The sequence below is a fragment of the Rana temporaria genome, chromosome 5, assembly GCF_905171775.1.
Source record: "Rana temporaria chromosome 5, aRanTem1.1, whole genome shotgun sequence".
Lineage (NCBI taxonomy): Eukaryota > Metazoa > Chordata > Amphibia > Anura > Ranidae > Rana > Rana temporaria.
In genome coordinates, this window is record NC_053493.1 from 251106276 (window position 1) to 251682991 (window position 576716).

Genomic DNA, 576716 nt, shown 5'->3' on the forward strand with positions numbered 1-576716 from the left:
AGCAGCACTCCACACCTTTTAGTTAAAAAACGCCTGAAAAAAAGCTTGACAAAAGCTGCAAAAACTTGCAATTCTGCTCCAAAAAATAAAAAAAAGCCTGAAAAAAACATCTAAGGTGTGAATGTAACCTACAGAAGCTTTTTTGAAAAAAATGAAAATTTTTGTTTGTTGTGCCTTTCTGGGAAGATTTCTCTTCACTCCTTGTCTTGCAGATACAGCAGGAAGGGGAAGGGATTTTTCTTAAAGTTAAGGGAATTCCCACTTTGAATAACTGTCACCAGAATATTTGTCCCTCATCTTATGAAAACTCTCAGTTTTTTGGGGATTTCCCCTAACAATATCATTGACAATGGTCACCAGGACTGTGACAAAACTCCCATACAAACAGCAATAAAAACTTAAAAGTGGGTCTAACCTTTCCCCACTCTATTCAAAAATCCAATCCAATGCTTTGCTTCCACATATACTTTAATTCTGCTTTTTCTTTAGACCAGAGTCCTGAAAGACTGCAGTGAACTCTTCTGAGATGGACCGTGTTTGCACCTTGAGCGTGTGATAAATGCAGATTTAACACCTGACTAACCAATGCAGCTAAGGTGTTTACATGGAGGAGATGAAAGCACATTTTTACAGGTACTGGATGACTTTTAAAATGGCATGTAGATGCCAATGAAACATAAACCACAAATTCTTCCAAAACACAGACTGTGACATGATCCCACTTGTTAGTCACGGCTGACAAATTTCCTGCACTATTCTAAAGTGCAAGTGCTGATAGTTTTACCTCTAATATTTCCTCTGATTATATGAATCCGGATGTTTGTCAATAGGTACTAAACAGTGGGAACCTTTAAGAACCCAGGCAGATGTTAGAATGCATTTATATATATATATATATATATATATATATATATATATATATATATATATATATATATATATATATATAAATAAACAATTCATTGTGACCCAAGCTTGTAATTCACTCTTCTATGATTGATATATATATCACACACTATATCACCAAAAGTATTGGGAAGCCTGCCTTTACACACACATGAACTTTAATGGCATCCCAGTCTTAGTCAGTAGGGTTCAATATTGAGTTGCCCCACCCTTTGCAGCTATAACAGCTTTAACTCTTCTGGGAAGGCTGTCAGGGCCGGCGCAACCACCAGGCGGACCAAGCGGCCGCTTGGGGCGGGCAGGTCCGCAGCCTGGGATGGGGCGAAAAAATTAACTTTTTTTTTTAAAACATTTTTTTTTTTTTTTATACTTTGTCCGGAGTTGCCGGCGCCCGGTGTCCCGCTCCGGTGTGCTAATGCGCCGCAGCGCCTGTCAGCTGCTGACTGAATGTGGCCCGGCCGGGCGCAGCCAATCCAGTTACTGCCTGGTGATGGATGACGCCGGGTCCGGGCCTGTAACTGCACGGCACTTCAGTGACGACGTCCTCCTCCGCGCAGGAGGACGTCTGACGTCACTGAAGGGGCGGACCTCCGCTGCTGGGTGACACAGTGCCCAGTCCCGCGCCGCCGGAAGATTCAAGATTGCAGAAAATCGCACAGCAGGTGAGGGTGGGGTTGTGGCGTGGGGAAGAAGAATGTATATATGAAGGAAGAAGGAGCAAGGGGGGTTAATGGAGACTGGGTCGGGTGGATAATTAATAAAGCAGGAGGGCTTAATGGAACTGGAAGAAGGAGTGGGGCCTCCAGGCTCCACTCCTTCTTCCAGTTCCATTATGCCCTCCTGCTTTATTAATTATCCACCCGACCCAGTCTCCATTAACCCCCCTTGCTCCTTCTTCCATGATCCATCATCCATCCCCCCTGGGCCCTGCTCTGCTTCCGCCATTCCTCCCCCCACAGTGGGGGGGGGGGGGGGGAGGAATGGTGGAAGCAGAGCAGGGCCCAGGGGGGATGGATGATGGAAGAAGGAGCAAGGGGGGTTAATGGAGACTGAGTCGGGTGGATAATTAATAAAGCAGGAGGGCATAATGGAACTGGAAGAAGGAGTGGGGGGGGGAATGGCGGAAGCAGAGCAGGGCCCAGGGGGGATGGATGATGGAAGAAGAAGCAAGGGGGGTTAATGGGGTCGGGTGGATAATTAATAAAGCAGGAGGGCATAATGGAACTGGAAGGAGTGGGGGGGGGGGGGAGGAATGGCGGTAGCAGAGCAGGGCCCAGGGGGGATGGATGATGGAAGAAGGAGCAAGGGGGGTTAATGGAGACTGGGTTGATAATGAAAGCAGGAGGGCATAATGGAAGGAGTGGGGGGGGGGGGTTAATGGAAGAAGGAGTGGGGGGGGGGGTTAATGGAAGAAGGAGCGGGGGGGGGATGGATAATGGAAGCAGGGGGGTAATGGAAACGGGGGTGGATAATGGAAGCAGGGGGGGTGGATAATGGATGCAGGGGGGATGGATAATGGAAGTAGGGGGGATGGATAATGAAAGCAGGGGGATGGATAATGGAAGCAGGGGGGATGGATAATGAAAGCAGGGGGGATGGATAATGAAAGCAGGGGGGATGGATAATGGAAGCAGGGGGATGGATAATGAAAGCAGGGGGATGGATAATGAAAGCAGGGGGGATGGATAATGAAAGCAGGGGGGATGGATAATGGAAGCAGGGGGATAGATAATGGAAGCAGGGGGGTGGATAATGGAAGCAGGGGGGTGGATAATGGAAGCAGGGGGGATAAATAATGGAAGCAGGGGGGTGGATAATGGAAGCAGGGGGGATGGATAATGGAAGCAGGGGGATGGATAATGGAAGCAGGGGGATGGATAATGGAAGCAGGGGGGTGGATAATGGAAGCAGGGGGGATAAATAATGGAAGCAGGTGGGATGGATAATGGAAGCAGGGGGATGGATAATGGAAGCAGGGGGATGGATAATAGAAGCGGGGGGGGGGGGATGGATAAGTCGACTTCCACACTCCACCACCGGCCACCAGAACTCTCACACGCAAATAAATATAATGTAGTAGATGTGGCCTGCAGTCCTATGTAACACCACAGATAACAGTGATAACCCTCAGAGTACAGATAATGTAGTAGATGCTACCTGTGTTATCTGTGGTGTTACATAGGACTGTCTGCAGGTCACATCTACTACATTATCTGTACTCAGAGAGTTATCACTGTGTTATTTTTTTTTATTCTAGCATAAAATTCGGCATCGTAGCGCGAGCTACAGTATGCCGGTCTTACATTTTTTATCCCCGTACTCACTGTTTAATCCAACCTAGACGATTCCGTCTGCCGCGGGGAATGGGCGTTCCAATCCAGACGGAAAGTGATTGACGGCCGGCTCTGGCGCGCCACGCTTCTCCGGAAATAGCTGTAATAGGCTTGGCTCTTAACGGCGCCTGCGCATAGCCTGTGCACAGGCGCCATGAAGAGCCGAGACCTACTCCGGCTGTCTTCGGGGAGCGTGACGTGCCAGAGTCGGCCGTCAATCACCCTCCCTCTTGCTAGGAACGCCCATTCCCCGCGGCAGACGGAATCGTCTAGGTAGGATTAAACAGTGAGTACGGGGATAAAAAATGTAAGACCGGCATACTGTAGCTCGCGCTACAATGCCGAATTGTATGCTGAAATGTTGTTCAGCAGGGTGAACCACCGCTTTAAATCGTTAATAAAAACGCACTTAACAAAAGCACAAATTAGTGTGTTTTTTTATATATTAATATAAATTATTGAAAGAAACATTTTTGCAAGGGAGGTGGGTGGCCGTTGGGGGGGGGGGGGGGGCGCCAAAATGGAGCTTCGCTTGTGTAGGCAGAAATCCTTGCACCGGCCCTGAAGGCTGTCCACAAGGTTTAGGAGGGTGTCTATGGGAATGTTTGACCATTCTTCCAGAGGCATATTTGTGAGGTTAGGCACTAATGTTGGACGAGAAGGCCTGGCTCACAGTCTTAGCTCTAATTCATCCCAAAGGTGTTTTGCTGGGTTAAGGTCAGGACTCTGTGCAGGCCAGTCCACTTCCTCCACCCCAAACTCGCTTATCCTTGTTTTTAAGGACCTTGCTTTGTGCACTGGTACAAATAATTTTGTGAAGGGGGGATTATGGTGTGGGGTGGTTTTTCAGAGGTTGGGCTTGGACATCTGCAGTTTTGGAAGCAGTCTGCTAATGTAATGGGTTCTGCCTCTTTTTCTGGCACCACATTAAGCAATTATTGTATTGCATTTTGGATAAGCAAATCAAGCTGGGTTTGATTCAGGCAGGGTTCAGCAAATCATGTTTGTAATGTGGTGAACCTGAACCTAGGGGCAAATTTTTTAGGGCATGGGCACGGTATTATCAAAAAAAGTAATGGAAGCTGGGAACTTCCATGGAGACATGTAACAACAGCAAATAAATACATACCTAAATAAATAAATACTGTACAGCGAGGAGAGAGCAGCTTTTAGGGAAACATCTTAAAACTTCTTTCAATCAGAGAACCACAAGCTGGTACATTTCAGCTTGGATAAAAAGCCTTTTTATTATGTAGTTTTAGCAGCTACACTTGCTTTTTCATCAAGCAGTAAAAGGCCCACTTTAACCAGCTATTAGAAACCAGCCAGTAATTCACAGAGGCTGTCCACGTTCTCATAATAATGCACTGCCAATGGCCAATTTCTATCAAACTCTCATTAAGAAATAAGAGACTACTAATGATACAGTAGTGTAAAATCAGACAGCAGCAGGAAAGTTTTAATCAGAGATAATAAGCCTAACCAGGGTATGCCTAACTTTCCATTTTACTATGGGGATAGTTAGCTATTAAGCTTGTTTGAAGTTTTCCTTCATCCAACTATTGATACTTCCTCCAGTTATCCAATTGAGAGCATGTACCTTTGTACAGACAGAGAGCTGGAGAAAGAGTCTGAAGGATCCTGGCATTGCACCTATGATCCACTGATTGTGGCTGCAATGCTTTAGACTAGAGGCTGATTTGCAAAAAATAATAAATGCCAATTTTTTTCTTGCAAATATATGTGTATTTTTCTTTTTTTAAGTTGGACAAAGCCTTTAAGGGCAAAGTGTTTCCGGCAAAGTAGCTCACAATCTAATCATTGTCCCTTCCACACTCATACACACTACTGTACTGCCAATTCCAGGAGGAAGACAACCTATAGTGATGTTTGTGGATTAGCAAATACTACATATCAACATGTTCAGTTGATCCCCAAACATAGGGCAGCTGTAGTTTTAAGCAAATCTTATCAGAATAAATTGTCAGGGATTGATACAGATTTACTATAAGAAGATCTTAAGGTTCTAGGTTTCTTAGACCTAACAACTTAGTAGCAAAACATTTGCCAGTAATGACTAACATCAATGATTTTGGCTGCATGTACACAGGACGTTGTTCAACCTCTCCTGAACGATATAACTTGACAGCTAGAAACCGGCGTCTAAAAACGTCCGGTTGGCCGCATTTACCCACGTTTGCGTCTAGAAATTTTTTTTTTAAGTTAAAATTAAAAATGTCTGTAAACGAAACACTGCTAAACGTGAAATACTGCATTTGGCGCTTGAAATGCTCCTAAATACAGCTTCTGAATGCATTTTTTTGGGGTTCCAGAAATAGCCTCTACTAAACTTAACTGCCTAGAAACGACTATAAACGACCCTGTGTACATGTACTAATAAGGTAACATAGAGGAGAGTTCAGGAGCAGTTGAAAAAAATGCCCAACTGCTCCTAAACGTCCGTTTACCTGGAGCAGTGTACATGAGGCCTAATGATCACAGCACGGCTTCCGACAGGCTTTCGACGGTCGCATACATCGCGTCACGAGTAGCCGAAAGAAGCCGAACGTGCGGCTCTATACGGCGCCTGCGCACCGACGTTCGGCTACTTTCGGAAAATCGTGACGCGATGTATGCGACCGTCGAAAGCCTGTCGGAAGCCTGTCAATCAAATAGGAACGCCCAGTCCCGCAGCCCATACCCTGAGTGGCGGAGAAGATCGCTCTCTAAAACAGTAAGTACTGCTTCGATGTTAAAAAACTACCCGATTCCCCTTGACAAAATGAGCATCAATCTAATGTTAAAAATTAACTTTTCGGGTGAACCTCCACTTTAAGAATAATAATCTAAGACTTACATTTTCTATAAAAAGTTGTGAAACATAACACAAGTGCATATAGTATAATATAGTATAATTCAAATATTAATATTTTTTTATTAGCAAAATTTATATACAAAACATACAAATAAATTCAGTATATAACAATAAAGTCATTTACATGGTTACTATGTACAAAAATTATATTTATGCTTAAAATGAATGGTTTATTGAGAGCGCCATATTTGGGTTTTGTGATCAACTTTATAACATATTCTATAATTGAAAATGTACTAGCATAGAACCACAGTGAAGAAAGTGCTTCCAGATTCCACATAACTGTTTGCCTTTTCCTGGGAGCATTCCTAGACCCAACTTCCTGAGTTTGTTACTCTTTACTGTTGTCTTCATGTCACCATTAATTTGCTGTAGCTGCATGATGCTACACATTATACTTATGTTTTTTTTTATACCCACAAGACAGTAGTGGATATGGAATTGTTTCACACAGGACATGACACTTATTTAAGCTTCCACTGAATATATGGTCACCCTTCATTTTCCAAATAATAAAATGGGATGGTAAAGCTATATTAAATACAGGTTTTAATAAAAAAAAGTAAGAATTACCATAGACAGGCATCTCCCTAGGATGACAAGTGGGAGATAACTACCATTGCTTAAAGTATGTAAACGCTGTCGCTAAAATCTCCTATAAGATTACCATACTGAAATTTAAAAGTAATTTATAATATTTTTATATCTTCAGCTTTTGTTAAAGTAATACCTGGTGATGTTTCCATCACGGTCCTTCAAAAAACGTCCTGATATATGATGTCAACATTCCGTCCCTATTTTCCTATTGTGCTCCTGCATTTGTCACATAGACTTCTAATGGTGACTACCAGTGGCCCGTTCCACAAACTGTAGGCAGTACACTATTTTCATTATCAGGATAATCCACCTCAAAGAAAAGACATGCAGTCTCATCACTGAAGGGATGGACACAGAAAATGGTTGCAAAAAGGTTGCCGGAGATCACCGAGATTTAACAAAAAATGTCAAGAGTGTGAAAACAATTATTTTATTAAAAAAGGAACTTGTTACTGTGCTTAGGCAAACTAAATGCTATTTGGTTAGGGTTTACATATACTTTAATCGAACCAGGACCCACCACTTGCCTGACGTGTCTGATGGATCGAGGTGATGCATGCATAGTTCAGTATTCTTTTCCCTATTCTTAATGGGAGTTGAAAGCTTTGGGCAGGTCTCTTATTTTTGGAAAAATCTTGTTAATGTCCACTTCCAACATTGGTAGTACTCACTGTTACACCCAAGGTGTGCCCATAAATGACCCATTCCTTTTTACGAACATCACATCAGGTGGTTTTACAGGGGCAGCTTTTGGCTAGTTCACTTCAAACACATATATAACCCTTTTCCATATTTAGTGGATATGACAAACACTTCCCCTAATAAACTATTTTTTTCTCCTAATCTGCACTAGAATAACATATGGAAAAAGTTACCACGGTCTTAAATGATGTGCTTGTAGGACCTTTTCTTGCACACAAAAGTCATCCTATAAAAATCCAGTTCTAGGACAGGTTGGGGAGCTTTTAGTAAACCTCAACAGTATAGAACTTGGTATGTCTTTTGATGATGCGCACCTTGTTTATTGTGGCAGTCACTTATAATTTTGGTGATACATTCTAGAGTTTATTTCCTAAAGGCAAAAAGGCTGTTCAGTTTGCAGGGGAGGTTGTAATTTGCAAAGGAATTTCCCCCAGAGCTTAGTGAAAGTGGTGAAATTTCAAAGAATACCCAATCAAAATAATTTTTTTTATATTTGCTTGCACATAAATGGATGATGGAAGTCAACAGAGCTTCACTTCATTCGCTCAGCTCTGGTGAAAGTTCTTTGCCGTTAGTAAATCAACCCTTTGTGTCAGCCTTAAATAAGGATATTCTGCACATGGTAAAATGTTTCTCACTGAATACCCCACATAAAAATATGTTGAAACAAGGGGCAGCCTACCTGCATAGAAAAGTGCAAAACATTAACATTTTTGTCAATGATATTATTGTAGCCCATGTTTTAAATTTTCCTGTGCTTCCACTGTACAGTTTATAAGAACACATTTGCTGAAATAATGAAAAGTGTTTGTTAAAACATTCTATAGTTTTATAAATTGTTTGTCCTTTGTAATGTAATGATTTAAAGCAGAACACCTGCCGAACAGCTAAATACATCATTGAAATACAAATTTGATAACTGTTTAATTTTCCAAAGTATTTCTAAAGGCCCATACTGTACACACAACGTAGTTTTGTATTTGTTGGCTGACAAAGTTTTGCCGTCTATATGCAGAACAAGTTCAGAGCCAACGCCCTTCGAACTAAAGTCCTATGTCTGACAGAAATCCGATCGTGTGTACGAGGCTTAATCCTCTTCAGTCAGTCTTGTGGTTAGCACACATCTGCCAAACTATATTGTCTACAGGTTAACAGCAATATTTACTTTAGAAGCTGTGTAACCCACTTGCTGATTGGCCAATGAATGGACATTATCACACTGATGAGTTTAGATTACCCTCTGGACTCTGATGCCTGATCATATCAAATCACCAGCACTATGCTATGCAATAGGCCGCTGTAAGTAGACCTCCCTATATGTAATTTTTTCTGTTTAAGGGATTGTGGGAAGATAACAAAGAGTTCAGGCAGTCATAATAACAATATTTTAATATACATAAAATGATTTTTAAATGAATGCATAATTGTAAATGTTTGATTTTTTTTTTGTTTGCCTAGACTACCTTGTTAACATTTGAATTGACCCTACGTGAATGTTTTGCGGGAGCACCTCGTAAAATGTAACATCACAACATTTTGTTCTGAGCTAGTTAATACAATTATGCGGTGTCTTAAATTACAGGAACTTTTGAACTTGAAACACAAGCTAAAACTGTATATTTTCCTTTTTCAGCACTCTCCATTTTCATATCTATAGGGTTGTCCTGAGAAGCCATTACTCATACATTGACCATATTTGTAAAAGTCCAAGTTGTCGAGTCTTTCAGACTTTGTAGGAATCTGCTCTTGGTAGCCCAATGGTGTTTTGATTACACTCAAGTCATCTTGGGCTTTCACATCAGGAAAGATCCCTTCTGGCAAGCTGTCTTGTAAATGTGTATAGTTTTGCAAAGCCTTGACATCACATACATTGTCAGTGTACTTCACCACTGGAGGTTTGTAGGCCTGATAAGAAACTTTGGTGGTAGTTGTTATAACAGTCTGTAAAGCTGGAGATGGCGATCTTGCATATCTACATGGGTATTCAGGATTGTAATAAGAATGACCAGCATTTGTCTGAATGTGACCATAGTCACTTCTGTCAGCATATCCAGGTTTGGAAAATATCTGCTTCCATCCGTGATGTTTACCGGTACCATCAAAATTCCTTTCGTGGGGGCTCAGCATGCCAAGATTGGTCTGAGGTCCATTTATCGGAGCTCGATCACTGTCTGGCAGACTTCCCATGGGTTCCTTGTATAATGGAGGGTATGCATTGGGAGTCATGTAACCAGGGACATGGAAATCATAACCGCATGGTGTTCTCGGCATGTATATTCTCTCAGAGCATTTTGAAAATGTGGAAACAGAATCACCTTGGTAACCTACTGTGCCGTAATTCGGTTTAAAGGGGTCTGTGTTCTGAAATGAGGGGTAGTGTTGAGGTGCAAGAGGAAAACTTCCTTCTGGTACAAGACCGAAACGCTCTGGTCCATCTAAGCAAGACATAGGATGGATGTTGGAAAAATGTCCACCACTATCATTGTATCTGCCCACCTGAAATTTATAACAAATAGGATCATGTTAATAATTATTGTAATACAATAAATAAAATATGAACATAAAATGCATTATTATTTTTAAACATCACAGTATATTTCCTAGCATATACAGTGCAATATATATATAAATATATATATATATATATATATATATATATATATATATATATATATATATATATATATATATATATATATACATATATATATATATAGAGAGAGAGAGAGAGAGAGAGAGAGAGAGAGAGAGAGAGAAAGAGAGATAGAGATTTATTGCTTTGTATGCTCAATGTCCATTCATCGTATATTTCTACAAGTATTTATTGGCAAATGTTCAACATTTTTTCCCCCATTCTAAGACACACTGGGGTTGATTTACTAAAGTCAAAGTGCAGTTGCACTCTGGATATGCAGTTGCGCCAGAGCTTAGTAAATTAAATAACGCTGTACTTTGCAAAGAATACCCAATCACATGCAATGAAAAAGAAAACAGCATTTCTGCTTGAACATGATTGGATTATGGAAATCAGCTTTTACTTATTTACTAAACTCTGGAGCAACTGCTCTTGTAGAGTGCAACTACACTTTGCAAAGTGCAAATTCTATTTGCCGTTAGTAAATCAGCCTCACTGATACTGTGAAACAGCGGCAATGAACCAGTGGAAGAGATTAAATATAAAAAAACACTAGTCCAGCAAAGGCCACATTAGGTCTACAAAGGGTGACAACTTCCTAATTCCAAAAATATCACATAAATTTTGGCACTTAGTTATTACTTTATGAACTTTAGAATGCCTTGTGGTCTTATCCAATTTCTTAAGATTTCTTAAAGCGGTGGTTCACCCTCAATAGCAACATTCGACCATTAATTCAAGCATAGTAGCACGAGCTACAGTATGCATTTATTAATTTTTTTGGCCCCGTACTCACTGTTTAATCCAGGAGATGAATTTCAGGCTCCCCACGGGGAATGGGCGTTCCTAGTCAGAGGGGACAATGATTGACGGCCAGCTATTGTGTGTAACGCCTCCCGAGTAGGACTCGGCTCTTCACGGCGCTTTACGGCGCCTGCGCACAGACATCGGAGCTGACTGCGCAGGCGCCGTGAAGAGCCACGTCCTATTTTGGCTATTTCCGTGAGGTGTGACGCGCCATAGCAGGCCGTCAACCATGTTCCCCTCTGACTAGGAACGCCTACTAGACGGAAACTTATCTCCAGGATTACACAGTGAGTACGGCGAAAAAAAAAAAAAAAAAAGGCATACTGTAGCTCACGCTACTATGCTAGATAGAATGTTAGAAATGTTTTTTTTTTTTTAGGGTGTACCCCCGCTTTAAGTAAAACCAAAAATTATCATAACTTGTTTCAGTTACGGGTCACAAATGGTCACAAAACTTCCCTTTTGATAAAAACTGTACGAACATTTAATTCAATCATCAAGTCATGTAAAAAGCATCTGCACAGGTTTGGATATTCAAATTAAATAGGATTTTGCTTCACATGATAGCTGTAAATATTCACCCAATCTTATGAGTGTCATACAGTTATGCTTTAAGAACATATACAAAGAAACTCCTTTAACCTCATATCTAGGAAGTTGGGACTAGTGCTGGATATGAGAAACACAGGAACTTTGACAAGATGGACCCTAGCAATAAAGAATGGAGGCAATATAAGCAATTCTTTATTTCAGCATCCACAGCCCATAGTATTAGGTTAACCTGAACCATAAATATATATATATAAGTGGTTATTCTGAACAGCATCAGATGGTGGCAATGGAGGGCTTCAGATATGTTTTACATTCATATTTCTTATTTACAGATACCTCCTTCTGAAACTGGTGATATTATTATATTTTAGGACAGAAGAGTTGGAAAGTGTGTACTAAGCTGTTTATTTTGTGTAATTCAATAGGATTTTATGTTTTTTTTTCTTCTAATTTTCTATTTATTGCTCAGCCACCAAGCACTTTTAAGCTTTAATTCTTTAACATTCTATAATAATAGAACATTTCCAGATCGTGTGTTTGTTAGTGGTATTAGTTATTAATTTTCTTCATGATTAATATTATCTCCACTATCATCATGATTATTGAAATGCAAAGCTAAGGTTCCACCAGTCTGGGGCAGTTCATGTATATATATATATATATATAATATATACAATAAAAGAGAGAAAAAAAATAATATATATATATATATATATATATATATATATATATATATATATATATATATATATATATATATATATAATTTTTTTTCTCTCTTTTATTGTATAGACAAATACAAACAACTATACATAATAAAAAGTCATATTCCTTTATCTATGCTTGACTCAATTATTCCCCCTACCCACAAAATAAATAGTAAACCCCCCTCCCCTCCTCCCCTCCTCTCCTCGGTTCCTTGCCCCTTCGTCAGTTCCTCCAACTTCCCGACTCCCTGAATTCCCGCCATTTCCCCCATATATTCCGTAATATCTCCAGTAATTCCTCTTACAGCATAGAGATGGTTGTCAGTTCTCACCTCAGATTCCAGAAGCTTCTTTTTCTGGGACAAGTGGGATGATGACATCTGTCTTTTCACAGCACTTCTCCGAGCTTCCGTCTCTGTTTTACTTTCTGGTCTAGGGTGATCGTGAACTCCCTTTGCCTAAGAATAAATAAAACAATAGTGATATCTTTAGAAGGAATCGTAAAAGATTATTGGTGTCACTAGTATACCCAATGCTTGGTATGCCTTGCTTGACTGATTGGCTTTTTCGCTTGTTTTTTTAAAGATATGTTCTTCTGCATTTTTGTGTGTTCTGTTATAACCAACATTATAAACAGGTAACTTCTTCTTGATGTTAAAGATGCCATGAAAACTCACTTTTCTAACTGTCGGAATAAAAATAAAAGTGTTTCTCTCACAACAATACTCTGTTGCTACAGGCTACATAGATAATGTATTGAACATCTTTTTTATGGGGGGGGGGGGGGGGGCTTAGATCACCATCACAGAAAGAAAACATTGGGGGAGATTTACTAAAACTGGTGCACTCAGAATCTGGCGCAGCCAATCAGCTTCTAACTTCAACATTTTTACAATTAAGCTTTGACAATAAAATCTGGAAGCTGATTTCTATGAAGAGTTGCACCAGATTTTACACACTCCATTTTAGCAAATAACCCCCCTTAGCAACAGATCAACATAACAGTGATTCAACTTTGGTCCCCCATTTAAAATATATATCCAAACTTTACTACTTTTCATTAATACATACCCTACATACAAGTATGTGTATTTACGCTATTTGCAATATAATGTGTAATAGACACACTATAATGATGCTTCTATTGGTGCAATAAGGGAAAAAAACAAGGGGTCAGGTACAGAGCTGTGACCCTTTGGGCTACTGGCCTTGATAGCAGATACTACCCCTGCTACACCTGACCTCCTACACATCATTACATAAGATAAGTACCTGAAAGAATATGGCTTTTCCATCAAGACGCCAGAAGTTAGTGACTGGATAACCACTGTGACCTCGGCAAGGGATCAACTCCAAAGCTGCATTGCAGTTATTACACAACTTTTCTGTAAAATTAAAAAGTATTGAAATTAAATTAAGAAAATGTTCTTGCATGAGCATGTAGAGACAGATAAATGTATATTAAAGCCACACATGTTTTTTTTTTTAGAAAGCCACACAAGCCTAGACCTGGTTTGGCACCATTATAACAAACATATTTGTTTATTACAATTTTCAGTTCTGTTGGCTGTTTTGAATCCAGTTATTCTTTTCTTGGTTTTGCTAGTTTTATTTTACTTGAAATGTACTGCCACATAAAGTCAGTTTATAATATCCAAGATAATTATCTAGAGGTTCTTCTGCCGTGTACACACAATCAGACTTTCCGACAACAAAATCGTGGATTTTTTTCCGACGGAATGTTGGCTCAAACTTGTGTTGCATACACCCTGTAACACAAATGTTGTCGGAAATTCCGAAGGTGAAGAACACTTTGACGGACAACACTTCGAAGAGCCAAGAAAAATGAAGTTCAATGATTCCGGAAAAATTAAGAACCAGCTCTCAAACATTTGTTGTCGGAAATTCCGACAGCAAATGTCTGATGAAGCCTACACACGGTTGGAATATCCGACCAAAAGCTCACATCGAACATTTGTTGTCGGAAATTCAGATCGTGTGTACGCGGCATTCCAGTCTCCAACAGGTATTCTCTGGCAATCTCACGCCTAATGGATTTTTTTTTTAAATTAGGTTGAATTACTTCTTCTGCTGAATTACTTCTTCTTAGTACTGAGGGTGCCAACCTTGAGAAATGTGTCCTCATAGGACACAAGTGTACATGTTTAGGTGCTTGTACGAACATTTGATGACTACATCTGTTGGTAACATCTGACTGTCTTCTACAGCCTTTCTCAACCTTTTTAACACAGAGGAATCCTTGAAATAACACTCCAGTCTCAGTGAACCCCAGCTAAAATATACAATATCTACAACTTATGATACATTAGTGTGGGGTCAATGAGAAGAATGCTCCTTATACTTGTGGTCATTGGGAAGAATGACCCCCTTACAGGTAGTTAAAAGGTTATTGGTGTCAGTGGGAACTTATCTCAGAGGCAGAAATTGCTTATTGCTCAAGGAACCCCTAGAAAACTCTGGAAGAACCCTAAGGTTCCATGAAACCCTGGTTGAGAAACCCTGGTCTACCATATACAGCTAACTAATCTAATGCCCCGTACACACGTGCAGGATTTCCGACGGGAAAAGTTCCCGTTGGAAATCCCGAGGGGAAAGCCGAGAACCTGCTCAGTCAGTCTTTCCCCCTACACACGGCCGGTTTTCCCCACAGGAAAACTGCGAGGAGCATACACACGGCCGGGATTCCTGGCCAAAAGCTCTCCTCCGGCTTATGGCCCGTACACACGATCTGAATATCAGACGAAAACGATCGTCTGAGAAAGAATTGTGCGATTTTCGGATCGTGTGTACACTACTTTCGAGAGCCGATCCTGACAGTTCATCCGATATTATTAGATCGGACAAGCATGAAAATTTTCCTTGTACGATGCCAGATCATACGATTTTCGTTTTCAGTATAGTTGTTGTCCGAAAACACAATACAAATAGATTACAAAACATGACATCACTTTTTTTTCTGTCGTACGAGAATTTTCGTGACTTTAATAACCTATTCAATTCCTACTTGCGACTATTAAGCGAAAAAAAGTCATATGATCTGTCATACGATATTCGGATCGTGTGTACAGACCATTAACCTCCCTGGCGGTATGATTCTTTCAGAAAAAACATGCTGAAAGCAGTACCATTATTTGCAAGGAAATTTGGCGTTTTATATTGTAGGTCTGTCATTTTTAGAAATAACTCACTTAAATCTGACCAAACAAGCTTCTAATAGGCATCCCGGGTATGACATTTTTTTAAAAACAAAATTATACATTATAATATAATAAATAATTATAAATAATTATAACAAATAATAATATAATTATAATAAAAATTATTCAATAATGTAATCAAATCAAAATCACTGAAATTTGCTAAGTTGCAGAATTGTTGCTGTCATTATTTTTTTTTTTTTATGACGAATTTCCCCACAAATCGCTATCGCACAATTCTGCAAGTGATTATAATTTATTATCGCTGTTTTTTAGCTGATCTAAAACTATTTTTGACATAAAGGGACACTTTTGGTTGCTATGGACAATCTACAGTTTGCAGGGAGAAAGAAACGTTTTTATTATATAAAATGACATGCATGACACAGGACAGACCACTAGGGACAAGGGGGGTGTGTTTTTTTTACATACAGTACTGTAATCTATAAGATTACAGTATACTGTATGTATAGTGTTTGTTTACTTTTTTGAATTTGGCGCCGTTCTCCGTCCCCGTGCGTCGTAACGTCGCAGGGAACGGAGATCGGCGTCACATGGAGGCACTGTGTGAATCGAGCGAGGTCCTGCTCGCTCACACAGCGCGGTGGCATCGCTGGATCCAGGCACAAGGTAAGTAACTTTGCCTGTGGATCTAGCGAGGCAAGCCCGAGTCTGACTCGGGGTTACCGCTCGCAGCAGGAAAATCTAACCCCGAGTCAGACTCGGGAACACCGCCAGGCAGGTTAAGAGATGTTATGTGTATTTTGATTATAATGAGTGACCAGGATTTACGAGATAGATCCTGAAACATATCCAAACACCTTTAATAGAAAATTTTGAGTGTGTGAAGTATTGAGTTGTTGTAAGGCCTCGTACACACGACCGAGTTTCTCGGCAAAAAACAGCAAGAAACTTGCTGGGAGATATTTTATTGCCGAGGAAACCGGTCGTGTGTACATTTTCGTCGAGGAAACTGTCGAGAAACTCGACGAGCCAAAAAGAGAACATGTTCTCTATTTCCTTGACGGGAATAGAGAAAATTGGCTTGTCGAGTTTCTCGACAGCCTGACAAGGAACACGACGAGGAAAACGATGTGTTTCGCCCGTCAAGTTTCTCAGTCGTGTGTACGAGGCCTAAGCGTATGTATCATATTTATATACTTTTAATGTAAAATCTGTCTTTGGTATTTGTTTGACACATGTTGGCCTTTGAAGCTTAAATAATGATTTTTTAATGTTAATGTTATATGAAAAATTTGTTTGAAGTTTGGATTTACATAAGATAGATAGATAGATAGATACATAGATATCTGTTGGCAGGCATCATTGGGCTCCCACTTACTTTGTTGTTTCTGTCGTGCCTTGTCGCAGATTGCTGGCCTGAGCTGTAGCTTTCCACCGTCAGCCAATGTACAATTTCGGCTACACACCACCACACCCAGGCAAGACTTCTTCAAGATCTGACAATTGTGGTTGTTAGTATTTCTCATGGCCCATCCACTGAGATGACGCTGAGCATTTTTATCCTCCCCGATGTATATATATCGAACATAGCCATCTGTCCACTCCTGGAAACTGTCAAACTGCTTCAGATCCTGTCATATAAAAAATAACTATTTTCATTAATTGTTCATTGTCAAAAAATTATTAAAGAGGTAGGTCATGTTCATAACCTACATGGAACATAACTGTACAAGATTCCATGGCTGGATGGAACACATGTGAAGGGCTGTAAATACAGGGTATATAGCAGGAGCATTTGGAGGCTTCCAAAGGAGCTATACTATATTGTCCCTAATCCCAATATGATAACATTGCTATAGTGGAGCACCCTTATTATTACAATACATCTATATATATTCAGATTTCATTTAAAACATTGCATAATAAGAATATATAGTTTGTATATAACATTATAAGACACAAAAAACGACTTCTGATTTATAAGCCTTTTTTTCCCACACTGCACCAATATGATTTTTTATCATATGAACAGATGATTAAATGTTGTTTAACAGATGATTTTTAAATAATATTTGCACTAAATAATGTAACTGTTTTCTATCACTTCCTATATGCTGTTTTAAACACAAAGCACTACAGTATCTTGAATTTTCTCAGTTCCCATAGAGTAGCTTAAAGCAAATATCTTTTTAATGACCACATTGGACAAAATATATGACTTATTTTAAACACATTTAATACGCCCAAATAAATACAATAGGATGTGGAATAATTCACTAAAGGTTCTCGGGACAAGGAAACCGATGTACCAGGTTTACCTGCTAGTCCATTTGTGTGTGTGGCTAGTGTGCATTTTTTGCCCAAACTTTTAAAACAATATTTTTTTTATTTTCTGCTATAAAAATAAAAAAAAATCGAATTTCTTCATCAATTTAGGCCAATGTGTATTATGTTACATATTTTTGGTTAAAAAAAATCTCCAAAAAGCATTTATTGATTGGTCTGCGCAAAAGTTATAGGGGCAGATCCACAGAGATCTGCACCCGCGCAGCGTATCAGAGATACGCTACGCCGCCGTGACATACTTGTCCTCGGTTCGAATCCTGAAAGAATTTGCGCCGTAAGTTACGGCAGCGTAGTCTATCTCTGGCGGCGTAATGGCACGTAATTCAAATCGGCGATTAGGGGGCGTGTTTCAAGGTCGCAAGGACGTCATTTTATTAACATAGACGTGAATTACGTCCATCCCGATTCACGGACGACTTACGCAAAAAATAAAAAAAAATTCAGAATAAACGTGGGAACGACGGCCATACTTATCATGGCAAGTCTAACTATACGCCGCAAAACACCAGCTTTAACTATACGCCGGAAAAAGCCGACTAAAGACGACGTAAGAGAATGCGACGGCCGCGCATATGTTCGTGGATCGTCGGAAATAGCTAATTTGCATACTCAACGTGGAAAACGACGAGAACTCCACCCAGCGGACGCCGAAGTATTGCATCTAAGATCCGAAGGCGTACGAAACCATATGCCTGTCGGGTCTAACCCAGATGCCGTCGTATCTTGGTTTGAGGATTCAAACCAAAGATACGACGCGGGAAATTTGAAAGTACGCCGGCGTATCAGTAGATACGCCGGCGTATTCGCTCTGTGGATCTGCCCCATAGTGTCTACAAAATAGGGGATAGATTTATGGGATTTTTTTTGTTTTACTAGTAATGGCGGTGAGCAGTGATTTTTAGTGGGACTGTGACATTGCAGCTGATAGATCGGACACTGACGTTTTTGTCACTTCTTTGGGGAACCAGCGACATTATTACAGTAATCAGTGCTAAAAATATGCACTGACATTGTGCTAATGGCACTGGCAGTGAAGGGGTTAACTGTTTTCCCTCAGTGTGTTTCTAACTGTGTGGGGGATGGGCTGCCCGGGACAACACACAGATTCGTCTTCTTGCATAGCAGAAAGACAAAGGATCTGTGTGATCCCCTGTCAGAATAGAGATCTGCTTTGTTTACTATGGCAGATCCACATTCTGTCACTGCGGGGAACAATCGCAGGCAGCCCATGGACAGCGAGACCGTCAGACTCGCTGATTGGCTCCCCCGCTGGCCAATCGGCATGCTCACCCACAGATTGCTGTGTACGAGCTGACGTACAGCTACTGCGATTCGCGCAGCCGAGTCAATCTGTCGCAGTATAACTGCGGCGGCTGTTCAGCAAGGGAGGCCCCAGGATTTTGAGTTTAAAGCCTCCTACACACGATCGAGGAACTCGACGGGCGAAACACATCGTTTTCCTCGTCGAGTTCCTCGTTAGGCTGTCGAGGAACTCGACAAGGCAAGTTTCTCCATTCCCGTCAAGGAAATAGAGAACTTGCTCTCTTTTTGGCTAGTCGAGTTTCTCGACAGTTTCCTCGACGAAAATGTACACACGACCGGTTTCCTAGGAAAAAATATCTCCCAGCAAGTTTCTTGCTGGTTTTTGCCGAGAAACTCGGTCGTGTGTACGAGGCCTGATCCAGCACTGGCTTTGATAAGCCAAGCATTCACTTTGTTAAATGAACAAGCACTACTCCCTGAGTAAATTTCACCTTTGTATGCATTTGTATGGATGCGTGCAACAGAATGATTTACTACATTAATTTTTTTACTCAAAAAACTGAATATTCATTAAAATTATCCAACCACATAAAAAGCTAATTCCTGTTTAATTACTTCATCTGAACCTAATTGGGTATTAAATTGTACAAGGAATTTACTTTTCAATTAATTGGATAATTGAAATTAATATTCACACAATTTGTAAGTGAAAATTCTAAACTCCTTTAGTAAATCAGACTTAGAATCAAATAGGGAAACAGACAAACCAGGGGCGGACTGACCATTCGGGCACTCTGGCGCTGCCCGAGGGCCCCATGCCACTAGGGGGCCCCATCAGGGTTGCCAGCCTCAGTAAAACCAGGGACAGTATGTAAAAATCTGTGGTTTTTTTTTTTAAATCCCAAGATTATAGCTGCCCTGCCTCTCCAGTACATTTTCAGTGTGTGTATGTGTATTCTGTGTGTATGTATACTGTGTGTGTATACTGTGTATGTATACTGTATGTGTGTGTGTATACTGTGTGGCCCCATAATCTATTGCCTGGGGGACCCATAATCCCCTATTGCCTGGGGGCCTCATGAGTTGTCAGTCCGCCCCTGAGACAAACTGATTCTTTAACAGTCCTTTAAATTGTTATAATAATGAAATAACTGTAGAATAGTTGATAAGTATCAATTACCTAATCCAGGAAAGATTGACTGAAATATATTTTCATACAATGGGAAAAATACCGTGTTTCCCCGAAAATAAGCCCAGGTCTTATATTAATTATGCCAACAAAAGACACAGTAGGGCTTATTTTCGGGGTAGGTCTTACCATGTAATCTGCTATCTTCTCTCCCCCTCTCCCTCCCTGCCTTTCAGGAATCCCAAGTGTGAACCGAGTTAAAATGCTTGTACAATCCTATAATCCACTCTATTACAGTAGTATGTACAATGTGTGCGTTTCTGTAATATAATTGTGCCAAATACATTTGTTATAGCGCCGCTCTGCACTTCTGTTACCCGCCGGAGCTCTTTTCCCCGCAATTATATTACAGAAACACACACATTGTACATTATATACTACTGTAATATAGTGGATTAGAGGATTTTACACGCATTTTTAACTAGGGCTTATTTTCGGGGTAGGGCTTATATTGCAGCCCTCCTGGAAAATAACGCTAGGTCTTATTTTCAGGGTAGGTCTTATTTTTGGGGAAACAGGGTACATACAGCTACAGACTGTAGCCTTGTTAAAGAAAAAAAAAACTGTTACAAAACTCTTCTATGACTTTAATATACTTTGTTCTATTTTTCACCAAATAAAAAGGATATATTTTTTTCAATTAATAGTAATAAATGTTTAACAGTCCGACGATTGTGTTAAAGCAGCGCCATGAATTAAAGTGATATTAACGCCAAAGTAAAAAAAAAAAATATATTGCAGCTTACCAATCATTAAATGTGGTGGTTGCATTAGATTTGTTTTTGTTTTTTTAGTCTTTTTTCCCCTCTGTTTTCACCTGGTGATATGGCCAGTAACACACTTCCTGCATTGGAGTGCTTCCACTCTGCATGAATGAGCACAGGGGGCACATTTGGACAGCAGCATTGTCAGTTGGGGGGATGGGAGTGTAATAAATTTAAGTCAAACTCCAGCTAACACTTTATAAGCAGTTACAGCATTTGTTTTTCCTTTCTTTTGGGATAAAGGTTTTATATAAATAAAAAATAAAAGCTGATCATTGCAAGCACCCCTGCCGGTGTTAAAAAGTTTGTCTCGTCCCCATAACTACAAGAGAGCTTCTTTTGAAAAACAACAGACTTACTGACTTCATCACCAAGATGAAAATAGAAGAAAGAAAGCCAAAAAATTGGTAAACTGTTTTTTTGGGGGGGTTAATACTGATTCTGTCGCAGTCTATTAGAGGCGTGTGCAGGTATTTGTTCTAGTCATTCAGCCTCATAGTCATTACAGATAAAACACTCCAGTAAAGTGATGACACGTTCCCTATTGTAATCTGCGATTAGGATGTTTGCTAATGCTTCTGTGTGCAGAATGGATTAACATGTAGCAACTACACTGCTACTCAGTGCCTATGGGCTGTGTAAATGATTGTTCTTGTAATCCAATTACTTTTGCTTTAACAATTACTAGTCCAACATAAATACTCTGTCAGATAATGTGTTTTTTCTTTTACATAATGGCAATAAAACTAGTTATGTACATACATAGCAAATCACTCAGATATCCCTTTGAATTTCAAAGCAGATAAAACAATCATTTATGATTCTATGATCACTTTATTACACAGCGCAGTTTTTATCATTTTTGAACCATAGTTCTTTTTATTTGATACTTTGTTTTTATGATTGGTTACTAATATGGACCTGCACTTTTTACAATTGTATCAGTTGTTTGTTTTTTTGTTGTTTTTTTGCTTTGAGTAGGCTGTGTTTATTAGGTTTACTTAGGGACAGTCCACTTAGGGTAAAGGTTAAGTGGTTAATAAGCAGGCTGTAGTACCCTGCTGAAGATTATAAACTGTGTTTCCTCATCTAGCACATGTTAATTACCATCCAATGTGTAAAGACACAATTATTATTAATTATTATAACAATAATAATAATATTAATTGTTCTTCTTATTGTTATTAATATTACCATTATTATTATTATTATCATAAGGTTAGAGTTGTGTGGTAAACACCATCGAATGTGTAAAGACACAATTATTATTAATTATAACAATAATAATAATAATAATAATAATAATAATAATAATAATAATAATAAAAATAATAATAATAATAATAATAATAATAATAATAATAATAATTGTTCTTGTTATTGCTATTAAAATTACCATTATTATTATTATCATAAGGTTAGAGTTGTGTGGTAAACACCATCGAATGTGTAAAGACACAATTATTATTAATTATAACAATAATAATAATAATAATAATAATAATAATAATAATAAAAATAATAATAATAATAATTGTTCTTGTTATTGCTATTAAAATTACCATTATTATTATTATTATCATAAGGTTAGAGTTGTGTGGTAAACACCATCGAATGTGTAAAGACACAATTATTATTAATTATAACAATAATAATAATAATAATAATAATAATAATAATAATAATAATAATAATAATAATAATTGTTCTTGTTATTGCTATTAAAAATACCATTATTATTATTATTATTATTATTATTATTATTATTATTATTATTATTATTATTATTATTATTATTATTATTATTATTATTATCATGAGGTTAGAGTTGTATGGTGAACACCATTGAATGTGTAAAGACACAATCATTATTAATTATTATAACAATAATAATATTAATTGTTCTTCTTATTGTTATTAATATTACCATTATTATTATTATCATCATCAGAAGGTTAGAGTTGTGTGGTAAACACCATTGAATGTGTAAAGACACAATTATTATTAATTATAACAATAATAATAATAATAATAATAATAATAATAATAATAATAATAATAATAAGTGTTCTTGTTATTGCTATTAATATTACGATTATTATTATTATTATTATTATTATTATTATTATTATTATTATTATTATTATTATTATTATCATGAAGTTAGAGTTGTATGGTGAATGCCATCAAATGTGTAAAGACACAATTATTAATAATAATTGTTCTTCTTATTGCTATTAATATTACCATTACCATTATTATTATTATTATTATTATTATTATTATTATTATTATTATTATTATCATGGCGTTAGAGTTGTATGGTGAACACCATCAAATGTGTAAAGACACAATTAATAATAATTCTAACAATAATAATAATTGTTCTTGTTATTGCTATTAATACCATTATTATTATCATGAGGTTGGAGTTGTATGGTGAACACCACCAAATGTAAAACTAAATTATTATTACTATTATTAACAATAATAATAATATTAATAATGTGTTCTTATTATTTTTCTTATATTTACTATTTATTTTATCATTATGTTATTGTTGCATCGTGGTCACCATCAAATGTGTGAATATACAATTATTATTATGATGATGATGCTGACTATTATTATGTTTAATATTATTATTATTTTTATTTTATTTTTATTATTATTAATCATCATCCTCATCATCATATTTGCTTGTCTTATTATTTTTATTATAATTACTATTCATATTATCATTATGTTATTATTGCATGTGATCACCATCAAATGTGTAAAGACACAATTAATTAATTATAATAATAAAATAATAATTGTGTTTTTATTACTGATTATTGGTAGCAGTAGTAATAGTAGTAGTTGTATTATAAATAATAATAATAATAATAATAATAATAATAATAATAATAATAAAAATAATAATAATAATTGTGTTTTTATTACTTATTATTGGTAGCAGTAGTAATAGTAGTAGTAGTATTAATAATAATAATAATAATTGTGTTTTTATTACTGATTATTGGTAGCAGTAGTAATAGTAGTAATAGTATTAATAATAATAATAATAATAATAATAATAATAATAATAATAATAATAATAATAATTGTGTTTTTATTACTGATTATTGGTAGCAGTAGTAATAGTAGTAGTATTAATAATAATAATAATAATAATAATAATAATAATATTAATAATTTACTACGTTTTTAGCATTGGTAGCAATATGTGACCCCACAGTTCATAGTACAATATTTTATAGGGTCTGTTTTCCTATTACTCCTGCATTTCTCGTGTATTATTTCTCTATCATTACACCTCTGTGCATAAGATCTCCAGCCTATATTATGAATGCCATCCTTTATTTCTACATGCAGCCTTTATTTTTACATGCAGCCTATTTCAGTAACGGCATTTTGGTGATATTATTCTGCTTCTACTGTAAATACTTCCCTTTAATTGAACCGAAAAGAAATGTGTTTATGAAATGTGAGTGTAGAACAGGTTTGGGAAGCTGAGAGATGTACATGATGAATGTTCTGTGACAGGTCAGTGTCATTGTCGGGGTCATCATCACTATAACAGATATTCGTGGCAAAGGATAAAACATTATTCATTTAGAGGAAATTATTAAAATAACTTATCATAGTGGTGAGAAATGGAGCAAGGTCACTAGAGATGAGTGTCAGGATCTCCACTATTATTCATTATCGGCCGATATATGTGCATCCTCCATAGAGTGAACCCTGCTGTTTGATACAATGATCGTCCGACAATCTACAATGTTTCTGATTTATGATGAATATCGCTTGAACAAGCCAACAGTACATAGGTAACCGCAAATATTTTACAGATTAATCACATTAGTAATTATTTATTTTAACGGAATCATCTCATTGTATTAAACAAACCTGTCATGGGAGAAACAAAGGGGTTGCAATTTCTGGTATTTCCTTCTGAAAATGCAGATTGCCTGGCTGTCACTCTGACTTATGCTTTAGTTGTAGTCAGTTAGGACTTTACTCCAACTTTTCAAGTCTGCTTAGGTGTTCCTATTAGTGACTTGGATATCATTGAAGACAGTGGGGTTGATTTACTAAAACTGGAGCTTGCAAAATCCGGTGCAGCTCTGCAACCAATCACATTCCAGGTTTAATTGTCAAAGCCTAATTGAACAAGCCAAGATTAGAAGCTGATTGGCTACCATGCCCAGCTTCACCAGATTTTGTGCTCTCCAGTTTTAGTAAATCAACACCTAAGCTCTGGTTAAAAATTCAGATTGATTTACTAAAGAAAGAGAGGCTTGGCAGATAACTGGATAGAGTGAATGCTAGCAAATGAGGAGAACTTGGCCCGGATTCACAAAGCACTTACACCGACATATCTCCATATACACTGCGTAAGTGTAACTATGCGCCGTCGTATCTGTGCGCCGTGCCCACAGAACTAGATATGCCTGAAAATAGGCTTCATCTGCCCGACGTAACTTTCCTACGCCGGCGTATCGTGGGCGCATATTTACGCTGGCCGCCTCATTGCAAATATGCAAATGAGGGAGATACGTCGATTCGCGAACATAGTTGCGCCCGGCGCATAATATATGCGGCTTGCGTAAGGCTTACGTCCGGCGTATAGTTATTCCCCATCTATGAGGCGCAACTCAAGCAAAGGTATGGACCAGGGAACAGCCGTCGTATTTTACGTCGTTTACGTAGTAGTACGTGAATAGGGCTGAGCGTAGGTTACGTTCACGTCGTAGGCAGTGATCCGTCGTATCTTAGGGAGTAGTTTTGACTTGATTCTGAGCATGCGCACCGGGATACGTCCACGGGACGGCGCATGCGCCGTACGTTATCCGTAACTTTATGACGCTCAGTCCTTCATTTACATGGGGTCACGCCTCATTAACATGGCTCACGCACTTCCACCTACGCCGGCTTACGCCGGGGGAACCCAGCGTAGATTTGGGAGCGAGTGCTTTGTGAATACTGTGCTTGCCTCTCTGCGCTGGTTCGGCGTAGCGTAAAAAAGATACGCTACGCCAGCATAAATATGCGCCAGTGTATGTGAATCCGGGCCCATGTGTTTACTTGTAATACCCAATTAGATCCTATGATCAAATTATTATAATTCTCTCTCTCTCTCTCTCTCTCTCTCTCTCTCTCTCTCTGTATATATATATGTATACAGAGGGAGAGAGATAGCAATAGATAGATAGATAGATAGATACTGTGTGTTATAGAACATAACTACACATATAAGTAATAAATTACACAAATATATAAATATACACACATATATATATATATATATATATATATACAGTATATATATATATATATATATATATATATATATATATATATATATATATATATATATATATATATATATATATATATATTTTGCTTGCATATGATTGGAGATTTAAAGGGGACACAGCTTCACCTTATTTACTAACGTTCACTTTGCAAACTGAACATCATTAAGCAAAAGAATCCCATAGAAAACAGCCTACATTTCTACTAGAGGCATCTAGATTTCACTCATTACGAAAAAGTAAAAATTTTAGTGAATAAGGCCCTTAGAAAACATTCATTTAGCTAGTTTTTTTTTTTTTTTAAAGCAGATGTTGTTGTCAGCTCCATCATCCTAAAGAGATAACTTCAACATGTGAATTGTATTAGCAGCAGTCTAGGCGATCCCACAGAGAATAGTAATGTCTGTGTGCCATTGCCAGGGGCTCTGCTGTGTTCTCCATCACTCCAGTCACTGGATCGCTGTCATCCCATTCCGTTTCCTTTACACACACTCTTTTAGTGAATATGATTTAATTGGTGAGCTTCAATAGCCCATTTTTTAAAGTCCTACACATGGCCAATAAATAATCGTTTGATTTGCATGGCCAGACATTTATATATATTGTTGTTTAGTTGACACAGTTATGTTATTACTGATTGTATTTGTGATAAATATAAACTGAATAACCCCACCCCTGCATTATATTATAGTCTATAATATTCTATGATATTATATTATATTAGGCTAGGTGCTTATATATGTTGTATACACGTTATTTTTAATAAACATCGCTTATTATCACTAAACCTATTGAGATGCTGAGATTTTTCAGCTTGAAATGTATCACATTTATGTATTTTTTCTAGACTTTTATGTACTTTATCTAGACTTGTATGTACTTTATGTAGACTTGTATGCACTTTATGTAGACTTGTATGTACTTTATGTAGACTTGTATGTACTTTATCTAGACTTGTATGTACTTTATCTAGACGGCATACTTCTGCACAGTTTTTATCAATTACAATTATATGGGCTATTATGTAACTTATTTTTACTGATGTTTTTAATACTGCTAGCTTATTCACCAAAGAACAATATTATTCCAGGTCGGACTCATCACAAGCGGAATGCATCTAAGCAGATCGTATCGGTTGTTGTAGGTTATATCATGCAAATCATTGTTGGTTTTCTCCACTGTGTTATGGCATTGGCCCCTAAGCTATATGTTATTTATATACCCTCTTATGTACTTTTACATCTCATAATACTAGATAGCAACCAATAGAGATCATTTGTTCTATTTCTTACCTAGTTTGATATAAAAAAACGTTTTTACACGTTCTTCTTATATAGTAAAATTAAATTGCAATCACCTATATACATTTTAATTATACATACAGTTACCCATCTAAAACATATGATGCTGATTTTTATGTAGCAAAAACAAACAAAAAAAAAAAAAACAATAACAAATAAAAAAATAATTTCCTTTTTGTTCAACCTAGTATAGGTGTAAGAGGATAAACATAACCTGAACTTGTTTGGCAAAACAACAACAACAAATAAACAAATAGTTTCCTTTTTGTTCAACCTAGTATAGGTGTAAGAGGAAAAACATAACCTGAACCTGTTTGGCTATCTAAAGTGAACATGGGGTTGAGTTACTAAGGAATATAAAATGCTAATTTTGCGAGGTGTATTTTTACTTTGCAAAGGCGAGTGGTTTCCTAACTAAAAGACGGTGAATCTGTAATCATCCAATCACATGCAAGAGTACAAAAAAATGTTTTTAATTTTTCTTGCACACAGTGAATACAATTTTACAAAGCCAAGTGAACTTCCAGTATGCAAAGTGAAGCTCTCTACTACTTAGTGTAATATCTATCTATCTATTCATCTATCTATCTATCTATCTATCTATCTATCTATCTATCTATCTATCTATCTATCTATCTATCTATCTATCTATCTATCTACCAACCTCTATCTATCTATAGCTATCTATCTCTATCTATCTATCTATCTATCTATCTATCTATCTATCTATCTATCTATCTATCTATCAATCTCTATCTATCTATCTAAAGATATAGTTAGCCAGATATAGATATCTATACCTATCTCTCTCTCTCTCTCTCTCTCTCTCTCTCTCTCTCTCTCTCTCTCTCTCTCTCTCTCTCTCTCTCTGTATATATATATATATATATATATATATATATATATATATATATATATATATATATATATATATATATATATATATATATATATATATACAGAAGGAGAGAGATAGCTATAGACAGATATAGATATATCAAGATAGATAGATAGATAGATAGATAGATACTGCGTTTTATAGAACATAACTACACATATAAGTAATAAACTACACAAATATATAAATATACACACACATACATATATATATATATATATATATATATATATATATATATATATATATATATATTACTAAAGTACAAAAACTACATATATAAGTAAAAAAAACACACACACATATATAAATGACTAAAGTACAAAAACTACAGATATAAGTAAAAACACACACACACACACACATGCACACACACATATATAAATTACTAAAGTACAAAAACTACATATATAAGTAAAACACACACACATACATAAAACTACAGATATAAGTAAAAAAACACCCACACACACATGCACACATACATATATAAATGACTAAAGTACAAAAACTACAGATATAAGTAAAAAAAAAAACACACACACATATATAAATTACTAAAGTGCAAAAACTACATATATAAGTAAAAAAAACACACACACACACACACACACACACATATATAAATGACTAAAGTACAAAAACTACAGATATAAGTAAAAAAAAAACACACACACACACATGCACACATACATATATAAATGACTAAAGTACAAAAACTACACATCTAAGTAAAAAAAACACACACACACACATATATAAATGACTAAAGTACAAAAACTACAGATATAAGTAAAAAAACACCCACACACACATGCACACATACATATATAAATTACTAAAGTGCAAAAACTACATATATAAGTAAAAAAAAAAAAAACACACACACACACACATATATAAATGACTAAAGTACAAAAACTACAGATATAAGTAAAAAAAACACACACACACATGCACACACACATATATAAATGACTAAAGTACAAAAACTCATATATAAGTTAAAAAAAAAAAACTACACTCACACCTACTTTATTAATATATATATATATATATATATATATATATATATATATATATATATATATATATATATATATATATATATAGATGGATATATATATATATATAGATATATAGATATAGATATAGATATATGTGTGTATAGAAGGGCGTATAGGTTATGTATAGCCTGTATAGTTCTTGAAGGATGGATTTTTTTCAGCAGTATGTTTAACCAACAGATCAGTGTATGAAATTCCATGACATACAAGTGATTTGATATATGGACGTGGAGAAGTTCTGTCTCTCTGTAGTAGAGGCGGTATATAGACGGTGCATGCAGTGTGAAAGTATTTGCTAGGCTCGGTTTAGCCTAAAAGAACTCTGTTTAGAGAGTCTGAAGCCTCGTACACACGGCCGAGGAACTCGACGTGCCAAACACATCGAGTTCCTCGGCCAGTTCAGCCCTGAAGCCGCCGAGGAGCTCGGCGGGGCGAGAGCTCCCATAGAACAACGAGGAAATAGAGAACATGTTCTCTATTTCCTCGTCGAGCTCCTCGTCGGCTTCCTCGGCCGAAAGTGTACACACGACCAGTTTCCTCGGCAGAATTCAGCCAGAAACTCGGTCGGAAGCTGAATTCTGCCGAGGAAACTGGTCGTGTGTACGGGGCCTGACTCTTTGAACTTTCTCAGGTAGAGTTCCCAGCTCGCTTGTGTTGTTTTAGTACATGGCAGAGGCGCAGGTGATCGCATATACTGCAGACCTGACACATGCTGTTGTACCCACCTGCGGGAGTTTGGGGTCATTGATGTCCCAGGTGAGTTTCATCCCATAGGAACAGATGCAGTCAGAGTCATCATACATGTCACCGGAGATCTTGGACATAGTCATCGGCTCCAGATTGCTGTATGCTGTTGAAAAAAAGTAAGATATCCTATTAACGGGCTTTAATGGGAACCACTAATAACCGTGCTGCACAAACTGATCTGTGTATTTCTATGAATGAGAAGACACAGATGATTCTTTATCATTCTGAGCACACAAGACACTGAATGATGCATGTAATATATATATATATATATATATATATATATATATATATATATATATATATATATATATATATATATATATATATATATATATATATATATATATATATATATATATATATATATATATATATATATATATGGATAGATAGATAGATAGATAGATAGATCTATATATATCTATATATATCTATATATATAGATAGATAGATAGATATAGATATATATATATATAGATATCTATCTATATATATGACATTAGTGATAAATGGTGACATACCTGGGAGCCAGCTGCCAGTGACTGATGAGCCCAGTGTCCCTTCCAAGTGTCAGGTACAGGTAGACTCCTGGACAGCCCCTTGCCTTTCTCCTCCTCTTGCTTTATTCAGATGAGAGAGGCAGGTCTCATCATTACCTGCTGTCAGTTGTGCAAGACTTTCTAGTACTGATCCGAGACTGACCCCTCCTTCTACACAGAACTAACAATACAAGGGGAAGAGAAGGAAGGAGACACATCAGAGATTCCTATTCATTCAGAGGCACAAGAAGGAACATCCAGGTGACAAGTGTAAGGAGATTTTATACACAGATGACAAAAAGAGAGAGATGGGTGCCACATCAAAGGTCAAGGTCTGCACCTGAAGTCAGGGCAGCAGCAGATGTACAAGTGAATGACACCTAGGTTCCCAAAGCACAATAAATCATAAAGAAGTGTCAATTTTTATTACTTTCTTTCATCCTTTTGTCACTTCTCAGTGCCGCTTTGGGGTTGATTTACAAAAACTGGAGATTGCAAAATCTGGTGCAGCTGTGCATGGTAGCCAATCAGCTTCTAACTTCTGCTTGTTCAATTAACCCCTTTGCGATCGCACTATAGCGGAATGACGGCTACAGCGCGGCCACACTTTGCCGGGAGGCCAACATACGGTGTCCTCCCGTGCTCGCGCTACCTGTGTGCCCCCTGCTGATCTGTGATTGCTGCGTGTTTCCGATTCAGCTGATTATAAATTGGGGTAAAGAGCCAATCACGATGGCTCTTTACCACGTGATCAGCTGTGTCCTGTCACAGCTGATCGTCAATCCTCCCCTCACACTTACACGGTGTGAGGAGAGGAGAGCCGAAAACCTGCAAGTCCACACATTGGACATCTGCACTAACAATCAGGGTACAGATCATCAGTGACCTGATTATCAGTGCAGCCCCAAGAGTGTCCACCAATGCTGCCAATCTATGCACACCAGTGCTACCAATCTGTCACCAGTGCTGCCAATCAGTGCCCACCAGTATAGAATGGGAAGAAGGATGACCGCTCCGATAGACCAAGAGAACTCTCTCACCAAATCCAAAACCCTGGGTGCCGGCAATGCAATGACATGCAAAAATGGATGAAGAAGACTAGAACAGCCGCACTCCAAAAAAGCGTTCCTTTTTAATAAAATAGGTCACCAAACTAACATGTCACAGCAGAAATCAGAAAAACACAGCTGACGCGTTTCACACTGTCATACAGTGCTTAGTCATAGCTATGACTAAGCTATCCTAGTCTTCTTCATCCATTTTTGCAGTGCCCACCAGTGCTGCCAATCAGTGCCCATCAGTGATGGTTGTTAGTGCCAATCAGTGCCGCCTATCAGTGGTGCCTATCAGTGCCACCTATCAGTGCCCATCAGTGCCGACCATCAGTACCCATTAGTTCTGCCTATCAGTGCCACCTATTAATGCCCATCAGTGCTGCATATCAGTGCAGCCTCATTAGTGCCCATCAGTGCCACCTTATCAGTGTCCATTAGTGCCACTTATCAGTGCCCATCAATGCAGCCTATCAGCGCCCATCAGTGCTGCCTATCAGTGCCTATTAGTGCAGCATATCAGTGCAGCCTCATCAGCACACATCAGTGAAGGAGAATTTTTTTTTTTACAAAACAGAAACTAGGAAAACCTTTTTTTTTTTTCAAAATATTTGATCTTTTTTCATTTGTTTAGCAAAAATAAAAAACCCAATAGTGAAAAAATAACACCAAAATAAAGCTCTATCTGTCTCCAAAAAAAAAGACTATTGTGCATTCAAATGGCCAGTTGTAGCCTTCATTGGAAGCCCCTGTGAGTGTGGGACAATACAGGGGCACCACGGGGAGAGAAGGACAGAATGTTGTCACCCAACAACAGAAATTGCCAGAGCAAGGGCCATAGTAAGATCACTATTTATTATACAGTAAAAGTGATTTTAAATGATCACCTTATAAAACATTTGTGCAGTGATATAAAAAAATATATATACATATTTGTTTTCCCTTTTTTATAGGTGATTACATTCCCTCTGTTCTCAGCTGCATGCAAATGGAGGGGGGGGGGGGGAGTAAAAGCAGCTTCACACTGGTCTTCCCAGTGAATGCCCATGCAGGGGGAGTGTGTCAGGACAAGTCTGATCATTGGAGGAGAGCAGGTTGAATTCCCAGCACAGCTAGAGAATTGACCACACTGTGCTCTCCTGCCTAGCATGGTCAGTTTATAATATGAAAGCAAAGTAACTGTCAGGATCACCAGGGATTTCGCACAAAGGAAGCAATACAAAGAGAACGGGATACTTTTTCATACAAGTACATGGTACAGCAGGCACATATGAGGACTATGAAATGTTGGAGTAACATATTCTTTAATGAACACTGAAAATTTACAAAATAGCGAAAACTACATTTAAAATGACATCGATTTAAGTGTATCTGAAGCATTTTTTTATTTTTTATTAATCAATACATTTTTATTGAAAAATTGACAGAGACAGTACACAACAGAGAAATTGTAGAAAATATACAATAGTAGCATCTACCGTAGATACATGGGTCAAGACATTATAAGTAGGGTTGTCCCGATACCGATACTAGTATGCCTTAGCCGATACCTGGAATGGGTCAGCGGGCGGAGTCAGTGGGCGAAGCGGAGAGCGAAGCGGAGGGCGGAGCGTTGAGCGAGTCCTGAAGGAAGTAAGCTGGCAGGGAGTGCAGTGTTCAGGGCGCAGCCGCATCATCATTTGGGATCTGCGACCGGAGCCGTCACATTCGGTCGCGGAAGTGACGCTCGGTGTTGCCGCGAGAGACGCAAATCTTGGTACACCCAGGACTCGGCCACAGTATGCCAGCAGCGGACATCTTGTTACACCCAGCCCACATAGTTTGGGCTGGGTGTAACAAGATGGCTGCTGCTGCTTTTATGCTGCCGAGTGCAAGGAGTACCAGGATAGGAATTGCAGGCAGCTTTCCCTAATGGCATTTTAGTGCCTGCCCATCAGTGCCCATAAATGTCACCTATCAGTGCCCGCCAGCCTTCAGCGCCACCTGCCAGTGCCCGCCAGCTGTCAGTGCCACCTGCCAGTGCCCGCCAGCCGTCAGTGCCACCTGCCAGTGCCCACCAGCCATCAGTGCCACCTGTCAATGCCTGCCAGCCATCAGTGCCACCTGCCAGTGCCAGCCAGCCGTCGTTGCCACCTGCCAGTGCCAGCCAGCCGTCAGTGCCACCTGCCAGTGCCAGCCAGCCATCAGTGCCATCTGCCAGTGCCAGCCAACCGTCAGTAACATCTGCCAGTGCCAGCCAGCCGTCAGTGCCATCTGCCAGTGCCAGCCAGCCATCAGTGCCAGCTTAATCCTATCAGTGCCACCTATAAGGTATTGTGCTTTGGGAAACCGTCATATGACATTTAAAAAAAGTATCGGTAGTCGGTATCGGCAAATACTTGAAAAAAAGTATTGGTACTTGTACTTGGTCTTAAAAAAGTGGTATCGGGACAACCCTAATTATAAGTATAACCAGATGCAGATTCATACTATAGTGAAGGCAATTAATTTTTCCTAGTTTTGGATAGAGTGGTGAGGGGTTGGACTTTCTGTCAAATTTTCTGGAAATTTCCCTCTTTATTAGTCCTGGGACCCGAGACTGTTTGTCTCATGGCGCTTCTGGTTCACCCGTACCCCCTCCTCATTTCTGAAGGGATTGCACATCTGGTGACCTAATCGCTGTATATGTACTGTATTTTAAATGTATTATCTGTTCTTTTAAAAAAAAATCTATATTTTGTGAATAAATCTTTCTAAACCATTTTTTTGCATCACTCTGGTTGAGTATAAACACTTCACCCCGTACCGGTATAGTCCTCCCCGCCCACTCATTGTCTGTCGGCTTTCAGGGTTTCTGGGGATTCCCTGAACCCGTCAACTTTATCCTAGTCCTGATAAATGTTGTCATTAATACAGAAATTAAGCTAAATTCAACATTTTAGAGTTGCCACCCGAACAAAAAGTATGGCTACATTTTCCAATCGGGACAACTGATCCAGCGACAACTAGGATTGGAATTGGCCTAACTTTTGGGAGATTTCCTTTGACTTCCTGTTGTGTCTCCAGGACAGGTACTAAGAAGAAACCTCCCCAGCAGAACAGAAGCAGCAAAACTGAGCTCACATGGGTTTTATACCTTCCCTATACTATCCAAAAGGTTTAAGCTTAAACTGGATGTAAACCCAATTTTTTTTATGTCCCAATGTAGAGAATACGATTTTCTATCATCTGTGCCCAGTCTTGCCACACAGAGTTTATCCAGCGCTGAGCAATCCTCTTTTTATTGTTTAGTGAAATAAAACAGACTTCCAGATAAAGACCAAAGTCCTTGCTTGAGTGAAAGGTTATTTACATATCGTGTGCACTAGCTTGCAGACATGCACAGCTTCTGTAAAGTGCACAATTCACATCCCCCTCCCCTCTCCTCCTCTCCTCTCCCATCCAGCTCTCCCAGGATTGGCTGTCTTTCCTGTGTTTTGATTAAATGTTTTCAAAATATGGAGTGATCCACAGTTCAGTGTAAACAGCCATCAGAATATACATAGACAAGAAGCTGTGCATGTCTGCAAGCTAGTGCACAAGATATGTAAATAACCTGTCACTCAAGCAAGGACTTTGGTCTTTATCTGGAAGTCTGTTTTATTTCACTGAACAATAAAAAGAGGATTGCTCAGCGCTGGATTAACTCTGTGTGGCAAGACTTTGCACAGATGATAGGAAATCGTATTCTCTACATTGTGACATAAAAATAAAAAAAAGCATACCCTTTATAATGTACCGGTATATACAATTTTAAAGAGTTGGTTAATATATGCTTTAACATTATTGAAAGATAAATAAATAAAAATATGCTTTAAGTTTATGTTAGTAACTAAGAGATGATAAAAAGCATATTAGTTTGGTCTACTATTGTAGTATTTTTTTTTTTTTTGAGACAGCATAAAGTTATGTCTGGATAACTCTGTATACTTAGCAAGGGAAGATATCTTTATCACTGGGATTCCCCTGGCCTTTCAGGGGAAATACCATGTTATACTCATGTGATGTTTTTTACCTACAAAAAAAATGAATTTATTTTTATGCTCACGTTGGGTATGATTACGTCTATGCGTAGTATAGAATAGGCAATAGCAAACATGAAGTGCAATTCATAAGGCTTTAAGGTGGTTGTAAACCCTTATAACACACTTTTTGCTACAGGTAAGCCTATAATAAGACTTACCTGTGGCTACCCTGGATATCTCCTAAACCTGCACAGTTTAGGAGATATCCCCTGTGCCTTACATGTGCCGATGTTATCCTTACATGCGCACTGGGGCAAACTGAAGCAATGGCATGTATGTGCTGTTGCTTCAGTATGTGTGCTGCAACTGACGGCGGCTCCCGCACGAATGCGCCTGAGGGCTTTCACACTGAAGCGGTGCGCTAGCAGGGCGGTAAAAAAAATCCTGCTAGCCACATCTTTGGAGCGGTGAGTGGTGAAGAAGCGGTGTGTTTACCGCTCCTCCACCGCTGCTGCCCATTGAAATCAATAAAACGGTAGCTATATTGCCCGGAATGCGCTGTTTTAACCCTTTCTCGGCTGCTAGCGGGGGGGTAAAACTGCCCTGCTAGCGTCTGAAATGCGCTGCAAATCCGCCCGTAGCGTCTGCGGTAAATTCAGACCAAAATTCAGGCTAAAATCAGACCTAAAACAAAGAATTGAGATGCATCGGACTTCTGCTGTGAGGAGCTGTGTTCTCAAGTGTGAACCCAGCCTCAATGTTCGCAGCCTCAATGTTCCCAGCCTCAATGTTCCCAGCCTCAATGTTCCCAGCCTCAATGTTCCCAGCCTCAATGTTCCCAGCCTCAATGTTCCCAGCCTCAATGTTCCCAGCCTCAATGTTCCCAGCCACAATGTTCCCAGCCTCAATGTTCACAGCCTCAATGTTCCCAGCCTCAATGTTCCCAGCCACAATGTTCCCAGCCTCAATGTTCCCAATCTCAATGTTCCCAACCTCAATGTTCCCAGCCTCAATGTTCCCAGCCTCAATGTTCCCAACCTCAATGTTCCCAGCCTCAATGTTCCCAGCCTCAATGTTCCCAACCTCAATGTTCCCAGCCTCAATGTTCCCAGCCTCAATGTTCCCAGCCTCAATGTTCCCAGCCACAATGTTCCCAGCCTCAATGTTCCCAACCTCAATGTTCCCAGCCTCAATGTTCCCAACCTCAATGTTCCCAGCCATAATGTTCCCAGCCTCAATGTTCCCAACCTCAATGTTCCCAGCCTCAATGTTCCCAGCCTCAATGTTCCCAACCTCAATGTTCCCAGCCTCAATGTTCCCAAACTCAATGTCCCCAGCCTCAATGTTCCCAACCTCAATGTTCCCAGCCTCAATGTTCCCAGCCTCAATGTTCCCGGCCTAAATGTTCCCAACCTCAATGTTCCCAGCCTCAATGTTCCCAACCTCAATGTTCCCAACCTCAATGTTCCCAGCCTCAATGTTCCCAGCCTCAATGTTCCCAACCTCAATGTTCCCAAGCCTCAATGTTCCCAACCTCAATGTTCCCAGCCTCAATGTTCCCAACCTCAATGTTCCCAACCTCAATGTTCCCAGCCTCAATGTTCCCAACCTCAATGTTCCCAACCTCAATGTTCCCAACCTCAATGTTCCCAGCCTCAATGTTCCCAACCTCAATGTTCCCAGCCTCAATGTTCCCAAACTCAATGTTCCCAACCTCAATGTTCCCAACCCCAATGTTCCCAGCCTCAATGTTCCCAGCCTCAATGTTCCCAACCTCAATTTTCCTGAGCCTCAATGTTCCAAACCTCAATGTTCCCAGCCTCAATATTCCCAACCTCAATGTTCCCAGCCTCAATGTTCCCAACCTCAATGTTCCCAACCTCAATGTTCCCAACCTCAATGTTCCCAGCCTCAATGTTCCCAGCCTTAATGTTCCCAGCCTCAATGTTCCCAACCTCAATGTTCCCAACCTCAATGTTCCCAACCTCAATGTTCCGAGCCTCAATGTTCCCAACCTCAATGTTCCCAACCTCAATGTTCCCAACCTCAATGTTCCGAGCCTCAATGTTGCCAACCTCAATGTTCCCAGCCTCAATGTTCCCAGCCTCAATGTTCCCAGCCTCAATGTCCCCCTTGCCTTTGCTTGACATTCTGGATCAAGCAAAAAACGGGACCATCAAATAGGAAAAGGAAGCGGAGCACACAGAATATTTTAGTCATACCGTATAATCTAGTAGTTGCCACTGCACACATATCTAAGAAAATCCAACTGGTACAACAGGACCAGTTGTACTGCCTTATCAGTGGCCCTGTCTATACTCAGCAGGAAGGCCCACACATCTGCAAAGCTTCCTGGGTGCTGCGCTGTCTGCCTGACAGCTGAGCTGCACTGAGGATGGAATGTTCATATGGCTTCCAACAACATGTAAATTTAGGGTCATCGCTGACATTTGTGGTGTGGAGGCACAAATCGTTTTTAAGACACTCTTCATGATTATGTCTAAGAAATTTCTTAGAAAAATGGTGGTAATTGCAAAAATTGTTCTAAGCAGACATCATAGCTAGTGAAATACTGTATGAAAATTTAAATATCAAAACGGTATCCTCACAGTAATTACGAGTAGACATGTGCAAAACAAAATTTCGATTCGATTCGTTTTTTACATAAATTTGTTCATTCAATCCGTCTAATTGGTTTTCGAAATTCCTTTTGTTTATTCGTATTCTAATCTATTAGAATTTTCCTAATTCGAATAGTTTTCGATTTGTTTTCCAATTTCCAAAGAGAATAAAATAAAATAAAAAGATAAAGGATTATAATAGAAAAAAATTATAGAATAGAAAGGAATATAACAGAACTCAAAATAATTGAATATAATAGAGTAAAACAGAACAAAATAGAAAATAAAATAACAGAATAGAATAGAATAGATTAGAATAGAATAAAAAATATAGAATAATATAGAAAGAATATAACCATCTTCTGAAATTTGAATAGAAAATAATAGAATACAAAAGAATAGAATAAACAAAAAACAATAGGATAGAATAGAATATAAAGAATATAACTATTTCCCAAAATTCAAACAGAATCAATCTGAATTTGAATAGAATAGAAACGAATAGATTCGAATAAAATAGAAAATAACAGAATAGTATAGAAAAAACAACAGAATAGAATAAAAAGAATATAACCATCTTCCTATTCTAATCTATTATTTTCTATTATATTCAAATTTGAATTGATTCTATTTGAATTTTGGAAAATGGTTTTATTCTTTCTATTCTTTTCTATTCTATTCCATTCTATTCTTATGTATTTGAATTTAAATGTATTCTATTTCGAATTCAAATTTCAGACGATGGTTATATTCTTTATATTTTATTTTATTCTTTTTTTTCTACTTTATTCTATTTTTTTCTATTTTTTTTTTATTCTCTTTGAAAATTGGAAAACAGACACTTTTTCTAATTCGAATTTTCAAACTATTAGAATTCTAAAACTTTTCGAAATGTTATTCTAATTGATTTTAATTTCGTCCAAATTTTTTCCCTTTTTCAGCTTTGTTTAAATTTGGTACTATTGTAATTCAAAAACTGAAAATGTGTCCGAATTTCAATTCGGAGCGAAACGAATGACATATGTCTAACGACGAGCCCCTCATGATGACAAGCTTAGTGAATACGGTGAATATGGTGAAATTTAACATTGAAGTGGATGTAAAGCCACTCTCATCCTTTCTAAACTACTGCCATAGTGCTGATCTATAAGGATATAGATGCCTCCTGCTTGTATCCTTACCTGTCAAATGTCTCCCCTCTGTCTGTTATAAGAACTGAAAAACTGCAGATTCTGTGGACGGATCTGTTGTCTGGAGCTCGGTGGGTGGAGTCGTGATGTCAGTAGACTCCCCGTCCACCTTTACACTCCCCTTGTCAACATGCATTTTCTCCTGTGTATTCCTCACACTAAATTCTGCTATGATCACTAACATCCAGTCAAAACCCAGAAAAGTAACCACATGACTTCAGAAAAGGAGTGGGGGTGGGAATTAAAAAAGAATGCCTGTCTCCAGGCTAGTGCATGAGATATGTAAATAACCTGTCACTCACAGCAAGGGGGCGGAACGGACAAAAGTTTTCTCCTGTTTGTCTGTTTTATCTCACTGAAAAAAGAAAAGAGGATTGCTCAGAGCTGGATTAACTCTTTGTGGCAAGACTGGGCACAGAGGATAGAAAATCTTATACTCTACATTGTGACAGCAATTTTTTTTTACAAAAATGTGTGTTTACATCCTCTTTGAACGCCATATGATGTATAATTTTAGCAACTTATTTTAGTAGCACAGAGAAAATAGAGACAATACTTCTCACTGGCTGATTGACTACATTTTAAACATATTTTGTTAGAAAATGAGAGCAATAGATCTCTTAGATTTTTTTTATTGCTGAATGAAAGCAAGTCAAAGAAAGTATTTACAGATGGCTTCCCTCAATGCTATTCAGTCGGCTGATTAGTCACTGTTACTGTTTTTTTTTAGATTATCCTTATGTACATGAGTAATTACAGATGACTATTTCTGAATGATGAATACCAGGAAAAAAATTCAGTATATCTTCTTTCCAAGAACTATTTTTTCAATGGAAGTAACATGTTAATGACAATTGGCTGAATCACAGAAATGTAACCATTTTTTTTTTTGCTGCTCAGGTGTCTAAGACAAGACCTGACATCTCTCTGCCCATAAAAACCACATGAAACATTCGGATTGTAAGAACTACTGATTTCTTATAAGACGGAGCTGTTTGATTGTGTTGCCTTATGCCTCGTACACGCGATCGGAATTTTCTGATGGAAAAAGTCAGACTGACTTTTTCCATCGGAAATTCCGACCGTGTGTATGCCCATCTGAGTTTTCCCATCGGATATTCCGATAAATTCCATGTTCTCTTTTACGATGGAAGTCCGTCGGAATTCCGATGTGAGGTTGGTCGAACAAAGGTCCGATCGTGTGTATGGGGCTTTACAGATCCTGTAGCACGATTTACTGGAATATTTTCATTTGTATAATAAATGATTTCTCCAGAAGGCTTCTAAGGAATTAATAAGCATTTGATTATGCAGCTTGTGGGGTATAATGGGAAAATACATAAAAATCATATTTTTGCAAAAGACACTTTTATCATTATTTTAACTAGGGTTGTCCCGATACCACTTTTTTAGGACCGAGTACAAGTACCGATACTTTTTTTCAAGTACTCGCCGATACCGAATACCGATACTTTTTTTTAAATGTGTCCCCAAATGCAGCCATGTCCCCCACATATGCAGCCATGTCCCCCCACATATGCAGCCATGTACCCCCACATATGCAGCCATGTCCCCCCACATATGCAGCCATGTTCCCCCACATATGCAGCCATGTCCCCCAAATATGCAGCCATGTCCCCCAAATATGCAGCCATGTCTCCCCATACCTACATGCCGCCGCCTAGTTAATCAGCGTGCGGGGAACATTACAGCTTTCATTTAAATAACTGTCTGTTCCCCGCCGCACCGCGTATAGACACTCCCCCTTGCTCGGGATTGGACGGGTGATCTGCACTTTGATAGACAGATCACCCGTCCAATCACAAGCAAGGGGGAGTGTCTATACGCGGCGCGGTGGGGAACAGACAGCTATTCAAATGAAAGCTGTAATGTTCCCCGCACGCTGATTAAATAGGCGGCGGGGACGTTGCGGTATGCGGCGGCATTACGGCGGCGATGGCGGCGGGGGGTAGTATCGGATCTGGCATCGGGGGCACTTGCGGGAGTACAAGTACTCCCGCAAATGCTCAGTATCGGTCCCGATACCGATACTGGTATCGGTATCGGGACAACCCTAATTTTAGCCTCTTCCAACCTAAGGGTAAAACACATGTTAATGCCTAAGCACAATTTTGCAACTTTGACATGTCTTAGTAAAAACGTGCATATCATCACAACTACTTTGTGCATCCGCATTGATTACACTTTTTTTTTTTCAGGATAAATTGGGCTTTCATTTGGTGGTAACTGCTAATGGATATCTCTCAATTTTTTATTTAGCGCCCTAGGGTTTAGTCCCTCACCAAATTTCTTGTCAGGAGTAGCTACTTGTAACAGGCGATCCGCGCGCTTGTTTCTTCTGTAATGCGTTCCACGCTGGAACGCATTACAGCGACCGCGCGATAACGTCATCGTGCGGCGCCCTGTGCGTTCCACCGTGGAATGCGGAAGTGCACCACACTATACGGCGCTCCTTTCAAATCACTGTGAATGTACATTACAGCTGTCTGGTACCTGTCTCCTGCCTATAAAGGCATTCACCTGGTACACAGACAACATTTTATTATTGTCAGCCGTAGCTCGGCCACGCTACTCATACCGCTGCCATCGCTCCCCATGCTGCAACACCGCTCCAGGCAACAACTACTACTTTGGTGCTCTTGCACCTACTGCAACGCAGAGCCATTGCTGGGGACAACCTTGAGGCCTTCTTGCTGAACACCCTACACCACGGAATCGCTATTCACTACATTGAAGCCTGCAAACGGATAAGTAGCTATTGTATCACTTGTAGTCCTATAGGAAGATCTGCTGCTTATGTTCCATCTAATACATTTGTTGTTGCTTGATATGCCTTGTGGATATCAACATACTAATTGGGATATACTTCTGTGCTAAGGACTGTTTGCTAAGGAATACTTTAAAGGGTCAGCTACCCTCAAATTACCTGAGCTATATTGCCTCTCATATGCAACTACTATTACGTGTGCAATATTTACCTCATATATGCAACTACTATTATCTGAGCTATACTACCTCTCATACTCAACTACTAGTTCTCACTACAACTCCTATTTACTACGAGCTTGACAAAAGTACAAATCCCTTATAGGCCTTGTCCTAAATTGTTTGAAAACATTCGCTCTAACTTTTCTATGCTAGGGGTTGATGTTATTTTATACCATCTCCCTTAGTGGCCTAATACATCCCTATTTGCTCAAAGTGATATGATGTAGAGAACCCCCAAACTCCTGTTTGTGTGGAGTGACGCCTGGGGTCCTGTACTGATAATCACTTGCATATAGAGGTGTATTGGAATCTTGATCTTTAAAGTATATTATATAATTTTGAGCGCTAGGCTCTAGTCGCATGTTGTGATGCGTCCACCCTTAGTGTCTCAGCGCCTTTCTTTATGTGACAGAGTGATGATGTAGAGATCCCCAAACTCCTGTTTGTGAGGAGTGACCCCTGGGGCCCAATACTGAGTTGTCACATAAAGAGGCGCATTAAGATCCTTGCTGACCGCAGTTGTGGTTCACTTCATTCACCAGTGCTGTTACACTACTATAGTCAATTACTAGGGATTCATTGACTTCTCCCTATGTTTGGCCTGGTTGTACTTTCCTCTTCTACCACCAGGTGGCTGGGCACTAGGAGGTATTAGATTGATAAGGACAACTTAAGGTCAAGTTATGGGTATATAGGGTATCTCAGCCAATGGGCAGGGACTTTGTTGAATTCCTTGGCCTGCTGGGAGAGCCTATATATTCGGTGTCGTTTGCCTCGGGCTGCTAGGCCAGAGATTGGGCCCATCCCGGGGGCATCAGGCTGCCAGGCTGTGTAAGGGGCCTATCCTGAAGTAAGAGGGTAATGCAGGATTGGGACTGCAGCTTGCAGCCGGAGAATCTGTCAGAGGCCAGAGGGAAGTTGTCACCACAAAGTCATCAGCTCCCCTAAAACATAGCAGAGCCCCGTCTCTATCCAGCGATGTGCATGAGTGCCTCTGCCTCTTGATTGGTTGAGACACAGCAGTGGCGCCATTGGCTCCCGCTGCTGTCAATTAAAGTCAGTTAGCCAATCAGGAGAGAGAGGGGGATTTTTTTTTTTTACCTTTACAACTCCTTTAACTACTTCCCACCCGGCCACTGCACATATACGGCCAGGTGGGTGCTCTCTCCTTCTTAGTGGACGTTCAGGAATGTCCCTCAGAAGGAGGGGGATCGCGCACGTTCCCACGCAGCGGCACGATCCCAATGCACTCATGTCACCCGGATACGGCGCATCATAGATCGGCAGGAGTGCTCTGTGATTGGCCCTCCTGATCACATGATGGCCGTGTCCAATCACAGCCGTTATGTGATGTAAACAAAGAGCCGCTTGCTAGGTGATCGGCTCTCCTCTCCTCACACAGAAGTCGTCGGTGAGGAAAGGAGGGTGGATCGCTGCAGCTGGCTGGTGATCAGTGACTATGAGCTGTTTTTTTCAGCTTTTTACTCACTGATCACCAGACACTAGTCCCACACAGTGTAAAACACAGAAAGTAAGCACACATGTCCCCAAAACACATGTTCCCAAAACACATGTTCCCAAAACACGTCACCATACATGTCCCCACATAGTAAAAACACCTGCCCCCCACATATGTAACAGTAAAATCACATGTCCCAATGATCATTTGCACACATATGTCTGTGATCACCTGCGCACATCTGTACATGATCATTTGTGTACATACGCCCGTGATCACACAAACCAATTATTATACACTTAACAGATTTTTTTTTACCAAAAACATGTAATAAAATACATTTTGGCTTAAATTTATGACAAAATTAGATTTTATTGGATTTTTTTAAGAATTGAAAGATGAAAATATTATTTTCTTTCCAAATTTCCGCTCTTTTTTCGCTTATATCGCAAAAAAATTAAAAACGGAGTCGTGAATAAATACCACCAAAAGAAAGCTCTATTTGTGTGAACAAAATGATAAAAATTTCATTTGGGTACAGTGTAGCATGACCATTGAAAATGCGAGAGCGCTGAAAGCTGAAAATTGGCCTGGGGAGGAAGGGGGTAAAAGTGCCCAGTATTGATGTGGTTAAGTATCACTTTAAGCTTTGACAATAAAGCCTGGAAACTGGTTTCTATGCAGATCTGCACCAGATTTTGGACTCTCCAGTTTTAGTAAATCAACCCCACTGACACTGATAATAATAAAAAAATAAAAAAAAATAAAAAGATCTGCCCAAAATATACCGACCTTTGACCCTGACTCTGACAATTTACCCTTACTTAACCCAGACTCTGACCTTGGCGCTTACCTAGATCAAACCTTTTTACACAGTTATGTTTATTTTTCTCTCTGCAAGGGGAGAGAGAGATACACTGCATCTCTCCCCTCCATTTAGAGAGAGAGAAAAAACACATGGGCGGGCTTCACAGTGACTGATCACTGTGATAGCCAATGAGAGGCTTTCAAAGTGATCAGGTGACAGGGAACCAGGAGTTCCAGGTCTTGATCGTCAGCTCCAGCTGATTCTGGCTGGGGAAAGTTCCCGACTGTACAGTTGGGATCCACCCAGATGGTAGCTGTGTGCAGGGCCAGATTAAGAACATCATGGGCCTGGTGCTGAGGATTTTGGTGGGGCCTTTTAGGCTGCATTCACACCTCCGCGACAAGTAATGCCACGTACGCGGCGTATTTTGCCGCGAATAGTGTAACTTTTTTTTTACAAATCCTTCCTATTGCTTTGTATGGCCGAACGCCAATGCCGCCTGAAAAAAAGGGTCCGGGACTTTTTTTCATGCCGCAGGTGTACGGCGTCTATGAGATGTGAACCATCTCATAGACAGCAATGGGAATTCTCCCCTCCAGCGGCACGAGCGGCCGGCGTCGGGCGTTTTGTCGCGGAGGTGTGAATGGGGTGTAATAAATAATAAATAAATGCGTGGGAATGACATGAACGCAGCCCAGCCAAGGCAAGTGACCAAGGCACAGAACCCAGAAGGAAGACCGGGTGAAGATGGAAGTGTCCAGGCCCCGCCTGATTCATCACAGCGCAGCACTGGAGAGCTCAATCTGAAAATTGAAGTGTACACTAATGTGCTAATATGCTGTGCATACTTGTACGTTGTGGCATAACCTACCCCAGGGCCTCTAAAAAGTAGTAATGTCAGGAAAGTTTACTACCGCTTTATTATCACAGGATCCCAGGAGCCTCTCATGGGGCCCCCTACTGACCCGGTGGACGGTGGCCCTTGGGCAGTGCCTAAGTGCACAGTTGCCAACATTTAAAAAATATTTTCAGGGCCACTTTTTTATATAAGTGCTATGTTTAGAGTAGCTGAGATCCCCGATGTTCCTCTATACATCATAGTAGTAATCACAAAATTAAATGAGTACTAATAATGGGGCAGAACAAATATGAGAACTGATATTTCCTTTAGTTGAACTAACAAAAGTGTGTCCATTCTAGAGCTGGTAACATTGAGGATATTCAGTATAATTTTAAAGAACTGTTTTTGTGGGTAAGCGACATAGGGGAGGAGTATGGACGGTATATAAGTGGGAAGTATGTGCAGGTGAGGGAGAGGAATGTGGAGGGTCTAACAGTGGGCACTATGTACAGGAGAGGAGTACAAAGGGTACGGAAAAAAGCACTATGTACAGGAGAGGAGTGTGAAGGGTATGACAATGGGCAGTATGTACAGGAAGAGTGAGGGGGTATGACAGAGGGTAGTACGTTCCAGAGAGAAGTGTGGAGGGTATGACAGTGAACACTATGTATAGGAGAGGAGTGTGGAGGGTATGACAGTGGGCACTATGTATAGGAGAGGAGTGTGGAGGGTATGACAGTGAGCAGTATGTACAGGAGAGGAGTGTGGAGGGTGCGACAGTGGGCACTAAGTACAGGAGAGAAGTGTATGACAGCAGGCACTATGTACAGGAGAGGAGTGTGAAGGGTATAACAGTGGGCGCTATGTATAGGAGAGGAGTGTGGAGGGTATGACAGTGGGCACTATGTACAGGAGAGGAGTGTGTAGGGTATGACAGTGGGTACTATGTATAGGAGAGAAGTGTGGAGAGTATGACAGTGGGCACTATGTACAGGAGAGGAGTGTGGAGAGTATGACAGTGAGCACTATGTACAGGAGTGGAAGGATATTTAGGGACTGAGTAGTGGTTAAGCGGGTCATACATGGATTGAAATTACGCCAATTATGCAGAGACCAGCCATAGTCAATCTATGTATGGGCTAGCTGGTTTTACACAAGTCAATCTATTAATCAACTTGAGTACAACCAGCCTGTTTTTTTTTTTCTTAAAACAATCAGTGCTGCCAGCTAAAGTTAGCAACACTGATCATTGTACGCACTGGCAGAACACAATAACACTGCAGGAGTGATTCCCCCATCCACAGGTCAGCAGGTGAGAGGGTGTGTGGGGACAGGCTGGGGAGAGATACTAGTCAGTGGCTGGGTAGGCACTGGTAGTATCAGAGCCAGATACACACAGGTTACATACGCCATGATCGTTAGAGCGAGAACAATAATTCTAGTACTAGACCTCCTCTGTAACTCTAAACATGTAACCTAAAAAAATGTAAAGCATCGCTTAGGATACCAAAAAAAATTGTGCTAACTTAACTAACTAACTGTTTTTTTAATGAATGAAACATTTTTTTACAAAAAAACATGTTTGAAAAATTGCTGCGCAAATACCGTGCTAGAGCTGCACAATTAATCGTTAAAAAAATCGTGATCTCGATTCAACCCCCCTGATGATCTCCAATGCAGAGTTTGCTGATTGTTTCATATAACAAGTGGAGAGACTTTCAGCTGTCAAAAGAAAATATCTGGGCAGTCTGCCAAGTTTTTAACAGGAAACATTGTAACTGACACTTCCTTCTTAGATCAAAGGGATACACTTCTGTGTGTAAAGAACAAATCTGGGCAGTCTGCGAAGTTTGTAAACAAAATGAAACATTGTAACTAACTAACATTGTAACTAAATTTAACCACTTAAAGTCCAACACTTGTTTCTTAAGTTAGAAAGCAATATTATTTGCTAGAAAATTACTTGGAACTGCCAAACATTATATATATTTTAGCAGAGACTCTAGGGAATACAATGACTATTGCTGCAATATGTTATGTCACACTGCATTTTCCCACTTCAATGAATAATAAAAACCATAAAAACAAAACAGTGAAGTTAGCCCATTTTTTTTGTTTTAATGTGAAAGATGATGTTACGCCGCAACAATCGTGAGAGAATCGTGATCTATCTTCTAAGCAAAAAAATTGCAATTCTCATTTTAGCCAGAATCGTGCAGCTCTATAACGTGCAACATAAAAAGTGCAAAGACCACCATAGAGTAATTTTCTAGCAAAAAACAAATGATGATTTTTACATGTAGTAGAGAAGTGTCAGAATTGGCCTGGGTGGCAAGGGGTTAATTACCATGCGTAATATACAAATAATTATTATAAGCACTGTGATCCTATCAGTCTGCTGTAGTGTGTCAGCTTGTATTTATATTGGCCGCTCTGAATGTAGCTTCTGACAGGCTGTGCAAGCAGGCCCGTATCTCCGGAACCATAAATGATAGCCGTCCCATATTTTAACCAGTTGTGGGGTAGGTCTTTAACTGCCTACCCCCCAAATGTGGGGTTTCTGTGACCTCTGGTCATCGAGCTACAACCCCCCAAATTCGATCTAGGCAAATGGGCCTATCTTGAGAAAGGGGCCTGGAGCTGCAGCTCCATCAGCCCCATTGTTAATCCGGCACCTGGCTGTGTGGCATGGGAATCTACTACAGTAACTTCCAGCTTCTAGAGCACAGGTGTCAAACACAAGGCCCGAACCTGGCCCTCCAGCTTATTGCAGAGAACCAGGGCCCTTCTCTCTCCTGCCGCGAGATGATAAGCGCGCGGGGGGGTTGTGGTAATGAAAGTGTCATCTCTTCTCTTCTCTCTCCTGCCGCGAGATGATAAGCGGGACAGGGGGTTGGTGCTGACGAACAAAACAAAGTCAAGTCAAGTCTTCTCTCTCCTGCTGCGAGTTGCTAATGTCAGACGAAAAATAAAGGGGTAGAAGGCCCCTGGGGACCATCGGGCCCCTTAAAGGTGTAATGCCTGTATCCCCCTGATGGCGGCCCTGCCTCCAGACCCCTACTTTCTGCTTTCAAGCAATGCATCCAGCTTCTTCCCAGCAGCAGCATGAGGTAAGTAGGGGGAGAACTGTGATGTAAGGGAGAGTGGGGGACTCAACTTCTGATGGTGGGGGGGGGGGCTCTTGACATCTAATGTAAGGGGAGGGGATGTGCTGGACATTTAATCTTACAGATATAACCGCCCTTTTGAGGGCAATCATAATGCTGATGCGTCCCACAATAAAATTGAGTTGGACGCCCTTGTTCTAGAAGAATCCCACAGGTATAATATATGTATAGTTACATTGGTCTAAGCTGAACCACTATAACTATGTAAAAATATCCATACCTGGAGTTCTTTCTTAAACTGATAGGTGAGTAGGTAGATAGAAAATGGCGAGAATTTTTTAACAAGGATCAATTGAACTCTTTTTAAGCAACACAGGCTCAAGAAAAGAAGACCAGATGTGGTTTGAACCAGGGGGTGCTCATAGCTGGTTCTCACAGCTGAAACAGTACAATATATACAGTAAATATACATAAACAAAATAATCTTTACTTAAACTACTACACTATCACTGGCTTTCTCTTGAGTCCTTGGTGATCTCTATCTGTTCCAGCGAGGGTTGCCTTTTGCTGCTGCCTCAAGCGCTGTACACATGGGCCCAACATCGGCCGAATTCAGCAGGTACAGTAGAAACAGGCCGACATTCGGCCCATATGTACAGCTCGTTGTACCGTAGAAGGCGATCATATGAAAACCAGCAGCAGGTCGGCATCTAATCAGTGCTTGCAGCCGTCAAAACACAATAGCACAATGAGATCGCTGTACTAGCATCTCATTACATATTACAGTGATCTCCTTACTTATTTTATATTCCGGAGGGAAAGTACCTGAGGAAGATCTGTGCCTGAGAAACAATGCTGTGTCTGCTGTAGGGTGACCACGTGTCCCGGATTGCCCGGGACAGTCCCGCATTTTGCAGGTCTGTCCCGGGCACCTTCATTTCAGGACAATACAGTGTCCCGGAATGAAACTGACACAGCCAACACCCCCAAGCCAATCTGATGCCCCCCAAAAAAGCCGCCACATCACCACTTTACTCACTGACAGTACTTGTCCTGGCCGGGAATGCCTGGAGGAGCACAATCCCCTCCCCCTGCTTGTGATTGGAGAAATTATAAATCCTGCCTCTTGTGGTCCAATCACTGTGCCATGATTCGTTACAGCACAAGCTGATTTTTGGGAAGGGGAGTGTCCCTGAATGGTAGTTTGGAAATGTGGTCACCCTAGTCTGCTGTATCTGTTACAGCTTATGGTTTGGTGAGTGTGAATTTGATTTAGGTGGTGGCACTTACAACACATGTGTCAAACACAAGGTCCGTGGGCTGAATTCAGCCCGCCAAGCCATTTCATGTGGCCTTTGCACCTCTCCTGCATCTGAGGCATCCCCTTGCCTCTGCAGTTGGTAGCAGTGAGGAGGACAGAACCCCTCCTATGGATCCTGTGTCTCTCTGTGCAGCTGCAGCAACCCCTTGTCTCCACCTCCCTTATGCCTCGTACACATTCCCGTCGGAAATCCTGAGGGGAAAGCCGAGAACCTGCTCGGGCAGTCTTTCCCCTACACACGGCCATTTTACCTGACAGGAAAACTGCGATGGAGCTTTGGTCGGGAATCCCGGCCATGTGTATGCTCCATCGCAGTTTTTACCATAGCAAAACTGGCAAAAAACGCCGGGCAAAAGTCCGCCGGTTTTCCCAGCAGGGAAAAAGAGAACTGGTTTTCTTTTTTTGTCCGGCAGTTTTTGGGCAGTTTTCCTGTCGGAAAAACGGCGAGGAGCATATACAAGGCGGGGACTACCGGCCAAAAGCTCTCCTCACAGTTTTCCCATCGGGAAAACTGATCGTGTGTACGAGTCTTTAGTCTCAGCATTCAGCAGACTCCGGGAGCTGACTTCAGCCCTTTTCTGGTTCTCCTCCAGACCCTGCGCTTTCTGCTTCCCAGCCCTGCACCCAGCTTCTTCCCAGTAGCAGCACAAGGTTAAGGTGCGGTGCACTGTGATATAAGAGAGGGTGGGGGACTCTTCTGATGTTGGGGTGGGCTCTTCACATCTGATGTAAGAGGGGGTGGGGTGCTTTGGACATCTAGTCTTAGGCCCCGTACACACGACCGAGTTTCTCGGCAGAATTCAGCCAGAAACTCAATGGGAGCCGTATTCTGCAGAGGAAACCGGTCGTGTGTACACTTTTGGCCGGGGAAACCGACGAAGAACTCGTCGAGCCAAATAGAGAACATGTTCTCTATTTCCTCGTTAGTCAATGGGGAAACTTGGCTCGCCGAGATCCTCAGCGGCTTCACAAGGAACTCGACGAGCAAAACGATGTGTTTTGCTCATCGAGTTTCTCGGACGTGTGTACGGGGACTTTACAGATACAACCGACCCTTTGAGGGCAACCATAATGCTGTTGTGCCCTGGCATAAAACTGAGTTTGACTCCCCTGCACTACAAGGATCTGCTGGAATGGAAGATCTTTTTTTATCTGACTATATGTGCACTTTGATTTAAGAGAGACTTCACATTTGGCACATTGAACACTGTTTACATGTGTTTTTGTATGTTTTTGTTATCCACTGACACTACATCATTTCACAATACTGCAACACTAATTGGCTCCTTGTGCTGCTTCTTACTTTCACAGTCTGGCCTCTGCTACACAAACGATTACAAAACACTGATGTCAATTCAAATTCAGGTACTTAAACTGCTTGTATAAAAAAGAAAAAAAATCTGAACCCTGTGGAAAATAAAAAAATTCCCGTGCAATATGGCTCCACCAAACTGCACGGGTTACATGCTAATTTGTGCCTAGGGTACCCATAACCAGCACTTCTCACTTATCTCATCCCTCACTCCTCCGGCAGCTGGCTCTCAAATCTTCTCCCTGACATTCTGGCTTGTGGGTGGTCCCTTATGCCGTGTACACATTCCCGTCGGAAATCCTGAGGGGAAAGCCGAGAACCTGCTCGGGCAGTCTTTCCCCTACACACGGCCATTTTACCTGACAGGAAAACTGCGATGGAGCTTTGGTCGGGAATCCCGGCCATGTGTATGCTCCATCGCAGTTTTTACCATAGCAAAACTGGCAAAAAACGCCGGGCAAAAGTCCGCCGGTTTTCCCAGCAGGGAAAAAGAGAACTGGTTTTCTTTTTTTGTCCGGCAGTTTTTGGGCAGTTTTCCTGTCGGAAAAACGGCGAGGAGCATATACAAGGCGGGGACTACCGGCCAAAAGCTCTCCTCACAGTTTTCCCATCGGGAAAACTGATCGTGTGTACGAGTCTTTAGTCTCAGCATTCAGCAGACTCCGGGAGCTGACTTCAGCCCTTTTCTGGTTCTCCTCCAGACCCTGCGCTTTCTGCTTCCCAGCCCTGCACCCAGCTTCTTCCCAGTAGCAGCACAAGGTTAAGGTGCGGTGCACTGTGATATAAGAGAGGGTGGGGGACTCTTCTGATGTTGGGGTGGGCTCTTCACATCTGATGTAAGAGGGGGTGGGGTGCTTTGGACATCTAGTCTTAGGCCCCGTACACACGACCGAGTTTCTCGGCAGAATTCAGCCAGAAACTCGATGGGAGCCGTATTCTGCAGAGGAAACCGGTCGTGTGTACACTTTTGGCCGGGGAAACCGACGAAGAACTCGTCGAGCCAAATAGAGAACATGTTCTCTATTTCCTCGTTAGTCAATGGGGAAACTTGGCTCGCCGAGATCCTCAGCGGCTTCACAAGGAACTCGACGAGCAAAACGATGTGTTTTGCTCATCGAGTTTCTCGGACGTGTGTACGGGGACTTTACAGATACAACCGACCCTTTGAGGGCAACCATAATGCTGTTGTGCCCTGGCATAAAACTGAGTTTGACTCCCCTGCACTACAAGGATCTGCTGGAATGGAAGATCTTTTTTTATCTGACTATATGTGCACTTTGATTTAAGAGAGACTTCACATTTGGCACATTGAACACTGTTTACATGTGTTTTTGTATGTTTTTGTTATCCACTGACACTACATCATTTCACAATACTGCAACACTAATTGGCTCCTTGTGCTGCTTCTTACTTTCACAGTCTGGCCTCTGCTACACAAACGATTACAAAACACTGATGTCAATTCAAATTCAGGTACTTAAACTGCTTGTATAAAAAAAAAAAAAAATCTGAACCCTGTGGAAAATAAAAAAATTCCCGTGCAATATGGCTCCACCAAACTGCACGGGTTACATGCTAATTTGTGCCTAGGGTACCCATAACCAGCACTTCTCACTTATCTCATCCCTCACTCCTCCGGCAGCTGGCTCTCAAATCTTCTCCCTGACATTCTGGCTTGTGGGTGGTCCCTTATGCCGTGTACACACGATCATTTTTCGGCATGAAAGAAAACGTCATTTTTCATCATGTCCAAAAAACAAAGTTTTTCTAACTTCATCATTAAAAACGACGTTGCCCACACACCATCGTTTTTACAAAATGATCTAGCAAAGCGCGGTGACGTAAAACACGTACAACGGCACTCTAAAGGGGAAGTTCTATTCGCCTTTGGGCTGCTTTAGCAGATTCCTTGTTAGTAAAAGACGATTCACACTTTTTTGTCTGTTACAGCGTAGTGAATGTGCTTACTCCATTATGAACGGTTGTTTTACCAGAACGAGCGCTCCCATCTCATAACTTGCTTCTGAGCATGCGCGGGTTTTAAAACGTCGTTTTAGCCCACACACGATCATTTTTTACAACCCGAAAAACAAAATTTTTTAAAACGACGTTAAAAAATGCAGCATATTCAAAAAATTTTTTTGTCGTTTTTCAGAAACTAAAAAATGATGTGCAGCCCACACACGATCATTTTAAATGACGTTTTTAAAAACAATGCCGAAAAATGATCGTGTGTACACGGCATTAGTGTCCTCACATACTATGTTGGGCTATTGGGGAATCAGATAAGTAAAAATCCTTCTTACAGGTACCTTAGGCATAAACAAGCATTTAACCCTTACATTGTGGGTAAAGCCCCATTGCGAGGGAATTTTTTTATTTTCCCCGAAGTAAATTTTTAAAGTGGAACTTCAGTAAATTTTTCATCCTTCCATCTATTAAACACGTGGTTGGTCTTTGGTATTAAATAATACATTTTGTAAAACGTTTGGTGACATGTAATATTTTTTTGAGCATATTGCTACAGTTTGGAAAATGGGTTCCATTCAAACTAATCAAATGTGTATGTGTAAGTGAAAATGTCCAAATTGGGCCCAAAGTGTCAATATTTTGTATGGCCACCATTATTTTACAGCATTGCCTTAACCGTCTTAAGCATGGAGGTCACAAGAGCTTCACAGGTTGAAACTGAAGTCCTCTTCCACTCCTCCATGATGACATCACAGAGCTTGTGGATGTTAGAGACCCTTGCGCTCCTCCACCTTTCGTTTGAGGATGCCCCACAAATGCTCAATAGGGTTTAGGTCTGGAGACATGCTTGGCCAGTCCATAACCTTTACCCTCAGCTTCTTTAGCAAGGCAGTGGTCATCTTGGAGGTGTGTTTGGGGTCGTTATCACGTTGGAATACTGCCCTGCCGCCCAGTCTACGAAGGGAGAGGATCATGCTCTGATTCAGTATGTCACAGTACATGTTGGCATTCATGGTTCCCTCAACTAACTGTAGCTCCCCAGTGACGGCAGCACTCATGCAGCCCCAGACCATGACACTCCCACCACCATGCTTGACTATAGGCAAGACACACTTGTCTTTGTACTCCTCACCTGGTTGCCGCCACACAGGCTTGACATCATCTGAACCAAATACATTTATCTTAGTCACATCAGACCACAGGACATGGTGCCAGTAATCCATGTCCTTAGTCTGCTTGTCTTCAGCAAACTATGGGTTTTCTTGTGCATCATCTTTAGAAGAGGCTTTCTTCTGGGACGACAGCCATGCAGACCAATTTGATGCAGTGTGCAGCATATGGTATGAGCACTGACAGGCTGACCCCCCACCCCTTTAACCTCTGCAGCAACGCTGGCAGCACTCATATGTCTATTTTCCAAAGACAACCTCTGGATATAATGCTGAGCATGTGCACTCAACTTCTTTGGTTGACCATGGCGAGGCCTGTTCTGAGTGGAACCTGTCCTGTTAAACCACTATATTGTCTTGGCCACCGTGCTGCAGCTCAATTTCAGGGTCTTGGCAATCTTCTTATAGCCTAGGCCATCTTCATGTAGAGCAACAATTATTTTTTAAATTTTTTTTGGAAGGAGTGATTGGTGTGTCCTCTGTTGGATATGGCACCTCATCCCTATGAAATAGTATAGGGTTGTGAAAAAATTAGGGGATTATAATGGTGTCTTAAACAAATCACAAAAAATATTTGAAGTAAAAAAAAAATACAACATTTTATTCAATATATAAATTGATTAAAAACATGGACAGTACATTAGAATTAACACTGATTGTCACAATATTCCGACATGTTTCAGCAAATCATTGCCTTCTTCAGGGGTCAATCAATATAATTAGTACAATCTATTTAGAAAAACATAAACAATTAGTAGAAGAATATACATAGATGTTTCATAGCAAGGCTTGAATATGAAGAAAATACGAACAAAACGGATAAAATGTGTGGAGAGACCATCAAGAAAGACTAAGCGCCACAATATACCTAATTTTAAAAAGGTTATGAAGTTCAATTGGTGGGCGCTGAATAAACTGCCAGGAGTGTGGAAATTAGCAGATTAGTCAATGGGTAGGTTGACTGCATTGGTCAGCACAGCCCATGGATTAGCAGGAAAATAATGGTCAGTCCTAAAAAAGGGTGCAACACAGAGAGAGAGACCATTAGGTACAAAGTCCTAGGGTAACAGTCAATGGCACATATATCATTCATAAAAGAGTCATATCCAAAGTCAAATTAGTGGATTACCTGTAACGAATATGAACAGTGTAACAGCGCACCAACCCGACTCGCCAGCAAACAAATGTTTAAATAGCCGAACAGCTGTGGACAAAGTGTAGCCACCGCGCATGCGCGCACGCCACCCTGCGCCTACAATCCCCAGAGTGCCATGCGGCGTGACGTCAGCTGATCGCCGTACTGAGACAGCGAGCAAGCCGAACGCACCGACAGCCTGATGTACAGGGAGAGGCGAAGATTGTTCAAGCAGGAGGGAACAACACAGGGCGTGGCTAAAAGTGGGCGATGTTTATGTTTTTCTAAATAGATTGTACTAATTATATTGATTGACCCGCACACCCCTGAAGAAGGCAACGATTTGCCAAAACATGTCGGGATATTGTGACAATCAGTGTTAATTCTAATGTACTGTCCATGTTTTTAATCAATTTATATATTGAATAAAATGTTGTATTTATTTTGACTTCAAATATTTTTGGTGATTTGTTTAAGGCACCGTTATAATCCCCTCATTTTTTCACAACCCTAAAAAAAAAAATTCAGATCCTCAGAGAGTTTTTTGCCATGAGGTGCCATGTTGAACTTCCAGTGACCAGTATGAGAGAGTAAGAACCATTACACCAAATTTTACACACCTGATCCCCATTCACACCTAAGACCTTGTAACACTAATGAGTCACATGACACCGGGGAGGGAAAACGGCTAATTTGGCCCAATTTGGACATTTTCACTTAGGGGGTGTACTCATATTTGTTGCCAGTGGTTTAGACATTAATGACTGTGTGTTGAGTTATTTTGTGGGGACAGCAAATTTACACTGTTATATAAGCTGTACACTCACTACTTTACATGGTAGCAAAGTGTGTTGTCACATGAAAAGGTATAATAAAATACTTACAAAAATGTGAGGGGTGTACTCACTTTTGTGAGATATTGTGTGTGTGTGTGTATATATATATATATATATATATATATATATATATATATATATATGTATATATATATATATATATATATATATATATATATATAAAACCTTAGTATTCAGTAAGTATACCATAATAGTCATATTAATTTGGGTAGACAGAGAGCTGTATAGAATATAAGGCACAATCTGTAGATAAAACATGCAGGTGTACAGAGGAAATAAATATGACAGAAGGAATGAGGGTGAAGTGCACAGATGTAAAACTGAAAGAATAAACTAGAGTGCTTATTTTGTCATGTATTACATACTTGGAGAAGTGATACCATTGTGCAGGAAATTCTGCAGCTTTAAGTGCATTTTACAGAAAGCGCTTAGGTCTGCGCGTTGCCTGATGCTGGTACTGAAGGGGCTACAGTTCTCATCTTCCAAACCCACCATTAATAACAGTGTACCCATGTGAGTAAATCAAAAGACTGCCCATATATGCCTCATCTTTTATCAGCTTCAATATGATATGCAGTCCTTGTTCCTACTAATATGCTCCATACATTATTAAGGACAAAAACAAGCCTCTCAACAAAGCAGACCTACGTAATATTCACTTTAAACCTTAGCAAAAAAATTCTCTCCTTTGCTTTTGTCTTAAAATAAATATCCTATTAAAATTGTTCTTTTGTATCCTGTTCAATAAGTGCAAAAAAATAACCCTTAGACCATGTCAGAAATGAAGGGCTGTCCTTTGTCTGGGCTTCCTGTGTTACCTGAAGAAAGGTAATGTGGTCTCTCAATTCTTATCTTGGGACTACAAAAAAGATTAGTCTCTATGTTGTGGACAATAGGACAAGGGGAGGGTTAAAGTAGTTTAGCAAATGAAAACTAGGCAGGGCTGACACCAATGAGCATTGTGCATTTTGGGCAGATTAAAAGTTGTTTTTCTATATTTGCAAGGATTTTAAAGGGATACAACATGGGGATATGGGCATGTATTGCAGAGATGTATCACATTTTGTTTTCTAAAGCTATGCTAACAGTCTTGATGGGTTTAATAAAGAAACGTTTAAAGAATGGCTGAAATAGAACAGAAGGGCTTAAAGGGGTCGTAGAGGTACAATTTTTCCCCCTAAATAGCTTCCTTTACCTTAGTGCATAAAAGTCCTGTAAACTTTTATCCTTTTCTTTAAAAGAAACTATGTGACTAGAAATTCTCAGGAGACACAGTGGGCCAGATTCAGATAGGTCAGCGGATCTTTAGATCCGCGTAACCTATCTGATTTACGTTACGCCGCCGCAATTTTTTGAGGCAAGTGCTTTATTCAGAAAGCACTTGCCTCTAAAGTTGCGGCGGCGTATCGTAAATTACCCGGCGGAATTCAAATTCCGCGGCTAGGGGGCGTCTACAATTTAAATCAGGCGCGTCCCCGCGCCGATCGAACAGCGCATGCGCCGTCCACAAATTTTCCCAGCGTGCATTGCTCCAAATGACGGTTACACCTAAGATCCGACGGTGTAAGTCACTTACACCTACCAGATCTTAGGCATATCTATGCGTAACCTGATTCTATGAATCAGGCGCATAGATACGACGGCCGGACTCAGAGATACGACGGCGTACAGGAGATACGCCGTCGTATCTTCTTTCTGAATCCGGCCCAGTAAATATAGCCTGTTTACAAAATTCTAAAGCCCTGTACACATGGTCGGATCTTTGTTCGACCAAAATCACATCGGAATTCCAACGGAATTCCATCGGTTTAAAAGAGAACATGTTCTCTATCTAAACTCCGACGGAATTCCTCGGAATTTCCGATGGAAATAATCCGATGGGGCATACACACGGTCGGAATTTCCGATGAAAAAAGTCTCTGTGACTTTTTCCATCGGAAATCCTGATCGGGTGTACGGGGCTTAACTTTTCTCCACTTTAATAAAAACTAAAAGGATATTGCACCTTCCTCTAGTTATGTTGTTTGGCAAAATCTAGTTTTGGCCCCACTGCAGTCATTTGAGCATTGATCTATTGTTTCGGTCTGGTCAGGGCTTCCTTTTTTTTTAATATATATTTCTTCATAAATGTTTCTGTATAAAACGGCATTACATTGGATGAATTTCTCCTCTCGTCTCGACCGCACATAAAAACAAAACAAAAAACAATACATAATATATACCAAAATCCCCCCCCCTACTTCCTAACCTCTCAGTCCTGAAACCTCCACATCTTCTTTTCTCACACCAAGTCTATCCTAAACTTTTCTCCTCTTTTCCCTCCCTGGTTCAAATTTATTGTTTACTATTCTAATTTTAATGTATTGTATTATGCTCCCATCACTTCTGCGAATCTTATTGAGTGCTTATAATCTACCCAGCCATTCTATTTCTCCTCAAACTTCTCTATTCCCTTCTCTTCACTAAACCCTAAAGGGGTTGTAAAGGTACAATTTTTTCTTCCTAAATAGCTTCCTTTACCTTAGTGCAGTCCTCCTTCACTTACCTCATCCTTCGATTTTGCTTTTAATCATCTTTATTTCTTCTGAGAAATCCTCACTTCCTGTTCTTCTGTCTGTAACTCCACACAGTAATGCGACACTTTCTCCCTGGTGTGGAGTGTCGTGCTCGCCCCCTCCCTTGGACTACAGGTGTCAGGACGCTCTCTACATTGCAGATAGAGAAAGGAGCTGTGTGTTACTGGGTGTCCTGACTCTCCTGTAGTCCAAGGGAGGGGGCGAGCATGAGGCCCCATACACACGAGAGGATTTATCCGCGGATACGGTCCAGCGGACCGTATCCGCGGATAAATCCTCTCGAGGATTTCAGAAGATTTCTATGCGATGGCGTGTACACACCATCGCATTGAAATCTGCGCGGAAATCCTCTGGCGATGGCGCGTCGCGCCGTCGCCGCGATTATGACGCGGCGACGGGCGCGACGCTGTCATATAAGGAATTCCACGCATGCGTCAAATCATTACGACGCGTGCGGGGAATCCCTTTGGACGGATGGATCCGGTGAGTCTGTACAGACGAGCGGATCCATCCGTTGGGATGGATTCCAGCAGATGGATTTGTTGAGCATGTCAGCAAATATCCATCTGCTGGAAATCCATCCCAGGGGAGATTTATCTGTACACACCATAGAATCTATCCGCAGAAACCCATTTGATGGGATTTATCTGCGGATAGATTCTATGGTGTGTATGGGGCCTGACACTCCACACCAGGGAGAAAGCCTTGCATTACTGTGTGGAACTACAGAAGAACAGGAAGTGAGGATTTCTCAGAAGAAATAAGGACATTTAAAAGCAAAATCGAAGGATGAGGTAAGTGAAGGAGGACTGCACTAAGGTAAAGGAAGCTATTTAGGGAAAAAAAATTGTACCTTTACAACCCCTTTAAGTATTCAAAATTTTGGATTTAATTTTTTGTTGTTGCACCAATTCTTCAAAGTGTGCCTTTCCGGTTCTTGCCAGTGTCTGGGTATTAGGCTCTTAGTGGCATTTTAAAGCTGTGGAAGCAGGGTTCTCAAATATTGCTTAGTTGGTATTCTGATCCCATGGAGTAGACACCTCCACGGGTCGTCTGCGACTTCGATGTTAGTTATTTCTCTAATTATTTGCCAAATTTCCCCCCAGTATTTTTTAATTTTGGGACATGTCAACCATATGGTCCCAATTTCTTTGCGCAGCATAACTGATGTTTCCTTTTGACATTTATGTGCCTTGTCGGGGGTTATATACCAACGAACCAGACACTTATAGTTTAGCACCATCGTGTTACTATTTACCAACGTGGAATGCACCCTCTTTATTAGTTGCCTAATCTCTAAGTCGTTCACCTGTGTTCCCAATTCCTCTTCCCATTTCCTGATGTATGGCGGTATCTCCAGCTTTTTTGTGTCGTTCAATATTTTATAAACCCTAGAGGTTGCCCCCTTTCTTCCCTTTTCCACACATAGTTTCTCTAAGGGCCATAGATTCTCTGCCGATCTAATAGGCTGGGGTAATGCCTCAAAGAAATGTTTTAGCTGGGTATACCGACATTTATCTATCACCATCAGTTCCCTTTTATTTTTTAGTTCCTGATATGTGAACAACATCATTTAGTTGTGCCGTTCTCTTGTGTGATCCATTTTCCAAACATTTTCTCTATCCCCGGCGTGAAATACTTTGTGTCTGTTAGTGGTGAGTTGTATCCCCATTTTTCCCTTTTGTGTATCTTATCCCATATTTTTAGTGCATTCCATGTGATACTATGCGTGTCCATGCTAAGTTCTCTATATTGTGCAGGGATCCATATTATCTTCTCCATTGTAGCTTTACTAATTGTGTATTCCATATTTACCCATCTCTTTTCCCTGTTATTTAGCCCATTCTATTATTTATGAAAGGATAATCGCATTGTAATAGTTTCTGAGATCCGGTGCCCCTTATCCCCCTTTCACCCTTTCCTTTGTCAACAGTGTCAAACTAATACATGTTTTTTTCCCTCGCCTCATACATTTTAGAAACATTGTTTGTAAAAATTTTAAATATGCCTGTGGTAGTGGGATTGGGAGCATTTGCATTTTGTACATTATTTGGAGTAAAATTTCCATTTTGAAAATATTTATTCTTCTGCCCCATGATAACTACCCCGGTGCTATTCTGTTCTGCCTTAATGTCATTCAACAATGGCAGAAAGTTTGCTTCATATATTGTCTCTGTGGTTGTTCTTTTTGATAGGTGTTCCTATCTGTTTTTGGTGTATTAATACTTAAAGTTTTGACTTGGCCGGATTCATTTTAAAGTTGGATATCTCTCCATACTCTTTTAGGGATGTCATTAAGTTTGGGAGGGTTATTCTGGGGCTAGTTATAAAAATAAAATGTCGTCCTCATAAGCCGCAAATTTATGATCTTCATCCCCTACTTTTATCCCCCTAATGTTCGCGTTCCGCCTTATCCCCCTTAACAGGGATTCCAGCGCCAGCACGAACAGCAGGGGGGACAGGGGACACCCCTGTCTTGTGCTGTTATGCATCTCAAATGTTCCCGAAACGGTCCAACTAACTTTTACTCTCGCCGTAGGTCGATTGTATAATGCTTTTATCCAGTTAGTCATTCATAGGTTCTAAGCAACGCTGAAAAAGCGTTTGACAGGGTAGACTGGGGTATTTTGCAGAGTACACTGGAGGCAATACTCCAGTGTACTCTCCATAAAGCCCCAGTCTACCCTGTCAAATGCTTTTTCAGCGTTGATTGACAGGAGTAGACCTGGGGCCCCACTTTCTTTAATTTTCTGTGTGGCTAAGAGCGTTCTGATTCCATTATGGTCAGGGTTTCCTAAGCTGGATGTTTGATTTCAACTACCTGATTCTGGGAGAAGCTTCTAGACAATAAGGTAGGAATGATCATATATTCAGCTATGAATATTTATCATGTCTTCGCCAATCCTTGGAAGGGGTGTCCAGAAGGGGACTGAGGAGGTAATTAAATTGGGGAGGCCTTTCCAGGGGGGTACTTCCTCTGCTAGAGTGTTCCAGTTCTTTTGGGGCTACAGCCCTGAGAGGCAGCTAGAGTGTGCTAAAAAAAATGCTGTTGTGCCTCAGAAGGTACTGGGCTGAGTGCCTGGAGAGGATTACAAAAGGGAGAAGGCTGGAGGAAAATCTTTACCTCCCTCACTGAGAAACTACATTTGGAAGCTGGATGACAGACAGCTCATTGGACATTGTGAGTAAGACCTTGGTTTCAGACTTTCATGTGTGCCTGCTACTATAAGGTTTTGTGCTATGAAGTTCATCCTCCTATTGTTTCTAATAACATTTTAGAGGATCCTGAACTCCCCTTATCCCTATCCTGTTTCAAGTTATTCAGCCATTAAATAAAATAAAAAAAACCCTAGACTGGTGATTGGCAGCCTCTGTATTAAGGGGGAACCTGGAATAATCTTCAGTGCCCCCTTTGGGGGTAGTGCCAAAAAAGACAAAGTATAAAGTAACACTTTAAGCTGAACTGCAGGATAAGCAAATATTGTTTAAATGCAAGAGGCGTGTGCATTCTTATTGAATTTTGGGGTGCTCTTTGTTATTCTTCTAGCTCTGTGCAGTAACCCAGTGTAAAAATTTGCCTATGTGCAGGACTTGCTGTAATAAAGACCGGTCAGTTCTGCTCTCTCTCCTTGTACAGAGTGACTGGTCTTGTATCCGACCTCCTGTAGTTTTTTGCAGGCAGCCTGTAGTGAGTGAACTGTTGAGTCCCTCTCACATCTCAACTCTCTGTACAAGCTATGAACAGCACAGTGATGATTATTTATTGTTAAATATGGTTTTGCAAAGGCATTTGGTGCACACAAAGTGGATTTACATATCGATGAATATATCCACTTGACCACTGGGCACTTAAACCCCCTTAATAACCAGACCAATTTTCAGCTTTCGGTGCTTTCACATTTTGAATGACAATTACTCCAAATTACATTTTTGTCCTTTTTTTCCCACAAGTGGAGCTTTCTTTTGGTGGTATTTAATCACCGTTGGGTTTTTTATTTGTTGCACTATAAAAGAAAAAAGACTGAAAATTCTGTAAAAAAAAAGATTTTTTCTTTGTTTCTGTTATAAAATTTAGCAAATTTGTAAATTTTCTTCATAAATTTTGGCCACAATTTATACTGCTACATATCTTTGGTAAAAATAAGTACAAATTGGTGAATATTTTTTGGTCTTTGTGAAAGTTATAGCATCCACAAGCTATGGTGCCAATATCTGAAAATTGTTCGGGGGTATTGCAGAGTATTGTGCGGGGGTATTGCAGAGTATTGTGCAGGGGTATTGCAGAGTATCGCGCAGGGGGTATTGCAGAGTATTGTGCAGGGGGTATTGCAGAGTACTGCGCAGGGGGTATTGCAGAGTATTGCACAGGGGGTATTGCAGAGTATTGCGCAGGGGGTATTGCAGAGTATTGCGCAGGGGGTATTGCAGAGTATTGCGCGGGGGTATTGCAGAGTATTGTGCAGGGGGTATTGCAGAGTATTGTGCAGGGGGTATTGCAGAGTACTGTGCAGGGGGTATTGCAGAGTACTGCGGAGGGGGTATTGCAGAGTATTGCGCGGGGGGTATTGCAGAGTATTGCGCGGGGGTATTGCAGAGTATCGTGCAGGGGTATTGCAGAGTGTTGTGCAGGGGGTATTGCAGAGTACTGCGCAGGGGGTATTGCAGAGTATTGCGCAGGGGGTATTGCAGAGTATTGCGCAGGGGGTATTGCAGAGTGTTGTGCAGGGGTATTTCAGAGTACTGCGCAGGCGGTATTGCAGAATATTGCGCAGGGGTATTGCACATGGTATTGCAGGGAAGGCTGAGCAGGGATGGCTGGATTTGTGACTGCAATAGTCACAGATCCAGCCCACAGCGCTGCTGACACCCGCTCTCTCCTCTCACACTGTAACGATCGGTACAGAGAGAGGAGGGAGTAACCGGCGTCATCAAATGACGCCGGTTTGTTTAGATGTGATCGCTCCGTCATTGGACGGAGCGATCACGTGGTAAACGGCCGCTATCAGCCGGGAGCGAGATTCTGGGAGGACGTCCATGGACATCCTCCTAGAGTTAAGGAACCGCCTTGTAGCCGTAATTCGGCTATAGGGCGGTGATTAAGTGGATATTTAAATTAAAATGTAAGTACCCTGATTTTTATCTTTAAAGTAGCCTAATCTTAAAAGAAGAATGTAGATCTTTTTAATTGGGTATGGAATGAGCATTCACATCCAATTATGTAATGCGTATGACCAGCCCAAGGAGCATCCTTAGTTAGCACACAATAAACAGGTCAGTGCACGCCCCCCTGCAACGGTTCCGCCCCGTGTGAAAAGGGCCTAAGTTATCAAATTCAAAGTGCACACATTTTGTATACAATACTTTTTAATCTTATTGCTAAATTTTATTGTAGATAACGTAGATCGGCGCATCTTTATAGCGTCGTAGCGCATCTCATATGCGCTATGCTGACGTAACATAGAGAGGTAAGAACAGTATTCACAAAGCACTTGCTCCCTTTGTTGCGCCGGCGTAATGTAAATTGGCAGGCGTAAGCCTGCCTAATTCAAAGTAGGAAGGTAGTGGGCATGATCTATTAAAATGAAGCGTGACCCCATGTAAATGAAGGGACGAATGAACGGCGCATGCTCAGAATCACGTTGCATATACTCCCTAAGATACGACGGCTCAATGCCTATGACGTGAACGTAAACTACGCCCAGCCCCATTCTTGTACGACTTACGTAAACGACGTAAAATACGACAACAGTTCCCTGGTCCATACCCTAACATGACTTACACCTGCTTTATGTGGCTTAACTTTACGCCGGACGTATGCCTTACGTAAATGGCGTAGATTACTGCGACGGGCGTAAGTACGTTTGTGAATCGGTGTATCTCGCTCATTTACATATTCCATGCGTAAAACAATGGAAGCGCCCCTTGCGGCCAAGATAAATATGATAAATATGCGCCCAAGATACAACGGCGTAGGAGACTACGTCGGTCGGATGGAGCCAAAATTCAGGCGTATCTTATTTCAAGAATCAGGCGCAGAGATACAACGGCGCATCCGTGCACTTACGCGGCGTATCAGAAGATACGTCGGCGTAAGTGCTTTCTGAATCTGGCCCTAATTGTTTAGTTGTCTGTTAGGTTAGAGTGAAAGAAAAAGCTATGGGTTCCAGGGGAAAAGGAAATTTACTGCGGCCCGTGAATCTGTGGTTTAGGAGTCCAAAGTGATGATGGGTTGATGGTCCAGCAGGTGGAGCTGGTTAATCTGTGAGCCAAGGTAGATTTGTACCTGGGAATGCAGCTCTTCAGACAGGTTCTACAACCATTGTTGCCAAACTGATTGATGTGTTTCCTGGTTAGTGCTAGGAGATCCAAGCACTTTTGTCGTCAGTGTAAGCAACGATGTCCATTCCTTCTCAGCACCTGGACACAGTCACTACAAGGCTCAAGAAACAAAGTGTAACTTTATCTCGTCTATGTTTATTTCCGGCGGCTGTACTGCCTGTGTGAATATAAGTAGAACAATATCAAACATTACACGAGTTAACAATTCGTCAACTTTATATTGATGGCTTATAAATGTGGAATGAAACAGATTTAAATATATTTCTACTTCTTATATTTATACATATAATAGATATAGGAAATACATGAGTTAATGATTTACCCGCAATATATTGATTTGTTTTGTGCAAATGTGGGATAGAACACACACAAATATATTTATATTTCTTATATTAATACTTTTATCAAAAATAGGAAATACATGGGTTAACTATTTTCCAACAATACATTGATTTTTTAATTATTTAGAAATGTTGGATGGAACAGACACAAACATTTATTTTACTTATATTAATACTATATTAATTAGTTATAGAAATGTGGGATAGAACACACACAAATATATTTCTAATATTAATATTTTATCAAAAATAGGAAATACATGGGTTAACTATTTTCCAACAATACATTGATTTGTTAATCATTTAGAAATGTAGGATGGAACAGATACAGCAATACATGGGATAGCAATTTACAATTTACGGTCAATTTACAAAATGTGTTAATTATTTAGAAATGTGGGATGGAACAGACATAAATATATTTTTATTGCTTATATTTAATTTTATTACGAATATAAGAAATACATAATTTAAGAATTAACCAACTCTATGTTGATTTGTTAATGTCTTACAAATGTCAAATGGAACAAACATAAATATATTTGTATTTCTTATACTGTAGTTATACTTATGCAAAATAGGAAATACATGCGTTAACAATTTACCAACAATATATTGATATGTTAATTGTTTAGAAATGTGGGATTGAACAGGCACATATATATTTGCACATCTCATATTTATATCAAATGTAGGAAATACACACATTAACAATTTACCAACAATAAGGTATATTGATTTGTTTTTAGTAATGTGCGAAGAAACAGACACAAACATATTTTCACTTCTTATACACTTTATAAAAAAAGCTTTTCCATATTGTCAGTTAAGTTGGAAAGTATACAATTTTTTCATCCCAATAAAAATACAAATTGTGCGGTCATGCTACAAATTCAGGCTGGACCCTCTACATACTGCTACACCCCTTACAGCAAACTATGCATTAAAAAACAGGAATATGTAGTTAACATATGCTGTAATACATGTTTAAGCTGATATGTATTCCTCTTCTGGCCAGTCCTACACTGCCTTGCCACTGCAAATGCTAAGGTGGACACAATGCCAACATGGGGAGTAAAGATATACCTGTGCTCAAATCCCAATAGCTTGTACATGTATTAAAACTACCAGGTGCTAAAGGGGTGTGACCACATATTAACACTATAGCTTGAATTTGTAGTGTTAATTTGTGGTCACACCCCTTTAGCACCTGATAGTTTAAATACATTTACAAGCTATTGGGATCTGAGCACAGGTACCGTATGTACTCGAGTATAAGCCGATCGAACACCTAATTGTACCACAAAAAAAATGGGAAAACGTATTGACTCAAGTATAAGCCTAGGGTGGGAAATGCAGCAGCTACTGGGAAACAATGCTCATCGGCAGCCTCACTGTGCCCACCTGCAGCCTCACTGTGCCCATTTTCAGCCTCACTGTGCCCATCTGCAGCCTCACTGTGCCCATCTGCAGCCTCACTGTGCCCATCTGCAGCCTCATGTACCTTTGATAACAGTCTCCCGCTGTGTCATGCAGTCTTAACTGTTCGGCAGCCATCCACTGTAACAAAGCACTGCCTCCTCCTCTTCCGTGACAGAACACTAATTCAGCTTCCCAGCATTGTATCAGTGTTCAGTGTTCCGTCTATCACGGATGAGGAGGCGTGCTTTTTTACAGTGTACGGCCGCCGAACAGTTAAGACTGCATGACACAGCAGGAGACCTTCATTCGAGTCAAGGGGGACTTTTTCAGCATAAAAAAGGTGCTGAAAGAGACGACTTTTACTCCAGTATATACGGTATATATTTTCTCCATGAAATGATTCCCTGTCTTCTAGAGGCTGGAAGATCACATCATCCCTAATCAATATGAGCGGATACAGAGGCTTGATTTCCCTTACCATCATAAATAAATTGGGTGGGTGCTGAAATCAGATGCACTCAGGGCCGTCTTTACCATAGGGCAAACAGGGGCAGCTGCCCAGGGCCCTGTCACTGTTGGGGGCCCAAAGCAACCCCAGGGTCCCCAGGGCCCCAGATGGCAACCCCCCTTTTTTTATTTATTTTTAAATAAAAAAATATATATTTTTTTTATATATTTTTATTTTTTATTAAAGGGCCATTTTTTTAGGGGCCCGGAGGCCCCCAGAGCCCCAGATGGCAACCCCCCTTTTTTTATTTATTTTTAAATAAAAAAAATATATTTTTTTAATATATTTTTTATTTTTTATTAAAGGGACAATTTTTTTTTTGAGGTCTGGAGGTCCCCAGGGGCCCGTAGTTCCCCAGGGCCCCGGATGACAACCCCCCTTTATTTTATAAAAAAAAAGTTTTTTTTATATATTTCTTTATTTATATATATATATATATATATATATATATATATATATATATATATATATATATATATATATATCAATGTTATTATTATTATTATTATTATTATTATTATTAAAGGACCCAGAGGTCCCCAGGGCCCGGATGGCAACCCCCCTTTTTTTTATAATTTTTTTTTTTATATATATATATATATATATATATATATATCTTTTTATTAAAGGGCTCAGAGGTCCCCAGGGCCCCATGTGCCAAACACCCTTTTTTATTTTTTTTATAAATGTTTATTTTTTTATTTTTGTTTATATATATATATGTTTGTTTATTATTAAAGGGCCCAGAGGTCCCCAGGGCCCTGGATGGCAACCCCCCCTTTTTTTTTTATAAATGTTTCTATTTTATATATATATTTTTTTTTTTTTATTTAAGGGCCCAGAGGTCCCGGATGGCAACCCCCCTTCTTTTGTAATTTATTTTTATTAAAAAAATGATTAAAGGGCCCAGAGGTCCCCAGATAGCAACCCCCTTTTTAAAAAAAAAAATATATATATTTTTTATTTATTTTTTTCTTTTTATTAAAGGGCCCAGAGGTCCCCAGGGCCCCGGATGGCTACACCCCTTGTTTTATATATATTTTTCTTTATTTCTTCTTTTTTTGTAAAGGGCCCCCCACTTCTAAATTCGTGGCAGCCCCCCTGCTTCTCAATTTCAGGTGGCAGCACCCCCCCCCCGGTTCTCAGCTCCAGGGGGCCCATGCCTGAAGCTGTGTAAGGGGCCCCATAATTCCTGATGGCGGCCCTGCTGCCCGTTAAGCCCCTGTGCTGCCCACAAATCAGGCTGAAAATCATCAGCGGCATGCAGCCAGTGACAGTACTGCTTCCCTTCCCAGTGTTTTAAAATGTACAGCACCCCTGGCTTCCCTTTAGACGTGCACTTCTCCCTTCCTGTCACTAGGTGCTGCTTGTAAATAAAAGTGAATTAGAATGTGATTTTATAACATCCCCAGTTTGCTCTTCCCGAGGCTGACTTCTTCATGTCCTGCTCCTCAAGGTATGTCACTGTTTGCTAATCTATATTGTAAATAGAAGTTTTCTGTAGAGTGTGCCCAAAGTCTTTATAATATTTGATGATTCATTGCAGGTCTGGTCAGTGTTTTAAAAAGTTCCTCTATTTTACATATGGCATGGCATGGGGTCACAGCACCGTCTGTCCATTCTGCTTTAGCACCATGGGACCCCATGCCATGCCATGTGTAAAATAGAGGAACTCTTTAAATCACAGACCAGACCTGCAGTCCAGGCTGAGTAAGGCCTCAGAGCACATGGAATTACTGTCTGTATTTAACTGCTTGATGGGCTTATTTTGGGCCTGGCTGGTTCACATGTATGTGTTTCCTGCAAAGAAAAGCGCATGCCTCATGTAATAGGCTGCGCACACGGCACACCTATGCCCATCAAGCACTGAAATACAGCACTGTCTGTCCATTCTGCTGTCTGCTGTGACTTATCTGCAGTTCCCGCACTGTCAAACTTGCTGCATTTTTAGACGTTTAGGTCACACTTTTAAAAACACAGTGCGTTTGTGTGTGCAAGAACTGCAGGTAAGTAGCATGGTGCAAAAGCAGAATGGATTTCAAGGCAAATGTATTTTTAAAATGCTGAATGCACCTTTTTTCTGCAGCAAACAAAGGCATGGCAGCCCATTCAAATCAATGGGCTGCTGTGCCTGCACAAATGAGGGCCGCCAAAACACATACATGTGAACCAGCTAGGCCCAAAATAAGCTGGAGGGGGGCCCAAAAAAAATGTTTGCCCAGGGCCCAAACCATATTAAAGACGGCCCTGGATGCACTGTAAGGTGAGAATATATTCTGAAAGCTTATGCTCAGTTTGTGTACAAAGCTGGCTATTCATGATGATAAAAATATTATAAAACCTGTTGTGTATGTAACGGTACCCCCGTAGGGGCTGTTGGTAGTTGTGATCCGCCTGTCACTCTGCCCAGCCAAGCACAGTATCTTCACTTTTTGTATTTTTATTGGGGGCAATTAAATTTGGATTGGGATAGGGTAATTATGAGATACCCAGATGACTGCAGAAATTGTAGGGTCTGAGAACTATATACATCTCCAGTACATGCAACTTCCTTCAGCACAAACTTGATTCTTGATCTCACCCTCCAGCACTCCTCTTGACTAATGATCTCACTCTCAGGACCAACTAGCACTGATATGCAGACCTAACACTGACTCAGGCAGGCCCAAAATAAATGCACTTTACAGGCAGGGACCGCGGGCCCCTATGATATAGCAAAAAATAGGTAGTCCTAGTGCTAGCTGTCCACGTACCACATCTTTAGGCCCTGCCAGCCCTCTTGGCTGCAGCTGACTCTCTTTCCACTGCCCATGCCACCACAGTCCACTCCACTGGCTTTGCACCCATTTCAGACTGCACTCTGCCAGTCCTCTCAGGTGTGCCTCCCAGTCCTCCCGACTGTGTGTCACTCACCAGGCATCCTAGCTGCGACTTTTTGTCCCTCCCTGGAGACTTGCCTGGCAGTGCTCTCCTGCTGTCTTCTCCTTGCTCCCGTGCCTCCTGTCCAGGACACTTCCTTGTGTTGTCAGAAAGTTCTGTCCGCACCCGAGCCAAGGCCTAAGCTCACCCCCCAGACTGGGGAGCTCCCTCCAATGCCACGACAGCCTAGCACCCCATCTCCAGCGTCCTCCCAAACAACTCCTCCCCAGCTGACTCTCAGTATTTAAGAAGGCCTGCCCTCTGCCATTCCAGTTTGGGAGTTGGTTAGGGCTCCTCAGAATACTCCAAGTGGCTCCACCTTGCCTCTCCTCCTTCCTTTCCAGAAGATTCCAGCATGTTCTGGAAAAAAGTGTGAGGTCTCAGTGATGCCACCTGTGAGTCACCCAGCTCTACCTGAGTCACTCCCAACCACTGGCGTAGGAAGGGGGGGGCAGGGGGTGCTGTTGCCCCGGGCGAACCATTTAGGGGGGCGACTTTCCGTGCCTCCTCCTAATTTTAATTTCCCGTGTCACCGCGACACGGATGTTCCGAGCGGCCAGCGGCCACCATGTGTAATGTCCAGCCGCCAGCGCCCTGTGATTGGGCATATGGGGGTCATGTGAGGAGTGGGGCTGGAAGTCCCGCCTCCGCACATGACCGCCATACGTCCAATCGCAGAGCGCCGGGAAAGTCTGAAAATGGGGGCGGCCGGCGGGAGACGGCGGGAGACGTCAGGTACGGAAAGTGTGAGCCGCCGGCGCCGTCTTCCCCTCCGCTCTGGTGCTCTGCGGTACGGCGCTGCCACTGTGTGAAGGGGAGTTGCAGCATGGAGCGGGCTGCGGGTGGATGGTGCTGGCGGCCGGCGGGGAAGAGTCAGAACAACATCCGATGTTCTGCACATCCAGTGCTGGGGTCCTGTCCGTCCTGGAGGAGTCTCTGGAGAAGAGCAGACACAGGTAAGGAGGACTCAGAGGATGGACTTCTACTGTAGGAGTTAGGTGGGTCAGTGCAGGGGTCAGTGTCAGTGCAGGGGTCAGTGTCAGTGCAGGGGTCAGTGCAGGGGTCAGTGTCAGTGCAGGGGTCAGTGTCAGTGCAGGGGTCAGTGTCAGTGCAGGTGTCGGTGTCAGTGCAGGTGTCGGGTCAGTGCAGGTGTCGGGTCAGTGCAGGGGTCAGTGTCAGTGCAGGGGTCAGTGCAGGTGTCAGGTCAGTGCAGGGGTCAGTGCAGGGGTCAGGGTCAGTGCAGGTGTCAGTGTAGGTGTTGGGTCAGTGTAAGTGTTAGTGCAGGTGTCAGTGTAGGTGTTGGGTCAGTGCAGGTGTCGGGTCAGTGCAGGGGTCAGGGTCAGTGCAGGTGTCAGGTCAGTGCAGGTGACAGTGCAGGTGTCAGTGTAGGTGTTGGGTCAGTGTAAGTGTTAGTGCAGGTGTCAGTGTAGGTGTTGGGTCAGTGCAGGGGTCAGTGTCAGTGCAGGGGTCAGTGTCAGTGCAGGGGTCAGTGTCAGTGTAGGGGGTCAGTGTCAGTGTAGGTGGTCAGTGTAGGGGTCAGTGTCAGTGCAGGGGTCGGTGTCAGTGTAGGGGTCAGGGTTAGTGTAGGTGTCAGTGTAGGGGTCAGTGTCAGTGCAGGGGTCAGTGTCAGTGCAGGGGTCAGTGTCAGTGCAGGTGACAGTGCAGGTGTCAGTGTAGGTGTTGGGTCAGTGTAAGTGTTGGTGTTGGGTCAGTGCAGGGGTCAGTGTCAGTGCAGGGGTCAGTGTCAGTGCAGGGGTCAGTGTCAGTGTAGGGGTCGGTGTCAGTGTAGGGGTCAGGGTTAGTGTAGGTGTCAGTGTAGGGGTCAGTGTCAGTGCAGGGGTCAGTGCAGGTGTCAGGTCAGTGCAGGTGACAGTGCAGGTGTCAGTGTAGGTGTTGGGTCAGTGTAAGTGTTAGTGCAGGTGTCAGTGTAGGTGTTGGGTCAGTGCAGGGGTCAGTGTCAGTGCAGGGGTCAGTGTCAGTGCAGGGGTCAGTGTCAGTGCAGGGGGTCAGTGTCAGTGTAGGTGGTCAGTGTAGGGGTCAGTGTCAGTGTCAGTGTAGGTGTCAGTGTAGGGGTCAGGGTTAGTGTAGGTGTCAGTGTAGGGGTCAGGGTTAGTATAGGTGTCAGTGTAGGGGTCAGTGTCAGTGCAGGGGTCAGTGTCAGTGTAGGTGTCAGTGTAGGGGTCAGGGTTAGTGTAGGTGTCAGTGTAGGGGTCAGTGTCAGTGTAGGTGGTCAGTGCAGGGGTCAGTGTCAGTGCAGGGGTCAGTGTCAGTGTAGGGGTCAGTGTCAGTGTAGGTGTCAGTGTAGGGGTCAGGGTTAGTGTAGGGGGTCAGTGTCAGTGTAGGTGGTCAGTGTAGGGGTCAGTGTCAGTGTAGGGGTCAGGGTTAGTGTAGGTGTCAGTGTAGGGGTCAGTGTCAGTGTAGGGGTCAGTGTCAGTGCAGGGGTCAGTGTCAGTGCAGGTGACAGTGCAGGTGTCAGTGTAGGTGTTGGGTCAGTGTAAGTGTTGGTGTTGGGTCAGTGCAGGGGTCAGTGTCAGTGCAGGGGTCAGTGTCAGTGCAGGGGTCAGTGTCAGTGTAGGGGTCAGTGTAGGGGTCGGTGTCAGTGTAGGGGTCAGGGTTAGTGTAGGTGTCAGTGTAGGGGTCAGTGTCAGTGCAGGGGTCAGTGCAGGTGTCAGGTCAGTGCAGGTGACAGTGCAGGTGTCAGTGTAGGTGTTGGGTCAGTGCAGGGGTCAGTGTCAGTGCAGGGGTCAGTGTCAGTGCAGGGGTCAGTGTCAGTGCAGGGGGTCAGTGTCAGTGTAGGTGGTCAGTGCAGGGGTCAGTGTCAGTGTAGGGGTCAGTGTCAGTGTAGGGGTCAGTGTCAGTGTAGGTGTCAGTGTAGGGGTCAGGGTTAGTGTAGGTGTCAGTGTAGGGGTCAGGGTTAGTGTAGGTGTCAGTGCAGGGGTCAGTGTCAGTGCAGGGGTCAGTGTCAGTGTAGGTGTCAGTGTAGGGGTCAGGGTTAGTGTAGGTGTCAGTGTAGGGGTCAGTGTCAGTGTAGGTGGTCAGTGCAGGGGTCAGTGTCAGTGCAGGGGTCAGTGTCAGTGTAGGGGTCAGGGTTAGTGTAGGTGTCAGTGTAGGGGTCAGTGTCAGTGTAGGGGTCAGTGTAGGTGGTCAGTGTAGGGGTCAGTGTCAGTGCAGGGGTCAGTGTCAGTGTAGGGGTCAGTGTAGGGGTCAGGGTTAGTGTAGGTGTCAGTGTAGGGGTCAGTGTCAGTGTAGGGGTCAGTGTAGGGGTCAGGGTTAGTGTAGGGGTCAGTGTAGGGGTCAGTGTCAGTGTAGGGGTCAGTGTCAGTGTAGGGGTCAGGGTTAGTGTAGGTGTCAGTGTAGGGGTCAGGGTTAGTGTAGGTGTCAGTGTAGGGGTCAGTGTCAGTGTAGGGGTTTTAAAAAAAGCTCCAAAATATTTAAATCCCCCACGTTTATGCACATATAAACGTGGATATTTATATAAGGGGGGGCAAATTTTTTTTTTTCGCCCCGGGCGCCCATAACTCTGGTTACGCCACTGCTCCCAACCCAGATCAAAACAAACAGACTTGGCTGCCAGCCAAACCTGAAATGTACCTACACTACAGAAAAACCTAACCACTGTAGCAACCTAGCAACACTAAAGGGTGCTATATGTATTTAAATAAAGTTGTATTGTTAGAGCCACAAGAATCACAAAGTGGCCATGTGGGATTTTAAGAACAGTGTACTATGATGATCTGTAATTTGAATGGTTTATTTGGGTAAGCCCTCACAGCATAACATTGTTGGTAAATTTACCAGTAATGAGTATTTAGGGACCTAGTGCAATAAAACTAACTTGTGTAGTATTCTATTCACATATAATGACCATTCACCATACTACCAAAATTGTTAGGTAACTAGTGCAGAATATAAGAAAAATACAATTAACAGAACTACTTGTTATCAGTACTTATTATAGTGCTCTCCAACTCTCTAAAGGCAGTCAGTAACAGGAAAAGGAACATCAAAATCAACCTGAACAGACTATGCAGCCCTACCAAATAAAGCCCTAAAGGGGGTGTAAACTCGATTCATGAAATCTGACCTGGACACATATATCTGTTTTGTTTACTTATCTCTCTCCAAAGCCTTATGTTCCCGTGTTTTTCTGTTGCTCCATTCCTCTGTTATCAGCATGATAACTTCTGACAAGTTCTCCGACACAGGATATAAAAGCAGTTGGAAATTTGTGTCTGGAGGGAACTGATAAGCAGAAAGCTAGTCTATTCACAGCACAGCTCTGCAAGTTTCTTCGTTCCTCTGCCTATGTGGAGGGGGTATGTGTGCCTTTCCTCCAATCAGCTCACACACAGTGTATGCCCAGACTCCCCTCCTACTGCTGAAACAGAAGGACACAATTCTAACAAGATGTATGCACTTTCTAAAGAGTATATCTAGCGCTACCCCCGAAGGAGCCGCTGTTTGATTTGGGATCGGACTATTAAGTTACCCTGGCGTTGTCTAGGGGTGCAATTGTAGAGACAAACAGTGAGCGAAGGTCCAGTCAGTGAATAAAGGGTTTTTCCAATGCTTTATTTTCCAGGCCAACACGGCCAACATCAACATCAATTGGGAAGGACAAAGTTGATGAATAGAGAGAGAGGAAGAACCTTGCAGTATCAGGCCTGGATATTAAATAGAGCAGTCGGTACTGCTCTGCGTAGTACCAATTTGTAACACGTCGCCACTCCAACTGAGTGGGTAAAGTGCCCCCGGACAGACCTCTCTTTACAGGCCTGGCAGCCGAGATGCCACTTAGGATTTCTGGGAGGAACAGGCCACTCTCACAGGCCCGGCTCGGGCCTCTGCCACTAGCCAATTACAATAACTGAGCTAGATAGATAGATGGAGCGAATCCTCCCAGTAGATTTCTGCATTGGTCACCAGATGACAGCAAACATACCTGTCAGTACTCTGGTCACCGGATCCCCAATTGGTTTGTTCAGGCTCTGTTGGACGACCTGCCTCCGGGTCCCCCTCAAACCGACTCCCCAATCGTACGAAACCCAGCCTGGGATCCTTTTTAGTAGAATCGGGAACCCAGCAAGTCGCTGGGGTCCCCTGGTACCTCCGGGTGAGGTCCCAAGCAGTCTGCAATCATGGCCAAGTGGGCCACGCCGGCGGGGTCCATGGATGCGCGCACCCTGAAGGTGGATGCCGCACCTGGAATGGGACCCCGTGAAGATTTTAGAACACATGACACCTGTCACAGATATACTCCTCTCCAGCACGCCCCGCGAGGTAAAAGATCTCCTCTGATTTGCTGCTGGAGAAACTTACTCTGCCAGAACCCCTCTGGCGCCAACTGCTGGCCAGGGATGATATTGCATCCCTGGACCACAGACTGACCCAGTGGACATTTCTGGAATGACAGAAGTCCCACAATTTGAACAAACAGTGAATGGGAGCAAGGTAACTCTCCCATTCCCCACTAACTTTAGCGTAGTGCCCATACTGAAAGTAAGGGGGCGCTACATATATAAAGCTGAAGACAGCAGCGATACAGTACATATACAGTACATGTAAAATTTATGTAGGGAGATTTGTGTCATCTCGGTGTATCATCTGAGGCAGTTTACTTCACTTGGTATAGGAGAGGATTTGTAACACTGAAGATATAGAACCCTCAAGGTAACGCAAAGTATGAATATAAATAATAATAAATGGTCCTTACAGAATGTCTCCAATTTACAAGCCGACCTCAATGCACTGTCTAATTGGGTGACTATGTGGCAGATGAGGTTTAAAGGGGTTGTAAAGGTACAATTTTTTTCCTAAATAGCTTCCTTTACCTTAGTGCAGTCCTCCTTCACTTACCTCATCCTTCGATTTTGCTTTTAAATGTCCTTATTTCTTCTGAGAAAGCCTCACTTCCTGTTCTTCTGTCTGTAACTCTACACAGTAATGTGAGGCTTTCTCCCTGGTGTGGAAAAAGCCTCGAGCAGAATAGTCAGGACGCCCACTAACACACAGCTCCTTTCTCTATCTGCAAAGTAGAGAGTGCCCTGACCCTCCTGCTCGCCCCCTCAAGAGGCTTTCTCCACCTCGCATTACTGTGTGGAGTTAAAGACAGAAGAACAGGAAGTGAGGATTTCTCAGAAGAAATAAGGACATTTAAAAGCAAAATGGAAGGATGAGGTAAGTGAAGGAAGACTGCACTAAGGTAAAGGAAGCTATTTAGGGAAAATAAATTGTACCTTTACAACCCCTTTAATGTTGATAAATGTAAAGTTATGGGGGCTAAGAATATGCATGCATCATACATACTAGGGGGAGTACAACTGGGGGGATCCGTAGTGGAGAAGGATCTGGGGGTTTTGGTAGATCATAAGCTTAATAATAACATGCAATGCCAAGCTGCGGTCTCCAAAGTGAGCAACGTCCTTTCTTGTATTAAGAAATATGCAGTTCAGTTTTGGGCACCAGTTCTCAAAAAGGATATCGTGGAACTGGAGAAAGTGCAGAGAAGGGCAACCAAACTGATAAGAGGCATGGAGGAGCTCAGCTATGAGGAAAGATTAGAGGAACTGAATTTATTCTCTCTTGAGAGAATAAGGGGGAATATGATCAACATGTACAAATATATAAGGGGTCCATATAGTGAACTTGGTGTTGAGTTATTCACTTTACGGTCAACACAAAAGACAAGGGGGCACTTTTTACGTCTAGAGGAAAAAAGATTTCATCTCCAAATATGGAAAGGTTTCTTCACAGTATGAGCTGTGAAAATGTGGAACAGACTTCCTGCAGAGGTGGTTCTTGCCAGTAGATTGCTTTAAGAAATGTCTGGATACTTTCCATAAATGTACATAATACAACTGAGTACTAACATTGTATAGGCAAAGTTGATCCAGGGAAAATCCGATTGCCTCTTGGGAGATCAGGAAGGAATTTTTTCCCCTGCTGTAGCAAATTGGATCATGCTCTGCTGGTTTTTTTTGCCTTCCTCTGGATCAACTGTGGGTATAGAAATGGGTATATGGGATTGTACGATCTTTTTTTTTAATTTTTTTTTATGGTTGAACTCGATGGACTTGTGTCTTTTTCAACCTGACTAACTATGTAACTATGTAAATATAAAAATAAAAATATGAACTCTCAGAAAAAATCATATAAAATTTGTAAACCAATCTTCACAACCCACCATACATCAAAATACCAAAATGTATTAATGTCAAAAAGAATGATAAAAACTTAATGTAGAACACATATACAAGACATATACAATGATACAAACCATGACCACCTCTATAGTTGTATAAATCAAACCATAAAATATTCTTAGTATACATGGATTCCTTCTAATTCCACAAGGCTCCTGTGAGAGAAATGGTATTTACAAAGTTAGCACCATAGTTAATAGCATGATTTCTTGCAAGAAGGATGAGATATAGAGGTTCCTGAATTTATGATAGACAAGAACTGAGTCCCAGGTTCCAAATGCACATGCAAGGTAGACAATAGGGAAGGACCAAATGATTGAAGGTATTAAGCTCAGTGTGTTAAAGGCTAGTAACAATGGTCCAGAGGAAGTAGAAGGTGTACATGGATCCACATATTCGGCTGTGAAAAACACTCTGTATCCTAGACTCCCTCCATTGCACTGTATCGTTAGTCCACAGTCAATGTAATAACACAACAATGCCAATAAAGATCTTGGGGTAGATTCAGGTAGGGGCGCGCAATGATACGGCGGCACAGCGTATCGTATTTACGCTACGCCGCCGTAACTTACAGGAGCAAGTGCTGTATTCACAAAGCACTTGCTCCCTAAGTTGCGGCGGCGTAGCGTAAATGGGGCCGGCATAAGCCCGCGTAATTCAAATGTGGAAGGGGGGGCGTGTTTTATGTAAATATATGATGACCTGACGTGCATGCGCCGTCCGTGTACATATCCCAGTGTGCATTGCTCCCAAGTACGGTGCAACGACGTATTGGTTTCGACGTGAACCTAAATTACGTCCAGCCCTATTCGCGAACGACTTACGCAAACGACGTAAAAAATTTAAATTGAAGCGGGAACGACGTCCATACTTAACATTGGCTGCGCCTCCTAATAGCAGGAACAACCTTACGCCGAAAAAGCCTAACGTAAACAACGTAAATAAATTGCGCTGGGCGTATGTACGTTTGTGAATCGGCGTATCTAGGTAATTAGCATATTCTACGCCGACAACAACGGAAGCGCCCCTAGCGGCCAATGTTATATTGCACACAATTCTACGCCGCCGCAATCAAGTTACGTCGGTGGAGGAAGCCTATTTTTTAAGTGTATCTGCCTTTGAGAATCGGCGTAACGATACACGGGCGCGGATTTCAAATTGCGGCGTATCTGGAGATACGCCGCCGTAAAAGGTACGTGAATCTACCCCCTTGTTGGGCCCCTTTGATTTCATAATCCAGAGTACACATGCTAGTGCAAAGTCACTGTTCCATTAAGGTAAAGTGCAAAAGTACTTATCAGATCCTATGATGCTTCATCGTTCTCAACGTGCTTTCTCATTGCAGGATTTGCCATGCCTTTGATCCTGGCTATTGAGGTCACAACATGAGAGATGATCAAAAGGATCGCCTATAGGAGAGGGTTTACATCCGCTTTAAAGAGGAACTGCAGTCTGCTCACATAATTTGTAATAAAAACATCTTTGCCATTCTGAAGCTTCTCTCCAAACACTTTGCATATTATTTAATATAAACTGTGATTCTGTACTTGCCAAATATGCTGCAGAAATCTCCCTCCACTAAGTCTGGCTGCAGCCATTTTAACTGTGGGCAGCTGAAGCTGCTGCCTGTTCACTTCCTGGTTTTTCACAGACACACAGAGGCTCACCTCTAGCTCTGCAACCCGGCAGCTCTCATTGGCTTTCTTATGGCTCACCCCCCCTCCCTTGCTAGCAAGCTCTCACAAGAGAGAGAGCTGTGCATGATGTCATAAGCCTAGGCTAATGACCAGACAAAAAACAGGAAGTATGCTGTAGAAGGTATTTACTGGCAGAATACATTTTTTTTACTATTTAAAGTTAAAACAACAAGGGCAAAAGATTTAATAGATGAATAGTTGAAAAAAACAAACACTTAAGATCTGCTTTAAAGTAGAACTGAATTAAAAAAGTGAAGATTTGCTATGTTATAAGGGACATCTAGAAATGTTAATTGCTCTTAAACAGTACCCTGACTAATTTGAGCTTGATTTTTATCTCACATTTTATCTTAAGGTCCTTTCAAAAATAGCAATGAACTTCCTGAGCCTAGGTACTAATGTGATTACAGTCCCATAGCTGTACATCTTCTGTGTGAGATTAATGACTCTGCTGACGTATAGTCTCACCTGATTTGAAGTGTGATTTGGTGATGTCACAACTGTGCTGCAAACTATACTCATTGCTGGGGAAGAATTTGTACCTCAGGGCCTGAAGTGCAAGAATCTCCCCACTAATGCTTCAATAATTCTGTAAATCTGTGTTTTGCTTCCTAATAAACCTATTTGTGTCAGAAATAAAGTCTCTGTAAAGTCCAACCCCCTGCCAAATACCCATTAGGGATCTAATCAGGGTTGTCTTTAAGGCAGGGCAAAAGGCCCTGGCATTGTTGTGGGGCCCAAAGCAGCTGCCTCATACTCGCCAACTATCCCAGTTTAAATTCCCTTGTCCATTGAAGTTTTAGTCCTGTGTCTTGATATCTCAGTGTGAAGTGCTGCTATTAATACCGCCCAGCTCTGCCCTACTGTTGAGTACAGATGACTCACCTGCAGACCCTGTGTTTACATGTAAATAACCGTCATTCATATGTAAATAACGGGAGCATTCATATGTAAATAGTGATAGCATTCATATGTAAATAGTGATAGCATTCATATGTAAATAGCTGAGGCCAGCAGCATTCATATGTAAATAAAGGCGGCATTCTTATGTATATCATGCCCCTCTGCAGTGAAGAGATGATGTGCTGTAACCTCTAGCAACCAATCAGTGAGCAGTATACTGTACAGTAACCTCTAGCAACCAATCAACAAGAAGAAATCATGTGCTGTAACCTCTAGCAACTAATCAGTGAGCCATAATGTATGCTGTAATATCTAGTAACCAGTCAGTAAGTGGTAAAGATATGCTGTGACCTCTGGCAACCAATCACAATCACTGCCTGATCTGATACAGTAAACTGATTTTAAGTCTAGTTGATATTTATTGTATGTCTCAGACAGTGGCGGCTGGTGCTCAAAATTTTTGGGGGGGCGCAAACAAACAAAATAAATAAATAGAACAATTGCAGCCTCACTGTGCCCATCAAACGCAGCCACTGTGCCCATCAAAGGCAGCCACTGTGCCCATCAAAGGCAGCCACTGTGCCCATCATACGCAGCCACTGTGCCATCAAATGCAGCCACTGTGCCACCAATTGTCACCACTGTGTCATCAATTGACGCCATTGTGCCATGCGATCAATTGTCGCCACTGTGCCATCAATTGTCACCACTGTGCTATGCCATCAAATGCAGCCACTGTGCCATGACATCAAACGCAGCCACTGTGCCCATCAATTGTCACCACTGTGCTATGCCATTAAACGCAGCCACTGTGCCATCAATTGTCTCCACTGTGCCCATTAATTGTCACCACTGTGCCATGCCATCAAAAGCAGCCACTGTGCCAATAATTGTCGCCACTGTGCCATCAATTGTCACCACTGTGCCATCAATTGTCGCCACTGTGCCCATCAATTATCACCACTGTGCCATGCCAAATGCAGCCACTGTGCCATCAAACGCAGCCACCGTGCCAATCCATGCCATCAAACGCAGCCCTCAGGCTGTAATAGGAAAGCCGCTGGCTCCGATTGGCACTTCAAAAGCCAACCAGCTGCCATTATTCAGATAGCCGGCGCTTACCAGGGGGCCGGCCATCTGAATAGTGGGCGGCAGCGACAATACATAGGTTCATGCAATGCATGAATCTGTGTATTGTATACAGTGGCAGGTCAGGAGCGAGAGGGGGCAGCGCTCCTGCGCCCTCTATGGACGCACCGCCACTGGTCTCAATGCAGGTGGAGCACAAAATTGCATGGGAGGGGGCCCCAAGCAAATTTGTGCCCATGGTCCAATCAACATTAAAGACGGCCCTGGATCTAATCCAATGTAGTCTTCTCTGCAACAGCTACTGCATTTGCTTCCTCATAATCCTTCTTCATTGAAATTCTTCATTGTATGAGTTATATCCAAGTAAAGCCTCAATTAGAGCTTAGCAGACATCTGTTCTATCAAATGTCCACTTCTAGTTTAGAAACTTGTATTATCAAACAGCAGAATATGTCTAGAAAACTATCAAAGTTATTGCAGATTGAGACAATGTAAATACTTTTGTCCTGACCTAAACAAACGCTACAGACTGGGTAACAAATGAACTAGTTTCACTAAATCAGTAGTTTGAGTGACAGCCTAGACAGACTTTTATATCTCTCATGTTTCAATAACACAGAACATAACTGCATAGTACAGTAAAACAATAAAATCAAAAGCACCATCTTGTGGCCAAAAAGGGGTAATGCACCTTTCAATGTTTGTATTAAAAGGCTATTAAATGTTATGCTAACATCTATAAAAAACACTCCTTAAAAAAGAAAATATAATCTAAAACGTAAAATATTAAAATAAACCCATTCATTTGGGTAAAATGTTTTCTTTAATAGTCTTCTAACTGTAAAAGGTATTTCTAGTATAGTTACATAGTTAGTCAGGTTGAAAAAAGACACAAGTCCATCCAGTTCAACCATAAAAATAAAATAAAAAATATCGTACAATCCCATATACCCCTGGAGGGAGTCTGTTCCACATTTTCACAGCTCTTACTGTCTACTTGAAAATGTGCTTATATGTATGTTGGTTAGGATATCAGCACTTTTGTCATGCAGCCCTGGGGCTTGGATTTGATATGCCCACTAAATGACACTGCGTGGAGTTTTTTTCATTCTCCTTATAGCCTTGGCTGAAATTCTGAATTCTAAACATTTAGGCACCCGAGTTCCCAATATCTGGGGCCCTCCTTATGATTAAAGGGAGCTTCCAGTTTCTGATAAGCCCCACCCGCAGACTCCGCACAATCACTAACCAGTCATGAGCAGTCACCAAGCTGAGCAGCATACATGCACACACGCTGAAGCCTAATTACTATCGAGGATTCGTGAGTGATGTTCTGAGTGTTGTGAGACGCTAGTGTTTCATATACGGTATCACACTATCGGTCTTTTTTTCTGTCTCCCTTTCTTTGCATATTTGAACACGCGAATACCTGGTGGAAAGCACTTTTTGACCTGACAAGTCTGATCATTACATCATCAAGCTGGTGATATCTCACACACTGTGTGTGTGTGGTCTGGCAAAGTGTTTTTGAGTTGCCTTTAGGATTACAGCAACAAGGGACGGTTTACAAATGGAATTTGGAACTTTATTCTTTGTATCAATTTGTCTTTCTCCTCCAGTAATTTTGATGTGTTGACACCTTATTTAATCAGTTGATTTAGCGCATTATTATTTACACACACTAACCAGTCATGCATTTTTTTTCTTTTGCACGAAGTACCCCCTTAAAATCCATACCAGACTTAAAGGGTCTAGTATGCAAGTTAGGAAGTCCCTCTGATGATCTGATGAAGGGAGATGATGACAGACCTAGTGGATTACGGAATACAGAATTTCTGAAGACATTTAGTGTTTTTAGATTTAGGTTGCAGTAGATGCTCCCTCTAGGTTTGGGAACCATGAAAATCTTAATGTAAAACCCCTGAAAATCTTTGCCCAGCAACTGGGACAATGACACTTCGATCCATAAGACCTGAGAAGGCTCCATTGGGATCTTCTAATATGTGCAGTGACACAGAAAGATTGGAGGTGAGAAGCTAGAGAGGGTACAGAGAGAAAAACTCGAGCTTGTAGCCCTCCAGACATTTGAGATGCAAGCTGTCCACAAAGATTAACAAACATTTCCCCATGTGACAACACCTCCATGCTCAGGACGTTTTGTCTGAGGGTTTAGCAGACTTTGAGCCCAGATTTTACAGGTGGACTGGGAGCCATGTTTGAGGGGTTTAAGAAACCTTTAACAGGCAGCCAGGGTTTGGCAAAGCTAGGTTACATTCAAGACGGGGGTGAAGAGTAAAAACTGTCAGTGTAGACAGAGCTCCAATGAAGGCTTCCAACTATTTATTTGATGAGCCATTAAAGACAAGTGCATCTTCCAGGTGTATGGCTGTTGCTATGTTAGGCCTCGTACACACGAGGGGACATGTCCGATGAAAACAGTCCGCGGACCTTTTCATTGGACATGTCCGCTCGGAGATTTTGGTCTGATGGTTGTACACACCATCAAACCGAAATCCGCGCGGACAGGATATGCGGTGATGTGGCCGCGGCGACGTGCGCGACCCTGGAAGGTCAATGCTTCCACGCATGCGTCGAATCACTTTGACGCATGCGAGGGCTTTCGGCCGAGCGGACATGTCCGGTGAGTCGTACAGACGACCGAACATGTCCGACGGACAGGCTTCCAGCGGACATGTTTCTTAGCATGCTAAGAAACATTCGTCCGCTGGAAACCTGTCCGATCCGCCGGAAAATTGTCCGGTCGGCCGTACAGACGACCGAACATGTCTGCTGAAACTGGTCCGCGGACCAGTTTCAGCAGACATGTTCGGTCGTGTGTACGAGGCCTTAAGGTGGGACACTTGGGGTTCACAGTGGGGCAGACTACTGTTTGACAGATGCCTCTTTACACAGGTAGAAGGCTAAGTGCTTCGGGGAGTGAATGTCTTGTCAGGGTGTATCCAATCTCTGTAGAGAAAGACTTGGAAAAGCAGGTGCACTGGGAAATAATTTATAGACCCAGGACGTGAAATAGCACTGGCAACATCAACAGACTAATCCTCTAGCATTAGAGTGGTGCACACATTGCAATAATAGGAGCCAAAATGGTCTATTTAAAACTGGAAGTTATCAAGTAGAGACTGGAGCGACTTTGCCAAAGCCATGAGTAGATCAGATGAAGAATCTGTGAGAGAAGGCAAGGTAGCACGCTTGTGGCCTCTGTGATCAGGGTCAGTAAATTACTAGGTGGTTTGGGCCATAAAGTTTTGCATGACTGTAGTAAAAATCTCAGGAGACAGGGCAGAAGAACCAGCCACACCTAGCAGAGCTAAAGAACATTTCAAATATAGGATAGACTCTAGGGCCCGGATTCAGAGAGCAATTGCGCCTGCGTAACCATAGTTATGCAGCGCAATTGCTTGCTTGCGCCGGCGTTAGGAATGCTCCTGATTCAGGAACATCGTAACGCCGACTGCAGCCTAAAATCTGCATGGCATAAGGCTCTTATGCCACGCAGATTTTAGGCTGCATTCTTGCGATGACCGCTAGGGGGCGCTCCCATTGTGCTCAGTGTATAGTATGCAAATTAAATACTAACACCGATTCACAATGTTGCGCGAGCCCTGCGTACGCAAGTTACGGAGTTTCCGTACGGCGTCTTTAGCGTAAGGCTGCCCCTTCTAATAGTAGGGGCAGCCAATGCTAAAGTATACCCGCCGTTCCCGTGTCGTGAAATTTGAATTTCACGTCGTTTGCGTAAGTGATTCGTGAATCGCGCTGGACGCCATTCACGTTCACTTTGAAGCAAATGACGTCCTTGCGAAAGTTTCCCGACGGCGCATGTGCTTTACAATCGGCGCGGGAACGCGCCTAATTTAAATGATTCCCGCCCCCTGCGGGATTATTTAAATTGCGCACGCTTACGCCGGGCAATTTTGCCGGCGCGCCCTCGCAATTTACAGAGCTACTGCTCCGTGAATCGAGGGCAGCGGCGCAAATTTGCGGGGGCGCAGGGCAAAATCGTTGCCCTGTGCCTCCGTAATTTATGCGCAATTCTTACTGAATCTGGGCCACGGAGTTAACAGCAGCAGGATTCCAGTCTGCAGACGTTGCAGGCATCAGTAGGAGTTCTGCAAGCACACCATTAGTAGAGCAGGACCTAGTGGCATCCAATATAGTGGGACTGTCCCCCCGTGTCTAGAATCAACAACATAAGACTCTATGTACGAAGCAAGAACTCAGGTGCTTACAAAACTCTGACAGCTGGTAGCAGGTAAAGGTCGAGTTGCTGGAGGTGATCAGTGTTCCAGTAGGCAGGCATCAGCAATAGATGGAAGCTCCTTGTGGCTTGTTTCAAGGTGGGGTAGCTGATGGGAGATGCTTCCTTGGACCTGGGCAGTAGGAAAGAGAGTGCAGTCCGTGCAACCCTAGAGAATGACATCAGCGCTTAGTCCCACAGCCTTTACCCCTTCCACTGTGGAAACTTTTGGTAAGTGGGGATATATAAAGGTTCACAGTGACAAAAGTATATTAGAGAGCTCCCAATGCTTGGCCCAACCAGCCTACTCACAATCTGTGCTAAGGCAATGCCAGCAGCTCTGGACCTGGAAAGTGCTCCATGGCTAATGCTTTAACAGACATGAGTTTGGAAAATGTCATAAGTGGAACCCAGTGCCAGCACTTCCTTGTTATTTGTCCAATGCCCAGTCCAACGGGGTCCATACCCAGCATTACAACTGCTAGGCTCTGAGGAAGAAGCTTTGTGCTTCGAAGCGCGTCAGTCGTCAGTGACCCTCTTCATTTCCTCCATAACCAGTTGGACTGTGGTTCGGGGTCTGCATGCTGCAGCTTTTGTATTAAGGTATTTATTAACCACTTGCCGCCCCCCAATGACACATTGACGTCGGCAAAGTGGTTGTAGAATCCTGACTGGACGTCATATGACGTCATATGACGTCCTCAGGATTCTGAGCCGCTGCGCGCCCCCAGTGGCGCGCATCGCGGCGTTTGTTGTTGCAGGGTGTCAGTCTGACCCCCCGCAACACCGATCTCGGTAAAGAGTCTCTCACGGAGACTCTTTACCACGTGATCAGCCGTGTCCAACCACGGCTGATCACGATGTAAACAGGAAGAGCCGTTGATGGCTCTTCCTCACTCGCGTCTGACAGACGCGAGTAGAGGAGAGCCGATCGGCGGCTCTCCTGACAGGGGGGGTTCGCGCTGATTGTTTATCAGCGCAGCCCCCCCTTGGATCGCCACATGGACCACCAGGGAAGCCCACCCTGGACCACCAGGAAAGGGCAAAAAAAAAAAAGGGGGGCAAAAAAAAGTCTGTAAAAAAAGAGTCTGAAAAAAAAAAAAAAAAGTCTGGAAAAAAAAGATGCCAATCAGTGCCCACAAATGGGCACTGACTGGCAACATACGTAAATCAGTGCCGCCCCACAGTGTCCATCAGTGCCGCCCCACAGTGTCCATCAGTGCCACCCCACAGTGTCCATCAGTGCCACCCCACAGTGCACATCTGTGCCACCCCACAGTGCACATCTGTGCCACCCCACAGTGCACATCTGTACCACCCATAAGTGCCGCCCATGAGTGCCCATCTGTGCTGCCTATGAGTGCCCAGTGCCGCCCATCAGTGCCCATCAGTGCCGCCCATGAGTGCCCATCAGTGCTGCCTATGTGTGCCCATCAGTGCCGCCTATGTGTGCCCATCAGTGCCGCCTATGAGTGCCCATCAGTGCTGCATACCAGCGCCACCTCATCTGTGCCCGTCAGTACTACCTCATCGATGTCCATCAGTGCCATCTCATCTGTGCCCATCAGTGCCGCCATATCAGTGCCCGTAATTGAAAGAGAAAACGTACTTATTTACAAAAAAAATTACAGAAAAAAATAAAAAACGTATTTTTTTTTCAAAATTTTCAGTCTTTTTTTAGTTGTTGCGCAAAAAAAAAAAATCGCAGAGGTGATCAAATACCACCAAAAGGAAGCTCTATTTGTGGGGAAAAAAGGACGCCAATTTTGTTTGGGTACAGTGTAGCATGACCGCGCAATTGCCATTCAAAGTGCGACAGTGCTGAAAGCTGAAAATTGGCTTGGGCGGGAAGGTGCGTAAGTGCCCTGTATGGAAGTGGTTAAAAAGGTGACAAACAAGTGAAAACAACCAGTGCACAACCCACAAGAAATAATATACAGTATATATACAAATGCAGGGGAGATACCGTAAACGTAACAAGCCAGGTCATACACCAGGGGATACCAGCAGGATGGGGGACAAGGAGCCAGACGGACAGGGAGAGCAAGGATGGATAGGCTGCGGGGCAGGGATCCAAAGAAAACCAGGATACAGACGGGACAGGTCCAGGAAGGGCTTGGGATAAGGATCAGATCGGATCAAGTTGGGTCAGAAGCAGGCTCAGGGCTAGGATTGCAGGGTCAGGAAGATAGATAGATACCAAGGCGAGGTGATCTTGTACTCGCCGGGTATAAATAGAGGTGTCAGTGATTAGGTTCAAGTCACACCTGAGCGCAGCGAGAGCCGTACACTCCACACTGCCAGGATCCATCCGCTGGTGGAGACCAGTACTGCGTCCCAAAGGTGATATAACACCAGCAGGGAGAAGTTCTCCTGACAGTTCCAAACTGCCAGGAGACACCTGCTGGTAAAACGCAGTACTGCGATCAAAACAATAATAATAAAAATCACCAGCGGATGGAACCTTTCCTGACAGATTCTTTCTACCACAGCTGTGAGTAGGTCTTTTACATTGCATTTGAATAAATTTGTTATAACGGTAATAAACTAGGCTGGTGCGCGTTTGTTGTTCTTTTCTTGTTTGCTACTAGGATATCCCCATCCATGTAGGACAGCAAGGCCAGTGGTATCGTTATCGTCATTTCTATGGACTATTGATTGTTCGACAATCCACTCATGCGCAGGAGTATTTGTTTTCTGTCTCCAAAAGTCAGATGTGCCTAAAAATTGCAATTGAAGCATTCAGCTCTAGTGGCTGTGTATAGAGTCTTGATTGAAGAAATAAAAATGTTGTAGAATATAAAAGCATTGCTCAAATGTTTTTTTTTTATAGGAGAGGGGTCTCCAAACTTTCTAAACAAAAGGCCAGTTTTCTGTCCTTTGAACTTTAGGAAGCTGGACTGTGGCCAGTGGGAGTAGAGAATGTCTTGGTGTCAGTAAACAGTGCCCCATCTTTGGTATTAGGGGGAGGAATAGTGCCCCCCCTAATATCAGTGAAAGGTATAGCACTCCATCCTTGGTGTCAGTGGGACGAATAGTGCCCCATCATTGGTATTAGTAGGAGGTGTCATTGATAGAAATAGCACCCCTTTTGTGGGAGAAACAGTACTCCATTATTGGTGTCAAAGGGAGGAATAGTGCCCCATCATTGGTGTCAGTGGGAGGAAAAGTGCTCCCTCATTGGTATCCAAGGGAGGAATAGTGTCCCATTGTTGGTGTCAGTGAGAAGACTGGTGCCCCATTGTTGGCGTTGGTGGCAGGAACTATGCCTTACTGTAGCTGACAACAGGCCCGTCGGAACAGGACAGGTAAAACAAGCAACTGCTTGGGGGCGCCACCCCTGCTTCCTATAAATGCTGCAGTCTGTAGCGTGGCCGAGCTCCTTTCCTAATTCCTCCTGCAGTCCGGCCGGGTACCGTAACCGCGTGGTACAGGAGATTCAGTTTCCTGTTCCCGGCCGGACTGACAGGAAGTGCACACACTCAGTGCTCACTTCCTTTCAGTCCGGCCGGGAACAGCAAACTGAATCTTCTGCAGCGTGGTATGCGGTAAGGGGGGGTAAAAAGAACATGGGGGGAGCCGGGGAGGCAGTCAGAAGAAGTACTAGCTGACGTTCGGCAGCAGCAGCTGTATGCGGCGGTATGCGGCAGGGAGGGGGCAGCAGCTGTATGCAGCGGCATGCTTTAGGGAGGGGGGTTAAAAAGAACATGGGGGGGGGAGGCAGTCAGAAGAAGTACTAGCCGACGTTCGGCAGCAGCATCCCCCCACCCCCCACCCCGCTTATCTGGTTTATAGCAGAATATTTTCTTTATTTTTTTTATTTTTTACACTTGTCAACTAATGCCCCAATAGCTGGATAAAAGTGTGTAGCACTATTCACGTAGGAGTTGCTGATGTCAGGGGTTCCCACTGCTGCATAGCCAGTCACACAGCATTTCCTTCTTGCATCCAGACACAGTGATCAGACCGTTGGCTGTTCTATTGGGGGATGATAACTTGGATGGGGAAAGGGATTATGGGATGGCCAACTTGAAAATGTCCAACAATCAAAACCAGGAACAACCTCCTCCCTATTTACAGATTTGTCTTCTTCCTTCCACTTGCACAAACTTCTACATTTCCTGCTGGCTTACTCCTGGGGGAACTAACAGTCTCTAGTCCAGTGTTTCTTAACTCATGTCCTCAGGACCCACTAACAGGCCAGGTTTGCAAGATAACTGAAATATATCACAGGTAATCTACTCACTGTCTCTCCTTGCTCTCTCTGCTGCCTCTCTGATTATGGTCCCTCCAACTGCCTCCTGGTGTGGGATCCTTCTATTCTCCTTTAATGTATTCTGTGCATTAGGATAAAAAGCCCTCTGTGTGCAGAAGCCCCCCACCCCCCCTCCTAATACTTACCTGAGGTCCCCCTAGATCCAGCAATGTTGCAGGAATGTCTGGAACGCCCCTTCTCATTGGCGGAGCAGTGCGATGCCATTCACTCCTGCTGATGTCAATCAAAGTCAGTCAGCCAATAAAGAGAGAGGGGGGCAGGGCCCGGCCACGACTCCATGTCTGAATGGACACACAGAGCTGTGGCTCGGCTCAGGTGCCCCCATAGCAAGCTGCTTGCTGTGGGGGCACTCAACAGAAGGGAGGGAGGGGCGAGGAGCACCAAAGAGGAACCAGAGAAGAGGAGGATTGGGGCTGCTCTGTGCAAAACCACTGCACAGAGCAGGTAAGTATAACGTTTGTTATTTTTAACTAAAAAACAAGACTTTGCAATCACTTTAAGTTTATCCTTGGGCAAGTTTACCTACTCTCTCTTCTAGTAACACACCCTAGAGGGTGCTACACATGCAAAGGACTGCATCCAGCCCCTGGGCAACAGTTTGGAGACCACTGACATAGGGGACAAAAAGTCACCTATGTGATGATTGTTTTGATGACAGGTTCTCTTTAATGAGACACCAGTGGTCCAAAACATCCCCTGATGTCTTATCTGTCCTCAATGAAGAACACAGACTGCAAATGCACCAATGGGATTCTGGATATCTAGGACACCCTTTAAGTATTCCCTTGAGTGTGCAACTAGGAAAGATGCCTAAATAAAGCAGGGTCACAATGGGGGTTATTTACGGTGCCGATACGTGGAGATAAATCCTGGGACGCTGCTCATTCTCTGCTGGTTATCTGCCCAGCTACTCACATTGCAATTACCCCGTCTGTTGCGTGCTTCCTGCTTTCCCTTGCTATAAACTGGTGTCATGTATATCGCTCACCCAGTGTAGACAAGTCCCGCATGGTCCCGCCCTCTGTGTGTGCAGTCAACCAATCAGGGGGTAGGAACGTTCAACACACTCCCCAGCAGCACTAGCGCGGAGCCGTGCTGGAAAGGTGAGGATGGAGGTCGGGCGTCGGGAGGAGGGTGTAGAGAAACGTGCGTAGTTTATATGGTGTATATCTGACTATAGGAAGGGGGATGTATAAACTGCAGGGGGAAGGGGGGAGTGTATAATCGGTTTTGGAAGATTATGGTGTGTTGGGGGATGGGGTGTATGTATATATTGGAGGGGAAGGGTGTGTGATATATATATATATATATATATATATATATATATATATATATATATATATATATATATATATATATATATATATAATTATATTACTGTGGAAAATAGGTGTGTATGCTGTATTATGGGGTTTGTAAACTTCATGGAACTTGGTGATTTGGAATGATAAAGGTGTATATACTCTGATGATGCGGTGTGTTTACCCCCAATGATGAAGGTAAAATAAATCTTAACCCTTTCCCACCAGCCCCAGCATCTCTTTAAAAAGTTCTGAAGGGCGAGAGGGATTGGCAATCATGTGATCATCGTGCTTGGCTGTTACAGTGGTCACATGATCGATAGCCGGACCCGTTATTTACCGATCGTTAGTCCAGTCTGAGAACTGTCTTGGACACACAATTTGGCACAGTGAGCGCGCTCTCAGGACAGAAACATCAGCTGCCCAGAATTGGATATGAACAGTCAGGGCCGTCTTACTGAGCGGGCACCCCTGGGCACAGCCCGGGGGCCCCACGTTCACCTGGGGCCCCATCAGAGCCAGACAAATAGCACTAGCTGGGTGAGTGTCGTGTCAGTTGGAGCGCTCAAGGGACGCAGAAATTAGTACTGGGAAATCCGGCTGGGGTACCGTCGACTTCAATGAGACACAGTGTAGCTGTCAAATTCTGCCCCTCTGGACGGCCAATCAGGTGTCCCGCCCCCTTCGTCAGGCAAATTGTGTCCCCACACACAGAGTGCCACCCTGCCCCTCCCTGACCTAGCCCACCACAGAGAGGAAACCTGCTCCTCCTCCCTTCTCCGTCCATTAGCGAGCAGCACTGCTGTCCTCTTGACTCCGCCCACCACAAAGCACCACCCTGACCCCACCCACCACAGAGAGGAATCCTGCTCCTCCTCCTCCCTTCACCGAATATCACAGAGAGGCACCCTGCCCGTCCTGACTCTGTCCACCACAGAGCAGTGGTCACCTGGTGACACGCGGGGTCCGGTGATCTCCCCCTGCAGTCTCTGAACCCCAGGTGCTGGCAGCGGTGGATTCGGAGTATGCTGTGAGGGAGAATATCATCACCAAAGTCGGGAGATCGAGAGAGAGCTGCAGAGGGTGAGTGGCTACAACTACCAGCATGACAGGGAGACTACAACTACCAGCATGACAGGGGGACTACAACTACCAGCATGACAAGGGGGACTACAACTACCAGCATGACAAGGGGGACTACAACTACCAGCCTGACATGGGGACTACAACTACCAGCATGACAGGTGGGACTACAACTACCAGCATGACAGGGGGACTACAACTACCAGCATGACAGGGGGACTACAACTTTCAGCATGACAGGGGGACTATCACTACCAGCATGACAGGGGGACTACCAACATGACAGGCGGACTAAAACTACCAGAATGACAGGGGGACTACAACTACCAACATGACAGGGGGACTACAACTACCAACATGACAGGGGGACTACAACTAAAAGCATGACAGGGGGGACTACAACTACCAGCATGACAGGGGGACTACCAACATGATAGGTGGACTACAACTACCAGCATGACAGGTGGACTACAAATACCAGAATATCAGGGGGACTACAACTGCCAGCATTACAGGGGGACTACAAACATGACAGGGGGACTACAACTACCAACATGACAGGGGGACTACCACTACCAGCATAACAGGGGGACTACAACTACCAGCATGACAGGAGGACTACCAACATGACAGGGGGACTACAACTACCAGCATAACAGGGGGACTACCAACATGACAGGGGAACTACCACTACCAGCATAACAGGGGGACTACCAACATTACAGACGGACTAAAACTACCAGAATGACAGGGGGGCGGACTACAACTATGACAGGGGACTATAACTACCAGAATGACAGGGAGACTAAAACTACCAGCATGACTGGGGTACTAGCAACATAACAGGGGGACTACAACTACCAGCATGACAGGGGACTACAACTACCAGCATAGCAGGGGGGCAACCAGCATGACAGGGGGACAATAACTACCAGCATGACAGGCAGGCTACAACTACCAGCATGATGGGGACTGCAACTACCAGCATGGCAGGGGGACTACAATTACCAGCATTACAGGGGGACTACAACTACCAACATGACAGGGGGACTACCAACATGACAGGGGAACTACAACTACCAGCATTACAGGGGGACTACCAACATGACAGGGGGACTACAACTACCAGCATGACAGGGGAACTACAACTACCAACATAACAGGGGGACTACAACTACCAACATAACAGGGGGACTACAACTACCAACATAACAGGGGGACTACAACTACCAACATAACATGTGGCAAGTGACACGCTGTAAATTAGAAATTTTGTACTTTCATTCTTGAGAGTAGGTGTGTAAATTGGGGCAACCTTGTAGGGGCCCCATAGCATCACTTTGCCCAGGGGCCCATGATGCTATCAAGATGGCCCTGTGAACAGTGCGTGGGCATTAAAGCACACCCTTTTGCCGCCACACATATGTGTTACATGGGCAGCAACAGGTTCATTCCTGAACCCACTTTTGTAACTTGCATACTGTATGTTGGTGGTAAATGTTAATGAATTTCTCACTTAGTCCTTCACTTACCTCATCCTTCGATTTCGCTTTTAAATGTCGTTATTTCTTCCGAGAAATCCTCACTTCTTGTTCTTCTGTCTGTAACTACACACCATAATGCAAGGCTTTCTCCCTGGTGTGGAGAAAGCCTATAGACAGGGGGAGGGGGCGAGCAGGAGGGTCAGGACACTCTCTACTTTGCAGATAGAGAAAGGAGCTGTGTGTTAGTTGGCACTCCTGCTCGCCCCCTCCCCCCTCAAGAGGCTTTCTCCACACCAGGGAGAAAGCCTTGCATTACTGTGTGGAGTTACAGACGGAAGAACAGGAAGTGAGGATTTCTCAGAAGAAATAAGGACCTTTAAAAGCAAAATCGAAGGATGAGGTAAGTGAAGGAGGACTGCACTAAGGTAAAGGAAGCTATTTATGGATTTTTTTTTTTTTTACCCTTACAACCCCTTTAAAGAGGAAGTAAAACCCCTTGCAAGAGAAAGGCATAAAGAGCTAGTATGCAAAGCATACTAGCTTGTTATGAATGACTTACCTGAGATCGATGACCCCGAATCGCCTCTCGTTCCCCTCCTCCACTGCCTCCACTCCGCGCTTCTTCGAAGCATCGCTGCTCCGGTGCTGTGATTGGCCGGAGTGCAATGCGCGCGGGACCGGCATGATCCCAATCATAATGCCGGGATGCTCAGTGTGCCTGTGCTGGTGTCTATGGAACGCATGCGCCGTAGACATCGGTGCAGTGTTTTCTGCAAATATCTCCTTAACCAGGGCTTGACAAAATCCGGGCGCCTGGTCGCAATTGGGAAAAAAATACACTTTTTTTATTAAAAAATAAGACAACAGTAAAGTCAGCCCAATTTTTTTATATTGTGAAAGATAATGTTATGCCAAGTAAATTGATACCCAACATGTTACGCTTCAAAATTGCTTCTGCTCGTGGAATGGCGACAAACTTTTATCCTTTAAAATCTCCATAGGCGACGTTTAAAAAATTCTACAGGTTGCATGTTTTGAGTTACAGAGGAGGTCTAGGGCCAGAAATATTGCTCTCGCTCTACCAATCGCAGCGATACCTCACATGTGTGGTTTAAATACTGTTTACATATGCGGGCGCTACTCACGAATGCGTTCGCTTCTGCGCCCGAGCTTAGCGGGACGGGGCGCGTTTTCTGGCTCCTAACTTTTTTAGCTGGCTCCTAGATTCCAAGAAAATTTGTCAAACCCTGTCCTTAACCGTGTAGGTTAAGGAGATATTTCTTGCACCTACAGGTAAGCCTTAAAGCGGAGGTTCACTCAAAATATCAACTGTATCCTAACCCAATCATTGCACTATATACTTCATCAAAAGCCACAACAATTTTTTTATTCATAGATAATTACCGTATTAGGCTTCTTTCACACTATGGATTGTATGTCCGTTTTATAATATCCGTATTACACCTATTAACGGACGTTTATTAACGGATTTAATAACGGATACATACGGATAAATATTTTACCATTCTTCCTTTATTGAAAACGGATAATGTTTATCCGTATATATCCGTATACATCCGTTATATCATTCCTTTCTAACGTCCGTTAATAAAAAACATTTCACCCTTTCTTGAAGTCCAGCTCCAGAAGTCGCATGGATATTCAGGGGAACCCCGCCGTCAATTTAAAACAAAAATGACGTGCGGTTCCCGGTAAATATCCATAACCAGACCCTTCAGGTCTGGTATGGATATTCAGGGGAACCCCGCCGTCAATTTAAAACAAAAGTGACGTGCGGTTCCCGGTAAATATCCATAACCAGACCCTTCAGGTCTGGTATGGATATTCAGGGGAACCCCGCCGTCAATTTAAAACAAAAATGACGTGCGGTTCCCCCTAAATATCCATAACCAGACCCATTATCCGAGCACGTTGACCTGGCCGGCCGCAGAAAAGAGGGGGGGACAGAGTGCGGCCCCCCCTCTCTCCTGAACCGCACCAGGCCACATGCCCTCAACATGGGGAGGATGTCCCCATGTTGATGGGGACAAGGGTCTCATCCCCACAACCCTTGCCCGGTGGTTGCGGGAGGTTTATCAGAATCTGGAAGACCCCTTTAACAAAGGGGACCCCCAGATCCTGACCCCCCCCCTGTGTGAAATGGTAATGGGGTACACTGTACCTCTACCATTTCACGAAGGAAGTAAAAAGTATTGTAAAAAAACACACTGACACAAAAGAATAAAGTCCTTTATTAAAAAAAAAAAAAAAAAAACTCCAGCGCTGAAAAATCCACTCGTTCCCGGCTTCCAGCGTTGTCCTGATCCTGCGACGGGTGCGGGTGATCTCCCGCGATGAGAAGATCCAGCGTCGGGTGATCTCCGCTCCGGCGATGTGAAGATCCATCCATCCGGCGCAGCAGCATCCCGGACCTCCTCTCACCGCTGGGCACAGCCCAGCGAATGAGCGGCTGAAGCGGTGACATTTCTTATATAGAGGAGGCAGAGCCACCCGTCACGTGACCCTGCCCCCTCTGACGTACCTCTGCTACGTCACTGGGGAAGACCATGAAGAGGAAAGACCTTTCCTCTGCTTGGTCTTCCCCAGTGATGTAGCAGAGGTACGTCAGAGGGGGCAGGGTCACGTGACGGGTGGCTCTGCCTCCTCTATATAAGAAATGTCACCGCTTCAGCCGCTCATTCGCTGGGCTGTGCCCAGCGGTGAGAGGAGGTCCGGGATGCTGCTGCGCCGGATGGATGGATCTTCACATCGCCGGAGCAGAGATCACCCGACGCTGGATCTTCTCATCGCGGGAGATCACCCGCACCCGTCGCAGGATCAGGACAACGCTGGAAGCCGGGAACGAGTGGATTTTTCAGCGCTGGAGTTTTTTTTTTTTTTTTTTAATAAAGGACTTTATTCTTTTGTGTCAGTGTGTTTTTTTACAATACTTTTTACTTCCTTCGTGAAATGGTAGAGGTACAGTGTACCCCATTACCATTTCACACAGGGGGGGGGTCAGGATCTGGGGGTCCCCTTTGTTAAAGGGGTCTTCCAGATTCTGATAAACCTCCCGCCCGCATACCCCCACAACCACCGGGCAAGGGTTGTGGGGATGAGACCCTTGTCCCCATCAACATGGGGACATCCTCCCCATGTTGAGGGCATGTGGCCTGGTGCGGTTCAGGAGAGAGGGGGGGCCGCACTCTGTCCCCCCCTCTTTTCTGCGGCCGGCCAGGTCAACGTGCTCGGATAATGGGTCTGGTTATGGATATTTAGGGGGAACCGCACGTCATTTTTGTTTTAAATTGACGGCGGGGTTCCCCTGAATATCCATACCAGACCTGAAGGGTCTGGTTATGGATATTTACCGGGAACCGCACGTCATTTTTGTTTTAAATTGACGGCGGGGTTCCCCTGAATATCCATACCAGACCTGAAGGGTCTGGTTATGGATATTTAGGGGGAACCGCACGTCATTTTTGTTTTAAATTGACAGCGGGGTTCCCCTGAATATCCATGCTCAGTAAAATTAACGTCCGTTAACATAACGGACATTTACGGAGACATTTACTAACGTCCATGTGCCATAGACTTCAATGTTAAAATATAACGGACGTTAATATATCCGTTACTTGCAACGGACAAATAATTTACAAAAAATAGTGCAAGACCCGTCACATATTCCGTTATAACTAACGTCCGTATGTTATAACGGACTATTACGGATCTTTACGGAACATAAAAAAATCCCATAGACTTTAATGATATTTTATAAAGGACGTATAACTTCCGTTTTTTAACATTATCTGACGGATTTTAAAACGGATTATTAAAACGGATTTATTTTGTAGTGTGAAAAGGGCCTTATTGCCTTTCACATAGAGACTTCCGGGATTCCCCTCCCGCGGGAGTAGGCGTTTCTAAGCCTTTGCCCGGCGCCGCAATGCAGTGTGGGACTTCTTTGCAATGTCTTCTGTCGTGCTTCCCAAGATACATTGTGGAACGGCCGTCAAGCAAAATCTCGAGAGATTTCACATAAGGAGTGATACTGCTGCAGCTCTATGCCCGTACTGAGCCGCGTCAGTTTTTTTGTTTGTTTGTGCATACCATCACAACGGGGCGTGAACTATGAATGACGCCGCCCGTTGTTATGGCAACCAGTTAGTTTACGACGCTACTCGCCGTAAACAGTGCGCATGCGCTAGAATGAGCGGTGAATGCTGGGAGATCAGCATTCACCGCTTCCAGGAAGTGATTGTTTGTGGGATTGTGAAGCCCACATGCAAAATGGAAACTCCCTCGGACGGATTTTATAACTTATTTTTTGCAGAGAAAACGGATAGCGGATATATGCAGTGACCAAAGAAGTGAGTGTACCTTACTATTGTTATATCCCAGTGAATGCTGAAAAAAAAAATTGCTTGGCCGCGGAACACCCGCTTTAATCTAGGCTTACCTGTAGGTGCAAGTTGTCAGAGTGGGTTTACAACCACTTTAAGAGGGTGGGGCAGGTGGTACAAAAGGTTGGGGAATGAGCTGATGAAAGTGGTAAAAGATTATTTGGAGGTGTGATAGGCTTCCCTGAAGAGATGAGTTTTCAGGTATAGCCTGAATACAGCAAGAGTAGGAGATAGATGGACAGGTTGAGGTAGAGGGCCAGATTCAGAACGGAGATACGACGGCGTATCTCCGGATACGCCGTCGTATCTCTGAGTGCGGGCCGTCGTATCTATGCGACTGATTCAGAGAATCAGTTACGCATAGATTTCCCTAAGATCCGACCGGCGTAAGTGTCTTACACCGTCGTATCTTAGGCTGCATATTTACGCTGGCCGCTAGGTGGCGCTTCCGTATATTTACGCGAGGAATATGCTAATTAGGTATTTACGCCGATTCAGAAACGTACGTCCGGCCGGCGCATTTTTTTACGTCGTTTACGTTAGGCTTTTTCCGGCGTAAAGTTACCCCTGCTATATGAGGCGTAGCTAATGTTAAGTATGGATGTCGTTCCCGCGTCGAGTTTTGAAAATTTTACGTCGTTTGCGTAAGTCGTTCGCGAATAGGGCTGTACATAAGTTACATTCACGTCTAAAGCATTGATGATTTGCGGCGTAATTTCGAGCATGCGCACTGGGATTTTTTCACGAACGGCCCATGCGCCGTTTGGAAAAAACGTCAAATACGCGGGGTCACAGTTAATATACATAAAACACGCCCACATCATCCCCATTTGAATTAGGCGGGCTTACGCTGGACCAAATACGTTACGCCGCCGTAACTAAGGGCGCAAGTTCTTTCTGAATATGGAACTTGCGCCCTAATTTACGGCGGCATAACGTATCCCTAACGTATTCGTATCTGAGATACCTTACGCCGGCACATAGATACACAATTGTATCTGAATCTAGCCCAGAGAGTTCCAGAGGATGGGAGAGGCTCTGGAGATAAGCATGGGAGGAGGAGACAAGGGAGAATGAGAGTAGGAGGTCTTGAGGTGAAATCTAGGAAGTATGAGATCTAAAGAATGAAGTTTTCCAAACTCCTCTGAGATGACACTTCCAATGCTGCAGGGTCTTCAAGTGAGATTTTCAAGTTTGATGGCACCACCTGTCATACTCGCCGATTGAATTCAATGGGAATTCTCTGCGACTTCACACAAAACGTGGCTGTAGTTCAATGTAAAATGCCCACTAGAAAAGAAAAAAAGAACCTGGCATTCAGGAGACAGTTGTATTACCTCCTGAATGTCTGTAAGGCTGGGCTCACACTAGTGCGCTGCCAGGCAATGCATGCGATTCGCACCACATTGCTGTGCACATCACATGCAATGTCTGTGTGATGCAAATTGCATTACAAATCACATTGCATTCGCACCAAAATGGTGCCGGACCCTTTTTTTTGGTCTGCACTGAAATCGCATTGCAATGGTGTTCACACCCATGTGATCCAATTCCTGTACCATTTCCGTTTACATTGGGTTCTGCAAACTGATTTGGGGGTGTCATTAACTTTACATTGACACCTGCAGGGGTTCGCAAATGTCAGTGTGATTCAGGTGCGATGTGTAAACCCACATTGGAACCGCAGGGTTTTCCGCATCGCACCAGTGTGAAGCGAGCCAAATGCCTAACACACACAATGAGACTATCGGACGAATGATCGTCCGTTTTTTTTTTTGCAGGCAAGTCGCTTATCGAACATGAAGAGTTTACTAAAGTCACGAAAATTCTCATACGACAGAATTTAAAATTCGGAAGTGATGTCATGTGTTTTCGAACGACAACTGTACTGATTAAACAAAAATCATTTGATCTGGCATCGTATGATTTTTTTTTTTTATGTCGGATGAACTGTCATGATCTCCTCTCAAAAGCTCTGTACTAATGATCCGTTTATCGCACAATCACTTCAAAAGCGGTATTTTTCATACAATTTTCATGTGTACAGTACACTGGTGAAGCGTGGATAATCTGCGCTTCCCCCCAAAAAATAACAATGATCAGTGCAATCTATGTTAAAACAAAAAAGAAATGGGTTCAGAATGGGTTAACAAAAAACAATAAATAACTCACCACACATTGAGTGCTATTTAGATATTTCCAACTTAGCAGGAGGAAACAGTGAAAGTTTGAAAGAGAAAAATCTCTAACTGGTGCTGCAAAAATACAAACAGCTATACAAATATGTCAACAGCGGGTAAAAAAATGCGCAACCAAAAGAAAAAAGAAAAAAACAAAACAAAAATAACAAAATATCCTGTGATAACAAGTGATTACAAACAAATGCAACATTCAAAAAATGATACATCTCACAGGTGATCAGTGTAAGTGGTAAATACAAAGATAAGTGTCCACTAATAATGGTGTTGATTGGGTGTAATCACAAAAATGGAAAATTCATCCGACCATGAAATCCAAATACTTCTCAGCAGTTGGTATACAATTAGGCAGATTAGCCGCTTACCAGATCCGGTGGACCTCTGTTACGGAGGTCATACGGGCTCATAGGAATCAGGGTTCACTCAAAGGGATCCTCGTTGCTTAAAGGGGAGTTCCACCCACAATTTCACTTTTTAAATATAAATACCCCTGTAATACACAAGCTCAATGTATTCTAGTAAAGTTAGTCTGTAAACTAAGGTCTGTTTTGTTAGGTTGTTACAGCATTTAGATTTTAATTAGTTTAATCATTAGTTTATAATCTAGAAATAGACCGTGGCCATCTTAAGTGTGGGCATCATGAAGCCAGACTGTATGACTTCCTGGATTTCAGCTTTGCATATCTCGCACATGCTCAGTGCTGCACAAGCAATGTAATAGGTTTCAGTCAGGTTTGCAAGGACTACTGGGAAACATGATGCCTATCCCAGAAACCCTTGCAAATAGCCTTGTGACTTAATAGCCTAGGCTAATAAGGAGGAGGAAGTAATGAAGGACTACAAAATAAAGGTATTTACAAGCAACAAATTAAATAAAAATTGTCCATTCTGAACACTATGAGATTAGGGCATGCAGCACAGACAAACATAAAAAAATGGGTGGAACTCCACTTTAAGCGGTGGTATGAGGCGTATTCGTCTTCCTTCTGGATTCCTTGGGCTGTAATGGATCCTGTTCCAAAACGGTCTTAGACCCCTTTCACACTGAGGAGTTTTTCAGGCGGTACAGCGCTAAAAATAGCGCTGCTATACCGCCTGAAAAACTCCTGCACTGCATACTCAATGTGAAAGCCCGAGGGCTTTCACACTGAGGCGATGCGCTGGCAGGAGAGAAAAAAATCTCCTGCCAGCAGCATCTTTGGAGCGGTGAGAGGAGCGGCGTGTATACCGCTCCTTCCCATTTAAAACAATGGGAAACCGCGGCAATACCGCCCGCAATGCGCCTCTGAAGAGGCGCACTGCGGGCGGTATTAACCTTTTATCGGCCGCTAGCGGGGGTTAATACTGCACTGCTAGCGGCCGAATCCCTCGGCAAATCCGACGGTATAGCGCCGCTATTTTTAGCGGCGCTATACCGCCACCGCGCCTCCCACCCCAGTGTGAAAGGGGCCTTAGGCAGTCTCAGCTCCCAAAAGGATGGAATGGTGTGCAGGTGTGTTTAGAGGGAGAGCAAAAAAAACTTCATAGTGCAGTATGATTTGGGTAATCACAAAAAAACCCTTTATTGAAAAGGAGGTTTACTGACATCAAAGTTTAAAAGCTAATTTTCAGCAGAACAGTCTTTTGTTAAAAACAGAATAAAAAAAGGGAATAAAAAATCCTCCCAGCAGCGGCTTTGCTGGTTAGCTGGGGCGTGGTGACGTCTAGTGGTAGTTGCTCCGCCCGACGCTGCGTTTCTCCTCAACAGGCATCTACAGGGATAGGAGGCAGTACAATGGTAGCAGCAGGAATCTACTTATTTTTTTGACAGGTGTGAATGGCTAGCTGTGGCCATGGAGCACTTAAAGCGGGGGTTCACCCAAAAAAATAATTTTTAACATTACATTTAGCCGAGTTGTCAGAATGACATTAGGCTGTTTTTTTTAATTTCATTGCCGTACATACCGTATTTTCACCGCTGCTTCCTGGTATGTAATGTGCGGGACTGGGCGTTCCTAATTGATTGACATCCTTCCGACTGGCGCATACAGCGTGTCACGAGTTGCCGAAAGAAGCCGAACGTCGGTGCGCAGACGCCGTATAGAGCCGACTCGCAGTCCGGCTTCTTTCGGCAACTCGTGACGCGCTGTATGCGCTGGTCGAAAGGATGTCAATCAATTAGGAACGCCCAGTCCCTCAGATTACATACCCAGAAGCGGCGGTGAAAATACGGTATGTACGGCAATGAAATAAAAAAAAACAGCCGATTGTCATTCTGATAACTCGGCTGAATGTAATGTTAAAAATATTTTTTTGGGTGAACCCCCGCTTTAACCACTTAAGGACCGCCTCCTGCACATATACGTCGGCAGAATGGCACGGCTGGGCACAGGCACGTACATTGGCCCAGATTCAAGAAGCAATTGCGCCCATGTAACCATAAGTTACACGGCGCAATTGCTTACTTGCTCCGGTGTAACGAGTGCTCCTGATTCAGGAACCTCGTTACACCGACTGCAGCCTAAAATCTGCGCGGCATAAGGCACTTATGCCTCGCAGATTTTAGGCTGCATTCTTGTGCTTGCCGCTAGGGGGCGCTCCCATTGTGATCAGCGTGTAGTATGCAAATTGCATACTACCACTGATTCACAAGCTTGCGCGGGCCCCGCGCAAGCCAGGTACGGAGTTTCCGTACGGCAACTTTAGCGCAAGGTTGCCCCTTCTAATAGTAGGGGCAGCCAATGCTAAAGTATAGCCGGCCTTCCTGCGCCGTGAAATTTGAATTTCACGGCGTTTGCGTAAATGATTCGTGAATGGCGCTGGACACCATTCACGTTCACTTTGAAGCAAATGACGTCCTTGCGACGTCATTTGCCGCAATGCACGTCGGGAAAGTTTCCCGACGGAGCATGCGCTGTACGCTTGGCGCGGGAGCGTGCCTAATTTAAATGATTCCCGCCCCCGGCGGGATCATTTAACTTGCGCGCGCTTACGCCGGGCAAATTTGCCGGCGCTCCCTCGCAGTTCACGGGGCTACTGCTCCGTGAATCGAGGGCAGCGCAAAATATTTGCGGGGGCGCAGGGCAAAATTGTTGCCCTGCTCCCCCGCAATATAGCGCAAGCTATGCTGAATTTGGGCCACTGCCTTTAAGAGCCCAGCCGTGGGTCGCACACGCGACCCGGTCCGAAGCTTCGTGACCGCGCCCGCGGACTCGATCGCTGCCGGTGTCCCGCGATCGGTCACAGGAGCTGAAGAACGGGGAGAGGTGTGTGTAAACACACCTTCCCAGTTCTTCACAGTGGCAGTGTCATTGATCGTCTGTTCCCTGATATAGGGAAAGACAATCAATGACGTCACACATCCAGCCCCGCCCCCCTACAGTTAGAAACACATATGAGGTCACACTTAACCCCTACAGCGCCCCCTAGTGGTTAACTCCTAAACTGCAATTGTCATTTTCCCAGAAATCAATGAATTTTTATAGCACTTTTTGCTGTGAAAATGACAATGGTCTCAAAAATGTGTCCGCCATAATGTCACAGTCACGAAAAAAATTGCTGATCGCCGCCATTAGTAGTAAAAAAAAAATATTAATAAAAATGCCATAAAACTATCTCCTATTTTGTAAACGCCATACATTTTGCGCAAACGCTTATTGCGATTTTTTTTTTACCAAAAATAGGTAGAAGAATACGTATCGGCCTAAACTGAGGAAAACAATTTTTTTATATCTTTTTTTGGGGGGATATTTATTATAGCAAAAAAATATAGAATTTTTTTTTCAAAATTGTCAATCTATTTTTATTTATAGCGCAAAAAATAAAAACCGCAGAGGTGCTCAAATACCACCAAAAGAAAGCTCTATTTGTGGGAAAAAAAAGGACGCCAAGTTTGTTTGGGAGCCACGTCGCACGACCGCGCAATTGTCAGTCAAAGCGGCGCAGTGCCAAATCGCAAAAGGGGCAAGGTCCTAAACCTGCATATTGGTGCCGGTCTTAAGTGGTTGAACTTCAATGACAGTTTGTCGACGGCCACACCTATTTGCACAGCCAGCGATTGATTAATAATGGACACACACAAAGTGCAGCTAGTTGCTCACACCTGTCAAAAAACAGCAGTAGTGATGGGCTCGGGTGTCTTCGAATTGAACCCACCAGGAAGCTAGCACTGCCACCCACCAATCATTGACAGGGTGTTCATGTGCAGCTGCTGGTCAGGAAATGTTTCACTGCCTATGATTGGTGGTGTGCAGTGATGGCTTCCTGGCGGGTTAGATCCGAACACGCCCAAACACATCACTTATGCTGGCCATACACTATATGAAAAATATGCCGAAATTCAGTCATTTAGACAGTTTGTTTGTTTTTCGGACAGTTAATGGTCACAAAATTAATAATTGTTGGAATGTTTTTGAGCTGAAAAAACGTCAAGTTTGAAATATTTCTGCCGAACTAACGATAAATTGAAAGGTTAATGTGTTTCCCGTCCAAACTGTCTGCACTAGGTATATGTAAAAAAACAAACCCAATTTTTTTATTTATGTCCTCTGAACGATTTATCAGTCATTACACGATGGCACTATCATTTTCGCTCACGGCCAAATGTTCGTTTTTCGAAAATGGGTTCGGCCGATTTTTCGTATAGTGTATGGCCAGCATAAGCCTAGGTTCACATTGGTATGATTTAGCATTAGGGTTGCTACCTCATCCCTTTAAACCTAAATACATATGAGCCTAGGTTCACATTGGAGCGATTTATCATGCGATTTGGGAGCTCAATGGCAATGGCACTATTCCAATCTTTGCGGCACCGCAGCGATTTGCAAAAGTAGTTCCTGCACTACTTTTGCCAATTTCAGGTGTGACTTCAATAGAAATTAATGCATGAAGCCACACAGATGTCTATCAAGTAGCACCTGAAATCGCACTGACCTTGTTACTTTAAAGTCATGCTACTTCAAGCGAAGTATTGCGATTCCAATGTAGCATCAATGTGAACCAGGGCTGAATTACACAGGTGTTGAGGCTAATTTAATGCAGATTAGGCACCAAGTGAGTTTAATTACCACCCTAATCAGCCACAAAACTAATACAGGCATACCCCACTTTTAAAGCGGTGGTTCACCCTCAGTAACAACATTTTAGCATTAAATTCAGCATAGTAGCGTGAGCTACAGTATGCCTTTATTTTATTTTTTTGCCCCGTACTCACTGTGTAATCCTATAGAGAAGATTCCGACTCCCCGCGGTGAATGGGCATTCCTATCCAGAGGCAAGATGATTGACAGCCGGCTATGGCACGTCACGCTCCCCGAAGATAGCCGGAGTAGGTCTCGGCTCTTCCCGGCGCTATACGGCGCCTGCGCACAGACATCGGAGCTGACTGCGCAGGCGCCGTGAAGAGCAAACACCTATTTCGGCTATTTCCGTGTAGCGTGACGCGCCATATCCGGCCGTCAATCACGAGCCCTCTGAATAGGAACGCCCATTCCCCAGAAACTTTAAAACGCGATTACAGAGTGAGTACGGCGCCAAAAAAAAAATATAAAGGCATACTGTAGCTCACGCTACTATGCTGAATAAGATGCTAGAAAAAAAAATGTTTTAGGGAGAACACCCACTTTAAGTTATGGGGTTTATTTACTAAAGCTGAAAAGCGCAAAATCAGGCTCACTTCTGCATAAAAAGCAATGAACTTCCAGGTTTTATTTATTACCAAAGCTTAATTGAACAAGCTGGGGTTAGAAGCTCATTGGTTTCTATGGAGAAGTGAGCCTGGTTTTGCGCTTTCTAGCTTTAGTAAATAAACCTCATTGTGTACTTAAAAGTGGGGTATGCCTGTATGTGTTGGGTTTTAAAGGTATGAGGGGGCAACTCTAATTGGCATGCGATTTGACAAATCGGTGGCTATTGGTGACAATGGCACCATCCAAATCAGGGCAGCGCTGCGCCGATTCCCAAAAGTAGTTCCTGTACTATTTTTGGCGACTTCTTTGGCGATTAGTTTAGACATTTATGCATAAACCTGCACAGATGTCTGTCAAATTGCCCCTGAAGTCGGACTGCATTGCCGGGTTGAAATCGTGCGAGTTCAGCTGAACCTCGGCTAAACAGCAGCAGAAATCAGTGGATTCCTTTCGCTGCTGTTTGCACTGTGACAAAATGTCCACGCAAATGTAGCTTTAGGCCAGGTTCACACCTATGCGAATTGAGTGCGGCTTAAACCGCATCCAATTCGCAGAACATTTCAAAATACATTGTTTATAATGAGGCTGGTTCACATATGTGCGATGCATGCGCACTGCGCATTGCCGCCAAACCGTGTGCGTTTTTTAGGACTTGCGGTGCGGCTCAGGTGCGAATTCAGTCCCATTATCTTCTATGGGTACGCAGCTGAATTCGCAGATGTGTTAATTTCTCTTTAGTATTTGTCTCATTCAGCTCAATACACTTCCCCCCTCCCCCTCCCCTCTCCCAGGTCTCCAAATTGCAGCTAAAACGCAATGGATCTGCTGAACACTTCTCTTATCTCTCTGCAGAGAAGAAAGCTGAAATTGCACCGCACCAGTGTGAGCCCAGCCTAAGGGTAAGGATGAGCTCCGGCGTGTTTGCACAGTCCACGTGCAGAGCACGCCAGGAAGTCGGCACCGCGCTGCGCTAATCACGGGCAGGGAGACAGTGTCCCCATGTGTGGCTGCAGAGATCGGGAAATGTCTCACTGCCTGTGATTAGCGCAGCGCGATGCCGACTTCCTGGCGGGCTCTGCACGTGGACTGTGCGAACACACTGGAGCTAATCCTTACTTAAAGGGGTTGTATACCCGCAATTTTTTTTATACGTGTAAGGCAAAAGCCATAATGAGCTAGTATGCACCGCATACTAGCTCATTATGAAATACTTACCTTAAAACGAGGTGTAGAGAACTTACCTGGTCCACGCCGAGCGAGATGTCATCTTGCCTCGGCGTGTCTTCCGGGTATTGCTGCTCCAGAGCTGTGATTGGCTGGAGCGGCGATGTCGTCACTCCCGCGCATGCGTGCGGGAGATTTCATTCCTGCCGGCCCTTTAGCCGAGGATCCCCACTGCGCATGCGCCGCTACAATCAGCGGCGCATTGCGAGGGGAATATCTCCTAAACCGTACAGGTTTAGGAGATATTGTTTATACCTACAGGTGAGCCTTATTATAGGCTTACCTGTAGGTAAAAGTGGTAGTAAAGACTTTACTACCACTTTAAGGGCCAGTTCACAGCACAAAAACGCGTTTCTGCATGCACGTTTTTGCTGCATCTTTAAGGCGCCCCCAACCCCGTTTTTTTTATTTTATTTTAGGGCAATCTGAATAATACAATAAAAGGGCTATCATTCCAGTAGGCTAGGAGGTTTTACTAGTGCAGAGTGTACATAACATCTGACGATGGGGCTTATTATGACTGCCACAGCCTCAAACCCTACCTTGTACTGTAGGTAAGTAGTGTAGGGAGACTTTCTGCAATTAAGCAGATGAAGAGTTAAAAAAAAAGCAGCAGCCAGGTCCTGCACTACCTACCTCCTCCTTGGTGATGTCACACCAGGAAGTTGCCTGCTGTATCTTCCAGGGGGTGTGGAGAGCAGGTGCTGGTGATCTACAGGCAATCAGATACTTTCCCTAAAGCTCCTGGCATGTGAGTACAACCCTCTACTAATGTTCTGTTTATAATTTGCAGCATTAATAGAAATATTGGCAAACATTGCTTGCCACTCTGGTACATTAACAACGACCTTTAGGCTATTTATTTAGAATAGTGAGATGATTAAGGTCAGTTTGAGCTCTGCTTTGTGTGTTCCATAGAAATAAGTGTGAGCGCATCTAAAGGGTACATGTACATTAGCTGAAAGTGTAACGCATGCTGCTCTTTATTAGGGGCCTGTTCACACGGGTGCATTGGCTTTAACACACTTTGATTGCATTAAGCAGATCATTCATGTAGAATAGGACATAACTCCTAAAACGGCTTGTTTTATTTGAACACATGGATCGTTCACATCTGGGTGCTGTAGTGCATTACATTCATTGTTGTGCAGTAAAATGTGTGTTTTGCAGTGTGCTACAGCAACACATGTGTGTTAACTGTCCCTAACGCCTGGTACACACAATGAGATTATCGGACAAACGATCGTCCCAAGTTTTTTTATTTATTTTTTGCATGCTACTCAGATTTCATAAATTCTCGTATGACAGAAGAAAAATTTGGAAGAGATGTATTGTATTTTCTGATGAAAACTGTACCTATTGAATGAAAATGGTACATTCTGGTATCATACAAGAAATATTTTAGTGCTTGTTCCATCAGATAATTTTGCATTTCTCGAAAGCTGAGATGTGTTACGAACGATCAGATTATCATACGATGGCTTTGAAATCGCGTTTTTTTTCATCCGATATTCTGATCGTGCGTACGGGCCATAAGGCAGTGGTCATCAACTCCAGTCCTCAGAGCCCACTTACAGGCCAGGTTTGCCAGATAACTGAAATGCATCTCAGGTGATATCATTTGCTGCTCAGTGATTGCAGTATTCTAGTCTGCATCTCCCCAAGGTAATACATAAAACCTGGCCTGTTGGGCCCTGAGGACAGGGTTGATGAGTTGACCACTGCCATAAGGGATATGCAGTCATTTGGCGTGTGTACTTTTTTTTTTTTTTTTTTTTTTTTTCTGGAGTAGACTTGCACACATGTATTATTTTGTTTAGGTGTTGGTGTAAGAACAGATCAACATTGTTTCTTTGTAATAGCAACATATAACCTGTGAGCAGCAAGGAATATAAGATGTTTAGTTTGCTTGGGTTTCTGCTCTAATGAACAACTCTGCAACACATGCCATGTTTATGCTGGTGAATTTAAAATATTTTCTTTATGATAAATTTGGCCAAACTTTTTTTTTTCCCATCCCCCCCACATCATCCCTCTGCCACTTATCCCATCCCATGCATTTCAGGTCTTTGTTAAAACAATCTACTGAGCACCCCAGAATACCGTTGCGGGCGGTATAACCGCGCTTTCTCATTAATTTCAATGGGAAGGCGCGGCTAGCAGGACTTTTGGAGCGCTCCTGCTAGCGCACCGCTTCAGTGTGAAAGCCTTCGGGCTTTCACATTGAACACTACAAGGCAGGTTTTTTCATGCGGTATAGCAGCGCTATTTTAGCGCTGTACCGCATGAAAAATGTGTGAAAGGGGCCTTACGGTAAAGAAGACTTTCTGTTTTCTCTTGATGTGATTGTAGCCGTATTCTGCCCAAAAATTGGTGAATTAGTACTGCTTGGACCTTTTGAAGAAGGGGAGACACCCCGAAAGCTTGTCCTGAAAAATTGTATGTTCGTGCAAATAAAAAAAAGTACTCAATTTTCTCTGTTTTTCCTCTAGATGTAAAGAATGCCCCTTTGTTCTCCATAATGAACTGAAAGTGAATAACTTGTAGCCCTCTTTTGGGATGGTTATGAGAAGTACACTCCCCAAATAGGATATCCTGGGTGGGCATCCTAGGGGGGGCTGCGCTGATAAACAATCAGAACAGACCCCCCTCCCCTGTAAGGAGAGCAGCCGATCGCCTCTCCTCTACTCGCGTAGATGAACGATTTTTCCTGTTTACATTGTGATTGGACACAGCTGATCACATTGTGATTGGACACAGCTGATCACGTCTTTATCGAGATCGGTATAGCGGTGTGTCATACTGACACGCCGCACCACCGATTGCTGCATTACGAGCCCCCTCGGGTGCGCGGCAGCTGCTGTTAAACTGCTGGACGTCATATGACGCCCAGTCAGGATAACTGAACCTCCGCCCGGCCTTCATTCAGCTATAGGCCAGGCAGGAAGTGGTTAAAAAAAAATAGGCGTGGGGTTTTTCATAAAATCCATACCAGACCTGAAAGACCTGGTTGGGATTGGGGGGACCCCCATGGCGTTTGTTTAACCTTTTCCTATTGCAATCGTATTGTTTTGCTGGCAATTTTAAATTGTCATTTTGATTTCCTTTATAAATGTCAGTTTTGCTACAATAGGTTGTATCCATGGTACAGATGCGCCACTTTACTGGCAGACTAAGAGCCGGCCACCAGTTTGAAGCATGTTATACAGCACAGTAGGGCCGAAACAACTAATCGATTAATCGACAACTAATCGATTATGAAAATTGTAATCGATTAATTTCATAATCGATTAATCGACCAGTAACATAATGGGGTTAAAACAACAAAAATTAGCCCTTTATATTACAAAAAAGCAAATCGCTACTGTAAATATTACTTTCACTGTCCCACAGTAAAAAAAAATGAACCCCTTACAGTAGCGATTATTTGCTCTTTTTGTACTTATTTTTGTTTTTTTAACCCCATTATGTTACTAAACATCTCAGGCCTGGGTCACGCCCCTGTTTTTTTGGTGCTTTTTGCAGCAACACACTACATCCATGATTTTTTTCAGCTGCTGCATATTTGGAAAGGCCAAGGACTTTTTAATGCAAAACGGTGCTATTTTGTTTTTTTTGGTTCAATATATTTCAATGGAGAAGCTGCAGAAAAGCATGTAATGTGTTTTTGCGGCAATTTTTGTTTTGTAACCTGCCCAACAAGAAATTGGCCCGAAAAAATAAAACATTAAATATTTTTTTTTTTAAGGCTATTATCCGATTAATCGATTAATCGAAACAATAATCGGCCAACTAATCGATTATGAAAATAATCGTTAGTTGCAGCCCTACAGCACAGTGCTTGTGCTGTTTAATTTGGCCCCCTGTAACACCTGAAATACCTGGCTGCTCCTGCCTGGCTATACCCTTCCCCCTGTACACTGACTCCGATATATCGGGGCTGCTGACCCCTGACACCATAGTCAGAGTACGTTCCTCCGTCTTACACTGCCCGGCTCTCTTGTTTGTGCCTCCTCTGTACTCATCCCCCCTTGTCTCCCTGTCTGCTCTTACCCATGCCCAACCATATCGCCCCCACCCCCCCTGCTGCTCTCATATCTGCAGCTAAATCTTCCCATCCTCTCTGTACTGTAATAAGTGTGCCTGTGTAATGTAAACAATCTGCCGATCTGTACCTAAAATGACCGCGGCTCCCAACGCTCAGCTGACTGTTGACTCTCGTTCCTCTCTTCCCCTCCTCCTTGTCAGTGGGAGGGCCGGGCCCCCGCCCACTGGAACTATGAGCCGAGAGAAAACCGATAAACGCTTATTGCGATTTTTTTTTTTTTTTTTTTTTTTTTTTTTTTACCAAAAATAGGTAGAAGAATACATATCGGCCTAAACTGAGGAAAACATTTTTTTTTATATATCTTTTTGGGGATATTTATTATAGCAAAAAGTAAAAAATATAGCATTTTTTTCAAAATTGTCGCTCTTTTTGTTTATAGCGCAAAAAAAAAAAAAACGCAGAGGTGATCAAATACCACCAAAAGAAAGCTCTATTTGTGGGAAAAAAAGGACGCCAATTTAGTTTGGGAGCCACGTCGCACGACCGTGCAATTGTCAGTTAAAGCGACGCAGTGCCGAATCGCAAAAAGGGCAAGGTCCTTTAGCTGCATTTTGGTCCGGGTCTTAAGTGGTTAAACTTCAATAAGGTTTGCCGTTCGGGTCAGAACTTTTTCTCTGTTTGGGACTTTTGGTACAACCCGGAACAGGGCGGTGTTCGGCACATCTCTAACCACAAGTGTGATTCCCCTTTACACATGTGCAAATTAACAACATTGTAATTGTATTTTGGGGGGGGGGGGGGGGGGGACTGTTCACACCTATTTAAAAAAAAAAAAATCCCCCAGTGCACCAATGTACATAAGCCCTGGTTCACATTGATGTGATTTGACATGTCAAATCGCATGCCAAATTGGCTATTGCCCGCAATGGCACCATCCGAATCGATGAAACGCTGACTTTGCGGCTCTGCACCGATTCCCAAAAGTTGGCGACTTCAAAAGACATCTGTGCGGGAAACCAACAATTTTATTCCCATAGCAGTGTGAACCCAGGCTGAAATTCAAAAGTAGCATGTGAAAAAAATGTGAAAATGCAGATCCAAAGATGTTGAACCTAGAGCTGCTTGGATTATTAACCTGCATATTTCTTTCTGGTGGGCAGGGGGGAAGGAAGGAAGTGGGCCATCACCACCATCCGAAAACAACTGCCCATACATGGTAAAATCCTATCATAAGATTTTTCCTCTTTGCAATTTTTTAAATTATTATTATTATTTAAAAATAGGGGGATTATAAAATTATAGATGACAGTTAAACTGAACTCAAGTCTGACATAAAAGACACACATTAATGTAGCCCTGTATTTATTATTACACACTTAAATGCCACTTTTGTGGAAAAAATATAGCGAATAAATGTTTTAAATAAACAACTGTTGCACAAGCCAGGTTGTAATTTTAATGTTAATAAAAATTAGCTTTTCTTTTCAAACTGCAGCTGTAATTTTATTAAAATGTACTACAATTTGGCTACTTGGATGCTTTCTGTACACAGATGAGACATTGTTGAACAAAAAAAAAATGACTTGTGTATGGCCAGCTTAACCACTTAAGACCCGGACCAAAATGCAGGTAAAGGACCAGGCCCCTTTTTGCGATTCGGCACTGCGTTGCTTTAACTGACAATTGCGCGGTCGTGCGACGTGGCTCCCAAACAAAATTGGCGTCCTTTTTTTCCCCACAAATAGAGCTTTCTTTTGGTGGCATTTGATCACCTCTGCAGTTTTTATTTTTTGCGCTATAAACAAAAATTGAGCGACAATTTTGAAAAAAATTCAATATTTTTTACTTGTTGCTATAATAAATATCCCCCAAAAATTTATAAAAAAAAATTTTTTTCCTCAGTTTAGGCCGATACGTATTCTTCTTCTACCTATTTTTGGTAAAAAAAAAATTGCAATAAGTGTTTATCGATTGGTTTGGGCAAAATGTATAGCGTTTACAAAATAGGGGATAGTTATATTGCATTTTTATAAAGATTTTTTTTTTACTACTAATGGCGGCGATTAGCGTTTATTTTTTATTTATTTTTTCATGACTGCGACATTATGGCGGACACTTCGGACAGTTTTGACACATTTTTGGGACCATTGTCATTTTCACAGCAAAAAATGCATTAAAAATGCATTGATTACTGTGAAAATGACAATTGCAGTTTGGGAGTTAACCACAAGGGGGCGCTGAAGGGGTTAAGTATGACCTCATCTGTGTTTCTAACTGTAGGGGGGTGTGGCTGTAGGTCTGACATCATTGATTGTGTGCCCATATATTAGGGAACACACGATCGATGACGGTGCCACAGTGAAGAACGGAGAAGCCGTGTTTACACACAGCTCTCCCCGTTCTTCAGCTTCGGGGACCGATCATGGGACTCCAGCGGCGATAGAGTCCCACGGAGCTTCGGACCGGGTCGCGGGCGCTCGTCCGCGACCCACGGCTAGGCATTTAACAATCACGTACAGGTACGTGATTGTGCCCAGCCGTGCCATTCTGCCATTCTGCCGACGTATATCGGCGTTAGGCGATCCTTAAAGTGGAGGTTCACCTGGAAATGAAAATTTTTAACATTAGATTGATGCTCATTTTGTCAAGGGGAATCGGATAGTATTTTTTAAAATCGAAGCCGTACTTACCGTTTTAGAGATACATCTTCGCTGCCGCTTCCGGGTATGGGCTGCGGGACTGGGCGTTCCTATTTGATTGACAGTCTTCCAACAGGCTTCCGATGGTCGCATCTATCGCGTCACGATTTTCCGAAAGTAGCCGAACGTCGGTGCGCAGGCGCCGTATAGAGCCGCGCCGACGTTCGGCTTCTTTCGGCTACTCGTGACGCCCACTAACACACAGCTCCTTTTTATATCTGCAAATTAGAGAGCGTCCTGACCCTCCTGCTCGCCCCCTCCTCCCTCAAGAGGCTTTCTCCACACCAGGGAAAAAGCCTTGCATTACTGTGTGGAGTAAACACACCTTCCCCGTTGTTCTGTGTGGCAATGTCACTGATCGTCTGTTCTGTTATAGGGAATGATGATCAGTGACATCACACCTACAGCCACGCCCCCCCTACAGTAAGAATCACTCCCTTAAGGCACACTTAACCCCTTAGCGGTTAACCCCTTCACTGCCATTGTCATTTTCACAGTAATCTGTGCATTTTTATAGGACTTTTCGCTGTGAAAATGGTCCCAAAAATGTGTCAGATGTGTCCGCCATAATGTCGCAGTCACAAAAAAAATCGCTGATTGCCGCCATTAGTAGTAAAAACAAAGAATTAATAAAAATGTAATGAAACTATCCCCTATTTTGTAAACACTATACATTTTGCGCAAACCAATCGATAAACGATTATTGCAATTTTTTTTTTTTGTACCAAAAATAGGTAGAAGAGTACGTATCGGCCTAAACTGAGGGAAAATACATTTTTTTTATATCTTTTTTTGGGGATATTTATTATAGCAAAATGTAAAAAATATTGAATTTTTTAAAAATAAAAACCGCAGAGGTGATCAAATACCACCAAAAGAAAGCTCTATTTGTGGGAAAAAGAGGACGCCAATTTTGTTAAGTGGTTAATGCGGGGTTTCACTCACATTTTTCAAAGTATGTACTTTCATCTCTCGTTCTATATGTCTCTATAGCGTCACTTACTATATTTCAACGTTCCGCCGAGTTATTCCAAACGCACACTTTATATTCTTGTGTGCAGATCGCTCCCATTTTGCTTGTGGGCATTGTGAAGCCCACAAGCAATTGGTTCTGGGAATACTGGGGATGACGCGTCTGTAAGAGCCACCGTCCCGGTCCCATTCTCGCGCATGCGCAAGACTGCTGCAGCGCCACTCCGGCAACTAGTTGGGTTGCCATCACAACGAGCGGCGGAAGTGCACGCCGTTGTGATGGCAACCCATCATCAACAACAAGCCGGGAGATTGAAAAAGCAGTTGTCTCTCTTATGAAAAAAGGAATACCATTTTTTTATTTAGGGCTATGCCAGTTTTGAAAATGGCGCCGAACTATTGAGGGAATCGCGTCACTTCCGGTATAGTAGTAATGCGATTCTTGCACAGGGGAGGCGCACGGCATCATGTGTCATCATTTCCCAGGAGCATTAGCGATGTGAGGAGCCGAGGGAGCTAACATCAGGATCCTTGGTGAATAGGAAGGCAGATTTCGTGGGACCGCATAGCAACAGGCATTTCAAGGTGAGTTAAAACATTATTTTTTTTCTTTTTTAGGTATAAGCTACACTATAAAGCCAAATTATTTTTTTGATGGAAACTCCACCTTAAGCTCTGGAGCAACTGCACTTAGAGTGCACAGTTTATGTGCCTTTAGTAAATAAACCCCTATGTATGCTTTGCAATAAAAATACAATTTTTGGTAATATGCTCCCTAGGGATTAATCATCACTCAGTACTCTGAAAGTGCAGCAGCTGATTAAAATGAATTGGTCACTATTAAGAATCAGTATCCAAAGACAGAGTGGAGCTTTTTTTTTCAGAACAAAAACGTATAGGAATCTGCAACAAAGTCTGTTAAAATCTCTGCCATGTGCATAGATCTCCCAGAGATCCCCCCCTTTTTTTTTTTTTATTCTCTCAACAAGAATGGAGTTACTCATTAAATTATTAAACGGAGGAAGAAATAAGGCCTGTATTTGTAGCTGTCCTCCTAATGAAAATGGTAGGTGCTTGGCTGTGTATGACTTCAGTAGTTGTAGATTCCAGGCCAAGAATAAGCATGCAGTAGAGCTCCACGATTCTGGCTCAAATGAGAATCGCCATTTTTTTTGCTCAGAATAAAGATCACGATTCTTGCGGTGTAACATCATCTTTCACATTATACAATAAAAATTGGGCTAAGTTTACTGTTTAGTTTTTTTATTCATTAAAGTGTATTTTTTTTTCCAAAAAATTGTGTTTGAAAGATTGCTGTGCAAATACAGTGCGACGTAAAATATTGCAACAACTGCCATTTTATTCTCTAGGGTCTCTGTTAAAATATCAAACATTAAAAAAAAAATAGTGTAAAAAAAAAGCTTTAGACTTTTGGGGCCAGATTCACGTAGAATCGCGGCGGCGTAACGTATCCTAGATACGTTACACCGCCGCAATTTTTCATCGCAAGTGCCTGATTCACCAAGCACTTGCGATGAAAACTACGCCGGCGGCCTCTGGCGCAAGGCGGGCCAATTTAAATGGGCGTGTACCATTTAAATTAGGCGCGCTCCCGCGCCGGACCTACTGCGCATGCTCCGTTTCTTAACTCCCGCCGTGACGTAATTTTTTTGAACGGCGACGCGCGTAGCGTACTTCCGTATTCCCGGACGGCTTACGCAAACGACGTTAAATTTTTAATTTCGACGCGGGAACGACGGCCATACTTTAGACAGCAATACACTTGCTGACTAAAGTTAGGGCACCAAAAAAAACGACTAACTTTGCGATATTAAACTAGACTAGCGGCGACGTATCGAACGCGAAAATCCGTCATGGATCCGCCGTAACTCCTAATTTGCATACCCGACTCTGGTTTACGACGCAAACTCCCCCCAGCGGCGGCCGCGGTACTGCATCCTAAGATCCGACAGTGTAAAACAATTACACCTGTCGGATCTTAGGGATATCTTCATTATTCTATGAATCAGTCGCATAGATAGAAACAGAGATATGACGGCATATCAGGAGAAACGCCGTCGTATCTCATTTGTGAATCTGGCCCTAAGTGGTTAAACGGACCTCATTTACAGACAGAAGTTCATCCCTTTGATCTAAAAGAACTAAATGTTACAATGTTTCTCTTTATCTCCGCCTAAGCGATGTTGTGATAAACTTGCCAGCTTTTTGGGACAGCAGTAAGCAGGAAATGGCTATGCATGAATCAAGGAAATGCTGTTTTAAGATCGTGAGTAGGGATGAGCTCCGCGTTCGATTCGAACGTATGTTCGACTCGAACATCGGTCGTTCGATCGTTCGTCGAAACTCGAACAAAACGGGTCGTTCGCGCCAAATTCGAGTGACGCAAAACGTCCCATAATTCACTGGGGCGTTGAGCGCTGATGATTGGCCAAGCATGCTGTATGTCCCGCATGCTTGGCCAATCACAGCGCTCAAAAAACGAAGAGCCATAATTGGCCAAAGCCAGGGTGGCTTTGGCCAATTATGGCTCAGGGGGATTAGTACACGCCCCCCACTATAAAAGGCAGCCTGCACGGCTGCCTAGTGTAGTGTGTTGGCGGTTCTAGAGAAGATCAGTCAGTCAGACAGAGAGAGATAGAGAGATAGAGACACAGTGTCTTAACCAGATAGATAGATAGATAGATAGATAGATAGATAGATAGAGTAGGAAGTGTAGTCAGTATAGTTAAAAGTACAGTTTGTAGAGAATATATTCACATCCTTAGGCGTTGTCAATATATTTATAAACTGTACAGCTCAGCTAGTTTATCTATCAGGCAGGAGATTGTTCTACATGCAGCGCTCTAACGTGTTGTATTGCCTGCATTAGGGATTTACTTTAAATATAATTATTCTGTGTTATTTAACGTGTGCTAGTTAATTGCACACACAGACGCATTACCTGTTACTGCACGTGTGCAATTTATTTGCACAGAAGCGCAGTCGCTGTTAATGCAACTGGGCTATTGAATTGCACAGAAACGCAGTCGCTATTACTGCGTGCGTGCTGTTTAATAGCAACTAAAGGCAGTTGGTGTCACTGCGTGCGTGCTGTTAAATCGCATTTGACCGCAGTCGCTATTACTGCGTGCGTGCTGTTTAATAGCAACTAAAGGCAGTTGGTGTCACTGCGTGCGTGCTGTTAAATCGCATTTGACCGCAGTCGCTATTACTGCGTGCGTGCTGTTTAATAGCAACTAAAGGCAGTTGGTGTCACTGCGTGCGTGCTGTTAAATCGCATTTGACCGCAGTCGCTATTACTGCGTGTGTGCTGTTTAATAGCAACTAAAGGCAGTTGGTGTCACTGCGTGCGTGCTGTTAAATCGCATTTGACCGCAGTCGCTATTACTGCGTGCGTGCTGTTTAATAGCAACTAAAGGCAGTTGGTGTCACTGCGTGCGTGGTGTTAAATCGCATTTGACCGCAGTCGCTATTACTGCGTGCGTGCTGTTTAATAGCAACTAAAGGCAGTTGGTGTCACTGCGTGCGTGCTGTTAAATCGCATTTGACCGCAGTCGCTATTACTGCGTGCGTGCTGTTTAATAGCAACTAAAGGCAGTTGGTGTCACTGCGTGCGTGCTGTTAAATCGCATTTGACCGCAGTCGCTATTACTGCGTGCGTGCTGTTTAATAGCAACTAAAGGCAGTTGGTGTCACTGCGTGCGTGGTGTTAAATCGCATTTGACCGCAGTCGCTATTACTGCGTGCGTGCTGTTTAATAGCAACTAAAGGCAGTTGGTGTCACTGCGTGCGTGGTGTTAAATCGCATTTGACCGCAGTCGCTATTACTGCGTGCGTGCTGTTTAATAGCAACTAAAGGCAGTTGGTGTCACTGCGGCTATTTTGTTACTTTACACTTGAGCCAAGTCGCTCTTACTGTGTGGTTGCTGTTTAATACCATCTGAAAGCAGTTGGTGTGACAGCGACTATTTTGTTACTTTACACTTGAACCAAGTCGCTCTTACTGTGTGATTGCTGTTTAATACCATCTGAACGCAGTCGGTGTGACAGCGACTATTTTGTTACTTTACACTTGAGCCAAGTCGCTCTTACTGTGTGGTTGCTGTTTAATACCATCTGAACGCAGTTGGTGTGACAGCGACTATTTTGTTACTTTACACTTGAGCCAAGTCGCTCTTACTGTGTGGTTGCTGTTTAATACCATCTGAACGCAGTTGGTGTGACAGCGACTATTTTGTTACTTTACACTTGAACCAAGTCGCTCTTACTGTGTGATTGCTGTTTAATACCATCTGAACGCAGTCGGTGTGACAGCGACTATTTTGTTACATAACACCTGAACGCATAACTATGGCTGGAAGGACAAAGAGAGGCAGAGAGTCACGAGGGCAAGCAGGCTCTGCATCTAGAGGTAACGCTGGTGATGGATGTGGTGCATCCTCTTCAGCACGTGGCCGTGGCCGCTCGTCCTTCTTTTCGGGAGCTGGCCGTGTTGAGCCTCAACATGCTGAGAAATTAGTTGAGTGGATGACCAAGCCGTCCTCATCCTCCTCATCCTCTCTCACACAGACTGATTATAGTTTGTCTGGCAAAGCAGCTGCCAAGGCGTCCTCTACCCTCTGCACAATGGGATCACACAATCCTTCCCTAGTCCCACCGTGTCCTCCTGAGGAGTCCCCCGAACTGTTTCAACACAGTGTTGGGTACATGCTAGCTGAAGATGCACAGCGTTTTGAAGACTCCGATGACGGAACACTGATAGAGGAAGGCATTGATGTGAGCCCAGGGAGAGGGGGTGGCCGAGAGGGACAACAATCTGGGAGTGATGTTCCCCCAGCTGGAGCATACTGCCAGGTTGTCGCCAGTGATGATGAGGAGGGAGGGGATGATGAGGTCATTGACTCTACCTGGGTGCCTGGTAGGAGAGAGGAGGAGGAGGAAGAGGACGAGGCACAGGCACATCTTCAAAGAGGCAGGAAGCCCTCCAGGGGTCAGCTTAAGGGCAGTACACCAACTGCATTACGTGGCGCTGCTGTGTCTCAACGGTACAGCAAAAGTTCTTTGGTGTGGGCCTTTTTTGAAACCTGTCCATCAGATGCTACCTTTGCTGTTTGCAACATATGTCTCAAGCGTATCTCGCGTGGCCAAAACATCACCCGCTTGGGCACCACATGCTTGTCCAGACATATGTCGACCTGCCATGCAGCTCGTTGGCAGGCATACCAGAAAGACCCACACCAAAGACCAAAGCGGTCCTCCCCTTGCCCTTCTGTGACCTCAAACCCCACTAGACCCCTAGTCCTCTCTGCAGCCTGCACCGAAAGTGTAGAAATAGGTGTGTCACAACGTAGTAGTGGTAGTACATCCGGCCAATCTACTGATATTACCAGACAAATTTCCCTGCCCCAGCTGCTGCAGCGCCGAAAGAAGTACGCTCCCAGCCATCCACATGCCCAGCGGTTGAATGCTAGCTTAGCAAAATTGCTAGCACTTCAACTGCTACCTTTTCAGTTGGTAGATTCTGCCCCCTTCCGTGAGTTTGTGGAATGTGCAGTACCTCAGTGGCAAGTACCCAAACGCCACTTTTTTTCACGGAAGGCGATTCCGGCTCTCTACCGGCATGTGGAAGGCAATGTCCATACCTCGCTGGACAGGGCGGTCAGTGGTAAGGTGCATCTTACCGCTGACTCATGGTCCAGCAGGCATGGACAGGGACGTTACCTGTCTTTTACGGCCCATTGGGTGACTCTGCTGGCAGCTGGGAAGGGCGCAGGTCAAGGCACAGTAGTTTTGGAGGTTGTTCCACCACCACGCCTCCAAAACACTACAACTGCTTGTGACACACCTCTCTCCTCCACCCCCTCCTCTTCTTCTTCCTCTGTGGCCTCTTCCTGTGGTGATGTTGGCTCAGAACCAGCCGTGCTCCGTAGGCGTACGACGGGCTACGCAGGAATGCAGGCCAAGAGATGCCATGCGGTCCTAGAGCTGGTGTGCTTGGGAGACAGGAGCCACACTGGGGAAGAGGTTCTTTCAGCTCTGCAGGGGCAGGCTCAGAGGTGGTTGACGCCACGCCAGCTGAAGCCTGGAATGGTGGTCAGCGATAATGGCACCAACCTCCTCTCTGCCCTGCGACGTGGAAAACTCACCCATGTGCCCTGTTTTGCGCATGTTCTCAATTTGGTGGTGCAGCGGTTCTTGGGCAGGTACCCTGGCTTACAGGATGTCCTGAGGCAGGCCAGGAAAGTCTGTGTGCATTTCCGGAGGTCATATAATGCCACTGCTCGGCTGACAGACCTCCAGAGGGAATACAACCTGCCCAAGAACCGCCTAATCTGTGACATGCCCACCAGATGGAACTCTACGTTGGCCATGCTGCAGCGGCTGCACACGCAGCAGAGGGCCATCAATGAGTACCTGTGCCAATATGGCAGCAGAACTGGCTCAGGGGAGCTTGGGTTTTTTTCACCACGCCAGTGGGCCTTGATCAGGGATGCATGCACTGTCCTGTCACCATTTGAGGAGGCCACGAGGATGGTGAGCAGTGACAGTGCATGCATCAGTGAGACTGTCCCGCTTATTCACATGTTGGAGCACACCCTACGTGGAATAATGGACAGGGCCCTTGAGGCAGAACAGAGGGAGGAAGAGGAGGACTTCCTTACCTCTCAAGGCCCCCTTTATCCAGACACTGTTCCTGCTTGCCCACCTGGAACACAGGAAGAGGAGGAGGAGGATGAGGAAGAGGAGGAGGAGGAGGATTGTATCAGCAGCATGGAGGTGGAGCCTAGCACTCAGCATCAACAGCAGCAGTCTTCAAGGGATCATTTACAGTCCCAAGGAACACGTGGACTTTTACGTGGCTGGGATGAGGTGGCTGAGGATCCTGTCGTCCTCAGTGACCCAGAGGACTGTGCCCCGAATGCCTCTGCAAACCTACGCTGCATGGCCTCCCTGATTCTGCAAAGCCTGCGTAAGGATCCTCGTGTACGTGCTATCAAGGAGAGGGATCATTACTGGCTGGCAACTCTCCTTGATCCACGTTACAAGAGTAAGGTAACGGATCTTATGTTGCCATCGCAGAGGGAGCAGAAGATGAAACTACTGCGGGAGGCCTTGCAGAAGGGTCTGTGCAATGCGTTCCCAGAACCGGGGGGATTACCAAAACCTGGCCCTGGACAACGTCTTGCTGAGGCTTCGGTGAGTCAGAGAAGGAGCGGTGGAGAAGGTGGCCGTCTGACCGATGCGTTCAGACAATTTTTTAATCCGCAGCCCCAAGGTCTGACCGGTTCCAGCAACCATCGCCAGCGTCTGGTTTACATGGTCCGGGAATACCTAGCGGCAAGATCCGACTTGGACACCTTCCCCACGGAAAATCCTCTGGCTTACTGGGTCTTGAGGATGGATCACTGGCCAGAGCTTGCACAGTACGCAATTGAGCTACTGGCTTGCCCTGCATCCAGTGTTCTTTCAGAACGTACATTCAGTGCTGCTGGAGGCTTTGTGACCGATCACAGGGTACGCCTCTCCACCGACTCTGTTGATCGACTGACCTTCATCAAAATGAATCAGGCTTGGATCAACACCGGCTACCAAGCACCTGATGCTGATGTTACTGAATAAGAATTTTGTGTTGAAATATCAGATCCCTTTGAGACTGCTGATGCTGAGTGACTGTCCTGTTGTGCTGCTGATGGAATATCCTTCTCCTCCTCACTTTTCATGCTGTTAGCTAGTAAGAAATTTTGTTTTTCTGTGCTCCGCCACCAGTGCCTAAGGCCTAATTTTTCTGCCCCTGTTTAACAGGGGCGCCTAATAACAATTTTTGATGCAATACTTTGCACGTGGCCTAAGGCCTAATTTTTGTGCCCCTGTGTAACAGGGGCGTCTAATAACAATTTTTGATGCAATACTTTGCACGTGGCCTAAGGCCTAATTTTTGTGCCCCTGTGTAACAGGGGCGTCTAATAACAATTTTTGATGCAATACTTTGCACGTGGCCTAAGGCCTAATTTTTGTGCCCCTGTGTAACAGGGGCGTCTAATAACAATTTTTGATGCAATACTTTGCACGTGGCCTAAGGCCTAATTTTTGTGCCCCTGTGTAACAGGGGCGTCTAATAACAATTTTTGATGCAATACTTTGCACGTGGCCTAAGGCCTAATTTTTGTGCCCCTGTGTAACAGGGGCGTCTAATAACAATTTTTGATGCAATACTTTGCACGTGGCCTAAGGCCTAATTTTTGTGCCCCTGTGTAACAGGGGCGTCTAATAACAATTTTTGATGCAATACTTTGCACGTGGCCTAAGGCCTAATTTTTGTGCCCCTGTGTAACAGGGGCGTCTAATAACAATTTTTGATGCAATACTTTGCACGTGGCCTAAGGCCTAATTTTTGTGCCCCTGTGTAACAGGGGCGTCTAATAACAATTTTTGATGCAATACTTTGCACGTGGCTCCTTGTTGCGCTCCAATTACAGATATTGGGAGGGGTTGCAGTGTTATGTTGCGCCTACGGACACATTTTTATGCCCCTGTGTAACAAGGGCGCCTAATAACAATTTTTGATGCAATACTTTGCACGTGGCTCCTTGTTGCGCTCCAATTACAGATATTGGGAGGGGTTGCAGTGTTATGTTGCGCCTACGGACACATTTTTATGCCCCTGTGTAACAAGGGCGCCTAATAACAATTTTTGATGCAATACTTTGCACGTGGCTCTTTGTTGCGCTACAATTACAGTATGTTTGAGGGGTGCCCTTTTTTCTACAATTTTGCTTTCCCAAAAAGATAATGCCACCCCCCCACCACCCCTAAAATAATCGAGATATTGTTCCCACACAGCACGTGCGCAACCAGTATTAAATTACTTTGTTCTTATAATAATTTAATGTTGTGCAGGGACATTTCTAAACATGTGCCACTACTAGAGACACACAGCAGGTGTGATATTTGAAGGAATTTTTCATTTTTTTTTTTTTCACTTTAAACATCATTAAAATCGCTGCTCCGCAAAAACGTCCGTTTTTAAAATATTTTTTTCGATTGATACATGTTCCCTGGGGCAAGACCCGGGTTCTGAAAGACGTTTACCAACATTAAATTGAATATTGGTCTTTAAAATGATCGTTTTTGAATTCGAACGTTCGAGTCCCATAGACTTCAATGGGGTTCTAAATGTTCGCGCGAACCCGCGGTCTGTTCGAACGTTCTGATGCGAACCGAACCCGGGTATGTTCGGCTCATCCCTAATCGTGAGGGGGTAGAATCACAATCTCGATTCTTTAATGATTAACCATGCAGCTCTAGCATGCGGTAGAAAGAAAAGTGTCAGAACTACTTATTTTAGCGTTTTTCGGGGTCACTAACTCAACCAGCATCCAAGCATCAGAATGACAGGCAGGAAACTAGCATGTTTAGGAGAGGTTAGCAATTGCAGCCTCTATCAGCCTTGCATGACAGATTTCCTTTAACCGCAGCAGAGAAAAATCAGATCTCCTGCTCTGCCAGACTGGGCTGTCTGTGTGAGAGAGCTCAACTCAGAATTTTAATGAACAGAAATACGCAAACTTTGCCAGGTAAAACCGCTCCCTTGTAGCTATTTGCCTGGAGTGCAGATTTAGGTTTCTTTCACATGGGCTTGTCTGTGTACGGACTCCGCTTTGCTCAGCAGGGATCGATCCGCTAAGCAGGCAGATGACAGGTCCGTCTCCGCTCACTGTACTGAGACGAACCTGTCAAAGCCCTGCTGTCCTCTATGGAGATCGGATTAAAACAGACCGCCTGTCCGGATGATATCCGCCAGTCCATAAGGGGTGAATGGAGTATCCGATCAGGTCCGCCTGTCAGTTTTTTAGACGGACCTGATCAGAAACATCCGTGTGAAAGGGGCCTTAAAGTGTTACTAAACCCAGGATTCTGCGTTCACTTTATCCGATTTCCCCACACAGAACACGGAAATGCAATTTATTTTAGTAAATATAAACTGCTAAATTCCTTTTCTCATCAGTAGTATAATGGCATATTGACTACAGCACATTTTTTTTTTTTTTTTTTAACAGATTTTCCAGAGGAGAAGTAAACCTGTATCAGTGTGAGGACATGAGTAACCAGGCTGACTACTATGTATGTATCAAAGTTACTTAAAGTGGATGTAAACCCACTCTCATCCTTTCTAAACTACTGCCATAGTGCTGATCTATAAGGATATACATGCCTCCTGCATGTATCCTTACCTGTCAAATGTCTCTCCTCTGTCTGTTTATAAGAACTGAAAAACTGCAGATTCTGTGGGTGGATCTGTTGTCTGGAGCTTGGTTAGTGGAGTCGTGATGCCAGTAGACTCCCCACCCTCCTCTAAACTCCCCTTGTCAACATGCATTTTCTCCTGTGTCTTTCTTACACTAAATTCTGCTATGATCACTAACATCCAGTCAAAATCCAGAAAGGTAACCACATGACTTCAGAAAAAATAAAGCCTGTCTCCAGGCTAGTGCATGAGATATGTAAATAACCTGTCACTCACATCAAGGGGGCAGAACGGACTAAGGTTTTTCTCTGTAAGTCTGTTTTATTTCACTGAACAATAAAAGAGGATTGCTCCGAGCTGGATTAACTCTGTGTGGCAAGACTGGGCACAGATGATAGTAAATCTTATACTGTACACTAGAGGTCGACCGATATATCGGTTGGCCGATATATCGGCCGATATTTGGCATTTTTAAATTAATCGGCATCGGCCGATTTGTGCTTTAAAAATGCCGATTTAAACTTCAGCACCGCGACTTGCAAAAAGCTTCTGTAATAGAAGTCAATGCAAGTTGCCTGAAGCTTCCCGTAGAAGACCTTCTCTCTCTCCTGGGCAGCCTGCCAAGCTTTAGAAAAGATATACAATGTTGCTACTTATCAATTAACTGAACTCCGTGTAGGAGAACGTGTAGGAGAATTCTCAGTTTAACCATTTAAAGGCTAAATCTTTTTTGACACTTGAAGCATACAAGTAAAAATCCTGTATTTTCTGCTAGAAAATTACTTGGAACCCCCAAACATTATATATTTTTTTTTAGCAGAGACCCTAGGAAATAAAATAGCGATTGCTGCAATATTTAATGTTACACGGTATTTGCGCAGCGGTCTTTCAAACACATTTTTTGGGGAAAAAAATATACTTTAACAAAAAAATAAAAATAAACAGTAAAGTTAGCCCATATTTTTTTTTTCATCCAAAAGTTTATTACCTGTTTTTGTGTATTACATTATATATATTATATATTTTATATATATATATATATATATATATATATATATATATATATATATATATATATATATATATATATATATATATATATATATATATATATATATATACACACAAAAACAGGTAATGAAAACTTTTGGACGAAAAAATAAAAATATGGGCTAACTTTACTGTTTAGCCCAAAAGCGCCTGAAAAATCGGCTTAACATATCGGCCCAAAAAAATCGGCATCATAAATCGCCTATCGGCCGCCGCGATTTCTAAATATCGGCATCGGCCAGAGAAAAACCCATATCGGTCGACCTCTACTGTACACTGTGACATAAAAAAAAAAAATAATTCAGGTTTACATCAACTTTAAGTATTTAAAAAACAACTCTGGTTGCACATAAAATTGCAGCACTATGTAGCTGTTGACATTTTGTACTAATTATGTTACTTAAAGTGGTTCTAAAGTCAAAGTTTTTTTTTTTTTTTTTTAACCTTGACGCATTCTATGTGCAGCAGCCCCCCTTAGCCCCTTCTCGATCCAGCGATGTTGCACGAGAGTTTCGGCTCTTCGGGACTCTCCCTCCTCAGCTGTGTGGCACCATAGGCTCTCGCTGCTGTCAATCAAAGTCAGAGAGCCAATGAGAGAGGGGGCGGGGCTGAGCCATGGTTCCCTGTCTAAATGGACAGCCGCTTGCTGTTGGGGCACTTGGCAGAAGGGAGGGGCCAGGAGCGCCGGCAAAGGACCCAAGAGAAGGAGGATCTGGGCTTCTCTGTGCAAAACCACTACACAGAGCAAGCAAGTATAACCTTCTTTCCCAAGGCGTCTTCCAGGACAGCCCTTCTTTTTTTTTTTTTTTTTTAGCCCTTGAGAGATGGAGCTCCTCCCTGGACAGGAAACACATCACCCCCAGCTCTTTAAAAGGCGGTCCCTCAGGCATCTGGTCAGTTTTATGTGTTTCCTCAGAACGGAGGAGACATGTCACCTGAGGAACCGTCTTTTCAGAGGGGGATGGATCCGGGAGAGTGTCCATCTCTAAGGGCGGGGAAAGACAGCTGGGCTGGTTGTTCCCTCACCTGATAATCCTCTCTGTTTTTTGGGCCACGGGTTCCCTCCGCATGTGTATGGAGTTCCCCGTTCCTCCTTCCCTCCGGTGCCCGGCGAGGGAGTGGGCAGTGATGGCGTGCATGGGCGGCGGCGTCTGGCGGCGGGAAAATCTCTCCTTGCGGTGGACGCCGTGACCCGGAAGTCGCTGGGCGTAACCTCCAGGCCGGAATGCGCGTCATTACTGTGCGCCGGAAGCTCAGGTTCCGGTTTCCTGGCGCGGGGTTTGGAAGAAGGCCGAGTCGGCGCATTCAAAAGGCAGCAAGCGTGGGCTGTACTCTTCCTATCCACCGAGCAGCATGGACGCTGCACACGCTCCAGGGGAGTCTGGCGCCGGCTCTTCACAGGTAGGCTGGCTGTGCCAGAACCTTATGCCTGTGTTTTTTCACCTGTGTAGGGGAGCTAGATAGGTCTGTAATCCTATGTATAGCTCAGTGGGCACCTTAGGACAGGGGAGGAGGGGGCACTTGTTATGTATTTACTAAGAGACCCTCTCTCTCTCTCTCTTTTTCCTGTCAGAAAGAATCAAAGGATGCTAAAACCCCTTCTAGAGACAAAAAAAAATGTGCCACATGTAATTCAAGGCTTGCTTCTGGCTATACCAAAAGCTTATGTGGTCCCTGTATTACTACTGTTGTGAATAGCGAAGAGGATTCCCCGCTTAATAAGTTTCTGGGTTCTTTTAAGGATGAAATGCAAGCCACTTTTCAGTCTTTCAGGAAACTAATTGCTGACACACAGATTCCAGGTTCAGCTGCTAGACAGCAGGAGGTGCCCACCTCTCCAAATCCGGTAGCATCAGGAACAGGTGATCCTGTAGAGAATGAGGAGATTTCCCTTGATAATTCTGATGCAGATTCTTCCCAGGCAGATTCTGGGCAAGAAAATGTTCAGAATGACTCCCACACCCCTACTAGATTCAAACTCTCCCAGGAGGAGGTAGATGAACTAATTGGGGCTATTCATGAGACATTGGAGTTGAAGGAGGAAAAAGCTTCGCTCTCACGTCATGATAGGATGTATCAGGGGTTAAGCAGGAAAAAACAGAAGGTTTTTCCAGTGCACAAAATAGTTTCAGACTTGGTTCTGAAAGAATGGGAGGAACCTGACAAAAGGCCCTTCTTTTCAGGTGGTCTAAAAAGGAGATTCCCCTTTGATGAGGACCCCGCTGCGGTCTGGAATCAATCTCCAAAACTTGATGCCCCACTAGCAAAGGTATCTAAACACTCAGATCTCGTGTTCGAGGATATGGGACATTTGGCGGATCCCATGGATAAAAGAGGGGATGTTATCCTCAAGAGATCCTGGGACACGGCCATGGCTAACCTTAAGCCAGCCTTAGCAACCACGTGTGTAGCACGTAATTTGGAGTTTTGGCTCAAACAATTGCAGGAACACCTGACAGCAGGTACGTCTAGAGAAGAGCTGTTAAAATCCTTTCCCATGCTGTTTAAAGCTGTGGGCTTTATCGCCGATGCCTCGGCAGAATCGGTAAAACTTTCAGCCAGGGCAGCTTCCCTATCAGTGGCTGCGAGGAGAACTCTTTGGCTCAAAACCTGGCCGGGAGACACTGCCTCTAAGTTACGCCTTTGCAGCCTTTCTTTTTTTAGGACATTTTTTGTTTGGCACTCCGCTAGATGAAGCATTAGAACGCACTGCGGATAAAAAGAAGACTTTTCCTGACAAGAAAAAATCAGGTTTCAAGAAGTTTTTTCGTCCCTTTAAAGGGCAAAAGAAAAATCAGGAAAAAGGGAAGTCAAATAGACCCTGGGCGACACAAGGGGGGAAAAAGAAAGCCAATGTGCTCTTTAACCCTCCTGACAAAAATCCCAAAACCCAGTGATGTCAGGATCCAAGTGGGAGGAAGATTGGGGGACTTCCTTCCACAATGGAAAAAACTGACCTCCGGGGAGTCAGGGGAGTCATAGAAAAGGGTTATGCTCTGGAGTTCGATCAAGTACCACCAAAAAGGTTCTTGATTACACAACTGGCATAAGATCAGACAAAAGCCCAGGCATTACAACATCTCATATGAGAGCTTGTAGATCAGAAAGTCATAATACCAGTTCCCAAACAAGAGGAAGGTCAGGGTTTTTACTCGCACGTCTTTTTAGTGCAGAAGCCGTCAGGCAAGTACCGCCTGATCTTCAATCTAAAACCTTTGAACATGGCCATTCGATACAAAAAGTTCCGGATGGAATTTATCTATTCTGTGAAGAATCTGCTTCAAAAAGATTGTTTCATGGCAAAAATAGATTTGAAGGATGCCTACCTTCATATTCCTATCAGGGAAAGCTCCCAAAAGTTCCTCCGCATAGCCATTCAAGTGAGAGAAAAAAATTATCATTTTCAGAGTCAAGCTCTTCCCTTTGGCCTCTCCTCGTCCCCGAGGATCTTTACCAAGATTCTTGCGGAGACACTGGCCCCCCTAAGACTCCAGGGCATAACAGTCGTCCCATACTTAGACGACTTACTGTTCTTGGCACCGACAAGGCAAAAACTGATGGCAGACCTAGTGGTCGCCCAGCAGTGGTTGACTCTGGTTGGATCATCAACCAGGAGAAATCAAACCTCATTTCCTCTCAGGAGATCCTGTTTTTGGGCTACATAATAAATTCAACAGAACAGAAGACCTTTCTTCCTCAAGAAAAAATCGATCACATAAGTCAACGAGTAGCGCAAATACAGACAAATCTCCCTGTAACAGTAAGGGAGATAATGTCGGTTTTAGGCCTCATGACAGCCTCCATCCCAGTAGTGAAATGGGCCAGGTTTCACCAAAGACCGCTCCAGTCATTCCTTTTACAGAATCTTTTAGGAAAGGACTTGGAGGACAAAGTGTTTCTTTCAGAAAAAACAAAACAAGCACTTTGGTGGTGGAGAAACCAAAACAATCTGAAAGGAGGTCTGTTGTGGAACCCCTCGGTTACGCTCATCCTGACGACGGACGCCAGCAACCAAGGCTGGGGAGCCCATCTAGGGGATCAATGGGCGCAAGGCCCTTGGAGTCGCCTAGAAAAGAAGCGCTCTTCAAATTACAGAGAGTTAAAAGCTGTAGCAAAAAGCATGGCAGCATTTCAAGACCAACTAAAACATCAACATCTGCAGATCAGGTCGGACAACGTCACGTCAGTGGCGTATCTGAACAAGCAGGGGGGAACCAGGAACCCCAGCCTGATGAATATAGCCAAAGAAATGTTTGTTTGGGCAGAAGAGAATCTGGAGTCTCTATCAGCCGTCCATCTCAAGGGTACGCAGAATGGTCTAGCAGATTTTTTGAGCAGACAGTTGATCTCTCAAGAGGAGTGGTCTCTAGATCCGGCAGTGTTTGCAGACATAGTTACCAAGTGGGGTCTTCCGGAAATCGACCTTTTCGCAAACAGGAAAAATGCCAAACTACCAAATTTTTTCTCTCTGAATCCAAGGGATCAACCACTAGCAGTCGATGCCTTACAGAACAGTTGGACATTCACCCTGACCTATGCTTTCCCTCCACTTCATCTTTTGCCGAGAGTCCTCTCCAAATTCAAGACGGAGAAGACTTCCCTCATTTTAATAGCCCCTTTTTGGCCGAAAAGGGCGTGGTTTTCACTTCTACTATCCTTAGTAGATCGGCCACCCTGGATGTTGCCGTGCAGTCCGGATCTGCTGTCTCAAGGTCCGGTCCAGCACCCCAACCCAGCCTTTTTGAATCTGGCGGCTTGGTATCTGAAATAGACATCCTGAAGTCCAAGGGTCTATCAGACAGGGTGATCAAAATTCTGTTGCAGAGTCGCAAGCCAAATACCAGAGCAATTTATCAGAAGCACTGGAAAAAATTTAATCTCTGGCTGAAAGAGAATAGGAAGAGAGAATACGATTCTCCAACAATTCTATAATTCTTACAAGAGGGCATCGACAAGAAATTGGCTTTAAGTACAATTAAAGTTCAAATTGCGGCCCTATCAGTTTACGTTCAACGCTCATTACAGCAAGATCCACTTATTAACAGATTTTGTAAGGCGGTTGCTAAACAACGGCCGGCCCCATGCCAAAAAGTACCGACATGGGATCTTTCCATTATGTTGAAAGCAGTTATTAGAGAGCCCTTTGAGCCGATATCAGAGGCTTCTCTAAGGTTAATTACTTTAAAGACAGTCTTCTTAATTGCGATGACTACAGCTCGCAGAGTCAGCGAACTCCAGGCTCTGTCAATCAGAGAACCTTACATGCAGATATTGGAGGATCGAGTCATTCTGAGGACGGACCAATCTTTTGTTCCAAAGGTCGCTTCCTCTTTTCACAAGAGTCAGGACATCATTTTACCCTCTTTTTGCAATAAACCTGCAAACAGCAAAGAAGAACAGCTGCATCGGCTGGACGTCTGAAGATGCCTCCTTGCCTATCTAGATGCAACTAAGGAGTTTAGAACATCAGAGGCCCTGTTTGTTCTTTTTTCCGGAAATCGAAAAGGAAAACAAGCTTCAAAAGGGACAATATCCAGGTGGATCAAAATGGCCATCTTGGAAGGGTACAAAACTCTGCACCTGGACCCTCCGCAAGGCTTGAAGGCACATTCTACAAGGGCGTTAGCCACGTCCTGGGCAGAAAGAGCCGGCGCTACCCCAGAGCAGATATGTAAGGCCGCCACGTGGTCAAGCATGTCAACATTCATTCGACACTATCGTTTGGATGTCTTGAGTAATCAAGATCAGGCCTTTGGGAGAAAAGTCGTCCAAGCAGTAGTCCCACCCTAATCTGGTGAGTGCTTGCTCATCCTCTCAAGGGCTGTCCTGGAAGACGCCTTGGGAAAAACAGAGTTAGTCTTACCGGAAACTCTGTTTCCAGGAGTCTTCCAGGACAGCACGTTCCCACCCTATGCTTTGAGGTAGGTGTGTGTGTGTGTGTGTGTGTGTGTGTGTGTGTGTGTGTATGTGTATGTATATATATATGTGTTATTAACTGTATTTCAGCTCCGTCCTTCGGTTCTTGGATTAAAACTGACCAGATGCCTGAGGGACCGCCTTTTAAAGAGCTGGGGGTGATGTGTTTCCTGTCCAGGGAGGAGCTCCATCTCTCAAGGGCTAAAAAAAAAAAAAAAAAAAAAAGGGCTGTCCTAGAAACAGAGTTTCCGGTAAGACTAAGTCCTGTTTTTTCTTCTTGTGTTTTTTTTTTTTTTTTTTTAAATGGGGAAAAAAAAAACGACTTTAGTATAATTTTAGGTGTTATTTCCTGTAGCCAGAATATAAAACCTCAGTGAGATTTTTCAGGCAACTGCTATTAACAATGTATGATATATAAAAATGAAAAAAAAAAAATATTCATAAAATATGCACATTTAAAAATACATATTGGCTGATTCATAAATATATTACTTGCATCTGTAATGTAAATGGGTACTATTAGTAGGCTGATTTTGATGCAGTGACATACTGTAAATATAATATGTTATAATTTGGTTGTATATCTGCATACTATTACCTCAGAGGAAGATGATATTCTAAATGATTTGGTATGCTCTGGTGGTGAAGACAACTATCGGAATATCATTACAACAATTGCAACTTGGTCCCTGAACAAGTTGATTTTGGATATTGATGTGATGCAAGAATGTATGTTATTAGGATAAAATAATGTACCAGATATGTGTTTTTAAATGTGTATTTTATGTTGTATGAATAAAGAAATTGGTATATTCTGTAGAGAAGTGTGCAAAAAATACTGCGCTAACCAATTACCAAACCAAACCACGAAAAAAGCACCACAGCAGCAGCTCTGTTTATGTGATAGACATAAATAAATAATTAAAGAAACAGTGAAGAGCTGCACTAAACAGTGAAGGACCAATATTGGAATCGGTCCATCATATATACAGTGCATACAGACCATAACAGATTATATGTCATAATGCGTCTGCTGAAATCAAATGCAATACACTTAAAGAGACTAAGAATATAAATATTGGAAAAAAACACAAAGATGTGATCTCATCTAAACTGAAAAATATATTGGGCCAGATCCACAAACGAATTACGCCGGCGTATCTATTGATACGCCGCGTAAATTCAAAGTTCCCGCGTCGTATCTTTGTTTCGTATCCACAAAACAAGATACGACGGAATGAGGAATCGATCCGACAGGCGTACGTCTTAGTACGCCGTCAGATCGTAGGTGTATATTTACGCTGGCCGCTAGGTGGCGTTTCTGTCGAATTCCGCGTCGAGTATGCAAATTAGCTAGATACGGCGATCCACGAACGTACGGCCGGCGCATTCTTTTATGTCGTTTGTGTTCGGCTTTTTCCGGCGTATAGTTACCCCTGCTATATGAGGCGTATCCTATGTTAAGTATGGCCGTCGTTCCCGCGTCGAATTTTAAAAATGTTACGTCGTTTGCGTAAGTCGTTCGAATAGGGCTTTGCGTGGAATGACGTCACCGTTGTAAACATTGGCTTGTTCCGGTTTAATTTCGAGCATGCGCACTGGGATACCCCCACGGACGGCGTATGCGCAGTTGGAAAAAAAGCGTCATTTACATCGGGTCAAGACGTATTTACATAAAACACGCCCCCATCACATCCATTTGAATGGCGCGCCCTTACGCCACCAAAGATACACTACGCCGCCGTAACTTATCAGAGATACGCTACGCCCGACGGATATATGCGCCGATGTACGTGGATCTGGCCCATAGTCTCAATTCCTCAAGTGCAAAGAGGATCTATGCAGAGTGGATCCGTGACAGAAAATAGATGTTGATGAAAACAATGAAGGGTATAACTCCAGGATATTCGTGCAAACACCCGTGCTCCACCATCAGCCAAAATCACTTCTTACCAGAGGCAAGAGGACAACAGGCCTGTATTAAAGCCTTGATTCCTCCAGTGGGTATGCAGAGACTGCTTCAGTGGAAGTCGATACACAAAGCCAGCCATCAGAGAACCCCAAAAAATAAAAACACTAGAAAGTGTTTTACCGTAAAAAAAGGTTTAACCGTTTTTACGGTAATACACTATCTAGTGCTTCTATTTTTATTTTATTTCCAAATCAACAAAGGAATGGTTTTACCAGAAGATTAAAGTTTTGGAATGGCCCAGCCAGAGTCCAGACTTGAATACAATTGAAAATCTGTGGGGTGATCTGAAGAGGACTGTGCACAAGAGATGCCCTCGCAATCTGACAGATTTGGAGTGTTTTTGCAAAGAAGAGTGGGCAAATATTGCCAAGGCAAGATGTGCCATGCGGAAGAATTTTTTTTCAGTCTCCTCCTCCTTCTCATTGTTTAGTATGCAACATTGTAACCTTGTAGCGAATTGCAGGATGAGAAGCTGCTGCAGTCATCTAATCCTTGTCAAACATTTGTGAACACAGACATCAAGGGTGATGATTGTGTCACCTCTGAGCCACTCACTCAGTCCAGAGGGTAGATGCAGAGCCAGGAGTATGCCCGAACAGAGAATATGTCAGGGGGAGTACGTCATCACTGTGAGAGGTAGTAACTACCTGTAAACCCTGCCTGTTACACTTTCAATTTTAAAAAGAGCACACATCAGGGCCACTATAAGCAATCATAAGGCCCCCCCAATATGGTCTGTCTGACAGGGTTGCCCCCTCTACCCCCCACGAAGAAGGGGTGTAGCGCTACCCCCTCAGGAGCCGCTGATTGATTTGGGATCGGCGTATTAAGTTACCTCTATGTGATGTCTAGGGGTGAAGGTAGTGAACAGAGCAGTAATCGAATGTCCAATCTGTAGACAAAGTTTTCTGAATGCTTTATTTCCTTGGTGCAACACGACCAACATCAACTTGAGGTAGACCAAAAAGGTTGATGAAATAAAGGAACTTTGCAGTATCAGGCTTTGGATAGAGAAAAGCAATCCTGCTATTCTGTAGTTGCATCAATGCGTCGCCACTCCAGCCAGAGTGGGTGAAGTGCCCCCGGACAGACCTCTGCCACAGGTCTGGCAGCCGGAGTGCCACTTAAGGTTGCTGGGAGGACCAAGTCTCTGCCACAGCCTTGGCTCTGATTGAATGTTGAGACCTCTGCCACAGGCCTAGTGCAAGATTTAAGTTGAACAGCAGAGCGAATCCTCCCAGTAAATTACGTTAGGGTCACCCGTTGACAGTGCAAGTGTACCTGTCAATGTCCCGGTCACCAGATCCCCGATAGTTCGTTCAAGCCCTTTTGGATAACCTGCCTCCGGGTTCTCCTCAAGCCGATCCCCCCCATCGAACAGCATACAGCTTGGGATCTTCTCAGTAGAAGTGGGGACCCAGTAAGTCACCGGGGCCCCTTGGTAGCATCAGTTGCTCCAGGCCGGAAGGGCCCAGAGTCAGAAACTCCGCGTAGCGCGCGACCCCAGGCTAGGTAGGCCATAGTGGTGGGGCCTGCGATGTGTGCGCACACCCTAAAGGTGGGTGCCGAACCAGGAACCCGCGAAGAACCCAGAACAACGGCTTCCGCCACAGAAATACTCCTCCCCAGCATGCCCCGCGAGGGAAAACTCCTCTAATTGGCTGCTAGGAAGAAGCGGCTCCGCCTGGACCTCTCTGGCACCACCTGCCGCCCAGAGATGGAACTGCATCCCTGGAACGCAGACTGACCCACAGAACAATCCAGATTTGGCGACAGCCAAATTTGACAAAATTAAGAATGAGAGCAACTTATCTCTCTCATTCTCCCACTAACTTTAGCGTAGTGCCCTTTCTAAAAGTTAAAAGGGGGCGCTACAGGGGATTTAAATTCTTTATTGTACATGCACCGTAAATTGCCAGCCACAGCTCCCAGCAATTAAATAAAAATTCTCAGAGCCCCATCAGTTCAGCAGCAGGGGACAAACTAATTTTCAGGATCAGGCATAGTATGGTTATTGACAAATGTAAAGTTCCAGCCTCTTCTGGCAGATCGATCTAGAGGAAGGATCAGGAACTTTAATTGTCAGGACCCATTGCATTGAGGATTACTATGCCTTTCCCTTGAAAATGAATGTCCCCTGATGCTGAACCAATGGGACCCGGGGAACTTTAATTGCTGGGGCTTTAGTCCATGGGATTACTGTGCTTGCACCCAAAGGTATTTAAAGAATCCCCTTTCTGCCCCCTGCTGAACTGATGGGGCCCAGTACAGGAAGGTTGGCTCTACTTCCATATCCACAGCCCTGACACACCTAAACAGGTGGAAAAAAAAAAAAAGATTTTTTGAACTTAAGCCCACTTTAAGGGTACGGCATTTCATTTTTGGTGGAAGATGAACATGTAAGAATGCACCATTCTGTGTTTGTTCTAATATGATTTTTCTTTCCGTAGCTTGAATCTCTTATTACAGAGGCATTTAAAGGGAAAGGATTTCAGAAAATCACTGAAATAGTTGAAGAGAAGATTTCTTGCTCTTTTCAGCGACACGGAAAAGCACTCTTAAATGTGTTGGACAGGCTAATTAATAAAGTGAGTGTCTCATAGCACAAAGGATATGTGACATGCCATTATTAGTATGCTGTTTTGAAAATTGGTCTTTTTACTTTAAGGAACTGGATCGTAATGAGTTTAAGCATGTGACCTTGCTGATGAAATGTGTTCAGCATTTCTGCAAACATGAAAGCCAGGAAGATTTCTCCTTAATTCAGCAGGGGCTGGTCTCCAAGATAAGTAAAATATATTAGTTCCTTTTTGATCATACCTATGTGTTTTTTTTAAATAACAAACATGTTATACATGCCTGTGTGCAGTGAATTTTCACAGGGCAGCCCGGATCCTCCTCTTCCCAGGTCCCTCTTCGGTGCTCCTGGCCCCTTCCTCCTGTTAAGTGCCCCCACAGCAAGTGGCTTGCTATGGGGGGCAACCGAGCCAAGCTAAAATAATAAATAGAGAAATCGCGCTACCCCTTAACCAAGTGAAAACTAAAAAATAATTCACCAAATTAAGAATGCCAAAGGAACAGCATCAGTGATGTATGAATACGTAACCAATGACTTATGATGTCAAGTGTGTCCCTATTAACCACTTCCAGACCTTAGGTGTTTTTCAGATTCGGTGTTTGCAAGACTAAAACAGTTTTTTTCTGCTAGAAAATTACTTAAAACCCCCAAACATTATATATTTTTTTTTCTAACACCCTAGAGAATAAAATAGTGGTCATTCCAATACTTTTTGTCACACCGTATTTGCGCAGCGGTCTTGCAAGCGCACTTTTTTTGGAAAAAATTCACTTTTTTTAATTAAACAATAAGACAACAATAAATTTGGCCCAATTTTTTTTATATATTGTGAAAGATAATGTTACGCCGAGTAAAATGATGCCCAACATGTCACGCTTAAAAATTGCGCCCGCTCGTGGCATGGCGTCAAACTTTTACCCTTAAAAATCTCGATAGGTGATGTTTAAAAAATTCTAGAGATTGCATTTTTTTAGCTACAGAGTAGCTCTAGGGCTATAATTATTGCTCTCGCTCTAACGATCGCGGCGATACCTCACTTGTGTGATTTGAACACCGTTTTCATATGCGGGCGCTACTCGCGTATGCTTCTGCGCGCGAGCTCGTCGGGACGGGGCGCTTTAAAAAAATGTTTTTTTTGTTTTCTTATTTATTTTTATTTATTTTATTATCTTTTACACTGAAAAAAAAAAATAATAATTTGATCACTTTTATTCCTATTACAAGGAATGTAAACATCCCTTGTAATAGAAAAAAGCATGACAGGTCCTCTTAAATATGAGATCTGAGGTCAAAAAGACCTCAGATCTCATATTTGGGCTTAAATGCAAAAAAAAAAAAAAAATGTCATTTTTTCAAATGACCAAAAAAAAAAATTTGTCTCTTTAAGAGGCTGGGCGGGACTGACGTTTTGACGTCACTTCCGCCCAGCCGAGCTATGGGGACGGGCAAAGGAGATTTTTCCTTCAGTCTCGTCCCCGCTCACCAGCCGACAGCACCCGATCGCCTCCGCCGCTACCGACGGCTCCGGTAAGCGGCGGAGGGCGCGGGAGAGCGGCGGGAGGGCCCCTCTCCCGCCACCGATAACGGCGATCTCGCGGTGAATCCGCCGCGGAGACCGCCATTATCGGATTCCAGACCGCGCACACGAAAGATTGATACCTCGATTGTGGCAGCAGCTGCTGCCGTTACCGAGATATCAGTCTTTAAAAATAGGACGTACATCGTCGTGCGCAGGTCTGGAAGTGGTTAATAAATAAATTAATAATTGAGAACATCAGTTGCTATAAAAACTCACATACAAAACAGTGAACATGTGTCAAAAGTAATATGTTGCAAAAAACTAATTTAACATCAAATCAATATATATAAAGGCTGTATTATTGAATATAGTCCATACATGCTATGTCAGTGGATGCTGTACACCTGTGCTCTGTGCCAAAATCCAACAATCTGATAGGAAACCGTGTCCAAACAAAAAATGATGAATCCTCCACCAGTGAATAATGATGGCTCCTTACCGACTTGCCTTGATCCCTTATGACAGGGGATCGTTAAGCGCGTGTAATTCTCACTCCCACAGTATAGCTCAGGCAGACTCAATCTTTAGATCAGTGGATCTCATCCAGCGTAAGATTGCAAATCGCCAGTATCAGTACCCAACATGAAAAAGATAATGACAGCTCCACATAGCGCTTTAAAAGTGTAAAACATTTATTAGAAAAGTTGTATTGCACTTGCAACATAGCAGACAAGTAATGCCTTTAATCTGGTTTGCCGTCCGGTACACAAATTCTAGACACCCGTCCTGCTGGGGGATCGTATTCAAGCTGGAGTTAACGACAGTGGACCGCTCCGCCCTACGTCCGTTTCGTAATAACTTACTTTGCGTTACCCCTTGATTAAGGGGTAGCGCAATTTTTGTATTTCTTATTATTTTTTCCCTTGAATCGTTTGTTTACATGCTAATCGCAGCTCCCAAATTTGTGTTACGGTTTCCTTTTTTCCTTACTTTTTAGAGCGGGTTTTCCATCTTTTCCAGCCGAGCCAAGCTGGAGCTTTTGTGTGTCCTTTTAGACACGGAGCTGCGGTTTGGCCCCGTCCCCCTCTCTCCTGATTGGCTAACTGACTTTGACAGCAACAGGAGCCAATGGTGTGGCGGCTGTGTCTCAGCCAATCAGGAGGGAGAGTCCTGGACTAAAGGCAAAACTTTTTTCCCCAGTCATCTTCCAGGACAGCCCTTAAGAGATGGAGCTCCTCCCGTCACCACTGGAAACACTTTGCCCATTCAGTTCAAAAGGCTGTCCCTCAATCCCATGGTCGGTAAATTGTTTCCTTTATTGGAGGAGCATGTTGCTGAAGACCAGGTGTATTACAGGGAGGACTACATCTCTCAGGGGCTTCCTGAAGGGAAAGGAGACATTGCATGGGCACTGTGTCCTATGCTGCAGACGGTTCTCGGTAGTCCTTAATGCCTTGTACCCCGGGTACCGTCCAGCTAAACCAGAGCAGACCTGTTCCTCACCTCCTTTCAGTGCCTGGTGAGGGTCAGCGGCATGGTGGCGCAGGCCCTGGTGTGTGTGTGTGTGGGGCCGGTCGAGTGAGGCGGCGGGGCCGTGGATGTTTGGTATTGTGGCCGGTGCATCTCTCCCTCTCCTCTATGACCGCGCCATAGGCCGGGGACATGGTACGCATCACTTCCGATGGAACGGGTGTCATCACGTGACGAGGCTTTCAGTTACGGGTCTCCAGGGCACAAGGAGAAAGGGAAGGCCAGGCTGGGCCTACAATCTTCCATCCAGCATAACCGAACTAGTATTGGGAACCAGAGCAGAAGTGGGGACCATGGAGGCGAATCCCTAGGATACTCCAGGTGAGGCAGGCACCAGCCAAGCACATAAGGACCCTTCCCACAAAAAAGAGGAATTTTTAAAATACCTTTTCTCTATTTGTCTGTTCAGGACCGCACTAGAGAGGCTCCATCTCCGGAGGCAGGAAACACAGCAAATGGATCCATAAAGGGCGGCTCCCATCCTTATTCCCCAGTCTTTTGTGTTTCCTCCACCGGTGGAGGAGGCTGGATGGAGCTCTGATTTTTTCCCTCTCAGAACCTAGGACTGCCTAGAGGAAGGAGGGGAGGTCTGCAGGTACCTTAGGGTGGAGAGCTAGGTTGGTGACCGGCGCCTTTTCTCCAGAGCAGCCCGGGGAGGGCTGGGCACTCCCTGCATGGTGTTCACGATGGGGGGGGAGTAGAGTTCCCTGCCTCCCGGATACCGGTCTGGTGGGGGTCATGGTGTAGGCCTTGATTTCCTGCTTCTGGAATGCATGGCGGAGGACAGGGACTTCAGGGATATCACTTGCGGGTCTTGCGAGGAGCGTGGACGAGGAATCCATGGCGCCTCATTTAAACACCAGCCACAGTCGCTGGCGGTCTGGGTTCCACCGACAGGCACAACTACGCTATGCTGCAGGAGGACATGGATCCAGCAGAGCAGAGTGGCAGTGGTGCCGGTCCAGCTCAGATAGACAGACACAGAGAGCTGAGGGAGGGGGGTTGTGGAGCAGAGGTCGCTCTCCTCCTTGTTTTTTTTCCCCACCCTTTCCCCCCTTTTTTTTTTTTGGGTGTTACAGGATCCGGGCTAAAGAGCATTACGAATCTGGTCGTGGCTGGCAGGGGTGCACATGGGTGTTGGTGGCTGCACATGTGGTATTCATGGTAACTGATAGCTACATTGCTCCTTTTGTTTGTCCCCTTCTCTTCTCTCCTTCTCTTGCTTCAGGCTCGGCTAAAAAAAAAGGAGAAATCGGGGGGTGGAGAAGAGGTGTCCGTCTTGTACGACTAAATTTAAAGAAGGGTGGAACAAACCGCTCTGTAAACCTTGTATAGATAAATTTGTGTACAAGGAGACAACAGGCGCATGTAAAGAATTGATTTCTTGCGGTAAAAAATAAATGAAGGCTGAATAAAATCAATGCTGTTGAACCTTGAAACCCCAAATCAGCCAGCTGAAGTCCCCTCCCATCTTCAGCCCCAGTGGAGGGAGACGAATCGGGAGGGGAGGACTCAGATTCTTTGGCGGAACTAAGTTAAACTGCGTCATCCAAATATACTCCAAACCAGGGGACAAGATCACCTATATACAGGCTCTCACTCCAGAAGGTGGACGCATTATTGGGGGTGATTTACTAGACACTAGATATCAAAGAAGAGCAGGCCTCTTTGTCTCTATATGCCCATGTACCAGACCCTGAAAGAGGACCAAGCCAGAGGATTTCCGGTGCACAGTGCAATGAGCGACTCTATCAAAAAGAAATGGGTGGACCAGGAGAAAAAAAATTTTTTCCTTTAAAAGTCTGAAGAGGAGATTCCACTTCAGTGAGGATTCCACTTGAATATGAAACAAAGTGCGCAATATCAACAGACCTTGCATTTGAGGACATGGGGGTCCTTAGGGAACCTATTGACAAACGGATGGAGGTGCTGGTGAAACGGTCATGGGAAGTAGTCATGACAAATTTAAAACCTGCAATGGCTACAACTGTAGTGGCTTGTAATTTTGGAGGTCTGCTTGGACCAGCTACAGACCCATTTGGAAGGTGGGACCTCCAGGAAGGAAATTTTAGATTCCCTTCCCATGCTTCATAAAGCAGCAAGTTATATGGCAGATGCTTCTGCAGAGTCGGTCAAACTGTCAGCAAAGGCTTCAGCCCTAGTAAATTCTTCTTGCAGGGCTCTATGCTTAAAATCCTGGTCTGGGGACCTGGCCTCAAAAGTAAAGCTTTGTGGTATCCCATTTGAGGGAGACCTATTGTTCAGACAACATTTAGAGAAAGTTCTAGACCAAACTGCCGACAAGAAAAAAGCTTTTCCTAAAAATAAGAAGGCCACAGGAAAACTTTTTTTGTTTTTGCCCTCAAAGACAAGGGGGTCACAGGGGCAGACTCCTAAGGGGTCAGCCACTAAAACGGTGGGGAAGGGGGAAGCAGGAACCGTTCTGGCATTTTAGCACTCGCAGTGCCTTCTGTATCATCGCTGCTTTAATTGCGGTTAGGACGGGAAAACGTCAGGGCACCCCGGCCCCATTTGGTCCACATCTTTGTGACTGTCCGCTATTTCTCCTGGACAGTCCCAGGCAACGGGAGCCATGCCGGGCTGCTGATCACCGTCAAACAGCCGCTTGTAGGCAATCTCAAGCTCCTATTCCTGCTCAACCAGGAACTCCAATTCCTCCAGGTCACACGCCTCTTCGGGGAGGTCCAGCACCTCATCTCGGAAGTCCAGGATGTCTTCCAGCCGCCACTCCTCATCGCTCCCAAAGTCTGGGTCTCCGTACATTTTTTGATGGAGCAGCCCCACGCCACCATAGCCAACGATTTCTGTCAGGCTGCCATCTGCTGTACCTGGCCACAGTTGAGCCGCGAACCACCGGAGGGCTCTGTCATCTCCTCCCGGACAAATCTTCCGAGCTCCGTCTTCCACTCATCTCGCAGTCGTTCACTTAGGAACACCTCTCACACACGGTACTGCGTCCAATACATCTCTGTGGAGGAGGGAAGTATCTTCCCTTGATGGTGCTGCTCGTTGCTTAGCATCTCCTGCCAGAGTTGTTGGCGGATCACACCCCCCAGCCGAACATGGTGAGCTCTGTCACTTCCGCATGCCCTGCAGCCTCCTCCCGAACTCTGCTCTCATGTTGCAGGTCCCCATATCGCTCCTTGGAGGCTGCCTGGATCTTGAATCCTGGCGGTGGTTTGGATGTCCCGGACTGCAGGAGACATCCCACGCTGCCACCACTGTGACGGATCTCGGATACCTTGTATGGCAGGGGTTCCCAACCTTTTGAAGAGCAAGGGCCACTTAAGTGACTTGGTAACTGGTCGCGGGCCACAATGAGCGGAGTGGGTGGATGTCATGTCTGTGTCCGTTCTGCAGAGCGGACACAGACACAGCCCGCTATACTTTTTAGCGGATCGTATTGGAGGTAGGACACAAGTCGGTTTATGTCTGTCACTACTTAGAGGCGAATGAAGGGTCCAATTGGTCGGGCTGTCGAACTGACCGTGTGAAAGGGGCCCAAGGTTGTTTTTACCTTGATGCGCTGCGGTTTACGTGCACCATGGGTGCAATGCAGTGTACCTTTTGGCTTTCCTGCACTTTGCAATATACTTCTATTATATTCTGCAAGTTTGGTTCACTTTCAGAAGTCTATGGCTCAGTGCAGATAACCTGCAGGTAAACCACTCTACACCTGCAGAAAAGATATGGGATGTAGCATTACATTACACAATTTTGTCCCCAAGTCCCATAGCACCACGTTTTGGGAATACTGCCCTCTTGTGTATGCCTTTTATCAGCTAAAAGTACACTGTATGTGGAAAAAAGTATATATTTAGCCCAGCCGGGCCAATAGGTTTAGGTAGCCGGAAACGACTCCACGAGCCCAGCCACAGATACCACGTTCACCCAGTTCCGATGAACCGGTGACCGCAGACACAAATGTCTGGAGGTGGCATCTTCTCCAGGTGGTGGGAGATGACAAATGGCCCTCCAAATCTCCTGTTCTCTGCTGGGCCATAGTCTGTGGGTAGGAGGCCAGCCCACGGCCACTTCCAAAACACACAGTAACAGTGGGTTCTGTCACAGTCCAGTAGTTTTGCAAGGTTGAATAAAGCATTCTCAAGAGGAAGAGTTGTCCTTAAAGAGCACCACGCTCAAAGCGGTCTTTTTAGTGGAAATCTCCACAGCCAGGCGCATTAGCGAGCTGCAGGCACTTTCTAAAGAGCCTTTCCTGCTAATTTTTGAGGACAGACTGGTATTGCGTACAGACCCTGGCCCGGATTCAGATAGAGATACGACGGCGTATCTCCTGAGTTCCATCAGTCTGATCTATGCGGCTGATTCATAGAATCAGGTTCCGCATAGATCTCCCTAAGATCCGACAGGTGTAAGTGACTTACACCGTCGGATCTTACTTTGAAATTCCAGGCCGGCCGCTAGGTGGCGTTTAGTTTTTTACACGCGACGAATATGTAAATGAGGATTTCAGAAACGAACGCCCGCCCATCGCTTTTTTTTTTTTACGTCTCTTGCGTTCGGCTTTTTCCGGGGTATAGTTACCTCTGCTATGTGAGGGGTATCCTATGTTAAGTATGGTCGTCGTTCCCGTGCCGAGTTTTGAATTTTTACGTCGTTTGCGTAAGTCGATTCAGAAAAGAGCTGGACGCAAGTTACGCCGAAACCAATGACGTCCTAGCGACGTCATTTGGAGCAATGCACACTGAAAAAATTTGCGGACAGCGCATGCGGTTCGATCGGCGCGGGGACGCGCCTGATTTAAATTGTAGACTCCCCCCTAGCCGCGGAATTTGTATTCCGCCGGGGGATTTACAATACGCCGCCGCAAGTTTTGAGGTAAGTGCTTTCTGAATTAGGCACTTGCCTCAAAAACTTGCGCCAGCGGATCGTAAATCAGATCTAAAGATCCGCTAACCTATCTGAATCCGGCCCCCTGAGTTCTTGCCTAAGGTGGTGTCTAAATTCCACAGGACTCAGATTGTTTTGCCTTCTTTCTGTGCATCTCCACCCAATCCAAAAAAAGCAGAATTCCACCAACAGGACGGGAAGGCATGTATCTTACATTATTTGGAATTGTCTTGAGGGCTTTAGAAAATCCATTGCGCTTTTTTTTTTTTACATTCTGGGAAAAAATTGGGGTTTCTAGCTTCCAAAGGCACAATCGCCTGGTGGATTAAACAAGCTATTGTCGACATTCATTAAGCATTATAGACTGGACCTTATCTCGGCGCAAGACCAAGCGTTTGGGAGAAAGGTCCTCCAGGCGGTAGTCCCGACCCTAATCTGGTAAGTTCACGTTGATCCCCTCTAGTGCTGTCCTGGACAGACGACTACTAGACTTAGACTTGCCGGTAACTCTGTTTGTGGGAGTCATCCAGGACAGCAGGGAATCCCTCCCTATATGCTGTTATAACCTTGTATGAGTGTTTTTTTTTTTTCAGAAGCAGTTACGGGAAATTTCTCGGATAAAAGGCTTAGGGAGGAAGGACAGGAGCCGCCCTTTATGGATTTATTTCTTGTTTCCTGCCTCCGGAGGTGGAGCCTTCTATATCTAGTGCTGTCCTGGACATCTCCCAGAAACAGAGTTACCAGTAAGTCTAACTGTTTTTTCCATCCTCAAAGAGAAGCCCCAAAAACCCCAAAAGGGGTTTAGACTAAAGAAGCATTGGTCTGGACAGAAGGGTAAAGGAAAGGGAAGTGTTCCCTTTTAACCATCCCAGTCAGAACCCAAAACCGCAGTGAAGTCAGGCTTCTGGTGGGAGAAAGACTGAAGGGATTTCTCCCACAATGGGAGGTGGTAACTTCGAACAAGTTTTGTACTGTCAGAACCATTGACGTATCTCGGCATAGAGCCTACATATACCGTCAGAATATTTATTCTGAACTATAAAATATTATTGTATTATGAAAATATGCTTTGGGAGAAATACAATTTTCCTACAATACAAGATATCTAAAATTCTTTTATCCGTGCTATTTTGAGGACAAGCAATACAAATGAATATTTAAAATATATATATTTATTAACTAAAGGTACAGTGCAAAATCTAAAATCAGGTACAATTCGTATTACAACAATTAATTGATATGCTTCTATAATCAGAAATAAGCGATGGTTGAATGTTTAGAGACTATTTACAATATTATGACAAGGCGTTCATAGCTCTCATATTTGAAAAGAAAAGAGGTAACAATATCCTCACATGTAGTGTGCATGTGGATATTATAAAGTAAAAAGAGGGTGCCACGTCCTAGTGTAAATGATAAAGGAGAGAACTAGGGGCTAGTTTTTGGACTTTTTAGGCACGATTTGGTTGGTCAGAATATATATACAAGAAAAGAATTTTTCTAAAAAGTAGATTTGTTTATTTAGATATAAAATATCATAATGTGTAGAAAAGTACAGAAGAAAGAGTATTGCTGTTTCCAGCACAACAAACCAACTAACAGGCTAATCTAGGCAAGCCTATCCATGAACATTGACAGGAATATAGACATAAATTATAGCAAAATATCAACAATAAAATTGAACACTTCCAAAAGTATTTGGAATATGGTGCATGAATGTAGTTAGTGGTCCTGTCACGTTGTGGAAATGCAGGCAGAGAAAGGTCTGCGGTGGTTTAGCTTGCTGCGTAGATGGACTCGACCGGTTTCGCGCTTCAGCAGCGCTTCCTCACGGAGTCAGCAAAGTAGTTTTAAAGATAGTGTTGGTTGGTAGGGGGATCAATATATAAATTTTCTGTCAATAAAATAAAATAAGAAATAGACTGTGTCCGGGCTGCTGGACGTTGTAAAAAGTGTAGGGAAATGACCCACATAAACTAGATAATAACAGTCTTCAATGAAGGAGGACAGGGCTTGAGGAGAAGGGAGAAGGCAGAGAGCGACCACTACCCTCTAACAATCCTCAATACATGTAACATTTCCTGGTAGTAGAAATGAGAAACCAGAGCTAGATGCCGGCTGGTAGCCAAGGATTAAGGCAATGATAAGTCTGGTTCAGTATGTGCGATGGCACTCTCCTCCATGAGTCTCACGAGAGACTGCAGCGAGACTCATGGAGGAGAGTGCCATCGCACATACTGAACCAGACTTATCATTGCCTTAATCCTTGGCTACCAGCCGGCATCTAGCTCTGGTTTCTCATTTCTACTACCAGGAAATGTTACATGTATTGAGGATTGTTAGAGGGTAGTGGTCGCTCTCTGCCTTCTCCCTTCTCCTCAAGCCCTGTCCTCCTTCATTGAAGACTGTTATTATCTAGTTTATGTGGGTCATTTCCCTACACTTTTTACAACGTCCAGCAGCCCGGACACAGTCTATTTCTTATTTTATTTTATTGACAGAAAATTTATATATTGATCCCCCTACCAACCAACACTATCTTTAAAACTACTTTGCTGACTCCGTGAGGAAGCGCTGCTGAAGCGCGAAACCGGTCGAGTCCATCTACGCAGCAAGCTAAACCACCGCAGACCTTTCTCTGCCTGCATTTCCACAACGTGACAGGACCACTAACTACATTCATGCACCATATTCCAAATACTTTTGGAAGTGTTCAATTTTATTGTTGATATTTTGCTATAATTTATGTCTATATTCCTGTCAATGTTCATGGATAGGCTTGCCTAGATTAGCCTGTTAGTTGGTTTGTTGTGCTGGAAACAGCAATACTCTTTCTTCTGTACTTTTCTACACATTATGATATTTTATATCTAAATAAACAAATCTACTTTTTAGAAAAATTCTTTTCTTGTATATATATTCTGACCAACCAAATCGTGCCTAAAAAGTCCAAAAACTAGCCCCTAGTTCTCTCCTTTATCATAGCTCTCATATTTAAATCATCTTGGTGTATTTAAAACCTTTTAGCTTTTAGTGACATAACCTTGACATTGTATTATCTCTTCTCCATAACATACAGATCTCTTGCTACTGCTTCTTAAATATGTGTACATAACAAATGTTATATTGTACACAAGCTTTTGTTAAATTTTGCGAGGATATATCTTCACATACGCCCTCACTCTAAAACCAATTTACCATCCTTGGCACTTAGCTTTTCAAAGACAAACGTAATGCGTATGTCTTTAATATTTGGGATACAATTATCTCATGCTGCAGTTAGACATAACTAATTCCCAAATTATGTTTGCCAAGTATATTTACATGGTTTTAGTTGTGTGTGTGTGTGTGTGTGTGTGTGTATGTGAAAATCTCCAAATTACCAAAAAGGTAAATAATCAAGATTATACATTACCAGTACTTAAGAGCTCTGTCTGTTTGAGAAGTGAAAGTCCTAGTGAAGGACCCTCTTCATTCCCCTACATATTTGCGGTCAATCTCTGCCTTCCAGCTTCCTTAAGAGATCAGAGATCAGAGCAGCTCCATCGCTCTCCCATCAAGTTTCTTCCCATCAGACCTCCCTCCTGTCTTGTGTAATCACTTTTTATCTCCCCCAAGAACTGGGTGTGTGTTTCACTATCACATGACTGACGATGTCACATGATGCTATGTTTTGGTGGGTGACTATATTGAACCAATGCCGATATTAACCTGTAGGGGGCAGTGGTGCCTAAGGAATAATTCCTAATTTTCGGGTTAATCAGAGTTGATCATGACTTGCGACCCCCTGTGACTTGAATCCTGGTATAGCATCATAAATTGTTTTATATGTCAAACCATTGTCAGACATCTTGGCAACTTCTAAATTTATGATTGAGATAAGGTTTTATGATCAACACACATGCCTTGGAAAGTTCCTTTAAACCGGGGATATGCAATTAGCGGACCTCCAGATGTTGCAGAACTACGATTCCCATGAGGCATAGCAAGACTCTGACAGCCACAAGCATGACACCCAGTCAGAGGCATGATGGGACTTGTAGTTTTGCAACAGCTGGAGGTCCGCTAATTGCATATCCCTGCTTTAAACTAATGCTGGAATGGATCAAAGCAGCCTGATACTATTCAGTTATTTTAGGATCTTGTATTTTTGGGACCCTAGTAGACAATGTATTACACAGGCTTATATATGAATTACTAATACACACATATTGTTAAGGCATTATAAAGAAACAATACTATTTAAGATATACAATTCCACTGGGATTGTGAATAAGCCCCATGGCCTCAATATATAAAGACAATGTCATGCTGTGCCAGGCTTTTCATCTTGTATGTGAAACCAGAATTCCTCACCATTCTCTTATCTTCTAGGTGTCAAACCCCCAGGAGATATGACTTGGGGAATAGCACAGGCAGGCTCTTTACAACCTAAAAACGCTAACAGGGACAAAATGGTATCGCTTCTGCTAAACATATATATGAAGGTGGAACACTATGAAACATATAAAATGTGCGATCTTATATGTATTCTTTTAACCCCAAATGTTCCGACAGTACTAAACATCGTAAGGAGGGGTTATGCCCTTGTTTCACAGAGATCCACCCTCCAAGTTTCTTGTTACAAAGCTAGTACGAAGTGACGCAGAGAAAGCCAGGGCCTTGCCTACTGATTGGGGGAAATGGTAGATCAAGAAGTATTGGTGCCAGTCCCAGGTCAGGAACAAGGGCACGGTTTTTGTTTGCATGTGTTGTGATAAAGAAATCATCCCGGAAAATTCAGACTGATTATGAATCTCTGGACCTGAACTTATCTGTCCAATACAAAGAGTTTGACGTGGAATCCATTTATTCAATAAGAAATCTTCTGCAGAAAAGTCTAGATTCTGATAAGAAAAGATTGTCAAAAATATCTTCGTCTAGATTCAGCCGCAATTGCACAGAAAGGCAAGTGATGTCACCCCGGGCCTTATGGCAGCATCAATACCTGCCGCACAATGGACCCGCTTCCACCAAAGAAGCCTACAGAATTTTCTGACAAGGACCTAGAAGAGGAAATAAGGATTCCGACAGAGTAAAGCGATCTCTAGGATGGTGGAAAAACAGTGAGAACCTTCACAAAGGGGTACACTAGATACTGGCCATCTCATCCATACTGACCATGGATGTCAGCAGTTGGGGCTGGGGAGCCCATCTCAACAGCCTCTGGGCCCAGGGAAAGTGGACCCCAGAAGGAGGGTTCTCCTCCAATTGGAAAAAGTGGACGGCTATCTCCGGGGGATTACTAGCTTTTCAAGAACAGGGGTCATCACCTCCAGGCCCGTTCCGACAGTACGATAGCAGTAGCGTATATCAATAAACAAGGGGGTACCAAGAGTGCCCAAATGATGTTAGTAGCCAAAATCATCTTTCAGTGGGCAGAGAACAATATCGCATCTATCTCTGTGGTGCACCTGAAAGGAGAGCAAGAATGATACTGCAGATTTTTTGAGTTGACAATACGTATCGAATCATGAATGGTCTCTAGACCAAGAGGCATTCGACAACAGAGTATCATACTGGGGGAAACCAGAAGTGTCTCTGTTTGCTAACAGGAAAAATGCGAAAGTCCCAAGTTTCTTTTCGATATACCTGGGAGATAAAGGTGGATGCTCTGCAGAACCCCTGGGTCTTCAACCTTTTTTTCACGTTTCCACCCCTCCACCTAATTCCGAGGGTTTTAGCCAAATGTCTTGTGGAAGAGATGCAATCGATCTTCTGGCCCAGAAGACCGTGGTTTACAACACTTCTCAAATTAGTAGACCAGCCCCTTCTAAGGTTACCCCTCAGGCAGGATCTGCTCTTGCAGGGACCTCTGGTGCATGCACAAACCGCCATGCTAAAGCAATCAGCGTGGCTGTTGAAGAGATCCTAAGGAGCAAACGACTATCCAGAAGAGTTATCCGAACTTTGCTTCAGAGTTGAAAATCGGTCACTAGAGCTATCTATAGCAAGATCTGGAAAAAGTTTAATGGATGGCTAGGTGGTAGGGGGATGAAAGCAGGATACGTCCTAGAGTTTCTTCAAGAAGGGATCGATCAAGGCTTTTCGCTAATTACAATCAAGGTACAGGTCGCTACCTGAGGCTGGATTCACACCTATGCATTTTTTGTGCATTTTGCAGATTTGCAGTCAATTTACCATGGTTTCCTATGGCTGTGAACCCAGCCTTAAGGTTGGACCTAGAAAAATGTTTACAGGAAGATCCCCTTATCTTGAGTTTCTGCAAACCAGTTGCAAAACACAGGCCAGTTCAGGATCACAAGATCCCAACCTGGGACCTATCGGTAGTCCTCAGTCTTTCCTGGGGCACCCTTTGAACCAATCTCAGAAGCCTCTTTAAGATTCCTCACTCTTAAAGGGGTTGTAAAGGTAAATGTTTTCCTATGCATTAAGGTGAAAAAACATCTGACGGTACCGCCCCCCCCGAACCCCCGTTTTACTTACCTCCCCCCTCGAAAGTCCCGCGTGTGCCCTCGTGATCCTCTTCGGTACCCAGCCTGGCCGTTGATTGGCTAGGCTGGACGGATTGATAGCAGCGCAGCCATTGACTGACGCTGCTGTCAATCACATCTGATGACGCGGGGGCGGGGCCGAGTGATACAGTCGACGGCTATGCCCGCCGCTGTATCACAGGAGAGCGCCCGCAAAAACTTTCCACCATGCGAGCTCGCTCGCATGAAGGTGGAAAGCTTTTGCGAGGAGGAGCCGAGACAGCCGCCGAGGGACCCCAGAAGACAGGGTTCGAGGACACTCTGCAGAACGAGCTGCACAGTGGAGGCAAGTATAACATGTTTGTTATTTAAAAAAAAAAAATATTTTTTGCCTTTTTAGTGTTCCTTTTTAAGACTGTGTTCCTAGTCGCAATCACTTCAGCTCGTAGAGTGAATGAAATACGAGCTCTTTAGATTAGAGATCCCTTCCTCCAGATCCTGGACCATAGAGTCATCTTAAAGGATCACTAAAGGAAAATATTTTTTTTAGCTAAATAGCTTCCTTTACCTTACTGCAGTCCTGGTTTCATGTCCTCATTATTCATTTTTGCTTTGAAGTAGCTGTAATTCTGCTCTGATCTCCACACTTCCTGCTTGTCTGGCTCCTTATGAAAAATCTCATGGCAGCTTTTCACTGTGGTCCAAGCTGTGTGTCTAAAACTCCTCAGAACCAATTAGATTAATTTTAAAAACAAAACACTGCCCTGGATTTGTTTGTTTTTGTTCTGTGTCTCTCTCTACTTCACAGAGACATGAAACCAGTTTAAAAGTGAAACTAGAGGCACATTATATGATTGATTTTTATCTATTTTTAATCATTTTTAAAAGGAATCGGTTAACTTGTATGTCTCTATACCCTGTAAACAGTCATTTCAGCAAAACATTTTTTTCCCTTTAGTGACCCTTTAAGGAAAAATCCAGAGTTCGTGCCCAAAGTGGCATCTAAGTTAACAAATCCCCAGACGTTATTCTACCTGCTTTTTGTCAAAATGCCTCAATTGACAAGGAAAGACAATTTCACATGCTAGATGTTAGTTAGGTGCATTATAAGTTATCTAGAAGCGACCAAGGCCTAGGCTAGCAGATTCACGTTTTGTCTTATTTTCCGGTTAACATAAGGGTCGAAAGGCCTCTAAAGTCATCGTTAAATAGATGGATCAGCTTGGCTATTACAGGGGGGTACGGAGTGCTAGGTAAGGAACCTCCTAACGGTATTAAGGTGCCCTCAACAAGAGCGCTTTTGGCCTTCTGGACGGCAAAGGCTTGTGCCACCCCGGAGCAGATCTGCAGAGTGGCTTCATGGTCAAGCTTCACCACCTTTACAAGGCACTACCGACAAGACCTGCTGTCTAGTCAGGACCAGGCTTTTGGGAGGAAAGTCCTCCAAGCTGTGGGCCCCCCCTCTAATCTGGTGAGTACTTGGGAATCCTCTCAAACGCTGTCCTGAAAGACGACTGGGGAAAACTAGAGTTAGACTTGCTGGTAACTATTTCCAGTAGTCTTCTAGGACTGCATGATCCCACCCTTTAAATTAGTTCTGTTCTGATTATATTTTCCAGTTCCATCCTTCGGTTCTTGGTGATGAATGACCATGGACTAGAGCAGGGCTCAACATTTCAAGTCCTGAGCTACTAGCCAGGCCTCAAGGTATACTCGCCACCAGTTGCCCCGCCCCAACCCCTAACATGTCCCGCCCCCAGACACGCCCTCATATCAGAGTGAACATCAGGTTCTTGATCTCCTCCCTGACAAAGACCCTTCTCCCCCGATCGCTTACTTCTAGGAAGAGTCCTGGTGGTTCCAAACTTCTTTTACTTATGGATGATGGAGGCCACTATGCTCTTTGGGGGACCTTCAATGCTGCAGAAATGTTTCTGTACCCTTCCCCAGATCTGTACCTCGATACATTCCTGTCTCGGAGGTCTATTGACAATTCCTTGGACTTCATGGCTTGGCTTGTGCTCTGACATACACGGTTCAACTGTGGGACCTTATATGGACTGGTGTGTGCCTTTCCTGATCATGTCCAATCAACTGAATTTACCACAGGTGGACTCCAATCAAGTTGTAGAAATGTCTCAGGGATGATCAGTGGAAACAGGATACACCATTTTGAGTGGTATGGCAAAGGCTGTGAATACTAATGTACATGTGATTTATTTATTTTTTTCTTTATTTTTTAATTGCAACAATTTCAAACAAACTTCTTTCACATTGTCATTATGTGGTATTGATGTTTGTAGAATTTTGAGGAAAATAATGAATTTAATCCATTTAGAATAATGCTGTGACATAACAAAAAGTGAAGTGCTGTGAATACTTTCCGGACACACTGTGTATCAAAGCATATTCATGTGTTAAAATGACCCAATCAAAGTCCAGACCTAAATCTAATTGAAAATATGTGGCATGTCTTGAAAATTGCTGTTCGAGGATACACTGCATTTATTTGACAGAGCTTGAGCTATTTTGCAAAGAAGAATGGGCAAAAATGTCACTCTAGGTGTGCAAAGCTGGTAGAGACAGCCCCAAAAAGACTTGCAGCTGTAATTGCAGTGAAAGGTGGTTCTACAAAGTATTGACTCGGGGGGGGGGGGGGGATACAAATGCACGCCACATTTTTCACATATTTATTTGGAAAAAAAATTGACAACCATTTATCATTTTCCTTCCACTTCACAATTATGTGCCACTTTGTGTTGGTCTATCACAAAAAATCTCAAAATACATTTGTTTTTGGTTGTAACATGACAAAAAATAAAGGACATTTAAAGGGGTATGAATACTTTTTCAAGACACTGCACATACTATCAAAGCTAATAGTATTAAGCAAGTGTTTAAAATTACTAAGGCTGAGTTCACACAGGCCTAAGTGAGGTGAAAACGTATCTAGTACAGGAACTACCTGTGAGAATCGGTGCCGCGCTGCATCAATTTGCACGGTGCCGTTGCAGGCAGTAGCTGCCAATTTGACATGTCAAATCGGCACATTGTGAACGTGGGCTGAAAGCAACATGTATTAATTGCCATGGGTGCAGTGCATTTTTTTTGTGGTATGGCAAATTTTACTCAGTGTGTCATGTTTGGAAGATGGTCCTGCTTTCCCAAAACTCTCATTGAAGCCATGAAGACTGCACCCTAACTAGGGGGGGGGGGGAGGGGGGACTCCTGAATACCCACAAAGCAAAATAAAAGCAAAGATTTCGGAAATGTGATCTGCTGCAGATCACTTTTCAGAGGGGCAGTTAACTCCACTGGGCTCAAGGCCTAGACATATTACTGAGTTTAAAACAAATCTGAGTATTATGCATGCTTTTTTTGTTCTATTACATGGTCCTTTGGTTTGAGAGAACTTTGGAGTTTTTGAAGATATGGGATGAGACTAGCTTGTTGGTTCCTGAACTTGTGGAAGAATTTTACGACACTGCTGTGGTATGTTTAGATTTGTTTTTTAAATGGTTTAAAATAGAATTACTGTACACGTTAAAAATATGGTTGTGAACTATATACAGTTTATTTGCTGTTTTAAAGTCCTCCGAGTCACTGCACTATATTTTCTTAAACTTCATCAATTTAGTTTTGCTAGCTCTACAACCACTTATATAATAAACCCACATCCTGTTGCCCTGGGACTGGTTATTGTGATCTCTAAATGCGAGTGAGTACTCTTTGAGAAAGTGTCTCTGAGCGGTACATGAATCGGGCTGCACACCAACAGAATTATAGAATGTGTACGGCACAGTACTGTTGAGCGACACTTCTGAAAGCTCCTGAGGAAGCTCTTCTAAACGAAACATGTAGAGTGAGAAGTGGTTGCACATGTTGTTCAGATTATATGTCTTTATGAACAGTTATTGTATTTTTAAAAGAAACCTATCCTAAATAAAATTATAAAACCTAGATGTTTTACTATTGTTGGTATCTGTTAAAAGTCCTGCTTGTTCGTTCCAAATTACTGTTGAGTGGGTGTTATTGCAGTGATGTGCTGGCTCCACTTAATTTCTCCCACAGGAGACGGTGCAGAGCAAGATAAAGCGACCAAGGATGCTCATGTGATCTCTATCTATCTATCTATCTATCAGTTATATATATATATATATATATATATATATATATATATATATATATATATATATATATATATATATATATATATATATATATATATATATATATACAGTGAGGAAAATAAGTATTTGAACACCCTGCTATTTTGCAAGTTCTCCCACTTGGAAATCATGGAGGGGTCTGAAATTGTTATCGTAGGTGCATGTCCACTGTGAGAGACATAATCAAAAAAAAAAATCCAGAAATCACAATGTATGATTTTTTTAACTATTTATTTGTATGATACAGCTGCAAATAAGTATTTGAACACCTGAGAAAATCAATGTTAATATTTGGTACAGTAGCCTTTGTTTGCAATTACAGAGGTCAAACGTTTCTTGTAGTTTTTCACCAGGTTTGCACACACTGGAGGAGGGATTTTGGCCCACTCCTCCACACAGATCTTCTCTAGATCAGTCAGGTTTCTGGGCTGTCGCTGAGAAACACGGAGTTTGAGCTCCCTCCAAAGATTCTCTATTGGGTTTAGGTCTGGAGACTGGCTAGGCCACGCCAGAACCTTGATATGCTTCTTACAGAGCCACTCCTTGGTTATCCTGGCTGTGTGCTTCGGGTCATTGTCATGTTGGAAGACCCAGCCTCGACCCATCTTCAAAGCTCTAACTGAGGGAAGGAGGTTGTTGCCCAAAATCTCGCAATACATGGCCCCAGTCATCCTCTCCTTAATACAGTGCAGTCGCCCTGTCCCATGTGCAGAAAAACACCCCCAAAGCATGATGCTACCACCCCCATGCTTCACAGTAGGGATGGTGTTCTTGGGATGGTACTCATCATTCTTCTTCCTCCAAACACGGTTAGTGGAATTATGACCAAAAAGTTCTATTTTGGTCTCATCTGACCACATGACTTTCTCCCATGACTCCTCTGGATCATCCAAATGGTCATTGGCAAACTTAAGACGGGCCTTGACGTGTGCTGGTTTAAGCAGGGGAACCTTCCGTGCCATGAATGATTTCAAACCATGACGTCTTAGTGTATTACCAACAGTAACCTTGGAAACGGTGGTCCCAGCTCTTTTCAGGTCATTGACCAGCTCCTCCCATGTAGTCCTGGGCTGATTTCTCACCTTTCTTAGGATCATTGAGACCCCACAAGGTGAGATTTTGCATGGAGCCCCAGTCCAAGGGAGATTGACAGTCATGTTTAGCTTCTTCCATTTTCTAATGATTGCTCCAACAGTGGACCTTTTTTCACCAAGCTGCTTGGCAATTTCCCCATAGCCCTTTCCAGCCTTGTGGAGGTGTACAATTTTGTCTCTAGTGTCTTTGGACAGCTCTTTGGTCTTGGCCATGTTAGTAGTTGGATTCTTACTGATTGTATGGGGTGGACAGGTGTCTTTATGCAGCTAATGACCTCAAACAGGTGCATTTAATTTAGGATAATAAATGGAGTGGAGGGGGACATTTTAAAGGCAGACTAACAGGTCTTTGAGGGTCAGAATTCTAGCTGATAGACAGGTGTTCAAATACTTATTTGCAGCTGTATCATACAAATAAATAGTTAAAAAATCATAAATTGTGATTTCTGGATTTTTTTTTTTGATTATGTCTCTCACAGTGGACATGCACCTACGATGACAATTTCAGACCCCTCCATGATTTCCAAGTGGGAGAACTTGCAAAATAGCAGGGTGTTCAATTACTTATTTTCCTCACTGTATATGTGTGTGTGTGTGTATATATATATATATGTATACATAATGTATATTAGGACAACAGATGGGACAGATGCTCCAATGCTGAAATCATTTATTCTAATCCAGGGTGTAACACCACAGGTGTCATGACCCAATTCATCAGTCAACAACCTCATGTGTATTAACCCCCTATAGGGAGGTAAGTCACATGACTAGCAATAGTATACAATAGTAATGCCCTATAGGGAGGTAAGTCACATGACTAGCAATAGTATACAATAGTAATGCACATTTTCAATACAAGAAAAGAGAACAAACTGTTGGAACAAATGACAAACATGCATCCAAATAATAAAGAATTACACTGTACTAACTAGATAAAGTAATTCATGTTAATATGTGACTTAATTTGCAACTAGACTGTATAAAGATCTGTATTCAAGCTGATCATCTTCAATTATGTTCTGTGTGTCCTGTACCGTATAGTTCCACCGAATCTGAGAAATAAAAGCATATGGTATAACTCCAACCAATTTTCATAGAAATAGATACAAGTCATAGTCTCTCTTCATTCCGTTAGGATGCAGAGACTGTAACTTGTTAATCCACCATACCTCCCTTTTTCTTTAGTTTAAGTATCCTTAATGTTCAGAATGTAAACTCTGGGGCAATAAGATAAGAAAGAGAGACGCGCGCCACCACCTAAGTGTAGACGATTTATTAAAATGAACTGGCATTGTGAATTGGTTAAGAATATGTAACATGTAACACTTCCTATCATGACTGCAAAGCTCGGTAGGGTCATGGCCGGGTATAGCAGCTCTGCAGTCAGGATTGGAGGATGTTGCATGTTCTTGGCTATTTCAGAATGTGAGTCCATTTTATTAAAATGTCTACACTTAGGAGGTGGCGCTCCTTTCTCTTTCTTTGGATCAGTTATAATATATCCCTGACATTACTACGTTTGATTGTAGTTTTCAAGAGAGAGGGTCTTTCTAGCACAAATTTTGCTTGAGGGGGCCAGAAGTGTTTTGGGCCCTGTCTAAAATTCAACTCGTCTCCATCTAAAGTTTCAAAGAAATCTGACTTGCACCATGAATAGTGCTGCCCTTCAAAAACCACAGTAGATTCTGGGGGCTTTGTCTGGATGCCTAAGTTATGGTTAGAATAGTTTGACTTTTTTATTTTAGAGGTGGTTTACCTTTAGAAAATGTTGCATCTTTTCTGCTGGCCCTCATTAAAGCAGCTACCTACAGCATAGAATTCCTTGATGGATACAGAAATTACAAAATATGTTTGACTGCCCATTCTGTGGTTTTAGTTAACTGTGCCAAGAGAACACTGTCAATAAAGGTGATAGTCTTCAAAATTTACATTTTTTTAAATTCCCTTTTTATTTGTATCTATAATGAGGCATTGGATAGATCTAATGACAACACAAATAGCTTTGCAAAGAACAAACCTCAATTTCCTTTGCAAAGAATATATGGGATTGTATGTTTAACTACATGGACTTGTGTCTTTTTTTAATCTATGTAACTAAGCCAACAAGAGCCACACAAGAGGTTGGCATATGCCAGTCTAAACCCAGTATGCCAGATCCATTTTTTTCATTCTAGTACAACCATTTAATTTTAGGACAAATTGAGGCCAGGCACAAGTGTAAGAAGGCAGCTAACGGGGATTGTTGTCCAATTAAGAAAATCGTTTCCCAGAACCCTAGTGAGCCAGCATCTTCCAAAAGGGATAATTCTTGGATTATTTTTTCTGTCCCCAGTCCAAATTTTTTTATGTCGACTTGTATACGCTTGCCAATATGCAGTCTGTTTCAGTTCATTAAAGGAGATTTTCAAGGATGTTCCAGTAGCAGAAAGGGGATTGAATTTTTATTTCTCAGCTTTTCCTAATAAAGAAGCCTTGGGGAAATATCAAATGATTGTGTGATTTATGATAATGAAAGGTAAAACAGTTTAATTATCTGTTCCTGGTCATACCAGTCCTATTTTTAAGATTTGCCGGTATGCTGGGTGAGAGAGTGCATTGGACATTACCCATCAGGAAAACCATGTTACTGCAGGCCGGAGCTTACTCTGTCCCTCTGACTTTTGTTATGGGCAGAGAGACCAACCTACACTGTATAGCTGCTATTCATTGGCAGGAGCCTTCAAATTTTCATCTAGATGCTCTAATCCGGAACTTGCTGGACCAACTGGAGTGGTCCCTGTAAGACCAAACACGTCTTTCTTTGGTAGACCTTTTCAGCTCCAGGAGCAGTTAGACTGTAGATTCCTGGCATTTCCCCTTATTTCATTTGTAATCAGGAAAATTGTAGGGAAAGCCATAGTGGTTCCTATAACCCCTGTGTGGTAAACAGAACCTAGTTTACCTCTCTTCTCTTGATATTGCTTTTAGACTTTGATTTCGGAAAGATCTCTTTTGTTCAGGTGCCAGTGCTCAAATCGTAGGTTTACTTCTACTTGAACCAAAAGAGGTTGACTAGCACCTCCACATTAGTGGAGTGCTTGAGTACTAACTACCTTAAAGTGACCTGTCAGTAACTTAACCGGGTTTCTTCATTTAAATCCTGAAAATTCCACACAAAAAAACTGTACCTTATTATCATTAAGAGGTTGGTAGACTTTTTTTTTCTTCCTGGCATACAGCTAATGACAGACTTTTTCTCCTTACATTCTTCATGGTAGTTTTTAAACATGCCTTGACAAGGTCCTTATGCCAAAACTTTTTAAGTTCCAGTCCTGTTCTGTTAGTGTCTTTTTTTCAAGTCGCCTAAAGACCAGCTGATTATTTGTGCAGCCATGTAGTCCAGCATCTATATATTTGTCAGGTAATATGAGCTGGATGTAATCCAACTAATCTGGGCTGTCATTTGGATATAAAGTTCTCCAAGTTGTTGTTTTAATTTTCCTTTTTTGTTTTATAATACTTGGGCTCGGTTCACACTAGTGCAGGGTTCGACAATTAGCGACCTGGTGCCTGGGGCGGCACAGCTGGGGTATACTGTGTCTCCGTGCGCCCCCCACCTCCCTCGCTGCGTGATCAAGTCAGCCACGCCTTTGCGGCCTTCTGCAGGCCTATTCTTCCTTCTGTGATCTGGCGCCTTTTTGTGGTGGCCGTTGGTATGACAAGACAACCAGCAATGCTAATGGAGCTTCCCCTGTCTGTTTTCACTGCCATCTCCTTCCCTCTATATAGAACCCCCAAACATTATATATATTTTTTATTCTAACACCCTAGAGAATAAAATGGCAGCCATTGCAATACTTTCTGTCACACCGTATTTGCGCAGCGGTCTTACAAACACACTTTTTTTGGGAAAAATACACTTTTTTTAATTAAAAAATAAGACACCAGTAAAGTTAGCCCAATTTTTTTTTTTTTTTATATTGTGAAAGATAATGTTACGCCGAGTAAATTGATACCCAACATATCACGCTCCAAAATTGCGTCCCCTCGTGGAATGGCGACAAACTTTTAGCCTTTAAAATCTTCATAGGCGACGTTTAAAAAATTCTACAGGTTGCATGTTTTGTGTTACAGAGAAGGTCTAGGGCTAAAATTATTGCTCTCTCTACCAATCACGGCGATACCTCACATGTGTGGTTTGAACACCGCTTTCATATGGGGGCGCTACTCACGTATACGTTTGCTTCTGCGCGCAAGCTCGGCGGGCCAGGCGCGTTCCTGGCCCCTAACTTTTTTTAGCTGGCTCCTAGATTCCAAGCAAATTTGTCAAGCCCTGCACTAGTGTGATGCGGGAACCATGCAAATCCATTGAGGGTTCCCCGCATCGCACCTGAAACTGCACTATGCAAACTGCTGGGAGTGTCAGTAGAAAGTTAATGACAGCCCTAAATCGGTTCCTATATCTCAGTGCGAACTGTCCGTTCGGACATGAATTCGATCGCATGGGTGTGAACACCCATGCAATACGATTCTGGTGCAGACCAAAAAAAGGGTCCTGTGCAAGTTTGGTCCGAATGCAATGCACATTCAGCCATACTATCTGTATGACTTAAATCGCATCACACAGACATCGCATTGCACTGTGGTACGAATCACATGTGATATCGCACAGCACACTTGTGTTAACCTGGGACTGCTGTCCTAGAGATGAGTCAGGAATTTTTTTTTTTTTTTGGTCACCTTTCTTTCAGGAATCGCCAGTAAAGTATACTCTTACCCAATCTAAAAAAAATATTTTTCTATATTTATCTTGGTGTCTGCCTCTCTTATGATTTGTGTTCATTTTTCCTGTCCAGACCAAGTGAAAGGGAATATTAGGTGTTGTGCAGTCAATTCCTGAAAAACACCAGTAACACAAACTTCATATTTTAGCAGTCTGCTACAAGCGACCTTGTGATTTTATGATACTAGCTAACAATTATTCAACTGGCCACTTTATCATTGCTCTAAAACAAGACTTTGGTGCAGAAAATATCGTACATATACGTTTGGCAACTTGAAGTCCTTGTTTCTCAATTCTATATATTTTTTTTTTGTGTTAGGTGATTTGCAGAAGTAACAACAGAGATGGTGAGTATTTTTGCCTACTGCAATATTTTGTGCTCTTAGCGTTAAAATTGCAATTTTTATTTAAGTATTTATTTTTTATTTCCTAATTGTTTACCCATGGGAATATATCACAGCAACAAAAAGCTGTCTGATCAGCCAAAAAATAATTATACCTGTACACAATCTAAAAGCAGATATATATAGAGGTTATCAGGTTTTTCTGCCCATTTTGACATGCTTAATTTTCCTGGATGTCTAAATTTAGGTTCCTTTTTATCTTTTTATCTACCGGTACATACTGTACTCTGAAAATTGCTGTTTATTACATGGAGGTTGGTCTGCTTGAAAACTTTCAAGATTTTTTTTACATGTGAGCTTGACCAACTTGCCAGTATCTGCCATGCTTGTTGCTGTCTTTTTTTTTTTTTTTTTTTTGAAGATGCCATTTTCAAGTACAAAGAACCCAGACTTTTTAGGAATCTAAGTTTTTTAGCATTTATTAGTAAATCGGGCACCAATCAGGACATTGTCAGGTTCTGAAGGCCATTTTAACCATTCAGAAAACCTTAGATCGGGGCTTCACATTTAGTGTTTTTTGAGTCCTATTTCCACTGCTAACAAATCATAAGGTGGTTCCCTAACTTGTTACAAATGTTAGCTAGAAAATCTGAACTTGTGTTTGCTTATGGTGTATGCAATTTTAAAATTACTAAAACCTAAATTTGTAGTTGCTACCTTTTTTTTGTTTTGTAATTTTTTTTATGATACAGGATTTATATAGCGCCAACAGTTTGCGCAGCGCTTTACAGATAGACAGTACAATTGCAATAAAATTAAATACATGAGGATCAGAGGGCCCTGCTCATTAGACCTAACAATCCAGGAATCACTCATTGCTGCTAAATGTAAATAGATGTACCGTATTTATCGCGTTATAACACGCTCCCGCGTATACCGCGCACCCCTAAAGTTGTCCTGTAAAAAAAAATGTTATATGATTTTATTACTTACAGTTTTGGTGTCTTCCCAGCGTCCATCGTCCGGTCCGGCGTCCGTCTGCGGCCTCGATGGTGTCCTCCCGGCTTCTCCAGCGCGCGCCTCAAGTTGAGTCCCCGCTTCCCGCGCTCAGTTCAAACGCCTCCGCCGACATATACCGAGTGCAGTACACTCGGGTACATTCGGCAAGGCTCGGCTTCGCTTGCGCTCACGCTCCGTGACGTTTATGCATGAGCACGAGCGAAGCCGAGACTAGCCGAATGTACCCGAGTGTACTGCACTCGGTATATGTCGGCGCAGGATTTCAAACTAAGTGCGGGAAGCGGCTATCGGCGTATATCACGCACCCACGATTTTCCCCTTATTTTAAGGGGGAAAATAGTGCGCGATATACGCCGATAAATACGGTATATGCAGTTTAAGTGGAATGATTCAATTCGAGAAATCTGACCTTACACCGGCGACGAGGTCCAAATGATTTTATTAAGCAAGCAAGTCCTGATGTTGGTGAAATATTTCGGGTGTGTGTCTAGAGGTGGAAGGCTTACAGTGTGTGCTGGTACCTATTTGCTTGCTTAATAATTCGATTCAGAATTTTAAGATTTTTTCGGTCTGCAGTCAGCTTTCTTGAATTGAAGCGTATTGTGGAGCGAGGATGGGCTTCTGGACTTTGGCACCCAGATGGTCCACAGTATCAAGCTCAGTCAAAGTTTTGACCGTGGTAGGATATGCTGTGATCACCTAGTTCCAGGCAGAATAATGCTGTAGTACTATAATTTAAAATATTAATTAAAATATTTTATTTTGCATTAGGTGTAAAGCAGTTACTGGATTCCTTTTTGTTTCATCTTGGATATATAATAGCAGAAAAGTGGCCTGCGTTTAATATTCAGTTGGAGGTGGGCCATGTTCAAATATTTCACATTGTGTATTAATCTCTGACCAATCAATAAGTTTTTTGTTAATTTTTTTTTTATGTTTCCAAAAACAACTGTGAAAAAGGCAATAAAGACTTTTAACCACATTCTGGATCATATTTCACGGGAAGATAAGAAGTCGCTTCAATCCTCTGAAGAGATGAGCACTCTGCTGTAAGTGATATATGTGGACTTTTAACAGGCAATTGGCAATTTTTTATTTTATTTTTGTAAACTAGTTACAAGAAACTTTTGGTTGCTAGACTTTACTGTTCTCTTTTGTACTAGTTTATCAAAAAAGTCAAAATCTTCTTAGTAATGTATATTTCTTCATCGCTAAATAAAGCTGTTGCCTTCAGCTGTTTGTGAAAGTGCTTTGCTATTTTCAATTGGAAATGATGATGTAAAGCAGGGGTGTCCAATATTTTGAGGCACGCGTGCCACTTAAGCAACTTGGTAACCGGTCGCGGGCCACAAAGAGCGGAGCGGGTGGATGGCAGGTCCGTGTCCGCTCTGCATATGCAGAGTGGATACCGACACAACCCACTATACTCCTTTTTTTTTTTCTGATGCACTGCGGTTTACCCGCACCGCGGGTGCAACACAGTGTACCTTTTGGCTTTCCTGCACTTTGTAATAGACTTCTATTGTATTCTGCAGGTTTGGTGCACTTTCAGGAAAGCTCACCAAACTCGCAGGTAATAACAGAAGTCTATGGCTCAGTGCAGGTAACCCGCAGGTGCACTCCTCCGCAACTGTAGGTCAGTTTGAAAGCAGCCCAGTAACCACTGCAGAACAGATATTCCCATATATAAACTGTGATTCTAGTAATAAACTGACCTTTAGGAACAGTATTCTATTCTATTCCATCCCAGAGCAGGAGGTCGCGGGCCACATCAGAGGTCTCCGCGGGCCACTGGTTGGGTACCCCTAATGTAAAGCTACTCTTCTCAGTAGACACCTCCATTGAAAAGCACAACTATATGCAGTATAAAGCTAGACATATTTCATAGAGTAGAATCCTGTGTGAAAATCTTTGTAAATTGACGTTTACCCTCAAAATGTTGCAAAATAGTAGGCATTTGGAAAACTCAGCTGATCCATACAACAGTCTTTAACAAATTAAGAAGCAGTGTATGTTAAAGTTAACAAGTAATGCACAATAGTAATATAACATACTGAATGTTCTACATTAGTAATTTGAACTTTATATTATTTATTAATAAAGTGAGATGACAAAGTGATGCCTTTATGAGGGCTCATTTACACTTGCTTCAGCTTCAACAAGGCTTTGTTAAAGCTCTCTGGACGCCAGTGAAAGCTCCTGTCACTAAATAAAACGGTTAGCTTACAGCAGGGCTCGACAAATCCCGGGCACCAGGTCGCCATGGCGACTAGAAATAGGGTCCTGGCGACTAGGCTTGGAAGGGGGGGCATCTGGTGGTGAGCCGTTGGTATTACAAGTTATTACCACCAGATGTGTAAGCTGGCGCCATCTGGTGGTGGCCATTGGTATTACAAGTTAAGCATTACAAGTTAAACAGCAATTCTAATGTAATTTTTCACTATTTTCACTGCCATCTTCTTCCCTCTAATTAGAACCCCCAAACATTATATATATTTTTTATCCTAACACCCTAGAGAATAAAATGGCGATCATTGCAATACTTTCTGTCGCGCCGTATTTGCGCAGCGGTCTTGCAAGCGCACTTTTTTTGGGGAAAAAATTGCACTTTTTTAAATTAAAAAATAAGACAACAGTAAAGTTATCCCCATTTTTTTTATATTATGAAAGATAATGTTACGCCGAGTAAATTGATACCCAACATGTCATGCTTCAAAATTACGTCCGCTCGTGGAATGGCGTCAAACTTTTACCCTTTAATATCTTCATAGGCGACGTTTAAAAAACTCTACAGGTTGCATGTTTTGAGTTACAGAGAAGGTCTAGGGCTAGAATTATTGCTCTCGCTCTACCAATCACGGCGATACCTTACATGTGTGGTTTGAACACCGTTTACATATGCGGTCGCTGCTTGCGAATGTGTTCGCTTCTGCGCGCAAGCTCGTCGGGACGGGGCGCGTTTTCTGGCTCCTTACTTTTTTAGCTGGCTCCTAGATTCCAAGCAAATTTGTCAACCCCTGGCTTACAGTCCTGTTTACACCTTATTTTGCTTTGCTTCAGCTGTGCTTCAAAAATTATACCCCATGTAGCTTCAGCAGTGCTTTTAAGTGTCTTCAAAGTCTTTATAGAAGTCTATGACAAATCTCACTTGAAGCCTTGTCGAAGCCCCACCGAAGCCTTGTCAAAGCCTCATGGAAGCACCAAACAAAAGCAGGCATAAATAGGTCTGTAAGCTAACCATTTTATTTAGTGACAGCTTTGACTGGTGTTCAGAGAGCTTTAACAAAGCGTGTCCGAAGCCATGTTTTGAAGCAACTGTAAACTAGCCCTGAAGCATCTTTATCTGGTCATTGTAATTCAGCTTTTCTCATGAGCTGTTTGTAACTCTGATTAACTGCAGTAATGAAAACACAAGCCAAGTTCAGGATTAGACATATTTTCCGTGATTGTGAATAGGTAGATAGCGGGAAAAGGGAGGAGATCACCAGAATATGAAAAAGGAAAGCATTTAGAAAACTGCTCATTGCCACTGTGCCTTCCAGAAAACAAATTATGGAAGTCAACCGTCACAAAGAACAGTTTTATTTATTTGAAAGAATTTAATGTGCTAATTTTTTTTTTTTTTTTTTTCAGGAAAATCATGGCAGGAAAATTGTTTGACGTTGGGGGTATGCCATTTGCATTTTTACTAAAAATGTTGGTGTATTCTATATGGATTGTTAGTCACAAGCATAGATGTTGTACAATATTACTGTTGTATAAATAGTGCACTATACAGTAAATGTACATACAATAGGCCAAAAATTATTTTTCATTAGTAGGTGGGTGCCAGTGTAAAAATAATGGACTCTGGATCTTTGCATTTAGTATCAGGATAATAACTCTCTAACCAGTGGCCATCACTATTGTAGCTCAATCCTATCAACCCCTATGCATGCAATAGCAGATATTTTTAATGGCAACCTATTTAAGAGAAATAAGTTGCTGCAGTGCTGATCCAATGCCTTTAGTGAGTCAGTCAGGACATCAACTGGTGTTTGCTTGTTTCAAGGCATTGACATAGAGTACTACATTTATATTCATAACGCAAGAGCAAGGCAACTTTCTAGGTTAAGCAAAGTAATAGCTAGCAACCACTCATATCATATTCTACCTAGCATAAGTAGGCTCACATGGGCAGGACAGTTCAAAGAACAATATGGTTCAAAGAGTTACCCAGTACATTTACCAGCTAGTCTGCAGGAAATCGAAATTTTAACTTTCAAATATTTGCATTCAAAAGAGAGGTTTTTGTTACATAAGTTTGCAAATCTATCTAATTCTGCACTGCAGCTCCATGGCATCTCTGAAGGGTGTAGTCCCCAACTTCAGGCTTTTACTGTAGGTTGGCAATTGCAGCTTACAGCAAAGGTTTCCTTTAGGCAGCCTTGTCTGGTTATTATTATTATTAATAATTACAAGATTTATATAGTGCCAACAGTTTGCACAGCGCTTTACAACATCGGGGAAGACAGTACAATTACAATACAATACAATTCAATACAGGAGGAATCCTGCTCGTGGGAGCTTACAATCTAGAATGTTGCACAATCTTCCCTAATTTTATCAACATCCCTTTTACATGTATACCAATGTTTAATATTTTTTTTCTATTAATGCTGTAGACTATGATGGTCAGGTTGCCATTTCTGAAGCCTTATGTAGAATGACGCCTAGAAAAATGAGGGAGAATCTTGTTCGTCACTGGTTTGATGACCTCTTTTTTGCAAATGCCTTTCTTGATATAAATGACAAAGACTTTGAAACGGTAGGTGTCATGAGGTTTTTATATACCAGAAACTGCATTAACCCAGCGCAGCTAGGTAGACCTCCCAATTACTGTGGGTCTGTGCAGGTCATTAATACCTTTTTCTAATGTCAAACATCTCAACTTTAATGAATAAAATAAGATAAATTATTAAATTCCAACATCTTTTAAAAGTAATGACAGAGTACCAAAACTTAGAAAAATAGTAGTAATCTTCCATGTGTGGAAATGTATTTGTTCTGTAAAAATGCTAGATGACCTGTATCACTTGAATATTTTTTTATTTATATTTCAAGCCAGATTTGTACTTGCGGTAATGGTATGCAAAACAAATCTGACTCTGAATAAATCAATTGACTGGATGGGCAGTAAATATAATTATAACGTTTGGTAAAAAAAAAAAAAAAAAAAACTATTCTTCATAAAGGGTATGACTGCAAAGTTGCCCACCATATTGACTTACTTGTCTGGCTGTGTTCACACTTTCAGCAACAACCAATTGAAACCATGCCTCATGCCCAAAACTCGCGGAGTAGCTGACAGCTGTCATATTAGAATAGAAGGGTCCGCTCTTCTGCTTTTTCCCCAAGCATGACCCTGCCATTGAACATTTTCACATTCCATCCATTATGCCATTGATGACAGCTGGCGTAGGCCAACGCCACTCACCTTGCTTAGGCCAATTCCAATAATTCTCTGAGGAGAAATGTACCTGGTCGTTTCACTTGTCTGGCTCTTTTGCTGACTAGCTGTGTTAATTTCGTCAATGAAACCGTTTTTGTGAGCTGTAATTTTACAGTGACGAAAACTAAACAAAAAGTACACCACATTTTCTTTCACTGATGAAAACGACCAAAAATGTAAGGCAGGGACGTTTACCCTCAGAACTTCTGGTTTCCACGGAGCTCCTGCTTTCTCTGGATGAAGCCTGGCAATTGTAGATGGGAGGCTGTCTGTGTAAGGTTAGACTATAAATGGTTGTTATCTGCAGCCTGAAGGGAGATGTTCTATTTGGATGGCGGGGTCTTTTATGTGTAGTTAATCCTCTCAAACATTGCCACACACTTGCACTTCATAATGACTAAATCTGTGTCTGTAGTGCATGTTCAAATCAAATTAGATTTTTCACTCCAGGAGTATATAAGGAAATTGTAGAGAAATGCTTAAATAATGCATTACAATGTAACTAAACCCATTAGATTGTGGGTCACTAAAATATTTTAGTTGACTAAATGCGCAAAAAACTAAAACACTTGCAGAAGACTAAAATGGGACTAAAACTAAAATGCTATTTTAGAACCAAGACTAAAAATAAATCGAAATGTGCTACTAAAATGAACACTGCTGACTAGTTGGCTACCTGACCAGCCGGTGAAATCATTTGAACTTTGCAAGTGCTTCAAGTGTATTGCTTCTTAATGCCAATAAACTGACTACTGTCCTTTCAAATGCAGATAGATATTACCGTATTTATTGCGGTATAACGCGCTCCCGCGTATACTGCGCACCCCTAAAGTTGCCCCCAATCCTGTGGAATTTTTTTTTCTTGTACTTAGTTTTGGTGTCTTGCGCGGCGTCCATCGGCGGCCTCGTCGGGTCCGGCGTCCGTCTGCGGCTTTGAGTGTCCTCTTTGTTGGGTCCGGCGTCCTTCTGCGGCTTCGGGTGTCCTCTTCGTCGGGTCCGGCGTCCTTCTGCGGCGTCCTCGCGTCCTCCCCGCTCGTTTACCGCGCCGAGTTTGAATACTGCGCCGACATATATAGAGTGCAGTACACTCGTGTATTGTCGGGCAGGCTCGGCAACTCTCGCGCTGACTTCCTGTACGTCCAGGACGTGAGCGCGGAAGGAGCCGAGACTGCCCGACTATACCCAAGTGTACTGCGCTCGGTATATGTCGGCGCAGTATTCAAACTCGGCGCGGGAAAGCGGGTATCGGCGTATACCGCGCACCCACGATTTTGCCCTGATTTTCAGGGCAAAAAAGTGCGCGGTATACGCCGATAAATACGGTACTATCGTTTGGTCTACATTTTAGCATTTCAGTTATATTCAGTTCAACACAATCGATGTAGCATGATGTATATGGCACCACATCCCAATATGTATTGTGAATACACAACAAAATGAGAAAAAGGGATTTTTTAAGGCGCTCATAACGGCATTAAAAGCTTAAATATCGTATGAACTAAATTTAAAATCCAAATTGATAACATTTCAAATTTTAATTTATTGTTCATAATAAAACATTTATGATTTTAATGCTGTTGTGAGTCTGATCCCTGGAATTTTGAGCACCTTAAAAATGTATTTCTTTCTATGCAGTTGTCATTTAACAAACTTAATTTTCATGTATAATTTTATATTGTTTTTTATTTAATTTAATTTAGAATTTTTAAAGATGGGCTGAGTTCTGTATGGATAAAAGGCAGGCAGAGGAGGACTTGTATTGAATGTGGTCTCCCTGCAGCTGACTTTTTTTTTTTTCCCCTGTTACTGGAGGGGGAAACTCTGGATAAATTTGTTAGGTTCGGCACAAATTACTAATCTTGATGTTAGCAAATCTACAGGTTTCTGAGTTCAGATCATCTTTAAAATTAGATTTTTCAAATTGTAAAGGCTATGACTAAGGTTACAAATGAAAAAAGAAAATATGGACAGCCGCACTCCAAAAAACCTTGATGGTTGTCTTTTATTTAAAAAAAGGAAAAATGCACTACAAGTCACAGCACACTACACGGTGCACTACACGCGTCAGCTGTTTTACTCCCGTGTAGTGTGCTGTGACTTGTAATGCATTTTTCCTTTTTTAATTACAGACAACCATTAAGGTTTTTTGGAGTGCGGCTGTCCATGTTTTCTTTTTCCATGTGTTGCCTTGTGCATTGCCAGCACCCTTGATCTTCTGAGACCATACTGATCATCCTAACACAATCCACCTGGAGCGGTAACTTTCTTTCTATGACTAAGGTTAGTTGCCTAAACATGTAAGCTGTTCTTATCTTTACTATTCTGTAGCTAAATAAAGACTCTGATACGGATGTGCAAGTTGCATGTTTTCCTTGTCGATCTACAATTGGTATGCATTGAGCATCACTTGGTAGAGCATGCATACCTATGTAATAGTTTATTAGAAAAATGTATCAAATAACATTTATATGTGTTATTTTCATAATTGCCACTGCATGTTCTTATAAAAAAATAGGCAGAGCTGCAAATAGTGTGGAGTATTGAGTTGTGAAACCTGGTTTTCTTTTCTAGGACTGCAGAATCTTTTTGAATTGCCTTAATTTAAGGTCACAGGATGCAATAAGGTACGTATGGAAACCAAATGTGTGTTGTACAAATAAAAAACCCTAAGCAGCTGTTCAATCTTACTCCACAATAAGTTTGTAAAATTGCAATGTTGGGGCCAGATTCACAAAAGAGATACGACGGCGTATCACCTGATACGCCGTCGTATCTCTGTTTCTAACTATGCGACTGATTCATAGAATCAGTTACGCATAGCTAGCCCGAAGATCCGACAGGTGTAATTGTTTTACACTGTCGGATCTTAGGATGCAATACCGCGGCCGCCGCTGGGTGGAGTTCGCGTCGTATTCCAGCGTCGGGTATGCAAATTAGCAGTTACGGCGGATCCACGACGGATTTTCGCGTTCGCTGCGTCGTCCGTAGTCAAGTTTCCCGTCGCAATTTTAGTCGTTATTTGACCTGCCCTAACTTTACACAGAAATCGTACTGCTGTCTAAAGTATTTAAAAATTAACGTAGTTTGCGTAACATGTCCGGGAATACGGAAGTACACTACGCGCGTCGCCGTTCGAAAAAATGACGTCACTTCGCGCAAAGCACGGCGGGAGTTACGAAATGGAGCATGCGCAGTAGGTCTGGCGTGGGAGCGCACCTAATTTAAATGGCACACGCCCATTTAATTTATTGCGGGCTTACGCCGGAGGCCGCCGGCGTAGTTTTCATCGCAAGTGCTTTGTGAATCAGGCACTTGCGATGAAAACTTGCGGCGGTGTAACGTATCTACGATACGTTACGCCACCGCACTTCTACCTGAATCTGGCCCTTGGTTTTTACACCAGACAGAAATATCGGCTTCATTCATTCATTGAGACATTAGGTTTCCTTTTTTAACCTGAATTCTTATGACAATGCTAGTTTTAAAGCAGGTAGAAAAATCGACTTTATTCAATGTAATCTGCCAAAAGGTTTTTAGCAAATCATGCTGAAAACACACTGGAGTGTTCAGCTACACATTTTCACAATAGCAATAAATACTGTGCCACAAAATTGAATTATGTGGGTCTGTCTATATTCCTAAATATCTTGATGGTACCAAGGATCACGATAGTAAACTGACAGTTTTCAGACGTGGTATGTTACATGTCAGGTATTTAATTTATGGTTGTTTTGTATAAATGTATCTGATATTTCTTGAGAATTGTTTTATTTATTTTTTGCAGGTTTTGGTTTTCTGTTTGCACAAAGAAAAAACGTTGTGCATGCTGCCATCTAATGGCTATAGATAAAAAGACATGTGAAACATTTTAGCAAATAATTGGCTGTTTTTTTTTTCTCCATTGCTGACTTTATCTGCATTTTTCTTTTTTTTTTAAACATGCTCATTTAAGTAGCTTGTGGACAGCAGTTATTGCTATTTAAACAACTTCATCTCGAAGAACGAATGAATATATATGTTTTAGCATGCTTTACTTTTATATCTTTATTGGGTGTCATATATCTTATTGTTTCAGAGTATACACCTATCCATGTGTTGATGCTTTTGCTGACACAGAAAAGGTAATATTTATGTTGTGTGGTTAAGAATCTGACCTAAGCAGTTTTGTATAGCAAGTCTTTGGGAGCATAGTTTATTTATAGAATAAGGTGGATGCTAATTAAAACTGGAATTTGCGGATCGGCTTCATGTGACGCGATGAGGACGTGACGTGCGTGAGGTGGGAGGTGCCGGAGCGCTCCATGGCCCGAGGCAGCGAGTGGCAGGGATCCGACGGAGCCAGCGCTGGTCCGGTGAAAGCCAGCTTGTGAGGCTGACACCCCGGAGACCGGAGTCGGAGCCCTGCTCAGTCCCGCTCAGCGTGACCCAAACTCTCCGACGGGACTCGGGACTCAACAGACACCCGACGGATGGAAGCGTCGGGTGATCAGATGTGAAGAGAGGGAGCAGCTACTGCGGGTCTGCGAATGGTCCCGAGGTTGGGTGAGACGCTCATTTGAGCCGAGCGGACCGGGCGCCGTCCCGACCCCCCCCCCCCTCCCCCCCTGACGGTTTTGATGATCTAAAGAAAAAAAAAAAAAAAAAAAAAAAAATCCTACATAAAATATACATATTACCTGCCTTGATGTTGGGAATACTGATGAGTTAGTCTGGTCTATGATATAATACAATACTTGCCTCGATAAGGGGAATACTGATGGACTGTGATTTAAATACAATACTTACCTTGAATTTGGGATTACTGATAAAAGTAAGCGGGACTGTGTTATAATGCAATACTTACATTGTGTCAGTACTGATAAAGAAGTCGGGGCTGTGATATAACGCATTATTTGCCTAGATCTTGGGAGCTTTGATAAGTAAGCCTGGACTGTGATGCAAAGCAATGATCAAAAAGGGGGAGAGATAAACCGGTATAAAGCCTCAACTGATTAACTGATTAAGGATCGCAAAACCCTTATATACTGTACAGTTACTGTATAAATCGGTAGAAAATCTCACAGGACATTTGTAGTGTTTGTCCCAGCGTAGATATTCTGGGCTGGGAGATGCGGGTGAACATGCGGTACTCTGTCCCCGAAGTAATAACGGTCTAATGGTTATAATTACATAACCAGGCAGGATACATTTGATGTAAGATTTAAAGGCGGTCGGTCTATATCAGTAAATCACCTGTTTGGTTTGACAACTCTGTGCAAGGAGGAAAATACCGGGGTCAAATCCCTAAACTACACCGCTGGTACCCCCCGCATAAGAGGACAAGCTGGAAGATACGGCTGGCCTGACCATAATAGCCATTGTTAGTCACAGATAGAACCGGATTGGTAAAAAGGGTCGGATTGGCAGTGGAGGCAGCCCTGCTCCGGGCTCTCTCTTTCATTGGCGCCTCTTCACTGACTTCTTCCTGGTTGTTACGTTTCTTTTATTCTCCTTCTTCTCCCCGCCTTTTCTTTTTTTTGGGGGCCCTTTCTTTTTTCCCCGTTGCTCTACAATCCCCTCCCCACAGACTGACCAGCCTAATCGGTCACTGAAGTGTCAAACTCCATAAGTATAGTAGAGCTGAGTAACAAAAATAGATTCTGCTAGATTGCAGGGAGTGAGGGGAGAGGAGGATAAAGCGAGAAAGGAAGAGATAGTGTCGTGGGGAGTGACCACCAAGGCCGAGTATAAGAAATAAACGGTAGATTGGGAAAGGGAAGGAAGGAGGGGGAAGGAGAGAGGGGAAGAGGAGAGAAGGAGGAAGGGGAGGGAAGGAAGAAAGGGAAGGAAAAAGAAAGAAAGGAAAGAAAAGAGAAAAATAACATCATTTCCAAACTGGGGAAGAGAATCAGACCCTCCAACAAAATGAATAGATCGACGAGAGGTGGTACTACTAAACCAACTAAGACTAATTCGGGGAATAGCTCCATACAGCAATATATGACTCAAGAAGGGAGCCTTAAAAGCCCGGGACTCGCAAAGAAGAATGAAAAGAAGAAGAGTGATAAAAAAAAAGGTGCAGGTAGTGCGGAGAGCTCTAGAGGTGAAACGACGCTAGAAAGCGAGCAAGAGCAAAATAACGTAGAGGAGCCAGCCCAAGATACACACCCCCCTACAAAGGCGGAGATGAACGCAATGTTGCAGAGGATGGAAAATGTCATGGAAAATATTATAAAGACGGAAATTAACAAGGTTAGAACAGACCTCGGAGGGCTCCTCGATAGAGTGGTAGAGACGGAAAGGAGAATAGAGGAACAGGACCAGGAAATAAACTCCCTGAAAAAGCAAGTAAAGGCCCTGACCGAAAATCAGAGATTGACGGTATATAGGATCGAGGACCAGGAGAATCGCAACAGGCGACAGAACCTTAGAATCAGAGCGCTAGTAGAAGAAAAAGATGAAGACCTCAGAGAGATCATGAACACAATTTTTAACCCCCTGCTGGAGAGACCAGTAGAATCTAAGCCCCTTAAGATCGAGAGAGTCCACCGAGTGGGGAATCCCCAACAGATAGAAAGATTCGGTCCTAGGGATGTAGTAGTTCGTTTCAGGAATTACGTCGATAAGGCAGAAATTTGGGGAAGGCTTAGGGGGAAACCTCCCCTGAAATATAGAGAGACTGAGCTACAAATATTCCCCGATCTGTCGAAAGAAACATTGGCAAGAAGAAGACACCTGAAACCCCTCTTAGAGCTGATGCGAGCACAAAATATAAAGTACCAATGGGGCTTCCCGGCGTGCCTGATAGGCATAAAGGGAGGTAAAACAGCAAGACTAAGGCACCCAGAGGAACTAAAAGATTTCTGCTCGAAAATGGACTTAACAGTTCCAGAACTACCGGAGTGGGTGGGCTAGCGGGGCACTGGTTGGCCTAGAATCTCAGGATGCTGGATTGGGGGGGGGGGAGGGGGGGATGAGGGGGAGTCAGTGGAGTGCTTTGAGCACCACCATAAAAGAGGAGCCGAGGATGAAGGTGATGAGTCTTCTACCAGCGGCTCCCAGGCCAAGAGCGGGCCAGGGTGGGGGTGGGTGGGATGGGGATTTGGGGGGGAGGGGGGGAGGGAGGGAAACGGGAGGGGGACCATCTGAACGACTCCACAAGAATTCTCTTCAAACTTATAAAAAAAAAAAAAAAAAAAAAAGATAAATGACAGATATTAAGTTCCTATCATACAATGTAAAAGGATTAAACTCCCATATCAAGAGACATAAAATTCTTGGCGAATTAACGCAGTATAAAGTAGATATTGTCTACCTACAAGAGACCCACATTACCTTAGAGTCCAATATAAAGCTGCACTCACTTGAATATCCTGTTTGGTATTATGGAGATACAGTCTCATCGAGATCTCGTGGGGTTGCCATTGGATTTTCAAGAGGAGTTAGATTCACATTGGTGGACAGACTGATAGACCCTGAGGGGAGATACCTGTTCTTGAAAATAAAACTAGGAGAGGAGGATTTCACCTTGGCAAATGTGTATGCCCCCAATGTGAATTCGGTTAAATATATTAGTAAAATCCTCAGAAAATTAAAAGATTTTGAAGAGGGACATGTGGTGTTGATGGGGGACTTTAACTTCTGCATGTGCCCGAGCCTTGATAGTACGTCCCAGGTACAGGGGAATAGTGGTGAGCATCTTAAGCTATTGAAAAAACAAATGTCACAAAACCAAATGGTGGATGTCTGGCGAATTCTAAACCCTAAGACACGTGACTATACGTTTTTTTCCCCTGTACATGGGACGTACTCGAGGATCGACTACATCCTCGTGGACCACAGACTTTTGGAGAGGGTGGTTGAAGCAAGTTGTGAGATCACGACACTATCAGACCATGCTCCTGTAACTATGAAAATAAGTACATCTATACAAAAAAACATCCCACCGGAATGGAGATTGGATGAAAGTCTGTTGGGGGACGAGGAGGTGGTCGAAAGAGTACAGAAAGAACTGGAATGGTATTTTCAGGAGAATGACAGGGATGGTATTTCAAGAGCAACCCTGTGGGACGCCCACAAAGCCTATATAAGAGGGATTTTTATTGCAGAAGGGGCAAAGAAAAAGAAAATAAGAATGAGTAAACTAAAAACATTAAAGGAGGAGATATATAGGCTGGAACAGGAACATAAAATACAGGGCCAAAAGAGGGAAACACTCCGTAAGTTAACTATAACAAGAGATGAATATAAAGCCCTTGCCGGGCAAGAAACCAAGAATTTCATAGACAGGATAGAGAGAGAAAGATACGTCTGGGGAAATAAACCTAGTAAAAACTTGGCCAGAATGGTAAGAAAAAAGAAAACCAGGAATTTTATTGAAAAAATCAGGAACGGGAATGGAGACTTAGTATACGCGACAAATCAAATAGCAGAATCTTTTAGAAGCTATTATGAAAAACTATACGACGTTCAACAGAAGTTTAGGGACCCAGCCGAAAAACAGGATAAGATCAGGGAAGTATTACAGCAAACTAACCTACCGAAGTTAGAAGAGTACGAGATAGAAAGAATGGAGGAATGTATAACTGAGCAGGAAATAAGTGAGGTCTTAAAAAATACCCCTAAGGGGAAAAGCCCCGGACCAGACGGTTTCACGTCAGCCTACATACAAAGGTTTAGTACCATCTTAGTCCCTAGACTTTGCCAATACTTCAATGGCCTGGGGCTAGACTACGAGATGAGTAGAGAGGCATTAACAGCTACGATCACTGTCATTAAAAAAGAGGGAAAGGACAACACGATTTGCTCAGGGTTCCGACCAATCTCACTCCTGAATGCTGATACTAAACTGTATGCAAAAATTTTGGCCGAACGAATGAAGGGGATGATGACAGTTATGGTCCACCCAGACCAGGTTGGCTTTATACCTGGGAGGGAGGGTAAGGACAACGGGGTCAGGGCACTTCTTCTCTTGGAGCAGATCAAAGAAAAAGGGACCCCCGGTCTATTCCTGTCAGTAGACGCTGAGAAAGCGTTCGACAGGGTAGACTGGGGGTTCCTGATACAAACATTAGAATTTATAGGAATAGGTCCAAGGATGATCAAATGGATCAAAACTCTCTATTTCCATCCATGTGCTAGGATCAAGATCAACGGATCTCTTTCCGCACCCTTCGAGATGAGAAATGGAACTAGGCAGGGTTGCCCCCTGTCCCCCCTCCTTTTTGTCCTCTCATTGGAACCCCTGCTGGCAATGGTCCGACAGAATCCAGAAATAAATGGAGTAGAAGTAGGAGAAGACGAGCACAAATTGTCTGCCTTTGCAGACGATATTCTATTTTTTATAAGCAGCCCAAGAGTCACTATCCCGAAATTAATAGCTACCTTAAAACAATATGGTGAGGTATCAAACTTTAAAATGAATACAGAAAAGACGGAGATCCTGAACATTAACATTCTTAAAGAGGAAGAACAATATCTGCGGAAGAAATATAACTTTACATGGCAAAAAGAGATAAAGTACCTGGGCATAAAACTGGCAAATAACTTCAAGAAAATATATAGAATAAATTTTATCCCCCTGCTTAACGAAATTAAAAGAGAAATTAAAAACATATATAATAAACCAATCTCATGGTTCGGGAGGATAAATGTGGTAAAAATGGTTCTTATCCCAAAAATTCTATATAAGTTTCAAATGGTCCCAATTTATCTGCCACCGTCATACATCAAAATAATTAACTCCCTCATAATGAACTACATTTGGAATAATAAAAAACACAGGGTGTCTGCTCAAACACTAAAACGGGCCAAGAAAAAGGGAGGCTTAGCGGTACCGGATATCAGATTGTATTATAATGCTTCGGTTCTCTCACGGGTTATAGAATGGGCTAAAGAGTCCCAGGATAAAAGATGGATCCACATTGAATGCACATTAGCGAGGGCACAGCTAGGGAGATTAATTTGGAACCCACCACAATATAGATTTTTACACAAGTCAACACACACAATTACACATAATGCGTGGAGGATCTGGGATAGATTACATAAACAATTAAAAACAGAATTTAACTCACCTTTAATAGATTTAAAAGAAAATGAATATTTTCCACCAGGGACAAAAGAAGTAGGCGGAAATTGGATTACAAATAGAATACAACTAAAAGATATAACACTAGAGGGTAAAATTAGGACACTTCACGATATCAAATTTAGGATTGGAATTAGGGCGCTTGACGAGTGGAGATACTTGCAGTTGGTGTCATTCGTCAAGAGCCTCCCACACCCTTTGCGGTCACAAGAGGAGTACACTAGTTTGGAACAAATGTGTAGCACCGAAAGCTCAAAAGGAAATATATCTAAAATCTATAATTACCTGCAGAAAACGGAAGAGTTGGACACGTTAAAATACATCCAAGATTGGGAAAGAGATTTAGGTGTCCCAAGGGGGAAAACGTCCATAGGAAGAATCCTGAACATGACTCACACCTCGGCGGTGGATGTAAGAACCGCTGAGATGAACTTTAAATGTCTGACGAGGTGGTACGCCACCCCAGATAAAATGGCCAAATTCAGAGTGGGTGAGTCAGAGAAATGCTGGAGATGTTCTGCTTCAAGAGGAACGATGGCGCACCTTTGGTGGGACTGCCTGAAAATCAAAGCCTATTGGAAAAAAATCTTGGCCCTGATAAAAGTAATAACAAAAAATGAAGTAGAAGATAACCCATGGGTAGTTCTCTTTCACGGGGGGGAGGTTCCAGAGAAGGAATATAAGGGTTCATTGATCCCTCATTTGCTTAATGCAGCGAAACGACTGATACCCCTAAAATGGAGAGATCTGGAAAGTCCGCAAATGTGGGAGTGGATCGACTCCATTGAGGATACTTATAGGAGAGAGAAATTAAAATATGGAACTTATAAAAACAAGGCAGGGGAAAAGGATATGTGGGCACCCTGGCTGGAATTTAAAAAGTCCTGGAGTTTCGCAGAAAACCTGAGAGAGGAATAGGAATGTATTTGTAACTAAGGGAAGGAATTCATCAAGTGGAGTCGTGGGATGGTCCAGGGCGGGGGTAGGGTGGGGGGAGGAGGGGTGGTTTTCTGGTCGGGGGGGGGGGGGGTGGGGGGTAGGGGGGGGGGAGGGGGGATTTAGTTGGGGAGGGGGAGATGGGGTGCTGGGTATTTCTTTGTCACGCAGATAAAACCTTTTAAAAATTCCGTACTTACTATAAAAGAGTGAGTTCTAAACGGTGAAAAAAAAAAAAAAAAAAAAAAAAAAGATGAAAATATAAAAATAAACAAATAAATAAAATAAAAATAACAAGTATAAAAATATGCAAAAGAAATGCACCACAAATGATGCTAAACCTGATGTAGAGACGGAATTATGAATAAAATCATGAGCAAGTCTCTCGCTGTGGTGAAGTCTGAAGTGGCAAAAAAAAAAAAAAAAAAAAAAAAAAAAAAAAAAAAAAAAAACTGGAATTTGCTGTTGCAGTCAAACCTTCATGGTTACTAGCTGCAAACCAGTTACAGGCCTACTCCTTTCTGATCCGACTTTAATAACTCCCATACAAGTGCTAAAAACGGAAAATTGATCCACAAGTGTGAATTAAAAAAAACAATATTTTTTACTTTCTGCTACAAAACATATCCAATACAGAAATCCAAATTTCTTCATACATTTTGGCCAAAGTGTATTATTATACAGGATTTATATAGCGCCAACAGTTTTATGGTACATTACTTTGATAAAACAAAATCCCATTAAGTGTATATTGATTGGTTTGCATGAAAGTTATTGCATCAAACTATAAGCACTGAACTTATTCTTTCTGGAGAAGACACTTGAGAGGGGATATGATTTCAATTTACAATTGCCCAACTGGTGATCCCACAATCGGGATAAAACCTTTTTTGCGCAAGGGAGTTTAACAAGACACGTGGCCACTCATTAAAATTGGAGGAAAAGAGGTTTAACCTTAAAGCGGAGTTCCGGCCACAATTTCACTTTTTAAATATAAATACCCCTGTAATACACAAGCTTAATGTATTCTAGTAAAGTTAGTCTGTAAACTAAGGTCCGTTTTGTTAGGTTGTTACAGCATTTAGACACTTTATAAAATAGAAATTGACTGGGGCCATCTTAAGTGTGGGCATCATGAAGCCAGACTGTATGACTTCCTGGATTTCAGCCTTGCAGATCTCACACATGCTCAGTGCTGCACAAGCAGTGTAATAGGTTTCAGATCAGGTTTCAGCACCTGTACTGTCCAAGTCACATGATTCTTCGAGACTGGGGAGTGCACAGACTCCTGGAAAGTTACACCCACTACATTCCCAGGAGTCTGTGCGGTGTAGGTTAGGAAGCTTAAGCACCTAGGTGCAGGAAATGGGAAGATTAACTATTCTGCCTAGCAACAACACTTTGAAGGAATCTAAAAAAAAAAACATTTTTTCTTAAAGGACTAATGACATTTTTTTTTAAACTACTGATGTAATGTTATATTTATGGGTGGAACTCCACTTTAAACTACGTAGAGGATTCCTTACTATAAGAGCAGTAAGGATGTGGAATTCCCTTCCACAGGCGGTGGTCTCAGCGGGGAGCATCGATGGTTTCAAAAAACGATTAGATAAGCCCCTGAACGACCACAACATACAGGGATATACAATGTAATACTGACCTATAATCGCACACATAGGTTGGACTTGTGTGTTTTTTCAACCTCACCTAATATGTAACTTTGTAACTATGTCTACAAACTATGGTTGTAATTGTTTTTTTACTAACGGCGGTGATCAGCGATTAATAATGGCACTGCGGTAGTGCAGAGGGCAGTCTAACAGTAACTGATGCTGGGGGGAACTGACTAACATTACCATTAACATTAACCACTTGGCGACCGCCCACCATAGATTTACTGCGGCAGGGCAGCCGCCCTGCGCCAGATTACATAGCTGGTACGTTATCTGACAGCTCCAGGTCCGCTGTCTTCCCGCTGTGATTGGACACAGTGGGAGCCAATCAGCAGGTCCCAACATGATGCCTGTTGGGACCCCCCGAACGTTTAGGAGAAAGGCAGACTACTGTTCTGTGAAAGGGGTATGTGATGATCTTGTGTTCCTGCTAAGCAGGAACATGGATCTTTACATTCCCCCAGTCAAAGCACACCCCCACAGAAATCACTCATAGGGAACACATTTAACCCTTTGATCGCCCTCTGATAACCCCTTCCCTGTCAGTGTCATTAGTACAGTGACTGTGCATATTTTTTAGCACTGATCACTGTATTAGTTTTACAGGTCCCCAAAAAGTGTCAGTTAGGTGTTCGATGTGAAGTCGTTGATCACCGCTATTACTAGTAGAAAAAAAAATAGATTTTTTTGTTTTACAATGTATTATAGCAGAAAGTAAAAAATTAAGCAGTGCCGTATCACAAAAAAATGGCCAGGTCATGAAGGGGGATAAACCTTCTGGAGCTAAAGTGGTTAATTCAGTGATTAGTGCTAATAGTATACACTGTCACTGTACTAATGACACTGGCTGGGAAGGGGTAAAAATGTGTGCCTAACTGTGTGTAATATGTGCTGCTTTTACTAATAGATCTCCGTTTTAGGGATGAGGAACTGAGAGATCGTTCCCTCTGTACTGAGCCCTTTGTTGATTGTCAACACAGAGCTAGAGCTCTGTGTTGACAATCAACAAAGGGCTCTGTACAGAGGGAACAATCTCTCAGTGATTGTACACAGCCGATCAGCAGGTCCTGGCCGTGAATCATTGGCTAGGACTTTCTGACAGGCTCCTGCTGTGTACAATCACAGCAGGTGCTGGCGGGACGGGGCGGGGCGCACATGCGTGCACTCAAGACCTGGAGGTAGGCAGCGGTGTACTGGTATGTCACTTTGCCTATGCGGGCCGCCCATCCGCGGTACATCGCTGGTGAGCAACCGCAGGTGGTTAATCACTTGTGTACCGACTTGTAATACCCTCTTCATTACCAGGGCATTTTTCAGTGCTGTGATTGTTTGGCTGACAATTGTTAAGTCATTCAACAATGTACCGAAATTCGAGAAAATTATCCCTTTTTGGAAATTGGACTTCAAAGGTGATCTAATTTTTGACACTATTTTTTTACTATTGAAGCATGTTGGCATTGAGGTGCCTAAAACATGGAGCTTGATAATGAGAAATCATTAATGAACAGGTCATTCAGAGGGAGGAGGTGAAGAGGTTAATGTACAGTGGGAGGGAGGAGACGAGGGAATTAATGTGCAGGATAAGGGAGATAAAAGGTTAATATACAGGTAACATAAAAAAGCAACATCCAAACGATTGCCCTTTGTGGGGAAGCAGTGATCCCATTGTAGAGATATGACATGCCCCCTATTGAGCAACTAACAAAGCTCATGCTTTCCACTGATTGGAGAGCTCTGGCTGTGACTCAGCAGGGGGTGTGACCTCTGAAAAAGAAATTGTTGCTTACCCACAAAGAGCAAGGGTCCCGTCCTGAAGCTGCTGGCAGGGAAAATGCTTTTCTACTCGGGCTTTGGCTGCTTTTTAAAGAAAACAAACTGTAAGACTTTAAGCTTTTGACACAATAAAGCTCTAATATAATGATACTGCTAAATTTGGTCTAGGCATCTAGGTTTCAAGGACCTCTGGTAATGAAGTGGTTAATTAGGCACACTATGAGAATTCTGGCTTTTTTGGACACATTATTGCCAAGAAAAGACAAAACAAGTCGAATACTTTTTAACCTTTACGATTCAGTAAATTTGCATACCAAGTATTATATGCAAATGTTTGGTATCTATTTACTCAGCGTAACATCATCTTTTATATTTTACCAAACAATTGGGCATTATATAGTGTTTTTGTGCATTCATATTTAGCATGCAAAAATTGCATTTGAAAAGCTGCTGCGCAAATGCATAAAAAAAGACATAAAAAAATTGCAACATCCACCATTTTATTTTCTAGGGTCTCTTAAAAAAAAAAAAAAAAATATATATATATATATATATAAATAAAAATAAATGGTGATTCTGCGCAACATATCACACTAATGGAATAGTGATATCACATAAACAAGATAAATGTAAGAGCTGACAAATAATCAGCATATAGTATTAAATGCAAAGAGAATAGTGAGTCCAAATATAAATATATATTTACTCAAATAGTGAATAGTGAGTCCAAAATATATAATACTCATAAGGCGAATGTGCAAAAATATATAAAGAATATTGTGCAAAAAAACCGGAATGGAAGTTCAATCCCAATATTAAACACAAATCAGCTGTCAGGGCAGATATTCTGAATGCACTGGATGAATATATATATATATATACCCTAGAAAATAAAATGGTGGATGTTGCAATTTTTTTATGTCTTTTTTTTTCTGTATTTGCGCAGCAGTGTTTCAAATGCAATTTTTGCGTGCTAAATTTTATTGGGGGTTCTAGGCAATTTTCTAGGAAACAAATACTGATTTTTACAAGGCCTGGTCTTCGAGTTGATACTTCTGGAAAATCAAACCGGTATTTTTTGGTACTTGCACAAATATGTTAAAGTTTCCGCTCAGCAGAACCCTCCCTCCCTCTGGTGTCACATTTGACACCTTTCAGGGGGGTGCAGATACCTGTCTAAGACAGGTATTTGCACCCACTTTCGGGAGTCCTCTCTGCAGGGATTCTGCGGGTAGTGCGTCACTTCCTGCCCCCGCCCGTTTGTCTTCTGGGAAACACACGGCTTCCAGAACACATCGGGGACCAGAGAGGGCGGTGCTGCGCGACTTGCGCATGTGCCGTAGGCAATCGGGCAGTGAAGCCTGAACGCTTCACTTCCTGGTTCCCTCACCGAGGATGGCGGTGGGGGCAGCAGATAGACGAGTGATTGCTCGTCTTCTGCTGCAGACGTCGCTGGACTCCAGGACGGGTAGTTGTCCATATATTAAAAGTCAGCAGCTGCTTAATATTTTTTTAACGGCTCCGCTTTAAATGTTTTTTTTTTTTGTTTTGTTTTTTTCTATTATGCCTTGACATACTCTTTTAAGTTACCATCAGGTTGAATGATTGCATTGTGGTGAATTTTGCCTATTTGTCTTTAAGTTGACTAGGCCTCAGGATAGTAAACTTGAACACTTTTGGATTGATTTCAACATTGGAAGTAATAGCATTTCATTTTACATACAAAACCCAAAGGTAAGAATTAAAAATGAATAGTCTTTAAAAATATTGGCAACATTTACCAATAGTGTCTGATGAACCAACTGTGTGAAAATATGTTGCTTAATAGCAAAGGCTGAGATTATCGTTTCCGGATGTCATACTTCAGAAAAAGTATGGCTGCAGCACGGAATGCCAGAAACCATTTCTTCCTCTGTCATCGTATATTAAACCATTTGTAACAATGTTCTATGAAGCATTGCTGCCTTTTCTGTCCTGCAGAAAATGTATGTTTGTTTTTTTGTTTTTTATATATTTTTTTTAAAACAATTGGAGGTGACTTCTGTTCCAAAAGACTTTGTAGAAGTAAGCACACTTGATGGTACAGCGTATATTTGTAAAAAAAATCAAGACTCACTTCACTCAGCTGTGTTAAAGTGGTTGTAAACCCTTACACACCACTTTAAACTACAGGTAAGCCTAGATTAAAGCGGGAGTTCACCCGAAAATTTTTTTTTTAACATTAGATTGATGCTCATTTTGTCAAGGGTAATCGGGTGTTTTTTTTTTAAATCGAAGCAGTACTTACCGTTTTAGAGATAGATCTTCTCCGCCGCTTCCGGGTATGGTCTTCGGGACTGGGAGTCTGAATTTGATTGACAGTCTTCCGACAGGCTTCCGACGGTCGCATCCATCGCGTCACGAGTAGCCGAAAGAAGCCGAACGTCGGTGCGGCTCTATACGGCGCCTGCGCACCGACGTTCGGCTACTTTCGGAAAATCGTGACGCAATGGATGCGACCGTCAGAAGCCTGTCAATCAAATGGGAACGCCCAGTCCCGCAGCCCATACCCGGAAGCGGCGGAGAAGATCTCTCTCTAAAACGGTAAGTACTGCTTCGATTTTAAAAAAACCAACCGATTCCCCTTCACAAAATGAGCATCAATCTAATGTTAAAAAATTACTTTTTGGGTGAACCTCCACTTTAAGAATTACCTGTAGGTGCAAGAAATGTCTTCTTAATAAGGATGAGCTCCGGCGTGTTTGCACAGTCCATGTGCAGAGCCCGCTAGGGAGTCGGCACCGCGCTGCGCTTTTCACGGGTAGGGAGACATTTCCCGATCTCTGCAGCCGAGCATCTTCCTGGCTGTGATTAGCGCAGCGAGGTGCCGACTTCCTGGACTGTGCAAACACGCTGGAGCTCATCCTTACTCCTTAACCTACACCATTAAGGAGATATTTCCAAGAAAGACGGCATGGATGTCTACGGCGCAGGCGCACTGTGCATGCCGCTACTAATGCCGATAATGCCGTTAGTGGCCGTTAGTGCCGGCTCCCGCATGCATGCGCTGGAGTGACGTCATCGCTGCTCCAGCCAGTCCCAGTGCCAGAGCAGCGATACCCGGAAGTCACTTTGGGTATCATGGCGGCAACGGAGGAGGTGTCCGAGGACCGCTGCGGGGGCTTTGTTCTCAGGTAAGTAATTCATAATGAGCTAGTATGCTGTGCATTATGCTTTTTGTCTTGCAGGGTTTTTTTTTCCTAGGAGAGGGTTTTCTTCCTTTTTAATGTTTGTGCTTTACACTGTCTGTGTAGCACTTTGTAAAGGATAGCAAAACGGTTTTATTTAAACTAACTGCTCTCCCTTACTATCCCATATTCAAGTTATTCTACAGATCTTAGATCAGCAGGCAACAAGTGTTTTATGATGGTTCCACTGGCGTAAGCTATGACTAAGCACTAGTTTCAGTGCGCAACGCGTCGGCAGTCAGGTTTTTATTTAATTTTGCTGTGACTTGTAGTGCTGTCCTTCTTTTAATAAGGGCTACAATTTGTTCAGAGTGCGGCTGTCCAGAGACACTTTTTGTTCCTGCTTTGCTAAGTGCATTGCCTGCACCTGAGTTATCTGCAGGGGAGGATTTTCATCTGGGTTCCCACCTGGAGCGGCTATTCCCTTTTCCATTGGCGTAGCGTTGGGGGGTCACAGTTGCAACCCTGCCTATGTGCCAGGGAGCCTCCCTGTAACATTAATGTGGAGCTTCACCCAAAAGGGAAAGCTCCGCTGTTGAAGGACTGAGTGCTGATATCCACTGGATGGGGTGTTGCATGCCTGCACTTTCTCATCAAGAGAAGCGACAAATGCAACACTCCTTTTTATTTATTTTTTGTTCCTGCTGTCTGCCTGCAGGTCACCTCCAGCCACCTGACCCTATTCCTGCTGCCTGGACAGCCAGGTTTATCTATCTGGGGACAGCCTATCCCCAGATACTCATAATTTTTCTGCGTTCAGTTGCGGGAAGTTGAAGCTCCTCCCCTTACTGCAGCAGCTCCTAAACTATGCTAAACGCCTATGTGTACATTGACACATAGGCTTTTATGGAGTTGAGTTTGGGAGCTTTGGCTAAAAAAATGCCAAAAGCTCAAGTTTAGGAGCTGTAGTGTACATGAAGCCTAAAGTAACAGAAATCTGAATGTTGGAATCAAGTATTTACTTTTTTGTATTGATTATATTTGGCGTAAGAGTAATGATTATTTTAATATCTGTTTTGTCTTGCTCTAGGGAGTCCTTTGGGATTCAGTCAGATTATCGAAAGGTTCTATAGCTGGTTACAACCTGCAAGGTACTTTTGGTTTCACAAATTATGCTGTAACTAGACACAAAGGCCTAGTCATAAACAGCCCGACTCTTTTTTATGGGCAACACTTCAGATTTGAGTATATGTTAACGATTATTAAGAGCTGGCATCTGGATAATGTGACATAACCTTATATTTATAGGAAAAGGGAGCACGTGAAACCACATATCCAAAACATTGTCTCTTTTTTAGTTATAAAATATATGACAAGCGTGTAGTCTTATGCAGTAGATGATGCAAGGAGCAAAGAATTAAAGTGGTGGTTCACCCTCAAAAAAATTTCTGACATGACATGGAGTCGAGCCATCCTACCGACAGAATGCCAGTGTTTTTTTTTTTTTTTTTCTCAGCACGTACCTCTTTATCACGATTTTCACCTCACGGCAATCCCGCGGGAGTGGGCGTTCCCAAGCACTGCCTGTGATTGACAAGCTTCCGAACGGCACATACTGCGCGTCACAGGTTGCCGACAGAACCTGAACGTCGGTGCGCAGGCGCCGTATAGAGCCGCACCGGCGTTCAGGTTTTTTCGGCAACCTGTGACGCGCAGTATTGCGCCGTTCGGAAGCCTGTTCCGATTTTTTTGAGGGTGAACCTCCACTTTTAAGTACAAAGTGCAGTACCTGATCACAGTAAATCAAAATTCCCATTATTAATGTTGTATTTGTTCGTACAAGATGGTTGAAGTGTAATGCCCTGTACACACGATCGGAGTTTCCATTTTTACGACGGAATTCCGTTCAAGCTGTCTAACATACACACAGACACACCAAATTCTGACCGTCAAAAAACGCGGTGACATACAACACTACGACAAGCCTAGAAAAAGTTTAATGCTTCCGAGCATGCGTTTTTTTTTCTCTGTCGGAGTTCCATACAGAAGAACGGAATTTCCGAAAACATGTTCTCTTTCTAACTCCGGCGGAATTTCAGACGGAAAAAGCCCAATGGGGCATACACACGGTCGGAATATCCGATGAAAAAATCCCGTCAGACTTTTTCCATCGGAAATTCCGATCGCGTGTACGAGGCATTACACTTGACACTTTTTTTCCTTGTACTATTGTCAAAAATGGGAATAATTAAGACTCCGAGAAGTCTTTTTTTTCAGACTGTTTTGGTATATAGTACAGTGCATTGTAGACAAGAGCGTGCAGCAGTAAACACGTTCATGTTAAACAATACAAAGCATATAGAAGGGTTTTTGGCTAATAAAGGTCTTTTCAAAGAATAAAACTGCAAGCTTGTCTAGCAGTGTTTGCAAGTTTACTACTTGCTGGGGTGGGTAAAACATGAATGATGGTGGCCACAAGAGTAAGTAAAAATGGTTGCAGCTAGTGTCAGTGTCTTGCAAGCCTCAAAGTTTATCTGAACCCCAAAGACGTAATATAATTCTTTGCAGATTACTAGTTATTAATTATATAAAAAAAAAAATCTTATTTTCAAGTTTCTTTTATTTTTTGCCTGGCAATTCTGTAATTAACATAGTTTGGCGTCTTTCAGATAGCCAGTTGCTTTTATTACCCACCCGGCTGCCTAAGCTTAACCACTTGCACCCCGGACCATTATGCAGCTTAAAGACCAGGCCACCTTTTGCGATTTGGCACTGCGTCGCTTTAACTGACAATTGCGCGTTCGTGCGACGTGGCTCCGAAACAAGATTGGTGTCCTTTTTCCCCCCACACATAGAGCTTTCTTTTGGTGGTATTTGATCACCTCTGCGGTTTTTATTTTTTGCGCTATAAACAAAAATAGAGCGACAATTTTGAAAACAAATCAATATTACTTTTTGCTATAATAAATATCCCCCAAAAATATATATTTTTTCTCAGTTTAGGCCGATACGTATTCTTCTACATATTTTTGGTAAAAAAAAAATTGCAATAATCGTTTATTGATTGGTTTGCGCAAAATTGATAGCGTCTACCAAATAGGGGATAGTTTTATGGCATTTTTATTAATATTTTTTTTTCTAGTAATGGTGGCGATCAGCGTTTTTTTTTATTTTTTTATCATGGCTGCGACATTATAGCGGACACATCGGACACTTTTGACACTATTTTGGGACCATTGTAATTTTTACAGCGAACAGTGCAATAAAAATGCACCGGTTACTGTAACAATTACACTGGCAGTAAAGCGGTTAACCAGGAGGGGGCGCTGTAGGGGTTAAGTGTGCCCTAAGGGAGTGATTCTTACTGTGGGGGGGGGGGGGGCGTAGCTGGGCGTGTGATGTCGCTGATCGTATGACAGGGAACAGATGTCGCTGATCGTATGACAGGGAACAGACAATCTGTGACAGGCTCACTAGGAACCACAGGGAGAGGTTTGTTTACACTTGCCTCTCCCCGTTCTGCCTCTCTGTGACCCAATAGTGGGACGTCGGCGGCGATCGCTGTTCCCGCGGGGACGGTCCCGGAGAAGAGGACCGGGTCGCCGGCGGCGCGCTCGTGACCCATGACTGGGATCTTAAAGGGGACGTACATGTACGCCCTTGTGCCCAGCCGTGCCATTTTGCAGACGTATATCGTTGTACGGTGGTTAAACACCAGGCGAAAATGAGGGAAAGAAATGCTAAAAAATAAAACGCATGTAGCCATCACATCTAAAAATTAATAAGCTGCAGTATCATAAATGTTTGCTTTTGGGTTTAATACCTCTTTAAAGTAGTATTGAACCCTCAGTGTTTTTTAAGCTTAACACATTGAGCACATAAAAAAAATCCCCCATTAAACTATTAGCTAAAACGCTTACTCCAACACTTGCATCTGGCTCTTACTCCCTCATTGCTGCTTCCCTAAATGTCCAATCTTCACAGGAAAGTGTTAACAGTGGACAGGGCAGGCTAGGGCCAGTTAGTTTGGAGATGGGTACATTGTCTTTCTAAGCTATAGGGCTGCGTGTTCCTATTGATGCACACAGTGTAGGGAGACACAGCTTACGAAGTAAGTGATTTTAAGTGGGTTAAGTTGTAAAATATCTTAATTGGATGCATCTTTTTAAATGTTTGATTTGATTGGACTGAATGACATACAGTATTTTAAAGAGGAACTGCAGTCATAATTTGTAATAATAACATCTTTGCCATTATGAAGCTTCCCTCCAACCACTTTGCATATTTTATTTATATATATACACTATGGCTGTGTACTTGCCAAATATGCTGCAGAAATCTCCCTTCACTGATTCTGGCTGCAACCATTTTAACTGTGGGCAGCTGAAGCTGCTGCCTTTTTCAATTCCTGGATTTACAGAGGCACACCTCCAGCTCAGCAGCTCCCATGGCCCTCTTCTGCCTTATCCCCCCTCCCTTCCTGGCAAACTCTCACAAGAGTGAGAGAGAGCTGTGCATGATGTCATAAGCTTAGGCTTTTTACAAGATAAGAAACATGAAGTGGGCTATATAAGGTATTTACTGGCAGAAAAAAAAAATGTATTATTCAAAGTTAAGACAACAAGGGCAGAGAATTTGATGGAAAGTTGAATAAATTACTGAAGTTCTGCTTTAAAATGCAAATGCTATTTCTAAATTTTTGCCTGGAAAAGCCTCTTCAGACCTGGGCCATGGTAAAAAGACGGCCACAAGGTGGCTCTAAAATGGCGGGAGGCCGTCTTTTTACGGCCTCGGGTCCTCCGGACACTGGGGGGGCGCGCGTGTGCCTGGCGCGTCACTGAGATGCCGATGCACGTGCCTGGCGGCCGCGATGTCCTCCAGGTACCCGTGATCGGCTGTGACAGAGCAGGGATGTGAATCTGAGTGTAAACACAGAGCTCCACTTCCTGTCAGGGAGAGAGGAGACCGATGCTGTGTCCCTTGTACATGGGGGCACAGATCGGTCACCTCCCCCAGTCAGTCCCATCTCCCAACAGTTAGAATCAATAGTAGGGAACACATTTAAACCCTTTCTCATCCCCTAGTGTTAACCCCTTGCCTGCCAGTCACATTTATACAGTAATCAGTGCATATTTATAGCATTGTTCGCTGTGTAAATTTGAATGGTTCCAAAAATTTGTCAAAAGTGTCCGATGTGTCCGCCATGTCGCAGTCCTGACAAAAATCGCAGATCGCCGCCATTACTAGTAAAAAAAATAATAATAATAAAAAAATGTCAGAATTCTATCCCCTATTTTGTAGCCGCTATAACTTTTGCGCAAACCAATCACTATACGCCAGGGTTTGACAAATTTGCTTGGAATCTAGGAGCCAGCTAAAAAAGTTAGGAGCCAGAAAACACGCCCCGTCCCGCCAAGCTCGCGCGCAGAAGCAAACACATACCTGAGTAGCGCCCGCATATGTAAACCGTATTCAAACCACACATGTGAGGTATCGTTGGAGCGAGAGCAATAATTCTAGCCCTAGACCTCCTCTGTAACTCAAAACATGCAACCTGTAGAATTTTTTAAACGTCGCCTATGGAGATTTTAAAGGGTAAAAGTTTGTCGGCATTCCACGAGCGGATGCAATTTTGAAGCGTGACATGTTGGGTATCAATTTACTCGGCGTAACATTATCTTTCACAATATAAAAAAAAAAATTGGGATAACTTTACTGTTGTCTTATTTTTTAATTTAAAAAAAATGTATTTTTCCCCAAAAAAGTGTGCTTGTAAGACCGCTGCGCAAATACGGTGTGACAAACTATTGCAACGATCGCCATTTTATTCTCTAGGGTGTTAGAATAAAAAAAATATATAATGTTTGGGGGCTTGTAATGCCAACGGCCACCACCAAATGGCGCCAGGTCACAGAAGGAAGCTTGGGCCTTCACAAACCTGCAAAGCCGCAGCCTCAATTACCGGCCGTCGTGCGGCCGCAGCGATCGCGTGGCGGGAGAGGTGGGGCGCACGGAGGGCCCGCGACGGCCGGTAAATTATAAAAATATCTTTTGGGTATTGGGTTTTGTCATTCAAAGTGCTTCAGCGCTGAAAGCTGAAAATTGGTCTGGGCAGGAAGGGGGTTTAAGTGCCCAGTAAGAAAGTGGTTAATGTTTTATATGTTTCTTAAGGCAGAAATATATATATTTTTTCAGATTATGCTTATTTAAAAAAAAAAAACTTTATAAAACAGATTTAAATATAATATAAAGGCTCTATAGCAGCAATGCCTACATAACCAGTTCTCGAGTGTTCCAATACTAATATACCTAATATAGTTGTATGAATGGTTAACATTTAAAAGTAAGGCTGTTGGTACTAAAGCTAAACTTTCTACTTGTTTTTTTCTGAACATTACAGAAGTTAAAATGATAAGCATGGTCGCTTTCAAGTGTGGTTTTGTTTTTGGATCCGGTAATAAAAATGCCAATTTCATTAATGCTTTGTAACCATAGATTTTTATTAATATTTTCCCCTTAGAAGTATGCAAGCAAAAACAATTGGAAATATACCCCAAAACACATATTGTAATTAATACCAAGGAGACAAAGCATGTGAGGATTTATTTTGAAAATGAGCATGACATTGAAAGTGCTGTTGTTAAAACCTATGGGGAGGAAATGAAAATGGTAAGCATGATTATTATTTTTTTTGGTATAGGTCATGTGGGAAGTGTGTTGCGTATAGGTATATAAAACCTATTCATAAATAATTTGGGCACACACTTCAGGGAAATTACCTGGAGGTCAGACAGTGGCAGAGTGTTATCACCAGTCAGGAAATAGACCATGTTAAAAAGATTTTACAATCTTAACCAGGGCACCAGAACAAAGTTTCAGTAGGGACCCGTTCACATATAGTGTGGTGATTGTCGATTTTCCCTTTCACTGGATGATCACCTGTTACATATAGGGCACATAGAAAGCAATCATTTTCTATGTGCCTTGTGAGTTGCAATTATTATTATTATACAGGATTTACATGCTAACAGTTTGTGCAGCGCACAACAACATGAGGGCAGACAGTAGAGTTTCAATACAGGAGGAATCAGAGGGCCCTTCTCGTTAGAGCTTACAATGTAAGGGGGGGGGGGGGGCGGTGTCAAGTGATACAAACAGCAATAGCTGTGGGGGATGAGCTGATGGAGAAAGTATAACTACAGTTGTTAGATAGGAGTAGGATAGGCTTATCTGAAGAGAAGGGTTTTCAGGGATTGTCTAAAAGCAAACAGAGTAGGAGACAGTGAGACAGATTGGGGTAGGGAGTTCCATAGGATAAGAGAGGCTCAAGAAAAGTCCTAGAAGCAAGTATGGGAGGAGGTGACAAGGGAGCTAGAGAGCAGGAGGTCTTGGGAGGAATGAAGAGAACGATTAGGTTGGTATTTTGAGGCTAGGTTAGTGATGTAGCTGGGGCAGAGTTTGGAGGACTTTGTAAGGTAATGCAGACATGCTGCATTTTATTGCAGCGCACAGGAAGGCAGCACGTCACGTGTCACTTTGTGCATTTCAAATAAAGTTGGCACAAAAAATAAAAACATCCATCATGCCGCCCCTACCGACACCTCACTGCAGCCAAAACTAACAGCTGCCCGCACACTAAACTGCTCCAGTTTAGTGTGTCGGCAATGTGAACAGGCCTCAAATCGACTCACTGTTAAGGAGTCAGTAAAATTTTATATTCTGGTACAAATATTTTTATTCCATTTTTCTAAGGATTCCAATTATTTCAAAGGATAACAATGAAGCATCCAATCTGCCCACACAGGGGCTTGGAATGACAACCGAAAACAGATCAGAGCTTCATGTGTTGTCAAGCAAAAAGGGAAAAGTAGCAATGATTATGTTCAAGGAGCATGAACAGCTGAAAAACAAGGTCCAGGAATATCCACAAGGATATCCATGTCAAGCCTGGACAGGCTAATTCCCTGAAACGGTGCAATACAGGTTACGCACTCAAAGAGCATAAGAAAATCAAGAAGAACGAGAGAGGGGGCAAAACCCCAGGAGGAGAAGAAAGAAAGGAAAGACAAAGCAAAGAAAAAGGGGTGGAAGAAAGGGGGGCCAAGAGAAGAGAAAATAGAGGGAGGAAGGACAATGGGGATATGGACTCAGGGTCGCCAGGCGGAGCGGTCATGGCCATCCAATACTAGCCGGAGGAAGCAGGGGGAAGGCATATTGAAGCCAAGGTTTCCAAATCTTTAGAAGGTTGACGTGAGCGTACTTAAAGCGGTAGTAAACGTCATTTGTGATTTTTACCTACAGGTAAAAAGGGGTTGTTGAGTGCTGTAGAACATTTAGTATAATTTTAAATATACCAGAGGCCAATATGGTCCTCTTGCCTTGAGACAATCTTTCTTGCAATTGTATTCATGTACTCTACATATTTTGTGTGTGTTCAAGGTAATCAGAAATCAAGATACTAATAATGAAAGTACAAGTCAAGCAACTTCTCCAACTTCTATTGGTAAGCTGAGCTTGTGCAAAATTGTTAGTTGGATGTAGTAGCAATTCTCAATGAATTCCAAGGTCCTTATCGGCTATTTTGGTTCTAATGTTGCCCTTTTTGTGCTTCATCCTTTTGAAAATGTTTGCTCACAAATAAAGGTGCCGCCAAACACTGATGACATGAATAGGGGGTGATTGTGAGGAGTTGTTGATTTCTCATTGGCAAGATAAAACATATAAAAATCTGGTGAATAGACGTCAATTTTTTCTTTGGCCACCTATGTTTGCAAAGTGTTAACGCATTTTTTCAATAAATTCATGTTGGATGTCCCTGCTTTATAAATGTAGGTGTTAAAAGATTTTTGTGATTTTTTTTTTACCATGAGCACCAATGATGCCGCGTACACACGGTCGTTTTTCGGCATGAAAAAAAACTATGTTTTTAAAAACGTTATTTAAAATGATCGTGTGTTTTTTGGCTTCTGAAAAATGTAGTTTTTCGCATTGTAAAAAAATGATCGTGTGTGGGCTAAAACGACGTTTTAAACCAGCGCATGCCCAGAAGCAAGTTATGAGACGGGAGCGCTCGTTCTGGTAAAACTACCATTCATAATGGAGTAAGCACATTCATCACGCTGTAACAGACAAAAAAGCGTGAATCGTCTCTTACTAACAAGGAATCAGCTAAAAGCAGCCCAAAGGCGAATAGAACTTCCCCCTTCAGAGTGCCGTCGTACGTGTTGTATGTCACCGCGCTTTGTTCATCATTTTTCAAAAACGATGGTGTGTGGGCAAAATCGTTTTTAATGATGAAGTTGGAAAAACTTCGTTTTTTGGACATGCTGAAATCTACGTTTTTTTTCATGCCGAAAAACGACCGTGTGTACGCGGCATTAGGCCTTCCTTTCAAGCTTCAGCATTGGAATTCAAGTCTGATAATTTAGCAGAAAGTGCTATTTAGATCATGTTCAGATATTTTGGAAACCTGCACATGGAGTAAGCTCCTGGTTACAGGACCAAGAACTTTAATATTCTACTGCACTAGACAAAACCTTTTTGTCTATAATTTTAATGTCTGAGAATAAAAGCGAAGACCTCTCGGGTACTAACATGGGGAAACCTTTGACAGAATTCTGTGCTAGCATCTTGTTACACAATTGTTTTTTTTTTTTACTTTTCCAAACGCTTAGAGCCGGTTCACACAGGGGCGACTCGTCAGGCGACTCAGCCATCTGACAAGTCACGCTCCGCTCTATTCAATAAAACCATTCTAATAGGAGCGACGCAAGTCGCTCTGACTTAGAAAAAGGTTCTTGTACGACTTTGGGGGTGACTTGCATTGACTTCAATACAGAAGTCGTTTTGCAAGTCGCCTCTCAAGTCGTCTTGAGATTGCCTTGCCGAGTCGCCCCCAAAGTCGTGCCGCCCCTGTGTGAATAGGCTCTTGCACAAATCTGTCCAGTGGTGTGGCGGAATATTTTCCTTCTAGTAAGTTTCTACGTGGAAAAAAACATAACTTATTGAGTAAGGTGAAGCTTTGCTGACTTCCATCATCCAATTATGTGCAAGAAAAAATACTGTGATTGGGTATTATTTGCAAAGCGCAGCTAAAGGAAATTCCTTTGCAAAAGAACAGGCTATTTGCCTTTAGTAAATCAACTTATATGTGTAAAGATCCTGCCACCCATTCAGGTTTAGTGACCGCTGCTATTTTACATCAGCTTATTGAGTCTAAACAGATTTGGTAATTTCCAAAGGAAGTGTTTACAGTCTTGCGCTAGGTTAAGGTCAGTGCCTAAAGAGTGAAGCGGGTGTGCATACTAGCTATATATATATATATATATATATATATATATATATATATATACACTGTATAGGCATGCATTTTAGATCGGCTTTGAGATCAGGAGCTAGTATGTTACAAAATGTCTCCTGTAACAGATATATGTAATCCAAAGTAGAATATAAGTTTTTCTCTTCTTTGCTTCTCAGCATCACTTTACTTTGTTTTCTTTCAGGGACCTTTGTAGAATCAAATCACCAGCTTTGGCAAAAGGGTCAGTCAAAGTCTTGCAAAACTGAGGAAGCATCTTCTGAGGAGCTGCCTTGTCAGTCTAATGAGTGTCCACCTTCTGTGAGTTTAAGTTTTCCCAGTCGCTCTCTGATCAAACCAGTGCGTTGTGCCTAAGTAGCCTTTTAAGATCATTGTAACTTATACAGAAGCATTTTGCTATTCTAGTAGAAAAATATCCTTGTAAACATTAGTTTCTGTGGCAGAGCTGGTAGAATGATGAAGCACTGTATAAGGCTGATAAACTATAGATTCTGAGGTCAAGTTGGAAATTGTTATGCCAGACCCATTGGAGGATAATTTCTTTGGAGAGGAGCAAATCTTAGTGTCCATCCTCCTAAGGGCAGGACCTTGTAAGGCCCCATGTACACTGCTGCTGCTAAACGGACGTTCAGAGGCAGTTGGACACTTTTTTTGAACTGCCCCTGAACTCATTCACCGTTTATCTTATGTGTACATGTACACAGGTTTGTTTACTGTCGTTTTTAGGCAGTTGCGTTTATAGGCCTTTTTTTAAGGCAAAAAAATGAGTTCAGGCGCCAAAGTTTCCGACGCCAAACGCTGCTTAACGCAGTCTTATTGTTTTTGCCCATTTGAAAAAAATCCTTTTTTTTTTAAACGCTTCTAAACGCAAACGCCACTAAACGCGGCCTGTAAACACAGCAATACAGACTTTCTTTCTTGTACATCACGGGACACAGAGAAGCATAGTAATTACTATGTGGGTTATAGAGTCTACCTTCAGGTGATGGACACTGGCACGCCCTTAAGGCATGAAGTTTTCTCCCCTATATAACCCCTCCCATACCAGGAGTACCTCAGTTTTTAAGGTGTTGGTCACGAGTGAACATGTGCTCTAAGGAGCTCCACTGGAGGGATCCATGCTGAATGTAAAAAGCCTCCATAAAATCTGGATCCGTCCAAAGTGCTTCTTAGCCAAAGTTGCCGTTACCCGGGCCCCGGTTGAGAAGAACGGGGTTTGGCCTGTAAGGGCTGAATCCTGGGTATTCAGTACTTTGGTCAATTTCCCAATACCAAAAGCTTACTGACAGGGTGCGAAATGGGTCCAGGGGTGTGGTGTTCCTGTCCATGGACCCCGGTTCCTGAAGATCTGCAGACTTTGCTCTCCGTGATGGGCAAAGATTGGGCTGTCTGTGTGTGCAGAGTCCTGCGGCGTTGGATCAGGTAAGTGAAGGCTCTTTAAAAGCTCCTCAAGCTAACTATTCCTTCCCAGTTCATCCCCTACTGGAAGGTCTTATCTACAAGGATTGGGAATATCCGGATAGATCTTTTCTTCCTCCTAAAAAGTTTTCGGTTTTATACCCCATGGAGGAGAAGTTCACTAAGAAGTGGGGCGTCCCCACGGTGGACGCAGCTATATCCTGCGTAAACAAGACTTTGACCTGTCCGGTGGACAACGTTCAAGTGTTCAAAGACAAGATTAGAGACGCTGTTAAAAACCTTGTTCGCTACAGCTAGAGGGGTAGCCCAACCTGCGGTAGTGGCTATTGGTATTTGCCAAGTCTTAAAAGACCAGTTAAAGGTGGTCTTGAAGGATAGCCCGGCTCAACAGGCTCGGGAATTGGCTGACTTTCCCAAGGCATTATGCTTTGCAATAGATGATGTCAAGGACTCCATACAACAGTCCTCCCGTCTCACACTCTCTTTAGTTCATATGCGCAGATTACTCGGGTTGAAGAACTGGTCGGCTGAAACCCCTTGTAAGAAACTACTGACAGGGTTTCCTTTCCACGGGGAGCGTTTTATTTGGGGAAGATCTGGATACATATATTCAGAAAATTTCCAGTGGCAAAAGCACACTGTTACCAGTGAAGAAAAGGTTTAGGGGTCCCCCCTCCTTTAAAAAGTCTTCCTCTGCTATTCCTAGCACTTCAACTGCCAGGCAGTTCCAACGGCCTCCCGGGTGGAAAACCGCAGGGCCAGCCTCAGGCCTCCAAAAAACCTTGGAACCGTAAACCGGCCAAGCCGGCATCTAAGTCGGCATTATGAAGGTTCACCCCCACTCAGCCGGGTGGGGGGAAGACTTCAGCTGTTTGCGGAAGCTTGGCAAAGGAGGATACAAGACAATTGGGTCCTCTCTACGGTCTCTGAGGGCTACAGGCTGGAGTTGAGCGAATTTCCTCCACCCCGCTTCTTGGCCTCAAACGTCCCGAAAGACCCGGGAAAAATAAAGTCTCTAACATTGGCCTTGGATCATCTATTATCCCAAGGGGTGATCAGGAAACTGCCGCTGGAAGAACAAGGCTTGGGGTTTTATTCAAATCTTTTCACCGTCCCCAAACCAAACGGAGATGTAAGACCCATTCTGGATCTCAAGGCCTTAAACCAGTTCCCAAAGGTCCGATCTTTCCGGATGGAATCAATCCGGTCGGTGGTTGCCTCCTTACAAGGAGGGGAACTTTTGGCGTCCATCGATATAAAGGGCGCATACTTACACATTCCTATCTTCCTCAACCATCAGAAGCTGTTACGCTTCACAGTAAATCAACGCCACATTCAGTTCGTAACCTTACCTTTCGGTCTGGCCACTGCACCTCGTGTATATTCACAAAGGTACTGGCCCCCCTGTTAGCGAAATAAAATCTCAAGGCATATCTATAGTAGCCTATCTGGACGATCTGTTGGTAGATTGTTCAGTTGCCGATCTAAACTCAGCGGTACACAGAACCGTGAAATACCTGGAATCCATGGGTTGGGTTCTCAACCTGGACAAGTCGGCCTTGGTGCCTGTAAAAAGACTTGAGTATTTAGGTCTACTCATAGACACAGATCAAAGAAAGATCTTTCTGCCCCAGATAAAGATCGATTCTTTAAGGGAGCTACTTCAGCTGGTCAAGTAAAAGCAACAGCCCTCCATTTGCCTTTGTATGTGGCTGTTGGGGAAAATGGTAGCCTCTTTCGAGGCCGTCCCATTTGCTCAGTTCCACTGAAGGGGACTTCAACACGCCATTCTATCCGCTTGCAACAAGAAAATCCAAGCCTTAGACCTCCCTATGTCCCTCTCCTGAACAGTCTGGCAGAGCCTTTGCTGGTGGCTAGTTCCCCAGAATTTACTAAGAGGGAAGTCTTTTGTTCCCATATCTTGGCGGGTTGTGACCACAGATGCCAGTCTTCTGGGCTGGGGTGCAGTTCTGGAGGGGCTGTCTCTCCAGGGAAAGTGGTCGATCACCGAGAAGTCTCTACCCATCAATCTGCTAAAGATTCGGGCAGCTCGTCTAGCCCTTTTGGCTTGGACGGACAGGTTGCGGGGTCACTCAGTCAATATTCAGTCCAACAATGCCACAGCTGTGGCATACATAAATCACCAGGGGGGCACAGGGAGTCGTGCAGCTCCAAGAGAAGTGGATCGAATCCTGATCTGGGCGGAAAAGTATGTCCCGTGCATATCTGCGGTTTTTATTCCCGGGGATAGACAATTGGCAGGCAGACTTTCTAAGTCGCCAACAGTTTCTCCCAGGAGAGTGGACTCTTTACTCCGACATCTTCCAGGGCATTTGTCAGAGGTGGGGAATACCAGATGTGGATCTCCTTGCATCGAGGTTTAATGCGAAGGTGGGCAGCTTTCTGTCCCGGACGAGGGATCCACTCGCTTGTGGAATGGATGCGCTGGTGTTTCCATGGGATCAATTTTCCCTAATTTATGCGTTTCCTCCGCTGCAATTATTACCCCGCCTCTTTCGCAGGATAAAGTCGGAAGAGAAACCAGTGATTCTGGTATCTCCAGCTTGGCCCAGAAGGGCCTGGTTCGCAGAAATTGTAAGGGTGTCGGTGGGACATCCATGGACCCTTCTGTTTCGTCCAGACCTGCTGTCTCAGGGGCCAATATTCCACCCTTCCTTACGGGCTCTAAATTTAACGGTCTGGCTGTTGAATCCCATATCCTAAAGAGGAGGGGTCTCTCTAATTCAGTAGTATCTACTTTAATGCCAGAAAGCCAGCGTCCAGGCTTATTTATTACAGAGTTTGGAAATCTTATGTGGCCTGGTGCGAAGCCAAAGTGTGGCATCCCCGGAGATTTTGTGCAGATGGGGGCAGACGTGAAGTTGGCCTTAAGCACCATTAAATGCCAGATCTCAGCCTTATCAATATTTTTTTAAAGGCCACTGGCTACACATTCTCTGGTTAAGACCTTTTTACAAGGAGTGATCCGTGTTAATCCTCCAATTAAGACCCCCTTGCGTCCGTGGGATCTGAATCTGGTCCTTTCTGCCTTGCAGAGACAACCCTTTGAGCCTCTGGCTCACATTCCCTTGGTCCTCCTGACTAGGAAGGTGTTTTTTTTTGGTGGCCATAACCTCTGCTAGGAGGGTATCGGAGTTGGTGGCCTTATCATGTAAGGAGCCATACCTAATTCTTCACAAGGACAGAGTAGTCCTACGGCCTCATCCGGCCTTCCTTCCTAAGGTTGTTTCAAACTTTCTTTTGAACCAGGATCTGGTTCTCCCTTCTTTTTTCCCAGAGCCTAGTTCTGCAAAAGATAAGTCATTGCATTCTCTGGATGTACTAAGAGCACTTAAGATCTATCTTAGGGCTACTGCTCAGGTTCGGAAAACAGACATTTTGTTTATTCTGCCAGAAGGTCCCAGATGTGGACAGGCAGCTTCTAAGTCCACTATCTCCAAATGGATTTGACAAGTCATTTCTCAAGCCTATGGCTTGAAGGGAAAGTTTCCTCTGTTTAAGGTTAAAGCACATTCCACTAGAGCGGTGGGTACTTCCTGGGCAGTGCATCATCAAGCCTCCATTGCTCAGGTCTGCAAGGCCGCGACTTGGTCGTCTGTCCATACTTTCACTAAATTCTACCAATTGGACATAAGGAAAAACGAGGAAGTCGCCTTTGGGCGCAGTGTGCTGCAGGCTGCAGTTTGATTCCTCATGTCTGATGGCGCCCGGCTTATTTTTTGGGGTCTCCCTCCCCTCATTAGCATTGCTTTGGGATATCCCACATAGTAATTACTATGCTTCTATAAAAATAGGATTTTTATAACGGCTTACCTGTAAATCCATGATGTACTCCAAGAAAAGGATTTTACAGGTAAGCTGTTATGAAAATCCTATTTTTTAAACGCGTGTTACTATCTGTCAAGTTTAATCATTCAGGAGAGGTTTTAAAAAATGTACATGAATCCTAAAGGTCATCTTCCTAGCCCCTCAAATATACTCATTGCTAAGGATATTACAGCATGCATTAACCACTTGCCTACTGGGCACTTTCACCCCCTTCATGCCCAGGCCATTTTTTAGCTTTCAGCGCTGTCACAATTTGAATGACAATTGAGTGGTCATGCTTTTCCCCACAAATAGAGCTTTCTTTTGGTTTTCTTAGTTTAGCCGATACGTATTCTTCTACATATTTCTGGCAAAAAAAATCGCAATAAGCGTAAATTGATAGGTTTTGCGCAAAAATTATTACAAAATAGGGGATAGATTTATAGCATATTTTTTTTCTTTTACTAGTAATGGCGACGATCAGCGATTTTTTTATCGTGACTGCGATATTGCGGCGGACACATCAGACACTTTTGACACATTTTTGTGACTATTCACATTTATACAGCAATCCCTGCTATAAAAATGCATTGATTACTGTATAAATGTGACTGGCAGGGAAGAGGTTAACACTAGGGGGCGACCAAGGGGTTAATGTATTCCCTAGGGAGTGATTCTTGCTGTGGGGGAGGGGAGTGACTGGGGGAGGTGACCGATGGTGGTCCCTATGTACAAGGGACACACCATCGGTCCCCTCTTCCTGACAGGACGTGAATCTGTGTGTTTACACACACAGATCCACGGTCCTGCTAAGTTACAGGGCAATCGCGGGTGCCCGGCGGCCATCGCAGTCACCAGGCACGCGCACCCGTTCCCCAGTGACGCGGCGCGCTTGCGCGCCCCCTAGTGGGTTGAAAGGGCGCAACGTCATATGACGTCCACCCAGAACAATAGGGTCTCGACCGTGGGCGGTGGAGAAGAGGTTTAAGAGGAAGTAAACCCTCCAGTAAACCAATAAAAATCCTGCAAGACAAAGGCATAATCGGCGAGTATGCATAGGACTGTGGAGTCCTAGCCAGGAGGGCTAGTAGAAGGGGCAGCTACAGCCAAGCGGGCTGGCAGTGTCTGAAGAGGTGGTGTTGGGATCAGTAGCCACAGGAGGACAGCTGGGCACTAGCACTTTGCTACACAAACAAGGAGCACAAAGTTCCTGCATGTAAAGGGCTTTTGCTTTAATCTGACTGAGCCTATTGTACCAGCTGGTCCAGGGAGTTGTAGTTCTGCAATCAAGCTGTGTGCAGGAGGCAGAGGAGAAGTGTATATACGGAGTGTATATAGTTGTGTCCCTGAAGAGTTCTACTGTTTTGATTAAATGGGCATCCCACAATACGCCAATCCCTCTCCACGTTTATGCCCCTCAATAAAACAAAAAAATAAAGCACTGGACTGTTCTTTGACTCAAGTGTGTTGTGAAGATGCGGTGTGCCTGACTGTGCAGGGTGGGGGATCCCATTCTACTTGCGGTTCCTTAGGGGGTGTGCTACACTTTTGTGGGCATGGTCACATTTGCATGCAGCAGATTATTTTAGATCCTAGATTATTTTAGATCCTAGTGTTCGCTTTTCTACATTCAATCTGCATACTACTGTACAGTCTGATATCAAGCCAAATTTAGGTATGTACAGAAGCTGTATTTAGGTTTCATGATTTGTAAATAATTTGTAACTGTATTAAGTGGTGACTTGCACTTGCTTTAAGTGAAGCAGGGCCATTTTGTTGCTAAAGGACCAGGCCCCTTTTTGCGATTCGGCACTGCGCCGCATTAAATGACAAATGCGCGGTCATGCGATGTGGCTCCCAAACAAAATTGACGTTCTGTTTTTTTCCCACAAATGGAGCTTTCTTTTGATGGTATTTGCTATAATATCCCCAAAAAATATATAAAACATTTTTTTTCCTCAGTTTAGGCCGGTACGTTTTCTTCTACATATTTTTGTTAAAACAAATCGCAATAGGTGTTTGGTTTGTGCAAAAGTTACAGCGTCTACAAAATGGGGGATAGTTTTATGGCATTTTTATTAATATTTTTTTTTTTACTAGTAATGGTGGCGATCAGAGATTTTTGTCGTGACTGCGACATTATGGCAGACACATCGGACACTTGACACCATTCTGGGACCATTGTCTATAAAAATGCAGTGAAGGGGTTAACCTATAGGGGCGCTGAAGGGGTTAAATGTGACCTAAGGGAGGGATTCTTACTGTGTGGGGGCGTGGCTTGGCGTGTGACGTCACTGATCGTCGTTCCCTATGACAAAGAACAGACGATCAGTGACACTCTCACTAGGAAGAACAGGGAAAGGTTATTTACACTTACCTCTCCCTGTTCTTCAGCTCTGTGACCCGATCGTGGGACACCGGCGGCTATCGAGTCTGCGGGTCCTGCAGTCATGGAGCTCAGGACCGGGTCACGCGCGTGACCCATGGCTGGGCTCTTAAAGGCGACGTACCTGTTCATGCTTATGCCCAGCCGTGCCTCCCTGCCGATGTATATCAGCGTTAGGCAGTCCTTAAGTGGTTAATCGAAAGCCTCCATGTGCATTCCTTTTGAGCAGTGACTGTTGAGCAAGATGTTTACTGAGATACGTTACCTTCATTTCACATTGTTTGTTGAATGGGCCATGTGTATTTTAGCACATACACTGGATACCTGCTAGCACCCAGCTCCTATGTACTAAGCTTTTAGATTTTTTCCTAGATATTCCCAAAACCTTGCTTTTGAAGCTTTATGCAGTTATTTATAGACTGTTGTTGTTGTTGTTGGAAACCTTTTTTTATTTTCAACTTTTTTAGGAAGTAAACACAAACTCTACTGGAAAAGATTCTGGTTCTATTAAACCACAAGAAGCATTGAAAGGTTTGTACTTTTTCTGTGATATATCTTAAACCATCTTGTTAAATTATCCTCGATATTAATGTACAGTTTGTCGTGTGGTCACCAGATTTCAATGAAGTTGATGAACCCAGCAATCCGAAAAAAACGCCGCTCATCGTATGCAGAGATGTTAGGTAAGTCATATTAATGTATCAGTGTGACCATTGCTACCTCTGCTGGTAACATGTGTCACAAACCTGGGCAATGCAACACATATGATGAAAAATGCATAGGTAGAGAATGCCTTCAGTGAAGCTTGTGGAAAAGCTATTTGTAGATACATTCGTTTAGACATTTGAGGTTAAATAGGCTGAAAAAAGACACTAGTCCATCTAGTTTTGCTAATAAAAAAAAAACACACACACCATATACACTATTCTATACTCACAGTGGATCCAGAGGAAGGCAAAAAAAGAAAAACAATGAAGCATGATCCAATTTGCTTCAGTCGGGAAAGAAAATTCCTTCCCAATTCCCCACGAGGCAATCAGATTTTCTCTAGATCAACTACCGCTGAGTGAGTGAATAACTTGTATAGCGCTACACATGCAAACTAAATCGCCTCAAGGCGCTTATTCCATCCGTTGTCTTCCTTATCCTTCAGTAGAGGTGGGTCTTAAGTTTTTTCCTGAAGGCCCGATGGTTTTCTTCCATGCGGATGTCCGTTGGTAGAGTGTTCTATAGCCGAGGTCCTTGGACTGCAATTCTTCGTTCTCCCATTGATTTGTAATTGGACTTGGGGATGTAGAGGAGGTTTTGGTTTGATGATCGGAGAGTGCGATGGGGGGTGTAGTGTTTTTTATTTTCTTGCATAAATTTTGGAGGAGCCTTTCCTTGTGTGCGTTTGTGGGTGAGGCAGATGGTCTTGAATGTGACCCAATCCTTTACTGTTAGCCAATGAAGGGCCCTCCGGGATGGGGTGATGGATTCCCAGGGTTTCTTTCCTGTTACCAACCTAGCTGCTGTGTTCTGAACGACTTGTAGGCGCGAGATCTGGTATTTTGGTAGTCCTGGTTATTTCTGTTGCAGTTGATCTAGTCCCTACCTATTCCTAGGTTTTTCTATTGGTTGGAGAGGCCTCTAGGAGAGCTAGGAAGGGGTGGAGCCAAGTAAAAGGAAGTCAAGATCTGCATTATGATCTTGGCTGCCAATATCGCTGGATGTGTCGATTTTGTTTTTACATGTGATATTTTGTTTACAATTCATATATTTTCAATTTAAAGCAGAGCTCCACCCTAAAGTGGAACTCCCGCTGATCGGAACCCTCCCCCCTCTGGTGTCACATTTGACAACTTTCAGGGTGGAGGGGGTGCAGATACCTGTTTAAAGACAGGTATTTTGCACCCACTTCCGGCCACACAGTCTCGGGCAGACTGCGGGCATGATGTCAACTCCCGCCCCCCCCCCCCCGTTGTGTTCTGGGAACACTCGGCTCCCAGTACACAGCGGGAGCTAATCGGCAGGCGTAGCGCGACTCGCGCATGCGCCGTAGGAAACCGGGCAGTGAAGCCGGAGCGCTTCACTTCCTGGTTCCCTCACCGAGGATGGCGGAGGAGGGCAGCAGCAGAGTGACGAGCGATCGCTCGTCCTTTGCTGCGGACGGCGCTGGACTCCAGGACAGGTAAGTGTCCTAGTATTAAAAGTCAGCAGCTGCAGTATTTGTAGCTGCTGGCTTTTAATATTTTTTTTTCAGCGGAGCTCCGCTTTAAGTCACCCGGTTTGTAACCAGTTTACTTTAAACAATAAATGTACTTCTAATACAAATTAGCATACCAATTTATATTAAAGCAGATTTTTTTATGTAACCTTTTATGCATTTTTCTTTTCTCCCCTAAGCTAGCTCATAATTGGTTAGCAGGTAGATTACATAAATACAGTTTTTCTTGTCCATTGCGATTATACAGCGAGGGTAAAAAAGTATTTGATCTCTGATTATTTTGTACATTAGCCCAATGACAAATAATCGGTCTATTTTAATGGTAGGTTTATTTTAACAGTGAGAGACAGAATAACAACAAAAGATTCTGAAAAACGCATTTCAAAAAGTTATAAATTGATTTGCATTTTAATGAGTGAAATAAGTATTTCATCCTCTATCAATCAGCAAGATTTCTGGCTCCCAGGTGTTTTCTATAGCTGAGATTAGGAGCACTCCCTTACAGGGAGTGCTCCTAATCTCAGCGTGTAACCTGTGTAATAGGCAGGCAGAAGCAATCAATCAGATTCCAATCTCTCCACCATGGCCAAGACCAAAGAGCTGTCCAAGGATGTCAGGAACAAAATTATAGACCTACATGAGACTGGAATGGGACACAAGACCATCGCCTAGCAGCTTGGTGAGAGGGTGACAACAGTTGGTGCGATTATTCACAAATGGAAGAAACACAAATTATCTGTCAATCTGCCTCAGTCTGGGGCTCCATGCATGATCCACCTCGTGGAGTTATGTTTGAGAACGGTGAGGAATCAGTCCAGAATGACACAGGAGAATCTTGTCAATGATCTCACAAAAACAATTGGTAACACACTATGCTGTGAAGGACTGAAATCCTGCAGCGCCCACAAGGTCCCCCTTCTCAAGAAAGCACATGTACCGGCCTGTCTGACGTTTGCTAATGAACATCTGAATGAATCGGAGCAGAACAAGAACTGGGTGAAAGTGTTATGGTCAGATGAGCCAAAAATCGAGCTCTTTGACATCAACTCAACTCCCCATGTTTGGAGGAGGAGGAATACTGCCTATGACTCCAAGAACACCATCCCCACTGTCGAACATGAGGTGGAAACATTTATGCTTTGGGGGTGTTTTTCTGCTAAGGGGCAGGACATCTTCACCACATCACGGACGATGGATGGGGCCATGTACCGTCAAAGCTTGGGTGAGTACCTCCTTCCCTCAGCTCGGGCATTGAAAATGGGTCGTGGATGGGTATTCCAGAATGACAATGACCCAAAACACACGGCCAAGGCAGCAAAGAAGTGGCTTGAGAAGTAGTGCATTAAAGGGGAGTTCCGCCGAAAAAAAAAAGTGTAGCTGCTGACTTTTAATAATCAGACACTCGCCTGTCCCATGGTCCAGCGAAACTGTAGGGTAGATGGCAGACAGTTTGGCTGGGGTAAAATTAATTCTATGCAAAAAATTTAAATGGATGAGCCTGTATCTGGCCGATCAGCTTCTCATCTTTTTAACCTTCTGTCTTACTCTAAAGATTAGCAGACCTACCTCAGCATCTTTAGGGTCTCCCACAGACTACCTGGACCTTGTTCAATCACTTGTGCCATTTAGATCTCATGTGTTGCATCCCAACCTGGTCAATATTCTCTTCTATTCTTTTCTCTGAGAAACTGTCTGAGAGAGTTTTGCATGTTATCCACCAGTCCGGCTATCTCTTTTCCCCTTCACAGAAGGACTTTCTGGTCTCTGTACCTACAGATCACCAGCCTTCCAGGACTATTACTCTGCAGTAGCACCCCTGCTTCCTAAGGGTGCTGGCCCCAGTGTTTGCCCTAGTGCAGGGGTCGGCAACCCGTGGGCTGCACCCAGTCCGCCACCGCTAAACCCCCTGGCCCGTCAGTGCCATGATTAATTCATGGGTGCCCGGCCCACAGACAAGTGGGTGTCTGGTGGTGTTATCTGCGAAAATTTCTGTGTTGTATGGTGGAAATTAGGGTTGTCCAGATACCGATACCAGTATCGGTATCGGGACCGATACCGAGTATTTGCAGGAGTACTCGTACTCGCGCAAATACCCCCGATACCTAAATAGAATACTTTCCCCCCCTTTCCGCCGCTGCATCGAGGGACATGGCTAGAGGGACATTGCTGCATATGTGAGGGACATGGCTAGAGGGACATTGCTGCATATGTGAGGGACATGGCTGCATATGTGAGGGACATGGCTAGAGGGACATGGCTGCATATGTGAGGGACATGGCTAGCGGGACATGGCTGCATATGTGAGGGACATGGCTAGAGGGACATGGCTGCATATGTGAGGGACATGGCTGCATATGTGAGGGACATGGCTAGAGGGACATGGCTGTATATGTGAGGGACATGGCTAGAGGGACATGGCTGCATATGTGAGGGACATGGCTAGAGGGACATGGCTGCATATGTGAGGGACATGGCTAGAGGGACATGGCTGCATATGTGAGGGACATGGCTAGAGGGACATGGCTGCATATGTGAGGGACATGGCTAGAGGGACATGGCTGCATATGTGGGGGACATGGCTGCATATGGGGGGGACATGGCTGCATTTGGGGACACATTTAAAAAAAGTATCGGTATTCGGTATCGGCGACTACTTGAAAAAAAGTATCGGTACTTGTACTCGGTCCTAAAAAAGTGGTATCGGGACAACCCTAGTGGAAATGCAGCCGTGTGCCTCGTTTTGGGGTCAGTGCCTCTCTCCTCCTCTCCTCCTGACTGACGTCATTCTCGGCCCGCCTGCTACAATTGTCAGGCAAGGGGAGGAGAGGGGCCCCGGCGGCACTCTTGGTAAGGTATGCGGCTGCATTTTTTTTTATTGTGTGGCACAGACACTTTTGCAGATGACATTGTTAAACAGAGTGAATAATAGGAATATTCAGGGCCGTCTTTAATATTGTTAGGATCCTGGGCAACCATTTTCTTGAATGTTCCGTCCATAGCCATTTCTGTACCCCCCCCCCTCCATAGCCACCTCTGTACCCCCCCCCCTCCATAGCCACCTCTGTACCCCCCACAGCCACCTCTGACCCCCCCGTCCACAGCCACCCCTGTGCCCCCCCATGTCCACAGCCACCCCTGTGCCCCCCATGTCCACAGCCACCTCTGTACCTCCCCATGTCCACAGCCACCTCTGTACCTCCCCATGTCCACAGCCACCTCTGTACCTCCCCATGTCCACAGCCACCTCTGTACCTCCCCATGTCCACAGCCACCTCTGTACCTCCCCATGTCCACAGCCACCTCTGTACCTCCCCATGTCCACAGCCACCTCTGTACCTCCCCATGTCCACAGCCACCTCTGTACCTCCCCATGTCCACAGCCACCTCTGTACCCCCCCATGTCCACAGCCACCTCTGTACCCCCCCATGTCCACAGCCACCTCTGTACCCCCCCATGTCCACAGCCACCTCTGTACCCCCCCATGTCCACAGCCACCTCTGTACCCCCCCATGTCCACAGCCACCTCTGTACCCCCCATGTCCACAGCCACCTCTGTATCCCCCATGTCCACATACATCTCTGTACCCCCCCACCATGTCCACATCCATCTCTGTACCCCCCCATGTCCACAGACACCTCTGTACCCCCCCATGTCCACGTCCACCTCTGTACCCCCTCCCCCCCTTTGTCGACTGCCACCTCTGCCTCCCCCCCTGTCGACTGCCACCTTTGTACCCTTTCTTTCTCCGATGTCACCTCTTTTCCCCATTCACCTCTTTTCCCCCCACGTCCACAGCCACCTCTGTACCCCCCCCATGTCCACAGCCACCTCTGTACCCCCCCATGTCCACAGCCACCCCTGTACCCCCCCCCCCCTTCTGTCCAGTGCCACCTCTGTACCCCCCCTGTCCACAGCTACCTCTGTTAACCCCCCATCCCATTCACAGCCACCACTATACCCACCCTGTCTACAGCCACCATTGTAACCCCCCCCCCCCCCCATCTACAACCACCTCTGTACTCCCCCCCCCCATTTCATTAGCAGGTAAATGTGGTCCTCCATGCATTTACATACATTGACTCCGGCCCTTAAGTGGGAAAAGGTTTCTGATCCCTGCCTTAGTGGTTTGTCATTGCATCCCTATTGTGGGACATTTGATGACCGCCTGTGAAGAAAATAGTCAGTGTGTATCTCATTAGACAACGTTTGCCTGTTTGTCCAGCTGTCACCAGTATGTGGCTTATTGTTGTATAATCTGAAATCTGTGCTGGAGATTTCTCATTTCTTGTAGGCAGTTTTAACCAGAATTATTCTTTAGCAGCAGAATCTCAAGGATATTTTGTTCTCATTCCTTTGTCCCTTAGTGTGAGAGATACGTGTCTCATACCTGTTGCATGTGGCTTGTGTTTTAGTGGCCAGCTCTTTCTGAGGCACCCCCACTAATTTCTTCCCAGACTGTCTCATTTCTTCACTGTTCTCCTGAAGTTGCTGAGCAGGACTTGATTGTCTGTCCCTGAGGATCTAGTTGTCCCTGCCCTGGTTAATCAGTATCCCAGTTTTGATGGAGAAGTCTTCTCTTCCCACCTTTTTTAAGCTCCTATCAGTGGAGAATTTTCATCACCCATTCTGCATACTGGGGTTCCTGAAGCTGTGGTTTCCCCTAAATCATTAGATTATCTCCTTGACAGATCTCCAGATATAGACTTAGTTGGACGATTTCACATTGTTGATGTGTCTCTACCATCAAGCAGCAACAGGATATCTAGCTGTGACAACCTGGGTAGGTTGGGTTCTGGCTTGCAAATAATTTTGTGTTTTAATCCTGATCATGGTATTTATCTCAGGTTTGATCAACTTGTGGTCCTATTTCCCCAAATGGCTGATTCTGGACATATGGTAGAGGTCCCTTCACCTAGAGACATTTCATGACCTGCTCTGCAAGCAAGGGATGTCATATGTGGACCCAATGATATCCTGGGTCTGCTAAATGAAGTGTTTTCTGCTCCAGGATTCCTAATGCAGTTGTAGGGGAAGCTCTGATGACTCCCATTAGATCTACCCACCCAGATTTAAATCTTTCTCCTTCTGTTGCAGATTAGGGAGGAAGGACTTTTCCTCTATTTTGACCCAGTGGTGTTCTTCTGTCCTGATAAGACTCCTGACCATTGTTCTATAGACTCTTGACTCTTGATCTTGACACATGGTTGGATCTGGGGAGTCGGGAGCATCTCTAAGCTTTGAGGATTGACCAGGATTTTATAGCAAGATTATTCTTGTATAGCAAAGTTGTAACTGGGACTACTGTAGTCCCAGTTGCACCCTCTAGGGTTCTTTGATGATGGGCATGGCCTTGTTGTATATCCAAGCTAACAGCCATTCTGTGCAAGCAAACCTATGTCTCTAAGGCCCCATACTCACGAGCAAACGTCTGCTGAAACTGGCCCGCAGGCCAGTTTCAGCAGACATGTTTGGTCGTGTGTGGGCGCGAGCGGGCCGAATTCCAGCAAACATTTGCCCGCCGGGCCTTTTCCCAGTGGGCAAATATTCCTGGACTTGTTTTAAAACAGCCCGCTGGAATTCAGCCCGCTCGGACATGTACGGTCGTCAGTACAGACCTACCGTACATGTCCAGGCGCCCGCCGTCCCTCGCATGCGTCGAATGACTTCGACGCATGCGTGGAAGCATTTTAAAGGCGGGCCGCCCACGTCGCCGCGTCATTGTCGCGGCGACACCGCGTCATCGACGCGGCGACACCGCGGACACGCCCCGCGTATTGTTTACGCGCGGACTTCTGTACGATGGTGTGTACAACCATCGTACAGAAGCCCTCTGGCAGACATGTATGGTGAAAACGGTCCGACGGACCGCTTTCACCATACATGTTTGTCCGTGTGTACCCGGCCTTAGACTCAAAAAGGATCAGGCAAGTTGAGGCTTAGGACAGCCCTAGGGTGGTTCTGATCATTCCTCGACCAGGACATTGTTCTTGGGTCCCTTGGGTCTTTTTCCCTTCAGGGCACATTGGACCTGTTGGCAGTTGTTTTCTGCTGTCCGTCCCTTAGTTGGACTGCTTCTGGATGTCCCAAAGGTAAGATCTTGATTCGTTCCTCTATAGACTAGGGAAACAATTAGGAATTTCATACTCTCTGTATGGTTTAGAATAGAAGTTCAACTGATATGTATACTTATTTAAAGCATGTGTTTACCTTGATAACAATCTTTTCAGCGATCAAACTTCCTATTGACACAGTTAAATGTAGTTAAATGTAACTGTAAATCTAATTTGACAAATGGTATCTTTGCTTAATTCCAGGGTGGTTTTGTCACCTGTCTTGAAGAGGATTATGGATCATACACCTAAGGTTTGTAGTTTTTAAAAGGATGTAATGAAATTTGTGAGAAGCTGCTTTTTCTTAATTACAGTTTTAAAATAACCTTAATACTTAATTTTATTGACCGCAATGGCTCCTGCTGTTGCCTCCGTGAGCGAGAGGAGAGAGGCGCCACTCTCGGGCACAGCGCTGAATTGAGATCAGGTTTAGATGGGAGATTGAGGAGAGCAACAGTTGAAAATGCATTAAGGTAAAAACCCCTTAGATTTTAGAGACATTTTAAATTACTACTTGAAGACTGAAGTTTTAAAAGGTGTCTGTGCCATCTCTCTTTAAGGCCCAAATCCAGCCAAAACTGTCAGTCAGTGAGCCAATGAGGAGAGAGAAGGGGCAGGACTGTGCCAGGGCTCGGTGTCTGAATGGGACACAAGCTGCTTGCTGTGGGGGTACTCAACAGGAGGGAGGGGCCAGCAGCGCCAAAGAGGGACCTAAGAAGAGGAGGATCTGGGCTGCTCTGTGCAAAACCATTACACAGAGCAAGCAAGTATGACATTTAAAAAAAAAAAACACTGGCAAACAGACAGGACGTCCTCTTTTTTTATATATATATATATATATATATACACACACTCCACCCTCCAAAGAAGAGCATCTGTTTTTTTTTCCAGTGTCAAAAGGTGATGGCCACTGTTGTGCAGCTTTCTGCATAGCATTGCCGGATTCTGAACGGTTCCTGTAGGGATCAAGAGATTGGCGTTCCAGATCCATTCCTGCAGCTATAGCACTGAGATGGATGGTACCTGGGCCCTGCTCTGATGAAGATAAAAAAACGTGGGAATTGCCTGTAACTTGACCTTTCAGCATTGGACCCTGCAGATACAGAACCTTGTACAGAAGTACTCTCCAAGGTGGGGTGCTAGACAGGTCCAGGTCAGTGAACCTCAGGGTACAGGAATCAGTCTGTGAAGGTCTGGCCAATCATTGCTGCCATTTTGGGTGAAATTTGGATCATGTTTTTTGTGATTCGATCCTGCAGCAGGAGTAGTAAGTGCTGGGTAGCCTCAGTCCCAGAGAGCTCACTCCTGTTTTTATGGTTGTTATTGCTGCCTGTTCTTCTTTTTTTCCCCTTCCTAGATGATGGTCCTGGCTGATTGGTTTTCTGGAAGTTTTTCTGCTAGGCTGTAAAACTTTTTGGTACCTGTAATGTATTTCCCCTGCCATCATATTGCATCCCTTTTCGCCTACTAGGCTGACACCCTGGAAAGTATACAGCCATACAGGAGTGCGCATAAGCATGCACACATGCTGGGGCACACACCGAAAGCAGAAACAGAGTCCTGAAGTAGATGATGGCAGGTATATGGTGAGTGAAGATGGGTGGGCAGCATCAACACAGCATTTTTTTGTGATGACAGCCTGGGCATCATCACAGAGGCACAGGGCAGTGTGGTTTTCAGATTTCTTTGGGTTACACGAGTACACCTAGGAGGAGGAAAGGACACTGCACTGGCAGCTAGAGTGGGTCTCCCAGGGTTACTATCTATCTATCTGTGTATGCAAGTATCATCCAAGCTGTTTTATTTCTTTAAAGACAGCTTGTTTAAGCACAGATCATAGTCATTTTGCAATGTCTAATAGAAAGCGGGAAGGTAGGAGCACAGATGGGAGGGGCACGTTGTCATCACAAGCAGGTCTGGAAGACACTGGACGAAGTCCCAAGGGCTAGCTATAGTGAGTGGTTTAGATCCCTTACATATGTCTGATCTGGTAGCTACTGAAGGGACATTGTATGTTACAAAGAAGGACTTGGCGTCTGCATTAACATGACTGTTTTAGTTAGAGCAACAGAAAACAGATGGCCTCTTTCTCCTGTTTCCCCTGTGTTGTTAGAGAGGGAATAGATGTACATGGAGGAAGAGGGTGTATGATGCGGTGCTTGAGGAAAGTCAGATAGTTTCATCCTCATCTAAAGGATTCGGAGCCTGTTAATTTCCAGGGTCAGAATGTCTCACAGGTTTAGAAAGCTTTTGTGAGGTCTTTTTAAGAGGTGGATCAGTCAGAGTTAGATGTGATTAATCTAGAGTTCCAAAGTGTCCATCGCTCGGTCTGTGGTGGCTGCCTCAAGGGGCCCCAGTCGCTCCCATTTCACACCCTTTTAGAGTAGTTCGTTTTTGCAGAGTGTGCTTATCCTGACGGGGTGTTTTTCCCCCCTAAAAGATTTCAGCAGCTTAATCTGGTGTAGGAAAAGTTTACTAGGAGATGGCATATGATACGATTTCTTGTCTTAACAAGAATCTAACATGCCCCGTAGAGGATGTTCACAGTCTTCCAAGGGAAAGGAACCCCGCCGTAAGCCGGGTCCTTCCTTTCCCACACAGAAGCGGTATTTTCGTCAGTCAGGGCCCGCGGGTAAACCCTCCTAGGCCGACAAAGGCTCAGCTGGGGGACAGAAACGTCCCTGGTGCGTAAGCCGAACAAGCCGACACCCAAGCCCGCCACTGCATGTAGGCCTGCCCCCGCCCGACTCATGGGTGGGGGGAGGGCTTCGCAGGTTCACGACTCGTTGAACCTCTCTGCTCTCGGATCAATGGGTCTGCAAGGTGGTCTCTTCCGGGTACAAGATAGTTTCTTTCCTATCCCCCGAACAGATTCTTTCCCTCAGGTCTCCCTCTCCTACCGGCTCGTCGGGCTGCCCTGTTAGGGGCAGTAAAGGACTTGCTAAGTTGTGGAGTAATTTCACCCGTTCCGCAGGACAAGAGGTTTCAGGGATTTTTTTCGAATCGGTTTGTGGTCCCGAAGAAGGACGGGGTCGGTCCGTTCCTGGACCTCAAGGCTCTGAATGCCTTTGTGAAAGTAAGGAAGTTCGCTCGGTGGTAGCTGCGCTCCACCCGGGGGACTTTCTGGCGTCCTTGGACATCAAGGACGCATACTTGCATGTCCCAATCTGCGCAAGTCACCAGAGGTTTCTGCGTTTTGCGATCGGAGAGGACCACTATCAGTTTGTGGCCCTCCCTTTTGGCCTGGCGTCAGCACCAAGAGTTTTTACCAAGGTGCTTGCACTGATCATGGCTTTGCTGAGACAGCGAGGCATTGCCATCATGGACTACTTAGACGATCTTCTTCTGAGAGCAGCTTCTGGCTCAGAATTAAAGGACGACGTGTCTATAACCAGCCAGACCCTCCAAGAATTTGGGTGGGTGTTGAACGTTCAGAAGTCGGTCCTGGTTCCGACTCAGCGTTTGGAATATCTGGGGTTGATTCAGGACTCCTCGGAAGCGAGGGTCTTTCTACCCCTGGAAAAATTGCACACACTCCAGTCTGCAGTGAGAGTGTTGGCGTCCCGCAAATAGTCGTCTCTCCGATTTTTGCATGCGAGTTCTGGGCCTCATGGTAGACTCGTTCGAGACTGTACCGTATGCCCAGTTCCACACTCGAGTACTACTGAGGGAGATCCTGTCCAAGTGGAACAGATCTCCATTGTCGCTGGATCGTCAGATTCAGGTCAGCCACCTGGTCAGGGCCTCTCTGAATTGGTGGCTGAGATCCCTCGGTCAGGGAAGTCTTTTCTCCCCTTTCAGTGGACGGTGGTTACGACGGACACCAGCCTCACGGGCTGGGGGGGGTTTGGGGGGTCCAGTTGGCCCAGGGTCATTGAACTCTAGAAGAATCCTGTCTACCGATCAATGCCTTGGAACTTTGAGCGATCAGGCTATGCCTCTCCTCGTGGACAAGGAGGTTGCAAGGCCGCCCGATCAGGATCCAGTCGGACAACTGTGGTGGCTTATATCAACCATCAGGGGGGAACTCAGAGCTCGGCTGCAGCGTCCGAGGTCGCTCACATCCTAAGGTGGGCGGAAAGAAGCGTGCCGGCTCTGTTGGCCATCTACATTTCAGGCATGGAGAACTGGCAGGCAGACTACCTCGCAAGATGCAGGACCAGGGAGAATGTTCATTGCATCCGGAGCTGTTTCAACTCTTTTGCAGGAGATGGGGATCTCCTGGCCTCTCGTCTCAACCGCAAGGTGTCAAGGTTCGTGGATAGGTCCAGAGATCCCTTGGCGGACACGTCAGACGCGTTGGTAGCCCCGTGGGGTCAGTATCGATTAATTTATGTCTTTCCCCCATTGAAGTTGCTTCCTCGGCTGTTCCGCAGAGTGGAGGCCGAGAGGATCCCGATGATTTTAATCGCCCCGGCATCCTTGGTACGCCGATCTTGTGCGCCTAGTGGCGGATACGCCTTGGCGGCTGCCAAGGCGGGAGGACCTTCTGTCTCAGGGTTCCATACTCCATCCTGCTTTAGAGTCGCTGGCTTTAACAGCATGGCTATTCAAAGCCAGGTTCTAAGGGACCAAGGTCTTTTCGACTCTGTCATTCCAATTATGTTGAGGGCACGGAAGTCTTCTTCTAGGAAGATTTACTATCGCACCTGGAAGGCCTACATCTCTATGTGCGAAGAGATGGGTTGGCGTCCACGGACGTATTCGGTGTCCAGGATCCTGCTGTTTTTACAACGCGGTGTGGATCAGAAGCTTGCCTTAAGCACCATTAAGGGTCAGATTTCAGCCTTGGCTGTGTTCTTTTAACGGCCTTTGGCAGCCCATTCTCTGGTTCGTCATATACTTCCCCCTCTTAGACCACCTTTTCCCCAATGGGATTTGAATCTGGTGCTCTCGGTTCTTCAGAAACCTCACTTCGAGGACATCGGAGAGATTCCTCTCTTGACGCTTTCTCAGAAGGTGGCCTTTTTGGTGGCCATTACATCTGTCAGAAGGGTTTCTGAGTTTGCGGCCTTGTCCTGCAAGTCGCCATACTTGGTCCTTTATAAGAATAAGGTGGTGTTACGCCCGCGACCTTCCTTTCTTCCGAAGGTGGTTTCGTCTTTTCACCTTAACGAGGACATTGTGTTTCCATCCTTGTGTCCTCGGCCGGCGCATGCTAAGGAGGTTGCACTTCATTCCTTGCGGGGTGTACCTGTCAGCTACGGCTCCGTTTCGGAGGTCTGATTCACTTTTTGTGTCGTATCCGGTCCACAAAAGGGCCTGGCGGTCTCGTCAGCCACCATTTCTCGATGGATCAGACAGACTGTCATACAGGCCTATGCTCTTAGGGGGCGGGCACCCCCCTTTCCGGTCACGGCGCATTCAACCAGGGCAATTGGTGCTTCCTGGGCTTTCCGACATCAAGCGTCTGTCTCAATGGTGTGTAAAGCTGCAACTTGGTCGTCCGTTCACACTTTTTCCAAATTTTACAAGGTTGATGTTGGTGCATCTTCAGGATGCTTTCTTTCGGCTGCAAGGTTTTGCAAGCGGCTGTTTAAAGTTGCATCTCCTCCGTTGAGGAGCTCTGCCTGTTTGGGGTGAAGTTGTGTGTTTTTTACCGATACTGTTCCCACCCCTCATTTTTTGACACTGCTTGGGGATGTCCCACTTGTCAAGAATTGAAGAGGCTGTGTCCGTCCATGGATGATAAGAGAAAATAGGATTTTTTATACTCACTGTAAAATCCCTTTCTCTGTCGTTCATGGACGGACACAGCCCCCACCCCTCTATTTTGGTTTGTACTGCTTGTTACGAACTGAGGCTGCATGCTGCAGGGAGGTGGGTTATGTCCGGAGGGACCGCCCTCTGGGCGGGGCTGTTCAACTCTTTTTAAATTACATGTATATGAATATCTAACATGTTTCTGCCTAGTCCTCTCCTGTAAACAGGGAACATAACCCACTTGTCAAGAATTGAAGAGGCTGTGTCCGTCCATGGCCGACAGAGTAAAGGATTTTATGGTGAGTACAAAAAATCCTATTTTCTCTTAAAAAGAAGGGTAAGCGCCGAGCTCTTAGGTTATACATCGAACATCTGAATCTTTATCCACCTAAGTCTGCAATGTCAGACTCGTAAGGCTATTTGACTATGAAGGGTCACCCTTGCTCACCTGGTTAGGGGGACAATTACTGGCATTCATGAAAGCACGGAGGGAGGAAGTAGCAGTTTATTTGGTTTGTGGCACGCTTCCATGCTTTATGCATTCAAATATTTCTATTAATCTGCTAAAAATATTGTTGCATTTTCAGTCGCTCTGTCACCTTCTTTCGCAGGGAGTGATCAGTCTGGTTCCAGTGGCCTGAAAGGTTTTGCAGGTCTTACTTAAATCTCTGTATGGTCCCAAAACCAGATGGCAATGTTCAACCAATCTTGGGCTTAGAAAAATCTGAACAGGTTTTTTCATTTAATTTGTTTTTAGAAGAATTGGTGTGTACATTGGTAGCCTCGCTGCAACTGGGAAATTTGGATAACCTGCTACTCAGAGAACAGTCGCCTCTTTAACTGCAGCGCAATGTGGACTTCACGGTTCAGACATTCTAAAGATTAGACTGGGTCCTCAATGATGATGCTACTGCCAGATCAGAGACTGGCAGTTTCAAAAGTTGGTGCTACTGCCAGCTCAGAGACTAGAGTATTTGGGCATGATCAGAGACACTGTCCAGAAAAAAAGTTTTGTGGCTCTCCCAGACCTCCTGACACAAGGTCTGAACTGCAGTCCTTTACAGTCAAGGGCTCGGTTATTGAAGCCAGGATTCTGAAGTATAGAGGAGTGTCTGATGAAGTCATTCCCACATTCTGGAGGACAAGGAAGGAGTCTTCTAGGAATTCCTGGTATCCACAATTACAACAGAATGACAACTTGTCTGCAGGGATGATTTTCTGTTCATCAAAGAAAATAAGGCAATCACTGCCGCTTACCAGATCTGTTGGATGTCAGGTTATAGAGATCAAAAAGGCCTGTCGGAACACCATCAGCCAGATAGGGATCAGCATCTGAGGATTCCAATGAAGGTGCAGATGTCCCATACCGGTATTGTTAATAGGGGCAGAAAGAGAAAGGCTTCATGGTGCAGTTAGTTTAAAAGATTTATTGCTCCAAATCAGAACATGACACCAAGCAAAAAACAAAGTTCCAAACAAAATTCAAAAAGCACAACCACAGCACAGAGCCTGACCGGCTCAAGTATAATGGCGTCTAGGATAGTGACTCCACCCAATGCATTTCCCCACATAAGGATTCTTCAGGGAATGGAGATCATATCCAGACGCCAAGCACCACACCATTTAAATGCCAAAAGAAGGTGTGGACCACAGGAGAGACACCGGAAACAACAAAAAGGAATAAATGCAGTTGTGTCACCGGTGTACCCCATACACAAATGCGTGCAGACGGCTCCCAATAAGCAAATTATTTAGGCTCAACATATAAGGGTCCGGGCTGCACATCACAAAATTGGAAAATCGGCACATATCAATATAAAAGTTCAATGTTAGTATCCTGACTTTTAAAACTCAAAAAAGCTCTATCAAAATAAGCACATATAAACGCCCATAAATTCTATATTTTTTTACTTTTTGCTATAATAAATATGCCCAAAAATATATATAAAAAAACTAATTTTTTTCCTCAGTTTAGGCCGATACGTATTCTTCTACCTTTTTTTGGTAAGAAAAATCGCAATAAGCGTTTGGTTTGCGCAAAAGTTATAGCATCTACAAAATAGAGGATAGTTTTATGGCATTTTTATTAATATTTATTTTTTACTAGTAATTGCGGAGATCAGCGATTTTTATCGTGACTGCGATATTATGGCGGACACATCTTACACTTTTGACACCATTTTGGGACCATTGTCATTTTTACAGCGATCGGTGCTAGAAAAATGCACTGATTACTGTAAAAATTACACTGGCAGTAAAGGGGTTAACCTGTAGGGGGCACTGAAGGGGTTAAGTGTGTCCTAGGGAGTTATTCTAACTGTTAGGAGGTGTGGCTATGAGTGACACATCACTGATCGCTGTTCGCGCTGACAGAGAACAGGCGATCAGTGACATGTCACTAGGAAGAACAGGGAGATGTTGTGTTTACACTGACATCTCCCGTTCTTCAGCTCTATGACCTGATCGCGGGCCCCCGGCGTTCATCGAGTCGGTGGTGCGCACGCGGGGGCAAATGAAAGGGGATGTACATGTACGCGCATTTGCCCAGCCGTGCCATTCTGTCGATGTAAAAAGTGTAAAAAGTCGTGCGGCGGTCCTTAAGCGGTTAAACAATTCGAGCAGTCTTTTTCTCTGCATGTGTTCTGCTGCTGACATACTGAGGAGGAGATCTTGAGAGAAGTTTAGGAGCCAGCTATGTTGGATATCTCACTGTCCTGGGGTGGAGTGTCTCACAGGCATTTTCTTTGACCCTGCTTAGTTGAGGGTTGCACCCCTAGGGGTGAGCCCTATACCCATTTCACAATTGCATTTAGTTAATTAATCAGTATCAATTTGTAGAATTTTCACTGTCTTAATATGGACTTTTTTGCACTTTATTGTATGGTCATTTAATTATGCACTTTATATGTTTAATTATTTGATATTTGTTTATATTTCTAGATTCTGCGCTGCACTATTTTATATATTGATTTTTGTGCACAGGCTATAAGGGCTCTTTCACACGGAGCGGATCCGTATTGATCCGCTCCGTTAGCCCGTTTGGCTCAGCAGGGATTCCTCCGTTAATCCCCGCTGAGCTGTCGGCGGACAGGGCGGTCCCCGCACACAGTGCAGAGACCGCCCTGTCTCTCCTCCGCTCTCCCCTATGGGGAATCGGATGAATACGGACCGTCTGTCCGTATTCATCCGATCCGATCCGTCAGACGGAAAAAAAATAGGGTTTTCTTCCGTTTGAAAAACCGGATCCTGACGGAGGCGGGTGATTACGGACGTTAGTGGATGCTTCATCCGCTAACGGCCGTGATTCCATAGGGAACCATTGTAAGTCCGTAAACGGACTTATGAAAAGCGGACCGTTCGTCCGCTGGTGTGAAAGGGCCCTAAAGATGTATTTTGAGATTGACTGCTGCAGTTAGGCAGTCAGATTCCCTATTTGTCCTTCCTGAAAGACTGAAGAAGGGTCAGTTGGCTATTTTCTGTTGGCATCAACAGCTAAATTCCCAAGCCTATGATTTTGTCAGGAACCATTAATCAGACTGAGACAGAAGTGCAGTAAAAATCACACTTTTTAGTAAAATGGTGCAAACATAGTCAAAAGTAGCTTAAGAGGCTGCTATGGTGCCCAGGGTGGGGAGGGGGCCCCACTAGGGAGGCTGTTGAGGTAGAAAACCAGTGTGTACTTGGAGAACACAGATCCATTCTTGTATTAGCCCTGATCCTCTAGTCTAATCTCTAATCTTGAAGTAACGACTGTCAGATGCACAGGACAAGCCTTTGGGATCCTGCTGTCTGCTAGTCACAAATCCTCTTGTTTTTCCCCATCTGTGAGCAGATTCCCCATTATGGATGAGGGGGCTGAGGACATTATTGTAAGTTGTCCTACACATAGTGCTGCTTTGAACCATTTGTGATGATATGCATCATCACGACTGAATCGGGGATGTGTAACTCTGTGAGGTTCATAATGCTGGACATATAGGCCCGGATTCACAAAACACTTACGCCGACGTATATCGAGATACGCCGCGTAAGTGTAAATATGCGCAGTTGTATCTATGCGCCGTGCCCACAGAACTAGATACGCCTGAAAATAGGCTTCTTCCGACCGACGTAACTTTCCTACGCCGTCGTATCGTGGGCGCATATTTACGCTGGCCGCAAGGGGCGCTCCCATTGATTTACGATTTGAATATGTAAATGAGGGAGATACGTCGATTCACGAACGTAGTTGCGCCCGGCGCATAATATACGCGGTTTGCGTAAGACTTACGTCCGGCGTAAAGTTATTCCACATATAGGAGGCGCAAGTCATGTTAGGGATTGACCAGGGAACACAGCCGTCGGATTTTACGTAATTCGTGAATAGGGCTGGGCGTAGGTTACGTTCACGTCGTAGGCAGTGATTCGATGTATCTTAGGCAGTTGTTTCGACGGGATTCTGAGCATGCTCACTGTTATGCTTCCACGGGATGGCGCATGCACCGTACGTTATTCGTATCTTTATTATGCTCAGTCCTTCATTTACATGGGGTCACGCCTCATTAGCATGGCTCACGCCCACTTCCACCTACGCTGGCTTACGCCGAGGATGCCCAGCGTATCTTTAACAGCAAGTGCTTTTTGAATCCAGTGCTTGCCTCTGTGCGCAGCGCCGGCGTAGCGTATATTAGATACACTACGCCGGCATAAATATGCGCCGATGTATGTGAATCCAGGCCATAATGTATACCACTGTAGAATTTGAATGCTTGTATTTTCTTTAGATATACAGTGTGTGTGTTGTGTGTGTGTGTATATATATATATATATATACAGTACCTGCCGCCGAGAATGTGTTTTTAGCACGACGGCATCGCGCTGATTCTCGGCGACAGGGTGCCGCCATCTCGCACTCGCTGGAATAGTAAAAGCACATTCCAGCAAGCGCGTCATAGAAGTGACGGGAGATCCGACTTGGATTCCCGCCAATTCTACACGTGTGCGGCGTTTGTTATGAATCCTGAGGGGGAACTCCCCGCCGGATTTTAAATAAAAATCCGGCATGGGTTTCCCCCCTCAGGAGCATACCGGGCCCTTAGGTCTGGTATAGGTTGTAAGGAGACCCCCCCTACGCCGAAAAACCGGCGTAGGGGTCCCCCTACAATCCATACCAGACCCGTATCCAAAGCACGCTACCCGGCCGGCCAGGAAAGGAGTGGGGCGCAGGGGGGCGCACTGCGGCCCCCTCACCCCAGAGCACCCTCCCTGTCCCCATGTTGATGAGGACAGGGCCCCTTCCCGACAACCCTGGCCGTTGGTTGTCGGGGTATGCGGGCAGGAGGCTTATCGGAATCTGGGAGCCCCCTTTAATAAGGGGGCCCCCAGATACTGGCCCCCCACCCTAAGTGAATGGATATGGGGTACATCGTACCCCTACCCATTCACCTGGAGGCAAAATGTTAAAGTTAATAAACACGACACAAGGGTTTTTAAAATAATTTATTAGTCTGCTCCGGAGGCACCCCCTGTCTTCTTTAGCTCTTTTCACCAGGGGGGGCTTGTTCTTTGACGTCTTCGGGTGGGGGCCGCTCTTCTTCGCCGCCATCTGGTTCTCTTCCACCGCCGGGGGGGGTCGCTTTTATAAAAGCGCCCACCCTCCGGCGGGTTTCCTCCGACATCTTCGGCGGGGGGTGGTGTGCTTCTCAGGGGGGGCTTCTTCTTCCGCTATCCGGGGGGGTCTTCTCCGCTATCCGGGGGGTCTTCTCCACCCTCCGGGGGTCTTCTATGTTCGCCGCTCTCCGCTGTTGACTCGGCGCACCCCGGTTCTTCCTCCCGCTGTCCGGTGCCTTCTCCTTCAGGGCTGAACGTCTTCTTCTTCTGTGCTGTAACGTCGTCTTCTTCTTCTGCCTTCTCCCGATGTTGACACGTCGCCTCTTCTCGCTGCAATGACAGGTGCGCGGTTTGCATCTGACTTATATAGGCCTCACAGTCCCATCATGCTCCGGTACCTACCCACGTGGGTAGGTACCAGAGCATGATGGGACTGTGAGGCCTATATAAGTCAGATGCAAACCGCGCACCTGTCATTGCAGCGAGAAGAGGCGACGTGTCAACATCGGGAGAAGGCAGAAGAAGACGACGTCACAGCACAGAAGAAGAAGAAGACGTTCAGCCCTGAAGGAGAAGGCACCGGACAGCGGGAGGAAGAACCGGGGTGCGCCGAGTCAACAGCGGAGAGCGGCGAACATAGAAGAAGACCCCCGGAGAGTGGAGAAGACCCCCCGGATAGCGGAGAAGACCCCCCGGATAGCGGAAGAAGAAGCCCCCCCCTGAGAAGCACACCACCCCCCCCGAAGACGTCGGAGGAAACCCGCCGGGGGGTGGGCGCTTTTATAAAAGCCACCCACCCCCAGCGGTGGAAGAGAACCAGACGGCGGCGAAGAAGAGCGGCCCCCACCCGAAGACGTCAAAGAAGCCCCCCCCTGGTGAAAAGAGCTAAAGAAGACAGGGGGTGCCTCCGGAGCAGACTAATAAATTATTTTAAAAACCCTTGTGTCGTGTTTATTAACTTTAACATTTTGCCTCCAGGTGAATGGGTAGGGGTACGATGTACCCCCATATCCATTCACTTAGGGTGGGGGGTCGGTATCTGGGGGCTCCAGATTATTAAAGGGGGCTCCCAGATTCCGATAAGCCTCCCGCCCGCATACCCCGACAACCAACGGCCAGGGTTGTCGGGAAGGGGCCCTGTCCTCCTCAACATGGGGACAGGGTGCTCTGGGGTGGGGGGGCCGCAGTGCGCCCCCCTGCGCCAGAGCACCCAACCCCCCCATGTTGAGGGCATGCAGCCTGGTACGGCTCAGGAGGGGGGGCGCTCGCTCGTCCCCACTCCTTTCCTGGCCGGCCGGGTAGCGTGCTTTGGATACGGGTCTGGTATGGATTGTAGGGGGACCCCCTACGCCATTTTTTCGGCGTAGGGGGGGGTCTCCTTACAACCCATACCAGACCTAAGGGCCCGGTATGCTCCTGAGGGGGGAACCCATGCCGGATTTTTATTTAAAATCCGGCGGGGAGTTTCCCCTCAGGATTCATAACAAACGCCGCACACGTGTAGAATTGGCGGGAATCCAAGTTGGATCTCCCGTCGCTTCTATGACGGCTTTGTCTCCATCGCGGCATGCCAGCTCGGCGCTGGCTCCCGTGATGGGGCTCGTAGGTGGTCAATCTCGCCGAGAAAGGGAGCGAGATTGACACAATATCGCGGTCACCTACTGTGTATGTGTATGTGTATATATATATATGTATATGTATATGTATATGTGTATATATATATATATATATATATATATATATATATATATATATATATATATATATATATATGTATATGTGTGTGTGTATATAATATATATATATATATATATATATATATATATATATATATATATATATATATAATCTATATATATATATATATATATATATCCATAATAACTTACAGTGCATTTTGACTTTTATTTTAGCACTGAACTGTTTTCCATTCATGATTTGCAAAAGTTGCTTTAAGACATACTGTAACAGGATTAGCAGTGTTCATTGTGCAGATGTTGTGTGCTCATACGTTTACATACTCTGGCAGAATTTATGAATTTTTGAGCATTTTTCAGAGAATATGAATGTCGACACAAAAACTTTTCTTTCACGCATGGTTAGTGTTCGGCTGAAGCCATTTATTATCAATCAACTGTGTTTACTCTTTTTTTTTTTTTTTTAATCATAATCACAACATATAAGATAAATAGAAGTGCAGTGCAATAAAAAACAGTCCAAGATGCTGATGAACAACAGTTCCCAGAAAAAGGATTCACCAGTGAAGATCAGTATTTTCAATAATGGTGACAATCCCTCCAGATGAGCAGTGTAGTGACACTGAACTATAGAGCACTGTAGTGGCACTGGTGGTACTGTAGTGGCACTTGTGGTACTGTAGTGGCACTGGTGGTACTGTAGTGGCACCGATTAGCACTGTAGTGGCACTGCTGGGCACAGTAAAAATCAATCAGACTCACTGTTCTCCAGTAGATCTCGCTCCTCACGCTGTATTGGTGTGAGGAGGGGTGGACCCCTGCATGACACTGGTTTCTTTTACATTTTGATCGCTCCATCATTGGACAGAGCAATCATAAAGTAAAGGGCTGTTGTCATTGGCCCTTTACTGTGATCCGTGACGTGCCAGATCCAGTGAACCTGGCGAGCATGGATACTACTTTACTGTATATATAATATTGGGTTTCTGAGTAATTTTCTAGCAAAAAAAGCTAATTCAAACATGTAAACAAAGTTCCAAAAAGGCCTGGTCAGAAATTGGTTTAAATGGTCTGTTGCAAAGTGGAAAACGTCTGTGGTCAGATGAATCAAAATTTTCTCCCATCCAGATGATGTATTTTTATGGAAAGGCCATGCATATTTCAGTAGGACAATAGTAAACCATATACAGGGGTTGATTTACAAATGCTAGGAAGTTACGAATCTGGTGCAGTCTATAGTAGCCAATCGGCTTCCAACTTCAGCTTGATCAATTAAGTTTTGCCGAAAAAACCTGGAAGCCGATTGGTTTTCTATGCAGAGCTGCAGCAGATTTTGCACTCTCCAGTTTTATAAAATCAACCCCACTGCATCTATGACAACAGCATGGCATCATAGAAGAGTCTGAAGGAGAGGGACCTTCTTACTTTATATCAGCGTTTAGTTCAAAACCCTACATCTCTAATGGTATAGGGGTGCATATGTGTTTGGAATTTGGAATGCAATGCCAAGCTGCAGTTTCCAAAGCGAGCAAAATCCTTTCTTGTATCAAGAGAGGCATGGACTGCAGAATGAGAGATATAATTTTGCCCCAGTACAAATCATTAGCAAGACCTCATCTGGAATATGCAGTTTTTGGCACCAGTTCACAAAAAGGATATCAGGGAACTGGAGAAAGTGCAGAGAAAGGCAACCAAACTGATGAGAGGCATGGTGGAGCTCGGCTATGAGGATCGGTTAGCTGATCTGAAATATTCTCTTGAGAAGAGGAGATTAACCGCTTCCGGACCGCCCACCACATATATACTGCATCGGGGCGGCCTGACTGCGCAAAATCACGTACCTATATGTGATTTTGTGCATGCGCTCAGGGGTGCACGCGGGAGCGTTGCTCCTGCTGTGATTGGACATAGCGGGAGCCAATCATATAGTCCGATGGCTGGGATTAGACTCTGGGTTTGGAGGAAGGGCAGAACGGTGGTCTGCCTGTGTAAATAAGGTAGACCGCTGTTCTGTCAGAAACGAAAAGAGAGATCTTGTATTTCTGCTCAGAAACATGGATCTCTTTTTGTCCAGAGCATTCCACTCCCCCCACAGTTAGAAAGTGCACCGATCACTGTTTTGTATTGGTGTCACTGGTCCCCAAAAAGTGTCACTTGGGGTCAGATTTGTCCTCCGCAATGTCACAGTCCCACTAAAAATTGCTGATCGCTGCCATTACTAGTAAAAACAATAATAAAAAAAAAATTAAGATTAAATGTCCATAAATCTATCCCATAGTTTTTAGACGCTAAAACTTTTGCGCAAACCAATTATACGCTTATTGGGATTTTTTTTTTACCAAAGATCTGTAGCAGAATACATATTGGCCTAAATTAATAATGGGTATGTTTTATAGCAGAAAGTAAGAAATATAAATGTTTTATTTTTCAAAACTGCAGTCTTTTTTTTGTTTATAGCTCAAAAAATAAAAACCGCAGAGGTGATCAAGTGCCACCAAAAGAAAGCTTTATTTGTGGGGGGAAAAAAAGAACATCAGTCTTATTTGGCTACAATGTCTCATGACTATAGGTCGACCGATATGGGTTTTTCTCTGGCCGATGCCGATATTTGGAAATTGGGGCAGCCGATTTATATATTGCCAATATTTGCGGCCGATTTTCTTTTTTTTCCCCCTTCATGTCAGTAATTCTAGGGTGGAGAGGAGGTTGTTGTTTAGGATGGAGAGGTGGGGTGCAGCCTATCGGTGTCCTTTAGTGCCAACCAGTGCAGCCTATCAAAGTCCATCAGTGCCACCTCATTATTGCCCACCAGTTCAGCCCGTCAGTGTCCGTCAGTGCCTACCAGTGCCTACCAGTGCAGTCCATCAGTGCCACCTCATTAGTGCCCACCAGTTCAGCCTATCAGTGACCATTAATGCCCACCAGTTCAGCCTGTCGGTGCCACCTCATGAGTGCCCACCAGTGCAGTCTATCCATGTCCATCAGTGCCACCTCATTAGTGCCCATCAGTGCCTACCAGTGCAGCCCATCAGTGTCTATTAGTGACACCTCATCAGTGAAGCCCACCAGTGCAGCCTGTCAGTGCCACTTCATTAGTACCCACCAGTGCAGCCCATTAATGCCACCTCAGGGCCCATCAGTGCTCACCAGTGCAGCCTGTCAGTGTCCAGTCTCACCCCATCAGTGCCCACCAGTGCAGCCTATCAGTGTCCATCAGTTCAGCCTAACAATGTCCTTCACTGTCACCTCATCAGTGCCCACCAGCAGAGCGCTCCTGACTCCGTTCCATCCCCTCCCCTGGCCACAGACAGAAGACATCTCCATTCGTCCCCTGCCTCCAGACCACAACACCCGGAATTGAGCGTGGCTGATGCACATAATATAACTGGATCCTAATATTTATTGATAAAGTTGATCCAGTGAAGGTCTGATTGCCTATTGGGGTATTGGGGTGTAATTTTTTCCCCCCACTGGAGCAAATTAGATCATGCTTTTTAATTTTTTTTTTATTTTTTTTTATTTTTTTTATGCCTTCCTCTGGATTAACCGTGGGTATAGGAATGTGTGTGTGTGTGTATATATAGGATTGTATAATTGTATTACTTTTTTTTCTTTGATTGGTTGAACTAGATATACACTTGTGTTTTTTTAACCAGACTAACTATGAAACTAACATCAATATTGAAAGATATATATCCAGGTTTTAAAGCAGCATATGCTCCCATCCATGATGTCTTTTTGCATATTTCAGCAGGACAATGCTAAAACATACTGCATCTATGGCAATTATGGCTTTGTAGTAGAAGAGCCTAGGTGGTTAACCGGCTTGCCTGCAGTCCAGACCTTTCACAAGCTGACAATATTTGACACGTCTTGAAATTTAAAATACAATAAAGAATACCCAGGACTACAAGTTAGAATCCTATATCTGGCAAGGATGGAACAACATTCCTCTCCCAAAACTCCCTCAACTGGTCTCAGTTCCCAGATGTTTACAGAGTAAAGAGGGAATGCTATATTGTAGTAAAAATGGTCCTTTTTTTTTTTTTTTTTTTGAGTAGTGCTGCCATTAAATTCAAAATCACTTATTTTTTTCTTTATAATGGTAAAGTTTAAACATTTGTTACATGTTCTATTGTGTATAAAATATGGGTTTATGAGTTTTGCAAATTGCATTCTGTTTGTGTATTTTACACAATGTCCCAACTTTTTTGAAAAGAGTGCATTCGATAAAAGCTGTTCTACAATACTAAATGTTTAGTTGTAAATTATTTGCTGATAACATGATTATTTTATATTCTATGCATTTCAGGATGTAAAAGCAACATGTTCAGAAACAAAAGGATCTACACCAAAGAAGCAGCATGCAGAAAAGTACAGATTTACTATACTTACTGATAGTCCTACCTCTGATTATTATTTTTTTTTTTTTATTGTTACTAACTGTAAAATAAATGATTCTGTATTGGGGCATACATGGAGTCAGTTGCAAAATATATGATGTATGGGATCATTTAAGCTAGTTCACAGATAAAGAGCAAATCAGTGAAAAAAACATATTCCTCTGTCCACTGGCTGATCTTTACATTTTCTGTAGAGAGTGAATGAAACTTCTGTAATGTTTATAACTTGACTGGAAAACATATGCGATTTTCTTGAGCTTTTCTTGTTCACTGTGTATTCCACGAGGGGGTGGATGATCTGTTGAGTGCGGGCCACATAAGAGCACAGCCAGAGGGGTCACTGTGTGGAATACGCTAACAGAGCTGCACTTGGCACGAAGCACTTTCTAATATTTAACATTCAGCTTTTAATATTCGGTTTTTTGGCACCCAGCACTTTTTCAAGAGATCACAGTCGCATATGGACTTCTATATATAGCACTCTTCACGTGCACATTGCAATTGTATTTAATATTTATTATATTATATATTAATCATTAATGATCATTTTATAGCACGTATTTGAACAGGTATTTATGAGTGAGTGAGTGAGAAACTTATATAGCGCAACAAATGCGAACTTAATCACCTCAAGGCGCTGGAGACCATAGTTGTACAGGACTTTCAGAAGAGGTGGGTCTTCAGTTTTTTCCTAAAAACCCGATGGTTTTCTTCCATGCGGATGGTCGTGGGTAGAGCATTCCAGAGCCGTGGTCCTTGGACCGAGAATCTACGTTCTCCCTTAGATTTGTAGTGAGATTTTGGTATTTGGAGAAGGTTTTGGTTGGTTGATCGGAGCACGCGCTTGGTGACGTAGGGTTTTATTTTCTCGCTTAAGTATTGAGGAGCTTTACCCTGTGTACATTTGTGGGTGAGGCAGAGAGTCTTGAATGTCACCCGGTCCTGTACGGGCAGCCAGTGGAGGGACCTCAAGGCCGGGGAGATTGGTTCCCACGGCTTTTTACCAGTTACCAGTCTGGCTACCGTGTTCTGGACGACTTGTAGACGTGAAATCTGGTATTTCGGTAGTCCTAAATAGAGTGAATTTGCGTAGTCGAGTCGTGAGTTGATGATTGTTCCAACCACTACTGCTGTGTCCGCTTCATCCCGGAAGAGGACACAGCAGATGAGTCTACGTAGCATGCGGAGCAGATGATGAGAACCGCTGACGACTGATCCTATTTGTGCATCCATCGACATGTCTGCGTCAAAGATGACTCCGAGACTTTTGACTTTATTGCTTGGCGCGATGGTTTGTCCAAGGATGGTGGGTGGTGTCCATGTGGTCCTGGAGATGGATTTCCTATTTGCGTGAAGGGTGAGTAGCTCTGTTTTGGATCCATTGAGTTTGAGGGAGCTTTCCGTCATCCAATTGTCGATCAGTGTAAGGCATTTTCCTAGTTCATGAAATTGGTCTTTTTTGTTGGTGATTCGAAGGTACAGCTGCGTGTCGTCCGCATAGGAGTGGTAGCACAGGTCCTGTTTGCTGATGATTTTGAGGAGCGGGCGGATGTAGATGTTGAAGAGTACGGGTGAGAGGGGTGATCCTTGAGGGACTCCGCATGTGATGGTCCGTGTTTCTGATGTGAAATCTCCAAGTTTCATGGTCTGAGTGCGATTTTCACTTATTAAGATTTTATTAGGGTAGCGCCAATTCTATCTTTTAAAACACTCATTCATTATTCCACCTATGTGGGATAAACATGTAGAGGCAGCCACCTTATACAAATTCTCTGGTGGGCGTCAAAATCATACACATTTTTGATTGAATCATACATATGTAGCTTTTTTTATTTTTTTACAATTTTCTGGTTCTATATATCATTTTTGCTGTACATATATTTATTTTTTGGCTCCATTGCCCGGATTCATCCATTGCCTCTCATATGAATTGTGCTCCATTTACTGCCACACTAGATGGAGTCGCCCACAGACACCACTGACTGTGGTTCCCCAGGGAAAATGGCAAAGAAATTAGAAATCCTTGCCCAATCGCATTTTATTTGCCCCTAAAGTGGAGGTCGGAAGTGTCTGTAATGTATCTTTCCCACCCCACCCTATACACTTGACACTGCAGCACCCATTCGTGTTTAGAGTCTTGGTGGCTGGCACTAATACCTGAGGATGGTTAAGTTATGCCTGCATGTTCTATAACCTTCTGTGGTTTACAGTCTCACTTTAAAGTAGATCTGAAGACTAAAACCATTTTTTCTACCCTACAGTACAAGACACAGTCTTGATGCATTTCACAGCTTAAAGTGGTTGTAAGCCCAGGTTCACACTGAGCTGCGGGAATGAAGCTGTGCGAGTTTAGCTGAACTTGCACAATTTCCCTCCCCGCATGTCAGACCCGATTTTGGTGGCGATTTCAGACACCTGTGCGGGTTTCTGCACAAATGCACAGATGTCAATGGCAATCGCATCCCGAAATCACACAAACTGCTTTTTTAAATCGGTGCAACGCCGAGAATGCAGCGTCGCACCGATTAGGACGGTGTAATTGCTGCCGATTTGACATGTCAAATTGCATGTCAAAACACACCAATGTGAACCAGGGCTTAACCGCAGAGATAAAAATTAAAAAAAAGCACACCATTCTATACTGTGTATTTGCCTCTCTCCAAAGCAATGAGTGTGTTTGTGTTTTTTTTTTCTCTCTGCCTGGCTTCCCTGTTATTGGCATGAGTCCTTTCGAACAGATTTTTCTGACTCCAAGAGTTAAAAAGGTGACGAGGAGAGAGCTTCAGCACACAGCCTGTGACTGATGTCCACAGCTGTGCTTGTTCTTCATACTCTCTGAAGGGGGAGATGTGTCCAATCAGGGCTCACAGCTTTCTTTACTGAGATTGTCTCTGTGAAGACTTCCGATTCCCCACCCCTGCTGCTAGAGTTGAAAATAAATCCTTTCATCTTTGTGTTTTCTGATCTACAGTAACAATGACTCCAGATAAACAGGTGGAACTTATGTAGGAGGATCTGTTTAATCTGTGTGTATCACCTAATGCTAGCTAATTTATTGGGTATATTGTGAGGGTTTTCAACCACTTTAATGACTTCAATACTGGGCAATTTTACACCCTTCCTGCCCTGGGCCAATTTTAGGCTTGCAGTGCTGTTGCACTTTGACAATTGTGTGGTCATAAAAATGGAAGTGGTTATATAGGATAATGGGAATTGTTAAAGCTTTGTTTATTTTTTGTGTGTGAAAGTGTTACTTTTTTTGTAGATCTCTGAGTAAATTTGAATTTCCAAGTTCATCGCAGTCCGGGACAGACATTGAGGTAAGAGTAGTCTTGCTTTTTCATCAGGCTTTCAGTAGTCCCGCTTGGAATCCACCAAATTTGCCATTGCGTCCCTTCACCAGGGAGATTATATGACTTCTTTAAATATCAGGGACACTTAACCTGCATGTCCCCATCTTTCCAACACTTTGCTGTGGGACCCCTACACTACTAGTCTGTGACCTTGCCTTTTGGCATCTAATCTGTATTTTGGATGCTCACCAAAGCATTAGCTGAGCTCAAATGGCATTCCCATTGTGGGATACTTCGACAAAGGAAACAGCTGGTGCAGGCTTGTCTGAGAATCTGGCTTTGACTCTCCAATAGTTGGAGGTTTAGGTATATCCTAAAAAAATACTGATGCATTGTTGGTATGTACAGGCGGTCCCTGGGTTACAAACAAGACAGGGACTGTAGGCTTGTTCTTAAGTTGAATCTGTTTGTAAGTTGGAAAAATGTAATTTTTTAAATGTAGCTCCAGCCAAATAATCCATGTTTAAGCTTTTGGATAGCATGGGGAAGGGTTATCACCCCTGTAACATTTGTTTTGCTGTCTGTGCCCCTGTTCAGAAGATTTCACCTCACTTTCTGTCCCAATGACAATTGGATTTTGAACATTTGGGTTATTAGGGAAACAGGGATTGGTGATAAAGCTTCAGTGGAGACACCTTTTTCCCATATTAACACTTACAGTAGAAAATTTCCCTTCCCAGGAGTAGATTTCATCTCACTTTTTGTTGTCTCCCTCTGTTAGTAGGAGTCGTTTGTAAGTCAGGTGTTTGTAAGTAGGGGACCGCCTGTACTCTTGGCCTGTCTCTTTTGACTTTCAATAAAATTTCTATATATATATATATATATATATATATATATACACACACACAGCTTGGGTCAGAGTTAACTTTAGACTTCCTGCGCTTTCCTGTCCCAACAGCTGCCCCACTCTCCACTTTTGTTTGATAGTTTTGGGCCTTAAAGCATTCTTAAAAAACAATCTTCTGTCCTCGTGGGACAAGTTAATTTTGTCCCTGAACTGAACTGTCTGGTTAGTGTGGCACAAGGGACCAGGTTGTTCCCGGCATGGTGGCTCAGAAATTGAGTTCTCAAATCCACAAATTATTTAATTCCTAATATATATATATATATATATATATAAGACCTGGGTGCCCCGTCAATGCAGAGGACTTGGTATTCAAAAGAATTTCATCTCCCAATCACCATCCTGAAACTTTGGTTATTTGACTGTCTTTGTAGCCTTTAACCACCCTGTTGGAAAGAATTATCTTATTATATATTATTCAGTCAGACAATGCCATGGTGATGTCGTCATACATCGGGGTAAAATCAGTAGTCTCAATGTGTCAAAACGGGTAGTTTGAAGGTGTAAATCCTGAAGACAATTTTCAAAGCAGGCAGCACCTTGACGCGGGAGTGGTCCCCACATCTGGAAGTATTCCAGGACCTGTGTTGCAGGTGAGCGATGCCGGATGTTGAACTCCAGTCTTAAAGTTTCAACAAAAACTTGCTAGCTTTGTTTCCAGGTACAGAGCTCCTCTAACGAAAGAAGTTGATGCTCTGGTCCCTCTCTGGGATCAGTACACCCTAATCTTTGCATTTCTTCCTCTGAAACATCTTCCTTGTCTGCTCTACAGTATTGAGTTGGAAAGCATTCTGGTGCTCCTCATTTCTCCAGACCGGACTGGGTGCATATGGTACACCTTTCTGGTAAGACTCCTGGCAGACATTATTTTCGATTGTTAGGATCTTCTGTTCGAAGGACTGTTGCCATCCTACTTAATGGTTGCTGGCTTTAAAGCAGAAGTTTAGCTAAAAAAAGCATTTTTATGTACAGCTTTAGTTACATTGCTTAGGTGTAATAAAGTATGTCTCATGATGTGCAGGCTGCTGGATTCTTAAAAAAAATAACTTTACTGTAGGGCTGCCTAGTTCTCTTCCTGCTGCTAAATCTCTGGCACTGTGGGGGGGGGGGGGGGGGTTAACAGTTTCAAGTATTCAGGTTCAGCGGCAGTAAAGATGATCTGATGGGAACCTGTCCTCTCCTCCATTGAATAAAGTTATTTCACTTAAACTGCCTGTAGCACGATCTGTGAATGGGAGAATTCTCCCATAGTGAGAGAATTCACAGATTGTAAGAGTGAAATCAATGAAATAAATATTTCTTGGTGAAGGAGAGGGCAGGAGAGAACACGTCCCTGTTGGTTTATCTTATCTTTAGTGCAGCGGAGCTTGGAGGCCCGATGCCATTAACCCATATACCATTGAAAGTTCTGCAGGAGAAAGAGGACAGGGCAGCTCCGCAGTGAAGATTTCTACAGAGTTCAGCTGCCTGTGTGGAATACTTTATTACAGGTAAGCAATGTAACTTGGCTGTTGAGGAAAAAATGTTTTTTAGCTAAACTTCAGCTGGGCTGTAGAAGCCTCCTTATTGGGTAGCAAGGCTGCTTCCTCAAGCTCTACTTCTGGACATGGAATGCAAATTTCACTTGCTGTGACTCCTGGGGGTTCCACTCTAGATGTTTCTCCATGGACCAAATCTTTTCCTTCCTGCAGCTGGACCAGCATTTGTCTTTCAGCACTTTCAAGTGCCAGGTTTTCTACCCAGTTTATCTTGTTTTAAAAGATCATTGATCTTTCACTCCTTGCTTTGGACCTTTGTACAAGAAGTCTTCTATGTAGTTCCCCCTTTTCATTCCCTTGTGACTCCATGGAATCTGAATATGCTTCTCTGTGTGATTCTAAAGCCAACGGCTAAACCCATTTGAGACATTTTACTCTCACTCACAAGTTGGTGTTTCTTGTAACCCTCACCTCCTAAAGGTGAGCGTTTGAACATGCAACTTTATTTGGCAAGGAATCCTTTTATGGTTTTATATAAAGACAAGGTAGTGTTTGGATCAAGCATTTTCTTTTTGCCTATGGTAGTTTCTACCGTTCACTTCGACCAGTACATTGTTCCATCCCTTTTAATTCAGGCTTAATTCCAAATGAATTTTTCTCTCCACTGACTGTATGTGGTTCGAGCTGTGAGTGTTTCTTCTTCAGCCTCTGCTTCTTCAGGAAGACCAACACCCTTTTTGTTATCCTGGCTCTTCCTCATAAGGGTACATCGGATTATCGTGTCACTACTTCTAAGTAGCTAAGGCTGGCCATCAATCGGACTTAGAAAACATAAGACCAGGTGGTAGCTTTTCAAAGATCTACCAAGCAGATATTCAGGCCCCATCTGATGCCAGCTTTGGACGTTGGGAATTTCAGGTGGCTCTCTGAACTGCAGGCAGTCCCCAATTTTGTGTTGCTTTTGCAACAGGCTAATCATTTCTGTGTTCCTTAAGGCAGTGTTCCCCAACCCCCGGTCCGCGGCCCACTACCGGGCCGCGGCACTTCTGCAGCTGGGCCGCGAGCAGGCGGCATGAGAGAGCCCCACATGCGGACCGCGCCACTCTGCCATTCGGACCGCAAGGAGACTTTTCTTTCTCCTGCGTCGCTCATAGAGCCGACAGCGGGAGGCAGAACAATTCTGGGTGGAGGGCGGAGCTGCCCGAGGTTATCAAACAGGCGATTGGCTGCTAGGACTGTCCTTCATCCTAGCAGCCAATCACCTATTTCTTACCTCGGCCCTCCATCCAGAACTGTCCCGCCTCCCTCCCTGCAACTTTTCTCCTCATGCTGTGCCTCCCTCCGATCTGTCCCTAAGTGTGGGGGGACGGAACCGAGGACTGTAACGTGTGGGGGGACGGAACCGAGGACTGTAATGTGTGGGGGGGGGGGGGGGGAGGCTGAGGACTGTAATGTGTGTGTGTGTGGGGGGGGGGGGAGGCTGAGGACTGTAGTGTGTGTGGGGGGGGAGGCTGAGGACTGTAATGTGTGGGGGGGACTGAGGACTGTAATGTAGGGTTATGATATAAATTGGGGCAGATGACCAGTACTGTTAATGGGGGAGCCCAGAGTATGACAACACTACCAGTGACAGGGTGAGTGTGAGCAGGGCCTAGTGGGGGGCACTAGCTTCATCAGTTGGGGCCTTACCACATCTGGTGGCAGGCAGCATGGCAAGTGACAATCCGCATCTGGTGGCAGGCAGCATGGTAAGTGACACACTCAAAGCTCCCACTGATTCTGCATTATGGTGGGTTTAACTGTATTTATTACTACATCGTAATAAATATAAATAATGCGCTGAAAAATTGCCCGCGGAAAATCTTGCCCCCCGCATGCCACCCCCAACCGGGCCTTGGCAAAATTTTCTTCCATGCAGCCGGTCCCCGGTGCCAAAAAGGTTGGGGACCACTGCCTTAAGGGATGAGAAAGCAAAAGCCTTTTCTTGGAGTCTATTGAGACAGAGGTTTTAAAGTCATGTGAATTTTCATAATACTTTGCTATAAAACTGAGGCATGATGGTTGTAGGCAGGAGTTATCCTTTGCTGGCCAACCTTTCTCCTGTTGGTGGCAGTAATCCTGTGTTCCTCAATAGATTCCAAAATGACAGTTTTGCAGCGAGTACAAAATATATTTTTTTAAATGTAAGCAGTAACAATTATATTTTCTTATTTCAGCTGGTAATGGGGACGGTTGAAAGCCCAGAGTCTTCTACTAAAAGGTATTAGAAATGGTTTAAGGTTTAGTTAGTATTTGGAAGCAGAATTAGCTTGTCTGACATTCAGAAATGACCAATGCTTACCAGTCTCTAATGCCGCGTACACACGATCATTTTTCGGCATGAAAAAAACGTTGTTTTAAAAAAAATGTCATTTAAAATGATCGTGTGTGGGCTTCATATAATTTTTCGGGTTCTGAAAAACGACTATTTTTTTTTTTTCGAACATGCTGCATTTTTTAACGACGTTTTAAACTGTCGTTTTTTGGGTTCTAAAAATGATCGTGTGTGGGCTAAAACGACGTTAAAAACCTGCGCATGCTCAGAAGCAAATTATGAGATGGGAGCGCTCGTTCAGGTAAAACTACCGTTCATAATGGAGTAAGCACATTCATCACGCTGTAACGGACAGAAAAGCGCGAATCGTCTTTTACTGACACAAAATCAGCTAAAGCAGCCCCAAGGGTGGCGTCATCCGAATGGAACTTCCCCTTTATAGTTCTGTCGTACGTGTTGTACGTCACCGCGCTTTGCTAGAGCATTTTTTTAAAACGATGGTGTGTGGGCAATATCGTTTTAATGATGAAGTTGGAAAAACTTTGTTTTTTCTACATGCTGAAAACGTCGGCTTTTTTTTCATGCCGAAAAATTATCGCGTGTACGCGGCATCAGATGTATAGGATGCATTTGTTTTCACTTCTCAGGGTTATTTCCTTTTATTCTCTTCGGTGATCCTGCCAGTAACACACCTCCCTAGGGTGACAACACTTGCTTACTGTATTGTATCAGGTAAAAGTACTTATGTCTTTTTGGGGGAAAAAATTAGCAATTTGGCACAGTAGATGGGTATACCAATATAGACCTTCTGAAAGCTGGGGTTTGCATATGGCTGTACCTGTGCCCCTTGTGACTTTGCTGATGCCTGCTCATACGTTACTCTGGCATTGAGCATAATAATGTGGGGTGACCTAGTTGTACAAATTCCTAGAATTTGGACAATAGTCTGCTGCTGGTTATGGAAACTTGCATGCTACAGTGTTAATTTTTCAGTTTTCATCAGCTGCATGTTATCAGTGATGAATTAGAATTAGTTCAATTGATAAAAAACTATGACAAATCGATTCCAGTTTTCATTTGGTCGACTAAAATCTCCTTTCATTTTAGTTGACTGAAATCAAATGGGTTTAGTTAAATAGTAATGTATTTAACCACTTAAGGACCTTGGCTGTTTTTCAGATTTGGCGTTTACAAGACTAAAACATTTTTTTTTGCTAGAAAATTACTTAAAACCCCCAATCATTATAATTATATATATATATATATATGTATGTATGTGTGTGTGTGTGTGTGTGTGTGTGTATATATATATATATATATATATATATATATATATATATATATATATATATATATATAATTTTCCAACACCCTAGAGAATAAAATGTAACACCATATTTGCGCAGCCAAGTAAAATGATACCCAACATGTCATGCTTCAAAATTGCGCCCGCTCGTGGAATGGCGTCAAACTTTTACCCTTAAAAATCTCCATAGGCGACATTTAAAAAATTCTATAGGTTGCATCTTTTGAGCTACAGAGGAGGTCTAGGGCTAGAATTATTGCTCTCGCTCGAACGATCGCGGTGATACCTCACCTTTGTGGTTTGAACACCGTTTTCATATGCGGGCGCTACTCACGTATGCGTTCGCTTCTGCGAGCTCGTCGGGACGGGGCGCTTTAAAAAATGTTTTTTTTTGTTATTTATTTTTATTTATTTTATAAATTTTTACACTGAAAAATATAAAAAAATATCACTTTTATTCCTATTACAAGGAATGTAAACATCCCTTGTAATAGAAAAAAGCATGACAGGTCCTCTTAAATATGAGATCTGGGGTCAAAAAGACCTCAGATCTCATATTTAGACTTGAATGCAAAAAAAATAAAAAAAAATTGTCATTTAAAAAAAATGACAGCAAGAAAATATTGCTTTAAGAAGCATGGGCGGAAGTGACATTTTGACGTCACTTCCGCCCTGCTATGCTATGGGGGCGGGTGGGGGCCATCTTGCCCTCACTCGTATCCCAGCCAAGCAGGAGACAGCACCCGATCGCCTCCGCCGCTCCGGTAAGCGGCGGAGGGCGCAGGAGAGCGACGGGAGGGGGGGCCCTCTCCCGCCGCCGATAACGGTGATCTTGCGGTGAGTCCACCGCAGAGACCACCGTTATCGTTTACAGGACCGCTCAAGGAAAAGATGGATATCTCGGTTGTGGCAGCAGCTGCTGCCGTTACCGAGATATCCATCTTTAAAAACCAGACGTATATGTACATGAGCGGGGCATTAAGTGGTTAAGCACAGATTTAGCTATTCTAGATAATGTCTTCATAAATAAAAGCTTGTTTTATAAGCAAAAATAGTGCTTTTTGACAAACAGAAGAGCAACTTTAAAATATATAAAAATAAAAAAACCTGTAAAATGTATTGGCTGTAATGCCATGCTAGAAGTGGGGATAGGGAAGTAAATGGGAGTGAGGCAGTGCACAGGGCAGGGTGTATTATATTTTGGGGATGGGGAGGTGACCTGCAAGTGGGAATGGGGAAGTAAATGGGAGTGAGGGAGTGCACAGGGCAGAGAACTGGATGGTAAGGGGAGGCTGTCACATCCAGACACAAATCGGATTTCTGTGGTTTGCAGGGCATTGTTCCAGAACTCCCAGACAGCAGGCAGCCAGAGAGAGCCTGCATCTCTCGGCCAATACAGCTTGCCGATAGAGTCAGGGGGCTGGGGCTAAACTAAAACAATTCAGATGACTAAAATATGACTAAAGCGAAATTTGATTTCAAAATTGCCAGTGGCGTGCCAGGCCCGCCTGTTGGGACATAGGCATACAAGGAGAGATTTGTAAAAGGGCTGGCATTCTGATTAACTTAGATGAACCTTGTAACGCGTGTGAACAAAACGGCAGCAAATACATTCATCACATTTTGGCTTTCTTTGCGATGGTGTGTGTGCTCTAACACTTGTTTTGGATTTGATCATTTCCATTCTTTCTTTTTGTTTAGGACACTGGAACTTACACCCTCAAGGCCAATAACAAGAGCATCTCTCACTGACCAAAAAAAGGTAGGTTTCATTTATTAGGTGTACTGTTTAGCTTGGAATATCTTCAGAATTAACCAGCTTGTATGATTTACAATTTTGGAAAATCTTAAAGACAAGGATAGAATAAATTGAAATAAAATCAAACCGGTCTTGGTTATACCTATTGAAAATGATTAATTTCATGTTCATTTGTTTAATACTATTGTATTGCATGTTTAACCACTTCCCGCCCGGCCTATAGCGGCCTGCGCCGATCGGTGATGCTGGGTGTCAGTCTGACACCCTGCATCTCCGATCTCAGTAAAGAGCCTCCGGCGGAGACTCTTTACCACGTGATCAGCCGTGTCCAATGACGGCTGATCACGATGTAAACAGGAAGAGCTGTTGATGGCTCTTCCTCACTCGCGTCTGACAGACGCGAGTATAGAAGAGCCGATCGGCGGCTCTCCTGACAGGGGGGGTTCATGCTGATTGTTTATCAGCGCAGCCCCCCCTCGGATCGCCACACTGGACCACCAGGGATGCCCACCCTGGACCACCAGGGTGGGCAAAAAAATAAAAAAGCCTGCAAAAAAATAAAAAAAGCACTCAAAAAATAAAAAAAGATGCCAATCAGTGCCCACAAATGGGCACTGACTGGCAACCTGGGAAAATCAGTGCTGCCCCACAGTGTCCATTAGTGCCACCCCACAGTGTCAATCAGTGCCACCCCACAGTGCCCATCCATGCCCAGTGCCCACCTATCAGTGCCCATCTGTGCCACCCATAAGTATCCATCAGTGCCACCCATAAGTGCCGCCCATGAGTGCCCATCAGTGCCACCTATGTGTGCCCATCAGTGCCGCCTATGTGTGCCCATCAGTGCCGCCTATGTGTGCCCATCAGTGCCGCCTATGTGTGCCCATCAGTGCCGCCTATGTGTGCCCATCAGTGCCGCCTATGTGTGCCCATCAGTGCCGCCTATGTGTGCCCATCAGTGCCGCCTATGTGTGCCCATCAGTGCCGCCTATGTGTGCCCATCAGTGCCGCCTATGTGTGCCCATCAGTGCCGCCTATGTGTGCCCATCAGTGCTGCATACCAGCGCCGCCAATCAGTGCCACCTCATCTGTGCCCGTTAGTACTACCTTATCGATGTCCATCAGTGCCGCAATATCAGTGCCCGTAATTGAAAGAGAAAAGCGTATTTACAAAAAAATTAGTAGAAAAAAATAAAAACGTAATTTTTTTTAAAATTTTCAGTCTTTTTTTAGTTGTTGCGCAAAAAAAAAATCGCAGAGGTGATCAAATACCACCAAAAGAAAGCTCTATTTGTGGGGAAAAAAGGACGCCAATTTTGTTTGAGTACAGTGTAGCATGACCGCGCAATTGCCATTCAAAGTGCGACAGTGCTGAAAGCTGAAAATTGGCTTGGGCGGGAAGGTGCGTAAGTGCCTGGTATGGAAGTGGTTAATAAACTGTGTAAATACTTGCATTTATTCATTCTCTGCTTATTATGGTGGTCTCTGTCAGCTACCTTGACACAGTGAATTTGAATGCTTATGAAGTTGCACAGCCTTGTCCTGTGTAAAGAAACCTATGTTTCACATTGAAGGATCATAGGATATTCCTCAGAGATCAGTAAGAGAAAAACACACTCGGGCTTCTCTTCTGTTTGCATAACATTTTTGTACTGAAGTAGCTGACAGGGGAGATCGGCCAGCTCCTCAGCCCTGCAGCTAGCAGTGATGGTTACTTTCTCCCTAGCCTCCAAAGCCATTAGGCTACCTATACACCCCTCCCACCCAGCTGACATTTCAACCCAGCCAACTCCACGCCAAGATGACAAAAAAACACACCTTGTCACTTCCCAACCCCCCCAGCTGACATCCCTTCATGACCCTTTCCCAACTTAAAATATTACTAAACCCACAACCATTAAATCAGTCTATATATGCTGTAAAGCATGCTTGTTATACTAACTGTGGAACCTAAGGGTTAATCCTCTGCATTGTGTAAAAAAAGTTGTTAGATCCTGTATGCACAGACCCTCCTCCTTCCACTGACTCCAGAACAGGTCCAGATAAGACAGGGTTCCTGGAGTCAGGCTGCACATGCTCAGTTTGGTGTCTATTACTGGAGATTTTTTCTTGGGAGGATGCATGTGGTCAGCACAGGGCCAATCTACACTGTCCAGACAGAGGGCCAGGGGTCTTGCATCCTGATAGGACAGCTCAGTGAAGTATGAAAACTCCTCCTACAAGCTTTTACCATCCCCTGATAGAAGTCGCAAGACTGCTATATATTGCTGATGAGAAAAAGTATTTAGCAGTTTTTATATTTACTAAAATGATTGCATTTCCATGTTATGTGGGAGACCAGATAGAATGAATGCAGGGTCTTGGATTAGTAACACTTTAAAGTGATAATAAAGGCACATCTATACATTTAAGGAGTAGGGAGTGTGGTGCTGCTCTCCTAAAATATGTTATGGGTGTGTGTTTCCCTTTAATTTAAAATAGATAAAGTAAAAATAAATGCAAAAAAGTGCTTAGTGCTCTGCTTTATACTGTGATATTGATACAAAAACTACACATTTACCAAAATTAAAAATGCATCCAATTATTAAATTGATGAAGTGACAGGTGCTCTAATGAGCCAAGAGAGTGATTAAATGTATTATAACCACTTAACGATGTGTGCAAAAAAATTACACAATTAAATAAAGTATACATTTAATTAGTAGATTTATAAAGGGACAGGTGGTTTTATGGACCAAAAATGGTAAACTTTAAATCTATAACAGTAATTATAAATAACCTATATCTATGATATGTGAAAGAAAGTCCTGGTATAAGTAGTCATTCCATATTGAAAAAAATGAAAAGGGATGTATTTAAAAAATGGAGAGAGCTATGCCCTCAAGGAGGTATGTCGCATTCACATCTATACTGTTGTATGACAGAACATGAGAAGATCTGCACTTGTATGCATCTTTTGTCCTGTAGGGCCGTATGGTCACCCATGAGAATGAAGCCTGAGGCCGGGTACTAACAAGCAAACATGTACGGTGAAACCGGTCCGTCGGACCGTTTTCACCGTACATGCCTGCCAGAGGGCTTCTGTACGATGGTTGTACTAACCATCGTACAGAAGTCCGCGCGTAAACATTACGCGGGGCGTGTCCACGTCGTCGCGATGATGTGGGCGGGCCTGCCATTTAAAGGCTTCCACGCATGCGTCGAAGTCATTTGACGCATTCGAGGGACGGCGGGCGCTCGGACATGTACGGTAGGTCTGTACTGACGACCGTACATGTCCGAGCGGGCAGGATTCCAGCGGACGGTTTTAAAACACGTCCAGGAATATTTGTCTGCTGGGAAAAGGCCCGGCGGGCAAATGTTTGCTGGAATTCGGCCCGCTCCCGCCTACACACGACCGAACATGTATGCTGAAACTGGCCCGCGGACCAGTTTCAGCATACATGTTTGGTCGTGTGTACAGGGGCCTTAAAGTGAACATAAGACCAAGTTTAACCATGATATCCTTTAAAACTGATTGGCAAAATCTTTTTCCATTCTTTTAGCCAAAGAGTGGTAAGAGAGGAAATGTTGTTTCTTCTGCAAGCGCGGCTGAAAGTGAAAAGAGCTGGATTTTGGAACATAAGAAATCTGCAGATTATAGCCGCAAAAAGAAAAAACCAAAGAGTAAACTGAAAGGTATTGTGTTTGTTAAAAAGTGGGCATGTATTGCATACCACAACTTGCTGATTTTCATGTATTGCACATAAATGTTGCCTGTCGTACCTGTAAAATGATTTAAAGCTCTGTTCAACCCCTGCCAGACAATATAGCCAGGTCAGTGATCTAACGTTTCTTGACTGCAGTAATGCAATATAGCTTGTGTGTGTGTGTATATGTATGTATGTATGTGTAATGTAATATATATGTGTCAGAACATTTGGGGGTTAAAAGAATATATATATATATATATATTATATATATATATATATATATACCTATACCTTTATATTATGTATATTTTTCATGATATGCTATGAACAATACCATAGCCTTTTTCTCTCTAACGTTGAAATTAAGTTTATAGCTTATGAATAGGCAGTGTACAAGAAGTTCACTAGGAGTATGGTTGTACCATCTCCCAGGTTGTAATTCAAAGGTTTTGAAAAATAATTAAAATAAACAAGATAAGAAAATTGTGAGGAGCTCTTGTTTGGACATGAGCTCACAGGAATTATCTTTGCATGAATGAAGCAAGAAGGCTTATTTATATATAAGCCATCGTGTTAACCACTTAAGCCCCGGACCAATATGCTGGCTAAAGACCCAAGGGGTTTTTACAGTTCGGGACTGCGTCGCTTTAACAGACAATTGCGCGGTCGTGCGACGTGGCTCCCAAACAAAATTGATGTCCTTTTTTCCCCACAAATAGAGCTTTCTTTTGGTGGTATTTGATCACCTCTGCGGTTTTTATTTTTTGCGCTATAAACAAAAATAGAGCGACAATTTTGAAAAAAATGCAATATTTTTTACTTTTTGCTGTAATAAATATCCCCCAAAAACATACATAAAAAAAATAAATTTTCCTCAGTTTAGGCCGATACGTATTCTTCTACCTATTTTTGGTAAAAAAATTCGCAATAATCGTTTATCGGTTGGTTTGCGCAAAATTAATAGCGTTTACAAAATAGGGGATAGTTTTTTTGCATTTTTATTTTTTTTAATTTTTTTACTAGTAATGGCGGCGATCAGCGATTTTTTTCGTGACTGCGACATTATGGCGGACACTTCGGACAATTTTGACACATTTTTGGGACCATTGTCATTTTCACAGCAAAAAATGCATTTAAATTGCATTGTTTATTGTGAAAATGACAGTTGCAGTTTGGGAGTTAAACACAGGGGGCGCTGTAACATTTAGGGATCACTGTGTATGTGTTTACTAGTGTAGGGGGGTGTGGCTGTAGGACTGACATCGATCGAGTCTCCCCTATAAAAGGGATCACTCGATCGATGCGCCGCCACAGTGAAGCACGGGGAAGCTGTGTTTACGCACGGCTCTCCCCGTTCTTCAGCTCCGGGGAGCGATCGCGACGGAGCGGCTATAAACAAATAGCCGCGCCGTCGTCCCGGATCGCTCCCCGAGCGGACCCGACCTCCGCGTGTACCGAGGGGGGGGGTCCCGATCGGACCCCCCACCCACGTCTAGGCAGGTACGTTGATGTGCCTGTCCGTGCCATTCTGCCGATGTAAATGTACATGAGGAGGTCGGGAAGTGGTTAAGTAATGTTTCTTTCATAATATGTTACAGTGTATCTGTGTTAATTATTCATATATAAACCAGTTTAATACATAAATATATATTATTGTAATAAGGGTTACAAATGTAGATTTTAGTTTAAAAGTTATTAGAAGCTGTATTTGTAAAATGAAAGTTAAGAGTTAAATTCCAGTGATCTCAGTGTCAAGGAATTCACAGGTCTCAGCTAATGGTGTGGGTACCTCGTTATCACATCCATATATTTTAGGAAGCACAAGGTTGACTGAGGATATTGACATCTGATTGTCAGCCATTACATACCGTATTTATCGGCGTATAACGTGCACCTAATTTTAAGAGGGAAGTTTCAGGAAAAAAAAAAAAATTTTAAATAAAGAACTTTGAAGCAAAACAAAAGTAGCTCAAAACTTGTTTTTATTAATAGTTAGGCACTTATCAAAGGAATGAACATAACCTGAAACTAAAATCAACTGTTTTAACGAATAAACTTGGATAATAAGGTACGGTACAGGTTTTTGCAGAAGTTTAACATTTAGAAATCGTTTTCTGCGAATCCAAGAAACTCTTCATCTTCACTATCTTCCAGATCACACTCAACACTGCTGCTTTCACTGTTACTGTCTTCATATAGCACCTCGTCTTCTTTCCCATCCAAAGCATTGCTTATGCCACATTTCTTAATAGATTTGATTACAATGTCTTCGTTGACCGAGTCCCACGAAGTCTTTATCCACTCGCACACTGTTGTAATGCCAGGTCTTTTCAATCGCCCAGAATTTGTAAGTTCGTGTTGGCTTTCATCACACATGTATTTATTCCATTCTTCACGCATAAAGCCTTTGAAGGGCTTGTTAATAGAAACATCTAATGGCTGTAATTGTGATGTTAGTCCTCCTGGAATGACTGCCATCTCTGTGTTGCACATTTTAAATTCCTTCTTTGTTTTCTCTGTAAGATGAGATGAGTCCAGTACTAACAAGGCCGGCTTCTTTAACAAAGCACCCAGACGCTTCTCCCACACATTTCTGATCCAAAATGTCATGCCTTCTTCGTCCATCCAACCTTTAGGGTGAACATGCACCTTTATGCCACTTGGAATTTTCTCCTTTGGAAGAGTTTTCCTTTTGAAAATGACCAATGGTGGCAACTTGTTTCCATCTGCAGTGCACGCAAGGACCACGGTATAATGATTTTTTTCATGCCCTGAAGTTTTGATTGTAACGGACTTGGCACCTTTTGCTTCCACGGTTTTATTTGAAGGAACATCAAAAGTGAGGGGTACATCGTCCATGTTGCCGATTTGACCAATTTTAAAATTGTGTCTTTTCCTTTGTTTGATAATAAAGTGATGGAAATTTATTATCTTCTCTTCATAATCTTCCGGCATACGCTGGGCAATCCTGGTTCTTGTTCGCATTCGAAGCTCATGTCTCTTCATAAACCTTTGACACCATGATGTTGTCCCTTTGAAATCTTGTATTTTCAACTCTTTGCTGATTTTCACTGCTTAGATGATTATCATTTTTGTTGATAAAGCAATGCCAGCTTTTCTATGATTAACAACAAATTCCTTCAAGTTCTCTTCTAATGTTGGCCATTTAACAATACCGCTGCGAAAATTGCATTTTGTTTTTAATAATGTCTTTAGTTTTTCTTCCATTTTCCGCCAATCTCGTATTGTGCTTTCTGTTGGGGGCTCTCCAAAATGCCTTGCTGCAGCCCTATTTCCATGTTGTTTGGCATATTCCACAACCTTTAACTTAAAACCAGCTGTATATGCTCCACACTTTTTTTTTTTTATTCCATTAGGGATACCAGTGGTATTCTTTTTACCTAAATTTAAATAAAAAGAGCAAGGTAGTATTGGGTGTGTAAATTTACCAGTACTCTGTTGTAATGTGTGTAGTATGGTAATACTGGTGTTATTATCATACTTGCATTGCATTTGGACCAAACTCGCACAGGACCCCTTTTTTGGGTCTGCACCAATTGGATCGCATTGGGTGTTCACACCCAGGCGATCTGATTCATGTCTGAACTGTCAGTTTGCAGTGCGATATGCGAGCTGAAATCGGGGTGTCATTAACAATGTATTGACACTCCCTGCAGATCGCATAGGACAGTGTGAACTGCTGTGCGAGTCGGGTGTGATGCGGGAACCCGCAGTGGATTTACAGGGTTCCCGAATCACACCCAACTCGCATAGCAGTTCACATTGCCATTTGCGATCTGCGGGGAGTGTCAATACATTTGTTAATGACACCCCCATTTCAGCTCGCATATCGCACTGCGAACTGACAGTTCGGACATAAATCGGAACACCCCTTTAAGTTACCAAGTCTAAAATGTACAAGTATCATTCAAGAATTGAACTGTAGTATCGTGTAATATAGAGCTTGCATAGAAACGTGAATATAATTATCTTTATCATCATTTATCTTTGCTATGTAGAAGTATATTCATTTATTTGTATTATCATGAAATATACCTGATATTATTTTGCACTGTATTTTTAGTTAATAAATATATATTTCTTTATTGTACATCACGGGACACAGAGCCTCATAGTAATTAATAAGTGGGTTATATTCCACCTTCAGGTGTTGGACATTGGTGTAATCAATTAGACAAGGAAGCTTCCTCCCTATAGAACCCCTCCCATACTGGGAGCACCTCAGTTTTTCCCCGATGTCTAAGGTGTTGGTCATGAGTGAAGATGTGCTCTGAGGAACTCCACTGGAGGGATCAATGTTGGATTTAATTAGCCTCCATAAAGACCATATCCATCCAAAGTGCCATTAAGGCCAATGTGGATGGTACCTGGGGCTTCGTATCCGAAGTACAAGGTTTTTGCCTGTAATGCCTCTCTTCGGAGGGCTGGATCCTGGGTTCCAGTACTTGGGTTATAACCACATACCAAAGATTTTCTGGCAAGATGCGGTACAGGTCCAGGGGAGTGGAAACCCTGTCTAGGATCCCACTCCCTGAAGGTCTGTTTACTTAACCCGCCGTGATGGATGAAGATTAGGTCTGTCTGTGCTCAGCAGTATCCCGTGGCGGGGATAAGGTAAGTGAAGACAATCTTGGGTCAATACTTTAAGTATTATCTTCCATGAGATGCTGAATGTCTTATCTGTTTTCCACCACTAGAGGCAGTAAAGAGACCTACTTGGTTTCACTTGCCATGCTCTCCAGGAACGAAAGCTCAGTGTCAGCTGGTCTGTTGAGCGGCTCACTTCCTCTGCTTCAGGCTCTGCCACAGTTGTGTGGGGGTCCCTCGTAGTCCAGATCCATGGCGCTCCTTGGGAGATCTCTCTCCCCCTCACATCTCCCTATGCGCACTTTTGAAACCGGTAGGCGGAGGAGGGGGGATGTGGTTGCCGCTGGCACGTGCAGGTGCGGGGCGGGCCCTTCAAAAAATCCTCAAACGCCAGAGCTCTGTAAAGACAGAGGGACACAGCAGCTTGGGGCACGTATGCACCTCCTGTGAGTTGCATAAAGACATACCTAAGACGCCTACTCAGCATCAAGCTGTGCAGATTCGCAGGCATTGTTTTTTGCTAGACCAAGTTCAGCTGTTGATGCACCTGTGTCAAGTTCCTCTGCTTTTAGCTTAGGATTATGTCTCCCTGTAGAAAAGGTTCAGGGGTAGGAATAAAAAAGGGCACGAAGGTATCGCCATCTGAATCTGGTGGCCCTTATCATACCTGCATGATACCATCCTCCCCTGTAGAGACTTGAGGCATTGCAGCCGCCCCCAACATTGCAGTCACTCTGCATATGTCAGTTTGGACATTTTTTTGCATTGCATTTGTTGGTCTATAAGAGGTTAACTGCTATGATCGCAGCATCCTCACAAGTAGCAGAAACCGGGGTGTGCCCCTTCCCCTGCTCTAAATCCTCAGACAAGAGGATTAAAGTCCTGAGGATGAAAGTTCATCGTCAAAGAACAGGGAACAGGTGCGGTCTAATGAAGCGGAGGTATCGGAAGCCTCACAAGGTCTGGAGTGGCAGCTGCAGTGTTTTTCAGAGATTCATATGGCATTTAACGTACCCTCAGCCTAGACGGCCAAAGCCTCTGGCTCCTCCTCAGGGTTTAAAAAAAAATTCCCATAGGTTGCTTGTACCTTCCCACTCCATTCATTACTGCAACAGTTCATTTCTGCTGGTCGGGCACCCGCATAAGCTGTTTTTTTCTCCTCCTAAAAACTCTAGCTGAGGAGTATAGGTTAGTAGAAAAACCTCCACAGGATACTCATCCTGGTGCTGGCTTCAGGCTAGCCAAACGCACAACTGCTGGGATGCACAGTTGCTGGTGCACATTTCTAATGCTCAACAGCTATATCGCATGATTTCGGAAACGCACGTCTGCAGAGGATAACTTCCTCTTTACCAGTCCACATGTTTGGATAAAATACATGAGTTTGGAATGTACAAAATGCATGTGGGGTAAAAACAAGTAACAGAACACATTTATTGTTGATCACATAAAGATACATGTTTCTGTGGAGTTACATGAGGATGCTTGGTCACATTAAAGTGCTTAAGTCACACAGAGAGGCTTGTTTGCACAGAAATGCCTAAAGTCGCATAAAAATGCTTGATTGCATAAATATGCTGGATCACACAAGGTTACCTGATCACACGAGTCCTTGATTACCCAAGGATACTTGGTCGCACAAAGAGGCTTGTTTTCACAAAAATGCCTAAAATCTCATAAAAATGCTTGATTGCATAAAGATGCTGGATCACACAGGGGTACTTGTCCGCACAGTAGTGCTTAAAATGCATACGATGTTTGATCGCATAAAAATGCTGAATCGCATAAGGATGCATGATCGCCTAAAGTTGCATGTTTGCGTAGATTTTGCATGGTTGCATAATGAGGCATGATAATTTTAAGTTTCCTTAATTTTACAGAATTCATTGTGTCTGCATGGGTACATGTTGCGCAATGTTGTATAACACGTTCATAAACGCATGCTTGCGTGCAAGATGCCCGTTCCATAGTACACGTGATATATGTATGCGTGTATACAGCGCACACTTTTTTATGTTTTGCCCAAAAAGTACTCCTCATGGTAATTTATTTATTTTTTATTATAGATACTTCTATTTTTAATTGCTCCACATGAATCTACCCCTCATTGCCTCATCTAAAAGTCCCACCCCTGTTTCCTCTGTTCTATGCATATTTAAGGATGGAAGCACACTACAGATTTAGCATGTCTTTTTATCAATTAAACGTTTTTATTTATTATTTTTTAGTAGGTATGTCCTTGGCTGGCACTTCGGGTGTCATTACTACATATCATGTATATGTTGGCTGCGATGCCCACTGGGGCCCTCCCTCCATAGCCTCTATGCAGGTGGGGGGGGGGGCACCCGACGCGCATCAACTCCATGCCTCACACTCCGTGCGTATGACGTCACCTTGACGCCATGCGCCGACGTGTTGTTTTCCACCTGTGATCACCACATGGAGGTTTTTTGGTGCCAGTTCTCGAGCATCATTTGCCGTTCGGGCGCTGGTGCACGCAGCATGACGTTGGCGGCGATCTGCAGTCAGCTGGCGCTATAAATGCCACACACTTAAGCAGCACTTGCTCTATTTACTTCCAGTTCCCATACACTTAATACGATGCTTGGCTTTTTTTCTCTTTTCAAGGTACATATCTTCTGGCTTGCTGTTCACTTGTTGGAGTTTCCATGGTATCTTCTTTTAACACCAGCTCTAGTGAGGAAGAGGTTCTTACTCTTTCAAGTGTTCTCACTCTGCGTTTGGCTCAAACATTCTTTTATCTCCTTTTGGCTATAATGCTTCCCTCTGCCCATGTTTGCAGGTTAATTTATTATACAGTTTTTTCCACAGAAATTGTCTGGGAACTTTACACAGTAATTACTAATATTATCACTGCTCATTGGGCTCACATCTATATAGAAGTTTTCTACACCATCGTTTTGACTGCCATGCAGCTGTGGATTATACTGCCTCAGCTCCGGGGATGGCTTTGCCATGAAGCCTTCAGCTGTCAACACTGTTGTAGATTTAATCTACCTCCAGGTAAGAGTGAATAGGCATCATTTGTTCCCCCTCTTCCGTTTATCCCTCTCTGTCCTAACCATGAGAGTACTTTACACTTCTATTTTTTTTTATTATAGATACTTCTATTTTTAATTGCTCCTGATTATTGGGGGTACCCATGAAATGCGTAGAGCTATCAAACTACTGTTACATGCTACATCATTGCAAATATATGTCTAAGATTCATCTGTCCATCATGTTAAATGGCAATCTACGGCTATTTTCATCATCAATTTACAATTCTAAAACCATGTTGGAATATATGTATATATTATGGGATATCAAGCGGTTATCCAATGTTATTGATTATTTTATTGATTATTGTATTCATTATCATTACATGAGTGTTTTTACCAGGAATCAATAAACATGATTGCATTGTATAGCTTTAGTAGTGTGCTTCATTCAAAGTACCACCAATTCCCCCCTTTTTGTTCAAATATATTAGTGATGGAGACACATGAATCTACCCCTCATTACCTCATCTAGAAGACCCACCCTGTTTCCTCTGTTCTATTTACATGGGACTGCAGAGGTTGTCTGTGTTTTCCAGGAGAAAAGCACCTCTTCCAGTTGGTGGTCTTTCCCCTTGGGTTAGTCACCGTGCCCGGGTTTACAGGGTGCTAGGGGCCCACCTCTAGCAGTTCTAAAGTCCCAGGGTATAGCAGTAATGGCATACCGAGGCAATATGTGGCTGATCAGTCAGTAGCATGGCTGGACCAGCAAGTATCTGGAACTCCTGGGTTAGGATCCCAGTCTAAAGGTTTATTCTTGCGTAAGAAGCTTGGAATGTTTGGGACACTGCCCAAAAAGGAGAGTTTTTTTTACCTCAAACAAAGTCAGCGCTATAAATAAGCTGGTCAATGTGGTCAAGACAAAGAAGAGTTCCTTACATTTGCCCTTTGCTAAAGGTGCTAGGGAAGATGGTGGCTTCATTCAAAGTGGTTCCCTATGCTCAGTTTCATTCAAGTTTGCTATAAACATTTTTCTGTCGGCCTGGAACAAGTAGATCCTAACCTAGCATTATCCAAAGAGGCTGGTCCCAGAGATACGCTGGAGTCTCAGTTGGTGGTTCTTAATGAAAGAGATTGGCAGAAAGGAAGATTACCAATTACCTAGGAGGTGGCGGCTACGACGGCTGGTCTCTAGGAATGGAGGCCAGACCTGGAAGAGACCACTGCCAAGGGGAAGTGGTCAAACTCCAAGTGAGCCTTATCAGTCAACATTCTAGAGCTACGGATGGCACGTCTGGCTTAAGGGCCTGTGCGTTTAGGTTGCAGGATTGTTCTGTCAGAGTACAACCCAGCAATGCCACACCGGTGATTTACTTCATTTACCAAGGAGGCCCTAGAAGTCACGTAGCCAGAGGGTAGTGAGCTATATTCTGGCTTGGGCAGAGGAGCTTGTGCCTTGCCTATTGACAGTCTTCATTACATGAAATGGAGAATTGACAGGCGGTTCTCTGGAGCCGTCAACAATTGTTCCCGGGAGAATGACCTCTACACCCCGACTTTTTTCTGACTAAATGCCAGAGAAAGGGTACCCCAGACATAAAATTTATTGGCGTCCAGGTTCAACAAGAATTTTGACAGCTTTGTGTCAAGGACGGAGGATCCACTTGCATGCGGGACAGATGCTCTAGTGACCTTGTGGGACCAGTTGTCACTGGTTTATGCCTCCCCCCCCCCCCAGTGCCGCGACTACCGTGGCTTCTATGCAACATCAGACGGAAGCTGGCCTAATAGCTCCGGCATGACCCAGGCGGCCTTACTGTGCAGGGATCGTAAGTGTGGTAGTAGGGGACATACTTGCATCCCTTACATCTTGTCCAGACCTACTTTGCAAGGGGGTATGCCATCCTGTCTTGCAAACATGGGAATTAATGGTCTGACTGTTTTAGCCCGCATTCTTGAGGATCGGAGCTTTCAGAATTAGCGTCAAATTACCTTGATTCGTACAGGAGAGCTGGCCTCCAAGACCATGTATCACAGGATCTGGAAGGCCCATGTTCCTGGTGTGAAACCAAGGGGTGGCATCCTTGGAAGTATGTCATAGGTAGAATTCTTACCTTCCTACATTATTATAACAAGGGAACTGGTGCTCTTGGTTGCGGTAGCCACCGCAAGAGTTTCAGTATTGGCAGCTTACTTTGTAGGAGCCATACTTAATTATTCTTAAGGATAGGGTGATGGTAAAGCGGGGGTTCACCCTAAATTCTAACATTACATTGAGCCGAGTTGTGACAATGACATTATGCTGACCTTTTTAATCTCCTTGCCGTACATACCGTTTTATCTATATTTTCACCGCGGCTTCCGGGTATGTAATCCTGCGGGACTGGGCGTTCTTATTCGCATTCTAATTGATTGACATGCTTCCCACCGGCGCATACAGCGTGTCACAAGTTGCCGAAAGAAGCCGAACGTCGGTGCGCAGGTGCCGTATAGAGCCGAGTCGCAGTCCGGCTTCCTTCGGCAACTCGTGACGCACTGTATGCGCCGGTGGGAAGCATGTCAATCAATTAGCATGTGAATAGGAACGCCCAGTCCCGCAGGATTACATACCCGGAAGCCGCGGTGAAAATATAGATAAAACGGTATGTACGGCAAGGAATTTAAAAAGGTCAGCATAATGTCATAGTCACAATTCGGCTCAATGTAATGTTAGAATTTTTTTTAGGGTGAACCCCCGCTTTAAATCCTCACCCAGCCTTATTTCCTAGAAGGATTTAGTTTTAATTTGAATCAAGATGTTTCTTGCCTTCCTTTTTTCCAGAACCTTGTTCTGCGGAAGGAAGAGTTATTACTTTTCTCTCAATATAGATGAGGGCACTTAAAAATCTATCTGAAAGTTTCAGATATAGGAAACTGACATTTTGTTGTGCTGCCAGAAGACCCTAGAAATGGGCATGCAGTGTTCAAATCGGCTATTAATATGGTTACGCACTCTTGTTAGAGTGAGAACAGTCAAGGCCTATCTGAAACGGCTACTTAGCGCAAAAACATAAATTTTCTGTATCTATCGGAAGGCCCCGGGAAAGGGCAGGCAGCGTCCTAAATCAACTGTTTCTATGTAGATTCATCAGGTTATGATTCAGGCTTGTGGTTTAAAGAGAGGGTTTTCACCTGTTTCCTTTTAGAGTGCACCTTACCAGGATAGTAAGCGATTCATGCGCGGTGCATTACCAAGCCTGTGACCCAAGATTTGCAAGGCCACAAGTTGGTCGTCGGTGCATACGCTCACTAATTTCTATCAGATGAATGTAAAACCGCAAGAGGATGCCGCTTTTTTGGCGCAGTATGCTGCAGGCAGCAGTATAGGTCCTCACGTCTGATGGTGGTCTGCGTTATTTGTGTCTGCCTCCCCTCATCAGGCATTGCTTTGGGACGTTCCACTTAGTAATTACTATGATGCCGCGTACAGAGGGTCGTTTTATGCGATGTAAAAAAACGACGTTTTCTGTGAAGTAAAAAACAACGTTTTTGAAACTTCAATTTTCAAAAACGATGTTGCCTACACACCATCGTTTTTTCACAGTGCTCTAGCAAAGCGAGGTTACGTTCACCACGTTTTTCCATTGAAGCTCGCTTCATAACTAGCTTCTGGGCATGCGCGGGTGTAAAAACGTTGTTTGAAACGTCGTTTTTTGCTACACACGGTCAATTTCTGTGAAGTAAAAAACGACGTTTTGAAAAACGACACATAAAATTGAAGCATGCTTCAATTTTTTTTGGTCGTTTTTTTAGAAGACATAAAACGACGTTTTCTCCCACACACGGTCAATTAAATTGACGTTTTTAAAAACGTAGTTTTTTTACATCGCATAAAACGACCGTCTGCATGAGGCTCTGTGTCCCGTGATGTACGATAAAGAAAATAGGATTTTTATAACCGCTTACCTGTAAAGTCCTTTTCTTAGAGTACATCACGGGACACAGAGCTCCCGCACCTCTTGTTTGGGGATTCTGTGACATTTATTGTTTTGCTACAAAAACTCCCAGTATGGGAGGATTATATAGGGAGGAAACTTCCTGTCTAATTGATTACACCAGTGTCCAGCACCTGAAGGTGGAATATAACCCACTTAGTAATTACTATGAGGCTGTGTCCCGTGATGTACTCCAAGAAATGGATTTTAGAGGTAAACTGTTAGAAAAATCCTATTTTCTTTATCGTACACCATGGGACACAGAGACTAAGGCCCGGATTCACGTAGCACTTACACCGACGTATCTCGAGATACGCCGCGTAAGTGCACATATGCGCCGTCGTATCTATGCGTCTGACTCTGAAAGCAAGATAAGCCTGAAAATAGGTTTCATCCGACCGACGTAAGTTTCCTACGCCGTCGTATCGTGGGCGCATATTTACGCTGGCCGCAAGGGGCGCTCCCATTGATTTACGATTCTAATATGCAAATGAGTGAGATGCGCCGATTCACGAACGTACTTGCGCCCGGCGCATTAATATACGCGGTTTACGTAAGTCGTATGTCCGGCGTAAAGTTGAGACTCATAAAGCAGGTGTAAGTCAGCAGCATCAATGCAAATGGCTGCACCAGGGAACACAGCTGTAGTTTTTTACGTCGTTTACGTAGTACGTGAATAGGGCTGGGCGTAGGTTACGTTCACGTCGTAGGCAGTGATTCGACGTATCTTAGGCGTTCGTTCCGACCCGACCATGTAAATGATGGGCCGAGTGCCATAAAGATATGAATAACGAACGGCGCATGCGCACTGGGATACGTCCACGGGCCGGCGCATGCGCCGTTCGTTTTTCGTATCTTTATGGCACTCGGCCCATCATTTACATGGGGTCACGCCTTATTAGCATGGCTCATGCCCACTGACGTACAGGTGTTCAAGGATCCTTCAGAGAAAAAGCTGGAATCCTTGTTTAAATCTTCCTTCCTGCTTGCAGGATCAGTTGTCCAACCTGCGGTTGCAGCAGTAGGCATGTGTCAGGTCATCAAAGACCAGATAAAAGAGGGACTGAAGGAATTGACTCCAGAGCAGTCCAATGCTTGGGAAGATTTGCCTAAAGCTTTATGCTTTACAATAGATGCTATGAGAGATTCTATCCTGCAAGCATCTTGTCTTACACTCCAGCTGGTGCATATGCGCAGAATCCTTTGGCTAAAGCATTGGTCTGCAGAGGCACCCTGTAAAAAGCTTCTGGCGAGTTTCCCCTTTCATGAAGAACGCCTTTTTGGGGAGAATTGGGAAAAGTATATCCAAAAGATATCTAGCGGAAAAACTACGCTATTACCAGAGAAGAAGAAAAACAAGCGTCCTTGTTTTAAACGTTCTCTCTCCCCGGCTCATGGTAAATCTACTTCCAGCCAGTGGCGACGGCATTTTCAGCCAGCCACAAAGACCAAGGCATAAGGCTTTTAGGCAAGATGCCCAGTTTCATTCAAGACTACTTCAAGGCAGCATCTTAGCCGCCTGGAACAGAAATATCAAGGCTCTGGATTTACCCATGCGCCTGGCCTCACAGGTACGCCAAAGCTTCAGTTGGTGGTTACAAACCAAGAACTTACGGAAAGGAAGATCCTTTCTTCCAGTCACCTGAAAGGTGATATCTACAGATGCCAGCCTAAGGGGCTGGGGAGCTGTGTTGGAAGAGGCTTCAGCCCAGGGATCCTGGGCCAAAACCGAGAGGAGTCTGCCCATCAACATACTAGAATTACGGGCAGTATACTTAGCCCTCAAAACCTGGACAAGCAGGTCACCCAGCTCGGATTCAATCCGACAATGTTACAGCAGTAGCTTATATCAATCACCAAGGAGGCACCTGAAGTCAAGGCGCCCAGAAGGAGGTGAATCGCATCTTAAGATGGGCAGAAGAACATGTTCCTTGTCTTCAGTCTTCGTTCCAGGGGTAGAAAACTGGCAAGCAGACTATTTGAGTATCCAGCAACTTTGTCCAGGAGAGTGGTCTCTCCACCCCAAGATCTTTAAGGCCAGATGCCAGAGATGGGGGACCCCAGATGTAGACCGGTTTGCCTCCAGGTTCAACAGGAAATAGGACAACTTCATGTCTAGGACAAGAGATCCTCTGGCCTACGGATCGGATGCGCTAGTGGTTCCATGGAATCAGTTCTCACTGATCTATGCTTTCCCTCCGATCGCCCTTCTACAGAGGCTACTCTGCAGGATCAAGAAGGAAAAGATTCCGGTAATCTTAGTGGCCCCAGATTGGCCCAGAAGACCTTGGTACGCCGAGATCATAAAGATGGCGATAAGAACACCTTGGAAGCTTCAGCTTCGCCGCGACCTGATGTCGCAAGGACCAGTGTTGCATCCTTCCTTACAAACGCTAAGTTTGACGGTGTGGCTGTTGAGACCCACATTCTGAAGAAGAGAGGGATCTCGGGTCCTGTGCTTTCTACACTTATTAATGCCAGGAAGCCAGCCTCTAGACTTATTTACTATAGAGTCTGGAAAGCATATGTTTCATGGTGTGAAACCAACAAATGGAATCCTCAGAGATATGACATTAGTAGGATTCTTGCCTTTTGCCAGCTAGGAGTGGATATGAAATTAGCCCTTAGTACCATTAAGGCCCCGTACAGACGACCGAACATGTCTGCTGAAACTGGTCCGCGGACATGTTCGGTCGTGTGTAGGCCCGAGCATGCAGGATTCCCGCAAACATTTGCCCGCCAGGCCTTTTCCCAGCGGGCAAATATTTCTGGACTTGTTTTAAAACAGCCCGCTGGAATCCTGCCCGCTCGGACATGTTCGGTCGTCTGTACAGACCTACCGTACATGTCCGAGCGCCCGCCATCCCTCGAATGCGTCGAATGACTTTGACGCATGCGTGGAAGCATTTAACTGGCAGGGCCGCCCACGTCGCCACGGCGACGGCGCGGACACGCCCCACGTATTGTTTACGCGCGGATTTCTGTACGATGGTTAGTACAGCCATCGTACAGAAATCCCCGGGCAGACATGTACGGTGAAATCGGTCCGGCGGACCGGTTTCATCGTACATGTTTGCCCGTGTGTACGCGGCATTAGGGTCAAATATTGTCTCTCTGTCTTTTTTTCAAAGGCCTCTGGCATTTCATTCCCTAGTGCGGGCTTCATTCAGGGGGTACTGCGGATCAATCCGCCAGTTAAATCCCCCTTATGCCCATGGGATCTGAATCTAGTATTGTCAGTGTTGCAGAGGCAACCTTTTGAACCTATTTGCCCCATTCCGCTGATTCTCTTAAGCAGGAAGTTGGCGTTTCTTCTTCAGCTAGAAGAGTATCTGAATTAGCAGCTCTTTTTCTTGCAAAGAGCCTTATTTAGTTTGTCATAAAGACAAAATTGTACTACGACCCCATCCTGTTTTTTTTACCTAAGGTGGTGTCCTTTCATTTAAATCAGGACATTGTTCTGCCTTCCTTTTTTCCGGATCCGCAGACAGCGGAGGAGAAGTTATTACACTCTCTACATCTCGTGAGAGCAGTAAAGGTGTATCTGCAGGCAACCACTCAGATATGCAAAGCAGATGTTTTGTATATTTTGCCGGATGGTCCCAAGAAGGGACAAGCAGCGTCTAGAGCCACTATCTCCAGGTGGATTCGACAGACAATCTTTCAAGCCTATGGTTTAAAGAATCGGATTCCTAATTTTTCTGTTAGGGCGCACTCAACCAGGGCGATAAGTGCTTCATGGGCAGTGCACCACCAGGCTTCGATGGCTCAGATCTGTAAAGCTGCAACTTGGTCCTCGGTCCACAGATTTTCCAAATTCTATCAAGTGGACGTGAGAGGACAGGAGGATGCCGCCTTCGGGCGAAGTGTACTGCAGGCAGCGGTATAGAGCTTCTGGTTCCTGGGCGGCCTGCTTGATCTTTGTCCCCCCCCCTCATATGGGAGCATTGCTCTGGGACGACCCATTATGTAAAGACTTGGTCTCTGTGTCCCGTGGTGTACGATAAAGAAAATAGGATTTTTGGAAAGCTTACCTGTAAAATCCTTTTCTTGGAGTACACCACGGGACACCCCCCCCCCTTCTTATGGGAAAACCTTATTGCTTTGCTACAAAACTAAGGTGCTTCCCGGATGGGAGGGGCTATATGGAGGGAAACTGACTCCGGTTGTGCCAGTGTCCAGTCACCTCTGGTGAGCATGTAACCCATTATGTAAAGACTTGGTCTGTGTCCCGTGGTGTACTCGAAGAAAAGGATTTTACAGGTAAACTGTCCAAAAATCCTATTTTTTAGCATATCATTTGTCACTTGTCTTCAAAATAGCACGGATAAACGAACTTGAATTTCTTGTTTGTATTGTTGGAAAACATCTCCCAAAACAAGATTTACATCATTTCATAAATACAATACTATTTTTATTTCAGTATAAACATTCTGACATAATTATAAAATCTGAATAACCTTTTGGGGGATATATATATATTTAAAAAACGTATTTGAATCACATACTGGCTTCTTAGACGATCTCCCTGACACCCTCCATCAATCACAAACATGCCATGAGGTTTTACTCTTTGTGCTCAAGCAGATTTTTTTTCTGTTCTCTTCATGTTTTAATAATGGAAAAAGTTATGTTAGAACCAGGTTGATGACGTTCCACTCACACCCCTAGCATCTACCCAAAACTAAAAACAATGGCATCTGTGTAAATCTTTGGTATTTCTGAGAAGTTTTTTTTTTTTTTTTTCATTTCTTTTAGACAAATAAGTGCTGGGAACTTTTTGTATCCATATGGATGTGTGTGTGTGTGTGTGTGTGTGTATGTATGTACTATGTGTGTGTGCAACAATGTTCATATCCAATCATTGGTCACTGGCAATATTTAATTCATTACAGTGCTGCCATTATCTTCTGAAAGTAGCAATGAAGACATATTGAAAAAAATGGTATGTATTTCTCTCATAATTTTCTGTTCCGTGTTATCTAGGCAGTAATGAACATGGTGGGGTCCGTGGTTGTCATCTGTAGCACATACATTTATTGCATGCATTGGTGGGTGGGGGTGGTGCTACACGTCAAACCTACACTAATGCCGAATACACACAATCGGAAATTCCGACAAGAAAACCGTGGATATTTTCCCGACGGAATTTTGGCTCAAGCTTGTGTTGCATACACACTGTCACACAAATGTTGTCTGAAATTCTGACCGTCAAGGACGCAGTAACGTACAACACTACAACACGCAGAGAAAAATTAAGTTCAATGATTCTGAGCATGCGTCAAATTGATTCAGAACATGCGTGTTGAACTTTTCTTGTTGGAAATTCCGATTGTGTGTACGCGGCATAAGAGTGAAGGGGTAAATTATTACCTTCCTTTTATCAATGTAATAGTAAGTTGGGTTCCAGTCCCATGAATTAAGCTCCCCAGCCGGTTGGCTGAGCTTGGTGTGGCCAACAGACTGTGATCTGCATATTGGAGTAAGTAGCTGCAACAGCATACAACTTGGTGGCTTTTGTAAACCCCATTATGGATTGGAAAGCATAGAAAACCCCATAGAAAAGTTTTGCCTGATTACACATATCGGACACTGTAAAAGAAGAATGAAAATGACTGATAATTTTGGAACTGTTTGGACTTTTAGTTGGCTTCTTTTTTAGTTATTGGCTAACCAGGTAGTGAAGCAAGGAAATTGATGAAGCTCTATCATTTTGTTTGAATCCTGACATCTTCTCTTCAGTGTTGGTTGCTTAATGTTTTTTCCAAGTGCACTGCATTACAGGGGGAAAATTCCCCAATAATTTTAGAAACATAGACTAGAGTAGCACTGATATTGGGCCAGATTCACAAAAGAGATACGACGGCGTATCTCCTGATACGCCGTCGTATCTCTGAGAGTATCTATGCAGGTGATTCATAGAATCAGTTACACATAGATAGCCCTAAGATCCGACAGGTGTAATTGACTTACACCGTCGGATCTTAGGATGCAATACTTCGGCCGCCGCTGGGTGGAGTTTGCGTCGTTTTCCAGCGTTGGATATGCAAATTAGCTTTTACGGCGATCCACGAAGGTACGCGCGTTCGTTACGTCGTCGCTAGTCGGTTTTTCCCGTTGCAAAGTTAGACATGCTTTTTCATGGCTTAACTTTAGAACAGCCATGTTAAAGTATGGCCGTCGTTCCCGCGTCGAATTTCAATTTTTTTTTTTGCGTAAGACGTCCGGGAATACGAAAGTACGTTACGCACGTCACAATTCAAAAAACACGTCGGGGCGCCGTAATTTCACGCAATGCACGTCGGGAAATTTCCTAACGGAGCATGCGCAGAACGTTCATTGCCGGAGCGCGCCTAATTTAAATGGTACACGCCCCATTTGAATTAGGCGGGCTTGCGCCGGAAGGATTTACGTTACACCTCCGTAAGTTTACACGCAAGTGCTTGGTGAATAAGGCACTTGCACTGAAAACTTGCGGCGGTGTAACGTAAAGACGATGCGTTACGCCGCCGCAGTTCTTTCTGAATCTGGCCCATTGTTTCTAAAGTAAAAGTAACGTTTTTATGTTCAGCCACAATATTTTTTGTAAAGAACGAGGAATGCTTAGAACCCCTCTCAAACTTTCACTGCTATCCATCATTGTCAGGGCGATTTATTATTACTTAGAATAAGGTTAAAAAACTTGTACATTTTTTGTTTCAGCCTATAGCAGGGGAAACCAGTCAAGAGTTCTAAACCTTCCTCACTCTAACCAAACCTTTTTTGCCTAACATACAAAAACAATACTGTGTTGTCCTAGTGACTTGGATTTGTCTGTCTCTTTCCAGCCCAGATCTTCTTCATTTACAGTTCTAAAACAGACCAGAACAGGAAAGGGTAGGGCAGAGAGCCTCTCATTCTCTGATGTAAACCTGTCAGGGGTTTCAGGCCTCCTAACTCCTGGAAATACCACACGGCAATCAAGTGAGTGTTTTTGGTCTTTAATTGCTCTTTATTTTCACCCTTCTATTGACTAAATTGCTGAATGAGTTTTTATCAGTTTGAGCGGGTTCATTTATTTTTTATCACAGACAAACTGGTTAATTGATCAAGCATTTTTCATGATGGATGCCAAATTTAATGAGATCATCCACATTTACTTTATTTGTAAGTAATCAATTGTTGGTCACATAGTTATATGAATAACCCATTAGGTTAATATAAAAACAGGTTATATTGCCACATACAGGAGGACTGCACACTGACAGGCACAAAAACTGTCAGCTCAGGATAACCCATCCGACTTAACAGCATGCCTCCAGTTTTGTGCTAATATCCTACATTTACATATTTTTTGCAGCTTTGTTGCTTTAAAGACTATTTTTTCCCCTCTCTTTCTACTGGAGATTTGTCTCTTTGATTGCAGCTATCCAGTGCAGCCATCCTCGGTCTGGCTTTGGAGTGCTGTTTCTGGTCCATGCTGCACTGGATGTTGCAGAAATAGCTTGGAGTGACCTTCAAGCACTGTTACTTTTGTAGAGCATGTTCCCGACTCTATTCTGGTAAAAGTTAGACGTGGCATGCTTTCTGGGTCCAGAGCCAATGGCGGTGCCTCAACGCTTGCCCCTTTTGACAGACTGACCTAGTAAGTAAACAGAAAAAGACAAGGGTGGGTTTTTTTCTGTTCAATTATGGCAAAAATGCCCTGCGCCTCATATAAAGTCCCAACCTTTTAGTTGACCTAGTAAGTAGGCAAGTTGGGCTGAGCACTAGGAGCTACCGCATTCACTTAAGTCACTGGGCTATTTTTAAATTCCTGATGATTTCATCTGCTGGGTGGAGTGTCGCTCATGCTCTCTGCGCACTCTTTCTTTCAATACAGTGTTGAGGAAGCATTTCCCTGTTGCTGTTCCTGCTTTTTGAATAGCTCCAGTCTTTGATGAGCTTGCCCATGAGCAGTTTTAGTCTACTACTCTTACTCCTTAATTAAGAGACTACTTCAGCTCTTATTAATGTTATGGCCACCACTCTGAAACTAAAGGATCGTTCTGTTGCTTTTATCGGTGCTGTTTTCAGTCTTGGTTCCTTACAATTTCCTGAGGCCACAAAGACTTTTCAATTGCACATGCTTTTCCAACTCTTTTTCTGTGGATATTAGAAACATTTTGACAAGCTGTTTGCTCCCCGCAAATGCCTATTGGATTTGTACCTGTTTGTGGAGGATATTGTACAAATGTGGTCTATTCCTCCCATGGATCCAGTAGTGTCCCGCCTTAACAAGGTACTTACTATTCGAGTCGAAGAACCCTCTCTCTCTCTCTCTAGAACACTTGTAAAGAGATCTGCCCTTTACTCCATACTGGCTGTGACGACATGGCTGACTGGTCAAAATCCCTTAAAGCGGAACCCTCCCCACCCACACTGCAAGGCTTAAAGCTGAACTCCAGCTTTTGTTACACTTTACATAGTTCCTTTGGGTCAATTTGGGCCCAAAGAACAATGTTTCTCACTAACATATGAGACTGCTAAATGTGCTGTATGTATTTTTTTTTTCCAATGGATCAAAAACATTTAAAAAACACTGGTGAGCTGCGTTTTTGATCGTTTTTCGGGAGCTGAAAAACTCCTCTCAGAACCCACTAGTTTTGGGGGTCATTTAAAGCCAGAAAATTCCCCAGCCAAAAACTGCTGATAACAGCCTATGTGTGCATGGACACATAGGATAACGTGATGGGGAATTTATTGACTGTAGAAAAAAACGTCTGAAGCCAAAAACAACTGCTGTAAAAACGTCCAGTGTGCATGAGGCCTTAGGCTTCATGCACACTGAATGTTTTTACAGCTGCTGTTTTTGGCTTCAGACGTTTTTTCTACAGTCCATAAAGTCCCCAGCATGTTATCCTACATGTCCATGCACACATAGGCTGTTGTCAGCAGTTTTTGTCAGGGGCGTTTTTTTTTGGCTGAGAAAAGTGGGTTTTGAAAGTGTTCCAGCTGTAAAAACGCTCTAACTGAAAACCGCTTACCAGGAAAAAAAACAAGGTTACAGTGGGCTAAAGAAAAGTAATTATGGACTGTGGATGACTGGATGAAAGTGATATTCAGCGATAAATCACCAATCTGCATTGGGCAGGGTGATGATGCTGCAACTTTTGTTTTGTGCCATTCCAATGAAATGTATGAAGACGACTGCCTGAAGAAAATATGAACATTTCCATGAAAAGGTAACCCAGATGTATCCTGGCTCTTTGTCTCCCAATTTATATTCTCCATCTTATTGCCCCCGATTTAACTACCAAAAATAGTCCGACACCAAGGTTGGAAGTAAACTGGCTGTTTTATGGCCCCTTTTATTAAAATTAACAATTATTTAACAATTTAAACAAACAAGGCATAATCTTTTTGGTTGCCGATCCTTGGAGGCACTACGTATCAAAATCTTTTCCTTGTATTGGCTTAAACCCTTTCCATGGTCCCTGCCGCATTGCACCAACTCGGGGGGGAAACAACATTCAGCAGGTACACCATTGTAATTCGAGATTTTCCTAGCTTGTGACGGAAAATATTAGTTATATGAAGACAGGAGGCGAGTATCTTATGCATTAATCTTTCTTTATTAATGCCCATAGCAGAAAATTACATTATTCAAATTTAACGTAAGTAAAAACAGAAAAAACTGTAAAGACTACATTTCCCAGCAGTCCTAAGGCCACAGTAGGCACTCCCATCCTGTAGTCTCTATATAAGGACTGCTCCCTCCTGGCTCTTCCTCTTTCTTTATGCAAATCTTAAGCTTATAGGAACCAGGATCATCACTTGAACATCTTTCCACTCGCCGGATTCTTCGGCCAGCCGGCCCGACATCTCAGTTTCTGAAGACAACTAGGGTAACGGCAACTGGTCCCAACGGGGACTAACCAACTGAACGTTTTCGACCAACTGGTCATCCATATCCAGGAAACATCACACGATCAACAGGTCGTCTGCACACCGGAGCCGTGATTGCTATCAATAACCTGAAATAGAATGCAGAACCGTGATAGGGTTGGGTAGGGAGGGAAGATACTCGCCTCCTGTCTTCATATAACTAATATTTTCCGTCACAAGCTAGGAAAATCTCAAATTATATATCAGACAGGAGGCTCATATCTTATGCAGGTTCAAAGCTTAACATAGTATCTATATCAACATGAGTAATAAGGCAAATACATTTACAGATCTAACCATCATAAGACTGACATGGAGACATGTTCCTCTGTTCTAAAATAGAAAAAGCGAAAGGTGGTCTCAGAAGACCAGTCAGCCGCCATTAAGAGGTCCGCGAGAGAGCCCCCCGCCGTAACCACCTTGGTAGCCATAGCTCCTCTGGAAGAATGTGCTCCAAACAGGGTAATGTCTATGCCCGCCATCGCCATGGTTGATCTGACCCAACGCGCCAGAGTGGCGGGGGTGACCGGATGATGGGGTTGAACATAAGATATTAGAAGTTGGGAGAACCCCGGAGAGCGCAGGTCAGTAGTGTGTGCTTCATAGGCCTGTAGGCATCTAACCACACAAGTCGTGGATGCGCAGGAAAATAAGGGTAAAACACAGACTGAAGGCCTGTTTTGGTTCTACGGACCACCGAGAATTTTACCCCTTGAGTTGAAAATTGGCGCCTGGAAATGTCCAAAGCCCTAACGTCAGAGACTCGTTTGATCGAGACCGTGAGTTTAAAAGACAGTAGTCTGAGAGGCAGTGCATCGTTGTCCTCCCAGCCCGAGAACATGTCGAGAACCCTGGAGACATCCCAGGTGGACTGATATTTAGGGCGGAGAGGCCGCTTGAATTTGATGCCCCGTAGCAGTCTACATATCAGGGGATGTCTGCCGACTGGCAAAGAATCCACTGGGTAATGGTAAGCCGAAATGGCTGATCTGTAAACATTTATGGAGCTGTATGATTTACCCGATCCGAAAGAATCCGCCAGGTAATTCACTATGACAGTTACAGGGGCTTGTACGGGATCAACCTGTCGTTGATCACACCAACGCACCCAAAGTCTCCAGGCTGATCGATATGCCGATCGAGTCCCGGGGGCCCAGGGCGAGGAGATCCCTAGCTGACTTAGAAAGGTCGCTGTCCGCGTCTGGCACCCCGAAACCAACAACGCTAGGAGAGTCAGCGTGCCTTCCGCTACCAGAGGGTGAGTGCCCTTGGTCGGATGGGAGAGAATGTGCGGAAACGGAGGCAGAAGTCTGGGGTAGTCTATGACCATCTCCAGCAGGAGGGGAAACCATGGTTGTCGGCCACCATGGGGTGATTAACGCAACCGTCGCCTTCTGGTTCGCAACCTGTAGTAACACTCTGGGTATCATCGAGAATGGGGGAAACGCATAATGTGTCTCCCCTGTCCAGGAGTGACGAAAAGCATCCACCGCTGAGGACCCCGGGTCCGGTCTCCAGCTGAAGAATCGGGGCAGCTGGTGATTGAGGCGAGAGGCGAATAGATCTATGCCCAAGGGACCCCAAAGTTGGTTCAGTTGGACGAAGACTGAGCGGTCCAGGTGCCAATCGCTGGAGTCTATAAGATAACGGGAATTCCAATCTGCTATAGTATTGGAAATACCCGGAATGTATTCCGCCATCGGAACGATATTGCGGGATAGACAGAAGTGCCAAATTTCTTTGGCAATATCCGCTAGAATTTTTGATCTGGTGCCTCCTAAGCGGTTGATGTATTGCACCGCTGCAATATTGTCCATGCGTAATAATACGCAGCAATTGTACCTCCCTGTTAAGAAACTCTGGATAGCGAACAAGGCCGCTGAAAGTTCCAATGCATTGATGTGTAGGAGGGACTCCTCTCTGGACCAGGTCCCTCCCGTCGAGGTCTCTCCTAAGCGAGCGCCCCAACCTCGACGACTCGCGTCCGACTCTGACGTCCGGACATGAGTTGAAGATCGTTCTGCCATTCCACTCGACGGCATGTCGAAGCCACCACTGCAGTTCGACTTTGGCTTCCATAGAGAGTGGAACCTCGTCTGCGTATCTGAGACCCCGTCGCAGATGAAGGATCTTGAGCCTCTGGAGGGCCCTGTAGTGAAGAGGGGCCGGAAATATGGCTTGAATGGAGGCCGCAAGCAGGCCTACCAGGCGGGCCAGTACGCGTAGAGATAGATAACCCTTGCGTAGCACCGCTCTGATCTCTTTGCGGATCAGGGCCAATTTAGCCTTGCGTAAACGGAGGACAGCTTGGTTGGTGTCTACCAGGAAGCCTAGGAATTCCATCTCCTGAGCAGGAGCGAGAACCGACTTTTCTTGATTGATCAAGAAACCTAGATTTTGTAGTAGATTGATCGTCCAAACCATGTGGCGATAAGCCTGTGTTTTGGAGCATGCTATGATGAGTATGTCGTCTAGGTAAATAATCAAACGTACACCCCTGCTCCTCAGAGATGCTACTACCGGTTTCAAGATTTTGGTGAAACGCCACGGGGCGGACGACAGACCGAACGGAAGGCATGTAAATTGCCAAGTGCGTCCCCACCATCTGAAGCGGAGTAGGTGTTGGGAGTCCGGGTGCATGGGGACGGTGAGGTAGGTGTCTTTTAGATCTACCTTCATTAACCAGTCCCCCGGTTGGAGGAGATCTCGGAGGCAGTGGATACCCTCCATCTTGAAATGTCGATATGCGACATGTTGGTTCAAGTCCCGAAGCCTTATTATGGGACGGTAGCCTCCCCCTTTCTTTTTGACCAGGAAAAGGTTACTGATAAACCCCGGGGAAGATGGGTCGACCTCGACCACCGCCCGTTTGGAAATCAGATCTTGGAGTTCGTTGTCTATCAGAACAACGTTTTGTTTCGCAAATCGAATAGGGGGTGGTATCACTCCTAGATTTGGTGAGGACAGAAGTTCTATGTGGAACCCTGTAATGGTGTTCAGTATCCATGTATCTGCCGTAATCGCAGACCAAGCGTGGGTAAAAAACATTAGCCGTCCCCCCACAGGTATGTGGGACATTGGATTGTAGGTAGTACTCACTGGTATATGGACGGGAGCGGGGGTATCCTCTGTGACCATGTCCTCTCCACGGTCTACCACGGGGCGGGAAAAAAGGTGCTGGTTGCGCCACTGTGGTGTATGGAGGGGGAGCCTGGGTATATTGAGATTGGGCAGCTGCCCTGTGAAATGGTCTGAAATTGTTATTGCGGCCGGCAGAACGGCCCCTACTTCTGCCGGCCCGGGGGAAAACCTTACTCGCTCCGGATTTATTGAGCGAAGTTTGAGCCTTGTCGAGGCTGTTAAAAAGCCCTACAAATTTATTAATATCCTTAACCAAGGATTCACCAAACAGCATCCCTTCTGCTGCAGGACCTGGTTCAGTTTCTGCCAGGTGTGCCAATTGCGGGTCAAGCCGCATCAAAATAGAGCGTCTGCGTTCGACAGAGCAGGCGGGGTTAGCGCTGCCCACTAGACATATGGCCCTTTGGGCCCACCCACGTAGCTGGGTTATGTCGACCGTCTGGTCTGATGTCGCAGCCTGTTCTGACAGGTTTAAGATCTTTGTCAGCGGGCCAAGGAGGTCAAGGATCCGGTCCTGTATGGCTTTAAAGGAGCGGTCTATCCCCTTTTTGGGAAATTTTCCTGTCTTAAACAGGTATTTGGATAGAATCAGGTCTATCTCGGGTGTTAGGACCACTTTTTTTGGGATATGTGGTCGAGGGCATTCTGCCCGTAGTTTGTTACGATTGGACCTCTCAAGGCACCTACGTGCCCAAAATTCGACATATTGCGACACATGGGGTAAGGGGGACCAATCCCCGGAACGGGGGTGGGAGATGGCATCTGGATGGAACAATGGTTCACCCAGAGCACCCACTATGATTGCGCCCTGAGTTCCAGGGGTGGCGTCTTGGTTGAGCGCCAATGTCCCAGCATCCTCCTCATCATCATATTCGGACTCTGAGGCCTCAGACCCGTCCGACTCAGCGGACGAATCCTCGTCTGAATAGACTACGTATGAGTCGGGTTTAGTCCGCCTAGCGGATTTATGCCTCTTTGGTGACTCCCTGAGGCCCAGGGGTTGAAAGGAGTCTGAGGGATGCGTGGGGTGGCAGTCCGTGTGGGGAGCTGCCTTATGCATACTATTTGCTTCCCCTGCCGGGGAGTCATAGGCCGTCACAATATGTTTCCTCTTCTGAGAGGATTTGCCTCTTTTTATGTGCGGCTCACTGCCGTGTGGCAGCGGTACAGGGGCGAGGGTCAGGGCCTGCTGCGCTCCAGAGGGTATGGTAGCTGCAGCCAGTGCGGCTTGCACTGATTTAGTGATTAATTCTTGTATTTGAGCCTAGCTCAAGAACTGCGCTGTGTCCAGCGCCAACTCCACGCCCTGGGCGGGAACTGAACCCTCTTCCGCCATTCTGTTGTATATTGTATGGGTATACAGACAGCCAGACAATTTAAGGAACAAAATAAGTCTTGCTGTAATATATTTGCCCCACAAAAAGCGTACTTAGGTGATGCCTATTGAGCACCAAGGGGGCTATACAATTATAGAGGAATAAATTCCTTCTATGAAAGGCTAGCTAGCTGGCTAACTGATCAATTACTCTATCTCACTAGCTGACTACCACAGGCTCCTACCTCCGACACCGTTGGCGCTGAATGGCTTGCGGTGGGAGGAGAGCCTGATGAAAATACCGCTCCAGAGGCGAAGTCTTGCGAGACTACGGCCTCTGGAGCTCCTATTGGACCGAAATTGATAGACAGGGCGGTCAAGAGGTCCGCCCCCTCCGCGTCCCGCTCTAACAGCGATTGGAGGACGCCGAAGCGTCTCCAGGTAATGAGGTAACGCCGCTCGAGAGAGGAGGAGAGAAGAGGGGGCGGCCGCGAGATGGAGACTCCGCCCCCCTGCCTGTGCGCGCGAAGGAGAGAAGAAGACAGCTTGCCAAGATGGCGCCCACTGAGGTAGTGAAGGGAAAAAAGGTGCAGACGTATTTGCGGGGAACTCCGCAGCGTTCCTGCGCCAGAAAATGATGGAAAGCAGAGTCAAATTAAAGCCATATAGGCTTCACAAAAGAATATGGAAAACAAAGTTGAAACACAGCTCAAACAAAAACCCTCAACATCGGGGCGCCCGGAATAGATACAAAAACGTAAAACTCAGGGAAATACAGGGAGAAAACCCCCATTTTCCCACAACATCACATAATCACAAAAGAATAAAGATATATGAAATACACTTATCTTATAGTGCTCTGCCATGAGCAGAAAGAAAGAGGAAGAGCCAGGAGGGAGCAGTCCTTATATAGAGACTACAGGATGGGAGTGGCTACTGTGGCCCTAGGACTGCTGGGAAATGTAGTCTTTACAGTTTTTTCTGTTTTTACTTACGTTAAATTTGAAAAATGTAATTTTCTGCTATGGGCATTAATAAAGAAAGATACATGCATAAGATATGAGCCTCCTGTCTGATATCAAACTCCTAGTTAATCCACCATAACTAGCATTCACTGGGGACCCATACCTTAGATGTGTTCCAATCATCAAATCCCGGCAGTTTATTTACAATGCCTCCAAAGACCCAACCACATACACCTCATAAGAGAAAAACCAGACAAACCAAACTCAAACCATGTAGGTCGGGCGGGCGGGAATGTTTGCTCTCCTCGTGTGCTGACCGGATGTCCGATAACCATGACCTCTCTCTCCTGCAATGCCTCCGCCCTTACCCCCTGGCTGGCCAATCCCCTGCATCCTACAGTTGCCTGCCAAAATGAACCCCCACCAGCCCAGCTTCCCTGTGCACCTTCTCATGCAGCCCTGCACTGATTTTTTTTTTGCTATGGGCTGTACTCGATCATTGATGATATGGGGTTGTATGTCAGGTAAAGGTATGGGGAGATGACGGTCATTAAATCTTCAATAAATGCACAAGTTTATATTGAGATTTTGGACACTTTTTTCTTATTCCATCAATTGAAAGGATGTTTGGTGATGATGACATAATATTTTTCTCAGAATTGAGTGATTCCATATTTTTTTCTGCTTGATCTGCAAAAACAGTTGCAACTGACTACAATTTTTTTTCTTTTTTTTAAGTGTTTCTTAAAGCCAGGAGGTTGGAATGTTAAATGAAAATAGTTTTGAGGCATGTCTATGATTAGTTAGTTTTCTACCCAATTAAACAATTCAATTGAATGAACATTTTCCAAGAGTGGGGATTCCATACCTTTTGCCAGGTGTTGTACATACATGGTTAAAGATGTGTTCAAGAAAATGTTCTATGCTCCTTTTAATTTTCTTGTCACTGCAGTAGAAAATAAATGTATGGCCAGCACCTTCTGCTTTTTCTTCATATTGGCAAGCAATTATGATCTTGAATAAGCTTCATCCACACAGGGTGGGTTCCGCTGGAGTCTGCCTGCTCAGCGGGAAATCTGTCAGCTAAACCCCACTAAGAAAAGTGGGTGGCTGGTCCTTGTCCGCAACGCTTATGCAGAGTAGACACAGACACAGCCCACTCTCCTCTATGGGTGGACAGATTTAAACAGACCACTTGTCTGTTTTACACCCGACTGCCATTCAATCAGCCAGATGGATGGGGAACGGATTTCCATCCATTGTTTTTTAGCGGCTAGAATTGTTTCGGATGTCAGGGGGTGTTAACAGACACATGTCCAATGACACCCGCCACTCCATAGAGAACCTGAAAAACCGACAAGCGGAACCGATCGGTCTGCTAGTCTAAAAGGGGCCTAATATCATAAAACAGCCAAATAAAAGAAAACGCACAAAACAATAAAGGATTGTATATAGGGACCTCAGCTTTGAAATAAATGCATCATTGATCATGCACACATGGCAAACGGTGCACGAAATGCTGTTTGAATTGTTGCAGCATTTTATTTCTGTTCTACAGAGTTTTTGCACCCTTTTCATAGTATTGTACAGTTCAAAATTAGACCTAATGTTTATATTTATCTACATGACTGATTTTAATGTCGTTCTACAGAGCAATTTAACAGTCGCCTCCTCCGCAGCATATACAACTGTGTGAAGTGGGTATTGCTAGAATGGGTTGAAATCGATTTACAGCCAAAACATTTTCTTATTAAATATAGTAGGGAGGAGTAAAAACCTCAGTTTTGGAATGCGGAAGTGAAAATCCGTCTAAAGAGGTTCCATTTCCTCTCTTAGACAGTTGTCATTGAAGGTGTCCCTATTGGAAGATTTCCACTCTTTCTGCAAACCATCACTTTATGTCCTGTTGACAATGATTTCCAGTATAAAGTGGATTATTTCCCCTGCAGGGGCACAGAGAGAAATAAATAAAAAAATGCCATTGCCCATGCCATCCAAACCCAAAAATTGGGGGTCACGATCCATTTTTCTGTTTTTAGTAGGATTGCACACACATCACGAGTCTATGGGCACCTTTTAGTTTGGAATAATTGGCAATATAGAAAAAAACACATGGAAATGTGGTAAAAAGCTTTGCATATCATATTCTATGTAAATGAGAATGTTCATATGTTTGTATATAAAATTGGCAATATTTACATGAAAGATAAATTGCATTATATTTAGTATTTCTTTAAAGTAGTTGTAAACTGCTGAAATAAAAAATTACCAAATTACGGTATATTTTTCTATATGGTATACTTGCCTCTATCCAAAGCAGCTAGTGTGATTTCTGTCTCCTCTCATTTCTCTGCTATCTGCACGAGTCACATCTGACAGTCCTCTGCAGCATATAGAACTTGGTGTGAAGTGGGTATTGCTAGTGTGGGTTAAAATCGATTTACAGCCAAAATATTTTCATACAGCAGGTGAATGAGGGCCTCAGTTGTGCATCCTTATGGGACTTGGCATATAGAGTTGGGGGGGGGGGGGTCCATTCCCTCAACTCAGGTCTCAGATTACTCTTGGCTCACTACTCTGCTATGAGTGTGTGACATCCGATTCATGCTCCTTGCCTTTTGAAACTCCGAAATGCTGTCTAAAATCTGGTACTTTGAAAGGCTGTAGAGGGATGAGGGCTACAGATAATCAGGGACAACTTTTATATAGGAGGATTGTATTTCATCTTTGTGTATCACCTGAGGCCAGTCACATCTTTGAGTGTATAGGCCCGTACACACGATCTGACTTTTTCCAACAATCTTCAAAATTAGCAAGTTTTCCAAAAAATCCGACCGTGTGTACGCTCCATCAGACAAACTTTTTCGGTTTTCATCGCACAAAAGTTTGCGCTGCAAACGGACAAACTTTTTGGCGACAAAAGTCCTACAGTGCAAAGTCCTATCGTGTGTACAGAAATCCATCGGACTTTTGTCCGAAGTGCAAATACGCATGCCCAGAACCAATGTTAAAATAGCAGAAATTGACCAAAGGGTGGCGGTAAAGAGCAGAAAAAACATGTGATTTTGGGAAAGTTTTAGAAAAGTTTGCAGAAAAGTCCTGCCGTGTGTATGCTATGGGTGTGCCTGGCCAACTCCCTTCGGACAAAAATCCACTGAAAAGTTTGTTTGAAGTCTGACTGTGTATATGAGGCTTTAGTATGGTTTTACAACCCCTGAAAGATTTAGAATGCTAGTTCTTTAATATTTAGCATACTACCCTGTACTTGTGAGGTGTATTTTTTATTTTTATTTTTTATCTCAGGTGCACTTACTATTTCGGATGTGGATGACAAAGACATAATGGATCCAGTACAGGAAATGTCGTCACCAGAATTGGTACCACTGGCAAAGAATTCAGTAAAAGTATTTAACCTTAATCTAAGTCACTAGCTAAATGGGGTTGTATCCGGTTGTTAAAAATGGGAATATTCAGTCCTATATGCATTAATATTGTAAACATCTACTTCTAAAATTCGGTAGAAACTCAAAGGTAAAATGCCATGGGGTTGGAAATTGTTTTTACACTAGTGTTTTAAGATTAAATCAAACCTGCCTTAAAAATGATTCCACCGAAGAAAACATAATATAATTGTGCCTAAAATTAGGGAGAGGGGAGCAATACTAGCAAAAGCATATGTAAAGTAGATCAGTATAAACTTAAATGCATTTTTATTAAACGTACGATTGCCATCTCTAGCCTTCATGATCTACACCAGTGTTTCTCAACTCCAGCCTCAAGGCGCCCCAACATTTCATGTTTTCAGGATTTCCCTCAGATGAAACGGCTACGGCAGTGAAACTGATCAATTCACCTGTGCAAAATAAAGGAAAGCCTTAAAAAAAAAACTTTTTGGGGCGCCTTGAGGACTGGATTTGAGAAATACTGATCTACACTACCCAACCTTTCCTCCTTTCCCCCCAAAGCTGCAGACTTAGCGATGCAAACACTGACTATTTTGGTGCTGAGGTACAAGCGAGTTCTACAGAAGGTCTAAAATATTTTTTATAAATTCCCCCTTCAATTTGGGAAATGCAATAAACTTGATATGACACTTCTGCCAGCAAAACCCCTTTAAAACTACCTCTGCCCAAATCAGACAAGCCTTTCCACCAGTTTCAGTATCAACATGTGCGTCAGATTCAGGTAGTTGTTACTACTGCCACTTTTAGAATCTCTTGCTTTGGCTGTGCTAGATTCTAAAAAAATGACCACCTATTTGCAGTTTAGGAAACTGAACATAACTTGGATACATTCTCAGCTAAGCGGATGGTCATCAGTGCTCAGTGTGGTGCATTTGGTGCTGAAAGCTGTTATGAATTTGACTACTTCCAGCACAGGACTTGTAATTGCTAGGATGCTGGTAGTCACTGGCTTCCTTGCCCAAGATTCCCCAAACAAAAGCTTAATGTAGACAAAGGGACCAGGGATACTGGCTCATGCCATTAGCCAAATATGGCAGTGCCCATATTTGGGCAGTTAAGAGTCACATTGGGCATCACACGGTCAATCAAAAACAAAGTGGGTATGATGAGGCTCCACTCACCCCTCTACAAAGATTTTCTGCCATGCATCTGTTTTATGGGCACAGTGGCAGGGGAGTGATCTCAGTGATATTGAGCTGCAGTGACTGGACCGGACACTCAGTCCTCAAATCTACTCTGCACTACAAGTGCACTCGCTGTAGATCTGAGGGGAAGCTTTGAAATTAGGGGAAGCTCTGCTGATTTTATCATCCAATCATGTGCAAGCAAAAATTCAGGTTTTTATTTTCCTTGGATGTCCCCCTCGGATCTACAGTGACTGCACTTGAAAGTGCACTTTTTGTGCAAAGTGGATTTGCCTTTGTAAATAGCCCCCATTGTTAAGCATTCTCCAGGCAGTTTTTGTTGGCTGATCCCACCATTTGCTGCTCTACTCATATGTTTGCTGTCTTGGTATGCTGTGTGAGGTAGTAGGCAAATGTGTACATTTAGTTGTTCACGATAATGTCATTTATGGTTATTTTTCTTGTTGCCTTTGAGGAGGATTTCCAGAGGGGCTTTTCCAGCACAAATGTAAGCAAAGCAGTAGCTGAAGGTACAGTAACTGTTTTATTTTCGAAAGTTCTGTGTTCTTAATCTGTTGTTCATTCTACCTGGGGTTTAATAGCAACATTGATCAAAACAGATATTAGACTGTCAAGTAAGAAAGATTCTTCATGTTTGTTTGGGGACCCTTAGGCCCCGTACACAGTCGGTTTGGTCCGATGAGAATGAACCGAAGTTATTTTCATCGGACCAAACCGACCGTGTGTATAGGCCATCGGTCTGGTTTCCTTCGGTCCAAAATTTCTAAACATGCTTCAAAACCGAACCGATGGACCGCTGCCCCATCGGACCAAACCGATGGTTAGTACAGAAAAGCATCGGTTCAAAACCGGCGCATGCTCAGAATTAAGTCGACTCATGCTTGGAAGCATTGAACTTCGTTTTATTCGGCACGTCGTGTGTTTTACGTCACCGCGTTCTGACCCGATCGGATTTTGAACTGATGGTGTGTACACACATCAGACCATCAGGCCACTTCAGCGGTGAACCGATGAAAACGGTCCGTCGGACCATTCTCATCGGTTTTGTCCGACCGTGTGTACGGGGCCTTAGAGACCTTTATGGGTTATGCTTGGAAAATCATAATCGTGGTTCTTACTTTAAAAAAAGCACCGCACATTGTAACACTCACCACGTCTAGCATTCTGTACCTTTTATTTAGATCAGAGACAAGGGGTAGTTCTGATTTCACATAACCTCCTGTTTCTGCTCGGCCAAAACAGGACTTTTTTTCATAGCTATACCACTCTTGCTGTGGCATTCACCATAAGGAACTCCTCTTCTGTTTTGACCAGCGCTACCTTCTACCTATGCCTGGAACTATCTTAGACTGACTTAGTGCTGGATGAGGCTACTGCACAGTATGGGTTTACACCTCACTATTCAAGTGCTCCTAGCATAGACTGGGTTCACACCATGGTATCTGCAATTAATGTGATTTTTATCCTCTTTCAGTATGGGCCACAAGCGTTTCTTGCTTACTGGGACATGTTAAAAGTGCAGACTATGCCTGCTCTTTCCGTCACCCCTCTATTTATCAAAGTTGTACTATAGCTTCCCACAGTGAAAAGCCCTCTATTAATGGAGGAGGCACACATTTTATTCTTCGAGCTGTTCTTCATTCGTAAAGTGCCTTTTACTGCTGGAAAGCTATTGTACAGCTTCTGAGAACGAAGTAGGGGGGTGGAAAAGGCGGGCATAGTTGTCACTTTTGACAAGTGCCTGTGACAGGTTTAGTTCATACTAATCACATCACTGCAAGATTACCGCTGCTGGGATATGGGGGGCAAAGGATTGAAGATTTAAATGAAGTCAGCAACCACCAACACAGGGAGCACTTCTTATTCAATATAAGTTCTGTCTCTTGTGCTGATTAAAAACAACAAAAACTTTAGCTTTAATAAAACGAGAAAACTGGAAGTTCCCTTCTTGCTTGGGGTTTTGGTGATGCAAATTCCATGCTATATTTAATCGCTTTATAGTTTTATGGCTTTCTCCTTTCTCTGCTTTGATTTTCATAGACTAGGAACTAGCAGGTGACTTTTGAGAGGATTACTTTTTTTATTTAATTTTTTGGTGTCCTTCCTCTTTGAGGCAGCTTCCAGAGTCCTAATTGATTCTCAATATTGCCTCATTTGAAAAGATTTTAATTCTGTGAATAAAAAAAAATGAATTTAGGTTACTTTTACACTGAAAGCACCCGGTGTTGACGGCAAAGCACCGCTGGTTTTAGCAGCATTTTACCATTGTTTTAACACCGCTTTTAACCCCCCGCTAGCAGCTGAAGAAAGGGTTAAAAGCGCCCATGTTGCAGCACTACCGAAACACTTTGCAGTCGCTTCGGCAGCGCTGCCCATTCATTTCAATGGGCAGGGGCAGTTTAGGAGCCCTGTGTACAGCGCCCCCAAACCACCCCAAAGATGCTGTTTGCAGAACTTTTTCTAAATCCTGCAAGCGCACCGCCCGAGTGTGAAAGCACTTGATCTTTCACACTTGGGAGGCATTTTTCAGATGCTATTTCTAGCGCTAAAACTCATTAAAAATGCCTCAGTGTGAAAGGGGTCTGACTAACATCTGGGCAGTGCAAGGAATTTAACAAACAACCATTTCAATTTAAATCCAACAACATTGGCCACATCGTATTCTGTTTGGTAACTAGCGGTGTTGAACAGTAATACGATATACAGTATCTCACAAAAGTGAGTACACATTTTTGTAAATATTTTATTATAACTTTTCATGTGACAACACTGAAGAAATTAGACTTTGCTACAATGTAAAGTAGTGAGTGTACAGCTTGTATAACAGAGTCAATTTGCTGTCCCCTCAAAATAACTCAACACACACCCATTAATGTCTAAACCGCTGGCAACAAAAGTGAATACATCCCTAAGTGAAAATGTCCAAATTGGGCCCAATTAGCCAATTTCTCTCCCCGGTGTCATGTGACTCGTTGGTGTTTACAAGTTCTCAGGTGTGAATGGGGAGCAGGTGTGTTAAAATGGTGATGCAAATCCCATGCTATATTTTATCGCTTTATAGTTTTATGGCTTTCTCCTTTCTCTGCTTTGATTTTGATAGACTAGGAAGCAGGTGATTTTTGAGAGGACTACTTTTTTTATTTTATTTTTTGGTGTCCTTCCTCTTTGAGGCAGCTTCCGGAGTTCTAATTGATTCTCATAATTGCCTCATTTGAAAAGATTTTAATTCTGTGAATAAAAAAATGTGAGTCGTTGGTGTTTACAGGTTCTCAGGTGTGAATGGGGAGCAGGTGTGTTAAATTTGGTGTTATCGCTCTCACTCTCTTACTGGTCACTGGAAGAACTCTCTGAGGATCTGAAAAAAGATCCTAAGATGGCCTAGGCTATAAGAAGATTGTCAAGTCCCTGAAGCTAAACTGTAGCATAGTGGCCAAGACCATACAGTGGTTTAACAGGACAGACCATACAGGACAACAGGACAGATTATACAGCGCAAACTGCATCAAACTGCATAGAAGGAAGCCTCTTCTAAAGATAATGCACAAAAAAAATAAAACACAAATGGTTTGCTAAAGACAAGCAGACTAAGGAAATGGATTACTGGAACCATGTCCTGTAGTCTGATAAAACCAAGATAAACTTATTTGGCTCAGATGGTGTCAAGCATGTGTGGCAGCAATCAGGTAAGGAGTACAAAGACAAGTGTGTCTTGCCTACAGTCAAACATGGTGGTTGGGAGTGTCTTGGTCAGGTGCTGAATAAGTGCCGGGACCCTTACTTTTTAATATCTTTATAAATGATATTGGGTCTGCGATTAAAAGTGAAATTTCTATCTTTGCAGATGACACTAAGCTTTTCAGTGGAATAACGTCATTACAGGATGTCCCCAATTTACAAGCCAACCTCAATGTATTATCTAATTTGCCAACTAAGTGGCGAATGAGGTTTAATGTTGATAAACGTAAATTTATGCACATTGGGGCTAAGAATTTGCATGCATCATACATGCTAGGGGGAATACAACTGGGGGAATCCATAGTGGAGAAGGATCTGGGGGTTTTGGTAAATCACAAGCTCAACAATAATAACATGCAATGCCAAGCTGCGGTTTCTAAAGCGAGCAAAGTCCTTTCTGGTATTGGGAGAGGTATGGACTCCAGAGAAAGATATAATTTTGCACGTTTACAAATTGGTAGTAATTTGCATCTGGTTAATGCGGTTTGGTTTTGGGAACCAGTTCTCAAAAAGGATATGGGGGAACTGGAGAAAGTGCAGAGAAGGGCAACTAAACTGATAAAAGGCATAGAGGAACTCCGTTATGGGGAAAGATTAGAGGAACTGAATTTATTCACTCTTGAGAAGAGGAGATTGAGTGGGGATATGAGCAACATGTACAAATACATAGTGGTCCATATAATGAACTTGGTGTTGAGTTTATCACGTTAAGGTCATAACAGAGGACAAGGGGGCACTCTTTATGTCTAGAGGAAAAAAGATTTTACCTCCAAATACGGAAAGGTTTCTTCACAGTAAGAGCTGTGAAAATGTGGAAGACTCCCTCCAGAGGTGTTTCTGGCTAGCTCAGTAGATTGCTTTAAAGAAGGCCTTCATTCTTTCCTAAATGTACATAATATAACTGGGTACTTACATTTATAGGTAAAGTTTATCCAGGGAAAATCTAATTGTCTCTCAGGGGATCAGGAAGGATTTTTTTTCCCTGCTGGATCAAATTGGACCATGATTTGCTGGTGTTTTTCACCTTCCTCTGGATCAACTGTGGGTGAAGGATTGTGTATATGGGATTGTATTTTTTATATTTTTTTTGGTTCAACTAGATGGATTTGTATCTTTTTTCAACCTGACTAACTATGTAATTGGGGACCTACAGTAGGTGACCTCGATATTGTCAATTTCGCTCCCTTTCTCAGCGAGATTGACCACCTACGAGTCCCGTCGCGGGAGCCAGCCAGCTCGCCGCGATGGGGAAAAAGCCATCATAGAAGCGACGGGGATCCGACTTGGATTTCAGCCAATTCTAGCCGCAGCGTTTGGTATGAATCATGAGGGGGAACTCGACGCCAAATTTTAAATAAAAAAACGGCATGGGTTTTCCCCCAGGGGCATACTAGGCCCTTAGGTCTGGTATGGGTTGTAAGGAGAACCCCCCCCTACGCCGAAAAACCGGTGTGGGGGTCCCCCTACAATCCATACCAGAACCGTGTCCAAAGCACACCGCCCGGCCAATCAGGAAAGGAGTGGGGACGAGCGAGCGCCCCCCCTGAGCCGTACCAGGCCGCATGCCCTTAACATGGGGGGGGTTGGGTGCTCTGGGGCAGGGGGGCGCCCTGCAGCCCCCCCCACCCCAAAGCACCCTGTCCCCATGTTGATAAGGACAGGGCCTCTTCCCGACAACCCTGGCCCTTGGTTGTCGGGGTCTGCGGGCGGGGGGCTTATTGGAATCTGGGAGCTCCCCCAGATACCGGCCCCCCACCCTAGGTGAATTAATATGGGGTACAACGTACCCCTAGCCATTCACCAGGCGGAGAAAAACAATGTAAAAAAAACACTACACAGGGTTTTTAAAGTAATTTATTAGTCAGCTCCGGGGGCCCCCCTCTCTTCTTTAGCTCTTTTACGTGGGGGGGCCTTCATCAACGTCTTCGGGGGGGGGTGTCGGTCTTCACTGCCGCCTGGTTCTCTTCCGCGGGCTTCTTCTTTTGACGTCTTCGGCGGGGGGGTGTCCGGGCTTCTGTCGCCTTTTGCCTTCTTCGATGTTGACACGTCGCTTCCTCCCGCTGTAATGCCGTGTGCGCAGCTCACACCGATTTATATAGGCCTCTTATGATGTCACAGTCCCATCATGCTCCAGGTGCACGGAGCATGATAGGACTGTGACGTCATAAGAGGCCTATATAAATCGGTGCGAGCCGCGCACACAGCATTACAGCGGGAGGAAGCGACGTGTCAACATCGAAGCAGAAGGCGACAGAAGCCCGGGCAACCCCCCGCCAAAGGGGCCACTGTAAAAGAGCTAAAAAAAGAAAGGCCCCCCCCTCGGCGGAAGAGAACCAGATGGCGGCGCCCCTCTGCCCCAGAGCACCCAACCCCCCCATGTTGAGGGCATGCGGCCTGGTACGGCTTAGGAAGGGGCGCTCGCTCGCCCCCACTCCGTTCCTGACCGGCCGGGTGGCGTGCCTTGGATACGGGTTTGGTATTGATTGGAGGGGGACCCCCATGCCGTTTTTTTGGCGTACGGGGGTTCTCCTTACAACCCATACCAGACCTAAGGGCCTGGTATGCCCCATTTTTTATTTAAAATTTGGCGTGGAGTTCCCCCTCATGATTCATACCAAACGCTGCGGCAAGAAATTGGCGGGAATCCAAGTCAGATCCCCGTCGCTTCTATGACGCGCTCGCTGGAATGTGCTTTTTCTATTCCAGCGAGTGCGAGATGTCGGCACCCTGTCGCCGAGAATCAGCGCAATGCCATCGTGCTGAAAACACATTCTCGGCAACAGGTACTGTACAGTTCATTTAGGGAACCATGAATGCCAACATGTACTGTGATATACTGAAGCAGAGCATGATCCCCTCCCTTTGGAGACTGGGCCGCAGGGCAGTATTCCAACATAACGACCCCAAACGTCTCCAAGATGACCACTGCCTTGCTAAAGAAGATGAGGATAAAAGTGATGGACTGGCGGAGGAGCGCAAGGTCTCTATCATCCACCAGCTCGTGATGTCGTCATGGAGGAGTGAAAGAGGACTCCAGTGGCAATCTGCGAAGCTCTGGGGAACTCCATGCCCAAGAGGGTTAAGGCAGTGCTGGAAAATTATGGTGGCCACACAAAATATTGACACTTTTGGCCCAATTTGGACATTTTCACTTTGGAGTGTACTCCCTTTTGTTGCCAGCGGTTTAGACATTATTGGCTGTGTGTCAAGTTATTTTGAGGGGACAGCAAATTTACACTGTTATAAAAGCTGTACACTCACTACTTTACGTTATAGCAAGGCGTAATTTCTTCATTTTTGTCGCATGAAAAGATATGATAAATTATTTTCAAAAATGTGAGGGGTGTACTCACTTTTGTGAGATACTGTATAATTCTGATTACCCACCACTCTTATAGCCAGAGGCTTATAGGGTAAGTTCACCTTTTGTAACATGGTACATGTTACACCCATATTTAGGATGTAACATGTTACAAATCCACCGGCCCCCTCACCCCTCCGACTCCCCGTTGTGACAGGTAGTGGGTAGATTATTGATGCTTCCTGGTAGTGTGTAACTGGCCGTGCGATGTAAGAGTCTGCAAGAGCCCTGCATTGCACCCAGAATCTGCTGGTCGTGGGTGCAATGCGTTCCAGGCTCCCAAAAAAAAAATGCACAATTTTTTTTTACCTGCAAGAAGTGCACCTATTTTTATTTTTTTAAAGGTGAACTTATCCTCTCATTCTTTGCATATGGCATTGCATGTACTCCTTTTTAAATTAGGAAATTAAATAATAATTTTTTCCAGGCATTTCGATAACCATTACATCCGTTGTGTTTTTTTAAATGTGTTACTTATCAATTTTTTTTTATATCAGATGATACAGAACCACAACAGAAGAGGAAAAGGTTGAACAGTGAGGAAATTGCATTAATGTTTCAACCTCGCAAACTCTTTGGGTCATGTGAAAATAACTCAGGTACATGTATTGGTCTACTCTCAGAAAGATTTGATGTGCAGAATAATGTTTCTTTATTTTTAGACTGTTCGTTTCTTTACTTGGCTGGGTGGAGGTTATGTAACTGAGCATATGCAAAAGCTCTGATCACTCTCCATTTGCAACACAACACTCTTACAGATATTTACAGCAAATATAATACATGAGGAGTTACTGTTAGGAGACAAGTGCTGATATCCAGCAAAATGAAGGGTGACCACATCTGTGAAGCTTTACAAAGGAGACTTGACCCAAACTAAGTGGCACTTCGCTCCTACAAAATTACTCAGAACCCCTAAACATTATATATATGTTTTTTTTTTAGCAGAGACCCTAGGAAATGAAATGGCGGACATTGCAACTTTTTATGTCACATGGTATTTGCGCAGCAATTTTTCAAATACGTTTTTTTTTTTTTTTGACAAAAAATTGATTCATTCATTGGGGGGGAAAAAAAACACTAAAGTTAGCCTAATTGTTTTATATAATGTGAAAGATGATGTTACACTGAGTAAATAGATACCCAACATATCATGCTTGAAAATTGTGCACGCCCGTGGAATGGCTCCAAACTTTGGTAGTCAAAAATCTCTATAGGCAACACGTTAGAAATGTACAAAATTTACACCACTCTAACGTTCGTGGCAAAACCTCACATGTATGGTTTGAATTCTGTTTACATATGTAAGTGCGACATACTTATGCGTTTTGTTTCTGCGGGGACGAGAGCGTAAATTGTAAATGTTTTATTGTTTGTTTTATTTGATTTTTTTTAAGTTTTGGTCACTTTTATTCCTATTACAAGGAATGTAAACATCCCTTGTAATAGGAATAGTGTGTGACAGGTCCTCTTTATGGAGAGATATGGGGTCAATAAGACCACACATCTCTCCTGCAGGCTGAAAAGCATGAGTTAAAAAAAAACAGGACGATCTTGGCTTTCCAGCCGAGTATATGGCAGTATAAAAAGGATGTAAGCTGTGCTGCTTGTGTATAAAATAAAATTATGTGAACAAGATTAAATTGTGAATGAAATCAGCAATTACATGACTTATATGCTAATTCACATAAAAATAACAACTAATGTGCTTAGTGTGCATAAAATACACAAAAGAATGAAAAAAGTGCAAGAAAGTAAATAAAAGTCCATATAGCTGTAATGATCACAGCTGAAACTCCTATGGAAATCCTTATGGATCACAGATGCACCCAAGACAATGTGAGAAAAAATCCAGGAAGCAGTGTCAGACAGCAGCACGCAGGCACCTCCACCTCTAGTAACAAAACTGCTTACCGACTTCCATAGATCTATACAGATCAATATCGCATGTGGCTCTATGCCAAGCTCCCTGCTGTAGGGATAACTCCCTTACTAGGGAACTGCCTCTCCAATGGGCATCAAATTTATCAATGCCCAGAAAAAGAGTTCCCTCTGGGTTCCGATTGTGATGTAGATCATAGTGGTGTGACACTGAATGTTGTGGGAAACCTGATCTTATATTGGCTACATGTTCTCCTAATCTCACCTGCATCGAACGTTTAGTCCGGCCTATATATTGTAGCCCACAAGGGCACTGTAGCAAATATACTATGCCGGTCGAACTGCAGGTGATAAAAGGTTCTATCGAGTGTTCCCTAGATGTACTAGTTGAGAGGAATTTCACATTTTTTATTTTTTATTTTATTCAATGTGCAGATTTGACACCTGCGACACTGATGGTAACCTAATAGGAATAGTGTGTGACAGTTCCTCTTTATGGAGAGATATGGGGTCAATAAGACCACACATCTCTCCTGCAGGCTGAAAAGCATGAGATAAAAAAAACAGGACGATCTTGGCTTTCCAGCCGAGTATATGGCAGTATAAAAAGGATGTAAGCTGTGCTGCTTGTGTATAAAATAAAATTATGTGAACAAGATTAAATTGTGAATGAAATCAGCAATTACATGACTTATATGCTAATTCACATAAAAATAACAACTAATGTGCTTAGTGTGCATAAAATACACAAAAGAATGGAAAAAGTGCAAGAAAGTAAATAAAAGTCCATATAGCTGTAATGATCACAGTTGAAACTCCTATGGAAATCCTTATGGATCACAGATGCACCCAAGACAATGTGAGAAAAAATCCAGGAAGCAGTGTCAGACAGCAGCACGCAGGCACCTCCACCTCTAGTAACAAAACTGCTTACCGACTTCCATAGATCTATACAGATCAATATCGCATGTGGCTCTATGCCAAGCTCCCTGCTGTAACTCCTCTGATGTTCTCCTCCATATATGATATGCACTTGTTATTAATCAGCCAGGTCTCCCCGCATAGATTCAAACTTGGGAGCAAAACAAAATAGCCAACATAGAGGAGTATTGTATGGATAAACGATTTAATAGCATAAAACCAAAAATTGCACTCACATGTCCAATGATAAAAAGTAGCGTTTAAGTAATTTAAAGCCGGCCAGCTCGAATATTTCCGCACGTCTTTCCAGATGGTCGCTGGTGTACAATGGTGACGTCAGCACGCCGCTCCTCCCTACGCCGTTTCGTCAAAGAGATGACTTCTTCCAGGGGCACGAGCGGCGTGCTGACTCGCCACTAGTTATGCAGGTTCAGCGTCCATAGGAACGCCCAGACCTGACATCCGGGGATCGTGGACGCTGATCCACCATCTTTGAAATGGGATCCTTGCCCTAATGGTATTAAGCCTTGAACAGGTTCTCTGCTGCAATTAGTGGGTCTAAAATTTAATTAAAAAAAAACACAACTAACCCTGCTGGCAAATAGGGCAAAAGAGAAGAAAAAGTAAAACGGGAAGGCTAAGAAATGTAGAACTGACATGCACCACGCAACAAATCGATCGTCAGTCTGTACTACAAAACCCCTCCCTACTGCTGCAATTGGGACACTTGATGAGGGGAAAAAAAACACCCACCGCAAACACTCAAACCAAAATTAATTAGTTAGATAGGTTGCAATAGCGATTATTGCCCCGCAACGATCCAAATGTGACCCAAAATTAACAGCTTTTAACTAATTCTTTATAATTAAAATAGTACTGGTACTAATTGTACCATATATTGTATTTAAAACTAGGGAAATTCGTTTGACACTCTCTCCACTCAATTGTGGTGTAGGAATGAAATGTTCAATCACTTGTGGCAGGAAGTGATCTACTAAGAGCATAACCCTACATAGGTCGGCTCCATTTGGGGCCAATAAATATGTCCACATATCAGGTGGTACGTAAGTATTTAAGTTCCCTTATACATAAAAATAAAATAAAAATGTATATAAAAAAAGATGAAGAAAAATCTATATATAAAAAAAAAAAAAGAACAAAACTTTTAAAGGATGTGATCCCAAGAAGGATAAAAAAACATTCATCCATTTCCTAATTATTGATAAAATCTGAAACTAATTTCAAAAATTGAAAATGTGTCCTGATGCCCCGGATCTCAGGCCTAGTTCACAGCAATTATATATTGAATTAAATTGGATGACCTTATATGCCTGTAGGTGTCCTAACTGTTGTCAATGAAAGCGTTGACATCCATGTCAACATTCAGTCCGTACGGGGTGTATGTGCGTACACGGTGTATCCAGGTCATTTCAAGCCTGGATAACTCCCTTACTAGGGAACTTCCTCTCCAATGGGCATCAAATTTATCAATGCCCAGAAAAAGAGTTCCCTCTGGGTTCCGATTGTGATGTAGATCATAGTGGTGTGACACTGAATGTTGTGGGAAACCTGATCTTATATTGGCTACATGTTCTCCTAATCTCACCTGCATCGAACGTTTAGTCCGGCCTATATATTGTAGCCCACAAGGGCACTGTAGCAAATATACTATGCCGGTCGAACTGCAGGTGATAAAAGGTTCTATCGAGTGTTCCCTAGATGTACTAGTTGAGAGGAATTTCACAGTTTTTTTTGTTTTAATTTTATTCAATGTGCAGATTTGACACCTGCGACACTGATGGTTACCCACAATACCTCTCTGAAAAAAAGAAACCTTCTTAGTGGGAGGGTCCACAACATTTGGCGCAATTTTGTCTCTTAACGAGGGGACACCTCTAAAAATAACCTGAGGGTTTGTGGGAAGAAAGGTTTTGATAATCCTATCGTTGCCCAACAGGTGCCAATGCTTTTTGATTATCTTTTTTTATAAGGTAATGTTGTGTGGAATAAGTGGTTATGAATGGTACAATAGGACCAACCTGGCGTGTTTTAGGTGTGGGGTCCAAAAGTTGTGAGCATTCAATCACTGCCACTTCACTCCTTATGGTCTCCAATTTGTTGGGCTCATAACCCTTCTCTATCAATCTTGTCTTAAGAGTTTCTGATTGAGATTGGTAGTCCTCAAGCGAGGTGCAGTTTCTCCTCATTCTTATAAATTGACTCTTGGGGACAGAGTTAAGCCAATTTTGATGGTGGCAGCTCCCTACTGGAATGAATGAGTTTCTGTCATTTTTCTTGAAGTATGTTTTTGTTTTGAAACTACCCTCCTCTTTTTTGATAGTGAGATCAAGGAAATTTATCATTTCCCTATCAGACTCATGTACGAGACGGATCCCGCTATCATTATTGTTTAGAAAAACGATATAGTCATCCAATTGGAGCTTGGTGCCATTCCATAGGAGGAGGATGTCGTCAATATACCTCGCCCACAACATGATATGTGGGTTACGGTCAGTATAGACGACATCCTCCTCCCACTTGGAAATTTTTCAAATACGTTTTTTTTTTTTGGACAAAAAATTGATTCATTCATTGGGGGAAAAAACCCCACTAAAGTTAGCCTAATTGTTTTATATAATGTGAAAGATGATGTTACACCGAGTAAATAGATACCCAACATATCATGCTTGAAAATTGTGCACGCCCGTGGAATGGCGCCAAACTTTGGTAGTCAAAAATCTCTATAGGCAACAATTTAGAAATGTACAAAATTTACACCACTCTAACGTTCGTGGCAAAACCTCACATGTATGGTTTGAATTCTGTTTACATATGTAAGTGCGACATACTTATTGCGTTTGTTTCTGCGGGGACGAGAGCGTAAATTGTAAATGTTTTATTGTTTGTTTTATTTGATTTTTTTTTTTTACACTTTCCCTTTAAAAAAAAGTTTTGATCACTTTTATTCCTATTACAAGGAATGTAAACATCCCTTGTAATAGGAATAGTGTGTGACAGGTCCTCTTTATGGAGAGATATGGGGTCAATAAGACCCCACATCTCTCCTCCAGGCTGAAAAGCATGAGATAAAAAAAACAAGACGATCTTGGCTTTCCAGACGAGTATATGGTAGTATTTACAACTTCCAGGCTTGGCGTGATGTCATAATGTCACGCCTGGGCTTCCGAGAGTCAAAGAGATGACCGGGACCTTCTGTTACCCAGAAATCTCTATGGTCAACTTCCGGCGCAGGTGGATTCTTTCTCTGGCTCGCAGATCACACGAGCGAACCGGTAGAAGCAACGGAGGGCGGCGGGATGGGGGACTTTTATGTGCATCTCCCTCCAGCCCCACATAGACATTTATCTGACCCCGATCCAAGCCATCTCAGGGTTTGCTGAGAGGCTGAGACGGGTGTCTGACCTGGCGGATCCAGACTTCAATTGTTGGAATGACGCGGTGCCTGGACTGATTTCTGTGACATCAGCAGAGAGCAGACTTCAGTCCGCTCTCTGCTGAAAACGTGTCGCAGGAGTGCAAAATTAATTGCACTCCTCTCTGTGACCCATAGGACAAAGCCCAGACAAACACGCTTTGGCTGGACTTCTCCTTTAATCATTAGCCTGTTACATTTTAGAGGTCCGTTACCCAAAATGGCTTGGACCTATAGAGTTGGAAGCTAGTTAAATGATCCCAGGATATGTGTATTCCCAATTGGGATCTGAGTTTGTGTGTCTCGCCAAACGCCACTTTCATACTTATTAATGGGATACATTAGTGCCTTTTTGTTTTTCGTTCATATTTAAAATTATTTTAAAAGGTGGAAAAGCATTGTGGTCTTAGAATATGCACATGATCATTTTATATGGCAGACAGATAGTTGTGTTAATTTTTTATCCATAACCCATGATGAAAGCACCATGTATTGTGGGCTGATAGTAATAATAATAATATGTGGGGTAGCACATATTTTGGCGCAGTTATATAAAAACTGAAGATATTTCAAGACACAGTTTATGGCCTATTAACACTTGTGTCCTTTGACACGTTCTTAGCTAAAACAGTGATAGCTGATTGGAACAGAAATTCATATCCCTTTGTGTATAAAAAAAAAGTTAATCAACCACCTCTTCAGACAAAACGTACAGCCTGAGCTAGATTATTTTCTTTTGTGACTAAGCCATCAGTGCTCTCATGTTTGAAGAGGCAAACAAATATTCTTCATTTTATGCCCCCACCCGCATTTCAGATGGCTTCTAGTTGTTGCTTCAATGTTTCAATGTTTTTAAATTGTATGCATTTGTCCTTGGAACATTTTACATATTGTACTACATGAACGACTACCTCATTACATTGTGCAGCACTTTGAGAGATATTGAAAAATTATAGTTACCGTATATACTTGAGTATAAGTCGACCCGAATATAAGCCGAGGCACTTTTACCACAAAAAACTGGGAAAACTTATTGACTTGAGTATAAGTCTAGGGTGTACATCTGCATGTCTCACTTTGCCCATGTGCATGCCTCACTGTGCCCATGCCCAGGGCTGGACTGGGACAAAAATTTGGCCCTGGACTTCATCCAGACCGGCCCACTTTAATTCAATAAAATGCTGCCCCCCACCCCCCCCGAAAAATCACGCCCACCAAAAGGCCCCTACATCCATTATTGTATATCATGAGAGGGTGAGAGAGAGGGGATTGATAGCGAGAGAGAGAGAGGGTTGAGGGAAGTGAGTGTAAGAAAAAGAGAGTGAGTGTAAAAGAGAGGGTGTGAGTGTAGGACCCCTTTCACACTGAAGTGTTTTTTAGGCACTTTTGGGCTAAAAATTGTGCCTGTAAAGCGACTGAAAAACACCTCCGCTGCAGCCTGAGTGCTTTCACACTGGGGCACTGCCAGGGCGTTAAAAAAAGTCCTCCAAGCAGCATCTTGGCGGTGGAGGAGCGGTGTACAAACTGCTCCTGCCCATTGAAATTAATGGCCACCGCAGCTGAAGCGCCTGCAAAGCACTTCGGCAGCAGCGCTACATGGGCACATTTAAAGAGAAGAGGGAGCTGAGAGACAGAGGGGGGGAGCTGAGAGACAGAGGGGGGGAGCTGAGAGACAGAGGGGGGGAGCTGAGAGACAGAGGGGGGGAGCTGAGAGACAGAGGGGGGGAGCTGAGAGACAGAGGGGGCTGAGAGACAGAGGAGGGGGCTAAAAGAGGGGGGACTGAGAGACAGGGGGGCTGAGAGACAGAGGGGAGGGGACTAAGAGACAGGGGGGTCTAAGAGAGTCTCCATTTAAAAAAATGGCCCACTGAGCCATCGGCCCACCGCGAAAAACTCCCTGTAGTCCCTATGGCCAGTCCATCTCTGCCCATGCCTCACTGTACCCATGACTAGACTGACGTTTAACATGGGAGTCTATGTAAGGGGTGCCCAGATTTGAAAAATTGGTGCTCCCCAGCCATAGGTCCCCCAGACAACAAACTGTGCACACCTGTAAAGGGAGAGTGGGGCTACCTGTGTGCCAAGTTTGGCCGGTACCGGGTCCCCAAAGTCCGGGAGATCAGGCGCAAAATGGTGACTCTAGTATAAGCCGAGGGGGGGCATTTTCAGCACCAAAAAATTTGCTGAAAAACTTAGCTTATACTCGAATATATATGGTAATATTAAAATGGCAGGACATATCATCAAAGATCATCACAAATGCCCCAGCGCTTCCTAAATTGAACAATAAATGTCTCACCTGCTACCTACTTCTTGGTCAGTGCGACTGCCCACCACCGTTTTATGCCAATAGTGAAGTATAGAAGAAGGCAGGTCAGCCGTATATTTGATTTAAAAGCGTCAGAACAGCACCTTGCTGTTCATGTCAGCCTTTTAATGCGTAACAACACAAAAACATCCAGTCAGAATAATTACAATACCTCTTGACGAGTATTTGAACAGCTTCATCTCTCATCGTCCATGGACGGACACAGCTCCTTAAATCATGACAAGTGGGTTATGTTCCTGTTCACAGAAGTGGACTAGGCAGAAACATGTTCGATAATTAAATACACGTTACTTTAACAGAACAGTCCCGCCCAAGGGGTAGTCCCTCCGGACATAACCCTCCTCCCTGCAGTATGCAGCCTCAGTTTCTTTCTGCCTAGCAAAGGAGAAGGATGTATGGCTCCCTTTGGGCCCAGCGTGCTGAGGAAATTGAGCAGTTTGCTATTGTGGTCGGCCATTTTACTGTGGCCGTTCCCTGCTCCATCTGAGGTGTCCGGCGGCCATTTTGGAGGGGGTTTTGGCCTCTAGTGCTGGGCTTATAAAGTGCGCAGCACGGATCTCCTCATGTTTTTTATTTACCTCACAGCATTTCTCCCCACATACATACACACACACACGCTGTGTTCTGAGGGTAGACAGCGGTGCTGAACGGTCTCCTCTGGTGATTGGTGAGTCCCCTGGGTAACCCCCGGTCATCGCAGCAAGGATGGTGGGATTTGTTCATGTCTGAAATGTATCTCTGAGAGCTGTTTTTAATGGAGTCAGTGTCTGGTCTTCCTCCCAAGGCATGCCAAAGGTGGCAGCTGGGGTTCCTGCAGTTAAAGGATTCTTTGTTAGAGCGGCGTGTGGGTGTTAGGGGGCGTTTAAATGTGCCCCTCCCCCCACCATCCCCTGGGGACTGCTCTGCCTCAGACCGGGACCTGGCTGTCACGTCCCTGCTTCTGTATGGTCTGTGTAAGTGGACCAGGACCTTTCTTGTGAGGGAAAACTCCTCACTGGGGTCAGTGACAGGGCACTTATCAGTGCGCTGCTGCAAGGAACTCGCTTATGCTGTATTGTGCAGCGGAGGTATCCTCTGAGGGCTCTGTCTTTTTTGTGCACACAATCCAGACCGCTCTGTAAAGGTTTTCCTTATATATCCTTTTCTTTTGACAAGTTCATTGATAAGGAATGGGAAAGGCTGCAGAAGTCCTTGTAGTTCCTCAGCGCCTGGCGATTTGGTACCCCTTTGAGGAGAGTTTAAAAAAAATATATATATATATGCTTCTCAGTTGGTGGCCTCCGGTGCCCGGTTAAAAAGGGGTGACCACTCTCCCTATAATAGGGACCCCTGTCTTCAAGGACTATTCTGATAGGAGGTCCAAGGCGCTGACCTGCTCCATGTTTACCATGCTGGGTTCTGCATTGCGTCCTGTTGTGGCTGCAACCTTGGTGTCTCAGACACTCGCTGAATGGGCAAGGTTTTGCACCAGACTGTGGAGGAGCACCAGCTCCCTCCCTGATTTGTTAGACTGGCCGACCAGTTGGTCCAGGGCCTTGTACATGTCTGTGATGCTGCACGGGATGCAGCATCCTTGATATCCAGAGCCTCTGTTTCGGTGGTGGTTTTGTGCCGCCTGATTTGGCGGAAATGCTGGTCTGCTGACCAAGCATCCAAAAAGCCCTGGCTGATTCACCCCTCAGGGGTATGAGGTTTTGGTACCTCGTTGGATGACATTATCACAAATGTCACTGGGGGTAAGAGCACTCTCCTCCCTCAGTCCGATAGGGGGACTGTGGACTTCTGAGAGCAGCTTCTGGCTCAGAATTAGAGGAGGATGTGTTTATAGGTAGTCAGACCCTCCAAGAATTCGGGTGGGTGTTAAACATTTAGGCCCCGTACACACGGTCGGACCGAACCGATGAGAATGAACCGAAGTTCAGTTTCATCGGACCAAACCGACCGCATGTATAGGCCATCGGTCTGTTTTCCTTCGGTCCAAAATTTTAAAACACGCTTCAAAACCGAACCGTTGGAACGCTGCCCGATCGGACCAAACCGATGGTTAGTACAGAAAAGCATCGGTTCAAAACCCGCGCATGCTTAGAATCAAGTCGACGCATGCTTGGAAGCATTGAACTTTGTTTTTTTCAGCACGTTGTGTGTTTTACGTCACCACGTTCTGACCTGATCGTTTTTTGAACTGATGGTGTGTACACAAATCAGACCATTTCAGCGGTGAACCGATGAAAATGGTCCCATTCTCAGCGGTTTTGTCCGACCGTGTGTACGGGGCCTTAGAAGTCGGTCCTGGTTCCGACTCAGCGTTTGGAGTACCTAGGGTTGATACTGGACTCCTCTGTGGCGAAGGTCTTTCTTCCCCTGGAGAAATTGCAGACTCTTCAGTCTGCAGTGAAGGTGTTGGCATAACGCAATCGGTCATCTCTCTGTTTTTGCATGCGAGTCCTGGGCCTGTTGGTAACCACCTTCGAGGTGGTACCGTATGCCCAGTTCCACACTCGTGTTTTGCAGAAGGAGATGCTGTCCAAGCGGTACAAATCTCCTTTGTCTCTGGATCGTCAGATTCAGGTAAGCCACCTAGTCAGAGTCTCTCTGAATTGGTGGCTGAGATCCCAGACTCTTCGGTCAGGGAAGTAGTTTCTTCCCTTCCAGTGGACAGTGATTACGACGGACGCCAGCCTCATGGGTTGAGGGGGGCGTCTGGGGGGTCCAGTCGGCCCAGGGTCACTGCAATCTTGCTGAATCCTGTCTACCGATCGATGTCCTAGAATTCCGTGCGATCTGGCTATGCCTCTCCTCGTGGTCGAGGAGGTTGCAAAGTCACCCGATCTGGATTCAGCCGGACAGCGCCACAGCCATGGCTTAGGTCTACCATCAGGTAAACTGGCAAGCGGAATACCTGAGTCGCCAGATGCTGGACCAGGGCAACTGGTCTTTGCACTCGGGGATGTTTCAACTCTTCCTTTGCAGGAGGTGAGGCTCACATGGCATGGATCTCCTGGCCGCTCGTCTCAATCGCATGGTGTCGAAGTTCGTGGCCAGGTCTGGTATTCCTGTTAAGGTGCATCAGACACGTTGGTGGCCCTGTGGGTTCAGTTTCGGCTACTTTTATGCCTTTCCTCCATTGTAGTTGCTTTCCTCTGCTGCTCCACAGAGTGGAGGCCGAGGGGATCCCGATGATCCTAATCGCTCCAGATTGGCCTCAGCGTCCTTGGTACGCCGATCTCGGGTGCCTGGTGGTGAAATGTACCCTGGTGGTTGCCAAGGTGGGAGTTCCTTCTGTCTCGAGGTCCCATACTTCATTCTGTTGTACAGTCACTAGCTTGCACGGCATGGCTTTTGGTAACCAGGTTTTCAGAGGACCGGGTTCTGTCCGACTCGGTCATCTCAACCATGCTGAGGGCACAGTAGTCTTCTTCCAGAAAGATCTATCATCGTACCTGGGAGGCCTACATCTTTTTGTGCGAAAAGATGGGGTGACATCCACGGACGAACTCGGTGTCCAGGGTCCTGCTGTTTTTCCAGCTTGGAGTGGATCTGTAAACTGTCTTAAGCACCGTTAGGGGGCAGTTTTCAGCCTTGGCTGTGCTTTTTTCAGCGGCCTTTTGCTACCCATTCTCGGGTGGGTACCTTTTGTGCAGGGGGTTCGTCATATACTTCCCCCTCTTGACCCACCTCTTCCCCCATGAGTTTTGACTCTGGTGCTCTTGGTTCTTCAGGAACCTTACTTTTGAAAACATTAGAGAGATTCCTCTCTTGGCACTATCTCAGTAGGTGGCCTTTGTTTGGTGGGCATTACTTCTGTCAGAAGGGTTTCTGAGTTGGCGGCCTTGTCTTAGAAAGGTCCATGCTCTTGGGGGACGGGCTCCCCCTTTTCTGGTCACGGCACTTTCGACCAGGGCAAATGGTGCTTCCTGGGTTTTCCGACATCTTGCGTCTATCTCACAGGTGTGCAAGGTGGCGACCTGGTCGTCCGTTCACATTTTTTCCAAGTTTTACAAGGTGGATGCGAGTGCATCTTCTGATGCTTCTTTCGGCCGCCAGATTTTGCAGGCGGCTGGTTAAAGTTGCAACTTCTCTGTTGAGGAGCTCTGCTTGTTTGGGGTGAAGTTAAATTGGATTTACTGATACTGTTCCCACCCCTCGTATTTGACACTGCTTGGGGACGGGGCTGTTCAACTCTGTTAAAGTAACATGTATTTAATTATCCAACATGTTTCTGCCTAGTCCTCTCCTGTGAACAGGAACATCATCCAATTGTCAAGATTTAAGGAGCTGTGTTCGTCCATGGACGACAGAGAAAAGGATTTTACGGTGAGTACAAAAAATCCTATTTTTATTAAAATGCACATGTGGCTTCTGCTTTGTGGGTTGAACATCAAAATAGGTTAGAACTTTACGAAAGTGTTTTTGAATTACCCATAAAAGCTAACAGCTAAACGCAACATTTTAATATTGTTTCCTCTTGATCTCTTAAAGGATCTGGGATTTTGTTTAGCCAATTTTGTGATTTATGCACATTTAATGCCACATTGCACAGTCCGGAGAATGACTCCTGCTGCTACCTGAGTTAACTTTGCTACTTCTAGATGCAGTGAACAGACTAAAGGGGGAAAGCAGGATACATTGAAGCTGAATTGCTGAACCTGGAGCAGCAGTGTGTTGCCTGTCAGGCTCTGCAGTGTGACAGATGTGTGAAAACCACAAAACTGGCTGTACAGAATTGGATATACTTTGGAAGGTAAAACAGTGTTTGTATATGTATTTTACCTGTGTATTTAGCTATCTGACTGGAGTTCTGCATTAATGTACTCCATATTTTTTATAACATTTCTTCTGTACTTCCTATAATTTTTATATAGTGCTTCTTATGTTATTGGTTGCACTAAAAGTGTTACATTTTTTTCCTATGTGGCTTTAGTAAAATCAGAAGCAGCTCTGTCAAGTTCCCATGCTGAAGACATCGCAGAATGCAGCTTTATTTCTTCTTTTGAGGGCTTCACTAAACAGCTTCAAAATAAAATGATGGTAATCTGCTAATATATATTTTTTTGATAACACACAGGTCCTCTTTTCAGTTTCCCTTGTAGCCTAACTATAGCCAAAACGTCTTGTATACCCCGCTTGGTGATTTTTTTTACAAGTAAGCTTATAATAAGACTTGCCTGTCGGTAAAAAGAATATCTCCTAAACCTACACAGTTTAGGAGAAATTTGACCCTGCATGCAGCATCTAACGTCAGCGACACATGCGCTCTGCAGGCTTGGCGTATTTTGATGAAACAGGGGGCTCCCGCGTGCATTCGCAGGAGTGACGTTATCGTGGCTATGGCCACACACAGCGCCAGAGCCAGCGATCCTGGAAGAAATGCTGTGGGAACATGTCAGATCCCTCTGTGGTCACCGCGCGCGCTGCAGGGCTTCGTTCCAAGGTAAGTATTTCATAATGTGCTAGTATACTCTGGACTAGGTCAGGCGGATGTGGTATGGCAACCTGTTAAATCTCTTGGCAGACATTTTGTTGGCTCTGCAGCGGGGTCGGGATCAGCATTTGGCTCTCAGCACTATCGAAGGCTAGGTTTCTGACCCTTCTAACCAATTGCCGTTCACTAATATATTACGACCTTTGTACAGGTGGTCTCCCATATAGCTCCTCTAGTATGTTCCCATTGGATTTAAATATTATTCTCTCTGCACCTAAAAAAAGGGTTTTCACTAGGTATCCTGCAAGGTGCACTTTTTGGTTTCACTTAGGGTCAAGAGAATGTTGAGGCCTACATCTTCCTTCCTGGCAAAGGTACTTTCTGCATTCCCCCCAAGCCTGGACATTCTTATTCTGTCCTGTGTGGTTTCAGTTCAGTCAAGAGAAATTTCCCCCTATTGTCTGCATGGAATTCAAGCTTTGAGAGTCTCTGATGCTGCTTATTTCAGATAGAATGGTTCTCTTATGTCATTCTTTATGAACCCTCTTTCACTGTTCACACGTTCGCTAAGGTGGACATCGCTAGGTGGACATTGCAGCCTCAACTAATGCCTGCTTTGGGTGTAAGGTCCTTTTGAGCTGCAGACAGTTATCTGTGGCTTCCTTGGGACTGTTGCTGTGTTTTTTTGTGTTTTTCTGTGTTGCCCACCCCTCAGTTTGAATGCTTTGGATTTCCCAAAGGTTAAAGTCTTTCTTTGTTACTGAGAAGGGACATGGGAGTTTTGCTTTATGGCAAAACTGAGGCATGCTGGAAGGGGGAGGGGGTTATCCTGGGCTGGCCTATCTTTTTTTTGCCAGTGTCTAGTCTTTCTGTAGGTGACCATATACCCTGCAGGTGAAAGATTTCCTGTGTCCCTTAAAGCGGAGTTGCACCCAAAAGTGGAACTTTCGCTTATCTGATTGCTCTCCCACCTCCGGTGCCACATTTGGCATCTTTCATGGGGGGGGATACCTGTTCTTCCAGTTCCGGGAAGCCTGGCCGTGGCAAATTACGTCGGCAAATTCTGCAGGGCCATTAAGAGAACGCATCGGGTTTCCTGCATGTGCAGTAGGGACCCGGCCGTGAAACCGAAAAGGGTACACTGCCAGATTCTCTTACTCACAATGGCAGCACCCGATCAGGTGATGTAAACATCGGCTGCAGTGCCAACATCGCTGGACTCCAGGAAAGGCAAGTATGTGTAGCTGCTGACTTCTTTCATTTTTAAAGGGGCAGGTGGAACGTCGATTTAAAGTGTTTCTAAATCTAAAGCATTTTTTACCTTAATGCATTCCCTGCCACTTGCTGCCCCCCCCCCCCCTTTTCCAAAACATTTACCAGAGTCCTGTATTCACCCAGCAATCTACCCGGCTGCAGTTCTTCTTGCCTGTAGTTCTCTTCTTACAGGATGTTCATGCAGCAGCAAGAGCCGTTGGCTCTTGTTGCTGTCAGGTGGAAACGGCACCATACGCCTCGCTTTTAAGCCATTTTTTCTGTTATATAGTGTCTCTCTCTCCTTGAGCACCACAGTGATTGGACCCATCTCCAACTATACTATATCTTTAGCATTCAGCTGTATTTAAACCGACATTCACAAGGTGAAACATCCTGCTCTGACAGCCAAGATTAACAAGGTGCCTTCTATAGTATAGTAGTCCCACTCCATAGCGCTACTACCTAGGTACAAAAGTTGTTAGTACTCACTCAGAGGGCTCTGACTTGCATGTTAGGCTCTATGCATCCAGCTCACAACTTTCCTTGAGTCCTTCAAGAGACAGGACTGCTGCCACAGCTCCTACTGAACTCTGTACATTTCCGGGACTACTTCCCTGAGCAGAGCCTTGACTGTGCTGACTACATCTGTATAGATGTGGGGTTATACCCCACAAGCACTAGACTCCTCCCAAACTGGCATATATATGGACACTAACCCCACCTATTACATCACTAGAGGAGGGCTCTAGCTAAAAGGGACCTAACACCTGATTACACTATTCCCCGTACCCACACACCATTTTGGGACAGAGCCGCCTAGTTCCAGACTAACTGCACCTGCTTAAAAATGCCTTAATATACTCCAAGAAATGGATGTTACAAAATTTCACAGCAATAGTCTAAGGCTAACTATCAATTTTAACAGTGTTTTTGTTCATGATGTTTTATATTGCTTTTCAACAATTAAACCGTCAGATAAAACATCAATGCATATACAGTATGTGATGAAATGTCATCCTTCAGCTGTCATTAAATGATCAAAATCACTGAGTGAGCAGTAGTGCAATTTAAGAATAAATTATAGTATTTGAGAATATACATGGTTTACATGCAAACAAAATATGATGTGTCATAAAAAAACTGGGGAAAAATCAAAACGTAACAATCAGGAAAGAAATTGAGTGAAAAACAGGACATTGTGCAATTCAAAGTGGTACAGAAAAGGAGAGAATTACATTAAAGGGGTTGTAAAGGTACAATTTGTTTTCCCTAAATAGCTTCCTTTACCTTAGTGCAGTCCTCCTTCACTTACCTCATCCTTAGATTTTGCTTTTAAATGTCCTTATTTCTTCTGAGAAATCCTCACTTCCTGTTCTTCTGTCTGTAACTACACGCAGTAATGCGAGGCTTTCTCCCTGGTGTGGAGTGTCATGCTCGCCCCCCTCCCTTGGACTACAGGAGTCAGGACACTCTCTATGTTGCAGATAGAGAAAGAAGCTGGGTGTTAGTGGGCGTCCTGACTCTCCTGTAGTCCAAAGGAGGGGGCGAGAGCGACACTCCACACCAGGGAGAAAGCCTTGCATTACTATGTAAAGTTATAGACAGAAGAACAGAAAGTGTGGATTTCTCAGAAAAAATAAGGACATTTAAAAGCAAAATCGAAGGATGAGGTAAGTGAAGGAGGACTGCACTAAGGTAAAGGAAGCTATTTTGGAAAAAAAATTGTACCTTTATAACCTCTTTAAAGCGGAGGTTCACCCGCACATGACACTTTTTCCCCTTAGATGGATGCTCGTTTTGTCTAGGGGAATCGGCTAGTTTTAAAATATGATCTGTACTTACCGTTTACGAGATGCATCTTCTCCGCCGCTTCCGGGTATGGGCTGCGGGACTGAGCGTTCCTATTTTGATTGACAGTCTTCCGAGAGGCTTCCGACGGTCGCATCCATCGCGTCACGATTTTCCGAAAGAAGCCGAACGTCGGTGCGCAGGCGCAGTATAGAGCCGCACCGACGTTCGGCTTCTTTCGGCTACTAGTGACGCGATGGATGCGACCGTCGGAAGCCTCTCGGAAGACTGTCAATCAAGAAGGAACGCCCGCTCCCGAAGACCCATACCCGGAAGTGACGGAGAAGATGCATCTCGAAAACGGTAAGTACAGCTCATATTTTAAAACAACTAGCCGATTCCCCTAGACAAAACGAGCATCCATCTAAGGGGAAAAGCGAAAAAAAAACATATATGGGTGAACTCCCACTTTAAGATGAAAATGATTCCAAGACCCTCCACTAAGAAACCAACTCACAGGCTTCTAATTATTAAAATACCAGTACAAAGTCAGTATATCTTATACTATTGGCAAAGAGTCTACCTACCCCTCTAAATCGAAATCTGAGATTATACCTATGAGCAGGTCCGGTTTTGCTCTCTCTGCCGCCCCAAGGCCAGGTTCCACAATGTACCTCTTGCCCACCAACCAAACCCCCCCCCCCCCCAAATCAACAGAGAATGACAACCGGATGGCAGGGGTGGCACGGTTAGTTCAATTATTGTTTTATTTATTTGTAGCTTGTCTTTTGCTTTTTTTGCTTTTTTGTATAATTTTTTTAATATTTTTCTTATTCTTTACTTTCTAATTCCTTTTTTTATTTTATTAATTTAATTATATTTTCTTATTTTTGTATATATTTTTTATTTTTTTAATAAATGTTTTTTTCACCTAACTTTATTGCTATCACACAGGAGAAAACAATTCCCTGTGTGATAGCAATTGGAGGTGACAGATTTTCTTTATTGACCCTGTCACCTCCAAAACAGGAGTCCTAGCACTGTGCTAGAACTCCTATCACAGCTGAGATGGGAAGAGCACAGCTTACCCCTCTCACTGTGTACATCGGCGGCAGGGACAGGAGACAGACTCGGCGGCCCGGGGGAGGACGGAAGACAGAGCCAACCAGAAAGAGGTATGTGGGGGGGGAGGGGGATGACGGACGGCAGCACACATGTTACAAGTGATTTTGACGACATCACCGCAATCACTTGTTTCTAGTCCTGCTAGAAAGCAACTTACCGCCCTTAACTGTATGTTCTAGTCGTCGGGGGACTCCATGCCGCTGCCGCCCCTCGGTGCCCTGCCGCCCCGAGGCCTGGCCTCGGTGGCCTTGTGGGAAATCCGGGCCTGCCTATAAGTCGTATATTATTGTATCTTAAATTTTTTCTATTCAACCTGTTATGAAACAAGTTATAACTAGTAACGATATGTTTTTTTTTTCTTCTATCCTGAATGTATAGTGTACATATAAAAATATGGAAATTCAGGCTCAAGACATGCTGACAGCGTCCCACCTGCATGTGTCAAACCTGATTAGCCAAATACAAGAGTGCAAGTAAGTAGGCTGTGGTGTGAGTGAATGAATGGGTTTTCTAGACCTCCTTATTAACATTTCAGGTCCCATTTACACAACACAAACGCAGTTTTCCTGGTGTCCTATAGTTTAGACTTTTTGCATTTTGCATTGGTGTGCGCTGAAATAATGCAGCGAGTTGCAATGGAAACCACCACTGTGGTTAATGGAGCATTGGTGCTCAATAAAATGTCTCTTGTAACATTTCAATAAAGTTCTAACACAAAAAAAAGTAAACAGTGCAATGCACCATTATTGGAGCCTGCACATTGTATCCTCCCAGCGCACACCAGCGTCTATGCAATCTGCATTGCTGCTGGTGTGAATTAGCCCTTAATGCGCAAGCCATACTTAAACACTGTTTCTCTTATCGTCCATGGACGGACACAGCTCCTTAAATCTTGACAAGTGGGTTATGTTCCCTGTTTACAGGAGAGGACTAGGCAGAAACATGTTAAATAGTTAAATACATGTTACATTAACAGAGTTGAACAGCCCCGCCCAGGGGGCGGTCCCTCCAGACATAGCCCTCCTCACTGCAGCTTGCAGCCTCAGTTTCGTTCTGCCTAGCAAAGGAGAAGGACGTATGGCTCCCTTTGGGCCCAGCGCCCTGAGGAGAAATTATATTTTATTTTACTTTTTCTTGAAGAATCTTCTTTCAACTGTCGGCTGAGAGACAGGCTGGATAATATAGATCCTTGTAGTCTACTCAGTCCGACCAGCAAGCGTGGGCACACCTTTGCAAAGAGGCTTGGTCTGCCACGCCATACCCCATGACTCCTGGGGTGGCCGATGAGCTTTGTTCCGAGGTCCACATATGACTGGGCTGTGGTTTTGTCTCACTCACAGTGGACCGGGCCGACAGCTACCTCCATTTTGGTTGTAGTTCTGTCAGTTGGATGGGTAAGTACAGTCCCTCCTGCTTCGGTGGGTTGGTACGGCTGGGCATTCCTGGGGTTCGGGGGTCCCTTCTCCCTTCCCTGCTCCTTTCCCTTGCTGCATTGCTAACATTGCCGCTGTCAGGGGGGAGGGGGCCTTCCTGAGGGGACTGTGTTATCTGGCCTGTGTTTTTTCTTTTTTGTATTGGGCTTTCCTGTGAGGTAAAAAGCCCTGTGATGAGCACAGATGTTTATGATTATACTTCAGCTGACACCTGTAACGGTTTTGCTTTTTATGCTGTATCTGTGTCTTATCCTTAAATAAAACAGCCCTAGGAGGCTTTTCCTGTTTAAACACAGGTCCCTGCAAAAGTTTCCTCACAGGCAGCGCTGGGCAGTCTCCTCCTGAGGGAGTCCCCTGGTTACCCCTGGTCAGCGCAGCAAGTGGGTGAGAGGCCCTGAATAGGGCTCTAGGAGCTTTTGTCTATTTGTTTGGACAGGTGTGCATATTATAATACACACTATGTAAATATTGGAGTCAGTATCTGGGTCCTTCCCCACATGCTGGTGGTGGCAGCAGGTGTTAGCACCTGGGATTCCCACAGAATTTTTATTGTTAGTCCTGGACACAGTTTGTGCCAGGGTGGGGGTGGACTGCGGGCGGGCGGTAAAAGAGTGCCCCCTTCCCCCGTTATCCCCTGGGGAATGCTCTGTTATGGAGCCATGGACCAGGTACCTAGTTTAAAAAAAAAAAAAAAAAGGCAGAATAAGGCATTTATGGGTGCGCTTTTTACTGCTGCAAGGGACTCTCCTAAGCTGCATAGTGCAGCTGGGTTTCCGCCGAGGGCTCTGTCTTTTTTGGATCACACAAATCAGACCGCTGTGTAGGTTTTTTCCTTCTGTGCCCTTCTTTGATAATTTCTGAGATGCGGAATGAGAAAAGCCGCTGAGGGCTTTTGTAGTCCCTCACCGCCGGGCGGGAACCCCCGCTTCTATGGATCTGACTGATAGAAGATCCGAAGTACTGACCCGTTCCATGTTTACCGTGCTGGGGTCTGGCTTGCGGGCCTATTGTGGCCACTACACTGGGGTCTCAGTCGACGCTGGCGCCATTTTTTGTCAGGTTTCTCAATTACATTGAAAACTCCCATTGGCGCCCATTTTGTCGTAGCCGCGCTATGGCGCAGCTTACATTGTGCCGGCCATTTTCCTGTGGCCGCGTTCTGAACGCTCGGCGGCCATCCTGGAGTAGTCCTGACCCCTAGTGCTGTATACAACTCAGAGTGAGCATTTTGCACCAGACAGTGGAGTTGCACCGACTCTCTCCTGAGGTTATTAGCCTAGCGGACCAGCTGGTCCAGGGCCTCATATAGGTCTGTGATGCTTCATTGAATGCTGCACCCTTGTTATCCAGGGCGTCTGTTTCAGAATGGTTTTATGCACACGGTGGTGTAGTGCTTAACTCCATTACTTGGCAGCAAAAGAGTCATTGGTTCGAATCTGCACACTGACGCCAATCTGCCTGGAGCTTGCATTGTCGCTCCCTGTGTCTGCGTGGGTTTCCTCCGGGTACTCCGGTTTCCTCCAAAGACATGTGTGCATACACCTACATAATATACATACACACTAAGTGTGTGTATTATTTAGGGGCAACCCTCCCAAGCCGTCAAAGGCCCAGCTGGGGGACTAATCTGTCCCTGGGTGCATAAGCCGATCACGCCGGCACCCAAATCCTGCCAAAGTATATAGCCTTCCCTCCCTGTCTCTCTAGGTGGGAGGGGCGGCTTGCAGGTTCACAATTCAGTGAAACCTCCCTGCTCTCCGACTAGTGGGTCTGCGAGGTGGTCTCTTCGGAGTACTAGATAGGGTTTCCTCCTATCCACAGAACAAAGTTCTGTCCTTTTGTCTTCCTCTCCCGGCCCGTCGGTCTGCCTTGGGCAGTGTGGGATTTGCTAAGCTGAGAGGTAATTTTACCTTTCCTGCAGGACGAGAGTTTTGGGGTTTTCTATGGGCCTCAGGCCCTAAATACCTTTGTGAACGTCGGGTAGTTCCGCATGGAATCCATTTGTTCGGTGGTAGCTGCGCTTCATCCGGCGGATATCCTGACGTCCTCGGACATCAGGGACGCATCAGGGAAACATGTCCCGTTTTGCACATGTCAGTGTTTTTTTCTGTGCTTCGTGATGAGAGAAGGGTCTCTGTCAGCCTGTGGCCCTCCCCTTTGATCTGGCGTCAGCACCATGGGTTTTCAGCTAGGAGCTCGCACTTATTTGAATTTTGTTGGGACAGCGAGGCTTTGCCTCATTGGCTACTTGGACGACTTTCTTCTGAGAGCAGCTTCTGTCCCCGACCTAGTGGATGGGTTATTCCCATTCAGACCCTCCGAAGATTCGGGTGGATGTTAAACGTTTAGGCCAGAAAGTGTAGCTCAGTGGCAGCAAGCCTGCCCTCCATGTGTGCGACCCTGGGTTCAAATCATGGGCATGCTAGGTTCCGACTCAGCGTTGGAGTATCTAGTGTTGATCCAGACTCCTCAGTGGCAAAGGTCCTTCTTCCCTTGGAGAAATTGCAGACTCTTCAGTCTGCGGTGAAGGTATTGGCATCACGCAATCAGTCTTCTCTCCGGGCGCCTGCTGGTTCGGGGTCTGTGGGTAGCCTCCTTCAAGGTGGTACTGTATGCCCAGTTCCACACCCTGGTTTTTCCAGGGGAACTACTGTCCAGGCGGTAAAAATCTCTTGTCTCTGAAATCATTAGATTCCTGTGCGCCACCTAGTCAGTCTCTCTGAGTTGGTGACAGAGATTCCCGACTCTTCGGTCCGGGAAGTTGTTTCTTCCTTCCAGTGGTCGGTGTTTACGGATGCCAGCTCACGGGTTGTGAACCTGGAGGTTCACAAAACTGGGGGGTCCAGTCGGCCCTGAGTCGCTGGACTTGCGTGGACCTATGACCACACCTCCTTGAATGTGTCTGGTCTCGGTAGCTATCCAGGGTCGGGCCTGGCTAGTGCCTGGTGGGAGACAGCCTGGGAATACCAGGTGCTGTCTACTGTTCATTGTCCTACTATTTTAGGCGATCAGGCTATGCTTCTCCTTGTGGTCGACCAATCTGGTTTCAGCCGGACAACGCCACGGCCGTGGCTTCAGTCTACCATCAGGTATGCCGGCAGGCGGACTACTGGAGTCGCCAGATGCTGGACCAGGGCGACTGGTCTTTGTGCTTGGGGTGTTTCGGCTCCCTTGCAGGAGGTGAGCCTCACCTGGCATGGATCTCCTGGCAGCTTGTCTCCGCCGCAAGGGTGTCAAAGTTAGTGGCCAGGTCTAGTGATCTTGTACAGACGTGTTAGTCGCGCTGGTGGCCCTGTGTTGTCTGTATCGGTGATTTTTTGCCATTCCTCCATGGTAGTTGCTTCCTCGGCCGCTCCACAGAGTGGATGCTGAGGAGATCCCGATGATTCTAATCGCTCCAGATTGACCTTGGCGTCCTTGGTACGCTGATATCGGGCGCCTGGTAGCGGAGGCACCCTGGCGGTTGCCAGGGCAGGAGATTCCTGTCTCAAGGTCCCATACTTCCTCCTGTTGTACAGTCACTGACTTGCTCAACATGGTTATTGGAAGCCAGACTTTAGGTGACCAGGGTCTGCCTGACTCGGTCATCTCAACAGGGCACCGTAGTCTTCTTCTGGAGGATCTACCGTCGCACCTCTCTTGGTGCAAAGGGATGGAGTGACGTCCACGGGCGTACTCTCGGTGTCCAGGGTCCTGCTGTTTTTAAAGCTTGGATTGGATCTAAAAATTGCTTAAAGCACCGTTTGGGGGCAGATTTCAGCCTTGGCTGTGTTCTTTTAGTGGCCTTTTTGCGGCCCGTTCCCTGGTGGGTCCACTTTTTTTGTGTGCAAGGGGTTTGTCATATACTTTCCCCTCTTGGCCCATCTCTTCCCCCATGAATTTTGACTCTGGTGCTCTCGGTTCTTCAGGAACCTTCCTTTTGGAAACATCAGAGAGATTTTCTCTTGACACTATCTCAGAAGGTGGCCCCTTTAGTGGCCTTTACCTCTGTTAGAGGGGTTTCTGAGTTGGCGGTCTTGTCTTGCAAGCCGCCATGCTTGATCCCCCATAAGGATTAGGTGATGGTGCGCCCGCGACCTTCCCTTCTTCCGAAGGAGGTTTCGGCCTTTCATACTTTAGGCGTGGTACGCGCTTTGCGGGTATACCAGCCTACTACGGCTCCATTCTGGTCAGAGCTTCTGACTCTCTTTTGTGTCGGTGTCTGGTCCACAAAAGGGCCTGGCGGTCTTGTCGACCACCATTTCTCGGTGGATCAGGCAGGCCGTCATACAGGCCTATGCTCCTAAGGGGCGGGCCCCCCTTTCCGGTCACGGCACTTTCGACCAGGGCAATTGGTGCTTCCTGGGGGTTTTTTTTTTCCCGACATCATGCGTCGGTCTCACAGGTGTGCGAGGCGGTGATTTGCTCGTCCGTTCACGCTTTTTCCAGAATTTACATGGTTGCTGTGAGTGCATCTTATGATGTTTTTTTCAGGCGCTAGTTTTTGCCGGCGGCTGTTTAAAGTTGCACCTCCTCCGTTGAGGAGCTCTTCTTGTTTTGGGGTGAAGTTAAAATAGTTTTTACTGATATATTTCCCACCCCTCGTTTTTTGACACTGCTTGGGGACGTCCCACTTGTCAAGATTTAAGGAGCTGTGTCCGTCCATGGACGATGAGAGAAAATAGGATTTTTTGTACTCACCGTAAAATCCTTTTCTCTGAAGTCCATGGACGGACACAGCTCCCACCCCTCCTTTTTAGGTTTGTACTGCTTGTTACGAACTGAGGCTGCAAGCTGCAGTGAGGAGGGTTATGTCTGGAGGGACCGCGGGGCTGTTCAACTCTGTTAATGTAACATGTATTTAACTATTTAACATGTTTCTGCCTAGTCCTCTCCTGTAAACAGGGAACATAACCCACTTGTCAAGATTTAAGGAGCTGTGTCCGTCCATGGACTTCAGAGAAAAGGATTTTACGGTGAGTACAAAAAATCCTATTTTTTCCCTTTTGGTCCATTAGATATAGCATTGAAAGTGTTTGATATTCTGAAAGTGCAAACAATACCTATTAATCCTGACAGAAATAAAGTGTGCAGTGGTATTGCACAGAGTGGTCTTATACCTCCTGTTCTGGAGTCTCCTGGTGGTGCTGTCCATTCCTTCTTCCAAGAGAGCCCCTCAGCAAGCTGTGTACTGAGGGGACATCCACGTGGGTCCGCTTCCCAAGTCGTGCTGTGTGTGCTTCCATAGACAACATGCCGTGTAACTCGGCCATGCCCCCCTGTTTCCTCCCCACAGGATTTTACTGACAGCAGTTGGATCCTGTGGCTTCTTCTGCTGTCAGTGTCTCCTGTGAGACCAGGAAGAGAAGGAGTGGTGATGCTCCTGGGACAATGCTGGGCCAGTGAGAGGAGGCAGGTATGTGTCTAGGGATGGGGGATAGGTAGTGCAGTGTTTTTTACCTTAATGCATAGAATGCATTGAGGTAAAAAAAACACTTAGTTTGCTGTAAGACTCCTGTCTTCTGTCTTACATGTGCCTCCCGTCGGTGCACATGCTTGGCTAAAATGCTGGACTGCGTAAGCTTTGTGAAATAAGCGCTTGATCCATATGGCCTTGAAGGCTCCTTGGATTGGCTCCTTATAGTATCATCAAGGTTGCCACTGGTGGCAGGAGCACTTACTGTATTTTCTCCAGTGGAAGAAACTTAATGAATAGTAGGTTAAGTAATTTCCCTTGCTAACCAAGTAGTGGCCTTTTAATTTTTCCACTTTTCGACTGAGTCCATTGAGGAACGCAGGTCTGACCCCTGATTTTTGATCATGCTCTCGGTACGGCTTTGCTACAAAATTTAAGCTGGCTGGTAGTTGTACTCTAAGCTGGGATAGAGTTTTTTATTTGCCAGTGTCCAGTTCTCCTGTAGTCAGCAGTATAACCTGAAGATTAAGACTTCCTGTGTCTCATTATGGACCGCAAGAAAATGATTTTTCCAGGTGAATGGACACTGGTAGACACAGTCTTAGACAGGAAGTCCGCCCCTGTATAACTCCTCCCATACAGGAAGTACTTTAGTTTTTAGTTTTTGTGTGCAAAGTGGATGGGCACGTTTGTTGAGCCTTTGGGCGCAGGACCCTGCTTAGTAGAATCCTGGACACCACAGTGCTAAGGCATTCCTGCAGGGTGCTGTACAGGTTCAAGGGAGTGAACCCTAAAATATGAAAGGGTATCCAGTCCTTGAAGGTCCCCAAGTGACGGAACCCGCCGTGATGGGTGAAGATTGGGCTCTAAGGGTCAGATCCACAGCCAGCCGCCGTAACTTAAAAATTCCCATTTAATTTACACTGCCGGAAAATTTCTACCTAAGTGCCCGATCCACAAAGCACTTACCTAGAAATTTTCGGCTGTGTAACTTAAATCCGGCCGGCTCAAGGCGTTCCTATTCAAATGGGGCGAGTCCCATTTTAATTAGGCGCGCTCCCGCGCCGGCCGTACTGTGCATGCTCACGACGTCATTTTCCCGACGTGCATTGCGCGGTTTTACGTTACGCCGAGTTTTGTGAATCGCGCCGGGTAAAAAAAGTTGAGTTGGGAAAAAAAAAAAGATACGGCGGGAAAAAAAAAAAATAACAGCGTCGCGGAAAAGAAGGGTCTACTTTTACAAGGTGTACTAACTTTACACTTTGTAAAAGGAGCCCTAATTTTGCGTTTGCAAACTAATACTTACGGAGAAAAAACTAAGCTGAAAAGCTTCGTGGATCTCCGTAAGTGCTAATTTGCATACCCGACGCGGCATTTCAACTTGAAATGCCCCCAGCGGCGGATGCGGTACTGCATCCTAAGATCCGGCAGTGTAAGTCCCTTACACATGTCGGATCTTCTGCCTATCTATTGGAAACTGGGATACGCAGGCGGAACAGCAGATCCGCCTGCGTATCTCTTTTGAGGATCTGGCCCTAAGTTTCTAAGGCTCCCCTGTTCCCTCCTATCTTGGAGCAGAAATGGGTTTAGGATGGGGAAGAGCTAAATGCCAAATAATTCTGTGGAGGGTCTGGCAGATTGCTTCTGAACAATCTGTGCCAGAAGATGTCCAGTTGGTATCGACCTCTCAGCCGCAGAGGCTTTTGATCCAGACTATTATCGCAATGGTTTGTTATGCTGAAAGCAGAGCAGATATACATTTGTGTTCATAAGTTTACATACCCTGGCAGAATTTGATTTAGTGGCCCTTTTTCAGAGAATATGAATGATAACACAAAAACGTTTATTTCACTAATGGTTAGTGTTTGTCTGAAGCCATTTATTATCAATCAACTGTGTTTACTGTTTTTAAATCACAATGACAGCAGAAACTACCCAAATGGCCCTGATCAAACAGGTAAAACACCCCAGTTCTTAATATTGTGTTTTGCCCCATTTAACATCAATGACAGCTTGAAGTCTTTTGTGGTATTTGTGGATGAGGCTCTTTATTGTCTCAGATGGTAAAGCTTCCCCTTGGCAAAAAACTGGCCTGTAAATTATTGGACTGTCTTGCATGAACTGCATATTTGAGATCTCCCCAGGGTGGCTCAATGATATTGAGGTCAGGCGACTGAGAGGGCCACTCCAGTACCTTCACTTTATTCTGCTGTAGTCAATGACAGGTTGACTTGTATAGATGGGTCTTGCTAAAAAAAAAGGTGCATAAAACACAGGGCGACTTACACTGTGAATGCCAGTGTAGCAGTGTACCAACGTCCCGATAATATGTAACTAGGAATAGAGCTGGGCTAATGAGATGGACATGTTTGGTGCGACACTGACACCATACACTCCTGTTGGCTCCCGTTCAGACCGGTTTTCTATGCCCTGCTGGATATTAAGCCTACAAACTATCCAGATTCGTTGGCTACCCATTCCGCATTCATTATTGGGACCCCTTTTGGAGTATTTGTTGTCGCCCGACATAAACCGTTTTTTACCTTTATATTTTTGCGCGCTAGCCCAAAGCTTTTTACACGCATATATCCTGAGGTTTTAAACAATCTGTCATTAGCCTACCAGGCAAGCCAGGTAACATCACTATATATGCCATTTGATTATTCTCGATGGTTTGTTTCACACATTCCTGCGGAGACTTATCGTATTTACCGTTATGCTCCTGATGAAGCGTTTTTTTAACGCGAAACATGTTGAGTAAAAGCGAGTAAAAGCAATCCTCATCACTCCGCATATTCAATACAGTCCCAAGGATCTAAAAGTTTTTATATCATTTCTGGTGCTGTATGATTTCTGTTTCTTTAACATGCATGCATTAGTATTAACTTGAAATTAAATCTCTCCTATGTATGTACTGTGAATAATATGCCGATATTATAGTATCATGTTCACAAAGTTTTGTATATAATTTCATGTTCTGTAAATTTTCTACTTTTTTAAATAAATATACCCATAGTATTTTTACTATATCCACTTGTACCGCCTAAAGTCCATCCCATTAGCCCAGCTCTATTCCTAGTGACAGGTTGACTTGGCCTTGTGTTTTGGATCATTGTCATGTTGAAATGTCCAAGTACGTCCCATGCGCAGCTTCCTGGCTGATGAATGCAAATGTTCCTCAAGTATATTTTGATAGCTTTGCCAGACTGGAGAAAATACTATTTGGCTGGACAGATGTTTTTTGTTCATCTGTGGTTAACGTCGGACGAGGGGGATTCGGCCACAGTGTTGGAAGCGGCGCACTTGGGTTCGTACGAAACTCTGCGGCTGGCCATTCATAGGGGAGTAAAGATGGACCTTCCACTTACTGTTTCTATGAGGCCCTCGATTAAGGCGTGGGAGGCGGCGGTTGCTCTAGCAAACCCCAGTTATAGGGGTTTGTCTCCATCCACTCCACTGTGGATGAATCCTAAATTACCACACTTCTATTCTTTTGAAGATCCTATGGGCTGGGCGACGAGGGGTATCAAGACACTCAAAGATGTCACGATGGATGGAGAGTTGCTTACTTTTGTCCAACTTAAAGCTAGACACGATCTGCCAAACAATCAGTTTTTTCGCTATATTCAATTGCGGCATGCGTTCAAATCTCAATTTAAATTATTGTCCATAGAGTCGGTTCCATCGAGTTTGGAGGAGTTGCTCTCCACAGAGGATCTTCCCAAGACTCTGTCGGTTTCATATAAAAAGCTGTTCGCCACCAGTCCAGGGGCAGTTGTTAGGTGCAGGGACAAGTGGGTGAGTGAGGTTCCCGATATTCAGGGGGAGGACTGGGATGAAATGTGGACACATCCATTCCAACATCTGGTGGCAGCCAGAGACTGGTTAATCCACTTTAAGTTTCTGCATAGGATCTACTATACGCCAGCCAGGCTGGCGACTATTTACCCATCGGTGCCGGCTGAGTGCTGGAGGTGCACTTTTGCTCCTGCAGCGGCGGAACATGTGTTTTGGAGCTGCCCTCGGATCAAGCAGTTTTGGTCGGAGGTCACCTCTTGTATTTCAGCAGTTTTGTTGACCCCTGTCCCGATGACGACTACAGTATGTTTACTGGGATTAGTGTTGGATGTGGTGCCATCCAGGCCTCATCGGACACTGCTCAACATCCTTTTGTTCTACGGACGGAAGGCCATCCTGTTAAAATGGCGTAAACCGGAGGCACCTGATTTGCGCTTTTGGAAGGGCCTGGTTAATTCAATGATGCCGTATTATAAGGCGACTTACCTTTCCAGGGGTTGTAAGAAAAAATTTGACAGGGTGTGGCAGGCTTGGTATAACTCTGACCTGACTGTTGGTTAAGGCCTGATGGCGGATATGGGTTTCCTCATAACTTTCAACACTTCAGATACTGGGTAGGATCGGGTGATGTGGGGTGAAGTGTTTGGATCCTGGGGAGGAGTGGGAGGCGGGACAACTGCCAATTTTCCGGTGGTTTCATGGGAGGGAGAGTGGGAGCTGAGCAAAAAGGGTGGGGGGGGGGAGGTTAGGTTTTTTTGTTAACTTAATTGCGGGTTGTGTACTTAGGCCATGTTGGCCTTCACCGGCCCAGGGTTATGCTGGGTCGGCTGCCTTTTTCGTCATTGTTTTTTGTGTTATCTATAATTGTCAAAATCAATAAAAAAATTTAAAAAAAAAAAAAAGAATTTTTTGATAACATGCTGCATTCATCTTGCCATCAATTTTGACCAAATTTCCTGTGCCTTTTGTAGCGCACACATCAGCGATCAACCTTCATGTTTTACAGTAGAAATGGTGTACCTTTCATCATAGGCCTTGTTGACTCCTCTCCAAATGAAGCGTTTATGGTTGTGGCCAAAAAGCTACATTTTGGTCTCATCACTCTAAATGACTTTGTGCCAGAAGGTTTGAGGCTTGTCTCTGTGCTGTTTGGCGTATTGTAAGTGGGATACTTTGTGGCATTTGTGTAGTAATGGCTTTCTTCTGCAGATTCAAAGTGTCTCCTGCGTATGCATCTTGAAACAGCCACACCACGTGTTTTCAGAGTCCTGTATTTCACCTGAAGTTATTGTGGGTTTTTCTTGCAATTGTGGTTGAAACCTTAGTTGGTCTACCTGACCGTAGTTTGGTTTCAACAGAACCCCTCATTTTCCACTTCTTGATTAGAGTTTGAACACTGCTGATTGGCATTCTCAATTCCTTGGATATCTTTTTATATCCCTTTCCTGTTTTTAGAGTTCAACTACCTTTTCCCGCAGATCCTTTGACATTTCTTTTGCTTTCCCCATGAGTCAGAATCAAGAAACGTCAGTGCAGCACTGGATAAGAGATACAAGGGTCTGTCAGGAGTCCAGAAACTCATTGACCTTTTATCCACACACACCAATTACAAGCAAACAGATCACAGATGAGGATGGTTACTGTTATACCTGAAGGGTTTCACATGTACTGGCACTTTAAGGCTGGCTCCACCCAGCAGTGATGACAAGGGTCAAGGGGCATAGTAGCCATCTTAGAGAGACCACATGTAGGAAGAGATAACCTGTAATGTCCTGAGATGCATGTTCCAGGGTACAGCATGTACTGAATAAACATCCATTGTACCAGCCCAGAGTCTTGTGTCCCTCACAACACAGAGGATATAACAGTGGCGACGAGGATGGGATTTATAAAGTGTCTATCAGTCTGAGAGAGAGACAAAGACATTGTGGATTGTCACCTGGATAAAAGCAATCACAGATCCCAGCAGGAAAATGTCATTAATCGGGACATTAAGTGAGTTTGGAGAACAGACATCCTGGAGTTCCTGGGTTGAGAGACTGGAACAGTATTTCAGTGCAAATGCCATCCCAGACAACAGGCAAGTAGCAGTGTTTCTGACAGTGGTTGGGGCCAAGACATATGACACTCTGAGAGATTTGCTTTCCCCTGTAAAACCAGCAGCTAAGACATTGGCAGAGCTGCTGACACTGCTAGAGGATCACTTCCAGCCTAAACCACTAGAGATTGCAGAAAGATTTCGCTTCTATCAGAGGCAGCAACAGACAGGTGAAGAGATTAAAGCTTATGTGCTCGCCCTTTGCAGACTAGCCTCGACCTGTTCTTTTGGGGACTACCTACCTACTGCACTGAGAGATAAGTTTGTCATGGGACTGAATTGTGAGTCAACACAAAAGAGACTGTTAACAGAGAAAGACCTTACTCTTACAAAGGCAATTGAGATAGCTTCAGTGATGGAAATGGCTGTGAAAGATACAGAGGAATTGAACCCCCAGAGCAGAAGGGAAGAGGTGAAGCAGGAAGTTTTCAGAACAGCAGTCAAGCCAACAGCTGCAAACTGGAAATACAGACCCCCACCAAGCCGGGGGTCAGCTTGCTACCATTGTGGGAATACAGACCATGATAACAAAGTCTGCCGGTTTAAGGATCAGACCTGTCACAATTGCGGTAGGACCGGCCATCTGAAACGAGTTTGCCGTAGCAAGAAGGTGCGAGATAAACAACCTCTGAACCCCAAGACTAAGACATATATGGTGGGAAGATATACATCATCATCTGAGTCAGAGGATGAGCAAGTGCTCCACAGGTTAGACATACATCATATGCATTCAGCACCCTCCGCAATGACTGTAGATGTAACCGTTGAGGGAAAGAAACTCAGGATGGATGTAGACACAGGAGCAGAAGTTTCAGTTATCACCCAGAAACAATGGAGACAACTTCAGACCCGAAAAACTGTCCGCCCAACACCAATCAAACTGCAGACATACTCAAAGCAGATACTCCACCCACTGGGTTACGCAAAAGTAAAAGTATTGTACAAGGGTCAGACAAAGAGACTGCCATTATATATCCTAGAAAATGGGGGACCCCCTCTATTCGGGAGAGACTGGATTGCTCACTTTGGTATGCCAGACATCGCCATAAGTCCCTGTAACACCGTTACCATTCCATTAGGAGATAATGAGGGATGGGTGGTGTCCCTGAAGCAGCGGTTCCCAAAGATTTTTGATGACCAGTTGGGAAAAATAAAGCATGACTGTGTGAGACTCAAGCTGAAACCCAACGCTCAGCCTAAGTTCTTCAAAGCTCGGACAGTACCTTTTGCACTCCGAGCAGGTGTGGAAGCAGAACTAAGTCGGCTGGAGGAACAAGGTGTCATCTCAAAGGTAGAGCACAGCGAGTGGGCATCACCAGTTGTACCGGTAAAGAAATCGAATGGGGACTTGCGCATTTGTGGCGATTTCCGCATGGCACTGAACTCTCAACTGGAAATAGACCAGTATCCCCTACCCAGAGTAGATGACATTTTTGCCTCTCTTGCAGGAGGTCAAAAGTTCACCAAGCTTGATCTCAAACAAGCATATTTACAGTTTGAGGTCCATCCTTCTTCCCGCAAGTTTCTGACCATCTACACCCACAAGGGACTGTATCAATATAATCGGATGGTGTTTGTGGTAGCCTCTGCCCCAGCCATTTGGCAACGAAAAATGGACGAGATTTTGGCGGACATTCCTTTCACTCAGTGCCTGCTAGATGACATGCTCATTACAGGTCGGACCGACCAGGAACACAAGCAGAATGTGGAGCTTGTGTTGGCGAGACTCCAAGAACAGGGTCTGAAAGTGAACTTAGCAAAATGCCAATTCATGGTGCCTAAATTGGAGTTTTGTGGCCACCTTGTGGATGCAGAAGGTATACACACCACGGAAGCCAAGGTTGATGCTTTAGTCAAAGCTCCAGCCCCAACCAACGTCCAGCAGCTGCGATCATACCTTGGCTTGCTGAACTATTACCACAAATTCCTGCCAGATCTGGCACACACCTTGTTTCCGTTGAACAAGCTTTTGGAGAAACACTCCAGATGGGACTGGTCGGCTGCATGCCAATGTGCTTTTGAAGTTTCTAAGCGGAAGCTGTTGGCGTCACGCATGCTCGTGCACTATGACCTCCAGAAGCCTCTCACCTTGGCTTGTGATGCCTCACCCTATGGTCTGGGGGCGGTACTATCTCACATCTTACCAGATGGGTCAGAAAAACCAGTGGCATTTGCCTCCAGGTCTTTGACAAAAGCAGAAAGCAATTACTCACACATTGACAAAGAGGCTCTTGCGCTGATATGGGCAATTAAGAAGTTTCATCTTTACCTGTATGGTAGTGAATTCACCATACTGACGGACCATAAACCACTCCTTCAGATCTTTAGCCCTGACAAAGGCATCTCCCAGACTACTGCGGCCCGCCTCCAACGCTATGCCCTATTCTTGGGGGCATACAGCTACAAAATTCAGTATCGTGGTCATGATGCCAATGCGGACGCTATGTCCCGACTGACAGGGAGGTCCATGGACTCTTCTCCACCGGTCAAGAGTTGTCGTTACACCAGCCTGTCCTTCTTGTCTTCTGGGGAGATAGCAGCCCATACAACCAAGGATACCTTTCTGAAAACCATACTCTCCTGGGTACGTTCCGGTTGGCCTGCAACTGTCACACAGGAGTATGAACCTTATTTCCGTAGGCGTATGGAATTAACTGTGGCTGGCAACTGTGTTTTATGGGGAGACCGAGTGATCATTCCACAGACCCTCCGGAGACACATTCTGGACTTGCTACATACTGGTCATCCCGGGAGCACACGTATGAAACAAAAGGCCAGAGGCTATGTGTGGTGGCCAAACCTAGACTCAGATATCACAACATATGTGAATGCTTGTGCTGGATGTGCACAAACGGCAAGAGACCCTCCTCGAGGGTGCGTCCAGCCCTGGACTTGGCCCACGGTTCCTTGGTTTCGCCTACACTTGGACTTTGCAGGCCCGATCAGAGGACACACCTTCTTGATCATAGTGGACGCCCATTCAAAGTGGCCTGAGGTCATTCCTGTTACTCAGCCAACGACTAAGGCAACGGTTTCCATACTGTTACATCTCGCTGCTACGTTTGGATACCCCAGAGAAATCGTCACAGACAACGGTGCACAATTCACCAGTCAGGAGTTTCAGCATTTCCTGACTGCCCACAACATCAAGCACAAGTTAACCGCACCTTACCACCCGGATACAAATGGTCAAGCAGAGCGGTTTGTGCAGACTTTTAAACGCTACTTCAAAGCTACAGTGGCTGCAAGTAAACAACAGTCCCCGTCACCCCAGCAGCTGGACTCCTTCCTTTCTGCTTACAGAAACACACCACATGCAACCACTGGGAAAACTCCAGCAGAACTCCTTCTGGGGCGGCAGCCATGGACTGTTTTGGATATGCTCCGCCCTCAAACAGTCCAGGAACATGTACTACAGTCCCAAGACAAGATGGTCAAACACAACGAGCTCCCCCGATTCACAGCCCAACGGTTTCAAATGTAGGATTCGGAAAGGGGGAGGAAGCCGAATCCTACATTTGAAACCGCAGATTGGCGGTGATAAGTCCGCAGCCTCAGTGCCGGGTGGGCACCCTTGGAAGTAAGAGGCCATTTGGCTGTTTTTATGTGTTTTTTAATACTTTTAATAAACGTTATTACGCTATTGGCTTTCCTGGCTTTCTTCTGAACTTTTGAACTCGTCTCCAACAGAGCCCTCCAGCTCTGGTCCGGAGGTCTGTTTACCCTCTGAGCTGGGGGATCCCTTCTTGGCCCCGCCTGTACCCATTCCGGCCAGCCCAGTATCCTCCGGTCCCGAATCGCTGGATGCCCGGCCTCAACGATACTGTCGCCCTCCTGACCGGTTTCAGTTGCAAGAGCGGTTACGAGACTTTCGACGGGGCCGACGGAAGTGATCCGATGACATATTAACCCCGCAACGGTTCCTGGAAGCTTGAAGTCCCATAATTCTCCTGTGTTTGGAGGACTGTTATTGGACAGCTATCAGTTAATGTTTTGTGCCTGTTATTGTTTTGTTGTGTTTTTGTTTTTTTTTGTTTTTGTTTTTTTTTAGGGATGGATGGAAGGTGTTATACCTGAAGGGTTTCACATGTACTGGCACTTTAAGGCTGGCTCCACCCAGCAGTGATGACAAGGGTCAAGGGGCATAGTAGCCATCTTAGAGAGACCACATGTAGGAAGAGATAACCTGTATTGTCCTGAGATGCATGTTCCAGGGTACAGCATGTACTGAATAAACATCCATTGTACCAGCCCAGAGTCTTGTGTCCCTCACAACACAGAGGATATAACAGTTACCTTTTAAATTGTCATTCAAACCCCATTGTGTCAACTTGTGTGCATGTCATCAGACCAAAATCACCACGGTATGTAAACTTTTCATCAGGGTCATTTGGGTAGTTTCATTGTGATTTTAAAAAGAGTCCACCCCTATATTGATTTGATTGATAATAAATGGCTTCAGCCAAACACTAAACATGAGTGAAAAAAAAGTTTTTGTGTTCTATATTTTCTCTGAAAAATGCAAGAAATCATAAATTCTGCCAGGGTATGTAATCTTATGAGCATAACTGTACCTCGAGTGCTGTATTTTTCTGTTGATGCCTTGAAGGACTGAATACAGCAGGTTTCTCATTTGGCTCTCCTATCTGTACACATGCGCAGACTTTTGTGGCTTAAGAACTGGTCAGCCGAGCTTCCTGTGAAGAGAAGAACCAGGTGTCCCTTGTTTAAAACCTCAGGGACTGCTTCCTCAGGTGTCTCAGTGCCAAGGCAGTTCCGCCGCCAACAGAGTGATAGAGCCAGGGGCAAGCTGCAAAGCCAGGGCAAGAAAAAACCCTGGGTCCACACCCTATCAGGTGGTGGGAATGCTGCTGCCTTTTGCGGACATTTGGAGAACAGTGGTTCAGGACGAGTGGGTCACCTTGACAGTATCCCGTGGTTTCAAGCTGGAATTAGCAGGGGGTTCCCCCGCAAAGGTTTCTAAGATCCATTATTTCCTTGTATCCTCTGAAGAGAAACAAATTGTTTCAGGCACTAGATCATTTAGCGCATCAGGGAGTGATTACACAGGTTCCTGCATCTGAAAGGGGCGCAGGGTTTTATTCGAACCTGTTCACGGTTCAAAAATCAAACAGGACACAAGACCCATTTGGGATCTAAGATATGTGAACCAGCATCTATTAATCCATTCCTTTCCAATGGAGTCTGTCCGCTCAGTAGTAGCCTCGCTCCAAATGGGAAACTTCTTAGCCCCTCATCGATATCAAGGACACGTATTTACACATACCTATCTTTCAACCTCATCAAAGGTTCCTGCGATTTTCAGACGAGGAACGTCAATTCCAGTTTGTGGCTCTGCCCTTCGGGCTTGCCACAGCACCCCGGGTGTTCACAAAGGTAGTAGCACCAGCACTGGGTCTTTTAAGGGCCCAGGGAATCTTGATGCTCGGACACCTGGACAATCTCCTGCTCAGAGATGACTCACTATAGGCTCTAGAACAGAGCATAGCCTGTGGTATTTAGAAAGCCTGGGCTGAGTCATAAATATGGAAAAGTCAGACTTGAGACCAGCTCAAAGTCTGAAGTATTTAGATCTAATCCTAGATGCGGTCCAGGCAAGGGTATTTTTGCCACCTGTAAAGGATCTGTGCCCTATAGGATCATTTGTTGCGCAGGATTCAGAGAGGGGGTTCCAGTCAGTCTGGTGGCACCACTTCCACACTGCTCTGATCTACTGTCTCAAGGTCCTATATTCCACCCCAATTTACAGTCTCTAAATTTGATGGCATGGCTATTGAAGCCAGGGTGCTGAAGGATCGTGACAGCCCAGGACTGGTGGTGTCTACCCTAGTGAATGCTAGGAAGATTTATCATAAGGTTTGGAAGACTTTATATTGCTTGGTGTCGAGCTAGAAAATGGAATGCTCACAAATACATGATTGGGGGAATTCTCTCTTTTCTACACGGCTGTGAAAATCAGATTGGCTTTGAGTGCAATCCGTGGTCAGATTTTGGCCCTGCCAGTATTCTTTCAAAGACCTTCAACCTTCCTTTCGCTGGTCCTAACCTTTATGCAGGCGGCAACTAATTTTCTTCCACCCATTAGGTCACCTATGTGTTCTTGGGACTTAAATGTGGTGCTGTCTTTGTTACAGAAACAATCATTTGAACCTATCAAGGAAATTCCATTAGTCTTACTGTCACGCAGTAGCCTTCCTTATGGCCATGACCTGGGCTAGAAGGGTGTCTGGATCGGTGGCCCCTTTCATGTAGGGAACCATACCTAATCCCTCACCACGACAAGGTAGTGTTGTGTCTTATTCCATCCTTATTACCAAAGGTGGTGTCAGCCTTTAATTTAAATCCGGACATTGTTTTGCCTTTTTTTTTTCTCTCAGCCTCATTCGTCAGAAAAGAGACAACTGCATTCCTTGGACCTTGTCCGGACAGTCAGAGTTTTTGTCTAGATCTGTCGATATCTAAGGATCAGACTCCTTTTTTGTTTTGCCAGAAGGACCCGACAGCTTCCAAAGCTTCCATTGCCAATTGGGTCCGCCAGTTGGTCATTCAGGCCTATGGTCTGAAAGGTAATGCTCCTTCCTTCAGGGTGAGCGCTAATTCTACCAAGGGTGTAGGAACCTCCTGGGTTTTTTACCATCAGGTATCTGTGACTCAGATTTGTAAGGCTGCTACCTGGTCTTTAGTGCATATGTTCACAAGATTTTATCAGGTAGATGTTGGAGCAGCTGAAGATTCAGCTTTCAGCCGTAGTGTACAACAGGCTGCCGTTTAAAGTCTGATGGCTATTTTTTGTTTGGCAGGGTGTCTCCCTCCCCTCAAGGCTATTGCTCTGGAACATCCCAGTAAGTAATGAGTAATAGCCTAACTCTGTGTCCCGTGATGTATGATAAAGAAAATAGGATTTTTTTTGTCATACTTACCTGTAAAATCATTTTCTTTGAATACATCACTGGACACAGAGGTCCCTCCCGTATTTTGAGGATTCAGTGCTTGTTACAAAACTGAAGTACTTTCTGTATAGGAGAGGTTATATAGGGGCGGACTTCCTGTCTAATGCCGCATACACACGATCATTTTTCGTCATGAAAAAAAACTCGTTTTTAAAAACGTCATTTAAAATGATCGTGTGTGGGCTGCACATCGTTTTTCAGTTTCTGAAAAACGACGACAAATTTTTTCGAACATGCTGCATTTTTTAATGTAGTTTTAAAAAATGTTGTTTTTCGAGTTGTAAAAAATGATCGTGTGGGCTAAAACGACGTTTTAAACCCACGCATGCTCAGAAGCAAGTTATGAGATGGGAGCGCTCATTCTGGTAAAACTACCGTTCATAATGGAGTAAGCACATTTATCACGCTGTAACAGACAAAAAAGCGTGAATTGTCTTTTACTAACAAGGAATCGGCTAAAGCAGCCCAAAGGCGAATAGAACTTCCCCTTTAGAGTGCCGTTGTACGTGTTGTTCGTCACGGCGCTTTGTTCATAATTTTTTTTAAATGATGCTGTGTGGGCAACGTCGTTATTAATGATGAAGTTGGAAAACATCGTTTTTTGGACATGCTGAAAAACATTTTTTTTTTTTCATGCCGAAAAATTATCATGTGTACGCGGCATAAAACTTTGTCACCAGTGTCTATTTACCTAGAGATGGTGTATAACTCAGTAGGTAATGAATAATAGCCTAACTCTGTGTCCCGTGATGTATTTAAAGAAAAGGATTTTACAGGCAAATATGATGAAAAATTCAGAGTGAAATCTTTGGTTGTGTTGCAGATCCATTTTTTACCAGTAGATGAAAATTAAACCTTGTTGCAAGAGGGGATAGGAAATCATAAGTGAAATTACAGAAACAGAGCTTTAGCTGTCATTTTTGTTACTCATGAAATGATGAATACTGTTCCCATGATTTCCGGTAAAAGGGCGTTGAGCTGTGCACATGTGTGCCTGCAGGTATGAGTATGGTAGTTCATATAAGATACTGCTTTTCTATACACCGATTGATCATAACCTTATGACCACCCACCTAATATTGTGTAGGTCCCCCTTTTATCACCAAAACACAACCCTTTTGCCTCCAAAACAGTCCTGCCTTATCAAGGTATGGACTCCACAAGACCGCTGAATAAATGCAGTAGTATTTGGCACAAAGTCGTCAGTAGCAGATGCTTCAAGTCCTGTAAGGTGCAAGGTGGGGTCTCCATGGATCGGACATGTTTTTCCAGTGCATCTTATAGATGCTCGATTTGTATTGAGACCTGGAGAATTTGGCCAACTCAGCACCTTAAAGTTGTTGTGTTCCTCAAACCATTCTAGAACCGTTTTTGCAGTGTGGCAAGGGGCACTATCCTACTGAAAGAGGCCACTGCCATCAGGGAATACCGTTTCCTAGAAGGGTTGTGCTTGGTTGGCAACAATGTTTACATCGGTGGTATGCGTCAAAGAACATCCACATTAATGGCAGGACCCAAGGTTTCCCAGCAGGACATTGCCCAAAGCATTACACTGTTTCCTTCTTCACATATTGCATCCTGGTGCCATCTCTTCCCGGGGTAAGCACACGCAACTGACCATCCACATGGTGTGAAAGAAAATGTGGCTCATCACACCAGACAACCTTCTTTCAATGCTCTGTGGTTCTGATGCTCACGTGTCCATTTTAGACACTTTTGGCTGTGGCCACAAGTCAGCATGAGCACCCTGAGCAGTTTATATAACAAACTGCTGTGCTTATTTTTTCTGCTTTTAACACATGAACTTCATGGACAACATGTTTTCTATAATCCATGTTCTACACCTAACCTGCCACTGGTCAAAATGTTATGGTTGATTTATGTAGTTCTACTTTATATTTTGCAGAAAAGTATAATATATGTGCATGTAGAAATTGGATATTGTATTTTCTACTTAGCATTTTTTATTCTAGAACTCGTAAGCTGAACCGCTTTCATGAGATTGTAGTGCAAGAACTTTCTACACTTGAGGCTGACACACAGGCTTTAAGAGAGCTGGAGAAAGAGACATTGGTAAGTCCATGATTGCTTGTCAATAAGCACCTGAAAATGTTTTTATCTTCAAAAGTAACTGTGTATAGCTAGCTTTGCTACATTGGAAATGTTCATGCTTCTAGTTGGCAGAACAAGATTGCATCGGTTTAAAGTTTAATTATACTAGCACTGGTTGGTTTTAAATCGGCAATAAATATCAGGCAGTTTCAGACACACATTCATGAAGTTTTTATCACAAAGGTGTTTTTTTTTTGAGAGTGAAGAAATTGCCACGTGTATGGCCAGCAATAACGTGGTTGTAAAGGCCAAAGGGGTTTTATTTTTTTTTATTTTTTTTTTACTTAGATATTAAGGGAATTATTTTTATTTTAAAGAACATGTCATACTTACCTGCTCTGTGGTGCACAGAGCAGCCCTGAACCTCCTCTTCTCCGGTCCCCCTGCCCCCCCCCCCTTCTGCAGAGTGACCCCAGAGAAAGCAGCTTGCAATGGGGGCACCTAGGCACGCTGGCTCTGAGCTGCTGATCTGCGTGTCTACTCACACAGCCATAGCTCGGCCCTGCCCCCTCTTTCTCCTCATTGGCTCACTGGCTGTGATTGACAGCAGCAGAAGCCATGAGGGGCAGTCCCTGGAGAGCTGAGGCTCTCAAGCACATTGCTGGTTTGTGATGGGGCTCGGGTAAGTATTGGGGGGGCTTCTGCACACAGAGGTTTTTTACCTTCATGCATGTATGTAAAAAGCTTGAGCCTTAATAACCACTTTAGGGTAAAAAAAAAAAAAATTACCTGTGCCTGATCTTATGGTGAGGTCAGGAGATTGTGAAGGCCATGGCAAAACCTTCAGTTTATGCCTCTTGATATAATCCCCTGTGGATTTTGAGGTGTGTTTAGGATCATTATCCATTTGTAGAAGCCATCCTCTCTTTAACTTCAGCTTTTTCCCAGATGGCATCAAGTTACCATCCAAAATTTGCTGAGATTTTATTGAATCCATGTTTCCTTCTACTCGTGAAATGTTCCCTGTGCCACTGGCTGCAATACAACCCCAAAGCATGATTGATCCACCCCCATGCTTAACAGTTGGACAGAGGTTCTTTTCATTAAATTCTGTGCCCTTTCTTCTCCAAGCGTACCTTTGCTCATTCCAGCCAAAAAGTTCTATTTTAACCTCATCGGTCCACAGAACTTGTTTCCAAAATGCATCAGGCTTGTCTATATGTTCATTTGCAAAGTTCAAACACTGATTTTAGTGGTGAGGACGTAGAAGAGGTTTTCTTCTGATGACTCTTCCATGAAGACCATATTTGTACAAGTATCTCTTTATAGTGGAATAGTGTACCACAACTCCAGTGTCTGCCAGATCTTTCTGGAGGGATCGTGCAGTCAAACGTGGGTTTTAAAATTGCTTTTCTCACAATCCTGCGAGCTGTTCTGTCTGATATTTTTCTTGGTCTTCCATATCTTGCTTTAACTTCCACTGTTCCTGATGACTGCTATTTCTTAATTACATTCCGAACAGAGGATATTGACATCTGAAAATGCTTTGCTATCTTCTTATAGCGTTCTCCAGCTTTGTGAGCGTCAACTATTTTCAGTTTCAGTTTTCTAGACAACTGCTTAGAAGAACCCATGGTGCTGATTGTTGGGGCAAGGTCAGATGAGTCTGGGCATTTAAAACCTTTGAGATTGACATCACCTGGTCTTCCCAGACGATGATTGAGAACAATCCATGACACTGGCAGGTCTCAGCTTTGCAAAGGGAGCAGTGCATGCTATAAATTCTGCAGGGTGCCCAAACTTTTGCAGACACCATTTTTTTGTTTTCTTTAATTTTGAAAGGGTAAATGATGGAAATAAAATCTAATTTTGTTTTACATATTATAAGAATGTCTAATCTGTAATTTGATGCCTTTTGGAGATTTTTCCATCTTTCCTTGGCTTCGTTATGCACATTAATACAAATTTTTACCTGGGGTGCCCAAACTTTCTATCCACACTGTACCAGACCCTTACCTGAGCATGTAGCCCAGCAGGACAGTAAGGGGCCTCTTCCGCACAACCCTGGCCGCTGGTTGTGGGCGGGGGGCTTATCAGTATCTGAAAGCCCCCTTATTTAACCACTTGCCTACAGGGCACTTTTACCCCCTTCCTGCCCAGACCAATTTTCAGCTTTCAGCGCTGTCACACTTTGAATGACAATTGCGCGGTCATGCAACGCTGTACCCAAATTAATTTGTTTTTATTTTTTTCCCACAAATAGGGCTTTCTCTGCGGTTTTTATTTCTTGCGCTATAAACAAAAGAGGGACAAGTTTAAAAAAAAAACAATACTTTTTACTTTTTTCTATAATAAATATCCATTTAAAAAAAAAAAAAATGTCCTCAGTTTAGGCCGATGCGTATTCTTCTACATAAGCGTATATTATATTGATTGGTTTGTGTAAAAGTTATAGCGTCTACAAAATACAGTAGGTGTTTGTGATATTGTGCTTTTAGCACGACAGCGTCGCGCTGATACTCGGCGACATGGTGCCGAGATCTCGCACTCACTGGAATAGTGACAGCACATCCCAGCAAGCGCGTCATAGAAGCGACGGGAGATCCGACTTGGATTCCCGCCAATTCTACACGTGTGCGTCGTTTGTTATGAATCCTGAGGGGGAAGTCCCCGCCGGATTTTAAATAAAAATCCGGCATGGGTCCCCCCCTCAGGAGCATACCGGGCCCTTAGGTCTGTTATGGGTTGTAAGGAGAGCCCCCCTATGCCGAAAAAAACGGCGTAGGGGGTCCCCCTACAATCCATACCAGACCCGTATCCAAAGCACGCCACCCGGCCAGCCAGGAAGGGAGTGGGGACGAGCATGCCCTCAACATGGGGGGGTTGGGTGCTCTGGGGCAGGGGGGCGCACTGCGGCCCCCCCACCTCAGAGCACCCTGTCCCCATGTTGATGAGGACAGGGCCCCTTCCCGACAACCCTGGCCGTTGGTTGTCGGGGTATGCGGGCGGGAGGCTTATCGGAATCTGGGAGCCCCCTTTAATAAGGGGGCCCCCAGATACCGGCCCCCCACCCTAAGTGAATGAGTATGGGGTACATTGTACCCCTACCCATTCACCTGCAAGAAAAGTGGTAAAAACACAAATAAACCACACAGTGTATTAAAATATTTTATTAGTCTGCTCCGGAGGCCGCCCCCTGTCTTCTTTATTAGCTCTTTTACCAGGGGGAGCTTCTTCTTTGACGTCTTCGGGTGGGTGGGGGCCGCCGTCTGGTTCTCTTCCACCGCCGGGGGGGGGGTGGCTTTTAAAAAAGCCCCCACCCCCCCGGCGGGTTTCCTCCGGCGTCTTCGGCGGGGCTCTTCTTCTTCCGCTATCCCGACGGGTCTTCTCCGCTATCCGGGGGGTCTCCTTCTATGTTCGCCGCTCTCCGCTGTTGACTCATCGCACCCCGGTTCTTCGTCTCGCAGTCCGGTCCCTTCTTCCGTGCTGTACGTCTTCTTCCGTGCTGTGAGTTCTTCTTCCGCGCTGTGACGTCATGTTCTTCACTTCTCTTCTTCTCCCGATGTTGACACGCCGGTCTTCCTCGCTGAAATGACGGATGCGCGCCTTGCATCGGACCTATATAGGCCTCACAGTCCCATCATGCTCTGTACCTACCCATGTGATACCTACCCACGTGGTAGGTATCACATGGGTAGGTACAGAGCATGACGGGACTGTGAGGCCTATATAGGTCCGATGCAAGGCGCGCATCCGTCATTTCAGCGAGGAGGACCGGCGTGTCAACATCGGGAGAAGAAGAGAAGTGAAGAACATGACGTCACAGCGCGGAAGAAGAACTCACAGCACGGAAGAAGACGTACAGCACGGAAGAAGGGACCGGACTGCGAGACGAAGAACCGGGGTGCGACGAGTCAACAGCGGAGAGCGGCGAACATAGAAGGAGACCCCCCGGATAGCGGAGAAGACCCGTCGGGATAGCGGAAGAAGAAGAGCCCCGCCGAAGACGCCGGAGGAAACCCGCCGGGGGGGTGGGGGCTTTTTTAAAAGCCACCCCCCCCCCCGGCGGTGGAAGAGAACCAGACGGCGGCCCCCACCCACCCGAAGACGTCAAAGAAGAAGCTCCCCCTGGTAAAAGAGCTAATAAAGAAGACAGGGGGCGGCCTCCGGAGCAGACTAATAAAATATTTTAATACACTGTGTGGTTTATTTGTGTTTTTACCACTTTTCTTGCAGGTGAATGGGTAGGGGTACGATGTACCCCATACTCATTCACTTAGGGTGGGGGGCCGGTATCTGGGGGCCCCCTTATTAAAGGGGGCTCCCAGATTCCGATAAGCCTCCCGCACGCATACCCCGACAACCAACGGCCAGGGTTGTCGGGAAGGGGCCCTGTCCTCATCAACATGGGGACAGGGTGCTCTGAGGTGGGGGGGCCGCAGTGCGCCCCCCTGCCCCAGAGCACCCAACCCCCCCATGTTGAGGGCATGCAGCCTGGTACGGCTCAGGAGGGGGGGGGGCGCTCGCTCGTCCCCACTCCCTTCCTGGCTGGCCGGGTGGCGTGCTTTGGATACGGGTCTGGTATGGATTGTAGGGGGACCCCCTACGCCGTTTTTTTCGGCGTAGGGGGGCTCTCCTTACAACCCATAACAGACCTAAGGGCCCGGTATGCTCCTGAGGGGGGGACCCATGCCGGATTTTTATTTAAAATCCGGCGGGGACTTCCCCCTCAGGATTCATAACAAACGACGCACACGTGTAGAATTGGCGGGAATCCAAGTCGGATCTCCCGTCGCTTCTATGACGGCTCTGTCTCCATCGCGGCAAGCCAGCTCGGCGCTGGCTCCCGCGATGGGGCTCGTAGGTGCTCAATCTCGCCGAGAAAGAGAGCGAGATTGACACAAAATCGGGTTCACCTACTGTAGGGGATAGATTTATAGCATTTTTGGCGATGGCGGCGATCAGCGATTTTTATCGTGACTGCGATATTGCGGCGGACACATCGGACACTTTTGACACATTTTTGGGACCATTCACATTTATACAGTGATCCCTGCTATAAAAATGCATTGATTACTGTATGAATGTGACTGGAAGGGAAGGGGTTAACACTAAGGGGCAATCGCGGGTCCCCAGGGACCATCGCTGCCACCGGGCACCGGGCACAGTGACGCGGCGGGCGTGGCTTTTAAAGGCGCAACGTCATACAACGTCCACCCAGAACAACAGGGTCTTCCTCCTGCCGTCTTTTGACGGCGAGCGGTTAACACCTACTCATTCACCAAAAAAGTGTCCTAAATAAAAACAAAGACAGTTTTTGAAAATTTCTTTATTTAAAAAAAAAAAACAATGTCCCCTGAAGTAAATCCAGCCATCTGTCACGATGAACGCCGCTGCTGCTGACAATAGGGTTTAATGAAAGAAAACTCTGCTCCAGTCGGAGCCGCTGTATTAACCATGCAAGGTTAGTCCAGTGATTTCCACCACTGAGTTGTTGTGTTCTAACAGGGGGACGTTGTATGACGTTGCGCCTTTAAAAGCCACGCCCGCCGCGTCACTGTGCCCGGTGCCCGTGCCCGGTGGCAGCGATGGTCCCTGGAGACCCGCGATTGCCCCTTAGTGTTAACCCCTTCCCTGCCAGTCACATTCATACAGTAATCAATGCCTTACGGCTTCACTGCCCGATTCTCTACTGCGCATGCGTGAATGAATGATGTCTCTTGGGACACCGCTCCCCCATTCCACGGGAGGCAGCCGTGGAACAGAAGAAAGAAGACGGACCGTGGATCAGGAAGTGGCAGATTAGGACGATCTGCCTAGCAACAGGCACTTCAGGTATGTATAAAAAAATATATATATATATATATTTTTTTTTTGCAGAATTTAAAAAAAAAAAAAAATCTTGGTGGAGCTCTGCTTTAAGGTTCACAGGTCCCCTCTGTGAATATATTTGGGATTTGGTTACTGCTTCTCTACAAACTGTACTATGCAGGGAGTTGGAGGGATTATTCTCCTGGGCTGGCCAATTTTTCCTTTACCACTTCCAGCTCTGATAGTTTGACCTGGTGATTTAGTTGTGCCAGTCAGGTATTTCAGAAAAAAGCCCACCTTTTTCACATACCACTTTAAGCTGGCCATACACTAGTAGATTTACAAAAGAATGTTTGTATAAGAATGCATACAAACATTTGTATTAACAGTCTCCATACATGCAATGACTTGGTGAATGGTGTTCAAAAGTACTTCAAAACTTAGTTTGCTTCTAACATTCAATTTTGCACTGTCAGAAATTGATTCCAGAAATAATTTCCATCCTGCTCTTTGGAAAATGCTTATCCCTGCAGTTGAAAATGAATGTTGATTTGATTTCAATAACAGCTAAAAAAAATTGGGGCAAAAAATCTAAAATGTGTAACTTTTGAACTAAATTCTACTAGTGTATAGACCATTTTAGTCTGTCTGAAACTAGCCTAGAATGTTTGGAAAGTGATGCTCCAGCTGGTTACCACCTACGTTTAAAAAAAGAGCAGGCTGGCCTATTTGGGACTCTAAAATGTTTTTGTTGTTCTACTCTTTAATACAACACTGATCATTTCCTTCTACTTTTTTCTTGAACAGGAAATTTGGGAGAACCAAACTTTGAAAGTTAAACAGTTTTGTGTAAATCAATCAAAAAGGTAAGCATAGTAATGTTATACAGGAAATATCCAGTTTTGTTTAAAGCGTTTGTTAGGTAAAAAAAAGTCTGCTATAGTTTCCGCTGATATAGAACCGTAAGCTTCCCAGTGCATGTCATTTATAAGAATATGCTGTATAATGTCTTACTTCAGAGAGCCATTCGTCACACAGTTTACTGTACCCTGGTCTCCTCTCCCGATGCGATGGCTGCAGGGGGAAGTGCTGGGAAAGCTGACGTGAGGAGAGGAGGCAAACCGCTTCATGAGCGCAGATCAGCGCTCTGAAGTAAGCCAGTATACAGTATTATTTATAAAGGACATGCACTGGAGAGCTTGGTGTGCTATATCAGTGGGAACTATGGAAGAAAAAGGCTGTTATATTTAGAGCATGTTAGGCGGATCGGGGAGCAGACAGGCAGGGAGGGGGGTGAAGGAGTACAGAGGGAGACACAAGAGAGTAGGGCTGCGGATGCACATACGCTTACCATGGTGTCAGGGCTCGGCAGCCCTGATTATCATGGTCAGTTTACAGGGGGGGGGGAGAGAAACTGGCAATATCAGTCAGGTACTGTGCTGTATAGCATGATTTAAAGAGAAAGGATCAATATTTATTTATTTTTGGTAACAAACGCTTTAAGTATTTATATATTGATATTTAATCATAACCAAAGCATCCCAATAATCAGGTTAGAGAATTGCAAGTCCGCTAGACCACAACGTCTTCATGTGTAATCGAAGTAAGAGCGCTACCTTGTGTTATGCTTAATACATCAATATCACAAAGCAAACTAACAATAATATCATTAACCATATAAATCAATAATAATATAATGAAAATAGTCTATTAAAAATTCAAGTTCATGAACTTCAAACTTTGCAGTGCTGCTTCAAAAATTTCCAATATGTGCAATATAAAGTGCCAAGTGCTGAAAAGATAATCTGTGTTCCCCTCTGTGTGCCCTCTTGCTCACCAGAAATCCAAGACTCCCATAACAGAAGTCACAAGCGCTCGGAGGGATGGCTGGGCTCTGTGGTCCCACGTGCTGTCGCCAACTGCACCGCGCGTTGTTCAGAAATCCAGGACTCCCAAGACAGAAGCGCTTTGTAGTCCCACGAGCTTTGTCTCCAACTGTAACATGCATTTTTCTCAATGGATCCTCATGGATATGGAAAAATGGCAAAGAGAGCAATATAGCATAATTCTGTTGGTTTATTGCATGAACTTGCACCTCACCGACGGGAAATTACGTCACCACCCACAGTTACCAAAGCACGTGGGACCACAAAACCCAGCCATCCTCCCAAGCGCTTGTGACTTCTGTTATGGGAGTCCTGGATTCCTGGTAAGTGAGAGGGCACATTGGTTATCTTTTTAGCACTTGGCACTTTATATTGCACATATTGGAAAATTTTGAAGCAGCACTCCAAAGTTTGAAGTTCATGAACTTGAATCTTTAATGGGCTATTATTATATCATCATTGATTTATATGGTTAAAGTTATTTTGCTTTTAAATATTGATGTTTTGGTACACGAGGTAGCACTCTTTATTTCATTACACATTTAAAGGCACTTGCACTTTGAGAGCAGCAACCCTTATAGTGTTCACATACTCACTAATACGGCTTTCACAAATCACCTATCTATTAGCGCAGGAATTTATAGGTGTGTTGAACCAATTTATATTCTCATTTATCATTGTTTGTGTACATATGTTTATAATTTTCTGTAGTTTTTTTTTTCCTATAAAAATGTTTAGCTGTATTCCAGCTATGGCAATTATTTCCAGATAGTACATATGTATGTGTGTCCCATAGTTGTGGGATCCCTATGAAATGTGGTAGTTACTGTAGTATGCATGTAGTAGTCCCATGCTGAGCGGCTGACCTGGTACGTTGTGAACACAGAAGGTTGCTCATGTGGCATGGACACTATTCAAGGAACATTTTGCATTTTCCAAATGAATGAAAAGCATTCACTTATTGGAAGTGGAGAAGGTGGGGTGGTTACATCACAATCTCCACCTCATCCAATCAGGGGACACCTTTTCAGTGCCTACTACATACAGTGATTTCCAGCTTTAGGGGTAGTCCCACAGATATGACACATACATATTTACTTTGGTCAAAGCATACTTGGAATTCAGCTTGAAGTCACAGATAAGTTTTGTTGTATAATTGTTACTTTGTCACACTGAATACCTATTTAAGCCTCTCTTTCTTACTAGTTTACTTTATTTAATGAAATCTTGTTTTATCTCCACCATTTTCTTTCCATCTGTAGTGGCTTCCTTTTCTGCCCTCCACAATAGACCTAACTCATAGAAACTAAGGCCTCGTACACACGATAGGATCGCCAGAGGACAATGATCTGAAGGACCGTTTTCATCAGTCCAAACCGATCGTGTGTAGGCCCCATAGGTTATTTAACCTTCGGTCAAAAAAATGAGAACTTGCTTTAAAATAGAAAATTTAAAATTGAACCGATGGACGCCTAACCGATCGGTCAAAACCGATCGTTAGTATGCAAAAGCATTGTTTAAAAACCCGCGCATGCTCAGAATCAAGTCGACGCATGCTTGGAAGCATTGAACTTCGTTTTTTTCAGCACGTCGTGTTTTACGTCACCGCGTTCTGACATGATCGGTTTTTGAACTGATGGTGTGTACGCACGACGGACCAGACAATGGTCCTTTAGACAGTTAAGGTGGACCTTTTTTTTTGCTATCAAATTTGTTTTTATTTAAGAAAAAAAGTTTTACAGTTTGCTATAAGAAAAATAAATAAAATAAAAAAGACCCAGAACACTACATGCAAGGAGCAAACTTTTCCCCATAGCCATATACATTGTGTGCATACCCAAAATTATTACAGGTATATACCTTGTATAACTGGAAATGTCTGATCTGCTGATATATGCTGCTGTGTGAGGGAGATTGATAGAACTGGTACATACTGTATATTCCACTCCTCGTGATAAATCATATTTTTGCATGTTGAAACTTCCTCCCCTCCTCTGGACCAAAGGAGCTGACATCTGCAATCCGTTTTCTGGAAAATCACTTTACATTCTGTATGTGAGGTTACACATTGTGAGGGAGTATGAGTGAGGCATTACCACATATGAACTTTTTATAAAAGTCTGTGGATTACCAACCTATATCCATGCTCCTCCCGTGGGCCAGTTGTGTACAGACCATCACACTCCAGGATTGGTGCCCCTTACTATTGGAACATTGTCCTTTCAAATACAGTGCTTTCAGGACTAATCCCCTTGTGCATTCATCACGGCCACTTTCTACAGTTTGTTAGATTTTGGATAGCCATTACCTATCAAGCTGGCTGTCCCAATATCCTTACTTATATATATATATATATATCAAATAGAAATATGAGTAATAGCTCATTTTTGACACAAGTTTCAACCAATAACGTGTGTGAAGATACAGAAACTAAAGTACTACCTGTGTTCTGCCTCCTTGAATTGACACTGTTACGTTTGTTATATTCTGATGCCACTACATATCAATCATATGAAGTATGTTTTTTTTTTTTCAGACTTGAAGCAGTGCTTGGGGAGACCAACAGCCTTCTTACAAAGGTATTGTATTTTTTTGTACACTTGCAAAAGAGGCAGCAATTCTGTCTGGATTTGAGAAGTTCTGGACCTCTGGGTCCAATTGTGATTTCAAAGGGACCATGATAGAGCTTCTATCCCTGACCCTCCTTATTTTTTACCCTCCAGTCTGCCAACTCATAAACTCATAAAGTGTTTTACGTATTGTACATTCACATCAGACCCTCCCCTTTGAGGAGCGTACAGTTTGAGGTGCCAATTTCACATGCATATATACAAATACTAGGGCCAATTTAGACAGGAGAAAATGAGAAAGTTAACCTACTGACGTGTATTTGGAGGGTGGGAGGAAACCAGAGTACCCAGAGGAAACCCATGCAAGCACAGGGAGAACATGAATACTCCATTCTCTGACTGGGATTCAAACCGGCCTAAATTCCTCCTGCAGGCCATCACAGCTAAAGTGAAGGCTCAAAACATCTAAATAGACCAGCTCACACAAAAGGACATGAAGTTGCCATCATCCCTCAATGATTACAAAATTATATAGGTAACCTCTAGGGTTGGGATTATATGGGCAACAATAATAATCAAAAAATATATATTAAAAAAAAGATAATTTATTATACAAATATAGAGAAAATCATGATTATACAATACAGATATAATATTATAAAAGCAAAAAGCAAAAAAGATTTTATATTCTTCACCATAATCAAAAAACAGGGCTGGGGATTTGTTTTTTGATTATGGTGAAGAATATAAAATATTTTGATTTATTATAGCTAAAAGATACAATGTGATATCCCTGAAGAAGAACAAATTTAATTATTGTTTGAAACGCGTTGGATGAGCCATCTTTCAACTGTCTTGTTCCTTTTTGGAGAACTAGAATTGTGGCATTGTGGCTTTTTTTTTGTCATATTTTCTTGCTTTGTGCTTTTATAATATTATATCTGTATTGTATAATCATGATTTTCTCTATATTTGTAAAAAATATTATCTTTTTTTTTTATATACATTTGTTTAATATTATTGTTGCCCATAAAATCCCAACCCTAGAGGTTACCTATATAATTTTCGAGGCTCAAAACATCTATTCCCATTACACCTGCACCTGAAGGATTTTGAAGTTTCAAGTAGGGTCTGACCCACTTGGTCTTTGAGGGATGACATCTCTTCAGACCTATCCTTTACATCACCTGCTATGTACTAAAAGTTCTCCGGCCACCTGGGAAGTCAGGTGTATTAAACCTGCCAAAGAATCAGGGAAACCTTCAGCATGAAGATTTGCCCTCGCATTCCCAAGTGGGGGAGATGCTTTTTAATCCTGGAACACTTTTGGAAAGTTTGCCCGTTTAGGGCTGGTTCACACGAGATACAGTCTAGTGCCTTTTTATTCTGCATCAAAAACGCATGGATGGTGTTAAACATGCATTCCAATCGCCCTAGGTCACACCAGTGCAGTGTATGCTAGTGTATTCAAAAAAAGTAGGACATGTACCGGTATTTTATTTTTTCCTGTAGAGAACGCATCTGGAACGTGGAAAAACACATAAACGCTCTGGAATACATAGGTCTTCAATTGAGAAAAGGGAAAAAATGCACCAGAACACATCAAGTATGTGCATGCAGAAACGCATCCGGAACGCGCGAACCGGACTTTAGGCTTTCAAGTTCAGAGATAATCCCTCACCACCAGTGCACTCTCCTGCACTGAACTGCATAATTACCAGTGTCACAACACAGACTCAATGTAACTAAAGGATTCTCAGGCAAGTGCTCTTTTTTGGCCTGCCCCAGGGTTGTATTTGTTTCTGCAAATATATAGGAGTTGAGCTTGCTCCTCAGCCTTATCATATCTGTATTATTCCCTGTCAGTTTGGAGAAGAGATCTACCTTCTATCCCCTGGATAATCCTGGTCTAGCAAGCTTTCGTGTAATTTATTTTATTAGCCACACTGACTCTGTGGGACCTTGGGTCTCATTGGGATTTAGAAACCATGGCTTCTCTGCTCTACTTTAAAGCAAAATCATCCTCTTGTTGCTTTTTAGGTAGTATTTTCCTTTGCAAGGTGAATGTTTTCCCTGGCAGTCCATTCAGATATGTTCCCTATTTCTCTGGGACCTCTAGGATCTGGTGAGTTGAGGCTGAGAGCCTTGTCCCTCTAGGGCGGCTCTGGTTGATTTTGTGTTCCCCCCAGTATGATGTCTCCTCACATGTGTGAGAACTCTTGATCTTTTAGCTTTGGGTTAATTTTTTCAAGCCATCTGGTCTTGCCTTCTTACTACCAAGTGCACCCCTCAGTGGACCAGAAAGAAAATGGGATTTTCGTAATCCATGTTAAATTGATTTCAAAGAAACTTGGGGAGACACAGGTCCCACCCGTCTGTTAGTCATGTTTTTGGTAAAACTGGCTACAAATAGGGATGAGCCGAACATCCCCCAGTTCGGTTCGCACCAGAACCTTCGAACGGACCGATTGTTTGCGTGAACATTTAGAACCCCATTGTAGTCTATGGGACTCGAACGTTCAAATTCAAAAGTCCTAATTTTAAAGCCTAATATGCAAGTTATTGCCGTAAAACGTCTTTGAGAACCCGGGTCTTGCCCCAGGGAACATGTATCAATGGAAAAAAAGTTTTAAAAAATGTCGTTTTTTCAGGACTCCTGAAAAAACGACAGTTTTTAAAACTTTTTTTCCATTGATACATGTTCCCTCGGTCAAGACCCGGGTTCTCAAAGACGTTTTCACAGGCATACTATAGACGCCAAGCAGATACAATATTTAAAGGAATTTTTCATTTATTTATATTTTTTTATTTAAGCATCATTAAAATCACTGCTCCTGAGCAGTGATTTTAATGATGCTTAACCACTTAAGCCCCGAGCCTGTTTTTCAGATTCGGGATTTACAAGACTAAAACAGTTTTTTTTGCTAGAAAATTACTTAAAACCCCCAAAAATTATATATATATATTTTTCTAACACCCTAGAGAATAAAATGGCGGTCATCGCAATACTTTTTGTCACACCGTATTTGCGCAGCGGTCTTACAAGCGCACTTTTTTTGGAAAAAATTAACTTTTTTGAATTAAAAAATAAGACAACAATAAATTTGGCCCAATTTTTTTATATATTGTGAAAGATAATGTTACGCCGAGTAAAATGATACCCAACATGTCACGCTTTAAAATTGCGCCCGCTCGTGGCATGGCGTCAAACTTTTACCCTTAAAAATCTTGATAGGCGACGTTTAAAAAATTCTATAGGTTGCATTTTTTGAGCTACAGAGTAGCTCTAGGGCTATAATTATTGCTCTCGCTCTAACGATCGCGGCGATACCTCACTTGTGTGGTTTGAATACCGTTTTCATATGCCGGCGCTACTCGCGTATGCGTTCGCTTCTGCGCGCGAGCTCGTCGGGACGGGGCGCTTTAAAAATTTTTTTTTGTTTTCTTATTTATTTTTATTAATTTTATTATTTTTTACACTGAAATTAAAAAAAAAAAAATGATCACTTTTATTCCTATTACAAGGAATGTAAACATCCCTTGTAATAGAAAAAAGCATGACAGGTCCTCTTAAATATGAGATCTGGGGTCAAAAAGACCTCAGATCTCATATTTAGGCTTCAATGCAAGAAAAAAAAAAAAAAAGGAAAATTTGTCATTTAAAAAAATGACAACAAAAAAATTGTCTCTTTAAGAGGCTGGGCGGGACTGACGTTTTGACGTCACTTCCGCCCAGCAGAGCTATGAGGACGGGTGGGGGCCATCTTGCCCTCACTCAAGTCCTCACTCTCCAGGCGGCAACATCCGATCTCCTCCGCCGCTACCGACGGCTCCGGTAAGCGGCGGAGGGCGCGGAAAAGCCGCGGGAGGGGGGGGCCCTCTCCCGCCACCGATAACGGCGATCTCGCGGCGAATCCGCCGCGGAGACCGCCGTTATCGTTTACACGGCCGCCCACTGTAAAGGTGGATATCCCGGTTCTGGCTGCAGCTGCTGCCGTTACCGAGATATTCAGCTTTAAAAAGAGGACGTATATATACAGTGGGCGGTCGTTAAGTGGTTAAATAAAAAAATAAATAAGAAAAATTCCTTTAAATATTGTACCTGCTGGGTGTCTATAGTATGCCTGTGAAGTGGCACGTGTTTAGAACTGTCCCTGCACAATATGAGATTACTATAAGAAAAAAGTAATTTAAAACTGCTTGCGGCTTTAATGTAATGTCTGGTCCCTGCAATATGGATGAAAATCATTGCGAAAAATAGCACAGACACAGACAGTACACACACCACGTAGCTTTAGGTGCAAACTAAAGAGCACACGGGCAGTACACACCAAGTAGCTTTAGGTGCAAACTACAGAGGACACAGGCAATAAACCACGTAAGAATGCTTGCTGCAGCTAGCACAATCACTTGCCTACCAGTAAATTAGGAAGAATTGATCTAGCTAAACTATACAGTGTATAAATATATGTACAACACCTGGGATGTATATATATCCTCTACACACTGTAACATTAACTGACTAGCCTGCCTGCCTGCTCTATCTACCTGCAAAAAATGACACTCTCTCTGTCCTCTCTTAACCACCACAACACACTACACAAGGCCGACCTGCAGGCGGCCTTTTATAGTGTGGGGCGTGTACTAAACCCCCTGAGCCATAATTGGCCAAAGCCACCCTGGCTTTGGCCAATTATGGCTCTCCGTTTTTTGCAAGCTGTGATTGGCCAAGCATGCGGGTCATAGTGCATGCTTGGCCAATCATCAGCCAGCGATGACGCAGTGAATTATGGTCTGTGAAACGTAACTCGAATTTTGCGCGAACGGCCCAAAACGTTCGTAATTTGACGAAACGATCGAACATGAAGCTCATCAATAGCTACAAACTGAGATGTCCTTGTAGTGAAGCAGGGGGTTATCCTGGGCTGGCCTACAGATTCTCTTTGTATACCAGTGTCCAATTCTACTATAGGTGGCAGTATAACACAACAGTATATGACTTCCTGTGTACACAAAAAAATTATTTTATGGTGCTTAGACACTAAAATGCATACTAATACTTTTTTATTTAGCCTAGGCATTAATGACCTGCTAACAAAAAGCTTGGCGTGTACCAGAGCTCTAGAGCTTTTACAGTAATGTGCAAGTATATGTACTACTAAGTTATTTTAACAGGGTTTATTTTCCTATTTAGAATGATGACCAATTGAAAGACGTCACAGAAAGTTCAGAGAAGCCTACGAATAATTGAACTACTTTCAGCTGTAAACTACTGCCTGTTTGTTTTTCATGTTGGTAATGTTTTTGTTTCATGTTTGTGATGTTTCAGTTTATAAGCGTAAAACAGAATTTTGACATCTTCGTCATCAAAACGTGTTGTCCTTAATGTATATAAAAGATTGTGGATGTAACTAACATTTGGAATAAATACATTTTGGCAACAAGTCAGGTTGAGTGAAGCTGTTGTTTTTTGTTTTACATGTTTATATTCTGTTCTGCCCACCACATAGGGATGATCAAGGCCTAAGGTAGGAGCTGGCAGGAAAGACTTTTTTTTCTTTGTTCCAAGTAGGGTACACTTACGCTTCCTAAATCCACCCTAATATTAGGCCTCCTTCAGACACCCGATTCCAGCGGCAAGAATGGGTGGATTCTTGTGGCTAGAATGATAGGTGTTTGTGAATAGTGACATCCACTCAGCAGTAGCCATCACTATTTGCTTCCAGCTGTACACCAAGCAGTAAACTAAGATTGGAGGCGGATGTCTGTGCATGGGCGCAATCTGTTAGGCCTCGTACACACGGACGACCGTTTTCATCGGACATGTCCGCTGCCGAATTTTGGTCTGATGGTTGTACACACCATCGAACCAAAATCCCCGCGTACAGGATACGCGGTGACGTGCGTGACCCTGGAAGGTCAATGCTTCCACGCATGCGTCGAATCACTTCGACGCATGCGAGGGCTTTCGGCCGAGCAGACATGTCCGGTGAGTCTGTACAGATGACCGAACATGTCCGACGGACAGGCTTCCAGTGGACATGTTTCTTAGCATGCCAAGAAACATTTGTCCGCTGGAAACCTGTCCGATCCGCAGGAAAATTGTCCGGTCGGACGTACAGACGACCGAACATGTCCGCTGAAACTGGTCTGCGGACCAGTTTCAGCAGACATGTTTGGTTGTGTGTACGGGGCCTTAGGGACCGATGTCTTAGCCTGAATGCATCTGACTGTGTCCAGGCTTGGATATACGCCCCTAACTGCAGGTAACCGATTGGTGTGTGGCTACACTTGAACAGCAATGACTGCTGTCAGGCTGTAATTTTTTTTTTTTTTGTACAAGCAGAGCAGCTGCAGCAATTCTTGTACACCTGTCATTACAACTGCAAGAATCCGATAATTCTTGCCAGTAGAATCTAGTTTCTGCAGGTAATCGCCTATGTGAGCGAGCCTTATAGCCCAACTCCAGCATTGCTAGCATTTTAAATAGTTTGTTTGGGTCAAGCTGGGGCCTTCACAAAGAAATGCTATATGTGACACCATTACAGTATATATGCGTGTGTTTCGGCAGCAGTACTGGGACTTTCCATTGCATTCCCGGAACAAAATAGTCAGGTTGAGTGGCATTTTAGTCATTCACAAGAAGCCTTGTATTTTATCAGTGAATATTAGGCTTGCCTCTGATTTGCTGAGGTGGAGAGGCAGGCGAATGGCATTCCAATCTCAGATCATTCTGTGACTTCTGCACCTTTTCTATTCTTGTATATTCCCCTACCACTTGTCAAAAACCGTTATCAGGGTAGCAGCTCTGTTATGAGAAAAGAAAAGTCCTGTGTCTCTGCCAAGATGGCCTCCTGGGCACAGAAGCACAGCTTAACCACTTGACCTCCAGAAGGTTTCACCCCCTTCACGACCAGCACATTATTTGCTATCCAGCGCTGTTCGACTTTTACTGGTAATTGCACGGTCATGCAACACTGTACGAAATGAAATTTATATAATTTTTTCACACAAATAGAGTTTTCTTTTGGTGTATTTAATCAGATTTTTTCTGTTTTATTATATAAATGAAGATACCATAAATGTTCTACTTTTGTTAAAAAAAAAATATTACATAAAATCAAACTTGTTTTAAAAATGTAGCCTAAAATTTATTCTGCTACATGTCTTTGGTAGAAACCAAACTGGGGACACTAGTGAAGTTCTGATCGTGATAAAGATCCTGATCTTTACAGACACTATAATGGTAATGGCAGTGATCTGTGACTTTTAGTATGACCTTGACAGTGTTGTTAACTCAGATATAGGTCATGGGAATAGGATATTCTTCCTTTGATTAAAATGAACGGTACATAATATTAAAGGTTGAACAGCAAGTTTTCACTGAACTCCTTTAGATTAGATTTATTAACAGCCGAAAGCAACAATGTACTGGCTTTTTGATTGGTCCAATCTAGAAAGTCTCACTCCAGTAACTGTCCTCGTCTATGATTATATTTAACAGTGTCATGTGTTGCTCTTTGCTTGTACAGCGAATAACTGAAATTAATGAGTGATGGCAGTTGCTGGTGTAACATGAAAACTTCTGCATTTTAAAAACAGCTGGAGGGTTTATAGCCAGCTTTTTTAAAGCCTATTCGTACTTCTGCATTGTGGAATATATGTGCTGCCACAAGTGATAGCAGTGCACCTACTTTGTGTATGGTGTGTTGTAATTCATTGTGAATGACACCCCAACACATTGTATAGTGGAGCCCAATGCACCACAATTATATAAAGTGTCTTGTGGTGCATTGGTATAAATAAAAAAAAGTTAATTTTTTTATTCATATTGATGCACTTACAGACCATTCACAATGATGGGCTGCTCTAAACCAACCCACATTAATGCACGTATTACCACAACGGACGACTTAACTGTAGTGGGCCCTAAACACTGCTTGAATTAAACCGCGGATTAACTGAATGTTGCAGCATGTCACATTAATTGATCGTATACATTTACAGTCATGGCCGAAATTGTTGGCACCGAAAATTTTTCCAGAAAATCAAGTATTTCTCACAGAAAAGTATTGCAGTAACACATGTTTTGCTATACACATGTTTATTCCCTTTGTGTGTATTGGAACAAGAAAAAAAAAAAAGGAGGGGAAAAAAAAGCAAATAGGAAATAATGTCACACACAACTCCAAAAATAGGCTGGTCAAAATTCTTGGCACCGTTTCAAAACTGTGGATAAAGAAGATTGTTTCAAGCATGTGATGCTCCTTTAAACTCACCTGGGGCGAATAACAGGTGTGGGCAATCTAAAAATCACACCTGAAAGCAGATAAAAAGGAGAGAAGTTCACTTACCGTAGTCTTTGCATTGTGTGTCTGTGTGTGCCACACTAAGCATGGACAACAGAAAGAGGAGAAGAGAACTAACTGAGGACATGAGATCCAAAATTGTGGAAAAATATCAACAATCTCAACGTTACAAGTCCATCTCCAGAGAATCTAGATTTGCCTTTGTCCACAGTGCGCAACATTATCAAGAAGTTTGCAACCAATGACACTGTAGCTAATCTCTCTGGGCGTGGACGGAAGAGAAAAACTGATGAAAGATTGCAAAGCAGGATAGTCCGGATGGTGGATAAGCAGCCCCAAACAAGTTCCAAAGAAATATAAGCTTTCCTGCAGGCTCAGAGAGCATCGGTGTCAGCGCGAACTATCCGTCAACATTTAAATGACATTAAACGCTATGGCAGGGGACCCCCACTGCTGACACAGAGACATAAAGCAAGACTACAGTTTGCCAAAATCCTTCTGGGAAAACGTCTTGTGGACAGATGAGACCAAGATAGAGCTTTTTGGTAAAGCACATCATTCTACTGTTTACCGAAAACAGAATGAGGCCTCCAAAGAAAAGAACACCGTACCTACAGTGAAATATGGTGGAGGTTCAATGATGTTTTGCTGCCTCTGGCACTGGGTGCCTTGAATGTGTGCAAGGCATCATGAAATCTGAAGATTACCAAAGGATTTTGGGTCGCACTGTAGAGCCCAGTGTTCGAAAGCTGGGTTTGCGTCCGAGATCTTGGGTCTTCCAGCAGGATAATGACCCCAAACATACATCAAAAAGCACCCAGAAATGGATGGCAACAAAGTGCTGCAGAGTTCTAAAGTGGCCAGCAATGAGTCCAGATCTAAATCCCATTGAACACCTGTGGAGAGATCTTAAAATTGCTGTTGGGAAAAGGCATCCTTCCAATAAGAGACCTGGAGCAGTTTGCAAAGGAAGAGTGGTCCAAAATTTTGGGTGAGAGGTGTAAGAAGCTTATTGATGGTTATAGGAAGCAACTGATTTCAGTTATTTTTCCAAAGGGCGTGCAACCAAATATTAGGTTAAGGGAGCCAAGAATTTTGACCAGACCATTTTTGGAGTTTTGTGTGACATTATGCCCAATTTGCTTTTTTTCCCTCCTTTTTTTTGTTTTGTTCCAATACACACAAAGGGAATAAACATGTGTATAGCAAAACGTGTTACTGCAATACTTTTCTGTGAGAAATACTTGATTTTCTGGAAACATTTCTGGGATGCCAACAATTTTGTCTGACTGTATAACCTGTATTTAGGAAGTGGTGGATACTGTGGCATATCTCCTTGGGAAAACATTGGTAGAGATCAAAGATTTTCTTCATTGCGACCATGCGAATTTGTGTAGTCATGTAGAAATGTCAACTGAGATCGGTTTACTCTGGAAAAAGCTTCAAGTTTCTTTTCTTCACTTTTCTATACTCCAGTCTCTGTATTCCAGCGGATGGTAATGAGAACATCAGTATGAGAACAGATACACACAGGCAGATCATCCTTTTGTGGTTGGACCTTTATAACCCAGCAGCAAAGCTAGCTACACTTGACTCACTTGTGTTCTCTATATCATTTACCATAAGGGAGGCATGCATTCTGACACATTACAGTAGCCATCCTCAACCAGGGTTCAGTTGAATACTAATCTTTCCTCCAGAGGTTGCCTAGAAGTTCCTTGAGCTCAGCTCCAGGTCTAGTGCAACTTGCCAGTGCCAGGACACAGATGACCTCTTTAGCAGTAAGGATATGGGGCATTCTGACTACTACTGTAAGCTTAGTGTTTTTTGCACTGGTTGCCAATGTAGGGGCATTTCCCCCCCCCCCCCCCCCAAAAAGGGAGAAAATACAGAATGTAGCTTGGTGGCATTCCTGGAAAGTAAGGATTTGATAAACTGGGACACCTATGACATTTGAAGGGGAACAATTTAGTCTCTCTTTTATTTGATTGCATTTCCTTTTTGTTATTTGTTTTGGACCCTGTTTTCTATTCCCTATGTGTTCTTTTTCCTATAGGTGTACATAAAAACGGCTATTTATGTATCTTTAGGATTCAGGACATACTCTATCTGCGCTGTATATGTGATGAGTGTTCATCTGAAGCGTGTGTGCCAAGGACATCTGGTAGTTATATGCAAGTATAACAGGACAATATTGGGTATTTAAGACACCAGCTCCTAACCCCTCCTTGCTCTGAAGAAGCTTGTGCTCATTCGCGGGCGAAACACGTCAGTGTGACGTCATCACCGCGGTCGGAGAGCTGCTTACACAGACACCCATGCTAATACCATAGCCGGTGGATAAGGATCCATACTAGCTGGGGAACAACTAACTGCTTATATGGCTGCAATACCTGCATTAATACAGGACTGACAGCCACAGTGGAGGTAAGGGTGTCATTTCTCAGACCGTAAGTAAAGATACTACCCTTCATGGTTTGGGAGTGACTGTCTCCATTAAATTTATCCTGTCCTCCCTAAGTGTATCTAGTGACACCTGATCTGCCTGTGCATTTTGCGATGCTTCCCTATCCCTCTGGGGAGGACGTTATTGTCAATGACTGGCCTTTGAACAGCAATCAACACACTGCTTTTCAGCGGTGACTACATCTTTGCAATTCCCACTGTGCAATCTGTCTTTCAAAGTGTCTACATCCATTGAAGTCTTAAACTGTTTACTCCCATGTCCTGGCGGTGTGAATGAATGACAAGCACGATTGTGGTGTGCTCCTATCAGCTCAATGTACCAATATTGACAAAGTTGTCTTTTTGTGGTAGTGTGGTATTTTATCATAGTGGGGTTTTTTCTTTTTTTTGCCACATTGTTTCAATACGATAATTTATTTTCTTTGCCCTGGTGTCTCTATAGACGGTTACTGTGGGGATTTGCTATCCTCCTATTTTTTTTCTATTCTGACTACCACTGTAAGCTAAGTGTTTTTTGCACTGGCTGCCAATGTAGGAGGCATTTCTCTCACTGCCCCCTGATTTTAGCAGGGTTTCCCTGAGACCTGAAAATAGGCCTCCTCTTAGGTAAAAATGTTGAGAGGCTGCATTAGAGCATAATTAGGCCACGCAAGAATGACATGTTTAGAATACGGTTATTGGATTAGAAGTTACCAATCAATATTAATCATCGTAAATGACAATGGAAATGCTTTTATCTATTTCAGGAAGATGAGTAGTAAGTGGTAAGCAATAAAGGGTAAGCAGATTTTAATAAGAACTTTATACTGTATGATATGCATTGCATAGCAGAAACCTTAATGACATGTCCATGTGCAACAACTATTTTTGTTTCTGGTGTACATAATTGGCTGCTGCCTTCATCCATTCTTGGCTAAAATCAGCTTGTAGGATCCCTCCACCACTCTTTCTGCATGGTGATTTCACCAGCAATTGCTATAGAGTTTTCAACCCCAAATCCAATCACTGCCCGATTCTTGTAGACTTCACCTCTGTAACGTCTCCAAAATACGCCCCTTTTTAAACTGTTGAAACCACTAAGCTTTTTATTCACTTTCTTGTTCTGTCGACTTGACTTTTGTACCTCCTCATAGGCCTACTTGTTCGCAGGCTATCAATCCCCTCTTCAATAAGGACTGCTACTGCCAGACTCATCCAACTTACCACTCCTCTCTGTCAATCCCTCCACTAGCTTCTGATTGCCCAATGAATACAATTCAAAACATTACCAATAACATACAAAGCCTTTTACAGTGCTGCCCTGAGCTACATCACCAATCTTGCCTCCAAATATCACTCAAAACATCTTCTCCATTCCTCCCCAAGACCTCCTGCTCTCTAGCTCCCTTGTCTTCTCCTCCCATAATCATTTACAGGACTTGTCCAGAGCCTCTCCCATCCCCTGGAACTCCATAGCCCAATCTGTCCGACTATTTCCTACTCTGCCCACTTTTAGGCAATCCCTGAAAACTCACCTCTTTAGGGAAGCCTATCTTATCAGTTCATCCCTCTGTTATTACATTTTGTTTTAGCAGCCCCTACCTATCAGTTTGTATGCTCCCAGGAACAGGGGCCTCCTAAGCCTCTTGTACTGAATTGTAACGTTGCTGTATTGTCTCTTTATAATGTAAAGCAATGTGCGCAAACTGTTGGTGCTATATAAATCCTGTATTATAAAAATGAATAGCGTTGGGTAGGATCACTTTGTTTTTTGTATATCTTCATCAATTAAATAATGACAGTCCAGCGGTATAGTAGTGATAACTGAATTGAGGGGCAAGGCTTGTCATCAGATTTCCTAAGAGTTAAGAAGTCCTTGGATGATTCAACATGGACATATCCACTGAAACAGAAAATACATTATTTTTTAGGTAGGTCATCTTTCCCAATTGTAATTGGCGGTGCTTTATAGGCTCAGAAACATTCAACTTGAGAGTATCGCAAACAATGCATTGAAACCACTTATCTATGTGTATATATACACAAATTGCACTCAAATTTCTGAACAGTTAATTAAAAGGAATAATCTAAATGGTTAGCTTAAAGTATCAAGCAAGAAGTCTTTCTTTTCACAGAATTTAAATTTTAGTGCATACAAAGGCCTACATTAAATTAAAAATTGTTAAAACATGTAAAAGAATGTCAGTGGGCTGTTATAAGGCATTTTCTGGACTACAATTCAAAATACTTTTCATCTTGATTATTGGTATGATGACATTTAGAGAAAATAAAGCACCTGGTGCTTTACCATTGTATCCTACATATCAAAATAATTTGGGGTATTGATTATGAAAAAAATCTTTGAACATAAATTGGATTTGGTCAGTAGTTAAGAGGAAGCCTATCAGCCTGTTTAAATAAAAATGTAAACTGGCTTTATCTTCTATTTCATAGTCTTCGTATACTAGTTGTGTTTCTTGTGCACAAAACCATTGCTTGCATTCATTAAGTCCTTGTGATATCCGTTCTTCATATCTAAGCTGGCTGCTGTTCTATTAGGATCGGATTTTGACAATTTCTTGTATGTCTAAAAAAAAAGGAGAAGGAAAAGGAAGCCTGTAATATTTTTACAATTTGTTTTATAATACACTCTGCATTTTTTTTTCTTTTTACCAGTGTACACCACTTGGAAATCTTACCTGCCACCTAGAGATATACAGTGGGGAGAAATAATTATTTGATAACCTGCAGATTTTGTAGGTTTGCCCACATACAAAGAAATGAAGGGTCTATAATTTTTTTATCATAGGTGTATTTTAAACGAGACAGAATATCAACCAAAAAAATCCATAAAAAAAAAACACATGATACAAATGTTATAAATTTAGTTGCGGTTCAGTGAGTAAAATAAGTATTTGATCCTCAAGCAAAACATGACTTAGTACTTGGTGGAGAAACCCTTGTTGGCAAGCAGAGGTAGGATGTTTCTTGTAGTTAGTGACCAGGTTTGCACACATCTCAGGAGGGATTTTTGTCCTCTTCTTTACAGATCTCTAAATTCTTAAGGTTTCTTGGCTGACGCTGAAAAACTTGAGGTTTCAGCTCCCTCTTTTTTTTCTATAGGATTAGGACCTGGAGACTGGCTAGGTCACTCCATGACCTTAATGTGGTTCTTCTTGTGTCACTCCTTTGTTGCCTTGGTGGCATGTTTTGGCTTACAAATAATAAACAAGCACGCAACCAAACCAAATATTTAAGTGAAATTAACTGACTCAATATGTTAGTGCATATACAATGCAAAAAATAGGACAGTGAAAAAATGTTACCAAAGTAACTATGTATGTTTGTACATATAAATGCACAAATAAACCAGTAAACAGTTGAAGCCATTTTTGGGGAAACGCGTCGGGTGGAGCATTATTTCCTAATGCCATCACGCTCATAATATTCAGCCTCTAGGTTTGATCCTTGGCTGATTTACAATATATTTTTTTTAACGTTGTTTTATTTTTACTATTCTGTCGTAGACACTTGCTGTGGAATTTATATATTTTTATTTGCTGTGACACTTGAGTGTGTATTTTTAAATAAACCTCTATTTTGGACATACTTCACTATGAAGACTCTATTGCTTTTTTCCTGCTGAGTTACCATTCTCAGATCCAGTGCCTGGTAAAGCCGAGTGGATTCTGCCTGTTATCTCCTGTGTGATCCGGTCTGAGGAACAGCTGAAGGTGTTTTCCCTCATCTAGCAAGACGGAAGCATCCCTTCCTGATCAGAGTGGTCCGTTACCGGAGCCGGCAGGCTGATGCACAAGCTCTACAGATCTCCTTAACCCGAGATCCTTCCAGTCTGGTAAGCGGCAGTAATATCGCACTCTTTTGGCTGAAAATAAGGTCCAGGCTTCTTCTAGATATTTCATCGAATATTACAGCGATCATTGGAGTAATCCCTAGAAGTGTCCTGTTGCTAACAATTTCCTCACTTCTTGTTTAGGACTTTACTTTATTACTTTTCTTACACAGTGGTTATTTAGCACTTACCGTATTTATCGGGGTAAAGCGTGCACCAGCGTATAGCGCGCACCCCAAACGTAGAAGGGAATTTTAAGGAAAAAAATAAATACTTTGTTTGAATGCCCCTCGTCGGTGTCTTGCCCGGCGTCCATCGGCGGCCTTGGTGGTGTCCTCCCCGCTTCTCCCGCGCTGTCTCTGAGCGCGGCCGCCGACATATACCGAGCGCAGTACACTCGGCTAGGCTCGGCTCCTCTCGCATTAAGGCTAGGAGGCGGGACAGGGTGCTCAGACAGCACAGATCGGCGTATAATGCGCACCCACGATTTTCCCTCGATTTTAAGGGGAAAAAAGTGCGCGTTATACTCCGATAAATACGGTAGTTACTTTGGTAACATTTTGTTCACTGTTTTTTTTTGTGCATTTATATGTACAAACATACATAGCAACTTTGGTAACATTTTTTCACTGTCCTATTTTTTGCATTGTATATGCACTAACATATTCAGTCAGTTAATTTCACTTAAATATTTGGTTTTGTTGCGCGCTTGTTTATTATTTGTATGTCTCTTTGGGCTTTAAGTATTTAGGCTTTCATGAGCAGCAGCACCACCCTCTGAATATAATATATTTTTTTCACTTACCATATAATATTTTTATATTACTTAAAGGGTTTGTAAAGGATTTTTTTTTTTTTTTAATCTTAATAGCTGTTTTCATGTCCTCATTGTTCGTTTTTGCTCTCAAGTTGCTGTAATTCTTCTCTGATCTCCACACTTCCTGTTTGTCTGTTTCCTGATAACCACAGTACTGGGAGCTTTCTCTCTGGTCACTAACTTCAAGGAGGTGTGATTACTGTGTGTCAACCCCTCAGCACCAATCGGTTTAGTTTTCCAAACCATCACTGCCCTGTATTGGCTCTGTACAGCACAGAGGCAGGAAACAACATGCAAAAACGAAACTAGAAACTACAGGTACATTATATGATTGATTTGTATCTATGTTTAATAGTTTTTAAAAGGAATCAGTTAACTATTATTTTTGGTTTTACCATGTCTTACCTTTAGATAAAAGTTTACAAATAATATGACCAATGTAGTCATATAGGATGACTGGAATATTAGACATCCAAAAGGAAACCCACAGGGTTTAACCACCGCACTGAGCGTGTGAGAGATGGTGAGCACAAACTGAATCTGAAAAACAGACAAAATGACATCATCATTATAGGAACATTGCTCTACATCACTCTGGTATTCATTTGTGGCAGTAATTCTTGCAACAGGGGGCGAATTTATAAATGTTACCAAAAATGTACTGGTGGTGAGTCACCGAGTATTAAAACTGATGCACCAGGAATATTTACCGGTACTTGCAGTGAATGTTTGGTTATAGTCAGATTAATTGCTTTATAAATATACTTCTAAGGGTGTTTTTGTGGACATACTACTGCTGGTCCACTGCAGAGATTGGTCCCCAGGCACTGAAGTCTTCACTTCTACCTCCAGCAGGAAATGGGTTTGCAGGAATAGTGAATAAGCGCTGAGTAACAGTCCTGGCCAGATCGGCAGATTTCAGAATACTATTGTGACAGAACCCACTGTCACTGTGTGTTTTGGAAGGGACTGTGGACTGGCCTCCAACCCACAGATTATGGCCCAGAAGAGACTGAAGACCTGAGGACAAGCTGGCATTGAGATAATGGAATGTAATGCTCTATCCCTTCTAGCCCCACCCCCCCTCTTTTTGCTGTGTCTAAATGTGTTGGTAAATGGCACATAGACAATGGTCTGGACTGGAGACATCTCTCCGCAGGGGATGTGTATTGAAAGGCTGCCTGTTTACCATAATCCCTTTATGTGTTTATCTGTAGTTTCTGTTTCAATGTACAAGTGTTCAGTTCCCATTGGTTGTTCCTTGTCCCCTACCCCCTCCCCTCTATGAAAAAGCTAGGGGGAGTGTTCCTAACTGTGTGTAAAAATTTATGTTTTGCATTTAATAAAGAGTTTATGCTCCTGCATGTTTAACCCATGTGTGGCTTGTCTCGTGATTGAGGGGTTAAGGGCTGGTTATGGCGAATCTGCAGGCTGCGGGTGCACAGACACAGGTCTGGCGGAGGTGCCCACCTGGGGTATCCGAGATCCGTCACAACTATAATTTATGATCCCCATGGAGGAAAAAGAAGCTCAGTTATATGGTCACTAGCAATTCTAATCGTGCCTTTTTTTTTGTTTTGTTTTTAATGATAAGGTATCTGATCAGATTCAGCTTTCTAGCCCCTGAAATTGAAATCCCTGGAATTTAACGGGGTTCTAAATTTCACACAAACTTTTGGTCTGTTTGCAGGTTCTGGTGCGAACCGAACGGGGGGTGTTTGGCTCATCCCTAGTTCTCTCTAACCCACATTACTTTGTGAAGGTTTATCCTTGAGTTACTGCAAAAACTGTACATCGGTGACCATTACTACACCCTACAGTACCCGCAAAAACAGGTGGGTTGTCCTAGCTTAATTTTGTTACCATTTTTGGGGTTAGATTGTGTGTGTGTGTGTGTTCTCATTTTTATTTTTTCCTCTTCTCCCCAGCTCTGCAGTCTGGTCTATTTGTGTGACCTAAGTCTCTGCAAGAGAGTTTAGCATCTGCCTTCTATCCTTTGCCCTCTTGCGTACAAGGACAGTGAACCCGTTTTTTTGTATATGGTAAAATCTGCACAATTATTGTACATTGTTATGATTTCAGCTAATATTTTTGTTCATAGTATTTTTAGGTTCTTTCCCATCACTGTGAAAAAGCGGGGTGAATATTCGTTGAGGTAAATATCCGTCTGGATGTCCCCAATGTAGAAATGCTTTTGTTTTTAAATCAGCATGTGGTTAAGCAGCTGCCTGTTTATCATATATTATATACATATCTGTATGTTGTAATTACTTTCCTGTAGCAGCTCGTTCATTGTTTGATCTGTACATATGATTTTATCCTATTGTGAAATTGTGTAATAAACTTGTATTTGTAATTGTTTCATGTCTGGGAACCTTTTAAGAATGAATTTCTAGTATAATTTTAAATAACGTGACTATGAAGAGTGCATAGAGATAGACATGTTTAAAGGGTTGCTGTCTAAAGAAATGCTACTGTGGTAGTGTTCTAATTTGTTATTAGTGGATGGAAATTACCTACCAGCTGGGCCTGAGTAAGATACTTCTTCCACCAGAGGTATTTGTGCATGGATGGAATAACTGACAGGCCATAGTAGGAATACATGAGAACATGGATGAAACTGTTCAGGGTAGGTCCAAAGAAACCTGTATTGGCATTTGAATGAAACAGAGACATATTATAGCAAACGATGTACAAGAAATACTAGTCTAAAATAGTATTTTACTGAAGTAAAAAAAAATAAAATGCCATAAATATATTCCTTTTTTTGTAGACGCTATACCTTTTGCGCAAACCAATCAATGTACGCTTACTGGGAGTTTTTTTTTTACCACAAATATGTAGAATAATACATATCAGCCTAAACTGAGGAAAACAATATTTAACCACTTAACGCCCGCCGCACGACTATTTACGTCCGCAAAATGGCACGGACAGGCAGAAGGGCGTGTTTATATACGTCCTTGCCTTTCCGCGGGTCGGGGGTCGATCGGGACCCGCTGCGTGCGGCGGGCAGATTCCCGCGGGGAGCGATCCGGGACGACGGCGCGGCTATTCGTTTATAGCCGCCCCGTCGCGATCGCTCCCCGGAGCTGAAGAACGGGGAGAGCCGCATGTAAACACGGCTTCCCCGTGCTTCACTGTGGCGGCTGCATCGATCGAGTGATCCCTTTTATAGGGAAACTCGATCAATGACGTCAGTCCTACAGCCACACCCCCCTACAGTTGTAAACACACACTAGGTGAACCCTAACTCCTACAGTGCCCCCTGTGGTTAACTCCCAAACTGCAACTGTCATTTTCACAATAAACAATGCAATTTAAATGCATTTTTTGCTGTGAAAATGACAATGGTCCCAAAAATGTGTCAAAATTGTCCGAAGTGTCCACCATAATGTCGCAGTCACGAAAAAAATCGCTGATCGCCGCCAATAGTAGTAAAAAAATTTTTTTTTATAAAAATGCAAAAAAACTATCCCCTATTTTGTAAACGCTATAAATTTTGCGCAAACCAATCGATAAACACTTATTGCAATTTTTTTTTACCAAAAATGGGTAGAAGAATACGTATCGGCCTAAACTGAGGAAAAAACATTTTTTTATATATGTTTTTGGGGGATATTTATTATAGCAAAAAGTAAAAAATATAGAATTTTTTTCAAAATTGTCGCTCTATTTTTGTTTATAGCGCAAAAAATAAAAACCGCAGAGGTGATCAAATACCACCAAAATAAAGCTCTATTTGTGGGGAAAAAAGGACGCCAACTTTGTTTGGGAGCCGACCGCGCAATTGTCTGTTAAAGCGACGCAGTGCCGAATCGCAAAACCTGGCCTGGGCATTTAGCAACAAAATGGTCCGGGGCTTAAGTGGTTAAAAAAAATGGGGTATTTATTACAGAAAAAAGTAAAAAATATTGTGTTTTCAAAATTGGCACTCTTTTGTTTATAGCGCAAAAAAAAAAAAACATGCGTAGCATGATTGCGCAATTGTCATTCAAAGTGCAACAGCGCTGAAAATTGGCCTGGGCAGGGAGGGGGGTGAAAATGCCCTGTATTGAAGTGGTTAAAATTGCAAACAAAATGCATGCCATTTCATTTAATTAAATTAACAAAACATCCAAGATTCTTTTCACAGTATTCATCCAATCCCCAAAATTTGTCTTTTATATCAGTCTCTGCTTCAGCCCTCCACTCCTTGAAGTTTGCTATATGGGAACAAGTACCAGAAGAACACGTGCAAATCCTCCAGGATGTTCACAGCATCACAGGAGACCATGGGAGATTTAGTTGAGCCCCCAAGAGACACAGTTTTCCAGGTGACTTATTTTTATTTTTTTTTGTTACTTTATTTTTCCTTGTCAAAAAAGGTTTATTGATTGCACAATAAAATGAAAGTACATTGTTACATATACAAGGATGTATATAAATAAGCTCTTTTGTTAAACAATAAAAATAATATATGTAGGTAACATAGTATGTTTTGTTTGTGTTAAACTTCATCACACACAATTAATTAATTGCTCTGTTACTTTATCATGTTAGTATGAATATTGTAACTATTAATACCTTACAAAGGTTATCCTAAAAGACTTTGTATATATGTAAATCTATCATGTATTGATATAGAACTGATATAGATAAACAAATGTTATACATTAACTTAAAAAGAAAAGAAAGTTAAGTGAAAAAGGGGGGGGGGGGAGAAAGAACAGTGAGAGACTAAGTTCACAAGGTCGGTCCAGGTACCAGGGCGTGGTTCAGTATAGTTATTCCATTTATAAATAGAAGTGTGGTTACATGGTTTTGTTAAATAATCAGTTACCATGGCTGAAGGACTGTATCGTTAAAATTTGGGGGTAAATTAGTCTTTATCCATGTGTTCCACGTTTTCTTGAATTTTGGAATATTGTTACCTTCAATAGCTGACATTTTAGCATGGGACATTGCAGAATTCATTCTGTTCTTAGTTTCAGCCATAGCCAGTATTGGTGATTTCCATGCTTTCGCCATTGTTTGCTTAGCAGCGGTTGAAAGTTAAACAAAAAGCTTAAATTGGGAGAATGTTAAATGATCTGGTTTCAGATTAAGTAATGCTATGGCAGGGTCTGGTGCTAGCGGCTTTTGGAACATTTTGGAGGCAAGTTCAAAGATTTTCCCCCAAAAGGATTGTGCTATTGGACATGTCCACCATATATGCATGTGTGTACCTGTACAGCCCCTGAAACAGAGGGCTGAATGATTGGGAGTGTATTTAGCCACTCTGGCAGGTATTCCGGACCATTCTGCATCATCCAGTTTTTGTCCCAGATCTTTCTCCCACGTCTGGACATAGGTTAATTTATCAGGTTTTGAATTAGTCAAAAGTTGTGTATACAGAGATGATATCATTCCTTTAGCAAGTGGGTCATTTTTGCACATTGATTCAAAAGTGGAAAAGGTGAGGTAAGGGCGATTCAGCATTTGTGAGATATCTGAACAGCTCTGACTGCAGTAAACCATAGCTTCCCTAAGTTTCGGGAAGGATCAGAATGATTTAGGAGTGATACATTCATGGTGCATTAAGAGGTTGGCATTTGACCAAGATTTTTGTTTGAAAGAGTGGTCATCTAACAGTACATTAAATGCGATGGCTAGAATAGGGGATAGTAGTTCTGCGAACGTGCGGTAATATAGGGCTGAATAACCAACCGGGCCCAGTCTTTTGTTTATCTTTAGTTCTTTAAGGCTGGATTCACACCTATGCATTTTTAGTGCATTTTGCAGATTTGTACTACAGAACTTGTTCCATAGGGAAACCATATTAAAGCGGGAGTTCACCCATTTGTTAAAAAAAAAATTTTCTCCCCTTAGCTTCCTGCTCGTTCGGTCTAGGGGAATCGGCTATTTGTATTAAAATATGATCCGTACTTACCCGTTTTCGAGATGCATCTTCTTCCGTCGCTTCCGGGTATGGGTCTTCGGGAGCGGGCGTTCCTTCTTGATTGACAGTCTTCCGAGAGGCTTCCGACGGTCGCATCCATCGCGTCACTGGTAGCCGAAAGAAGCCGAACGTCGGTGCGGCTCTATACTGCGCCTGCGCACCGACGTTCGGCTTCTTTCGGAAAATCGTGACGCGATGGATGCGACCGTCGGAAGCCTGTCAATCAAGAAGGAACGCCCATTCCCGCAGCCCATACCCGGAAGCGACGGAGAGGATGCATCTCGTAAACGGGTAAGTACTGCACATATTTTACAACAAATAGCCGATTCCCCTAGTAAAAACGAGCAGGAATCTAAGGGGGAAAAGTGCCCTCTAAGGGTGAACCCCCGCTTTAAATTGACTGTAGTGCAAACCTGCAAAATGCAAAAAAGCACTAAAACTGCATACATGTGAATCCAGCCTAAGAGAGGCAGCCACTTTGTCAGTTGATATAGGTTCTTCTAGGAGTGCTTTTTGATCATGGGATAAGTTTGGTAACGTGAAATTGGAAAAGGATTCAGCTTCGATATCATTAAAATTTTGAGTTGATTTATAGAATGATGCTAGATGTGTTTTTGAATTTATGCACAATTTTGACTGGGTTTAGACACCTTCAAGCGGATTGGTTTAAATGATTTATTTATTGAATTTAGTGCTCGTGCTAGATAGGTGCTTGGTTTGTTGGTTGTCATTCAATAATTATGTCTAGTGCGTTTATATGTTTTATCTGCTGATTCTGTAAGAAATAAATCGTATTCTATTGTATTTTCCAATTGAGATTTTGTGGTGGGTGATGTATTGTTTTGAAATTAAATTGATGCAGCATTAAAGTCGTTTTCTAGTTTTCGGGCAAGGGTTTTACGTTCCCTTTTGAACACTGCGATTTGTCTCTGTATATTGCCTTGCAATACTGGTTTGTGGGCTTCCCAGTGTCTAAGGGGGGATATATCTGGTGTGTTAAGCCTCTTTCACATTGAGGCGTGGAGCCGCGGTGACTGTATAGCCGCGCTATTTGTAGCACGGCTATACCGCCGTATTTACCGCAATATTCGGGCGCTAGCGCTGAGGTTTTAACCCCCGCTAGCGGCCGAAAAAGGGTTGCGGGCGGTATTACCGCGCTTTCCCATTGATTTCAATGGGAAGGCGCGGTATAGGAGCGGTGAACACACCGCTCCTATACCGCGGTAAAGATGCGGCTAGCAGGACTTTTGGAGCGTTCCTGCTAGCGCACCGATTCAATGTGAAAGCCTTCGGGCACTATTCCTCCCACTGACACCAAGGATAGGGCATTTATACTCCCCCGAATACCAATGATAGAGAAGTGTTTTCTCCCACTGACACAAGGACATTTTCTTCTCCCACTGGCCACAGTCCGGCCCCCTAAAGTTTGAAGGACAGTAAACTGGCCCTTTGTTTATAAAGTTTGGAGATCCCTGCTCTAGATCAATATTCCACTGACTGCTCACTTCCTACTCTACAGAAAGGAGCCACAGTTACTATTGGATAGCATTAAAGGTAGATGAAAGATGAATAGCCGCACTCCAAAATTGGATAGCAGTGAGGACATACCCTTCAGACAACTGTAGTGAGGTGTCAATGTTTGTTTCTGCCATCGTCTTTCATTTTGCTCTGCTCATCAGCATTGTGCAGCATCTAGGAAGACTCTGCTGTGCAGTGCTGATGAATAGCCTTGGCGTACCAGATGTGCCGAGTCCAAAGAACACCAGGAGCCCAAAGAAAGACAAGCTCAAGCTCCCACGGGACTACCAAAAAATTGAGTGACTCTCAAGTTTCCTGTGGACTTGACAGGTCTGTGGTTTAGAAAGGGAAAATAGTTTTGGATCGTTTTCTATATTTTGTTTCAGATCTCTATGCTGGAATGTGTATTAAAGAATAAACTTGGTGTGCTGGGGTTCAGATCTGTTATGCTATGCATGGTTAGAAGGCATTGTTGTTTTTTGGGGAACAAACCTAACTGATTTCTTCCCTTACCCTTCCACTTCCTCTGTGTACAGAAAATCAATGACTAGAACACTCTAACAACTAGGAAACTGTCAGACTAAATGCTGTATTCTGGCCTAGGCCAACAAGGCCCAAACCTAGGGCAGCACTTTGCAGGGGGCCAGCACGGAAAGAGTCCCCGCCGGCTTGAACTACACTGTTGGTGTAACGCAAGCTGCTTTTAATTTTGACTGTCCTATCATCCTGGAGCACAAACCTTCCTCACTGTGCTATATGTTTTCTGCTGCACCATTGGCATGGTTATATCTTCTTAGTCCTCTCCATCAATCTATCAGAAATTTGTGCTTAAAGTAGAACTATAATAACACTTTTTTTTTTTTCATTTTGGATAGAGTAAGGTAGGGTTATAGCCCCTGTCAGTTTATTTTTTACCATCCGTGTCCCATTGCAGAGATTTCCCTTCACTTCCTGCCCCATAGCCAAACAGGAAGTGCAAGGAAATCTATGCAAATTAAGGGAATCCAATGCGCCCCCATGCCCCAAGAACTAGTGTCACCAATTTCAGGGCGGGTCTTAAACAGAAAGGGGTGTGGCCTTGACAGGAAGGGGCGAGTCATATTTAATTTAGTTTAGTCAGGCCTAGGGCAGCACAAAACCTAAATACACTACTGGTCAGACTCGTGCTAGGACAGGTAGGCCAGTGGTTTTGTACATGGTTTTGGAGGCAACACTTGGCAAGGTTCTCTCTTTTATTATCGTTATTAAACCGTGTAATAATCTTCTAATATTTTATATTTATAGCAAACACATTTGTGGACAAACCTCATTTATTTACAAGTACTACAGTAATGGTGTCACGACACATTATTCGTTTTTCACTTAAGCTGGATTTTTTTTAGCCACAAAATCTGTGTAATTAACATGTCATAATTGGATTAACTAGAACATCTTGGGTCAAGCTTAAATGACGTAACCTTTTACAGTGCCTATGTTTACACTAATGCCTTCTTGTATACTTGCTCGTTTTAAATCTGAACTCCTCATAAACATTTAAATTGCATAACTGGCTCTTTGGCTGCTTCTCCCTCTCCAATCTAAGTTTTGCTGTACAGGGACTGAAAAGGCTGATACCAAGTAAAATTTAGTCACTTACACTTAAAAATACATTTTAGTGGTATACTAATGGATTAAAAAGCGCAGATGTCGTTTGTATATAATTTACTGTTTCATCAAAGAATAAAACAACAGCGTTTCTGGCAAACTGATGAGCATGTATAGGTTTCTCTATTTAATAAAAATTCGGACTTCAGAAAGTGGTTAAGACAAAGTTATAATTCCAGTCAAATTCTATGACAGCCAGAAGTAGTATCTGAACCTGTCAGAAGTACACTATATTGTCAAAAGTATTGGGACGCCTGCCTTTACACACAAATGAACTTTAATGGCATCCCAGTCTTAGTCCGTAGGGTTGAGTTGGCACAACTTTTGCAGCTATAACAGCTTCAGCTCTTCTGGGAAGGTTGTCCACAAGGTTTAGGAGTGTGTCTATGGGAATGTATGACTATTCTTCCAGAAAGAGGTTGGGCACTGATGTGGACAAGAAGGCCTGACTCAGTCTTCACTCTAATTCATTACAAAGATGTTCTAACGGGTTGAGGTCAGGACTCTGTGCAGGCCAGTCAAGTTCCTCCACCCCAAACTTGCTCATCCATGTCTTTATGGACCTTGCTTTGTGCACTGGTCCAAATCATTTGGTGGAGGGGGATTGTGGTGCAAGGTTGTTTTTCATGGTTGGGCTTGGCCCCTTATTTCCAGAGAATGGAACTCTTAAGACGTCAGCATACCAAAATATTTTGGACAATTTAATGCTCCCAAGTTTGTTGGAACAGTTTGGGGATGGCCCCTTCCTGTTCCAATATGACTCAGCACCAGTGCCCAAACAAGGTCCATAAAGACACGGATGGGCGAGTTTGGGGTGAAGGAACTTGACTGGCCTGTACAGAGTCCTGACCTCAACCCGAAAACCTTTGGGATGAATTTGAGTCTAAACTGCGAATCGGGCCTTCTCTCCAACATCCGTGTCTGACCTCACAAATGCGCTTCTGGAAGAATGGTCAAACATTCCCATAGAAACAATCCTAAACCTTGTGGACAGACTTCCCAGAAGAGTTGAAGCTTTTATAGCTGTAAAGGGTGGGCCAACTCAATATTGACTAAGACTGGGATGCTATTAAAGTTAATGTGCGTGTAAAGGCAGGTGTCACAATACTTTTGGTAAGTTTATGCTACTGCAAGTCTCATATAAATCGCTCATTTAGTTTTAGTTGAACACTTACTTTGTCCACATGGAATCCAGTTGAGAACACACCACCATATATTGAACATTGTGGCATGGTGATAAACATGGAGGAAAGTGATTTGGCTATTCTTTTTCCGTAAAACAAAGAAAATGGTGTCCATAAATTCAATTGCTTTGGAAAAATAATACCACCACAGCACTTTGGCCACCTGTAAAGTAAGATGAACACGTGATCTTTATATTCGAAACATTAAAAAAACCTTTGATGGTGGAAATAAACACTTCCATTACTCAAGTATGTAAAGTTAGAGTTACCTTTAAATTCCACTACTGTTTCAAACACACACTTCCCTTCCCAAAAATATTCAGGGCCCAATCCTGCCTATCTGGTCTGTTGTGCTGCATTAGGGCATGCACGTCACAGCATGTTGCGTTAAGGCAGCAAATGTATTTGAATGGCCTGCCAAAGCACCACAGCAGTCCTAAAACCTGATGCAGCACACAAACATGTATGGTAGTGCATTATCATGCATTGTAGTGTGCTGCAATGCAGGTGTTTTTGGAGGTGCAAGGTTTAGTTCATTGGTGAGCCCTTCGAAATAATGGCCTGATAGAGCATGCATGCTCAGAATGCATGCCACTTCCTCTGACATCGTCACTTGCATGTGCAGAGCAAGGTGAGACAGCGTATTACTGTATTTTATACAGTATACACAGTTAAAAAAGTAAAACATGGTTGTTATGGAGCGGGCAGCCACCGTGTCTTTAACGACCGATGAATCATCAGCTGTCATTGGGGTTCCCCGCAGCCAGCTGAATGTAAAGAAAATAATTTCTGGCATGAAAAAAAATCCTATAAAAAAAAAAAAGCATGGGGTCCCCCAGAACACCTTGTTCCCATGTTGATGGAGAAAAGGACCTCTTCCCCACAACCCTGGCCGGTAGTTGTTGGGGTCTGCGGGCGGAGGACTTATTAAAATCTGGATCCAAAGTCAATCATGATGAATGCCAGGCGCCGACCCCCCCCCCCCTCCAAAAAAATGCTGGGTCATTGATGTTTCGGGAGCGCAGGGCCTTTGTTCATTTAGTGGCGGGAGGCGGTAGATAGGTCATTCGTTGGGAGCGGAGCTTTTTTTTTTTTTTTCGAGTCCACGGCTGGCAATCATCATGACTAACGTTAGATCTACACTGGGAGACCATTTTAATTTATTTTTCTCAGTAAAGGACTTGTCCAAAACCCTTGTGTTTTATTCACTTTTTAAATTTTTTGGCTATATTCATTCACATGGGGGGGCTTCCAGATCCTGATGAGCTCCCACCCACAGACCCCCACAACCACCGGTCAGGTTTGTGGGGAAGAGGCCCTTGTGCTCATTAACATGGGGACAAGGGGCCAGATCCACAACGGGCGGCCGTAACTTAACTTTTCCTATTTAAGTTACACCGCCGCAAAATCTCTACCTAAGTGCCCGATCCACAAAGCACTTACCTAGAAATTTTCAGCGGTGTAACTTAAATTTGTCCGGCGCAAAGGCGAGCCCAATCTAATGGGTTGAGTCCCATTTAAATTAGGCGCGCTCCCGCGCCGGACGTACTGCGCATGCTCCCGACGCGATTTTCCCGACGTGCTTTCCGCAAAGTTACGTTTCGCCGAGTTTTGTGAATCGCGCCGGGTAAAAAAAGAGATGCGGCGGGGAAAAAAAAATGTAAAAAAAAATTCGACAGCGTCGCGGGAAAGAAGGGTGTACTTTTACATGGTGTATTAACTTTACACTTTGTAAAAGTAGCCCTAATTTTGCGTTTGCAAACTAACAACTTACGGAGACTTCACAAAGGGAAACCGCTTTGTGGATCTCCGTAAGTGCTAATTTGCATACCCGACGCGGAATTTCGACGAGAAATGCCCCCAGCGGCGGCCGAGGTACTGCATCCTAAGATCCGACAGTGTAAAAATATTACACCTGCCGGATCTTAGGAATATCTATGCGTAACGGATTCTGTGAATCAGTCGCATAGATAGAAACAGGGATACGACGGCGTATCCCTTTTGTTGATCTGGCCCAAGGTGCTTTGGGGGGGGCCCACTCTGCCCCAAAAAAAACCCCCATGCTAAGGGCATGTGGCCTGGTATGGTTCAGGAGGATGGGGTGGTTGCTTATTCTCCCCCCCCCCCCATTCCTGGGCTGCATGCTCAAATAAGGGTCTGGTAGGGATTTTAGAGGGGACCCCACACCATTAAAAAAAAATGACGTGGGGGTTCCCCTTAAAATCCATACCAGATGCCAGCATAAAAAAAATCCCCACCGACAGCTGATGACTCATCGGTTGTTAAAGATGCGGCGGCCGCCTGCTCCTTAACAACTATGACAGTTTCTGGTTGTTAAGGACTCAGGTGGCTGCCGGTATTAAATTAATGCAAGGTTTGTCTACTAAAATACTGTATCATAATGTTTTTATGAATGGAGCCCTGTGTAAAGAAGCCAGCGGAGTAGGGAAACAAGCGGCCGTGGCTGCACTCTAGGCGGTTTGTCTATCGGTACCGCCGGTCCTGGCTATACCTGCAAAAGGGGCCAGCATGAAGTCCTTTATCAGGACTTAATTTTCCGACTAAAGTTCAACCTTGTTTTGCTCAGATATGGGCACATTTTTGTGAATTCATTTATTTACATGCATGTTCGTAATTTACATAAAAATCGATTAAACTTTAAGTTATTTAAGTTACCTGGCAGTAAATAGTTAAAATACCTTTTCAGGTTAAATAGTTAAGCCGGGTACACATGGGCTGAACATGAGGAGACACCGGCTGGATGTCCCTCTGTCAGAAAACAACAGCTTAAGGGGGGAGATCGCTGAACTAACCTTGCACGGTTAGTACAGCTGCTCCGACTGGAGCTGACAGTTTTTTTTTTCCATTCAACCCACAGGGATGAACGATTTAAAACCAATAGTGTGTACCCGGCTTTATAGACCAGCTTTCTACATATAAATGGTCTGCTGCAGACCTGCTTTTTAACATTAAATTGTATTTACTATGTGATAACTTCCTTTGATCTTAGCAGCAGCTTTGCTTTCTTATATAGTTGGCCACTGACAGAAACCACTTTTTCCTGGATGACATGTAATACAAATTCTGTATGGCAGAGCCCCATCCAGACCGTTTTATGCAAAGGACCCTCAAAGAAGTTATGTAGTTTCTGCCATGATGGCAGCCTTGGGTTTTCTCTTAATACACATTAGACATTGTGTGATTATAGCAGATGGACTCTCTGGTCTTTTATGTATTTAAAGAATCTGCAATAACAATCGGCAATGATGTTTGCTAAAACCCTTGCAATGTATAGAACTAAATTAGAAACAGTTGGCACATTTTCAAGAAAAATAAAGCCAACCCAAAGCAGACATTTCTCTGGTGTGTTTTATGGAGCAGTAGCCCACTGAAGTGTTTTATGTGGTCTAAGGTCTTTAGCATGGTTTGTGATCACTTCAGACATTCGAGAATAAAACCTCTATTTAGCCATAATTAGGCCTTCAACTGTAAAATTCTCCAAGAGGGTTTCCCATCATAGTTAGATTTAGTTTCCAGAACTGTTCTGAAGGATGACTGAAGAAAATAAGCGTTTGCCCTTTCCCGATAGCTATCTTTCCAGGAATCTTCCAGGACAGCTCACACTTTATCCCAATTTTGATACCAAAAAAATAAGATTTGGTGAAATTTAGCATGTGTCTGTTTATCTCTCCTGTTTTAGCCAAGTGGAACCATCTTTTCATTGCTGTCCTAGAATATTTCCAACAAAGAACTTAACAGATAAGTATTTGTTTTATACAACATACACCGACCAGCTATAAAACTTTGATCACCAACCCAATATTAGGAAAGTCCAGATTTTGCTGCCAAAACAGCCCTGACCAATTAAGGCAATGGACTCTACTAGACCACTGAAGGTTTGCTGTGGTAGCTGGCACCAAGCCTACAGTAGCAAATCCTTTAAGGCCTGTAAAGCCTTGTATATACGACAGGTTTTCCAGGCAGGAAAACTGCCAGGAGAGCTTTTGGCCGGGAAAACGGGCGGTGTGTATGCTTCCTCGCAGTTTTCCCAACAGGAAAACTGCCGGGAATCCCAGCAGGAAAATGGAGAACTTGCTCTCTATTTTCCCTCTGGGATTCCCAGCGGTTTTAAACCCGGCAGTTTTCCTATTGGGAAACACTGCGAGGGAGCATACACACGGCCGGTATTTCCGGCCAAAGCTCTTCCCACAGATTTCCCAACGGGAATACCTCTCATGTGTACAGGGGAAAGTTACCAAGGAGGTTCTCGTTTTTCCGGTCAGTATTCCCGGTGGACTTTATACCGCCGGGAATCTCAGTCATGTGTACAGGGCTTAAGTTGCTAGGTGGGGCCTCTTTATATTGGACTTGTTTTTTCAGCACATCCCACAGATGGACATCTGGAGAATTTGGAGGCCAGGTCAACTGCCCAAACTTGCTGTGTTCATCAAACCATTCTTGAACCATATTTGCATTGTGGCAGGGTGCATTATCCTGCACAAAGAGGACACTGTCATCAGGGAATACCATTTCCATTAAGGGGTGTACTTGGCGCAACAATGTTTGGGTAGGTGGTATGTGTCAAGTAACATCCACATGGAGGGCAGGACTCACGATTTACAAGTAGAATATTGCCCAAAGCATCACACTGCCTCCACGAGCTTGTCTTCTTCCGATATTGCATCCTAGTGACAACTTTTCCTAAGGTAAGCAAAGCAGACACCCCCTGGCCATCCACATGATGTGAAAAATTTTGATTCATTGGACCAGGCCAACATCTTTCATTCCTTTGTGGTCCAGTGATGCTCATGTGGTCATTGTAGGCACTTCTGGCTTTGGACTCAGCATGCACACCCTGACTGGTCTGTGGCTACACAGCCCCTTCCACAACAAACTGTGATGCCCATTTTTTCTGCTTTCAACACATCAACTTCAGGGACAACCGTTTACTTGCTGCCTAATATGTTCCACCAACTTTCATATGTCATTGTAACAAGATATTCAATGTAATTCTCGAAGCCTGTCAGTGGTCATAATGTTATGGCTGATCGGTGTATGTTGTATGCTATTAGGTAAACTTGTGTTGAGTCTATTTATGACAGCCCGGAGGCTTCTCATCTTGCTATGTCCAGACCATGTCTTACCCGCACATCTGCTTCTCCCGCACTTTCTAAGTTCTGACATTGTAAGTTGTATCCTCCTTCCCATGTAGAAAGAATAAGCTGTAAAAGATAAAATAGTTTGTGTCAAAATATACATAGACAATACAATTTAAAAATATGTGACCATATGTAAAGAATAGAAAATAAAAAAATCTGCACTGATGAAGCGGACAGGAAAAAACATTTTACTTTCAAAGATTTTTATTGTTTTACAAAATAAAGATAAAATGGATTTACAAACAGAGGGCATATAAGACACATCAATGCCAAAAAATACAAATACAGCGGTATATATAATATCAATCCAATAGTAGCATAAATGTAGACTTAAGACGTTCAAACCTCTTCCTGCCTCGTAAGACATGTATCTGAACATAAAATATAGATAAATAAACCACGGCTTAAAACCTTATGAACTAGGCGTACCCAAAACTGAAATGAGCATAAACAGGAGAGGAACCTGGTATAGGAGTGCGTATCGAGTTAGGAAAACAATTCTCAAAAGATAGACAACGTCTGGCATAGCGGCAGCAAGATCCGGCACCCCAAATGGGCGCACACTCTGCCGGAACAGGCTGCACAAAACACCACACATTGCCATCCAAACAGAAAACATTCAAATATATAATCATGTCCTGTAAGCCACAGAGAAATTCTGAGTTTGCTATATCGGGACTATATCAATACTATTGGGTAATCTTCCCTAAACAGAGAAGTTTGTGAAATGTACAAGTACACATATAACACGATATGTCTCACGTTCCCAGCTGAAAAACGGAAACAGAAAACTTAAAGGAAAGCGTGTAGATGGACGCGATCCAACGAAAGAGAGGAAAAAGGGGTCAGAGAAAGGAAAAACAGAGAGATCAAGGAAGACAGAAGAGAGAAGATAAGTAATGAGACAGCCTGCGGAAACCATCCTCGTAGAGTAGCCACTGAAAGTAAGTGAGGAAAAACATTTTACAAACCTTACCAGCATAAAGTATCTCTTCTATAGTGAGAGGTTATCTCCGCTACCAAAGACAAATGTATTTATTTTGTATCTAGAATGTACTGTTTCTTATTTGATACATATAAAAATGCATAGAGCTTTACCCATTTTCAGAGGTCTAAAACTTGCCTTTGATTGTAAAATAAATAGATATGTTACAAGCAATTATAACTGACACTTAAACAAACAAAAAAAAAAGATATGATACATATTACAAAAATGGGAAGAGTGTACTCACTTTTATGAGATACTGTGTGTGTATGTATATATATATATATATATATAGTAATACCTTGGATTACGAGCATAATTTGTTCCAGAAGAATGCTTGTAATCCAAAGCACTCATATATCAAAGCGAATTTCCCCGTAGGAAATGATGGAAACCCAGATAATTTGTTCCACAGCCCCTGCTTGTCTATGCAGTACCGCATGTGGCAAGAGGTGCGGGGGCACCGGAGACACTCAAACAATTGGGAACGGAGTGTTTCCGAGCATCACTGGTGCCCCCGTACCTCTGGCCAAATGCGGTACTGGACACCCCAGCAGCTTGAATCCTGCTCATCTTGCAAAACAATGTTTGCAAAGCGAGTCAGGATTAAAAAAAAAAAAATAGCTTGTATTGCGAAATGCTGTTACTCACAATCCGAGGTTCCACTGTGTGTGTGTGTTTTTATTTATATATATATTAAAAAAATAAAATGTATACCCCATTTTTTTTTGTATAATGTGAAAGATGATGTTACGCCAAGTAAATAGATACCGAACATGTCATGCTTTAAAATTGCGCATGCTGGTAGGATTGGTGTCAAACTGCGATACTTCACGCATCTCCATAGGTGACGTTTTAGAAATTTCCACAGGTTACCAGTTTAGAGTTGGTCTACAATTATTGCTCTCGCTCAGACACCTCACATGTGGTGCGAACACTGTTTGCATATGTGGGCGTAACCTACATATGCAAGCACGCGGGGACGGGGCACTTTACAAAAACATTTTAATTACATTTTTACACGGTCCCTTTAAAAAATGTTTTGATCACATTTATTGCTATCGCAAGGAATGTAAACATCCCTTGTGATAACAATACAGCATGACAGGTCTTCTTTATGGAGAGATCTGGGGTCTAAAAGACCCCAAATCTCTCCTTTACCCTTAAAAGCAAAAGATCGATTTTTTTTTAATCTTTTGCTTTAAGAAAGAAAAAAAAAGCCATGTTGATATGGCCTAAGAACCGGAAGTGACGTCTCTCTGGACCTCCAAGGGCATAGAGATAAGCGACGGCCATCTTGCCATTGCTTATCTTTATGGCAAGCCGCTGCGGAATGGAGCCCTGGGGTCACCGATCTGTAAGAAAAGCCCAGGTTCCTGGGAAGCAGTGGGAGAGTGGCACCTTCTAAAAGTGATCCCGCTGCGAATCTGCTGCGGTGATCACTTTTATCTGAATGTCTAGCGCCTGAGGGGAAAAAAAAAAATACCGGGGTTATCGCATCTAGCTGCAGCCATAACCCCGGTATTTAACATCAAACAAATGATGTATTTTCCCAGTTAGGCAGTCGGGTTCTTCCATAAGTTGCTTGAGCAATTAACAACTTCTGCTTCTTGGATAAATAGCCACTGACCTCAATAATCTTTTTAGCTATTTGGAAACGTCATATTCTTACTACTATTTTAAAGAGTATTCTTTTCTCAGACCATCAATATAACGGGGTCCCTCTCCCACTGATCACCAATGTGAGGGAACACTAACATTTTCACTGTCTGCTATTCTTTTCTGGCCTTTAGAGCCGGTTCACACTGGGGCGGCACGACTTCGGGGGCGACTCGGCAAGGCGTCCTGAAGACGACTTCAGAGGCGACTTGCAAAATGACTTCTGTATAGAAGTCAATGCAAGTCGCCCCCAAAGTCGTGCAAGAACCTTTTTCTAAGTTGGAGCGACTTGCGTCCCTCCTATTAGAACGGTTCTATTGATTACAATGGGACGCGACTTGTCAGGCGGCTGAGTCGCCTGACGATTAGCCCCAGTGTGAACCGGCTCTTACTATTTATTTCATTTCATTATGATGATTATTATTGAAAACAGGCCTTGGTGCCAAATACACTAGAGCCGGTTCACACAGAGGCAACTCGTCAGGCGACTCAGCCGCCTGACAAGTTGCGCTCCGCTCTTTTCAATGGAACCGTTCTAATAGGAGCGACTCAAGTCGCTCCGACTTAGAAAAAGGTTCTTGTACGACTTTGGGGGCGACTTGCATTGACTTCAATGCAGAAGTCATTTTGCAAGTCGCCTCTGAAATCATCTTGAGATCGCCTTGACGAGTCGCCCCCAAAGTCGTGCTGCCCCTGTGTGAACCGGGTCTAAAGATGCAACATTCTTATTCTTTTTTGTTTTTTATATATTACCTTAGTGCCCATGCCAATGTACCGTGAGCTGTAGATGTAATTAATAGCAGGGTGTGCCCAAGTTATTTTATGTGTTCCTCTGTGTTAAAAGGTTGTGAAAGTCTGCTACAGCGTAATACAGCATACCGTGTGGATATATTCCACAGACCTGCACAGAGAATGCAGTACCATTCACAAGTCCTACACCAGCACACAAAGCATTGCCAGGGACGGCGGGAGTCCATTTAACTGTTAGCATATTTTTGGACTGTGGAAGGAATCCAGATCTACTTGTTGAGACCCAAGCAATCACCAGATAAAGAACGTAAATCAAACCCATGTACCTAGGGTTTTAAGCAAAGAAAGAATTCTGACATAATTGGAGTATATGAATAACCAATTTGCCTACTGAACAAAGATTGTCCGAATCAATTCCCAAGACCTTTAGAATTGGAAACATCCAAAAAGGCTAAAGTGGTCTTAACAGCCTGCTAAATTTCCATTACGTAGGCGTATGGCATATTTCCATGATGACCGTGTTTGTAGCATCTAACGAGCCTTGCTATGAAGTGATAAGTACTACTAAACATACCACCTCCACTAATGGCAGGTTAAGCTGTCATTAGAGAATTCAGTTCTGCTAAGAATAGTTACAGATTCATTACTGAATCCTGCTACTCACAGGCTATGATATATCTTACACATATTCCAATATTTAAAACAGTTCTCAATGAATAATTTTGTGTAGTCTGTTTGGGAGTTTTAGGCAGACAGTTGCAAATCTGTCATATAATAATACAGCACTCTAAGCTTTATGGTAATGTTACTAATTAAAATTTGTGGACTGTACACCCATTTTTGCAAATATTGCATGCAAAAATCATGTCTTTAACAAGGTACATCTAAATAGGTTCTGTCATAAGTAGAATTTTGGAAAGTGCTTGACTCATAATTGGCAAATACAGCGGAATTCCACCCAAAAGTGGAACTTCCGCTTTAAGCACTCCTCACCCCCTTACATGGCACATTTGGCATGTCATTTTTTTGTTGGGGGAGCGGGGGCTTCAGTAGGAGTGGGACTTCCTGTCCCACTTCCTCCTCCCACCTACGGGCCGCTTAGGCAACTCCTCCTTTCGCCTTAGGCGACCCCTCCCTTTAGGCGATCTCCTGGGACACGTGACAGGTCCCAGGAGATCGCTTGTCCACTGAGAGCGCATCGCGACTCGTGCATGCGCAGTGAGTGCCCAGCCGTGAAGCCGAAAGCTATCACGGCCTGGTGCCTATAATGTGAATGGAGGTGCTCACGGAGGGGGAGCAAAGGGGCGACGCTCCGGGCAGCCGCATCGCTGGACAGTGGAGCAGGTAAGTGTCTAAAGTCAGCAGCTACACTTTTTGTAGCTGCTGACTTTTAATAAACATAAAAAGGCTGGAACTCCGCTTTAAGGGCTTACATAGGTTAGTGACGTGTTCCTATATTTAAAGCACACGTTGAATGCAAGTCTCCAGACTCATATTTACTTTAGTGATATAATGTATATGAAGGTTCTCTGGCTAAATTCAACCTACATGGTTTTGCATTGCATTTTGTTGGACGAATCATGACCTATAGGTATACGTATATTTGCATTGCATCAAACAACAGCCTTTTCTGCATGTTTTGTTAACCACTTAAGACCCGGACCAAAATGCAGCTAAAGGACCCGGCCAGGTTTTGCGATTTGGCACTGCGTCACTTTAACAGACAATTGCGCGGTCGTGCGACGTGGCTCCCAAACAAAATTGGTGTCCTTTTTTTCCCACAAATAGAGCTTTCTTTTGGTGGTATTTGATCACCTCTGCGTTTTTTATTTTTTGCGCTATAAACAACAATAGAGCGACAATTTTGAAAAAAATGCAATATTTTTTACTTTTTGCTATAATAAATATCCCCTAAAAATATATAAAAAAACATAATTTTTCCTCGGTTTAGGCTGATACGTATTCTTTTACCTATTTTTGTTAAAAAAAAATCGCAATAAGCGGTTATCGGTTGGTTTGCGCAAAATTTATAGCGTTTACAAAATAGGGGATAGTTTTATTGCATTTTTATTAAAAATTTTTTTTTTTTTTTACTACTAATGGCGGCAATCAGCTATTTTTTTTTTCGTGACTGCGACATTATGGCGGACACTTCGGACAATTTTGACACATTTTTGGGACCATTGTCATTTTCACAGCAAAAAATGCATTTAAAATGCATTGTTTACTGTGAAAATGACAATTGCAGTTTGGGAGTTAACCACAAGGGGGCACTGATGGGGTTATGTGTGACCTCATGTGTGTTTACAACTGTAGGGGGGTGTGGCTGTAGGTGTGATGTCATCGATTGTGTATCCCTATAAAAGGGATCACACGATCGATGCCGCCATCACAGTGAAGAATGGGGAAGCTGTGTTTACACACAGCTCTCCCCGTTCTTCAGCTCCGGGGACCGCGGTCCCGGAGCTTTGAACCGGGTCGCGGGCGCACAGGACGTACCTGTACGTGCATGTGCCCAGCCATGCCATTCTGCCGACGTAAATGTGCAAGGAGGCGGTCCTTAAGTGGTTAAAGCTGCACTTCAAATGTAAAAGGAAGTTTTTGACAGCAATTCCATCTACATGAGTCCTATGGTAACCAACTATTACCAGTCTGAGAATCCTGGAACAAAGATTCCACAATGTACCCAATATGGGGAAAAGCTGCAAGCACTATTTGCAGGTGCATGTTTGGGATTATAGACCAGCTATTCAAATTTAATAATGCACTGTGGACACTAATACAACTTTGCATCAGCATGTGTACACACAATCGGTCCATCCGATGAAAATGGTCTGATGGACCGTTTTCATCGGTTAACCGATGAAGCTGACTGATGGTCCGTCATGCCTACACACCATCGGTTAAAAAAACGATCGTTTCAGAACGCGGTGACGTAAAACACAACGACGTGCTGAAAAAAATAAAGCTCAATGCTTCCAAGCATGCGTCGACTTGATTCTGAGCATGCGTGGATTTTTAACCAATGGACGTGCCTACAAATGATCGTTTTTTTTTCTATCGGTTAGGTATCCATCGGTTAAATTTAAAACAAGATTGCTTCTTTTTAACCTATGAATAAATAACCGATGGGGCCCACACACGATCGTTTTGGCCCGATGAAAACGGTCCATCAGACCATTCTCATCGGTTTGACCGATCGTGTGTACGCGGCATGAGAAGCACATAAAAGCAATGGGATTGTCAGCATTACCAATATGCAGACGGGTCCATACTACAAATATGCATGTAAAGCAGAGACCTGGGTGAATTTATTATTCAGAAGACCTTTTAAAAGAAGTACAGCCAAAGCTCATTTAGCAGTACTTTTCCTGTGGATCATAGAAGTGCAGTTCATTCTGCACTCCGATGACCCGTTTTCAGCAGACAGCGGGCTGAAGCCCACTGTCAGCTGACATCACAGAGTTGGTCCTGGCTGGGAAAAGATTGCAACAATAAAGTCAGCATCCACCCACATGCTTGGACCGGCACCTGGCTCAGCCTTTCAGCGAGGTGCTGAGAGCCTGAACCAGCCACACCCGTCCCCGTCAGAGCCCAGCGCTCCAGTGAACACGGGGGAACAGAGCAGAGAGCCGGTGACCGACAGTCGCCAACTTTCTGCTCGCGGAGCACTGATAACAGAGTGACTAGCGGTCTTTGATCTCTCGGTTCTCAGTCTTAAGCCTCATACACACGATCAGACTTCAAACAAACTTTTCCGTGGATTTTTGTTTGAAGGGCGTTGGCTGTGAACTTGGTATGCATACACACGGCAGGACTTTTTCAGCAAACTTTCCCAAAATCACATGTTTTTTCAGCTTTTTTCCGCCACCATTTGGTCAATTTCTGCTATTGTTGGTTGATTTTAACATTGGTTCTGAGCATGCATGTTTATACTTTGGACAAAAGTCCGATGGACTTCTGTACACACAATAGGACTTTGCACCGTAGGACTTTTGTTGCCGAAAAGTTTGTCCGTTTGCAGAGCAAACTTTTGTCCGATGAAAACCGAAAAAAGATTGTCCGATGGAGCGTACACACGGTGGGATTTTTTTTGAAAACCTGCTTATTTTGAAGTTTGTTGTCAAAAAGTCAGACTATGTGTATGGGGCTTTAGTGTCGGCAGGGGACAGATGCAGCATCGGACTGATGCTGCATCCACCTAGGCAAGTATGATTTTTGAAGCAAAGAAAATAAAAAATAGGAACTTCTCTTTTGATGATAAAACCTGTACCACTTGATAGAAGGCATTATTCAGTAATGACCTCCCTATACACAAACACAGCCTAAAACCTTATACTGATTCATACTGTTGCCATTTGATTTGAAAAATGTTAATCACTGGATAAAAATACAAAATAGCAAGGTTAAAAAAAGGGTATTTAGAAAATGGCGGACACTTTAGATGACAGGCTATATAAATTACACAAAATTTGGTTGCCTTGGATTACACGCTATTGGCATTGCCTCCTCTGTCCCTCCCACCTCCTACCCTACACACACTTTTTTTCACTTCATTTCTTCTCACCCCTCCACCCAAATCTACGTGTTCCTAAATTTTGTCTCCCCCTTTTCCTACTCCTTACTGTTCCCCATACTATACTATGTACTTACTATACCCCTTTTGAGTTATTCGACTCTCTAATACCTAGTCCCGGGATGAGATATTGCTTGGATTGTTACTTCAAGTGCACATTTCGAATACTGAAACCATTATGTTGTACACTAGCCTTGTGTGGCCTTCTATGCGCAATGTTATTTTCAGCATCTTGTAAGGAGTATGCACTATTTCTGTTCTAATGTTTTGCAACCTGTAAATTATTGAAAACTCAAACATTACTGATATTTATAGTAACTTGTGGAGATTATGGCCCTTTATTCTATATTTGCATTTGAGCTCACATTTATGCCAAGCTTCCCCATAGACTGGAATCTTAAGAACTAAGCATGTTCTGAATTTAAACTAAAACATGATTTTTGTCTCAGAGTTAGGAATTTATTCTGGAAAAATCTCATGAGCTGAATGTATCTGGCATTTGTTCTCCTATTCATGGGTTGATGACCTTTGGCACACATTGCATACTCTGAACAGCCAAACTATTAGTACCGCAGGACAGCAGCACTTGTTCATGCAATGCATGTAAGCACTGAGAGTCGCCGCTGTGTGCAAGAAAAATCAAGTAGACTGTATTGTAATGCTAATTAAGCTATATAAAGCAATCTTCACTAGGGTTCCTGTATTTAAAAAATGCTGTATATTGAGACAAATGGCCAACGTTATCCTAGCTTATAAACATTATAGCTTACTTAACCAATAAGTAGTTTTGTACATATTTTCTTTATTTTCTTTTTGTTTGGGACCAAAAAATTAAAACTTTTTTTTTCTGATTTTGGTAAATATAAAATACATTTTAAATGCTAGCTTCACAAAAAAAAATGAAAAAGTTAACTAACCCACAACACCTTCCCCACAACAACTTCCCCACAGAGAATTTCTGTTGATACTTCTTTCTTTTGCGAAAAGGTGAACTTAGCCTTTTTTGTTGTGTATTCTCCTTTTTAGACAACAGGTCGTGGTTTAGGCTCACTTGCACATTTTCCAGTTTCCTTTGCTTTCTGCTGTAAAAAGTCTATATACAGAGCGCAATAGCTCAAGATAATATTTACACACTCAAATAAAAAAGTCAGAGCAGATTCCTTCCCCTCACTACTCTTTTGTCCATTGAGCTCTCTCAGGTTTTTATTCGAAACGTGGCACCTGGGAAAGGGGTGACTGATCCTGTGCTTCCCTTTTTAAACAAAGGGCCAGTCTACTGTTCTTCAGATTTTAGGGGGCTAGACTAGGGCCAGTGGGAGTAGAAAATGTCATGGCATCCAGTGGAAGTAAACAATCCCCTATCTTTGATGTCAGTGGGAGGAATAGTGCCCCATTTTTGGCATCAGCTGAAGGAATAGTACCCCATCGCTGGTGTTGATGGAGGGAATTCCTCCCCATTTTTGGTGTCAGTGGGAGAAATATTGCCCATTCCTTGGTGTCAGTGGAAAGAATAGTGCCCCATTGCTGGTGCTAGTAGGAGAAATAGTGGCCCATTGTTTATCAATGGAAGTAATTATGTCCTATCAATGGTGTCAATGGAATGAATTGTTCCCCATCTTTCTTGTAAAACTTTTTTCCTTTTCATGGTTTCAGTGGGAAGAATAGTGCCCATTTCTGGTGTCAGCAACAGGAATTATGCCCCACTGTTGGTGTCATTGGATGGAATAGTGCCCCCTAGGGCCAGATAAAAGCAAGTAAAGGGCTGCATCTGGCCCCTGGGCTGCAGTTTGGCTTTAGATAACTCTTTCTGCTCTGAAAACTCATTGTCCTGTAATAACTGTTTATTTGCAAAGCAAGGATTGTATCTACAGCAGAAAAAAAAACACATACACAAGTCAATGAGTCAGAGCAATGAACAAAATTGAGCCATGTATGGCCAGTCTTAGAAGAGAGCATCTCCAGGCAAAGTCAAAAAGGATAAGAACGCTCTCTGTTTCTCTCATTTCCTTTTGTGTTTATAACACACTTAGCAGAGTAGGTGAATGATAGAACTGTTGGCAGTTTTTAATTAATGAATTTATTTCCACTTACTGCGTTGGTGACAAATTTTGTCTGCAGGACAGTAAATGAGGGGAAATCCTCCATAAAGGCCTGACGGAGGTGCTAAACTTTCCAGTCTCTACCCAAAACTTAAGGTGGATGTAAACCAAAATCATGAAATTTGAGCTGGGCATATATATCTGTATTGTTTACTTCTCTCTCTCCAAAGCACCGAGTCCAGTGACTTTCTCCTGCTCCCTTCTCCTGTTATCAGCATGCTAACTTCTGACAAGTTCTCCGACACGTGATAAAACCAGGGAGTGACGATCTGGTATCATACGAGAAGAATTTTTGTGTTTGTCCAATTGGATAATATCAGATGAACTGTTGTGATCGGCTCTTGAAAGCAGTGTACTGGCAATCAGATTATCCTACGATCCCTATGAAAGCCGTATTTTTTTTTACAATTTTCTGATCATGTGTACGGGCCTTTAAACTCTGCAAAGCTTACCAATGATTTTCTTTGTTAAAGTTCATCAATCCTTTCCACTAGCGTGAAATGTCCTTGCACATTGTGCTAATAAAACTGTCTCACTTCAGCGCGTCTCCTACCTGTTAGAAATCCCCATTGTCACAGCTCATATTCACACTGCTGACCGGAGTCATTATCACAAAAAACGTTCATACCAAGGAAATCATTGCAGTAAGAGAAAAATAATACTACCTATGGCATGGTGCCCAGCTCTTTTACCTCTGTGACTTTCTAGTGTAGCATTAGGATGACTGCCAGCATGGCATAAGACCTAAAGAGAGATGGGCCGTGTACTGAGCTAAGCAAATAATGACAGGTCGTATTTATCTCAGCACACAAGGTGAAACAGTGTCCTGCAGGTATTCTGATCTTTTATCTGATCTTTTACCTTTCAAGAATTTGATGATACAACAAAATTCTAAAAAGAGCACAACTACAGAAAAATAAAATAAAAACTAGTAGATTACTTATGCCAGTATGACACACGTTTGAGTTTTGGTCATTGATACCCAAGAACCACTCCAGCCAAAACCCCTTTCTAGTTTTGAACAGAGCAAGGAAAAAGCAGAGCCTTTGTCTGTCTGTCTGTCTTTTTTTACTGTTACAGTGCCTTGAAAAAGTATTCACACCCCTTGAAATTTTCCACATGTTGCAACCAAAGACTTAAATGTATTTTATTGGGACTTTGTGATAGGCCAACACTAAGTGGCACATAATTGTGAAGTGAAAGGAAAATGATAAATGTTTTTTAAACAAAAAGAAAGTCATTGTTGAAAGAAAGCCATAAGAAGTCCTGTTTGCGAGAAGCCATGTGGGGGACACAGCAAACGTGGAAGAATGTGCTCTGGTCAGATGAGACCAAAATTTAGCTTTTTAGCCTGAAATGAAATGCTATGTGTGGCAGAAAGTCAACACTGTACATTGCCCTGAACACACCATCCCCACTGTGAAACATGGTGGTGGCAGCATCATGTTGTGGGGATGCTTTTCTTCAGTAGGGACAGGGAAGCTGGTCGGAGCCGAAAACATGGCAATCTTAAAAGAAAAACTATTAAGCCTCGTACACACGATCAGTCCATCCGATGAGAACGGTCCGACGCGCCTACACACCATCGGTTAATTAACCGAGCGTGTCAGAATGCGGTGACGTAAAACACGACGACGTGCTGAAAAAAACGAAGTTCAATGCTTCCAAGCATGCGTCGACTTGATTCTGAGCGGGTTTTTAACTGATGCTTTTGCATACTAACGATCGGGTTTGACCTATCAAAACGGTCCATCAGACCATTCTCATCGAATAGACCGATCGTGTGTACGCGGCCTAAGTCTGCAAAAGATTTGAGACGGAGGTTCACCTTCCAGCAGAACAACAACCCTAAAAATACAGCCAGATCTACAATGGAATGGTTTAGATCAAAGCATTTTCATGTGTTATGCCGCGTACACACGATCATTTTTCGGCATGAAAAAAAAAACGTTTTAAAAAAATGTCAATTAAAATGATCGTGTGTGGGCTTCACTTCATTTTTCGGGTTCTGAAAAACTACAATTAATTTTTTTCGAACATGCTGTATTTTTTAACGACGTTTTTAACAATGTCTTTTTTCGGGTTGTAAAAAATGATCGTGTGTGGGCTAAAACTACGTTAAAAACCGGCTCATGCTCAGAAGCAAGTTATGAGACAGGAGCGCTCGTTCTGGTAAAACTACCGTTCATAACGGAGTAAGCACATTCATCACGCTGTAACAGACAGAAAAGCGCGAACCGTCTTTTACTAACACGGAATCAGCTAAAGCAGCCCCAAGGGTGGCGTCATCCGCATGGAACTTCCCCTTTATAGTGCTGTCGTACGTGTTGTATGTCACCGCGCTTTGCTAGAGCATTTTTTAAAAACGATGGTGTGTGGGCAACATCGTTTTAATGATGAAGTTGGAAAAACATTGTTTTTTATACATGCTGAAAAACTTCGTTTTTTATACATGCCGACAAACGTTGTCTTTTTTTTCATGCCGAAAAATGATCGTGTGTACGCGGCATTAGAATGGCCCAGTCAAAGTCCAGACCCAAATCCAATTGAGAAACTGTGGCAAGACTTGAAAATTGCTTTTCACAGATGCTCTTCATCCAATCTGACAGAGCTTGAACTATTTTGCAAAGACGACTGGGAAACAATTTCACTCTAGCTGTGCAAAGCTGGTAGAGATATACCAAAAAAGACTTGCAGCTGTAATGGCACATATTTATTTGTAAAACATGTTGAAAATCATTTATCATTTTCCTTCCACTTCACAATTATTTGCCACTTTGTGTTGATCTATCACATAAAATTCCAATAAAATACATTTACGTTTTTGGTTGTAACATGACAAAATGTGGAAAATTTCAAAGGGTATGAATTTTTCAAGACACTGTAGTTGTGGGTCCATTGAGATTTCTCCTCATTTTCCATTGGGACAGGAAATGATGGGGAATCTATCCAGTAAAGCACAGACTGGTAAAAAAAACGATTTTTTGGGGGGAAAACGGAGAGCCTTTGTTACTGTCACTGTCCGTTTCTTCCTTTCCCGATGACAACCACTCCCCTCATTTATTGTCCTGCTGCCAAAGGGACAGGAAGTCACAACATGGTTGTGGTCATAATTTGTAACCCATTCTCACTCTGTTAACCCTGTGCTGACTGTATAACATAGATATACGGTGACAAGACAGCCCTGCTGCACCAGATTTTTTATACATGCCGACAAACGTTGTCTTTTTTTTCATGCCGAAAAATGATCGTGTGTACGCGGCATTAGAATGGCCCAGTCAAAGTCCAGACCCAAATCCAATTGAGAAACTGTGGCAAGACTTGAATGTCCGTTTTCATCAGATCTTACCCGATCTGATCCGCATGGACGGATGGGGACGTGGCCCCCATACGTCTGTTTTTAGCGGGTCGGATGTCAGCGGACATGTCTCCGCTGACATCCGACGCTCCATAGCAATGCATGGAGCGGCCGTTCAGGTCCGCCGACAGACGGACCCGAACGGCCAAGTGTGAATGAAGCCTAAGTGTATATTGATTGGTTTGCGCAAAAGTTACAGCGTCTACAAAATAGGGAATAGATTTATGGCATTTTTATTGTGTATTTTTTTTTTTACTCGTTTTAACTGTGTGTTCTAACTGTATTGGGGGGTCGTGTACGAGCTAACATACGGCTATTTGCGCAGCCGAACCAACCTGCCACAGTATAACTCCGGCGGCTGGTCAGCAAGCAGTTAAAAAAAAATTATACAAATTTAAGTATGTATTTGTTACTCAAAAAGTAGCCTCTATTGCTCTCAGCCTCCTCCAAATAATTTTTACCCTTTCTGTTAGAGGGTAGTTGTATTTATTCTCCATGGTCACACCGTATGTAGGAACATAGCCATCCTCTCTTGCTCTCTCTTGAGAACAACTATGGACTATGTAGTGTGCATAGTGTACCGCACATGACCACAACTAATGTGTACTGCTTGTTTCAAACAAAGGGGAACGAGGAGAGGTTCAAGAGCTCACGGAGGACATTACACAGAGGCAGAAAAGCACAGAAAGAAACAATTTCATGAAAAATAGATTACAGGGTAATTTAAAGTAGAGGTCTACCATAAAAAAAAAAATAATATATACACCAAAATCCTGCAAAAAAATGAAAACAATTAATTGAAAATTTTTTTTTTTTTACTTACCAGAAATGGTGGTTGCTATGGAGACCTTCCTAATCTGCCTCTTCCCATACCGCAGCAGGTCTTCTTCCTCGTCGTCCTTGTTTTCCATGGAATGGGGCACGCTGCCTTCTGGGAACTGTGTGTAACTGTAGGGGGGTGTGGCTGTAGGTGTGACGTCATTGATTGTGTTTCCCTATATCAGGAAACACACGATCAATCACAGCGCCACAGTGAAGAACGGGGAAGCTGTGTTTACACACAGCTTTCCCCGTTGTTCAGCTCCGGGGACCGATCGCGGGACTCCATCGGCGATCGGGTCCCCGCGGCCTCGGACCCGGTCGCAGGCGCGTGCCCGCGACCCACGGCTGGGCACTTAAAGAGGACGTACAGGTATGTGCTTGTGCCCAGCAGTGCCATTCTGCCGACGTATATCTGCAGGAGGCGGTCCTTAAGTGGTTAAAAAGCTTAGTGCGTCTAAATGAGGTCTTACTAAAGCTCTATGTATTGGAAAATTACCTCCTTCCTTTTGCTAGTGATCTCTCCAGTGATGCACCCTGATGCACCCTGAGAAGTCTATGGGGGAGAAAATTGGAACGCTCAGAATCTGTTGCAGCTGTGCATGATAGCCAATCAGCTTTTAACTTCAGCTTTTTCAATTAAGCTTTGACAAAAAAACATGGAAGCTGATTGGCTTCTATGCAGAGCTGCACCAGATTCTGTATACTCCTCTTTTAGTAAATCAAGCCCTATATGCTTTCCCCACTGTCTGGCTACACTGCTTTTTTCTGATCATCTGATATAAGTAACTTCAGATAATTTTCTTTTGTAGTTTTGGTCAACATTGTTCCTCCAATATTGTACTATATGCAATAGTTCAGACTGTGCACATTCTACTCTGGTTCTCTGACAAAGTAGCTGTATCATTACCTATAATTGATTGCCCCTTTTCCAAAGATTGAAAAATCGTCAGTTTATAGTCACACTGCTAAATATTCAGTAGAGTTTTTCCTTTGCTACGAATACGGCTTCATTCAGTGCGTAATATTAAGAGATGCTTTGTCTGCTAGGCCAGTGGAACACTGCATTGTTGTGTACTTTTGCTTAATTTCTTGTCTTTTTTCCCATCGCAGATAAAAACACAAGCATGGAATGTTCCAAGTATTTTACGAACAAAAGCATATTGAATTAAAACGGACCCACATCTTTGTGTAACAAATGTTCAACCAACAGGCAGATTTTAAATGGAAAGTCTTTTATGTAACACATAAATGGAACATATTTAGCAATTTTGTTCTGTCTGTTGCTCCTTGTCAAAAAGGCACAGTTTGATCATTTTTTATTTACTTTACAAGTTACACAGAGATTCATTATGTTTGGTTAGTGCTGGACTATTCAAAATGTCAGCAGTGGTACAGTTCATCTGGATATTGCATTCTGTAATATTTTTAGATGAATTTCCAAGCAAGAGTTACTGCCTTGCAATCGTTCTACTACAACTTTAGTCTGTGCATTGCCTATCATCTGATCATATGCTTCCGTCACCATGATGCACAAGTTATACTGTACCCCAACACCAAACCCACAAAAGCGACCCTGAACAAAGCTGACAAACACTGTTCCTTCTGCTTAGAAAGTAAGGGGAGAGTAGCTAAAAAAACAAAAGCTATAAGACCAGGGGAGTCCAAACTTTTTTTCTTCCTGGGCCTCACTGTAAAAAGAGGAATTGTCTTGGGCCACACATAAAATACACTAACAATAAGAGTAGCTGATCAACATAAAAAGTTGGGCAGATCACAAGTTAAAGCGGAGGTTCACCGGTAAAATCCTGTTTTTACCCTTAGTCTGATGCTCATTTAGTCTAGGGGAATCGGCTAGTTGTTTTAAAATCCGAGCAGTACTTACCGTTGTAGAGGGCGATCTTCTCCGCCACTGCCGGGTATGGGTCTTCGGGACTGGGCGTTCCTTCTTGATTGACAGTCTTCCGACGGTCACATCCATCGCGTCACGGTTTTCCGAAAGTAGCCGAACAAGGGTGCGCAGGCGCAGTATAGAGCCGCACCGACGTTCGGCTTCTTTCGGCTACTCGTGACGCGATGGATGCGACTGTCGGAAGCCTTTCGGAAGACTGTCAATCAAGAAGGAACGCCCACTCCCAAAGACCCATACCCGGAAGCGGCGGAGAAGATCGCCCTCTACAACGGTAAGTAATGCTCGGATTTTAAAACAACTAGCCGATTCCCCTAGACTAAATGAGCATCAGACTAAGGGTAAAAGAGTAAAAAACAGCATTTATCAGTGAACTCCCGCTTTAAAGTGAATGTAAAGGTTCCCGTTTTTCTTTTTTTCAAATAATGAACATGTTATATTTGCCTCCACTGTGCAGTTAGTTTTGCACCGAGTGGCCCCCGAAAATCCTCTTCTGGGGTCCCACGGCGGCTCCTCCCTGCATTGGATAACCCCCTCTGGGAAGCTCTCTCCGAGGGGGTTACCTTGCGGGCACACTTCTGTGTCATACACTTGGCGTCCATAGACGCCGAGTGTATGACTCTTCTCCGCCCCCTGCATCATTGGATTTGATCGACAGCAGCAGGAGCCAATGGCTGAACTGCTACAATCTATCCAATCAACGGCGAGACTCCGTGGAGAAGAGGACGCCGGGGACGCAGGTGTACTGGCTCAGGTAAGTAAAACGGGGGGCTGGGGGGCTTTTGTTTGCCAGGTGTTTCACCTTAATGCATAGGATGCATTAAGGTGAAAAAACACAACACTTTACAACCCCGTTAATGATTACTGATGTAGATGTACCTATCTGAATACTAAAACAAAATATTTTTGTAATATTTTTTTATTGTAAAAGAGGGCAACCTAAAACTAGCGTGATATTTGACAAGCTAACACAGCAATATCTAGTTTGATGGATGTAGTAGCAATTCTGAAGGTGCTCATGAGATCTTTTGGTTCTAATTGTTTCCCTTTGTGTCCTTCATACTTGAAAATAGTTACTCACAAATATAAGTGCTGCCGAAAACTGATGATATGAATAAGGTGTGATTGTGAAGAGTGGGAGCTTTTTCTTTTGGAAGATAAAACTTCTAAAAAGCCATCAAAGAGCAATTAATAAAATCAACATTTTTAAGTAAGTTTACGGTTTTGTGCTGGGCGGCTTTCATAGCCATCTTGAGCATTAGGTTGGACTTCCCTTCATTAGATTCTCTGTTTTCACTATCAGATACATTTACACTATTGTCACCATAATGACTCTACCCTTTGGCATACTAAACTTGACCATGTACATCAAAGTCTGATCACCCTTAGGCATCTGTGTTTGTTTGCTATAGAAACAGAGAACTATCTGTGTATAGGACTATGGGGAGGAAGAAGCTACACTGCAGACACCTTTAAGACTACCTTGGCAAGAGAAAAAGAATAGCAAGTAGACAAGATTTTCTACCCCGAGTGTTACACTCCTAGGAGAGCCTCGGAGGGCAGCATCTTTGGGTAGCTCATAGACATCAGACTGTTGCCCAGTGCAGATTTGGAAGACTCCCAACTAACATCTATGGGCCTCTTCAAGCCCACCCTCACTTCTTCGCATGATCTTGTGTGTTCCTTCACTCTTCCCCAATTTTTTCTAAAATGTAGAATTTATTTTTGCATTCTGTGTAATATCTTATTGTACCAGATCTGTTCTGGCCAGGTAAAAAAAAAAAACGGCAAATGAAAAAAATATATTCGTAGCCCCCATCCCCTAAAAACAAAGGCCCAGATTCTCAAAGACTTACGACGGCGTATTTCCAGATACGCCGTTGTAAGTCCGAATGAGCACCGTCGTATCTATGCGCCCGATTCATAGAATCAGTTATGCATAAATTCGGCCAAGATACGAGCGGCGTAAGTCTCCTACGCCGTTGTATCTTGGGTGCATATTTACGCTGGGCGCTAGGTGGCGCTTCCGTTGATTTCCGCGACGAATATGTAAATGAGCAAGATACGCCGATTCACGAACGTACGTACGCTCGTCGCAATTAGTTACGCCGTTTACGTAAGACATACGCCGGCGTAAAGATAAAGCTGCTCTCTAGGTGGCGCAGCCCATGCAAGGTATGGACGTCAGAACAAGCGTATCTTTTTACGTCGTCTACGTAAGTCGTTCTACGTAAGTCGTACGTGAATGGGGCTGTGCGTAGGTTACGTTCACGTCACAGGCATTGAGCCGGCGTATCTTAGGGCGTAAATTCAACGTGATGCGCGCATGCGCCGTTCGTTCGGTCATGCATCTACATGGAGTCACGCTTCATTTAAATACAACACGCCCACGACCTGCCTACTTTGAATTACGCGCGCTTACGCTGGCCCATTTACGCTACGCCGCCGTAACTTAGGACGCAAGTGCTTTGTGAATACTGCACTTGCCTCTCTAAGTTGTGGCGGTGTAGCGTAAATAAGATACGCTACGCCCGCACAAAGTTACGCCGCCCTACGTGAATCTGGGCCAAAATTTTCAAAAGATTGCCACATATTATTTCTATGCTTGATGGCAAATTTGCAAATGATTGCAAAGTTACCATGGAGGTCCAGCATTATGCGGGTGTTAGAAATCTCTACCTTGTTATCAGCACACCAGTAAATTAGTCATTGATTAGAAAGTTTTAATTAATGGCAATATAAAATCGAACAGTTATTAAAAACTCACCTCTATTAACATATACAAGGAGAGCAAAGTAACTGCAAGATTGTAAAGAATTAGGTGGCCCCTGAGAGAAAATGCTGGTCTATTCTTCATGTATTTGGTCCCCAACCATACGGATAGGATATAAAGGATAGTCAGTGCAAGGGTGGGAAGACAGGAATCCAGCATAAACCATCCTCTAACTCTCAGATCTGGAAAGACAAGGAAGAATGAAAATGAGACAAAAAGCTCATTCCAATTATAAGCCTTGGTGCTACAAGCAATAAATCATGGAATGGATTCTTACCATGTTAAACACTCTTCTGAAGTGAATAAGCACAATGCAACCAGAGACAGACCGTTAAAGAAGATTCATAAAACATTACATGCTGTGAAATCGTTAAATACATTTTGTGTCCTGCAAGCAAAACTGCACTATGCCTGCTGCTACAGTGAGGGAAAAAAGAATTTGATCCCCTGCTCATTTGGTACATTTGCCCACTGACAAAGAAATGATCAGTCTATAATTTTAACAGTAGGTTGATTTTTACTGCGAGAGACAGAACAACAACAAAAAAACAAAACAGAAAAATGCATTAAAAAGTATAATTATTTGACCCCTTCGCAAAACATGACTTACCGTATTTATCGGCGTATACCACGCACTTTTTTTCCCCTTAAAATAAGGGGAAAATCGTGGGTGCGCGATATACGCCGATTCCCGCGCTGAGTTTGAACTGCGCCGCCGACATATAACGAGCGCAGTACACTCGGGTATATTCGGCCAGGCTCTGCTTTGCTCGCAGTCACTCTGTGACGCCTCCTAGCCTTTATGCGTGAGAAGCCGAGCGTGCCCGAGTGTACTGCGCTCAGTATATGTCGGCGGCGGCGTTCTAACGCCGGACCGGACAAGGCCGCCGATGGACGCCGGGCAAGACACCGACGAGGGGCATTCAAACTGTAAGTATTTTTTTTTTTTTCTGAAATTTCCCTTCCAGGTTGGGGGTGCGCGCTATACGCGGGTGCGCGCAATACCCCAATAAATGCGGTAATACTTGGTGGCAAAACACTTGTTGGCAATCTCAGAGGTCAGACGTTTTGTGTAGTTGGCCCCCATGTTTGCACACATCTCAGGAAGTATGTATGACAGTGGGGATGGTGTTCTTGGGGTCAAAGGCATTTCATTCTTCTCCAAACGCAGCGACTTGAGTTGATGCCAAAGAGCTTGATTTTGGTCTCATCTGACCACAACACTTTCACACAGTTCTTCTCTGAATCATTCAGATGTTCATAAGCAGACTTCAGATGGGCCTGTACATGTGCTTTCTTGAATAGGGGGACCTTGTGGGCACTGCAGGATTTCAGGCCTTCATGGCGTAGTGCGTTACCAATTGTTTTCTTTGTGACTATGGTCCCAGCTGCCTTGAGATCAGACAAGATTCTCCTGTGTAGTTCTGGGCTGATTCCTCACCGTTCTCACAATTATTGAAACTCCACGAGGTGAGATCTTGTATGGAGCCCCAGACCGAGTGAGATTGACAGTTATTTTGTGTTTCTTCCATTTGCGAATAATCGCACCAACTGTTTTGTGGCCCACTCCAGCCTTGTGTAGGTGTACAATTTTGTTCCTGACATCCTTGGACAGCTCTTTGGTCTTGGCCATGGTGGAGAGATTGGAATCTGATCAATTGCTTCTGTGGGCAGGTGTCTTTTATACAGGTAACAAGCTGAGATTAGGAGAACTCCCTTTACTTATTTCACTCAGTAAAATGCAAATCAATTTATAACTTTTTGGAAATGCGTTTTTCTGGATATTTTTGGATGTTATTCTGAAAACGTACAAAACCAGCAGGAGAGAAAATACTTTTTTTACCTCACTGTATATGAATCCAATTGCTGCCTCATTCACTTGCCGAAACAAAGTTAACCACTTCCCGACCCCCGCATGTACATATACGTCCACAATATGGCACGTACAGGCACATGGGCGTACACGTACGTCCTCGCCTATTAGCGGGTGGGGGGTCCGATCGGGACCCCCCCCGCTACATGCGGAGGTCGGGTCCGCTCGGGGAGCGATCCGGGACCACGGCGCGGCTATTTGTTTATAGCCGCTCCGTCGCGATCGCTCCCCGGAGCTGAAGAACGGGGATAGCCGTGTGTAAACACGGCTTCCCCGTCCTTCACTATGGCGGCGCATCGATCGCGTCATTCCCTTTATAGGGAAGACACGATCGATGACGTCATTCCTACAGCCACACCCCCAAACAGTTGTAAACACATACTAGGTGCACCCTAACTCCTACAGCGCCACCTGTGGTTAACTCCCAAACTGCAACTGTCATTTTCACAATAAAGAATGCAATTTAAATGCATTTTTTGCTGTGAAAATGACAATGGTCCCAAAAATGTGTCAAAATTGTCCGAAGTGTCCGCCATAATGTCGCAGTCACGAAAAAAATTGCTGATCGCCGCCATTAGTAGTAAAAAAAAAAAATTAATAAAAATGCAATAAAACTATCCCCTATTTTGTAAACACTATAAATTTTGCGCAAACCAATCGATAAACGCTTATTGCGATTTTTTTTACTAAAAATAGGTAGAAGAATACGTATCGGCCTAAACTGAGGAAAAAAAATGTTTTTATATATGTTTTTGGGGGATATTTATTACAGCAAAAAGTAAAAAATATTGCTTTTTTTTCAAAATTGTCGCTCTATTTTTGTTTATAGCGCAAAAACTAAAAACCGCAGATGTGATCAAATACCACCAAAAGAAAGCTCTATTTGTGGGGAAAAAAGGACGCCAATTTTGTTTGGGAGCCACGTCGCACGACCGCGCAATTGTCTGTTAAAGCGACGCAGTCCCGAACTGTAAAAACACCTTGGGTCTTTAGGCTGCATATTGGTCCGGGGCTTAAGTGGTTAAAGTGGATCCTCCAGTTACTTTAAAAGTCTACATGAATATATTCCTGACATGTCACAATATACATCGATGGTAAAATTTCCCAACAAAATGCTGCACTTTTTTTTACATTAAAGACACATTTTTGAACTCTATGGGCTAGATTCACATAGCCCGCCCTAACTTTGCGGCGGCGTAGTGTATCGTCTTTACACTACGCCGTCGTAAGTTAGCGAGGCAAGTACATGATTCACATAGTACTTGCCTGCTAAGTTACGGCGGCGTAGCCTAAAGCGGGCGGGCGTAAGGAAGCCTAATTCAAAATAGGCTGAGGGGGCGTGTTTAATGTTCATTTTGTTTGACCTGACGTGATTGAAGTTTTTTTGGAACGGCGCATGCGCCGTCCGCCTACATATCCCAGTGTGCATTGCGGCAACGTACGCCGCACGGGCCTATTGGTTTAGACGTGGACGTAAATGACGTAAATCCCTATTCACAGACGACTTACGCAAACGACGTAAAATTTTCGAATTTCGACGCGGGAACGGCGGCCATACTTAACATTACTATTCCAGCTATTTGATGGAATATCTTTAGGCCTGATAATGCGTTACGTAAACGGCGTATCTGTACTGCGTCGGCCGGGCGTACGTTCGTGAATAGGCGTATCTAGTGATTTACATATTCTACGCCGACCGCAATGGAAGCGCCACCTAGTGGTCAGCCTAAATATTGCACCCTAAGATAGGACGGCGCAAGCCGTCGTATCTTAGATAGGTTTAAGTGTATCTCTGTTTGAGAATACACTTAAACTTAGGTCGGCGCAGATTCCGAGTTAGGTCGGTGTATCTACGCCGGCCTAACTCTATGTGAATCTTGCCCAATATAAGCAACTTTGCTTGGGCTCAGATAATGTCATTAGTCTTCTGCAGGTGGGAGGAAGCATTTTCTCTGTCTTATCTTTCACAGTGATCTGATTGCAAACTGTAACACAATAGCAAGTCACAAGGTTATAGGCAGAAGCAGAGGCTGATTTGTATCATGCACTGTGCATTGTCCATTCAATTCTATGGAGATTTCACACTCTCCTTAGGAATGAATTAGAGTATACAGCGCATGCACAGACCCAGCATAGACCATTTCTGACATGCGGCACTGCAGCATAATCTGCAATTGCTCTCTTAAAGCAGAGCTCCACCCTAAAGTGGAACTTCCGCTCATCGGAACCCTCCCCCCCCCTCCGGTGTCACATTTGACACCTTTCAGGGGGAGGGGGGTGTAGATACCTGTCTAAAGACAGGTATTTGCACCCACTTCCGGCCACACAGTCTGCAGGTAGACCGTGGGCAGGACGTCAGATCCCCCCCCCCCCCCCGTTGTGTTCTGGGAAACACACGGCTCCCAAAACAAAGCGGGGACCAGTGAGTGCGGCACACACGACTCACGAATGCGCCATAGGGAACCGGGCAGTGAAGCCGCAATGCTTCACTTCCTGGTTCCCTCACCGAGGATAGCGTTGGGGGCAGCAGAGTGACGAGCGATCGCTCGTCCCCTGCTGCCGACGGCACTGGACTCCAGGACAGGTAAGTGTCCTGATATTAAAAGTCAGCAGCTGCAGTATTTGTAGCTGCTGGCTTTTAATTTTTTTTTTTCCGGCGGAGATCTGCTTTAATCAGGGACAGATATAAAAATGTCAGGAGGGCACAGTAAGCTAAAAGTGCAACTGCATCAATTACACTTTGAATATATGCAACCAGGCATACTGTATGGATTACAGGCCTTCCACTATTTCAGTCTTGTGTATTAAACTGTTTGAAGAACACACATGTTGTAAAACTCCCACCGACGTAAACACTATCCAATTACCATGCCCCCCATCCATAACTTTTTTATTTAATTTTTACATATAGTATGGAAGGAGCAAAATTTCTGTCGGCTTTCTATTGCTGTCTGGGGATCTCATTGGGAAGATTTCCCCTCTCTTCTTGTTCTGATGACAGGCAGCAATAAAAAGCGGACAGATTTTCTAGCCCTCCCTAATTCCTAGTACACACAATGAGATTATTAGATGAATGACGAATAATAAAGTTATGAAAATTCTCATATGACAGAATAAAAATTAAGAAGTGATGTAATGTATTGTATTTTCAGATGAAGACTGTACTGATTAAACAAAAATAGTACGATCTGTCATCGTAAATAGGTAGATAAATATACAATGATTGATGTGGCACTATTCTCATTGCTATATCACATTTTTCAGAAAAGTTATGGAGCATAATCGCACATCCCCCTCGTAATTTTAAATGACTTTGATGCAATTTTGACCTAAAGCTGTATCTTGGAAACTGGAGCCAATTAATACTGACAACTTCATTTTTCTTTCTTAGTGACCCAATTCAGGTAACATTTAGTGACTTCCATTTCTGAGGCTCTCTCCTTTTAGACCAGTGTTATCGTGCAAATGCTTCGAAAACAGTATTTTCGTCCAATTAGTTTGATTTTCTGATTGCGCGTACGGGCCTTTAAAGGAGTTGAAAAGGCAGAAGGTTTTTTCTTTTAATGCATTATATGCATTAAGATAAAAAGCCTTCTGTATGTAGAAGCCCCCAGAGTAATACGTACCTGAGCCCCCTCTCTGTCCAGCGATGTCCACAAATCCTTCAGCTGTCCGGGACTTTCCCTCCTGAAACACAACAGCAGCGCCATTGGTTCCCACGGCTGTCAATCAAAGTCAATTAGCCAATCAGGGGAGAGAGGGGGTGGGGCCAAACGGCAGCACCATGCCTGAATGGACACATGGAGCTGCAGCTCAGCTTGGGAGTGCCCCCGTAGCAAGCGGCTTGCTGTGGGGGCACTCAACAGGAGGGAGGAGCCAGGGCCAGCAAAGAGACACCCGAGAAGAGGAGGTTCCAGGCTGCCCTGTACAAAACCACTGCACAGAGCAGGCAAGTATAACATGTTTTTTTTTTTTTTTTAAACAAAACTTTACAATCTCTTCAAGGCCCGTACACACACTCAGAAAATCGTATCAAAAAAGGAAATGGACAAAAAACAAAAATTCCCATATGATACCAGATCATACAGTCTTCGTCCAAAAATACAAATACAATACATGACATCGCTTCTACATTTTTATTCTGCCGTATGAGAATTTTTATGACTTTAGTAATCTCTTCATTTTCGATATATAGTCTAGCATGCAACAAAAAAAAAACAGATAAAAAAGAGTATCTCCCCCTAGGTGGGATTTTAAAGGCCAAACAAAATATGAAGGTAAAAAATAGGTCTTTAATAGGAATTAGTACAGATACTGGCACTTAATAATATTGCACGTAGCAAGCACCCACGGTGCATATAATAACAACAGATGGACAAGTACAAAACACTAAAACAATACATATGCCACAGACAGATGGCATATGAACGAAGAAAACACTCTCCTAGTAGATGGTGTGTGTATGCCTGACACGTTTCTGGTTGTCGACTGTCATCAGGGGCCACGAAGGAAGAGTAATACAAATCGTAGTTCAATTTACAAAAATCAGGTGATTATCTGGGGCTAGACCCCCTTTGGTTAAAGGGTTATGTGGGGATAGGGTTGCGTCCAAAAGCTCTTTCAGCCCAGAGGGTGGAAAGTAGAGGGGCCCAGGATCTATTCGGTAGCGTCCTGCCCAAATCCAACTACCGTTGTTTGCCTAAATCCCCGTAAGGTTCTAAATAGACCCACTGTGTCTACTGGTTCCAGATGTGAAATAAGGAATGGCATTTCCCCAAGTGGTAGGTGCCTGCCACTTTGGGAAACGCCATTCCTTATTTCTTATGCAATATTATTAAGTGCCAGTATCTGTACTAATTCCTATTAAAGACCTATTTTTTACCATCATATTTTGTTTGGCCTTTAAAATCCCACCTAGGGGGAGATACTCTCTTTTTTCTCTATTATTGAGGGATGTGGATTTTTTATATGAACCAGCGAGTACCTCTTCCTTTTTCTCCAAAAAAACCCAGATGATCTTTTGTTCGATAATCTCATTGTGTGTACAAGTTCTTAGGATACTAAAAAAGTATTCTTATTGCTGTGTTCCTGTTAGAAATTTCACCACACTTCCAGTCCTGGTGGAATAATGTGCTGAATTGTATTGAACTGAACTGGAAGTTAAAGGATACCATACAGAGAGTCTTTTCATAAGGCAACATTAAAAAAAAAAGTTTAAATAACATGCTTGGGGGATGCCTTAAAACTGAACGTGGTGTTACAGAACAGTACGACTTTCACGCTGTCTTAGCGTCAGCACATACTAGCAGCGCATATTTGGCTGTAGAATTGATTTTTTTTTACTACAGCAGTGCTTCAATCTAATTTGTTTCACTGTAAACAAAGTTTTTTTTTCCCGGTAGTTTTAGCATCAACACGTGCATCAACTTTGACCGGCAGATAGAAATCCTCCAGTAGTTCACTGTGGCTGTCCCAGCATTCACTGACGCAAAACTGTCCCGTCGCTGGCCAAGTTTTTGTTATTAACCACTTAAGGACCGCCTAACGCCGATATACGTCGGCAGAATGGCACGGCTGGGCACAATCACGTACCTGTACGTGATTGTATAATGCCCAGCCGTGGGTCCGAAGCTCCGTGACCTCGGCCGCAGATCTCGCGGACCCGATCGCCGCTGAAGTCCCTCGATCAGTCCCCGGAGCTGAAGAACGGGCACAGCTGTGTTTGTAAACACGGCTCCCCGTTCTTCACTGTGGCGGCGCCATCGATCGTGTGATCCCTTTTATAGGGGAACACAATCAATGACGTCACACCTACAGCCACACCCCCCTACAGTAAACACACTTGAGGTCACACACAACCCCTTCAGCACCCCTGTGGTTAACTCCCAAACTGCAATTGTCATTTTCACAATAAACAATGCATTTTAAATGCATTTTTTGCTGTGAAAATTACAATGGTCCCAAAAATGTGTCAAAATTGTCCGAAGTGTCCGCCATAATGTCGCAGTCATGAAAAAAATCGCTGAACGCCGCCATTAGTAGTAAAAAAAATAATAATAAAAATGCAATAAAACTATCCCCTATTTTGTAAACGCTATAACTTTTGTGCAAACCAACTGATAAACGCTTATTGCGATTTTTTTTTTACCAAAAATAGGTAGAAGAATACGTATAGGCCTAAACTGAGGAAAAAAAATGTTTTTTTATATATTTTTGGGGGATATTTATTAGTAAAATATTGCATTTTTTTCAAAATTGTCGCTGTATTTTTGTTTATAGCGCAAAAAATAAAAACCGTAGAGGTGATCAAATACCACCAAAAGAAAGCTCTATTTGTGAGAAAAAAAGGACGCCAATTTTGTTTGGGAGCCACGTCGCACGACCGCGCCATTGTCAGTTAAAGCGACGCAGTGCCGAATCGCAAAAAGGGGCCTGGTCCTTTAGCTGCATTTTGGTTCCGGGTCTTAAGTGGTTAAGCTACCATTAAGAATTAGGCCCTTTTCACACTGGAGCGGTTTGCAGGTGCTATTGCGCTAAAAATAGCGCCTGCAAACCGACCCTAAACAGCCGCTGCTGTGTCTCCAGTACTGTAAAAAAAAGTCCTGCTAGCCGCAGTTTACGAGCGGTGTGTATACAGCTCCCCCACCGCTCCCGTCCATTGAAATCAATGAGACACCGCGGCTACACCGCCGGCATTGTGCCCCGCTAGCGGCCGAATAGCGCCGCTAAATTTGCGGTAAAGCGCCGCTAAAAATAGCGGCGCTTTACCGCCGGAGCTCCTCCCGCCCCAGTGTAAAGTGGTTGTAAAGTCAGAAGTTTTTTTTTATCTTCATGCATCCTATTATTGTGCATTATTCTGATGAGCAGGGGACCATCGGACAGATCCCCTGCTGATCTAACGGTAGTCCACCTCATGTAAAGAGGGGCCTAACAGACCAGTGTAAAGAGGAAACGTCATTGTTGCATAGCTGAACATAACAGTTACTGAATTGAAAATCAATACGTTTTATCTAGAGTTTCTACGTTCTGTTTGTAATTAAACTAAATTGAAATCTACTTACCCCTTGGCCCAAACAAATAGTCGACAAATTCATTTACTTCATGGTCTAGCCTCTGTATGTGTTCCTGGAAAAAAAAATATTAGATTTTCACTTTTACATTCAAATATACAAACAGAAGGCACAGATGATGATGATTTATATAGAAGATATTGGTGGGGATATGTTGTAACGTTGTTAAATTATGCAAATAATAATTGTTATTATTTCAGGTACTTATATAGCGCTGTCAATTTACACAGCGCTTTACATATACAGTATATATTATACATTTAAATCAGTCCCTGCCCTCAAGGAGCTTACAATCTAAGGCCCCTTTCACACTGAGACGTTTTTCAGGTGGTTTAGCGCTAAAAATAGCGCCTAATACCGCCTGAAAAACTCCTGCCCTACAGTCTGTGTGAAAGCCCGAATGCTTTCACACTGAGGCGGTGCGCTAGCAGGACCTCTCCAAAAGTCCTGCTAGCCGCATCTTTGGAGCGGTGAAGGAGCCGTGTGTTTACCGCTCCTTCCCATTAAAAACAATGGGACACCGCGGCTATACCGCCGGCAATGCGCCTCTGCAGAGGCGCATTGTAGGTGGTATTAACCCCTTTTCGGCCGCTAGTGGGGGTTAAAACCGCACCGCTAGCAGACGAATACCACCGCAATTCCAGCGGTATAGCGCCACTAAAAATGGCACCACTATATCGTCAGCGCACCTCCCGCCCCAGTGTGAAAGGGGCCTTACTCACATTCATATAATAGGGCCAATTTAGATAGGATCCAATTAACCTACCAACATGTCTTTGGAAATAAGAATATAAATGATTGGGGTAAAACATTCACATCTGTATTTATTATTGACACTCATGTTCGTTTGTGGAACATCATCCTGTCTAAACGAATGCAACTGTTGTAACAGGACAGCAACTTGCAGCTTAATTCCAGACAGATATAAATGACAAATCCATGCGGCTCCATATATATTAATACCGCAATAAATATATATTTTTTATTGCAAGAAGTGTAAATACCTGCATTTCACTGGTGTCAGCCTTTTAAAGTCCCTGTACAACAGAGATCACAATGGGGTAGGGGACGCAGTACAAGGAGCCAATCAGCAGCGTGCAATGCAATGCAATGAGCATGCTGATAGGGGAGAAAGCAGAGTGACAGATGAACTCATCAGTCTAATGCTTTTCCTGCTGATGCAGCTTAATTTCCTGGTTCCCTACTGCACATGTGCGAATTGCGATGCACGTTCCCACTGGTCCCTGCTGTCTTCTGGGACTTGTGTGTCTCCCAGAAGACAGAGGGTGGGGGGGTGGGGCGAAGAAGGCGCTGGATGTGGCGTAGATACCCGCCGGGTGTCTTGGGTATTTTCCCCCCGAAGTGGGAGCAAAATACCTGTGTTAGACAGGTATCTGCTCCCCCCTCCCCCTCAAAGGTGCCAAATGTGACCCTGGAGGGGGGTGGTACCGGAAAAAGTGGAAGGTCCATTTTTGGGTGGAACTCCGCTTTAATATAGTAAAACTGATGCAATGGGGCCCTCAAATTTGTTTATAGGAGACAAACTTTGTTAACAGTTGTTACTTTTTAACAATTTTTTTAGATGGTGGTGAATGTCAGACTCTGACGCTCATGACGTTCTCTAGGATCAACAATCTATTGAAAGGGTGGCTATGAACATCTGTACCAGTGGTGTACTAGGATGTGCTGGGGGTGCAGTTCACACCACATGTGGAATCTCTGGGGGTGCAGTTCACACCACATGTGGAATCTCTGGGGGTGCAGTTCACACCACATGTGGAATCTCTGGGGGTGCAGTTCACACCACATGTGGAATCTCTGGGGGTGCAGTTCACACCACATGTGGAATCTCTGGGGGGGTGCAGTTCACGCCAGATGTGGAATCTCTGGGGGGGTGCAGTTCACGCCAGATGTGGAATCTCTGGGGGGGTGCAGTTCACGCCAGATGTGGAATCTCTGGGGGGGTGCAGTTCACGCCAGATGTGGAATCTCTGGGGGGGTGCAGTTCACGCCAGATGTGGAATCTCTGGGGGGGTGCAGTTCACGCCAGATGTGGAATCTCTGGGGGGGTGCAGTTCACGCCAGATGTGGAATCTCTGGGGGGGTGCAGTTCACGCCAGATGTGGAATCTCTGGGGGGGTGCAGTTCACGCCAGATGTGGAATCTCTGGGGGGGTGCAGTTCACGCCAGATGTGGAATCTCTGGGGGGGTGCAGTTCACGCCAGATGTGGAATCTCTGGGGGGGTGCAGTTCACGCCAGATGTGGAATCTCTGGGGGGGGGGTGCAGTTCACGCCAGATGTGGAATCTCTGGGGGGGGGGTGCAGTTCACGCCAGATGTGGAATCTCTGGGGGGGGGGTGCAGTTCACGCCAGATGTGGAATCTCTGGGGGGGGGGTGCAGTTCCCGCCAGATGTGGAATCTCTGGGGGGGGTGCAGTTCCCGCCAGATGTGGAATCTCTGGGGGGGGTGCAGTTCCCGCCAGATGTGGAATCTCTGGGGGTGCTGCAGCCACCTGACATTTTTTTTTTATGTTGTACTGTGTTGCACCACAGCGCTGTGAAATACAAAAGAAAAAAGTGTCAGGCTACCGTACCAATCCTTTAGGAGTCCGTACCAGCTTCAGTTACAGTGGGAGCTCAGAGTGAGAGGAATTCTCCTTCCCATGATCCACCCATTACTTTCCACTCCGCGCTTCCCCTCACTCTGAGTACCCGCTGTGTATGATCATGGGTTGGGGGGTTGAGTGGGTTTAGGGAGGGGGAGAGTGGTTCTGAGGATTCTGTACTGGTGTAGGGGTTTCGGATGTCCGACCTCTGACATCCGACATGGTGATTACAGCAGCCGTAAAAGGAATTTATGTCACTCTGGGATTGTTTTGATTGGTCAAAAGACAAGTCGTACCATCTCAAAGTCAGAGCCAAATTTTATTCTTGTTCATTCAAGTTGGATGGAAGTAGGACCAATGTTGCAGGGCAAAGTAGGATGACAGTTGTGTCGTACAAGTGTGAACCCAGCCTCAGTCTCAGTGGGGTTGATTTACTAAAACTGGAGAGTGGAAAATCTGGTGCAGCTGTGCATGGTAGCCAATCACCTTCCCCACTGGTGCAGGAGGTGCATCGGAGGTAAAGCGCCGCTATTTTTAGCAGCGCTTTACCGGCAAATTCGCTGCGCTTTTCGGCTGCTGGCGGGATGGTTTTACCCCCTGCTAGTGGCCGAGAAAGTGTTAAACTGCCACAAAGTGCCTCTGCAGAGGTGCATTGCCAGCGGTATAGCCGCGGTGTCCCATTGACTTCAATGGGTGGGAGCGTTGGAGGAGCAGGACATACACCGCTCCAAAGATGTGGCTAGCAGGACTTTTTTTTACCATCTTGCTAGTGCAACGCTCCAATGTGAAAGCCCTCAGGGCTTTCATATTGGAGACACTATTTTTGGACCAGCTTTAATGTGATATTTATCAGGAGATAGCCATAAGCATTTACCACCAAAGGAAAGCCCAATTTGTCCTTTAAAAAAACAAGGTATAATCCACTTGTGTACACCAAGTAGGTGTGGTGATGTGTACGGTTTTACTAACACATAGCAAAGTTTCAAAACTATGTTCAAGTGTCAGGATTTGTTTCACCTTCGTCATGAAGGGGTTAAAGAAAGGCATATTGTCACTGTTTGTTTTTGTTTTTTGACGGACACACACATAATGGCTCAATGTGTCCTTTGACAAACAATAAAGACAAATCAAAATATGCAATTAACATAGTACAGTGGGGAAACCAAACGGCTGTATTCATTTAAAACTAATTAGTCTTTCTACGCAGGCTTAGAATCCCCTGAGCATCTGAAGAGAGAAATCTAATTAGCCGATTTTAGTCAGTGACCCAAACTATTTAGCTGAGAACACAACTTTTATACTTTTTATTTCTGTCTATATAACATTGATGCAGATAATATATAGATTTAAAGTCAGTGGGGTTCATTCACTTTATCTTGGGTCTAAAGCATTAAGGTTTGCATTCTCTGCGTTCAGGTAAAAAAAACGCTGTCTGTGTCAATAGATGCAGGCAGCAGTGCCAAGGATTGAGCCTGCTGCTTCCTATGATGGCCATGATGATCATGAGGCGGTGACGTCACACGTAACTCCTCCCCCTCGAGTTACGTGTGACGTCACCCGCGATTCTACCTGGAAATCTAGAAAATATGGCCTGTTGGTCAGGACCAGAGGTTGGAGTTTCGAAGCCTTGAAGTTTTTTTAAAGTTTTTGTTTGTAGCCCTAATATCAACTTTCAAGGTGCAGCAGCTGGAAGATTTATAGAAAAATGCAATACGATCTCTGGCATGTACTTGGACTTAATTGGTCATGCAATGGGCATCAGAAAAAATAAAAAATTTATGCTAACAAGTATTTTCACTTGATTTGCGCACTATATCCGGGATAAAGTATAAATGGATATCGTTTTTAGAACGATGTGAAGCAAACTACACACAAATCTTTAGCTTTGCATAATTTATTGGCTTTCAGTCGTTTCTATACCCACAGAAGAGTTCTGCTTATAATGCAGATCAATGCAATCCTTTTATAAGTAATCCTGCTCAACCCTTTCCTGCTTTATCCCAGTGTAGAGCAGCAGTCCATCCAAGATTAGAGAGGTTTAAACCAGTACAGAATACAGATCCATCACTGCTACTACAACAGCATTCTATACAATTACCTGTAGATATGAAATTACATCTGTTTCTCTTATAGGCTTATCTGGCCTGTGTGGGAATGGCTACATTTAAAGTGGAACCCCAGGCAAACTGATAAATACAGTACACAGCTGAAATATATTCTGCATATGGGAACTATTTTACCTATACATAATTCTGCCCAGCCAGTCTTGTGATACAGCCACAGCTCTTAGTAAAGTTAGCTTCTTGTTCTCTATTACAGCAGCACATAGCGTTGCCAAGAACACATTCGCAGTCTGGACAGTGAAGGAGCAGAAGCACTCTGCTTTGAAAAGGTTATCCTTCTGCTCTCTCCTACTGCCAATGTGATCATTGTCAACCTATGTACAAGCAGCAAAAGCTGACTACCGTAATAGAGTCCTACTGTACAGGGGATTACAGGAAGCCAATTTTAGGATAACTTCAGGTATTTATTTTTGTATGTAAAATCACATTTAAAATGATTCTAAAGGTTGTAATAAAAAAAAATGTTATACTTACCTGCTCTGTTCGATGGTTTTGCACAGAGCACCCCTGATCTTTCTTTTTTTTTTTTTTGTTCCCCACCGGTGGTTCTGGCTCCTCCCCCCTCTTGAGTGCCCCCAATAGCAAGTCTCTTGCTATGGGGGAACTCAAGCATACTAACTCCCGAGCCCTGCCCCCTGCTCTCTCCTCTTTGGCTCACTGGCATGTGAACCAATGAGTGTGTGAGCCAATGAGGAGGGAGAGACCCAGGAGTGTCACTGCTCTCATGGACATTGCTGGATAGAGATGGGGCTCGGGTAAGTATAAAGGGGTTCTGGGGAGGCTGTTTTTTACCTTAATGCATAGAGTGTATTAAGGTGAAAAACTTTCTGCCTTTTAGCTCCCCTCTCTACTATTCATTGGATAACCCTTCACCCAAAGTTACTCAATCCAGTCCCGTCACGTACCCTGGTGGTCTGGGACTCGGTTAAATATATTTCCACGCATCTCACATTGTTGTCTCTTTTTAATTGCCCCCTTTCTCCTCCGGGACGCTTACCTGAGCCCCATCCAGATCCAGCAATGTTGCCCAGGACTCCACTCCTCATTGGCTGAGACAGCTGTGTGGTGCTATTGGCTCCCCCTGCTGTCAAAGTAATTTAGTCAAGGAGCAGAAAAAGGGTACAGGGTGGGGCGGGCCGCGGCTCTGTGTGAATGGACACAGGGAGCTGTGGCTTGGCTCAGGTGCCCCCATAGCAAGCAGGAGGGAGGGGCCAGGAGCACTGAAATGGGATCCAGGAAGAGGAGGATCCGGGCTGCTCTGTGCAAGTATAACATATTTTTTACTTTTAACAAAAAAAAAAAAAAAGACTTTACTATCACTTTAAAGCGGAGGTTCACCCTAAAACTTTTTTTTTTTTATGTACCATCCCATCCCATGTTTGTTTTTTTTTCCCCGCTGTATTTACCGTTTAATCGATCAGTTTCGTTTCAGACTCCGGAGGGGAAATAGGCGTTCCTATGAAGAGGGGAACATGATTGACGTCCGGCTATGGCACGTCACGCGTTCCGAAAATAGCCGAAATAGGACTCGGATATATATGGCGCCTGCGCAGTCAGCTCCTAGTCTGTGTGCAGGCACCGTATAGCGCCGTGAAGAGCCGAGTCCTACTCCGGCTATTTTCGGAACACGTGACGCGCCATAGCCGGACGTCAATCATGTTCCCCTCTTCATAGGAACGCCTACTCCCCGCGGGAGTCTGAAACGAAACTGAAGGATTAAACCGTAAAAACAGCGCAAAAAAAAAAAACATACTATAGCTGACGCAAGTATGCTGGATGGGATGGTACATAGATGTTTTTTAGGGTGAACCTCCACTCTAAAGGAAATCCTATTCAATACCGGACTTAGAGGTTTCTACTGGAGTCCTTAACCAAAAATTATGACTGGTCTACTCTCCAGATGGCATTTGAACCCAGGTGCCGTACTAACCCGACAACTAAAGGTCTGGTTTCCCAATACTGTATACATATCCATATTGGGTAATACAACCTTTAAGATGCCTGTCTATTGTTCTAGGTGGGAGCAAGAACAATAGACAGGCTTTTGGTAATTAAGAATTCATACAAGGTTTTCACCCGATGGTATTACCCTCCCACTAGGATCACTCAATGTCTTCCAACCTACCCACCCACCTGTTTCAGGGGATGGTCGGACCAAGGAGATATGAAACATTTGGTGGACTTGCCCAAACATCAATAGGCGATGGAAAAAAACTTGGGAAAAACTCCTACATGAACCAATCCCAGACATCAAATATCGGGAGCGAACACTAATCATGAATATTTTTATGGCCACTAAAAAAACTATAGCGAGATCATGGGAAACACTGTGCTCAGTGGTCAAAAGCAGGGTACACTGATAAATGAAAAGCTGACTGTAATTCTTAAATGACTCTCATGATCACTTTTTACTGTACGTACCTGGCAGCCTTGGTTGGATCACTTTGCAGCTTCAACAACGACCTGCTTTTAGGACCATTGATCTCTGGCACCTAGCCTCAAGTTTACCCGTTGGGCCTCCGGAAGGTAAGGGGAGATGGAGATGATTTTCCTGTCTCTCTTGACTCCCTCTCTATCCTTCCCTTTGCTATTCCCTCTTTTCTCTCTTTGCTTGGTCTTTCTCTTTCTTGTTTACTTCTATCCTATTTCTCCTCTCCACTCCAGCTTTTCCATTAAATTTTTTGGCTAAAAATAGCGCATAAATAACGCCTGAAATACTCATGCCCCTGCATTCTGAATGTGAAAGCCCGCCGGCTTTCACACTGAGGCGATGCACTGGCGGCAGAAAAAGAAATCTCCTGCAAGCAGCATCTTTAAAGCGGTGAGAGGAGCGGTGTGTATACCGCTCCTTCCCATTGAAAACAATGGGACACCGCAGTAATATTGCCGGCGGTATTAACCCTTTTTTGGCCGCTAGCGGGGGTTAATACCGCACCGCTAGCGGCCGAATACCGCCAAAATTGAACTGCAATTCCGTTGGTATATCGTCGCTAAAAATAGCGGCGCTATTCCGCCACCGCATGTCCTGCCCCAGTGTGAAAAGGGCCTTAGAACCACTTTAGGTTCCATTCACTCCTGAGCTCAAAGCTCCAAAACACTCACCATATAAAATCTCAGGGTTTTCATTTGTGCCTGTTCACACCTGAGCGTAGTGTCACTTGAGGCTTGTAGCTTAAAAGCAAATGATCTTTATTGGAGCTACAAGCTTCAGGCAGTTTTGGCCCTTTAATGGGTGTGCGAAAAAAATGCTGAAATTTGCATGAAAAATAAAAATGCATAGAAACGCGTGTATTTATTTTCAAGTACCTAGATTTCTATTGGCTGAAAGTGATTTTAGAAAAAGCTCAAGCTCCAGACACGCAAAAATGCCTGTACAAAACGAAAGCTTGAAAAAAGACGATAAGCTCAGTTCAAATGTGAAAGCGGCCTTGGAGCTCATCCACTCCAGATTCAGTTTGCTATGGTTTGTAATGCAAGCAAAGTACAGGACACAGCCATATGTGTCAATAAGGCCCCTTCTCACAAGATAAAGGCATTGTAGAAATATCATGTATGCTGAGGTTTTGGATGTGTTGACTTACAGGTTCTCCTTCAAATCAGTGGGATAATGCCGCACACACACGATCGGATTTTACGATGGGAGCTTTTCGTCGGATATTCCGACCGTGTGTATGCCCCATCAGACTTTTTCTGTCGGAATTTCCGACGGACTTAGATATAGAGCAGGTTCTTAATTTTGTCAGATAGAAAAAATTCCTATCAGAAAATCCGTTGTATGGAATTTCGATGGGAAAAAAACACGCATGCTCGGAAACAATTCGACACATGCTCGGAAGCATTGAACTTCTTTTTCTTGCCTTGTCGTAGTGTTGTACGTCACCGCGTTCATAACACTCGGAAATTCTGAGAACTTTTGTGTGACCGTGTGTATGCAAGCCAAGCTTGAGCGGAATTCCGTCGGAAAAACCATCCAACTTCTTTCCGACGGAATTTCCGCTCGTGTATACAGGGCATAAGACTATTAAAAATCACATGGCACAATGCCTTAATTATTTTTAATAAATTAATAATTATATTAGTTTGTGCTTTCTTTATATTTGATAAAAAAAAGCTAAAGCTGCGCTAGAAAAATATATATATTACGTGATATAAAAGTAAAGAAGATGCCAGCACCTTAAAGTTCAGTGATTATAGAAATAGTTTCTGCGCCAAAATCACAAATAATTATTTAAATTAAATGGATTATAAAACACACTGTAGTGCTAAGCTGCTCCCCTGGTGACAAAGTGGATAACTTCTATCTAATGATTGGTGCAATTAATAGAGGGCGCTTAGGGGTGCAGTACCAAACTCAAAAGATCAAAATATACAAAATAAATGCAGCGCTAGTGCAATATGACAAATACTTAAATGAACAAGAAAAGTTTGTGAAAAATGTGAAACAATCAATCTATAATAAAAATAAAGAATCTCCACAGAGTTTCAGTCCATTATATGATCAATGAAAACATAAAAAGTGACTAAAAAACGTTGAGAAAAATAGTGACAAAAGAAAACTAAGTCCCGTTAGTATTTTGATCTGTGAAATAGCAGATAACGACCACCCATCCGTGTAGAGAGATGAGAAACTGCAGGGAAGATGTGCAATTCCGCAACCAGATAAAAAGAATGGCCTGCTTACCAGACGGCAATGACTACTAAACAGCAGTTTTGCCCACCATAGGGAAATCGGTCTCCCCAAAACCTGTGCAGTCTCTGGGACAGCCGCTAGACTCTCTTCAGATATCGGACGTCCTCTGGCTGCATCTCTGTACCAGCAGGAGGTCGGTGGAGCCGTCCAGGGATACGAGATGATAACCGAGAACCGACAATGGTGTGCATCTATTGTTGCCAAGGGAGAAGGCAGCTGCAAACCATTGTCGGTTCTTGGTCATCATCTCATATCCCTGGGCAGCTCTACCGACCTCCTGCTGGTACAGAGATGCAGCCAGAAGATGCCCATTCTTTCTTTATATTTGCCTGCCAGCTTTGAAAATGCAAAGTTCTCTTGACTGTTAGGCTCCTTTCACACGGGGCAGTGGAGGTGCGGTGACGGTATAGCGGCGCAGTTTTTAGGGCCGCTATACCGACGTATTTACTGCAATATTCGGCCACTAGCGGTGTGTCGATTTAACCCCCGCTAGCGGCTGAAAAGGGGTAATACCCCCCGCAATGCGGTATTACCGAGGTTTCATATTGATTTCAATGGGAAGGAGCGGTAAACACCCCGCTCCTATACCGCTCCAAAGATGCGGCTAGCAGGACTTTTGGAGTGGTCCACACTGAAGACTGCAAGGCACTATTTTTTCAGGCGGTATAGCAGAGCTATTTTTAGCGCTGAACCGCCTGAAAAACGTGTCGGTGTGAAAGGGGCCTAAGTGCCCCATCCCTTAACTAAAATCATTTTAAAATACTAGTAAAGATTAAAAAAATAAAACTTGTTTCTGGCTACTTTTGCTTCCAGGAGGCACGTGCAACGTCACAGCTGCCTCCTAGGAAAGCTGGTGTACTGAAATCTGGGAAGAATGCACACCCATCTTTCTAGGTGGGCAGCAGTGATGCCCCTTACACACTTTTTGTGATGAAAAAAATTTCATTTTTGAAAACGTCATTTAAAATGATCGTGTGTGGGCTAAACATCATTTTTTGTCTTCTGAAAAACGACCAAAAAAAAAATTTGAACATGCTTAAATTTTTTATGTCATTTTTTAAAATGTAATTTTTTGTGTCGTAAAAAATGATCGTGTGTGGGCAAAAACGACGTTTTAAACCCGCACATGCCCAGAAGCAAGTTTTGAGACGGGAGGTAAAACTACCATTCATAATGGAGTAAGCACATTCATCACGCTGTAACAGACAAATAAGAGCGAATCGTCTTTTACTAACAAGTAATCAGCTAAAAGCAGCCTCAAGGCGAATAGAACTTCCCCTTTAGAGTGCCGTCACTTTGTTCATCATTTTTCAAAAACGATGGTGTGTGGGCAACATCATTTTTAATGATGAAGTTGGAAAAATTTCATTTTTTTTCATGATAAAAAATTACATTTTTTTTCATCACGAAAAGTGATCGTGTGTATGAGGCATGGTAACATCTTCCACATGTCTAAGAATTCAAGGGGCAATATTAGTAAAGCAGACCTTCCACACGAGGTATGGGAGCCCTGGCATTCGCAAGATCATCCCTTGTGAGGCTCCACTATTCCTCGTTGATAGTCATACCAGCACTCTCTACCCCCCCAAGCGTAAAGAGCTCAGGACCTTAGCCTCTTCTGGCCTCTTTCTTTTCATCTTTTCTCTTTCTGTTGTTGTTTGGATGTTTTACAAGAGCACTAGGCTGAGAGTTGGACTTCATCCCTGGGCCCTGTTTTGCTTTAAGCGGCCCCTCTGGGATTGAGTTTTACCGATATTGTTCATAATATTAGGCTGCTCATCATATATCTGTAAAATACTGTAAACACTACTTGACAATGTCTTGCTAATACAACTAATGAGCCCCTGTAGACTTATGTTTTTATTGTATACTGGTCTGTTTGCTTTATATGATGTCCTTTATTTGTTATTTCATTTTTTTCCTTGGTTAAAAAAAAAAAAAAATAACAAATGGTAAATTATAAAAAAAAAAAAAAAAAAAATTGAAGACCATTTTGCCTAAAGGCATTGGAAAGAAAAGTTACGATATGGAAGAGAAGCCAATTTAGAAACCAATCAAATAGAGAAGGAAGTAATTTAAAACCCATGTCAGTTGTAGGGTCTTATGTGTCCTGTTGGGGAGATTTCACTTCACTTCTATCCCAAAAACTCAGAAAGTAAATGGAGATCTCTAAATGAAGAAGATATCCATTCTTAGACAGTCATCGCCAGAACAGGTGTCTCCATTGGAAGTTGTCCCCCCTTTCCTGCTCTAGTTATAACTAACATTTTGGATTATTGCGTCACTTTCTGCCCAGCAAAAATGGTCACCAGGGCAAGCACAGTAGGATGTCCCAGAAGAATCGCTTCTCATTGGTCAGCATGGTCACACTGACCCTTGTGAACTTTATGATGGATACTCACTCTAGGACTGTCTATTGACGTGCCACTAAACCAGCAGCACAGAGCATCATGGCTGCTGTGTGCATTGAGGTCTGGAGCTATGACCAGGATATTTTGAAGTTCATTCACCTTCTCTTCTTTCAGGTCCGAATTTTTCGCTTAATTTCGGACCTGAAATGGACCAGAAGACACACAGAACTCCTGTGCAATTCCCTCCAGAGATGTCTGAATCGGCTCCATTGAGAGACGGTCAAAATCTCCTGAGATGCCTCGTATCCAGATTGCAATAATGTGAATCCAGGCTTAAGCTAAGAGGCAGAATTTCTTTACATATGAAATGAAGGAGAAAAAGGAGTGATAGTTGATTACTTACAAAATAGTAATTGGCTCTACACCCAGAACTGGTGGTCAGTGGATGACCTTGAAGAACAGTTGCAAAGTTTGAGGCCCCATTCAAACGGATGCCTCCATAAAGCAGCATCTGCTTGCTCAGTGGGAGATCCATTTGCTGATCCCCACTGAGCAGGCGGATGACAGGTATGTGTCTGCTCCACTATGCAGAACGGACACAGACATAGCCCGCTCTTGTCTATGGGGCAATTGAATGGTAATGGACCACCTGTCCTTTCTATCTGATGCAACCCAATCCAAACCGCCAGACTAATGGGGAATAGGTTATGGCAGACAGGATCAGATCGAACAGCGGCAGGTGTCAGCGGAAATGTATCTGCTGACATCCACTGCTCCATAGGAGAGACTGGAGGGGCTGATCAGCTCAGCCTGAAAAACTTTTGCTTAGGGCCCCAGGGAGGTCAGGATCGGCACTGCCTTTCACACTCCATCCAAAACTATAAGACTAGGTTCACTACTGTGCGGGCGATTGCTGCTTCGGGACCGCACCTGCTCCCATAGCCACAACCACCCGCACAATAAAATACGTTTAGGAGATGCAGGACCTCTATGCACTGGCAACTGCACTGCACCTGCAAGTTCCATGCGAGCAGCGTTTCGAAAACTGGAGCAGGGACCCTTTTCCTGTATTTTCAGGAAGCACAGCAGCCCGTTCAAACGAATGGGCTGCTGTGCCCACCAAAACACTGCATGCAGAGCCGCACAAGTGTGAAACTAGCCTTAGGGCTCTTTCATGCTAGCAGTAAATTATGGTCCTAATTGCGATCACTTTTCAGAAGGCATTTGACTGGTTTTGAGGAGGGAATATATCCCCTCCTCACTCCCTGATTTAACCCTATAATGGCATGCTACAATTGCGTGCATTGCACACAATTAAACTTAATGCGCAAGTTTCTTGTCAAATTTTTCACCCTGATTTAAAAATGCTGGATTTAAAGCAAACCAGCACAGCCACAGCATGTAAACAGCCCTATCCAGCTGCTATTTTATCAATTTTTACTGACCCCTGACCGCCTGTCTAAAAAACTTAAAGGGGTTGTAAAGGTAAATGTTTTTTCACCTTAATGCATCCTTTGCATTAAGGTGAAAAAACATCCGACAGTACCGGCCCCGCCGAGCCCCCGTTTTACTTACCTGACCCCTCAAAAGTCCCGCGCTCGTCCCCGTCATCCTCTTCGGTTCCCAGCCTGGCCGTTGATTGGCAGCACTGGATGGATTGAAAGCAGCGCAGCAATTGGCTGGCGCTGCTGTCAATCACATACAACGGCGCGGCGGGGCCGAGTGATACAGTCGTCGGCTATGGCTGCCGCTGTATCACGGGATGCGCGCCGGCAAGAGCTTTCCACCATGCAAGCTCGCTCGCATGAAGGTGAAAAGCTGTTGCGGGGAGGAGCCGAGACAGCCGCCAAGGGACCCCAGAAGACGTGGATCGGGGGCCACTGTGCCAAACGAGCTGCACAGTGGAGGTAAGTATAACATGTTTGTTATTTAAAAAAATAAATAAATTTACTTCAGTGTTCCTTTAAAAGTTTGGGCTTTACATGCACTGTCATCCTGATTTCTAATATTTAATGCAATTGGCTCTTTGCCTTATTATAAGAGCCTTTGTTCTTCCATACCTCCTATTTTTTTGAGATTGGAATGAGGGATGCCTATTGGCAAACGTATGTAGGCATAGAACACCCCCCCCCCCGCCAAGCCCCCTTAACCACTTCCCGACGGCCGTACGAATATGTGCGGCCGCAGGGTGGCTCTAATTCTCTGAGAGGACGCATATATGCGTCCTCCGCTCCTCCAGGCCACTAGAGGGCGCGCGCCCGCCGCATTCCTGAGATACCGATGCGCGTGCCTGGCGGCCGCGATGTCCGCCAGGCACTCGCAATCGGCGGTTACAGGGACAAGGACATGGATCTCTGTGTGTAAACACAGAGATCCATGTCCTGTCAGGGGAGAGAGGAGACCGATCTGTGTCCCTTGTACATAGGGACACAATCGGTCACCCCCTCCCCCCACAGTTAGAACACAATTTAGGGTACACATTTAACCCCTTCCTCACCCCCTAGTGTTAACCCCTTCAATGCCAGTCACATTTATACATTAATTAGTGCATATTTATAGCACTGATCGCTGTATAAATGTGAATGGAGACAAAAATGTGTCCGATGTGTCCGCCATAACGTCGCAGTCCCAATAAAAATCGCAGATCGCCGCCATTACTAGTAAAAAAAATGTAATAATAAAAATTTATAATAATTCTGTCCCCTATTTTGTAAGCACTATAACTTTTGCGCAAACCAGTCGCCTATTGCGATTTTTTGGGGCTATTTATTAAAGCATCAAGTAAAAAATATTGATATTTTTTCAAAATTGTCGCTCTTTTTTTTGTTTATAGCGCAAAAAAAGAAAGCTCAAAAGAAAGCTCTATGTGGGGAAAAAAGGACGCCAATTTTGTTTGGGAGCCACGTCGCACGACCGTGCAATTGTCAGTTAAAGCGACGCAGTGCCAGAAGCTGAAATTTCACCTGGTCAGGAAGGGGGTATATGTGCCCAGTAAGGAAGTGGTTAAAGGAGAATTATAAAAAAAAAAGAAAAATATGATTGGTTAAACCCACAAGTGAAAGATAAAAAGTGCATTTTATATACAGCTATATAGATCAGACCAAAATGAAGGACAAATAAGGAGGAAAGGGGGACAGATGGACATTGTTCCAAATCAGGGACAGTCCCTCCAAATCAGGGACAGTTGGGAGCTATGGTTCTTCTGATGTACACAACAAGCTGAGCTCAGTGCACAATAGGTTGCTACCATCTAAAAGACTATTCTGTGTGAGGCTGTGGTGGCTAATCATTGTGTGCCGTTGTAATTAATAGTGGATGCCTATGCAAATTAAAATCCTCACTTCCATAATGTAAATCTACAGGAGATCGCACATTATTTTCCCGTAAGCTTCAAGAGGAAGCTAAAGAGTTTGTTGAGCTAAAACAGTAAAAGGTGTCGGAGAATGAGGGGATCCCAAATTCCAGAGCTAACTTTCTATGCAATTTGATGAAGCTCTGCTCATTCCCTAAGGCTCTGTCATCAATGCAGCTGTATCTGCTGATTACTTAACAATTCATGCAGCAGGAAATTAAATACACCCTGAGGAATCACCGGGACAGTACGGCACCTGGCTTGGCGTATAACACTAGCTGTGTAACTGTTATGTAATACCTATTAGAACTTGCAGAAACATTTAATATCAATTGTCATCCTTATAAATGTTAGTTGTCCTCTGTGTCCAAAAAAAAATACAGTTTAATGCATTCTACGTATACAGTAACATACAATAATATTGATGCTGGTTTGAAAGCAAAGGGTGGTCACACCAACTATTGATTTGATTTGGATTTCAGTTCTGTTCATTTACATTCCACTTCCAACTATTAACCACTTAAGCCCCGGACCATTTTGTTGCTAAATGCCCAGGCCAGGTTTTGCGATTCGGCACTGCGTCGCTTTAACAGACAATTGCGCGGTCGTGCGACGTGGCTCCCAAACAAAATTGACGTCCCTTCTTTCCCACAAATAGAGCTTTCTTTTGGTGGTATTTGATCACCTCTGCGGTTTTTATTTTTTGCGCTATAAACAAAAATAGAGCGACAATTTTGAAAAAAATTCAATATTTTTTACTTTTTGCTATAATAAATATCCCCCAAAAACATATATAACATTTTTTTTCCCTCAGTTTAGGCCGATACGTATTCTTCTACCTATTTTTGATTAAAAAAAAAATCGCAATAGGCGTTTATCGATTGGTTTGCGCAAAATTTATAGCGTTTACAAAATAGGGGATAGTTTTTTTGCATTTTTATAAAAAAAATATTTTTTTACTACTATTGGCGGCGATCAGCGATTTTTTTCGTGACTGCGACATTATGGCGGACACTTCGGACAATTTTGACACATTTTTGGGACCATTGTCATTTTCACAGCAAAAAATGCATTTAAATTGCATTGTTTATTGTGAAAATGACAGTTGCAGTTTGGGAGTTAACCACAGGGGGCGCTGTAGGAGTTAGGGTCCACCTAGTGTGTGTTTACAACTGTAGGGGGGTGTGGCTGTAGGGCTGACGTCATCGATCGAGTCTCCCTATAAAAGGGATCACTCGATCGATGCAGCCACCACAGTGAAGCACAGGGAAGCCGTGTTTCCATACGGCTCTCCCCGTTCTTCAGCTCCGGGGAGCGATCGCGACATGGCGGCTATAAACGAATAGCCACGCCGTCGTCCTGGATCGCTCCCCGCGGGAATCCGCCCGCCGCGCGCAGCGGAGGGGGTCTCGATCGGACCCCCGACCCGCTAGAAGGCGGGGACGTATATATACGCCCATCTGCCTATACGTGCCATTCTGTGGACGTAAATAGGCGTGCGGCGGGCGTTAAGTGGTTAAAGGGGTAGTAAACATTTAAAAAAAACTCTCCCTGCAAGGTAAAAGCATAATGTGCTAGTAGCACATTATGAAAGACTTACCTTGAAACGAAGCCCTCCAGCGGAGTGGCATCACCGCTGCAGAGGCTTCCATCTTCACCCGGTCTTCCTTCTGGTTTCGTAGGTTGTGGCCGCTTCAATGGCCGAGCTGTGATGGCGTCACTCCCCCCCACATGTGCGTGCGAGTCACAGCCGCGGCATAGAGCTCTGGCGGAACGGCACGGGTATGCCATTCCTTCAGAGTGCATATGCCAGTGACATCACCGGCTGCTGCTCACTAGAATATCTCCTAAAGGGTGCACATTTAGGAGACATTCATTTTACCTACAAGTAAGCTTTAATATAAGCTTACCTGTAGGTAAAAACAAAAATAGAGAGTTTACTACCACTTTAACACTTCTATTTCTGAAAATATTCTTAATTTACAGTATTTTTTCACACATGCCTAAAACTTTTTCACAGTACTGTATGTAGCACTCTCTATCTTAGGTAGGTGCTAGGTGTAGGTTTTGTGTAAGCTGCCAGTGCAGGTAAATTTAAGCAGGCCTATGCTGTGAGCTAGGACTGTTTGTTTTGATCTGGGGGCAGGGGAGTGGTTTAATGTAGCAGTGGGTGACTGAAATGTACTTCAGCTCTTGGGCGCCTCCTCTGTTTCCAGGGAGAATGTTCTGGAAAAGGGGCACGGCAGAGAGCTGGAGTAACATGAGGTGCATGTGAGGAGCTCTGACCAATCCCCAACTAGGATTGGCAGGGGGGCAGGCCTCCGACATATACCCATGGTCAGCCTGCTGGGGGAGGAGTTGTCGGCTGGGTGACTGTCGTGTCTAAGGGAACCCATTTCTGGGGGGGTGTACCTCAGTCGGGGAGCTCGGGAGCTGGCAGGGAGCCCCTACTTACACGGTCATGGAGAGGTGACCTGGGACAGGAGAGCTGGGGGAGACAGTTTTCTACCACAAGGGGGTACTGCAGGCCCCGGCCTACAAAGGGCCATCAAGTAAAGACACTGGGACTTATTCAGAGTTAGGCCTAGTCATGTTCTGATAGTGTGACAGGATTACTAAACTTGGACAGTGAAGTAGTGTGCTGGGGGAAGAAGTGTTCTGAGGTAAGAGTCTGTCAAGTTTAGGGTCAGCCATCTTGTGCTGATGAGAAGTGTGACTCAGTTACTTTATTCTACAAAGTACTAATTTATCCTATGGGCATCCCATGTCCTATTTCCCCAACCAAGTTCAATCCCCTAATAAAAACAACAAAACCAAGCAAGAGACTGTTCATTGACTAATGAACACACGATCAGATTTCCCGTCAGAATAAACTCAGGCGGGTTTTTCCGACGGAATTCGGCTCAAGCTGTTTTGCATACACACGGACACACCAAATTCCAACCGTTGAAAACATGGTGACGTACAACACTACGACAAGCCTAGAATAATGAAGTTCAATGCTTCCGAACATGCGTCAAATTGTTTCCGAGCATGCGTGTTTTTTTTTCTTCTTCGAGATTCAATACAGACAAACAGAATTTCCGATAGAATTTTTTTCCAGTCGAAAAAAAAGAGAACATGTTCTCTTTCTAAGTCCGTCGGAAAAAGTCAGATGGGGCATACACACAGTCGCAATATCCAATGAAAAAATTCTGTCCGACTTTTTCCATTGGAAATTCCGCATGTGTACACGGCATAAGTAGTGTGTCTAATGGAGGTCTGGCAGCAGGGTGAAATGTGTGGATGCTGTAACACGTAGCAACCACGCGGGGCCTTTGCTACATGTATGTCTCAAATGGTGTCTGTTTCCCCTACATATGGTACATACATGGCACTGCAATGCAGGTGTGTTGAGGTGCTACTTAGAATGAACTTGTACAACATTACCGAAGCACTATAGTGTGAATACGGGCCAAGTAAGGCTGGATTCATACCTTTGCATTTTTTGTGCATTTTGCAGATTTGCACTACACTCAATTTAACATGGTTTCCTATGGAACACGTTCTGTAGTGCAAATCTGCAAAATACAAAAAGCACTAAAAATGTATAGGTGCGGATCCAGCCTAAATCATCTCCTGTGTGTTGTGAATAGAAAGAAATAGTACAGGCTATTCAGACTTTGCACAGCATAGCAGTATGGTAGCTATATGACACAAATAGAAGGGCAGCCTCAAGTACACCACCTCCTAGCTATTATGGGAAAGGTAAAATATTGGTATGCAATATTTCATGTACAGTAAAACCTTGGTTTGAGAGTAACTTGGTTTGAGAGCGTTTTGCAAGACAAACGAAATGTTTTAATACATTTTGCCTTGATATACAAGTGATGTCTTGATATAAGAGTAGCGTCATGTCACAACGGAGTATAAAAAAGAAGAGAGGAGCCTCTAAATGTAGCCATTTGGTTATCTTTAATGAAGGTACAACATTTAGCAACTTATTGCTACACTTAGAGGTGCCTCTCTTCTCTTTTATACCCTGTAAAAATAAATGCTTTGATATACCAGTGCTTTGGGTTACAAGCATGTTTCTGGAACGAATTATGCTCGCAAACCAATGCTGCTTCTCCTTTCACTGTTCAGTCCTAGGCCGGGGAGGGACAAGGACCTGAGCTCAGGGGAAGTGGGTTCAATATTCAATACCACCAAAAGAAAGCTCTATTTGTGGGGAAAAAAGGACGTACATTTTGTTTGGGAACAGCGCCGTTAGTTAACCACTTAACGACCGCCGCATGTATATGTACGTCCACAGAATGGCACGTACAGGCATATGGGCGTACATGTTCGTCCTCGCCTTTCCACGGTTCGGGGGACCGATCGGGACCCCCCCCCCCCCCCCCCCGATACATGCAGCGGTCGGAAATCGTCAGGGAGTGATCCGGGATGAGGGCGCGGCTATTCGTTTCTAGCCGCCCCCTCGCGATCGCCCCCCGGAGCTGAAGAACGGGGAGAGCCGTATGTAAACACGGCTTCCCCGTGCTTCACTGTGGCGGCTGCATCGATCCAGTCATCCCTTTTATAGGGAGACACAATCGATAACGTCAGACCTACAGCCACACCCCCCTACAGTTGTAAACATACACTAGGTGAAACATAACTCCTTCAGCGCCCCCTGTGGTTAACTCCCAAACTGCAACTGTCATTTTCACAATAAGGCCCAGAGGCGATTCAGTTCGCATGTGCCGCGCTATATACGTTTTTCATTCATTCATTCATTCACAATGCAATTTAAATGTATTTTTTGCTGTGAAAATGACAATGGTCCCAAAAATGTGTCAAAATTGTCCGAAGAGTCCGCCATAATGTCGCAGTCATGAAAAAAGTCGCTGACCGCCGCCATTAGTAGTAAAAAAAAAAAAAAAACAATAAAAATGCAATAAAACTATCCCCTATTTTGTAAACGCTATAAATGTTGCGCAAACCAACCGATAAACGCTTATTGTGATATTTTTTTACCAAAAATATGTAGAAGAATACGTATCGGCCTAAACTGAGGAAAAAAAATGTTTTATATATATTTTTGGGGGATATTTCTTATAGAAAAAAGTAAAAAATATTGCATTTTTTTCAAAACTGTCGATCTATTTTTGTTTATAGCGCAAAAAAAAACCGCAGAGGTGATCAAATACCACCAAAAGAAAGCTCTAATTATGGGAAAAAAAGGACGTCAATTTTGTTTGGGAGCCACGTCGCACGACCGCGCAATTGTCTGTTAAAGCGATGCAGTGCCGAATTGCAAAACCTGGCCTGGGCCTTTAGCTGCATTTTGGTCCGGGGCTTAAGTGGTTAAAGTGACGCAGTGCCGTATCGCAAAAAATGCGTCATCAAGGGGGTAAAACCTTCCAGGGCTGAAGTGGTTAAATGGGCTAATTGTTTTTATCTTGTTATATTGACTGCAGTTCTGCTTACTATAACCGCTTTCATTAACTTCCACCATACCCCAATGACCGAACCTCAAACCAAAATGCTGTTCGGTGCAAAAATGTTTAGCGTTGAAAATGACAGCAATATTTTACCTAATATTCCTTCCATTTATTAGAGTTTTCATTTTTAGAAGAACACTGGAATATTGTACACTAAAAAACAATTGTTGGAATTCGTTTTTTTTTTTTTTCCCTGTTAATCCAGAAACAAAGTAAACTTTATAGACAAGAAACGTAAGAGCTGGTCAGGAAGTTAATACACCATCCCCAAAAGTGGGATTAACAGATAACCCCTCCTGTTACAGCTTGAGGAGATCATGCCGGATTTTCTCACACATGCTGCCCAGACTCCAGGGCGGTGTAGCACAGCACTGCCTGACCTTGTTTCACAGCACAATATTGGATTATGGGCACATTTCTCATGTTACTAGCGTGTAAGTGAAGACCCAGGCATTGACATTTGAAACATATTATTTCCTGGGTGTAAATGCTGATTTAATGGAGGATATATCAACTGACTTGTATACTACACTCTTCAGCTGATGACACTAAAGTAATGTCAATGTCCTTGTACATGGAAGACAGAAAAATACTTACACTATACAAAAACATTGAAGGATGAGTAGGGAAGGAATAGAGTCTGTGGCAGGTTTTTATTGTAGCAATGAAGAGATCAGCACACTTGTAAGCAGGGTGAGGGGTGCGGCGATTCACTGAGGGAGACACACGTAAAGTTCTTTGAACGGTAACGTTTATTACCGAGAGGCGGTAGTAGTAACAGTCTTTACAATGAAACGCCAAATGGTTCCTCTCCAGGCATGGAGGCACAGATATGCAGTACAGATACTGTTGTTCTAAGCGATGTGGATTTTTGAGTATCACAGGCACTTCCCACTTAATGGTACATTATATACCCCAGCACACAATGCGTATTGGAAGAGGCTGGAAACACGTTACCCGTAGCAGCTGGGAGTCTTTCATTCGACCAAGGTTACCACTGCAGGACTCCGTAGGACCCCTGAACTATCCCTCACAGGCCGGAACACTCTCCCTGGCTTCTCCTCTCTCTCCCTCACAAGCAGGGTCTCTGTCCCTATCTACATCCACACGTGTTCTGCCTAAAAACTTGCCTGACCTTTACTATATAAAGAAACCACCCAAAGATGGTCGCCCAAATCTCTCAAGATCTCGTGCGGCCTATCAGAACACAGGGCTCCTCTAAAATGGTGTTGGAGACACTCTAGAGGCAGAAGTGTTAAACATAAATACATACAAAAACATAACAATTTGACTGCATTAAGAACACATATGATTACTTTAACACTTGCTCTTGCAGCACTAGACTGCCCTATCACTGACAGCTGCTTACACACTGATGCCTAGTACACACAAACGGGTTTCTCGGCTGACTTTTTATCGCCGGGAAAACCGAGAACCTGCTTGGTTACTTTGTCCCCCTACACACGGCCAGGTTTCCTGACAGGAAAACTGCCATGAGAGCTTTGGTTGGGAAACCCGTCCGTGTGTATGCTCCACCGCAGTCTTTTCCCATGGGAAAACTGCCGGTTTAAAAACCGCCGGGAATCCCGACGGGAAAAAAGAGAGTCGGTTCTCTTTTTTCCCAGGAAGTTTTTCTGTCGGGAAAACTGCGGTGAAGCATACACACGGCCGGGATTCCCGGCCAACAGCTCTCATGGCAGTTTTTCCAACGGGAAACCCGTACGAGGCTTTAGAGGTAGATTCAGAAGCAGGACTTGCCGATGTCGCATGTCAGCAAAAAAGTTATGGAACTTCAGTAAATCCTGCGTTAGATTCTACTTCCAGGAGTGCTGGTTTTCTCTTTATCATCATTGGATTGTGCAAGGCTGGTCATACATGATACAATTTTCTTGTATAATTTTCCTTTAGATTTACCAAAACCATATAATATGAGGTCAAATCTAAACACTTTCAATTTGTATGCAATCAGGCAGGCCCTTGCACTACATATTCAAAAACAATAGTGCAGTGCTAATCAATAAAGAAAAAGAATAGCCTAAACCTAAAAAGTCCATATAAAACACAGTCCCATATAGGTACTTCAGCGCAATCAAGATGAGAAGTCCCACATGCCGCGAAAGTGGCGAAAAAATAGCAGAGGTGTCACCAGCCAGTAATTTCACATTGCCAGGGCCAGTGCTATCACTAGGCATACTAGGCAGCCTCCTAGGGTGCCCGGCCGCTGGTTTCCCTACTCTACATCTCCCGCTGGTCTCCGCACTATGTACGTTTTCGATGCTGGTGCGGCACTGTATAATGCAGGAGATGCAGAGGGGCAGAGCAAAGGGGGTAGCCCCAAAATGAGGTGTTGCCTAGGGTATCATAAATCTTTGCACCAGCCCTGCACACCGCGCTTACCATAGGACGTGTGACCCCCTAATAAGAGTGGTCAAATATGCTTTGTTTACAATACACAAAGTCAGAGATCTGGATCACTGGAATATCCTCACCTGTGTCCAGGTAAGTGGCACCAAGGAAATGGAAGGACGGTATTACACTCTGCTATTTTTTCCCTGCTTTCACAACATGTGGGACTTCTCATCTTGATTGCTCTGAAGTACCTATATGGGACTATGTTTATATGGATTTTTTAGGTTTAAGCATTGGTTTTGTATTTGTTCGGTGTCTGGACATTGTGCACAGCTGCTGTTATTGTTTATTATTTCTTTTATATGTTTTTATACCTTGCACTACATAGTTGAAGGTTAATCTTAGACCCCTTTTTCGCCAGCAGACCGATCAGGCCTACCTGTTTTTTTTTTTTTTTTTTAAGGTGGACCACCCATTGTTCTCTATGGGGCAGCGGATGTCAGTTCTCTATGGGGCAGCGGATGTCAGCAGACATGTGTCCTTTGGCATCTGATCTGCTCAAAACAAACGTATGGGGATATGTTTGCCATCCATCCATCGGATGACAATCGGATGGAAATGGACATGCAGTTAGTTTCCATCTGACTGCTCCATAGAGGAGAATGGGTTGTGTCCGTGTCCACTTTGCATAGTGGAGCGGATACGGACCTGTCATCCACCTACTTAGCGGGGATCAGCGGAGAGATCCCCGCTGAGCAGGTGGATCAGCTTTGTTTTAAAAGGGCCTAAAGAAAATTCAAAGGAGAAAATTGTATAACATATGGCCAGCTTAACCTAAAGCCATGAACCCACCCTTCACAAGGGTTACCTATGGATGTCTGTGAAGTATGGTTTGATTAATTATTAATCCTTACTTTTTTTTGTTTTGTTTTTTATTGCTGTGTCTTCATTGAGGTGATTCACTCTTACCTTCTGTCTTGGTGACTCTCGTCACTAGGTGAAAAAAAGAAAAAGGGAGCAGAAATCTGACATTATCCAGGTGTCACTGGAACAGTCCAATGTGGGATTTTATCTCACTTCCTGTTGTGTCTCTGGAACAGGAAGTGAAATCTCCAAAGTGGGCATGCAAACAGCAATGCAAATCTGCCGGAAGTTATAACCATATCCTACTCTCCCAAAAACGATACGATACAAATCTTTGGTATTTCTGTTAAAAGAAATCTTCCATGATAAACATTTTCACTCTGCTTCTAACCATCCTATGCAGGCAAGTATAGAAGGAGCTTTGAGAGCCTGCAGTGGATTAAATTCTGCTTTAATGTTGGGATCGTCATTCACAATTCTAGTCTTTACCTGCAGAATCCCTTGCCTTTTGATCCTAGCTATTCAGATATAATTGTTCACTACAAAGTTATCTTTGTTGTGTAAGAAGGGTAGGGATAGATGACTGGAATTAGTAATTGGAATCTGAAAGAGAAGTTATGTCTGTATAGGTTCCTATTTATCCAGGTCATGGAAAACTTAGTAGTAGTTAGTCACATGTAACTGGACCTGTTCTGAATGAGAGTTGCACGTGTGGCTTTAAATGTCTGGTAATGAGTTTCTTGTGTTGGTGTAAATGATGGGGTATGTTCCTGACACTCATTTCAGCTGAAGAAGTCACATGGATTCATAATGAAATGTGTTCGGCATTAAGGAACAAGTCCAGCTGAATGTGACAAACCTGCTAACCTTTAAGGAGCATCAGTTCTATATTTTAACAGTTTTTTAGTAAAAAAAATGTTTTTATCTAAAAGGTTATCAGTACTAGCTATGGATGGTTTCACTAAAAATTACAACTGTGTTAAAAAGTCAGCAGGTACCCACTGCAATATTTTCACTTTGGCCAATATCTGGGTAATGCCATAGCCATAGTGAAGACTTAAATTCCAATCTAACAGTCATAAAATGTTCCCTGCCCCAGGGCCGCAGAGGTGGGGGCGCCAAAGCTCCAAAGTGCTCCCCTCCCTCCTCCTTGTCTGTGTCCAGAGGCGGAGCACATGTAGCCAGTGCTGCGGTTCCCCATCCCGCTTGCTCTCTCCGCTGGCAACTGACAAGAGCACATACCTCCCGCTGTCCCTGGAATCCGGGCTGGGTACCACAGCGGAGCCTAGTACTGGAACACGTTCCGGTACTAGGCTCCACTAATTAATTCTGTCCGGTGTGCATGGAGCAGTCTCCTGTCTGCCCCGCCCCCTCTGCGTGTGTCGGCTCTTCTCCCATAGGCGGTGTGATGAGAGGCTTCTGGGTTGGCCGGAGCTGCTGCCAATCATCCCGTGCACTCCCAGAAATGCTCTCCAAATGCCACCCTCCAAGTAACCAAAGATGCCACGTATGCCCCGCCCCCTCTAATGTGTTTCTGCTCCCAGCGCGCCTGAGCTACAGGTATCTATTGGACAAGTACTGATCTACGGGGACACCTGATGTGGGGGGCTCTGATGGGGAACACCTGCTGTGGGGGGGGCTCTGATGGGGGACACCTGCTGTGTGGGGGGCTCTGATGGGGGACACCTGCTGTGGGGGGGCTCTGATGGGGGACACCTGCTGTTGGGCCCTGATGGGGACACCTGCTGGGGGGGGCTCTGATGGGGGACACCTGCTGGGGGGGATTCTGATGGGGGACACCTGCTGGGGGGGATTCTGATGGGGGACACCTGCTGGGGGGGATTCTGATGGGGGACACCTGCTGGGGGGGATTCTGATGGGGGACACCTGCTGGGGGGGGCTCTGATGGGAGACACCTGCTGTTGGGGGCTCTGATGGGGGACACCTGCTGTTGGGGGCTCTGATGGGGGACACCTGCTGGGGGGGATTCTGATGGGGGGACACCTGCTGTGCGGAACTCTGATGGGGGACACCTGCTGGGGGGGGCTCTGATGGGGGGACACCTGCTGGGGGGATTCTGATGGGGGGACACCTGCTGTGGGGGGCTCTGATGGAGGACACCTGCTGGGGGGGGCTCTGATGGGGGACACTAATGAAGACTTCTTAGGGGAGCATCTCTGTGTTTGAGTTGTAGCCATAGAAACATTTGTAAAGGGGAGGAGTTAGTAAAGATGACCGCGCCCATGTGGGGGCGCCAGAAATATTTCTGCACCCAGGCGTCTGTGACCCTAGGATCGGCCTTGCCCTGCCCCCCTCTTGCTACCTATCCTGTGTAAAAAAGGTGTATACTTGCCTATTTGAAGTCCGCTCCAGTCCAGTCACATGATAAAGCTCCCCTGTGTCGCTGCAGGGGAGAGGAAGGAGAGACAACAATGGCTGAGACATGGGAACCTATGGGTGATGTCATCACTCCCAGAATTGACAGCCAATGTCAAGCATGGCCATACTGACTAAAAATAGGTAAGTATACAGATGTTTTTTTACACAGGTTAGGCAGTATAGTTGGCAAAAAGGGTGAAGGAACATTTTTAATACTAGTTAGTGTCAGGCTGTTTACTTTAATTATGTAATCTCTTTAGAAGTTGCTAAAGTCCCTATTGCTCAAATGTTACACAGCCTAGTCAGTGCAGCTGATGTTCAAATCAGCCGCAATGCTTGCCTTTACAAAAAGTTCTTGTCCCTGCAGTACTTCTTTTGTGCCACAAGATGTCATCGTGTACATTTTTTGAAAAAAAGATACTGCCAGGGAAAGGGGGCTATTGGGGGGGGGGGGGGGGGGCTGCATAAATGGCTTACCCGGGTATTGGGCTTCAATCTGTCTCAATCCATGCTGATCTGAGTAACATGATGGGAACCAATTTACCTAATGTAATACCTTGTATTATTATACGATTTGACCATTGATGTCTGATACATTTTCAGATACCTAGGCCCAGATTCTCATAGAATGGCGTAAAACTGGGCGGGCGTAACGTATCTGATCTACGTTACGCCGCCGCAAGTTTTTCAGGCAAGTGCTTTATTCACAAAGCACTTGCGTGTAAAGTTGCGGCGGCGTAACGTAAATCATCCGGCGGAATTCAAATTCGGCGGGTAGGGTGCGTGTTTCATTTAAATGAAGCGCATCCCCGCGCCGAACGAACTGCGCATGCGCCGTCCCTAAAATATCCCGGCGTGCATTGCTCTAAATGACGTCGCAAGGATGTCATTGGTTTTGACGTGGACGTAAATTACGTCCAGCACCATTCACGGACGACTTACGCAAACGATGTCAATTTATAAATTTCGACGCGGGAACGACGGCCATACTTAACAACATTGGTTGCGCCTCATATACCCAGGGGCAACTTTACGCCGGGACAAGCCCAACGTAAACGTCATAACTTTACTTCGTCGGCCGCGCGTACGTTCGGGAATTCGCGTATCTAGATAATTTGCATACTCGACGGGGAAAACGACGGAAGCGACACCTAGCGGGAAAAAAAAATGCATTTAAGATCCGACGGCCTAAGAGAATCAGTCGCATAGATACGACGGCTCAGATTAGGACTTACGACGGTGTACATGGCGCTGCGCCGTCGTAAGCCCTATGAGAATCTGGGCCCTAGTTCCAATTACATAGGAACTAACAATTATCTTGGAAAATGAGGAGGCCCGTCCTGTGGCATTATATGGGTGACAATGACCATTTGTAGGATGACCATTCAATATGTTTCTATTGTGATGTTTTTGACTATTAACCACGAGTGTTCTTGCTGAAGAAGCGGGTTATCTCCTGCAAAATGCAAATGTAGTGATTTAATACTTCACTATAGCAAACTGCATAGAAATTACAGCAACTCAATGTGCTCCACCATAGGGGAGCCATCAAGAACCTGTGTGCAAGGAATACTAGATGCTTTTGGTTATGTTTTATGTGCAGTTTTTGTGTCTTTTGCATGTTATTTAAAATGTATACATGTGCAGTTTTTATCATCTATTAACCACTTCCATACCAGGCACTTACGCACCTTCCTGCCCAAGCCCATTTTCAGCTTTCAGCACTGTCGCAATTTGAATGACAATTGCGCGGTCATGCTACACTGTACCCAAATTAAATTTTTATCATTTTGTTCCCACAAATAGAGCTTTCTTTTGGTGGTAATCACCTCTGCGATTTTTATTTCTTGCGCAACAACTAAAAAAAGTTTTTATTTTTTTCTGTTAATTTTTTTGTAAATAAGTACGTTTTCTTCTTGAATTATGGGCACCGATGAGGTGGCACCGATAGGCGGCACTGATAGGTGGCGCTGGTATGCTGCACTGATAGGCATTCATAGGCGGCACTGATGGGCACTCATAGGCGGCACTGGGCATTCTTTGGCGGCACTGATGGGCATTCATGGGTGGCACTTATGGGTGGCACTGATGGGTACTTATGGGTGGCACAGATGGGCACTGATAGGTGGGCACTGGGAATAGATGGGCACTATGAGGTGGCACTGATGGACACTGGGTGGCACTGAGGGGTGGCACTGATGGCATTGCTGGGCATCATTTTAGCCAGTGCCCATGTTGCCAGTCAGTGCCCATTTGTGTGCACTGATTGGCATCGATTGTGTTTTTTTTTTTTGCACTGGGGGGCACTCTAGCACTGGGGGGGGCACTTCCTGGTGGTCCAGTGTTGGCATCCGAGGGGGGGGCTGCGCTGATAAACAATCAGCGTGAACCCCCCTGTCAGGAGAGCCGCCAATCGGCTCTCCTCTACTTGCTTCTGTCAGACGCGAGTGAGGAAGAGCCGATCAACGTCTCTTTTTGTTTACATCGTGATCAGCCGTGGTTGGACACGGCTGATCATGTAGTAAAGAGCCTCCGCCGGAGGCTCTTTACAGAGATTGGAGATGCAGGGTGTCAGACTGACACCCCGCATCACCGATCGCCGCACTGTGCGCCCCCATGGGCGTGCGCCGGCATGAAATCCTGCAGGACGTCAATAGACATCCAGTCAGGATTTCACAACCACTTCCCGGACGTCAATTGACTATTGACCGGGTGGGAAGTGGTTAAATATGTTTTGATACATTTTTAAAAAAAATTGGGTACCATTATAGTCCTTATATTTAGCTTGTTAGGGTCCATTATTTTGTATAGTATTGGGCTTCAAAGTTAATCTTTACTGTATTTTTATCCCACACAGCTTCCTACTGTTGTGTAAACCTGACAAATTTGCAGCTTTTATGTGGTGAGCAAATTACACGTGCATATGCATATGCATTCGTACATTTTGCAGTTCCAGTCTTTAAAGTTTATCTGATATGTGAAGATTTCCTTTACCTTAGAGAAAGTGTGGTCTGCGGGTCAAATGTGGCCCGTTGCAAGATTTTAATCTGGCCTACAGCTAGGGTCAGTGGCATCCCACACAACAGCCAGCAGTCTCTGTTTCTCTCCAACATCCACAACCAGCCTTCCAGTCTCCGACGTGGGTTCCGCTGGATGCGCTGTCACTGTAACAATATTGGTTGCTAGGACTGCCTGTGTCCTAACAACCAATCATGCAAGTCCTACTTATATCAAAGTCTCCCTGACAGACCCCTCAAGTCCCTTAACGCCCGCCGCACGACTATTTACGTCCGCAGAATGGCACGGACAGGCAGAAGGACGTATATATACGTCCTTGCCTTCTAGCGGGTGGGGGGTCCGATCGGGACCCCCCCCCCCCCGCTGCGTGCGGCGGTCGGGTTCCCTCGGGGAGCGATCCGGGACGACGGCACGGCTATTCGTTTCTAGCCGCTCCGTCGCGATCGCTCCCCGAGGCTGAAGCACGGGGAGAGCCGTATGTAAACACGGCTTCCCCGTGCTTCACTGTGGCGGCGTATCGATAGAGTGATCCCTTTTATAAGGGAGACTCGATCGATGACGTCAGTCCTACAGCCACACCCCCCTACAGTAGTAAACACACACTAAGTGAACACTAACCCCTACAGCGCCCCCTGTGGTTAACTCCCAAACTGCAACTGTCATTTTCACAATAAAGAATGCAATTTAAATGCATTTTTTGCTGTGAAAATGACAATGGTCCCAAAAATGTGTCAAAATTGTCCGAAGTGTCTGCCATAATGTCGCAGTCACGAAAAAAATCGCTGATCGCCGCCAATAGTAGTAAAAAAAAAAAACTATCCCCTATTTTGTAAACGCTATAAATTTTGCGCAAACCATTCGATAAACGCTTATTGCGATTTTTTTTACCAAAAATAGGTAGAAGAATACGTATCGGCCTAAACTGAGGAAAAAAAATATTTATATATGTTTTTAGGGGATATTTATTATAGCAAAAAGTAAAAAATATTGCATTTTTTTCAAAATTGTCGCTCTATTTTTGTTTATAGCGCAAAAAATAAAAACCGCAGAGGTGATCAAATACCACCAAAAGAAAGCTCTATTTGTGGGGAAAAAAGGACGCAATTTTGTTTGGGAGCCACGTCGCAGGACCGCGCAATTGTCTGTTAAAGCGATGCAGTGCCAAATCGCAAAACCTGGCCTGGGCATTTAGCTGCAAAATGGTCCGGGGCTAAATTGGTTAACAGGGACCTTGAAGTAAGGTGGGACTCTGATGGGCTCAAGTTTATTTGGAATTCCTTTACCGTACTTTGTTTTACTGAAGTGGTTTCTCTGTTTTGAATAATATCACATTGATTACAAAAAAAATTAAATTAAAACAAATTGTATTCAATTATATATAAACCAGATTTTTTGGGGCCTGAGAATATTTGTAAAATATGACATTGGCCCCTGTACTGAAAAGTTTGGAAACCCCTGCTTTATTAGGATCTCTTCTCACTTCCCATCATCTCTCTAAACAGTAAAAGGGAGGAAAATTTCCTCAATGAGACACAGACAGCAATAGGTTTTACCCATTTCTTACTCAAAATGTAATATTTTTTAGCTTTAAGTATACTTTATACTATATGTACTGGAACAGCAACATTATTTTAGTTATTAAACTGACCTCATACTATGCATTTGATGGCTGCCATTTGACCAGTTCATTAATTATTTTTACAGATAACCTTCTGTAGTACTCACACTGTATCATGATGATCAGTTTCTACTAGGGTCTCCTTAAATAATATATGGTTATCTGCACAGAGTATATTGGATTACTCTACAAAAGTTCCTACAAGGGTCAGGTAAGTTTAAGTGTGTGATTCTACTAGAGATTGTTAACCAATCTGTGATTATCTTTGTGCTTAATCCCCAACATTTGGGTTAGACATAGACTTCAATGGTGGTTGGAAATGCAGATGTGATTTAACCACAGAGAAATCTTTCCTGTAAAAACGTATTTTTATAGACATGAACACTTAGATTGCTGCAAGCTGCCTGCTTATTTCAATGCAAGAGGAATGGAAAGACACAACTTTAGTTCCAGGATATTTTAAGAAAAATAACAATGGATGAACAAAAACATTCAGCCTGGATGGGTTCCATGGCTACCATTCATTGAAATGTTTTATGATGTCACGGATTAGAACCTCTGTCCGGTTCATACTACTTAAAGTAGTAAATTGAGTGTGGTCTCACAATGGGGCATCTAGGTGATGATTAGACTGCGCTCGTGGAACTTCTGGAATGGTCATCTTGAATTGTACTGTAGATGTAGTATTTGCGTGTGAAAAGTTTGAGATTTTGTTCTAATAAAAGAGTTATAACAGATTAAATATAAAATAAATTTGATTTTATTACAAAGATTTATTTCAATAAGAGGTTTTATCCCAAAACATATAACAGGTGGTACATCCAACGTGTTTTGGGAACCACAGGTCACCCCCTTCATTAGGGCAAAAAACATGATATTATATACTGTAAATTAATTAAACTGAATAGTTTATTCAAACACTACTTGTATTAAAACACTATTGAGATAATTTTGCAAGATCTTAATACATTTGACGATCAATTTTGAATTTAATAATTTGCAAGGATTTCCTCCCACTTCCTGTTATGGGACAGGAAGTGACGGAAAAGCTCCACAATGAGACACAGATGGCGAAAACAAAATCTGCCAAGGGTTATGACCCTCCCTTGCTCGATTCAAATTGAAAAAAAAAAGTTCTACTTTAATGATTTTATATTATCACATCATGTTTTTAGCCCTGATGAAGGAGACAATGGGGTTGATTTACTAAAGGCAAATGCACTTTGCACTACAAGTGCACTATTTGTAGATCTGAGGGGAAGATCTGGATGGATGGATTATTCTATTTCCATTTCCCACAGCATACATGCAGGAAGAAAAAGCACACAGATCTAGGGCCCTCCGTTTAAAATGTCACATTTATTTAGAAAAAGGTATAGTATTGCACTCACGTCCAAGCCCATAACCCCAATCGCATTCTGCGATCCACCAATCAAAACCTCCTCCAGATACCCAAAGCCAGATACAAGTCCAAAGGAGATCGAAGATTTGCAGTCCAGGGACCCCGCCTGTGGAATGCACTACCAACCACCATCCGACTGGAGTCAGACCACTTGGCCTTCAGGAGAAAGATTAAAACCCATCTCTTCTGAGGTCAAGGGGTTCCTTACCCATGATATGGATACAGCGCCCAGAGGCGATTCAGTTCGCATGTGTTGCGCTTTACAAGTCTCTCTCTCTCTCTAGACTTCCTACTGAGGAAGTCCCGAGGTTTGGACGTAACGTACGTATAGGTTGGGGTTGTCACCTATATGGCGTCATCCCACGATCATCTCTGCATCTAAGGATCCTGTGATTGTATATGACAGACACATGATTCATGGTTAGCACTGCCTATAGTGCAATTTTTGCACAATTGTTTGCACTTTTATTATATTATGAATATTTTTTGTGAGTTGGGCCACATCATTCTGTTGTATATATTAGCTCACTAAGGTTTGAATCACTTATGGGTGTTGGCTAGCAACTTTTTAAATTAATTTCATTGATATAGTATTGGATTGTGCAGATTGATTATTTATACATATGTCACTGAAACCAGTATCCCTTTTTTTGGCATTTCCTGTCAAATTTTTTATTTTAGTACAGGTCATGGGGACTACACAGAGCCCAATAAAAAATATGAGACGGTACAGGATATTCATAGGTATTTACAACCGAAACACACACTCTCATACCGGCGCTGCTATCCCCCACCAGTACAACTCAGTAAGTGATCAACCATTTAACCACTTTGACTGTCGCAGGCCGATTTACATAGACAGAAAGCAGGGGCAGGAAAATGGGTGTACCTGTACGTCCCTTAAAAAAAAAAAAAAAATCACAGATCGCCACCATTACTAGTAAAAAAATATATATATATATATATATATATATATATATTATAATAAAAATGCCATAAATCTATCCCCTATTTTGTAGACGCTATAACTTTTGCGCAAACCATTATACACTTATTGCAATTTTTTCACCAAAAATATGTAGAAGAATACATATCTGCCTAAACTGAGGAAAAAAAATGTTTTATATTTATTTTATGCACATGCAATTGTCAGCTAAAGTGACACAGTACAGAATCGCAAAAAACGCTATGGTCAGGAAAAGGGTAAATCCTTCCGGTGGTGAAAGAGGTGCAGACCATTGGAGCAATGACCATCACAAAGAGTACATAAGTACAGTAATTAGGATTGTTGGGATGCAGGAGGTTCCCCCCCCCCCCCAAAAGGACTTATGCGGCATACACACGATCGGATTTTCTGTCGGAAAAACCTTGAATGTTTTTTCCGACGGAATTCCGCTCAAGCTTGGCTTGCATACACACGGTCACACAAAAGTTCTCTGAACTTTCGTCCGTCAAGAACGCAGTGATGTACAACACTGCGACGAGCCGAGGAAATTAAGTTCAATGCTTCAGAGCATGCGTCGAATTGTTTCCAAACATGCATAGGAATTTTTTCCGTCTGAAAATTTGAGAACCAGCTCTCAATCTTTTGTTGGCGGAAATTCCAACAGCAAAAGTCCGATGGAGAATACACATGGTTGGAATTTCCGTTCAAAAGCTCACATCAGACTTTTGCTGTCGGAATTTCCGATCGTGTGTACGGGGCATAAGATGTCAAGCTAAGGATACCAGACTTTGGTAAAATTCTTGGTATGAACAATTTACATGCTTCTTGAACTCTGGCCTACACTACAAATCGCTCTGTCTCTATGGAAACCTTTTATCCTGAAATACGCTTTGTATGAAAGCACAAAGCTCCTGATAATCTCTTGATACATATTTCTTGTGACACCCAAATTATTACATTATGATATGGTTCATGGCAACATTGCTAGTAATGTGGTACGGTTCCATTATGTAAGAGGAAATGCATATTCTGTGTAAACGTATATAGTCAGACTTTACCCATAAAAGCTGTGAAAGAAAAACAGGATGCAGGAAACTTTCTTGGTTTTTTTTATCTAGGCATTGCTGTAGTACACTCGGTCATTCAGCTCCTTCAAGTGGACCTTAATTCCCAAAATGTATTTTCTTTCCTGCAAGCCACCCCCATCCTCCAAAATAGGAAAAATCGTTTTTGTGTGCATGTTTTTACTCTGCATCTTCCTCCCCGCCTCCATTCTCACCTAGGCAAGATTAACATGTCCTGCTCCCGCAGTCTCCAGGGATATCCTTGTCGCATATCCCAGTGGCAGACCCGGTGGCGCAGCAATGGGGGCTGGCCATAAGAACGCAGAAGAGACAGAAAGATCCTAATAAATTAGAAAGGAAGGATAGGGGAAAGAGACCGCCGCTCCAGATGAGTGCACTTCGGTGGTGAGTCTGAACTCAGAGAGATCCAATGGGTGCAGGCAATGCACGAAGCATAAATAGAAGCAAAAAGGTATGGACAGCCGCACTCCGATAAATGTAAAAAACAATAAAAGCCTTTAATCCAGTAAAAAAACACTGCACAAACAGAGAAACGGCAAACGGTGGGATAATATAGCTGACGCGTTTCACATTGTTATACAATGCTTAGTCATAGCTAAAGGAAGGATGGTGGCACTAGACAGGGTGTATGACAGAGGAGCAGCAAATCTTAGTATATGGAGTCACTGAGAAGCCCATAGACGGCAGTGTGGTGGGGACAAAGGGAAGGAAAAGAATAAGGGAGAGGAAAAGGTCCTATAATTGTATTCATAATAATGAGTTACATCTCACTTAAAATTAATTCTCTTGGGATATGTGTGTGGAACGTGAATATCCACCTTTTTTCTACTTGGCAAGAAAAAGCAATCTGCACCTGAACTTTAAAAGAGAGACTGTACTAGACCCACGCTGGTCCACAAAATGGCTGGGTATAGTGGTCTTCTTGTGTGTTCTATTTAGAGATGAGCTCAAGTGTGTGCAGAGCCTAGTTCAAGCACATTTGATAGAGTCAATCAAGAAGCTCTCACTGTACTAGGCCAATCATCTGTGGCTGGGGCATTCCTCATCCCGCAGCCACATTTGTCTGCGGATCACTGGCCCAGCACAGGTGACAGCTTTCTGTCAGGTTCGCTGATGTGTGTTCAAACTAGGATCCAAATATACCCAAGCTCATCCCTAGTCTTAATACTAGAGATAATCCTTTACCCGTTCACAAATTGTCCTGTTGTCATACCAACATACTGTTCTTTTTGCAGGTTACACAGTAAATGACAAATATTACGGTACATATTTGGTTTGGCAAATTTGCCAGTTGCTTAGATACAAAAAAATTGGCATCGGTATACTGGTTATTTAACAAGAGCAAAGACCAAAAAGAATAACCACTTTTGAACATGTCCTTTGTGTTTAACCATGTGTCCTTTTGCTTTTTCACAAAGAGACTGGGGAATAAGATATTTCCCATCCTTAGAGCCCTTTTGGCCACAAGACGCACCCCTTGATAAAATATCCCTCATACCTGCATCCCCATATAGAATGAACAGGTATCGACCTACATACTCCAAGAATTGTTCCACCATTGCTTCCCAATCATATTCATCCAATAAGTGTGATAAGCCCATACTTTGATTCTCCCACGACTCTTAGGACCATGCAAGGTAATGTCTGGATAGTCAATGTTAGTAGTCTGTTCTTTACCCTTTACCCTTTTACAGTAAACCTGAGATTTTACTCTAGTACCTTTTAGATACCCCAAGAAATCCTTCACTGAAGAGTTCCAATGTAGAAAAAAAAGTGAGATTGTAATGTAATGTGAAAATGATATCATCTTCTCTCTGAACAGATAGATATCTTCAAAGATGTGGACCATATATACCATGGGTCTTCAAATTACGGCCCTCCAGTTGTTCAGGAACTACAATTCCCATCATGCCTAGTCATGTCTGTGAATGTCAGAGTTTTGCAATGCCTCATGGGATGTGTAGTTCCGCAACAGCTGGAGGGCCGTAGTTTGAGGATCCCTGATATATACAGTATCTCACAAAAGTGAGTACACCCCTGAGATGCCATGTTGAACGTCCAGTGACCAGAATGCGAAAGTGAGAGAGACAAAATCAAATGTAATGCTCCCTATTCACATCTGAGACCTTGTAACACTAATGAGTCACATGACACTGGGAGGGGAAAATACCTAAGTAAAAATGTCCAAATTGGGCCAAATTAGCCATGTACTCACTTTTGTTTCCAGCGGTTTCGACATTATTGGCTGTGTGTTGAGTTATTTTGAGGGGACAGCAAATTTACAATGTTATACAAGCTGTACACTCACTACTTTACATTGTAGCAAAGTGTAATTTCTTCAGTGTTGTCACATGAAAAGATATAATAAAATCTGTAAGAGGTGTACTCTTGTGAGATTCTGTAGGTTGGGGTATGTGGGCATATACTTTATGCCCATATAAGCCTTGTGTGTCAGTAGAACACCCATCACCTCCAGAAAGAAAAGCTCTAAATCAACAGAATATGCAGCGTAACAATCCAAATGGTGTCTTGGCACCTTTAAACCCAAAGCATGGGGAAATCTGTCAATTTGTGACTACCCCTCCCACACACCCTGCAATCTGTGATTCCCCCTCTATTTCCCCATACCAGACACCCTGAACGCTATGCCTCCTATATTGGACATCTTGCAATCTGTGACTCTCTCTCGTTCAGCCTCTGCTGCTACATTCCTAGGGAAACTTGACAGCCTCCTTGTCAGTTCAGTAGCTGCCCATTACAGGCAGTAACTCACAGTCCCTTAACAGTAGCACACGTGGAGGGACACAGCATGTAACTTTCCCTTCTGCTTCCTTTGTGGTCACAGATCCCAGTACCACTGCTTCACCAGCCCTCCTGGCTGGCTCTTAAAACCAGTCCACCCGACTGACACTTCACCAGCCCATCTGGCTGACTCTCAGGTAATCTCTCAGGGGAAGGACTGAAGACTTAAGCCCACCACTGTCTTCAAGGGACCCTGGCTACATGTGACAGTCCCCCCCCCCTCTTTGTTGGTCCCCACCAGTGTTGAACTACTTACTCTGTCCTCTCCTTGCTCATGCACCTCCAGGAAAGATTCCTCCCTTGTGTCTTTGGCATGATCTCTACAGCACCTAAGCCCCAGCCCAAGGCAGGTCACCCCCTCCAGACTAGAGGGTGCCTTTCAGGGCCACCGACAGCCTTCTCAACACTGCATCTCCATCTTTCAACTGGCTGCTCTGCTGGCATGGCCCATGTCTGTTTATGAGGTGAACTCCTCCTAGCTCCCACCCTCTAATTCTAGAAGGTTCTCCAACCTTCCAGACACCAGGGGAAGGCACCAGAGGGTTGCCAGGATGAGTCATCTAGCCCTGAACTCTAATAACCCAGACCCAATTACAGACTCACAAATGTACAATGTGAGTCAGAGTATTGTTTGCCTTTTCTACACACTACATCTAGCACACACTAGAGGGTGCTACATACACTTTATCCAATGAAAAAATTATTCAACCAAGAATGCGGCAGGCATAAAAAAGAATGAACAGGAAACAATGAAACTTTCTTTATTAAAAAAAAGGGTTAGTAATGACACAGACTTCTTTACCCAAATTGAGTATATAGTTTTTCCACAAATTATGGCTTCCTGCATGTAGAGTTCATGTAATTTTACTTACTTGGCCCTGAACTAAGCAATATGAGAAGAACAGCTGCATAATCCACAGAGAGTTACAAACTATTTCTGTGTCTAACCTGAATGTAAAAGTATTCATGGACAAGAGCGGAATTATCCACCACAAGCAAGACAGTGGATTCTGCTACAGTACTTTTTCAGCCCGAAGGCAAACATTTAATTAAAGCCTTCAAGAAGATTTTACTCTAGACTCTGGCACTACTAGTAATTATGAAATGAGATAAATGGTGGTGCTCTGCTGCCAAGGGCAATCTTGGCCAGTAACTTTGGATATGGAGTAAAAAACATAACAGCACATCTCACATGGACACTCCAATTTCAGCTTTTTACTTCACTAAACAGATGACGGTAAATTCTCCAGCAGAACTGTAATGGTTGTAGATGGCAGAGAGGAATTGTAAGCCACTCGGCAACTCAGTCTTCATCATGTTCTGTGAATTTAAATGGGAGCTCTGACTGGGGTGCATGTGACATGCTGCATACTGTAGTACATGTTTGCTTTTCATTACATGTTATTGCTTGTAAAATGTTTACCTGTACATGTGTGTTTTATTTCGAAATTGGGGGAATTTGGGACTTAAATAATAAATGTGCTTCAATCCCGGATTGGAATACAAAAAGAGGGGAATTTGGGACTTTAAATGAAGCAGAAGACTGAGAGGGATTCTATAAAGGGTAGAAAAGTATTTATTGTGTGAAAACCTAATGTCTGTATATCACATGTATGAGAGTAACATGTGCAATACGTAAATGAACATAACCAACATAGAAACATGTACAACATATATCATACTGGCAATACATCATAATTACTGTATTTATTGGCGTATAACACTCACTTTTTTACCCTAAAAATAGAGAGTAAACTGTGCCTGCGTGTTATACACCGGGGGCTGTGGAAAGATTTTTTTCCTGAAACTTCCCTATTAAAGTTAGGATGCGTGTTATACACCGATAAATACGGTATATAACAAGATCAGAACAATATAGATACATTTGAACTGGACAATACATAACCGCATTAGGACCAGCGTGGCGCTGGTGTAGGTCCGATGTACGTGCGGGACACATACAAAGAGACATCTCCTCCGAAAACAGAGCTCCCCGTTACACACGTGGAGACACTGCAGCCCTGAGAAGCAATTGCTTCCTAGTACGTCTCGAAGGTAAATACTTGTTTACTCAAATGTAAGGATCTATTTCCTTACCTTTATTTCAATACTCGTGGATACCCTGCTACTCTACTACAAGGCTTGCAGTCTCCCATTTACAATTTCGGGCATTCCGATCCTCTCTACTATGTGCACCATGCCTATTCCTTTCACTACTTCTTATTTGGTTTATAGATTGCTACTTTTTCATCACCATCACATTCATATTATTTTTATTTTTTATATTGTCACTGGGGTAATCCAACTTCTCTCTTATATACATCTTTATACACTTTATTTATCTTGATGGATTTATTTATCCATTATAGATGTTCGCAATTCTGATTCAACCACTCGGGCAGACTATAGAGATGATCAAAATGTAATATGCAAATACAGTGCTACCTGATGTGAAAAAAGGTATCAAATGTGATATTAAGCAGCGCTCAAGAGAATCAAATAAAAAAAACACACATATAATATTGCTAGACTATTAAGTGAAAAATAATGAGTGATCCACCCTCTATGTGAAACAATATATCAGTGTCAATAATACACCCAAAATAACAGGTTGGCAAAAAAAAAAAAAAAAATCCATAAACTGATTGTGTGAACGTAAATGAAGTTCATAAATGGAGAACAGAAGAAATCCCTTCACGATCTTCGGACAGTGCTTTCACCACACCACAGTGACTGCGTGATTCCACCACCCATCAGAATGCAAACTCACCACAATAAATGGCCTGACACTCTCGTGTTAAGGCACACAGGCTTTTTAACTGAACCACTCAGTTTAATTGATGGAACTCCCTCTTTGGAAACTGGAGCACTCAGTTAAATAAATGGAGATCCGTTGGAAAAAGGAAAAACTCCAAGATGACAGCCACATGTATAATGAAGAGAGAGAGCACAATAGTGTGATATTGCAACACAACTTTTAATAAAAACACTAAAAATCTCCCAATAGATGCACTCACAAAAATGACTCTTGTCATAAGCAGTGATTAAATCCAAACATCACACGGTGTAAACACAAACGAAAATTTTCCTCCAGGTGAACCAGTGGTCACGGCGGACCAACAAATAGCCCAGGTTTACTCACAGCCCTATGAAGGTGTACTGGAGTTGCTCTTCAGATGACTATGTTGGTGACAGATGGACCGTTCCACGCCCGACCAGTTCAGTTTAAGGTATGCGGTTGTAACTTAGTACCCACGCCCCGACATGTTTCATCATACTGATTTAATCATGGGGATCCTGTTATTTTGGGTGTATTATTGACACCTATTTTTTGACACTGATATATTGTTTCACATAGAGGGTGGATCACTCATTTTTCACTTAATAGTCTAGCAATATTATATGTGTGTTTTTTTTATTTGATTCTCTTGAGCGCTGCTTAATATCACATTTGATACCTTTTTTCACATCAGGTAGCACTGTATTTGCATATTACATTTTGATTGTTTAACTTTTAGAGCAGCAGCTCACATATATTTATTTATTAATTTATTTATTTATATTATCAATACCTATATTTTCACTTATATTCTCCAGTTACGCGCAGTGGGGGTGGCTCAATTAGACGGCCCTTATTTCCACCTTTTTCCCAGACTATAGAGATGGCTACAGTGTTCTGGGGCTCACACCTGTGCGTTTTCGCGCTGCACTGGATCTTTTAATTACCTCAGCTCCCGGGACGGTCAGCCTTTTGGCCCAGTCCCCATACACACCATGGTCTGTGATATATTGTAAGTAACCAGGAATTGACACAGAAGACCAGGACAAATTCTTCCAGCATCCTCCCTTTTCCAACTCTAAATACTGTAGTAAAATGCTCCAGGACAGACCACAAGAAGGGAGTACATAGTGTAGTATGTTTTCTTAAAATATAAAACTGAACAAAGTAAAATGTATGCACTCACATAATTGCCAGGAAAAATAAGCCTCCAATATGTGTAGCTTCCCAGCTTTGGACATAGCGAGAGCCAGAGATGGGCATAGCGAGCAGTGGTGCAAGATACATCCTGCACATGTTGGATGCTTATTTTTCCTTGCGATTATGCGAGTGCATACATTTTACTTTGTTCGGTTTTAGATTTTAAAATAACATACTACACTATAATACTCCCTTCTTGTGGTCCATCCTGTAGAGTTTTATTACACGGTTATAGAGTTGGATAACACTTGTCCTGGTCCTCTGATTTGGTTATCTGCCCAATGGTCACTTTGTTGGCCAAAAAAGGGGTAGAGAAAGGAAGCGCCACCTAAGCATCACTAATAAGTGTGTTGGGATAACCTTTCTCTAAAAACTTCTGGGAGAGCAATTGGCCATGGGCCTCAAAATCGGAATCTTTGGTGCAATTCCTACGTAGGCGACAGAACTGACTGCGGGGGATGTTATTAACCCATCTAGGATGGTGACAACTCTTGTAATGAATGAATGGGTTCCCTGCTGTAGGTTTGTTGAAGTTGTTTGCATAGATAGTACCTTTCTCGTGGCAAAGTTCAAGGTCTAAGAATGCTAGGGTATGTGGGTCGGCCACGTGGGTAAAAGATAGGCCCAAAGTGTTTAAATTGCAATATTGCACAAAGCCAGCGATATCATCAGCTGTGCCATCCCAGATGATCACTATGTCGTCAATATATCGACCATAGTACACCACCTGGGCGGCAAAGGGGTGGTCAGCTGCAAGGTACATGCTCTCCCAAAACCCCATTGTGAGGTTGGCATAGCTGGGGGCAAAGTTTGCCCCCATAGCTGTGCCATGGACTTGTAGATAATGTGTTCCATCTGACTCAAAGTAGTTATGTTTTAAACAGAACATTAGGGATTCTAGTATAAAATTTATTTGTCTGGAATTAATTAGGGGATCTTTGGCCAAAAAATGTTCGGCGGCCCTCAAGCCTATCTCATGGGGAATTGATGTGTATAGAGATGACACATCAAGAGAAAGCCACCAATAGTTGTCTTCCCAGGTGTAATGTTTAAGCATCTCAAGCAAATGAGAACCATCCTGTATGTAAGAGGGAAGATCTTGTGCCAAGGGCTGGAGAATAATAATCCATATAAACATGTTTTTATTCTTTTTTTTTTATTTTATTTATTTATTTTTTGCATTTTTAATATATACTTAATGTTTATATATATATTCATTTTACATATATTCTCTGTTGGCCCCATGTTTTATGTATTGTGTATATGTATATATATATGTGTATATTCTCTATAGTTTTATGACATACATATGTTTAATTATCCTGGTTCTTATACACCCCAGTTTTTTTTGTTTTTTTTTACGTCTTTTATAGTATTTTATCCAGCTTTTCTACTTATGCCATCATATTTATTTGTTAGTTTGCTGCTATCTTGGGCCATGCTGGGACCTGTAGTCCCACTGCACCGACATAAGCATAAAAGCACCAGCCTCTATAGTTCACCATCAGGCCAATAGAAGGAGCAGTGGCTCCGAGCGCGTAGCCCAATCAGCCTTTGTTCTCCCTGTTTGACCCTCCTCCCGGAAGTGTTCCTGGGAAGTAATCACGTGACCTGTCACGTGACCTGTGAGGCTGGAACAGACTACATCCTGAAGGCCACAGGACAGGCCTGAAGACTCCACACAATCTGCTTTCTTCACTTCTAAAGCAGCCCATGGATCCGGGATGAGGACTACAGGATGTTACAGATGAGCCTTCTTTCCTTACCTTCTTGTAAGTGTGTTTTTTACAATGTGTCATTAAAAGAACCTCTTTAATACTGCACTTAGGTGGCGCTTCCTTTCTCTACCCCTTTTTTGTTTACCACAGAGTCAGCTCTCTGAGGACAGCAGCCGCCATTGAACAGCCACATCACCTGCATTTTTAACCATTGAACTGCCTGTTACTACTATTTCCAATGGACTAATCACCATACTCCTACCCATATATGTACTTTGTATCTGCGCTGACAGTTACCTCTCCTATTGTATACTTTGTTGGCCAGATGGTTCTGGTGAGTGCATATTTCACCCACTCAGTGAAGCACTGTATATTGAAGTGTTGGGCACAATCATACTTTTTTTTTTGAAGAGCACAGTGATTGGTCATCTGTTACTATATATATGGGCTTTTGATTTCTCATTTACAAGTCACCACCACTATGGACTTTTATATCCGCCTATCTGCTCCCCCCCCCTCCGGTGCCACATTTGGTACTTTTCAGGGGGGAGGAGGGAATGGGTTGCTGTTTTTTTGGACAGGTACCCATCTCCACTTCTGGGAGACGGTGCCGCGGAGTCGTCCCTCTGAATTTCAGCCCCCTCCTCCTTACTCTGTCACTGGGCCAGTAAGAAAGCACAGCGCGCTTCGTGCATGCGCAGTAGGGGACCGGCTGTGAAGCCAAAAGATATTCAAATGGATAACAATGGACAATGCCTATAAGTGGGTTGATTTCTATCAAATTAAGTAAGAAACAAAACCTGTCTTGAGCAATAATTAGTCCACTGTTTGGTCTCAGAGAATCACCAATTTCCTATGGAAAACATGAAACAAGGTTCCCTACTTGCCTGATCTGACCCGTCTATATCTGTACCCAGTGGGGGGAACGATGAAAGACCTTTCTTATGCAACTTCTCTATTATATCACAGTTTTCTGAAAAAACAGGTACAGTTCTTAGGTGTATGGGTTATAGGGAGGAATTTTAATAACTGGTAAAGGCTAGCAGATGAAACTATTGCTTGGGGCAGCAAGATGTTAATTGCCTATGTCCTTTGTTCTGTCCCATTTATGCTTATGACTAAACTAGCTGTGGATATTAATGTGCACATTGTAGGAAAATTACACTGGACAGGTGCTAACCCAACTTTCCTTTACTGTACCAGAACATTCTGCATATTCTAGATAATAAAAATAACAGACATACAACCATAATAGTAACCCAGAAGCACTATTAGCTTAGTGGTGCGGATCTGCCATTATCCATTTTACGAGTAAACAAGTTTCATTCTGCTGAATGCACTGAAAGTTAGATCACAGCATGGAAATATTCTTTCATTGTTTACATCTAATGCCTACTGGGCCCCATGAGAGGGAGAGATGCTTGGCCGGTGAATAGAAGAAAGGAAACTGTCAACGGATTTTATACACTGCCATTTCGCTTTGTTCCTCTAGATCAGTGGTTCTTAAGTCCTGTCCTCAGGACCCACTAACAGGCCGGATTTTAAGTATTACCTTGGGGAGATGCAGACTAGAATACTGCAATCACTGAGCAGCAAATGATATCACTTGTGATGGATTTTAGTTATCTTACAGACATGGCCTGTAAAGCCCCGTTCACACGATTGAAAATTGGGACCGTGTGTATGCCCCATCGGAGTGATTACATTGGATATTCCGAGAAGAGTTTAGAGAACATGTTCTCTTTTACTCCGATGGAATTCCGATGCAAGTTTGGCCGGGCAAAATCCCGATCTTGTGTACGGGGCTTTAGTGGGTCCCGAGGGCAGGAGTTGAGCCACTGATCTAGATAATGCTGCTTTCTATATTGCGCTAGCAACAATTCACAGCTAATGCTTTGGATACATATAGCTACAAGCATTCTTTAATGATGAATTCTGATCTGATGGGAAAGTGGGATATACATTTTTTCAAAATGAATAAAACCACTTAAATGTAGTAAACTATGGGTTTCTTGCAGTGAGGACAACCACTATGTGATGCCTTCAACTATTTTGTAGTTCACAGCAGTGCAGGACAGGGTCGGACTGAAAACTCATGGGACCCCTGGGCAATAGGAGATTATGGGGCCCCCGGGCAATAGGAGATTATGGGGGCCCCAGGCAATAGGAGATTATGGGGCCACACAGTACACACACACACACAGAGTATACATACACAATATACACACAGAAAAGTTGCTGAAGAGGCGGGACAGCTATAATCTTGGGATTTTTTTTAAAAAAAATATGATTTTGACATACTGTTCCCTTTTTTTTTTTCAGAAAAAATATTTATTGTGCCAACAAAATAAATTACAGAGTTCAAATTACAGATCCCACTCAAAGGAGCAGCATTCAGTACAACTGTAAAGTAAGAACAGTGTGAGAATAGAAAATAATTCATTGGCACCAACAACATTATAATGACATATCTTGACACAAAAAAACCCCCGAAACATTACGCCGGACAGGCAAGTGCAACCCCGGAAATCCGACACAATCGAACATAAGGCCAACGGGTCACATAATAAACGATAACGCCCACAGTCTACAAGCCCAACTGATCCTGCCCCCTCTACAAACAGAGGGCCTGTACATAGATTACATTGCCTGCACAATAAATACCCATGGTAAAGTCCGTTCACCACACAAATACAAGTGCCCCTGATACTTGTAGCAACTGTTGCAAAATTAGTCGCAGGGGTGCCAGCCCAGGGGTTTCCAACCAGGCCTGTCATATAGAGTGAAATTTCTGGGCTGCATTTCTATGCTGATATGTTAGGTATTCCCGTATAAGGATATAATTAACCTGGTCGACCCATTTTTTTTTGGTTGGGACATGTGGGGATAGCCAAAACCTGGCCACCAGCTTTCAAGCTAGATATAATAGTCTAATCACCGCTATATTAATCGGGTGGGGGTATGTTTCTTCATCTACTGCTTCTAAGATGCATATTAGGGGGTCCAGAGGGACCCTAACTTGATAGACGAGGAAATAACCTCAGTGACATCGCCCCAATACCGGTGAAACCTGGGACAACGCTACATCAGGTGAATGAGCGACCCCTCCGCCCCACAATGTTTCCTTCCCCAGCCATGCAGTTGGATAGGTGTACGGTAGGCCCTACGCAATAAGAATAAGTGACACAGTCTATGCAATTGCGATACAGAGGTGAGTGGTCCTGCTTGCAAACATATATCCCAAGTTTCACCATTAATTTCCCCCAGGTCTGCTGTCCAGCCCCTCCTACTCGATAAAGTTGTTGAGTCTTGAATGGATGCTAAGAAACAATAATAAACATGAGATATTAGGCCCTTTTTATTATTTATTTATTAGAGAATGACTGGCAATTAGGAGTATAGAAATCCTGCCCCGAGCTTGTAAAGCATGTCTGACCTGAAGGTACCTGTAAAACTGCTGTCTGGGAGGTTAAATTCAGTCTGTAATTCTAGGAATAACTTTAGCACGTTTTGAGTATACAATTGGGCAATATTGTGAATACCCACCAGCTTCCAAGCCTGAAAACCGTTTAAATATTTACGCTAGGTTAGGGTTGTACTGTCCCTAATTGTACGGAGGCTGGCAACCCTGATGGGGCCCCCTAGTGGCTGGTGAAGACTCATTTCCCTATACATGTGGATGGTGCTAGTGGATACATGCACCATAAAACACGTTGTTCAGGGCAAAAGTGGCTCAAACCCCTCCCTTGACACACCTGGTAATATGGGAGTTGTGGACCCCAGTAGCTTGTGGGGAAACACAATATCCTGTTACCCTACAACAGATTATGCAAACAAAAGGAGTTAACTTAAATGGAAGGGACCTTGCAATATGAAAGACAGGCCGCACACAAACTTCAATTTAACCAAAGTGATGCTTTACTTAAAGAAGAAACAAAGGAACATGAGCAACAGTGACACTCTATTTGCAGATCCCTGCAATATCAAATAACAATATTAAAGCGTCAGTGTGAGCTAGGCTACTATGTCATATAAAATAGTAGAACTGATTACTCGGTCAACGAGCAATGCAATGAATATATTGAATAAACAACTCTAATTAGATAACCCTTGGGTACTATAGCTATAGCTAATTAGGATGGCCTGGCGTCCCAGGCCAAACTTCAATACAGTCTCCTGCTAACAGTTCGTGCACTTGTACGTTGGAATGCGGTGGCGCGCAAAGAACAATTTATAATCCAAAGAGGGTAATAATAAATTGTTAAAAGTTTCCAGAATAGTCAATCAAGATGGACATCCGCCCTTCCGCAAGATAATCAGTACTTTCAGGCAAGTGCCCGTCTCACCCAACCGGTTCAGGCCTTGTCCTTCCACGGCACACAGTTCGGTCGGTCAGCAGCCTCCGGTCCTCAGACAGCTCGCATGCTTACTGGAATTTCGTCTGATGACTCCGGCAGAAGCTCTGTCCTTCCTTCTCAAAGCCGCTCCGCCCGGGTGTATGTAGGCCTCAACTGCGGCCTACTTCCCGTGGAGACACTCCTGACAGTGTCCTCCTGGGTTGGAGAGGCGGTCCAGAGAGAGCGCGCCAAACACGTCCTCTCCCTTAAATTACCTCCCTTAGCAGGCGGTGCAGAAGGCAAAGCATCTTTGGGTGGCCCAGCTGCTCTCTGGGTAATGTAGGTCATTACAGGCCAGGGCAAATGGAGTCTCTCTCCTTCTGAACTAAATTCCCCAACATTCACTGCGGTACCAGGATGAATTGTAAACAACAGGTGGCTCTAACCCAACTCGGCCACAGGAGGGAACTGAGATCCTTCACGATCAGCAATTGTAGTCTTTTATATCACATCAGAAAGGGCGATACCCCACTACATAAGTGTAGCACCCTCCTAGGTAAGTTGCTAGGATGTACAGGGTTTAGTGCAGTGTGGTCTCCAGCTTAACAGGAGACAGTTAGGTAAAAGCCAACTTCCTGCCTAACAGAAAAGTTAGATAGTTTCGCAAGGGAGCCCTGTGTGTTCCACAGTACTGCTGCTTCTGTATCCAGGCAACCTTGGAAGGTTCTGGATGGACATGGGTGACCCATGCAAATCAGCAGCATGCATATGGATGCCATGTCAGCTAATTACAGGTATATATATATTCAGTGAGCATATAGAAAGTGTGTATTTTCCTGGAGCGGAGAGTCCAGCTGAGGAGAGGGTGCTGTGCACTCCTCAGCACCTGCTGCCATGCGGCCTCAGGTGGGAGGTCTGGAAGCTGAAATGCTGATCAGAGTGTTCTGAAGAGCTGACTGAGGGGGAACCGACCCTAGGAGATATGCAGCCTTTACAACCACTTTAAGGTGTATTTCTCTCATTGTATAATTCCCCATTATGTGCCTCCTAGGTGTGGATCCCCATTGTTAATTAAGTCATCTATTGTTTCTGTCTGTCTGCTAATATTGTACCCAATTAACTTCATTACCAAACTATTGTGGGATGTTTATGTGTTTATCCTAATTAGATTACCATTTGATTAGATCACTGTTAGCTGTTAATTAGCCTACTGTTTATGTTAGCTGTTCACTAGATGTACTGATATTACTGTTTACAGTTTACATTGTTTAGGACAATGTGACCAAGCTCTTACATGCTTTTGTGTGGTATGAATTCTGTGTGAATTTACAATAAAGTCAGTTCCAGTTTACACCTAAGCTAGTGTCATCTTTTTCTTGAGTGCAATGCTCAGCTATAAAACCCGGTTACTGGTTCCAGAGTAGAGGAAGCTGTATCTTGGTGGAAGCACCCAGGCAGGGTGCCAGGTGTTCCGTCACAGTAAGTAAACCTGATTTTTATGGATACCTGAGGAAAACATTTATATTTAAACCTTGCATCGGGGCAGGTAGGATCTCCAGAGACTAGGGGATATGACGAGCTGAATTGGCATGTTTAAAAGAAAACCTTCATTTTTTAATATAGCACATATAATTTTAAAAAAGCCTTTCATTTTATCTTATCTCATATAAATCAATTTATAACTTTATTGAAATGCATTTTTGTGGATTTTTTTGTTGCTGTTCTGTCTTTTATTGCTGTTCTATCTTTCACTATTAAAATAAACCTAAAATACCATTAAAATTATAGACTAGTCGTTCCTTTGCCAATGGGCAAACGTACAAAATCAGCAGGGGATCAAATGCAGTTTTCCCTCACTGTAGGTATTTTTATTCCTATACTTGCACAATACTAAGTTAATTACAGTATCTCACAAAAGTGAGTAGACCCCCTCACATTTTTGTACATATTTTATTATACCTTTTCATGTGAAATTACACTTTGCTACAATGTAAAGTAGTGAGTGTACAGCTTGTATAACAGTGTAAATTTGCTCACTTTTGTTGCCAGCGGTTTAGACATTAATGGCTGTGTGTTGAGTTATTTTGAAGAGATAGCAAATTTACACTGTTATACAAGCTGTACACTCACTACTTTACATTGTAGCAAAGTGTAATTTCTTCAGTGTTGTCACATAAGGTATAATAAAATATTTTCAAAAATGTGAGGGGTGTACTTGTTTATCGTTATATATCGTTTAATATAATGTATAACTGTAGTGTTCCTTTTATAATTTAATTATAATAACATTTTATCTGACAGCAATTGTGAGCATAATAGGAGATGTCGAAAAAGTTATATATTAGGCCCCTGGTAGAATATAAAGCTTAATACTACCGTTTGCTGAAGTAAGTGCTAATAGATACATATTTAGAGTGAACAGGGTACATATAATGTGCTTCTACTCCAGCTCACATGTTATTGGTAGCTTGTTAGGTAAAAACAAGCTCTGTTAAAGTGATTAAACCTTCATTTTTTTAAAAATAATAAAACATTATTGTTATACTCACATACTTAGTGACACTGGGCCAGAGCCCGCGTAATTCAAAGGGGCGTGTGCCATTTAAATTAGGCGCGCTCCCGCGCTGGACCTACTGCGCATGCTCACTTTTGAATTTCCCGCCGTGCTTTGCGCGAAGTGACGTCATTTTTTCGAATGGCGACGTGCGTAGCGTACTTTCGTATTCCCGGACGTCTTACGCAAGAAAAAAAAATTTGAATTTCGACGCAGGAACGACGGCCATACTTTAACATGGGCTGTGTAAAGTTAGGGCAGCTAAAACGACGACTAACTTTGCGACGGGAAACTAGACTAGCAGCGACGTAGCGAACGCGAAAAACCGCCGTAAGTACTAATTTGCATACCCGACGCTGGTTTACGACGCAAACTCCCCCCAGCGGCGGCCGAGGTATTGCATCCTAAGATCCGACAGTGTAATTCAATTACACCTGTCGGATCTTAGGGCAAACTATGCGTAACTGATTCTATGAATCAGTCGCATAGTTAGGAAGCCCCTAAAACAGAGATACGCCGTCGTATCTCTTTTGTGAATCTGGCCCTTAGTGTACTGGTTTTGTACACTAATTGCCCCAATCCTCCTCGTCTAGGGTTCCTGCTCCTGACTCCTCCTCTTCAGCACATGCCCTCTCAGGAAACCACTTTCTATGAGGCTACTCATGCGGCTAGATCTTGAGCCACGTTGCCTGCATCTATAGACAGACAATGCAGCTTGGCCCTACCCACAGATTCCTTGTTATAGGATTTTATTGACAGCATCAGGAGCCAATTGGTCCCACTTATTAGCGGCTGGTGCTCCATTTTGGGGGGGGGGGGCACGCCATCCATTGGGAGCGCAGTGTGCAAGCACTGGTGATATCTCCGGCGCTGCTAAAGTAAATATCTCCTAAATGGTGCACGTTTAGGAGACTTTTACTGTACCTAAATGTAAGCCTTTTTCTAGTTTTACCTGTAGGTATAATTAAAAAAAAATGCCCAGTGTACATGGAGCTTTAAGAAAAGACTTACCAATATGTGTCATTTATTTCAAACGTTGTTTCTACTCATTGTGTTACTATAAATGCACATAGTCATCCCCAGCTGCAGCCTCTTACCTCGTGATTTGATCCCAAATTACAATGTTGCAGTATCCAGTCACCTGGCAGGAGCTTTAGGCTAGCTTTGTTATGATAAAAGTTATATATATATATATATATATATATATATATATATATATATATATATATATATATATATATATATATATATATACACACACACACACATATATATATATACTGTGGCTATACTGTGATTTGTGATGTATCCAAATCTTTTAATGTAGACTTGAAAAGTTACTGAAGAATCTGTTTATTGTGAGCCCCTGTAAAGGGAGGGCCCGTGGAACCCAGAATCCCTTGGAAAGTATGGGATACCCTTGTTTCAGCTTCCCATGCACCTATTATGTCTTAGTTACCCTGTGTCTATTAGGGGCACAGGGTGAGCAAGAAAATAATGGACATTAAGAATGTGATTGGAAATAAAATAAAATGAATGTGATGCCCAGATTATTATACCTATTTCAGACTCTACCCATTAAGTTACCGGCCGGATTTTTGAGAGATATCAGTTCTAGGTTTGTGAGATTTATCTGGGCAGGGAAAACCCAGAGAGTACGCAGAACGGTGCTGACTCTACCTAAAGAAAGAGGAGGGGTGGGACTTCCGGACCCGGAAAGTTACTATGTAGCAGCACATTTAATGAGAGTGGTAGAATGGTGTAGAGCGGATAAGGAAAAACCATGGATACAGATGGAGCAAAATATAACTGATATACCCTTGGAGGGAATAGTGTGGATAGAGGAGGGGGTGATACCAAAGGAGGTGAAGGGACATCCCACGATAGGAGCTACAATCCAGGTCAGTAAAAAAGTATTTAAGAAAACAAAGATGTCGGTACACCCAAGTCCTATGACCCCAATTTTGGGGACACCAAGTTTTGAGCCAGGATTGGTAGACCAACGGTTCAAAGAGGTAAGGCAGAGGGGAATTAGTAGGATGGTTCATTTTTCAAGGAATAACTATGTAATGACTCGGGAGGAGATCGAAAATGAGTTCTCGGAAAACTTGGACAGCTTCAGGTTAATACAACTCAAAGCATATATACGGGTAGCCACGCAACATATGGCAGAATTACGAATGTTATCTGACTTTGAAAAGATATGTTTAAAGGGAGAGCCTCTGAGGCACTTACTTTCTGCTATGTACGCGATGGTGGTAGATCTAGGAGCTCCACAAGAACTGGCTTTTTTAAAAGCATGGGAGAGGGACCTAGGAATGACTTTTTCGGAGCTACAGAAAAAGAAAATACTGCTATTTACCCATAAAGCCTCGATGGCAACTAAATATCAGGAGGGAGGGTACAAGATCTTAACCAGGTGGTATAGAACTCTGGCAGTATTGAATAAGATGTTTCCTCAAGTGTCTAATCAATGCTGGCGGTGTCAAAATGCAGAAGGTACCATTTTACATATTTTTTGGGAGTGTTCTGGAGTGCGAGACTTTTGGAAGATGGTGGCTGAAACAGTAAAAAAAATTACAGATGTGGCTCTTGTAGAAAAACCGTCAGTGTTCCTTTTGCATGACATCCCGTTATCCAATGAAAAATACAAAAATTCTTTGGTGAGACATTTACTTACGGCAGCAAAAGCATGCATTCCGAGTCTTTGGAAAAGTACAGTAGCTCCAACAAAAATGCAATGGATAGGGAGAATAACGGAGATTCAACAAATGGAAAACCTGACTATGATATTAAAAGAACAGGAAGGGAAATATCAGGAAGTATGGTCACCATACGAGGAGTATAAGAAACAGAATCTATAAGGGGGTGTAAGGGGGGGGAGTGGGGACCGGACCTCAGGGGGAGGGGTAGGTTGTGTGTTCTTTTTTCTTTTTTTTTTTATTATTATTTATTATTTTTATTTTTGCTTTTTTTTGGTTCTTTTTTCTTTGCTTGTTGTTTTTTTTTTTTTTCTTTTCTTTTCTTTTCTCTCTGCTTTTGTTTTTATTTATATTTAAACAGCATAGGATAAGAAGGGTGTGGCTGAGAATGGGGGGGGGCTCAGTCGGACCTGAGGTAAAATGTTTTTGTGCTAATAATATAGAGTGATAGTTGAGCTGTTCAGAATTAAGGGATAACCAGTGGTAAAGAGGATAGGTGTAAAGAATGTTATAATCAGAGAAGTGGATGTAAACTGTAATTTGAAATATTGACATGTGACTGTGTATTAGTGCATAATGTTGTTAGGATTGCTGTTAACAAAATAAAGAATTAAAAAAAAAAAAAGAATGTGATTGGATTACTTAAAATGGGACAGTAATATTCATTAACAATATCTTTCAAGAAATATGAAGATTTTATCCCCTGTACACTGTGAGGGCTATGACTAGGAAGTATAACTCCTAATATGGGCATTCCAGGAAGTTCAATGTAAGAGTCATTAGATCCCCATTGCTGTTTGTGTTAATTAACTCTGCTATTGTGTGAAGGAGTTCTGTGTTGATTTGTGATAATGTTGATTGTGTCTTCTGAGCTACAAGACAGCAAGTCTGGCCTAAAGGTCATGCCTCTGAGTCATCTAGGCCAGGGGTCTCCAAACTGCGGCCCTGGGGCTGGATGTGGCCCTTTGCTTTCCTTACTGCGACCCTTGGGGCACTATTCTATTCAATTTAAATGGGGCATAATTCTTGTTGCTGACACCAATGGGGCACTATTCCTCCAACTGACACCATCAATTCTTTCCATTAACACCAACGATGGGGCACTAGTCCTCCCACTGTGACTAAAGATATGGTATTATTTACTCCCACTTGACATTTTTTACTCCCAATGGCCCTAGTCTGCCCCCCCCCCTAAAGTCTGAAGTACCGTAAACTGGCACTTTGTTTAGAAGGTTTGGAGACCCCTGATCTAGGCTGTCAAAAGGGATTAGTTAATGAGCCCATGTTAATTAGGTTTCTGGTCACAGGTGTATTTCCAGAGTAATATGAGCATTATTCATATAGGTTTCTTGTTTGGCTGTTTGGAGTGTTCGGTAGCTGCCTTTGTGTCAGGGAATGGAATGTCCTAAATTACTTTAACCCCTTTCATACTCGGGGTGTCGTTACAGCCCCAGAGTGATCAACAACAAGACTATTCGACAGGCCATGGCATGGATGAGCAAGGTGTAGGTGTACTGCTAGGATTGTCTGGCAATTATTTGCTCAATAAAAAATGTAATTCTTTTTTGTCTAAGAGAAACGGTGGTCAATATTTGTGAAGCGGATAGAAAGGTTGAGGTAATTGCGTGGAATGTAAAAGTCCATTTTGAAACGTAATAGTGTATTTAAGCACTAATATGATATGTCCTGTCCTGTTGTATGAACAAATTGTTTTTGTGTTTGGAAAATAATTACCAAATTTAAGGCTTAGTAAATAGTTTTAGTGGCTCCAAAGCACTCCTATTGCTTGTTTCACTTATAAATGGTTTTATTACCAGTCATAATGTTCTGTTTCTAAAAGTCATTCCATCAATGCATATGGGAACATTGCACAAACTTGCCTGTGGACTTCACAGCCAGCTTCTTTCTTAGCTGCATGTACTACCACAGCATGAAAAACACTAAAACGTGCAAGCAGAAATTCTCCAGCAGCTCTAACATGGATTAGCTATCATCAATATACACTATATTACCAAAAGTATTGTGACGCCTGCCTTTACACGCACATGAACTTTAATGGAATCCCAATCTTAGTCCGTAGGGTTCAATATTGAGTTGGCCCACTCTTTGCAGCTATAACAGCTTCAACTCTTCTGGGAAAGCTGCCCACAAGGTTTAGGAGGGTGTCTATGGGAATATTTAACCATTCTTCCAGAAGTGCATTTTTAAAGGTCAGGCATTGATGTTGGATGAGAAGGCCTGGCTCACAGTCTCCGCTCTAATTCATCCCAAAGGTGTTCTATCAGGTGGAGGTCTCTGTGAAAGCCAGGCAAGTTCCTCCACCCCAAGCTCGCTCATCTATGTCTTTATGGACCTTGCTTTGTGCACTGGTGCAAATAATTTGGTTGGGGGGGGGGGAATTATGGTGTGGGGTTGTTTTTCATGGGCTGGGCTTGGCCCCTTAGTTCCAGTGAACTCTTAAGGCATTAGCATGCCGAAATATTTTGGACAATGTCATGCTCCCAACTTTGTGGGAACAGTTTGGGGATGTCCCTTTTCTGTTCCAACATGACTGCGCACCAGTGCACAAAGCAAGGTCCATAAAGGCTTGGATGAGCAAGTTCAGGGTGAAGGAGCTTGACTGTGCTGCACAGAGTCCTGACCTCAACCTGATAGAACACCTTTGGGATAAATTGGAGTGGAGAATGCGAGCCAGGCCTTCTCGTTCAGATTAGTGCCTGACCTCACAAATGAGCTTTTGGAAGCATTGTCAAACATTCCTATAGACACACTCCTAAACTTTGTGGACAGCCTTCGCAGAAGGGTTAAAGCTGTTATAGCTGCAAAGGGTGGATCAACTCAATTTTGAACCCTATAGACTGGGATAGGCATGTGCATTTTGTTTCGTTCCGAATCGAAATTCGGACAAATTTTTCATTATTCGGACATTCGGATGCATATGAATTCCCGAATTGCAATATTAATGAATTTACCGAATCCGAACGAACGTTTTCGATTCCGAATCGAAAACCCCCGGACGAAATTCGATCGGTATTCGAAAAAAAACATTTTTTCGAAAACAAATTATATTCGAAAAGAGACTATTTGTTTTCGAATACGGTCGAAATATTTTCGAATTCGACTGGATTTTTCGAAATTCGGTCGAAAACGAACGAATTCCGAAAACGGTCGAAATATTTTCGAATTCGACCGGATTTTTCGAAATTCGGTCAAAAACGAACGAATTCCGAAAACGGTCGAAATATTTTCGAATTCGACCGGATTTTTCGAAATTCGGTCGAAAACGAACGAATTCCGAAAACAAATTTAACACATGTAACGAATCTAACTTAACGAAATTAATTAAATAACGAATTAAAACGAAACGAAACAAAATTTTCCCTTTTGCATATGCCTAGACTGGGATGCCATTAAAGTTCATGTGCGTGTAAAGGGAGGCGTAACAATATTTTTGGTAATTCAGTGAATGCCTATACCTCTTTTTTTCACAAACTGTAGTTCAATATACCTACTAAGATTAAATAATGCCCATCTACACACATAGTAGGACATGCTGAATGCTTGCCACCCTCTTTGCAAAAGGGAATGATAAACCCTGTTGCACATACACAAGTTGGAAAACCTATGTGTGTGATAACATCTACTTCTGTTGTACTCACTATTTTCCTAGGGTAGATCTAAACACCCAAGTTTTTGCTTGAACTTTGCCCTAAATTGAGGGCAGAATCAGGACTTTTGCTACAACCCAAAGAACATAAAGCGGAGCTCCACCCTGAAAACAAAATGCAAAAATGCTGCAAAAAAAAAAAAAAGTTATTTATTTTTTTATACATACCTGAAGTGCCTGTTGCTAGGCAGATCGTCCTAATCTGCCACTTCCTGATCTGCGGTCCATCTTCTTTCTTCTCCTGCTCACGCTGCCTCCTGGGGAATCAGGGGAGCGGTGTCTTCTGGGACCTTGTGCGTGTCCCAGGAGACATCGCCCATTCAAGTAGCGCCGCACGGCTCTTGCATGCGCAGTAGGGAATCGGGCGGTGAAGCCACAACGCTTCACTTCCTGATTCCCTCACTGAGGATGGCGGCGGGGCAGCTGTGACCCCAGCGATTGCTCGGCTTCGGCTGCCGTCATCGCGGGCACCCTGGACAGTGTCGTTATTAAAATTCAGCAGCTACAGTGTTAGTAGATGCTGACTTTACATTTTTTTTTTTTTAAACCTCATACAGAAAAGCATTCAGTTTTACTTTTAATGTATGAGCCTCATTGTGTCTCACCTTCCTATGCTCGCCTGAGGAAGGGGATAGAGTGGCACCATAAGCAGGCCTGATGCCTAGTACTCATGTACAGGATTCCCGTCTGTACAAAGTCCACCTGGAATCCCGAGGGGAAAACCGAGAACCTGCTCAGTAACTTTCCCTCTGTACACACGAGAGGTTTTGCCGTCGGGAAAACTGCAGTGAGAGCTTTGGCCGGGAATCCCGGCCGTGTGTATGCTCCATCGCAGTTTTTCCCATAGGAAAACTGCCGGGAATAAGGCCACCGGGAAAAAAAAGAGAACATGTTCTCTCCCCCCCCCCCGCAGTTTTCCTGCGATGGAGCATACACACGGCCAGGATTCCTGGCCAAAAGCTCTAATGGCAGTTTTCCAGGTCATGTGTACGAGGCATAAGCTGCACAAGTACTATTCTTCTTTCGAGGCCTATGTAAACAAGGGATAGATTGGTCATCTATGATCTGGCATTTGCCATCAATTTAATTTATGTCAGTACTGCTTAGTAATTAGTTTTAATGTAGGAATGTACGGAATTTTTACAGGGATCTCTGTGCACCAGCACCTCCTTAACTGATTCTAGCATTGCATTTGTATCTTCCAACACAAAGCAATACTGAAAATTGGTCACCTAGCCTTTTTCTGACCATTTTTAAATTGTTAGAAACTTGCAACATCAGTTATGAGCTTGGTACTCTTTCTTTGACTATCCAGCTATCCAGTCAGAGATCTGGTTATCTGTAGAGCCGCCCAATCACTTATACAGTACTGTGAAGGTGCTCCTCTCCGCTGTGGTTCCTGTGCTGTTACAGTCCTCCGGGGGGAGCCTGGGTCAACTGCAAATGGTGTCAGGATGGTGAGTGAAAGCAAATCAGGGAACATCTGTTCTGCAATCAATTACTTGGAAACGCTCCGCTCTGTACATTTCTGGGTTCAGAGGTGTCATAATCCCAGCTGAATTACAGTCCTATGCGTGACTGACTGGAGTGGAGGCACCAAGAGTCTAATAGATCCCTGATGTCTCCATAAAGATAACCTGGTACCTGCCAATCCTATTACATTTATTATAAAAGCAAATAAATGTACCATTAAAATGACATTTGTGTCAAAACTGTTCTTTATTTTACAAGCTTTCTGTACATGATAGCATTGCATAGTTTATTGGAGTAATGATGAAACCCATAGCATCTAATCAGATCTGGGCTATATGAACTTATAATGACCTGCAAAGGGTATGTCTTTTGTGGAACATTCTGGTGCTCTCTCACCTCCATTTCCTAAAGTACAGTAAAGCCTGATCAAGACAATATATATACACTGTATGTGTGTGTGTGTGTGTGTGTGTGTGTGTGTGTGTGTATATATATATATATATATATATATACACACACACACACACACACACAGTGCCTTGCGAAAGTATGAAAGTATTCGGCCTCCTTGAACTTTGCGACCTTTTGCCACATTTCAGGCTTCAAACATAAATATATAAAACTGTAATTTTTTTTGAAAAATCAACAAGTGGGGCACTATCATGAAGGAACAAAATTTATTGGATATTTCAAACTTTTTTAACAAATAAAAAACTGAAAAATTGGGCGTGCAAAATTATTCAGCCCCCTTAAGTTAATACTTTGTAGCGCCACCTTTTGCTGCGATTACAGCTGTAAGTAGCTTGGGGTATGTCTCTATCAGTTTTGCACATCGAGAGACTGAAATTTTTGCCCATTCCTTCTTGCAAAACCGCTCGAGCTCAGTGAGGTTGGATGGAGAGCGTTTGTGAACAGCAGTTTTCAGTTCTTTCCACAGATTCTCGATTGGAATCAGGTCTGGACTCTGACTTGGCCATTCTAACACCTGGGTATGTTTATTTGTGAACCATTCCATTGTAGATTTTGCTTTATGTTTTGGATCATTGTCTTGTTGGAAGACAAATCTCCGTCCCGGTCTCAGGTCTTTTGCAGACTCCATCAGGTTTTCTTCCAGAATGGTCCTGTATTTGGCTCCATCCATCTTCCTATCAATTTTAACCATCTTCCCTGTCCCTGCTGAAGAAAATCAGGCCCAAACCATGATGCTGCCACCACCATGTTTGACAGTGGGGATGGTGTGTTCAGGGTGATGAGCTGTGTTGCTTTTACGCCAAACATAACGTTTTACATTGTTGCCAAAAAGTTAGATTTTGGTTTCATCTGACCAGAGCACCTTCTTCCACATGTTTGGTGTGTCTCCCAGGTGGCTTGTGGCAAACTTTAAACAACACTTTTTATGGATATCTTTAAGAAATGGCTTTCTTCTTGCCACTCTTCCATAAAGGCCAGATTTGTGCAGTATACGACTGATTGTTGTCCTATGGACAGAGTCTCCCACCTCAGCTGTAGATCTCTGCAGTTCATCCAGAGTGATCATGGGCCTCTTGGCTGCATCTCTGATCAGTCTTCTCCTTGTATGAGCTGAAAGTTTAGAGGGCCGGCCAGGTCTTCGTAGATTTGCAGTGGTCTGATACTCCTTCCATTTCAATATTATTGCTTGCACAGTGCTCCTTGGGATGTTTAAAGCTTGGGAAATCTTTTTGTATCCAAATCCGGCTTTAAACTTCTCCACAATAGTATCTCGGACCTGCCTGGTGTGTTCCTTGTTCTTCATGATGCTCTCTGCGCTTTAAACTGACCTCTGAGACTATCACAGTGCAGGTGCATTTATACGGAGACTTGATTACACACAGGTGGATTCTATTTATCATCATTAGTCATTTAGGTCAACATTGGATCATTCAGAGATCCTCACTGAACTTCTGGAGAGAGTTTGCTGCACTGAAAGTAAAGGGGCTGAATAATTTTGCACGCCCAATTTTTCATTTTTTTATTTGTTAAAAAAGTTTGAAATATCCAATAAATTTCGTTCCACTTCATGATTGTGTCCCACTTCCACTTCATGATTGTGTCCCACTTGTTGTTGATTCATCAAAAAAATTACAGTTTTATATCTTTATGTTTGAAGCCTGAAATGTGGCAAAAGGTCGCAAAGTTCAAGGGGGCCGAATACTTTCGCAAGGCACTGTATATAAAGCTATTACCTCCAACATTGTAGAAAAGATCTATACTCCTCAACAGGCGCTATGCATTAAACTGTAAGCAGTTTGAAATCTTGTTATCTGCCTATGACTGCTCAGGCTGAACTGTGTACCTCACCTGACAGTTTCCTTTATCTTGTCCAGAGCCAGTTGTTCAATCAGGGCACAGAGAATGCCACAAGTCACCTCATGTCTTTCTACTGCAGCACTTTGACCATAACAAACACAAGTGACTTTTATACTTCTATAAAATGAACCAGTCAGCATTAAAAAGGGGAACCTTTCTGCTAAGTGTTTAAAGGGCTAACTAAAAAGGCTTACATTAACTCAGTATCCTATAATATAAACCACTAATAGACCAGCAATTAAATTCACAGCATTTTGATCTTTAATTAAAGCTAATAACCAAATACCAAAAAAGAAATATAAAAAAAAAAAAAAAAGTATACTACATTTTTGTATTCATTAAAAAAAAAAAAAAATCAATAAAGAGGAGTTCCAGGTATAGCAATTTTTACATAGGCGTACCTGTAGGTACTAGTGGTAAAACTGAATTTACTACCACTTTAACTTACAATGTGGGTAATAGTAAGGCCTAATGCGCACTAGACATTCTCAATTGCGCCTGGGGGTGTCTAATGTATTTTTTTTCTTGCCTCTAAATGCCCCTGCGTGTCCATGAACACATAGGTGTTTAGTGGAGTTTAAAGTCAGGGGCGTTTAGATGCAGGAAAAGGACATTCAGGAGCAGTGGCGTTTAGGCAGAAAAAGTACTTGAGACATGTAAACGTGTTTAAACATTCATCAACACTAGGCGTGTTTCACGTAATTAATTTTAGTGGCAATTTTTGATGGCTATGCTAGGTTTCTGGTGGCTGTGCGGGGTCTCTGGCGGACTGTAACATGCAGTCTCTGGTATTACCGGTGTGCATCAGTCAGGCAGCTCAGATCCTGCCACAGTGGAAGAAAATCCCAAATGTTGGGTTGTCATCAGAACAGGAACCTTTCAATGGGAACACTTGTTCTAGCGGCAACCAGGTATTCATTCACTTTGAATGGATTTCCTTTCACTTCCTGTTTTTTCTACGGGATGGGAAATCTCCCCAATAGGACACAGATGGCAAAAAAAAATAAAAAACCTGACAGGGGTTAAAGCCCTCTGTTATTTTATCCAAAATGAAATAGTTTAAAGAGACAACTGTTATTTCTCAACTGTAAAGCAAAATCCAGTTTCTGGGATCAGTGAAAATCACTGACCATGTTTGATGAAAGAATAATTGAAAACCAATGCTGAATGACGCACCTCCACCAAAATCAGATATAAAAAAAAACTAAAATGATTAACCAACCCAGATAGATAGGTATTTATTTAAACTCACATAATTCATGAAAATCAAAAAACTGATCTTCACACTGTTTTATACAAATTGAGTAAGGTCCATGTTCCAAAGACCAAAGATAATCATTTGAGCAAGCAGGGTCAACATTAAAGTAAAAAAAGTGTTATTGGTTTTAGGTCAACAACATTCATGAGAGGCAACCTGACAATATAATATCATGATTTGGTTCTTAGCTTTGGTTTTATATACAGCAGGTAAAAAATGTACTGAACACGTCACCATTTCTCTAGGTAAATATATTACCAGCACTACAGAGGAGGCATGGACTTAAGCGGCTCTTGCTCCTTACCTAGAAAAATGGTGACGCGTTAAATTCTTATTTTACTTGCTGTATATTAGACATGTGCACAGTGAAATATTTGTTTTCATCCGAAAAATTAATTAATTTAGTTACTCCCAAATTTTTTTTATTTTGTTACGTTAAAAAATGCATTCGTCCGAAAATCCAAATTAATTAAAGGAGTTCTCCAAGCTAAAACTTTTAACCCCCGCTGTGCCCGGGCTGTAAAACTATACAAAATAAACTTTCACTTACCTGCCTACGATCCCCTGTTGTTCCGATATCGCCGTCCCGTTCTCCGGTCCCGGTCTGTTCCACTTCCTGCGGGTCGGTGACTCACAGTGCGCTCAGCCTATCAGCGGCCGCAGCAATGTCCCGTCGCGGCCGCTGATAGGCTGAGCGCACTGTGAGTCACCGACCCGCAGGAAGTGGAACAGACCGGGACCGGAGAACGGGACGGCGATATCAGAACAACGGGGGATCGTAGGCAGGTAAGTGAAAGTCTATTTTGTATAGTTTTACAGCCCGGGCACAGCGGGGGTTAAAAGTTTTAGCTTAGAGAACTCCTTTAAAGTTGAATCTGTCATTGAAGGCTTATGGTGTCCGTCGAATGTTCTAAGAAGATTCGACAGAGCAGCTAAACTGTACGACGCCGCAATCATACATTTCCGGTTGAATGTTCCGCCTACAAGCTATAGAAGAATTCTAATGTTGTATGACGAGCAATAATTATATTTATAAAATTATTATTACTAGTCAACCAACATTCAAATTCTTCTATAGCCTATGGGCCGAGCATTTGACCGGAAATGTATTATTGCGGCATCGTACAGTTTAGCTGCTTGTCGAATCTTCTTAGAACTTTCGACAGACACCATAAGCCTTCAATGACATATTTGACGTTTGTATGTTTTTAGCTGCTTCGTTATTCATGTGGAATGGTCTACCCCAACACTGTCTATATAATGTCAAATCTTTCCTCTCTATGTCGAATCTTTCCTCTCTATGTAGAATAATCTTGGACTAATAGAGTTAAGGTTAGGCACATTCGACCTGCAGATTCGATAGAAACAGATTGCTATTGTCAGCCTCATGTCGAATCTCCTATCTATATCGAACTGTTGTAGCAACGAAAACTGAAATAAAGCATTTTTTTTATGTCGGATCTTTTGGATTTCAGATTCTGCGCGTTCGTTTTCGTTTGTTAAAACGATAATGAAAATACCCGAAATTCTGACGAAAATGCATTTGGACGAAAACGAATGCACATGTCTACTGTATATTCAACAATGATTGCCTGGATGCCTAAGGCTATAGTCACTCGCTTGTGTACCCCCAACTCTATATAGGCAATTTCCGTTAAACAAGAAAAAAAAGAGAAAAAATAACCTTTATTCACTGGATTCTGAGGAGTACTTAGTGCACATTAGGAAAATATAATGCCATTTTAATTTTGGTTCTTGTGTGCCAAAAGATTTCTAGAAGATATTGTAAAAGGCAGAAACTTTTACAATAGGTCAGCATATGGTCTTTTTATCCATAAGGCGGGCACAATATTTAGCACTTCTGTTTGGCCCACAGGCATAGTACCACATGATCATCCCATATCGCGGCAGCAAATCATACAACAAAATGACTTAATCACCTTAACCAGAAAATCCTCTTATGTTGAAAAATGTCACATGTGAATGGCATTGTTGTGAATGACTGAAAATGCATCATAGTTTCATCTAGCATCTAAAAAATATTATGATGTGGTTTATATTCAGATACACTGCACTCATTTAGGGATATAATGAAAAAAATTCAGTTGTAGAGTCAGTAGGGTAATTTTGATAAATTATAAAAAGCCTTGTTAAAATGCACAATTGTCAATAAGATTAAAGAAATAACATTTTCAGAAGGACTAGTCTTTTTTTTTTGTAGGTGCATGAGCTACATTGGTTCCTTGGATGGAACTTGACCGCTAGCACTACCATTATGATACTATAGTCATCAGAGGAGTTTCTATGCATAAATTCTGTGCTTTGGGATATTCCCATGATTGATTTGATCTTAAAGGGGTTGTTAGGCTTCATTTCCACTGGCGTTTTTACAGCCACTTTTCTGAGCGTTTTTTACAGCTTAAAAACGCCTGTCCATGTTATTCTATGGCATCATGCCCACATAGATGTTTTTGAGCTGCAAATGGCATAGGCGTTTTTGAGCTGTAAAAAAAACGCAGGACCAGGGCGTTCTGAAGCTCCAGAGTAGAGCTGTAAAAACGCCAGACGTTAAAAAACGCGCAAAAACGCGACATTTTTAAAGCTGCAGCTCACAAAAAAAATTTTTTTTTTTTTTTTTTTACAAAATAAACATGGACAGGCGTTTTTAAGCTGTCAAAAAGCCTAACAACAGTGGCTGTAAAAACGCCAGTGGAAATGAAGCCTAAAGGTACACTTTTTTTCCTAAATAGCTTCCTTTACCTTAGTGCATTCCTCCTTCACTTACCTCATCCTTCAATTTTGTTTTTAAATGTCCTTATTTTTTCTCAGAAATCCTCACTTCCTGTTCTTCTGTCTGTAACTCCACACAGTAATGTAAGGCTTTCTCCCTGGTGTGGAGTGTCGTGCTCGCCCCCTCCCTTGGACAACGGGAGAGTCAGGACGCTCTCTACGTGGCAGATAGAGAAAGGAGCTGTGTGTTAGTGGGTGTCCTGACTCTCCCATAGTCCAAGGGAGCAACCGTGCACGATACTCCACACCAGGGAGAAAGCCTTGCATTACTGTGTGGAGTTACAGACAGAAGAACAGAAAGTGAGGATTTCTCAGAAGAAATACGGACATTTAAAAGCAAAATCGAAGGATGAGGTAAATGAAGGAGAACTGCACTAAGGTAAAGGAAGATATTTAGGGGAAAAAAATTATACCTTTACAACCCCTTTAACTAAGGTTAGTTTTTATTTAAACCATCATATAGGATTATACTGATGGTCAACGAAGATTTGGTTTCATGAGTAATTTTGGCATGAAAGTGATTAATATTTTTACTGCAGCTGTGGATCGTAACCAGTGGTGGTGCGTCCATTGGGATGCACGGCGCCACCCCCTCTGTGTAGTCTGGATAGATTCATGCATTGGGTGAATCTATCCATGGCCACTGTAGCCACCCCCTATTCAAGCATCTGGACTCTTTTCAGATGCCGGCTGCCTGAATTACAGTGGTGCCCGGCGATCTTTTGCAGACCTAGCAACGCCCCTGGCAGGTACTACAGTAGGCTGCCTCAGACTAGTGTAGTAGCCAGTATGTGCTGTTTTAGCTCGTGTCTTTCTGAATAAAAGCCCTCTTCTCCGGATGCAATCATTCACAAAACAAGCTGACATTTCCCACTGTGTCCCACAGGAGAGATGAGGAGACAGGGAGCTGCAGAATAGAGAGGTATCGGGACTCAGTGCTGGCTTTAACCCCTTCCCCCCTTTTTTTTAACATACACTGCTCAGATTTGAATGAGGACAAGTGCATTCCTCTCAACAAGGGACACCTGTTATCAAACGTATGTTGGCATAGGACACACCCCCTGCCACGCCCCACTTAATGGAGAATTGAACCAAAAAAAAAAAAAAAGATTAGTGCTTTTTTTTACCAATATTATTCCTTGATACTGGCTTTTGAAATTTACAAATGCAGCAATTTAGAAATTGGATAAAAAGGTTTAGCACTGGGAAACAGTTTTTAACCACTGTACGGCCGCAGGGTGGTTCTACTTCTCTGGGGCGCCGTCTTTTTACGGCCACCCCTTTCCGCGCTCCCGAGCGCGCAGCGGGGAACTTCTGTGCTGGCCGTGTCCCTTGGACACAGCCAATCACAGATCGCCGTGAACGGAGTGGCCGTTTCGTAGGCGATCTGTGCGGCCAATGAGAGATGATCTCATATGTAAACATACAAGATCATTTCTCATTGCCGGCTCTCACACAGACAGCGTCCTGTCAGGGAGAGAGGAGATCGATCTGTGTCTCTTGTACATAGGGACACAGATCGGTCACCCCCCCCAGTCACCCCCCTTCCACCACAGTTAGAACACGATATAGGGTACACATTTAACCCCTTCCTCACCCCCTAGTGTTAACCCCTTCCCTGACAGTCACATTTATACAGTAATTAGTGCATATTTATAGCACTGATTGCAGTATAAATGTGAATGGTGCCAAAAATGTGTCAAAAGTGTCCGATGTGTCCGCCATAATGTCGCAGTCGCAATAAAAATCGCAGATCGCCATTACTAGTAAAAAAAAATAATAATTCTGTCCCTTATTTTGTAGGCGCTATAACTTTTGCGCAAATCAGTCGCTTATTGCAATTTTTTTTTTTTACTAAAAATATGTAGAATACGTATCGGCCTAGACTGAGGAAAACAAAATAAAAATTGAGCTATTATAGCAACAAGTAAAAAATATATATATTTTTTTAAATTGTCGCTATATTTTTGTTTATAGCGCAAAAAATAAAAACTGCAGAGGTGATCAAATACTACCAAAAGAAAGCTCCATTTGTGGGAAAAAAAGGACGTCAATTTTGTTTGGAAACCACGTCGCACGACCGCGCAATTGTCTGTTAAAGCGACGCAGTGCCGAATCGCAAAAAGTCCTCTGGGCAGGAAGGGGGTTTAAGTGCCCAGTAAGGAAGTGGTTAAATAGTGCATTTTATATACAAATTATATAGATCAGACCAAAATGAGGCTCAAACTAGGAGGAAAGAGTGACAGAGGGACTTCTAATTCAGGGCCAGTTGGGATCTATGCATGTGCTATGTGCACAGGATCCCCTGTGGGATTTAACAAGCTTTTTTTTCATTTGGTGATAGATCTTTTTAGGTTTTGCTAAATAGCACTTGAGAAATGCTAAAACAAAAAAAGTGCACTTAATAACAAATAACTCATGTTCTACCGAAGTCTGATGAGCTGGTGCCAAGGAAGCTAATTTGACCTAAGCACATGTATCTGTAGCGATTTCTTATCCATCTCCAACGCCCTAAATCCTGTATCTTTCTGCTGCACTTCTGTTATCAGCATGATAACTTCTGACAAGCTCTCCAACAACTCATGCCTTGTACACAAGACCAGTTTTCATGACGAGAAAACTGCCATTTTTTTATATTGGTTGTGAAAACCGGTTGTGTGTACGCTCCCTAGCAGTTTTCTCGACGAAAAAACTGCCTGCAAAAAAATTGAAACCAGCTCTCTTTTTTCTCGTCGTGTTTCCTGTCAGTCTCGTCGTGAAAAACAAACAATCGTGTGTATGCTTTTCCAAGGGGGAAAAAAACGTGCATGCTCACAATTAAGTATGCAGCCCAAAGGGTGGCGCCATTTCAAAGGAACTTCCCCTTTATAGTCCCGTCATACGTGTTATACGTCACCGCGCTTTGGTCGGACTGTTTTTTGCATGAACGTGTGTATGCAAGTCAGGCTGGAGAGGAATCGCGTCGGGAAAACGTCATTTTTTCCCTGCCGAGAAAAATGGTCGTGTGTATGAGGCATAAGAAAAAAACAGCCTGAAATTTGTGTTGGGGTGGGTGCTACAAATAGATGAGGAGAAAGTTTGTCTATTCACAGCACAGCTCTGCACATTCTTTCCTTCCTTTGTCTATGTGGAGGGGGTGTCTGTGCCTTTCCTCCAATCAGCTGTCACACAGTGTATGCCAAGAATCCACACCCAGTGGTGGAACAGGAAGAAAAATTGATAACATGATGGTCACTTTCTAAACAGTGTAGAAAGCTGAAGACAGCAGATGTGCATGCAGTGGCGGCCACTCCATTAGGGCCGCAGGGGAGCCGCCGCCCCCCCCAATGCATGAGCCCGGCCCCTAATCTACATTAGATGCATGCATTAATTTTTTTTTTTTTTTTAAATTGCATGATTAAAGGGTGGGCTCAGGGCACAGAGCACTTTCGAAACAGTATATAAATGTGAAGACAGCAGATATACATATAAAACCTATATAGGAGATTTTTTCATCTCTGTGTATGTTCTGAGGCTGTTCACCTCACTGGGTATAGGAGAGGGTTTACATCCACTTTAAGTCAAGACCAGATTTGGATCGTGGAATTTACAAGCCAAGTATGAGGCAGGCAAGCTAGATAAAGTTACAGTAGTAATGTGACGGCACGTCCTGGGAATCAGCACAGGCAGATGGACTGGATTAAGGAAGAGTAGCCCTGTATTCAAGAGACAATGATGACCCAAGGATGACCAGCAATATAAGTTTGTAGAAGCATTTTGAGGAAAGGAACCAAGCAGTCACTAATAGAGTGAAATACAGTAATAGCAGTTACAGAATGAGAGAGAGATGTCAAATATACTATACATGGTTCAGTTATAGTCCCTAACACACTAAGAAGGAGACAAACATACATGAAACATTTTACATACATGTAAAAAGCTGCAAAATTCCAGAATAAACCCAATGAATAGGAAGAGAGAACGTTTTTTTTTTTTTCTTACATTTTTTAATTTTGCACCAGGAATAGCCGACACCCGACACCGGCATGTTTACTAAGGGAAGCCGGCTGTGACTTCTTTCAGCTTCACACAGCGCATGCATGAGCCTCACTGTGTTTTGTGAATGGTCCCTTAGCTTTCTGGGACCTGTGATGTGTCCCAAAAGGTTGGGGGCAAAGAGGGGGGCTGAACTTCCACTCAGATTACCTAGATGATCCGAGCAGAAGTGGGAGTGGGTGTCTGAAAAAATCAGGTACCCCACCCCCCCCCCACACACACATACACACAAAAAAAAGCATTTCTAGAGTGATAGAGGAAGTGGGGGAGAAAAGGGGGATAAACAGAACTTTGCCTTTTGGGTGAAGTTCCACTTGAAGGATACAAGATAATGCTGAGGCAATTGTTGCTGCTGTTTTTGGGTATCCTGTGTACCCCTAACTTTCTATCCCCAAAGGGCCAGTTTATTGTCCTTTAGACATTAGAAGGACGGGCCGGACTGTGGTCCCCAAAGTTAAAAAATGCCCCAGCATTAGTGGAAGTAAACAGTGCTTTTAACTTGGTGTTCTGGTTGAGTAAAGGAAGAAAAAAAAAGGCATAGCACCTCTGGTCAGTAGGGCCAGGAATATTGTCCTGACCCTGGTATTGGATGAATAGTCCTTGGTGTCATTGGTTGGGAGGAACAGCGCTCCATCCTTGGTGTCATTGGGAGTAACAGCGCTCCATCCTTGGTGTCATTGGGAGTAACAGCGCTCCATCCTTGGTGTCATTGGGAGGAACAGCGCTCCATCCTTGGTTTCATTGGGAGGAACAGCGCTCCATCCTTGGTTTCATTGGGAGGAACAGCGCTCCATCCTTGGTGTCATTGGGGGGGACAGCGCTCCATCCTTGGTGTCATTGGGAGGGACAGCGCTTCATCCTTGGTGTCATTGGGAGGGACAGCGCTCCATCCTTGGTGTCATTGGGAGGGACAGCGCTCCATCCTTGGTGTCATTGGGAGGAACAGCGCTCCATCCTTGGTGTCATTGGGAGGGACAGCGCTCCATCCTTGGTGTCATTGGGAGGAACAGCGCTCCATCCTTGGTGTCATCGAGAGGGACAGCGATCCATCCTTGGTGTCATTGGGAGGGACAGTGCCCCATCCTTGGTGTCATTGGGAGGGACAGCGCCCCATCCTTGGTGTCATTGGGAGGGACAGCGCTCCATCCTTGGTGTCATTGGGAGGAATAGTATCACATGGCTGGTGTCAGGGGGCAGAATGGAGCCCCGAGGCCACGTAAAGGCAAGCAAAGGCTCTCATTCGGCCTGTGGGCTGCCATTTGAAGACCACTGCCCTAGTCTGTCAGTCAGTTGCTGCTGGTGAATGTCTGGTTACAACTGTAGGCCAAATCACCAGTAAAAAAGGCTTTAAACAAGGTCTGTATAAATGCAATTAATTGCTTACAACACATGCAAGTAATGCATTATTACATGGAGTATATTCATTGAAAATTTTCAGCAGACATATTCTTTCAAAGATGTGACTTTAAGATATCAATGAAACTAGATAGCTCTGAGATAGAATGACCAGGAAGAGATGACAACCAGTGATACTTAACCAGTATCTAAAATTAAACATGGAATGAATAATGAAACAGGATGCAAATACAGAAGGGCTAGGAAAATGCTAAAGGAGAATAATGCAACATGCTTGAAATGATACATCTGTGTATAAAAGTCATCTGTTGTTAGATTTATAACCTGCAGCACATTTTTTTTACAAGACTAAGAGTTCTACAGAAAAGTACAGGCATCTGTCAAAGTATGTGGGAACTTGACAGTATTCCCCTTTCTGCCCTCGCAGGGACAGCATGTTATTCCCTAATCCATCAATTCTGTCCTGATGTAGTAAGGGATGATGTCTTCTCAGCAGCACGGCTTCTCAAATAGTAAGCAATGGGCTGCCCCTGAGTAACACAGCTCAGATCACATCACAGGGAACACCAAGGGCAGCAATTTATATAAAAACCATGATGTATGGTGCTATGTTCTTTGAACAGCATACAAACTAATAACGTCTTATTTTTGTGCATAAAGCCAAGTTATTAGGATATGTTTAAAAAAATCTATTTCTGCCAGATACTGTATAAACACTATTCATAGGAATAATATATAGCAAGGGTCTCCAAACTTTATAAACAAAGGGCCAGTTTATTATTCTTTAGACTTTAAGGGGGCCGGACTGTAGCCAGTGGTAGTGGAAATTTTCCAGGCATCAGTGGGCATAAACATCACCATATTTGGTATTAGGGGAAGTAATAGTACCCCATCTTTGGTATCATTGGTGTCAGGGGGAGAAATGATGCCCCGCTGTTGGGTGTCAGTTGGACGAAAAGTGTCTCATTACAGTAAGAGGAATAGTGTCCCAAGGGCCGGATACTGGCAGGCAAAGGGCCACATCTGGCCCCAGGGCCACAGTTTGGAGACCACTGATATATAGAATAAATAATCACTAGAGGGTTAGTCTGACCAAAAGTGATACATTGGGCCAGATTCACAGAGAGATACGACGGTGTATCTCCTGATACGCCGTCGTATCTCTGACTTAGGCCCGTCGTATCTATGCACCTGATTCATAGAATCAGTTACGCATAGATATGGCTAAGATCCGACAGGTGTAACTGTGTTACACCGTCGGATCTTATTTGCAATTTAAAAATGGCGCGGGGGGCGTTCCCGCTGATTTACGTTGAGAAATATGTAAATCAGCGAGATACGCCAATTCACGAACGTACGCAGACCCGACGCAGTGTTACGACGTTTCCGTAGCGGTTTTCCCGGCGTATACTTACCCCTGCTTCTATGAGGCGCAGCCGCATTCCCGCGCCGATTTTGATTTTTTTTACGTTGTTTGCGTACGCCGATTCAGAAACTCGCGCATCGCAAGTTACGCTCACGTCGATACCACTGACGTCCTAGTGACGTCAGTGGGAGCAATGCACGCCAGGAAATTTTGCGGACGGCGCATGCTCATTTAAATTGGCACGGGAACACGCCTGATTTAAATAGTACACTCCCCCTAGCCGCGGAATATGAATTCCGCTGGGGGATTTGCGATACGCCGCCGCAAGTTTGGAGGTAAGTGGTTTGTGAATTACCCACTTGCCTCTCAAACTTGCGGCAGCGTATCTTAAATCAGATAGATCACGCGGATCTAAAGATCCGCTGATCTACCTGAATCTAGCCCATTAGTTCTAAGTGGAGCCTAGTCCCTGGTTCTGCTCAATCGCCTTGGAATTTTGGGTGATTTGGGTCTCACTTTTGGACTCATTCACAGTTGACAATAGTTCAATAGTTCATCCACCCCATCCCCCCCACAGTGCCCACTGCTTATAAATCTTCTTTTCACATTAAAATACTGTCACTATATACCTTTGTTGATGATCTGTATACCACGGTCACATGATAATTTTCACAGTTTCTCCAGTGCTGAGAGTTCAGGTAGGTGGAGATTTCCACTGCAGCCTGTATACACGCCCACATGTGTGATATCAATATCATGTGACCTGGCTAGCTCTGAGAACAAGAAAAAAAAAACGTTCTCTCCAGCCTAAAAGACACAACTGAGCACAACTGAGCATGTGCAGGTCAGCTACTCTGCCTGTGTTAGCTGGCCTTCCCCATATAGACAATGCAGTAGCTGAAGGATCTATGCATACAGGATAAAACAGCCTTTTCACACAATGCCAGAGGATTAACCCCTTAAGTTCCACAGTGAGTATACCAAGCATGCTACGCTGCATAGACAGACTGATTTTACTGTTGTGGGTTTAGTAACACTTTAAGCATACATTTGTGCGAAGGGCCATATTTGCCCACACATGAAGCACAGGTGTTCCATGCATCCGTTTACAGGCAGTCCCATTCATAGAAAAGAAAAAAATGCGCTAAAAAGTCCTAAATAAGTTTAAAATAACAGTGCAGTCCAAAGATTGAGCACCGGTGTAACACAACATATCTTGGAAATTGGATCAAAACCTGATAAATTCCATGCTTACCAGATAGTAAGCCACTAAAGCAGGTGGCTATAGGCCAGCCCAGGCCTTTGGTTGGTGAGATAACACTAGCTTATCCAAATAATGGTAAGGTTACAGATGGGTAGAAAGTGGACTCAACAGCATAGATAATTAAAGGGGTTTTCCACTTTTTTTTAAGTTTATTAAAAGTCAGCAGCTACAAACTTACTTGACACTTACTTGCTCCACGGCTCCAGCGACGCGCCGGCCGGGGCTCCGCTCCTCGCCCCCCCTCGCCGGCCGGCGTCTTCATTCTTAGTGTGGGCACCCAGCAGTGACAGCTTTCGGCTTCACGGCCGGGCACCCACTGCGCATGCGCGAGCGGCGTGGCGCCGTCCGATTGGACAGGCGCTCATCTACAGGGAGGGGCTGTGAAAAGGCGATTAAGCTAATCGCCTTTCCAGCCCCTCGGCAGAAGGAGGAAGTGGGACAGGAAGTCCCCTTCTCCTGAAGCCCCCACTCCCCCCCCCAAAAAAATGACATGCCAAATGTGGCATGTAAGGGGGCGAGGAGTGGGTTAAGCGGAAGTTCCATTTTTAGGTGGAACTCCACTTTAATTAACCCAAAAAAGAAAAAAATAACATAGCGTAATCCTGTCAATTCGAAAGACTATATGACAGTATTAATGCACTTACAATTTTGAAATTAATAACTGCACCCAGTGATAACAAATTACACAAGTGTACCACCACCACATAAAAGGCCTCCTTACCAGATGGCAGATATTGAACACAGAAATGCCCTGAACAGATGGTAAACAAAGGCACCCAGAAATCCACCGCAGTGTGCACCACCACCATATATCATGTCCCCTTACCAGACAACAAGCAGCTGAAAGCAAATCGTACACTGACAGCAATCTTCTAATCAAAACCAGGCTGCGGGCAGGACCTCTGCATGTAATCCGTATGCTCCGTGGGACTAGAGGGAGTACGTTTTTACCCCAAGGACAAATAATAATGGACCATAGTGTAAAACCATACAAATAATTGTAATTTAAATGAAAACGGTTACACTTACAATAAACACGATAAAAGTAACATGTATTCAAGGCCGGCCGGCTACAATGCAAAAAGCTCCTGTCCTCGACAGCGTGGTGACGTCAGCACGTACCTCCTCAGACGCGTTTCGTCATCACAGACATTCTCTATTGTAACTATTGTCTCAATTTGACATCCATGTGGGTGTGTCCCCCCCAAACTCACACTACCTGCATTTGAGGACGTGCACCTGCACCCAAACAATGTTAAATTGTGAGCAGTGGTTGTGTCCATGCAGCTGCTGCTCCCCAATAGGCATTATTAGAACTGCCTGTATGCAGTTGCATGCAATCGGCACATTCCATGTGGGCAAATGTGGCCCTTTGCAAGGATGTACGCTTAAGTAACGCCTGTGTGAATAAGGCTTTTTTGTTCCATTCTCAATAATACAATTCCTTTTAAAATTCACTAGTACCCCATGTAGATGTACAGTGCTGCAAGCTCAGGTGCAATGTCCTAAAGAAATAAAAGAAACTGTAAAGGGCGTAACTTTTCAACAACGGCCAAACATTTCATATTCTATTTTAAGTAGCTTGACATTTTAAATGTATGTTTAAATGCAATTTGAATTTATCTTGATATCAGCCTCTTAAAGAGGAAGTAAACCCTTGCTTAGAAAAAAAACAAAAAAAAAAAACCTGCAAGACAATGGCATAATGAGCTAGTATGCATTATGAATTACTTACCTGAGAACGAAGGCCCGCAGCGGTCCTCGGACACGTCCTCCGTCGCCACCATGATACCCGGAGTTACTTCCGGGTATTGCTGCTCCGGGGCTGTGACTGGCCGGAGCAGCGATGACGTCACTCCCGTGCATGTGCGCGGGAGCCGCCACTAACGGCGTGATGCCATTGGTAGCGGCACACTCAGTGCGTCTGCTCGCCGTTGTCTACGACGCAAGTGCCGTAGACGTCGGTGTCATCATTCTTGGAAATATCTCCTTAACTGTGTAGGTTAAGGAGATATTTCTTGGACCTACAGGTAAGCCTTAATCTAGGCTTACCTGTAGGTCAAAGTGGTCTGTACAGGTTTACAACCACTTTAAGCTGATCATACACTGTTCAAATTTTGTGCGGTTCCTAATGATCCTGACGAAATTTGCTTTGTGTGTGGCCTTGTCAGCCCCCTCCTTAAAAAATTGAAGAAGCTAGGTGGAAAATTGCCAGCTTAGCAGCAGTTGCATCCAATCAGATGCAGCACAGCTGTTAGTGCCGCTTCACACAGGGGCAACCCGACTTACAGCGTGACAAACTCTGATAAACTATTTTCTTTTCCTGTAAAGTTGCTTCAGTTAAGACAGTGATCCGACTTTGGAGGTGACTTCCATTGAAATCAATGGGTACAAGTTGCCTACAAGTTGCCTTGAAGTAGTACAGGAACCTTTTCTGAAGTCGGAGCGACTTCAGTAGTGTACATTAAGACGACTCTCATTCACCTCAATGGAATTTCTCATGTCGCGCGACTTTAGGCGACACAAGTCGGAACCCAAGTCGCTGTAGTGTGAACCGGCACTTAAGGTATTCTGACGGCCACTGTAGGCAGCTGTCAGACTGCAATAGCCCAAAAGGGGAATTTATCTATACCTCTTAAACGTGGATGGAGTGGAAAGAGGAATCTATAAAAAAAAAATTTTTGTTCAGCCCTTAGGCTGAAAGAAAAAAAAAAATCCACTGGTACATGGCCAGCTTTATAATCCTGTGTAAGTAGAACTCTGCTGCATGCACATGTGCCGACATGTTGGCAGAAGGAGAGAAGAGAGAGATGACTACCACAGTCTGCTGGTTCACCTTTATTGTCCAATCACAAGACAAGACAGGGTAGGGACAAAGTTGTAAGGTGAGGTCACCAACCTGACTATGCTGTCTGGCAGAGATGTACAGATTTTAGGACTAGCGGCATAAGAATCCTTCGGTATGTAAACAGCTCCTTCTGTATATAAGCATTTAAACTGCATATTTACCTGTTTGTATGGCGTTTGGCTTTAGCTACCTTTTATAATCACCTTCGACACAAGATAAAAAAAGGATTTAAGGGGAAAAAGTCATAAGATCACAGATAAGAGAATCCCTACATCTGCAGGCTTCAAAGTACCTGTTGCTCCTTTATACACTGGACCTGTATCATTGCATAAGAACAGTATAGCTCTGGCGATGGATTCAGAATAACGCCAGCAATGCAGTGGCTGCATTAGAAAACATTGCCTGTACTGGAATTACACAATAATAAATCATCAAATGAAATATATATATATATATATATATATATATATATATATATATATATATATATATATATATATATGTCAGGCACCTAAATCTTTCCTAAAAAATAATTCGAGAGGGAGGGGCAGCACTCTGAGCCTATCATTTTGCATAGTGCTTGTTAGCCTAAAGCCTAAAGCCTCGTACACACAATGAGAATATAGGACATATATTTTTTTTTTTGCATGCTCGAAAATTAAGATGTTACTAAAGTTCTGAAAATTCCTGGCTACCTAGCAGCAGAAGATAGAAGTGCAGCAATTTCAGACTCAGGCCCTGTACACACGACCGGGAATCCCGTCAGGAAAAGAAAACGTTTTCCTGACGGGATTCCTGGCAAGCTTTTCTTGTAAAGCCGTGCATTCAGACGGCCATTCAAAGGAACCGCCGTTCTTTTGAATGGCAAGAACGCGGTGACGTCATCGACTACGACAAGCCGGCGCTCGTCACATTCAATGCCGCCGCCGCCATCTTGCTACACACCACACTAAACTTGCATGCTACCACGCATGCGTTGAACTCTTATAGAGCATGCGCGGGTTTACCTGGGACAGGTAAGCATACAGACGACTGTTTTCTCAGCAGGAAACACTCTACCGGGAAACCAGGGTTCTCTATTTTCCCGTTGGGATTCTTGGCTGTTTTCCTGATGGGAAAACTGCTAGGGAGCATACACACGGCCTGGATTCCCGGCCAAAAGCTCTCCTGGTAGTTTTCCTGCCGGGAAAATCGGTCGTGTGTAGAAGGTTTTAGAGTGAAATCAATTGATCCCTAACAGTAGGCCAATATAGCTATACCTGGCAGGTAAATTTAGGAGCAATCCTGCCTAAACACCAGGGTACTACATCTGGTATTGTAATGTATTCTTTCCAGGGCTTTTTTTCTCAGAGAATAGGTGCAGGAACTCCCCCCCTTCTGAGTCCCCCCTTGTCTCCGCCCCTACCTACCTCCAAGTAATGTCCTTTGATTCCACCCCCTAGCCACCTCCCAGTACTGCCCCAAGTATCATTTACTAAATAATTTGTATGCAATTTGTTCTTGTCTAATAAACAAGAAAATAGGGTTGTCCCGATACCACTTTTTTAGGACCGAGTACAAGTACCGATACTTTTTTTCATGTAGTCGCCGATACCGAATACCGATACTTTTTTTAAATGTCATGTGACAGTTTTCAAACCACAATACAGACTAAGGATATTTTCTTTAGAATTATGAAGAACTCTAACTCAAGACATTATAAAAGAATAAAAATGAGTAAAAATGAATAAAAATGTTTTATTTGCTTGTCACGCAGTAGTAAAAAACTCAAAGAATTTTCATAGAACATGTTGATAAATACAAAAAAAGTATTCTATTTAGGTATCGGGAGCATTTGCGCGAGTACGAGTACTCCCGCAAATACTCGGTATCGGTCCCGATACCGATACTAGTATCGGTATCTGGACAACCCTACAAGAAAAGCAGTAAAAATAAGATGCACTGGAGCCAGCAACAATAGACCCCACCCCAGTAATAAGATCCTTCCAAGCAACAACAGATTCCACACCCACCAATAATAGAACCCACCCCAACAATAGGTCCTCCCAAGCAACAAAAATTCCCCTCCCAGCAATAATAGACCCCACCCCAGCAACAATAGATCCCTCACACGATAATAGAATCCCCCAGCAACAACGGTCCCCACCCCAGTAACAATAGTTTCCCCCAGAAATAGACCCCATCCCAGCAACAATAGTTCTCCACGCAATAGACATCCCACAGAGAAACAATAGACCAGACACAACAAAATACCACCCTCAGCAACAAAAGATCAACCCCAGCAACATTAGACCCCCACCAGTGACCATACATCCCCCAGCAGACAGCTGCAATAGACCCCCCAGCACACCCCTTGCTATTACATACATTTGGTGCTGGAGGTGCCGGAACTGCGTTCCCCCACGTTCCCGCTGAAAAAAAGCCCTGATTCTTTCCTTTCTGAGCATGCATGGTCTTGCTAATTTTCCCAATTGTTTTTTTGGACAAATATTGTACTGATTAAAAAACTGTACTGTACTTTCTGGTATCGTATGAGAATTTTTTTTGGCCCTTCGGATAATTTCGGACGAACTGTCATGATCAGCTCTCGAAAGCTGTGTACTAGCAATCAGATTATGGTGCGATCGCTTTGAAAACAGTATTTTTTTGATTTTCTGATCATGTGTACTACTACATGCTTACAGGGGAGACCACAAGGGTGAGTTTATCAGTTATCTGTTGATCCTTCGTTGACCAATCAAAGGCTTGGATAGGAGAGGTGACTATAACAAAGTGCACTGCATTTTCTGCATTGGTTTATGAGTCAATTTAAAATAAAATGAGAGTTATTATGATGATTTCAGGGTTGGGTGGGGGGCTTCCTGTCCCTTTAGACACAGTGTGATCCCTTTAGGGGTGTCTGGGGGGGTTGGGTGGTCTCCTCACCATTCAATGTCTAAACACGTAAAATAGTTGATATGCTTCAATATAGTTCCGGTATGAGCAGGGTGATAGGGCGAGATTTGCTTTTTCTCCCCTTTTTTTTGTTTTTTGTTTTCCTTCCTTCATATTTTACTTTTTTGCTATTGTTTATGTTTTGGTATCATATCTGTGTGGATATTTCTTTCCTTGGAAGATGTTCTTGCTTTTGATCTATTACAATTCGATTTCACTGTATATTCTATATACTGTAATTTTATCCTACAGTTTATATTGTAATGACTCTATTTTATTTGAAATAAACACAAATTTGAACGAAAAAAAATTAAATGAGAGGTCAAGGACCTCAAGGAATGTGAAAATAGGTGCAAATGATTTTATTTTCAGCAAGGCAACAGAAAAGCCTATGTATTTGTGCTATGTGGTGCGCTATACTGCAGGGCACTGTAGATGAGCAGTGCAGTAATGAGTGTTATAGCGCAGGTCTTGGCGTGCATTATAATGCCTGGTGTGAATTAGAGCCGGTTCACACTGGGGCGGCACGACTTCGGGGGCGACTCGGCCAGGCGACCTGAAGACGACTTCTAAGGCGACTTGCAAAATGACTTCTGTATAGAAGTCAATGCAAGTCGCCCCCGAAGTCGTACAAGAACCTTTTTGCAACTTGCGTCGCTCCTATTAGAACGGTTATATTCACTATAATGGGACGCGACTTGTCAGGCGGCTGCGTCGCCTGTCGCCCCAGTGTGAATCGGGTCTTAAGCTAGCAATACTGTACATGTATCGCAATTTGGCCGGTTCAGCAGGGACCAGACAATATTCGATTCATGTATAGACAGGCTGATTGTATCCATCGATCGACTTGGATACAACCAGCCTGTCAATTTTTTTTGCATCAGATTACTGCCAGTGGCTATAGCTACTAGCAGTAATCATTGTGTTCTGCCAGCCAGAAAGGCTCCCAGAGCCCCCTGCTGTAAGAACACAATAGTGCTGTGGGAGGGATTCCCCCATCAACACTAACTGCATTGATGGGGGAATTGAGTGATTTTCTTTACTTCCACCAAGAAAATCGAATCATCTATGGGTCGCCTTAATTGACTCAGGATACGTAGTACCTATAACAACTGATCTAAAATCTTTTCAGCTTGGTAAAAAGAACACTATCATTCCACAAATCAAATACCAAGGATTAGATGGTTAGTGTAATTAGCAGTGGCGTATCATCAATGTGTACAGTGCATGCCATGTACACGGGTCCCAAGGGGGTGGTGCCCACTGTGCACTTACAGGTGAACTGGGGGGTGAATATAATTTTACTAGCACAATGGGACTGATATATATCCTGGGGGGGTTGTCCACAATTAAAGATGTAGGGCTAGATTCACATAGATCAGCGGATCTTTAGATCCGCTGATCTATGTGATTTAAGATCCGCTGCCGCAAGTTTGAGAGGCAAGTGGGTAATTCACAAACCACTTACCTCCAAACTTGCGGCGGCGGATCGTAAAACCCCCGGCGGAATTAAAATTCCGCGGCTAGGGGGAGTGTACTATTTAAATCAGGCGCGTCCCCGCGCCGATTTAAATAAGCATGCGCCGTCCGCGAAATTTCCCGGCGTGCATTGCTCCCCACTGACGTTGCTAGGACGTCAGTGGTTTCGGCGTGAGCGTAACTTGCGGCGCGCAGGTTTCTGAATCGGCGTACGCAAACGACGTAAAAAAATTCAAAATCGACGCGGGAACGACGGCTATACTTAACATTGGCTGCGCCTCATAGAAGCAGGGGTAAGTATACGCTGGGAAAACCGTTACGGAAACGTTGTAACAACACTGCGTCGGGTCCGCGTACGTTCGTGAATTTGCGTATCTCGCTGATTTACATATTTCTTAGCGTAAATCAGCGAGAACGCCCCCGCGCCATTTTTAAATTGCAGGTAAGATCCGACGGTGTAACACAGTTACACCTGTCGGATCTTAGGCATATCTATGCGTAACTGATTCTATGAATCAGGCGCAAAGATACAACCAGCCTAACTCTGAGATACGATGGAGTATCAGGAGATACACCATCGTATCTCTCTCTCTGAATCTGGCCCATAAACTTTAAGAGCCCATTTGGGTGGAAGCTGGTTAAACTGTTGCTATGTTTTTGGATTATGAGAAGGTAACAGGTCAGAGCACCTGGAGGAAACCCTAGCAAACATAATAAGATAATACAGACAGAATACCTTTCAGAGATTGAGCTCAGAACCTCAGTGCTGCAAGACAAGACTGCTAAACACACTACGGGCCAGATTCACGTATCTGGGCGTATGTTTGTGCGGGTGTAGCGTATCCTATTTACGCTACTCCGCCGCAACTTAGACAGGCAAGTGCAGTATTTACAAAGCACTTGCTCCGTAAGTTGCGGCGGCGTAGCATAAATGGGCCGGCGTAATCCCGCGTAATTCAAAGTAGGCTGGTAGGGGGCGTGTTGTATGGAAATGAATCGTGACCCCACGTAAATGACGCGCCTAACGAACGGCGCATGCGCGCGCATGCTCAGTATCACGTCGAATTTTATCTGTAAATTACGCCGGCTCAATGCTTAGTCGACGTGAACGTAACCTACGCCCATCCCCATTCACGTACGACTTACGCAAACGACGTAAAATACGACGCTGTTCCGACGTCCATACTTTGCATTGCCTGCGCCTCATATAGCAGGGGTAACTTTGCGCCGGACGTAAGCCTAACGTAAATGGCGTAGCGGGCGCATGTACGTTCGTGAATCGGCGTATCTACCTCATTCGCATATTCTACGCGTAAATCTATGGAAGCGCCCCTTGCGGCCAGTGTAAATATGCACCCAAGATACGACGGCGTAAGAGACTTACGTCAGTCATATCTTGGCAACAGTGAGGCGTATCTGATTCTATGAATCAGGCGCATAGATGCGACGCCTCACATTCGGACTTCAGGAGATAGGCCGTCGTAAGTCCTTTGTGAATCTGGGCCAGCAACTTTTTCATTCTTGAGAAATGAGGCCCAACTTCTGATTTTCACACTTGCCCACTACATTCAGAAAATGCCCCTGGGTATTGGTATACTAAAACGTCACCAGTGTTGGATTGCTATGGGTTTTTACAAATCAAATAAAGTCATACAGAGGTAAAACGAGCCAGACTCTAGGCATGCTACATGTGAGGGATCGCTTTCAGAATCTCTTCAGTCCCCACATCTCACCCTATGCTGTTTAATGAACCAGGATCTTCAACAACAATACCAGAATGTCAACTAGTAATTAAAGCCGCTTAGGTGCAAGCACATTCAATCTGTTAGCAGCTATGAGCGCGCAACTCTAGACGCGGAAAGATCTCCGACTCTAAGCTCACTCCTGGGCTGTTATAAAAAAAAAAAAAACACATCATGGCATACAAAGTTGCATCATTGCCAAGAGGAATTTGTAAGATATACTGATTGAATATATCATACATGCTAAGGATACATTCCTGACACTTGTATGGAACCCCCCCCCCCCCACCCAACATTACAACTGAACTGAAGATATAAAAGACACAAATGAATGCAGCTCTTTATTCATTAATGAAACATTAAACATATTTTTAAATGCAGTGTAATTTAACTTGACTTTTACAGTCACTGTACAGCAGAGCTCAGACAGGGGGAGGGCAGCGCAAGGAACCAATCAGTGGTGCTGCAGCACAAGGAATATGCAGATAGGAGAAGAGAGTGATACAGAGATGATCTCATTGGTCTGGTGCTTCTTTTTTCACTGTTCATTTACAGAAGGTATAAGACCTGTAAGTGACACTACTGCAACGGCATTTATATTTCTTTCCATCCAATCCTGAGATTTACAATGCTCTGTCACACAACCCAGCCCTGCTTCTGAAAAATCTGAAGCATGATTGCCCTCAAAGGGCTGGTTGCATCTGTAAGACTATGTATCTTCTCTTTTTAGGGGTGTGCTACGTACAGACTGCAGGGTTCAGGGGTGCGCTATGTACAGAGTGCAGAGCTCAGAGGTGTGTTCATACAGCATGCAGAGTTCAGGGGTGCACAGTGTATAGAGTGCAGGGGTGTGCTACGTACAGAGTGCAGAGTTTAGAAGTGTGATATGTGCAGAGTTCAGGGGTGCACTATGTACAGAGTTCAAGGGTGCGCTATGTATAGAGTTCAGGGGTAAACTATGTACAGAGTGCAGAGTTCAGGGGTGTGCTATGTACAGAGTTCAGGGGTGCACAGTGTATAGAGTGCAGAGTTTAGTGGTACACCATGTACAGAGTTCAGGGGTGTGCTACATACAGAGTGCAGAGTTTAGAAGTGCACTATGTACAGAGTTCAAGGGTGCGCTATGTATAGAGTTCAGGGGTAAACTATGTACAGAGTGCAGAGTTCAGGGATGTGCTATGTACAGAGTTCAGGGGTGTGCTACGCACAGAGTGAAGAGTTCAGGGGTGCACCATGTACAGAGTGCAGAGTTCAGGGGTGCGCCATGTGCAGAGTTCAGGGGTGCACAGTGTATAGAGTGCAGAGTTTAGTGGTACACCATGTACAGAGTTCAGGGGTGTGCTACGTACAGAGTGCAGAGTTTAGAAGTGTAATATGTGCAGAGTTCAGGGGTGCACTATGTACAGAGTTCAAGGGTGTGCTATGTACAGAGTTCAGGGGTAAACTATGTACAGAGTGCAGAGTTCAGGGGTGTGGTATGTACAGAGTTCAGGGGTGTGCTACGTACAGATTTTAGAAGTGTGATATGTACAGAGTGAAGAGTTCAGGGGTGCTATGTGCAGAGTTCAGGGGTGCACCATGTACAGAGTGCAGAGTTTAGGGGTGCACAGTGTATAGAGTGCAGAGTTTAGTGGTACACCATGTACAGAGTTCAGGGGTGTGCTACGTACAGAGTGCAGAGTTTAGAAGTGTAATATGTGCAGAGTTCAGGGGTGCACTATGTACAGAGTTCAAGGGTGTGCTATGTACAGAGTTCAGGGGTAAACTATGTACAGAGTGCAGAGTTCAGGGGTGTGGTATGTACAGAGTTCAGGGGTGTGCTACGTACAGATTTTAGAAGTGTGATATGTACAGAGTGAAGAGTTCAGGGGTGCTATGTGCAGAGTTCAGGGGTGCACCATGTACAGAGTGCAGAGTTCAGGGGTGCACCATGTATAGAGTGCAGAGTTCAGGGGTGCACCATGTACAGGGTTCAGGGGTGTGCTACGTACAGAGTGCAGAGTTTAGAAGTGTGATATGTGCAGAGTTCAGGGGTGCACTATGTACAGAGTTCAAGGGTGTGCTATGTACAGAGTTCAGGGGTAAACTATGTACAGAGTGCAGAGTTCAGGGTGTGCTATGTACAGAGTTCAGGAGTGTGCTACGTACAGATTTTAGAAGTGTGATATGTACAGAGTGGAGAGTTCAGGGGTGCACCATGTACAGAGTGCAGAGTTCAGAGGTGCACCATATACAGAGTTCAGGGGTGCACCATGTGCAGAGTTCAGGGGTGCACCATGTGCAGAGTTGAGGAGTGCACTGTGTACATCTCTCTATTAGTCTGCTCTCTTCTGTCAGCATGTTCCTTTTTAACACACAAGTATGACAGGACATCTGACTGGTTCCTCGTGCTGCTTCTCCCTCTCACAGTCTGAGCTTTGCTGTACAAGTATAGGAAGAATACCTAGAGACTTACACTGTTTGCATCTAAATAACGACATCTAATAATGTATCAGTTAGTACAGAGCTGTATTATTTATGTCTTATAGGTGCCCCTGTAGCTGAGCCATAAGCCTACAGCCTTTTTACATATTATTTAAATGAACAGCTTGGATGCAAACTTCTCTATGGAAGGCGCATATAACGGCACAGAAAAGGTAAAACTGACCCAACCTGAAATACCTGGGAGTTCTGTATAGAGCGCGTGTGCTGGGCGGCATCATTGCCTAGTTACTCTACTCGCACAAAACAATGGAATCTCCTGGGGGATGAAGGCATTTAACTATTGCCTTTTTCTTTTCTGTAACAGTTTCCTTTGAATGATTGTTTACCTACACAGGATGGATGATAATGATCATTATCTCATTCCTTATTATAAACGGCTGACAGGAAGAGTCCTATAATAGTTCATTCATAGGTTTGCGCAGCCTATTGCATTAGGGTGTGCACCCCCAAAGCTCAAAACACGCACGCCTTTCTCTGCAGCCTCAGCTTCACTGGACAGGGAATGAAAGGGAAGTGCTCTGTGCCAAGCTGCTTCCTGTTCATTCACAAACTGAAGCATAGTAAACCATGCTTTATTTATGAATGGACACAGTGAGCGAGTGTGTTCAATTAGAAAAGGAAGGGGCCAGTAAACTATGTACCGTATTTATCGGCGTATACCGCGCACTTTTTTGCCCTTAAAATCAGGACAAAATCGTGGGTGCGCGATATACGCCGATACTCGCTTCCCACGCTGCGTTTGAATCCGCCGCCGACATATACTGAGCGCAGTACATACGGGTACACTCGGCCAGGCTCCCCTCGCGGTTATGTGAGAGGAGCCGAGCGTGCCCGAGTGTACTGCGCTCGGTATATGTCGGCGGCGACGTTCAAACACAGCACGGGAAGCTGGGATCGGCTCAGAGACAGCGCGGGAGAAGCGGGGAGGACACCACGAAGGCCGCAGACGGACGCCGGACTGGACAAGGCCGCCGATGGACGCCGAGCAAGACACCAAAACTAAGTAATAAAACATTTTTTTTCCAGGAATTTCACGTCTAGATTAGGGGTGCGCCCTATAGGCAGATAAATACGGTATTTACTAGCCCCTTGCCCAGCTCTCCATCCTAAAACATCCCCCGCAGCAGCTATAGGGAGAGGAGGCAAGCTAGTAGCACTGCGGGGCAAACAAGGGGGGGAGGTGGAAGCCCGGGCAGTAGGGGGAATAAGCACTGCACATAGTGATTAGGGTGTGCCCAGGCACACCTAGCACATGCACTGCGCAAGCCTATGAGTTCATTCATATCAACACATCTCTACAGCCATTCTGACAAAATGAAACTATGCTTCTATGAGACAGAAATGTTTTACCAATGAAATGTTAGATTTAAATTTGCATTAAAGTGTTACTAAACTTCGGACCCGGCATTCACGATATCTGGTCTCCCACAGTACACAGAACATGGAAATTATTTTAGTAAATATAAACTGCTAAATACCTGTTCTCATCAACAGTATATAGCAGTCTTGTGACCTCTATCAGTGCCTGGTTAAATCTTGTAGGAGGAGTTTTCATACTGCACTGGCTGTCCTATCAGGATGCAGGGCCCCTGATCCTCTGTCTGGACAGTGCTGAATGGCCCTGTGCTGATGCCAAGAAAACCTCTCTAGCAATACACACCAAACTGAGCATGTGCAGCCTGACTCCATTTACTCAGAGATGTTTTGGGGGCAATGCCTTTTTACACAATGCAGAGGATTAACCCCTTAGGTTCCACAGTGAGTATAACCGGCATGCTTTACTGCATATACAGACTGATTTTACTGTTGTGGGTTTAGTAACACTTTAACATTCATAAGCCACCACCATGCAAATCCCTGATCCCTTACCACCTCTCACTCAATAGACAGCATTTATTAAAGTGGTTGTAAACCCATTGTAACAAGTTTATGCTACAGCTAAGCCTATATTAAGGCTTACCTGTAGCTACCCTGGATATCTCCTAAACCTGCATGGTTTAGGAGATATCCCCCTGTGTCTGCATGTGCCAAAGTGATTGGCACATGCGCACTGAAGCAACGGCACGGTGTGCCGTTACTGGCAGCTCCTGCGCGCATTCACCGGAGTGACGTCATCGCGGCGCCAGAGCCGCGATACCCAGAAGTAAGCTCCAGGAGAGATGTCCGTGGCCGGAGGGGGGGGGTCGAGGACAGCTGCGGGGGCTTCGATCTAAGGTAAGTAATACATAATGAGCTAGTACGCTATCCAGGTTTTATTGTCAAAACTTAATTGAACAAGCTGAAGTTAGAAGCTGATTGGTTACTATACACCGGATTCTGAATGCTCCAGTTTTAGTAAATCCCCCCCAATGTGTCAGGGCTGGAGGATGTTCTGCATTCATTCCTTTTCCAGCAGGGATATGCAATTAGCGGACCTCCAGCTGTTTCAGAACTACAAGTCCCATGAGGCATAACAAGACTCTGACAGCCACAAGCATGACACCCAGAGGCAGAGGCATGATGGGACTTGTAGTTTTGCAACAGCTGGAGGTCCGCTAATTGCATATCCCTGATGTACAGTATACAGAAAGAAGTCCAATATTCACGTTCTGTAGGTTCTATTTCAGCCTCCCAGAAAAACTGCAAACGGATTTAGGGCCCCCAAGGAAAATGTTGGTGACTATTTATTTTTTAACAACCAGGATTGGTCATTATTGAGAAAAATCACGTGATACAATAACTTCAATTTACATGTCAATGCAAAACAATGTAGTGAGGCAGTAACAAATGAACAGAATCTGCATAGAGTACACAACAGGTAGACTACAAGTACACAGCTAACTATCAAGAAAGTTAAGTTATAAAGTTATAAAGTAAGAAATTCAGACAAAGAAAAAAAACATTTAGAAGGGAAATCGAAGGAAAAGGTAAGTGAACCAACAATGCAGTAGCTTAACCCTTTCATGACTAAGCCTTACAAGTTAAAATCCACATTTTTTGCTAGAAAATTACTTAGAATCCCCAAACATTATATATATATATATATATATTTTTTAGCAGAGAATCTAGAGCAGGGATCCTCAAACTACGGCCCTCCAGCTGTTACGGAACTACACATCCCATGAGGCATTGTAAAACTCTGACATTCACAGACTTGACTAGGCATGATGGGCATTGTAGTTCCTGAACAACTGGAGGGCCGTAGTTTGAAGACCCATGATCTAGAGAATAAAATGGCGATTGTTGCAATATTTTATGTCACACGGTATTTGTGCAGCTGTGTTTTAAACGCAACTTTTTGGGGAAAAATACACTTTCATGAATAAAAAAAAATGAAAAAGTAAAGTTAGCCCAATTTTTTTTGTATAATGTGAAAGATGATGTTACGCCGAGTAAATAGATACCAAACATGTCACGCTTTATAATTGCACGTAATCGTGGAATGGCGCCAAACTACGGTATCTAAAAAATCTCCATAGGCGATGCTTTAATTTTTTTTTTACAGTTACCAGGTTAGCGTTACAGAGGAGGTCTAAAGCTAGAATTATTGCTCTCGCTCTGACGACCGCGGCGATATCTCAGGCCTCGTACACACGACCAAGAAACTTGCTGGGAGATATTTTTTTGCCGAGGAAACCGGTCGTGTGTACATTTTCGTGGAGGAAACTGTCGAGAAACTCGACGAGCCAAAAAGAGAGCAAGTTCTCTATTTCCTTGACGGGAATGGAGAAAATTGGCTTGTCGAGTTCCTCGACAGCCTGACAAGGAACTCGACGAGGAAAACTATGTGTTTCGCCCGTCGAGTTCCTCGGTCGTGTGTACGAGGCTTCACATGTATAATTTGAACACCGTTTACATATGAATGAATGAATGAAAACTTATATAGCGCAACACATGCGAACTTAATTGCCTCTGGGCGCTTGTTGTTCCTGTCTCCTTTGGTATCAAAAGAGATGAGTCTTGATCTTTCTCCTGAACGCCAAGTGGTTCTCCTCCAACCAAATGCTGGTTGGTAAAGCGTTCCATAGTCTGCGTTCCATAGTCTGCGTTCCATATGCGGGCGCAACTTTCGTATGCATTTTCTTTGCTGCGCGAGCTGAATTTCTCACTTCCTGTTCCCCCTCAGTAAGCTGTTCTGGCTGACTAACCCCCAGCCAGAACATGGAGGCAAGCTTACTGAGGAGAAACAGGAAGTGAGAAATTCAGACAAAGAAAAAAAACATTTAGAAGGGAAATCGAAAGGAAAAAGTTAGTGAACCAACAATGCACTCGCTTAAAGGAACCTATTTAGAAAATAAAAAACCTTTACAACCCCTTTAACGGTCAGGGAAAACGAGTATCCTACTTTTATTTTAGCGGCTGATAATTGGCGGTCTATAAACCTCCTAGGTAGGCTCACTTGACATTTAAAACGTTTCAGGTATTTCCCCAGCACATCTCCTCATCCATTCAGAGCAGCATGTGATAAGACAATACTTGTCTGAGCCATCTACAATCCGGCTCCATTAATCAGCCCAGTGAAAGAGGTGTATTATCTGGCTAGCTGCGGGTTTCCTTGGCAGTGTTTTTTTAGGTCATCCCATTGGATTCTCCGATTGCCCCCACTCTACAGAATAGGGAACAGACCGCCCCTCTCCTCAGCCCACCATGCTCTCCTCCCCTCTTTCCCATCTAGTACGCTATGCTTACACTCAACCACTCTACAGCCTACAACACTCACTTGTCTGTCCTCACCGCCCCATTGATGGCCAATTAAACTCATGACAGTTCCCACAAGGCTAATGAGATCTACCGATCTGGACCTTACCAAACCCCTAGGCATCAGTAGGCTATTGAGTGCAACTGTCCATTAGGCATGGCATGGCTTGCCTACAGGGGTATTTGATTTTTTTTCCTTGATTACAAAGTATACCTCAGTCAACAATTCTCTTGCTAGCTTTCAATTAAAACAAACTGCTCGCACCAAGTGCACACTCAATCTAGGCACAAGATGCCAATCTGGTGGGGGGTACAAAGCTGGCATGCAATAAGAGTGCTAGGGATTAGTATTGGATGGGAAGCCAGGCAGACAGCTGCTTCACCTTCCAGTCTGGGTGAAGAGGATAAGCTATATTACCATGTGTCTAGTCAAGGAGGGGCGCTAGTGTTTGGAAAGATTGGATCTGGGGGGGGCAATTTATATCCAACATATTTCAAATGCTAAAACACAAAAAAAGAAGAATAAATGCTTGACAGTTGTTGTGATTCCTCCTAAGCACCTGTCACTGGCAGCGTTAGCCCTCACCCATCACACAAATCAGAAGCATAGTAAGTAGAAAAGAATGAATGAATCACATGTACAATGCACATACCATGCTGGAGAGACTTGGAGCTTGGCTGGCAGAATGTGGAGCTGATTGGGTGAGCGCTGTCCAGGGTATCACTGCTCAGCGCTCTGGCTTAGAGGATGGCTCAGCTAGTTGTGCAGGGTAAAAAGGCCGGGGTTATATTCTACATGGCACCCTCAGCATCCCTTTACATGTGCATGCTCCTCCCTGCATGCCTACAGTCTACAAATGCTATTGTGTGCCCTGCGATCACTGCGACCCAAGCGATCACTCAATCAGAAGAAAAATTCTTTCGTTTCGTATTGTGTGTACACGACTATACGATTCAGACTTTCCAAACGAAAATGTACGTTTTCCATTTAACCACTTCCGCTCCAAAAAAAAATGTACCCCCTTCATGACCAGGAATTTTTTTCCCGATACGCCACTGCGTTGCTTTAACTAATTGCGCGGGCGTGCGACACCCAAATAAAACGGATGTCCTTTTTTTTCTCCCACAAATAGAGGTTTCTTTTTGGTGGTATTTGATCACCTCTGCGTTTGTTTTTGTTTTTTTTTGCGCTATAAACAAAAAAATAATATTTTGGAAAAAAACACTATGGGGTAGCTTCAGGTAGAATGGCGTAAATTTCTGCGGGCGTAACGCTACGCCGCCGTAACTTAGTGAGGCAGGTTCTGTATGCACCAAGAACCTGCGCCTTAAGTTACGGCGGCGTAGCGTAAATCTGCCGGCGTAAGCGCGCCTAATTCAAATTGTGAAGAGGTGGGCGTGTTTTAAGTAAATACAACATGACCCCACGTAAATGACGTTTTTGACTAACGGTGCATGTGCCGTCCGTGAAAGTAACCCAGTGCGCATGCTCCAAATTAACCCGCAAAAAGTCAATGCTTTCGAAGTGAATGACGTTTTTGACTAACGGCGCATGCGCCGTCCGTGAAAGTAACCCAGTGCGCATGCTCCAAATTAACCCGCAAAAAGCCAATGCTTTCGACGTGAACGTGAATTACGCACAGCCCCATTCACGGACGACTTACGCAAACAACGTAAAATTTTCAAAATTCGATGCGGGAACGACGTCCATACTTAACATAGGATACGCCTCATATAGCAGGGGTAACTTTACGCCGGAAAAAGCCTAACGTAAACGACGTAAAAAAATGCGCCGGGCGGACGTTTCTGAATCGGCGTATCTACCTAATTTGCATATTCCTTGCGTAAGTCGATGGAACGCCACCTAGCGGCCAGCGTAAATATGCAACTAAGATACGACGGCGTAAGAGACTTACGCCACTCGTATCTTAGCCTAATTTAAGCGTATTCTGGAAACCAAATTTACGACAGCAAAGATTCAGAGTTATGAAGGCGTATCTACTGATACACCGGCGTAACTGTTCTCTGAATCTAGCCCAATAATTTTTTTTACTTTTTTCTTTAATAAACCCCCCCCCCCCAAAAGAAAAATTAAGAAAACAAATGTCTTCATCAGTTTATGCCAATAGGTATTCTACATATTTTTGGTAAAGAAAAAAAGGTTTGCGCAAAAGTAATAGCATCTGCAAAATAGGGGATAGATTTGTGGCATTTTTATTTTTACTAGTAATGGTGGCGATCTGCGATTTTTAGTGGGACTGCGACATTGCGGTAGACAGATCAGACACTTTTGACACATTTTTGGGACCAGTGACATTTATGCAGCGATCAGTGCTATAAAAATGCATTGATTACTGTGTCAGGCTATGCATTTTTAGTGCTTTTTTTTTTTGCATTTTGGAGATTTGCACTACAGCCCATTTATCATGGTTTCCTATGGAACACATTCTATAGGGCAAATATGCAAAATGCAAAAAGCACAGAAAATGCATAGGTGTGAATCCAGTCTAAGCCTGGGTTCACACTAATGCGATGCAGGAACCAGCGCGATTCCCGCATCGCATCTCTCCCGCAGGCAGTTTACATTGCTTTCTGCGAACCGCTGCGGGTGTCTTTTTTTGCGCTATAAACAATAGATTAAACTATAGGTGTAAAAAGTGTAGAAGATTGTTTGTTTATTTATTTTTTTAACCTGGAATACTGTAAAGTGACAGAAAATGTAGAAACAATATATCAAAATGATCAGGGCTTTTAAGGATGACCTAACCGTATTATACTAGAGACCATAATGAATACTTTAAATATAAAAAAATGTTTTTGTTAACCACTTCACCTCCGGAAGGTTTACCCCCGTTCCTGACCAGGCAATTTTTTTCCGAAACGGCACCGTGTTACTTTAACTGACAATTGCGCAATCGTACGACGCTGTACCCAAATAAAATTGATGTCCTTTTTCCCCACAAATAGAGCTTTCTTTTGATGGTATTTGATCACCTCTGCTTTTTTTATTTTATTGCGCTATAAACAAAATATTGATTTTTTTTAACTGTTTGCTATAAAACATATTCAATAAAAAAAATTAAAAATCAAATTTCTTCATCAATTTAGGCCAATATGTATTCTGCTACAAAATCCCAAAAAGCGTATATTGTTTGGTTTGCGCAAAAGTTATAGCGCCTACAAACTATGGGATAGATTTATGGAATTTTATTTATTTTTTTACTAGTAATGGCGGTGATAAGTGACTTATAGCGAGAGTTGGACATTGCGGTGTAAAATCAAAATCAGACACCTAACTGACACTTTTTTGGGAACCAGTGACACTAATACAATGATCAGTGCTAAATATATGCACTGTCACTGTACTAATGAAACTGGCTGGGAAGGGGTTAACATCAGGGATGATCAAAGGGTTAACTGTGTGCCTAGCCTGTGTTTTTGTCCAGTGTGGGAGGTGCTTTTACTAGGGGAAGAGATGGATCCATGTCCCTGCTTTGCAAAGACACAGGATCCATGCCTTCCCCCCTCTCAGAACGGGGATCTGCTATGTTTACATAGGCAGACTGCCGTTATGCTTCCTTGCAGAATGATCGATGAGTACCTGCTGACATTGAGTCTGCCGTACCCACCAATTGGCTCCCACTGTAAATAATCACCACTGACACAAGTGATGGGGTACTATTCCTCCCACTGACACAAGTGATGGGGCACTATTCCTCCCACTGACACAAGTGATGGGGTACTATTCCTCCCACTGACACAAGTGATGGAGCACTATTCCTCCCACTGACACAAGTGATGGGGTACTATTCCTCCCACTGACACAAGTGATGGGGCACTATTCCTCCCACTGACACAAGTGATGGGGTACTATTCCTCCCACTGACACAAGTGATGGAGCACTATTCCTCCCACTGACACAAGTGATGGGGTACTATTCCTCCCACTGACACAAGTGATGGGGTACTATTCCTCCCACTGACACAAGTGATGGAGCACTATTCATCCCACTGACACAAGTGATGGGGCACTATTCCTCCCACTGACACAAGTGATGGGGTACTATTCCTCCCACTGACACAAGTGATGGAGCACTATTCATCCCACTGACACAAGTGATGGGGCACTATTCCTCCCACTGACACAAGTGATGGGGCACTATTCCTCCCACTGACACAAGTGATGGGGCACTATTCCTCCCACTGACACAAGTGATGGGGCACTATTCCTCCCACTGACACAAGTGATGGGGCACTATTCCTCCCACTGACACAAGTGATGGGGCACTATTCCTCCCACTGACACAAGTGATGGGGTACTATTCCTCCCACTGACACAAGTGATGGGGCACTATTCCTCCCACTGACACAAGTGATGGGGCACTATTCCTCCCACTGACACAAGTGATGGGGCACTATTCCTCCCACTGACACAAGTGATGGGGCACTATTCCTCCCACTGACACAAGTGATGGGGCACTATTCCTCCCACTGACACAAGTGATGGGGCACTATTCCTCCCACTGACACAAGTGATGGGGTACTATTCCTCCCACTGACACAAGTGATGGGGCACTATTCCTCCCACTGACACAAGTGATGGGGTACTATTCCTCCCACTGACACAAGTGATGGGGTACTATTCCTCCCACTGACACAAGTGATGGGGCACTATTCCTCCCACTGACACAAGTGATGGGGCACTATTCCTCCCACTGACACAAGCGATGGGGCACTATTCCTCCCACTGACACAAGTGATGGGGCACTATTCCTCCCACTGACACAAGCGATGGGGCACTATTCCTCCCACTGACACAAGCAATGGGGCACTATTCCTCCCACTGACACAAGCGATGGGGCACTATTCCTCCCACTGACACAAGTGATGGGGTACTATTCCTCCCACTGACACAAGTGATGGGGTACTATTCCTCCCACTGACACAAGTGATGGGGCACTATTCCTCCCACTGACACAAGTGATGGGGTACTATTCCTCCCACTGACACAAGTGATGGGGTACTATTCCTCCCACTGACACAAGTGATGGAGCACTATTCATCCCACTGACACAAGTGATGGGGCACTATTCCTCCCACTGACACAAGTGATGGGGCACTATTCCTCCCACTGACACAAGTGATGGGGTACTATTCCTCCCACTGACACAAGTGATGGAGCACTATTCATCCCACTGACACAAGTGATGGGGCACTATTCCTCCCACTGACACAAGTGATGGGGTACTATTCCTCCCACTGACACAAGTGATGGGGCACTATTCATCCCACTGACACAAGTGATGGGGTTCTATTCCTCCCACTGACACAAGCGATGGGGCACTATTCCTCCCACTGACACAAGTGATGGGGCACTATTCCTCCCACTGACACAAGTGATGGGGCACTATTCCTCCCACTGACACAAGTGATGGGGCACTATTCCTCCCACTGACACAAGTGATGGGGCACTATTCCTCCCACTGACACAAGTGATGGGGCACTATTCCTCCCACTGACACAAGTGATGGGGTACTATTCCTCCCACTGACACAAGTGATGGGGTACTATTCCTCCCACTGACACAAGCAATGGGGCACTATTCCTCCCACTGACACAAGCGATGGGGCACTATTCCTCCCACTGACACAAGTGATGGAGCACTATTCATCCCACTGACACAAGTGATGGGGCACTATTCCTCCCACTGACACAAGTGATGGGGCACTATTCCTCCCACTGACACAAGTGATGGGGCACTATTCATCCCACTGACACAAGTGATGGGGCACTATTCCTCCCACTGACACAAGTGATGGAGCACTATTCATCCCACTGACACAAGTGATGGGGTTCTATTCCTCCCACTGACACAAGTGATGGGGCACTATTCATCCCACTGACACAAGTGATGGGGCACTATTCATCCCACTGACAATAGTGATGGGGCACTATTCCTCCCACTGACACAAGTGATGGGGTACTATTCCTCCCACTGACACAAGTGATGGGGCACTATTCATCCCACTGACACAAGTGATGGGGCACTATTCATCCCACTGACAAAAGTGATGGGGCACTATTCATCCCACTGACACAAGTGATGGGGCACTATTCATCCCACTGACAAAAGTGATGGGGCACTATTCATCCCACTGACACAAGTGATGGGGCACTATTCCTCCCACTGACACAAGTGATGGGGCACTATTCCTCCCACTGACACAAGTGATGGGGCACTATTCCTCCCACTGACACAAGCGATGGGGCACTATTCCTCCCACTGACGCCAGCGATGGGGCACTATTCCTCCCACTGACGCCAGCAATGGGGCACTATTCCTCCCACTGACACCAGCACCGGGGCACTATTCCTCCCACTGACACCAGCAATGGGGCACTATTCATCCCACTGACACCAGCAATGGGGCACTATTCATCCCACTGACACCAGCAATGGGGCACTATTCATCCCACTGACACCAGCAATGGGGCACTATTCATCCCACTGACACCAGCAATGGGGCACTATTCCTCCCACTGACACCAGCAATGGGGCACTATTCCTCCCACTGACACCAGCAATGGGGCACTATTCATCCCACTGACACCAGCAATGGGGCACTATTCATCCCACTGACACCAGCAATGGGGCACTATTCCTCCCACTGACGCCAGCAATGGGGCACTATTCCTCCCACTGACGCCAGCAATGGGGCACTATTCCTCCCACTGACACCAGCAATGGGGCACTATTCCTCCCACTGACACCAGCAATGGGGCACTATTCCTCCCACTGACACCAGCAATGGGGCACTATTCCTCCCACTGACACCAGCAATGGGGCACTATTCATCCCACTGACACCAGCAATGGGGCACTATTCATCCCACTGACACCAGCAATGGGGCACTATTCATCCCACTGACACCAGCAATGGGGCACTATTCCTCCCACTGACACCAGCAATGGGGCACTATTCCTCCCACTGACACCAGCAATGGGGCACTATTCCTCCCACTGACGCCAGCAATGGGGCACTATGCATCCCACTGACGCCAGCAATGGGGCACTATTCATCCCACTGACGCCAGCAATGGGGCACTATTCATCCCACTGACGCCAGCAATGGGGCACTATTCCTCCCACTGACGCCAGCAATGGGGCACTATTCCTCCCACTGACGCCAGCAATGGGGCACTATTCCTCCCACTGACGCCAGCAATGGGGCACTGTTCCTCCCACTGACGCCAGCAATGGGGCACTGTTCCTCCCACTGACACCAGCGATGGGGCACTATTCATCCCACTGACACAAGTGATGGGGCACTATTCCTCCCACTGACACCAGCAATGGGGCACTATTCATCCCACTGACACCAGCAATGGGGCATGGTTTACTCTCAGGGCATTTAATACTCACACAGCCACAGTCCACCCCCTCAAAGCCCGAAGGAGAAAAAAATAACCGTTTGTTTGGAAAGCTTAGAGACTTGGGTAAAGTCTGGCCGCTAGGTGGCGCTTCCGTGGATTTACGCGTTGAATATGATAATGAGCTAGATACGCCGATTCAGAAACGTACGTGCGCCCGGCGCATTTTTCTTTTACGTAGTTTACGTAAGGCTTTTTTCGGCGTATAGTTACCCCTGCTCTATGAGGCGTAGCCAATGTTAGGTATGGACGTCGGGCCAGCGTCGAATTTCGCGTCATTTGCGTAAGTCTTACGCGAATAGGGCTGTGCGTAAGTTACGTTCACGTCTAAAGCAATGACTATTTGCGGCGTAATTTGGAGCATGCGCACTGGGATACTTTCACGGACGGCGGATGCGCCGTTCGTTAGTAACGTCAATTACATGGGGTCACGACTGTTTAGCATACAACACGCCCCCTACCAGCCTATTTTGAATTAGGCGCGCTTACGCCGGCCCACATACGCTACGCCGCCGTAACTTTGGGCGCAAGTTCTTTCTGAATACAGGACTTGCCTCTCAAAGTTACGGCGGCGTAGCGTATATGAGATACGCTACGCCCGCCTAAACTTATGGCAATCTTTCTGAATCCGAGCCCCACAGTGTACATGTACTCCTCCTCCCATGCTCGTCTCCAGGACTTCTCCAGAGTCTCTCCCATCTTCTGGAACTCCCTGCCCCAGAATGTCCGGTCAGCTCCTACCCTCTCCGCTTTAGGCGATTTCCTAAAACTCATTTATTCAGGGAAGTCTACCCTATCTCCAACTAAGAACTGTACCCAAGTCACCTCTATCAGATCATCCTCCATGACTATTACCTTTTGTACCACCTCCCCTCTCTTTAGATTGTAAGCTCCATGAGCAGGGCACTTCTATTGCGTATGTATTGTCCCCCCCTCTACATTGTAAAGCACTGCGTAAACTGTTGGCGCTATATAAATCCCGTCAATGGCCGCCCTTACTCTCCCACTGCTCCCCCTTTAACTATTGTTATCCTGCTGAAGTTTTCTGTTTAGTTCTTTTTTAACCATAATTATTAAAACATTTTTCATTTTTATTTATTTACTTTTTGTAATTTTTTTTGTCGCATTAAAAAAATAAAAAAAAATAAAGAAACAAAACAAAACATTATTTCGTTTTACTGTAAATAACTTTGCAATGCTTTGTGTCAGAATCATCATTTGTGTAATTTTAATCAGGGAAAATTCTAGAATAAAATGTATACTGTATTTATCGGGGTATTGCGCGCTCTGGCGTATAGCGCGCACCCCTAATGTAGACCCGAGATCCTGTAAAAAAAACATTTTACTACTTACAGTTTTGGTGTCTTGCCTGGCGTCCATCAGCGGCCTCGTCCGGTCCGGCGTCCGTCTGCGGCCTCGGTGGTGTCCTCCCGGCTTCTCCCGCGCTGTCTCTGTGTCGAATCCCCGCCTCCTGCGCTTAGTTTGAACGCCTCCGCCGACATATACCGAGCGCAGTACACTCGGCACGCTCGGCTTCTCACGCATAAACGTCACAGAGCGTGACCACAAGCGAAGCCGAGCCTGGCCGAATGTACCCGAGTGTACTGCGCTCAATATATGTCGGCGCAGGCATTCAAACTGAGCGCGGGAAGCGGGTATCGGCGTATATCGCGCACCCACGATTTTCCCCTTATTTTAAAGGGGAAAAAGTGCACGGTATACACCGATAAATACGGTACTTTTATCATGTACAGTAACACGATTTTTGTCACACGAACACAGATTTTTAAAACAATTTGTTTCTTTTTATTTGTCCAACGAATACATGGCGTTCTCTGATTGGACGAGGTGTAGAGGCTGTGCCGTGATTACAGTGATTTGCTGCTTCCACAGCGATTGCATTGGGCATGAAATATGCATGCTCACTGGACCAACGTAATTATGCAAATAAAATCATAATTAGACAGATATTAATAAACACCAGTTCATGTAGTTATGTATTCATAAAAAATATCATTGAATGTCTTTTGTGTAATTAGTGTAAGTACCTGACTCTGACTTGATCAGCTTCTTGTAATCCCCTGTACAGCACCACTCAGACTGGGGACAGCACTATTGGTAATCAGGTACAGGAGAGTGAGCAGAGGGATGACTCATCAGTCTTCTGCTGCTCCTTCACAGGGAAGCGGGGGGCAGATAATCGGGGTACACTGCTAACTTCAGTATATTGAAGGTACGGTTTAGGAGATATTCCCCTCGCAATGCGCCGCTGATTGCTGCAGCGCATGCGCAGCGGGGATCCTCGGCTAAAGAGCCAGCAGCCGCTGGACCTTTCCGGAATGAAGTCTCCCGCGCGCATGACGACATCGCCGATCCAGCCAATCACAGTGCTGGAGCAGCGATACCCGGAAGACACGCCGAGGCAAGATGACATCTCACTTGGCATGGACCAGGTAAGTTCTCTACACTTCGTTCCAAGGCAAGTATTTCATAATGAGCTAGTATACGGTGCATACTAGCTCATTATGCCTTTTGCCTTTCAGGTGTAAAAACAAAATAAAATGATTGGGTATACAACCGCTTTAAGTGCTTGTAAACCTTGGACATGAAATATGGACAAATTATATTCCTCTATAGTGTGTACTCAATTCAGAGCACTAATCCCGTTTTTAAGGGTCTAGAAAAAACAACGTTTTTTTCAACCCGATCTTTAAAACAGCGTTGCCTACACACGATCGTGAAAAAAAAAATGCTCTAGCAAAGCGCGGTGGCATACAACACGTACGACGGCACTATAAAGGGGAAGTTCCATGCGAATGGCGCCACCCTTGGGGCTGCGTTTGCTGATTTTGTGTTAGTAAAAAGACGATTCGCGCTTTTCAGCGTGATGAATGTGCTTACTCCATTAAGAACGCTAGTTTTACCAGAACGAGCGCTCCCGTCTCAAAACTTGATTCTGAGCATGAGCGTTTTTTTCACATCGTTAAAGCCCACACACGACCATTTTTTACAACCTGAAAAACGACAACGTTAAAAACGTCATGAAAAAATAGAGCACGGTCGGAAAAAAAAATTGCCATTTTTTAGATCGTGAAACATGCTTTGAAGCCCGCACACGATTGTTTTTAATGACATAAAAAAAAAAATTCATTTTTTAGAACCCGAAAAATGGTCATGTGTACGCGGCAACAAGACACCGTGCCCACCAGTGCGACTTGTCATTTCACCCTATTGACGGCAATGGAACGGTTCAAATCGGTGCGATGCCGACTTTGCGGTGCCGAAACGATTTGAAAAAAAAAAGTTCCTGCACTAATTTTGGCGATTTCAGGTGCGACTTGTATAGACATCTGTGCATGAGGTCGCGCACATGTCAGCCAAGTCACAAATGAAGTTGCACTGACATGCAGTTTTCCTTGATTTCTGGCACACGACAGCTTTTTTTTGCTGTTTATTGTTTCTGATCATTTGTCTTTTGTACACATTAAACGAAAATTGTTCGTTCTGTTCGGATACGAGAACATTTTTGAAAAATTTGATGTTTGTCCCTTCACCATTTTCCGTTTGCAAAGTCTGAATCGGATGTTGAACATTGTGTACACACTGTTCGAAAATTGAACGATCGTGCCTCGTACAGAATTGTTCTTCCGATCTTTTCATAGTATGTACTCAGCTTTAGCCCCCAGTCACACCGGTGCGACTTATCATGCGATTTGATAGTTTTAAATCACATAACAAGCTGCACCCTATTGTCTACAATGGAAGTGGTCAAATCAGAGTTGAACTAATTTTGAAAGCAGTTCCTGCAGTACTTTCTGCAAGTCCAGGTGCGACTTGTATAGACATCTAATAAATGGACACTTACCTGTCTTGGAGTCCAGTGATGACGGCACTGTAGGTGATGTTTCCATCAGCTGTCGGGTGATGCCACCGCCATGGTAAGGGAACCCAGCAGTGTACCATTACGGCTTCACGCTGCGAACCCTACTGCACATCCGCTCCGCTCCTCTGTACCCCGGCGGACGGGGAAGGAGGAGGAATGAGGTGAGCTACTGGCGTAATTTGCGCGGCCCGGAGACTCCCGGAAGTGGGGACAGGGGGCCAGATTCACAAAAGAGATACGACGGCGTATCTCCTGATACGCCGTCGTATCTCTGTTTTAGGGGCTCCCTAACTATGCGACTGATTCATAGAATCAGTTACGCATAGTTTGCCCTAAGATCCGACAGGTGTAATTGTTTTACACTGTTGGATCTTAGGATGCAATACCGCGGCCGCCGCTGGGGGGAGTTTGCGTCTTAAACCAGCGTTGGGTATGCAAATTAGTACTTACGGCGATCCACGACGGTTTTTCGCGTTCGCTACGTCGCTGCTAGTCTAGTTTCCCGTCGCAAAGTTAGTCGTCGTTTATAGCTGCCCTAACTTTACACAGCCCATGTTAAAGTATGGCCGTCATTCCCGCGTCGAAATTCAAAAATGTTTTTTCTTGCGTAAGACGTCTGGGAATACGGAAGTACGCTACGCACGTCGCCGTTCGAAAAAATGACGTCACTTCGCGCAAAGCACGTCGGGAATTTCGAAACGGAGCATGCGCAGTAGGTCCGGCGTGGGAGTGCTCCTAATTTAAATGGCACACGCCCCTTTGAATTACGCGGGCTTACGCCGGAGGCTGCCGGCATAGGTTTTCATTGCAAGTGCTTTGTGAATCAGGCACTTGCGATGAAAACTTGCGGCGGTGTAACGTATCTAGGATACGTTACGCCGCCGCACTTCTACGTGAAAAGCTGGTTTCGCTGTGGCGGCCAGGTTTTTCCCGGATGCAATGGAAAAGTGCAGTCTCATGAGATGGCCAATGTAGGTGAAATGAGTGGGACAGACAAGAAGCGTACATCTCTAAAGGGATGCCGGGGATGCCGTGTTCCTAATCACAAGGCCTACGTCACAATGCAAGGCTCGCCAGTGTTGCTGGCTTTGTGACGTTTGTAAGGGGCATGGCCCCGCTCATTCTGATTGAAGTGGATTGCACGATGTTGTACAATCGGTTCGGTGGCCGGCCGGTGAGATCCCCGGATCATTATCCTTCCTATAGCGATCACGAGACATGAGCAGAACACGTGTCATTGTATGTGGACCATTACAAGGGAATGAGAGTCATTGCTGAGCTTGTCCCTTTATTTCTCCTATAGGTTTGCATGATTAATTCTAGCGACACTCAGGTTTTTACATTAGAACATTATGGGCCAGATCCACGTAGCGGATCGTAATTTTAGGCAGGCGTAGCGTATCGCAGTAACGCTACGCCACCGCAACTTTGAGAGGCAAGTGCTGTATTCACAAAGCACTTGCCTCTAAAGTTACGGCGGAGTAGCGTAAATCTGCCGGCGTAAGGGCGCGCAATTCAAATGATAAAGACGTGGGCGTGTTTTATGTCAATTTGACTTGACCCCACGTAATTGACGTTTTTTTTTTTAATGGCGCATGCGCCGTCCGTGGGGGTATCCCAGTGCGCATGCTCCAAATTAACCCGCAGCATGCCAATGCTTTCGACGTTAACATAATTCTACGCAAAGCCCTATTCGCGAACGTTTTACGCAAACGACGTACACGACCGAAAATTAGACGCCTGACGTCCATACTTAACATTGCGTACGCCTCATAAACCAGGGGTAACTATACACCGAAAAAAGCCTTAGGTCCCGTACACACGGTCGGACCAAACCGATGAGACTGGCCCGTCGGACCGTTTTCATCGGTTCACCTCTGAAGTGGCCGTACGGCCTGATATGTGTACACACCATCAGTCCAAAATCCGATCGGGTCAGAACGCGGTGACGTCAAACACACGACGTGCTGAATAAAACGAAGTTCAATGCTTCCAAGCATGCGTCGACTTGATTCTGAGCATGCGCGGGTTTTGAACCAATGCTTTTCTGTACTAACCATCGGTTTGGTCCGATCGGGCATCGGTCCATCGGTTCGGTTTTGAAGCATGTTTAGAAATTTTGGACCGAAGGAAAACAGACCGATGGGCTATACACACGGTCAGTTTGGTCCGATGAAAATGAACTTCGGTTCATTCTCATCGTACCAAACCGAACGTGTGTACGGGACCTTACGGAAACGACGTACGTTCGTGGATCGCCGTATCTAGCTCATTTGCATATTCTCTACGCGGAAATCGACGGAAGCGCCACCTAGCGTAAATATGCACCTTAGATCCGACGGCGTACTAAGACGTACGCCAGTCGGATCTAGCCCAGCTTCAGGCGTATCTTGTTTTGTGGATACAAAACAAAGATACGCCGGAGCAACCTATAAGTTACGCGGCGTATCAATAGATACGCCAGCGTAACTGCTTCGTGGATCTGGCCCTATAAATGTAATGCTGGCCTGTTAGTAGAGAAGAAATAAAGCGCAGTTTTTATAGGCGCTCTTTATCATAATAGGTCAAGAGCGTTCCGAAGAAATGATTAAAGCGCTTAGTAAAACCTTGGATTGCGAGCATAAATTCATATATCAAAGCTAATTTTCCCATAAGAAATAATGGAAAATCAAATAATTTGTTCCACAACCATTTTTTCATAGGTCCTACAGTTTTCGTAGTTCATATAAAAAGATAATAGCAATATGATTGGTTGCTTAACCATAAAATATCCATCCACAAAGGGGATTAGAAGTAAAATCCAGAAGGAGCTACAAAGTATATAAAAAAAGAGAGGCGCCTCTAAGTGTAGCAATATGTTGTACCTTCATTAAATGTAACCGTATTGCTACACTTAGAGGCGCCTCTCTTCTCTTTTATACTCAGTTGTGACATGACGCTACTCTTATATCAAGACATCGCTTGTATATCAAGGCAAAATGTATTTAAAGTGTTGCTTGTCTTACAAAACGTTCTCAAACCAAGGTTTTGCTGTATTTTTATTTCCATAAGCTCTGTGTATTCAGTTAATTCCATGAAATGGAAGCTCAGAGCCAAATTCCTAACAGACTTCAAATATACTGTACTTTTTTCTTTAACAGTACAGTACATATTGTTAACGCCTTCCCGCCACCTCTCGGCCCTTTAACCACTTCAGCCCCGGAAGGATTTACCCTCTTCCTGACCAGAGCATTTTTTTGCGGTATAGTACTGTGTCGCTTTAACTGACAATTGCGCGGTTGTGCGACGTGACTCCCAAACAAACTTTTTTTCCTACAAATAGAGCTTTCTTTTGGTGGTATTTGATCACCTCTGCGGTTTTTATTTTTTGCGCTGTAAAAAAAAAAAGAGAGACAATTTTGGGGAAAAAAATGTAATATTTTTTACTTTTTGTTATAATAAATATCCCCCAAAAATATATAAAACAACGAATTTCACAGTTTAGGCCGATATGTATTCTTCTACATATTTTTGGTAAAAAAAAAAATGCAATAAGCGCAGATTGATTGGTTTGCGCAAAAGGTATGGCGTCTACAAAATAGAAATAGAGGATAGATTTAGGGCATTTCTATTTTTACTAGTAATGGCGGCGATCTGTGATTTTTATCGGGACTGCGACATTATGGCGGACACTTTTGACACTATTTTGGGACCATTGTCATTTATACAGCGATCAGAGCTACAAATAGCCACGGATTACTGTATAAATGACACTGGCAGGGAAGGGGGTTAAACACTAGGGGGCGATCAAGGGGTTAAGTATGTCCTAGGGAGTGATTCTAACTGTACGGAGGATGGTCTCACTACAACATAACAGAGATCACTGCTCACGATGACAGGGAACAGTAGACCTCTATCATGTCACAAGGCAGAACAGGCAAATGTCTTGTTTACATAGGCATCTCCCCGTTCTGCCTGCAAACATTGAGTTTGCGGGACCTGCGGGCACGCTCCCGCGGCGCGCCCGCTGGGCTGCAAATTTAAGGGGACTACAGGTATGCCCATTTGCCTGCCCCTACCATTCTGCCGACTTAAATCGGCGTGCGGCAGTCGGCAAGTGGTTCTAAATGCCAGGAGGGCATTCTGATCATGTGACCGCTGTGATTGGCTGTCACAGCGGTCACATGATCAGAAAGCTCCCGATCGCAAGTAGGCATCAGGAGCTTTCCGCTATCCACCATTAACTATGCTGGGAGCACAGAAATTTTTATATTGGGACACCTACACAATATGCGGCCTCCACTGAGTCTGGGTGCATCCATTTTACCTGTGGGCTGCTGAAGCTGCTGCCTGTTCACTTCCTGGATTTACACAGACACACCTCCAGCTCTGCCGCTCTCATTGGCCCTCTTATGACTCGTCCCCCATCCCTTTCTGGCAAACTCATGAGAGTAAAGCTCATACGCACGATCAGATTATCCGATGGGAATTGTGTGATGACAGGTTGTTGTCGGAAAATCCCACCGTTTGTATGCTCCATCGGACAAATGTTGTTGGATGTTCTGCAAACAAATGTGGGATAGCATGATTTGAAATTTGTATGCCAACAAATGTGTGTTATCGGATTATTCGATTGTGTGTACACAAGTCCATCGGACACAACTCCAAAGTACAAACACGCATGCTCAGAAGCAATGCTCGCAATAACACAACATTAGCAGAAGTTGCCCAAAGGGTGGCGCTAAAGAGCTGAAAAAACACGTAGTTTTGTGTTAGTTGGCCGACAATTCTTTGCCGTTTGTATGCAATCCAAGTTCCTGGCCAACACCCTTCGGGCAAAAGTCCTAAGCTTTGTCTGCAGAAAATCTGATTGTGTATGTGAGGCTTTAGAGAGAGTGAGAGAGAGAAAGCTGTGCATTATGTCCAAGCCTAGCATTTTTACCAGACAAGAAACAGGAAGTGGGCTGTATAAGGAATTTACTGGCAGAAAAATGTTTTTCTATCCAAAGTTAAAACAACAAGGGCAGAAGATTTAATAGATGGAAAGATGAAAAAATTACTGATGGTCCGCTTTAAGCTCCAAGGGGTGGAGCGAAACACGCTGGAGGTGAGCCCTGGTTGGAGCCCAGGCGGAGGCTGGCATTCATACACAGGTCTGCCATTGATGAATTCCCTGATTAAATAAAAAAAACTGAGTTTGATTTTGTATCAGTTCATTGTGCAGCAGAGCTCATACTGGGAGAGGGAGAAGCAACTCTAGGAGACAATGAATGCAGCACAAAGAGCATGCTGACATGGTTTTCCTTATTCCGTATTGCTGCAGCTTGGAGCCTGGATGAGCTCCTTTCCAGCCAGCAACCACTATGGTGTAGCCTGGACCAGTGGCGGCTGGTGCTCAAAATTTTTGGGGGGGCGCAAACAAACGAAACCCCCCCCCCATCAATTGCAGCCTCACTGTGCCCATCAAACACAGCCACTGTGCCCATCAAACGCAGCCACTGTGCCATGCCATCAAACGCAGCCACTGTGCCCATCAATTGTCGCCACTGTGCCATGCCATCAAACGCAGCCACTGTGTCATGCCATTAAACACAGCCACTGTGCCCATCAATTGTTGCCACTGTGCCATGCCAAACGCAGCTACTGTGTCATGCCATCAAACGCAGCCACTGTGCCCATCAATTGTCGCCACTGTGCCATGCCATTAAACGCAGCCACTGTGTCATGCCATCAAACGCAGCCACTGTGCCCATCAATTGTCGCCACTGTGCCATGCCATCAAACGCAGCCACTGTGCCATCAATTGTCGCCACTGTGCCATGCCAGCAATTGTCGCCACTGTGCCATGCCATTGTTGCCACTGTGCCCAACAATTTTCGCCACTGTGCCATGCCAAACGCAGCCACTGTGCCATGCCATTGCCGCCACTGTGCCATGCCAAACGCAGCCACGGTGCCAACAATTGTCACCACTGTGCCATCAATTGTCGCCACTGTGCCATGCCAAATGCAGCCACTGTGCCAACAATTGTCGCCACTGTGCCATCAATTGTCGCCACTGTGCCATGCCAAACGCAGGCACTGTGCCCATCAATTGTCGCCACTGTGCATGCCAAACGCAGCCACTGTGCCATGCCAAATGCAGCCACTGTGCCATGCCATTGTCGCCACTGTGCCCATCAACTGCCCCCGGAAAATGCTGACAGATTGCCCTTTAAAATGCCGTCAGATTGCCCCAAAATACCGCCAGAGATTGGTCAGCCATCCTCCTCCACGATCCCTCGATGTCCCGCCCTCGATGTTGCTTCAGCCAATCAGGTTACCAGTAACCAGATCCGGTGTACCAGATTGGCTGAAATGCGTGTCAGTGTTATCCAGGGAACGCACACCCGCGCGTCTCCTGGTTAACTATTTGGAAGCCGATTAGAGCCCACAGCCAACCAGCTGCCGTTATTCAGATGGCCGGCGCTCGCCAGGGGGCTGGCCATCTCAATAGTGGGTGGCAGCGGCGCCAGCGACAATACATAGATTCATGCAATGCATGAATCTATGTATTGTTTTCAGTGGCGGTGCAGGAGCGAGAGGGGGCAGTGCTCCTGCGCCCACTATGGACGCACCGTCACCGGCCGGGCACATGGATAAGGGGGGCGGTGCCCCAGCGCCCATAATGGCGCAGCCGCCACTGGCCTGGACTATACCGCATGCCTGAGTGGCACCCATAATCCTCTTGTATTTTACTGTATCGTCTCCCTTTTATATTGTAAAGAGCTGCGTAAACTGTTGGCGCTATATAAATCCTGTATAATAATAATAATAATATTCTGCCATAGAGTCTCATGTTTTTTATTGCTTGTATTAGGAAATACATTTACAGATGCATTAATGAATACAGATGTGAATTAATTTGTGTCTTTTATATATACTGAGAATTTAGCTTTAATAGCTGCCCACTATTCATATTTGATTGATCACAGTACCCTGTGGGCAAACATGGCATTATTATGGCTGTGCTGTGATGCATCTGCAAAGAGCAACAGTATCCATGGAAAGTATAATAAAATGCGAGCGGTCGGCTATGCGCAATGAAATCTGCTTTCTTTGTTCTGTATTTGCATACTTCTGACTCTCGCTCCTCACATAGGATGACAGCAGGTTAGATGGTATGTACACAAAGGTACCGAGGGGTTAATTCCATACTGCGCAATTGCTCGCTACAGCATAGTCCGGACTATCTGGTATTATTACCGCCATCAAAAATTTCTGCGTATCCCTTCAGACTATAGTTGAAGAGAGACTTCTATGGGGGATAAATATAGGCAAATGCCTCTGTACGGTTCAGGATCGCTTTCTATAGAAGAGCGATATCCACCAGGTGCACGCGCGGCTCTCCTGGCATTATATCAATACCAATATCAGATTTCATGCACTGAGGTTGAGCGGAGTGGATTTCAAGCAGCCTCGTAGTTCATATTTAGCATATTTCAGCAGGCAGAGTGGAGACTCCCTAGAGGAATAATTGCAGCTTTGGGGAATAAGAGCGTCTGACTTCAGGGAAAAGCCATATTGCCTGGAGAACGCTGATAGAACTGGCTGCACAAGTAAAGAATACGATGTACAAATAGGAGACTTAAGCCTTGTACACGCCATCGGATTTTCCGACGGGAAAAGTGTGATGGCAGGATGTTGTCGGAAAATCCAACCATTTGTATGCTCCATCGGAACAATTGTTGTCGGATTTTCCGCGAACAAATGTGTGATAGTGTGCTTTAAAATTGTCTGCCAGGATTGTTGTAGGATTATCCGATCGTGTGTACACAAATCCGGAGGACAAAACTCCAAAGTACAAACACGCATGCTCAGAAGCAATGTTCACCATAACACAACATTAGCAGAAGTTGCACAAAGGGTGGCGCTAAAGAGCTGAAAAAACTTGTAGTTTCGTGTTTGTTAGCTGACAATTCTTTGCCGTTTGTATGCAATACAAGTTCACGGCCAACGCCCTTCAGACAAAAGTCCTAAGCTTTGTCCAATGAAAATCCGATCTTGTGTATAAGGCTTTAAAGCTGTTGAAGGGGTTTCTTTTGTTAATAGATTGCCTCTTTAAAATGACTCTAAAGTATATATATATATATATATATATATATATATATATATATATATATATACACACACACACACACACACACACACACACACTCACCAGCCACTTTATTAGGTACACCTGTCCAATTGCTTGTGTAGCGCCCCCTTATTTTCTATGCGGGTGTTACACTAAAGTTAGTGGGGAATGGAAGGGTTAGTTTTACTCCCATTCGTGATTTATGGAAACTCAGGCTGCTGCCCATTTCAGAATCGGTCCTGTGGGTCAGTCTGCGCTCCAGGGGTATGTTGTCACCCCTGGGCGGCAGTTGGCGCTAGAGGGGTTCTGACGGACCCACCTCTTCCCAGCAGCCAATCAGAGGAGTTCTTCCCTCGTTGGGCATGCTGAAAGGGGGGATATATCTGGGGCAGCCGCTTTTGGTGGGTTGTTCTATGCGGGGCCCGAGTTCCAGGTGCGGTACCCACCTTCAGGGTACGCGCATCCATGGGCCCTGCCACCGTGGCCTGCTTCGCTGAGGTTGTGCACCATGCAGAGCCTCATCCTGACATTGAGAGGGGCCCCAGCGACTTGCTGGGTCCCAACCTTCTGTTGAGAGGATCCTAAGCTTGAGGCTGTGCGATGGGGGATCGGCTCGGGGGAACCTAGAACTAGAAGTTGTCCAAGAAGGCCTAGACGAAGCATCGGGGATCCGGTCACCACACCGTATGACAGGTATGCTCAAGCTGTCAGTGGGTGACACTGATTGAACTAACTAGAAGGATTTGCTCAAATTGATCTCTCAAATCCCAAGTTGTCCGGCCTGTGGTAGAGGCCCTCAGTCAGGTCTGTGGCAGAGGTCCGTTTCCTCCCAGCGATCCGCAAATGACGCTCCGGCTGCCAGGCCTGAGATAACCGCCTGTCCGGGGGCACTTTACCCACCCTGATTGGGGTGGCGACGTATTGAGCTATATCATTGCTGAGAGCAGGCTTGCTCTCTCTTCATATCCAAGGCCTGATACCAGGGCTCAAGTCCTGCAGGAACGCGTGGGAACAGAGTTTCTGCACTTTTTTCACAGCAGAAACTCAGTTCCCTTTGCAGGACTAGAGCAGCCGAGCCAATCCTTCACTAAGCGGCGATGCCCAGCTCGAGTCACTGTCAGGGGTGAGAGATCTATCGCAGCGAGAAACTCAATGGATCTTTCTTTTAAAAAGCCAATTTCCGAGGGGCCTTAACATAGAATTGGACGTGAACTGCTTCATCAGTAATGTGTAGATTAGGAGCAGTTTTTGAAGTGTACATATATTTAGTATGATCATGAATTATGTTGACACAAGGGGGCCAGACAACTGGGCCACCCACCATGATCATGGGCTTTGTTTGACTACTATTTTTGTTAGGCCATGCATATGGAGATGATGAAGTACACCCACTTTAATTTGAACCATTGCATGTTTAACTTGCCCATATTTATGTACATCTCGTTTAAAGTCCATGCCCCAGTGTAAGACCTTTTTTCAGTTTTTAATTTTTTAACAAAATATTATATTTTTTATTCATTTAAATCATCATTTTATTGACTTTATGATGGATAATATCTGCAACTTTTCAATATTTTTTTAGAAATATCGCCCATATTATATGTATTAAATTAAGTTTTAGATATATATTTATGATCGAATATGTGTTTTTAGATTTTGGAATAATATATATTCTATTTTAGACTCATATATATAACCATTTAGAGAGCTATTGTACTTTGTGTTTCTGATTTTATACTGTTAGATCATGTATGTATAGACCTGGAGGTGACTCGTGGTCATGGGGACATCCGAAAGGCTGTTAGTCAGTTTTTTTTAGAAGGATATTCCCCTTTCTTTAATCTGCAGTACACTTTATGCCTGATGAGTGTCATATACCAGTTTGACCACTGGGGCTAGACACCTTATCGAATACAGGCATTGGGATTAGGTGTCATACACCAGTTTGACCACTGGGGACAGACACCGCATTAAACACAGGCAGTGGGATTAGGTGTAGTACACCGACGTCACCACTGGGGGGCCTCCACCGCGCACACACGTTGTAAGGACGCCAGCCGAGGCGTCATGTGAGTTTATGCTGCTCTGATTGGTCGGGGCGGCACACTCGTACGCCAGCACAGCTGAGTGGGATGTATGCCCACACAGCTGTTGCGTGTAATGAACGGAAGGCGCGTACCAATGCGCAAATGAGGGGGAGACCTTGGCAGCCTTATATAGCGGCATGTGACATCCGGTAAGCATCCCCATGATTAAATCAGTATGATGAAACATGTCGGGGCGTGGGTACTAGGTTACAACCGCATACCTTAAATTGAACTAGTCGGACGTGGAACGGTCTATTTGTCACCAACATAGTCACCTGAGCAGCGACTCCAGTACACCTTCATAGGGCTGTGAGTAAACCTGGGCTATTCGTTGGTCCGGCGTGACCACTGGTTCACCTGGAGGAAATTTTCGTTTGTGTTTACACCGTGTGATTTTTGGATTTATTCACTGCTTATGACAAGAGTTATTTTTGTGAGTGCATCTATTGGGAGATTTTTAGTGTTTTATTAAAAGTTGTGTTGCAATATCACACTATTGTGCTCTCTCTCTTCATTATACATGTGGCTGTCATCTTGGAGTTTTTCCTTTTCCAACGGATCTCCATCCATTTAATTAACTGAGTGCTCTAGTTTCTAAAGAGGGAGTTCCATCAATTAAACTGAGTGGTTCAGTTAAAAAGCCTGTGTGCCTAAACACGAGAGTGTCAGGCCAGTTGATGTGGTGAGTTTGCATTCCTGATGGGTGGTGGAATCACGCAGTCACTGTGGTGTGGTGAAAGCACTTTCTGAAGATCGTGAAGGGATTTCTTCTGTTCTCCATCTATGAACTTTATTTACGTTCACATAATCAGTTTATGGACTTTTTTTGCCAACCTGTTATTTTTGGTGTAATATTGGCACCTATTTTGGACACTTATATATTGTTTCACTTGGAGGGTGGATTATTCACTATTTTTCACTGTTGCACTTTACCAATATTATATGTGTTGTTTTATTTATTTTCTTGAGCGCTGCTTAAAGGGGTTGTAAAGACAAAAACATTTTCCTCTTAAATTAAAGTCTGACAGTAGCTGATAAAGTAAAAAGTAATGTTTTGCATTATAACTAGTTTGATACCAGTTGAAATTGAGCTGTTTTATTCACCTCCATCACTCCTGAATCATTATTCTCACTGACTTCCTGGTTTGCGGTGCGCATTCATTCTTGCTACATCACGGCCTAATGGGAACTACAGTTCCCATTAGGCTTAGCCTCCATGCCTGTAAGGGATAAGAGAGCATCTTCACGCAGGGCTGTAGTCATAGGGAGGGGGTGAGCACATTCTGCTTTCCACCATGCAGAACGGCTCAGATGCTGGTGGAAAGCAAGAAGAGGAGTGACAGGAAATGGCATTTTCAAACCTGGATTACTGTATTTTAGAGGTCAAAAGGAAAAACAAGGTAAGTGATATTTAAATGCTCTAGCTTACAGCAATCAATTGATCTAATAAAAAACGAACCTTTAGTGTTCCTTTAATATCACATTTGATACCTTTTTTCACATTAGGTAGCACTGTATTTGCATATTTCACTTTGACTGTTTAATTTTTAAAGTAGCAGCTCACATATATTCATTAATATATTCATTTATATTATTAATATCACTACAGTTTCACCTATATTCTCCAGTTACGCGCAGTGGGGGTGGCTCAACTAGACGGCCCTTATTTCCACCTTTTTTTCCAAACCTTAGTAATCCTTAATGTTACTGGCCGCTTCCTGTATATGGATTCATCGGGTAGTGTGCGGGTATTCCGTCAATTCCTCGATGCCGCAATGTCTCCTGGGAGCTTTTGTCATTGTTCCTGTAAGCAAGTTCTTTCTAAATCCCACGATAACTTGCGGCAAACTTCCGCAATGTCTCCTGAGAACAATGACAAAAGCTCCCAGGAGACATTGCGGCATCGAGGAAGTGACGGAATACCCGCACACTACCCGATGTATCCATATACAGGAAGCTGCCAGTAACATAAAGAATTACTAAGGTTCACCTGCCCCTGACAGTGACTCGAGCTGGGCATCGCCGCTTAGTGAAGGATTGGCTCGGGCAGCTCAGCTACTCTAGTCCTGCAAATGGAACTGCGTTCCTGCTGTGAAAAAAGTGCAGGAACTCCGTTCCCACGCGTTCCCGCAGGACTTGAGCCCTGATTGAAACGGATCGGATTTCCTGGTAGACGGCTGCGCTGACTTTGGACTTTATAAAACACAGAAGACCAACACCAGCAGATGACATGGCTGCCCAAATCATCACTGGCTGTGGAACATTTTGCATTTCATTTGGAAATCAAGGTTCACAGAGTCTGGAGGAAGAATGGAGAGGCACAGAATCCAAGTTGCATGAAGTCCAGTGTGAAGTTTCCACAGTCAGTGATGATTTGGGGAGCCATGTCATCTGCTTGTGTTGGTCCACTGTGTTTTATCAAATCAGTGCATCCCTCTACCAGGAGATTCTAGTTCAGTGGTTCTCAACTCCTGCCCTCAGGACCCACTAACAAGCCAGGTTTGCAAGATAACTGAAATACATCACAGGTGAAATCATTTTCTGCTGGGTGATTGCAGTATTTCAAGTCTGCATCTCCCCAAGGTAATACATAAAATCTGGCCTGTTAGTGGATCCTGAGGACAGGCGTTGAGAACCACTGTTCTAGAGCACTCCATGCTTTTCTTTGCTGACCAGCTTTATGGAGATGCTGATTTCATTTTCCAGCAGGACTTGGCACCTGCCCACACTGCCAAAAGTACCAAAACCTGGATTAATGATCATGGTATCACTGTGCTTGATTGGCCAGCAAACTCGCCTGACCTAAACCCCAGAGAGAATCTGTGGGGCATTGTCAAGATGAAGATGAGACACCAGACCCAACAATGCAGATGAGCTGAAGGCCGCTATCAAAGTAACCTGGGCTTCAATAACACCTCAGCAGTGCCACAGGCTGATTGACTTCATGCCACGCCGCATTGATGCAGTAATTCATGCAAAAGGAATAACCAAGTATTGAGTACATACTATACTGTGCATGTACATACTTTTCAGTAAGCCAACATTTCTGTATTAAAAATCCTTTTCTTTTTATTAGTTTTATGTAATATTCAAATTTTCTGAGATACAGAATTTTGGGTTTTCACTAGCTGTGGGGCGGGAGGAGAGTGGGGCTGCAGCCCAGACAGCGTTGGATCGGTGACAAGACTTGAATAAGTGTTTAGTAACATGGGGGGCTGGAACAGTTAGTGTTCTTTTTTTACCCTAATGCAGAGAATGCATTTAAAGTGAAGCTTCACCCAAAAGGGGAAGTTCTGTTATAAGTCCCCCCCCCCTCCCCCCAGCAGGTAATTTATTTGGGTCCCTAGCATCGGCATCTTATCTGTGGGCTGCCAGCTGTACTGCTTGCGGCGCTGTGCTTTGTGAATGGCCACTTTTCAGTGCCTCTCAGTGCCGCCCAGTGCTCACCAGTGCCGCCCATCAGTGCCCATCAATGAAGGAGAAAAATGATCTGTTTGCAACATTTTATAACAAAATATAAAAAAATATATATTTTTTTTAATCAGTCTTTTACATTTTTTACCAAAAGAAAGCTCTATTTGTGGTAAAAAAAAAAATTATAAAACTTTTATTTGGGTACAGTGTTGTATGACCGCGCAATTGCATTCAAAATGCGACAGCGCTGAAAGCTGAAAATTGATCTGGGCAGGAGGGGGGTTTGAGTGCCCAGTAAGCAAATAATTAATAAATTTGGCTTTTTGCAAGCCTAATGGTGGCAGTGAATTAATGATGCACGGTTACAATTCTGCAACTTATTTTTTAACCCGCCGGTACACAATCTCGTACATGTGCCAAAAATTAGGTCATCTTTGTTTTGTTATAATATAGGTACATTTTTATTTGTTTGTTTATGGTAGTGTCCCTAGAGAGTAGAGTGGGATTAGTAGAAATAAATGGTGGTTTCACCATTTTTTTGGTTGGGTTCACACTGCAGACGAATGCGGCTCTCAGCAGGGGTCCCGTGCATCCCTGTTCTCCATTTGAGGGATGAATCAGGGCCAAATTTTCGCCTAAATTCAGGCCTGAAACTGTGCCGAAGACCTTTGTGCAAGCCGCTCCGCAGCTGTCATGGAGATATGTGAACACCGGGCCAGATTCATGTAGATCAGCGGATCTTTAGATCCGCCAGATCTACCTGTTTTACGATCCGCCGGTGCAAATTAGCAAAGCTAGTGCATGATTCATAAAGCACTTACCTCGCAAATTGCACCGTCGGATCCTAACTCCCCCCGGCGGAATGCAAATTCCGCGGCTAGGGGGAGTGTACAACTTAAATCAGGCGCGTTCCCGCGCCGATTTAACTGCGCATGCGACGCCGGCGAAAAAGCCCAGTGCGCATGCTCCAAATGACGTCGCTAGGACATCATTGTTTTCGGCGGCTAGGTTACTTGCGGCCATCCGTATTCCCGACGTACTTACGCAAACGACGTAACAAATTTAAAACTCGGTGCGGGAACGTTGGCCATACTTAACATTAGCTACCCCTCATATTAGCAGGGGTAGCTATCCGCCGGAAAAAGCCGAACGCAAACAACGTTGAAAAAGAGCGACGGGCGGGCGTACGGACGTGAATCGGCGGTTCTCCTCATTTGCATATGCGACGTTTAAAAAAAAAGCGACGACACCTAGCGGCCGGCGGGAGATTACAGCCTAAGATTCGACTGGTGTAAGTCACTTACACCAGTCGGATCTAAGGGAGATCTATGCGGAACTGATTCTTATGAATCAGTCGCATAGCTCCGACCGTGGGATCTCACAGATCCGACCGTCGGCTCTCACAGATACGACGGCGGATCAGGAGATCCGCCGTCGTATCTATTGATGAATCTGCCCCACCGTCTCCATAGAGAACCAGTCACAATCTCCTGTCATGCAAATTGGATGCGAAGAAAATCCACATCCAATTCGCACTGGTGTGAACCCAGCCTTACCCAGCAAGGAAGACCAAGTGACCAGCGATTATTGGTCATCCTTACTCATGCCGCTAAGTCCTGTGCACCCCAGTAGAAGTCCCCCCTCACAATGTAACCTGATGGCAGTCCCATGGCCATGAAAACTGCTCCATGTTTAAAATGGAAATATTGTCTGTCATGTGCAATAATATGATCGTTTTAAATCTGCTTTCATCAGTTATACACCCACACAGAATTGCAATGATGGAAAGGAAAAACATATTTTGATTTATTGCTTTCCTACAAACACTCTAAATGCTAAAATAAGGTGCTTAATATTTCACATATTTATTATTTCTAGTTAAAATAAATAAATAAAAAATGCTGCATGAACTTTATTCAACAGCGATGTAAATGAACTCGGTAGAAAACACAACGGGATTATTTTTCTTTATGGTAATTCTCCCGCATATGAATGGCTTCAATGCCGAAAGCCAGGCCATTATGGATTATTGTATAGTAACTGTATGAGCTCAGTACTCACGAAATCTGGTCCCCCACAGTACACAGAACATGGAAATGCAATAGTTTTAGTAAATATAAAATACCTTTTCTCATCAGCGGTATATAGCAGTCTTGTGACTTCTATCAGTGTCCGGCCAAGCACTGGTTAACGCTTGTTGGAGGAGTTTTCTTTCGGTTCTGACTGTCTTATATGGCTGCATGAATCCTAACACTCTGTCTGGACAGTGCAGATTGGCCCTGTGACGGTCACATGCACCCTCCCAAAAAAAAAAAAAAAACTCTAGCAAAACACTCCAAACAGAGCATGTGCAGAGTTCCTCCAAGGCTCTGTACTATCAGGAGATGGATTGGGGACTGTGGAAGAATGGGAGGATCAGAAAAAAAACAGGATCAAACAGCCTTTTTACACAGTGAGCAGAATTAATCCCTGATGCCGCGTACACACGATCATTTTTCGGCATGAAAAAAAACGTTGTTTTTAAAAACGCAATTTAAAATGATCGTTTTCAGTTTCTGAAAAATGACACAAAAAAAAAAATTCGAACATGCTGCATTTTTTAACGTCGTTTTAAAAAATTTCGTTTTTCGGGTAGTAAAAAATGATCGTGTGTGGGCTAAAACGACGTTTTAAACCCGCGCATGCTCAGAAGCAAGTTATGAGATGGGAGCGCTCGTTCTGGTAAAACTACTGTTCATAATGGAGTAAGCACATTCATCACGCTGTAACAGACAAAAAAGCGCGAATCGTCTTTTACTAACAAGGAATCAGCTAAAGCAGCCCAAAGGCGAATAGAACTTCCCCTTTAGAGTGCCGTTGTACGTGTTGTTCGTCACCGCGCTTTGTTCATCATTTTTAAAAAGCGATGGTGTGTGGGCAACGTCGTTTTTAATGATGAAGTTGGGAAAACATTGTTTTTTGGACATGCTGAAAAACTACGTTTTCTTTCATGTCGAAAAATGATCGTGTGTAGGCGGCATTAGGATCCACAGTGAGTATAACAAGTGTGTTTTACTGCATATACAGACTGATTTATACAGACTGATTTACAGTGTGTATATGCAGTAAATCATGCTTGTTATACACACAGTGGGACCTAAGGGGTTAATCCTCTGCATTGTGTATAAAGGCAGTGTGATCCTGTCTTCTCTGATCCTCCTCTTCTTTAACTGACTCCAACCCATCTCTTGATAGAACAGAGCATTAGGAGTCAGGCTGCACATGCTCAGTTTGGTGTGTATTGCTAGAGAGTTTTTTTTTCTTGGGATGGTGTATGTGATCAGCACAGGGCCAATCAGCATTGTCCAGACAGAGGGTCAGGGGAGAATGAAAAGATCCTACAAGCTTTACTAGAAACTGATAGAAGTCACAAGACTGCGATATACTGCTGATGAGAAAAGGTAGTTAGCCATTTATATTTGCTAAGATAATTGCATTTCCATGTTCTGTGTACTGTGGGAGACCAGATATAATGAATGCAGGGTCCTGGGTTTAGTAACACTCTAAGTGAATCTATCCCCCCCCAACAAAAATAACAACAAATGGTAGCTTATCCTCAATTAGGTGCACCGAGTTTGTCTCCATGTCTGTATAGACTTCCATGATTTTTACCTTTTGGATACAGATTACAAATTCGATTTCTTAGTTTAGAGCGTACTTATTCTTTGAAGTCCATGTATTGTGGTATGTTCAAATACAACAAGTTCTGCTGCTAAAGTCCAGACAGTCTGCAGCCAGGGAGCATGTTGTTTGTGGAGATTGCATCATGCTAATTGCAATGTGTTGGCAGTAAAAAAAAAAAAAAAAATCTGAATTTATTGTAAGGACAGTAGGAAAATAAATGAAATGATACCGTCCTCTAATCCAGCTATAGAGACACAATTTTACCCTGAAGACTTCCGCCGAAATGGAATGTGTGAGATATGTACACTTTAGCACAGTGGTCCCCAACCTTTTTGGCACCGAGGACCGGTGTTGTGGCATAGAATCGGGCCAAGGCCCGGGGGGGGGGGGGGGTTGGGTTATTACGTAGCTTTTGGCGGGCAATTTGTCTGGGAAATGGCTGGTGTTAGCGCTTCAATCATCACAGAACAATGGCTGATATGGTGTTGGGATGATTGAAGTGCATTGTTTCTGTCATTGCATTGTAATATGAAATGAAATGGTTCAAACTCACCATAATGCAGAATCTGCCACCAGATGCGGTTTGTCACTTGCCACCTTGCCTCCCACCAGGTGTGGATTGCCACGTCGCTTGCCACCTTGCCTCCCACCCGATGTGGATTGCCACCTCGCCTGCCACCAGGTGCGGGATGCCGAGAGAGAGAGAGAGAGAGAGAGAGAGAGAGAGAGAGAGAGAGAGAGAGAGAGAGAGAGAGAGAGAGAGAGAGAGAGAGAGAGAGAGAGAGAGAGAGAGAGAGAGAGAGAGAGAGAGAGAGAGAGAGAGAGAGAGAGAGAGAGAGAGAGAGAGAGAGAGAGAGAGAGAGAGAGAGAGAGAGAGAGAGAGAGAGAGAGAGAGAGAGAGATTTTCTTTAACTTTTGCTGAAAATAAATAAATAAAAACTATTGACTTAAAAAAAGAGGGAGAGGAGATAGCGAGAGAGGTTAAGAAAGGGAGAGGAGGTAGTGAGAGGGGTCAGGGCCGCTGATAGGCCAGTACAACTGGCCCTGTTGTACCGGGCAAGGCCAACAGGGGGGCCCGGGCAACCTCCACAAAGAAGTTATTAATATAGGTTAGGCTTCATTCACACTATGGATTGTATGTCTGTTATATAATATCCGTATTACACCTATTAACGGACGTTTATTAACGGATTTAATAACGGATAAATATTTTACCATTTTTCCTTTATTGAAAACGGATAATGTTTATCCGTATATATCCGTATACATCCGTTATATCATTCCTTTCTAACGTCCGTTAATAAAAAACATTTCACCCTTTCTTGAAGTCCAGCTCCAGAAGTCGTATGGATATTCAGGGGAACCCCGCCGTCAATTTAAAACAAAAATGACGTGCGGTTCCCCCTAAATATCCATAACCAGACCCGTTATCCGAGCACGTTGACCTGGCCGGCCGCAGAAAAGAGGGGGGGACAGAGTGCGGCCCCCCCTCTCTCCTGAACCGCACCAGGCCACATGCCCTCAACATGGGGAGGATGCCCCCATGTTGATGGGGACAAGGGTCTCATCCCCACAACCCTTGCCCGGTGGTTGTGGGGGTCTGCGGGCGGGAGGTTTATCAGAATCTGGAAGACCCCTTTAACAAAGGGGACCCCCAGATCCTGACCCCCCCCCCCCCTGTGTGAAATGGTAATGGGGTACACTGTACCTCTACCATTTCACGAAGGAAGTAAAAAGTATTGTAAAAAAAACACACTGACACAAAAGAATAAAGTCCTTTATTAAAAAAAAAAAACCAAACTCCAGCGCTGAAAAATCCACTCGTTCCCAGCTTCCTGCGTTGTCCTGATCCAGCGACGGGTGCGGGTGATCTCCCGCGATGAGAAGATCCAGCTTTCCTCTTCTCGGGCTTAACCAGTGACGTAGCAGAGGTACGTCAGAGGGGGCGGGGTCACGTGACGGGTGGCTCTGCCTCCTCTATATAAGAAATGTCACAGCTTCAGCCGCTCATTCGCTGGGCTGTGCCCAGCGGTGAGAGGAGGTCCGGGATGCTGCTGCGCCGGATGGATGGATCTTCTCATCGCCGGAGCGGAGATCACCCGACGCTGGATCTTCTCATCGCGGGAGATCACCCGCACCCGTCGCTGGATCAGGACAACGCAGGAAGCCGGGCACTCTGTCCCCCCCTCTTTTCTGCGGCCGGCCAGGTCAACGTGCTCGGATAATGGGTCTGGTTATGGATATTTAGGGGGAATCGCACGTCATTTTTGTTTTAAATTGACGGCGGGGTTCCCCTGAATATCCATGCTCAGTAAAATTAACGTCCGTTAACATAACGGACATTTACGGAGACATTTACTAACGTCCGTGTGCCATAGACTTCAATGTTAAAATATAACGGACGTTAATATATCCGTTACTTGCAACGGACAAAAAATTTACAAAAAATAGTGCAAGACCCGTCACATATTCCGTTATAACTAACGTCCGTATGTTATAACGGACTATTACGGATCTTTACAGAACATAAAAAATCCCATAGACTTTAATGATATTTTATAAAGGACGTATAACTTCCGTTTTTTAACATTATCTGACGGATTTTAAAACGGATAATTAAAACGGATTTATTTTGTAGTGTGAAAAGGGCCTAAAAAAAAAAAAAAAAAACAAGATGCGGGAAATTTTTTTTATTTAGCACAAAGTTGGCACTAAATGATATATTGCTCACACATGCCATGGTTATATGTGGAATTACACCCCAAAATACATTTTGCTGCTTCTCCTGAGTACGGGGATACCACATGTGTGGGACTCTTTGGGAGCCTAGCCGCGTACAGGGGCCCCGAAAACCAATCACCGCCTTCAGGCTTTCTAAGGGTGTACATTTTTGATTTCACTCCTCACTGCCTATCACTGTTTCGAATGCCAAAATAGCACAAAACCCCCCAAATGAACCCATTTTGGAAAGTAGACACCCCAAGCTTTTTGCTGAGAGGCATGGTGAGTATTTTACAGCTCTCATTTGTTTTTGAAAATGAAGAAAGAAAAAAAACGATTTTTTTATTTTTTCAATTTTCAAAACTTTGTGACAAAAAGCGAGATCTGCAAAATACTCACCATACCTCTCAGAAAATAGCTTGGGGGTTTTGTGCCATCTGGGCATTCCATGGCCTCCGAAACTGTGATAGGTAATGAGGAGTGAAATCTAAAATTTACACCCTTAGAAAGCCTGAAGGCGGTGATTGGCTTTCGGTGTCCCGTACGCGGCTAGGCTCCCAAAAAGTCTCACACATGTGGTATCCCCGTACTCAGGAGAAGCAGAATGTATTTTGGGGTGTAATTCCACATATGCCCATGGCATGTTTAAGCAATATATCATTTAGTGACAACTTTGCGCAAAAAAAAAAAAAAACAATTGTATTTTTCCCGCAACTTGTGTCAAAATATAAAATATTCCATGGACTCGGCAAATGGGGTCATTTGGGGGGAGGGGTTTTGAACTGTCCTGGCATTTTATGCACAACATTTAGAAGATTATGTCATACATCAACCACTCTTCTAACCACTTGAAGACAAAGCCCTTTCTGACACTTTCTGTTTTTTGCAAGAAAATTAAGTTGAACCCCCAAACATTATATATTTTTTTAAAGCAAATGCCCTACAGATTAAAATGGTGGGTGTTGCATTTATTTTTTTCACACAGTATTTGCGCAGCGATTTTTCAAGCGCATTTTTTTTGGGGAAAAAATACACTTTTTTAATTTTAATTATATTGCCCAAATTTTTGATGAAATAAAAAAGATGATCTTAGGCCGAGTACATGGATACCAAACACGACATGCTTTAAAATTGCGCAAAAACACGCAGTGGGGACAAAGTTTATACATTTTTAAAAGCCTTTACAGGTTACCATATTAGATTTACAGAGGAGGTCTACTGCTAAAATTACTCCTCTCGATCTGACCTTCGCTGTGATACCTCACATGCATGGTGCAATTGCTGTTTAGATATGATGCCAGACTGACGCTTGCGTTCGCCTTTGCTCAAGAGCAGGGGGGGGACAGGGGTGGGTTTTTTTATTTTATTTTTTATTATTTTTTTTTATTTTATTTGTAAACTGTTCCTTCCATTTTTTTTTTTTTTTTACCACTTTTATTACTCAGGGAATGTAAATATCCCCTATGATAGCAAAAGTTAGTTACAGGTACTCTTTTTTTGAAAGAATTGGGTTCTATTAGACCCTAGATCTTTCCTCTGCCCTCAAAGCATCTGACCACACCAAGATCGGTGTGATAAAATGCTTTCCCAATTTCCCAATGGCGCTGTTTATATCCAGGGGGACATTCCCTCCCACTGCTTGTAAAAGCAGTCTAGAGGCTAATTAGCCACTAGGATTGCTTTTAAATGAAAGCTGACCGCTGGTTGAAAAGAATGATACCAAGATGATAGCTAAACCCGCAGGCATAATTCTGGTATAACCATTCAAAGTCCAGCAACATACAGTGCCTTGCGAAAGTATTCGGCCCCCTTGAACTTTGCAACCTTTTGCCACATTTCAGGCTTCAAACATAAAGATATAAAACTGTAATTTTTTTTGAAGAAACAACAACAAGTGGGACACAATCATGAAGTGGAACGAAATGTATTGGATATTTCAAACTTTAAAAAAAAAATAAAAAACTGAAAAATTGGGCGTGCAAAATTATTCAGCCCCTTTACTTTCAGTGCAGCAAACTCTCCAGAAGTTCAGTGAGGATCTCTGAATGATCCAATGTTGACCTAAATGACTAATGATGATAAATAGAATCCACCTGTGTGTAATCAAGTCTCCGTATAAATGCACCTGCACTGTGATAGTCTTAGGCCTCGTACACACGACCGAACATGTCTGCTGAAACTGGTCCGCGGACCAGTTTCCGCGGCCATGTTCGGTCGTGTGTACGGCCGACCGGACCGGATTCCCGGCCTAGTGGACAGGTTTCCAGTGGACAAATGTTTCTTAGCATGCTAAGAAACATGTCCGCTGGAAGCCTGCCTGTCGGACTTGTCTGATGGTCTGTACGACTCATCGGACATGTCCGCTAGGCCGAAATCCCCCGCATGCGTCAAAGTGATTCGACGCATGTGTGGAAGCATTGACCTTCCAGGGTCGCGCACGTTGCCGCGTCATCGTCGCGGCCACGTCACCGCGTATCCTGTCCGCGGGAAATTTGGTCTGATGGTGTGTATGATTGTGTTCCACTTGTTGTTGACTCTTCAAAAAAAATTACAGTTTTATATCTTTATGTTTGAAGCCTGAAATGTGGCAAAAGGTCGCAAAGTTCAAGGAGGCCGAATACTTTCGCAAGGCACTGTACCAGTATGTTGATGGTTCTTATTGAACATGTATTGTAATCTTTTTTTTCAGCCTGTTTCAGCCTGTTGGCTGAACGAAAAAATAGAGATTGATCGGTGGGTATGCCCAACATTAGAATACCTCCCTTCATTCACCTACTTCTAATAATGGGCATACATGCACCATTTATATATGCCGAAGCATGGGGGCATCCTCCCGCAAAAAAGTTATGCTGCGTACACACGGTCGGACTTTTCCACGGGCAAGCCTCTGTGGGAATGTCGACCGTATGTACGCGGCATTAGGAGCAAAAATCGCTCCTCCGCCCCTAATGCCCCCATGCTTCGGCATATATGCTCTTTTTTTTAACTGTGGTGGTGAAATCACCTCTTACAGCACTGGAGTCACGGCTTTATGTATCGTGGGAGCAAATGCTGTTGCTGTCAAGATAAATAAATCCGTGCAACAGCTGAATGTTGTACCTGAAAACAGTGAAGTAAATTACATACTTAAAAAGCAAGCACAATAAAACATAACAATAAAACATTGCAGAATAGAATACAGTAAAAAAGAGCAGAACAATAGAGAGAGAGAACAATAAAACAACAACTATTTTTATTATTTTTTTGTGTTTTTTATTTTTTACTTTTTTTAATAACTAACAGTTCAACTTTTGGGTTCCAGGTTTGGGCCTGTCAAAATGCGATGGCATCTTGGGAGACCCTGTGTAAGTGTTTCCTAGCCTGTGAAATGCTTTACCCTACGCTAAAACTCCACTTGTGTGTGGTAGCGTTCAAAACATTTCCCAATGCAAAGACCAGGATTGTCAGGACAGAGTGGACAATAATAATGGGTGTCATGCCTAAATACAAAAACAACATTTTCTTTGGGGGGGGATCGTTGGGTAGGGGTACTCTCGAGGACAAAAGGAAAATGCCTCGCATGCAGTCGGCTTACTGCATTTGGTTGGGAATGGTGAGGTGCAGAACTGCCTGGATACAGGAGTTCTATGATGATCTCATCCTGGAATTGAAGGAAGGATCCAGTCTGTCCTTAAGCTCTGTATATCACATGAGCGTTCAGCAAAGCCAATTGAAATAAATATAGAGACACTTTTTTGTACCAGCGTCTCGCCTTACGGGCAATATGATACGGCGCCAACAACTGGTCGTTGAGGTCCACCCCTCCCATATTTTGGTTATATTGGTGGACACAGAGGGGTTTCTCCACAACAACAGCCGGCGCACGAATTCGGACTGTCGTGTCTGCGTAAAGGGTGGTAAGAACGAAAAATTTTCATTGTCGAGCCACTTCACAGCGAGCAAATTATTACACCTTGAGCAGGCTCTCTCCCCCAGCCTAAGACGGGAATCTACAAGCCGCTGGGGAAAGCCCCGGCGATTAGGTCGCACGGTGCCACATGCTCCAATCTGATGATCAAACAAGTGAGTAAAAAGTGGCACACTTGTGTAATAATTGTCCACATACAAGTGGTACCCCTTTCCGAATAAGGGTGACACCAAGTCCCACACAATCTTGCCAGCGCTCCCTATGTATTCTGGGCAGTCCTCCGGCTCTACCTGACTATCTTTTCCCTCATAAACCATAAAGCTCCATGTGTAGCCTGTTGCCCTGTCACAGAGCTTATAGAGCTTGACCCCATATCTGGCACGCTTGCTGGGAAGGTACTGTTTGAAAGACAAGCGAGCAAAAAATTTAATTAGGGACTCATCAACGCAGACAACTTGATGGGGAGTATACTAGGCTGCAAAACGTTTGTTGAAGTGGTTTATGAGGGGCCGAATTTTGTAGAGCCAGTCGTATTCAGGGTCTCCACGTGGACGACAAAGTTCATTGTCGTTGAAGTGCATTAACCGCAAGATCGCCTAGTATATTTTCCTGTCCATGGAAGCAGAGAACACGGGCATATGGTCATGTGGACGTGTGGATCAATAGGTCCGCAACTTCGGAAATTGATGTATGCCCATGTTGAGGCAAAGGCCCAGAAAGGTCTTAAATTCGGAAACTGTAAGGCCCTGTACACACGATCAGTCCAAACTGATGAAAACGGACTGAAGTTCAGTTTCATCAGTCCAAACCTACCGTGTGTATGGCCCATCAGACTTTTGTCCTTCAGACCAAAGTTTTAAAACTTGCTTTAAAATCGGACTGATGACCGATCAGTCAAAACTGATGGTTAGTACGCAAAAGCATTGCTTCAAAACCCGCGCATGCTCAGAATCAAGTCGACGTATGCTTGGAAGCATTGAACTTAATATTTCTCTGCACGTCGTTGTTTTTTACGTCACCGAGTTGGACTCGAACGGTTTTTGAACTGATGGTGTGTAGGCACATCAGACCATCAGTCCATCAGACTTCAGTCTTCAGTCCGTTTTTATCAGTTTGGACTGATCGTGTGTACAAGGCCTAAGTGGTTTCCATTCTCTGGCAAGGACGGACTGGGGATTAGCGGCGATTAAATTACCAGCATATAAATTACTCTGGTCCACAATAGATCTATAGAGATCTTCCGTGAAAAACAGTGAATAAAAATCAAGTGGCTTAAAATCAGCTGTTTCCACCTGAATACCGGGTTGGCCATTGAATGGGGGAAGTACGGGTTCTGCAGAAGTTGTGGGGACCCAATCAGGATAGGCGAATTCTGCAGGAAGGGCACTACGGGCCTGTCTTTATCTTCTTCTTGGTGGCAGCGGGACACTACTTGTGCTTGCCACCTTGCACTGCACTTATGGGACTCGCCACGTCACCACGTGACACTGCAGTGCTGGATGAACGACCAGCGTGTTAACTAGGCGGCTGGTGCTTGCCAGTTCACCAGAAGGAATAGCGGCGCTAGTACTGGCTCTCTGCTCCATACGAGGGTCCTGCGGTTCTTGCACCTCAACAACAGCAGAATGGGGTTGGGTACGCCTGCCCTTAGCAGGGACCACAACTTCGTCGACAGAGCTATCTAACATGGAGCCGCTGTCTTCTACGGGGATGTATTCCGAGCCAGAATCTGACAGATGCGTGACCTCCTCTTCACTATCTGTCAGGCTCAGAAATTCATAGGCCTCTTTAATAGTGTACATTCGCTTTGCCATTTTGGGCTCTAAATTTAGTGGTACACTAGTAAGGATTCACAGGTAAAAAAGCACCTGACCTGTCAGCAAATGTAGAAAATGCTACCAAAAAAAACTGTTAGTGATCGCAGGGATCAGGCCTGTCTCTGCAAACGCTGCAGTTATGTGTGTTGTGTTTTGTAAGTGACAGTGATCCATCGATACTGCACTTGGGTGGGCTGGGCTGGGCGGAGGGGCAAAACGCAGGTGCTAGCGGGTATCTGGGCTGAGCCTGCTAACAATGTGTTTTTGGGAACCCTAAACTGCTGGGTACGCTAGTATAGATCGATCAGATATTGATCTGTTCAGATACTATACCATTAAGGGAGGTGTATGCTTTGCGCATAGGTGTAAGCGTTACTGGCACTAACCTGACGCTGCCTGGGGCGACGCAGACCCTGACTGATAAAAAAATGTAATTGATATCACCCGCTGGGCAATCAGGGGGTTAAACCTGTATTGGGTTATATACGGCGGGTGCCCTGATGCTATAAAAAGCAAACTAACCAACCAGCATCACCCGTAACACTTATTCAGTGATCACTGGTGAAAGGGTTAACTCTAGGGGCAATCAGGGGGTTAAAACTTTTATTAGAAAAAATATATGGGGGTACCTGATGCTATAAAAACCTAGCGGGGAACCTAAAAAAAATAACTGGCTACCTAGCGGCACCGGTGACACTACTACAGCGATCAGAAAAACGATCGCTTAGTGACACTGGCGATAGGATTAACTGGGGGGGGCGGCGATCAAGGGGTTAAACCTTTATATGGGGGGGTAGGGGGCTACCCTGGACCTAAAGGGGCCTAAGGCTAACTGTCCTGACACTTTTTACAGTCACAAATGACACTAAATGCAGTGATCAGTAAATAAATGATCACTGCAATCAGTGACACTGTGACTGGGGGCTGGGGGGGGGGTGATCTGGGGGTGACTTGTGTGCCTATGTGTACTGTGTCAGTGTGCTGTTGGTCCAACTTACTGTGGACATCTCCTCTCCTCGAGCTCCGGTCAAAAAGACCGCCTCGAGGAGCGTGACATCACTTCCTCCTGCCTGTGTTTACATTACACAGGCAGAGGAAGCATCCGACTGGCCAGGAGCGATCGCGAGGGGGTGGCCAGAAACCAATGGCCGCCCCCTCATCTCGGATCGCTCCCACAGCTAAACGGACCGCCACTGGCATGGGGGGGTCCGATCGGACCCCCGACCCGCGGGAGGCCAGGGACGAATATATACGCCCATGTGCCCACCTGTGCCATTCTGTCGACGTATATCATCATGCGGCGGTCCTTAAGTGGTTAAGAAAGGTATGGATACTTTCCTAAATGTACAAAATATAACTGAGTACTAACATTTATAGGTATAGTTGCTCCAGGGAAAATCCGATTGCCTCTCCGGGGATCAGGAAGGAATTTATTCCCCTGCTGTAGCAAATTGGATCATGCTCTGCTGGGGTGTTTTGCCTTCCTCTGGATCAACTGTGGGTATGAAATTGGGTATTTTGGATTATATGATATTTTTTTATTTTATTTTTTTATGGTTGAACTGGATGGACTTGTGTCTTTTTTCAACCTAACTACCGTATTTATCGGAGTATACCGCGCACTTTTTTGCCCTGTGGGTGCGCGATATATGCCAATACCCGCTTCCCGCGCCGAGTTTGAACTACTGCGCCGGCATATACCGAGCGCAGTACACTCGTGTATAGTCGGGCAGGCTCGGCTCCTCTCGCAGTCACGTCCTGGACGTACAGCACGCACAGGACATGACCGCGAGAGGAGCCGAGCCTGCCCGACTATACACGAGTGTACTGCGCTCGGTATATGCCGGCGCTGTAGTTCAAACTCAGCGCGGGAAGCGGGAATCGAGCGGGGAGGACACCGCAGAAGGACGCCGGAGCCGACGAGGAGGACACCACCGAAGCCGCAGACGGACGCCGCGCAAGACACCAAAACTGTAAGTACTAAAATCTTTTTTTTTACAGGAATGCGGGTCCACTTTAGGGGTGCGCGCTATATGCCGGAGCGCGCAATGCCCCGATAGTTCATAGATATTTATTTAGACCTGTAATAAATACCATACTATTTAGTTGAGTGTAACTGCAAGACAAAGTTTTATAATAGCCTACCTTTAGAGTTCCAGATGGATTGTAATGGTTGTATTTCGTCTTGTTCATTACCTTCCTGTTGATTGCAAAAGCTAGGAACTAACTAGTTACCTTAGCTTATATTGTACTTATGCAATTACTTGTGTTTTGTAAAAAAATCCAATTAAAAAAAATACTTTCATTTTATTTATTTTTTTAATAAATAAAAATAATGTCTCACCTTGCTCTGCACATGCTCATTTGCTCTCTTTTTTTAGGCACCGAGTTGAATACGCAGAGACCAATCTGCTGTCAGCCTAAAGATTTACTGCTGTTCAGGGTCTCTGGGGTTCATAAAAAAACAGGAACAATGCTGGAGGCAATTTTCAGCACACACTCATTTTGGTAGCATAATTATTAACGTAGGCCCGGATTCACAGACAGCGGCGCACATTTGTGCCGCCGTAGCACATCTCCTGTACGCTACGCCGACGCAGCGCAGAGAGGCAAGCACTGAATTCACAAAGCCAGTGCTCCCAAAACTGCGCTAGGTTTCCTAGGCGTAAGCTGGCGTAGGTGGAAGTGGGCGTGAGCCATACAAATGAGGCGTGACCTCATGCAAATGATGGGCCGAGCACCAGACAGATACGTATAACGAACGGCGCATGCGCCGTCCCGTGGACGCATACCAGTGCGCATGCTCAGAATCACGTCGGAACTACTCCCCAAGATATGTCGGATCACTGCCTACGGCGTGAACCTAACCTACGCTCAGCCATATTCACGTCCAACGTAAACTACGTAAAATACGTCAGCTTGTGTTCCATTGTGCAGCCCTTTGCATGGATGCTGCTGAGTTTCACCTCCTTTATGGGGCATAACTTTACGACGTACGTATAACTTGCGTCGGGCGCACGTACGTTTGTGAATCGCCGTATTTCCCTCATTTGCATATTTGAATGGAAAATCAATGGGAGCGCCAAATGCGTCCAGCGTAAATATGCGCCCACTCTACGCCGGCGTAGGCAAGTTGCGTTGGTGGGATGAAGCCTGTTTTTAGGCGTATCTTAGTATGTGGGTCCGGCGCACAGATACGACGGCGCATATTTGCACTTACAAGGCGTATGTGGAGATACGTCGGCGCAAGTGCTTTGTGAATCCGGGCCGTAGAATATATATTTCTTGCTAAAGAACATTCTTTTTTATCAAGTTGTCATGGGTAAAGTTTCACTTTAAGTTAAAAAAAATAAAATGAATAAAGTAATTCTCCATAAAAAGCAGGCAGAACATATTTATAATTGTGATTCGTTGAACCATGCAGGTATGGTAGCAATTCAGTTAAAATGATTTAGAAGGGTGCCCAATGGCAAAAACTAAAATAGTCTGTATAATTTTTCCACTGTTGCACTATTTCTGTTTCAGCAAAAAGCAATGCAGCAGCGGCAATGTGTAAAATGCATTCTTGCGTAGTTAGGAACGATAGGGTTGATCAGCAACATTCAAGCATAATAAATCACTGGCTGCTTCCATTCTGTAGAGGAATTCTGGGAGCTCGAGAATAGAATTGTTAAGCTCAACCAGATTTATTGCACTGTGTCGCCCCCTTGTGGAAGATTAATAATCTGCAATGTTTGAAGTTCATTATGGATGAACGAACACAAATATTTGCTCAGGCTCTAGTTTCCATATGCGTTGCACTACAGGTCAAATAGTTATTTGTCAATTCCCCTTGCTCTAGTGTTTATATAAAAATTGTTACCAGCCATCTTCAATTTCTAGAGACAATGCCAGATTTTAAAGGTTTTAATTGTTCCTAATTAGTCAGAATTTTAAAACCCCAAAAGATGTATGAATCCATTTACACAAAGCTCAAGTGAGTCACCCCATTATTTTGTTATTACATTTTTTGTCCCAAGCATGCTTAAATTCACTTACTGTTGACTGACTTCTTACCTCTACTGGAAGCCTGTTCCAAGCATCAACTACTAAATTATTTCTTTATAATAGGCAAAGTGAACTCCTGCGCTGTCTAGAATGAGGGGAGCAAGGAAAGGGGACAAAAAAAAAAAAACGGGGGTACTGCTGCAAATATAAAGAAGGTCTACCTCAATAGACAAGAAGTGATTTATATATATATATATATATATATATATATATATATATATATATATATATATATATATATATATATATATATATATATATATATATAAAACAAGTGAAAATATTGCGCTGTACAGTGGTATACAAAATGAATATAAATATATATAAATATACATACATACACACATATATGTATAGGTGAATGAAAGAAACAGAACGTGAAAGTGACACTTAAATGACGGTGAGTAACAGTGTTGAACAGTCCCTGTTCAGGGACACAACGCAAAAGGTCCAGAGAAACAAAGATCCAGCCGTATAAAGATACAGTTCATCAACACTTGATCCAATCGATGCAGTGATGTAAACTTAAAAAATATTAAAATAAAAATAGTTCAGAGGAGAGAGGCCTCGTATCCGGAAATGGGTGAGAAACAGAAGGTAAGCCGTAACCAAGATCTCATATATACACCTCTAGTGGTCCCAGCAGCTCACCTCAGATCTGGCAAACCGACCTGAGTCGGCCTTGTCCTAGTGAATGTGGTCCGGAACTAGATATCAGATGCGAGTCTCCGTATAGTTCGATGCATGAAAAACATAAAAGGCAAATACCGAATGGTGTAATAACGTCACAGAAGGGGGGGAAGCCTTGATCCTAACCAGTGGAGATGCACTCACATATAGGAAAAAACTAAGGGCTTATCTCCACGAGCGCCGAGCTCGTCAGTCCCTCCTTCCTCTCCTTCTCCAGTTCTCCAATATGTCAAGCTAGGAATCCTGTGTCTCAATTGGCTCACAGCTGGCTCTAGGAGACTAATAACTCAAGTCCTGATGCATATAAATGTGGGTCTCAATGGTACATGTAAGACAGAGCAGAAGGACATGAAGCCTAGTCGTGTGATACCATATGTAACATGGGACCCCAGGAGAACCCAAATAACGATGCACTCACATAAAAGTAGTGAAAAAGGGCTTATCTCCACGAGTGCGGACTCGCAATGGACCTCCTCCTTCCACCTCCTCTCCTCTGTCTATGACTCAGGCTGGGTGCTCAGATGACAATATCATGCATGGAGGGATAATAAATGGATATACATAGCGTGACCTGGTCAGCAATGGGAAATTTATTAAAACAAAAATGAAATAAAACTCACATTTAATAGTGTAAAACCGGCATCAATCCTACGAGTAGCGAACTCGTTCGTCGGATGCTAGAGTATGTTTAGCCCTCCAATCCCGACGCGTATCGTCACAACACGTGACTTCATCAGTTCCCCTGGGACCACTAGAGGTGTATATATGAGATCTTGGTTACGGCTTACCTTCTGTTTCTCACCCATTTCCGGATACGAGGCCTCTCTCCTCTGAACTATTTTTATTTTAATATTTTTTAAGTTTACATCACTGCATCGATTGGATCAAGTGTTGATGAACTGTATCTTTATACGGCTGGATCTTTGTTTCTCTGGACCTTTTGCGTTGTGTCCCTGAACAGGGACTGTTCAACACTGTTACTCACCGTCATTTAAGTGTCACTTTCACGTTCTGTTTCTTTCATTCACCTATACATATATGTGTGTATGTATGTATATTTATATTCATTTTGTATACCACTGTACAGCGCAATATTTTCACTTGTTTTATATTTCTTTATAATACTCTTTCAGAAAAAAAAAATGCTTTTCTAACTGGCAATTTTGGAAAAAGGTTGGCAATTGGTACTTTATATGTCTGTTATTAACATCTAAGTGTGATAAAAAAAAAAAAAACACAAATATCAGCACCAGAGGCATGAGTTATTATTAATGTGATGTGTCCCTTGTGTTGCTGGCTCCCAGTTTCCTTGATCTTGTCCTCCATCAATCCTTTTCTCCCTTTCTGGTCCATCAGGGGTTTAATAGAACTGAGGGAGCTTGATTTGCACTGATAAAGAGTGCCCAAATATTCCTGCCCAGCTCCTCCATTCATAAAACCTGGTACCACAGCCGTTATGAATGAAACAGGATCCTTAAATGTAGATGGCAGACTTTTCAATCATCTATCCACCCCGCATTAATTGATGGTGTTCCATTTATAGAAGCTGTAGTATGGCTTTTTCGAATGGAGAAGGTGGATGGAAAGGTCGGTCATAGTTGCGCACCAGGGGCGTCGTTAGGGGTGGGCTGGGGAGGCTGGAGCCCTGAATGGGTCGCTGAAAAGCCCAGAGTCTCGGGCATGCAGTATTTAATTACTAGCCCCGAGCGCCGCCGAGCAGGGACCATTCTGTTGCCGAGCGCCACCGAGTGTGCCCGAGAGACACAGCAGGTCCCGCCTTCTGGAGCCTGCAGCGCCTATGATGGACGTCCCACTGGTTCAATCCGGGACGTGTGACGTTCATCGTAGGCACTGCTGCGATGTCAGAAGGTGGGAATTACAATAACGCCCGGCGCGCCATTTCACATCCCCTCTCGGTGCTCGGTTCGGCGGCTCTCCTCTCCTCCTCGGCTCCTGAGCCTCCTCTGGCTGCATCTGTATGACGAGCACATTGGGCGCAACACAAGTTTGCACAGGGATGCACAAGAATTCTATACATCCCTGTGTGCGCAGTCTCATTCATGTCTATTGGGACAAAGCGACATGTCCCTGAACTCCACCCGCACCGGCATGGATATAACATTAGGGGCTGTGGTTGTGTCCATACAGCTGCTGCATCCCAATAGATAACAATGCGACTTCCGGCGTGACAACAACCCTGCACAAAGCACGGATGTAATCACCCAGTGTGAATGAGGCCCGATTTTCACAACACTTTGGCATTAAATATATAAATACTGTATACAGTATATATACAGTGGGGAAAATAATTATTTGATCCCCTGTAGATTTTGTACTTACAAAAAAAGAACGGTCTATAATTTTTATCATAGGTGTATTTTAAGAGATTGAGACAGAATATCAACCAAAAATCCAGAAAAAAAAACACACGATACAAATGTTATAAATTGAGTTGCAGTTCAGTGAGTAAAATAAGTATTTGATCCCCAAGCAAAACATGACTTGGTACTTTGTGGAGAAACCCTTGTTGGCAAGCACAGATGTACGTTTCTTGTAGTTGGTGACCAGGTTTGCACACATCTCAGGAGGGATTTTGGTCCACTCTTTTTTACAGATCTTCTCTAAATTCTTAAAGGGGAGTTCCAGACGTTTTTTATGTTTATTAAAAGTCGGCAGCTACAAAAAGTATAGCTGCTGGCTTTTAATAAACATACACTTACCTGTTCCACGGTCCAGCGCCGCGCCGCACGGAGCTTGGCTCCTCTCCCCCCTTCTCGGCGCCTCCATTGTAACTGTGGGCACCCGGCCGTGACAGCTTTCAGATTCACGGCTGGGCACTCACTGCGCATGCGCAAACCGCGCAGCACTCCCTGAGTGGACAGGCGATCTCCTGGGACCTGTGACGTGTCCTAGGCGATCGCCTACAGGGAGGGGCTGCCGTAGGCGTTATGACGTATCGCCTAAGCAGTCCCTGGGCGGAAGGAGGAAGTGGGACAGGAAGTCCCACTCCTACTGAAGCCCCCCCTCCCCCCAAAAAATTATATGCCAAATGTGGCATGTAAGGGCCCTTTCACACGGGGCGGATCAGTAATGATCCGCCCCGTGAACCTCCGCCTGCTTAGCAGGGATCGCTCCGTTGATCCCTGCTGAGCCGGCAGATGACAGGGCGGTTCTCTGCTCTCCCCTATGGGGGAATCGGATGAACACGGACCGTCTGTCCGTGTTCACCCGATCCGATCCGCAGACAGAAGGAAAAATAGTGTTTTCCTCCATCTGCAGAATCGGAGGAATGTGGAAGCGGGCGAGATCGGGTGTCAGCGAATGTTCATCCGCTGACACCCGCGATCTCATAGGGACCAATGTATGTCCCTTTTTCATTCGCACATGGGGCCTAAGGGGGCGAGGAGTGGATTAAGCGGAAGTTCCACTTTTGGGTGGAACTCTGCTTTAAGGTTTCTTGGCTGTCTCTTGGCAACTCGAAGTTTCATCTCCCTCCATAAATTTTCTATAGAATTAAGATCTGAAGACTGACTAGGCCATTCCTTGACCTTAATGTGCTTCTTGAGCCACTCCTTTGTTGTCTTGGTGGTATGTTTTGGTTTATTGTCATGCTGGAAGGCCCATCCACGGCGCATCTTCAGTGTTCTGGCTGAGGGAAGAAGATTCTCATCCAAGATTTTACAATACATGGCCCCATCCATTGGCCCCTCAATGCGGCAAAGTCAGTTTGTGCCTTTAGCAGAGAAACAGCCTCAAAGCATGTTTCCACCTCCGTGCTTGACTGTAGGGGTGGTTTTTTTAGGGTCATAGTCAGAATTTTTCTTCCTCCAAACATGGCAAGTCCTCCTCCTCAAGAAGGCACATGTACAGTCATGCCAATGAACTTCTAAATGATTCAGAGAAGGATTGGGAGATAGTGCTGTGGTTGGATGAGTCCGAAATTTAGCATTAACTCAACTTTGCATGTCATGGTCTGGGGCTGCATGAGTGCTGCCAGCACTGGGGAGCTGCAGTTTATTGAGGGAACCATGAATGCCAACATGTACTGTAACATAATGAAGCAGAGCATGATCCCCTCCCTGCAGAGTCTGGGCCGCAGGGCAGTATTCCAACATAACGACCCCCCAAAAAAAAACACCTCCAAGATGATCACTGCCTTCCTAAAGAAGCTGAGGGTAAAGGTGATGGACTGGCCAAGCATATCTCCAGATCTGAACCCTATTGAGCATCTGTGGGGCATCCTCAAACGGAAGGCAAGACCAGCTACTTGAACCCCCAAATAAAAATAAAACTCCACTCCAGAAAAGGGAGATCAGTGAACAGGTGTTTCGCTGATCTCTCTACCTTCTTCCAGGGGCATCCACCATGCCGGTTCCAGGTTCGCTGATGGGAGTGCGGAGCCTGGGAAGCATGGCAGGGAACATAGGGGGTGTGGAGGCAATCTGGAGGCTGCACAGCTATTGGATATTTTCCACCTGACAGTCAGCCTGTCAGATTTACACACACTCAATAAGATGCTTCCTGTTATGTCTTATTTACACTTGTGTTTGAGGGACATTAAAAATGGGCAGCTGAGCCACTTTTACTACGGTAGCAGTGTCTTTGCAGCATAATGAGGAGTGGTTGGGGGTCAGTAAAAGTGTGGCTCAAACACAAATGTACATAAAAACTTACAGGAAGCATTTCACTGTGCTTATGTGATAGTCATCATTATCATGATGATGATCACACAGTCCAGAAGGTGCTGTATGTCTGTCTGTATACAGCATATGGCTGTATCACTGTCTGTGCGTCAAAAAAAATAATTGTGAGCTTGCCTGTGCACTGGGTTCCCATTGCTCCTTGTGCCCTAAGCCACCTCTCTGTTGCATCATCTCCTGCCGTTGGTCTACAGCCCGCCTTCCGCCATCATCAGTGGAGGAAGGTATAATCACTCCGCCAGTGAAAGGCTGTGAGCAACTGCGGACACCACTGATCAGCATTGCAAAACGGAGTGCAAATTTAGCCGCCTGCAGCCAAAATTAAGAGAAGAGTCCCTCTCTGCTCCTCACCTCCTGAAGGAAAATATAATTATCATTTTACAGCAGGACCGCTGTACTGCCCTATCGGTGTCCTTGGCTGCATTTTTGGCGGCAGTGCACCTTAGTTTGCCTAGTGGTAGCACCGCCCCTGCACTTTTGTTGCCAGCGGTTTAGACATTAATGGCTGTGTGTTGAGTTATTTTGAGGGGACAGCAAATTTACACTGATATACAAGCTGTACACTCTCTACATTGTAGCAAAGTGTCATTTCTTCAGTGTTGTCACATAAAAGATGTAGCGCCCCCTTGCTTTCAGCATGGGCACTATGCTAAAGTTAGTGGGGAATGGGAGAGTTACTTTGCTCCCATTCGTGGTTTGTCTAAATTTGGGACTTCTGTCATTCCAGGAATGTCCACTGGGTCAGTCTGTGGTCAAGGGGTGCAATACCACCCCTTGCTGGCAGTTGGCGCCAGAGGGGTTCTGGCAGAGCAAGTTTTCCCCAGCAGCCAATTAGAGGAGTTTTCCCTCGCGGGGCATGCTGGGGGAGAGTATATCTGTGACAGGGGTCATGTGTTGAGAAGTCTTCGCGGGGTCCCCGTTCCAGGTGCGGTATCCACCTTCAGGGTACGCGCATCCATGGACCCCGCCAGCACGGCCCACCTGGCCAAAGCTGAAAACTGCATCGAACCTCATCCTGAGGAGAAAAGGGACCCCAGTGTTTCGCTGGGTTCCATGACCTGTTGAGAGAATCCCAGTCTGGGATCGGGCGTCCGGACCACTGACAGGTATGCTTGCTGTCATCCGGGGGCCTATATAGGAAAAGTCTACTGGGAGGATTCGCTCTCTTTATTCACCTAAGTCCTTTATTGAAATTGGCCTGTGGCAGAGGCCCTAGAGCTGGGTCTGTGAGAGAGACGTGTTCCTCCCAGCTAGTGCAGAGTGATGCTTCGGCTGCCAGGCCTGTTATAGGGGTCTGTCCGGGGGCACTTTACCCACTCCAAGTAGAGTGGCGACGAGTTACAAAAATTGGTACGATACAGAGCAGTATTGACTGCTCCATTTAATATCCAGGCCTGATATCTCTTCTCTTTCCTTCATCAACCTTGACCTTCCCAATTCATGTTGATGTTGGTCGTGTTTGGCCTGGACAATAAAGCATTGAAAACCCTTTTATTGGCTGTCTGGACCTTCGCTCTCTATTGCTATTCTCACACCCCTAGACACCGCCAGGGTAACTTAGTAAGCCAATCCCAAAATCAACCAGCGGCTCCTTCGGGGGTGAGCGCTACAAAGATATAGTAAAATATTTACAAAATGTGAAGGGTGTGCTCACTTTTGTGAGAATATATATATATATATATATATATATATATATATATATATATATATATATATATATATATATATACATATACATACACACACACACATACATACAGGTGTCCTTATTACAGTGCACTACCAGCTCAGCTCTGGATTTGCTTAAGGCCCCTTTCACATTGGACCTGTGGCGGTATATCACCGCTAAATATAGCGGCGCTATACCGCCGAGATTGCCGCGGGAATCGGCCGCTAGCGGTGCGGTATTAACCCCCGCTAGCGGCCGATAAAGGGTTAATACCGCCGGCAATGCACCTCTATAGAGGCACATTGCGGGCGGTATTGCCCCGGTTTCCCATTGTTTTCAATGGAAAGGAGCGGTGAAGGAGCGGTATACACGCCGCTCCTCTCACCGCTCCAAAGATGCTGCTGACAGGAGATTTTTTTGTCTCCCGCCAGCGCATCGCCTCAGTGTGAAAGCCCTCCGGCTTTCACATTGAGGTAGCTGGGCAGGAGTTTTTCAGGCGGTATAGCAGCGCTATTTTTAGCGCTGCTATACCGCCTGAAAAACTCCTCAATGTGAAAGGGGCCTTAAAGAGTTTTATGATAGCAGCATACATATATATTTTATTTTATAAAATTAGCATTATAATAGTAATACAAATAATAGTTATATTTGATAATTCAATATAAACTTACTCAAAAAAAAATCTCCTTTCATGTTGTCAGTTCTGCCTGTCTACTGAAAAACAAACAAGGCGCCTCTAAGTGCAGAAATAGAAAGCTTTTAATATCCCCTAAAGGGGTTAAAAACACTTACAAGATGGTGGATGAAGCAGGCATGTAGCAGGTAAGTGTGCCCAGAAGATGTTCCAGTGGCAGGGCAGTCCCAGTCTGATGATAAAGCTTCCAGGGAAGTCCACAAGATGACAGCCAATTTGTGCTGTGAGTGTTTAGGGAACACAATGGTGATGGAGCCTGGGGATGATGTCAGAGGAAGCGAGACAAAAACCAGCATGGAACACAAACAGGAAAAGGGCAGGAAGTGTGTCATAGAGGCGGGACGCGGGACGCGTTTCCGAACAGCTCATTGGTTCCTTCTTCAGCCAGTGACCTGCCTGTCTACTGGCTGTCTCTTTCTGGATTCCATGCATGCTTTGCAACTTCTCTTCTGTTGATTATCTACATATCCCATGGTACCTTGCTGCCTGCAAGCAGCGATTCCTGTACTGACCCCGCCTCCTAAAACTCCTCCTCTCATGCTCTGAGCACAGAACAAGACAGGTTCTGTGAAAAGTATGACACAGCAGTGTCAGGGTATACGGAATATGTGTTACAGAATTCCAGGAAGTAAATGTGTGTGGATCTTCACAAAGTAAGTACACAAGCTTTAAAGGGGATGTAAATTGTTGTTTTTTATTTTCTAAATAGGTTCCTTTAAGCTAGTGCATTGTTGGTTCACTTACCTTCGATTTCCCTTCTAAATGTTTTTTCTTCTTTGTCTGAATTTCTCACTTCCTGTTCCTCCTCAGTAAGCTGTTCTAGCTGACTAACCCCCAGTCAAATGACGGGGGAAAGCTTACTGAGGAGAAACAGGAAGTGAGAAATTCAGACAAAGAAAAAAAAACATTTAGAAGGCAAATCGAAGGAAATGCACTAGCTGGTCCTGTCCTCCGTGACCGCGCCCGCGGGACCCGATCGCCGGCAGTGTCCCGCGATCGGGTCACAGAGAGGAAGAAGTGAGTGTAAACAAACCTTCTCCCTAGTGCGGCTGTCAGTGATCGTCTGTTCCCTGTGTTAGGGAACGACGATCAGTGACGTCACACGCATAGCCACGTCTCCCCCACAGTAAGAACACTCCCTTAGAACACAGTTAACCCCTACAGCGCCCCCTCCTGGTTAACCCCTTCACTGCCAGTGTCATTTTCACAGTAATCAGTGCATTTTTATAGTGTCAAAAGTGTCCGATGTGTCCGCCATAATGTCACAGTCATGAAAAAAAATCGCTGATCGCCGCCATTAGTAGTAAAAAAAAATGTATTAATAAAAATGCCATAAAACTATCCCCTATTTTGTAAACGCTATAAATTTTGCGCAAACCAATCAATAAATGCTTATTGCGATTTTTTTAACCAAAAATATGTAGAAGAATACGTATCGGCCTAAACTGAGGAAAAAAATAAAGTTTTTTTATATATTTTTTGGGGATATTTATTACAGCAAAAAGTAAAAAATATTTTCCTTTTTTTTTTTTAAATTGTCGCTCTATTTTTGTTTATAGCGCAAAAAATAAAAACCGCAAAGGTGATCAAATACCACCAAAAGAAAGCTCTATTTGTGGGAAAAAAAGGACGCCAATTTTGTTTGGGAGACACGTCGCACGACCGCGCAATTGGGGCCAGGTATATTGGTCCGGGTCTTAAGTGGTTAACCACTTCCCTACCAAGTCATAGTAAAATGACGTCGGCAGGGACCTTTCATCCTTCAGACTGGACGTTATATGACGTCCTTGCATTGCCGGCCGCTAGGGGGCGCACGCGTGCAGCCGGCAGCGTGCGCGCGCCGTGCCGCATTGCTCAGGACCCGGTGCTCGTGCATGGAGGCCGCGATGTCCGCCGGGCACCCGTGATTGCCCGCAATCATGGCAGGACCATGGATCTGTGTGTGTAAACACACAGATCCATGTCCTGTCAACGGTGAGGAGACCGATGTGTGTTCCCAGTACAGAGGAACACACATTGATCTCCTCCCCTTGTGAGTCCCCCTCCCCCTACAGTTAGAACACACTTTAGTAAAAAAAGGTGGATACCCTGCGCTGCCAATAATAAGTGAATGGAAGCTGCTAACACGGCTCATTTGAATAAAAAGCAAAAAGTGAAAAGGAAAATAAATGTGTAGCGCTCAAACTGAGTGTCAATAATGAAAATCAATTGCCAAAAAATGTGAAACACATAACAATTATGAACAGAATGTGCATCAACAACATACAAGTCCCATATTGCAGGAAATAAATATGGTGCCGCTGGGCACGTGGTGCAGTGTGAACTGTTGCGCCTGTTGGTTGGTGCCAAAGCGCAAAAAGTGATATAATCAACAATAGTTCGATGAAAATATTCACATAAACCAAAACAAAGTCAATCTAGTGAAAAAGTGAATGGATGAGATGAGTGACTTCTCCAATACGTGATAAAACCACCACCGAAAGCAATGCAGGCTTACCGGAGCGTGTTGACTTAAGATGACATATGGAAAGAGACTGGATACTATGCTGACGATAAAGTCCCCAGACTGGTTATTCCTCACAGCGTGTTAATGTTATATGGAGATAGGAGATGGAGTTCCAGACGAAGTGCTATGACCACGAAACGCGTTGGGAGGACTCCACTGCTGCCCCATTTGTATACAAAGTGCTTTTAACTCCAGCTAAATGTAAGTTTTATAGCTGTAATTAAATAATTCCATTTTAAACGGGATAACCAGCCTGGGGACTCTATCGTCAGCATAGTATCCAGTCTCTTTCCATCCACCTATTTCATAGAGGATACGATGATCGGTTGATGTACTACTCTGCCTTGGATCGTATATGACATCAGTCATTATAAGCCTCCCTTGACTTTCGGTGGCATATGTCATCTTAAATCAACACGCTCCGGTAAGCCTGCATTGCTTTCGGTAGTGGTTTTATCATGTATTGGAGAAGTCACTCAAAAAAGACACTGAAATTATGATTCTTGTAGAGTAGACACTAAAAATAACAAACAAAACAGAGACAAATAATAAAAATAATAATAATAAAAAAAAAGAGTTTAAGTATTGATGGTTGGAAAAATACTAATAAACAGAACATAGAATGAATAAAAAAATAAGCAGGAAAAATAGCTAAGGGAAGAAGGAGTTAATTGGGGGCTTATTATAGATAACCAATAGCTAAAAAGGGGTTAAATAGGAAAACATTTTATTAAAAGAAAAACAATCTTTATTTTTATTTTGCTTGTATGGTTGCTTTAAAGCCCAACTCTGGATGGAGGTAAAAAAAATTTGCAGTGGTCTCCTCCTTATGCTGCAAGGTAAATGCTCATTAGGTCTAGTGTGAGCTGAAGAAGCTGTATTACTTTAACCACTTCAATACCAGACACTTTCACCCCTTCCTGCCCAGGACAATTTTCAGTTTTTAGCGTTGTCATACAACACTGTACCCAAACCAAATGTTTATAATTTTCTTCCCACAAATAGAGCTTTCTGGTTTCTGGTGGGATTTGATCACTGGGTTTTTTTTTTTTTTTGCTAAACAAACTGAAAAACAACAACATTTAAAAAAAAAATGTTCTTCTTTGTTTCTGTTATAAAATGTTGTTTTCTCTTTCACTGACGGGCACTGAAGAGTTGGCACTAATAAGGTGGCACCGATATGTATAATTGATGGGCACTGATAGGCAGCACTGATATGCAGCATTGGACACTGATAGGCGGCACTGATAGGTGGCACTGACAGGCGACATTGATAGGCAGCACTGATTGGCACTGACAGGTGGCACTTATGGACACTAATAGATGGCACTGATGGGCAGCACTGATGAGGTACTGACAGTTGTTACTGATGGGCACTAATTGGCACTGTGGTGGGCACTGATTGGCACTGTTATGGGCCCTGAAAGGCATTCCTGATGGGCACTGACTGTCAGCTGATGGGCACTGATTGGCATTGTTGTGGCACCTCTCATGGGGGTTGCACTGATAATGAACAGCCGATCGGCTCTCCCTGTCAGCGCAAACCGAGGAAATCCATTTACCGGCACTTCCTGGTTCACGCTGTGATTGGTCACAGTTGATCATGTGGTAAGGAACCCTCTTACCAAGATCGGAGATGTAGTGTGTCAGAGTGACACACAGCACCACTGATCGCCGCGCTGGCAATTTATCATGCTGGACGTCATATGACGCCTAGTCAGGATAACTGAACCACCGCCCGGCTGTCATTCTGCTATAGGCCAGGCAGGAAGTGGTTAAACCAGAGCCCCACCCATTCACAAGGTGCAGCTTGGCTCGTGCATGCACAGTAGGAAAACAGCTGTGAAGCTGCAAGGCTGATAAAGGAACGGTTAGGGTGAGGACATTGTTGGATCCCTGAACAGGTAATTTTCCTTATATTAAAATCAGCAGCTGCAGTATTTGTAGCAGCTGACTTTTAATTGCTTGGGGGGAACTCCACTTTAAATTTATACTACTAAAAAAACACTCTGTTTAATTTACATTGTCCCTTCTTTTTCTGTATGTGGATAATGGCACTGTCGTTATTTTAATGGAAAAAAACCTAATCTAATTACCTGTTTTCTAATGGATATACAGCTGTCACATGACCCAGATCTTTCCCAGCATGTCTGCAGGGAAACCAAAGCAGGAGGAGCTTCTAGTTTCCTGTTGCTGGTCACATATTAAACAAAAACAGCCTTTGGGATGCAGAGTACAAATTAATAAATAATATCAATAAACTGTTTTAAATTGTCATACAAATATACAGTATATTTTAAATCAAATCTTTATTATTTTGTTTAAATAACATGGTGTGGGCGAATTTCTGCCAGTCACAGGCTGTGTCATGCCCTTCCAGCCTGTGTCTTAGATATGAGGCAGGGGAGTCCTCCATCAATCTGCATGTCATCTCCCACCCCCATTGTGTTTAGCTGGTTAGTGGACATGGAGGAGGGACTTGGCTGTCATTTACCACTGTGTGTACACCCTCTATGGTCACATGAGCTGCTAGCTGGACGCTTTTAACCTCTCATTAGCGACCGAAGAAGGGGTTAAAAACGCTCATGTTGCAGTGTTTCGGAAGCGCTTTTCAGGCGCTTTGAAAGCGCTGCCCATTCATTGCAATGGGCAGGGGCCCCAAAGATGCTGCTTGCAGGACTTTTTCTAAAGTCCCGCAAGCACACCACTTCAGTGTGAAAGCACTCAGGCTTTTATATTCGGGCAGCATGGGAGGCAGTTTTCGGGCGCTAAAATGCCAGAATACTGTCTAAGGCCCTTTTCACACGGGGCAGTGGAGGTGCGGTGGCGGTATAGCGCCGCTAAAAATAGCGGCGCTATACCGTCGGAATTGCTGCAGGATTCGGCCGCTAACGGTGCAGTATTAACCCCTGATAGCGGTCGAAAAAGGGTTAATACCGCTCCGCAATGCGCCTCTGCAGAGGCGCATTTTCGGGCGGTATTACCGCGGTTTTCCATGTTTTTTTTCCATGTTTTAAAAAGGGAAGGAGCGGTGAAGGAGCGGTATACACACCGCTCCTCTCACCGCTCCAAAGATGCTGCTTGCAGGAGATTTTTTTCTCTCCTGCTAGCGCATCGCCTCAGTGTGAAAGCCCTCGGGCTTTCACATTGAGAAGGCTGGGCAGGAGTTTTTCAGGCAGTATTTAGGCGCTATTTTTAGGCGCTATATATTTGTAATCAGAGTCTTCAAGTCTTCGAGTTAGGGATGCGATAACCCTAATAACCAATGGCCTGGATTGTGCCCTTTGACCAGCCTTCTTACTTGTAATCAGAGTCTTCAAGTCTTCGAGTAAGGGATGCGATAACCCTAATAACCAATGGCCTGGATTGTGCCCTTTGGCCCGCCGTAGGTACGCCTGAAAGAGGGCAAAAAGACCCATATATAGGTGGAGAGGGGTAGATGAGCGACCAAGAAGTAAAGCAGCACGCACCCGGATGACAACCGTATGCATACCTGATAAGAAGCCGTTGTGACCGGAGAAGCTACTGACTCATGACCTGTGAAAGAAGGAAGCCCCTGCCGAACGCGTGAAGCAGCCCCTGAACTCGACCAATGCCCCGAGAAAGATTGATTAGAGCCTGCTGCCTGCGACAAGCCAGCCGAAAGCCTGAAGCATTAATGATACAAGGATACTTGGGGCAACTGAACCAGAACTGGCCCGAGACGCCCCTGCAACCATGCCTAACAATGAATACTACAACCGGACGCCAGACTTGGCTCCGTGAGGAAACCCCCCAACCCCTGGCCTACCCATGCTGATATGGAAAGTGACCGGGAGAGTTGCAAAAATTGACAACTGGCAGGAGCCTGAAGTGCTGGATACCTAATGGATAACTTGACGGAGCAGAAGGACGAGGCCCATGCGCTACGGCAGCAACCTAACCTGGAACCATGTCAACACACGAAACCCATTCCTACCTGATAGCCTTGGCTGAAAGTACCCATAGAAGGGACGTCAGAGAATCGGGGATGGGAGATTCCACCACCCCTCCGACAAGGAACACCCATGACACAGACGTAAACCAGAAGGTCTGCTAGACCGGACCCAAAGGGATGATGAAATGACCGGCAGAAATGGAAGAGCAGGAACTGGGGGTGCGCAGACACAACCTAGACAAGACAGAAAACAGACATGCAACAACAACACCCTATGAGCCTACCTACGTATGAGCAGAACATCAAGACCGCTCCGCATGAAAGACCCCGATGACACCCCCACCCAGTGTGACTGGTATGTGAGCCTGAGTAACCTGCCGCGCAGAGACAGACAATTTAACTGAACACTCCAGGCTAGTGTACCCACGGACGGTGGTGGGTAATCGTATAGGTGTAATGAATGTACGTGCACGTATGACGTATGTAAACAGGCGAGAAGATTGTGGTCAACAATCAATTAAAAACGAAAACCTCAGCCCGTAAGAATCTGAAGACGTGACAGATCCTGAGATGTGAGCACTAGCTAAACAACCCAGATGCAACGTGGACAAAGTACAATGAGACATGGTCACCACGGAGATGACAACACCAAGACAAACAAACACAGACAGGAATCGTGGGGGCAGAAATGCTATGACAGAAATTGAGGGGGACAGAAATTGTGGGGGCAACGGTAATGCTGAGACTGAAAACTTATGGCAAACCTGGGGCAGAAATGGTATGGGAGACCCGCTGAACCTAAATGCTGCGGCAAAAATAAATGGACAAAGACAAAAACCTGGGGCATAAATAGTATGAGAGCGACACTGAACCTGAAATGCTGAGACAGAAACGCAATGACAGACAGAAATAAGACAAAACGTGGGGGTTGTAGTGTCCAGACAGAAAACGTGGGGGCCGTAGTGCCCAGACAGAAAACGTGGGGGCCACCGTGCCCAGACAGAAAGCGTGGGGGCCACCGTGCCCAGACAGAAAGCGCGGGTGGCCGTAGTGCCAAGACAGAAAGCGTGGGGGCCGCAGTGCCAAGACAGAAAGCGTGGGCAGAAAAGCTATGGCAGAAACGCTAAGACAGTAAACCTGGGGCAGAAACCCTGTGACCGAAACCCTGGGGCAGAAAACCCTGTGACCGAAACCCTGGGGCAGAAAACCCTATGACCGAAACCCTGGGACAGAAAACCCTATGACCGAAACATGAGGCAGAAACCCTATGACCGAAACCCTGGGGCAGAAACCCTATGACTGAAACCCTGGGGCAGAAACCCTATGACCGAAACCCTGGGGCAGAAACCCTATAACCGAAACCCTGGGGCAGAAACCCTATGACCGAAACCCTGGAGCAGAAACCCTATGACCGAAACCCTGGGGCAGAAACCCTATGACCGAAAACCTGGGGCAGAAACCCTAAGACCGAAAACCTGGGGCAGAAACCCTAAGACCGAAAACCTGGGGCAGAAACGCTATGACAACAAAACCCTGGGGCAGACACGCTATGACAGCAAAAACCTGGGGCAGAAACGCTATGACAACAAAACCCTGGGGCAGACACGCTATGACAGCAAAAACCTGGGGCAGAAACGCTATGACAGCAAAACCCTGGGGCAAACGTAATGACGGAAACCTGAGGCAGAATAGTATGATAGAAACCCCAGCCTGGAACGCTGAGGCAAAATCTGGCAGAAACCTGGGCATGAATGGTATGAGAGAAAGCTGCGCCTGCAACACTGAGGCAGATATGTAATGACAAATGTTGAAACAGAAATCGTGCGGCCCGAACACTATGACAGTAAACCTGGGGGCAGAAACGCATGATACTAGCAATGTAATTGCATGTGCGACTACCATGAGAAACGCATGAGCGCCTACCATGAGAAACGTCACCAAATGACCGACTACCATGCGAACCGTAACGTATACGAAAATGCCATGAGCCACGTGAATGCATGAGAAACGTCATCGCATGAGCAACCACCATGAGAAACGTCATCGTATGTGAAACGTAATCGCATGAAAAACGCCATCGTATGTGAAACGTAATCGCATGAAAAACGTCATCGTATGTGAAACGTAATCGCATGAGAAACGTCATCGTATGTGAAACGTAATCGCATGAGAAACGTCATGAGAAACATCATCGCATGAGAAACGCCATGAAAAACGTCATCGCATGAGAAACGCCATGAAAACCAGGGACAGAAACGTAATGACAAAAACAAAACCAGGGACAGCAACGCAAAAACCGAAACCAGGGACAGAAATGTAATGGCATACATGAATGTAAACCCCCCCCCCTGTGAGAACCGTGATCGCATGGGAACCGTAATCGCATGAGAAACTACCATGTGAAATATGATCGCATGACCAATCGCATGAGACACAAAATTGCATGAGAAATACCATGTGAAACGTGATCGCATGAGAACCGTAACCGCATGACAAAATCGCATGAGACACTGAATCATATGAGACAACATCGCATGAGACACAAAATCGCATGAGAAAATACCATGTGAAACGTAATCGCATGAGAATACCATGTGAAACGTGATCGCATGAGAACCATAACCGCATGACAAAATCTCATGAGACGCAAAATCGCATGAAACACAAAATCGCATGAGACACGAAATCACATTGAGACAATACCATGTGAAACGTAATCGCATGAGAAACGTAACCGCATGAGAAAATACCATGACACAAAACCGCATGAGAAACGTAGTCGCATGAGAAACGTAGTCGCATGAGAAAATACCATAAGACACAAAATCGCATGAGAAACGTAGTCGCATGAGAAAATACCATGAGACACAGAATCGCATGAGACACAAATCGCATGAGACACAAAATCGCATGAGACACAAAATCGCATGAGAAACGTAGCCACATGAGAAAATACCATGAGACACCAAATCGCATGAGAAACGTAGCCGCATGAGAAAATACCATGAGACACAACTCGCATGAGACACAAAATCGCATGAGAAACGTAGTCGCATGAGAAAATACTATGAGACACAGAATCGCATGAGACACAAAATCGCATGAGACACAAATCGCATTAGAAACGTAGCCGCATGAGAAAATACCATGAGACACCAAATCGCATGAGAAACGTAGCCGCATGAGAATATACCATGAGACACAACTCGCATGAGACACAAAATCGCATGAGAAACGTAGCCACATGAGAAAATACCATGAGACACGTGGTCGCATGAGAAACGTGGTTGCATGAGAAACAATGTCGCATGAGAAACAGTCGCATGAGAAACAATGTCACATGAGAAACAATGTCGCATGAGAAACAATGTCGCATGAGAAACAATGTCGCATGAGAAACAATGTCGCAAGAGAAACAATGTCGCATGAGAAACATGAAGGCATGAAAACATAAAGCAACCAGAACCTGAGACAGGGGGAGAAGCATGACACATTGACAGTAGTGAATACAGAGCTGGATGTGAAGTGCATGCGTGACTACCATGTTCCCTGTGTGTTACCATTACAGGTTTCATACTGCATACGATATAACAGTTATAGCTAACCCTATGCTACTCAGTGAGCACGTGGACAAACAAGCGGGCGGGCCGTGCGAGAGGAGGACCCGGACGAGCACCGGAGAAACCACGTGACCGCCGGCGGCGGGAGAAGGGTGTCTGACCGGCTGGAGATACAGGCAGGCAGATAGGTGGAAAGATCTGGACCCCGGGGGAAGGAAACAATCCCCTAAACAGACCTGCGGCGCATGGATGGCTCCCCCCCCCCTCCCTCGCTCAGCGTGAGTTGAGAACTGACAGGGAGGAGGAGCGGACGGCCCCAGCAACACGCCGGTGTGTGCTCGGAGGAGTGGGAGGGAGGTTGGATAGCCCCCCTCGTGTACCCGGAGAATTGCAGCCGATAGCCCAGGGTGGAAGGCGGCTCCCGCTCCCCCCATACCGCCAGGTACTGGCCCAGAGAGACGCTGGTGGGTCAGATCCACATGTGGAGCAGCCATTTAGCGAGCGGGCGGGCGGACGACCCCTCCCTCCTCCAAATCCGACGGCTGAATGGCGTCTGCTGATGCTGATATGACACGCCCCCCTCCTACCCAGAAATCTACGGCGACCCAGCCCTGACAGGGAGGGAGTCTTAAATAGCCTCAGACTCCTCCCACAAATACAGGCTGGCCTGCGGCCAGCCTTCTTACATATATATATATATATATATATATATATATATATATGTGTGTAGCACTACCCCCGGAGGAGCTGCTGGTTTGTTTCGGGTGGCATGTTACCTCGTGTTCCTCTGCCGTCTAGGGGTGGTTGGTGAAAGTTGTAGAAAGTTGTAGTAACGGAATGTGCACACAACAGGTGTCTTTTCTGTGCTCTTTATTACCCAGCTGGGTAAAAACAATAAAACTTGGTGAAGAGTAGAGGTTGAGGCCGGTTTCACACTATACTACACGACGTTCATCCTTCTTTGCTCTGCGACAATGCTCCTACACTGATACTACATTGGTCCTACATTTATCCTACATTGGTCCTACATCCATCCGACTTTCATGAACAGGATACTACGTTGATCCGACTTTGCCCTGGACTTGAAGTCTGACTTTCAATGAGCAGGGATCCGACTTGGATCCCTGCCAATATCAGGCACTGTATTTGATATGAATCTTGAGGGGGAACTCCACGCCAAATTTTAACAAAAAAACGGCATGGGTTCCCCTCCAAGAGCATAACAGGCCCATGGGTCTGGTGCGGATTTAAAGGGGAACCCCCCTACACCGAAAAAATGTGTGGGGGTCCCCTCAAAGTCCATACCAGACCCGTATCCGAGCAGCAGTTTGGCCGGTCAGGAAAGGGGGTGGGGACGGGCGAAGCGCCTACCCATTACCTGGAAGTAAAGTGTTAAAAAAAATAAACATGCTACACAGGTTTTTAAAAATATATATTAGTCAGCTCCGGGCCCCCCCCCTTCTCTTCTTTAGCTCTTTTACGAGGGAGGGCTTGCTTCTTCCGACGTCTTCTGGGGGGGTCCCAGTCTTCACCGCCATCTGGTTCTCTTCCGCTTTCTTCTTTAGCTCTTTTACAGCGGCCCCCTCCTGGGCTTCCTCCGATGTCTTCGGTGGGGGGGGGGCAGAAGGAGAAGGCAGAAGGATGCAGAAGGCGACAGAAGACATCGGAGGAAGCCCGGGAGGGGGCCGCTGTAAAAGAGCTAAAGAAGAAAGCGGCCCCCACCCGGCGGAAGAGAACCAGACGGCGGTGAAGACTGGGACCCCCCCAGAAGACGTCGGAAGAAGCAAGCCCCCCTCGTAAAAGAGCTAAAGAAGAGAGGGGGGGCCCCGGAGCTGACTAATAAAATATTTTAAAAACCTGTGTAGCGTGTTTATTTTTTTTTAACACTTTACTTCCAGGTGAATGGGTAGGGGTACGATGTACCCCATACCCATTCACCTAGGGTGGGGGGCCGGTATCTGGGGGCCCCCTTGTTAAAGGGGGCTCCCAGATTCCGATAAGCCCCCCGCCCGCAGACCCCGACAACCAACGGCCAGGGTTGTCGGGAAGAGGCCATGTCCTCATCAACATGGGGGCAGGGTGCTTTGGGGTGGGGGAGCCACAGTGCGCCCCCCTGCTCCAGAGCACCTACCTCCCCATGTTGAGGGCATGCGGCCTGGCACGGTTAAGGAGGGGGGCGCTCGCTCGTCCACACCCCCTTTCCTGACCGGCCGGGCTGCTGCTCGGATACGGGTCTGGTATAGATCTTGGGGGGACCCCCACTCTGTTTTTTCGGCGTAGGGGGTTCCCCTTTAAATCCGCACCAGACCCATGGGCCTGGTATGCTCTTGGAGGGGAACCCATGCTGTTTTTTTTGCTTAAAATTTGGCGTGGAGTTCCCCCTCAAGATCAGTAGAATACATGTTGCATGCCAAAGTCGGAGAGTGCAAGACAGCGTTCCGACTTTGATCCTACTTCAATGATGTTCAATGGAGTGAAGTAGGATCAAAGTAGGACCAAAGTAGTACAGGGAGCGTTTGCAAAGTCGGACCGACATGTGTCGGACCAGTTAAGACGGCTCCCATAGGGAAACATTGCTTTTCACACGTCATGCGACATGAGCTCCCAATGTCGGAGCGTATGTCGGACTAGTGTGAACCCGGCCTTAGCGAAAGTGGAGATAACAGATTCAGGTGTGAGCAATATGGAAACAGTCCTGCTTCCAACAACACTTTCTTTTTATAATATAACATTTTAAATAATAATATAAATAATATAAAATTAAATAATATAAAATTTTAAAATAAATTACCCTCCGGACCCCTAAAAAAAATAAAAAATAAATGGCCCTTTAATAAAAAAATAAAACATATATTAAAAAAAATATATATTTTTTTAATAAAAAATAAATAAAAAAAAGGTGAGGTTGCCGTCTGGGGCCATGGGGGCCCTCTAAAAAAAAAAAAAAAAAAAAAAAATATATTGAAAAAAATATTATTTTTTTATATAAAAAAAAAAGAAAAAAAGAAAATAGGGGGGTTACCATCTGGGGCCCTGCAAATGGGGAACAGTTGTGATAATTATCTGCTCAGGAGACTGACTTTTTATGGCTTTTAGTTTATGTAAATAAAGGTGATGGTAGTAGTGCAGAGAGCATGTACAGGACTGAGTTATCAGTTATCTCAGTTATCAGATAATGCCAGCACTCCCCAGCTCTGGAATGGGTATCACCAACACAGTGATGGCTCATCTGTGTATTTGCTTCATCCCTATGCCATCTTTTGACAGTTCTGCCATTGTCAGGGCTAACTAATGTACATTTATTTATGTTTCTCCAATAGCAATAGTTGATCTTCCCCATGTATTCCAAATAATTTGTGTACAAAATGTGACAAAGCAATGAGGGTTACTACTGGCAAGTGTGTGCTGGTGATGACAGGGGATCTCTGTGCTCCTCTGTTACCACCTATACACCCTCCCACAGCACATTCTTCCACCCCAAAAGCCAGCTTGCAGACTACATGGTCTATTTATAAAAAATACACTGTGAGAATGTCTCAAGAATTCGCACAGCCACCACGAGTAATCCCTGTATGTTACCTAATAAGTTTATTGCCTATGTTTTGTCAGCTCCATCTAATGGTCATAATACAATATTTTCCAGAGTATTTTAGAAAAATACCACATACTGGCCACTAGATGGAGCTGATGGTCATAGAAAATAAACCTATTAGGTCAGTTATGGGTATTATTCTTGAGAGTTGAGCAAAATACCTCACTGCAGAAATAAGGCGCGTAAAAAATTTATACTGGGCTCATTTCAGAGGGGGAGGAATGCTTGGAGCTGTATTTGCCATCCCATGTTATTGGAGTTCAGCTTTAATACCTAAGCTGGCAATGATTGTTTGGGAGGGATAGAAAATTAACTCCTGCCCAAACAAGCACATATTCCATCCACGGCAGTAATAATGGGTTTGCTTGATCGAATCCTAATCTGACTGGTATGCAGGTGTGGTACACTGCTTAGATCCTGGGCACACTGCTTAACTATAATGTTAATCTGACAGTTTAATGTCTTAGTCTTCTTTCTGATAAGTATGTTGTAGGATTCTGTTAGTTTAGGGGGCATTGCATAGATTTTTAATGATTTGAAACCAGTGTTAATTTTGGCAGCAAATTTTGATTTACAGTAGTTTTAGTCGTAGGCATTTAGTTTTAGTCCTAGTTTAGTCTTCTGCAAGTGTTTTAGTTGTATTTAGTCAACTAAATCTCCAGTACATTTGAGTCGACTAATACTCATTTTAGTTGTCTAAAATCTAATAGGTGTAGTTAAATTGTAATGCATTATTTAAGCATTTCTTTACAATTTCCAAAATCATTATATACTACTGCTGGAGTGTAAAATCAAATATGTTGTTGTTATTAATGGTTAGGTTTGAAAATGCACTACAGACACAGATTTAGTCGTATAACGTCTTTATTTAAGTAAAACCGTTTCCTCAAGAATATTGTTGTTTTGACAAAAGGGTAATGTAAAAATACCCCCCCAAAAAAAACTCTTTGCGCGACTGTCATGCCAACAGTAAAGCATCCTGAGACCATTCATGTGTGCAGTTGGTTGCTTCTCAGCCAAGGGAGTGGTGGGCTCACAATTTTACCTAAGAACACAGCCATGAATAAATGGTACAAAAACATCCTCGGGCCCTGAGAACAACTTCTCCTAACCATCCAAGAACAGTTTGGTGATTAACAACAATGCCTTTTCCAGCATGATGGAGCTCCTTACCATAAGGCAAAAGTGATAACTAAGTGGCTAGGGGAAGTGGGAACACAACATGGAAATTTGGGGCTCATGGCCTGGAAACTACCCAGACCTTAATGCCATTGAGAACTTGTGGTGGTCATTGTCAATTTGACCTCAAGAGGCTGGTGAGTGAACCAAAAAAAAACTCACAAATTCTGACAAGCCACAAGCATTGATTATGCAAGAACAGGCAGTGCCACCTCCCGTGACAGATCAGCAGTGTTGTTCATCTTCCTTTAAAAAAGTAACTAGTTACAATTACAAGTTACTTGTCTGAAAAAGTAAGTGAGTTAGTGACTCAGTTACTTTATTGGCAAAGTAACTAGATACCTGGAAAAGTAACTGAGATTTTTTTTTTTTATATTCTACAATGCAATTACGTTCTATAACATCTTTAATATCAAAGATGTTTATATTAACTGATTGAAGAATAAAAACATTATATACAGTATTGTAGAACATTTCGTACTGTGTACAATTATTATCATCATCACACTCCACCTGCCCAGGCAGCAATACTGTACAATATAGATTCAGTGTGCAGTGTGAGTGACATTTTAAAATATGCATTATTTGTAAAGGAATTTTGTAGTGCAGTTATACAGTATAGTGTACAGTACAGTATATGGCAGGCCCAGCAAATGCAATACTGTGTACATTAATATCATCATCACACTCCACCTGCCCAGGCAGCAATACTGTACAATATAGATTCAGTGTGCACTGCAGAAGTGTCACTCACACTGCACACTGAATCTATTTTGTACAGTATTGCTGGGCAGGTAAAGTGTGATGATGCTGGGCCTGCCTGGGCATGTGGAGCGGTCCGGTGGAGTGTCCCGTCATCTGTCCCCCCCCCCGGCCCCCCCACTCCCAACCCGATGCCGCTTGCCTCGGCTCCTCACCTGCGCAGGGCCACGGCCCACGGTCGGTGCACTGCTGGCGCGGTGAGTGTCCCCTGAGTCCGGACCGTTGGTGGTGGAGTGGAGTGGAGCCTCCGCGTTGGCCGGGGGAGATGTCGGCGGCTGAGGTGACGGTGGGGAGGTGAGCCAGACTCACTCCCTCCCGACCCGTCACACTACACTGCTGCGGGCGAGACTTCAGGTGCGTGCATTGGCCAGCGTCACAACGTCGTCGACACATGACCCAGAGCTGGCCTGTGACCCAATCACAGGCCAGCTCCATCCCGCCCTGACAGAGTGAGAGTCTGCCCGGACTGCCCCCCCGCGCGCGCTCATAGTAACTTGGTAACGCCGCCAATGTAATGGCAACGGCGTTGCCGATGGGGTAATAGTAATCAGGTAGATTATTAGTTACCCCTTGAAGGCCAATCGTTACGTAACGGCGTTTATTTAAACGCCGTTACTTACAACACTGCAGATCAGTCAGGAATCAGGATGTGGCGCAAAAGTTGATTGACAATAACATGCCATGCCAGGGCGAATTGCTGCAGAGGTCTTGAAAAAGAAGGGTCAGCTCAACACTGTAAATTGTGACTCTTTGCCTAAACTTGATGTCATTGTCAATAAAAGCATTTGACACTCATGGAATGCTTTACAAGATACAATGATCTGACACAAATGTCAGATCATGTATACTGGATACATCTGACATAAAAAGATCTAAAAACACTGAAGCAGCACTGGCAGACTTTGTCAAAAATATTGGTGTCATTTTGGCCATAGCTGTATATGTACATGGCCAAGTACAGCATACACACAGACAGCAGCAGCAGCACACTGCACAGGCACTGCTACTGCCAGTCTGGCACAGGCACAGAATAATAAACCAAAACTTATGGGCAATGCTTATTTCTACAATAAGAATACGTTTACTGTCAGTTTATTATTTCAACAGTTCTAATCAGTAGCGTCTGGTGCTCCATTTTTTTAGGGGGCGCAAACAAAACCCCAACCCCCTGTTAACCTTTAAAATGTATATTTAAGATTTAATATGGGATATGATATGGGTTAAACAAGAGTTCTTTTAACCAGAAGTGAAAGCGTTTAACATTCTAACATTTATTATGCATTGTTAAAAAGTCTAGCTAATACACAGAAAATATCTATAGTCTGAGGCTGGGTTCACACTACTACACTACTTTCATCCTACTTTGCTCTGCTACATTGGTCCTACATTTATCCTACATTGGTCCTACATCCATCCTACTTTCATGAACAGGATACTACTTTGGTCCGACTTCAATGATATTCAATGGGCCTGAAGTAGGATCAATGTAGGACCAAAAGTAGCACAGGGAGCATTTTCAAAGTCGGACCGACTTGTGTAGGATGCTACAAGACGCTCTCATAGGGAAACATTGAACACAGAGCAAAGTAGGATGAAAGTAGTGTAGTAGTGTGAACCCAGCCTTAAACAAGTAGGAGAAAGTAGGTTCAACTACAATATTTACATGGAGGAACTCAAGCTACATGTTTGAGTACAAATATAATTACCTTAAAAACAATATATAATAATTATTTGTGTATTACTTACGGTAATTAACCCCTTGCCACCCAGGCTAATTCTGACACTTTTCTCATACATGTAATAATCATAATTTTTTTTGCTAGAAAATTACTCAGAGCCCCGAAACATTATATATATTTTAGCAGACACCCTTACACAGTATTTGTGCAACAATATTTCAAACACGTTTTTTGGGGGAAAACAAACAGTTTCATGAATATAAAACAAAATAAAAAAGACTAAAGTTAGCTCAATTTGTTTGTATGTAGCACCCTCTACCTAGGTAGGTGCTATAGTGTTTTTGTAAGTAAGGATAAATGTATGCAGGCCTAGCTAGAAGCTAGGTCTGTTTGTTTTGGATTGTGTGGGCTGGGAATAGTTCAGAGCAGCAGCTGGTGATTCACAGGCAGCATCACTAAGTCTTCCCTCTTCTTTCTAGAGCCTTCTGGAAGGTACTAGAAAGAGAGCAGAAGAGGAGAGGTGGAGCTGCCTGTGGTGTGTTAAGGAGCCCTGACCAATCCCCAACCTGGATTGGCAGAGGGCAGGCCTCCTTAAATACCTAGAGTCAGCACAGCTGGAGAGGAGTTGTTAGGTGGAAGAACTGAGTATGGAGTACTAGGCTGTCGGGGCTTTTGAGGGAGCTCCCCAGTCTGGGGGGGTGGGACCTTGGGCCTGGCACTCGGATTCAGGATGGAGCCCTTCAAGAAAGCATGCAGGATCTGAACAGGAAGCACAGGAGGAGTCAGAGAGGGCAGCAGGAGCTAGTACTGCTGGGCAAATATTCAGGAGGGAACCACCGGTTGCAGCCAGGAGGGCTGGTGAGTGACATGTGCAGCTAGGAGGACTGGAGAGCCATACCAGAGAGGACTGACAGGAAACAGACAGAGCTGGGTGTGGAGCCAGTAGAGAGAACTGCAATGTCATGGGCAGTGAAGTTGGGCAGCTGCAGCAAGGAGGGCTGGCAGGGCCTGAATAGGACTGACTGGGAGCTGCAGTCCACCAGAAGGACAGCTAGCACTAACAAGACTTTACATATTTTCTGCTATACTATAGGGGCCTGCCTGCAAAAGGTTATTAATAAGGCCTGGCTGGGCCAGTGTCAGGCCTAACCATCATGTTTTAGCTGTTCCTGGAACCACTAAATAGGAAGCAACATTCAAGAGGAATGAAGCAAACCACTAGATAGGAAGTGAAAAGTTGTGCTAGAGGAGTCTGGAGAAGTGTACAGAGAGTGTACCCTAGCAACTTTACTATTATTTCACTTGGCATACCAGGCAGGGTGACAAGTGGGCCACATTACTTAGCAGCCTCTAAGAGGGTACCGCTACATGTATAATGTGAAAGATGATGTTACACCAAGTAAATAGATACCTAACATGTCACACTTTAAAATTGCGCACACTTGTTGAATGGATGGCGGCAAACTTTGGTACTTAAAAAACGCCATAGACAACGCTTTACATTGTTTTACAGGTTACATGTTTAGAGTTACAGAGGAGGTCTAGTGCTAGAATTATTGCTCTCGCTCTAACGATCCTGGCGTATGTAACCTGTGTGTATCTGGCTCTGATGCTAGCCAGTGCCTCACTGCACGTCCCTGAGATATTGTACATATATACAATGGCCCAGATTCAGGTAGATCCGCGCAATATTTGCGTGGGCAAAGGGCAAAGATTTTGCTCTGCGCCCACGCAAATATTTGGATTTGCCCGCGATTCACGGAGCAGTAGCTCCGTAAATTGCGCCGGGCACGATGCTAATTAGCCCTGCGTAAGGGCGCCTAATGTAAATGATCCCGCCGGGGGCGGGAATCATTTAAATTAGGCGCGCTCCCGCGCCGAGCGAACAGCGCATGCTCCGTCGGGAAACTTTCCCGACGTGCATTGCGGCAAATGACGTCGCAAGGACGTCATTTGCTTCTAAGTGAACGTGAATGGCGTCCAGCGCCATTCACGAATCACGTAAACTACGTGAAATTTAAATTTCACGAGCGGGAAGGGCGGCTATACTTTAGCATTGGCTGCCCCTACTATGAGAAGGAGCAGCCTTACGCTAAAGTCGCCGTACGGAAACTCCGTACCTTGCGTGCGCAGGGCCCGCGCAACTTTTGTGAATCGGTGGTAGTATGCAATTTGCATACTATACGCCGATCACAATGGCTGCGCCCCCTAGCGGCCAACGCAAGAATGCAGCCTGAGATATGAAGGCATAAGGAGGCTTATGTCTGTCATATCCTAGGCTGCAGTCCGCGTAGCGATGTTCCTGAATCAGGGGCATTCGCTACGCGGGAGCAAAACAGCTATTGTGCCGCGCAACCTATGGTTGCGCGGGCGCAATAGATTCTTGAATCTGGGCCAATATATATATTTCTCCATCTGGATAAATACAGCAGATAAAAATGTAACCTTTCCTGCCATCTTGTGGTATTATTTGGGTACTAAAAGTCAAACCAAATCAAATAAATGTAGTCCTTTATCACAATATAATGACCCATTATTTTACAGACATACAGTGTGACAAGATAGGGAAATCATTATCAGGCTTACTGGGTATCCAACCTCCATGTTAATCACATGCCGACCGCCTCACGTATGAGTATGAGCACAGCGGCAGAGCGGCTCTCACATACGTAATGCATGCAGCCTTGCTGTTTACCCGACAAAGAATTTTTAATTATGTTTAGCTCACCCTTGTGATTTACACACCTTTGCCACACATTGCCATTTTCTGGTTTAGGCTACATTTAAATGGGTGACTAACACCAGTGCGAATGACAGTGACAGGACAAAGACTTGGGGGGCACACCCTAAAAATGCATTATATTAACCTCTTGACCACTGGGCACTTAAACCCCCTTCCTAACCAGACCAATTTTCAGCTTTCGGTGCTCTCATCGTTTGAATGACAATTACTCAGTCATACAACATTGTACCCATATGACATTTTTGTCCTTTTTCCCCACAAACAGAGCTTTTTTTTAGTGGTATTTAATCACCGTTGTTTTTTTTTTTTTTTTTGCGCTATAAAAGAAAAAAGACTAAAAATTCTGTAAAAAAAATGAATTTTTCTTGTTTCTGTTGTTATAACATTTAGAAAATTTGTAATTTTTCTTCATAAATTTAACTTAGAATATTACTTAGGTATTTAGAAAGAGGCATGCTGAGTTTTTTGAAGTTGTAATTTTTTCCCCACAATTCTTTGCAAAATCAAGATTTTTTTTTTTTTTCACAAAATGTTCATACCGTATTAGCAGGTTATTTCTCACACACAGCATATGCGTACCACAAATTACACCCCAAAACACATTCTGCTATTACTCCCGAGTATGGCGATACCACATGTGTGAGACTTTTACACAGCGTGGCCACATACAGAGACCCAACATGCAGGGAGCACCTTCAGGCGTTCTGGAGCACCCAGGCCAATTCTGACATTTCTCTCCTACATGTAAAAATCATCATTTATTTGCTAGAAAATTACATGGAACCCCAAAACATTATATATGCTTCTTTAGCTTTTTTAGCTAGAGAATACAATGGCAGCCATTACAACTTTTTATCTCGCACAGTATTTGCTCAGCAATTTTTCGAATGCGTTTTAAAATAAAAATGTTTTGTGCTTGAGAAAAACAAAAAAACAGTAAAGTTAGCCCAATGTTTTTGCATAATGTGAAAGATGAAGTTACGCCGAGTAAATAGATACCTAACATGTCACCCTTAAAAATTGCACACGCTCGTGGAATGGCGCCAAACTTCGCTACTTAAAAATGCCCATAGGCGACACTTTAATTTTTTTTATCGGTTACATGTTTTTAGTTAGAGGAGGTCTAGGGCCAAAATTATTGCTCTCGCTCTAACGTTCGCAGCGATACCTCACATGTGTAGCTTAAACACCGTTTTCATATGTCGGCGGGAATTATGTATGCGTTCGCTTCTGCATGCGAGCACACGGGGACAGGGGCGTTTTAAAAAAAAAAGAATAATAATGTATTGTTCATTTTACTGTATTTATTTTAGTTTTACACTTTTTTCCCCAAAAATACCTTTTTTGATCACTTTTATTCCTATTATAAGGAATGTAAACATCCCTTGTAATAGGAATATAGCATGACAGGTCCTCTTTACAGTGAGATGTGGACCCCACAGCTCACCTCTAGGCTGGGAAGCCTGAAATAAATAAAAAAAAAAAAACAATCCTGGCTTTGATCGTAGCAGTGAGTCGGTAAAAGCACCGGAGGGTGGCGGGAGGCGGCGGACGTATTGCGGAGTATTGCAGGGTATTGGAGTATTGCAGGGTATTGGAGTATTGCAGGGTATTGGAGTATTGCAGGGTATTGGAGTATTGCAGAGTATTGGAGTATTGCAGAGTATTGGAGTATTGCAGAGTATTGGAGTATTGCAGAGTATTGGAGTATTGCAGAGTATTGGAGTATTGCAGAGTATTGGAGTATTGCAGAGTATTGGAGTATTGCAGAGTATTGGAGTATTGCAGAGTATTGGAGTATTGCAGAGTATTGGAGTATTGCAGAGTATTGGAGTATTGCAGAGTATTGGAGTATTTTGGAGTATTGCAGAGTAATGCAGGGTATTGGAGTATTGCAGAGTATTGGAGTATTGCAGGGTATTGGAGTATTGCAGAGTATTGCAGAGTATTGCAGGGTATTGGAGTATTGCAGGGTATTGGAGTATTGCAGGGTATTGGAGTATTGCAGGGTATTGGAGTATTGCAGGGTATTGGAGTATTGCAGGGTATTGGAGTATTGCAGGGTATTGGAGTATTGCAGGGTATTGGAGTATTGCAGGGTATTACAGGGTATTACAGGGTATTGCACAGGGTATTGCAGGGTATTGCACAGGGTATTGCACAGGGTATTGCAGAGTATTGCACAGGGTATTGCAGAGTATTGCACAGGGTATTGCAGAGTATTGCACAGGGTATTACAGGGTATTGCAGAGTATTGCACACTGTATTACAGGGTATTGCAGAGTATTGGGCAGGGATGGATAGCTGGATCTGTGACTGCAATTGTCACAGATCCAGCCCACAGTGCTGCTGCTGCCTCTGCTCTCTCCCCCATCTCCTCTCACACTGTACCGATCGGTACAGAGAGGGGAGGGAGGAACCGGTGTCATCACATGACGCCGGTTTGTTTACAAGTGATCGCTTCGTCATTTGACGGAGCGATCATGTGGTAAACGGCCGCTATCAGTGTCAATTTACCGCAATCCGTGATGCGCCGGGTCTTCTAGCGCGCGGGAGCAAGATTCTGAGAGGATGTCCCAGGGACGTCCTCCTAGGATAGCTCGACCGCGCTGTAGACGTCTTTTGTCTATAGCGCGGTCAGCAAGTGGTTAAAGATGGTGCAGCTTTAAGAACATGCAAACAGAAAAAAAAGATTACAGCGCACACATACACAAATGTCATTTAAATCCTGCAAGGTTCTTAGAATGGTTCCTGACCAAGATCCCTTGGGCTGGAGCACCCCATCCACCTGCCATTACTCCACCTGTGTTATAGGAGGAGTCCTAATAGTTCTCTTATAAATAGGAGTGTATTTCTCCCATGGTTGAGAAGCAGGATCTTTTATTCTATGGCCCCGTACTCACGACCAAACATGTCTGCTGAAACTGGTCGGCAGACCAATTTCAGCAGACATGTTCCGTCGTGTGTACAGCCGCGCGGACAGGATTCCAGCAAACAATTGTCTGACAGACCGTTTCTGAGCAGACAACTGTTTCCCGGACTTGCTTTAAAACAGTCCGCTGGAAACCTGTCCGCCCGGACATGTACGGTCGTCTGTACAGACCTACCGTACATGTCCTGCCGCCCGCCATCCCTCGCATGCGTCGAATGACTTCGACGCATGCGTGGAAGCATTTTCAAGGCAGGCCGCCCACGCCGGCGCGTCATTGTCGCGGCGACACCGCGTCATCGACGCGTCGACACCGCGGACACGCCCCGCGTATTGTTTACGCGCGGTCTTCTGTTCGATGGTGTGTATAGCCATCGAACAGAAGTCCCCGGGCAGGCCCCGGCCAGACATGTCCGATGGAAACGGTCTGCAGACCGTTTTCATCGGACATGTCCTGCCGTGAGTACTCGGCCTATGACTAGCGTAGGACCCACTGATAGTTGGGTACTTTGACGCAGTAGTGGGCTTAACCACCCTATAGCCATATAGTGTGACCAAATTTCCATATTTTTGCTTATATGCTGAATATGTTCAGGTGTTTTAAATAGCTCAGGCCGCCAATCTGAATGGTGGGAGGGAGCTGTGACATCACTCCCGCCTCCGGGTGTAGCTGAGAAGGAGTCACGTGTGATTAGTAGTAAGTAGGGATGAGCTTCATATTCGAGTCAAACTCACGTTCGACTCGAACATCGTATGTTCGATCGTTCGTCGAATTATGAAAGTTTTGGGCCGTTCGCGCCAAATTCGAGTGGCGTTTCACGGCCCATAATTCGCAGTGCATTGCTGGCTGATGATTGGCCAAGCATGCACTATGACCCGCATGCTTGGCCAATCACAGCTTGCAAAAAACGGAGAGCCATAATTGGCCAAAGCCAGGGTGGCTTTGGCCAATTATGGCTCAGGGGGTTTAGTACACACCCCACACTATAAAAGGCCGCCTGCAGGTCGGCCTTGTGTAGTGTGTTGCGGTGGTTAAGAGAGAGAAGACAGAGAGAGAGAGAGAGAGTGTAATTTTTTGTAGGTAGATAGAGCAGGCAGGCTAGTCAGTTAAAGTTACAGGGCCAGATTCATAAAGACTTACGACGGGCGTATCAGTAGATACGCCGTCGTAAGTCCTAATCTGCGCAGTCGCAACTTTAAGCGTATGCTCAAACTGAGATACGCTTAAATGTTGCTAAGATACGACCGGCGTAAGTCTCCTACGCCGTCGTATCTTAACTGCACATTTACGCTGGCCGCTAGGGGCGTGTACGCTGATTTACGCCTAGAATATGTAAATCAGCTAGATACGCCTATTCACGAACGTACGCCCGGCCGTCGCAGTAAAGATACGCCGTTTACGTAAGGGGTTTTCAGGCGTAAAGATAAATCACCAAAAAGATGGCGCAGCCAATGTTAAGTATGGACGTCGGAACCGCATCAAATTTTTTCAAATTTGACGTCGTTTGCGTAACTCGTCCGTGAATGGGGCTGGCCGTAATTTACGTTCACGTCGAAAGCATGACGATTTACCGACGTCATTTGAAACATGCGCACTGGGATATGTCCACGTACGGCGCATGCGCCGTTCGTTGGAAACGTCAAATACGTGGGGTCACTAGTATTTTACATAGAACACGCCCCCAACCAGCCTATTTTGAATTAGGCGGGCTTACGCCGGCCCAGTTACACTGCGCTGCCGTAAGTTACATCGCAAGTTCTTTGTGAATACAGGACTTGCTGCTCTAACTTACGGCGGCGTAGTGTATCTGAGATACGCTACGCCGGCCGAAATCTACCTGAATCTAGCCCACAGTGTGTAGAGGATATATATGCATTCCAGGTGTTGTATATATATATATACACTGTATAGTTTAGCTAGATCCGCTCTTCCTAATTTACTTTTTTTTGATAGTGCTAGCTGCAGTATTCTCACGTGGTGTACTGCCTGTGTCCTCTGCAGTGTGCACCTAAAGCTACGTGGTGTGTGTACTGCCTGTGTCCTCTGCAGTGTGCACCTAAAGCTACGTGGTGTGTGTACTGCCTGTGTCCTCTGCAGTGTGCACCTAAAGCTACGTGGTGTGTGTACTGTCGTGTCCTCTGCACATTGTGCACCTAATGTAAAGCTGGTGTTTCTCATATTTATTCCTAGAGTCAGGGATCTGCTCATATTAATACTACAGGCAGAGGATATTGCTGCAAGTACTTTCACGTGGTCTACTATCTGTGTCCTCTGCAGTGTGCACCTAAAGCTACGTGGTCTGTGCTATTTTTCTCAATGATTTTCATCCATATTGCAGGGACCAGACATTACATTAAAGCCGCAAGCAGTTTTAAATTTATTTTTTCTTATAGTAATCTCATTTTGTGTGGGGACAGTTCTAAACATGTGCCACTTCACAGGCATACTATAGACACCCAGCAGGTACGATATTTAAAGGGATTTTTAATTTTTATTTTTTTCACTTTAAGCATCATTAAAATCACTGCTCCAGAAAAAACTACCGTTTTTAAAACTTTTTTTTCCATTAATACATGTTCCCTGGGTCAAGACCCGGGTTCTCAAAGACGTTTTACGACAATAACTTGCATATTGGGCTTTAAAATGAGCACTTTTGAATTCGAACGTTCGAGTCCCATGGACGTCAATGGGGTTCTAAATGTTCGCGCGAACGGTCGGTCCGTTCGAAGGTTCTGGTGCGAACCGAACGGGGGTGTTGCTCGGCTCATCTCTAGTAGTAAGATAGCAGATGCCAGAGTAAGCCGGAGGCCAGAGGCTACCACACGTGTTGGTGTTACCGGTCTCAAACGTGAGCGAATGAGAGACGATAACTGTAGAATGATGAGAGCCGGTTCTGGTTCTTTCTCTACTTCCTTTCCACTGTTACATGTGAATATAATACTTCAATAACATTTATAATATTAACAATATGTACAATACTGTGCCTAGTAGCGTGTATCTTGCATTTCATTTACACAATGAAATACACACTCAGGCCCTGTACACACGACCGGATCTGTCCGCTGGGATTTATCCGCGGATCAGTTCCAGCGGACAGATCCGGTCGTGTGTAGGCCCGAGCGGACATTTTCCAACGGACATTTGTCCAGCCGACGGTTTTCCAGCGGATAAAAATTTCTTAGCATGCTAAGAAATCTATCCGCTGGAAACCTGTCCTTCGGACTTATCCGGTCGTCTGTACAGACTCACCGGATAAGTCCGTCCGATCCCCATCCCTCGCATGCGTCAAAATGATTCAACGCATGCGTGGAAGTATTTACCTTCCAGGGTCGCGCACTGATGGTGTGTACAGCCATCAGATCAAAATCCCCCAGCGTACATATCCGATGGAAACGGTCCGGCGGTTTTCATCGGATATCCGCCCGTGTGTACAGGGCATCAGAGATAACAAAATAGATTTAAAACAATTGCGGTTTGTATAACTTTTAAATGTGATGTATTTCCTCTTTCTTGTGCCTCTTAAATGGTATATGGCTGATGACATTTTACATGTCTGTATTTATCAGCGTATAACACACACTTTTTTCCGCCGATATAGGGCTGCCTCAGAGAGGAAGGAGGCAACGAGCGCCGCCAAAATAGATAGACACGGATCTCCTGTGTACTCAGGTTGGCTAGCAGTCACGCCCAGTCTCGCCTACCGGACGGCTCCTAGCGTTGGACCAGTGTTATGTCCATCATAGGAGCCGAGCCAAGGGGCAGGACTGGACATGACTGCAAGCCAAGTACACAGGAGATCCGGCTCTGTCTATTCCGGAAATGGCAAGGCTGCAGATAGGCATGGATTAGCCTGCAATTATGGACCAGGCTGCAGCTGAGCACTGATTAGCCTGCAATTATGGACAAGGCTGCAGATGGGCACAGATTAGGCTGCAATGATCGACAAGGCTGCAGATGGGCACTAATTAGACTGCAATGATGGGAAAGGCTGCAGATGGGCACTGATCAGGCTGCAATGATGGGATGATGGGAAAGGCTGTAGATGAGCACTAATCAGGTTGCAATGATGGGCAAGGCTTCAGATGGGCAATGGCAAGGCACAATATTAACATAAAGCATATCAGTACCCATCAAATGCAGCTCACTGTGCCCATCAAATGCAGCTTTACAGTACCCATGAATGCAGCTTTACAGTACCCATGAATGCAGCCTCACTGTGCCCCTGAACGCAGCCTTACTGTGCCCCTGAACGCAGCCTCACTGTGCCGCTCTGTGTCCTCTGGCTGACCGTTTCACGGTTGATCGATTCAGCCAGGAAACGGTCAGCCTGGTCCACCCCTGCTCCTCACTCGCCCTGCATTAAATTCCACTCGCAAATTGCGAGCAGGCGAGTGGAATTTTTGAGGACTGCACACAGTATACGCATACATACAGTATATATACATACACACATACTTGTGTGTGTATATATATATTATAGTATAGTATACACATGCGCACACACACACTATATATATATATATATATATATATATATATATATATATATATATATATATATATATATATATATATATATATATATATACATATACACACACACACACATATACACAGTCACAGACATATACAAGCACTTTTTACCCAAAAATCACCTGGATTGAATACACTGCTGCTGCCCCATATCCTGGCATGCTGGTACTTGTAGTGCCCCAGCAGCTCACAGACATACAGGGTGGTAATACAGGTGAGGAGGGATGTGTCTGTGTACTGGTGGGCAGGTAATGAGTATTATTATTATACAGAATTTATATAGCGCCAACAGTTTGCGCAGCGCTTTACAACATCAGGGAAGATAGTACAGTTACAATACAATTCAATACAGGAGGGATCAGAGGGCCCTGCTCGTTAAAGCTTACAGTCTAGAAGGGAGGGTTAAGTGGAACCAGTAGGGAGATGTAGCAGAGATTTGGGGAGAAGTTCAGAACGTCCTCTCTTCAGAAGCAGGGCACTTCTCACACACAGAACATCGATCTAACAGCCTTAGAGACAAGAGAAGCCCTGCTAGAGCTAACACATCCTCCCCCTACCCTTCCCCCTGCTCACCAGGGTAAGCACTGACAAGAATCCATTTTGTAAATCTCAGACAGTTTACCTTGTGTCCCCGCCTCCGTCTCCTTTCCTCCAGCTGTCGGCATCTCCTGCCCCTATGTCAAATAACCCACGCTGTAGAAGGGGGCAGGTACACTGTGTTCCCATTGGCTGAGGATGCAGTGCAGAGACGGGGCAGCTATAATCTCAATTTTCACATCAAAAGCATGTCGGTATCGAACATCAGGGACAGATGTAAAAAAACTGATTTTTACAAACTTTCACTGGTTTTACTGAGCCTGGCAACCCTGATGGGGGGCCCCCTAGTGGCCCAGGGGCCCTCAGGCAGTGCCTAAGAGCCCGAATGGTCAGTCTGCCCCTGTATCAGACGTTTGGTTTCTCTGGTCATGCCCTTCTTTTGTTTGTTGTTTGGAGTCCAGTTGCTTTCCTTAAGCTTGACCACTTCCTTAATACTGATATCATCCTGTTGCAAAGCTCTGACATCCTCCTGATTCATTGGGGATACAATCTGCCCTCTCAGCATTTCTTTTTCCACATCACTTGCTGAGCAGAGGTATGACAAGACAACCAGCAATGCTAATGGAGCTTCCCCTGTCTGTTTTCACTTCCATCTCCTTCCCTCAAATTAGAACCCCCAAACATTATATATATTTTTTATTCTAACACCCTAGAGAATAAAATGGCGGTCGTTGCAATACTTTCTGTAACACCGTATTTGCGCAGCTGTCTTACAAGCGCACTTTTTTATTGGGGAAAAAAATACACCAGTAAACTTAGCCCAATTTTGTTTATATTGTTTAAGATAATGTTACGCTGAGTAAATTGATACCCAACATATCACACTTCAAAATTGCGTCTGCTTGTGGAATGGCGACAAACTTTTACCCTTTAAAATCTCCATAGGCGACGTTTAAAAAATTCTACAGGTTGCATGTTTTGAGTTACAGAGGAGGTCTAGGGCTAGAATTACTGCTCTCTACTCACGTATGCGTTTGCTTATGCATGCAAGCTCGACGGGACTGGGCGCGTTCCTGGCTCCTAACTTTTTTAGCTGGCTCCTAGATTCCAAGCAAATTTGTCAAGCCCTGGGTAAGCATATCCACAAACATCGATACAACAGCTTGGTGTCTAATGCCGCGTACACACATGTTCGATGTGAGCTTGTTGTCGGAAAATCTGACCGTGTTTATGCTCCATTGGACATTTGATGACAGAATTTCCGACAACAGCTGTTTTCCGACAACAAAAGTACATGTGTACATTATGTGTACATAATTCAGCACACAACAATTCTACGCATGCTCAGAATCAATTCTACGCATGCTCAAAATCAATTCGACGCATGCTCGGAATCATTGAACTTAATTTTTCTCGGCTCGTCATAAGGTGTTGTACGTCACCACGTTCTTGACATTCGGGATTTCCGACAACAATAGGGTTGACCGTGTGTATGCAATACAAGTTTGAGCCAACGTCCGTCGGAAATGTATCCACGGTTTTGTTGTCGGAATGTCCGATCGTCTGTACGCGGCATTAGTGTCCACTGGATCTGTGTTTTGGATGACAATTGTACTTTATTTCCACTTTTTGTCTTCTGTTTGCCTCGATTAGTTTTGGTAGCTTTTTTAACTGTCTTCCTCGGGGTTCAGCAAAAGTTCATAAAGTGGCTTAGCAAGTCGAGAGAAATCTTGAATCAAGGACCTGTAAATAGCTCAGGAAACGTAACAAAGATCTGACTTCTCCAACTGTTGTTTTTGGTTCTTTTTCAGTTGTAATACAGCTTCAAGATCGTTTGGATCAATTTTGATGCCTTCTCGTGAAACCATCAGACCAAGGTATTGAATCTGCTGTTTGAAAAGTTCACATTTCTCTTGTCTGAGTTTGATGCCATTCTTACGCATTCTGAAAATCTCTTGCATAAGGTCATCGACATGCTCTTGAAAGGTTTTGGAGTAGCAAAGTACATCGTCCAGGTATGGGGAACAACATTCGTCTCTGATGCCCTCTAGAACACTTTTCATACACCTCTGAAAGGCTGCTGGAGCATTAGTTAGCCCAAATGAAACACGCTTCCACTCAGAGTCCCCATGAACCATGTAAATCCGCCTAGACTACCCAGCAAATTTTTGGTAGCGTCTATCTGGAATAGTCTTTGGACTTTGGAATAGTCTTTGGATTTAACTCTTGAAAGTCAACACATAACAGTTAACTTAGACTTCTTTATCCAACCTCGGTCAAGACAACTCTTTAACTTCCTTGTATTGGGGTTTTGGAATTGATTTATAGCATTTCTGGATGGGTGTTTCATCTTTCAGATTTAACTTCAATTTCAGATTTGGTATATAACTCCGTCATCTTGCAAAAAGACATCTGATTCATCATATAGAATTTGTCTGGCTATCTCCTGTTCTTGTTTTGATGAAGGGTCGATAAGGATAAGTTCACCTTTGGGAGCAATACATGTTCCACCCGTTTTTACATGCAACATGTTCCCAATGCTGCAGCCCCCATAGTAGAAGTACCAGGAGGAGTTCCCTGTACTAGCTGCCACTAATTGAAAGCAGCACGGCCAATGCGGGGCTCCACATCCTTTGCGGCTGGCAGCTTGTAGTTCTCCACAAACTACCATGGTGCATTGGAGCACTGTCGTAGTTCATTGAGTCTTCCTGTCAGCGAGTATCAGCTTACCCGTACGGGATGTGTGGGCAAGCAGATAACACTGACAGTGTGCAGGAGACCTGCCTGGCATCAGCGATCTGCTGATCGGTGGTGCAATGCTTTCCAGGATCCTGCAACAAAAAAATAATACACATTTTTTTTCACCTGTAAAAAAATGTGCATTTATTTTTTTAAAGTGAACTTACCCTTTAACCACTTGAAGCCCCGGCCATTGTAAAATTACGGCCACAGGGTGGCTCTACAATGCCGGGAGGACGTCTATTGATGTCCTCTGCTCCTCCGGCCACTGGGGGTGCGCGTGCCCGTCGCGTCAGTGAGATGCCGATGCGCGTGCCTGTCAGCCGCAATGTCCGCCAGCTACCTGCGATTGCCCGTTACACAGACAAGGACGTGGATCTGTGTGTGTAAACACACAGGTCCACGTCCTGGCAGGGAGAGGAGACCGATGCTGTGTCCCTTGTACATAGGGACACAGATCGGTCACCTCTCCCAGTCAGTCCCCTCCCCCCACAGTTAGAATCACTCCTAGGGAACACATTTAACCCCTTCCTCACCCCCTAGTGTTAACCCCTTCCCTGTCAGTCACATTTATACAGTAATCAATGCATATTTATAGCACTGATCGCTGTATAAATGTGAATGATCCCAAAAATGTGTCAAAAGTGTCCGATGTGTCCGCCATAATGTCGTAGTCCCAATAAAAAGCACAGATCGCCGCCATTACTAGTGAAAAAAAAAAGTCATAATTTTGTCCCCTATTTTGTAGGCGCTATAACTTTTGCGCAAACTAATCACTATACCCTTATTGCGATTTTTTTTTTTACCAAAAATATGTAGAAGAATACGTATCGGCCTAAACTGAGAAAAAAAAATGGGATATTTATTATAGCAAAAAGTAAAAAATATTGTCCCGGATTCAGAAAGAACTTACGCATCTACTGATACGCCGCGTCAGTCCACGGATGCGCCGTCGTATCTATGCGCCTTATTCAGCAAATAAGATACGCCTGAATTTTGGCTTCATACGACCAACGTAAGTCTCCTATGCTGTCGTATCTTGGGCGCATATTTACGCCGGCCTGCAAGGGGCGCTTCCATTGATTTACGCGTCGAATATGTAAATGACCTAGATACGCCGATTCACGAACATACTTACGCCTGTCGCTGTAGTCTACGCCGTTTACGTAAGGCGTACGTCCGGCGTAGCGTTAAGCCTCATAAAGCAGGGGTAAGTCATGTTAAGGTATGGATGTCGAAAACGTCGGAACAGCCGTCGTATTTTACGTCGTTTACGTAAGTCATACGTGAATGCGGCTGGGCGTAGGTTACATTCACGTCGTAGGCATTGAGCCGTCGTATCTTAGGGTGTAAATTCGATGTGATTCTGAGCAATGCACGCGCATGCGCCGTTCATTCGGCCCTTCATTTTCATGGGGGTCACGCTTAATTTTAATAGATCACGCCCACTACCTCCCTACTTTGAATTAGGCGGGCTTACGCCGGCCAATTTACGTTACGCTAGTGCAACGTAGGGGGCGAGTGCTTTGTGAATACTGCTCTCGCCTCTCACAGTTACGTCGGCAAAGTGCATATGAGATGCGCTACGCCGGCACAAAGATGCGCCGCTATACGTGAATCTGGCCCATTGTGTTTTTTTCAAAATTGTCGCTCTTTTTTTATTTATAGCGCAAAAAATAAAAACCACAGAGATGATCAAATACCACCAAAAGAAAGCTCTATTTGTGGGAAAAAAGGGACATCAATTTTGTTTGGGAGCCACGTCGCACGACCGCGCAATTGTCAGTTAAAACCGTTTTAGTTAATCAATCGGATCTGTGCACCCGGTACCGACATGCAGTTGTGTCCGTGCAGCCGCTACATGTCTATTTCTATAGGCTGACTGCATGCAGCTCTGAGGTGGCTGCAAATGCAGCAAAAAGTGGCTCTGCACAGAGGACACGGCTTAATCACTTGACTGAATGAGCCCTTAAAACCATTCCATGCATTTATATGCGTTTTCGAAACACACGTATGTCAGTGTCGGTGTGAATGAGACGGTCACACAATGGTTGTCGCTTTGTGAATGCTTTCTTCCATGTGCCTGGCTTGAAGGAGGAGAATAAGAGAGCAGAGGGTGGGGGGGAGGACAGCTTGAGCACGTATCAGAGGGAGGAGGGGAAATTGTGATATCACTGCTCGCAAAGCAGGATGGGAAATGTGGCTGTAAGCTCTTCACATACAGTGTCCCTGTCTTCAAAATTTGCTTCAGCTCAGGACATGTAATGACACTGGCCATTTCTGGAATGTTTCCAGCAGCCACACAGCTCTTCATACACATAACAGACTCCTGAACAGGTAAGGTGTACTATTTATCAGATTTGTTGTTGTTTATGACAAGGTACAGTTGTCCTTTAAGTGTGTGTGTATGGCAGATCTCTAGCAGGGTTACATTACTCTCTGGTGAAATGAATATGTCTTATGGTAAGTGGAGCAGCGCTCTTATGAAGCAGAGCTCCTTCGCCGGAATCAGCATAAACAAGCTATGGTTTCCCCAGCTGCTCTATATGATTCAGTCAGCAGTAAACAATGAGGCTCAGTATTCCTAGGCTGGGAGTGACGCTCCTCTGTGCTCCAGCAGCTGTCAGTGTGTTTATAAAAAGGAAAAATTCACCGGCAAGCCCGCGTACTCTATAGATAGGCAAGTGTTTATTGTGCGCTGGGCTGTGCACTTTCAAAAAGATGGTCCTCATACCTCTTTCCAATACTGCTGACCTTATTCAATAGGAAGGACACGGAACGTACCCTGGAATTCATAAAGAGTGGCGGTGACACTCTTTAAAAGCGTTTCTGGCGATCGCGCGACAAATGCTTTGCATGCGACCGTTTCTTGAACCTGCCGGAAACATGAATTTGTGGCAAAGAAGTGTCAAAATTGCTAGGCAAATGAATTCAAGATTTTAAAGGATAAGTTCACGGAACTTTTCACAGAAAATGAAAAGGCGAGGTCACTCCAAAAGATCCTGGCCACCCCTGCTGTACATGGTAGCCATTAGGGATGAGCTCCGGCGTGTTCGCACACTCCACGTGCAGAGCCTGCCAGGAAGTCGGCACTGCGCTGCGCTAATCACAGGCAGTGAGACATTTCCTGATCACTGCAGCCACACATCGGGACAATGTCTCCCTGCCTTTGATTAGCACAGCGCTGTGTCGACTTCCTGGCTCATCCCTAGTAGCCATGATGCCTCGGTGCAGCAGTCCGTACACTGCAATATACAGGCTTGAAGTGAGTATCCATCATAATGCTTGCAATGACAAATGCTCATTGGTTGGGTCAGCCACATGACTGCGCTGACCAAACAGAAGCACACCTGAAGTGTTCCAAAAGAAATGAGCAGTCACGTGTCATGCATACAGGGAATCAGAGCCACTATGTGCAGTGAGGTCCAAAGGAGTAGCCAGGGTATTTTGAGTCCGTTCACCTTTTTATGAGTTGTGATGAGGTGAACTTATCCTTAAAGTGGAGGTCCACCTGAATTTTTTGTTTTTTAAAAGCCAGCAGCTACAGATACTGCAGCTGCTGACTTTTTTAATAAATGGACACTTAACTGTCCAGCGCGCCCGCGATGTCGGCAGCCGAGGCCGAGCAATCGCTTGTCTCTCAGCTGCCCCCGCTGCCATCCTCGGTGAGGGAATCAGGAAGTGAAGCGTTGCGGCTTCACTGCCGGTTCCCTACTGCGCATGCGCAAGCGGCGTGGCCCAGGAGACAGCAGGGGGGGATGCAAGTGGCGTGACAGGAGTCTATGCCCAGAAGTGGGTGCACCCCTTCCTCCCTGAAAGGTGCCAAATGTGAGGAGGGTTCCGAAAAGAAGAAGTTCAATTTTTGGGTGGAACTCCGCTTTAAGTCCACATGGGAGCGATTTGACAGATCAAGTCGCAGTCTGTTGTTCAAATTGGTGCGGTGCTGCATCAATTTAAATAAGTAGTTCCTGCACTACTTTTGGTAATTTCAAGTGCGACTTGCATTGATGTCTTCCAAGTCGCACTGACATGCGGCTTTAAATTATGCGATTTCAGATAAAGTTGCACGATTTCAAAGCTGCAGTCAATGTGAACGAGGGGTTAATTATCTCCAGATTGTCTTAAGGAGTATTTCTTGAAGAGGAACTTCAGTGGGGGATGGGAAAGAGAAAGTCAGAAGCTTCAAATACCTAAAGTAGAAGTCCACCCTAATGGCCTGTACCCACGTTCCGAATAGCGTACGAAAACTGTCGTCAGAGGAAGAATCGTACAATAATCAGATCGTTAGTACAGAGCTTTTTCGATAGCCGATCACGACAGTTTATCTGATATTATTCGATCGGACAAGCACGGAAATTTTTCTCGTACGATACCAGATCGTACGATTTTCGTTTAGTCAGTATAGTTGCCCTCCGAAAATACAATACAAAGACATTACATCACATGACATCACTTCCGATTAATTTTTTTTTATTATTTTTTTTTTTTTTTTTTTTTCTGTTGAACGAGAATTTTCGTGACTTTAGTAACCTATTCAATTTAAATTTCTACTTGCGACTATTAACCACTTAAGGACCGGACCAATATGCTGCCTAAAGACCCAAGGTGTTTTTACAGTTTGGGACTGCGTCGCTTTAACAGACAATTGCGCGGTCGTGCGACGTGGCTCCCAAACAAAATTGGCGTCCTTTTTTCCCCACAAATAGAGCTTTCTTTTGGTGGTATTTGATCACCTCGGCGGTTTTTATTTTTTGCGCTATAAACAAAAATAGAGCGACAATTTTGAAAAAAATTCAATATTTTTTACTTTTTGCTATAATAAATATCCCCCAAAAACATATATATAAAAAAAAAAAATTCCCTCAGTTTAGGCCGATACGTATTCTTGTACCTATTTTTGGTAAAAAAAATCGCAATAAGCGTTTATCGATTGGTTTGCGCAAAATTTATAGCGTTTACAAAATAGGGGATAGTTTTATTGCATTTTTATTAATTATTTTTTTTTTTACTACTAATGGCGGCGATCATCGATTTTTTTCATGACTGCGGCATTATGGCGGACACTTCGGACAATTTTGACACATTTTTGGGACCTTGTCATTTTCACAGCAAAAAAATGCATTTAAATTGCATTGTTTATTGTGAAAATGACAGTTGCAGTTTGGGAGTTAACCACAGGGGGCGCTGTAGGATTTAGTGTACACTTAGTGTGTGTTTACAACTGTAGGGGGGTGTGGCTGTAGGAATGACGTCATCGATCGAGTCTCCCCTATAAAGGGGATCACTCGATCGATGCAGCGTCATAGTGAAGCACGGGTTTACATACGGCTCTCCCCGTTCTTCAGCTCCGGGGAGCGATCGCGACTATAAACAAATAGCCGCGCCGTCGTCCCGGATCGCTCCCCGAGGGAACCCGACCGCCGCGTGTAGCGGGGGGAGTCCCGATCGGACCCCCGACCCACGTCTAGGCAGGGACGTACAGGTACGCCAATGTGCCTGTACGTGCCATTCTGCCGACGTATATGTACATGCGGCGGTCGGGAAGTGGTTAAGCAAAAAAAGTCGGACAAGCTGCCGTCCGATTTTCAGATTGTGTGTACGGGCCATAACACTAAAATCCCTGCATCTACAGACATCCACGATCTAACACTAACCTATCTAGCCCTGTAAAGAAGAATCCCCCCCCCCGGTCCCACACTGAGCTGTCAGCCACGGCCTTGCTGTGGAGGTGGGTGCAGAGGACACATTTGACAACAGATGCCAAATAGTAAGTCAATGGTGGCGCCACTCCCCATTACTTTCACAGCTGTTGACGACTGTGTCCTCTGCAGAGCTTCTGCCCCTGGAGATCGGATCAGATCGGCTTCAAAAAAGGTATGTTTACAATTTTTTTCTTTACAGGGACAAATAGATCGTGGATGTCTGTAGATGCAGAGATTTTAGTGTTAGGCTGGACTTACACTTTAAAGTGGCTCTGAAGCCTCAACTTTGCATTCCTTGCATTAAGGTAAAAAATGTTTAGGCATTGATTTTGGCCCCTTTAAAAAAAATCCTTTCACAACAGGGGTAGGCAACCTTAACTAGAATGTAAGGATTTGTCCCCCTAATGACCAGGCCATTTTGTGTGATACGTCACTGCGTCGCTTTAACTGACAATTGCGCGGTCAGGCGACATTGTACCCAAACAAAATTGATGTCCTTTTTTTTTTCTCACACAAATAGAGCTTTCTTTTGGTGATATTTGATTACCTCTGTGGTTTTTATTTTTTGCGCTATAAACAAAAACGTGCGACAATTTTGAAAAAAACACAGTAGTGTCTACTTTTTGTCATAGTATATTGATTGGTTTGCGCAAAAGCTATAGCGTCTACAAAATAGGGGACAGATTTATGGCATTTTTTTTACTAGTAATGGCGGCAATCTGCGGTTTTTAGCAGGACTGCGACATTGCAGCGGACAGATCGGACGCTTGACACATTTTTGTGACCATTGACATTTATACAGTGATCAGTGCTATAAAAACGCACTGATTACTGTGTAAATATCACTGGCAGGGAAGGAGTTGACACTAGGGGAGATCAAGGGGTTAAATGTGTTCCCTGGGAGGGGTTTCTAACTGTAGGGGGATGGGATTGACTGGAGGAGGAGACAGGTCGCTGTTCCTAATCACTAGGAACAGCAGATCTCTCTCTACTCCCCTGTTTACATTGACATATCCCCGTTCTGGCTCTCTGTGGAGTGATCGCGGGAGGCCAACGGACATTGTGGTGTGCACGCGCCCCCTATAGCTCTTAAAGCGGCCAGCGTACAATTATGGTGATACGCCCAGGAGAGCCAACCTGCCACAGTACAACTGTGGTGGCTGGTCTTTAAGCGGTTAAAGAGGTGGAGCTCGACCTGAACAAAATGGGAGAAGTCAAAGATCACCGGGCACAGTCTCGCCTCCTTGCACCTGAATTTTATTGCCGTACTACCATGTTGCAGTCGCAGGCATTGCACGTCAATAATAGAACCTGTACGAAAGTACACAGGCGCTACAAGTGCGTTAAAAACAGGGGTTTAGTTGCACGCATTTGCAAATACATGAGTAAGCTGCAGGCCCCATCAAGGCTCCCTGTGTACTGCAATCCTAACTCTAAAATGTAAAGTCTCCTCAATGGAAGCACATGTATGCTGATGGATAGATGAAGGGCAGATGACTGGAGGGAGCCCAACTATTTCTAGAGAGCCTGGGGGGCAATGGATTCCCTTAATATGCATAATTTCCTCTCGCTTCCTCTTGGGCTATGGGGCAGGAAGTGAAGGGAAATCTCTGCAATGGGACAGGGATGGTAAAAAATAAACTGACAGGGGCTATAACCCTTCCTTACTCTATCCAAAATAAACAAAAAGTGTTGCCTATAGTTCTACTTTAAGCACAAATTTCTGATAATTTTATCGAGAGGACTAAGATATAACCATGCCAATGGTTCAGCAGAAAACATATAGCACAGTGAGGAAGGTTTGTGATCCAGGATGATGTGACAGTGGAAATTAGAAGTGCCCCCCCACAGTTGTAGAATTCCGGCCACCCGCATACCGGAAGCAGTGTGGCCGCTTTATGGGGGCGCTAGACTAATTTGCCTTTCAGCCCAGTTTGCCCCATAAGACTGGCACTACACTAACAGTGTAGTGCAAGCCAGCGGGAACTCTTCCAGTGCTGCCCTCCTGCAAAGTGCTGCCCTAGGCCTGGGCCTTGTTGGCCTAGGCCAGGATACAGCGTTGCTAAGCGCAACAAATCTACAGGTACAATGCACTGTACCCGCTGTGTGGGTAGACCACAGTGCATCAGTGTGAAAGCAGCCTTTTACTATTATTGCTTCACACTGACCTGAAGATCTCTGCTTTCCTGCTGCTGGCACCACTTTAGAGACCACTAACCAGGTTAAGAGATGAAGGGCAGCTGGTATCTCTCTGCATTGGATAGGAGCCAGTACTACAGAGGAGCCATTGGCTTTTTGCTCCGTAATACAGCTCCAAGTTTACGAGTAGTCCTTCTGCATTGCATTGTTTGATGCTATGGAATGGTGGGTCAGCAAGCCCAGACTGGGATCTACTAGTCACCTGGTCACGATTTACCTGTAGATCACGATTGACAGATTGCTGACCCACCGCTTTACAACCACTTTAAAGAGAAAGAAACTTAACATCCCATGGAGTCAAGCAAGGGTAGTTTTCCGCACAGCTAATGCTTCGCAGATGTCGCTTCCTCTGTGCCACCATCTTGGCTTCAGGAGATAACTGTCACTTCCTGATAACTCACAGCCGGCTCCCTACTACGCATGCAGGAGTCACAGCCTGTGGTGAGACTGGTCTTATAGCCTACTGGGAAGTGTGACATTATATCAGGAAAGGTAGACCGAGGCACCTTCATTCTTGCATGGGTGAGGAGTGAAGAAGTAGTAGCGGGTACCACCCAAAAAGGTACTCCCTACCCAAAAGAATATTTAATTTCTTTACAGGTTGGGACACTAGAGATGAAATAAGGCAATTTTAAGGCGGAACTAAAGATAATTATTAATTTTTTGCTAGCCGTAAAACTCCAAAAGGCAATGTATTTTCTGCAATGAAATAGTATCTGCCTGTTTGCAATGCTCTGCGCATGCACAGCTCTGTTTGTATTTCTGGCACAATGCCAGTGTGACGGATAAATGGCTTCCGCACAAAAATACACACTCGTTTTAAAAAAAAAGGGAGCCTTGCAGTTAAAAAAAACAAACAAATAAATCCAGAGCTTTAAATATCACTCTGCAGAATGATGTGGTATCCCTGTGCAAACGTATATTTCCATTCATATGGGAAACGCATTCGCTAACCTATTTAGGCATACGCATACCTATTCTACTAAAGGACTTATATTCCTCTAACTTTCTACCTATGCTTAAATCTATTCAGGATGACCTCCTAAAATGGGACAAAAACCTTTTTTCATGGTTTGGAAGAATAGCCATAATCAGGATGAATATCCTCCCCAGATTACTCTATCTTTTGCAAACCATCCCGATTAAATTGCCAGCTTCCTTCTTTAAATTATATAAAAAATTGTGTTTGAAATTTATTTGGGATTCCAACCAACCCAGGATTAAGTGGGATACTCTACTCAACCCTAAACTGTTGGGTGGGGTAGGATTACCAAATGTACAGAAATATTATTGGTCTTGCCATTTGTCCCGTGTTATTGATTGGCACATTCATAAGAAGACCAAAGATTGGATTGATCTTGAGGGACTATCTTCTAAAATTCCTTTACATCACCTTCCTTGGACGAATCCCCGTAATATACCCCGTGGCAATGGCTCGCACCCCCTTACTGGTCCCACGTTACAAGTCTTTAGGTTAATATGTGCTAAATTTGACATATCGTCCTCCCCGGGCCCAATGACACCTTTCCCTGTAATCCCTAATCTTTTTCCTGAATCCGCTGTACCCATCTCCATAGATCCTACTTTATTTCCTTCATTAAGAGCGGAACTCTTTTTCAAAGATGGTAAATTTTTGACTTACGACGCCTTTTGTATTACTTTCCCGAACCTCACTATTTCTAAAATGGACTATGAGATTATGCTAAATTCTATCTCAAACTCTGGTTCTCTTTTGACTTGGAACAGGCCTAAAACCCCCTTTGAAATGTTATGTGTTAGTAATGGCCCGCAAAGACATCTCATATCGAAAACGTACTCACTATTATTTTCTGATGTTGATCTTGAAATGGATGAAAAAGTTCAATATTGGGAAAGGGTTCTTGATATACACCTATCTGCCAATGAATGGCGTCACATTTTCACATTCATTCATAAGGGTTCTCTGAATGTTCTCACTCAAGAAAACGGTTATAAAATATATTCCAAATGGTATAGAACACCTCATGTTATTCACAAATTTAGCCCTTCCACTTCGCCTACCTGTTGGCGATGCAAGTCTGCTTTGGGTACTCTCATACATATTTGGTGGGAGTGCCCAATCATACAACCCTTTTGGAAAGAGGTTTACCGTATTATTCCCCTAATCACTACTTACTCTCCGAACTTCAGCGCTGCCCAATTCTTGTTACATCATACCTCACTACCTTACCACGTTTATAAGAATTCCATAGTATTACATTTGATTAATGCAGCAAAGCTCTGTATCCCAACACATTGGAAGGACACCTCTCCTCCTAGCATTTCAGAATGGCTTTAAAGAATTAAACGAATAGCGGAAATGGAAGACCTGATTCTTCAATCATTGGACTCTCCCTCTAAATTTCAAGATAAATGGAAATGTTGGATACGCTTTACTGACTCTACAGAGTTTCGTAACTTATCCCATCACCCTGCTTCTGACTGAGACTACCCTGACCTTTTATATGACAAATTACCGAGACTCCCTATCCCCCTTTTTTTTTTTGCTTGGTGATTCTTATTTGGAAAAAAAAAAAAAAAAAGAGGTGTATTACTATTTTTTTTTTTTTTTTATCTATTCCTGATAGAATTTTCTACTTGTTATCATCAGTTATGAAAAACAAAGAGATATGTATTCTCTTGACTTTTGTTGTTCCGTGGATATTTTTAATTCACTTCATTCGTTCTGTTATTTATCTTGATGTATCAATAGATGTTTATTGCTTTATTGTACAACTTATTTTAAAATTCCAATAAAATCTTTAAACAAAAAAAAACAAACAAAAAAACAAACAATTTTAACTTAAAGTGGAAGTAAAGTCAACTTTTTAACTTGTACATACAGCTAAGCCTATAATAAAGCTTACCTGTAGGTACAGTGAATGCAGGGGCGGACTGACCATTGGGACTCTCGGGCAGTGCCCGAGGGCCCCATGCCACTAGGGGGGCCCATCAGGGTTGCCAGGCTCAATAAAACCAGGGACAGTATGTAAAAATCTGTTTTTATTTTTTTTTGTTCTTTAATCTGTCCCTGATATGTCCAAAACCGACATCCTTTTGATGAGAAAATCCTGAGATTTTAGCTGCCCTGCCTATGCAATGCCTCCTGGCGTGGTGGCCATCTGTAAGCCGGGGGCCCCATAATCTTCTATTGCCCAGGGGCCCCATGAGTTGCCAGTCCACCCCTGAGTGAATGTCTCCAAAACTTGCACTGTTTAGGAGATATTCACATGGGATGCAGCCGATGAAGTCAATGGCGCATGCACTCTGAAGGGACGGCATTTCCGTGCCGCCCCTTCAGAGCTCCATGCTATGGCCATTCATACAGCCGGTGTTCTGCTAAAAACGCAACTCATCAAAATCTCCAACCATGTAACTCTCCAGCTTCAGTAATTGGAGATTTTGATGAGTTTGCTGTTTTCACAGAACAGCAGCAGCGTATACACTACGGTATATAATAAGTGGACGCCTGCTAGTAACCAACAACATGGCCGCCTCCAAGGCAGCAACAACTTTTTTTTTTTTTCCTCCTTACCTGGCGTTCTGTGAAAACAGCCAACTCATTGTGTACCGTAGTGTATACGCTGCCGGTGTTCTCTTTTAGATCTCCAATTATTGCTGCTGGAGCGTGATCGGAAGTCACGTGGTTGGAGATTCTGGCGAGTTGGAGTTTTCTGCAGAACACTGGAGCCTGCAAACCCAGAAGGAAGACTGGGTGAAGGTGGATGCCCCAGGGAGCCGTGACAGCACTGCACTGGAGGGTTCCGTGTGCAAGTAAGTGTGTCATATTGTGCTAATATGCGGTGCATACTAGCGCGTTATGGAAAACAACGGCAGGGAGCCCACTTTTTTTTTTTTTTTCTTTGGGGCAGTTAACTACCGCTTTAAATTACCATATCCTATTCCTTAGCAACATAAAATAAAGAGCAAAATATTTTAAAATGCATGAAAATCCCCCCAAATACCAACCCCTGAAACAAAAGCCATGTTTTGAAAAGAAAGCCTTGCAGCAATGAAATGGACAAGACAGCAGCTAAAAGTGACCTCAATAATAAGAACAAAAAGGTAGCAAAGAAGCTGATTGTCCCAAGAGATAGCAATCAGACACAAAGAACAGTTTCCTAATTAACCGTACCCTAATCTCTTTCTATATTGTTTCTCGACTTTCCTTGCAACAGCAATGAAATAAAAATTCTAAGTTTGCAATGGACAAGACAGCAGCTAAAAGTGACCTCAATAATAACAAAAAAGCAGAAAAGGAATTGATTGTCCAAAGAGCTAGCAATCAGAATTTAAGTACAGTTTCCTAATTATCCGTACCCTAATCTCTTTCTATATATTGTTTCTCGACTTTCCTTGCAACAGCCTCCAATTCACTGATTGATGTGGCTGACCTATGCCCATCCCCCTTTTTATAGTGAGGGCGCTGGATTTACCAAAAGCTGCTTTGTTGGCTCTTCTAAGCCCGCTGACCAAAGTCCAGACACCCCCCATGTAGTGCAATATGGTTTAAAAGGAATTATCCTGTGTGAATCTGCACATAACTTTGCCTGGACTATGAGTCTTGAACCACAGGTAACAGCGAACCCGATCCTCTTCTCTACTGATTAGAACCTCTTCTCTACTGATTAGTTCCTACAAAAGACAAAGTACTGGTGACTTAGCAGTTAGGATTCTTTAACCACTTGCCTACTGCCCACTTTCACCCCCTTTCTGCCCAGGCCAATTTCCAGCTTTCAGCGCTGCTGCACTTTGACAATTGTGTGGTTATGCAACACTGTACCCAAATGACATTTTTATAATTTTATTCACACAAATTTTGTTTTGCTAATCAAATGGAAAAATAAATAAAATTATAGTTTGTTATAAAATTTTGCAAACGGGTAATTTTTCTCCTTCACTGATGGGCACTGATAGGTGACACTGATGAGGCAACACTGGTGGGCACTGATGAGAAGGCACTTGTGAAGCTGCACTAATAGGTGACACTGATGGGCACTGTTATACCCGGACAGGACTGTACACATGATGTAGCTGTGATGCTTTGACAGGCAATGGGAATGCACCACAAGCAAAATGCTTGGGTCGTGGTTGTGTTGCAGTATTTAAAAAAAAAAGACATTTAGGAGGCAGCAGGATCAAAAACATTCCGTTGTGGGTCGCTTTTTCAGAGGACGGTAAGCACTGCCTTACAGAGGAACTAGAAGTACAAGGGTTTCCTGATGGCTAGCGTTTGAGATCAGCCTGGGAACTTTCAGACCATGCATGACTTTTTGTAGGTCCACAGCAAATAGAAATGCTGGCTGTACTTTTTTTTATCTTTCCAATTGCATATTCTGCCACTACCCCAAAGTATTAGACATGTGAAAGGTATGAACGAATGTTCTCGGTCAATGTTTAATAAATGAATGGAGTGAGTCACACCAACAGTATGGAAGAGAACAATATGATGATCCAATGATTTCTGGGAAAGGCACTTGACTTCATATTTCAGTGCTTTGAGCTGTCATTGTTTCTTTCCTTCTCTTTGCCTATTTAACCACTTAAGCCCCGGACCATTTTGTTGCTAAATGCCCAGGCCAGGTTTTGCTATTCGGCACTGCGTCGCTTTAACAGACAATTGCGCGGTCGTGCGATGTGGCTCCCAAACATAATTGGCATCCTTTTTCCCCCACAAATAGAGCTTTCTTTTGGTGGTATTTGATCACCTCTGCGGTTTTTATATTTTTTGCGCTATAAACAAAAATAGAGCGACAATTTTGAAAAAAAATCAATATTTTTTACTTTTTGCTATAATAAATATCCCCCACAAACATATATAAAAAAAATTTCCTCAGTTTACGTATTCTTCTACCTATTTTTGGTAAAAAAATCGCAATAAGCGTTTATCGATTGGTTTGCGCAAAATTTATAGCGTTTACAAAATAGGGGATAGTTTTATTGCATTTTTATTAATAATTTTTTTTTTACTACTAATGGCGGCGATCAGCGATTATTTTTTTTTTTTTCATGACTGCGACATTATGGCGGACACTTCGGACAATTTTGACACATTTTTGGGACCATTGTCATTTTCACAGCAAAAAATGCATTTAAATTGCATTCTTTATTGTGAAAATGACAGTTGCAGTTTGGGAGTTAATCACAGGGGGCGCTGTAGGAGTTAGGGTTCACCTAGTGTGTGTTTACAACTGTAGGGGGGTGTGGCTGTAGGACTGACGTCATTGATCGAGTCTCCCTATAAAAGGGATCACTCGATCGATGCGCCGCCACAGTGAAGCACGGGGAAGCCGTGTTTACATACGGCTCTCCCCGTTCTTCAGCTCCGGGGAGCGATCGCGACAGAGCGGCTATAAACGAATAGCCGCGCCGTCGTCCCGGCAAGTGGTTAATTACCTGCTCAGCAACCATGTCCGATACCCATAACTTACTGTATTTATCGGCATATAACACGCACCTTAATTTTAAGAGGGAAGTTTCAGGAAAAAAACGTAAATTTTAAATAAAGAACTTTGAAGCAAAATAAGGGTCCGTGCCCATCTGCAGCCTCACAATCACCCATCAATTGAGCTTAATCAATGCCCATGTGTAGCCTCATAATTGCCCATCATGGCAGCTTGATCAATGCCCATCTGCAGCCTCACCATTGCCATGAATGCAGCCTGATCAATACCCATCTCACCTCAGATTACTGCTGACTCAGAAGGGACAGAGAGGGAGGCAGGATGAGCGTCATCAGATTACATACAGCGAGAATCTCCTGTTTACTCGGCGGCCTCTTTAATACAAAGTCCCGCCTCCTGGACCGGCTTCAATGATAGACAGAACACTGGTCGAATGCCGGCCCAGGAGATGGGACTTCCTATTACAGAGGCTACTGAGTAAACAGAAGATTCTCGCTGTATGTAATCTGACAGCGCTCGTCCCGCCCGTTCTCTCCGAGGCAGCCCAAATTGCAGTATCAGCGTATAACACGCACACGCTATTTGTAACTGATTTGCAGGGTGAAAAAGTGAGTGTTATACGCCAATAAATACAGTACTTTCATTCTCATTCATACATACCGTATACTGACCAATAAAAACATATCTATACCGATTTACATATTTGTACATACTAATGTTCCTGATTTCCATTAATGAATCACATCTAATAAAGCAGGGTTTGACAAATTTGCTTGGAATCTAGGAGCCAGCTAAAAAAGTTAGGAGCCAGAAAACGCACCCCGTCCCGACGAGCTTGCGCGCAGAAGCGAACACATACGTGAGCAGCGCCCGCATATGTAAACGGTGTTCAAACCACACATGTGAGGTATCGTCGCGATTGGTAGAGCGAGAGCAATAATTCTAGCCCTAGACCTCCTCTGTAACTCAAAACATGCAACCTGTAGATTTTTTTAAACGTCGCCTATGAAGATTTTAAAGGGTAAAAGTTTGTCGGCATTCCACGAGCGGACGCAATTTTTAAGCGTGACATGTTGGGTATGAATTTACTCGGCGTAACATTATCTTTCATAGTATTAAAAAAAATGGGGATAACTTTACTGTTGTCTTATTTTTTAATTAAAAAAAGTGTAATTTTTTTCCCAAAAAAGTGCGCTTGTAAGACCGCTGCGCAAATACAGCGTGACAGAAAGTATTGCAACGATCGCCATTTTATTCTCTAGGGTGTTAGGATAAAAAATATATATAATGTTTGGGGGTTCTAATTAGAGGGAAGAAGATGGCAGTGAAAATATTGAAAAATGACATTAGAATTGCTGTTTAACTTGTAATGCATAACTTGTAATACCAACGGCCACCATCAGATGGTGCCAGCTCACACAAGGATAAGCTGGGGACTTCACAAGGCCACAAAGCCGCGGCCTCAATTACCGGACATCACAGGCCCCCCGCGATCGAGCGGCGGGGGAGGTGGGGGCCTAGTCCGCCACGATCCTGGGTAAAAGGCGCTCTTCGCGGACTAGGCCGAAGCCACGGCCTCGCCTAAAACATCCTGCCTGCAGCGATTCTGGGAAAAGGCCGCAAACGGATCGCGGCGAGCTGCGGGCAGGATGTTTTAGGCGAGGCCACGGCTTTGGCCTAGTCCGCGGAGCGCTGGTCCTATGGAACAATTATTATTTTTTATTTATTTTTGCCCACCTTCCAAGCCAAGTCACCCGGGACGCTATTTCTAGTCGCCATGGCGACCTGGCGACCGGGATTTGTCGAGCCCTGTAATAAAGTCTAAATTTAGTTTAAAATAAAAATTAAATCAGCACAAGGGACAATGCATACATTGAATAAAAAGTATCCCTGTGCTGGTGGCTGCTCTCTTAGTTAGAATCCTCCATCCTCTGCTCCCCCCATAGCCCTGCAGAGGTAATCTGGTGATGCAGTGATTAATTTGAGCCACTGGACCTGTCATAGGCACTCAACAGTGCCAACTATGTCCACCCTTTCTGCCAGTATTGTTTACGCGCGGATTTCTGTACGATGGTTAGTACAGCCATCGTACAGAAATCCCCGGCCAGACATGTACGGTGACCTCTTTCATCGTACATGTTTGGTCGTCTGTACACGGCCTAAGAGAGCAGCCACCCGCACAATGGAATATTTTTATTTAATGTAAGTACTGTCCCTTGTGCTGATAAAAAAAAAAAAAGTCAGCACATAGTTTATCTTCACCAAATATGAACTAGTGAATGCAGATAAGGGGCATCTATAGATGTAAACAAACTGTCCAGCTTTTACCAAAGTGAATAATGCCCTTGCTATAGGTGTAGGCCAAATACATGCCTAATGAAGCCATACTGAATACTGACTGGGTCTCCCCATCCTGCCTTGTGACTAGGATGTTGCTAAGACACTCCTAGCTGTTACGGTTCACCTCCAACATCACAGGAGTTGGCTCCTTCTCTGGTTCAAACACCCTCAAATGTGCTTTCTCTCCTTCGATGAAGTAGCTATAAGCTTAGCATTTGAGAGCTTGCTACGGTGATGGTGGATGTGAACAGTAACAGCTGGCTGTGTCTTGGCAACACCTTAGCAATGAGTGATGGGAAGATGCAGTCTCTGGGAGTTTTCAGCAGCCCCCTGCGTATAACACGCAGGCACAGTTTACCCTCTATTTTCAGGGTAAAAAATTGAGTGTTTATGCCAATAAATACAGTAACTATCAATCAAGCACAGCATGGATAGGGATGTGGCACCAAATCTGACTACAGGCTTCCTGTTCTGATAAGAGAGCTGAGGGATGCAAACTGAGTACACCGACGCAGATCTGTACTTGCCATGGTCAGCATGCTACCAGAATTGATAGGATCACCAGGTAGATGCTAATAAATGACCATGTAATGGGTAAATAAGGTTTTACATATACTTGAAGCTAAAAAAATATCCTACTGAATGTTTTTTTTTTTTCTTTTCTGCACTGATGCCAATGTAATGTTCAAGGTTCTAAGCAAATCAAAAAAACACCCAAATCCTTTGCCTCTGTCTAGAATATGGTGATATAGGTCCTGC

At 43.8% G+C, this 576716-nt stretch overlaps 4 protein-coding genes across 6 annotated transcripts in view; 2 read left to right on the plus strand and 2 right to left on the minus strand.

The window, feature by feature from the left end:
- Positions 1-6151: 6151 nt before the first annotated feature.
- On the minus strand, positions 6152-30292 carry GCM2 (glial cells missing transcription factor 2). Its single transcript, XM_040353717.1, has 5 exons — positions 30171-30292; positions 16675-16927; positions 13387-13499; positions 12447-12572; positions 6152-9909 (listed from the first exon to the last, which is right to left on the minus strand). Exons 1-5 carry the CDS (start codon positions 30273-30275, stop codon positions 9043-9045), a joined length of 1464 nt encoding a protein of 487 aa, XP_040209651.1. The 5' UTR covers positions 30276-30292; the 3' UTR covers positions 6152-9042.
- Positions 30293-108081: 77789 nt separating this feature from the next.
- SYCP2L (synaptonemal complex protein 2 like) lies at positions 108082-338487 on the plus strand. Of its 3 annotated transcripts, none has more exons than XM_040353720.1 (36): positions 108082-108209; positions 125257-125320; positions 136833-136970; positions 137051-137167; positions 154745-154846; positions 161702-161729; positions 163518-163603; positions 163707-163795; positions 166380-166414; positions 167411-167553; positions 170809-170861; positions 172313-172358; positions 184330-184422; positions 186946-187006; positions 192376-192524; positions 194295-194358; positions 196358-196473; positions 204274-204337; positions 204423-204489; positions 212329-212377; positions 229426-229487; positions 232782-232836; positions 237408-237451; positions 240513-240573; positions 244116-244248; positions 260739-260788; positions 262671-262806; positions 274474-274547; positions 276234-276288; positions 283373-283474; positions 296358-296464; positions 301404-301498; positions 322694-322793; positions 329391-329449; positions 333006-333048; positions 338234-338487. In XM_040353720.1, exons 2-36 carry the CDS (start codon positions 125297-125299, stop codon positions 338288-338290), a joined length of 2757 nt encoding a protein of 918 aa, XP_040209654.1. In that variant the 5' UTR covers positions 108082-108209; positions 125257-125296; the 3' UTR covers positions 338291-338487. The 3 variants fall into 3 exon arrangements, with proteins under 3 accessions (XP_040209654.1, XP_040209652.1, XP_040209653.1); XM_040353718.1 differs by having other exon boundaries at positions 108083-108209; positions 274474-274574; XM_040353719.1 differs by having other exon boundaries at positions 108083-108209; positions 274474-274574; positions 276237-276288.
- Positions 338488-344586: 6099 nt separating this feature from the next.
- Positions 344587-480581, minus strand: ELOVL2 (ELOVL fatty acid elongase 2). Its single transcript, XM_040353721.1, has 8 exons — positions 480455-480581; positions 391751-391814; positions 382811-382998; positions 363874-363951; positions 358721-358892; positions 350984-351108; positions 348869-349003; positions 344587-346380 (listed from the first exon to the last, which is right to left on the minus strand). Exons 1-8 carry the CDS (start codon positions 480455-480457, stop codon positions 346258-346260), a joined length of 888 nt encoding a protein of 295 aa, XP_040209655.1. The 5' UTR covers positions 480458-480581; the 3' UTR covers positions 344587-346257.
- Positions 480582-561449: 80868 nt separating this feature from the next.
- SMIM13 (small integral membrane protein 13) overlaps positions 561450-576716 on the plus strand; it is a 21286-nt gene continuing 6019 nt past the window's right edge. Inside the window, exon 1 of the mRNA XM_040353722.1 lies at positions 561450-561631. The gene's annotated coding sequence lies outside the window, so the exon portion shown is untranslated. The remainder of the gene's footprint in view (positions 561632-576716) is intronic.

What these genes read in the sequence shown, in the direction of transcription:
- GCM2 (XM_040353717.1), bottom strand. Translation starts at nt 30,275, where the DNA reads ATGACTATGTCCAAGATCTCCGGTGACATGTATGATGACTCTGACTGC. An exon ending in GGCACGACAGAAACAACAAA is followed by an intron (nt 13,500 to 16,674) that starts GTAAGTGGGAGC and finishes TTAATTTTACAG; the next exon opens with AAAAGTTGTGTAATAACTGC. An exon ending in GAAAAGCCATATTCTTTCAG is followed by an intron (nt 12,573 to 13,386) that starts GTACTTATCTTA and finishes ATTTATTCTTAG; the next exon opens with GCAAAGGGAGTTCACGATCA.
- SYCP2L (XM_040353718.1), top strand. Translation starts at nt 125,297, where the DNA reads ATGAGTAACCAGGCTGACTACTAT. An exon ending in TTTACATACAAAACCCAAAG is followed by an intron (nt 184,423 to 186,945) that starts GTAAGAATTAAA and finishes GTCTTGCTCTAG; the next exon opens with GGAGTCCTTTGGGATTCAGT. An exon ending in AAATACCACACGGCAATCAA is followed by an intron (nt 262,807 to 274,473) that starts GTGAGTGTTTTT and finishes TTTTTATCTCAG; the next exon opens with GTGCACTTACTATTTCGGAT.
- ELOVL2 (XM_040353721.1), bottom strand. An exon ending in ATCTTACTCAGGCCCAGCTG is followed by an intron (nt 349,004 to 350,983) that starts GTAGGTAATTTC and finishes TCTGTTTTTCAG; the next exon opens with ATTCAGTTTGTGCTCACCAT. An exon ending in TTGTAAACTTTTATCTAAAG is followed by an intron (nt 346,381 to 348,868) that starts GTAAGACATGGT and finishes CTTTTTTTTTAG; the next exon opens with ACATACAAGAAATTGTCAAA.